This window comes from Chiloscyllium plagiosum, unplaced genomic scaffold, assembly GCF_037043375.1.
Source record: "Chiloscyllium plagiosum isolate Xiang-an unplaced genomic scaffold, Cpla_swu_hap1 HiC_scaffold_12, whole genome shotgun sequence".
NCBI lineage: Eukaryota > Metazoa > Chordata > Chondrichthyes > Orectolobiformes > Hemiscylliidae > Chiloscyllium > Chiloscyllium plagiosum.
Window position 1 is genome coordinate 20,634,772 of NW_028270150.1, and position 499,271 is coordinate 21,134,042.

The 499,271-nt window shown below is 42.4% G+C and overlaps 5 protein-coding genes, 1 non-coding gene and 1 pseudogene across 9 annotated transcripts; 1 reads left to right on the forward strand and 6 right to left on the reverse strand.

The window, feature by feature from the left end:
• Window positions 1–659: 659 nt before the first annotated feature.
• On the reverse strand, window positions 660–784 carry LOC122555614 (5S ribosomal RNA; annotated as a pseudogene).
• Window positions 785–8,761: 7,977 nt separating this feature from the next.
• On the reverse strand, window positions 8,762–41,989 carry LOC122554847 (uncharacterized). Its single transcript, XM_087992477.1, has 19 exons — window positions 40,768–41,989; window positions 37,802–38,059; window positions 34,001–34,113; window positions 33,132–33,351; window positions 31,990–32,127; window positions 31,267–31,404; window positions 30,640–30,777; window positions 29,086–29,223; window positions 26,175–26,255; window positions 24,860–24,972; window positions 24,328–24,523; window positions 22,717–22,854; window positions 22,487–22,624; window positions 21,865–22,002; window positions 20,592–20,729; window positions 14,207–14,287; window positions 13,473–13,585; window positions 12,939–13,134; window positions 8,762–10,673 (listed from the first exon to the last, which is right to left on the reverse strand). Exons 1-19 carry the CDS (start codon window positions 41,789–41,791, stop codon window positions 10,429–10,431), a joined length of 3,744 nt encoding a protein of 1,247 aa, XP_087848603.1. The 5' UTR covers window positions 41,792–41,989; the 3' UTR covers window positions 8,762–10,428.
• A 1,272-nt stretch (window positions 41,990–43,261) lies between these two features.
• Window positions 43,262–72,338, reverse strand: LOC148148497 (uncharacterized; the record flags this gene model as incomplete). The annotated part of the gene is made up of 16 exons (XM_087993190.1): window positions 72,305–72,338; window positions 63,613–63,729; window positions 62,141–62,364; window positions 61,325–61,399; window positions 60,824–60,901; window positions 60,226–60,559; window positions 57,881–57,963; window positions 53,566–53,677; window positions 52,147–52,308; window positions 51,094–51,309; window positions 47,960–48,219; window positions 46,208–46,756; window positions 45,785–45,984; window positions 44,932–45,452; window positions 43,930–44,124; window positions 43,262–43,611 (listed from the first exon to the last, which is right to left on the reverse strand). Coding segments are annotated over exons 1-16 (3,510 nt in total), but the record flags the coding sequence as incomplete, so codon positions are not given.
• Window positions 72,339–128,643: 56,305 nt separating this feature from the next.
• On the reverse strand, window positions 128,644–248,960 carry LOC148148498 (uromodulin-like 1). 3 transcript variants are annotated; one of them, XM_087992480.1, is made up of 29 exons: window positions 248,829–248,960; window positions 237,573–237,734; window positions 234,236–234,333; window positions 230,691–230,877; window positions 226,554–226,694; window positions 222,020–222,130; window positions 220,031–220,285; window positions 218,049–218,161; window positions 207,202–207,421; window positions 205,608–205,748; window positions 202,530–202,664; window positions 197,633–197,890; window positions 196,922–197,056; window positions 194,304–194,561; window positions 193,306–193,440; window positions 191,539–191,799; window positions 189,702–189,821; window positions 185,466–185,723; window positions 185,246–185,377; window positions 184,728–184,985; window positions 182,281–182,393; window positions 174,611–174,827; window positions 162,040–162,180; window positions 158,086–158,315; window positions 157,202–157,344; window positions 151,162–151,383; window positions 147,401–147,560; window positions 138,095–138,185; window positions 128,644–131,303 (listed from the first exon to the last, which is right to left on the reverse strand). In XM_087992480.1, the coding sequence occupies exons 1-29, from the start codon at window positions 248,902–248,904 to the stop codon at window positions 131,116–131,118; spliced, it is 4,959 nt and encodes a 1,652-aa protein (XP_087848606.1). In that variant the 5' UTR covers window positions 248,905–248,960; the 3' UTR covers window positions 128,644–131,115. The 3 variants fall into 3 exon arrangements, with proteins under 3 accessions (XP_087848606.1, XP_087848605.1, XP_087848604.1); XM_087992479.1 differs by having other exon boundaries at window positions 189,702–189,818; window positions 194,304–194,564; XM_087992478.1 differs by having other exon boundaries at window positions 194,304–194,564.
• LOC122555609 (U6atac minor spliceosomal RNA) lies at window positions 208,156–208,284 on the reverse strand. The gene has a single exon (XR_006313327.2). It is a non-coding gene; the product is annotated as a U6atac minor spliceosomal RNA (small nuclear RNA).
• Window positions 248,961–271,405: 22,445 nt separating the features above from the next.
• On the reverse strand, window positions 271,406–404,027 carry LOC122555580 (uncharacterized). Its single transcript, XM_087992481.1, has 25 exons — window positions 403,521–404,027; window positions 397,823–398,038; window positions 392,348–392,460; window positions 391,027–391,228; window positions 388,582–388,941; window positions 381,823–382,029; window positions 372,749–372,861; window positions 365,711–365,912; window positions 361,058–361,417; window positions 354,302–354,508; window positions 345,211–345,323; window positions 338,159–338,360; window positions 333,511–333,870; window positions 326,753–326,959; window positions 318,025–318,137; window positions 310,977–311,178; window positions 306,314–306,673; window positions 304,902–305,014; window positions 303,309–303,537; window positions 300,656–300,936; window positions 296,251–296,375; window positions 289,601–289,879; window positions 282,964–283,114; window positions 273,452–273,551; window positions 271,406–271,782 (listed from the first exon to the last, which is right to left on the reverse strand). Exons 1-25 carry the CDS (start codon window positions 403,660–403,662, stop codon window positions 271,592–271,594), a joined length of 5,148 nt encoding a protein of 1,715 aa, XP_087848607.1. The 5' UTR covers window positions 403,663–404,027; the 3' UTR covers window positions 271,406–271,591.
• Window positions 404,028–416,317: 12,290 nt separating this feature from the next.
• Window positions 416,318–478,495, forward strand: zbtb21 (zinc finger and BTB domain containing 21). Of its 2 annotated transcripts, XM_087992483.1 has the most exons (3): window positions 416,463–416,591; window positions 450,576–450,750; window positions 473,504–478,495. In XM_087992483.1, the coding sequence occupies exon 3, from the start codon at window positions 473,516–473,518 to the stop codon at window positions 476,768–476,770; it is 3,255 nt and encodes a 1,084-aa protein (XP_087848609.1). In that variant the 5' UTR covers window positions 416,463–416,591; window positions 450,576–450,750; window positions 473,504–473,515; the 3' UTR covers window positions 476,771–478,495. The 2 variants fall into 2 exon arrangements, with proteins under 2 accessions (XP_087848608.1, XP_087848609.1); XM_087992482.1 differs by lacking the exon at window positions 450,576–450,750 and having other exon boundaries at window positions 416,318–416,591.
• The last annotated feature ends 20,776 nt before the right edge of the window (window positions 478,496–499,271 follow it).

The following is a 499,271-nucleotide window of genomic DNA, read 5'->3' on the forward strand; positions in this document are numbered from 1 at the left end:
TAACCTCCCAACTCCTATACTCAGTGTACTGATCAATAAAGGCAAGCCTTCTTCACAAACCTGCACTCCAAGGTCCTTTTGTTTGACAGCACTCCCCAGGATCTTACCATTTCTGGTATCCTAAGTCCTGCACTGATTTCGGGCTTCTTGTATGTCTTTGGAATGCACTCATCCAAGAAAGTCTGCCATCACACTCCTGACTTGTGCCTTGTAGATGGTTTACAGACTTTAGGAAGACAGGAGGTAAGTTGCTCACTGTAGCATTCCCAGTTTCTGACCTACTCTTGGAGCATCAGAATTTGCATGGTCATATGCCAGATTGAGTTCCATTTCTGGTCAATGATATCCTCCAAGTTGTTGATGACGGGTGGTTTTAGTGATGTTGAATGTCAGGGGGTGGTTAGATTTTCTTTAGCTGGAAATGTTTATTATCTGGCATTTGAGTAACTTGTCACTTAACACCTCAACCCTGAAAGTTGTCCAGGTCTAGCTACATGCACACTGGGTCAAAGGTTGCCTAGATGTTAGGAACAGGGAGAAAGTGAGGACTGCAGATGCTGGAGACCAGAGTTGAAAAATGTGGTGCTGGACAAACACAGCAGGCCAGACAGCATCCGAGGAGCAGGAGAATCAACGTTTCGGGCATAAGCCCTTCTTAAAGCCTACTGCACCTGGTATTCCCAGGCAGTGTCCCATCCAAGTACTAACCAGGCCTGAGTCTGCTTAGCTTCCGAGATCAGACAAGATCGGACGTGTTCCTTTTCAGGCTAGTATGGCCATAGGCTTATGTCCGAAACGTTGATTCTCCTGCTCCTCGGATGCTGCCTGGCCTGCTGTGTTTTTCCATCACCACATTTTTCAACCCGAGATGTTAGGAATAGTCACTATCAGCTCACCATTTGGGTTCAACTATTTCTTACCATAATTGGATGATGGCTGTATAATGCTTGCTTTGAGTAGAAGTGATAGAAAGAGTAAATGAAAAGGTGATGAATAAATGTTGTTTGATAGCCTTGTCCAACAACACCTTTTCTCAGGTTGCTAATGATCTGGAGTAGAGTGATAGGGTTAGATTTGGTCATGTATGTACTTTCTACGACATATAAGTACACCACAAAGCAATTTAGGGTTGTATTTCCCATGGCCATTGCTACTGGGATGTTTGAACCATGTTTTCCCTTTGAGTGTCTTAGAATTCACCCAATAAATGGTCAGTTAGCCGCAGTAATACCTAGCATGCAGTGAGCAAATTAGTTTCAACTTCTCCCTGAAATCAAAGCATATGTTGGAGATCAGAAATGAAGCAGAAAGTGTTGGACAAACTCAGTGGACCTGTGGAGAGAGAAATGAGTGTTAATGCTTCAAGTATTTTATAATTCACTCAGGGGATGTGGGTGTTGCGGGTTGCACCAGCACATAATGCCTGTCCCTAGATGCCCATGAAGAGGTATTGGTGAGTTGCCTTTTGAACTGCCACAGTCCACAGAATCCCTACATTGTGGAATCACCAATTCATCCTATCGAGTCCACATCAACCTCCCGAACAGCATCCTGTCTCATCCCTGTAACCCTACATTTCCCTAATCCACCTAACCTGTAAATCTTTGGATTGTGGGAGGAAACCAGGAGGAAATCTGGAGGAAATTGACGCAGACACGGGGAGAATGTGCAAACTCCACATAAACAGTCACCCGAGGGTGGAATTGAACCTGGGTTCCTGGCGCTGTGAGGCAGCAGTGCTAACCACTGAGCCACCATGCTGCCTCATGCCACAGTGTGTCACGTGCTGTAGGTTGTAAAACATGACTCCTTCAGAACCCAAGATCAAGAATCATAATACTCTTGAAATGTTAACTCTGTTTCTCTCTCCATAGATACTGCCAGACCTGCTGGGTTTCTCCAGCATTCTTGGTCTATAATTCAATGTTATCTCACTGGCTGTTCAATTGACTGTGAATTGTTTTCCTCCTGCTTGAAAAGAGAATAGTTGAGAGAAAAGAGAAAAAGAGAAAAATTCTGAACATTGTTATCTTTGTTCCTACCCTGACCTGGAAGTAAATTTGTTTTGGAGTTGAGTGTTAGAGCCTGAAGCACTGAATAGTTTCAAAGTCAGTCAGCAGGATTCAGCCTTTCCCAGCACAGACATAGAAGTTTGTGATTGTTGAGTGGTCTTTTCTCATGACCACACTTTTCACAGGCAAAGCCATTTCATATTCAGTAACATGATACTGGTATTTATAGTTTTCCTTTTGTTTTGTTGCTTGTTCTGGTTTGTTTCTGGTGGTGACAGTAAACCAGATCAGATAATTCAGGCTGATTGCACAGGAGAAAGACTGATTCACTCATTTACCTAGGCAAAAGTGAGGACTGCAGATGCTGGAAACCAGAGTTTAGATCAGAGTGGTACTGGAAAAGCACAGCAGGTCAGGCAGCATCCGAGGATCAGGAAAATCAACGTTTCGGGCAAAAGCCCTTCATCAGGAATAGAGGCAGGAAGCCTCCAGGGTGGAGAGATTATGATCCTCATTTAGCTGGTGGCTTTCATCAGCTCAGAGCATCCAAAGGAATGTGGGAAATAAAAGACTAGAGTTGGCCATTCAGCCCATTGTGTCTTTACTGGTGCTAACTCTTCCACTCGAGCTGTCAGATTAAGTCATTGAATCCTTACAGCGCCAAAGAGGACATTCGGCCCATTGAGTTGATAACCAATCCTCCAAAGAGCATTCAACCCACACAAAAAAACATTCACAATGGCACATCAGTGACATTACAGGGTGAAGTAGATTGCCAATCTATTGAACCTGCACATCTTTGGACTCTGGGGGAAACCTCAGCAGCCAGCAGAAACAAATACCAATACTTGGGGAATGTGCAAACTCCACACAGACAGTCACTCAAAGGTTGGAATCAAACCTGGGCTCCGCTGCTGTGAGGCACCAGTGCTAGCAAGCCAGCCCAATGTCCATGAACATTGGAGCAGGAGGGGGAGGATTCAGTTGTTGTGGTCCACGTTGGCACTAACAACATAGGCAAGGCTAGGAAGGAAGACCTGTTTGGGGAGTATCAGGCACTAGGAAGGAAACTGAAAAACAGGTCCTTAAGGGTCATAATCTCTGGATCACTGCCTGAGCCACATGCTAATTGGCATAAAGGTAAGAAAATTAGGGAAGCAAGCATGTGGCTAAGAGATTGGTGCAGGAAAGAGGGTTTCCATTTCATGGGACATTGGCATCAGTTTTGGAACCGGAGGGATCTGTACCGATGGGACGGCCTCCACCTGAACCGAACTGGATCCAATGCTCTGTGAAAAGGATAAATAGGGTGGTCACTAGGACTTAAACTTGTGAGTCGGGGGAAGGGAAAGGGAAAGCAACAGGGAGTATGGAGTCAAGTAGAAAGATAAGCAGCAGATTAGCATGTGTGCAGGTTTTAAGTTCAAGGCAGACTAGGAATGAAGAAAAAGGAAGGCTAACTTAGGTGGAGGTGATGGAAATCATGAGGAAAAGAAAATTAACATTAAAGTGCTTTACCTGAATGCTCAAAGCATTCATAACAAAGCAGATGAACTAACGGCCATCAGGTGTGAGGCACTGTCATCGCTATTATACGTGGCACAGGTCTGGCCTATTCCCAGAACCTGTGCCGCTGCAGTCACCCGCGCCATCTTCCAGTTTATATGGAGGTCAAAGATGGACCGGGTCCGAAGGGACTCACTGTACAAAGATCTGGGCAACAGGGGAAAAAATACACCCAATGCCACCCTCACCCTGATGGCCACCTTTGTGTGTGGCTGCATCAAGCTGTGCGTGGATCCCCGGTACGCAAACACCAAGTGTCACTACGTACTGAGGTTCTACCTATCCCCGGTGTTGCGAAGGATGGGCCTGGCCTCGCTGCCGCGGAATGCTCCGAGTAGTTGGACCGTTCTGTATCACTTGTCTTCGTGGAGAAGTTTATGAAGAAAAACACCTTTGACCACAAGTCCATCAGGAAGTGGTCAGCACGTAGTGTCCTTGAGACCCTTCGGGAAAAGGAGAGGGTGGATCCTATTGAGCGGTTCCCTGAGCAGACTGTCAAAGCCATTTGGCAGAATGCCTCATCGCCAGAACTTTCCAACAAGCACCAAGACATGGCTTGGCTGGTGGTGAGAAGGGCTCTGCCTGTGAGATCCTTTATGCACGCCCGGACTCTCAGCCGCACCGCACGCTGCCCTCGAAGCGACTGCGGGGGGGACAAGACTGTCACACACCTCCTTCTGGAATGTGCCTACGCAGAGGAAGTCTGGAGAGGAATGCAGTGGTGTTTGTCGAGGTTCGTCCCGAGCAGCGCCGTGACGCGGGACTCCGTGCTCTACGGTCTGTTCCCCGGGACGCACACCGAGACGAACATCAACTGTGCCTGGAGGATCATCAACTCGGTGAAGGACGCTCTCTGTGTGGTCCGAAACTTGTTGATCTTCCAGCTGAAGGAGTTGACCCCGACTGAGCGTTGCAGACTAGCACATTCCATGGTCCAGGACTACGTGTTGAGGGACGCGCTGAAGCTTGGGGCAGCTGCCGCCAAGGCGTGGTGGGGAAAGACCACTGTGTAAAGTCTGCCTGCCTAACGAAGAACAGGGGGCCCATGCAGTCATTTGGGCTCTGCTGACACCTCAGCTAATCATATGGGCATATGATTGAAAAATGTACAGACCTGTATAAAAATGATAAATTCTGATCTCTGTATGTACATGTTTACATATGTATGGCATGACCAACTGTACAGACCATCAAATTATTTTACGAATAAAGTATATTTTTGAAATTAAAAAAAGATGAACTAATGGCACAAATCATCGTGATTGATTACGATGCAGTAGGCATCACAGAGATGTAGTTGCAGGGAGTTCAGGACTGGCAGTTAAACATCCAAGGATTTGCAACTTATCGAAAAGACAGGGAGGTGGGCTGAGTGGGCGGGGTTGCCTTGTTAGTTAAGAATGAAATTAAATCTGTGGCACTGAATGACATAGGGTCGGCTGATGTGGAGTCTGTGTGGGTGGAGTTCAGGAACCACAAAGGCAAAAAAAACTATAATGGGAGTTATGTACATTCCTCCCAGCAGTGGTCAGGACCAGGGGTACAAGATGTACCAGGACATAGATAGGGCATGTCAGAAAGGTAAGGTCATGGTGATCATGGGGGACTTCAATATGCAAATGGACTGGGTGAATTATGTTGCTAGTGGATCCAAAGAAAAGGAATTCATGGAATACTTACAGGATGGCATTTTGGAACAGTTTGTAATGGAGCCCACAAGGGAGCAGGCTATTCTGGACTTAGTGCTATGTAATGAGCCAGACTTGAGAAAAGATCTTAAAGTAAGGGACCATTTAGGAGGCAGTGATCATAATATGATAGAGTTTAGTCTGCAGTTTGAAAGAGAGTAGGCAAAATCAGATGTAATGGTGTTACAGTTACAATTAGGCAATTACGGAGCATGAGAGAGGAACTGACGAAAATCGACTGGAAGCAGAGCCTACTGGGGAAGACAGTACAGCAACAATGGCAGGAGTTTCTGGGTGTAATTGAGGACACAGTACAGAGGATCATCCCCAAGAAAAGAACGATTACCTGGGGGGGGTTGGCGCAGGGGGGTCGGTCATTGGGCGTGGGGGGGGGGGGGGAATTAGACAACCATGAAAGTTGCCACCCAGATTGACAGGGTTGTTAAGAAGGCATACTGTGTTTTGGCCTTTATTAATAGAGGGATTGAGTTCCGGAAGCAGGAGGTTACGCTGCAGCTGTACAAAGCTCTGGTACTGCCACACTTGGAGTATTGTGTACAGTTCTGGTCACCGTATTATAAGAAGGATGTGGAAGTTTTGGAAAGGGTGCAGAGGAGATTTACTAGGATGTTACCTGGTATGGAAGGAATGTCTTACGAGGAAAGGCTGAGGGCCTTGAGGCTGTTCTCATTCGAGAGATGAAGGTTGAGAGGTAACTTAATAGAGACATACAAGATAATCAGAGGGTTAGATAGGGTGGACAGGGAGAGCCTTTTTCCAAGTATGGGAATGGCAAACACGAGGGGACACAACTTTAAAGTGAGGGGAGATAGGTATAAGACAGATGTCAGAGGTAGTTTCTTTACTCAGAGTAGTAAGGGTATGGAATGCTTTGCCTGCATCAGTAGTAGATTCGCCAAATTTAAGTGCATTTAAATCATCATTGGACAGGCAAATGGATGTATATGGAATAGTGTAGGTGGGATGGGCTTCAGATTTGTATGACAGGGCGGCGCAACATCGAGGGCCGAAGGGCCTGTACTGTGCTGTAATGTTCTATGTTCTATGTTCTATGACTCTCAGGAAGTCAGGAAATGTATCACAGAAAAAGAGAGAGCCCATAAAGTGGCCAAGAGCACTGGGAAATCAGAAAATTCGGAAGACTACAAAACAAACAGAGGATAACAAAGAGAGAAGTAAGGAAGGAGAGGATCAAATATGAAGGTAGGCTAGCCAGTAATATTAGAAATGATAATAAAAGTTTCTTTCAATACATAAGAAACAATCGAGAGGCAAAAGTAGAGATTGGGCAGCTCCAAATTGATGCAGGAAGGCTAGTGATGGGAGATAAGGAAATAGCTGAAGAACTTAATAAACACTTTGTGCCAGTCTTCACAGTGGAAGACATGAGTAATATCCCAACAATGAAGGAGAGTCAAGGGGCAGAGTTGAGTATGGTGGCCATTACAAAGGAGAAAGTACTGAAAAGCTAAAAAGTCTAAAAATTGATAAATCTCCTGTCCCAGATGGGTTACATCCTAGAGTTCTGAAGGAGGGGACTGAAAAAATAGCAGAGGCATTGGAGTCAGGGAAAGTCCTAGATGATTGGAAATGGCTGTTGTAACCTCCTTGTTTAAGAAAGGATCAAGACAAAAGTTGGAAAATTATGGGCCGATTAGCCTAACCTCGGTTGTAGGTAAAATTACAGAATCTATTGTTAAGGATGAGATTTTTAAATTCTTGAAGCGCAGGGTCAAATGAGAACAAGTCAGCATGGATTTATTAAGGGGAGGATCCTGACAAACCTGTTAGAATTCTTTGAAGAGGTTACAAGTAGGTTAGACCAGGGAAACCCAGTGGATGTTATCTACCTAGGCTTCCAAAAGGCCGTTGATAAGGTGCCTCACAGGAGGCTGCTGAGTAAGGTGAGGGCCCATGGTGTCCAAGGTGAGCTACTGGCTTGGATTGAGGATTGGCTGTCTGACAGAAGGCAGAGAATTGGGATAAAAGGTTATTTGTCAGAATGGAAGCTGGTGACAAGTGGTGTCCCACAGGGTTCAGTGTTGGGGCTGCAGCTGTTCACTCTATTGCAAATAATCTGGATGAACAGACTGGGGGCATTCTGGTGAAGTTCGCCAGTGATACAAAGTTAGGTGGACAGGCAGGTAGTACTGAGGAGTTGGGGAGGCTACAGAAAGATTTAGACAGTTTAGGAGAATAGTCCAAGAAATGGCTGATAAAATTCAATGTGAGCAAATGCAAGGTCTTGCACTTTAGAAAAAAGAACATAGACATGGACTATTTTCTAAACACTGAGAAAATTCATAAAGCCAAAGTACAAAGGGATCTGGGAATGCTAGTCTGGGATTCTCTAAAGGTTGACATGCAGGTGGAGTCCGTGGTTAAGAAAGCAAATGTAATGTTGTCATTTATTTCAAGAGCGTTGGAATGTAAAAGCAGTGAGGTGCTACTAATACTTTATAAAGCTCTGTTTAGGCCCCATTTAGAATACTGTGTCCAGTTTTGGGCACCACACTTCAGGAAGGACATACTGGCACTGGAGCATGTCCAGCGGAGATTCACGCTGATGATCCCTGGAATGGTAGGCCTAACATATGATGAATAGCTTAGGATCCTGGGATTGTATTCATTAGAGTTTAGAATATTGAGGGGAGATCTAATAGATACTTATAAGAAAATGCATGGTTTAGAAACGGTGGACACTGGGAAATTGTTTCCATCAGGAGGGAATACTAGGACTCGTGGGCACAGCCTTAGAATAGAGGGGGTCAATTTAGAATGGAAATGAGGAGACATTTCTTCAGCCAGAGAGTGGTGGGCCTGTGGAATTCATTGCCATGGAGCACAGTGGAAGTCGGGACGTTAAATGTCTTCAAGACAGAGATTGATAAATTCTTAACCTCGCAAGGAATTAAGGGATACAGGGAGAGTGCGGGTAAGTGGCATTGAAATGCCCATTGGCCATGATTAAATGGCGGAGTGGATTCGATGGGCTGAATGGCCTTACTTCCACTTCTATTTCTTTTGGTCTTAACATTGCTGGGTCTACGTGCCCAAAACCTCGGCCACTAAACCCACCAGAGTTAACAGGATTATGGAGGTCGTTCAAGTGAATTGCCAGCAGTTGAAATTCATTCTACATTGGCACATCTGGGGCATGCACCTTTGGTATTCGGATGCAGAACACAAAGCTGGTCAGGCACACAAGGTTTTCTCCCTCAGCCACTCTGAAACACATTAATGGGCCATCAAAACATTTGGTTTTCTTGATTCCATTCATCCTCAGCGGTCCAGCACCAAGTCGGTCACACAGACACAATCACTACTGTTTGCTGACTTCTCTCACCAGAAGACCATAAGATATAGGAGCATCCTTTGGCCTTTGGGCCCATACTTTGAAGGTTCCATATTCATCTAACCGCAAAGTGATAAAGTTCATTGATACATGAGTCCATTCTGTCTCTGGGATTTTATTAACTTTTGACCATATTTCACCGAAGGTGGACATAGACTTTGGACATTCTGACAACCTCTGCATCAGTTAAGAGAGGTTGCAAGAGGTGAAGGTCCTTTTAAGATGATTTCTCGAATGACATTTGCACACTTGAAATCAGTGTGAAATCTATGCAGCAGAATCTCTCTCTGTCAAGAAATCTCCAAAATCATTATCAACATAGTTGACTCAATACACATTTGTGGATTAACTCTCTACTCCATTAATAAAGTGTAAGAACATGTGATATGCCTGACACCTTATCCACACTTTGGATAGGCCAGGAATAGGGCCGAAGATGGTGGGCTGGCCACTCACTTTTATCTTAATCATAGAATGACTTATCCCAGTCATAAAACATTCTGGAGGAGAGGCCGTAAAATCAGCCCCAATCTTGAAGGTTAAAGCTAATCCACTCCAAAGTTTTTTCTATTAAAGAAAATTTCTCAAAGGCAAATTCCAAAGTTTAGACGAAATATATGTATTTATTTAATGTGAAGGAATAATTTAGAAAATTCACAGGGGTAAAGAAAATAAACTATTTCTTTCAACATTGGAAGACTTAATCCACATATAAAGAATAATTCTTCACCAAAATAATTCAGCAAGAATCTGCCCAAAACAACCCTGTTACTATAAATTTGTGATTGCTGGCAGGTTTTCTTTCTACGTTTTTCTCTCAGAGAGTTGTGAGACTTTGGAACTCTTTTCCCCAGAGGGAGGTAGAGATGGAGCCTTTGAATTTTTTTTTTGTGTCCAGGCGGATATGGACAGATTTTTATTACGGCAAGGCAGTCAATGGGTATCAGGGTAGAGGAATGTGGAATTCAAAACATAAACAGATCGACAGCGCTTTCATTGAAAGGCAAAGCAGGCTCGAGGGGCCAAATGGCCTATTTGTGCTCCTAATTTGAGCGTTCCTACATCATCTGTTCCTTGTATTTTTCTCCACTTACCTCCTGAGCATGGAGAAGCCCTTCCACATCTCAACTAAGTGGCCATTTTTCATTCATAAATGCAGATTCCAGGCTATTTCACTTACTGGTAACACCAGTCAAGCAGTATCCTGATCTCATCCTCTCTGTCCAAAGGCTCAGGGGACAATTGTACTGCCACTGTCACCATGTTGAATCAGATCAGCAAGCTCACCTCATACCAGTGCAGACATAATGGGCTGAATGGCCATAAAGTGCTATAAAGTTCTATGATTCTCCCAAGGCTGAATGTGGGAACTGGCTGACAATAGTGCGGTTCAGTGCCAAACCAGACAATTTACCTGTCTGATACAGCTTCAAGCAGAGGACATGTGAATGTATTGGTTTCTGTCACTTGAGGATCAGAAATCCCAATGAGAAAAATGATCTACAAATCTGAGAACTGAGAATTGTACAAGACATGTTAAGGACTATGAGGTATTGCTAATCATTAATTATTGTATATATTGTTAAACACATTCTGCCACCAATCATTAGATTCAATTTAATACTCTTTTTTTAAACATTAATATAAATGCAAGCTCATATTTTTGCCACACTTATCCTGCGTAAGGTTCAAATGTTCCATAAAATTAAGTTGCATGTATTGCATCCAAATCCTGGGAAAATTAGTAAACTGGCCAACATTTCTTCATTAAGGTTTATGGATGCATTTATAGATTTGAATAGTTGATTTGTCGTACAATGTCTGATGTTTCTATGCTATATCTCCTGGATTTTTTCTTTGCGTACATCAGTGCCAGCACTACTGCCAGTATTGTGAGCAGGGCTACACCGAGAACAGATCCCAAAACAATCACTGCCACTCTCCATCCAGGATTTTCAGTTCCAGGATTTGATTGCAAGGTCGGGACAGTCTGTGACTGGATAGGAGCCTCAGTTGTAAGTTGTGTTGAACCTAAAACAGATAAAGTGGAACTATTAAGACACAACTTGCAGTCATTATATTTTCAAAAGATTCTTTTGATTATGGCACAGAGAAAATCTTGCTATTGCAAAGGGGCGGCATGGTGGCCTCAGTGGTTAGCACCGCTGCCTCACAGCACCAGGGTCCCAGGTTCAATCCCAACCTTGGGGGACTGTCTGTGTGGAGTTTGCACATTCTCCCTGTGTCTGCGTGGGTTTCCTCTGGGTGCTCTGGTTTCCTCCCACGGTCTAATGATGTGCTAAATTGCCCATAGTGTTAGGTGAAGGGGTAAATGTAGGGGAATGGGTCTGGGTGGGTTGCTCTTTGGAGGGTCGGTGTGGACTTGTTGGGCCGAAGGGCCTGTTTCCACACTAAGTAATCTAATCTAAAAAAAAAGAAATGAGAGTAGGCCATTCTGCCTCTTGAGCCATTCAGCAGAACTCTGGCTGATTTAATATTCTTCACGTTCGCTTTCTTGCATTTTCTCCAATACCCACAATTCCCCTGCTGATCAAGAATCTATCTATCTCAGCCTTGAATATATACAAGGACTCTAATCTAATCAAAGAATAAATTAAGAGCATAGCATGTATGTGTGAGCGTACCAGGGTCCATTTCTAAGCTATGACCAATGAAACTCAAAACTGGAAAAACTCAGGAAGTCTGGCAGCACCTGTGGAGACAGAACAAAGAGACCTTGGTGTGCAGGTTCATAGCTCCTTGAAAGTGGAGTCGTAGGTGGATAGGATAGTGAAGAAGGCATTTGGTATGCTTTCCTTTATTGGTCAGAGTATTGAGTACAGGAGTTGGGAGTCATGTTGCGGCTGTACAGGACATTGGTTAAACCACTGTTAGAATATTGCGTGCAATTCTGGTCTCCTTCCTATCGGAAAGATGTTGTGAAACTTGAAAGAGTTCAGAAAAGATTTACAAGGATGCTGCCAGGGTTAGAGGATCTGAGCTACAGGGAGAGGCTGAACAAGCTGGCGCTGTGTTCCCTGGAGGGTCGGAGGCTGAGGGGTGACCTTATAGAGGTTTACAAAATTATGGGGGGCATAGATAGGATAAATAGACAAAGTCTTTTCCCTGGGTCAGTGAGTCCAGAACTAGAGGTTTAGGGTGAGAGGAGAAAGATTATAAAGAGACCTAAGGGGCAAATGTTTCACGCAGAGGGTGGTACGTGTATGGAATGAGCTGCCAGAGGATGTGGTGGAGGCTGGTACAATTGCAACAGTTAAGAGGCATTTGGATGGATATATGAATAGGAAGGGTTTGGAGGAATATGGGCCGGGTACTGGCAGGTGGGACTAGATTGGGTTGGGATATCTGGTCGGCAAGGACAGATTGGACCGAAGAGTCTGTTTCCATGCTGTACATTTCTATGACTCTATGACTCTATAAATACATGTACATCCTGTCCCTCAGGATTCCCTCCAACAACTTGCCCACCACCGAAGTCAGGCTCACTGGTCTATAGTTCTTAATGGATGGTCGGCCTTTCTATCTATAGGTGTATAAGGATGCAGAAGCTACACAGCAGTTGTACAAAATCCTGGTTAGTGCCCAGTTAATGTACTCTGAGCAGATCAGGCAACACACGTTATGAAAGGTATATTGGTCTTGGAAGGTGTTTACTGTAGGTTTACAAGAATGATACCTTGATTTCAGTGGTTATATTATGAGGAGAGATTATACAAAATTTTGCCTATTTTCTCTAGAATTTGGAAAATTAAGAGGTGATCTGGTCAATGTCTTCACGATATTGACAGGAAAATGCAGGTTAGATGAAGATAAGCCTGTTAATTCCAGAAGTCGGGGGGGGGGGGTATATTCTGAGGATTAGGGCCAGACCGTTCAGGACAGATGTTAGGAATTACTTATAAACACAAGAGTGTGGGAGAGGCTTGGAACTGTCTTCCACAAATTACAGTTGATGCTAAATCAGTTGTTAATTTTAAATCTGAGAAATGCAATATTTTGTTAAGCAAAGGGTTATGGACCAAGAACAGGTGTGTGGAGTTAGGCCACAGATCAGCCATAACTGCATTGAATGGTAGAACTGGCTCAAGGGGCTGAATAGCCTGCTCCTGTCCCTATGCTTCTATTGGTTATTTTCAGGGAGTTTAATAGTGGGTGTCGCATTATGGCTTGCAGCCATAGTATCTTCCACTCCTCACCAAGCATCCTCCCTCAACAATCATGTGACAGGAAAGGCAAAACTCGCACTCATTGCAGAATATTCAGCACAATACTTACCCGTTATGGTGACTGAACTATTACTATCCAGTGCTTTAGCTGCAGCACCAACAGCAGTGAGCAGGCTGCTTCTATTAACCGTTGAGGTGTCATTCACCACAGCCAGGAAATTTACCACTACACTTCCACTTTGGAAGCCAACGATGAAGATGTTAAAACTACGATCATCGAGATTGGTCTGAGTTCTTGGCACAACCTAAAAACAAAGTACAAATGTTATTCATTTATGACTAATGCACTAGAAACTTCCATTCATGCCATTGTTCACCCATGTTCTTATCTATTCAGCTAATTCCCCCATTTACCCAGTCACACTCATATCCACCAACTCATACATTCATCCACCGGAGCCTCATTCTTCTATCTGTCCATCCATCAATTTTTCCAACTACGCCCTAAGAGCGAGAGTAAATGTAATCTATATGGAACGCCAGTGCATGTTTAAAACTGAGAAAGCAGACTCACTGGCTCTAACAGTGGAGATCACTTTTTACAAAAGAGAGATAAAGCAAGCACAAGAATAATTGAACTCACTGTGTTTATAAAACTGTCAGACAGGTTCCTGTAGGCTTCACTCGCAGGATTTTTCAGGTCATTGGAGAATGCTCTCGATCGCAATATCACCTGCATTCTGAATGCAATTTTGTCTGAACAAACAGTGACAAATCCATTAGCTGTTTTGCCACAAGGTACATTAAATACCAGAACATATCTCTACAGATTTACAAGCTATGAATATGAATAACTTCTTCTGATTCGAGAGAAAACAATTCCAGTGCACACAGGGTTGACACTGCAGTAAAATCATGCAGGTCTTCATTTAAAAAGTATCTTATAGTCTCTTATATTTAAGTGGAAGAAAGGGCTAATCAATACAGCCTGAGGAATATTCTGATCCAGAGGGAAAAACAAAGAGTTTGATTCCTGCACCAGTTCAGTTACCATGAAGGATTCCCTCCTCACCTGAAGTGTGGTGGCCCCCAGGTTAAATGATAGGACTAGTACAATCTCCAGTTGTCTCTCTATAGTGAGAGAGCCACCCTATGATTATTAAGACTATAACAACCAGCCTGTAATGCTACTGGAAGCTTGTAGAAGTCAGTGAGTAACATTCCCATTGCCTTTATAATGTTTCTGTAGTGATTATTTCAGTGGTTTAATTAGAAAATAACACAAAGAAAAACATTTGTGGAGACAATTAAAATGTGAGTGGGAGCACATCTGGACGGCATCACCATGAAACGCCAGAGAAAATAAAACCCACTTACTATTGCAGTTATTGACTGTAGACACCATGCAGTCCGACAAAGTACAAATACTTCCTCTGTTGAGGAAACAGATATTGGGATCTGTACACAGATGGAAATAATATTTTAGGCAATACAGACATAGAATTTTCTTCATCAGTCAGCGGCTATAGGAAGATTAGCACTTGTAAATGAGATGTTCTTTTTCCTGTGGCAGTCATTTATTGTCTCAGAGCCACAGAACTGTAATGGTGCAGAAGGAGGCTACTGAGCCCATCACACCTACACTAGCCCTCCCTAGAGTCAAAGAGTTATTGAGATGTACAGCACGGAAACAGACCCTTCGGTCCAACTAGTCCATGCCGACCAGATATCCTAACCTAATCTCGTCCGATTTGCCAGCACTTAGCCCATATCCCTCTAAACCCTTCCAATTCATATGCCCATCCAGATACCTTCTAAATGTTGCAATTGTATCAGCCTCCACCACTTCCTCTGGCAGCTCATTCCATACACGTACTACCCTTAGGTCCTTTTTATATCTTTTCGCTCTCACCCTAAACCTATGCCCTCCAGTTCTGGACTCCCCAACCCCAGGGAAAAGGCTTTGTCTATTTTCCCTATGCATGCCACTCAATTTTATAAACCTCTATGAGGTCACCCCTCAACCTTCGACACTCGAGGGAAAACAGCCCCAACCTATTCAACCTCCCCCTACACCTCAAATCCTCCAACCCTAGCAACATCCTTGTAAATCTTTTCTGAACCCTTTCAAGTTTCACAACATCCTTCCAATAGGAAGGAGACCAGAATTGCACGCAATATTCCAAAAGTGGCCTAACCAATGTCCTGTACAGCCGCAACATGACCTCCCAACTCATATACTCCCAATGCTCTGATCAATAAATGAAAGCATACCAAACACGTTCTTCACTATCCTATCTACCTGCAACTTCACTTTCAAGGAACTATGAATCTGCACTCCAAGATCTCTTTGTTTAGCAACACTCCCTAGGATCTTACCATTAAGTGTATAAGTCCTGCTAAGATTTGCTTTCCCAAAATGTAGCACCTCACATTTATCTAAATTAAACTCCATCTGCCACTCCTCAGTCCATTGGCCCATCTGATCAAGATCCTGCTGTAATCCAAGGTAACCTTCTTCGCTGTCCACTACACCTCGAATTTTGGTGTCATCTGCAAATTTACGAACACTACCTCTTATGCTCACATCCAAATCATTTATATAAATGACGAGAAGTAGTGGACCCAGCATTGATCCTGTGGCACACCACTGGTCACAGGCCTCCAGTCTGAAAACCCTCCACAACCTGCGTGGGTGGCACAGTGGCACAGTGGTTAGCACTGCTGCCTCACAGCGCCAGAGACCCGGGTTCAATTCCCGCCTCAGGCGACTGACTGTGTGGAGTTTGCACATTCTCCCCGTGTCGGTGTGGGTCTCCTCCGGGTACTCCGGTTTCCTCCCACAGTCCAAAGATGTGCAGGTCAGGTGAATTGGCCATGTTAAATTGCCCGTAGCGTTAGCTAAGGGGTAAATGTAGGGGTATGGGTGGGTTGCTCTTCGGCGGGGCGGTGTGGACTTGTTGGGCCGAAGGGCCTGTTTCCACACTGTAATGTAATGTAATCTAATCTAAAAAAAAAACACCTTCTGTCTTCTACCTTTGAACCAGTTCTGTATCCAAATGGCAAGTTCTCCCAGTATTCCATGAGATCGAGCCTTGCTAACCAGTCTCCCATGGGGAACATTGTCTCAACCTACTCCTGCCCTATTGAATTCATCTCCACCTACCTCAACACTGTCCTATCCCCCCTGGTCCAGGGACTCTCCGCATATGCTCAGGACATCACCCATGCCCTCCACCTCCTCCAAGACTTCCATTTCCCCAACTCTCAATGCCTCATCTTCACCATGGATATCCAGCCCCCCCTACACTTCCATCCGCCAAAACCAGGGCCTCCAAGCCCTCTGTTTCTTCCTCTCCCGACGTCTCCAACAGTATACCCTTTTGCTGACACTCTTATTTATTTGGCTGAACTGGTCTTCACCCTCAACAATTTCTCCTTTGAATCCTCCCAAGTCCTCCAGATGAAATGGGTAGCTGTGGGCACCCATATGGGCCCCAGTCATGCCTACTCTTTATTGGCAACGTAGAAGTGTGCATATTCTGGAGTTACACCAGCACCACTCCTGACCTTTTCCTCTGCTACATTAATGATCGCATCGATGTCACCTCATGCTCCCATGAGGAGGTTGAGCAGTTCATCAACTTCACCAGCACATTCCACCCCGACCTTAAATTCACTGAAACATCTCTGACACCCCCCCCCCCCTCCCATTCCTGGACCTCTCCATCTCCATCAACGATGACCGACTCAACGTTAACATTTTCTACAAACCCACCAACTCCCACAGCTACCTAGATTACACCTCCCCCCACCCTACTTCTTGCAAGAATGCTGTCCCATATTCCCAATTCCTCCACCTCCACTGTATCTGCTCCCAGGAAGACCAGTTCCACCACAGAACACACCAGATGGCCTCCTTCTTTAAAGACTGAAATTTCCCCTCCTTCGTGGTTGGAAATGCCCACCAACGCATCTCATCCATGTCCCCTACCTCCACCCTCAAACCCCACCCCTCCAACCGCAACAAGGACAGAATCCCTGGTCCTCACCTTCTACCCCACCAGCCTTTGTATTAATTGCATCATCCGCTGACATTTCCACCACCTACAAACAGACCCCACCACCAGGGATATATTTCCCTCTCCACCCCTATCTACTTACCACAAAGACTGTTCCTTCCACAACTACCTGGTCAGGTCCACGCCCCCCAACAACCCACCCTCCCCTCCTGGCACCTTCCCCTGCCACGGCAAGAATTGCAAAACCTGTGCCCACACCTCCCCCCTCACCTCCATCCAAGGCCCCAAAGGAGCCTTCCACATCCATCAGAGTTTCACCTGCACTTCCACACGTCATCTATTGTATCCATTGTTCCCGATGCTGTCTCCTCTGCATTGGGGAGACAGGACGCTTTCTCACAGAGCGCTTCAGGGAACATCTCCAGGACACCCACACCAATCAACCCCACCGGCCCTTGGCCGAATATTTTAACTCCCCCTCTCACTCTGCCGAGGACATGCAGGTGCTGGGCCTCCTCCATTGCCATTCCCTCACCACCTGGCGCCTGGAGGAAGAACACTTCATCTTCCACCTTGGGACCTTTCAACCCCATGACATCAATGTGGCCTTCACCAGTTTCTTTATTTCCCCTTACCCCAGTTCCCAATCTTCCAGCTCAGCACAGTCCTCAGGACCTGTCCCACCTGTCAATCTTCCTTCCCACCTATCTGTTCCATTCTCCTCTCCGACCTATCATCTTCACCCCCACCTCCATCCACCTATTGCACTCTCAGCTACCTTCCCCCCAGCCCCACCCCCTCCCATTTATCTCTCCACCTCCGAGACTCTCAGCCTCATTCCTGATGAAGGGCGTTTGCCCGAAACGTTGATTTTCCTGCTCCTCGGATATTGCCTGACCTGCTGTGCTTTTCCAGCACCACTCTAACTTTGTCGAATGGCTTATGGAAGACTATATAGATGACATCCATCACTCTGTCCTCATCAATCCTTTGTTACTTTTTCAAAAAACTCAATAAAGTTCGTGAAACATGATTTCCCACGCACAAAGCCATGTTGGCTATCCCTAATCAGTCCTTGCCTTTACAAATACATGTATATCCTGTCCCTCTGGATTCCCTCCAACAATATGCCCACCACTGAGGTCAGTTTCAATGGTCTATAGTCCCCGTCTTGTCCTTATCACCTTTCTTAAATAATGGTACCACGTTAGCCAACCTCCAGTCTTCTGGCACCTCACCTGTGACTATCAATGATACAAATATTTGTATCATTGATAGTCACAGGTGAGGTGCCCAGCAATCACAGGTGAGGGCCCAGCAATCACTTTCCTAGCTTCCTACAGAGTTCTAGGGTACACCTGTCAGGTTCTGGGGATTTATCCACCTTTATGCATTTCAAGACATCCAGCACTTCCTCCTCTGTAATATGGACATTTTTCAAGATGTCACCATCTGTTTCCCCACATTCTATATCCTTCATGTCCTTCTCCACAGTAAACACTGATGCAAAATATTTGTTTAGTATCTCCCCCATTTCCTGCAGCTCCACACAAAGGCTGCCTTGCCCTATTCGTTCCTTGGTTACCCTTTTGTCCTTAATGTATTTGTAAAAACCCTTTGAATTCTCCTTAACCCTATTTGAAAAAGCTATCTCATGTCCTCTCTTTGCCCTCCTGATTTCCCTCTTAAGTATACTCCTCCTGCCTTTATGCTCTAAGGATTCACTCGATCTCTCCTCTCTATACCTGACATGTTCTTCCTTCTTTTTCTTAACCAAACCCTCAATTTCTCTCGTCATCCAGCTTTCCCTATACCTTTCCTTTCACCCTAACAGGAATATACTGTCTCTGGACTCTCGTTATCTCGCTCCTGAAGGCTTCCCATTTTCCAGCCATCCCCTTACCTGCGAACATCTGCCACTGGTCAGCTTTTGAAAGTTCTTGCCTAATACCATCAAAATTAACCTTCCTCCAATTTCAAACTTCAACTTTTAGATCTGGTCTATCCTTTTCCATTCCAAATGAGCATCAGGACTCAGTGAAATTCTCCCACTCTTTCCACATAACCCTGCACGTTATTTCTAAATAAATAATCATCTTGTACTCTCTTGGATTCTTTGATTGAACCTACCTTGAATATACTTGTCTGAAACTTCCCACATCACATTTGCTATTTTTGCAAATTACTTTCTAACTTTGTTCTCTCATTTGTGGTCTTTTTGTGAGAAAGAGCAATTTCTCACTGCATACTCTGCCCAGATCTTTCCTGACTTTGAAAACTTCAGTCAAATTTCCTCTTCGCCATCTTCTCCCCAAACAGAACAGTCCCGATGTCTCCAATCTATTTTCACATTGGACATTTCTCATCCCTGGAATCATCCTCATAACGTTCTTTAGCACTCCCTCTACTGTGCTCACATCCTTCCTAGTTGGAACTTGGAGATTTGAAGAAAAACAGATAATGTTGGAGAACCTCAGCAAGTTTGGAGGCATCAAAGCTTAGATCTGCAGAGTCTCTCTACCACTGCCTGCTTTTATTGCAGTTTTTATCATGGATTATCATGTACAGCAGTATCTAGTCTTAGTGTGTTATAAAGTGCACATTTTGACATCAAACTAAACAGCAAAAGAGGAACTATTAGCTAACCTCAGTGGACTACATCAAATAACATAATCCTACGTAGGACTACAGAGTGAGTTCCTTGGATATAATTTCAATAATATTTGCTTGACCACTCTATACTCACGAACTGTTGACAGACATAACATCCACTTGGCACTCTATGCACTATCATTTTTTCTTTAATCATTCATGGGATGAAGGCATCACTGGCTAGGCCAGCATTTTTTGTCCATCCTTAATTGCCCAGAGAGCTGTTAAGAGGTAATCACATTGCTGTGGGCCTGGCATCAGAGATAGGCTAGACCAGGTAAAGACTGCAGCTTCCTTACCTAAAGGACATTAACAAACCCAATGGGTTTTTCTAAAACCAAGTAGTGGATTGATGGTCATCATTAGACTCTCTTATTTCAGATTTTTACTGAATTCAAATTCCACCATCTGCTGCGGCATTCAAACTTGGGTACCCAGCACATTACCTGGGTCTCTGGGTTAACAGTTCAATGATAATACCACTAAGCCATTGCCTGCCCAGAACAAGCTGAGGGGATTTGTCCAATTGGAATACATAGGGTGGCAATCATCAGACAATGTGACGTCTCAAGCTCAGAAGGCAGGCAATGCAGGACATGGCCTTGACTTCCTGAGAGTGGAAAGAAGATTGAGGAGAAAAGCTAAAATACTTTAAAGAGCTTTCCGGTGTAACAATGGGCAGGTATTAAAATGAAGTCACCTGCAGTCAATTGGCATTTTCTATTTCACCAGTCAGGACTTCCACACAGCCCACATTTCAAGCTGTGGCTACAGATGGGATTGGGCTGAACCTGCACACTTTTAGAGTCCTCCTAATTTAAACAAGGCATTCCCCCTATACTCCATAGATCACCATCACTCACTTCTACCACCTGCACTGCAGGTTCCACACAACTGAGACTGGCCAAAGCTGATGCAATTTCCTGAACGTCCAAAATGGAGTCAAAATGTCTCAAGTGTACGATTGGCCTCAAATCGGGAATCTAAACATTTACCCACCCATTCTATCATGATTCTGTCAGAAATTCTGTCCATTTTAACTCTTTCTGCTGTCCCACAATTCTGGTTCAGATCGTTCTGATCGTTACCTCTGCACTGTGTTCCTGGGTTTGCTGGATTGCTATCGATTATTCCCTGGAAGCAGCTACAAGTGAAATTCCCTGGAGTGTTCCTGCAGACAGCTAAATCAGAGCATGTGTTGTTCCCAGTCTGACACTCGTCAATATCTGAAACAAGAAACAGATGAAAACATTCAGCTGGGCAAAAGTAACTTTAACCAGAATGATTTTTATATCATATCTTTGTAGACCCTGCCTTATATCTTGGGTTTTGTTACCTCAGAACTCAGCATTGCACTGACAAGTGCAAGTTGCACTTTGTCTGAGACAAGTTCCAATACTGAATGACACGAACAGTCATTCACCTGTCAACAGAAAGTCACTAGATTTGAAATGTAAACTCTTTTCTTTCTCTGCTGATGCTTCTCCAGCAATCTCTGTTTTCCTGTTTATCAGATATGCAGGGTTTTTTATTCACTCATGGGACGAAGGTGTCGCTGGCTAGGCCAATATTTCCTGCCAATCCTTAATTGCCCAGAGGGCTGTGAAGAGGTAGCCATGTTGTTGTGGGTCTGGAGTCACATATTGGTCGGACCAGGTGGTAGATTTCCTTCCCTGAAGGACATTAGTGAACCAGATGGGTTTTTCCTAATATTCAACAATAGTTTCGTGGTCATCATTAGGCTCTTAATTTTTAAAAAAATTGAATTCAAATTCTTCCATCTGTAATGGGTGGGATTTAAAACCAGGTCCCCAGAACACAATAGAGATTCATGCATTATGTAGTAGTGACAATACCACTAGGCCATCAACTCCCTGATATCTGATGAGTATTTCCAACAATTTCTGTGTTCATGATGGTTTATTTTTATTTTTGCCTCTAGAAGGCAGCAGTCTCTCTCTCTCTCCCTCTACAACCTTTGAAGAGACAATTAGCGACGGACAATGAATGCTGGCCTCACCAGAGACATTCACATTTTATAGGCTTTTTTTAAATTGGGAAACACACAGAAATGTTTAAAAAGTGTCTGGGTAAAGGGTGGTTCAATGGGACTAATCGAACAATCAGCGGCAGTATTATAGCCTGAATGGCCTGTTACTCGCCTTTCATGATTTTACAATATTGCTCATTTTACAACAAGTCATTAATCAATTTATTTTAAATGGGTAAAGGTGATTTAAAATAATAATCAGGTTGATTGCAATGTTAAAAATGTTAAGGACTTATATTTATATCACTATGACTCATTTTGTATCATTTTCATGTTCTTTCCTATCTCACCACTCCTGGTTAAAACTGTACCTGTACACTGTGTTCCTGGATTTGCCGGATTGGTATCCATCGTTCCCACTAAACAGCTACACATGAAATTCCCTGGAGTGTTTGTACAGGTGGCTAATGCAGAGCATGTGTTGTTCCCCGTCTGACACTCGTCAATGTCTGAAACGAGAAACAGACCAAAGCTATCAATCGGAGCAAAAATTACTTAAATGCAAATGATTTCAAGTCATGTTCTGAATAACAATCATGTTCAACTTCAAAATGTTAATTCAGTCTCTGGCTCCACTGATGCTGCCTGACCTGCACAGTATTTCCAGCAATTTCTGAGTTTATTTCAGGCACCCTCTGTCTGCAGTATTTTCTGTTTCTTTAATGTGGTCACCACCACCTTCACATGGAGAACCAGGGCCAGCCAATAAATGCTGGCCCAGCCAGCAATGCCCACATTCCGTGAGTGAATAAAGAAAGATGTAGGTATGACTCCATTAGTACCTCCCCCTGATTATTACATCGACCATTTTTATTTTAGTATCAGATAAACATGCCAAGGATTCATATATTAATGTCACCGAGACTCATTTAGAAATTAATTTCATTTCATAACAATCTCACCACTGCTTGTTTAAACCATTCAGATCTTTACCTGTGCACTGTGTTCCTGGGTTTGCTGGATTGGTATCCATTGTTCCCGTTAAACAGTTACACATGAAATTCCCTGGAGTGTTTGTGCAGGTGGCTAATGCAGAGCATTTGTTGCTCCCCGTCTGACACTCGTCAATATCTGAAACAAAAAAAAATCAAAACAATCAGCAAGAGCAAAATTTACTTTAATCCATTGGTTTCAAGTCATGTTAAAGTCAGGCAATGTCCTACCTTCACAGATCCTTCCTGGTGTATTCGGTCTTGCGTCATTGAACCCAACATTGCACTGACAAGTGAAAGTTGTGTTCTGTTGTATACAAGTTCCATTACCTGAACAGTCGTTCAGCCCTGACTGGCATCTGTCCCTCTCTGCATTGGAGAGGGAAGATCCATGTTAGAAAATCAAATAAAATGATTTAGGAGAGTTAATACAATTAAATAAAGACCATGTCTGATAATACCGTTTTTCCATAACCATAATGCAAGAGAAAACATGTTATGTGACTGTTCGACTTCCTGCACTTTACATTCTGCCTGTCTCTCTTTACTTCACTGTTGAAAGTTTCCTGATGATACAAGAGTAGGTTCCTCAGTCCAGCTCATGGCAATCTGTCCAATTTGAATCATGAATAGTGATTGAGCAATTAAACAACGAGTTAGAGGAAATAGTCCCTTCTTCAATAGTAGGGAAGACTAGCAGGACAGTGCAAAAGTCAGAGCTGAAACATTTGCAATCATCTTTAGCTAGATATGATCAGATGGTCCATTTTGGCCTCCTCATGAGCTCCCTATAATATAGATAGCAAGCTTTATTCCCTATTGAGTCTGCACTGCCACTTGATAAGATCACAGCTAGTCTGATTGTAATCTCAAATCCACATTCCTGTCTAACACTGACAACCTTTCACCCTCATGCTTAACATGAGGGTATCTTTCGCTGCCTTAAAAACATTCGGGAATCTTGCTTCCATCGCCTTGTCAGGAAAAGAGGTACACAGACTCATGACATTTTGTGAGAAGAAATTTTTGCTGTATCTCGGTAATAAATGGGTGACTCCTTATTTTTAAGTATTGGCCCTTAATTCAAGACTTTTCTCATAACAGAAAATACTCTCTCTACACCTACCCTTTCAGCCCACTTCACAATCTTCAATTGAGGCACTTCTTACTTTCTAAACTGCAGCAGATACGAGCCTAGACAGTCCAACATTCATCAGAAAATACCTCCATTCCAGCTATTAGTCCAGTAAACCTTCTGAGAACTGCTTCCATCACATTTACATCCTTCTTTAGACAGTGAAAGTCAATCTGTGCAAAGTATCCAGTTATGGTCTTACCAGTGCTTTGCATAATTGAAGCATGCCCCTCCTACTCTTGCATTCAATTCCTCTCACAGTAAATGGCAACATTCTATTAGTTTTATTAGCAATGTCCTTCTGCATTCATAAGGGTCAGCACCACATCTTCTTTCTGCGACCTCACACTCACTAGAGCCCTGCTACTTTACACAAATCTCGCCAACACACATGGGCTACTAACCTCACCATTGCAAGCAGCATCTCTATTCAACTGCCTTCACTTAACTCATTCTCCACAACTACTAACCCTTCATGGCCTCTGACTAAAGCTGGGCGCCATCCACTGAGGCTGGCAGTCTCCAGGAATGTACAAAGTGAGTTACCACTGAGAGGTTAAGAGCCATGAGCTTGATCCATGAGCCAGATGGAAGAGCTGGCTGTGTGTCCCTGGGATTAAGTCATGTGCAAGTCAAGGCTCATCAGCTTCAAAGTGAAGTCAAGATAGACAGATAGATATTCGAAGAATATTCAGCACAATACTTACCCGTTATGGTGACTGAACTATTACTATCCAGTGCTTTAGCTGCAGCACCAACAGCAGTGAGGAGGCTGCTTCTGTTAACTGTTGAGGTGTCATTCAACACAGACAGGAAATTTACCACTACACTTCCATTTTGGAAGCCAACAATGAAGATGTTAAAACTACGATCATCGAGATTGGTCTGAGTTCTTGGCACAACCTAAAAACAAAGTACAAATGTTATTTATTTATGATTAAGGCACACTAGAACCTTCCATTCATGCCATTATTCACCCACCTTCTTATCCATTTAGCTACCATTTCCCCCATTTATCCAGTCACACCCATGTCCACCAATTCATCCATCCAGAGTCCCATTCTTCTATCTGTCCATTCATCTATTTTTCCAACCAAATCCTACCAGTCAGAGTAAATGCAATCCACACGGAATGCCAGTGCGTGTTTAAAACTGAGAAAGCAGACTCACTGACCCTAACAGTGGAGATCACTTTTTACAAAAGAGAGATAAAGCAAGCACAAGAATAATTGAACTCACTGTGTTTATAAAACTGTCAGACAGGTTCCTGTAGGCTTCACTCGCAGGATTTTTCAGGTCATTGGAGAATACTCTCGATCGCAATATCACCTGCATTCTGAACGCAATTTTGTCTGAACAAACAGTGACAAATCCATTAGCTGTTTTGCTGAAAGGTACATTGAACTGCATTCAAACACCAAAACATGTCCCTCCAGATTCACAAAATATGAGTAACTCTGTGTACAAATAACTTATTCCCATTCTAGAGAAAAGGTTCCAGTGCACAAAGGGATAACACTGCCATAAAATCATGCCAGGTCTTCATTTAAAGCGTGTCTTATCATCTCTTTGCTTAAGTTTCAGTGGAAGAAAGGGCTAATCCATACAGACTGGGGAATATTTATTCCAGAGGGAAAAAGCAGTCAAACATGATATTAATGTACTGGACCTTCATTTTGAGGACTTCTCAGTGAGTCAGACCAGCATGTGCCAGTTGCCATGTTTACTTAGGTTACTTTCTGGGGTGCTAGGCAGGTTGTACAACTGATAATCTAATCTTTAAAAAAATTACTTACCTACAGTGTGGAAACAGGCCCTTCGGCCAAACAAGTCCACACTGACCCTCCGAAGAGTAACCCACCCAGACCCATTTCCCTCTGACTAATGCATCTAACACTATGGGCAATTTACCATGGCCAATTCACCTGGCCTGCACATCTCTTGGAGGAAACCCCAGCAGACACAGGGAGAATGTGCAAACTCCACACAAACAGTCGCCCAAGGCTAGAATTGAACCGGAGACCCTGTTGCTGTGAAGCAGCAGCGCTAACCATTGAGCCACCATGCCATGGTGAAATGCTTTAGAGATGAAGAGGTAATGATGGTGTATTGGTAATGTGAGTTAAATGGCTAAATTGGAAACCCTTGAAGAAGTCAAATCACCAGAATCATGTCTCAGAGTACTCATTAATGGTAATCCCACTTTTCTTCTTGCTAACAGCCAACCAACACTCATGTGGCTCGGTGGTAGTGTTCCTACCACTAGACAGAGAGAGCCAAGTTCCAGTCCTGCCTGTTCCAGCAGTGTGCAATAGCATCACTTAAAAGATTGATTGGAAACATATAAAACAACTTGCCTGTAATGGTACTGTAAATGTGTGGCAGTTAGTGAGTTATATTCCCAATGTTTTATATTGTCACTGAAGTGGTTGTGCAATATTCTAAGTAAACCACTTAAAGAAAAGAAAACATTTGTAGAGACAATTAAAATGTGATTAAGAGAACATCTGAATGGCATCATCATGAAAGGCCAGAGAAAATAAAACCCACTTACTATTGCAGTTGCTGACTTTAGACACCATGCAGTCCGACAAAGCACAAATATTTCCACTGTTGAGGAAACAGATATTGGGATCTGTATGGAGATGGAAATAATATTTTAGCCGATTTAAATAAAGTATTTCCTTCAATAGTCAGGCATCATTGGAAGATAAACACTTCTAAATGAGATGTTCTTTCTCCTGTGACTGTCATTCATTGTTCCAGAGTCACAGAACTGTAATGATACTGAAAGAGGCTATTAAGCCCATTACATCTATACTAGTCCTCCAAATGAGCACCAGCATTAGTGCAATTCTCCCACCCTTTCCATATAACCTCACAGATTATTTCTAAATGAAAAATCATCTCATAACCTTTCGGACACCTTGATTGAACCTACCTTGACTATACTTTAGTGAAACCATTTCTTCTCACATCACATTTGCTACTTTTGGAACTTATGTCTCTGCTCTCTCATTTTTGATCTTTTTTTGTGACAAAGAATGATTTTTCACTGTATACTCTGCCCAGGTCTCTCCTAAAAACTTCAGTCAAACTTAGCAATCTTCTCCCCAAACAAAACAGTCCCATTGTCTCCAATCTATCTTCACAATGGAATCATCCTCATAACGTTCTTCAGCACTCCCTCTAGTGAGTTCACATCATTCTTAAGATGGAACTTGGAGATTTGCAGATAAAACAGATAACGTTGGAGAAACTCAGCAGGTCTGGAAATATCAAAGGCTCAGGCAGATCTTCTCTACCACTTCCTGTTTTGATTATAGTTTTTATCATGGATTACCAGGTACAGCAGTATCTTGTCTTAGTGTGTTATAAAGTGCACTTCTTTGATGTCCAAACTAAATAACAAAAGAGGAACTATTAGCTAACTTCAGTGGACTAAATAGGACAACTCTTTTAAGGGAGTCTCTCTGCTATAACTTCAACAAGACAAGACAAGCCTGGACACTCTATACTTGTAAACTGCTGATGGATGTATCTTCCACTTGGCACTGTAACCCTCCAGTGACTTTGCTTTACTCACTCGCAGGATTGGGAGATCACTGAGCATTTATTGCTCATCCTTAATTGCCCAGAGGGCTGTTAAGAGGCAATCACGTTGCTGTGTGTCAGGTGTCACATGTAGGCCAAACTAGGTAAGAACATCTGTTTCAGTACCTAAAGGACATTAGTGAACGAGATGAGTTTTCTTTCTGACAAAAACAATAATGAATTGATGGTCATCATTAGACTCTTAATTTAGATTTTTGTTGAATTCAAATTCCACCATCTGCCGACGCAGGATTCGAACCCGGGTACCAGAACATTTCCTGGGTCTCAAGGTTAACAGTTCAATGATAAGGATGGTGGTCATCAGACATAATGATATCTCAAGCTCAGACAGGGCAGGCAATGCAGGACATAGCCAACTCATGAGAGGGGAAAGAAAATTAAGGAGGAAAGCTGAAATACTTTAAAGAGCTTTCCTGTGACACACTGGGCAGGTATTAAAATGAACTAGGAGAAAGTGAGGACTGCAAATGCTGGAGATCAGAGCTGAAAAATTTGTTGCTGGAAAAGCACAGCAGGTCAGGCAGCATCCAAGGAGCAGGTGAATTGACGTTTCGGGCATAAGTCCTTCTTCAGGAATGAGGAAGGTGTGCCAAGCAGGCTAAGATAAAAGGTAGGGAGGAGGGACTTGGGGGAGGGGCGTTGGGAATGAGTTGGTGGAAGGAGATTAAGGTGAGGGTGATAGGCTGGAGAGGGGGTGGGAGCGGAGAGGTCGGGAAGAAGATTGCAGGTCAAGAAAGCGGTGCTGAGTCCAAGGATTGGGACTGAGATAAGGTGGGGGGAGGGGAAAATGAGGAAGCTGGAGAAATCTACATTCATCCCTTGTGGTTGGAGGATTCCTAGGCAGAAGATGAGGCGCTCTTCCTCCAGGCGTCATGTTGCCATGGTCTGGCGATGGAGGAGGCCAAGGACCTGCATGTCCTTGGCGGAGTGGAAGAGGGAGTTAAAGTGTTCAGCCACGGGGCGGTTGGGTTGGTTGGTGCGGGTGTCCCAGAGGTGTTCTCTGAAACGTTCCGCAAGTCGGCGGCCTGTCTCCCCAATGTAGAGGAGGCCACATCGGGTGAAGTGGATGCAGTAAATGATGTGTGTGGAGGTGCAGGTGAATTTGTGATGGATATGGAAGGATCCCTTGGGGCCTTGGAGGGAAGTGAGGGGGTAGGTGTGGGCGCAAGTTTTGCATTTTTGCGGTTGCAGGGGAAGGTGCCGGGAGTGGAGGTTGGGTTGGTGGGGGGTGTGTACCTGACGAGGGAGTCGCGGAGGGAGTGGTCTTTCTGGAACTCTGATAGGGGAGGGGAGGGAAATATATCCGTGGTGGTGGGGTCTGTTGGAGGTGGCGGAAATGACGGAGGATGATACGATGTATCTGGAGGTTGGTGGGGTGCTAGGTGAGGACCAGTGGGGTTCTGTCCTGGTGGCGATTGGAGGGTGGAGTTCAAGGGCAGAGGAGCGGGAAGTGGAGGAGATGCGGTAGAGGTATTAAAATGAAGTCACCTGCAGTCAATTGGCATTTTCTATTTCACCAGTCAGGACTTCCACACAGCTCAAATCTCAAGCTGTGGCTACAGATGGGATTGGGCTGAACTTGCACACTTTTAGAGTCCGCCTAATTCCATAGATCACCATCACTCACTTCTACCTCCTGCACTGCAGGTTCCACACAACTGAGACTGGCCAAAGCTGATGCAATTTCCTGAACGTCCAAAATGGAGTCAAAATGTCTCAAGTGTACGATTGGCTCAACCGGGAATCTAAACATTTACCCACCCATTCTATTATGATGCTGTCAGAAATTCTGTCCATTTTAACTCTTTCTGCTATCCCACCATTCTGGTTCAGGTCGTTCTGATCGTTACCTCTGCACTGTGTTCCTGGGTTTGCTGGATTGCTATCGATAATTCCCTGGAAGCAGCTACAAGTGAAATTCCCTGGAGTGTTCCTGCAGACAGCTAAATCAGAGCATGTGTTGTTCCCAGTCTGACACTCGTCAATATCTGAAACAAGAAACAGATCAAAACATTCAGCTGGGCAAAAGTAACATTAACCAGAATGATTTTTATATCATATCTTTGTAGACCCTGCCTTATATCTTGGGTTTTGTTACCTCAGAACTCAGCATTGCACTGACAAGTGCAAGTTGCACTTTGTCTGAGACAAGTTCCAATACTGAATGACACGAACAGTCATTCACCTGTCAACAGAAAGTCACTAGATTTGAAATGTAAACTCTTTTCTTTCTCTGCTGATGCTTCTCCAGCAATCTCTGTTTTCCTGTTTATCAGATATGCAGGTTTTTTTATTCACTCATGGGACGAAGGTGTCGCTGGCTAGGCCAATATTTCCTGCCAATCCTTAATTGCCCAGAGGGCTGTGAAGAGGTAGCCATGTTGTTGTGGGTCTGGAGTCACATATTGGTCGGACCAGGTGGTAGATTTCCTTGGGGAGAAAGTGAGGTCTGCAGACGCTGGAGATCAAAGCTGAAACTTTATTGCTGGAACAGCACAGCAGGTCAGGCAGCATCTAGGGAACAGAAGATTCGACGTTTCGGGCACATGCCCTTCTTCAGGAATGAGCAGAGAGTGTTCAGCAGGAGAAGATAAAAGGTAGGGAGGAGGGACTTGGAGGAGGGGCATTGGGTAGATTTCCTTCCCTGAAGGACATTAGTGAACCAGATGGGTTTTTCCTGATAATCAACAATGGTTTCATGGTCATCATTAGATTTTTTTTAATTGAATTTAAATTCTACCACTGTAATGGGTGGGATTTAAACCCAGGTCCTCAGAACATTAGCTGAGTTTCCCACATTATTGCTCCAGTGATAATACCACTAAGCCATCACCTCCACGATACTGCTTGACCTGATGAGTATTTCCAACAATTTCTGTGTTCATGATCGTTTATTTTATCTTGGTCACTCAGCCTGTCTGTCTGTCTCTCTGTTTGTCTCTCTCTCTCTCTCTCTCCCTCTCTGTGTACTACCTTCTAAGAGACGATTAGTGAGGAGCAATAAATGCTGGCCTCACCAGGGACAATGACAACCCGCTGTTTCCTTTTCTCAAATGGAAAGCACATACAGGGTATATAATTTTTAAGAAGGATCTGGGTCTGGGGAAAGGGAAATCCAATGGGACTAATCATAGAAAGCTTTCAAATAATGAGCAGCATAATTGTAGGCTGATAGGCCTCTTACAAGCCCTGGAAAATTTCATGATTTTACAAAATTCCTCAAAATGTTCCTCTAAGAATTTAACCAAGTAATTAATTTTAAATGGGTAAAGGAGTTTTAAAGTAACAATCAGGATGATTGCAATGTTAAAAATGTTTAGGACTTGCATATTTATATCACAATGACTCATTCTGCATCATTTTCATGCTCTTTCCTATCTCACCACTCCTGGTTAAAACTGTACCTGTACACTGTGTTCCTGGATTTGCCGGATTGGTATCCATCGTTCCCACTAAACAGCTACATGTGAAATTCCCTGGAGTGTTTGTACAGGTGGCTAATGCAGAGCATGTGTTGTTCCCCGTCTGACACTCGTCAATGTCTGAAACGAGAAACAGATCAAAGCTATCAATCGGAGCAAAAATTACTTTAATGCAAATGATTTCAAGTCACGTTCTGAATAACAATCATGTTCAACTTCAAAATGTTAATTCAGATTCTGGCTCCACTGATGCTGTCTGGCCTGCAGTGTATTGCCAGCAATTTCTGAGTTTATTTCAGGCACCCTCTGTCTGCAGTATTTTCTGGGTTTTTTTTATGAGGATCACCACCACCTTCACATGGAGAACCAGGGCCAGCCAATAAATGCTGACCCAGCCAGCAATGCCCACATTCCATGAGTGAATAAAGAAAGATGTAGGTATGACTCCATCTGTAACTCCCCCTGATTATTACACCGGCATTTATTTTATTTTAGTATCAGATAAACATGCCAAGGATTCAAATATTAATGTCACTGAGACTCATTTAGAAATTAATTTCATTTCATAACTATCTCACCACTGTTTGTTTAAACTGTTCAGGTCTTTACCTATGCACTGTGTTCCTGGATTTGCCGGATTGGTGTCCGTCGTTCCCGCTAAACAGCTGCACGTGAAATTCCCTGGAGTGTTTGTACAGGTGGCTAATGCAGAGCATGTGTTGTTCCCCGTCTGACACTCGTCAATGTCTGAAACGAGAAACAGATCAAAACCATTAATAGGAGAAAAAATTTCTTTAATGCAAACAATTTCAAGTCATGTTCTGGATAATAATCATATTCAAGTTGTTAACTTAATTTAATTTAATTTACTTCAAAATGTTAATTCAGTCTCTGCCTCCACTGATGCTGTCTGTCCTACAGAGGAATTCCAGGATTTCTGTTTTTATTTTAGGCACCCGCTGTGTCGTGATTGGAACCATAACCAAATGGTTCTCATTGATTATGAAATCCTTGTCTGGGGTTGTTAACCTGGGTCAATCAGGGAACCCTGGCTGACAGATGTAAACAGGAGATTCAGAGAGTGTTCTCATTCTAGGGACTGGCTCTAAGCTGGCTGGTCACAGCCCTATGTACAGTGCACATGTAAATAAAGGGTGACTTGGTGATGGGAGACTGGCCTTCTTACACTGTCATAAGTTTTTCTTTTGTGGAGATCACAAACACCCTCATAAGGATAACGGGACAAAAAAAAGTGATCAAAACAATCACCAATAGCAAAATTTACTTTAATCCAATGGTTTCAAGTCATGTCAAATTCAGGCAATGTCTTACCTTCACAGATCCTTCCTGGTGTATCGGGGCTTGTATCATTAAATCCAGCATTGCACTGACAAGTGTAAGTTGAGTTTTGTCTTATACAAGTCCCATTACCAGAACAATCATTGATCTCAGGTTGGCAGCTGTCCCTCTCTACAATGAAAAGGGAAAATACATGTTAGACAATCAATAAAGATAATTTAAAAGACTTAATACAATTAAATAAAGACCATGTCTGGTAACGCTGTTTTTTTTCCATAACCATAATGCAAGAGCAAGCATGTTATCTGATTGTTCACTTTGCTGCACTTGACATTCTGCCCACCTCTCTCTCTCTCTCTCTCCCCTGCTGTTGATAGTTTCCTGATGATACAATGACAAGAGTAGGTTACTCTGTCTAGCTCATGCAGTCTGGTCACATCGAATCATGAATGGTGATTGACCAATTAAACAATGAGTTAGAGGAAACAGTCCCTTCTTTAATATTCGGGAAGACCAGCAGGACAGTGCAAAAGACAGGGCTGAAGCATTTGCAACACCTTTAGCCAATATGGTGAGTATCCTGCTTTCCTGAACTTTGACCATCCCTCTTTATTGTCTTAATACCACACCTAATGAAGATAGTCAACCTTCCACCTTTTCTTAGCTTCTTGCCATTCCTAAATGTTTTGTACTCTTCAGTAATCATGTACTAATCCATATCATCCTGAAGCCCTACCCGTGTAATAGCTGCAGTCCTATACTTACTCATTTCTACTTGCACTCAGAGTCCATTTGTTTAATGTCTAGTGTGACGTGCATTACGACACAGAGCCTTTCGCTCTCCATCCATCCTGAGAGATCTTCACAGAGAGGTTATCAAATAAAATAGATACAGAGCCAAAGTGCCAGATGTTAAGAAAGACAATCACCAGAATTGGGTTTTATTAATGAGGTTAAAATGTTTAAACAAGGCAGAAGGGGTGAGCTGGGAGAATTTGAGGGAAAATTCCAGAATGCAAGGTATTAATACATGGTGTCAAAGAAGCTAATAATGCGGTTATCATAAAAATGGATGGAAAAAAAGGTAAGAAATGGAGGGTATGTTATGTTATATCATCTGGTAAAATCTTTACTATAATTGACATATTAGCAAGATTTATTGTCAAATATCTTACCTGCTATATTAGTGTTTGTAATATCTATGTCAAACTCTGTACTCCTGTTTAAGGAATTAGCAAATTCTTCTTTGGTTTCATTCAAAGTAACATTTTCATCTAATGACAGTACAATGTCAAAGTTCACGTCCACACTCCCTGGTGTAAGACGAAGTATGACAATTCTCAGGAGATTGCGATTGTACAAGGATAAGAATCTCTGGGTTACTCTGCGAAGCAACTGAAGCAAATGAAACATAGTCCATGATTAAAATCTGCATTTAGACTTTATTCTGCTATTCCACCCTCTCCCACCATTAATTGTCCTTCCATTGCTTTTGAAGAAACTACCGCTTGACCCACCTTCGCCATCTATGCGATATTTGACAATCCCAGTCCTCAGTTTCCATAATAAGAAAGAACAATTGTCAATCATAGAATCCCTAAAGTGTGAAAGCAGACCATTCAACCCATAAAGTAACCACCAACCTTCCAAAAGACATCCCACCAACACCTACCCTCTACCATATCCCTATTACCCTGCATTTCTCATGGTTAATCCACCGAGCCTGCATATCTTTGGACACTATGGACTATTGAGCATGGTCAATCCCCTGAATCTGCACGCCTTTGCACTATGGGAGGAAATTAGAGCACCCAGACGAAATCCACGCAGTCGCAGGGAGAATGCGCAAACTCCATGCAGACACTTGCTTGAGGCTGCAATCAACTCTGGGTCTCTGGCACTGTGGAGCAGCAGCAGTGCTAACCACTGAGCCACTATACTGTCCAATCTTTCACTTCCACAAAATCAAATGCACACTGTATATCGTTTTTTGTTAATTAATCATTATTTCAACATAAAAGAGCTAACGAGAAAAAAAACTTACATCTTGAATGAAATTCTTTACAAATTCCTTGTATATCTGACTTGTTCTGTCTCGAAGTTGTGGTACAAAAGTCCTGTTTCTAATTCTTGTCCTTGCTTTCAGCACTTTAGCACCTTCGGATAGCAAAAAAGACAGTATTAAAAGTTCGCAAAACCCAAAGTTTTGGGCGGCACGGTGGCTCAGTGGTTAGCACTGCTGCCTCACAGTCTGGATCAGTGGTGCTGGAAGAGCACAGCAATTCAGGCAGCATCCAAGGACAGGCAAAATCCACGTTTCGGGCAAAAGCCCTTCATCAGGAATAAAGGCAGAGAGCCTGAAGCATGGAGAGATAAGCTAGAGGAGGGTGGGGGTGGGAATAGAGTAGCATAGAGTACAATAGGTCAGTGGGGGAGGAGATGAAGGTGATAGGTCAGGGAGGAGAGGGTGGAGTGGATAGGTGGAAAAGGAGCTGGGCAGGTCGGACAAGTTCGGACAAGTCAAGGGGACAGTGTTGAACTGGAGGTTAGAAACTAGGATGAGGTGGGGGAAGGGGAAATGAGGAAGCTGTTGAAGTCCACATTGATGCCCTGGAGTTGAAGTGTTCCGAGGCGGAAGATGAGGCGTTCTTCTTCCATGCGTCTGGTGGTGAGGGAGCGGCAGTGGAGGAGGCCCAGGACCTCCATGTCCTCGGCAGAGTGGGAGGGGGAGTTGAAATGTTGGGCCACAGGGCGGTGTGGTTGATTGGTGCGGGTGTCTCGGAGATGTTCCCAAAAGCGCTCTGCTAGGAGGCGCCCAGTCTCCCCAATGTAGAGGAGACTGCATCGGGAGCAACGGATACAATAAATGATGTTAGTGGATTTGCAGGTAAAACTTTGATGGATGTGGAAGGCTCCTTTAGGGCCTTGGATAGAGGTGAGGGAGGAGGTGTGGGCACAGGTTTTACAGTTCCTGCGGTGGCAGGGGAAAGTGCCAGGATGGGAGGGTGGGTCGTAGGGGGACATGGACCTGACCAGGTAGTCACGGAGGGAACGGTCTTTGCGGAAGGCAGAGAGGGGTGGGGAGAGAAATATATCCCTGGTGGTAGGGTCTGTTTGGAGGTGGCGAAAATGTCGGCGGATGATTTGGTTTATGCGAAGGTTGGTAGGGTGGAAGGTGAGCACCAGGGGCGTTCTGTCCTTGTTGCGGTTGGAGGGGTTGGGTCTGAGGGTGGAGGTGCGGGATGTGGACGAGATGCGTTGGAGGGCATCTTTAACCACGTGGGAAGGAAAATTGCGGGAAATTCCGAAAAACCGTTCCCCACCCCTCTCCGCCTTCCGCAAAGACCGTTCCCTCCGTGAGTACCTGGTCAGGTCCATGCCCCCCTACGACCCACCCTCCCATCCTGGCACTTTCCCCTGCCACCGCAGGAACTGTAAAACCTGTGCCCACACCTCCTCCCTCACCTCTATCCAAGGCCCTAAAGGAGCCTTCCACATCCATCAAAGTTTTACCTGCAAATCCACTAACATCATTTATTGTATCCGTTGCTTCCGATGCGGTCTCCTCTACATTGGGGAGACTGGGCGCCTCCTAGCAGAGCGCTTTAGGGAACATCTCCGAGACACCCGCACCAATCAACCACACCGCCCCGTGGCCCAACATTTCAACTCCCCCTCCCACTCTGCCAAGGACATGGAGGTCCTGGGCCTCCTCCACTGCTGCTCCCTCACCACCAGATGCATGGAAGAAGAACGCCTCATCTTCCGCCTCGGAACACTTCAACCCCAGGGCATCAATGTGGACTTCAACAGCTTCCTCATTTTCCCTTCCCCCACCTCATCCTAGTTTCTAACCTCCAGTTCAACACTGTCCCCTTGACTTGTCCGAACTTGTCCGACCTGCCCAGCTCCTTTTCCACCTATCCACTCCACCCTCTCCTCCCTGACCTATCACCTTCATCTCCTCCCCCACTGACCTATTGTCCTCTATGCTACTCTATTCCCACCCCCACCCTCCTCTAGCTTATCTCTCCACGCTTCAGGCTCTCTGCCTTTATTCCTGATGAAGGGCTTTTGCCCGAAACGTGGATTTTGCCTGTCCTTGGATGCTGCCTGAATTGCTGTGCTCTTCCAGCACCACTGATCCAGAATCTGGTTTCCAGCATCTGCAGTCATTGTTTTTACCCTGCTGCCTCATAGTGCCAGGGACCTAGGGTCAATTCCCACCTTGGGCAATTGTCTGTGTGGGTTTCCTCCCACAAACCAAAAATGTATAGGTTAGGTGAATTGGCCATGCTCAATTGCCCGTAGTGTTAGGTGCATTAGTCAGAGGTAAATGTAGGGGGATGGGTTGCTCTTCGGCAGGTCGGTGTGGACTTGTTGGGCCGAAGGGCCTGTTTCCACACTGTAGGGAATATAATCTGATCCAAAGTGTATATAACAAACAATATTCCTGTTGACCTTATGAGCAAACAGTGGTGTGGACAACTAGATCAAGATAATTGCCTCCTAGTATAAGAACTATGAAATGATGAATGGAGTGTATGAGTGCAAGGCTTTGGGGTTTTATTCAGTAAGTATACCTCCTTCAATGGAAACTCAGTTATAGACCAGTTTTTGTAACGTTGAAATGTCGTAAGCTCTCCTGAAGCCTTGTCAGACCAGGATTTCCCTCATTTTTTAGAGAAGCACCCAAGACATAAGGAAAAAGTTTACCTTGTCTGAGACAAAAACCGAAAGAGCTGCAGATGCTGGAAATCAGAAACAAAAACAAAAACAGACATTGCTGGAAAAGCTCAGCAGGTCTGGCAGCATCTGTGGAGAGAAATCAGAGTTAATGCTTCAGGTCTCAGAACTCCTCAAGAAGTGTCACCGGACTCGAAATACTACCCCTGATTTCTCTCCACAGACGCTGCCAGACCTGCTGAGCTTTTCCAGCAATTTCTGCTTTTGTGCTTTCTCTGAATACTTAAGACTTTCACATTTAAGAACAGATATGCTACGTTATGTATGTTGCGAAGAAATCTCGAGGGGCATGGATAGAATAAATAGACAAAGTCTTTTCCCTGGGGTGGGGGAGTCCAGAAATAGAGAGCATAGGTTTAGGGTGAGAGGGGAAAGATATAAAAGGGACCTAAGGGGCATTTTTTTCATGCAGAGGGGATACGTATATAAATGAGCTGCCAGAGGAAGTGATGGAGACTGGTACAATTGCAATATTTAAAAGGCATTTGGATGGGTATATGAATAGGAAGGGTTTGGAAGGATATGGGCCAGGTGCTGGCAAGTGGCACTAAATTAGGTTGGGATATCTGGTCGGCATGGAAGAGTTGGACCAAAGGGTCTGATTCCATGCTGTACATCGCTATGACTCTATGACTGTTTTGCTGAGGAGATTGTGTATTCCGTCTTTGTGATGATTGGTGTAGAGACCAGCTACCACATATTATTTCCAACAGTGGGAGGTGCCTTTGAGTCAGAGGGCAGCCTCTGGCTGCTAAGATGGTGACCTGCCACTTTCACAGAGTCGGGATCCTAGCCCAGGGCAGCTGATATAGATATAGACCTGCCCACATTGTCACCACTGGGAATGGAAGGCTGATGTCTCCACTTCCAGTCATACTTCCAGAATGCATTGTGGCTGGGTGGGAGGCTGGAAGGAAAATCCATCCATCTTCTGGCATTAGTAAAGCAGAAAAACACCATGAAAGGCTGACGTAATCTGTGTGAGCCAAGTCCAACCCTTTACGCAGTCCCTGAGGTTTGGCAGGGATAATTCAGCAATAGTCCAGGGAATGGAATCGTACAGTACATTGTTACTTAAGCCTTAACATTGAAGACTTACGTGTCCGGATTCTTCTTTGTATTGACTGTTGTTGGCTGCAAGAGTTTACCAAGACCAAAACGTTATAGTTAACATCAGGAAGCAGATCCCTGAATACTGCTTTTTTTTTGTTTGTCGTAAATTTCAATTCTTCACTAGTTGTACTGGTTAAAATGACCTCATATACAGTCAGGGTGAATACATTCTTGGTGTTCCAGGAAATGGAAATTTCATGACTTGTCACACGAATCAGATTTATACGCACAAACCGGATTGGAACTGAAAGAGAAATACATTATGAATGTTTAACAATGAGCATTCATTAATTTCTTACTTGAAAAGAAAGACTTCCACAGAACAGGTGCAACAAAATGAGCCAAATGTCCGCCTTACACTATGCTGTAACAGTTCTGTGATTCTATGTACAGGATTAACAATGGATCGTTTTTTCAGTGGTGTTAACTTAAGGTGAAATATTGGCCAGGGTACAGGGAGACAACAAACCTTTCTGTTTGGCTTGATTATTGTACAAAGTTAAAAATCACACAACACCAGGTTATAGTCCAACAGATTTATTTGGAAGTACTAGCTTTCAGAGCGCTGCTCCTTTGTCAGGTATCTAGTTGTGTGATTTTTAACTTTGTCCACTCCAGTCCAACACCAGCACCTCCTCAGCTTGATTATTGTAGACACAATCAATTAGAGGAACACTCACTTTAACATCTCACTTGAGGGACAGCACCATGTGACAATGTAGAAATCCCCCCAGTACGTTGTGCAGTAATGGTCAAGAGATTACTTTCGATTACGCTTTAGTTCTGTAGTGAGGATGTAAACTCACAAACCAAAACAGGCACACCCCAACAAAGGGATGGCATGGTGGCTCAGTGGTTAGAACTGCTGCCTCCCAACGCCAGGGATCTGGGTTTGATTCCTCCTTCGGGCAACTATGGAGTTTGCAGTTCTCCCCGTGTCTGTGAGAACTCCCCCTGGGTGCTTTAGTTTTGTCACACAGTCAAAAGATGTGCAAGTTAGGCAGATTAGCCATTCTAAATTATCATGTAGTGTCCAGGGATGTTCAAGTTATGTAGATCAGCCATGAGTAAATGTGGAATTATGGGGATGGAGTGGGACTGGGTGGGAGGATCAGTTTCGCAATAGGTTAAAATCAACTAGGAGAAAGTGAGGACTGCAGATGCTGGAGATCAGATCTGAAAAATGTGTTGCTGGAAAAGCGCTTTTCCAGTAACACATTTTTCAGCTCTCATCTCCAGCATCTGCAGTCCTCACTTTCTCCTGGGAGGATCAGTGTAGACTTGATGGGCAAAATGGCCTCTATCTGCATTATTCTAAAAGAATGGAGAGCTGAGACTCTAAATTGATTGCAGCATCTTAATGACAATAGACTATGCATTAAATAGGAAGTTGCTCCTATTTGGAATATTATAACACCATGGCTTAGTTGTCAGCACCATTGCCTCTGAGTTGCAAGATTCCAGAACTCCCCTGGTACAGTACAGAGTGACAGTGAAAGGATTAATCTGGATTGAGGGTATAAACTCATGACTGTATTCACTTTGATGATTCGGAGACCAAACAGCCTATGATATCTTTCTCAGGAACAGGTGACATTCTGGCTGAAACTTTATGATCAGAGGCCTCCATTCAGCTGACATAAACCAGATCACAGAAACAGGAAGAGGCCATTTGTCCCATTTGCCTGTATCTCTATTGAATGAGATCATAGCTATGCCTACCTCAACATAACCCAACAATCTAAAATCCACATCCCTTCATACACTTAGATGGCACAAATCTAATCATTTGAGCTTAAAATTACTGTTTGATTTTTAAAATGTATGCTTTTTGATAATGGTTGCTACTCCAAAGCAGGTTCACACAGGTACGTTAGGGTAAAGGACAGTCAAATAGGAATTCTTCTCAATATCAACATCTTAATGGCCAGAGGCTGTGCATTAAATGGAAAGGTGTTCATTCTGTGCCATTTTGTAATGTAATGGCTGGCTCTATTGGCAGTGCCATCTTTTCTGAATCACAGAGTTCCAGGTTGAAGTCCTATTCTCAGAGTTTGAGCAGAAAACTCTGCACTGGAGTTTCTGTACACTGCACTGTTGGGAGATGTCATCATTTTGGATAAAATGTCAGCTCGAGTGGTGGTAAGTGATCCATGGCATCATCCCAATAATAAAGAGCATGGCATTTACACCCAAAATTTTGGCTGATATTTGTACCTCAATCAATATCACAAAAAAAAGGCATCTGGTCATATGACATTGCTGTCTCTACAGATGTTGCCAAATCCAGATGAGTTGTCACATTTATTGCATCAGGATAGTGATTTTTCAAACAGAAGTAAAGAGCTAGCTGTTTACTTCTCTCAGAAGGAAATCTGCCGTCCTTACCCAGTCTGGCCCATATGGGACTCCAGACTCACTGCAATATGGTTGACTCTGACCTGCCCTCTGAAATGGTCCTTGCAAAGTGCTCAGGTCAAACACAATTAGGGATGGATAACCATTATCAAATAGCAACCATTATCAAAAAGCATACATTTTAAAAATCAAACAGTAATTTTAAGCTCAAATGATTAGATTTGTGCCATCTAAGTGTATGAAGGGATGTGGATTTTAGATTGTTGGGTTATGTTGAGGTAGGCATAGTTATGATCTCATTAGCCGGCTGTAAAGCGCTTTGAGCCATTTGGCGTTCCCTATAAGTTCAAATTTTATTTTCTACTTATTTGAGAGTAAATTAAAGGTATCAGTTTGGGATTCAGATGTGAAAGAAATCAACCTTTTACGAATTCTTCCAAAGCTCAGTCTTAGAGTATTAACCACTGACTAAGTTACAGATAGCACAAGATCTAAATGAAATGACTGTTGTCATTGACAATTAATCCTATAATGGTGATAGAACAGTAATTCTACAATCAGTGGGCTACCGAAAACAATATTTAGGTTACTTACTGCAGACAGGTGGGGAAGTAGCAGCTGCTGTGATGGTTCTAGTGGTCGGTGCAGTAGTTGGGGTTGTGGTGGGCAGGGTTGATGTTGAGGTTGGTAAGAAAGTTGGGATAGTTGTGTTTACTGTGGTCATTACTGTCGATGTTTCTGGTGTGGTAGTTAGCACTGATGTTTCTGTTGTTATAGTTGGTGTCGATGTTTCTGTGGTGGATGCAGTTGATAATTCTGTTGTGGTAGTTAGTGCTGATGTTTTTGTTGAGGTTGTTCCTGAAGTTGTTTCCAGTATGGAAGTTGGCACAGTAGTAGACAAAGTTAATATTACAGGTGTGATAGTTAGTGTTGATGATTGTTGTGGTGTTGTCTTTGGTGTTGTAGTCAGTGATGACGTTTCTATTGACATAGATTCTGATGTAATTTGTGGTGAACTAGTTACAGATGATGTTTCTGGACTGATAGTTAGTGATGTTGTTTCTGCCATGGTAGATAGAGATGCTGTTTCTGGAGTGGTAAGTTGTGATGTTGTTTCTGATGCGATAGGTAGTGACGATGTGATAGTTACAGTCGATGTTACTGCAGGGTTACTTTGTGTTGGAGTTAATGGTGTGATACTTGCTGACGTAATTACTGGTGCGATAGATGGTGTTCTTGTTTCTGGTGTAGTAGTTGGTGATGATGTTTCTGGTGAGGATGTTTGTGATATTGTTTCTGGTGGGGTAGTTTGTGATGTGGTTATTTCTGGTGTGGTAGATTGTGTTGTAGTTTCTGGTGGGGTAATTTGTGTTGTAGTTTCTGGTGAGGTAATTTGTGACGTTGTTTCTAGTATGATTGTTTGTGATGTTGTTTCTGGTGTGATAGTTTGTGTTGGTGTTTCTGCTGTGGTAGATTGTAATGCGATTTCTGGTGTGGTAGTTTGTGTTGTTTTTTCTAGTGCGGTAGATTGTGTTATAGCTTCTGGAGCAGTAGATTGTATTGTTTCTGCCATTGTAATTGGAGTTGTTGCTTGAGTTGTGGTAGATTGTGTTGTCATTTCTGGTGTGGGAGATTGTGATGTTGTTTCTGGTGTGGTAGTTTGTGATGTTGTTTCAGGTGTGGTAGATTGTGATGTTGTTTCTGGAGTGGTAGATTGTGTTGTTGTTTCTGGTGTGGTAGTTTGTGTTGTGCCTGGTGTGGTAGATTGTGTTGTTGTTTCTGGAGTGGTAGTTTGTGATGTTCTTTCTGGTGTGGTAGTTTGTGTTGTGCCTGGTGTGGTAGATTGTGTTGTTGTTTCTGGTGTGATAGATTGTGATGTTGTTTCTGGTGTGATAGATTGTGTTGTAGTTTCTGGTGTGGTAGTTTGTGATGTTGTTTCTGGTGAGGTAGTTTGTGATGTTGTTTCTGTTGTGGTAGTTTGTGATGTTGTTTCTGGTGTGGTAGATTGTGATGTTATTTCTGGTGTGGTAGTTTGTGATGTTGTTTCTGGTGTGGTAGATTGTGATGTTGTTTCTGGTGTGGTAGTTTGTGATGTTGTTTCTGGTGTGGTAGATTGTGATGTTGTTTCTGGTGTGGGAGTTTGTGATGTTGTTTCTGGTGTGATAGATTGTGATGTTGTTTCCGGTGTGGTAGTTTGTGATGTTGTTTCTGGTGAGGTAGTTTGTGATGTTGTTTCTGGTGTGGTAGTTTGTGATGTTGTTTCTGGTGTGGGAGTTTGTGTTGTTGTTTCTGGTGTGGTAGATTGTGTTGTAGTTTCTGGTGTGGTAGATTGTGTTGTTGTGCCTGCATTGGTAGATTGTGATGTGGTTTCTGGAGTGGAAGATTGTGTTGTAGTTTCTGGTGTGATAGATTGTGTTGTAGTTTCTGGTGTGGTAGATTGTGATGTTGTTTCTGGTGTGGTAGATTGTGATGTGGTTTCTGGTGTGGTAGATTGTGTTGTAGTTTCTGGTGTGGTAGTTTGTGATGTTGTTTCTGGTGTGGTAGATTGTGATGTTGTTTCTGGTGTGGTAGGTTGTGATGTTGTTTCTGGTGTGGGAGTTTGTGTTGTTGTTTCTGGTGTGGTAGATTGTGTTGTAGTTTCTGGTGTGGTAGATTGCGATGTTGTTTCTGGTGTGGTAGATTGTGATGTTGTTTCTGGTGTGGTAGATTGTGATGTAGTTTCTGGTGTGGTAGTTTGTGATGATGTTTCTGGGGTGGTAGATTGTGATGTTGTTTCTGGTGTGGTAGATTGTGTTGTAGTTTCTGGTGTGGTAGATTGTGATGTTGTTTCTGGTGTGGGGGTTTGTGATGTTGTTTCTGGTGTGGTAGATTGTGATGTTGTTTCTGGTGTGTTAGTTTGTGTTGTGCCTGGTGTGGTAGATTGTGCTGTTGTTTCTGGTGTGGTAGATTGTGTTGTTGTGCCCGGTGTGGTAGTTTGTGATGTTGTTTCTGGTGTGGTAGTTTGTGATGTTTCTGGTGTGGTAGATTGTGATGTTTCTGGTGTGGTAGATTGTGATGTTGTTTCTGGTGTGGTAGTTTGTGATGTTGTTTCTGGTGTGGCAGATTGTGATGTTGTTTCTGGTGTGGGAGTCAGTGATGTTGTTTCTGGTGTGGTAGATTGTGATGTTGTTTCTGGTGTGGGAGTTAGTGATGTTGTTTCTGGTGTGGTAGATTGTGTTGTAGTTTCTGGTGTGGTAGTTTGTCTTGTGCCTGGTGTGGTAGATTGTGTTGTTGTTGCTGGTGTGGTAGATTGTGTTGTTGTTTCTGGTGTGGTAGTTTGTGATGTTGTTTCTGGTGTGGTAGTTTGTGATGTTGTTTCTGGTGTGGTAGATTGTGATGTTGTTTCTGGTGTGGGAGTTAGTGATGTTGTTTCTGGTGTGGTAGATTGTGATGTTGTTTCTGGTGTGGGAGTTAGTGATGTTGTTTCTGGTGTGGTAGATTGTGTTGTAGTTTCTGGTGTGGTAGTTTGTGATGTTGTTTCTGGAGTGGTAGATTGTGATGTTGTTTCTGGTGTGGTAGTTTGTGATGTTGTTTCTCGTGTGATAGATTGTGATGTTGTTTCTAGTGTGGGAGTTAGTGATGTTGTTTCTGGTGTGGTAGATCGTGTTGTAGTTTCAGTTGTGGCAGTTGGTATTGTTGCTTGTGGTGTGGTAGTTTGTGTTGTTGTTTCTGGAGTGTTCGATTGTGTTGTCGTTTCTGGTGTGGTAGATTGTGTTGTTCTTTCTGGAGTGGTAGTTTGTGTTGTTGTTTCTGGTGTGGTAGATTGTGTTGTTGTGCCCGGTGTGGTAGTTTGTGATGTTGTTTCTGATGTGGTAGTTTGTGTTGTAGTTTCTGGTGTGGTAGATTGTGTTGTTGTGCCTGGTGTGGTAGTTTGTGATGTTATTTCTGGTGTGGTAGATTGTGTTGTTGTTCCTGGAGTGGTAGTTTGTGTTGTTGTTTCTGGTGTGGTAGATTGTGTTGTTGTTTCTGGTGTGGTAGATTGTGTTGTTGTGCCCGGTGTGGTAGTTTGTGTTGTTGTTTCTGGTGTGGTAGATTGTGTTGTAGTTTCTGGTGTGGTAGATTGTGTTGTTGTTTCTGATGTCGTAGTTTGTGTTGTAGTTTCTGGTGTGGTAGATTGTGTTGTTGTGCCTGGTGTGGTAGTTTGTGTTGTTGTTTCTGGTGTGGTAGATTGTGTTGTTGTTTCTGGTGTGGTAGTTTGTGTTGTTGTTTCTGGTGCGGTAGATTGTGTTGTAGTTTCTGGTGTGGTAGTTTGTGATGTTGTTTCTGGTGTGGTAGATTGTGTTGTTGTTTCTGGTGTGGTAGTTAGTGTTGTAGTTTCTGGTGTGGTAGTTTGTGTTGTTGTTTCTGGTGCGGTTGATTGTGTTGTTGTTTCTGGTGTGGTAGTTTGTGATGTTGTGCCTGGTGTGGTAGATTGTGTTATTGTTTCTGGTGCAGTAGATTGTGATGTTGTTTCTGGTGTGGCAGATTGTGATGTTGTTCCTCGTGTGGTAGATGGTGATGTTGTTACTGGAGTGGTAGATTGTGATGTTGTTTCTGGTGTGGTAGATTGTGATGTTGTTTCTGGTGTAGTAGATTGTGTTGTTGTGCCTGGTGTGGTAGCTTGTGATGTCGTGCCTGGTGTGGTAGTTTGTGTTGTGCCTGGTGTGGTAGTTTGTGTTGTTGTTTCTGGTGTGGTAGTTTGTGTTGTTGTTTCTGGTGTGGTAGATTGTGTTGTTGTGCCTGATGTGGTATTTTGTGTTGTTGTGTCTGGTCTGGTAGATTGTGTTGTAGTTTCTGGAGTGGTAGTTTGTGTTGTTGTTTCTGGTGTGGTGGATTTTGTTGTTGTGCCTGGTGTGGTAGTTTCTGTTGTAATTTCTGGTGTAGTAGTTTGTGTTGTAGTTTCTGGTGTTGTAGATTGTGTGGTTGAGCCTGGTGTGGTAGTTTGTGTTGTTGTTTCTGGTGTGGTAGTTTCTGTTGTAGTTTCAGGTGTGGTAGATTCTGTTGTAGTTTCTGGTGTGGTAGATTGTGTTGTTGTTTCTTGTTTGGTAGATTGTGTTGTTGTTTCTGGTGTGGAAGATTCTGATGTTATTCCTGATATAGAAGTTGGTGATGTTGTTTCTGGTGTGGTAGATCGTGTTGTAGTTTCAGTTGTGGCAGTTGGCGATGTTCCTTGCGGTGTGGTAGATTGTGATGTTGTTTCTGGGGTGGTAGAATGTGTTGTCATTTCTGGGGTGGTAGATTGTGCTGTCGTTTCTGGTGTGCTAGATTGTGATGTTGTTTCTGGTGTGGTAGTTTGTGTTATTGTTTCTGGTGTGGTAGTTTGTGATGTTTTGCTTGGTGTGGTAGCTTGTGTTGTTGTTTTTGGGGTGGTAGATTGTGTAGTAGTTTGTGGTGTAGTAGTTGGTGATGTCGTTTGTGGTGTGGTAGATTGTGATGTTGTAACTTGTGTGGTGGATTGTGTTGAAGATTCCGATGTGGTGGTTTGTGCTGTTGTGCTTGGTGTGGTAGTTTGTGCTGTGGTTACGGATGTGGTAGATTGTGTTGTTGTTTCTGATGTGGTAGATTCTGATGTTATTTCTGATGTAGAAGTTGCCGATGTTGTTTCTGGTGTGGTAGTTCGTGTTGTAGTTTCAGTTGTTGCAGTTGGTGATGTTGCTTGTGGTGTGGTAGTTTGTGTTGTTGTTTCTGGTGTGGTACTTTGTGTTGTTGTTTCTGGGGTGGTAGATGGTGTTGTCGTTTCTGGGGTGATAGATTGTGTTGTCGTTTCTGGGGTGGTAGTTTGTGTTGTTGTTTCTGTTGTGGTAGATTGTGTTGTTGTTTCTGGGGTGGTAGTTTGTGTTGTTGTTTCTGGAGTGGTAGATTGTGATGTTGTTTCTGGTGTGGTAGATTGTGTTGTTGTTTCTGGGGTGGTAGTTTGTGATGTTGTTTCTGGAGTGGTAGATTGTGATGTTGTTTCTGGTGTGGTAGATTGTGATGTTGTTTCTGTTGTGGTAGATTGTGTTATTGTTTCTGATGCGGTAGATTGTGATGTTGTTTCTGGTGTGGCAGATTGTGATGTTGTTCCTCGTGTGGTAGATGGTGATGTTGTTACTGGAGTGGTAGATTGTGATGTTGTTTCTGTTGTGGTAGATTGTGTTGTTGTTTCTGGTGTGGTAGATTGTGTTGTTGTTTCTGGTGTGGTAGATTGTGTTGTTGTTTCTGATGTGGTAGATTGTGATGTTCTTTCTGGAGTGGTAGATCGTGTTGTAGTTTCAGTTGTTGCAGTTGGTGATGTTGCTTGTGGTGTGGTAGTTTGTGTTATTGTTTCTGGGGTGGTAGATTGTGTTGTTGTTTCTGTTGTGGTAGATTGTGTTGTCGTTTCTGGGGTGGTAGTTTGTGTTGTTGTTTCTGGAGTGGTAGATTGTGATGTTGTTTCTGGTGTGGTAGATTGTGATGTTGTTTCTGTTGTGGTAGATTGTGTTGTCGTTTCTGGGATGGTAGATTGTGTTGTAGTTTCAGTTGTGGCAGTTGGTGATGTTGCTTGTGGCGTGGTAGTTTTTGTTGCTGTTTCTGGTGTGGTAGTTTGTGTTGTGCCTGGTGTGGTAGATTGTGTTGTCGTTTCTGCTGCGGTCGTTTGTGTTGTTGTTTCTGGTGTGGTAGATTGTGTTGTTGTGCCCAGTGTGGTAGTTTGTGATGTTGTTTCTGGTGTGGTAGATTGTGATGTTGTTCCAGGTGTGGTAGATTGTGATGTTGTTTCTGGTGTGGAAGATCGTGTTGTAGTTTCAGTTGTGGCAGTTGGTGATGTTGCTTGTGGTGTGGTAGTTTGTGTTGTTGTTTCTGGGGTGTTCGATTGTGTTGTCGTTTCTGGTGTGGTAGATTGTGTTGTTGTGCCCGGTGCGGTAGTTTGTGATGTTGTTTCTGGTGTGGTAGATTGTGTTGTTGTTTCTGGTGTGGTAGATTGTGTTGTTGTTTCTGGTGTGGTAGTTTGCGTTGTTGTTTCTGGTGTGGTAGATTGTGTTGTTGTGCCCGGTGTGGTAGTTTGTGATGTTGTTTCTGGTGTGGTAGTTTGTGATGTTGTTTCTGGTGTGGTAGATTGTGTTGTTGTTTCTGGTGTGGTAGATTGTGTTGTTGTGCCCGGTGTGGTAGTTTGTGATGTTGTTTCTGGTGTGGTAGTTTGTGATGTTGTTTCTGGTGTGGTAGATTGTGTTGTTGTTCCTGGAATGGTAGTTTGTGTTGTTGTTTCTGGTGTGATAGATTGTGATGTTGTTTCTGGAGTGGTAGATTGTGTTGTTGTTTCTTGTTTGGTAGATAGTGTTATAGTTTCTGGTGTGGGAGTTTGTGATGTTTCTGGTGTGGTAGATTGTGTTGTTGTTTCTGGTGTGGTAGATTGTGTTGTTGCTTCTGGTGTCGTAGATTGTGATGTTGTTTCTGGTGTGGTAGATTGTGATGTTGTTTCTGGAGTGGTAGATTGTGATGTTGTTTCTGGTGTGGTAGTTTGTGATGTTGTTCCTGGTGTGGTAGTTTGTGTTGTTGTGTCTGGTGTGGTAGCTTGTGATGTTGTTTCTGGTGTGGTAGTTTGTGTTGTTGTTTCTGGTGTGGTAGATTGTGTTGTTGTTTCTGGTGTGGTAGATTGTGTTGTTGTGTCTGGTGTGGTAGCTTGTGATGTTGTTTCTGGTGTGGTAGTTTGTGATGTTGTTCCTGGTGTGGTAGTTTGTGTTGTTGTGTCTGGTGTGGTAGCTTGTGATGTTGTTTCTGGTGTGGTAGTTTGTGTTGTTGTTTCTGGTGTGGTAGATTGTGATGTTGTTTCTGGTGTGGTAGATTGTGCTATAGTTTCTGGTGTGGTAGATTGTGATGTTGTTTCTGGTGTGGTAGATTGTGCTATAGTTTCTGGTGTGGTAGATTGTGATGTTGTTTCTGGTGTGGTAGTTTGTGTTGTTGTTTCTGGTGTGGTAGTTTGTGATGTTGTTCCTGGTGTGGTAGATTGTGATGTTGTTTCTGGCGTGGCAGACTGTGTTGTTGTGCCTGGTGTCGTAGCTTGTGATGTTGTTTCTGGTGTGGTAGATTGTGATGTTGTTTCTGGTGTGGTAGCTTGTGATGTTGTTTCTGGTGAAGTAGTTTGTGTTGTTGTTTCTGGTGTGGTAGATAGTGCTATAGTTTCAGGTGTGGGAGTTTGTGATGTTGTTTCTGGTGTCGTCGATTGTGTTGTTGTTTCAGGTGTGGTAGATTGTGTTGTTGTGCTTGGTGTGGTAGTTTCTGTTGTTGTTTCTGGTGTGGTAGTTTGTGATATTGTTTCTGGTATGGTAGATTGTGTTGTTGTGCCTGGTGCGGTAGTTTGTGTTGTAGTTTCTGGTGTGGTAGATTGTGTTGCTGTGCCTGGTGTGGTAGTTTGTGTTGTTGTTTCTGGTGTGGTAGATTGTGCTATAGTTTCTGGTGTGGGAGTTTGTGATGTTGTTTCTGGTGTCGTCGATTGTGTTGTTGTTTCAGGTGTGGTAGATTGTGTTGTTGTGCCTGGTGTGGTAGTTTCTGTTGTTGTTTCTGGTGTGGTAGATTGTGTTGTTGTGCCTGGTGTGGTAGTTTGTGTTGTAGTTTCTGGTGTGGTAGATTGTGTTGCTGTGCCTGGTGTGGTAGTTTGTGATGTTGTGCCTGGTGTGGTAGATTGTGTTGTTGTTTCTGGTGTTGTAGTTTGTGTTGTAGTTTCTGGTGTGGTAGATTGTGTTGTTTTGCCTGGTGTGGTAGACTGTGTTGTAGTTTCTGGCGTGGTAGGTTGTGTTGTTGTGCCTGGTGTGGTAGATTGTGTTGTAGTTTCTTGTGTAGTAGTTTGTGATGTTGTTTCTGGTGTGGTAGTTTGTGTTGTTGTTTCTGGTGTGGTAGTTTGTGACGTTGTACCTGGTGTGGTAGTTTGTTTTGTAGTTTCTGGTGTGGTAGATTGTGTGGTTGAGGCTGGTGTGGAAGATTGTGTTGTTGTTTCTGGTGTGATATTTTGTGTTGTTGTGCCTGGTGTTGTAGTTTGTGTTGTAGTTTCTGGCGTGGAAGATTGTGTCGTTGTTTCTGGTGTGGTAGTTTTAGATGTTGTGCCTGGTGTGGTAGTTTGTGTTGTTGTGCCTGGTGCGATAGTTTGTGTTGTAGTTTCTGGTGTGTTAGATTGTGTTGTTGTTTCTGTTGTGGTAGATTGTGATGTTGTTTCTGGTATGGTAGTTTGTGATGTTGTTTCTGGTGTGTTAGATTGTGTTGTTGTTTCTGGTGTGGTAGTTTGTGATGTTGTTTCTGGTGTGGTAGATTGTGTTGTTGTTTTCGTTGTGGTAGATTGTGTTGTTGATTCCGGTTTGGTCGTGTGTGTTGTTTCTGGTGTGGTAGATTGTGTTATTTCTGGTGTGATAGTTGGTGATGTTGTTTGTGATGTGGTAGTTTGTGTTGTTGTTTCTGGTGTGCTAGATTGTGTTATTTCTGGTGTGGTAGTTTGTGATGTTGTTTCTGGTGTGGTAGTTTGTGATGTTGTTTCTGGTGTGGTAGATTGTGTTATTTCTGGTGTGATAGTTGGTGATGTTGTTTGTGGTGTGGTAGTTTGTGTTGTTGTTTCTGGTGTGCTAGATTGTGTTATTTCTGGTGTGGTAGATTGTGATGTTGTTTCTGGTGTGGTAGTTTGTGATGTTGTTTCTGGTGTGGTAGATTGTGATGTTGTTTCTGGTGTGGTAATTTGTGTTGTTGTGCCTGGTGTGGTAGTTTGTGTTTTGGTTTCTGGTGTGGTAGATTGTGTTGCTGTGCCTGGTGTGGTAGTTTGTGATGTTGTGCCTGGTGTGGTAGATTGTGTTGTTATTTCTGGGGTGGTAGTTTGTGTTGTAGTTTCTGGTGTGGTAGATTGTGTTGTTGTTTCTGGTGTGGTAGATTGTGTTGTAGTTTCTGGTGTGGTAGATTGTGATGTTGTGCCTGGTGTGGTAGTTTGTGTTGTTGAGCCTGGTGTGGTAGATTGTGTTGTTGTGCCTGGTGTGGTAGATTGTGCTATAGTTTCTGGTGTGGTAGATTGTGATGTAGTTTCTGGTGTGGTAGATTGTGATGTTGTTTCTGGTGTGATAGTTTGTGTTGTTGTTTCTGGTGTGGTAGATTGTGTTGTTGTTTCTGGTGTGGTAGATTGTGTTGTAGTTTCTGGTGTGGTAGATTGTGATGTTGTGCCTGGTGTGGTAGTTTGTGTTGTTGTGCCTGGTGTGGTAGATTGTGTTGTTGTGCCTGGTGTGGTAGATTGTGCTATAGTTTCTGGTGTGGTAGATTGTGATGTAGTTTCTGGTGTGGTAGATTGTGATGTTGTTTCTGGTGTGATAGTTTGTGTTGTTGTTTCTGGTGTGTTAGATTGTGCTATAGTTTCTGGTGTGGTAGATTGTGATGTTGTTTCTGGTGTGATAGTTTGTGTTGTTGTTTCTGGTGTGTTAGATTGTGCTATAGTTTCTGGTGTGGTAGATTGTGATGTTGTTTCTGGCGTGGTAGCTTGTGATGTTGTTTCTGGTGTGGTAGTTTGTGTTGTTGTTTCTGGTGTGGTAGTTTGTGTTGTTATTTCTGGTGTGGTAGTTTGTGTTGTTGTTTCTGGTGTGGTAGTTTGTGTTGTTGTTTCTGGTGTGGTAGATTGTGATGTTGTTTCTGGTGTGGTAGATTGTGCTATAGTTTCTGGTGTGGGAGTTTGTGATGTTGTTTCTGGTGTCGTCGATTGTGTTGTTGTTTCAGGTGTAGTAGATTGTGTTGTTGTTTCAGGTGTGGTAGTTTCTGTTGTTGTTTCTGGTGTGGTAGTTTGTGATGTTGTTTCTGGTGTGTTAGATTGTGTTGTTGTGCCTGGCGTGGTAGTTTGTGTTGTAGTTTCTGGTGTGGTAGATTGTGTTGTTGTTTCTGGTGTGGTAGTTTGTGTTGTTGTTTCTGGTGTGGTTGTTTGTGTTGTTGTGCCTGGTGTGGTATTTTCTGTTGTTGTTTCTGGTGTGGTAGTTTGTGATGTTGTTTCTGGTGTGTTAGATTGTGTTGTTGTGCCTGGTGTGGTAGTTTGTGTTGTAGTTTCTGGTGTGGTAGATTGTGTTGTTCTTTCTGGTGTTGTCGATTGTGTTGTTGTTTCAGGTGTGGTAGATTGTGTTGTTGTGCCTGGTGTGGTATTTTCTGTTGTTGTTTCTGGTGTGGTAGTTTGTGATGTTGTTTCTGGTGTGGTAGATTGTGTTGTCGTGCCTGGTGTGGTAGTTTGTGTTGTAGTTTCTGGTGTGATAGATTGTGTTGCTGTGCCTGGTGTGGTAGTTTGTGATGTTGTGCCTGGTGTGGTAGATTGTGATGTTGTTTCTGGTGTGGTAGATTGTGATGTTGTTTCTGGTGTTGTAGTTTGTGTTGTTGTTTCTGGTGTGGTAGTTTGTGATGTTGTGCCTGGAGTGGTAGATTGTGTTGTTGTTTCTGGTGTTGTAGTTTGTGTTGTTGTTTCTGGTGTGGTAGATTGTGTTGTTTTGCCTGGTGTGGTAGACTGTGTGGTAGTTTCTGGTGTGGTAGGTTGTGTTGTTGTGCCTGGTGTGGTAGATTGTGTTGTAGTTTCTTGTGTAGTAGTTTGTGATGTTGTTTCTGGTGTGGTAGTTTGTGATGTTGTTTCTGGTGTGGTAGTTTGTGTTGTTGTTTCTGGTGTGGTAGGTTGTGTTGTTGTGCCTGGTGTGGTAGATTGTGTTGTAGTTTCTTGTGTAGTAGTTTGTGATGTTGTTTCTGGTGTAGTAGTTTGTGATGTTGTTTCTGGTGTGGTAGTTTGTGATGTTGTTTCTGGTGTGGTAGTTTGTGATGTTGTACCTGGTGTGGTAGATTGTTTTGTAGTTTTTGGTGTGGGAGTTTTAGATGTTGTGCCTGGTGTGGTAGTTTGTGATGTTGTTTCTGGTGTGGTAGTTTGTGATGTTGTTTCTGGTGTGGTAGTTTGTGTTGTTGTTTCGGGTGTGGTAGATTGTGATGTTGTATATTGTGTGGTAGTTTGTGATGTTGTGCCTGGTGTGATAGATTGTGTTGTAGTTTCTGGTGTTATAGATTGTGTGGGTGAGCCTGGTGTGGACGATTGTGTTGTAGTTTCTGGTGTGGTAGATTGTGTTGTTGAGCCTGTTGTGGTCGTTTGTGTTGTAGTTTCTGGTATGGTAGATTGTGTTGTTGAGCCTGGTGAGGTAGTTTGTGTTGTTGTTTCTGGTGTGGTAGTTTGTGTTGTAGTTTCTGGTGTGGTAGATTGTGTTGTTGTGCCTGGTGTGGTAGTTGGTGTTGTAGTTTCTGGTGTGGTAGTTTGTGTTGTAGTTTCTGGTGTGGTAGTTTGTGTTGTTTCTGGTGTTGTAGATTGTGTTGTTGTTTCTGGTGTGTTAGTTTGTGTTGCAGTTTCTGGTGTGGTAGTTTGTGTTGTTGTTTCTGGTGTTGTAGATTGTGAAGTTGTTTCTAGTGTGGTAGTTTGTGATGTTGTTTCTGGTGTGGTAGATTGTGTTGTTGTTTTCGTTGTGGTAGATTGTGTTGTTGATTCCGGTTTCGTCGTGTGTGTTGTTTGTGGTGTGGTAGATTGATTTATTTCTGGAGTGATAATTGGTGATGTTGTTTGTGGTGTGGTAGATTGTGTTATTTCTGGTGTGGTAGTTTGTGTTGTTGTTTCTGGTGTGGTAGATTGTGTTATTTCTGGTGTGGTAGTTTGTGTTATTGTTTCTGGTGTGGTAGATTGTGTTATTTCTGGTGTGGTAGTTGGTGATGTTGTTTTTGGTGTGGTAGATTGTGTTATTTCTGGTGTGGTAGTTTGTGTTGTTGTTTCTGGTGTGGTAGATTGTGTTATTTCTGGTGTGGTAGTTGGTGATGTTGTTTGTGGTGTGGGAGATTGTGTTATTTCTGGTGTGGTAGTTGATGATGTTGTTTGTGGTGTGGTAGATTGTGTTGTTATTTCTGGAGTGGTAGTTGGTGATGTGGTTTCTGGTGTGGAAGATTGTGTTATTTCTGGTGTGGTAGTTGGTGATGTTGTTTGTGGTGTGGTAGCTTGTGTTATTTCTGGTGTGGTAGCTGGTGATGTTGTTTGTTGTGTGGTAGATTGTGTTATTTCTGGTGTGGTAGTTGGTGATGTTGTTTGTGGTGTGGTAGTTGGTGTTATTTCTGGTGTGGTAGTTTGTGTTGTGGTTTCTGGTGTGGTAGATTGTGTTATTTCTGGTGTGGTAGTTTGTGTTGTTGTTTCTGGTGTGGTAGATTGTGTTATTTCTGGTGTGGTAGTTTGTGTTGTTTCTGGTGTGCTAGATTGTGTTATTTCAGGTGTGGTAGTTGGTAATGTTGTTTGTGGTGTGGTAGGTTGTGTTATTTCTGGTGTGGTTGTTTGTGTTGTTGTTTCTGGTGTGGTAGATTGTGTTATTTCTGGTGTGGTAGTTGGTGATGTTGTTTGTGGTGTGGTAGATTGTGTTATTTCTGGTGTGGTAGTTGGTGATGTGGTTTCTGGTGTGGTAGATTGTGTTATTTCTGGTGTGGTAGTTGGTGATGTTGTTTGTGGTGTGGTAGATTGTGTTATTTCTGGTGTGGTAGTTGGTGATGTTGTTTGTGGTGTGGCAGATTGTGTTATTTCTGGTGTGGTAGTTGGTGATGTTGTTTCTGGTGTGGTAGATTGAGTTATTTCTGGTGTGGTAGTTGGTGATGTTGTTTGTGGTGTGGTAGATTGTGTTATTTCTGGTGTGGTAGTTTGTGTTGTTGCTTGCGGTGTGGTAGATTGTGTTATTTCTGGTGTGGTAGTTGGTGATGTTGTTTGTGGTGTGGTAGATTGTGTTGTTTCTGGTGTGGTATTTTTTGTAGTTGTTTCTGGTGTGGCAGATTGTGTTATTTCTGGTGTGGTAGTTGGTGATGCTGTTTCTGGTGTGGTAGATTGTGTTGTTGAGCCTGGTGTGGTAGTTTGTGTTGTTTCTGGTGTTGTAGTTGGTGATGTTGTTTCTGGTATGGTAGATTGTGTTATTTCTGGTGTGTTAGATTGTGTTGTTGTTTTTGGTGTGGTAGATTGTGGTATTTCTGGTGTGGTAGTTTGTGTTGTTGTTTCTGGTGTTGTAGATTGTGTTGTTGTTTCTAGTGTGGTAGATTGTGAAGTGGTTTCTAGTGTGGTAGATTGTGTTGTTGTTTCTGGTGTGGTAGTTTGTGTTGTTGAGCCTTGTGTGGTAGTTTGTGTTGTTGTTTCTGGTGTGGTAGTTTGTGTTGTAGTTTCTGGTGTGGTAGATTGTGTTGTTGAGCCTGGTGTGCTAGATTGTGTTGTTGTTTCTGGTGTGGTAGTTTGTGTTGAAGTTTCTGGTGTGGTGGATTGTCTTGTTGAGCCTGGTGTGGTCGTTTGTGATGTAGTTTCTGGTGTGGTAGATTGTGTTGTTTTTTCTGGTGTGGTAGATTGTGAAGTTGTTTCTAGTGTGGTAGTTTGTGATGTTGTTTCTGGTGTGGTAGATTGTGTTGTTGTTTTCGTTGTGATAGATTGTGTTGTTGATTCCGGTTTGGTCGTGTGTGTTGTTTCTGGTGTGGTAGATTGTGTTATTTCTGGTGTGATAGTTGGTGATGTTGTTTGTGGTGTGGTAGATTGTGTTGTTGTTTCTGGTGTGGTAGTTTGTGTTGTTGTTTCTGGTGTGGTAGATTGTGTTATTTCTGGTTTGGTAGTTGGTGATGTTGTTTCTCGAGTGGTAGATTGTGTTATTACTGCTGTGGTAGTTTGTGTTGTTGTTTCTGGTGTGGTAGATTGTGTTATTTCTGGTGTGGTAGTTGGTGATGTTGTTTGTGGTGTGGTAGATTGTGTTGTAGTTTCTGGTGTGATAGATTGTGTTGTAGTTTCTGGTGTGGTAGATTCTGTTGTTATTTCTGGGGTGGTAGTTGGTGATGTTGTTTGTGGTGTAGTAGATTGTGTTATTTCTGGTGTGTTAGTTGGTGATGTTGTTTGTGGTGTGATAGATTGTGTTATTTCTGGTGTGGTAGTTGGTGATGTTGTTTGTGGTGTGGTAGTTTGTGTTATTTCTGGTGTGGTAGTTTGTGTTGTGGTTTCTGGTGTGGTAGATTGTGTTATTTCTGGTGTGGTAGTTTGTGATGTTGTTTCTTGTGTGGTAGATTGTGTTATTTCTGGTGTGGTAGTTGGTGATGTTGTTTGTGGTGTGGTAGATTGTGTTATTTCTGGTGTGGTAGTTGGTGATGTGGTTTCTGGTGTGGTAGATTGTGTTATTTCTGGTGTGGTTGTTTGTGTTGTTGTTTGTGGTGTGGTAGATTGTGTTATTTCTGGTGTGGTAGTTGGTGATGTTGTTTGTGGTGTGGTAGTTTGTGTTATTTCTGGTGTGGTAGTTTGTGTTGTGGTTTCTGGTGTGGTAGATTGTGTTATTTCTGGTGTAGTAGTTTGTGATGTTGTTTGTGGTGTGGTAGATTGTGTTATTTCTGGTGTGGTAGTTTGTGTTGTTGTTTGTGGTGTGGTAGATTGTGTTATTTCTGCTGTGGTAGTTGGTGATGTTGTTTGTGGTGTGGTAGATTGTGTTATTTCTGGTGTGGTAGTTTGTGTTGTTGTTTCTGGTGTGCTAGATTGTGTTATTTCTGGTGTGGTAGTTGGTGATGTGGTTTCTGGTGTGGTAGATTGTGTTATTTCTGGTGTGGTAGTTGGTGATGTTGTTTGTGGTGTGGTAGATTGTGTTATTTCTGGTGTGGTAGTTGGTGATGTTGTTTGTGGTGTGGTAGATTGTGTTATTTCTGGTGTGGTTGTTTGTGTTGTTGTTTCTGGTGTGGTAGATTGTGTTATTTCTGGTGTGGTAGATGGTGATGTTGTTTCTGGTGTGGTAGATTGTGTTGTTGTTTTCGTTGTGATAGATTGTGTTGTTGATTCCGGTTTGGTTGTGTGTGTTGTTTCTGGTGTGGTAGATTGTGTTATTTCTGGTGTGATAGTTGGTGATGTTGTTTGTGGTGTGGTAGATTGTGTTGTTGTTTCTGGTGTGGTAGTTTGTGTTGTTGTTTCTGGTGTGGTAGATTGTGTTATTTCTGGTTTGGTAGTTGGTGATGTTGTTTCTCGAGTGGTAGATTGTGTTTTTCCTGCTGTGGTAGTTTGTGTTGTTGTTTCTGGTGTGGTAGATTGTGTTATTTCTGGTGTGGTAGTTGGTGATGTTGTTTGTGGTGTGGTAGATTGTGTTGTAGTTTCTGGTGTGATAGATTGTGTTGTAGTTTCTGGTGTGGTAGATTGTGTTGTTATTTCTGGGGTGGTAGTTTTTGATGTTGTTTGTGGTGTGGTAGATTGTGTTATTTCAGGTGTGGTAGTTGGTGATGTTGTTTGTGGTGTGGTAGTTTGTGTTATTTCCGGTGTGGTAGTTTGTGTTGTGGTTTCTGGTGTGGTAGATTGTGTTATTTCTGGTGTGGTAGTTTGTGATGTTGTTTCTTGTGTGGTAGATTGTGTTATTTCTGGTGTGGTAGTTGGTGATGTTGTTTGTGGTGTGGTAGATTGTGTTATTTCTGGTGTGGTAGTTGGTGATGTGGTTTGTGGTGTGGTAGATTGTGTTATTTCTGGTGTGGTAGTTGGTGATGTTGTTTGTGGTGTGGTAGATTGTGTTATTTCTGGTGTGGTAGTTGGTGATGTTGTTTGTGGTGTGGTAGTTTGTGTTATTTCTGGTGTGGTAGTTTGTGTTGTGGTTTCTGGTGTGGTAGATTGTGTTATTTCTGGTGTAGTAGTTTGTGATGTTGTTTGTGGTGTGGTAGATTGTGTTATTACTGGTGTGGTAGTTTGTGTTGTTGTTTCTGGTGTGGTAGATTGTGTTATTTCTGGTGTGGTAGTTGGTGATGTTGTTTGTGGTGTGGTAGATTGTGTTATTTCTGGTGTGGTAGTTGGTGATATTGTTTGTGGTGTGGTAGATTGTGTTATTTCTGGTGTGGTAGTTGGTGATGTGGTTTCTGGTGTGGTAGATTGTGTTATTTCTGGTGTGGTAGTTGGTGATGTTGTTTGTGGTGTGGTAGATTGTGTTATTTCTGGTGTGGTAGTTGGTGATGTTGTTTGTGGTGTGGTAGATTGTGTTATTTCTGGTGTGGTTGTTTGTGTTGTTGTTTCTGGTGTGGTAGATTGTGTTATTTCTGGTGTGGTAGATGGTGATGTTGTTTGTGGTGTGATAGATTGTGTTATTTCTGGTGTGGTAGTTGGTGATGTTGTTTGTGGTGTGGTAGATTGTGTTATTTCTGGTGTGGTAGTTGGTGATGTGGTTTCTGGTGTGGTAGATTTTGTTATTTCTGGTGTGGTAGTTGGTGATGTTGTTTGTGGTGTGGTAGATTGTGTTATTTCTGGTGTGGTAGATTGTGTTGTTGTTTTTGGTGTGGTAGATTGTGGTATTTCTGGTGTTGTAGTTTGTGTTGTTGTTTCTGGTGTTGTAGATTGTGTTGTTGTTTCTGGTGTGGTAGATTGTGATGTGGTTTCTAGGGTGGTAGATTGTGATGTTGTGCCTGGTGTGGTAGATTGTGTTGTTGGGCCTTGTGTGGTAGTTTGTGTTGAAGTTTCTGGTGTGGTAGTTTGTGTTGTAGTTTCTGGTGTGGAAGATTGTGTTGTTGAGTCTGGTGTGGTAGATTGTGTTGTTGTTTCTGGTGTGGTAGATTGTGTTATTTCTGGTTTGGTAGTTGGTGATGTTGTTTGTGGTGTGGTAGTTTGTGTTATTTCTGGTGTGGTAGTTTGTGTTGTGGTTTCTGGTGTGGTAGATTGTGTTATTTCTGGTGTGGTTGTTTGTGTTGTTGTTTCTGGTGTGGTAGATTGTGTTATTTTTGGTTTGGTAGTTGGTGATGTTGTTTGTGGTGTGGTAGATTGTGTTATTTCTGGTGTGGTAGTTGGTGATGTGGTTTCTGGTGTGGTAGATTGTGTTATTTCTGGTGTGGTAGTTGGTGATATTGTTTGTGGTGTGGTAGATTGTGTTATTTCTGGTGTGGTAGTTGGTGATGTTGTTTGTGGTGTGGTAGTTTGTGTTGTTGTTTGTGGTGTGGTAGATTGTGTTATTTCTGGTGTGGTAGTTGGTGATGTTGTTTGTGGTGTGGTAGATTGTGTTATTTCTGGTGTGGTAGTTGGTGATATTGTTTGTGGTGTGGTAGATTGTGTTATTTCTGGTGTGGTAGTTGGTGATGTGGTTTCTGGTGTGGTAGATTGTGTTATTTCTGGTGTGGTAGTTGGTGATGTTGTTTGTGGTGTGGTAGATTGTGTTATTTCTGGTGTGGTAGTTGGTGATGTTGTTTGTGGTGTGGTAGATTGTGTTATTTCTGGTGTGGTTGTTTGTGTTGTTGTTTCTGGTGTGGTAGATTGTGTTATTTCTGGTGTGGTAGATGGTGATGTTGTTTGTGGTGTGATAGATTGTGTTATTTCTGGTGTGGTAGTTGGTGATGTTGTTTGTGGTGTGGTAGATTGTGTTATTTCTGGTGTGGTAGTTGGTGATGTGGTTTCTGGTGTGGTAGATTGTGTTATTTCTGGTGTGGTAGTTGGTGATGTTGTTTGTGGTGTGGTAGATTGTGTTATTTCTGGTGTGGTAGATTGTGTTGTTGTTTTTGGTGTGGTAGATTGTGGTATTTCTGGTGTTGTAGTTTGTGTTGTTGTTTCTGGTGTTGTAGATTGTGTTGTTGTTTCTGGTGTGGTAGATTGTGATGTGGTTTCTAGGGTGGTAGATTGTGATGTTGTGCCTGGTGTGGTAGATTGTGTTGTTGGGCCTTGTGTGGTAGTTTGTGTTGAAGTTTCTGGTGTGGTAGTTTGTGTTGTAGTTTCTGGTGTGGAAGATTGTGTTGTTGAGTCTGGTGTGGTAGATTGTGTTGTTGTTTCTGGTGTGGTAGATTGTGTTATTTCTGGTTTGGTAGTTGGTGATGTTGTTTGTGGTGTGGTAGTTTGTGTTATTTCTGGTGTGGTAGTTTGTGTTGTGGTTTCTGGTGTGGTAGATTGTGTTATTTCTGGTGTGGTTGTTTGTGTTGTTGTTTCTGGTGTGGTAGATTGTGTTATTTTTGGTTTGGTAGTTGGTGATGTTGTTTGTGGTGTGGTAGATTGTGTTATTTCTGGTGTGGTAGTTGGTGATGTGGTTTCTGGTGTGGTAGATTGTGTTATTTCTGGTGTGGTAGTTGGTGATATTGTTTGTGGTGTGGTAGATTGTGTTATTTCTGGTGTGGTAGTTGGTGATGTTGTTTGTGGTGTGGTAGTTTGTGTTGTTGTTTGTGGTGTGGTAGATTGTGTTATTTCTGGTGTGGTAGTTGGTGATGTTGTTTGTGGTGTGGTAGTTGGTATTATTTCTGTTGTGGTAGTTTGTGTTATTGTTTCTGGTGTGCTAGATTGTGTTATTTCTGGTGTGGTAGTTGGTGATGTTGTTTGTGGTGTGGTAGATTGTGTCATTTCTGGTGTGGTTGTTTGCGTTGTTGTTTCTGGTGTGGTAGATTGTGTTATTTCTGGTGTGGTAGATGGTGATGTTGTTTGTGGTGTGGTAGATTGTGTTATTTCTGGTGTGGTAGTTGGTGATGTTGTTTGTGGTGTGGTAGATTGTGTCATTTCTGGTGTGGTTGTTTGCGTTGTTGTTTCTGGTGTGGTAGATTGTGTTATTTCTGGTGTGGTAGATGGTGATGTTGTTTGTGGTGTGGTAGATTGTGTTATTTCTGGTGTGGTTGTTTGTGTTGTTGTTTCTGGTGTGGTAGATTGTGTTATTTCTGGTGTGGTAGTTGGTGATGTTGTTTGTGGTGTGGTAGATTGTGTTATTTCTGGTGTGGTAGTTGGTGATGTTGTTTGTGGTGTGGTAGATTGTGTTATTTCTGGTGTGGTAGTTGGTGATGTTGTTTGTGGTGTGGTAGATTGTGTTATTTCTGGTGTGGTAGTTTGTGTTGTTGTTTGTGGTGTGGTAGATTGTGTTATTTCTGGTGTGGTAGTTGGTGATGCTGTTTCTCGTGTGGTAGATTGTGTTGTTGAGCCTGGTGTGGTAGTTTGTGTTGTTGTTTCTGGTGTGGTAGTTGGTGATGTTGTTTCTGGTGTGGTAGATTGTGTTATTTCTGGTGTGGTAGATTGTGTTGTTGTTTTTCGTGTGGTAGATTGTGGTATTTCTGGTGTTGTAGTTTGTGTTGTTGTTTCTGGTGTTGTAGATTGTGTTGTTGTTTCTGGTGTGGTAGATTGTGAAGTGGTGTCTAGTGTGGTAGATTGTGATGTTGTGCCTGGTGTGGTAGATAGTGTTGTTGAGCCTTGTGTGGTAGTTTGTGTTGAAGTTTCTGGTGTGGTAGATTGTGTTGTTGAGCCTTGTGTGGTAGTTTGTGTTGTTGTTTCTGGTGTGGTAGTTTGTGTTGTAGTTTCTGGTGTGGTAGATTGTGAAGTTGTTTCTAGTGTGGTAGTTTGTGATGTTGTTTCTGGTGTGGTAGATTGTGGTGTTGTTTTCGTTGTGGTAGATTGTGTTGTTGATTCCGGTTTGGTTTTGTGTGTTGTTTCTGGTGTGGTAGATTGTGTTATTTCTGGTGTGATAGTTGGTGATGTTGTTTGTGGTGTGGTAGATTGTGTTATTTCTGGTGTGGTAGTTTGTGTTGTTGTTTCCCGTGTGGTAGATTGTGTTATTTCTGGTGTGGTAGTTGGTGATGTTGTTTGTGGTGTGGTAGATTGTGTTATTTCTGGTGTGGTAGTTGATGATGTTGTTTGTGGTGTGGTAGTTTGTGTTGTTGTTTGTGGTGTGGTAGATTGTGTTATTTCTGGTGTGGTAGTTGGTGATGTTGTTTGTGGTGTGGTAGATTGTGTTATTTCAGGTGTGGTAGTTGGTGATGTTGTTTGTGGTGTGGTAGTTTGTGTTGTTGTTTGTGGTGTGGTAGATTGTGTTATTTCTGGTGTGGTAGTTGGTGATGTTGTTTGTGGTGTTGTAGAATGTGTTATTTCTGGTGTGGTAGTTGGTGATGTTGTTTCTGGTGTGGTAAATTGTGTTATTTCTGATGTGGTAGATTGTGTTGTTGTTTCTGGTGTGGTAGATTGTGTTATTTCTGGTGTGTTAGTTGGTGATGTTGTTTGTGGTGTGGTAGATTGTGTTATTTCTGGTGTGGTAGTTGGTGATGTGGTTTCTGGTGTGGTAGATTGTGTTATTTCTGGTGTGGTAGTTGGTGATGTTGTTTGTGGTGTGATAGATTGTGTTATTTCTGGTGTGTTAGTTGGTGATGTTGTTTCTGGTGTGGTAGATTGTGTTATTTCTGGTGTGGTAGTTGTTGATGTTGTTTGTGGTGTGGTAGATTGTGTTATTTCTGGTGTGGTAGTTGGTGATGCTGTTTCTGGTGTGGTAGATTGTGTTGTTGACTCTGGTGTGGTAGTTTGTGTTGTTGTTTCTGGTGTGGTAGTTGGTGATGTTGTTTCTGGTGTGGTAGATTGTGTTATTTCTGGTGTGGTAGATTGTGTTGTTGTTTTTGGTGTGGTAGATTGTGGTATCTCTGGTGTTGTAGTTTGTGTTGTTGTTTCTGGTGTTGTAGATTGTGTTGGTGTTTCTGGTGTGGTAGATTGTGAAGTGGTTTCTAGTGTGGTAGATTGTGATGTAGTGCCTGGTGTGGTAGATTGTGTTGTTGAGCCTTGTGTGGTAGTTTGTGTTGACGTTTCTGGTGTGGTAGATTGTGTTGTTGAGCCTTGTGTGGTAGTTTGTGTTGACGTTTCTGGTGTGGTAGTTTGTGTTGTTGAGCCTTGTGTGGTAGTTTGTGTTGTAGTTTCTGGTGTGGTAGATTGTGTTGTTGTTTCTGGTGTGGTAGTTTGTGTTGTTGTTTCTGGTGTGGTAGATTGTGAAGTTGTTTCTAGTGTGGTAGTTTGTGATGTAGTTTCTGGTGTGGTAGATTGTGTTGTTGTTTTCGTTTTGGTAGATTGTGTTGTTGATTCCGGTTTGGTTGTGTGTGTTGTTTCTGGTGTGGTAGATTGTGTCATTTCTGGTGTGGTAGTTTGTGTTGTTGTTTCTGGTGTGGTAGATTGTGTTATTTCTGGTGTGGTAGTTTGTGTTGTTGTTTCTGGTGTGGTAGATTGTGTTATTTCTGGTGTGGTAGTTGGTGATGTTGTTTGTGGTGTGGTGGATTGTGTTATTTCTGGTGTGGTAGTTGGTGATGTTGTTTGTGGTGTGGTTGATTGTGTTATTTCTGGTGTGGTAGTTGGTGATGTTGTTTGTGGTGTGGTAGATTGTGTTGTTATTTCTGGGGTGGTAGTTGGTGATGTTGTTAGTGGTGTGGTAGATTGTGTTATTTCTGGTGTGGTAGTTTGTGTTGTTGTTTGTGGTGTGGTAGCTTGTGTTATTTCTGGTGTGGTAGATTGTGTTATTTTTGGTGTGGTAGTTGGTGATGTTGTTTGTGGTGTGGTAGTTTGTGATATTTCTGGTGTGGTAGTTTGTGTTGTGGTTTCTGGTGTGGTAGGTTGTGTTATTTCTGGTGTGGTTGTTTGTGTTGTTGTTTGTGGTGTGGTAGATTGTGTTATTTCTGGTGTGGTAGTTGGTGATGTGGTTTCTGGTGTGGTAGATTGTGTTATTTCTGGTGTGGTAGTTGGTGATGTTGTTTCTGGTGTGGTAGATTGTGTTATTTCTGGTGTGGTAGTTGGTGATGTTGTTTGTGTTGTGGTAGATTGTGTTATTTCTGGTGTGGTAGTTGGTGATGTTGTTTGTGGTGTGGTAGATTGTGTTATTTCTGGTTTGGTAGTTGGTGATGTTGTTTGTGGTGTGGTAGATTGTGTTATTTCTGGTGTGGTAGTTTGTGTTGAAGTTTCTGGTGTGGTAGATTGTCTTGTTGAGCCTGGTGTGGTAGTTTGTGTTGTAGTTTCTGGTGTGGTAGATTGTGTTGTTGTGCCTGGTGTGGTAGTTTGTGTTGTAGTTTCTGTTGTGATAGTTTGTGTTGTTGTTTCTGGTTTTGTAGATTGTGTTGTAGTTTCTGGTGTGGTAGTTTGTGATGTTGTTTCTGGTGTGGTAGATTGTGATGTTGTTTCTGGTTTGGTAGATTGTGCTGTTGTTTGTGGTGTGGTAGATTGTGTTATTTCTGGTGTGGTAGTTTGTGTTGTTGTTTCTGGTGTGGTTGATTGTGTTATTTCTGGTGTGGTAGTTGGTGATGTTGTTTCTGGTGTGGTAGATTGTGTTGTTGTTTCTGGTGAGGTAGTTTGTGTTGTTGTTTCTGGTGTAGTAAATTGTGTTGTAGTTTCTGGTGTGGTAGTTTGTGATGTTGTTTCTGGTGTGGTAGATTGTGTTGTTGTTTGTGGTGTGGTAGATTCTGTTATTTCTGGTGTGGTAGTTGGTGATGTTGTTTGTGGTGTGGTAGATTGTGTTATTTCTGGTGTGGTAGTTTGTGTTGTTGTTTGTGGTGTGGTAGATTGTGTTATTTCTGATGTGGTAGTTGGTGATGTTGTTTGTGGTGTGTTAGATTGTGTTATTTCTGGTGTGATAGTTATTGATGTTGTTTGTGGTGTGGTAGATTGTCTTGACGTTTCCATTGTTGGTGCCTCTGATGTAGTTTCCGATATATTAGTTACTGTTGATGTTTCTGGCGTCATGTTCAGTGTTGTACTTTCTGTTGTGGTAGTTGTCCCCCCTGTTTCTGGTGTCATAGTTAGCATTGTGGACCCTGATGTTTTCGTTGACGATATTGTTTCCTTTGTGCTATTTGCTGTTGTTGTTTCAGAACCTGTTGTGGATTCAAAAATACATATCATAATCTTCTGTTTTCCTGATTCAGCTGAACCCAAAGTAGTTTCATATTTTCACTTTGGACTTTCCTGCACATTCAAGTTCCTCATCCACTGTGTCCATTGCTCTTGATGTGGTATCCACATTGGGGACACAACCACCCACTTGGGGAACATTTCAGAGAACGCCTTTTGGACACACGCACTAAACAACCCCACCACCCTGTGACCGAACACTTCATCTCCCCCTCCCACTCCGCCAAGGACATGCAAGTCCTGGGCCTCCTCCATCACCAGATTCTAGGCACCCAATTCCTGGAGGAAGAACGCGTCGTCTTTCGCCTTGGGATCCTCCAACCACACGGCACCAATGTTGATTGCACAAGTTTCCTCATTTCCCTTCCCCGCGCCTCATCCCAGATACAACCTTTCAACTTGGCACTGCCCTCTTGAATTTCCCTCCTGTCTATTTATCTTCCCACCCATCTGCTCCACCATCCCCTCCAACTTATCATCATCACTCCCACCTTCAACTAACTATTGCATTCCCAGCTACCTTCCCCCTAGCCCCACCCCTCCTATTTATCTCTCAGGCCCCTTGGCCCATTCCCCCCCCAACATTCCTGATGAAGGGCTTATGCTCGAAACATCGATTCTCCTGCTCCTCTGATGCAACATAGCCTGCTTTGTTTTTCCAGCACCAAACCTTTTGACTCTGATCGCCAACATTTGCAGTCCTCTGTTTCTCAAAGTGAGTGTGCCTACCTGAGAGGGCTAGCAGCATAGAATCACAATTGTACAGTACAGAAGAGGCTCTTCGGCCCATCGAGTCTGTACTGCCAGTAGTGCACTCTACCTACATTCTTCCCACTTTCTGCACTAGGGCCGTAGTCTAGTATGACACTTCACATTGTAATGTTTGACAGAGAGCCAAATGAAATTACTTCTCATTGGAAGAGCAATGAATTTTGTGACTATTCTGCGAACAGACAACGAAAGAAGCTAACTGTTTGAAGAATCTTTTTTGTGTACAATCGCACGCAGGGTGGTTCATAAATGGAACAAATTGCCAAATGAAGAACACAATGATAACATTTAAAAGAAATTTGGACAGGTACATAGATAGGAGTGGTTTAGAGGGATACGGACCAAATGTAGGTAAATGGGACTAGTTCAGTTTTGGAAACCTGGTCGGCATGGACATGTTGGGGTGAAAGGTCTGTTTCCATGCCATGTGACTCTATGACTGCACATGCATTTAGTTTTCCTACTCCACCACCCTGGTGACAATCAATTTTTGGCAATCTAGTAATCCAGCTTGTACAATACAGACGTACAATACATCGGCCTGTCTTGGTGATGTGCCTGTTTGAATTCTCCCCAACCATGTGAGACAGGAAGACATATCTCTCTTCAGAGTTGAGTCAGAAGTCGCACAACACCAAGTTATAGTCCAACAGGTTTATTTGAAATCACAAGCTTTCAGAGTACTGCCCCTTCAGGTGAACTTCACCTGACATCACCTGACGAAGGAGCCACGCTCTAAAAGCTTGTGATTTCAAAGCAACCTGTTGGACTATAACCTGGTGTCGTATGACTTCTGACTTTGTCCACCCCAGTCCAACACCAGCATCTCCCCATCAGAACTGAACACAAGCACAGTCAGAAAATACGTTAGGAAGAAGCGCAGCAGATGGAGCAGCGTCAGAAGAGAAGGAGAGTCGATATTTCAGTTCGGAACCTGAGAAACCCACTACGGCAGCATCTGTGAAGAGATGAACAGTTAATATTTCAAGGCGGATGTGATTCTTCTTCAAGAACTGAAATGTGTTGGAAAATTGGGAGGCGTTTTTCTACTTTTGACAGAGGGAAAGAGTGTAGAGGCCCAAAGCAAAAGGGGTTGTTAATAGTGGAGAAAGAGAAAGAGGAGACTAAAAAGCGTATACATTGAGGTGTGAAGGGGATAGAATGAGTCCAAGCTACTAAGTGGGAAGTAAGCACAACACAGCTGTGAGTGATGGAGGGAAGGATATGCAAGATAAATGGAGGGCAAAAATAAGGTGGTCAATTTCTGAAGTTATTGAGTTCAGAACTGACACCTCAAGATCATTGAGTCCACCAGCAGAAACTGGGATCTTGTTCCTTGAACTCGTGTCGCTTTTTCGGAACATTGCAGCAGGTCCAGGACAGAATGAGAACAATAAGTGGGTTATTGAAAGGGCAAGTAACTGGGAGGTCAGGGTCATGCCTATAGAGTGAAGGTGTTCCACAAAGCAGTCACCCAGTCCCTGTTTGATCTCGCCAATGTAACAGACATCACATAGTGAGCAGTGAATGCAGGAGTCAACATTGAAAGAATTGCAAATACAATGCTGTTTTACCTGGAAAGTGTGTCCGGAGCTTTAGATCATGAGAACATGAATAAGCAAGTGTTACACCTTCTACAATTGCATGAGAAGATGCAATGAGAGAGTGAGGAAGTGTTCAGATTGATGGAGGAATTGTCACCTAACACACCTTCTCCTTCCTCCACTGTCAGCATTCTGCATGGACTGTTCCCACCATGACACTTTGGTCCTCTGTCGAGGGAGTCAAGCCTTACAGGGGAAAGGCAGGAAAATAGAATTGAGGCCATGATCATATCCATCGTGATCGTCCTGAATGATAGAGCAGATTCAAAGGTTTAAATGTCCTATGCCTGGTCCTATTGATCATGCTTTTATGGAATTGATGTCCCAGAGGAAATGGGAGGAGTTATGTTCCCACGTTTGCACCAAGAACACAATGTTGTCTAAGTTTATTCCTTTACCACACATCATAACCCTTCAAGCCCTTCTCTGCCCAAATCCACATGGTGAAGTTGCCTTTTTAATGGATCTTCCAAAGTAAACTATTTCACAATCCGAGAAGCAGAAGCACTGAGCACAGCACTCAGGGTTCGGACTGGCTCTTCAGCACAGCTGAGGCGCTCCAGTTCTATAATGATTTAGTCAACGAGTCATCAGTGAAACCTACATTAACTTAACAACCACTATCACTGCGTGATAGGGATAAAGGAACAGGAGAGGCCATTCAGTCCTTCGAGCCTGTTTTGCCATTCAATGGGATCATAGCTGATCCATTGCCTAACTTCTAACTCATTTAGCCCATATCCCTTAATTCCATTGCATAACAAAAATTTATCTCAGATTTAAAATTAGCCATTGATCTAGCATCTATTGCCATTTGTGGGGCAAAGTTCCAAATATCTACCACCCTTTGAGTGTAGAAATGCTTCCTAATATCTCTTGTGAATGATCTGGCCCTAAATCTCATCCTCTGCCCCTAATTCTAGAATTCCCCAAACAGTAGAAATAGTTTCCGTGCCCTGTCTTTTCTTGTTAGTACTGAAAGAAATTGGTTGGATCACCACTTAACCTTTTACTTTCTAGAGAAAACAGGCCTAATTTGTATAATCTCTCCTCAGAACTTAACCCCTGAAGTCCAGATATCATTCTTGTCAACATATACTGTATTCCCTTAAAGGCCAATATATCCTTCCTAATGGGTGGTGCCCAGATCTGCTCACAGTATTCCAAATGGGATCTAACTAGGGTTTTGTACAACTGCAGCATCATTTCTGTATCCTTGTACTCTAGTACTCTAGATATAAAAGTCAGCATTCTATTAGCTTTCTTGATTATGTACTGTACATGTGCATGTCATTTTAAAGATCCATTCTATTTAGCTTCATACCATCTACAAAGTACCGTTATCCATCCTTTTTCAGTACAAAATCGATAATCTCGCAATTGTTTATATTGAACTCCATCAGTAGTCAGATTAGATATTGAAATTTTATTTGAAAGGGGTTTCTTTACCTGTTACTGTTGTGCTTGATTGTGAATTTGCAGCAGTAAACACTGGAATTGAAAAAACACAATTACATTTGTCATTGATCTGTACAGCACAGAAACAGAACCTTCAGCTCAACTAGTTCATGCTGACCAAATATCCTAAATTAATCTAGTCCCATTTCCCAGCACTTGGCCCATATCCCTCCAAACCCTTCCTATTCATGTCCCCATCCAGATGCCTTCTAAATGTTGCAATTGTACCAGCCTCCACCACTTCCTTTGGCAGCTCATTCCATACATGCACCACCTTCTGCGTGAAAAAGTTGACCCTTAGGTCTCTTTAATATTTTTCCTCTCTTACCTTAAGCCTATGCCCTCTAATTCTAGAATCCCCACCCCAGGGAAAAGACCTTATCTATTTACCCTCGTGATTTTATAAATCTGTATAAGGTCACCCTTCAGCCTCCAACACTCGAGGGAAAACAGCCCCAGCCTATTGAGCCTTTCCCTATTTTTCAAATCCTCCAATGCTGGCAACATCTTTATAAATCTTTTCTGAGCCTTTTCATGTTTCACAACATCCTTCTGATAGAAGGGAGATGAGAATTGCACACAATGTTCCAAAAGTCATCTAACCAACACCCTCTACAGCCGCAACATGACCTCCCAACCCCTTTACTCAATGCTCTGACCAATAAAGGAAAGCATACCAATCACCTTCTTCAGTTTCCTATCTATCTGTGACTCCACTTTCAAGGAGTTATGAACCTGCACTCTAAGACATTATAAAAAGACACAATGAGAGATTTATACGGCTAGTCAGTCAGCATCTGTGACATCTCTGCTGTTGACTTTCTGTAATAACTGACAATTGACAATATTTTAGTCAGATTGATCAAATCACGAAGATCATTTTTGGTTGCCAAGGCATTGACTTTATTGGAATCTTGCCTTTGTTTGCCAAAGGAGAAAGTGAGGACTGCAGATGCTGGAGATCAGAATCGAGAGTGTGGCACTGGAAAAGCACAGCAGGTCAGCATCCAAGGCGCCGAAACATTGATCCTCCTGCTCCTCGGATGCTGCCTGACCTGCTGTGCTTTTCCAGTGCCACACTCTCGACTTTGTTTGGCAAAGAGCGAGTTGTTTGGAGTGTTTGTTTCTTTGAGACTGAATGTCATTTTACACCATGACTTAGCAAGCTCACCTCATTATCTATCTACTCCATTTCTCCCATTTGACTCTAGTCCCATCTTACCATTCCTACCAACTCATCACTACCAAGATATGCCAATCCACACAGGTAAAACCTGTTTGGGACACACTGGATGACAATTGCCCATTTACAGCTGGGCTGATGCCATAAGGGACAGAGCAAGGTCCTTAATGGTCACTAATTGGCTACTCAAAGGTGTGCACTGACGATAGAAAGGTTCACCAAGTACCGTTCTGTCCAGAAATTAATTCCAGTGGAGGTGATGGGGTGAAGTTAACCAACTCCCTTCCTCATGGAGTTTCCCTTAGCACCTCCAAACTCTCCACCTCTATGGTGTCACATGTTTTAGAGCAGACCTTTCTTCAGAACTGGGAGAAGTTACAAATGCAAAAGGTCTTGAGCAAGTGTAATGTGGAGGTGCTGGTGTTGGATTGGCGTGGACAAAGTTAAAAAATCACACAACACCTAGTAGTCCAACCTGGTTACAGTCCAACAGGTTTAGTTGGAAGTACAGGTTTTGGAGCACTGTTCCTTCATCAGGTAGCTAGTGTTACATAGAAGCAGCGCTCCAAAAGCCAGTGCTTCCAAATAAACCTGTTGGATTATCACCTGGTGTTATGTGATTTTTAACTTTGAGCAAGTATGAAGGGGCAGTGGGTGCAATAAAGGATACAAAGAGAAGATCTGTGATAGGATGTAGCCCAAGAGTGATCAAATGGCAAATAATGCATGGCCAATAGGAATTGGTATTGGGGTAAGCAGAGTAAGAAGATGTGTCTTGAAGACTTGCTGTGGCAGGATCTTGAATAGCTTCCATCGGAAAGCAATGGAAATAAATGAATGAGGGAAAATCATTAAATCAGCAAAAGACATGAATCAAAATAGGAGCAGAGATTATGAATGAAATTATTGAACTCGTTATTTATGCAAAAGGCTAAAACATATTTATGGGTGGCACGGTGGCACAGTGGTTAGCACTGCTGCCTCACAGCGCCAGAGACCTGGGTTCAATTCCCACCTCAGACAACTGTTTGTGTGGAGTTTGCACATTCTCCCCGTGTCTGCGTGGGTTTCCTCCGGCAGTTACGGTTTCTTCCCACCGTCCAAAGATGCGCAGGTTAGGTGAATTGGCCATGCTAAATTGCCCATAGTGTTAGATGAGGAATGGGTCTGGGTGGGTTACTCTTCAGAGGGTCGGTGTGGACTTGTTGGGCCAAAGAGCCTGTTTCCACACTGCAGGGAATCTAATCTAATCTAAATATTGTGACAATACTATGGCATTAAGCGATGTATTTTGTCGTGATTTTTTTTCTGAACTCAGGCTTTGAGCCATAGGTGAAAAGTTGCCTCCTGCAAGCCAATATAGCTAACAGCTTGTGGGGCTTTGGTTTTTTTTTTAAATTTAGAACAATAGAAACAGCCTGAATGGGTGGTGTCAGATTCCCACAGACTAGGGCTTTATTTAGCTGTCCGTAGTTTGTTGGGTTTTGAAATTGGTTGTGAAAGCTGCCATACCCCTCTGTCTACCAGAATTTTATCTTGCTGTTCTTTCCTCCTGGACTGGAGAAACATCGCATGTGAGACAAGCTATTTTACTGAATTTGCCTTTGCAAAAGGGTGTGTTTATATATTGGAACAGTTGTTGTTTAGTAGTTAAATAATCTGTTTTTCTGTTAAGCTTTCCAATAGAGATAAAGCTTTACGTTTTGCTTAAAGCCGAGTAGAATAATCAATCGAATTATATCTAGGACACTGCACTTTACTGTTGCCTTTAAATAAGATAAAAGTGAGGGTCTAGGTTGTCCCCTTGCTACATTTGAAGGATGTCTGGTCTGGTCCTCATTTGAACACAGTCAATAGATTGTTCTTCTTCTTGTTCTTGAAGCTTTATTAGAATCCACGGAAGATCAAGGACAGAGAGGTCAGTGTGAGAGAAATGTGAGGAATTAAAATGACACACAACTGGAAGCTTGCAGACCAAATGGTTGTCTTCCACTAAGCTGTCACCCAGAATGTATCTTGTATCCTCTGTCTAAGCATCATTAGCATCGATTGCGGTAAACCTAATGAAAAAGTGTACGAGCCCAGTAAATGGTTGCTTGACTTGAAAAGACTGTTTGAGGCCTTAGTGATGAGGAGGGAAAAGGTAAAAGGAAAGATGCTTTATCTCCTGGGCTTGCTTGCAAAAGTGCCATTAGGAAGAGAGCATATTACAGGTGACTATGAATGGACCAAGCTAGCACAGCTTCAGAAGACAGAAAGGGGGAGAGGAAAATACCCAGGGCAATACCTTTTATTTTGGAAACATGAATGAAACATTGAAAAGAAAATCCTTAGAAATGGCTCTGTTGTAACTAATATACTTCAGAAACAGGGTGCAGTATTCTGCAAGAAAGAAGAACAGAGTGGCAAACTGAAGATCCTGTTCAGACATGTCATGACACAGTTCTGGAGCAGACAGAATTTGAAATCTGACATTTAGTCGAGGTTCTGCATTGAATTGGAGTCATCTAGTGGACATTCCTTGTACTGTATTCAGATGTTTAACTCCTGGAGCAGGTTTTAAAAAGAAACCCTTCGGACTCAGAGGCACCAGCGTCATACCAGCTGCAGCAGACTGACAAAACAAGTTTGGGCTCATATCTTTATGAGTGTACAATAAATGAGAAGGCTGGAATAATCTATCTAGCCTGAGTGGTGTTTTTTATGAGATCCCATTTTTCTTTTGTTGGTCTCCCTCTCAACATCAGAAGTATTCGGGTTTTAGTCAGATTAACCTGACATGGAGGGTGGGGGTGAGACAGAGCCCACACAGATACAGGGACAATCTGCAAACTCCAGTCAGACAGGAGAATTGAACTGATGCTGTGAGGTACACCCAATTGTATGTTTATACAGTTATACAAACAGGCACAAAGTTTGTGACACAAAAGGACGTTGTACACTGGCTGCAATAAATCATATTAATTCAAATAACTCTTTTTCAGTATAGTTTTTCCAAAATTACTTCTTATTTGAATAACACCCCCTTAACTGTTCGAGTTCCGAAATGCTCTTAATATGAAATAAAAATATATTGTCCATCGAATCCATTGTATCTATTGAGTACCTGATAAACGTTTTGAGGTTTGTCAAAACAATTTCAGGCATTGCACCAGGAAAGATGGAAATGTCTTAACAGCATTGTATAGCATGGTGGCTCAGTGCTGCCTCACAGCACCAGGGACCCAGGTTCGATTCCACCCTTGGGCAACTGTCTGTGTGGAGTTTGCACATTCTCCCTGTGTCTGTATGGTTTTCATCCCACAATCCAGGGAATTGCAGGCTAAGTGAGTTACCAACAGGTTACAGGGATAGGGTGGTCTGAGTGAGATGCCCCTTGGAAGGTTGGTGTAGACTGGGTAGGCCAAGTGGCCTGCTTCCATACTGCAGGGATTGTATGAGTTTGAATGGATGCTGAAGTCAGCCATTCTGTTGTTGATACCCACTCTGCCAGTCAATAGGATCATGGCTGACTCAGTATACCTATTTCATCTTTCCATAACTCCTCAATCTCCATTGTGAGTCCATTCTGTATTCTAACAACTGTAGGGTTGAAACTGTTACAAAACCGGCTGGTGTGTGTGTTCAGGCTTCTGTACCTTCTCCCTGATGGTAGAGGTTGTAGAAAAACATTGCCAGGGTGGGATGGATCTTTGAGAATGCTGGAGGCCTTTACTTGACAGCGGGCCTGGTAGATGGATTCTATAGATGGAGGTTGGCCATTATGATTGCCTGGGCCGAGTTCACCACTCTCTGTAACCGTCTCCGATCTTTAATGGTACAGTTGAGGACTAGGGGGAAATGTGTGGTAGTAGCCTTCAGACAGAGTTGAAGAGGAACGTCTTCACCCAAAGGGTTGTGAATCTGAGGAATTCTCTGCCCAGTGAAACAGTTGAGGCTACCACATTGAATGTTTTTTTAAGACAAAATAGGTAGATTTTTGAACAGTAAGGGAATTAAAGGTTATGGTGGGCAGGGGGTAGGTGGAGCTGAGTCCTACAAAAAGATCAGCCATGATCTTATTGAATGGCAGAGCAGACTCAACAGGGCCAGATGGCTGACTCCTGCTCCTATTCCTTACTTTCTTATGCCCTTCCTTCTGGCAATACCCATGGTTGAGATCAAATAGAAAAATAAAGAACTGCAGATGGTGGGAATCTGCAGATGGTGGGAATCAGAAACAAAAACAGAAATTGCTGGAAAAACCCAACAAGTCTGGCAGCATCTGTGAAGAGAAATCAGAGTTAACATTTCAGACCCAGTGTCCCTTGCTCGGAAATTCGTCCTGCCACATATGTTTTTGTTTCTGAGGTCAAGTAGCATGCCTTTGGATATAGAACTAGAGGAAAAAGTACAAATATCCATCAATCTCCAAATTAAATAACTCAATGTCTGAGCATCTACAACTCTCTACAGGGTAAGGAATTCCAAATGTTGAGAGTGTGGTGCTGGAAAAGCACAGCTGGTCAGGCAGTGTCCGAGGAGCAGGAGAATCAACATTTCAGGCAAAGCGCTTCATTAGGAATGAGGCTGTGAACCAAGGGGGTGGAGAGATAAATGAGACGGGGTGGGGCTGGGGGCAAGGTAGCTGAGAGCGTGATAAGTAGGTGGAGGAGGGGGTGACGCTGATAGGTCAGAGAGAAGTGTGAAGCAGATAGGTGTGAAGGAAGGTGGAACAGGTAGGACAGGTCATGAAGATGATGCCATGTTGGAGGGTTGGAGCTAGGATAAGGTAGGGGGAGGGGAAATGAGGAAACTAGAGAAATCTACATTAATCCCATGTGGTTGAAGGATCCCAAGGCGGAAGATGAGGCATGGGAGGCATTCTTCCTCCAAGGTGGTAAGGGTGTAGCGATGGAGGTGGCCCAGGACCTGCATGGGAGGGGGAGTTGAAGTGTTCAGCCATGGGGCGATGTGATTGGTTGGTGCGGGTGGCCCAGGGATGTTCTCTGAAGTATTCTGTGAGTAGGTGTCCTGTCTCCCCGATGTAGAGGAGACAACATTGGGAACAACAGATACAGTAAATGACATTTGTGGAAGTGCAGGTAAAACTCTGATAGATGCTGAAGGCTCCATTGGGGCCTTGGACAGAGGTGAGGGGGGAGGTGTGGGCACAGGTTTTGCAATTCCTTCAGTGGCAGGGGAGGGGAGGGTGGGAAGGTGGGGAAAGTGGGCCTGACAAGAGAGTAGCGGAGAGAATGGTCTTCATGGAAAATGGATAGGGGAGGGGAAGAAAATATATCTCTGGTGGTGGGATCCATTTTGTAGGTGGCAGAAATGGTGGAGGATGATGCGATGTATATGGAGGTTGGTGGGGTGGAAGGTGAGGACTGGGCAGTTCTGTCCTTGTTGCGGTTGGAGGGCTGGGGTTCGCGGGCAGAGGTGCGTGAAGTGGATGAGATGCACTGGAGGGCATCATCAACCATGTGGGAGGGGAAATTGAGGTCTTTGAAGATGGAGGCTATCTGGTGTGTTCTGTGGTGGAACTGGTCCTCCTGGGAGGACATGTGGCAGAGGTGGAGGAATTGGGAATAAGGGATAGTGTTTTTACAGAGGACAGAGTGGGAGGAGGTGTAGTCCAGGTAGCTGTAGGAGTCGGTGGGTTTTAGAAGATGTTGGTGTTGAGCCGGTCACTGTTGATGGAGATGGAGAGGTCCAAGAAGGGGAGGGAGGTGTCTGAGATGGTCCAGGTGAACTTAAGGTCGGGATGGAATGTGTTGGCAAACTTGATGAACTGTTCAATCTCCTTGTGGGAGCATGAAGTGGCATCAACACAGTGATTGATGTAGCAGAGGAAAAGAGGAATGGGCCGGTGTAACTACGCAAGATGGACTGTTCCACATAGCTAACAAAGAGGCAGACATAGCTTGGGCCTATGCGGATGCCCATGGCTACCCCTTTGGTTTGGAGGAAGTGGGAGAATTCAAAAGAGAAATTATTGGGGGTGAGGACCAGTTCAGCCAAACGAATGAGTGTCAGTGGAAGGATATTGTTGGGAATGTTGGGAGAGGAAGAAATGGAGGGTTTGGAGGCCTTCATCATGGTGGATAGATGTGTATAGAAACTGGATGTCCATGGTGAAGGTGAGGCGTTGTGGGCCAGGAAAACAAAAGTCTTGGAGGAGATGGAGGGAGTGGTTGTTGTCCTGAACATAAGTGAGGAGTTCCTGGACCAGAGAGGATAGGATAGCATCAAGGTATGTGGAGATGAGTTCGGTGAGGCAGGAACAGGCCGAGACAATGGGTCTGCCAGGGCAGTCAGGCTTGTGAATCTTAGGTAGGAGGTTGAACGGGATGGTGCAGGGTTCCCAAACCATGCGGTTGGAATCTGTGGGTGGGAGTTCCCCTGAGGTGATAAGGTTGTGTACGGTTTGGGAGATGATGGAATTCCAAATGTTCGCAATCCTTTGAATGAAGAAATTTCTCCTCATCTCAGTCTCAAATGAAGTAACCTTTTATGCTGAGACAATGATTTCATGTTCAGGATTGTAGCTTTGCAGCATCTATTTTGTCAAACTCTCTTAGAATCTTACAGGTGCGAACAAGATCAACTCTTCTAAACTCTGAATCACATAATCTAATAGTCACATCAATTGCACCTTAAGGGCAATACTCTTACCTTTCTTTTTCCACTTCATTAAAATATTTCTGAATTTTGCAAGTTTACATTAGATCACCGCCATCGCGCTCACTTAACTTTCTCCAATTCTGTCAAAAACAACCTCTATTCTTTGCAATATTCTAACTATATTTAGCCCTGTAAATATTCAACAGCAGTTCCATTATTCTGAGTCTATGTCCTTTTAAATGGTTCTTCCACTTGCTCTCTCAGCATTATTAAACAGCTTGCCTTCACTATTCAGGGCTCTGTTCCTGTATTCAGTCAAAGATTTTTAGCACAGAATCACCCCCCCCCCCCCCCCCCCACACCCTCCCTCCCTCCCCCAACCCCTCCACTGTTCTTTTTTCCAATATTTTTAATTCCTCTGCATGCAACATCAGCTAAATACCTCATTGGGCCAGAGCAAGCCCCTTCAAACTATATTACGATAGGTAGACCAAACGTTTTCTTATTTTAATCGTCAGTGTAAGGTGTTGTCTTCCAGATGCAACTCAATTGGTCAAACTACCAGGCTTGAAACAAAACACACTTTATTTGTACACTATAATTAAAATACAGACAAAAATTAAAATTATAGAAAAGATTTGGCTTAACTGTAACTATTGAAATGCTTCACAAAATAATATCTATGTTGCCTACAGCTAATTAACTGTTCCAATATGGTAATACCCCATTAACACACCCTTGGCAAAGGTAAATTCATTAAAATACATTGTCTCACATGCAATTCTCGCAGCAGGAAGAGAACCTCAGCTTTTAGCTGTAACAGAGAGGGGAATAAGAGCTTCAAGATCCCAGCAACTGCAGAAAATAAAAACTAAACATCCTGGTTCTGTTGGGAGTTTGAAGCCCCACCCATTCAGGCTGCTTCTATTGTTCCAACTTTAAACAAAACCCGGAGTCCTTGCAAGTTGTTTACTTTATTGGCTTTGAACAGACTTGGCACCTCTGTCTCAACCTTTCTTCATATAAAAACAAGACCAGGCAAAATGTACCTCTAAATGCCAACAGTGTCATCAAGTTAGCCAAGGCTCAGTTATTAGCACCTCTGAGTCAGGTGCTTATAAGTTGAAGTGTCACTGCAGATAACGTGGGGGATTGTCCTTATAGTGAACAGATGGCAGGTTTGAGAACATGTGGGGAGAGAAATTAAGAAATTGAGGGTGGATTGGGATCCCAGGATCTTCCTACTGTCTTCCAGAGATGGAGTGGGGTTGAAGATCACTCTGGACCCCCATTTGGTCTGCAGGGTAACTTAACAATGTAATTTAAAAAAAGCAAATCAAGAAATGTTTTATTCTTCAACAACAAAAGCAAAGAACTATGGATGCTGCAAATTAGAAACACTCAGCAGAAAAACTCTCTGAAGAAGGGTCACTGGACCTGAAACATTAGCTCTGCTTTCTCTCCACAGATACTGCCAGGCTTTCAGAGTTTTTCTGGCAATTTCTGTGAGAGTTTTACCTTTGGTTTCAGATTACCCAGCTAGGTCATTAATTCCCCAACCCTTGACTTGATTTGATTTGATTTATTATTGTCACATATACCAAGAATATAGTGTTACAGCCCTGGATTGCGTTATCAAAATGCAGCGCTTCACATTCATCTGAATCAAATTCCATTGCCCCATCTCAGCCCATTGACCCATCTGATCAAAGTTACCAACATCGCGAAAGGCTCGTCACTGTTTTGCACTTTACCCAGCTGCTACTGTCAGTGACGATCTTGCTTTTACTTATAACCCTCATCAGAGCGACAAGGCTGAGCTACATTCACTTCTCCAACACCATGGTTAAGAATAGGAACAGGGTGAGGCAGCTGATAGGTGGAGAAACAGAACATTAGAAGCCAGAGATCAAGATGACCTTAAATGCCTTTTCAACTATCCGGCTTCGTTTTCCATAAGAATTGAGGCCACCAGCAGCAGAAGGTGAAACCCGGAATAGGATGCAATGATATCAGGATCTTGACCTGATGTCAATCTTGGTGGAATTTAACGTCATGTTCACATTGCTTCAATTGTAGTGAAACGGCAGTACTACTCAACTTTTATCAACCTGACTCTTAAATGGATAAACAATAGTTCTAAACAGTCCGCTACTGATCTACAATTGTTTTTATGATTACCTGATAAGCCTGGACAACCCCACATATGCCACACTAAAGCAACCAAATTGAAATTATCATTTTAATCAGGAGGTATTGAAAGTCAATGAGGTGTTGCAAAATTCACATCTTTTGTTTTACTCACACTTGTACAATAAATTCACATATCAAGCGGTGAAAGATTGCCTACAACCAACCAGCTTGGAATGAAGTAATGATGCAGACACCAGAATCCATAAAAGAACCATATCTCAACAGTGACCTTTAAGGAACAAAGCTGAGAGAAAGCAATATGCACTGGCAACAGCAAGATTATGAAAATGTCTTCTCCTCCTTCCCTCTCTCAGCACTGGTGAAAAAGCAATTTGAAAAAAAAATTGCTACTGCCTGGGAAATCAAGGTTATCTGCAAAATTTATCACTCCTGAAGAAACAGGAAAATGACTAAACGGCTGGGACTCCATTTCACGATCAAAACTCAAGAGATCTAAAAACTTTAAACTTCAATTACCTTTATCTTCCTATCTGTATAAACATTCTCATTCTCCCCACTTTTTTTTTAAGCTTATTGCCCCTGTGTCTCTGTACATGTTTGTCACATTTTGAATATCTTTTTCAGGGTAGTAGGTAATAAAGTTCTTCTTACTCTTCTCAAGAAAACCTTGGAGATTTGATTGAGTTAACTAAGTTTTGATTGACCTCTGATAGATGTGCACCAAAAGATAAAATAATAATATTCATTGCAACTTGTTTAATGGGGCTTAAAAGAATCACCGCTCCTCGTCTGGATGTGACAATGTACACAACTATCGCCCTTTGCCTGAGAAAGTTCTGCCTTAAACGCAATGCTAAGAGGTTTGTGATGTTTATCAGTAAAAACAATCATTGGCCATTGTTAAACTGCTGTTCATCAGATTTTGTAGCACTCAAAGTTATTGTTGCATTTCATATATCACAATGATACCTACATTACAAAATAACTGCTAATAAAGTGCTTTAACATCATGAAAGTCCTATATAATCCCAAGTCCTAGCTTTTATTTATAATATCCTGAAATTCCTTTCAGTGCCCTCTAATTTTATCATCAGCAAACTTAGATTAGATTCCCTACAGTATGGAAACAGGCCATTTGGCCCAACAAGTCCACACCGACCCATTCCCCTACCCTATATTTACCCCTGACTGATGCGCCTAACACTATAGGCAATTTAGCATGGCCAATTCACCTGGCCTGCACATCTTTGGATTGTGGGAGGAAACCAGAGCACCCAGAGGAAACCTACGCAGATAAAGGGAGAATGTGCAAACTCCACACAGTTACCCGAGGATGAAATTGAACCCGGGTCCCTGGTGCTATGAGGCAGCAGTGCCGACCACTGAGCCACCGCACTGCCCCAATACCACTTCAATACCATTCTTCTTGGGATTTTGTCTATATCCTCCATAACCTGATATACCCTAGGACCAGTAGCATTTCCAACCCCTCCTATTCACAAACTGCACTGCTGTTTGTCAATGGTCATTCAGAGATGATGCCTGATGCTTTTCACATGTTTTCCACATGTTACTCCTTCCTCTGCCATCCCTGTTACACACATCATCTCCACTGTCTTCTCCTCAGCTGGGTTTTAACTCCCTCCAGTTAAAAATCAAGCAAGCCAAAGCTGTATCATAGCATGCTATGTCAAACTTAATTGTATTCCCCGAGTGTCAACGATTAAACAATAATCCAATTGAGCCACTTAAAATGTTAAAACAATTTTAAAATGTCAGTACCAATAAAATATTTTATCTTATTTGAGAATCAAGAATGTAGGGGAAAGAGGCATAAAATTAGACTTAAACAATTTAGGAATAAAATCAGGAAATGCTTTTTCACACAAAGGATAGGGTAATCTAGAATCTTAATGATGATTTCAATGATTCTAACCTCTCCGGTCAGGCAGAAGATGCAAAAGCTTAGACACACATACCAACAGATTCGAGAACAGCTTCTTCCCTGCTGTTATTAGATGTCTGAATGTACCTCTCTAATTTCAAATTTCATGGTGATCTTACTGTTTGTGCATCTTCTCTATAGCTGTAACATGGTATTCCTTGCTCTGTTCCACCTTAATGCACTTTGTATAGGATGATCTACCCATACTGCTTGCAAAACAAAACTTTTCACTGTACCCAGGTTATTGTGACAATAATAAAGCAAGTCAATTTTTGCCCTACCTCAACAGGGTACAGATGCAAGAAAATCTGAGCTTTCATGATTAAGCTTGACCCTTTTTGTGGGTTAAGGATTTCAAAGATATGAGAGCTGACCTGATATGGGAGGATAAATGAAGTTGATGGACAGATTGGCCATGGTCTAATTTAGTAGTGGAGCAAGCTCAAGGTGTGAATGCCCTACTCCTGGCCTCAGTCCTGTCCACTTCATGGACTTCAATCCTTTCACCTTTCCAGTTGTTGACATTATGCTCACATCAGCCATAGAACACACTATCCTGCTGTCATTACTATCTACATCCACACTCAACAAAATCCATTCTAATCTTCTCATCTATTTACCAGGATTTCTCACTGAGCTATGGCAAGCTACTTGACTTAAGCCACTTTTGGGCTATAACTTAAAATCTGATTGTTGTAATCTGAAACATTAATCTTTTTTGGAAATCATGTTTTGCTTTTTCAAAAATTTCAGGTTCGCACAATCACAAATGTTAACATCAAGATGTCTTTCATGTGATTAGAAAATAAAAAAACTTTATACATGCTATTTAACAGTCAATACCTCTGATAGCGATCAATGAATGTAACCCATTTGAGTTTATGTATGGCACAGAATATCCTCAAAGAACAAGTCTCTGGTCCCCAACTCCCATAATTGTAATACTATCTGTAAACTATTCATTTTCTAGAAACATTTACAATATTTTTAACTGGAAGTCAAGCCGTAGGAAATGCAATTTAGAGGGAGGTTCTAATCGAGTAGCACATGGATGCTGCTTTGTTCGAAACGTAAGTGTTCAATTACAATAGCATCGGTGTAACCATTTTATCCAACCACATGAGGTCAAGCAGTGAACACTACCTGAATATTTATTAAGCTCTGTCTTTCAATTCTCATGAGCATCTCCCAGTAAAAAAAACAATAAATATCAACTAAGAATTTACCTTATATTGTCCCCAAAAAGATTCTCAACGTTGGTAGTTCAAATATATACTACACTTATCAATGTCTCAGATAATGGCATGAAAAGTCATGTATTCATGCTTGACAATGGCACAATTGTGTTTGCATTGGATACATAGCATGACAAAGAAATAATTATGCGCTAACTGAATGAACAAAGCCATAGCAAATGGGTTTTAGTGTAGATGAGGCCATCCAAATTGACTTAAGCGTCAGAATGTGGTACTTTCTTCATGGTGAAATCTAGCAGTGGAAGTTCAAAAAGTCTTGAGTTTCCAGTTACATAGACCATTAAAATGTCATGAACAGGTAAATTCAAAAATGCTAATGGAATGCTAGCCTATATATCTATAGGAATTGGATGCATTGGGAGAAGAGGTCTTCTCAGCAATACAAAGCTGTTGATAGACTATACCTGGGGTACTTTAAGCAGCTCTGAATATTATAACTTAGAAAGTCCTGACATCGAAGGAATTACAACATATGTTTATAGGATGACACCTGCACTCCAAAGGGGTAAAATATGAGAAGAGTAGGAATGTACGGCATGGAGTTTACTGGTTAAGGGATAAATTGATCAAAGTTTGTATTTTATTAAGGGCAACAGACAAAATAGATTGAGAGAAGCTATTTCTGCTGGCAGATGGGTCTAGGACTAGAGGGTAGTCTGAAATGTGGAGACAGATTTCTCACAGGTTAAGTTAGGAGAAACTTCTACACATAAAGTTTGGTGAAGTTTGGAGTTCTTTTCCATAGATTGATTCCAAACCAAGTATTAATTTTAAAAATGGGATTGACAGGGACATGAGACACAAGGAGGTTAGTATGGAACAGACTCAAGAATCTGAAAAAAGCTCACCTGTCTTAGAAACATAGAAAATAGAAGCAGGAGTAGGCCATTTATCCCCTTGAGCCTAGTCTGCCACTCAGTATGATCATAGCTGATCATCCAACTCTGTGTCCTGTCCTGCTTTCTCCCCATAAACTTTGATCCCTTTAGCCATATGAACTGCGTCTAACTTCTTGAAAACGCTTCCTATGTGACAATGGAATTTGATCTCATTGCAAAACTTCAAAGCCGAGGCTAGGTTGATATTTCATTGATAATAGTGTCATTATAATAGCTTATAAAATGTTTCAAGATGCTCTCAGGAAGGCGATGGCACCTGTGAACAGTACATTTCTTTTTAAGTTGGACTGGTTTGTCCTCCTCTGTAACCCAGTGCCACTCTGTTAACTTTCACACAAAGGATAAAGTTCTGTGCTATCTGACTGATTCTAAGTATTGATAAAGTTGCATGCACCATTGTTAACGAAGTCGTTAACAATCATTGGACAGCTAAAGGAAAAATAATCAAAACAGAATTTACAATTCACCTAGAAAATATTCGACACTAATACTTTGTTCAGCCAATACATCACCAAACAATTGAAATTACTTTCCTGAAGTTAATCCAAAAACACAAGCTATTAAGAATGCAAGCTGAATCAGGTATACATCTTCCAATGTGATAACAATCTTACTCACAATGTACTAAGAAAAGAGCATTCAGAGTTAATATACTTTTAATCTAATTAAAATGTAATCTTTTCAAAGTAAAATTGATATCAACAAACTTACATAAAAGTGCCACTGCTAAGGTGAACCTGGGATCTATCCATGGCCCCATATTGAGGCAGAGGCAGTGTCAGCACTGCAACCTCCTCATTAACTGAGTGTTCAATGCATTGGTACTCTTTAAATAGTCTTTAGATACTGCTTTTGGGTGTTTGCTCCCTGTGTCTGTCTGTCTACAAGGAGGTGCTTATAATTAAGACGTAAAACCTGTTCCTTGCATTGTGTGAAGTAGCTGAACTGTCATCAGAACTCTCATTAGGGCATTGCTTCAGATTTAATTGTGGGCTGGAATCTTAACTGAGCAAAGTTATTTCCAAGTTTCAGGTGTTTAAAATCAGGCATGCCAGGAATGGACAAGACGTTTCTTGAAAATATAGATTTTGTGTGATGAGCCCACCTTCAGCCTTATCAATGAAGTTTAAAAACATCAAGGAATATTTTTACTGGATCGCAAATGCACTGTGTTGGGATCTCTGAAAGAGGTTCAGTCGAAGATTAAGGATGTTGAACTTGGGGTTGCAGGAAGTACTTAATTGGGATGGAATGGTGACGCACCCAAATCCTGCTGCTTGCTCCCCTCACCTCCACCTGAATTAAGTCCTAGAGCGAAAAGGGCCATAGCTGGCCATGGGCAAAACTGTGTCCATTCTCCATCCCGTGATTTCCACCTTGAGAAATATCACCAAACATTCCACATCCCTCATTCCCTCATTCCATGCTCCCACCCTCCACAAACCAACTTTAGACCATGATCCTGGAATTGCAAGGTTGCTCTTTCAGTTCGGGGTGAGCCATCTTCGTGAATAATCTATTCAAATTTTCTGTAGAAGTGTCACACAGATGAGTGGCTTGCTCGATCATTCCAGAGGCCAGTTAAGAATCAACCATATTGCTGTGGGTCTGGATTCACATTAAGACCAGGCCAAAAAAAGGGCAACAAGATTTTCTTCCCTAAATGACATTAGTGAACAAAGCGAGTTGTCATGACAATCAATGACAGTTTCATGGTCACCATTATGAGTCTAGATTTCACTTCAAAGTTTGTTAATTTATTGTAGTTAAATTCCATCAACCCAGAGAACAAAAATTCAGTAAAACTGATGAATGATGCACTAAAATTGAAACAGAACATGCTGAAGAAACACTGCAGGTCTGAGAGCATCTGTGGTGAGAGAAACAGAATTGCGTTCTGGGTGGCAAGGTCTTACAAGGGTGGCATGGTTAGCACTGTTGCTTCACAGTGCAAGGGACGCAGGTTCGATTCCAGCCTCGGATGACTGTCGGTGTAGAGTTTGTACATGCTCCTTGTATCTGCGTAGGTTTCCTCACACAATCCAAAGATGTACAGGTTAGGTGAATTGGCCATGTTAAATTGCCTATAGTGTTCAGGGATGTGTAGGTTAGGTGCATCAGTAAGGGAAAATGTAGGAGAATGGGTCTGTGTGGGATACTATTCGGAGGGTTGGTGTGGACTTGTTGGACCGAATGGCCTGTTTCCACACTGTAGGGATTCTACGACTCTGAGTCCAATATGACAAGTCTTCAGAGCATGCTTCTCTCACTTCTGCCACTTCCTCTGGCAGCTTGTTCCATAACGCAACATACTCTTTGTAATAATGTTGCCCCTCCGGTCTCTTTTGAATCTTTCCCCTCTCACCTTAATCCTGTCCCCTCTAGTTTTGAACTCTCTTTCCCTGGGGAGAAATGCTTTTGTTATTCACCTTAACTATGTCCTTCATCATTTTATAAATCTCTATAAGGTTTATAAAATGATGAAGGACATAGATTATTCCCCTCAGCCTCTGAAGCTCCAGGGAATAAAATTCAGTCTATCGAGCCTCTCCCTCCTGCACATCCCCTTCAATCTCAATAACACCTTTGTAAATCTTTTCTGCACCCTTTCCAGTTTAATAACATCTTTCCTACAGAAGAGTGACCAGCTTGTATACAGAATGTAGACCAAATGTGGCCTTTTCAATGTCTTGTATAGCTGTAACATCACATCCCAAATCATATGTTCAATGTTTTGAAGGCAAGTGTGCTTTCTTCAGCACTCTGTCTACCTGTGATGCCACTTTCAAGGAACTATGTACCTCCACCCCTACGTCTCTCTATTCAACAATGCTCCCCAGGGCAGAACCATTAACTGTGTAAGTCCTATCCCGGTTTGTCTTACCAAAATGCAACACATCCTATTTATCTAAATTAAACTTCATCTGCCATTGCTTGATCAACTGGCCCAGTTGAACGAGATCTTGTTGTATTCTTAAAAAACCTCAGTCCTCTATGCCATCAATTTTGGTATCATCCGCAAATGTACTGACTATGTCTCCAATATTCTCATCCAAATCCTACTTACTTTTCCTGAACTAGCATTGGATCTGAAATCGGCAGCAGTGACTTCAGCAAAGTAGGCCCAGCAGTGAAGAGATGGCACCTGAGGATCGGTAATTGGTTTGTTGGTCAGGTCTAGTGGTGGTGGCAGCAAAGTGGTGGCAGTAGGGCACCACGGTAATGTTAATGAGGTGGGCTGTGTGGCAAGAGGCATAACTCTGATGCTGGTTGGTCTAGCGCACGCCGCCATGATGAGGCGGTGGCAGAGGAGTATCAGCCGAACATCACAGATGGTGCCTGAGGATTGGCGACTGCGATGTTACTAGGGTCAGGTGTGGATGGCGGTGAAGTGGAGGGATGGCAATGCAAACAACACTGATGGTGGTGAGCTGACTCAGGACTGATGGACTCTGTTTAAACTATATCTTACTTACTTTCCTTTATTCTTAAATTATTGAAAATGGCACCATATCATTGTGACAAATGAAAGGTTTTCATTGTATTTTATTATTTTCTTGCTATAAAATTCACATGCCGAGGGGTGACCTAATAGAGGACCTTAGACCTTATAAAATCATGAGGGGCATGGATAGGGTAAATAGACAAGGTCTTTTCAGAGGGGTGGGGGAGTCCAGAACTGGAGGGTATGGTTTAGGGTGAGAGGGGAAAGATATAAAGGGGACCTAAGGGGCAACTTTTTCACACAGAGGGTGGTGCGTATACGAATTGAACTGCCAGTGGAAGTGGTAGAGGCTGGTACAATTACAACATTTAAAAGGCATCTGGATGGGTATATGAATAGGAAGGGTTTAGATGGATATGGACCAAGTGCTGGCAAATGGCATTAGATTAGTTTAGGGTATCTGATCAGCATGAACAAGTTGGACAAAAGGGTCCGCTGGAAGTTTGCTAGTGTGCTTGGCTCTTAAAGCCACTCAGTGTTGAGCTTTATTCTGGACCGTTTCTTCATCTTCAGCTGCTTCTGATGACATTTGCTGGACATTGAGGAGCTGATGAGCTGGTGGCCTGTGTTGGTTATTGCTTTGTTTAAGAGGACATGCTTTTGCCCTGGGGATTGGGAACAATGACATAGTCAACCGTGTGCCAATGTTTTGACCATGGATACTTCCAAAACATCACCTTCTTATGGAACAGTGTATTGGTGATGACCAGATGTGGTGGTGAGCAGGAGAATCCCATTGCCAATGCAGTTCCCAGCTCCCTTTCTAACCCTGCCAGTGAACTCTCTAAGGAGGAGAATTTTATCTATCTTCGGGAAGTTACTGAGAATGGTGCCCAGGGTGAGTAGAAGCCACCTTCAGACTAATCCGTGGCATCAAGGATTGGAGCTATAGGCACTCATGACTGTCACCTGGTGGTTTGTAGCAATTTGTAGGTAGAAGGTCATGAGGCGGTTGTGGATGCCAACAGGGAGCTCTGAGAGATGGTTCAAGGATTTGTTTTTGAAAGTGAATCCTATTCAATGCACCTCAGACTGATTCTTGGGTTATCCTCTTGAGAAGAATCTGTAACAACCACCTCCATCCTTTAACCACCCTTGGTCCACTCTTCCGGTTTCCTGCAGGATGGTGATATTGATGTTGAAGTGCCTGAATTCACAAAGAGCAAGGGCAGCTGTTTGTCCTGGAGAATTGTTTTGCTCGTTATTCATGAGGGTTTGTACATTCCAGGTTCTGAGATTGAGTCTGACTTTGGTTTTCAGACAGCAGGGCAATGAGAACCCTGGATGCTGTTATCCAGCCAGCCTGGTGATGGGACAGATTATCTTTAGGGTTCATTCCCTAGCCCCTTCCCCATTCATAGTGAGCAAAGTGGATGTTGAAGGGGACGGCTCAGTCATGAAGAAAGCTGCTGAAATGCTCTCCTCTACCTAGTCCAAGAGGGAAGTGATTGATTTGAACTTGTGGGCGGCACGATGGCACAGTGGTTAGCACTGCTGCCTCACAGCGCCAGAGACCTGGGTTCAATTCCCGCCTCGGGCAACTGTCTGTGTGGAGTTTGCACATTCTCCGCATGTCTGCATGGGTTACCTCCGGGTGCTCCGGTTTCCTCCCACAGTCCAAAAATGTGCAGGTCAGGTGAATTGGCCGTGCTAAATTGCCTGTAGTGTTAGGTGAAGGGGTAAATGTAGGGGAATGGGTTGGGGTGGGTTGCTGTTCAGGCGGTCGGTGTGGACTTGTTGGGCCAAAGGGCCTGTTTCCACGCTGAAAGTAATCTAAATCTAAATCTATATCTAAACTTCACTGCCCACTGCACATCTGAAGATGAGGTCTTCTGGATCTCTCAATCCGATTCCCATCCCCTCTCACCGAAGACCGCGTGGCTTGTGTTGTGTGTGTGCAGGGAGGGGGTTGAATTCCTCCAGGCAGCCTCCTTGTGTGGGATATGGTTTAATGTGGGAATGGTGTTGCACATCAGGAGAACAGAAGGTAGATCCAGTTCAAATGGCAGGGAAATCTCGATGACTGAGAATCTCCCTGCCTTCATCCACCATGGCTGCCACTGGCGTGACATGATTATGTTCTGCTGGATGATTGTTGAGGACTTGTTTTGGATTGTGTTTTGTCTTGTTCTTCCCCGCCGAGCTTAGCATCGTGGGTGACCCTGCTTGAAGTTACAAACGCCTGTCAACATTATTATCAGGAACACTCAAACATGTCCACAGCAGCAAGGTGACAATCTGCAGGGTCAATTTAGCACAGTTGGCCACGTTTGTGATGCAGAGTGATGCCAACAGCGTGGGTTTAATCCCTGTACCAGCTGAGATTACCTTGAAGGGTTCTCCTTCTCAACCTCTCTACTCACCTGAAGTGGGGTTAAGTACCCTAAGGTTAAACTACCACCAGTTCCCTCTCTCTCTCTCTCTCTCTCTCACACACAAATACACAAGAGAGTGTAGCCCTATGATCTGATAAGACTAAAGTGATTTCACCCTTTCTGGTAAAATCACTTTACCAGAGGTGCCCCTATTTTCTGTGTTCCTTTCTAATCTGTCATTCTGAGGTTTTTTTTAGGCTGGGTCACTAAGGCTTGTCACCTTGCTGCCATGGACATATTTGAGTAGAATATAGAGTATAGAACATTACAATGCAGTACAGCCCCTTCGGCCCTGTTCAGGATCAGTGTTCCCCTGATCCTGATAATAATGTCAACAAGCGTTCGCAACTTCAGGCAGAATCACCCACGATGCTAAGCTCAGCGGGAAAGAACAAGACAAAACACAATCCAAAACAAGTCCTCAACAATCATCCAGTAGAACATAATCATGTCATGCCAGTGGCAGCAATGGTGGATAAAGACAGGGAGATCCTCAGTCATCGAGATTTCCCTGCCATTCGAATGAGATCTATCTTCTGTTCTGCTGATGTGTAACACCGTTCCCACATTCAAGGCTGAGGTAGACAAAATTGTAAGCTGTTAGGAAATCAAGGGTTATGGGGAAATTTTGATTAACAACTAACATAAAAAGAGGCATCACTATACTAGCCTTCCGAAATGAAGTGGATCAACTAGTTCAAGTTTTTTCATTTGTTCATGGGGTATAGGTGTCACAAGCAAGGGCATCCCTAATTGCCCAGAAGGTAGTTAAGAGTCAACCACATTGCTGTGGATCTGGAGTTACACGTAGGCCAGACCAGGTAATGATCAGGTAACTCAATGACTTTTAAAAAGAATTGATGATAGTTTGAAGATCACCGTTACTGAGGTGAGCTTAACATTCACATTTTATTCCGCCATGGTGAGATTTAAATCAAAGTTTCCCAGAGGATCACCTTGGGCTTCTGAATTACTGATCCAGCCACACCACCATCTTGCCCTGAAGCATGCAGTTGAGATTGAAAGGTGGACTGGCATCATTCAAGTATGACTAAGCATTTTCATTTTATATTGCGTCTTTCTGCTGTGCGGACCGGTTCAGTGAAATATTAGCACTTAATCCTTTTGCATTGCTATTTCCTCATTTTCTCTCAATTTGTCGTTCATGTTCTGTCTCTCCTAAAACCACCTTCAAGGGCTCAGTTTCCACCATTCCCCAGTTTCTGTGAAGTTGGAATGAGTTTCCACATGAAGGGCATCAAAAACTGTTGTGACTAAATATTCTATTTCCATTCAGCTCGATTTGTATAAAATATGTAATTGGAAACAGGCCCAACTAGTCCACGGCATTGTTTATTATTCTTTCAAGTTCCCTCCCTAAATCCTACTTTTGAATGTTTTCTCTACTCCTTTACAAATATAAATTTCAGAATCCCCTCGGCATTGGATCGTGCCTAAAGTCAGGTCCTTGGTATGTTATTTGTTGATGATTCATTCTGTTATTTTTTCCCAACGGCAATAATTTACCTTTGCCTCACTTACTCAGAGGTAAGCTGAAGAGGTAGGGCCAGGCAGAGCAGCAAGTGAACCAGCAGTATACTGAATAAGACTCATGAGTTAGCTAAACTTGACCGGTCTCCCCCATGGAGTCAGAAAGTTATGGCGACACAGAAAGATGCATTCAGGACAATAAATCAATACTGGCTCTCTTCAAGCAAACCATTCAACTCCATTCCACGTCTATAACTCTGTACCCCTGCAATTTTATTTCTCTTGGGAAGCAAGTTCCTGGTGAGGAGAATTATATAAATGGGACCTAAGGGACAACTTTTTCACGCAGAGTGTGGTGCAAGCATGGAATGAGCTGCCAGAGGAAGTGGAGGAGGCTGGTACAATTGCAACATTTAAAAAGGCACCTGGATGGGTGTATGAATAGGAAGGGTTTAGAGGGATATGGGCCAACTGCTGGCAGGTGGGACTAGATTTATTTTGGATATCTGGTCAGCATGGACGAGTTGGACCAAAGTTTCTGTTTCCATGAAGTGTAACTCTATGATTCTAAGTTCAATGTAATCATCATTTTCTGCATAAAATAAAGTTCTCCTGTGCATCCTATCTGCATCTCTTCAGTAAAACCTTAAGGCTGTGTCCCTTTGTCCTTGTACCATCAGGTGGGGGAAGGTGATAGTTCAGAGAGGAGGGTGGAGTAACTTCAACCCCAGGGGATCAATGTGGACTTCACCAGTTTCCTCATTTCCCCTTCCCCCACCTCACCCCAGTTCCAAACTTCCAGCTTAGCACTATCCCCATGACTTGTCCTACCTGCCTATCTTCCTTTCCACCTATACATTCCACCCTCCTCTCTGACCTATCACCTTTACCCCACCCCCATCCACCCATTGTACTCTTTGCTACCTTCCCCCACCCTCCTCTATCACCTCCATCCCCTCCCCTAATCACCTATTGTACTCTATGCTACTTTCGTCTCACCCCCATCCTCCTCTCATTTATCTCTCCACCCTGCAGGCACTCTGCCTGTATTCCTGATGAAGGGCTTTTACCTGAAATATTGATTTTCCTGCTCCTTGCATGCTGCCTGAACTGCTGTGCTTTTCCAGCACCACTTTAATCCAGATTCTGGTTTCCAGCATCTGCAGTCCTTGTTTTTACCTTGTACCATCAGGTTACGGACACAGGTTTTCTTTGTCCATCTTATCCAATCCTGTTTTAATCTCACACACTTTTACCAGACTTCCCTCAATGTTCTTTGTTCCAAGGAGAATAATGGCTGTCCTTTTTATTCCCTATTCATTCATAGAATGTATGTATTGCCAGCTAGGCCAGTATTTATTACCCATCCCTAACTGCCATGGAGATATTGGGCAGTACGGTGGCTCAGTGGTTAGCACTGCTGCTTCACAGCATCAGGGTCCCAGATTCGATTCCAGCCTCAGGCAAATGTCTGTGTGGAGTTTGCACATTCTCCCCATGTCTGCGTGGGTTTCCTCCCACATTCCAAAGATGTGCAGGTTAGGTGAATTGGCCATGCTAGTTTGCCCATAGTGTAGGTTTTAGTCAGAGGTAAATATTGGAGTAGGGGTGGGTTACTCTTCGGAGGATCGGTGTGGACCTGTTCATTCCTGATGAAGGGCTTTTGCCCGAAATGTCGATTTTCCTGGTCCACGGATGCTGCCTGACTTGCTGTGCTTTACAGCACCATACTCTTAACTCTGATCTCCAGCGTCCGCAGTACTCACTTCCGCCTTGTTGGGCCGAAGGGCCTGTATCCACACTGTAGGGATTCTAATTCTAAATCTAAAAGGCAGTGGTAAGATTCCTTAAGGAATTCTTAAACCATTGCAGTACTTCAAGTGTAAGGGTACCTACAGGGGGGGGATTAGGGAAGGAGTTCCAGAATTTTAATTTTAATTTTAATCCAGCAACAATAAAGGAATGGTAACATAGTTCCAAGTCAGAATGGTTTGTGCTTAGGAATGTTTTGCTGCCTAGTCTCCAATCTACTCTTGTCGTCAAAGTATTTATGTGGTTTGTCTAGTTCAATTTATGGCTGATATTAACCCCAGGGAATTTGATAGAGTGTCTGATGTAAAAAGTGTGACTTCCCATATTTCTGAATTTTGGATTTTGCACAAATGGCATGTGCGTTTTCTGTATCTATAAAGGGGTTTAATGACTAACTTCTAAATATTTCTCTAGCTATGGGAATTTGAGTTTAAAATGATAGAGAGATAGTATTTGGAGTCAAATGGGAATTTGTTTACATTGGGAGGGTTTTATAAGCACAGAGTACATTCTATTAGGCTTTAATTAGAAGGTCTAAAAATTATAGAGTCATAGACTCCTACAGCATGGAGACAGGGCCTTTAGCCCAAACTGGTCCATGCTGATAAAAATGTCCATCCACGCTAACCCTATACCCTTCAAATCCTTTCTTATCCATTTTTTCTCCAATTGCCTTTTAAGTGTTGTTCATGTACCTGCTTCAACCATTTCCTCTGGCAGCTCATTCCATGTGCGTACCACCCTCCACTGAGAGCCTGCCATGCCACGCCAAGAGTTTACCATACTCGAGCTGAGACACAGCCACACCAGGCCAAGAGACCACCAAACACCAGACCAAGAGACCACCACAACAGGCTGAGAGACCGCCACACCAGGTCAAAAGACTGCCACACCAGACCAAGAGACCACCACAACAGGCCGAAAGACCACCCACACCGGGCCGAAAGACCATCACACCGGGCAGAGACCGCCACACCAGGCTGAGGGAACACCACACCGGGCTGTGAGACTACCACACCTGGCCAAGAAACCGCCACACCAGGCCGAAAGGCAACCCACACTGGGCCGAGAGACCACCACACCAGGCCAAGAGACCGCTACACCAGGCTGAGGGAACACCACACTGGGTCGAGAGACTGCCAGACCAGGCTGAGGGAACGCCACACCGGGCCGAGAGATCACCCACATTGGGTTGAGAGACTGAAACACTGGGCCGAGAGACCACCACATCGGACTGAGAAACCATCACACCGGGTCAAGAGACCACCATGTTAAACCGAGAAACCACCACACCGGGCCGAGAGACCTCCATACCAGGCTGAGAGAATGCCACACCAGGCTGACAGACCACCCACACTGGGCCGAGAGACCACCCACACCGGGCTGAGGGGCCACCACACCAGGCCAAGAGGCACCCACACCGGCCAAGAGACTGCTACACCAGGTTGAGAAGACGCCACACTGGGCCGAGAGACCACCACATTGGGCCAAGAGATCACCACACCAGGCTGAGGGAATGTCACACCGAGCCACCAAGAAACCACCATCTGGGCCAAGAAACCGTCACACCAGATTGAGGGAACGCCACACTGGTCCGAGAAACCACCCACACGAGGCTGAGAGACCACCTGCACCAGGCCAAGAGACCACTACACCAGGCCGATAAACCACCACACCAGGCCAAGAAACCACCACATCAGTCCGAGAGACCACCACACCGGGTTGAGAGACCACCATACCGGGCTGAGAGACCACCACACCAGGTCAAGAGACCAGTTCCTCAGTCTAAGTGATTTGGGTTTAAAGTTCCAGACTAAAAGTGCCTGCTTAAAAACCCTGATGGAGCTATTTGAAGCTGATAATATCTCAGCTCAGTGCAGAATTTGAAGCCATAACTAAGTCAAACCCCATGGTTCATTTTACTTTGCCTTTGTGTAATAAATTTCTTTTCACTGATAAAACCCCAAATCTATAATGTTGTGTTTTATGTTTCAGTGAAAGATCACCTTGTTAAAATGAAACAGAAACAATATATGACCTATTAACCATAGCATTCTGACTTGTCCAATAATAACTTCAGCTGAGATAATAAAAGGTGATACAACAATGATGGTGCTATATGAACAGCAAGTGGGGTTTTGTGACCACAAGCCTCTGTCCAGTGGTATTCTGCAGGGATTGATATTGGGGCCCGTGCTGTTTGTGGTCTATATAAATGACTTAGACTTGAATGTAGGAGCGTTAGTCAGTAAGTTCACAGATGATATGAAAACTGGTGAGGAGGATAACCTTTGATTACAGGAGCATACTGATTGGCTGGTCAGATGGACTGATTAATGGCAAATGGGATTCAATCCAAAGAAATAAGAGGTGATGCACTTAATCAGCACAAACAGGCAAGGGAATACATGGTGGATGGTAGGTTTCTTGAGACCACTGAGGATCAGAGGGCTGTTGATCTGCATGTTGACCTGTCCCTTAATGTATCAGGACAGGTGGATAAAGTGGGGAAGAAGGCATGTGGGATACTTACCTTTATTCATTGAGGCATAGACTTTAAGAGCAGTGAGGTGATGCCGGAACAGTATAAAACATTGTTTAGGCTACACCTAGTGTATTGTATGCAGTTCTGGAATCCACATTATTGGAGGGATGTGATAGCACTGGAGGGGGTGCAGAGGAAATTTACCAGGATGTTGCCTGGACTGGAGAGTTTAAATTATGAAGAGAGATTAGACAGACTGGGGTTGTTTTCCTTTTAGCAGAGGAGATTGAAAGGGAGCATGACTGAGATGTATTAAATTATGAAGGGCATAGAGAGGGTAGACAGGAAAGGGAAACTTTTCCCTTTAATGAAGGGATCAATGACTGGGGGTAAGGGTCAAGAGATTTAGAGGGGATGTGAGGATTTTGTTTTCTCTCAGAAGGTGGTGGAATCTGGAACTCACTGTCTGTAAAGATGGTAGAGGCAGAATCCCTCGTAATATTTTAGGAGTATTCAGATGTACATGCATAATTCTGTGGGCCAGGTACTGGAAAATGGGATTAAAATTGGCTGTTGTTTTTGATCGGTGCAAACTGGAGGGGCTGAAGGGCCTTATTCACTGTTATAGGCCTTTATGTCTGTATGACTGTATATAACAAACTTTCTTTGAAGTCATTTGTGACACAATCAGCAGAGGCTTCCCTTCAATGCCCATTGCTACAACTTGCTGATGCTGTATGCAGTCACATGTGGCCTTGATGTCAAGGGCAGTCACTATCGCCTCATCTCTGGAGTTTCTTCAACTTCATCCTTAAGCCAAAATCCCTCAGCCCTGGAATCATAGAGTCATAGAGATGTGCAGCATGGAAACTGACCCATCGGTCCAACTCAACCATGCCGACCAGATATCCTAACCCAATCTAGTCCCACCTGCCAGCACCTAGCCCATCCTCCAAACCCTTCCTATTCATATACCCATCCAGATGCCTTTTAAATCTTGTAATTGTCCCAGCCTCCACCACTTCCTCTGGCAGTTCATTCCATACACGCACCACCCTCTACGTGAAAACGTTGCCTATTAGGTCCCTTTTAAATCTTTCCCCTGTCACCTTAAGCCTGTGCCCTCTAATTTTGCACTCGCCTACTCTGGGAAACAGACCTTGAATATTCACCCTATCTATCTTGTCAAGATTTTATAAACTTCTATAAAGTCACCCCTCAGCCTCTAACACTCCAGTGAAAGCAGCTCAAGCCTATTCAGCCTCTCCCTGTAGATGAACCCCTCGAAACATGACAACAACCTTGTAAATCTTTCCTGAACCCTTTCAAGTTTCACAACATCTTTTTACAGCAGGGAGACAAATATTGACCACAGTATTCCAACAGTATTCTAACAAATGTCTTGTACAGCCACAACATGACGTCCCAACTTCTACACAATGCACTAACCAATGAAAGCAAGCGTACCAAAGGCCTTCTTCACTATTCTGTCTACCTGGGACTCCACCTCCAAGGAACTTTCAACCCGTACCTCAAGATTTCTTTGTTAGGCAATACTCTCCAGCACCTGCCTTGATTTGCTTTACTAAAATGCAGCAACTTAATTAATCTCTACGTGCAACTCTTTGACCCATTTGCCCATCTGAACAAGCACCTATTGTACTCTGAGTTAACCTTCTTTATTGTCACAGCGCCAGAGACCCGGGTTCAATTCCCACCTCGGGCAACTGTCTGTGTGGAGTTTGCACATTCTCCCTGTGTCTGCATGAGTTTCCTCCGGGTGCTCCAGTTTCCTCCCACAGTCTAAAAATGTGCAGGTTAGGTGAATTGGCCATGCTAAATTGCCCGTAGTGTTAGGTGAAGGGGTAAATGTAGGGGAATGGGTCTGGTTGGGTTGCTCTTCGGAGGGTCGGTGTGGACTTGTTGGGCCGAAGGGCCTGTTTCCACACTGTAAGTAATCTAATCTAATCTAATCTAATCATAGACAATGTTGACCGAGTCACATGAGTACCTGCTGCATACATGGTGAGTAGTGTCCCCACGGGTAAGGTTGGTATCCATGTCAACACTCTGACACATCCTGCAGTGATTGCCGTGGCAGGGTTGTATGGTGTTTTGGTCGATGTTGTCCTGAATGCTGGGCAGTTTTCTGCGCTACAATGGTCTGTTTAAGGTTTGGTAGTTGTTGAAGGCGAGAAGTGGAGGCATAGGGAAGGTCTTGGCGAGGTGCTCACAGTCATTGATAATGTGAAGAACATGGCATAGTTTTTTGACTTCCAGCAAGTATTGGACAATGAAGAGTACCCTATCAGGTGCAATCCGTGTCTGTCTCCTGAGGAGGTCTGCTGTGGCACATCAGAACTGGCGATTGATGAGTTGAGCATTGCTCTCATAAACACAGGGTACAATCTTGAACACCTTCAGGTGTGTGTCACGTTCCAGAACCAGTCTGACTCAAGATAAGGATACAGACACATTCTGACCTCACACCTTTAATGCATTGTCTGAGCTGAGATGTCACCTTTTATTATAAAACTTTGTTATCTCAAAGGTGACTGAAACAAAGTTCTGGGATTTACATTTTAATGAAATGAAACTTGCAACCCATTCTAAAAGATAGACTTAACAATCCAGGTTTGTTCAATATGTCACAGTATGATACTGTAATCTTATGCTTTAAATTCTGTGTCTTCTGATCTTATGTTCCACAGCCACCTGATGAAGGAGCAGTGCTTCGGAAGCTAGTGCTTCCAAATAAACCTGTTGGACTATAGAGTCGAGAGTGTAGTGCTGGAAATGCACAGCAGGTCAGGCAGCATCCGAGGAGCAGGAGAATGGACGTTTCAGGCATAAGCCCTTCATCAGGAAGTTTGATGAAACCTGGTGACGATCTTATGCCCAAAACTTCGATTCTCCTGCTTTCCGGACCTGCTGTACTTTTCCAGCACTACACTCTCAACTCTGAGCTCCAGTATCTGCAGTCCTCACTTTCCCCTGTTGGACTATAACCTGGTGTTGTGTGATTTTTAATTTTGTACACCCCAGTCCAACACCAGCTCCTCCGCATCATGTCAATCAAGTTAGTGAAACATGATTTCCCACTCACAAAGCCATGATGACTATCCCTTATGTGAGATATTGTGTTTTAGGCTATCTTTACTAAATCACTGACCAGCTCACAATATTCATTTAATACTTGGTTCCCGTTCATTCATTCATAACCCTTTACTAACCTGTTTCAGAGATGCCGGTGTTGGACTGGGGTGTACAAAGTTAAAAATCACACAACACCAGGTTATAGTCCAACAGGTTTACTTGGAAGCACACTAGTTTTCGGAGCGACGCTCCTTCATCAGGTGATTGTGGAGGGCTCGATCGTAACACAGAATTTATAGCAAAAAACTGCATGAATTTATGTAAAACTCTGTTATCTCACTTTTTAGACTGGAACCAATCTAAACATCAGGTCATAGACAGAGAATACAGGGGGCTAACACCTTCAACCTATTGTCTAGCTATCACCATTGTTAACAGCTAACCCGAGAATGCAACTTTAAAAAAAAGGGTTTTGTGATTTACACATGAAAGAAGTGAAACTATCACTGTATTCTAACAGATGAAAGGCTTAACAGACAATCAATTCTTCAATGTATAATTTCAGTTACATCACACTGCAAATTTTTGCTATAAATTCTGTGTTGATTGAGTCCTCCACAATCACCTGATGAAGGAGCGTCGCTCCGAAAGCTAGTGTGCTTCCAATTAAACCTGTTGGACTATAACCTGGTGTTGTGTGATTTTTAACTTACTAATCTGTTGTTTACTATAACACTGTTTCATTCATGCATTTACAAAACTGTGGCTTTGGTGTATATTTTACTGTCATGAGATAGACCAAAGTAAAACAACCCTTTCAACCATTACTGCTTTTTCACACCTTCAATTCTTATTAGTCTTTGCTGCGAGCAGTGTTTAAGCCCAGTTATCTCTGAATAGGTGTCAATATTGTAAACAACACCAACCAAATCAAGTCTCCATGAAAAATTATAATAATAATCAGCCTTTGCCAACTAACTCCTGGACCTGAATAGATTACAGAACACCAAACATTTCCTCAATTCATATGTACTTGATAAATAGCTTTTAAGTGGGCCGTTACCCTATTAAGAAATTAACTGTAAAAACAACACTTGTGAAATTGCATTCATGCAAACACTGCACGAATTCATGTAAAACTCTGTTATCTCACTTTTTAGATTAGAATCAATCTAAACATCATGGCATAGACAGAGAAGACAGGGGGCTAACACCTTCAATATATTGTCTAGCTAACACTCATTGTTACAGCTAACCTGAGAATGCAACTTTTTAAAAAAAGGTTTTGTGATTTACACATGAAAGAAGTGAAACTATCATGGTATTTAAATAGATGAAAGACTCACAAACAATCAAGGTATTTTTCAATGTATAATTTCAGTTACATCACACTGTAAATTTTTTGCTATAAATTCTGTGCCTTACAATTGTGTCCTCCACAATCACCTGATGAAGGAGCGGCGCTCCAAAAGCTAGTGTGCTTCCAATTAAACCTGTTGGACTATAACCTGGTGTTGTGTGAGCTTTAACTTTGTACACCCCAGTCCAACACCGGCATCTCTGAATCATGAATGAATGAAACTCACACCAATCAATAGTAAACAAATCTCACAACCCAGCTGCGGTCATCAGTTTAATGTCTTTTATTCTTTTATTAAGTACAGGTACATTTTCTAACTTATTTAGAGCATATAGGTCAAGTATTTTTACTAACATTTCCCCACGTAAGACACAAAAGGACTAACACCTCTTAATTATGAAAGCAGACTGGACAGACACTCTTCATCCTATCAGAAGTAACTGCTAACACTTAGCATATTTTAACCCATCTCATCGAGCTATTGAGTCCTACAGCCTGGAGACTGACCCAAATTGGTCCATGCCGACCAAAATGTCCATCCACGCTAACCCCATTTCCCTGCACTTGGCCTATCTCCTAATCCTTTCCTATCCATGTATTTGCTCAATTTCTTGTTAAATGTTGTTAATGTACTCACCTCAACCACTTCCGCTGGCAGCTCATTCCACATACATACCACCCTCAGGTTCCCTTAATTCTTTCCCCTCTAACCTTAAACTTGATGCCCTCTAGTCCTCGATTCCCCAATCCTGGGAAAAAGACTCAGTGCATTTGCCCTATCCATGCCTCTCATGATCTTATACACTTCTATCAAATTCTGCTGTCAGCCTCCTACGCTCTAAAGAAAAAGTCCTAGCTTGTCCAACCTCTCCCTGTAAGTCAGACCATTGGGTCCAGGCAATATCCTTGTAAATTTTTTCTGCACTGTTTCCAGTTTAATAACATTCTTCTTATAATAAGGTGACCAAAACTGAACACGATACATCAAGTACGGCCTCACCAATGCACTGTATAATTGCAACACAACTTCCCAACCTCTATACTCAATACCCTGACTGATGAAGGCCAGTGTGCCAAAAGCCTTCTTCACTGCCCTGTCTACCTGGGACTCCACTTTCAGAAAACCATGGACCTGAACTCCAAGGCTCCTCTGTTCCACTACACTCCTTCAGGCCTACCATTCAACATGAAACTCCTACCTTGATTTGACTTTTCAAAATGCAAGACCCTACACTTATCGATATTAAGCTCCATTTGCCATTTCTCAGCCCATTTCCCCAGCTGTTGAAGGTCCTGCTGCAATTTCTGAGAACCTTCCTCACTGTTCCTAATATCGCCTATTTTAGTGTCTCCCAGAAAGAAGCCCTTCAAATCTTTGTGTACTATAGATAAAAAATATAACACTATAGTAATAGAATTTTAATATATGTGGGTAGCACGGTGGCACAGTGGTTAGGACTGCTGCGCTCACAGCGCCAGAGACCCGGGTTCAATTCCCGCCTCAGGCAATTGTCTGTGTGGAGTTTGCACATTCTCCCTGTTGGTTTCCTCCGGATGCTCTGGTTTCCTCTCACAGTGAATTGGCCATGCTGAGTTGCCCATAGTGTTAGGTGAAGGGGTAAATGTAGGGGAATGAGTCTGTGTGGATTGCTCTTCAGAGGGTCGGTGTGGAATTGATGGGCCAAAGGGCCTTTTTCCACACTGTAAGTAATCTAATCTAAACAGTATGAACTGTACATAAAGGGGCTCTTGTAAAAACTGTACTTTGAGATTCTATTGCCACCTTGCCCTTGAATCTGTGTTACTTTGAAGTTTCTGAATAAAGAACAACTTTGGCCACTCACCAATTTCAGTTGTTATTTGAACAGGATCCCACACTAATCAATCCTCGCCTTTCCAAATATTTCTAAGTCCTGTCCCTCAGAATCACCTCCAAAATTTACCCACCATAATGTAAGGTTCACCAGTCTGCAGTTGACTGGCCTTTCTTTGCCAAGTTTATTAAATAATGGAAAAAGTGAGGACTGCAGATGCTGGAGATCAGAGCTGAAAATGTGTTGCTGGAAAAGTGCAGCAGTACCTGCTGCGCTTTTCCAGCAACACATTTTCAGCTTATTAAATAATGGCACCACACTAGCCAACCTCCAGTCAATCTTGTGTGGCTATTGATGATGCAAATATCTTAACAAGGAGCCCTAATCAAAAATGCCACATCTCGTCCTCTCTTGCCCCTCTTTCTATCTTTCTTGTAGCATTTATACTCTGGAACATTAAGCTGCCAGTCCTTTCCATCCCTGAGCCACATTTCTGTGATCACTGTGATGTCCCAGACCCATGTTTCCAACCAGGCCCTGAGTTCATTCTCTCTACCTGTCCGGCCTCTTGCTGTGAAGTAAATACAGTTAAATTTGATGTGGAGATGCTGGTTTTGGACTGGGGTGGACAACGTTAAAAATCACACAACACCAAGTTATAGTCCAACAGGTTTATTTAGAAGTACAAGCTTTCAGAGCGCTGCTCCTTCATCAGGTAGTTGTGGAGCAGGATCATAAAACACAGAATTTCGGAAGCAACCTCCCATGTGGTCTGCTCTTTTCTCCTGATTTAAAGTACTGTCATTTTGACTTATTTTTTCAAAATTCCATAACGCAGTAAGAGCTTATAAAACAGCAACTCCTGCTCCAGGAGATTAAGGAAATCAGCTCCAGACTGAAAATTGCCTCAAAAAAAGGAGCTGCTCTTACGGCCACCATTTTCTTAAGAAGGACAAGTTGCACCGGAATTGGAAGGGGACCAATGTACTGACAGGGAGATTTGTTAAAGCTACTTGTGAGGATTTAAACTTGTGAGTGGGGGGGTAGGTGGGGGTTGGCGGGGGGTAGATACTGAGAAAGGAGATCAGGCAGAGGCTGATGCAGTTGAGAAAAGCAGCAAGTCAAATAGCCAAGGCAGGCAGGAGCAAAACAAAGAATGAGGTAGGACTGATAAAGCTAGCTGTTTCCAGCAAATTCAGACAAAAAGTCTAGTGAACAGTTGACTGACTGTGAAGTTAGATGCATCTCTGGAACACGGGAACAATAAACAGTGAAATTCACGATGTGGAGGTGCTGATGTTGGACTGGGGTGGACAAAGTTAAAAATCACGCAACACCAGGTGATAGTCCAACAGATATATTTGGAAGCACTAGCTATCGGAGCACTGCTCTTTTATCAGGAACCATCCAATGAAGAAGCAGCGCTCCGAAGGTAGTGCTTCCAAATACATCTGATGGACTATAACCGGGTGTTGTGTGATTTTTAACAGTGAAATTCACAGCTGACTTTGAACAGACCTTTATAGGAAACTGTTCACACCTGGGGATCAGCTAAGTGTTTTTTAAGTCCCATTAATCTTAATCTGTTTATGTTTATGAATCTACAATGGTGAGTAGGGTGTGTTTTCTCTTACATTTGTTCTATTAATTCTTCTCTTGATTAAACTTTTTTTAAAATCTAAAACATAGGTACTAATTATCCTGGACCAGTGTTTATAAAACAGTAAGACTGTGCTTTATTCTGGGCCTGTAGATTGTTAGGGTGCAAAGATGGTATTTAGTAGAGTAGACCAGTGAGCCTGACCTCGGTGATGGGCAAGTTGTTCGAGGGAATCCTGAGGGACAGGGTGTACATGTATTTGGAAAGTCAAGGATTGATTAGGGATAGTGAACATGGTTTTGTGCGTGGGGAATCATGTCTCACAAACTTGATTGAGTTTTTGAAGAAGTAACAAGGAAGATTGATGAGGGCAGAGCAGTAGATGTGATCTAAATGGACTTCAGTAAGGCGTTTGACAAGGTTCCCCATGGGAGCCTGATTAGCAAGGTTAGAGCTCACAGAATACAGGGAGAACTAGCCAATTGGATACAGAACTGGCTCAAAGGTAGAAGACAGAGGGTGGTGGTGGAGGGTTGCTTTTCAGACTGGAGGCCTGTGACCAGTGGAGTGCTGGGCCCTCTACTTTTTGTCATTTACATAAATGATTTGGATGCGAGCATAAGAGGTACAGTTAGTAAGTTTGCAAATTACACCAAAATTGGGAGTGTAGTGGACAGCAAAGAGGGTTACCTCAGATTACAACAGGATCTGGACTAGATGGGCCAATGGGCTGAGAAGTGGCACATGGAATTTAATTCAGATAAATGCGAGGTGCTGCATTTTGGGAAAGCAAATCTTAGCAGGACTTATACACTTAATGGTAAGGTCCTGGGGAGTGTTGCTGAACAAAGAGACCTTGGAGTGCAGGTTCATAGCTCCTTGAAAGTGGAGTTGCAGATAGATAGGATAGTGAAGAAAGCGTTTGGTATGCTTTCTTTTATTGGTCAGAGTATTGAGTTCAGGAGTTGGGAGGTCATGTTGCAGCTGTACAGGACATTGGTTAGGCCGCTGTTGGAATATTGTGTGCAATTCTGGTCTCCTTCCTATCGGAAAGATGTTGTGAAACTTGAAAGGGTTCAGAAAAGATTTCCAAGGATGTTGCCAGGGTTGGAGGATTTGAGCTATAGGGAGAGGCTGAACAGGCTGGGGCTGTTTTCCCTGAAACGTTTGAGGCTGAGGGATGACCTTGTAGAAGTTTACAAAATTATGAGGGGCATGGATAGGATAAATAGGCAAAGTCTTTTCCCTGGGATCGGGGTGTCCACAACTAGAGGGCATAAGTTTAGGGTGAGAGGGGAAAAATATAAAAGAGATCTAAGGGGCAACGTTTTCATGCAAAGGGTGGTACGTGTATGGAAAAGCTGCCAGAGGATGTGGTGGAGGCTGGTACAATTGCAACATTTAAGAGGCATTTGGATGGGTATATGAATAGACAATAGACAATAGGTGCAGGAGTAGGCCATTCAGCCCTTTGAGCCTGCACCACCATTCATAGAACATAGAACATAGAAGAATACAGCGCAGTACAGGCCCTTCGGCCCTCGATGTTGCGCCGATCCAAGCCCACCTAACCTACACTAGCCCACTATCCTCCATATGCCTATCCAATGCCCGCTTAAATGCCCATAATGAGGGAGAGTCCACCACTGTTACTGGCAGGGCATTCCATGAACTCACGACTCGCTGAGTAAAGAACCTACCCCTAACATCTGTCCTATACCTACCCCCCCTTAATTTAAAGCTATGCCCCCTTGTAATAGCTGACTCCATACGTGGAAAAAGATTCTCACTGTCGACCCTATCTAAACCACTAATCATCTTGTACACCTCTATCAAGTCACCCCTAAACCTTCTTTTCTCCAATGAAAACAACCCCAAGTGCCTCAGCCTTTCCTCATACGATCTTTCTACCATACCAGGCAACATCCTGGTAAACCTCCTCTGCACCCGTTCCAGTGCCTCCACATCCTTCCTATAGTATGGTGACCAAAACTGCACACAATACTCCAGATGCGGCCACACCAGAGTCTTATACAACTGCAACATTCAATATGCTCATGGCTGATCATCCTTAATCAGTATCCTGTTCCTGCCTTATCTCCATAACCCTTGATTCCACTATCTTTGAGAGCTCTATCCAACTCTTTCTTAAATGAATCCAGAGACTAGGGCTCCACTACCCTCTGGGGCAGAGCATTCCACACAGCCGCCACTCTCTGGGTGAAGAAGTTTCTCCTCATCTCTGTCCTAAATGGTCTACCCCGTATTTTTAAGCTATGTCCTCTGGTGCGGGACTCACCCATCAGCGGAAACATATTTCCTGCCTTCAGAGTTTCCAATCTTTTAATAATCTTATATGTCTCAATCATATCCCCTCTCAGTCTTCTAAACTCAAGGGTATACAAGCCCAGTCGCTCCAATCTTTCAGTAAGATAATCCTGCCATTCCAGGAATTGACCTTGTGAACCTACGCTGCACTCCCTCAATAGCCAGAATGTCTTTTCTCAAATTTGGAGATCAGAACTGCACACAGTACTCCAGGTGTGGTCTCACCAGGGCCCTGTACAGTTGCAGAAGAACCTCTTTGCTTCTATACTCAATCCCTCTTGTTATGAAGGCCAGCATGCTATTAGCCTGCTTCACTACCTGCTGTATCTGCATGCTTACCTTCATTGACTGGTGTATAAGAACACCCAGATCTCTTTGTATTGCCCCTTTACCTGAATTGATTCCATTTAGGTAGTAATCTGCCTTCCTGTTCTTGCCACCAAAGTGGATAACCATACATTTATCCACATTAAACTGCATCTGCCATGCACCTAACCTGTCCAGGTCACCCTGTAATCTCCAAACATCCTCCTCACCTTTCACCTTGCCACCCAGCTTAGTATCATCAGCAAATTTGCTAATGTTATTACTAATACCATCTTCTATATCATTAACATATATTGTAAAAAGCTGCAGTCCCAGCATTGATCCCTGCGGTAACCCACTGGCCACTGCCTGCCATTCCGAAATGGAGCCGTTTATCACAACGCTTTGTTTCCTATCAGCCAACCAACTTTCAATCCAAGTTAGTACTTTGCCCCCAATACCATGCACCCTAATTTGCTCACTAACCTCCTATGTGGGACTTTATCAAAAGCTTTCTGAAAGTCCAGGTGCACTACATCTACTGGATATCCCTCATCCATCTTCAGAGTTACATCCTCAAAAAATTCCAGAAGATTAGTCAAGCATGATTTCCCCTTCATAAATCCATGCTAACTCTGACCTATCCTGTTACTACTATCCAGATGTGTCATAATTTCATCCTTTATAATAGACTCCAGCATCTTTCCCACCACTGAGGTCAGACTAACTGTTCTATAATTTCCTGTTTTCTCTCTCCACTTTCTTAAAAAGTGGTACAACAGTAGCCACCCTCCAATCTGCAGGAACTGATCCCAAATCTATCGAACTCTGGAAAATAATCATCAACGCATCCACGATTTCTCAAGCCACCTCCTTCTGTACACTGGGATGTAGACCATCAGGAAGGGTTTGGAGGGATATGGGCCGGGTGCTGGCAGGTGGAACTAGATTGGGTTGAGATATCTGGTCGGCATGAACGGGTTGGACCGAAGGGTCTGTTTCCATGCTGTACATCTCTATGACTCTATGACTCTAAGATGCTGATAGTCAAGTTCAGTACCCATAGAGAGGGCCTCAACCCGGCACCATGGGTTCATGTCACACTACAGGTGACTTCATTTTGCTTTATATACACACCGACAGATGGACACACATACACACAGACACACATAAACACTCCTACAGACACACACACTCACACAGACCATCTCTCAGATGCTCACACATACACTCCCACACACAACCTTTCACAGACTTATACCCCTTTACACTCACACTCTCTAACACACACGCATGCACACATACACATGTAAGTTTGTGGGGTGAATTTGTACTTGCAGAATTACATTTTACTTTGCTCAAAAACTGCATGAATCCATGTAAGATCTTGTGAATCCATTTTTTTTAGATTAAAATCAGTTTGACCATTGTGGCACAGACAGCTCCACACAGGGAGCTAACACCTTCAATACATTATCTGGGCTGACATGACACCAATTGTTAAACTTCACTTGGGAATGTAACTTTTAAAAAAAGTTTTGCAATTTACGTATGAAAGACATAAAACCAACATGGTCGTTCTAAAAGTTGAGAGACTTAACAAACAATCCAGGTCTTTTTCAATATATAGTTTCAGTTACATCACACTGTAAACAAAAGGGTGGCACGGTGGCTCAGTGGTTAGCACTGCTGCCTCACAGCGCCAGGGACCCCGGTTCAATTCCTGCCTTGGGCAATTGTCTGTGTGGAGTTTGCACATTCTCCCCATGTCTGCGTTGGTTTCCTCCCACAGTCCAATGATGTGCAGTTTAGGTGAATTGGCCATGCTAGATTGCCTGTAGCGTTAGGTGCATTAGTCAGGGTGGGTTACTCTTTGAGGGTAGGTTTGGGCTGAAGGGTCTGTTTCCACGCTGTGGGTAATCTAATCTAAACATTTGCTATAAATTCTGTATCATAAAATCTTATTCTCCACAACCACCTGATGAAGGAGCTAGTGCTTCCAACTAAACCTGTTGGACTATAACGTGGTGTTGTGGAATTGGAAGTGTAGGCACAAAGTTGGCCGAGTGACTGGAATTAGAGAGTGATGCTGTAAGTTTTTAATTAGACCGTCTGTTTTTCTCATCCTATCTTATTGAACTCGGCTTAAAGCTGGAAAATAGTGTGAATTGTGAGCAGAATAATGATAGACTTCACAGGCAAGCTTCAGGGATGGGAAGACACATGGTAGACAAAATTTAATATAGAGCATTGGAGAGTGAAGAAGAACAAAGCAAGGCAATGTAAAATGAGGAACATGGTTCTAAATGAGGGACAGAAGCAAGGAACCAGGGGGTAGGGGTGCACAAAACAGATGGAGCTTGAAAGAATAGTTGATATGACATTCAGAATGCTGAGCTTTATAAATAAATTCTTAAAGTACAAAGAAAAAAACTTGTTCAACCTCATTTAGAGTATTATTTCCTAAGGCATCGGAGGCGCTGTGGGTGAAGAAATTAACAAAATGAAGTACAGGTACATACTGTTCCTTAGCTGCTCAATTAACACGCACGTAACTTGAAAAGGTCGTCATGTGGCGATTGTCAATTAGTTTTCAAATTTCCCATGTTCTATTTAAAGTTCTCCAAGAGAAACATGTCCTGGGTGACCACATTATTGCCTTTGAATTGATCTGGAGCAAGAAGGAAAATGAGATGGCCTATATCCTGTGTAGGCCTGTAATATGAACCTCATCACCTCAGGAGATCTCCTACCCACAGCTTCAAACCTCATAGTCTAGGAACCCTGCACCGCCCCATTCAACCTCTTTCCCAAGATCCACAAGCCTGACCACCCTGGCCGACCCATTGTCTCAGCATGCTCCTGCTCCACCAAACTCATCTCTACCTACCTCGACACTGTCCTATCCTACCTAGTCCATGAACTCCCCACATACGTTCGAGACACCACCCACGCCCTCCAACTCGTCCAAACTTCCATTTCCCTGGCCCCTAACGCCTCATCTTCACCATGGGCATCCAGTTCCTATACACCTCCATCCGCCATGACCAGGGCTTCCAAGCCCTCCGTTTCTTCCTCTCCCAACATCCCCAACAGTACCCTTCCACCGACACTCTCATTCAGTTTGGCTGAACTGGTCCTCACCCTTAACAATTTCTCCTTCGAATCCTCCCACTTCCTCCAGACCAAAGGGGTAGCCATGGGCACACGTATGGGCCCCAGCTATGCCTGTCTCTTTGTTGGCTATGTAGAATAGTCTATCTTCCGTAGTTACACCGGCACCACTCCCCACCTCTTCCTCCGCTACATTGATGACTGCATTGCGCCACCTCGTGCTCCCGCGAGGAGGTTGAGCAATTCATCAACTTCACCAACACATTCCACCCCGACCTTAAATTTACCTGGACCATCTCTGACACCTCCCTCCCCTTCATGGACCTCTCCATCTCCATTAATGACGACCGACTTGACACTGACATTTTTTACAAACCCACTGAACTCCCACAGCTACCTGGATTACACCTCTTCCCACCCTACCTCCTGCAAAAATACCATCCCATATTCCCAATTCCTCCGCCGTATCTGCTCCCAGGAGGACCAGTTCCACCACAGAACACATTAGATGGCCTCCTTCTTTAGAGACCGCAATTTCCCTTCCCACATAGTTGAAGATGCCCTCCAATGCATCTCGTCCACATCCCGCACCTCCACCCTCAAACTCCACCCCTCGAACTGTAACAAGGACAGACCCCCCCTGGTGTTCACCTTCCACCCTATCAACCTTTGCATTAAATGCATCATCTGACAACATTTCCGCCACCTCCAAATGGACCCCACCACCAGGGATATATTTCCCTTTCTGCTTTCTGCAAAGACCATTCCCTCAGTGACTACCTGGTCAGGTCCACATCCCCCTACAACCCACCCTCCCATCCTGGCACCCTCCCCTGCGACCGCAGGATTTGCAAAACCTGCACCCACACCTACTCCCTCACCTCCATCCAAGGCCCCTTCCACATCCATCAAAGTTTTACCTGCACATCCACCAATATCATTTATTGTATCCGTTGCTCCCGATGCAGACTTCTCTACATTGGGGAGACTGGATGCCTCCTCACAGAGCGCTTTAGGGAACATCTCCGGGACACCCGCACCAATCAACTCCACCGCCCCATGGCCGAACATTTCAACTCCCCCTCCCACTCTGCCGAGGACATGCAGGCCCTGGGCCTCCTCCACCGTCGCTCCCTCACCACCCGACACCTGGAGGAAGAACGCCTCATCTTCCACCTCAGAACACTTCAACATCAGGGCATCAATGTGGACTTCACCAGTTTCCTCATTCCCCCCCCACCTTCCCCCACCCCCCACCTTACCCCAGTTCCAACCTTCCAGCTCAGCACCATCCTCATGACCTATCCTACCTGCCAATCTCCCTTCCCACCGATCCGCTCCACTCTTCTCTCCAACCTATCACCTTCATCCCCAGCCCCATTCACCCATTGTACTCTCTGCTACCTTCCCCCACCCTCCTCTCTGACCTATCTCCTCCATCCCCACCCCTATTCACCTATTGTACTCTATGCAACTTTCTCCCCACCCCCACCCTCCTCTCATTTATCTCTCCATCATGCAGCTCCCTACCTGTATTCCTGATGAAGGGCTTTTGCCCAAAACATCGATTTTCCTGCTCCTTGGATGCTGTCTGACCTGTTGTTCTTTTCCAGCACCACTCTCACCGAGACTCTGGTTTCCAGCATCTGCAGTCCTCGTTTTTACCCTGTAATATTTTCATACAGTCATTTTAGATTAGATTACATTACAGTATGGAAACAGGCCCTTCGGCCCAACAAGTCCACACCGACCCGCCGAAGCGCAATCCACCCATACCCCTACATTTACCCCTTACCTAACACTACGGGCAATTTAGCATGGCCAATTCACATTACCTGTACATCTTTGGACTGTGGGAGGAAACTGGAGCACCCAGAGGAAACCCATGCAGACACGGGGAGAACGTGCAAACTCCACATAGTCAGTCGCCTGAGGCGGGAATTGAACCCAGGTCTCTGGCGCTGTGAGGCAGCAGTGCTAACCACTGTGCCACCGTGCCACCCACTACCACCGTGCCACCCACCATGGGCTACAGGAGTGGCTTACCAAGCTAGTATTTATTGCCCACCCTTAATTGCCCAGAGTCAACCACATATTATCATGAATCAAGTGTCACATGTAGTCCAGACCAGCAGGTCTCTTTTGCTAAAGGACGTTAGTGAACAAGGTCTGTTTTTACAATAGACAATGGTTATATGGTACCCGTTTGAAAGGATTTTTAATTATAAATTTCTTTTATGATTGAATTCAAACTTGGCCATTAACCATGGTGCAATTCAAATATATATTCCGCGAATATTAGCCTAAGATTCTTGGACTACAGTGCAGTGCTATAACCTGTACACCACCGTCTCTCTCTGAGGTACACACATCAGAATGGTAACTCAATACTCAATACTGTTACTGTGAAAAGAGGAGAAATACCATTCGCATGGTAAGTCAAGAAAAATTGCTTTGTTATCTCCTCTGCCTGCCAACTCATGCATCAGGAGATATTATCATTGTCCAATTTCAAAGCAAACTTGAGACATGTCTCTCTGAAGTACATAGTTCTTTTTTTAATTATCTTCACCATAAAGCCAAGGGATCAACCATGGTTCAATAAAGAATGCTGGAGGCTATGCCAGGAATAGCATACCTAAAATTGAGGTGTCAACCTGGTGAAGTTACAAACACTGGAAGCAGAATGCAATTGACAGAGCTAAATGATCTTGCAATTAATGGCTCACACCAAAGCTGTGCATTCCTACCAGGTTGAGTGATAAATAGTTGCAGACAAGACTCCACAAATCCCCATCTTCAATGATGGGGAAGGTCAAAACATCAGTGTAAAGCAGAATGCTGAAGCTTTAGAGAACATCTTCAACCACAGTGAACGATCCATCTCAACCTCCTCCCAGAGGTCCCCAGCATCACAGGTACTAATCTTCAGTCAGTTTGATTCACTCCAGGTGATATCCAGGAAAAGTCAAAGACACAGGATACCATGAAGCTTATGGTCCTGACAACAGCCCAGCAATAGTTTTGATTGCCTGAATGAATGCAGCTCCAATTACACTCAAGAAGCTTAACATCATCCAGATCAAAGCAACCTGCTTGATCATCGTCATATCCACCACCTTCTCCTCTCTGTAATGATAACAATATGAGATGCACTACAGTATCTCGCTAAAGGTCCTTCAGCAGCACTTTTCAAACCAGTGAGCTCTGCCACCAGAAGGACAAGGCTGGTAGATGCACTTGAACATCTGCAAACTCTCAACCAAGTCTCACACCATCCTGCCTTGGAATGGCATCACTGTGCCTTCAGTGTCACTGAGTCAAAGTCACTTCCCAGGAGCACTGTGAGTGGACATGCACTAGACCAGCTGTAACAGCTTAACATGACCTTCTCAAAGTCATTTGGAGTTACACAAGAAATGTTGTTCTTGCCTGCAATTCCACACTTCATGAAAATGTTGAAAAATAATCTTAGTGATCTATTTATTTGTCTTCATACTGATTTGTTTTGGGGATATAATGAATTGCATACTTTATTTCTCTGGAAATAAGACGAGTGACAAGGTATGTCAAGTAAATATTCAGCACATCCAGTGTTTAGGTTTCATAATTTCAACTCCACCCTTCTGGTGTAATTATATTTTCCCCAACTTCTAATTGTATAAGACTTATATTTGTCTTTACTGACCTTTACACATATTTATAGAAGATTTCAAAGCTAGTTCCATGTTTCCTGTTTAAGCTCATACTCTATTTTCCCCATCAAACTTTTCGTCCACCTTTGCAGAATTCAAAAATGCTCCGAATGCTCAGGCTTGCTGTTTTGTTCTGGCAATTTTATACATCTCCGCCTTGGATCTAATACTCTCCAGAATTTATTTCGTAAGCAATATTTGAGCCACCTTTCCCCTTTAACGTTTGCGCCAGACAGGAATCAATAATTATTGTAATTCATGCATATGTTCTTTAAACAAGCTGAATTCCAGAGGTGATTTGAGAGTGACAGCCCTTGATATTAAGATCACATTTGACCAAGTGTGGCCTCAAGGAGCTCTAGCAGAACTGACATCAGTGGGTATATCGGGGGCAAACTCTCCACTGGTTGGAGTCATACCCAGCACATAGGAAGATTGCTGTGATTATTGGAGGTCAGTCATCTCAGCTCCAGGAAATTTCTGCAGGCATTCTTCAGGGTAGTGTCCTAGGCCCAGCCATCTTTAGCTGCTCCATCAATGACCTTCCCACCATCATGAGATAGAAGCTGATGATTGCACCATGTTCAGCACCATTTGCGACTCCTCAATACTGAAGCAGTCCATGTTGAAATAATCAAGATCTGGACAATATCCAGATTTGGGTTGACAAGTGGCGAGTAACATTCGTGACAGGCAATGACCATCTCCAATAAGTGACAATTGCCTCTTGACATTTAATGGTGTTACCATCACTGAAACCCCAAAAATCAACATCCTGGAGGGCTACCAGGTTGACCAGGTTCATCCTATAAACACAGTAGCTACAAGAACGGATCACAGGCTAAGAATGCTACCATGAACTCTCTTCCTGATTCCCAAAGACTATCTCGAAGGCACAAATCAGGAGTGTGATGGAATACTCCCTCTATCACTAACACTAAGTAGCAGCAGTGTGTACTATCTACAAGATGCACTGCAGAAATTCACCAAAGATCCTCAGACAGAACCTTCCAAAGCCATGACCACTTCCATCTAGAAACACAGGGCAGCAGATACATGGGAACACTACCACCTGCAAGTTCCCCTCCAAGCCACTTACCATCCCAACTTGGAAATATAATGTTCCTTCATTGTCACTGGGTCAAAATCCTGGTATTCCCTCCCTGAGATCAACCTACATGTGCACTATAGCAATTCAAGAAGGCAACTCACCACCATTTTCTCAAGGGGCAAATAGGGATAGACAATAAATGCTGACCAAGCCAGTAGCATCCGCACTAGTTAATAAAAAAAAAGAACTATTGCCTTTCTACAGTCAACACCTTTATTAAGGCTTCCCAATCCATCCTTGTCAATCCGTGCCACACACTCTTGTAGATACCTTTCTTTAGATTTAGATTCAGGATCCTAGTTTCAGATACAACCATCACTTTCCATCTTAATGAACAATTCTATCATTATATTTTCACCATTCTGCAAAGGACTCCACACAGGATTGTTAATTAATTCTTTCTCTTTACATTGTATCGACTCTAGAATAATCTGTTCTTTAGTTGGTTCCTTAATATATTGGTCTATAAAATCTTCATGTATACGTTCCAGGAAATCCTCTTCCACAATACCATCGCTTGGTTGGTTTATCCAATTTATGTGTCAATTAAAGTGAGTCAGGATTATAACTGCATTCTTGTTGCATGCATTGAGGCATAAGAGTCACAGAATCCTGGAGATGTACAGCACGGAAACAATCCATTTGGCCCAACTCGTCCATGTTGAGTAGATATCCTAAATTAATTTGCCAGCACTTGGTCCACACTTTCCATTCATATATCCATCCAAATGCCTTTAAAATGTTGTACCAGCCTCCACCAATTCCTCTGGCAACTCATATCATACATGCGTCACCATCTGCAAGAAAACGTTTCCCCTTAGGTCCCTTTTAAATCTTTCCCCTCTCATGTCAAATTTATGCCCTCTAGTTTTGGACTCTCCTACTGTGAGGAAAATACCTTGTCTATTTACCTTAATCCATGCCCCTCATGATTTCATAAACCTTTGTAAGGTCATCCCTCAGCCTCAAACACTTTAGGGAAAATAACCCCAGTCTATTCAGCATCTCTCCATAGTTCAAGCCCCCAACCCATCAACATCCTTGTAAATCTTTTAAATGTTGCAGTTGTACTAGCCTCCACCACTTCATCTGGCAGCACTTTCCATACACGTACCACCCTCTGCGTGAAAAAGTTGTCCATAGGTCTCTTTTAAATCCTGATGAAGGGCTTTTGCCCAAAACGTCGATTTCGAAGCTCCTTGGATGCTGCCTGAACTGCTGTGCTCTTCCAGCACCACTAATCCAGCATCTGGTTTCCAGCATCTGCAGTCATTGTTTTTACCTCTTTTAAATCTTTCCTCTCTCACCCTAAATCTATGCCCTCTAGTTCTGGGCATAGGTTTAGAGTGAGAGAGGAAAGATTTAAAAGTGACCTAAGAGGCAACGTTTTCACGCAGTGGGTGGTACATGTATGGAAATTGTGGCAGAGTCCAATGCCAGAGGGACCAGAGATCTCAGAATAAGGGGTTGCACATTTAAGGCAGAGTTAAGGAGGAATTTTGTCTCTCCGAGGCTAATGAATCAGTGAAATTCTTTACTGCAGACGGCTGTAAAGTCTGGGTCATTAAGTATATTTGTGGCTGGGACAGGATTATGGAAAAATGCTGAAAACTGGAGTTGAGGATTATCAGTTCAGTCTTAATCTCATTGAATCATAGAACAGACCCGACGGCCTAAACAGATTACCTCTGGTTCTATGTCTTAGACTTACTTGTTTAAACTGGAATGTTTGGAAGATAATCACAAATTATTTGTCAGAAGGCTAGGTATCACTCCTGGATCAAAGGTTATGGGAGAAAGCAAGAGAATGGGGTTGATCCTTTCATAGATTCATAACATTCCTTCAGTGTAGAAGCAGGCCATTTGACCGATCAAGTCCACACCTACCCCCCCCAAAGAGTATCTCGTCCTCTGCCTTATCCCTGTGACCCTGCATTACCCATGGCTGACACACCTAACCTGCATATCCCACACACTATGGGCAAATTAGCATGGCCAATCCACCTAACCTGCCCACCTTTGGACTGAGGGAGGAAACCAGAGCACCCAGAGGGGAAACCCATGCAAACACAGAGAGAATGTGCAAACTTCAACTTCAGTACCCCACTCAACACTGTGTGTCAGACCCATTTCTTCCCATTCTGTTTCCTGTCTATTAAACAATTCTCAAGCTGTGGCAATATGTTACCCTATATGCCATGTCCTTTAAATTTCCCCACTAACCTCTTATGAGCAAACTTATCAAAAGCCTTCTGACAATTCAAATGCACCACATCCTTGCCTATTCGATCAATTACATCCTCAAAGAAATTCCAGTGGATTTGTTAAGTATGATTTGCCTTTCATAAATCCAAGTTGGTTCTGTCCAATCTTGTTAAAGCCTTTTATAATAGACTCTAACACTTTCTCCACAACTAGTGTTGGGCTAACTATAATTCTCTGTTTCTCCCTCCCTCCCTTTTTAAATAGTGGGGTTACATTTGCCATCCTCCAATCTCTAGGAACTGCTCCAGAGCTCATAGAGTTTTGAAGGATGACCATCAATGCATCCAATATTTCCAGTGTCACTTCCTTTAGTAATATGAGTTGTAGATTATCAAGTCCTGTTGATTTGTTAGCCTTTAACACCATTAATTTCCCAGGCACCATTTTATCAATAATACTGATTTATTTCAAATCCACCCTCACTCTAGACCCTCAGTTCCCTGACATTTCTGTGAAATTACTTGTGACAGTTTTTGTGAAGACAGAACCAGAGTAGGAGTTCAATTCTTCTGCCATTTCTTTTTTCCCTGTCATAATTTCCCTGCTTTCTGATTGATCTTCCTCTCAGCTCTTGTGTTAAAATTCTAGTTTCCAATATATGCAAGTATGGGACATTACAAGCCCTACTGACAACCCTAAACTGGTGATCAGTAGAAATTTTCACACGCTTTGGATTATCCAAGAAATATTGTCCAATTGCTGAATCATATTTAATATTGTGAGTTAGTTGGGTATATGGTCATTATCTTGCCTTGATGTGGAGGTACTGGTGTTGGACTGGAGTAGATAGTCAGAAGTGATATGACACCAGGTTATAGTCCAAGAATTTTGAGAAGATTTGTAGCTCAGGTTGAGGTTTTGGATGTGGGTTTGCTCGCTGAGCTGAAAGGTTCATTTCCAGACATTTTGTTACCTTACTAGGTAACATCTTCAGTGGACCTCATGCGAAGCAATGCTGAAAATTCCTGCTTTCCATTGATATGTTTGGGTTTCTTTGGGTTGATGATGTCATTTCCTGTGGTGATGTTATTTCCTGTGGTGAAGTCACTTCCTGTTCCTTTTCTCAGGGGTTGTAGATGGGGTCCAACTCGATGTGCTTGTTGATTTATTTAAAAATCACAAGCTTTTGGAGCACTGCTCTTTCATCAGCTGAAGTGTCTTGCCAGTAGTGAGCAGCCAAAAGGATATGCTGTTTGATTCAAACCATCAGTCTTTGGAACATATTGCCTACATACTTGACATCATACTGGCAATAAAATCCATTTACCACCTTGGTTATTTGTAAGTTGGTCAGGGCATCCTTTTGGCTTGTTAACAGCATCCTGATAGTGATGAAAACCACTATTTCTCAACTGCATAGACACAGCCTGCAATACGTGCATCCCATGACCAAACAAAATAAAATGAAAACATTCCTTTCCCTTCTTTTCTTGATTTTTCTGCCTGCCCACACATATTGTTCTGTGTATTTCTTTTGTTGTTTAAGAAACGCTCTGGTTACTCATTAGAAAGGAAAATCAAGATTGTTGCTTCAGATTTTCACTCAACAATGATGTGTTGACATAATCACCTGTATATTTGACATTTTGCATTCTGTCAGAGGCAACCATGTGATGAAAGGAAGACCTTTTAGGAGAGAAAAATGAAAACTAAATTCCACTATACCTGTTTGCAAATTGGGCGTGTGGCTTTTGACAAATAAGTCAAGATCAGTTTTCTCTTCACTGTGTCAGTTTTGTGGGGTTTAAAGGTTTGGGAATTAAACAGAGAAAATATGACCTCAAAGGATGCAAATTCTTTTCAGCCAGAGATTGAAATTGGGAACATGCATACAACATATCCAGGATTGGCACTCAGACCTCAGTAATATTACTTGAGTGAATTCTTAGCATCTGTTTCACCTAGAAAGGCAGTTGGAAAACCAACATCAGGATGTCTGCCTTGCTGGCCGCCTACTGAAGTGATCAGTCCTCAGGGAAATGGGACATGGGACATGGGACATGTAGTGACAAGTACTGACCCATATCGGATCTAATAACTTTCAGGCTTACTTTTAACCTGCTCCTGAAATTGGTCTTAATTGTGTTTCATTCCAACCTGTAATAACTCAGGAAACCTTGTTTATTGTTGAACAGAAAAATAGAGCCTGACTCATGGCGTATGTAGGCTAGTCACAGCCCGGGACAGACAGTTTGCAGAACCATCCCTGAGTCTGCTTTATGAAGGGCTCAGGTGATGAGTTCCAGGTAGGTAGACCATTGCCTCTTACCAAGGGAACTTAGACTCAATAAGCTCCATGAGGAGATTAATTGGTGATTCACCTTGGGTGTTTTAGGGGTTATCACATTCCTCCCTCATCCTGAGCCCAAGGGTTACCCGTGATGATGGGGCCTCTTATGTTGTTTTCCCCACAATTCCATTCCTGGTGCTTTCCAAGATGGAGTTCTGGTTGAATGACAGGCCTCTCGGAATTCCTGTGTATGTATCTGTTTAGCCTGTCCTCGGATGGATGTGTTGTCCCAGTCAAAGTGGTGTCCTTCTTCATCTTTGGTGTTTCACAGTCTCAAAGGCAAGGTGCCTCATTGGAGTATCAACAAGATTTTCTTTCCCTAGCAAGTGCACCCACCACTCCCTTTGGCATCATGGTAGCCCACAAACCTACCAACATACTTAAACAGCTGCTGATGAACCTAAAAGACCATTTACAAACAACCAGCAAAATGCATGTCATTTACAAATTACCACGAAGCACTGTGACAAGCACTACATCAGGCAGGCAGGCAGAAAACTTGCCACCAGGATACACGACCACCAAAAGACATGACCCACCATCACTAGTATCCTTACGTATGGATGAAGAAGGACACCACTTTGACTGGGACAACACATCCATCCTGGGACAGGCTAAACAGAGTCACGCACGGGAATTCCTAGAGGCCTGCCATTTAAACCAGAACTCCATCAATAAACACATCGATTTGGACTCCATTTACCATCCTCTGAAAAAATGAACAGGTAATGATATCACCCATCTTAACAGACCAAGACACATAAATAGCAAACGGGACAGAACACCAACACTTCACCCGAGGCTCACTGACAATGTTACCTATTGTGGTGATGAAACATCTGAAAATAAACCTTTCAGCTCAGCGAGCAAACTTACAACCCAATACCACATTTCAATTTGGCCTCTACTTTGGCACATAGGGCACAGGGGACCAGCTACACCTTGAGATGTTTAGGTTGTGGTTCTGACTCAACATCGATCTTGGCACTGACATGTTCTATCTTCCTGAAACCCTCCTGGAGCACTTTGGGAAACTTCCCAATGATTTCTATAGACCTCCAGTACTCATCTTAAAGGTGTGTTGCCAATCCAGACGGATTTTCTATAGTCAATCCCTTCCCAAAAGTTTGGGACCTGGCCCTTGTGCCACCAGTAAGGGGAGTCGGACTGTCAGTTGACTATTTGTGACTGAGGCTATACTGATCCCAATACTAGGTAAGGGATCCCCAGTGTAGATGGCCAATCTAGCCTTGGTGTCTGACACGCTAAAGGCAAGATGCCCGATTGATTATCATCAAGTTTTTTTCCCCCAGCAATAGATGCAGCAGCACTTGTGTCTACCTCCACATCTAGGGGTTGACCATTTACCTGAAGTTTGATCTCAATTGAGGCCACTTTGGGAGCAATAATGTAACTTAGCAGTATCAATTCCTCATCCTTAGACTGATATATTTGCAAGACCCTGCTTTGAGGTGGCTTCACCCTTCAATGACTTGCAATTTTTAACAGTCAATATTGTTAATCTCAGAATTGCTTCCCAAACTACAGTATTAAGTCAGAAGGATCTTGAACTTCATGGGAGTTATGTCAATTTCAGCAACTTGGAAGGAAATGCCACATAAAATCCTCTTTCGATGTCCTGATGAAATTCTCTGCCAGTTATCCTTAAATTGTTTAAAGGTCGAGGGAGAAGTGAGGGTGGGGGAGCTAGCAAAGTTGATTACGTCTAAAATAATAGTTGCCACGGATCATTATTCGCATTAATTCTGACTGCTACAGTAAATGATTGTAGCAATTAGTGCAAGTGCTGACTGCACAGTTCAATTGGTCCATGCCTGAGTAAGTGGTATCATGAAGGATAAACACCTCTTAAAACCAACTACATCTCCTAAAGGGAGAGTACATCCTAACTGCAATTGGTGTGGCTATTGATTGCAGAAGAGATTAACAGCAGGAATAATAACAGTAAAATACTGTGGATCTGGAGATCTGACGAAGAAAAACAGAAAGTGCTGGAGAAACCCATCAGATCTGACAGCATCTTTGGAGAGAGAAAAAGAGTTAATGCTTTGTTTCCAATATGACACCTCTTCAAAGAAAATTTATATTGGACTCAAAACATTGACTGTTTCTCTCTCCAATAATGATTCCAGACTGCTGAGTTTCTCCAGTGTTTTTATCTGTGGGAAAGAGCAACACTGAATAAGGGCATAACATAAAAGAGCAGGGACTTTAATATTTTTGGATGTTTCACTTCATGGAGGAGTGGAGAGGAGAAGAGATGCAGACCTGGAGGCATCACTGCATGGTTTGGCAACTGCTCTTCCTAAGACCACAAGGAACTGCAGAGAGACGTGAACACAGCCCAGTGCATCACACAAACCAACCTTCCATCCATTGACTCTATTTACACTTGCCACTGCCTCAGGAAAGCAATCAACACAATCAAAGACCCCTCCCACCCTGGTTATACTGTCTTCCACCGTCCTCTGTCAAGCAGAAGATATCGAGGTTTGAACACACATATGAAGAGATCCAGGAACAGCTTCTTCCCTGCTGTTATCAGACTTCTAGACGGACCTCTCAAACCTTAATGTTGATGTCTCTCTCTGTACCTTCACTGAGACTGTAACGCTGTATTCTGCACTTTGTTCTGCTACCTGATGCACTCTGTATGGTATGATCTGCCTGTAGACCACAGAAAACAACACTTTTCACTGTATCTCGGTATATTTGACAACAATAAATCAACTGATTAAGAACTGCCATTCAATCTCGCAACCCTAGCAACCAGTTCAGATATTGGCACCGAATATGGTTTTGAGAATAGTTTGGGAATGGCATCTGTACAACTTTGCACCTTGGACATGAGTAACCTGAATCTGTTAGGAGAAGGAAACCTGCTATTCCTATCTCGTCTGGCCTATATGTGATTTCAGATGCACATCGATGTGCTTGAAATTTATCTGCTCTCTGCATTGGCCTAGGGAACCAATCAGCTCAGGAGTCAATGAGAATGGACAACAAATCCAGCAACAGGTCCATCCCACACAAGAAGAAGTGAAGAACAAAGAATTACAGGGTTCAGCACAAAGGAAAGAGAATATCTTACACAAGTACTCCTCAATAGGAAAGGTGATCAAAAAATGCATTTACTTCTAGGCCCACCAAAATAAAATGCATTAACTATCAAAGGTTTTGTTTCCAATGTGGAAGTGCTGTCCCATTCCATGAAAACGCCTGACGACCTAAAGCTAAGCTTCCACTGAAGCTCAAGCAGAAACAGCCCTATTTCCTGGCAGCTGGAGTGGCCATTCAAACACAGATTATACCACTCAGCTTGCTGAGGCTTCTGTCACCATGACTTTGACAAACTTCTCAATACAGAATATTAAACCATTGACGTTTCCCTGTAGTTGCAGTATTTATATGGTTAGTCCAGTAAAATTGCAGTCAACTGTAACCCTAAGATGCTAACAGTGTGTTTTGATTATGCTGTTGTATATTAAAGAGAGGTGGTCATTGCTGAACACTTTCTGAACTGTGGTCTCTACTCGTTTAATCCCATTGATTTCACAGAATCCCTACAGTATGGAAAAAGGCCATTTGACCCAACAAGTCCACACCGACCCTACGAGAGTAGCACACCTAGATTCATTACCCTATCTTATTACCCTACAATTACCCCTGACTAATGCACCTAACCTACACATCCCTGAACACTCTGGGCAATTTAGCATGGCCAATTCATGCAATATACACATCTTTGTGATTGTGGGAGGAAACCAGAGCACACCCACGCAGACATGGAGAGAATGTGCAAACTCCACACAGACAGTCGCCCGAGGATGGGATTGAACCCGGGTCCCTGATCTGTGAGGCAGCAGTGCTGCCCACTGAGCCACCGTGCCGGCTTATAGCCACTGTGCTGTCCTATTTTAATTTTGTTCACGACTCTATTATGTGATGTTTTATCAAATGCCTTATCATCTACTAACTCATCACTTCCATTACAAACTTGTTCAAGCTAGTCAAACATGATTGCCACTTTAACAAGTTTGTATTGACTTTGAGTCATATTCAAAATGTTATCAAGTGCCAATAAACTGACCAGGGAATAACTATTAATTTGGGTGTTCCATTGCTCTCCTTCAAACAATGTCACTGGATCCCACTGGAAGGGGAGGGGATTGTTTGGTGGTATACATTACATCTGGAAGGTAATACCAAAGATTAAGTAGAAAGCCCTCATCACTACGCTAAGACATCAACCTGAATCATGGGCTGGAGTGTCTGGAGGCGATCCTGTAGCTTGACAGGGAGGAAAGAATGCTATCACTGAATGTCAGCTAACAAACCACAGTATCACAACTTCTGGCCTGTCTACTTTGAAACACTGTTGCTACACAACAGTAACACTGCAGTGATTATCTCCTTATGCGCACATGCATTGGTTTCACAATTGTACTATACAAATGCTGCCACGCCTAGAGGAAAAAGGAGTGGTGATTCAGGTGGCTATTGTTAAAGCAATTTCTTCTCCTAAATTTAGCAGCACATCCGAAGGTATGGAAAATGAGGGAAACTAAATGTGCAATAACTAGAGCAACAACTAGAAATGAAATTTTTGCTGCGCATTTTTAAAATGTTAAATGCTATAGTCATACTACAAAACTTCAACACCACCTCAGAATGAATGGGAGGGGTTCAGACTGAGGTTAAATAGTGAAATCCTTGCACCCAGTTACCGAGACACTGCACTTATGCTGCTACAGCAAATATTGGGATGTCCGAGTACCTCACTAAGGTAGGCTGAACGATTATCAAGGAGAGAGTGAGGACTGCAGATGCTGGAGATCAGAATTAATAAGTGTGGCGCTGGAAAAGCGCAGCAAGTCAGTCAGCATCCAAGGAGGTGAGTCGATGTTTCAGACATCAGGACTTCATGATGAAGGGCTTATTCCTAAAACGTCGACACTCCTGTACCTCGGATGCTGCCTGACCTCCAGTGCTTTTCTAGCGCCACACTGTTGAACAATTAGCAATGCAGTTAATAAGTCTGAGAATGACAGCAAAAGGGAAGCATACAGCTCCCTTAGATAACAAACTCTTTCAGCATTCCTTATGGACCAAAGGAGAAGAAGTGTTAACCCTGGATCCCTCATTGGCAAAGCTCTCGGGTCTCCAAACAGCAGTCTCCAGATTCCCCATTATCACACAAAGCAAGGCCTCCATTCTTTCACCTTACAACTGGTGACTGACTAGAGCTTTCTTTGCTCATTCCAAATGCTGATCACCACCCCCAATCCAATTTCCAAGCAGTACCCTCTCCCCAAGAGTGAGCAGAGTGTCTGTAGGTTCAGTTCCTACCCCAGAAACCTGAGCACCTGATCTAGTATAAGACTAAGACTTGAAACTAAGATAGTGGAGTGCTGAAGGAGTGCATCAAAGATATTGAACTTCAGGCTTTCAGTCAGATGCTAAAATTAAACAAAACATAAACTATTGGAAAAACACAGCAGGTCTGGAAGGATCTGTGGATAGAAATTAGAGTTAACATTTTGGGTCCAGTCATCTTTCTTCAGAACTGATGATAGATTGGAAAAGGTTAACATTTCTGCAGAAGAATGGGTGGGGGGGAGGGGGTGGTGAAGAACAGGTGATAGGTGGAGATAGAGGCCCAAGAGAGAGAAGAACGACTGGGAAGACAAACAAACCACAGACTGGGTGACCATTTTACAGAACACCTATGTTCAGTCTGCAACAAAGACCCTGAGCTTCCCGTTGCCTGCCACTTCAACGCATCATCCTGTTTTCAGCCAACATCTCTGTCTCGGGCTTGCTGCAGTGTTCCAGAGAAGCTCAGTGCAAGCTAGAAGAACAGCATCTCATTTTCCATTTTGAAGTGCAACAGCCTTCTGGATTCAACATTAAGTTTAACAATTTTAGGATTTGAACCCATGCCCTTAGCCCAATGCCCACACACCAGACCTTGTTATCACACAGGTTGCTATTACACGATATGATTGTCAGCTACTAAAGGTCTCCATTGGCAGCCATTTTCTCTCCCAGGCTGACCTTAACCCACTCCTTTGTCTGTCCAACTGTTTGTCTCTCTCTTTTGGTTCTATCTCCACCTACTCCCCTCCCCCAACTTCGGTATAAATACCAACCTTTTCCGAGCTACCATCAGTTGAGGAGAGGGGTCACTGGACCCGAAACGTTAACTCTGTTTTCTCTCCACAAATGTTTCCAGACCTGCTAAGCTTTTCCAGAAATTTTCCTTCTTGTTTTTGTTTCTTATTTCCAGTATCCGCAGTTCTTTTGGTTTTTTTTGTTTAGTACCAGCTGCACTCTCAGTGAGTACTACAGGTCTATTTGTTATAAAGCGCATTTTGTCAACACAAATTCGCTGTCATGCAATTGGCGAATCGGGGCCACTGTTCCTAAAGCATGAACTTTTAAAACGTGTGTTGACCGTAACACGATTACTGTATATCACCAACACTTTAAGCGCCGTTTCAAAAGTGCGATTTTTCCATAATGCGGGGGTTGCACAAGAACGCAACCATTGCGTTATAGAAGATCTGACTGTACAGGATGAACAGGAAAATACTCCACAGTATCTTCAATATCTTTCACTCAAACATCATTATGCCTGGTCTGGAAAACAGTTGGATGTAATTAGCTATAATGTTTCATTTCATTATAGCAGCATTATATTTCTTACTTCCAAGTTTTTCCTGAATGGGATGCAGTCACAAATGCTTCCACCAAATATTGACATGCTCCCATGTAAGGATCCCCCAAAAAACCCCTTTGGGAATCAAGGAGACAAGTCTCCAATGGCTGGAGTCAAACCAACCACAAAGGATGACACTGGTGATTTTTGAAGACTACCCTACAGAACTTTCTCTATTGAATCTCTACAGTGTGAAAGCAGGCCATTCGGCCCATCCAGTCCACACCAACTCTATGAAGACCATCCCTCCCTGACTCACACCCTCTATCCTATCCCTGTAACTCTGCCTTTTCCTATGGCTAACCCACCTAGCCTGCTCATACTTAGACACTATGAGCAATTTAGCGCAGCCAATTTACCTAACCTGTGCATTTGTAGACTGTGGGAGGAAACCCGTACACTCAGAGAAAATTCCTTCAGACACAGGGAGAATGTGGAGATGCCACACAGTCACCCAAGGCTGGAATCCAAACTGGGACCCTAGCGCTGTGAGGCAAACAACACTAACCACTGAGCCACCGTGTCGTCCCAATCGTCTCATTCCCAGAACATCACCATAGGAGTTTCTTAGGGTAGTGTCCCAGCTCATCCATTTTTGGCTGTTTCATCAATAACTTTCCTTCAACAAGGTAGGATGGTCAGAAGTGGGTTGTTCTAAGTAATTGTGGTGTATTCGACATCATGTACTGTTCCTCAGGCTGTGCCCACATGGAGCGAGACCTGGACAGCATCCAGGCCTGAGTTGATCAGTGGCAAGTAGGTCTTGCACTACACAAGTGTCAAACAACTAACATCTCCAACAAGAAAGAATCCCTTTGACATTCAATGGCATTAACATCCCTGAATCTTCCATTGTCAATATCCTGGGGTTTAATATCGAATACAAACTGAACCACTCAGCTCTGTAAATACTGTGGCTACAAGAGCAGATCTGAGACTTTAAATTCTGTGATAGATAGCTCACCTCAAGGCTCCTTAAAGATTGTCTACCATGTAGAAGGCATAATCAGGAGGGTGGTGGAATACTCTCCAATTGGGTGAATGGGTGCAGCTCCAACAATACTCAGAAAACTTGAGACCATTCATGACCAAGCAATCCCTTGATTGGCGCCCTACCCTCTACCACAAACGACCGCACCCTCCACCATTGATTCACAGGGGCAGCAGTATGTACCATAGATAAGATGCACCGCAGTAACTCACCAAAGCTGCTCTGACAGTATCCACCAATCCCCAAAATCCAGAATGTAGACTTACATGGGCAACAGGCATGTGGGATCATGGAGGCATGCAGGATCCCCTCCAAACTCACTCATTATACAGACTCATTAGATTGGTAGTCCTTTGTTATCACTCTCAAAAACCTCGAACATCCTCCTTCATAACACTATGGGTTTACCTACACCACACATCACCTGCTGAGGTTCAAGAGCACCACATTCCCCATGGTGCCTTCGTGGTTAGCACTGCTGCCTCTTAGCTCCAGGTACTCAGTTTCAAGCCCACCCTCAGGCGACTGTCTGTGGGGAATTTGCACATATATCCTGTGCCTGTGTGGCTCCAGGTGATCCAGTTTCCTCCCACACTCCAAAGATATGCAAGTTAAGTGGATTGGCTATGGGAAATTGCCCATTGTGTCCAGGATTGTGTAGGCTAGGTGGAAATATAGGGTTATGGGGACAGGATAGGGGTTTGGGTCTGGGTGGGTTTATTTTCAGAGGGACAGTGTGGACTCAATGGGCTAAATGGCCTCTTTCTGCACTGGAGGGATTCTATGATTCTGAAGGACAATGCATCACATCCATACAGTTATACTCATGGATTTATGAAAAATAGACCAATCTCTTTTTCAACAAGCTGGAGAAAGTGCACTGAGCTTTCTGGTATAATGGGGTTGGGAGTTTCTACCAATATACAAGAATGCACAATACACAAGGCTGGGAGTTCATTTGTTGATCTGGGCAGGACAATAATATAGAAATGACCTTTAAGAAGTATTATTGAGAAGGCATTAAAAGGCAACAAATATTTCCTGTGGCATTTTCTTTGTAACTGTAGAAGCTAGTTCACAATGAGCTCCCTAAGCTCTTGGCTGCAAAATGGAATTCCACTGAAAGAGTGTGAGAAGAAAGCCAATATATTGTAAGAACATGCAAATAGATGGTATTCACACAATATTGTATGCCAATGTTCAAACTGTCAGAGCCCATTTGTGAGCACATTTGGGCTGCCTGACTTAACATGGGATGTGATTAACACACATTTTGAAAATGATCTAAGTTTGGCAGATAAAGAGACTTAGAAAAAAATAGATCCAAGCCATTAAGGAAGGATAAACCAAAGAATTGTGGATGCTGGAGACCTGAAACAAAAACAGAAATTGCTGGTGAAACTCATCAGGCTTGGCAGCATCTGTGGGAAGAAAGCAGAATTAAACTTTTGAGTCCAATGATTCTTCATCTTTATTTTCACTCTTCACCTGATGCTCCTAAGGGTCTATTTATATTTATAAATATTTATATTTAGTACACATGCCTAAATGGGTGCCGTTGCAAATATATTCAAACTTTGCAAAATAAACTGTCTTTTTTTCAACTTCGGAGAAAGCTTGTCTTTTGTCTGATCTCAAGGAAGGAACTCAAGATAGTTAAACCATTTTGTGCTTAAACTGAGCTGTCTCTGGTTAGTCGTGAGGTGGGAAAATGAGAATCCAATCCATCATCTCTTCCCTGTCCATAAGAGATTTTTAAAAATAATTGAATCAGAATTGGGTGTCGCTGTTAAACATACATCCTATTGAACTGAGTGACTTGCTCGGCCATTTTAGAGGGAAGTTAAGAGTAACGGTCCCTCTAAGCTGCAGAACTGCTGGCATGATGGATCAGTGGTTAGCATTGCTACCTCACAGCACCAGGAACCTGGTTCGATTCCCACCTTGGGTGACTGTCTGTGTGGAGTTTGCACTTTCTTCCTGTGTCTGCGTGGGTTTCCCCTGGGTGCTATGGTTTCCTCCCACAATGCAAAGATAGGCAGGCCAGGTGAATTGGCCATGTTAAATTGCCCATAGTGTTAGGCGCATTAGTCAGGGGTAAATATAGGGTAGGGGAATGGGCCTAGTGGGTTATTCTTCAGAGGTTGGTGTGGACTTGTGGAGCTGAAGGGCCTGTTTCCATACTGTAACAAATCTAATCTAAACATGTTGATACATTCACTTCTGTATGTAGAAGCAGCTGCAATACATGGACTTTGGAGATCTGCACAGTGGGGGATAAAAGAATGGTTAAAACATAGGTTAGGAGTCAGCCACATTGCTGTGTCTCTGGAGTCACAAGTAAGCCAGACTGGGCAAGGATAGAGGACTTCTTTCTGTCAAAGGCATTGGCAAACCCAATCAGTGATAGTTATCACAGTCACTTTTACTGTAACAAACTCAATTCAAAACTTCTATTGGTTCCCAGAGGATGAACCTAAACTTGTGGATTTTGAGAACTTTACCATTGAGCAATGATGACTAACCTTGCCAGTGATGCATACGTTCCAACAACAGAAAAGCACTTCTGGAGATCCCTTTCAAATGTTGTCACCCTCCCAAGGAATCTGGTCAATATTCACTCAGCCATGGAGAACCCTTCCAGATTGTAAACGCATTTCTGAAAGAACCTTTGATTCCACCTTTGAAAGATGGTACTATTTACCCAAAGAACACAGTACTTTCATAGGCAGAAAATAGTTTTATTCGCACACAGACACAGAAAATAGCACACTAGGAAGTCAATGCGCATAGAGCAGACATAGAATAAAACATTCTGAAAACCATGCTTTACTGTGTCGCTGACACTTCTGACAGATATCTGATAGCAGCGAAGATCCCTGAGATTGCCCCCTCATGTGGTTCCAAAGCTCTGTAGATCCCAGCTAGGAAAGAAAAGTGTTTGTACCAGAGGGTGGTACGTGTATGGAATGAGCTGCCAGAGGATATGGTGGAGGCTGGTACAATTGCAACATTTAAGAGGCATTTGGATGGGTATATGAATAGGAAGGGTTTGGAGGGATATGGGCCAGTTGCTGGCAGGTGGGACTAGATTGGATTGGGATATCTGGTCGGCATGGATGGGTTGGACCGTTAGGGTCTGTTTCCATGCTGTATGACTCTATGACTCTATGACTCTGTGACATTAGAGCAGAAGAAAAAGCATTTTAAGGATTTGAAATTGGATCACTTCTGGGAAAAAAGAGCATTTTGGAACAGCTCCAAAGAAAATAGATCCCTCAGTTTTTATCTGACTTTTAGCAGATAGCTCTGGGTCATCAAGAAATGCCAGAGACAAGTGGACTGACTGTCTTCAAAGTAAACAAATTATATAGAGGATTAGAGGGTAACCAAGGAGATGCTAAGAGTGGAGAATAAAAGGTAACTAATATTAGCAGTGAGAAAGAAATAGGGAAACGTAAGAGATTAAAATCTGGAAAATCCACAGGAATTGGCAGCCAGCACCCAGTGATCTGTTTCCATGCTACATGACTTATGACTCTGTGAAAGAGGTAACTGTGAGAGAGAGTGGATACACTGGTTCTAATTATTATTGAGGGGTTCTTAACAATGCACTTCTAACAGCACTGAGTCCGGTGCAGCTGGAGGAGTTTCCTGGCCCAGTACTTGATGAGGTGACAGCAACCCGTCCCTCCCACTTACAGCAGTTCCACACAAGGCAGTGATAATTGGCCAGAGCCAGGCTTCTATCTCTCACTCGGCTACAATGCCCACCTCAGACTGACCAGCAGCTCAGTCATCTCAGCAATGCCAGTGGCCAGAACTGGAACTGCAAACCTCTGAGAGTAACACAGATTCTAAGCGTGGTGTGATAGGGTGTCATGGTGGGGAGGGGGGGACAGCCCTGAAGCTGAGGGGACAGGGAGGGAGAATTTTGCTAGAGAGTTCAGGGAGGGCTGGGAGTTGGCAGTAGGGGGTGGAGAGGAACAGGCAGGGAGTATCTGTAGAGGACAAACATTGAGAAGGACATTTGATGAGGAGAAAAGGTTTGTTGAGAAAGCATTTCTTGCCCCTCCTCTTCTTAGGCCCCAGCAAGGCAGTGTGTTGATCTTCCTTCATGCCCTTAACTCCTAGATATTTTACTAACCAATCGAGCCAAACAAATCAAGTTCCACCTGTTAAAACACACCTCTGGAGTACATGGGATTTGAATCTGGGCCTCCCGGCTCACAGGTAATGACATTACCACTGCACCACAAGAGCCCTGACTCCCTGAAACCGAGATAATGTCTGATCAAGCTGCTTTGAAATGTCATCACATACCTCTGGAGCAGGTGATACCTGAACCTGGACCTCTTGGCTCAAAGGTAGGGACACTACCACTGTGCCAGAAGAACACGTCTGAGCCCCTATGCCAGCCTTCAAACTGAGGCCAGGTCTGTCTGTAATTGGTTGCTCAAGGGGTCTCAATTGTTGCCAATTTCAGCCAGGTCAGGCAGGCAGGAAAGCAATGGATGTCCACCTTGGGGATTTTACTGTCAAAATACTCCACCCATTCCTCACATGCGCACCCAGGTGAAAGTATCATTAAATTCTAAAATACAATGAGACAAAGTCAACATGGTTTTACAAAAATGAAATCATGTTTCATTAGTTTATTAGACTTCTTTTAGGATGTAACTGACAGGGTAAATAAAGGGCACCAGTAGATGTAGTAAATCTAGAAAACATTTCATAAGGTATCACACACAACATTAATATACAGAGTCAAAAGGTGTAGTGCCGGAAAAGCGCAGCCAGTCAGGCAGCATCTGAGCAGCAGGAGTCGACATTTCGAGCATAAACTCTTCATCAGGAATGGGTGATAATATACAGGAGCTTACAATGTCAGGAGCAATGTATGTGACGATGGATAGAGGATTGGCCAACAACCAAAGAGCAAAGATAAAGGATAGATGGGTATTTTGAAGTTGACAGGCTATGACTGGAGAGGTGCCGCAATGACCAGTGCTGGAGCCTTAGCTATTTACAATCGATGTTAGTGGCTCAGGAGAGGACAAAGAGAGTGCCTTCATTTGCTAATGATTCAATGCTGGGGACAAATTCAAGTTTTGAAGGTGACAGGTAGAGGCTGAAACAGTATCAAACCAGACAAGTCAGTAAGCAACAAGATGGCAGGTGGAGACCAATGTGGAGAAGTGTGAGGTTATTCACTTTGATAGTCAAAGTAGAAAAACAGGATTTCTCTAAAAGGTGTGAAATTTGGAAATCTTGCTGTCCAGAGGAACTTGGGTGCACTAGTAGAAGTTAGCATGCAAATACAGCAAATAATTCAGATTCCAAATGGCCCGTTGGCCTTTATGGGAAGAGAATTAGAGTGCAAGAATAAGGAAGAATGAGGCCTTTTCTTCGGTGCTGTAGACTTCTATGACTCTAAGACTTCTACAGCTCTACAGGTCATGGTGAAACTACATCTGGAATACTGTGGCAATTTTGGTCTCTTTATTTAAAGAATGATATACTTACATAGAAAGTGGAACAGTAGAGGTTCACTGGCTAAGTGCTGGGGATGAGGGAGTTGATCTGTGACTAGAGACTGAGTTAATTGGGCTTATATTCTCTGGAGTTTTGGAAAGTGAGAGGTGATCTTTCTGAAATTCTGAAGGGGCTGAGAGGTAAACACTGAGAGGTTGTATCCTCCTGCCTAGGAAATCTAGAACATGGGGAGTAGTCTCAGGATAAATAGCTAATTGTTTAGGATTATGATCAGGAGAAATGTCTTTATGAAAGCATTGTGTATCTTTGGAATTCTCTACCCTACAGGTTTCTGGATGTTCCATCCTTAAATCTTCTTTAGGCTGCGATGGACAGATTTTCAATCCCCTAAGAAATCAAGAGAGCTGGTAGGAAGGTTGAGTCCAGTCCCAGGAATTCTTAAGATGGAATAGGCTTGAGGGGCTGAGTGGGTTCCTGTGTTCATGTGATTTATTCAACCTATCCAGAGGGTAATCAAACTGGAATGACTCAGATAAAAGAAGCATGCATTTGAGGTTGGAGTGGGAATGCCCAAAATCCATGTATGATAAAAGTGAAACACATAGAGTAAATACCAATAGTCATTCTCACACCTTCTCACTGCCTCTCACAATTTGAACTGTCATTTGATTGGTATTTTGACTTAATTGACAGTATAATTAAATTATCTGTGACTTCAAGACAGGTCTGGGATTAAGTGAGTGAGAATACAAGTTCTTAATATCTAGGGAGAGTTCTTATTACCTAGCAGGAGAGTCCACATTTCGAACATAAGCCCTTCATCAGGAATGGGTGATAATATACAGGAGCTTACAATGTCAGGAGCAATGCATATGAAGATAGATAGAGGATGGGCATTTTGAAGTTGACAGGCTATGACTGGAGAGGTGTCGCAATAATCAGTGCTGGAGCCTTAGCTTTTTACAATTAGTGGGATTTCTGCAAACTGTGCAAATATGCTTTGTTTCAATTCCATGTTCAATTCATTTGCTATATTGTCACTTGGGAGTATTCAGGTGGCCAGGAATTCAAGTGGTAAGTTCATTTATTCCTTTTGACCTGTAACCTTACTAATCAGAGCCATTAACTGATAGATTCAACAAGAACCACATGCTTAATGCAGCAAACATCCCGAGTGCTTAACAGGAGCATCATCAAACAAGATTTGACACAGAGCTATGTAGGACAGTTTGGACAAAAAGGTAGATTTTAAAAGCAGGGTTTTCAAAGAGGAGAGAGAAACAGAGGTAGAGAAGTGCAGAGATTTAAGGATAGAATGAGAAAGTTTAGGAGCTAGGCAGCTGAATGCAAGGCCCCCAGTGATATGTTGAGGAAAATCAGAGTTGTACAAAAGGCCAGAAGAGATTTCAGAGGGTTGTAGTGGTGTCCCCAGAACCACATTAAAAGAGGCAGATGAAATTATTCAGAAATCTTTTCATAAATGGTAAAGGGCTCTTGGGTTTCCTTCTATGGCTCTGGTAAATGAACAACACAATCACTGGAGTCCTGTCGGCAAAGCACAGAGAGTGTAATCTCCTCGGTATGACGGTCTGCATCATCAGTAGTTGTCGAATGCCTCGTAGTTCTGACCATTGGACTGGATGAGGAAGGTCCGACCCCACCTGGTGTACATGGTCACTATGATGGCGGATATTATCACAAGGGTCAGGCAAAGGAGGATCCCAAGAGCTACCACAGCCTTCACCGCTGAATCGTTTGCATCAAATACGACCAAGGGTCCACCATCTGTTAGAAGACAGAAGCACAAGATTCTGAGATGGCAACTTAACTATATGAGTGGCATTTTTAGATAGAAAAAAATTCTCAATGATGTGGTTATAATATTGTTGCGATACATTGGGAAGGAGCACTGCTTAATTAAGTTCTTAGAGCACTTATAAAAATAAACTGTCTTTCAATGAGGTTATCAATTTGCATTAACTCACTGATTAGATTTTAGTTAAGCCAATGCGTTATTTTTAACACAGTATAAATAAAGATTCAAGAGCACTTTCGGTGCAATGGTAGTGTCCCTACCTATTAGGCCTGGGTTCAAGTCCCATGTGTTGACAGTGTCGTAACACATGTGAACAGACTGATTAATAACGTCAGTGGTGAAAGTTATTTTTTAAAAAAGTTCATTATCTAGAATGCAATGCCTTTTTAAGCCACTTTTACAACCCTTCCTTTTTCTATATATATTGTTGCTGCATTAGTGGGCATTTGTATTTTGTTCTTTTGTAACTAGTCAAATGGGTGCGTCTAAAATAAACAGTACGAAGAGAACCTACAATGAGTGATTGGGTGGTGGTTTGTGATGGTGGTTAAATGTAAAATTATTTTTTTTAAAGAGAAAGAGAAACTGCAGCCTCCATGCTCCCAATCTTTGGGCACCTGGTACATAGAGGGATGAGAGATTCAGCCGGCAATCTCCTGGTCATGGATCTAGACAAGGTTAACACAAAGGGGTCCAATTGTACCCAACTGTCTGCCTCTCTACCACTGTCACGTCCACTCCTGGGTGTCCTTGGAGAGGGAGCATGCTGTGCCCACTGCTATGGGGTCTGCCATGACTGATGGGCAATCTCAGGGCTGAGATCTATCATCATCCCCCAAAGCTAAGTTTCAATTGAAATGTGTGAGTTACTTTTCCAGATTTTCTTTCACTGTAGTGCTTCTTTGACAGATATCACCAAATTATGTTGTGTAGTTTGATTCAGTTGATGTAATTAAAGAGAAGCTAAAACTCCTAGAGCACCAGATGAGGACAGAGCAGGAAATTGGAGCATCCCCTCGCACATGGCCTCTTCTACCCCGGGAAAAGCACCCTGGCTATTTACCCTATCCATGCCCCTCATGATTTTATAAACTTCTGTAAGGTCACCCTTCAGGCTTGACATTTACAATTGGTAGACACTGAAGGATCTGAGGTGCGTCATCACCCCACATAATGAAATTGATGTGTTTCCTGTGACATGTTTCACTGATTTTTGTTACAGTACTTCTTTAAAGGTGTTCGTTTGGTTTGACAGGGCTTCAGTTCAGTTCTCTGATTCCATGTATCTGATTTTTAGGCTGTCAGTGCAAAAAGGGCAGGCAAGATGGAGGTCACTATAGGTCTGCTCCTGGGCCTGACCAATGTGGCCATTAATAGGTCCAGGTGGTAGTCTGTGGAGACAGTCATTGTAACTAACTATCTGGAAAGGGGCCACAGGACTCATGTGGCTAATAGTCGTCATAGGGGTGAAACACATTATGCCCTCACTAAATCACATTTTTGTTTATATGAAAACGGAAAACAGGAACAGAAGTAGATCATTCTGTCCCTCAGTTCTGCTCCTCCATTCAATAAAATCATGTCTGACCTGATTTTTTCTCAAATTGATTGGAAATTGGGCTAGATAATAGAGGCAGACCACATAAATGTAAATGAAAAATGCAATTGATGGCATTTATTTTGAGAGGACTTGAATATAAAAGTAGGCATGTACTTCTGAGGCTCTATAAGACTCTGGTCAGACCACATTTGGAGTATTGTGCTCAGTTTTGGGCCCGAAGTCTTAGGAAGGATGTACTAGCCCTGCAGAGTGTTCAGCGTGGGGCAGCACAGTGGCACGGTGACTAGCACTGCTGCCTCACAGCACCAGAGACCAGGGTTCAATTCCCACCTCAGGCAACTGTTTGTATGGAGTTTGCACATTCTCCCCGTGTCTGTGTGGGTTTCCTCCAGGTGCTACGGTTTCCTCCCACAGTACAAAGATGTGCACGTTAGGTGAATTGGCCATGCTAAATTGCCCACAGTGTTAGGTGAAGAGGTAAATGGAGGGGAATGGGTCTGGGTGGGTTCCTCTTTGGTGGGTTCCTCTTTGGAGGGTCAGTGTGGACTTGTTGGGCCGAAGGGCCTGTTTCCACACTGTAAGCAATCTAATCTAAAAGAGAGGTTCATGTGAATGGTCCCAGGAATGAAAAGCTTAACACATGGGGGACATTTGAAGACTCTGGATCTATACTCGATGTAGTTTAGAAGAATGAGGTGGGATCTAATTGAAATACTGAATACTGAATGGCCTGGACAGAGTGGATGTTGGGCAGATGTTTCCATTGGTAGAAGATACTCGGACCCGAGGGCACAGCCTTCGAGTAAAGTGAAGACCTTTCACAATGGAGATAAGGTGAAACTTCTTCAGTCAGAGTGGTGAATCTATGGAATTTATTGCCACAGAAGGCTGTGGAGGCCAGGTCACTGAGTATATTTCAGACTGAGATGGATAGGTTCTTGAGTATCAAGAGGATCAAGGATTACAGGAAGAAAGCGGGAGAATGGAGTTGAGAAACTTATCAGCCATGATTGAATGATGGAGCAGATTTCTAGGCTGAATGATTTAATTTCTGCTGCCACGTCTTATGGTCTTATAATAGCACTGGCGCAAGCACAGTGGACCAAATGGCCTCCTGCACTGTAATAGTTCTGTGAATTCCACATCCTCCTGTAAGTCAAACGATCTTTAATTTCCCTGCTAAACAACAATCTATTCACCACCATTTTATAAAAAGTATATGGAATTAGGAAGTGCCATTGGGCGTTCTGCTCTGATTCATGTGCTCCTGGAAGGGGCTACCAATTGTTACTTTGGCTTAGTTTGGATTAGTTTGTTTTATGGGTTTCTTAGGTTGTATAAGTAGGGACCTTCCCTTCAAAGAGCTGCCACTTGCGTCAATTTGGTTAATCTGCGTTCATTGGTTTATTTAAGGTAGGATCAAGAACACCAAGAGAAAGAGGAAACTATGAGAGCTATCAAAGACGTTGACAAAGAGATGGATATTAATTATGACTTTGAAGGAGAGAGGGAGGTGAAGGGACAACATTTCAGCATGGACATGATGGGCTGAAGGGCCTGTTCCTGTGCTGTGCTGTTCTGTTGCTCTGAAGGTTGAGGATGCTGCAGAAAATATATCCTTATCTTCTAATTGCATGTTTCTCTGAGACAGATGAAAGCATTTTCTTTTTAGTTGGAGGACAAGTTGTATCAGAACTGTGCTTTCGAATTGGCTCTTTAGGTGACTGCACACTTAAATTGACAGTGACAGGACAGCACAGTACCTGAGGGGCTGCTGCATTTCTGCAGGTGAGATGTTAAATTGCCGCCCCAACTGCATATAAAAGTTTCTAAAAGGTTTTGCAATAAGGTACAGGATGTTCTCAGTGTCAGGACTAATTGTTCAAATCATGCCGATAAGAAAGAGATCTAGATTATCCAAAGAAAGGGCAGGGAAAGATGCTGATGGTATCTTAACCGTGAAATAAAGACACATTGTGAAATACCTTATGGCAAGTTACAGCTCTGTTAACTTCTCCCTGGGTTCGTTTTTTTGCGAACATCTGATTCAGAAGGTGAGTTACAACATTCTGATCAGGTCTTTACACATCAGGTTGTACTGTGCCTAAATGTAAATGATGAACGTGATGGAAATCACTGATAAGATTGTCTAGAAGTATTTGAAAATGACTTCGAAGTCAACACACCCATTTATAACAGAAAATTCTCTTCACCCATGAAATCTGGGTGTTATAGGAGAGATACAATTCATTATGGGATTTATGTTCAAAACCATCTTGCCTTTGAGAAGGTGAAGGTAAGTTACTTACTTAACCCTCTTCGGCTCTGTGACAAAGTTACTGCCACAAAGCTGTCATTTAAGAGGATGAGGGTTACTGTACTAGGATTCTGAGCTAAGAGGTAACATATCAAATAGTAACAAAGGTAAAGCATTTCTCAAGCCTACATCAACATTCAATGATGTCCGATCTGTTCGCGTTTCAAATTCCACTTTCCCATCTCCTCCCAATAAGCCTTCATTCCCTGCCTAATGAGAATGCATCCACCTCCTTCCAAAAGATATCCAAGGTCCCTCCCTCCACTTCCTTCTGACACAGGGTTTTCCAAAGTCGCATAATCTTCTGAGAGAAAACCCTTCTCTTCTCCTGTATCCACAAAAGACGACCCCACCCGTCCCCCTCCAAATTTTAAAACATTGTCCCCTACTTCATCAGGAATGGCTCCTGCCCAAAAAGTCGATTCTCCTGCTCTTCGGATGCTGCCTGACCTGCTGTGTTTTTCCAGCATCACTCTAATCTTGAATCTAATCTCCAGCATCTGCAGTCTTCACTTTCGCCTATATTATCATATGAGCCTTCTTCATTAAGTGCTGTACCTGCAGAAAAGTTTTAGAGACTCATGCACTTCTACACCTCAATCACTTGGCACCTTCAAGTTCTGCAGTCATTCTCCATTTAAATAATACTCTACCTCTTTATTCTTTCTATTAAATTGAAATGCTTTATATTTTCCCACATTATACTCCCTCTCCCAAATTTGCACCATACACAACCTGTCCATTACCATCTCCAAGTTCCTGATCTCTTCTTCACAACAGACTACTACATATCATGGTGTCAATTGACCTATTTGGCATGTTTTTAAAACTATTTTAGATTAAACCATATGCTTTGCTGGGGATCTGGAGTCACATGTACCAGACCAGGTAATGTTGGTACATTTTGTTCTTTATATATTCATGTATCAGATGGATTTTTACAGAATTGTCATAGATTCATAATTCACATTACTGAAGCTCACTTTTGTTCCAAATTTATTAACTAACAGAAGATATATTTCCAGATTTTGTAACATTTATGTCACAAAATCAATACATAATGACCATACACAACAAGTGAGGATCTTGATATCAATGCTTGATATTATGTGGAATTGCTATCATTTAATGCCCACGATCAACATTGTGAGGAGTTATCATTGACCAGAAGTTGAACTGGATCAGCCATATTAATACTGTGGCTACAAAAAGCAGCTGGAATTCTGCAGTGAGTAACTCTACAGGTGATCTGATTTTTTGAATCTTTTTATCTTTGCGACAACATGGTGGCTCAGTGGTAAACACTGCTGCCTCACAGCCAAAGGAACCTGGGTTCAATTCCAGTCTTGGGTGACTGTCTATTGAAGTGAAGTTTGCACATTCTCCTCATGTCTGCTTGACTTTCCTCCAGGTGCTACGGTTTCCACCCACAGTCCAAAGATGTGCAGGTTAGGAGGATTGGCCATGGTAAATGTGAGCTTACAGGGATAGGGCTCAAAAAGTGTGGTGCTGGAAAAGCACAGCAGGTCAGGAAGCAGCTGAGGAGCAGGAGAGTCGATGTTTCGGGCATAAGCCCTTCATCAGGAGTGAGGGATAGGGTCTAGGTCTAAGTGGGATGCTCTGCAGATAGTTGGTGCAGAATTGATGGGCCGAATGATCTTTTTCTGCATTGTAGGGATTCCATGATAAGTGACTTAGTAGGCTGGTTAAGAGTCAACTACATTGTTGTGACTCTGGAGTTACGTGTAGGCCAGCAGTTTCTCTTCTTTGAAGGGCATTAGCTATTTAATCCTAGATTTTTATTAAATACAAATTCCATCATCTGCCATAACAGGAGTCAAACCCAGGTGCCAAGACAATATCGATCCAATGGCTACAACGCCAATGCCTCCCCTGTCTCACAGCCAGAGGCTCTAGCTTGAATCTCACTCCAGGCCAAGGAAAGTGTGTTTAAACATGACATTAAATGTCTACCTGTAAGTCCTTCTGACATGTTGATGACAGACAGTAAGAACAAGAGACCCTTGTCACCAATCCTTCCCTCCAGCTACCACCTCAAGTGACAGGTTAATGACCTGCTCTGGGCAAATATAGCTATGGAAGCAGGAATGAGCCTGTGTTTTGCCTGACTGATGTGTTGCTATGCATAAAAGAAATAAGAGATTGTGAAAGACTCTAGAGTATGAGCATTACCTCGTTTAGTCATGGCTGCACTTGGGCTGTTAAATTGTTTTTGCTATCTTTGGTTTTGGAGTATTTTAGGATATCCCATCTGGAACCATAACAAATTAAGGAGCCACGCCAGGATTCTCAGTGGAAATGTGTGTGTGTGTGTGTGTGTGTGTGTGTGTGTGTGTGTGTGTGTGTGTGTGTGTGTGTGTGTGTGTGTGTGTGTGTGTGTGTGTGTGTGTGTGTGTGTGTGTGTGTGTGTGTGTGTGTGTGTGTGTGTGTGTGTGTGTGTGTGTGTGTGCTCACATTTGCAGAATGAAACTTAAGTGAAGTGTGACACGAGTACAAGCAGCCAGTGTCAGAATTTCAAAGAAACCTGGTTCATCTGCAAACTGTAAAACTGCAGGAATACCCTGCAATGGTAAATTTAATCACTCACCGTGTTAAGGATAATGACAAAGAGAAGGGTTGGGTGGAAATATTCGCAATTTACTAGAGTACATTGTTCCTTGATAAACAAGAAGATTCTCATCTTCCGTATATCAATGTCATTTTGTTCCTGTTGAGATATAATAACCTGTACAAGCTGCTACAATCCAACCTCCAGCTTCCACACATTTATCATTCTCCACTCAATACATGTTGCTTTGGTTGAAATATATTTTTAGGGCAGTGTAGCACCACACCCAGAAGAAAGTTCAAACCTTACTCACCATTGTTATTCTTGCGATATAGAGGTCCAAGTGATACTGTTCTTTTTGCAACAATTTCAGCACTTTCAACTGGACGTGAGCCACTGCATGACTGTTTAAGAAAGATATGGAACAATCTGAATCATTCTCCAGGCAGCTGCAATGATAATCACTTTCCCAAACCACTTTCATGTTCACAAATTTCAGAGGTGAAATGTAGCAATAGGATCATTCAGCATTGTTGGTTGCAGAATTAAATCGCTGCGCAGCCATTCTTTTCAGACATAGGGCAGGTTTCAGTGGGAATTATGCAACAAACCACATTTATGTCACACTGTTAGATAAAACATCCCAAGCACTTTACAGGAGTGTTTTCAAGTTGTATTTGACTCAATGCCATGTAGGAGGATATTACATATTTTGATTAAAAGCTTCCTCAAAAGGTTAAATTGATGAAAGCTTGTTGGCTTGAAACATTAATTTTGTTCCACTGATACAGCCTGACCTGCTAGGCATTTCAGGCATCCTTTGTTTTCATTTCAGGTTTGGAGGTGTGTTCCACAGGAGGAGAGAGAGATGAAGCGGCTACAGGGGTCTAGGGGGTAGAAAAGACAGAATCCAGGCCGAGGTGACAAAAGGCAGTGTGAGCAGATGGAAGTCAGGGTCTGACATGATGTCAGAATTGGAGGAGATTGGCTATTTCCAAGGGTTGGAGGAGATATGAAGGTGGGAGGCCATGGAGGTGTGTAAAAACAATAATGAGAATTTTTTAAAATCCAAGAAATGTCACAACAGTAGCTAGAGTAGGTGGGTGATGATAGGGTGATGGATGAGTGGTATTTGGTGCACAAGTACTTATGGATATACATATGTCCTAAAATGTTAAAAATCACACAACACCAGGTTATAGTCCAACAGGTTTATTTGGAAGCACTAGCTTTCGAGCACTGCTCCTTCAATAGGTGATTGTGGAGAATAAGATTGTAAGACTCAAAATTTATAGCAAAAGTTTACAGTGTGATGTAACTGAAATTATGTATTGAAAAAGACTTGGATTGTTTGTTAAGGCTTTCATCTTTTAGAATGACCATGGTGGTTTCAGTTCTTCCATATGTAAATCGCAAAGCTTTTTTTAAAAGTTACATTCTCAAGTGAACTTTAACAATTGGTGTCATGTCGGCCCAGATAAGGTATTGAACGCGTTAGCTCCTGTGAGGCTGTCTGTGCCACAATGGTCAGACTGGTTCTAATCTAAAAAATGCATTTACAGGATCTTACATGGATTCATGCAGTTTTTGAGCAAAGTAACCATCCCCTACCTCCCCCTCCCCACACACACACACACACACATGCACACATACACATATAAGTTTGTGGGATGAATTTACACTTGCAGAATTACATTTTACTTTGCTTAAAAACTGCATGAATCCATGTACTATTCTGTAAATCCGTTTTTTAGATTAGAATCAGTCTGACCATTGTGGCACACACAGCCTCACACAGCGAGCTAACACCTTCAATACCTTATCTGGGCCGACATGACACCAATTGTTAAAGTTCACTTGAGAATGTAACTCTTAAAAAACATTTTGTGATTTACATATGGAAGAACTGAAACCAACCTGGTCATTCTAAAAAGATGAAAGACTTAACAAACAACCCAGGTCTTTTTCAATACATAATTTCAGTTACATCAAACTGCAAACTTTTGCTATAAATTCTGGGCCTTACACTCTTATACTCCACAATCACCTGATGAAGGAGCAGCGCTCCGAAAGCTAGTGCTTCAAATAAACCTGTTGGACTGTAACTTGGTGTTGTGTGATTTTGTACACCCCAGTCCAACACCGGAGTCTCGAAATCATATTCTAAAATGGGTATCTTGGTCTCATTGTGAGGTTTTTGCTTTCATTCACAGGAGGTGAGCATCACTGGTTAGGCCAGTATTTATCGCTCATTGAACAGAGGGCAGTTAAGAGTCAACCACATTGCTGCGGTCTGGAGTCACATGTCAGCCAGGTAAGGATGCAGTTTCCTTTATTCAAGGACATTAGTAAACCAGATGGCATTTCCTGGCAATTGGCAATGGTTTTATGTCCATCATTAGACTTAATGGCAGATTTTCACCATCAGCTATAACAGGTGTTGAGCCTGGGTCACCTGAACATTTCCTGGGTCTTTGGATTAATAAGGGAACAATAACATAACTAGATCATCACCTCCCATTAAGGCACTGGCCAATTACATATCAATCAGCAGTGAGTGTCATTAAATTCCTTGTTAATTTTGTAGACAAATTCTCCGCTCTAAGTGAACCCAGAGACGGAACAGAGCGATGTAAAGGGTAAAGGAAAGATAAAGCACTTTTTATTTCTCTGTTGTTCACTCAAAATTGTCCTTTTCATTGCAAACATGGCAATAAAGCAATTTCTGTTTCTCCTCAGCAGGAGCATTGTATGCACAATTTACAATCTGTAGTGGTAAAGTTCAACTGCCTCGAAAAACAAAATCTATATTGCAGCATGATGCTATTTCACACATGTTGTTTCTGAAGGAGATGGTGGCTTTATGCTGCTATTGATATATAATAAGTGCCAACTACATTGTTGGGTGTTGCCAAAGCTCAGCAGAGTGTGCAAAATTACAGAAAGCGTTCAAACTGCTAACTAGCCTGAACTACACAGACCGAGCCCACACCTCTGAAAGGGAAGGTGCATTCCAGCTGCTGGAAGTTACCATACAACTGGTTCTGACTCTGAGTATCACAACTCAGAGTAGCGCAGGTCTCCATGTGAATTGGTGGCCATGCTTCAGGAGATACAGAACGACCCCAACACACGAATGATCATGGCCTTGGTCACCTTCACAGTCAAAGGGAATGCAATTTTCAATCAGAAACACGTAGCAAATTTCAGTGAGGACTTCCTTGTTGATATTGAGAGGGCAAATACTGTCTCTTTGCAGAGGGTTGCGTGAGAGAATAGCCTGAAATGGATGCAGTCTCCTTCTGAAAGATCTCAAAAAGCAGGACAAATCCAACCTGGCCAATTTCAGTGCCATCTGCCTACTCTCAATCATCAGGAAAGTGATGGAAGGTGTCATTAACAGTGCTATCAAGCAGCACCTGTTCTGCAATAATCTGCTCAGTGACGCCCAGTTGGGGTTCCAACAGTGCCAATCAGCTCGTGACCTCATTACAGCCTTGGCTCAAACATTGACAAAAGAGCTGATTTCCAGAGGTGAGCTGAGGGTGACAGCCCTTAACATAAAGACTGAGTGTGGCATCAAGGAGCCCTAGCCAAACAGGAATCAATGAGCAGCAGAGGCAAACTCTGCGCTAGTTGGAGTCATACCTGGCTCATAGAAAGAAGGCCGAGGTTATTGGAGATCAGATATCTCAGCTCCAGGACATCTCTGAATAAGTGCAGCTCCAACAACACTCAAAAAGCTTGACATCATCCAGGGCAAAGCAGCCCACTTGATTGGCACCACATCCACCAGCACCCACTCCCTCCACCACCAATGCTCAGTAGCAGCAGTGTGTTCTATCTACAAGATGCACTGCAGAAATTCACTAAAGATCCTTAGACAGCACCTTCCAAACCCATGCCACTTCCACCTCGAAGGCTAAAGGCAGCAGATACATGGGAACACCACCATCTTCACGTTCCTCTTCAAGCCACTCACCTTCCTGACTTAGAAATATGTTGCTATTCCTTCAGTGTCACTGGATCAAAATCCTGAAATTCCCTCCCTCTGGGTATTGTGGGTCTACCTACAGAACATGGGCAGCAGCTGTTCAAGAAGGCAGCTCACCAACATTTTCTCAGGGCAATAAATGTTGGTCCAGCCAGCGATGCCCACTTTCCAAATGAATAAACAAAAAAAATCACTCAGCCTCTCATCTTTGAGATGGCAGCTGCAGTTTTGGCAACCATGGTGCTGACTAGACCAGCTTATCAGTAATTGTTGATCATAATTGCACGTGGAACTGACAACCACCTTTCGGGTAAGGTCATCAATGCTGATGGAAGATTGTACCTCTACACCGTGGCCCATAAGTTTTGTTTACTTAGCTCTGGTTATCAGTCCAACTCCTTGCAGGAATAGGTGAACTGCTCTCGAGGCTGATGTGAGCTACAGGATTCCAACACAACAACATCATCAAACATCAACTCACAGACTACGGTGTTTCATACTTTGATCTCAACACACTATCTTGTCAAGTTTAACAGCTTGTTATCTGGTCTTTTATGCAAATAAATAAACTCATTTAGGCTCTCAAAGCCATACAATAGCAGCATAGTGAGGACATGCCAAGGAGAGTTGAAACCAGGGTACAACCTTACTTTAAATACTGCTATTCTTGAAAGATTTGCATAATAATGAAATTGTGCATGTTCTCAGGGAACGAAGAAATAACAGGCGCCTCAATACCCACAGTGTCTTGACAGTCAATTACTACTAACATGATCGATAGACTGGAGGGTAATAGTCAGTGCGATGTGCGGCACATCTCTTATTGCCACTATTACAAACACTCATCATTTTCAATATTATTTGTGGACTTGAAGTTGAAGGCTTGCGAAGATGCCAAGATTGTTTTTTGTAAGATCAGCGAAAAGATGATGGAACTTTTATTTCTTGGAAGCCACCTGATTCCAGACAAATTGCTGGTCTTAGCTGCTTGAAATCACTTACGGGAAAATGGCGAGCTGTTTTATGACAACGTTTTGTGGATGTTCGTTTTGTATGGAGTTTGTCAGCTCAGAATTTGTGCTTGTATTTTTCAGTGGAGGAAAGCCTGCTATGGAACAAGTTGCTTAGCTCATGTCTCCTACTTTTGAAAGAATTTTACTGTGAGATCAGGATGAAACATGATTGAAAGGTGACTGAAAACAGACTTCTAAACATTACTTACTTGAGTAAGCTGTGTCACTAAGGTACAACTGTGTGTATTTACTGATTTGGCCACACACTGGATTAATCGAATTCAGAGCATTCCATACTGTAACCTTTTTGCTCTCAAAAATAGCCACCTTTGGCCAAAGCATGTTTTCCCTTTCTTTAAATGAACCTCTGTGGAGAGAAACCTATTTCTCCCTTATCTGAAATGTATCTGCGTATATTTTGGATTAATAGATGGGTAAGCAATGTTTCCATGTTAGCAATTCCATGTATTAGCTAATTTTGCATCTTCATTGAAAATATCTTGTTTTATAAAAAGTCAATAATTCTGTGAATATTAAAGTTGATGGGTCCTTTAATTCTGGATCCAACATGGAGAAAGCATATCAGAACTTGAGAAAATACCACTGGTTTATGTTGCAACCCACTGAGTAGTGGGACAAAGGAGCAGTGTCTTGTGCCTATTTCAGTCATAATACAGCCATAAATGAGAGGATTGGGTCCGCTGTTGATCTGTGAGCTCTGAGTGTTAATTTTGAAAAAGCAATGTAGCGGTGCCAACAAATGTCAATGTGACGATACCTCGTGTCACCATTTCAAAATAATGTAAAGTGACAAGTAGAGCTGAATTTCAAACTTAATAAAAACCAAAAGAATTGCGCAGGCTGTAAACCAATGCAAAAACAGAAATGGCTGGAAAAGCTCAGCAAGTCTGGCAGCATCTGTGAAGAGTAATCAGAGTTAATGTTTCAGCTTGAATGACCCTTCCTCAGAACAGTTCTGAAACATTAACATTGATTTCTCTCCACGGACGCTGCCAGACTTGCTGAGCTTTTCCAGCAATTTCTGCTTTTGTTTCTGAATTTCAAACTTGTTTATTTAGAATGTGTTATAAAATATATTAGTATAACAAATAAATTCTCTCCAGGCATTTAGATCCAGCACCATCTGCCAGGTCAAGTATGCACATGTTGATCACAATTTATTTTGCAGTTTGATCCTGTTTGACATGCAGTGCAACCTGTTCCAAACTTCAGCACTAACACCCAACCCACGCATTCATTTCAATACCTAGACACGTCCATGTCATAGTAAGGTCAGTTGTGCTGTGGGCTGCACTGAACTACAATGACATTGCTCTTTCTGCAACAAACTTTTAAAAGATATGTTCTAACCCGGGGTTGGACAGCCTTCTTATATCAGTGAGTGGGACTCTTTTCAATTATATTTCCACTTAGGGGTCAGTGCAAGGAGGAAGAGAGAATGGGTCTCAAACTACAGGCGGCACGGTGGCACAGTGGTTAGCACTGCTGCCTCACAGCGCCAGAGACCCGGGTTCAATTCCCGCCTCAGGCGACTGACTGTGTGGAGTTTGCACGTTCTCCCCGTGTCTGTGTGGGTTTCTTCTGGGTGCTCCGGTTTCCTCCCACAGTCCAAAGATGTGCAGGTCAGGTGAATTGGCCATGCTAAATTGCCTGTAGTGTTAGGTAAGGGGTAGATGTAGGGGTATGGGTGGGTTGCGCTTCGGCGGGGCAGTGTGGACTTGTTGGGCCGAAGGGCCTGTTTCCACACTGTAAGTAATCTAATCTACAGGGTTCAGTATATTCTCCATCTCAAATGTACACTTCTCTATCTCCCACTCACGCTTACACTCTCGGACTAATCCCCTCCATACGCACACAAATTCACTGTCCAATCCCTTCCGCCTATCCTTAATTTTACTCTCTTAAACATTTCCAATCCCTCCATCCCCAGCATGCACTCCTTCTCCTTTTCTCTCCCTCTCATGTATGCTCATTTGTACCCATTCTCTCATGGTGTCATTTCCTCTCACAGTCTCATTCTCCCTTTCCTGCATTGTCAAAATCTCTCCCTTGCATTCCCTCTCCTTCACACTGTCATTCTGTCTTTTGCAGTCCCATTCTCTCTCGCACAATCTCATCCTCTCACATGCAATCTCATCCTCACTCCTTCTCACACACTTTCATTCTCTCTCGCATTCACATTCTCTCCTTCTCACTATGTCACACATTCTCTCTTACTCTCTCTCACACACTTATTCTCTCTCTCTCTCTCTCTCTCTCACGCCCACTCTCTTTCTGTCTCATTCATCCTTGCACACTCAAAGACTCTCGCACTCACTTACCCTGCCATGGTCAAGGAATGCTTGAAGATTTTCACGCAGAGGACTTTGTGATGTACTTTTACTTTGCGTCACACTCGCTTGCCCAAGTGACCAGACACCTGCTCACTGCTCCTACCACCATTCCCTCAAATGGTCCCCTTTCACTGCTATCTTTCACTCCTCGGAAGACTATGAACTGTTCAGTCAAGAGTATTACCACAGGCGGAGAGAGAATAGGCACTGTGGAAACTATATAAAAGCCACTCACTTTCTCGTTTTTTGCTGCTTGCCCAAGAACAAGCTGTTTCTCTTTTGTAGTCGCTGGATGAGCCAATCAGTGGCAAGTGCGGGACAAAGATCCTGTGATTTGTCAAGCAGCTTGACAGTAATTTTCATACCCACTTCTGTGCCTGTTGGTCTGTGTCTTTTGGACAAGGCTTCACAGCCTTGGCAGACCACATTCATGCTGGGCACATGTTGGGCATGTCTGTGCTCACTCATTGTGCCACCCTGCTCCTCAGTATCAAGGAAAGTAGTCAATTCACCACAATTTGCATCACTGTGACCCATTAGTGCACTCTCAGGGAGATGAAGTTAAACTAATACTGAAAACAAACAAGTCAGCTTCCCACTCCCTCGCCACATTGATACACTTTGGTTATTCTACATTCGTCTAACCACAGAATAATCCAGTAAAACTGGTGAGTGACACATACAGGTCTGACTCATCTTGTAAATCCCAAAATGGAGGGACTTTTCTTGAGGAGAGATTAAGTAGGTTGGGCATATATTCATTGGAGTTTAGAAAATTGAAAGGAAACTTTATTGAAATTTGATTCTCAATGAACTTGACAGGATCAATGTGGAGAGGTTTATTGGAATCATAGAATCCCTACAGTGTAGAAACAGGCCATTCAGCCCAAGTTCACACTGAAGAGCATCCCACCCAGACTCCCCTCCAGTATTTCCCATGGCTAACCCACACATCCCTGGACACCATAGGTAATTTAGCATGGCCGATCCACATAATCTGCACATTTTTGGACTATGGGAGGAAACCAGAGCACCCAAAGGAAATCATGCAAACTCCACACAGACAGTTGCCTGAGGCAGGGATTGAACCCAGGTCCCTAGCACTGTGAAGTGGCAGTGCTAGCCACTGATGCACCATGTGGTCTGGCTTTTACTACTAATAGGAGAGGGTTAGACCAAAGGGTATAATCTCAGAGTAAGCAGTCACCCATTTAAGACAGAGATGAGGAGGAATTCTTTTTCTCAGAAGATAGTGCATCTTTACCGCAGAGAGCTAATAAGTGTGGGCCGTTAAGTATATTCAAGGATGAGAGAGACAAATTTTTAATCAGTAAGGAAATGGAAGGAATGTGGAGTTGAGGATCTCATTTAATAGCATAGCAGACTGAATGGGCTGAATGGCCAACTTCTGCTCTTGCATCTCTTGGTCTGGGGGACAAATAAAACAAAACGATTGTATAGCAACCAATTTTCAGGTCCTAATGTCCCACAAGCTGTTATGAAATAATTAACTAGACAGTGCTTTAGTGATATTATCGAAGGGTTAGTAATGGTTTCCTTTCCAAGGGAAATTTAAATAGCACAGGAAAATGGCATTGAGAAAGATAAACAGCCATGACTGAATTGAACAGCAGAACAGCTTGATGGGCTGAAGGGTATTTCTGAACCTAAGACAGGAAAATTCCTCCGTCTCCTGCAACCTGGGATCACTCATATCTCACCGAGATGACAGACAGAGCTTCAATTTAACATTTCATTCAAATAGCAACCTATCTGATACTGCAGTTCTCCCTCGGTACTGCACTGGGGTGTTCAAATTTCCAGAATGGGACTTGAACCTAAAATATGCCAATTTGGAAAGACAAATGTTACCAAGCCAAGTCTAACACCACGGATATGATTTCAAAAGATAGGAAGCCAGCAGAACCTCCAAATACTTTCTTTTGATACCTTAACCAAAGGAAGAAATCTCTAGCTTTTAGATTGCAAATCGGTGATCTCAGAAATAGTAGACGTGGGATTGATGCTGTAGCAAGCTCAGAGTAGGTGAGCTCAGTCTATAAAGTTCCAAATCACATCTCAATTTCAAACAATCTGATTGTGAACTCACTTGGAAGAGGGGGGATCATGGGTTATGTGAATTCCCTCAGTGGCTTTTATTCTACTCACACAGGCTTGGCTTACAGGATATAAAATTAATATAAATATGACAAAGAATATTTAGCACCCGTGTTCTCGAGTCTGGCTGTTAGACATACCGGTTGGCATGAAGCTGTTTTAACTTCCAAGCAGACCCAAGCCTGGCAGTGTATGTATACGAAAGGCAGGTTAATGAATGAAAACACTTTCACAGTAAAATTTGCACTTGTGGAGTTTCCATTTTCAGATATGCTTGTCTGTGATTCTAGAACTGGGCATCTATAAAACAGAAACAGAACTTGTTAAGTGTTCAGCAGTTAGGATGTCTAAAATAAGAATGGCTCCAATGCATCTCATCAATGTATAGTTTATTAACATAAGTTCATTTGTACATTCACAGGCACAAGTTCAGCAATACTAAAAAGGTAGGAACTGGGATCTCATCAGGCAAGTCAGGAGTACAGACTCTGATCTATGCTGGAGTAATACCCTCAGGCAGTAAAAACTGGACCAACGAGAAAAGACATAAACCCTCACCACTCCCAACTACCTGTCACTGTGTTTCCTGCTGAACAATGAGGCATGTGGTGAGTAAGGGAATCTGACTGATCTCTGATATTCTCTTCATGACGGAACACTATACCCAAACATGGTTGGATATTGCAGTCATAGGAACAGGAGTAGGTCATTCACTCCTGCAGCCTGTTCCCTCATTCATTGAGATCATGGTTGATCTGTGTCCTAACTCCATGTATCTGCCTTTGGCCTCCATATCCCTCAATACCTTTGCTCAAACATGTATCTATCCCAGATGTAACATTAATCTGGCATCCACTGCCATTTGTTGAAGAGAGTTCCAAATGTCTAACACCCTTTAGAGTCATAGAGTCATAGAGATGTACAGCATGGAAACAGACCCTTCGGTCCAACCCATCCATGCCAACCAGATATCCCAACCCAATCTCGTCCCAACTGCCAGCACCCGGCCCGTATCCCTCCAAACCCTTCCTATTCATATACCCATCCAAATGCCTTTTAAATGTTGCAATTGTACCAGCCTCCACCACATCCTCTGGCAGCTCATTCTATACCCTCTGTGTGAAAAGGTTGCCCCTTAGGTCTCTTTTATATCTTTCCCTTCTCACCCTAAACCTATGCCCTCTAGTTCTGGACTCCCCCACCCCAGGGAAAAGACTTTGTCTATTTATCCTATCCATGCCCCTCATAATTTTGTAAACCTCTATAAGGTCACCCTTCAGCCTCCAACGCGCCAGGGAAAACAGCCCCAGCCTGTTCAGCCTCTCCCTATAGCTCAAATCCTCCAATCCTGGCAACATCCTTGTAAATCTTTTCTGAACCCTTTCAAGTTTCACAACATCTTTCCGATAGGAAGGAGACCAGAATTGCACACAATATTCCAACAGTGGCCTAACCAATGTCCTGTACAGCAACAACATGACCTCCCAACTCCTGTACTCAATACTCTGACCAATAAAGGAAAGCATACCAAACGCCTTCTTCACTATCCTATCTACCTGCGACTCCACTTTCAAGGAGCTATGAACCTTAATCTAAGTTCTCTTTGTTCAGCAACACTCCCTCGGACCTTTCCATTAAGTGTATAAGTCCTGCTAAGATTTGCTTTCCCAAAATGCAGTCCCACGCCTTTATCTGAATTAAACTCCATCTGCCACTTCTCAGCCCATTGGCCCATCTGGTCCAGATCCTGTTGTAATCTGAGGTAACCCTCTTCGCTGTCCACTACACCTCCAATTTTGGTGTCATCTGCAAACTTACTAACTGTACCTCTTACCTTTGTGTGTCGAAGTGCTTTCTAACATCTTTCCTGAATAGTCTGGCCCTATTCTCAGTCTATACCCCCAAGAATCCCCAGCCAGTCGAAGTAGTTTATCTTTATATATCCTGTCTTTTGCTGTCAATATCTTGACAACTGTTCAGCTCACCCGTTAACTTCCTAAATTCGAGAGAAAACAGGCCTCATTGGATAATTTATCTTGATAACCCCTGAAATCATTCTTGTAAACCCACTAATGCCTCTTAAAAACTAATTCTTTTCTTGTATTTATTGTGTAGCACGAGATTTAATTCATTTGCTACAACAACAGGACTCAAATTTCCAAAATTCTGGTATTTGAAAACAAGAAAGAAGAATTATGAGAAACATAGAGATCACGATGCCCATTGAACTGGTGTCGAACAATTGTTTTGCTGCCAAATGCACCCGATAATGAGCGTGTTTTTTTTAAAACAGGGTTTCATTTTTAGAAAGGATGGTAAATTAATTCATTGATGAAAGCGGGCAAGAGAATAATGGTCATTGATTCATGAGTAGCTGTCCCATGGTCATAGGCCAAGAGGAGCTAGACAGGTCATTGGCCCAGTATTGATGGCTTGCTCCAAAATAAGGTATATAAATCGGGTCAGGAATGGGAGGAAGGGACAAGGAGATCCAGGGAAATGAGCCACACTATCTCCCAGGGGCAAGACCAAGAGTTTCTCTCTATCAGCCCAATGGAAGAACAAAGTCTGTTGGCATTGAGACCATTGAAGGCAGCCAGATTCCTCTACAAAAAGGGACAGGACCACTGGGACACGTGAGAGATTGAGAAAGTATTCTCATCTGTCACGGGTCATATATCTAAACTGCTGCTTCTCAGTAAACTATCAGGAAATCATTATAAATTGTTGACTATATATCAAGTTCTGAATGCAGGTTTGCTTGCTGAGCTGGAAGGTTCATTTTCAGATGTTTCATTACCATACTAGGTCACATCATCAGTGAGCCTCTGGATGAAGTACTGGTGGTATGACCCACTTTTTATTTATGTGTTTAGGTTTCCTTGGGTTGGTGATGCCATTTCCTGTGGTGATGCCATTTCCAGTGGTGATGCCATTTCCTGTTCTTGTTCTCAGGGGATGGTAAATGGGATGTTTGTTGATAGAGTCCTGGTAGGAGTGGCATGCTTATTAGGAATTCTTGTGCGTGTCTCTGAAATGATGTCACCAACCCAAGAAAACCTAAACACATAACTAAAAAGTGGACGATACCACCAGTGCTTCATCCGGAGACTCACTGAAGATGTTATCTGTATGGTAACAAAATGTCTGAAAACGAACCTCCCAGCTCAGCGAGTGGCACAGTGGCTCAGTGGTTAGCACTGCAGCCTCACAGCTCCAGGGACCTGGGTTCGATTCCAGTCTCGGGCAACTATCTGTGTGGTGTTTTCACATTCTCCCTGTGTCTGCGTGGTTTCCTCCAGGTGCTCCGGTTTCCTCCCACAGTCCAAAAATGTGCAGGTTGGGTGAATTGGCCATGCTAAATTGCCCATAGCGTTAAATGCATTAGGCAGAGCCAAATGGGTCTGGATAGGTTGCTCTTCGGAGGGTCGGTGTGGACTTGTTGGGCCGAAGAGCCCGTTTCCACACTGTAGGGAATCTAATCAAATCAGAACCTCAACCTGAGCTACAAATCTTCTCAAAACTCGTTGACATCTATATCAAGTAATTGTAATCACATACCCCTTAAAATCAACAACATGTGAATATGACCACATAAGCAAAGATCTGGAAGCATCTCTTTCCCCATTCAACTGTGCCTAATGAACAACAATGCCTTCAGGCCAGAGAAGGTTGAAGAGGTGAGGAAGAGACAATAAGAGGAGGAAACTTCAGGAAGAAAAAAAAATTACACATTAGTGCATCAACAGTTCAAACATCGGAAAGAATATCAGCGAAACCCACAGTTTGCATGGGGAATGCCTTCATTTTTCATGTGGAAAGTAAGACCTTATGAAGGAATTTGAGCTCCCAACTGACACATCTCCTTTCCCTTCATACACCTTGGTCGTTCATCCCTTACCCGGTTTTGATTACAGGGTATGAAGTCAGGCTGGTTGAATTGTTGCTTGGTGTTGCCCAGCACTCTGCAACGATCAGCTTGGCTCTGCTATCTGATGTTTCAATTGAGACTTGAATGGACACTTCATCTCCAGGTGCTAAACGAGCATCTTCTGTTAATGTACGGTTTCTGCTGATTGTCTCAATGCTGGCCATATAATCTCCGACTCCTTCTTGGCTGGTTCTGTTCATTGTTGGAACAAAATAATTGACTTAGGATTTGGAATCCAACTAAATAAGTTGAAACTTTATCAGTAAATGTCATACTTTACAGAGGTACAGATACAAAGTTCATAGACTCAATAAAGCAACAGGCACCAGTTTGAAATATCAAAAGGCAAACTCAGCCTTTATTCAGGAAGATCTTTGACAAATGCTATGACTGGGATATTTAAAATTCTGAGTCAATGTGACATGGTAGATAGAGACAGTTTTTAGAGCAGGGTATCCCAAAATCAAAACCACAGGTGGACCACAAGCTTTGAGACAGCAAAAACCTCAATGGGCCTCCCAACAAAGTACACTCTAACTCCAACCCCATTCTAACTCATACCTCCACACTCACAGATTTCCCCCTTTCCCAACACTGACTCTGGTCTCATCTCACTTTGACAGGTCTCACCTCCTACTCTCACAGGTCCCTTCCCCACCCCTCCCAGCACCTTCTCTACTCACTACTCACTTCTACACTCACCCAATACCCCAACGGATCTTACTGGACAGGGTTCACAGTCACAACAATTTTCAAGGTCTGTAACTAGGGTCACAGTTAGAAGACGTTCAGGAAGCAGTGTTCTAGAGGCTGAAGGATTTGGAATGAGGTGCCAATGATAAAAGATCAACTGGAAGAGATTACTACTTTGTGTTTGGATCTCTAACATTGTTTCTTTAATGTGATCTTTCATAGGAGAAAGGACAGGAGGTAGATTTTTTTTAACACAGATGATAGCGAAGCTGCAGAATGCATGAACAGAATTAATGATCAAAGTAGAGACTATTTATGAATATGTTCAATGAGTCATTGAAGGAAGAGGAGGTTAGGTGTGGAGGAGCCCAGCATGTAGAAGGAATGAAGTCTGAAGGATCAGCACCACCATGGACGAGATGGGTGTAATTTGCAGTGGGAAGATCCAGAAGCGTAAACTAGTAGAACTTGCGATTTACACAGACTGGTCTGACTTGTTTTATGTATGCCAGAGAAGTGCTCTCGAATGATGAGTACGTTCATTTACACTATTAGATATTTTTTCATAGGTTAGACATTTTAAGCACTTTGAATGATAGAATCCTGGGTGGAGTACTGATGAAAAACAGCTGGAAATATTTATGGCATGATTTTGATTAGAAATGCTGCAGGATCTGTTTGCACAGATGAGCACAAGTTGGGTGCATAAGTCTATTGGCCTCATACCAGCATTCTAAGTGGAGGGAGTTAGAACATAGAACAGTACAGCATAGTGCAGGCCCTTCAGCCCACAATGTTGTGCCGAGCATTTATCTTAATCTAAAACAACCTAACCTACACACCCCTCAATTTACTGCCATCTAAGTGCTTGTCCAGTAGTTGCTTAAATGTCCCTAATGTCTCTGACTTTACCATCACCTCTGCCAGTGCATTCCATGCACCCACCACTCTCTGTGTAAAGAACCTATCCATGACATCTCCCCATACCTTCCTCCAATCACCTTAAAATTATGACCCATTGCTACCGCCATTTCTGCCCTGGGGAAAAGTCTCTGGCTATTTACTCTATCTATGCCTCTCATTACCTTGTACACCTCTATGAAGTCACCTCTCTTCCTTCTCGTCTCCAATGTGAAAAGCCTGTGCTCACTCAACCTCTGTTCATAAGACAAGCCCTTCAGTCCAGGCAGGATCCTGGTAAATCTCCTCTGCACCCTCTTTAAAGCTTCTACATCCTTCCCATAATGAGGTAACCAGAACTGGACACAATATTCCAAGTATGGTCCAAGCAGGATTTTATAGAGCTGCAGCAAAACCTCACAGCTCTTAAACTCAATCCCCCTGTTAATGAAAGCCAAACCACATTTGCCTTCTTAATAACTCTATCAATTTGGGTGGCAACTTTGAGGGATCTATCTACATGGATCCCAAGACCCCGCTGTTCCTCCACATTGCCAAGAATCCTGTCTTAACCCTGTATTCAACATGCAAATTTGATCTTCCAAAATGCATCACTTCACATTTATCCCAGTTGAACTCCATCTGCCACTTCTCAGCTCAGCTTTGCATCCTGTCAAAGTCATGTTGCAGCCTGCAACAACCCTCAACATTATCTACAACACCACCAACCTTTATGTCATTGGCAAACTTACTAATCAACCCTTCCACTTCTTCATCCAAGTCAGTTATAAAATCTACAAAGAGCAGAGACCCAAGAACAGACCCCTGCAGGACACTGCTGATCATGGACCTCCAAGTGGAATACTTTCCGTCCACTACCACTTGCTGTCTTCTTTGGGTCAGCCAATTCTGTATCCAGACAGCCAGATTTCCCTGTATCTCATACCTCCTAACATTCTGAATGAGCCTACTGTGGAGAATGTTATCAAATGCCTGACTGAAATCCATATACACCACATCCACTGCTCGATCTTTTCTCGTCAAGTCCTCAAAGAACTCAATAAGGCTTCTGCCATGAACTGCCCCTCACAAAGCCATGCTGACTATCTTTAATCAAACTATGTTTTTCCATGTAGTCATAAATCCTATTTCTCAGAATCTTTTCCAGTAACTTGGTTACCACAGTCGTAAGACTGACTGGTCTGTAATTCCCAGAGATTTCCCTATTTCCTTTTCTTGAACAGAGAAACAACACTCGCCTCCCTCCAATCAGCCAGTACTACTCCCGTGGAGAGTGAGGATGCAAGGATCATTGCCATAGGTGCAGCAATCACATTCCTCACTTCCCGTAGTAACCTTGGATATATCTGGTCCAGCCTGGGGCCTTATCTTTCTTGATGCTTCCCAGAATTTCCAGCACATCCACTTCCTTAATCTATTCAACCCTATTAACCTTGTCCACGGTGTTCTTACTATCAACAAGTTCTCTCTCTCTAGTGAACACTGAAGCAAAAATCTCATTTAGGGCCTCCTTTACCTCTTCAGTCTCCAGACACAAATTCCTTCCACTACCCCGATCGGCTCTACCCACTCTCTGATCATTTTCTTATTCCTCACGTATGTATAGAATGCTTATGGGTTTTCCCTAATCCTTCCCTTTCTCTCCCCCGCTTCCCCCCTCTGTCCGCCTCCACTTCTTCCTCTCTCCCCCCCTTTCTCCCTCTCTCCCCACTCTCTCCTTCTCAACCCCTGGAGCTGGTTAGCTCAATTGGCAGGCCAGTTGGTATGTGATGCAGAATGATGCCAAAAGTGTGGGTTCAAATCCACTGAGGTTACCATGTGGACTCTCCTTCTCAGCTTCTCCCCTTGCCTGAGATATGGTGACTCACAGGTTAAGCCACTGTCAGCCATCTCACCCTAATGAGAGAGCAGCCCTATGATCTGGACAACTTCACCATGATTTTAAAATTAGCGTAGAGGCATATTTTGAGTCGCAGTGACTTCCAACGTTAGAATCAGTTCAGCAAAGGTCATTGATTAATTCCTACAAAATTGGGTTTACTTTATGAGGAGAAATGAGATAGCTTGTGTCTATAACATTGGAGTTTGTAGGAATGAAAAATATAAAGTCTGGAGAGCACCTGAGACAGTGGAGGCAGAAATGATATTTCCCCTTGGAGGAGAGACTATAGTAGTGGCACAGTTTGGAAAGAAATGGTTCTCCCATTTAAGACGGGGGAGTACAGTTTTCTCTCAGAGGGTTGTGAGTCTATGGAACTCTCTTTCCCCAGAGAGTGGTGAAGGAGGTGTTAGTAAATATTTTTAAGGCAAAGTTAGATGGATTGTTGTTGAACAAGGAAATCAAATGTTATCAGGTCAACATGAAAGTGGAGTTGAGGCCACGATTAGATCAGCCATGATCTCATCGAATGGCCTTAAGGGGCTGAATGGCCTCATCCTCCTCCTGATTCATATGATGATAGCAATGCAGAGATGTTATTGTACAACAATAACTATATGCATTACTGGGAGTGAAGAGAGATGTTGGAGGTTTTAAAGTGAAGTTTGCCGCGTTGTTTGGGGAGCATACTTTTTGTCTATCACTTTCAATGCAACCTTGAGTATTCTGAATTATTCGTTAGAACAGGCATTAACAGGAAGAACAGTGTATATGCTGCAGTGATACAGCACTCCCTCAGCACTGACCCTGTTGCAGTGGGACACTTCCTCAGCACTGACCCTCCAATAATGCAGCATTCCCGTTGCACTGACCCTCTGACAGTACATACTCCCTCAAGTCTGACCGACTGACAGTAGGGCACTCCCTCAGCACTGACCCTGCTGCAGTGGGACACTCCCTCAGCACTGACCCTCCAATAATGCAGCACTCACTTAGCACTGACCCTCTGACAGTAGGGCACTCCCTCAGCACTGACCCTGTGACCATGCAGCACCTCTTCAGCAGTGACCCTGTGACATTGCAGCACTCCCTCAGTAGTGACCCTGCAACAGTACGGCAGTCCCTCAGTACTGACCCTCTGAAAGTGAACTTCCCTTAAGTTGGAGTAATGACGTGTGTTTGGTTTTTGCTTGCTCTGAACCACGTAGTGACCAAGGTTTAACAGAGCCGTGGCAATAAATGAACGGAAGTAAGAGTATTACATATATGTCTCCACGCCCAGTCTCAATTTCCAGGGGTTCCCTCTACACCTCAGCAAAGAAGGTGGCAAAGGCATCATCTCCACCCTGCTCTCCGCCCCCTCAACTCTCCTTCTTTCCCCACCAGCCCCAGTCATGTACATTTCAAATTCTAAGTCAGTTGAAATCCCAGCCTCATTCATCAACTACCACAGGGTGATACTGGGCAGTGACCTCATCTCGAAGGAAGGGGCTCCAATATAGGGCACCACTTGCATCCTTCTGTCCATAATGGAACATGGGGACAGGAGACAGTCATTCAGCCCCTCATACCTGCTCCACCGTTGACTAACCGACTACCTCATTGCCGTATTTTTGTGCTGTTCCCATTGTCATGGTTATCATTAGTGACTAGAAATCGAGAGATCACTGTCTTGAAATTAATGACTGAGCTCCCACAACTTTTTGGAGGACAACTCAGCCTCATTTTCTTAATAGTAGTGGAAGGCTCATGCTTGACATTAGGGATCTCACTTGGGAGAACTAATGTCCCTTGAACTAAAATGTTAATTTTGGATCATGGAGACATCATGGTTTCAGACACAAGTCCTGTCCACTAGCAACAAATCAATCCTCAAAGGAAAATGAGCTCTTTCTGTAGACCATGTGAGATGAGGTGAAGTGGAAGGTGGAGCAGAGGCACTAAGACAAACTGACCAATTCCATCAAAGGGCCTGTTGTCCTGTTGACCTGCTATAGTCTATTAAATTTGTCAGTCCTCGTGAAACCTGAATTTTTGGAGTTCTGTCTCCATCATGTACTAACTAATTTAACTAATGCCTCCCCGCACCCCCCCCCCCCTCCCCCCACTCCCCAAAACGTGTATCTTTCAGTTCTCAGAGTTAACAAGAAGATTTAGTGTGATATTCTCATTCGGCACCTGATTCTATTTCAGTCTCGTGACACCAACACTGACAGCTAGGCTCAGGTACCTCAGGGTCTGTCTGACCTCAGTGAAACAGGTCACATTACTGTCATGTTAATGATAGTGGTCAAATAAACAATCTCTTTAATGACATGGGTTAGCTTTCTGATCAACAATGAAACACACTGTACATTATGAAGCAGATGTTCAAGCAAACCAGTTGATTTCTGAATGTACATCTCCCAAACCTAGAGCAGACCAACTGTGAGACAGAGTCACAACAATTTATACACACAGCACTTGAGTCCTTAAAGGCAAGCTCTCTCAATAGCAAGATACACATACGATACTTACCCGTTGGGACTGTAGCCGGCAGTGAGCAAAAGGCTGTTGTCAAATGTGCAATTTACAGGAACCTCAAGTTTAGCACCATCAGAAACTGTGCTGGAGTAAGGGATGTTACGAAGTGTTGTTTTCACGACCGTGTGTGTTGCATTCTGGATTAAATCAATATATCCATCAAATAGATATTAAAATAGATAATCAAAAATGCACGTTCATTTTAAACCTTTAATGTGACAAAATATCCCAAAGTGGATGATCAAGCAGAATTTGACACCAGCCCTCAAAAAGAAATAATCGGAAATGCGGACCGGTTTGAGAGGTCTTCACAAAGAGGAGGAAGTAAGTCGTGAGACAAAAAGCCTTAATGAGGGATATCCAAAGCTTCAGATCTATATAGCTGAAGGCAAGAGTCAAATCTATAAAATCAGGTAAAACCCCTTATTGGAGGAATGCCGAAATCTTGGGGTGTTGCAGGTTTGAAAAAGGTTACTGGCATGACTTTGCAGTTCTGGAACCAAATTAATACCTGGAAAGCATGTTCAGTTTGTCACAGATATCAAGCTAGCAACAGTTTATTTTTTAAGACTTTATTGTTCCCTCCTATTTACAGCAATTTCTGATGAGATTCAGCTGCAGAGAGAACAATGTTTTCCAATAATTTGTCCAAGTGGACTTCGTTCATGCATTAGAGTAACCCTCACTGAAGATTGACAATTGCAGTGGTGAAGTGAGTCCATTACACAACAGAGACTTTAGGTATTCTCCTTACTGTAAACTATTCAATATTAAAGTCATGAGCAATGGAGCCCCACTGAGATCTTCGAGTCACGTTTACCTTGAAAGTCTGATTTGACAGACTTTTATTTCAATAGATAAACAACAACGAAACTTACGTTTGATATTTGAGTTCCACACTCAGTCCACCCGACCTTAAGGGTAACATGAGTCAAGTTGCCAATGCTCCCATTGCAGTGGGAGTTCCCCAGGTGCAGAGTAGACGGTGGTATCTTCTTCTCTTCCAGGAATGATCGTTCCATTATGACTGAGATCTCATGAAGTTTGCAGCTTATCATGATCGATTGGGAAGCTGCTTCTACAGTTGTTGGGTTCACCACCACGGGTTCTGCAGGAGACATTGGAGGTTAATGTAGAAGTCCAAGAAAGTTCAGCTGAATACATTACTCTCCTGTCAGCATCATTCTCAGTCGAATTATGTAACAGCAGGTCCACCCTTTCAGTGTTTGTGCGCCCACAAGAAATAGGCCTGAAGATGATGCCCACATTGTTCTTATACCTTTTTGTTTTGCCCTTTTCTTCAGCCACATATCTCTTCGTTGTTTTGATTCCTAAGCTCTGATACTGCATTTCACATGATCTTCATAAAACTACACTTTCAATATTTGTCCCTTCTATTTAACTCCATTGCTTGCAATCCAGACTGTCTTACTATTTGAAATGTTTTTCTCCTTTGATCGAAACAGCTCAAATGCATCAAGTCTTTCTTTGTATTTATATAGTCTCATGGCCAGGCAACATCCAAGTGAATCTGCACCGTGCTCTCTTTATCCACCTAAATACCTTCTCCAAAGTGAGGATCTCTGCTGGTTCTCTATCTGCAGTCTCACTAGGGTTTTATGCAGATTCAAATGTTCCTTCAACAAATGTTTCTTCAAACATTTTGTCAACAACACCTTCCAAACTCTATGGCATCTATCACCTCGAAGTAAAAAGGCAGCAGATGCATGAGAACATCACAATCCATCTGATCCCTTCCGTGCCACACACCTTCCTGACTTGGCACTACAATTACCATTTCTTCAGTGTTACTGAGTCAGAATCCTGAACCCCACTTCCTACCACCACATGAGTGCCCCTCCGCCTGGCAGACTGCAGTAGTTCAAGAAGGCAGCTCACCACGAATCTTTCAAGGGAGTTATGAAGGGGCAGAAAGTACTCGCATCCCTCGAACTAATTTTAAAAGATGTACAACATCCAAATGTTCTCTTCAGAAAAAAATAAAGTGCATTTCTCAATTAAATGGCTCACATTACCAGTTGGGAAAATGCTGTATATTTGATAAATCACAAGAAAACTGATAAAGATTTAGAATGGTGTCTCAAAGCATGAACAATGTCTTTGTACGAGATTCAGTGGGATGTAAAATCATACTTAAAAATATGATGCGTAATCTTAACTAGGGTTATGTGGTGTAGACAGGGGAGTGGAGGTGAGATCAGGATAACATCAGCCATAATCATGTTAGATAGCAGAGGAGGCTCGATGGGTTGAATTGCCTACTCCCACTTCTAATTGCCATGTTCTCACTTATCTTCAAGATGCTTGTCTTGAATACCTACTTTTCAAATGAGGAGAAAACCCACTAACTGGCGAGAAAGACATGTGCTGTCTTCTAACCTAATGAAGGCTCAATGTCTTCATTCAAAATATTGGGGAAAGGCATTGAACCCAAAACCTTAATCATTACTGATACCACACAGCATGAGTTCAATGCAAATGATTAATCAGAAGTTTGTTTGCCATAGGAGTTTACAATATTACAGAGCCATAATCAAGCCATTAGTTTAACAGAATCTAGGATGAGCAAGTTTTCTTTCAAAATTTAACTTAAAAGTTGTTGGAGACGATTGTTTGAAGTAGATATGATGGAAGTCAGTTACAAGCATGGTGTCTCCTAGAAAAAAATCATTAAGGGAATACATTATTGCAACATATGCATTTCATGTTGTATATTTGCTCACTGAGCTGGATGGTTCGTTTTCAGACATTTCGTCCCCATATTGGTAACATCATCAGTGAGCCTCCAGTGAAGCACTGGTGTTATGACCCACTTTCTATTTATGTGTTTTGGTCTCTTAAGGTGTGTGATATCATTTCCAGTTCTTTTTCTGAGAGGTTCATAAATATGTCCAAATCGATGTGTTTATTGATGGAGTTCTGATTTGAATGCCAGGCCTCTAGGAATTCCCGTGCGTGTCTCTGTTTAGCCTGTCCCAGGATGGATATGTTGTCCCAGTCAAAGTAGTTCCCTTCTTCGTCTGTATGTAAGGATATTAGTGATAGTGGGTCATGTCTTTTGGTGGCTAGTTGGTCTTTGTGTATTCTGGTGGCTAGTTTTCTGCCTGTCTGGCCAATGTAGTGTTTGTTACAGTCCTTGCGTGGTATTTTATAAATGTCATTCACTTTTTTGGTTGTTTGTGTAGGGTTCATTAGGTTCATCAGCCACTGTTTAAGTATGTTGGTATCATGGTAGCCCACAAACCTACCAACACACTTAAACAGTGGCTGATGAACCTAAAAGACTATCTACAAACAACCAGCAAAACAAATGTCGTTTACAAAATACCTACTAGGACTGTAACAAACACTACATCAGACAGGCAGGCAGAAAACTAGCCACCAGAATACATGAACTTTAACTAGCCACCAAAAGACATGACCCACTATCACCCAGTATCCTTATATACAGATGAAGAAGGACACCACTTCGACTGGGACAACACATCCAACCTAGGAAAGGCTAAACAGAGACATGCATAGGAAATCCTAAAGGCCTTGCAATCAAACTGAAACTCCATCGATAAATACCTCGATTTGCACCCCATTTACCAACCCCTGAGAAAAAGAACCGGAAATGATATCACCCACCGAAAGAGACCAAGACACATAAATAGAAAGTGGGACATAACACCAGTACTTCACCAGGTGCTCACTGATGATGTTACTGAGTATGGTGACGAAATGTCTGAAAACGAACCTTCCAGTTCAGGGAGCAAACTTACAACCTGAACCTCAACCTGAGCTACAAATCTTCTCAAAAATCATATGCATTTCATTTTAGAAAGCATCCAGAATACAAGTGCTTGTTTTGGAACATTCATTGGTTATTCAAGCCTGAGAAAGTCTCAGACGTCAGTTACGCATGTACTTAAGGGAATGTCTTCACAGCTCTTAGGACAGGTACTGACAAGAAGCAATTAAGTCGAATGTAGAGATTGAACAATGAAAAAAAATTTCTCTGAGTTTTGATTAACTGTAAAGTTGAGGGGATTTTGCTTTGCCGTGAGTTTTGAAATCTTTCGAGCAGTGTTGTATTCTCTTAGCTTGTTTTGTTTGATTTATTTTTCTTTTTTTTGCATAATAAACTTCTGTTTCATTGTTAAAACCAAATCTCCTGTCTGGCATGCTTAGGTTTCAGTGAAAAACCATCACAGAGACGTACAGCCACAGAAACAGACCCTTCGGTCCAACTGCTCCATGCTGACCAGATATTCTAAATCAATCTAGTCCCATTTTCCAGCATTTGGCCATAGCCCTCTAAATCCTTCCAATTCATATACACATCCAGATGCAGTTGAAATGTTGTAATTGTATCAGCCTCCACCGCTTCCTCTGGAAGCTCATTCCATACACACATCACCCTCTGCTGGTTCTCTGTCATTCCCATTTCCCCACTTCTTATATTCTTTCCTGGAACATGGGTACCACTGGCCAGACCAGCATACATATCCAATTGCCTCGTCATCTAAGTGACTTGGACCATATCAGAGAGCAGCTGAGAGCCACCCACACCGCTGTGGGTCCATTGCCATGTGAAGCCCAGAGCAGTCAAGGACAGCAGACCTCATTCCCCAAAGGCTGCATGTTTAGTAAAACAACAAGAAAAATCAATCAATTCATATTTCACTCAACTTACTATATCGTATCATAGGCTGGGATAATAACATTATAAAAGAGGTTACAAATGACCATTGCAGCAAATGAAATTGAACAGCCATGAAAAGTACGTATTATTGTAATTATTAGTCATTATGGAAACCAAGTTTTACCTCTGCAATTTCTGCCAGGTCGAGCTGGGTTTGCATCCACAAAACTGTCAAGGCAGCTACATGTGTAGGATCCCTCTGTGTTAATGCATTTTGCCTTGAGAGAGCAATCATTGTCATCAAGTGAGGCACATTCATTGTAATCTGCAATCAAGGGAAGATGTCAGGAAATTGATGGCCTACTATGACTCTCGATTGATGCATTTGCTGTACTTATATCACAATCATAGCCAGATATCCTACAAACCGAAGAGTGGCTCTGCTCAAAGGAAATTGTCATACTCTGGCACAGAGTCCAGACCAGACAGGCCTTTAAGATAATTATGCAATGACATAATATGTCATGTTCTGGCATAAGAAGTAGTTGCCTCACCCTCAGTCATGTTTTCCTCACACCAGAGTCAATGTTGTCAGTCAGCTCTCTGCGTGAGTAATGTGCAGAAGGAATAGAACTCAAACTATGTGCATCACAGATTGTGATATCACTGTCTGATAAATAATTGCTGCTGGACCTGCTGAGCTAATACAGCAATTTCTGTTTTTGTTCCTGATAAATAATTAACAGTGGAACTCAACTTTAATTGTCTGACGCAAGAAGAACCTTTCTTTGGTATATGTTATGTGGACTGGATGTTATATTCAACCACATACACAGCCATTGTCAGACGCAATTTGATGAGACATACCTAAGGTACTGAACGTGATGGTTAGTGTATCAACAATCATTTACACCAAAGATTTATTTAATTCATCACAATCAGTGAAAAAATCGGTCACTAGAATGTAATCATGTCCTCAGATGTAGAAAATATCAGTGTAATCTTGCGCCACAGAAGGAGCCCTATGTAAAAGGACATGTTCTGTTGATTGGTGACGTTAATAGACTTGACCTGTTCACATAACTATCTCTTGTTTTGTTTCTCTGCCTATGTATACAGTCGAGCATATCTCAACATAGAGCTTGCAGAATTAAAAGTAGTTTCCCAAGGAGGATTACTTTCTCAGACGGTCTGTCTCTGAAATATGATACTTTAAGGCCACACATAACAATAATCTTAGAGTCTTGGAGTCATACAACATGGAAACAGACCCTTCAGTCCAACCAGTCCACACTCACCATGTCCACAAACCAAAATAGTTTCAATTTGGCCCATATCCCTCCAAACCTTTTCTCATCATGAACTTATCCAAATATCTTTTAAATGTTGTAACTATAACTGCATCATTCCACACACATACCACTCTCTTTGTAAAAAGTTGCCCCTCATGTCCTTTTGCAATCTTTCTCCTCTCACCTTAAAAATATGCCCCCTAGTATGCCCTAGGGGAAAGACTTTTGATATTTACCTTATCTGTGCCCCTCATGATTTTATAAGCCTCAGCAAGGCTTATGGTCCAGTGAAAAAAAGACCCAGCCTATCCTTATAACTCAAACCCTCCAGTCCCAGCAATATCCTGGTAAATCTTTTCTGAGCCCTCTCCAATTTAATATTATCCTTTCTATAGCAGAGTGACCAAAACTGGACAAATTACTCCAGAAGGGGCCTCACCAATGTCTTGTACAATCTCAACATGACATTCCAACTCCTATACTCAAAGAATTGAGCAATGAAGGCACGCGTGCCAAACACCTTCTACACGTGACCACATTTCAAAGAATTATGTACCGAAACTCCTAGGTCCCTCTACTCTACAACACTACCCAGACCTCTACCATTAATTGTGCACTGCCCTTGTTTGTTTTACCAAAATGCAATATCTTGTATTTATCCAAAGTAAACTCTATCTGCCACTCCTCATCCCATTGACCCAATTGATCAAGATCTATTTGTAATCTTAGATAACCTTCATCACTGGCCACTATACCACCAATTTTGATGTCATCCTCAAACTGAATAACCATGCCTCCTAAATTCTCATCCAAATTATTCATAGAAGTGGTAAACAAGAGTGGATCCAGTACTGATCCCTGTGGAAAGCTGCTAGTCTAAAAAACAACACTCCACCACCACCCTCTGTCTCCTACCATTGGCAAGCTCAGCCTGAATCACATGTGATCTAACTTTACTCATTGATTTCCTATGTGGAACTTTGTCGAAGGCTTTACTAAAATCCATGTAAACAACATCTACCTCTCTGCCCTCATCAATCTTTTTGGTTACTTCCTCAAAAAACTCAATCAAGTTTGTGAGACACCATTTCGCTCACACAAAGTCATACTGATGATCCTTAATCAGACCTCGCCTCACCAAATACACATAAATTCTATCTTTCAGGTTCACCTTCAACAACTTACACACCACGAACGTCAGACTCACAGGTCTACAGTTCCCAAACTTCTCCTTAATCTTCTTGAGCTATTGCAGTTAGTTCCCATCTGATGTAGCATACACTTTGGCTGAGAGCAAAGTCAGTGGGAGTGATGTCATGGTCCTGAGCCATTGATGTTTGGCCGATATCCCTGCAAACCTTTCCTATCCATACAGCTATCCAAATATCTTTTAAATGTTGTAATTGTAACCACCTCTATCACTTCCTCTGACAGCTCATCACACAGAAAATACACCACCATTTTCTGTGTGAAAACATTGCCCCTCAGGTGCCTTTTAAATATTTCCCCTCTCACCTTAAACTTATGCCTTCTAACTTTGGACTCCCCTACCCTGGGAAAAAGATCTTGGCTTACTTATTCTATCCATGCCCCTCATGATTTTTTGAATATCTACAAGGTCAACCCTCAGCCACCGAATTTCCAGGGAACAATGTCCCAGCCTATCTAGCCTCTCCTTATCACACAAACCCTCCAGTCCCAGCAACATGCTTGCAATTTTTTTCTACTTAAACAACATCCTTCCTATAGCAACGGCGAGCAGAATTGTGCACAGTACTAAAAGTTCATCTAACATAAATTCAAATGTATGCTAATCCATCGTTACTTGTTTGCTTTCCATTAGTATTGTGTGGCAAATGCTCTTTAAAATGCTTTTTAAGCATCTCTATGCAGTGTGGTTTTCTTTATTGCACTTTGGATTTTTTTTTAATCGTGTGTTGCTGTCTCTTTCAGAATTGTGTGCTTGCTATAGCAGGTGTTAGCCTGTAGGTGGCGAATACCTCCAAAAAGGAGCATGACGTCTCATGTTTCTATTTTGTATCAGTTTGGTAAATGAAAATGGTGGAATCTGAATTTTCATGTATTTGGAGAGGCAAGGACTGCTTAAGGATAGTCAGCATGACTTTGTGTGAGGGAAATCATGTTTTGACAATATTTTAATGTCAAAAAATACTTCTTTTGGTATTTGTAAACTATATATTCTCCAAGGAGCACTTTGGAGCTCTCCTTTCAGGACTAGTTAAACTTTTTTTAAATCGATCAGCAGTCTCTCATTTTTCTTTCTTCTTATTCTTTAAGAGAGAGCAGCTGTGAAGTACAGTGACTCCTCTCTCGGCAAATCCAGCAACCATTCTGTGTCAGCAGAGTTCCCTCTTAGATTGAAAATGCCTTTGCTTGGTCAGAGTGATTGTGCATGATGGGAGGAATGTTGGACAGACCAGGAAACTGCTCTCTCAAGTTGCCTTTAAATCTACCCGGACATAGCTAGGATCTTCAATTAACATTTGAAATCAATATTGCAAACCCATAAGTAGGTTGTGCCAAATGTATATGCAAGATTCGTTAAAACTAACATAGAGTCACAGAGATGTACAGCACAGAAACAAACCCTTCGGTCCAACTTGTCCATGCCGACCAGGTATCCCAACCCAATCTAGTCCCACCTGCCAGCGCCCGGCCCATATTTCTCTAAACCCTTCCTATTCATATACCCATCCTGATGCATTTTAAATGTTGCAATTGTACCAGCCTCCACCACATCCTCTGGCAGCCTATTCGACACACGCACCACCCTCTGCGTGAAAAATTTGCCCCTTAGGTCTCTTTTATATCTTTCCCCTCTCACCCTAAACCTATGCCCTCTACTTCGGGACTCCCCCACCCCAGGGAAAAAAAGTTTGTCTATTTATCCTATCCATGCCCCTCATGATTTTATAAACCACGATAAGGTCAGCCTCAGCCTCCAACGTTCCAGAAAAAACAGCCCTCGCCTGTTCAGCCTCTCCCTATAGCTCAAACCCTCCAATCCTGGCAACATCCTCGTAAATCTTTTCTGAACCCTTTCAAGTTTTACAATATCCTTCTGATAGGAAGGAGACCAAAACTGCATGCAATATTCCAAAATTGGCCTAACCAATGTCCTGTATAGCCACAGTATGACCTGCCAACTCCTGTACTCAATACTCTGACCAAAAAAGGAAAGCATTCCAAACGCTTTCTTCACTATCCTATCTACCTGCGACTTCAGTTTCACGGAGTTATGAACCTGCACGCCAAGGTCTCTTTGATCAGTAACATTCCCTAGGACCTTATCATTAAGTGTATAAGTTCTGCTAAGATTTGCTTCCCCAAAATGCAGCACCTCACGTTTATCTAAACAGAAACTCCATCTGCCACTTCTCAGCCCATTAGCCCATCTGATCAAAGTCCCATTGTAATCCGAGGTAACCTTCTTCGCTGTCCACTACGCCTCCAATTTTGGTGTCTTCTCTAAACTTACAAGCTATTACCTCTTATGCTCACATCCAAATCATTTATATAAATGACAAAAAGTAATGGACCCAGCACCGATCCTTGTGGCACTCCACTGGTCACAGGCCTCCAGTCTGAAAAACAACCCTCCACAACCACCCTCTGTCTTCTACCTTTGAGCCAGTTCTGTATCCAAATGGCTAGATCTCCCTGTATTCTATGAGATCTAACCTTGCTAACTAGTCTCCCATGGAGAACCATGTCGAATGCCTTACTGAAGTCCATATAGATCATATCTGCCACTCTGCCCTCATTTTTGTTACTTCTTCAAAAAAAATCAATCAAATTTGTTCGACATGATTTCCCACACACAAAGCCATGTTGATGATCCCTAATCAGTCCTTGCCTTTCCAAATGCAGGTACACCCTATCCCTCAGGATTCCTTCCAACAACTTGCCCACCACCAACGTCAGGCTCACTGGTCTATTGTCCCCTGGCTTGTCCTTACCACTTTTCTTAAATAGTGACACCATGTTAGTCAACCTTCAGTCTTCTGGCACCTCACCTGTGACTATCATTAATACAAATATCTCAGCAAGAGGCCCAGCAATCACTTCCCTAGCTTCCCACAGAGTTCAAGGGTACACCTGACCAGGTTCTGGGGAATAATCCACTTTTATGCATTTCAAGACATCCAGCACTTTCTCCTCTGTGATATGGACATTTTTCAAGATGTCACAATCTATTTCCCTAAATTCTATATCTTCCATGTCCTTTTCCACAGTAAATACCAATGCAAAAAATGCTTATTTAGTATCTTCCCCCATTTCCTGTGGCTCCGCACAAAGGCTGCCTTGCTGATCTTTGAGGGGCCCTGTTCTCTGCCTGATTACCCTTTTGTCCTTAATGTATTTGTAAAAACCCTTTGGATCCTCCTTAACTCTATCTTCCAAAGCTATCTCATGTCCCCTTTCTGCCTGCCTGATTTCCTTCATAAGTACACTCCTACTGCCTTTATACCCTCTCAGGATGCATTTGATCTATCCTGCCTGTACCAAGCATATGCTTCCTTCTTTTTCTTAACCAAAACCTCAACTTCTCTGGTCATCCAGGCTTCCCCATACCTACCAGCCTTTCCTTACACCCAGTCAGGAATATACTGTCTCTGGACTATCATTATCTCATGTCTTAAGACTTCCCATTTTCCAGCCATCCATTTACCTGTGAACATCTGCTCCCAATTAGCTTTTGAAAGTTCTTGCCGAATACCATCAAAATTGGTCTTTCTCCAATTTAGAACTTCAACTTTTAGATCTGGTCTATCCTTTTCCATCTCTGCTTAAAACCTAATAGAATTATCGTCACTGGCCCCAAAGTGCTCCCCCACTGACACCTCAGTCACCTGCCCTGCCTTATTTCCCAAGAGTAGGTCAGGTTTTGCACCTTTTCTAGTAGATACATCCACAGACTGAATCAGAAAATTTTCTTGTACATGGCTTAAGAAATTCCTCTCCATCTAAACCCTTAACACTATGGCAGTCCCAGTCTATGTTTGGAAATTTAAAATCCCCTACCATAACCACCCTATTATTCTTACAGATAGCTGAGATCTCCTTACAAATTTGTTTCTCAATTTCCTTCTGACTATTAGGGGGTCTATAATACAATCCCAATAAGGTGATCACCCCATTCTTATTTCTCAGTTTCACCCAAATAACTTCCCTGGATGTATTTCCAGGAATATCCTGCATCAGTATAGCCATAATGCTATCGCTGATCAAAAACGCCACTCCCCCTCCTCTCTTGCCTCCCTTTCTATCCTTCCTGTAGCATTTATATCCTGGAATATTAAGCTGCCAGTCCTGTCCATCTCTGAGCCATGTTTCTGTAATTGCTTTGATATCCCAGTCCCATGGGGTATCATAGCAATTACAGAAACATGGCTCAGAGATGGACAGGACTGGCAGCTTAATATTCCAGGATATAAATGCTACAGGAAGGATAGAAAGGGAGGCAAGAGAGGAGGGGGAGTGGCGTTTTTGATCAGCGATAGCATTATGGCTATACTGATGCAGGATATTCCTGGAAATACATCCAGGGAAGTTATTTGGGTGAAACTGAGAAATAAGAATGGGGTGATCACCTTATTGGGATTGTATTATAGACCCCCTAATAGTCAGAAGGAAATTGAGAAACAAACTTGTAAGGAGATCTCAGCTATCTGTAAGAATAATAGGGTGGTTATGGTAGGGGATTTTAACTTTCCAAACATGGACTGGGACTGCCAAAATGTCAATGGTTTAAATGGAGAGAAATTTGTTAAGAGTGTACAAGAAAATTTTCTGATTCAGTGTGTGGATTTACCGACTAGAAAAGGTGCAAAACTTGACCTACTCTCGGGAAATAAGGCAGGGCAGGTGACTGAGGTGTCAGTGGGGGAGCACTTTGAGGCCAGTGACCATAATTCTATTAGATTTAACATAGTGATGGAAAAGGATAGACCAGATCTAAAAGTTGAAGTTCTAAATTGGAGAAAGGCCAATTTTGACGGTATTAGGGGGCAGATGTTCGCAGGTCAAGGGGCAGTTGGAAAATGGGAAGCCTTCAGAAATGAGATAACAAGAATCCAGAGAAAGTTATTTCCAGTTCGGGTGTAAGGAAAGGCTGGTAGGTATAGGGAATGCTGGATGACTAAAGAAACTGAGGGTTTGGTTAAGAAAAAGAAGGAAACATAGACAGGATAGATCGAGTGAATCCTTAGAAGAGTATAAAGGCAGTAGGAGTATACTTAAGAGGGAAATTGGGAGGGCAAAAAGGGGACATGAGATAGCTTTGGCAAATAGAATTAAGGAAAATCCAAAGGGTTTTTACAAATATATAAAGGACGAAAGGGTAACTAGGGAGAGAATAGGGCCCCTCAAAGATCAACAAGGCGGCCTTTGTGTGGAGCCACAGAAAATTGGGGAGATACTAAACGAGTATTTTGCATCAGTATTTACTGTGGAAGATATACAATGTAGGGAAATAGATGGTGACATCTTGCAAAATGTCCATATTCCAGAGGAGGAAGTGCTGGATGTCTTGAAATGCATAAAGGTGGATAAATTCCCAGGACCTGATCAAGTGTACCCTAGAACTCTGTGGGAAGCTAGAAAGGTAATTGCTGGGCCTCTTGCTGAGATATTTCTTTAATCGATAGCCACAGGTGAGATGCCAAAAGACTGGAAGTTGGCTAACGTAGTGCCACTGTTTAAGAAGGGTGGTAAGGACAAGCCAGGGAACTATAGCCCAGTGAGCCTGACGTCTGTGGTGGGCAAGTTGTTGGAGGGAATCCTGAGGGACAGGATGTACATGTATTTGGAAAGGCAAGGAATTATAAGGGATAGTCAACATGGCTTAGTGCAAGGGAAATCATGTCTCATAAACTGAATTGGTTTTTTTTGAAAAAGTAACAAAGAAGATTGGTGAGGGAGAGCGGTAGATGTGATCTATATGGACGTCAGTAAGGCATTCGACAAGGTTCCCCATGGGAGACTGATTAGCAAGGTTAGAGCTCACAGAATACAGGGAGAACTAGCCATTTGGATACAGAACTGGCTCAAAGGTAGAAGACAGAGTGTGGTGTTGGAGAGTTGTTTTTCAGACTGGATGCCTGTGACCAGTGGAGTGCAACAAGGATCGGTGCTGGGTCCTCTAATTTTTGTCATTTACATAAATGACTTAGATGCGAGCATAAGAGGTACAGTTAGTAAGTTTGCAGATGACACCAAGATTGGAGGTGTAGTGGAAAGTGAAAAAGGTTACCTCAGCTTACAACAGGATCTTGACCAGATGGGCCAATGGGTTGAGAAGTGGATGATGGAGTTTAATTCAGATAAATGCAAGGTGCTGCATTTTGGGAAAGCAAATCTTAGCAGGACTTATATACCTAATGGTAAGGTCCTAGGGAGTGTGACTTAACAAAGAGACCTTGGAGTGCAGATTCATAGCTCCTTGAAAGTGAAGTTACAGGTAGATAGGATAGTGAAGAAGGTGTTTGGTATGCTTTCTTTTATTGGTCAGAGTATTGAGTTAGGAGTTGGGAGGTCATGTTGCAGCTGTACAGGACATTGGTTAGGCCATTGTTGGAATATTGCGTGCAATCCTGTCTCCTTCCTATTGGAAAGATATTGTGAAACTTGAAAGGGTTCAGAAAAGATCTACAAGAATGTTACCAGGGTTGTAGGATTTGAGCTATAGGGAGAGGCTGAACAGGCTGGGGCTGTTTTCCCTGGAGCATCGGAGGCTGAGGGGTGACCTTATATAGGTTTACAAAATTATGATGGGCATGGATAGGATAAATAGGCAAAGTTTTTTTCCCTGGGGTTGGGGAATCCAGAACTAGAGTGCATAGATTTAGGGTGAGAGGGGAAGGATATAAAAGAGACCTAAGGGACAACCTTTTCACACAGAGGGTGCTACGTGTATGGAATGAGCTGCCAGAGGAAGTGGTGGAAGCTGGTACAATTGCAACATTTAAAAGGCATTTGGATGGGTATATGAATAGGAAGGGTTTGGAGGGTGCTGGCAGATGGGAGTAGAATGGATTGGGATACCTGGTCGGCATGGACGGGTTGGACCGAAGGGTTTGTTTCCATGCTGTACATCTCTATGACTCTATGACTATGCCCTGAGTTCATCTGCCTTCCCTGTTAGACCTCTTGCATTGAAATAAATGCAGCTTAATTTATCATTCCTACCTTGATCTCTGCTTTGTCCCAGCCTGCCTGACTGTTTGACTCGCTTCTTTTCTCAACTGTAACCGTCTCAGATTGATCTCTTTCTTCACTATCTCCCTGGGTCTCATCCCCCCACCTTACTGGTTTAAATCGTCCTGAGCAGCTCTAGCAAATCTCTCTGCCAGTATATTAGTTCCCTTCCAATTTAGGTGCAATCCGTCCTTCTTGTACAGGTCACTTCTACCCCAAAAGAGATTCCAATGATCCAAAAAAGTGAATCCTTCTCCCGTAAACCAGCTCCTCAGCCATGCATTCATCTGCTCTATCCTCCTATTCCTGCCCTCACTAGCTCGTAGCACCGAGAGTAATCCAGATATTATTACTCTCGAGGACCTCCTTTTTAAATTCCTGCCTAACGTTCTATATTCTCCCTTTAGAATCTCATCCCTTTCCCTTCATGTGCCGTACGTTCCAATGCTTATAATGACTTCCTGCTGGGCCCTCTCACCCTTGAGAACATTCTGCACCCTTTCTGAGACATCCTTGATCCTGGCATCAGGGAGGCAACACACCATTCTGATTTTTCACTGTCTGTGCCTTGGACTAGAGAGTCCCCTAACATAAGTGACCTCTTAGAACCTGATGTGCCCTTCATTGCATTAGAGACAGTCTCAATACCAGGAACTTGGCTGTTCATGCTACATTCTCCTAAGAATCCATCACCCCCTACATTTTCCAAACCAGCATATATATCCTTGGTGGTGGGGTCCGTTTGGAGGTGGCGGAAATGACGGCGGATAATACGCTGTACATGGAGATTGGTGGGGTGGTAGATGAGGATCAGTGGGGTTCTGTCCCTCCCCTCCCCTATCAGCGTTCCGTAAAGACCACTCCCTCCGTGACTCCCTCGTCAGATCCACACCCCCCACCAACCCAACCTCCACTCCCGGCACCTTCCCCTGCAACCGGAGGAGGTGCAAGACTTGCGCCCACACCTCCCCCCTCACTTCCCTCCAAGCCCCCAAAGGAAACTTCCATATCCGCCACAAATTCACCTGCACCTCCACACACATCATCTATTGCATCCGCTGCACCCAATGTGGCCTCCTCTATATTGGGGAGACAGGCCACCTACTTGTGGAGCGTTTCAGAGAACACCTCTGGGACACCTGGACCAACCAACCCAACCACTTCAACTCCCCCTCCCACTCCACCAAGAATATGCAGGTCTTTGGACTCCTCCATCGCCAGACCACAACAACACGACGGTTGGAGGAAGAGCGCCTCATCTTCTGCGTAGGAACCCTCCAACCACAAGGGATGAACTCGGACTTCACCAGTTTCCTCATTTCCCCTCCCCCCACCTTATCTCAGTCAAATCCCTCAAACTCAGCACCGCCTTCCTATCACCCTCAGCTTGACCTCTTTCCACCTATCGCATTTCCAACGCCCTTCCCCCAAGTCCCTCCTCCCTACCCTGCTGGACACACTTTCCTCATTCCTGAAGAAGGGCTTATGCCCGAAACGTCAATTCTCCTGTTCCCTGGATGCTGCCTGACCTGCTGCACTGTTCCAGCAACACATTTTCAGCTCTGATCTCCAGCATCTACAGACCTCACTTTCTCCCTGAAATGGGGATAGCCACAGAAGACTCCTGCACTAACTGCCTACTTCTCTTACCATTCCTGCAGTTAACTCATCTATTTGACTGTATGTATGACTTTTTTCCCTTCCCAAAACATCCATTACACCCCCTTGCACTTGTAAATTCCTCATTTCCTCTAACTGTCTCTCCAACTGATCGATTTGGTCTGATAGGATTCACAACAATGGCATTTATTGCAAATATAATCCTCAGTAACATGTAAACTGTCCCTAAACTGCCACATCCAACAAACATGTTGAAGACATGCTTGCCCCCCCAATCTACATGGCACAAGTCAGGAATGTGATGATTACTGCCCATTTGCCCGGTTGGGTACAGCTCCAATAACACTCAACAAGCTTGACACCATCTAGGATAAAGCACCCCTATTGATTGGCAGCATATCCACAAGCATCCACTCTTTGCACCACTAAAGCTCAGTAGAAGCAGTGTGTACCAAAAGTACTAAATAGCACCTTCCAAACTCACAACCAACACCATCTCGAAGGACAATGGCAATGGATACATGGGAACACCATCACCCACAAGTTCCCTTCCAAGACACTCACCATCCTCACTTGGAAATATATCGCTATCCCTTCTCTGTCACTGGGTCAAAATCCTGGAATTCTCCCCTTAAGGGCATTGTGGATCTATCTGTCACATGTGGACTGCAGTGGTTCAAGAAGGCAGCTAACCACCACTTTCTCGAGGGCAAATAGGACAGGCAATAAATGCTGGGCAAACTATAATACTCTTGTCCCATGAATGAATAAAACAAAACAATACTGGCCAGTACTTTTACTGCAGTCCCTGGGCCAATATTCCTTCCTCAGCCGATATCACTTGCCTTTAAGTAGTCATTTATTACAACTGCTGCTCATGGGACTTTGCTATGTGTAAATTTGCTACTGTACCTTCCATACAGCGACTAACCTTTACAACTGGTGAGAAGCCATGCCAAATTGGTGGGGTCACTTGTAATTCAAAGGCCCAGGTTTATAATCTGAGGGAATGGGCTCTATAAGCAGCATGGAAATGTGTTGCTGGAAAAGCGCAACAGGTCAGGCAGCATCCAGGGAACAGGAGAATCGACGTTTCGGGCATAAGCCCTTCTTCAGGAATGAGGAAAGTTTGTCAAACTTTCCTCATTCCACTTTCCTCATTCCTGAAAAAGGGCTTATGCCCGAAAAGTCGATTCTCCTGTTCCCTGGATGCTGCCTGACCTGCTGCGCTTTTCCAGCAACACATTTCCAGCTCTGATCTCCAGCATCTGCAGACCTCACTTTCTCCTTCTATAAGCAGCATGACAACTAATGGAAATTCAGTTCAATTCATAATTTGCAGCGTTGCAGTTACGGTCTTTAAGCAGGAAGTCAGATCTTACTATGAACATTTCAATGCACACGACCTGAGGCAGGTAATGACAGAAATGATTCGCAGAATGGCAAGAATGAGTGAATTATCTGAATGCTTTCAATAACTCTCCGCGTAGTCCGTGCTGAAAGCTACAATTACTGAACATGCAGTTGGCACGTGCGAGTGGTGCAATGGTTTCAGGCAAATACTTAGGCGAGAAGAGATTTGTTCCACTGTAGTTGTAACTTTCCCCACCACATTCCCATTACCTGATATATATGTGCTTTCAGGGTCAAAACTAAACACAGAGTTGTCCTTTAACGATGCCACTAGATCCACAATGATTTCAGAAACATTAGTTATTTCTTCATCAAAGATCAATTGAAAGTCAACATTCACACTTCCTTCCCATAGGGATTTAATGACAATCTTGACCTTCCCAGAATTTAAAAGGTCTGCAGTGGATTCAGGCAAATGCTTCAACATCTGCAACATAAGAGAAGGGCAGTAGTTATTTTTATGATCACAGCTGATGGGACTACTGGACAATCATATCCTAGAATGAAACCTGGCGTGATAAATGAGATTTTGGTTTTACATCTTATTCGTTGTGGTGGTCATTCACTGATATATAATCACACAAGGGTTCAGAGGTTTTAACAACAGAATAGAAGCTTATTGCAGAAAAGGTGAAAATAAAAAACAAAAATCTGCCTGGATACAGAACACAATTATAAATCTTAAATCTCAATCTAAACAAGGTTTCAAGCTATTTCCCCAAAACTCTCAATTTACAATATTTCAAATCTACAAAAATTGCATATCCATATCAAATTATAAGTTTGAGTTAACCTATTTTCTTCAGTGAACTGTGAAGTTTTCTTACATGAATATTCACAAAGCAGAGAGCGTAGTCTTTCTCAGCGTCCAGTAACATTAACCTGCTGATTTCTAGCCAAAAGTTCCTGGACTGGAAGTTGACAAATTAAACATTTCTGCTGAAGTATATTATTCCCTTAACTGCTCTGAAAAGAAACTTCTTTCGAGGAAAGAGACCATACTTGCTTCTTACCCCAGTTAGGGCTCTGAAAAACCTCTCTAAAAACTTTCAATCATTGTATTTCTTAAACTAAAAACAATTGTTTGTTAGCCTACACAAAAAAAAGCTAATAGCCTTAAATGTTCACCCCACCTATCATGAACCATCACTGTACAAATAATTTTCCATGAACACTCCAGTGGCTCCCTTCTCTCTGACACGTAAGAACATAAGAGCTAGGAGCAGGAGTAGCCATCTGGCCCCTCGAGCCTGCTCCACCATTCAATAAGATCATGGCTGATCTTTTTGTGGCCTCAGCTTCAATTACCCGCCCTCTCACCATAATGCTTAGTTCCTTCATTGTTAAGATAAAATCTATCTTGGCTTTAAAAATGTTTAGTGATGTAGCATCAACTGCTTCACTGGGTAGGGAATTCCACAGATTCACAACCCTCTGGGTGAAGAAGTTCCTTCTCTATTCAGTCCTAAATCTGCTCTCCCTAAGTTTGAGGCTATGCCCTCTTGTCCAAGTTTCACCTGCCAGTGGAAACACCTCTCTACCTCTATCTTATTATTCCCTTCATAATGTTAGATGGTTCTCTAAGATCCCCTCTCATTCTTCTAAATTCCAATGAATATAATCCCAGTCTATTCAGTCTCTTCTCATAAGACAACACCCCCCTCCCCCCTCCCCCCCAATTCAGGAATCAACCTAGTGAACCTCCTCTGCATCCCCTCTAGTGCCAGTACATCCTTTCTCAAGTAAGGAAACCAAAACTGCACGCAGGACTCCAGGTATGGCCTCACCAGCACCCTGTACAGCAGCACCATAGCCTTCCTGCTTTTAAACTCAAACCCTTTAGCAATGTAGGACAAAATTCCATTTGCCACACGCTGGATTAGATCACAGTCCTGAAAGGCCTGTCTGATTTAGTCTTATTAAATATATCACAAAAGGAGCCAGCAGCTATGTGCTACTATTTCAAGATCCCAAGTCGACCTTTCAATACATTGTGAATATAATTTATTTTTTAAGCTCTTCAAGTTGCAGCAGCTGAACCATAGGAAATTGAACATTTGTCAATTTCTTCTTCCCATTCTGAATATTAGGTTGTCCCACCTGAAGAGACTTGTAGTCTTGTAGCTTCCTCTTTAGTTGCTCATAGGAGTTCCCATTTATCATACAACATCCTCAATGCTCATTCCAACTTCAATGTGGCTGATGCTTAACTGTCCTCTAAAATGATTTGGAGGTGCGGATGTTGGACTGTGATGAAGGAGCAGCACTCTGAAAGCTAGTGCTTCCAAATAAACCTGTTGGACTATAACCTGGTGTCCTGTGATTTTTTAACTTTGTGCTCTAAAATGGCCTATTATGGGAGTCACTTGGGACAAGGGCAAAGAGGATGGGCAACAAATGATGGCCTTGCCAATGTTAGACACATACCATGAATTATCAAGCATCAAATAAAAATCTGTGAGCAATTTGATAGGGAAATAAATATATTACTTTTCATAAGGAGTGCTTCAAGGCAACACAAAACAATGCATGATTTCAAGATAATTTGAATATAGCTCTTGGGATTAAAAGCATCAAAAGATGTTCAGGAGGAAAGTGGGCGTGGGATATTGGTTTGTGTGATCATCTTTAATCATAACGAATGGCGGTGCAGAGTTGAAGGGCTGAATGGCCTACTCCTGCTCCGAACTTCTATGTTTTCTGAAGGATCCTCTACCCATAAGCAACCATTGTCCTTCGAGAATCCAGCTATTCTGTTTTACCAGAATTTCACTGAATCCACCTTTGACTGTAATTCTTGAGTTTGAGCCTGAGACCCAATTTTTTGGGATGAGGGCAACTCACAAATGGGCAAAGAGTCACTGAGATCTCAAATGGCCCTGTTGCTTCTGCCTCAGTTCCAAACTCAGAAAAGCACATCTCATCAATTCAACGTGATACTACTTTTTATTTCCCAGCTCTACGGAGGCACCTACTGGTGATGTAAGACTAGACGTATCTGCCCTGCCATCTCAATAGTTTAAGCTGGTTTTGACCTCCATTCTAGCCATAACTATCTTTAAAGAGAACGTATTTGCATATGTTGGTGTAAAGCAAAACATTGGTCAAACTTGAATGCTGAATGTAGGATTAAAGGCAGGATTCTTGGGAGTGTGAGATCTTGGTGTTCAAGTGCATAGATCTCTCAAAGTTGCCACCCGAGTGAATAGGCTTGTTAAGAAAGCATATGGTGTTTTGGCTTTCATTAAAGGAACAGACAAAGGAAGCACATGGTGAGGTCAGTGCAGGAGACAGAGAGAGAAAGAAACTCACATTGCTAACTGACAGAACAGTGTACCTGCACAGTTACTGCCTTTGCTGTTTGAATTCATGTATCACTGGACATCAACAAACAGTGAAATTCACAACTGATCATGGAGGAGACTATTTGGGAGAGGCCACAGTACAGAAACAGATGAGTGGATAGTTTAAGTGTGCCCTTACTGTAAATTTTCAGTAGTGAGTAGATTAGATTCTTTCTTGATTATATGTTGTATTGAGATATGTCTCTTGATTAAACTTAAAATATAAGCCATAAGAATTAATTTAACCTGGAGCAGTGTTTTGTAGAGGGATAAGACAGTGCTATTTTCTGGGTTTGTAGATTGAAAGAAGCAAAAATGGCCTTTAGTAGAGTGATATGTCTTCTTGTCGGATGTGGGACTTTAGGGAGAGTTTATGGGTTACTGAGGATTATATCTGCAATAAATGTCGTTGGTTGTGAATCCTATCAAATCGAATGGATTAGTTAGAGAGACAGTTAGAGGCAATGAGGAATTTACAAGAGCAAGGGGATGTGATAGATGTTATAGGAAGGGGGAAAGTGTTCTCAAGGGGGAGAGGGCCCAGCAGGAGGTTATTGTGCACATTGGAACCAACAACATAGGAAGGGAAAAGGTTGAGATTCTAAAGGGAGATTTCAGAAAGATAAAAAGGATGTCCTCGAGAGTAGTAAATCTGGATTACTTCTGGTATTATGAGCTAGTGAGGGGAGGAATAGGAGGATAGACCAAATGAATGCATGGCTGAGGAGCTGACGTATGGGAAAAGGATTCACATTTTTGGATCATTGAGAGATTTGTTTTGGGTAGAAGTGACCAGCACAAGAAGGACGGATTGCACCTAAATTGGAAGGAGACTAATATATTGGCAGGGAGATTTGTGAGAGCTGCTCAGGAGGATTTAAACCAGTAAGGTGAGGGTGTGGGATACAGGGAGATAGTGAGGAAAAAGATCAATCTGAGACTGTTACCGTTGAGAAAAGAAGCAAGTCAAACAGTCAGGGCAGGCAGGGAAAAAACAGAGAACAAGGTAGGACTGATAAATTAACTGCATTTATTTCGATGCAAGAGGCCTAACAGAGAAGGCAGATGAACTCAGCACGTGGTTAGGAACATGGGACTGGGATATCATAGCAATTACAGAAACATGGCTCCAGGATGGACAGGTCTGGCAGCTTAATGTTCCAGGATACAAATGCAACAAGAAGGACATGAAGGGAGCCAAGGGAGGAGGGGGTGTGGTGTTTTTGATAAGGGATAGCTTTACAGCTGTGCTGAGGGAGGATATTCCCAGAAATACATCCAGGAAAGTTATTTAGGTGGAACTGAGAAATAAGAAAGGGATGATCACCTTTCTGGGATTGTATTGTAGATCCCCAAATAGTCAGAGAGGAATTGAGAAACAAATTTACAAGGAAAGCTCAATTATCTGTAAGAATAATAGGGTGATTATGGCAGGGGATTTCAACTTTCCAAACATAGACTGGGACTGCCATAGTGTTAAGGGTGTAGATGGAGAGCAATTTGTTAAGTGTGTACAAGAAAATTTTCTGAGTCAGTATGTGGATGCACCTACTAGAGAAGGTGCAAAGCTTGACCTACTCTTGGGAAATAAGGCAGGACAGGTGACTGAGGTGTCAGTGGGGGAGCACTTTGGGGCCAACAACCATAATTCTATTAGATTTAACATAGTGATGGAAAAAGACAGACCAGATCTAAAAGTTGAAGTTCTAAATTGGAGAAGGGCCAATTTTGATGGTATTAGGCAAGAACTTTCGAAAGCTGATTGGAGGCAGATGTTCGCAGGTAAAAGGACGGCTGGAAAATGGGAATGAGTCCAGAGAAAGTATCTTCTTGTTGGGGTGAAAGGAAAGGCTGGTAGGAAAAGAGAATGCTGAATGACTAAAGAATTTGAGGGTTTGATTAAGAAAAAGAAGGAAGCATATATCAGTTATAGACAAGAGAGATCAAGTGAATCCTTAGAAGAGTATAAAGGCAGTAGGAATATACTAAAGAGGGAAAGCAGGAGGGCAAAAAAAAGGGAAAATGAGATAGCTTTGGCAAATAGAGTTAAGGACAATCCAAAGAGATTTTACAAATACATTAAGGACAAAAAGGTAACTAGGGAGAGAATAGGGCCCCTCAAAGATCAGCAAGTCAGCCTTTGTGTGGAGCCGTAGGAGATGGGAAAGATACTAAACGAGTATTTTGCATCAGTATTTATTGTGGAATGTTGGGAAATAAATGGTGACTACTTGAAAAATGTCTACATTACAGAGGAGGAAGTGCTAGATGTCTTGAAACGCATAAAAGTGGATAAATCATCAGGACCTGGTCAGGTGTACCCTAGAATTCTGTGGGAAGCTAGGGAAGTGATTGCTGGGCCTCTTACTGGTGGTATTTGTATAATCGTTAGTCATAGGTGAGGTGCCAGAAGACTGGAGGTTGGCTAATATGGTGGCACTGTTTAAGAAAAATGGTAAGGACAAGCCAGGAAATTTGGACCGGTGAGCCTGATGTCAATGGCGAGCAAGTTGTTGGAGGGAATCCTGAGGGACAGGATGTACATGTACTTGGAAAGGCAAGGACTGATTAGGAATCGTCAACATGGCTTTGTGCGTGGGAAATCATGTCTCACAAACTTGATTGAGTTTTTTGAAGAAGTAACAAAGAGGATTGATGAGGGCAGAGCGCTGGACGTGATCTGTATGGACTGCAGTAAGGTATTCTACAAGGTTCCCCATGGGAGACTGGTTAGCAAGGTTAGATCTTATGGAATACAAGGAGATGTAGCCATTTGGATACAGAACTGGCTCAAAGATAGAAGACAGAGGGTGGTGGTGGAGGGTTGTTTTTCAGACTGGAGGCCAGTGACCAGTGGAGAGCCACAAGAATCAGTGCTGGGTCCACTACTTTTCATCATTTATATAAATGATTTGGATGTGAGCATAAGAGGTATAGTTCGTAAGTTTACAGATGACACCAAAATTGGAGGTGTAGCGATAGTGAAGAAGGTTACCTCAGATTACAACAGGATCTTGATCAGATGAGCCAATGGGCTGAGAGGTGGCAGATGGATTTGCAATTTAGAAAATGTGAGGTGCTGCATTTTGGGAAAGCAAATCTTAGCAGGACTTATACACTTAATGGTAAGGTCCTAGGGAGTGTTGCTGAACAAAGAGATCTTGGAGTGCAGGTTCATAGCACCTTGATAGTGGAGTTGATATACATAGGAAGTGAAGAAAGCGTCTGGTATGCTTTCCTTTATTGGTCAGAGTATTGAGTACAGGAGTTGGGAGGTCACGTTGCGGTTGTACAGGACATTGTTTAGGCCACTGTTGGAATATTGCATGCAATTCTGGTCTCCTTCCTATCGGAAAGATGTTGTGAAACTTGAAAGGGTTCAGAAAGGATTTACAAGAATGTACCCAGGGTTGGAAGGTTTGAGCTATGGGGAAAAGTTGAATAGACTAGGGCTGTTTCCCCAGAGCATCGGAGGCTGAGGGGTGACCTTATAGTGGTTTATAAAATCATGATGGGCATGGATAGGATAAACAGACAAAGTATTTTCCCTGGAGTGGAGGAGTCCAGAACTAGAGGGCATAGGTTTAGGGTGAGAAGGGAAAGACCTAAAAGAGACTTAAGGGGCAACCTTTTCACACAGAGGGTGGTACGTGTATGGAATGAGCTTCCAAAGGAAGTGGTGGATGCTAGTACAATTGCAACAGTTAAAAGGCATCTGGATTGGTTTATGAATAGGAAGCGTTTGGAGGGATATGGGCTGGGTGCTGGCAGGTGGGACTAAGTTAGGTTGGGATATCAGGTCGGCATGGATAAGTTGGACAGAAAGGTCTGTTTCTGTGCTGTACATCTCTATGACTCTATAACAGGGGGATCGAGCTTCAGAACCATGAGCTTTTGCTGTAACTCTACAGAATCCTGGTGAGACCACACTTGGAATATTGTGTCCAGTTCTGGACGCCCTATTATAGAAAGGATGCAGAGACTTTGGAGAGGGTTAAAGAAGGTTTTCCAGGATGCTGTCTGCACTGGAGGGCTTGTCTTACAAGGAGAGGTTGACTAAATTCGGACTTTTCTCTCTGGAGAGAAGGAGGAAGAGAGATGACCTGATCGAGGTGTACCAGGTAATGAATAGAGTCAATAGCCAGAGATTTTTCTCCAGGGCAGGACTGACTGGGATGAGGGGCCATAGCTTGAAGATATTAGTATAAAGGAGATATCAGAGGTAGGTTCTTTATGCAGACAGTTGCGAATGCATGGAATGCATTGCCAGCTGTGGTGGTGCAAACAGAGTCATTAGGTACATTTTAATGACTGCTGGACATGCACGTGGACAGCAGTGAATTGAGGGGTGCGTAGGTTAGGTTATTTTATTTTAGATTTGGACAAATCCTCGGCACAACATCGTAGGCCGAAGGGTCTGTTCTGTGCTATACTTTTCTATGTTCTATGTTCATTTGGAACTCCCAATCTTATCCACTTCATCTTTTAAGGCAGTCAGCTGTTGGACAGTAAAAACAAAATCGGATGTAAACATACCTGTGCAATAAACTTTGCTGTAAAGTTCTTGAATTTGTCACTACTGCTGTTCTTCAACCCTTCGTTGAACCTTAAGTTGGTTATACTTGTTCTCCCTCCCATGATGCGTGCACCTGAGGAAGGTGGGAAAAGTTAGTTAACACTCTTTTGAAAGCTTTCATGGTTGCTATGTCAATTGAGGATTTGCAGATTTGGTCACGTTCCATTCAGGAAATGATGGTTTGACTAATCTCGGTGACTTTTCAAAATAAAAACTGAAAAAAAAACCTGCGGATAATGTAAATCAGAGACAAACATCGAAATTGCTTGAAAAGCTCAGCAGGTCTGGCAGCACCGGTGGAGAGAAATCAGAGTTAATGTTTCAGGTTAAGCGACTCTTCCTCAGAAGTCGTTAACTCTGATTTCTCTCCACAGAAGCTGCCAGACCTGCTGTGTTTTTCCAGCAATTTCTATTTTTGACAATGACTTTTTATTTGATCTAACATGAATGTGGACTTGAAACCAAAACAAAGCCACATTTCAACAAGTTTGTCCAGAGTCCGTGTGAGGTCTCAAGTATGAATGAGCTATGTGAGGGAGGGGGCTTCAGGAAAACAGCTAATGCTGTCAGTCTGTGGGTGTCAGAGGGTTAATGTCATGTTTCAGTGAAAGAAATGCTATGCCCACTCCAAGTCTATATTACACTCAAGTGGGCCACATCCCAGCAGAGTTTGGCTCTGAAATTATAGAGGATAATAGTGAGCACAATATATAGACAACATAGCACTGAAATAAGATATTTGAAGAAATGTAGAAGGAAGTCTCAGGTCAGCCCTCCTAGTGGGGCATTGTGAGTTCCCAGGTGAGAGCAGGAATGTCTTTGCTCATATCCTATCAGAGAGACACCTATAATTCATAAATCACTAAGAGTCACGCATTTGTTTCCACCCTCAACAAAAGGAGAACCTTTAAGATTTTATTTCTTTAAGAAGTAACATTTTCAGATTTTCTCCAAAGGAAGAAGGCTTTTTGGCGTTAAAATGGAGTAAAGGTGGCGTAAGGAGCTAAGTTTGGTGTGGGAGGAGAAGGAAAGAAATTGAGTTCAGTCTCTTCGCTGGGTATTAGACGGCTGCAAAAGTCCAGGTAGCTATGCTACTTCTGACCATATAGTGATGGACATTGAAATGGTAGATCATGATAAAGCTGAAAAATTGACATTAGATGCACTTTACTCAAGGAGCTTAACTTTAGGGTCAATTCAACAGGGGTAAGGCTTGATGAAAATTTTATGGAACTCGATGGACATTTTAAAAATATCACTCCTTTTCTTTCCAATATCCACCCATACTTTCCAGCTCTACAAACATTACCTAACCCAAAACAATGGTGACATTTAAATGCTATTCCTCTTAAACTGGAGGGTATTGATTGAAATCAGACTCCGAAACCAATAACTACTTCAAGAATGTTCTATCCCTCCAGTAACTTGAGGGTGGTAAAGGAAATTATTCAATTTTAATTGGCTCCTCTAAATGTAATTAAAAACAAATATGGAAGAGATGTAAAATGGGAAACTGTGTCAATATAGCCAATTTAACACTATCCACTAAAGTGAAAATAACCTCCTTCCTCCATTTTCAGGCACTGTGCCCCCAACACGATATTGCAATTTCCTTCCAAAATGAAATTGCTTCTCTATCTCTCTCTGCACATTCTACAGCCATATAAAAACCCTCCTTTGACCATCCCTTTGTTGTCTTACCCTATAAAGGTTTCCAAAGTTGTTCATTGCCCACTTCTTGATATAGGAGAAAGTGAGGACTGCAGATGCTGGAGATCAGAGCTGAAAATGTGTTGCTGGAAAAGTGCAGCAGGTCAGGCAGCATCCAAGGAGCAGGAGAATCGACGTTTCGGGCATGGGGGTTCCTGAAGAAGGGCTCACGCCCGAAACGAGGATTCTCCTGCTCTTTGGATGCTGCCTGACCTGCTGCGCTTTTCCAGCAACACATTTTCAGCACTTCTTGATATAGCATTGCCATAAGCCCCCTGGTGGGTGGGTTTACCACTTGCCTGATCTACCTCCTAGTGAGCTAGATGAATTTCATTAGATTAACTCCATCAGCTTTTCTTGACTACAGTATCAGTATTGACATCCATGGGCTTCAAGAACAGTTAACATCTTCCATGGGAATTAGAAGTGAACACAGAAATAAATACAACATTGTTGGAAGCATTCATAGAAAAACAGGGCATCTGGAAGTTCTACAAAAAGTCAGTGAAGTTAATATAGTCACAAACGGTCACTGTGGTCAAGGTCTAAGGGCAAAAATATGAAAGGTAGGAGTTGATAACCTTTAGGTTGGGCTTTTGACACAGATAAAGAAACTCTAATCAGGGTTTGTTTGAGAAATTATGAAAAGTGTTGATAGAGAAAAAAACTAAATAACTGCAGACATAACTCTTTGTACCTGTTTTTACTTCTTGTACTTTGGCTTTGCCTTCTTTCCCACAGAGCTCAGAAACTACCCTGACAGTGTATAACACTCCAGCCTCCAGGTTTGACACAGTCCAGTTCCGGTCCTTGGTCTTTGCAACAATCAGAACATGGTTGTCCTTCCAAAGCTGCACAATAAACTCTTGGTTGATTGGGGCATCAGTTTCCCAAATCACACTTAGACTTTTGCTTGTGACGTTGAAGGCAATAAGGCTTCCAATCGAAGGAGGATCTAATGCATAAAAATGAAGAGCATGCTTTTTCTTCCAATTTGAAACAACAACAGTGGAAAGATAATATAGAACCACATCAAGTTGATATGTCATCTTTGGGAAACTCAAATTTGACTTGGAATTAACAGTATTTCCACCACATTGGTGCTCTTATGCTTAATAATATAATGATAACACTTGAACATCCTTGTGATTTCTCTAAAGTAACACTAACAGAAATTAGGTTATAAACCAGTTAAAATATAATAACTTCACTCACCACAAGCTGGAGTAGAAGATGACATGAAAGTTTGACCAGCATTTGGCAGAAACTGATCTGAGGCAATCAGGTCTTTTGGAGAACCAGCATGAGATACAGCCATTTCTGATTCTGCCTTGGTTTGACTAAGAGCTGTAAGATCAGGCAAGTGATTAGTTTTCCAGCTATTACATGGTCATTACCCATGGGAGAATTTAGTACACTAAATGTGCCACATTACCTGTTTTCACAGTCAACTCTGTTGAAATGCTGTCTTGCTCACAATATCTTGACATGACGCTTACAACGTACTCCGTCCCAGACTCCAACCCTCTTGCTGTCCATTCCATTTCCTGTGTCTCTGTCTCATGCACCAGCTTATCATCCTTTAGCACCTGCACAACAAAGGTCTGTTCTTCACTGGTGTCTGTTGTCCAAGTTACTCGAAAACCACTGCTGGTGACACTCCTGACAGCCAAGTTGGTAACTAAAGATGGAGCTGTTGGTAAGTTAAGGATCCAATTAGTCAACACCAGATCACACACCTACATGGTCATCAAAACCCTGAGTACATTGACGGGGGGGGGGGGGGGGGGGGGTGGGGAGGGGTGCGGGGGGGGGGCTATCTTCTCATGATTTGTTCTCATAAATCTGGCTGACAAGGCCACAACTATTGCACTTCCCTGTTTACAACATAAAACAGTACGGCACAGGAACAGACCCATGACTGTGCCAACCATAATGCCATTCTAAACTAATCCCATCTGTCTGCACATTGTCTATATCCCGCTACTCCCTGCCTGTTCATGAGTCTATCTAAATGCCTCTTAAACATTGCTATCATATATCTTTCCACCACCGCCCCTGGCAGCATGTTCCAGGCACCTATCACCCTCAATGTAAAAAACTTTCCCCTCATATCTCCTTCAAACTTTTCTCCTCACACCATATCTTTGCTTCGAAGTGTTGCAATCCTTGTGCTGATGGTTGTCCTATAATGGCATTAGGTAAAGGGTTTAAGTGGGGGTGGTGGGGGGGGGGGGGGGGGTGTGATGGCATACTGATGGACTAATAATTCAGATTTCTGCATTAATGTTCTGGGGACATGGATTCAAATCCCACTTGGGCTGACAGTGAAATTTGTGTTCAAGAAAATCTAGAATTAATAGTTAGTCTACTGATGACCATGTTTCCACTGCCAATTGTTGTAAAAACCCATCTGATTCACTAACGTCCTTTAGGGAAGGAAACTGCCATCCTTATCTGGTCTGGTCTACATGTGACTCCAGATCCACAGCAATGTGGTTCACTCTTAACTACACTCTGCAATAGCCACAGAGCCAATCAGGTCAAAGACTACCTGGATTTGCAACACTCACATTCCACACAAGAGTGAAAAATAATTCCAAGGTATTGACCTAGTGATGTTGCAAGAAAGCTTGTATATATATATATATATATATATGCCTGCAACAAGTTGGTACGCTATATTTAGGGAACTTGAAATGATGGGTGCTTCATTGCATTGTAGCTATAATGACAACATTGCTGTGACTGCAATAATCTTCACTTACAGAGGAGGTTTTCCCTCTAATTTTAGTGTTACTTAATCTTCTCTGGAAGTCTCCTATGATATTTTACTCCTCATTCATGAGATGAACAAAGTCAGACGTCACACAACGTCAGGTTATAGTTCGTAAGGTTTATTTGAAATTACAGACTTTCAGAGCGCTGCTCCTTCGTCAAGTGATATCTTCACCAGGAGCAGTGCTCCAAAAACTTGTGATTTCAAATAAACCCATTTGGACTATAATCTGGAGTCGTGTGACTTCTGACTTTGTCCACCCCAGTCCAACATCTGCACCTCAATATCAAGGGATGACAGCAGTGGTAACCATACCAGCATTTATTGCCCATCCTTACCCTGGGAAATGCAGCAGTGAGTTGGTGTTTGTTTACTACTTTAAACTGGTCATTGACATATTTGAAATCAACTTGCATTAAAAGAAAAACTTTACAAGAAATGAACAAAAACATGAAATGCAACTTCTGTGAAGGGTCACTACCTGCTAGGTTTAATCAGTCTCCTGTTTCAGACCCTAGTTTTACACTAACGTTTTGCGCAATGGCTATGGCTGTGATTTTCTATATTTAAGGGTCATAGTTACCTTACATAAGTGTTAACTGCATTAGGTAGTGCTATTGTTTCTGAATTAGCCGTTTGAGTGTTTGTATCCACTTTAGTGATTTGATTTCAAAATCAAGGAGGGAGGGTGCCATCCTGAAGATGAGATATTATCCAGGACCCAGGTTCAATTCCACCCACGGGTGGAGTTTGCACATCCTCTCTGTGTCTGTGTGGGTTTCTGCCAGATGCCCCACTTTCCTCCCACAGTCCAAAGATGTGCAGCTTAGGTGGATTGGCCATGCTAAATTGCCCATGGTGTTCAAGCATATGCAAGCTAGGTGTGTTAGCAGTGGGAAGTGCGGGACTGGAAGGTAGAGGATGGGTCTGGATTGGATGCTCTTCGGAGGGTTCAGCGTGGACTCAGTGGACCAAATGTCCTGCTTCCACCATATAGAAATTCTATGATACTATGATACTTCCTATACCTGTCCCACTTTAATGTTATGACACTTCAAGTACTTATCCAAATATTTTTTAATGGCTGTGAGGTTTCCCACCTCAACTACCCTCCCTGACAGTGTATTCCAGACCTCCACCCCCACCAAAGGTTATTTCCTCAAATAACCTTAAAACCTGCCTTTCACTTCACGATTATGCCCCCATCCCCTTGTTTCTGACCTTTCAACTAAGCTGTTTTTCTATCCACCCTGTCCAGGTCCCACATAATGTTATACTCCTCTCTCAGGTCCCTCCCGCAACCTCCTCTGCCTCAGTAAAAAAAAACCTAACCTTATCCAGCTTCTCTTCATAGCTGAAATGCTCCATTCCAGGCAACGCCCTAATGAACCTCCTCTGCAGTCCCTCCAGCACAATTATCTCCTTCCTATAGTGTACTTTATTATTTGAAAAACTCTTCGGAGGTGGGGTGGGGGGGAAGAGGGTGTTGGTGCTAAATGATGCAATATGTGACCCTCAGAACATGTCCCAGCTTGGACTCTCCTCTTATTTTGTTCCGCTTTCAAATCTTCATTGTCAGCTACTATCTCTCTCTGACCCACTTCATGTCTCCCACTCAGATATCCTCCCTTATCCTCAACTGCTTTCAATCACCATCATTGCTCTATTGGCCTAATCTCTTCCGGAATCCCGGCAGCTTAAAAAGAGGGAAAGAGGTGGAGATGTTCAGAGAGGGAATTTCAGAATTTAGGAGCTTAAAAAGAGGAAAAGAGTTAGAGGTGTTCAGAGAAGAGATTTAGGTGCTAGGTAATGGCAGGGATGTTCAGAAACGGAATTCCAGAATTTAGGTGCAAGGTAAAGGTAGGGATGTTCAGAGAGGGAATTCCAGAATTTAGGTGCGAGGTGGTTGAAAGCCAGGTTACTAACCTTGGAGCATTAAACTGGGGGAAGTTGAAGAGAGAGGAGTCAAAGGAATGTAGACATTTCAGATGGTCGTGGGATTGAAGGATGTTACAGAGACAAGGAAAGGCATGACCATGGACAGTATTTAAAACAAGGATGATGATTTTAAAATTGAAGTTTTGTTGATCGAGCTGCCATAACCAGCAAATGGTTGATTGGTGGATAAGATTTGGGCTGAGTTAAGGTGGAGGTGATGGCAAATGCCATTCTCCCATGACTGTAACGATGGTATATTTTCCTTCCTCGTATTTATTGACCTTTCCCTGCAGTCTGTGACATAGATGACTGAAATATCTTTTTGCAATTGCTCATTTACCAAATGAGTGGGTTCACCTTGTTTTGATTCCCACTCTTGCCCATGCATTTGTGTTGGAATTGCAATTGTATTGTCAGAGTATAACGTAGACCATAGAGTTGTCAGTCACAGCCTGGAAGGTGAGTGAAGACCCTGAATCAGCTCTTGCCATGCAGATAAAGTACCATCAGACCCTTCAGCAGACAGCAGAGGGCTTTCTCTGTGATCAGGGAACCTAGGGTCCCACTGACAAGGCAAATCAGAGTCCAGCAGCTCTTCACTTCTAGACAATGCCAACCAGGAGGATGGTGGCTGCCAGTAAAGCACCAACTCAATGCCCAGGATCATTGAGGGGTGAAGCCACAGATCAGTGATGGCAAGAAGGTAATCATGGGCTGGGGGTGTAGGAGTAGGGGGGGGTATTGTTGGGATGGAGGCGAAAGGTCATTGGTAAAGGAATCCCACTTCCAGACATCTCATTCCTTGATTGGGCACTGAGTGCGTTTGAGTGAAGGAGAATCTCCCTCCTCCACCTCAGAGGCTCATAAGCTACCCCAACATGGTTTGACTTTCGAGCTTCCCACATGACCAGACTCCTACCCATCACTTGAAAAAGCACAAAAACAATCACATACAGCATGGCGGTGCATCAGAGTATTGGAAATCTTCTGAGAATCCAGATGTTTTGAGGTAGATGGTCATTGAAGAGACAATGCCCAAGGTAGATCGTTTTGCTCTAACATTGGTGGTTTCTGCTGAAAAAGAGAGATGTTTACTATCAGGACCAAACAGATAGGGTAGAGTAAAAAAAAACTGTCAACCATAGTCTCGTATCAATGTTAAATGTGCTATTGTCAAATCCATCCATAAGTTATTACCTTTTTAAAATAATTGAATGGAATATGCAACTTCAACAGGAGCATAGACTGAGAGGCATCAAAAGGTCTTCCTGCACATGGAAAAACACTTATTCCCCCCCATACACCCTGCCAGATGTAATTCCTATTAGATCTACAAGAGATCAAAGGTTACAGGCAGGAAGGAAGTGTCAAGTCCATAATCCAATCAGCCATGGTCTTACTGAATGGTGCAGCATGGTCAAGGAAGCTAGCTACTCCTGCTCCTAATTTTCATAATATTATTATCATGCCCTGTACTGGTATGGAGATATTACGATTTTATAATTATACTTCGTTCAAGTGGCATGACAGCCTTTAAGATGGCTGGCTTTGTCCTTGGCAATATTAGTTCCACACAGATTTGAAATTCAATCAAATATCAGATTAAAATTTAGACAATCACAGCTAATTATAAAATGCACACGTCCCTTATTTTCAGGATAAAGAGTCAACAAAACAAGACAGTCACCTCTCAACCAACTCATCCCTCTACTGCACATTTTTCCATAGAAACATCAAACTGCAAATGTTTTCCAGAAAGTCATTAAAAGGGTAATTTAAATTCAGGTACAAAATCCTTTGCTGTCTTATAAACTTTCAAAGTGTGAAATGCTGTAACAAAGATTATGTATTAATCCAACCCAGCGTGCTTCTTTGACTGAGTTAACCTGAGAGCTGAGCTGTTTCCTGTTTATATAGAATCCTCTGCTTTTACCACACCTGCATTCCAGCTCAAGCATCGATCCAACTATGAAGCTACAGACTTGTTATTTGAGAGACTGAAACAATGGTATCTTGCAATGCCATTCTTTTTTATCTACATGTGTGTGTATGTGATAGTGCATGCAGGACATTGCATTAAAACCTCCAGGGCAAGTGTGTGGTAATAAATCATTTCTACACTTTTCAGCTGCTGGAATCATTTAACTTGGGAAATCACCTTAAGGGTAAGAAAATACATACATCTCACACGTAGAGATAAAGTGATCATGAATGTTAATCAAACATATAAATTTTGTCCACAACTTCATGATTTATTGACTTTAGGGAAAACTAAAAGGAACTAACAGGTAGCAATACCTCTCCTCCGCTCAAATTGACAGTTTCAAACTCAACACCAATTTATCGTGCACTTTACCAGACACTTTAGTCCCTTAATTTCCAGCATTTTCTTATAAATATTTTGAGGAGCTGCTGCGGGGGTTGTCAACATAGGCGTTTACTGATGGAGGGCTTATGCTCGAAACGTTGATTCTCCTACTCCTCGGATGCTGCCTGACCGGCTGTGCTTTTCCAGCACCACATTTTTTAACTCTGATCTCCAGCATCTGCAGTCCTCACTTTCTCCCCACATTAATGTCAGGCCCAAGTATTCTTGATCAATTACAGCCCAGTACTGTCAGACCATCATCCAGTCTACCCTTAACTACAATTTCAGAAGAAGACACTCCAAACGTTTGGTGAATTTTCATAATGCTTCTACGAATGACTGTGAGGTGATGTGAGGAAGTCCATTAATAGAGTGAAAGGTAAGATCGGATTAGGACAGGGCCATGCCAGTCAGAACTATTACCTGTTTTAACATTCAGCTCTGTAGCAATGCTTTCTTGGTCACAAGATCTGGAGGTGACTCTCACAGTGTATTCCATCCCAGGCTCCAGTCCTGACACAGTCAATGCCAACTCGAATATTTCCATTTCTTTCACAACACTGTCATTCTGTAACAGCTGGACAATAAATATCTGCTCTTCGTAGTCATCTGTTGTCCAGGTAATGTGAAAACTCTTGGTAGTAACATTGAAAACTGTCAGGTTTACAATGGGTGAAGGAGGTACTGTGAAGATGAAGGTCAACGATTAGAAGCAATAACAAGAGCAATTTGCATCTATATTGCAATTTTATGGGAATAAGCTATCCAAAGGCACTTCCCAGCGCCATTATAAAATTAAATACGAGAAAATCAGAAGTCTCACGACACAGGTTATAATCAACGAGGAGAAAGCGATGAAGAGCTCATGCTCAAAACGTTGACATTCCTGCTCCTCGGATGCTCCCTGACTTGCTGTGCTTTTCCAGCGCCACACTTTTTGACATCAGGTTATAGTCCAACGGGTTTATTTGAAATCACAAACTTTAGGAGCACAGGTGAAGTGACAAAGCAGCAGTGCTCCTGAAGCTTATCATGTTGGACTATAACCTGATGTCATGTGGCTTCTGATTTTGAACACCCCAGTCCAACACCGGCACCTCCATATCATGGCAAATATGAGAACCAATGGATCAAATCTCAGCTTTGCCATCGTGTTATATCCAACCATGAATGTTGATGGACAAATCAGCGACTCAATGGAAGCCGCTCCACAAGTACACACAGCTTCACCAATGGAGGAGCCTGGCACATCACTGCAAAGAAACAAGGCAGAAGCATTTAAATCCTCTTCAGCCAAAAGTACTGGGTGGATGACCCATCCCAGTCTCCACCTGAAGCCCTTGGCAACACAGACATCAGGCTTCAGCCAATTCGATTTACCCCAAGTGATATCAAGAAATAGCTGAATACACTGGAAACTGCGAAAGCTACAGGCTCTGACACTTGCAGAATCGTGCTGGAGATGTTTGCAGAACTGTGCAAACAAAACCATGCCAATATGGTTGAACATTTTAATCTCCTCTAACAACTCACTAGCTGGTAGTGTGGAGGATAACTCTGGTCTATCCTTGCCCACAAGAAGCAAACAAACCCAGTCCAGTAAATACCACCCCATCAGTCTACTCTCGATCATCAGTAAGACAGCAGAAGCAATTGCCAACACTTGCATCAAGCAACACATGCTTAACAATAATCTGTGTTATGAAACTTGGCTTGAGTTTCACCAGAGTCACTCAGCTCCTGATCTCATTGTCAGCGTTGGGAAACATGGATAAAACAGCTGAGTTCAGGGGCAAGATCAGTGGAGGTTTAAGGTAAATATTGAAGGCAAAGTTGTACATCATGAGATTGGGTTGCAAGGTCAGGGACATGGAAAAACCGAAGACTAGAAATAACAATGTTCAAGGTCCAACCACTGATTAGCAGTACATATCAATGACACTAAATTATGCAATTATTTTTGTAATTTGCATTTTGCTGCTAAAATAATGAAGTTTAAGTGAGAGTGAGTTGGAAAGTGGGAGATGGTGTTGTCATGGTAATGTCAGTGGGCCAGTAATCCAGCAATCCCAGCTAATGTCCTGAGGACATGATCTGTTCTTAGGTAATCATTTGTGTAAATATTTAATAAGAAATTAATATCACCAAGAAAACAAATGTTGAAATACTGACAAAACAGTAATCACATACAGCATGGAGGCACTTCAGTGTACACAAAGTCCATCGGGAATCCAGATGTGTTTGGGTAGATGGTCATTGTGGAGACAACCCCAGTATTAGATTGTCTCGGACTGGATGTATAGCTGAGAACATTCATTGTGGTTTCTGTCAACAAAAAGAATGAGGCAAATTTATTATGAATGACAACATTGACAAGCAAATGCAGTTTTAAAGGTAGCCAGCCATCAAAGTAATTTGGCCTGTGACAAAAAAAAACAAAAAAGAAAATGGCAGGACATTAACAGTTCTTTTATTTACACTCTAAGAAATTTTAGCCCATCATAAAACTTTAGATTCCTAAAGATGGTCAAGTTCAATTGAATTTTGATCCATTTTCACCTGACCATCTAATATCTGACATTTGCATGACAGGAAGAGAGTAGGGGAGTTTTTTTAATTCTCTCACAAGATGTGGATGTCTCTGGCTAGGCCAGCATTTATTACCCATCCTTAATTGCTCAGACGATGGTTAAGAGTCAACCACATTGCTGTGGGCCTGGAGTCACATGTAGGCCAGACCAGGTAAGGATGGCAATTTCCCTTCCTAAGGGGCATTAGTAAAGTGAGTGGAACTACATGTTGGCTCTTTCATGGAGTGGAAATAGCCACAAGTGGCAAAATGGCCTCCTTCTCTGTTGCAACAATTCTATGATACTATTACATCTCCATGTAACATAGCTTGATAAGTCCTGGCAAGAGATGGTGTTTTGTTAATTCTTGAAGAATTGGCATCAATGACAAACACCTAGAATCTTTCTATCACAGTCACAAAACCTAACATATGTTAAAAGGAAAAATCAGGTTAAAATAAATAATGAATAAGTGAATTTATTTCTACAAATAATCATATCATCTGAAAACATTGAATATCAAGCTGACAGTTTTGATTCTTCAGTCCACAATGGGCTGTATCTAAAAAGTATAATCTTCCAATCATGTTAGGGTTTTCCTAGTCCCTGCGTTGTTACCTGTTTTTACACTCAGCTCTGCAGGAGTGCTCTCATCTTCGCAGGCTTGGGAGAATACACTCACAGTGTACTCAGTATCAGGCTCCAAATCTGACACAGTCCACTCCAGTTCCATGGTCTCTGTCTCATTCACAATGGTATCATTCTTTAAGACTTGTGCAATAAACAGCTGCTCTTCGTAAGTGTCTGTTGTCCACGTCAGGTGGAAGCTGGTAGTGGTCACATTAGAAGCAGTCAAGTTTATAACGGGAGAAAGACCTGCTGAAAATGCAAGGTATAACGAAGAAATAATTAGTCAATGCTAGTCAAAGAAAAAGGCTACCTAGTAGTATTTTTGACATGTCCACCACTGGCATCGGAGATACTTTGGGTAGATTTGCTGCCACCAATCCTTCTTATTATATTAATCTAAGTTGGGAAAAATGTATTTATGAATCCTTTGGCAAAAGTGAGGTTTGGTAGAAAAAATCACATCTGAGTGCAATTAGATTATCTTGTGAGACCTCAGGCTGAACCTAAGAGCAGGCACACATTACTGTTCAGCTTCATGAATTTAGCATTGAGGAACTAGTTAGACCTTCCCAGGAACCGTCCTTTATAGCTTGATAGTCAAAGCTTAAACTGTGATGTCAATTGACCCTTTTAGATACGAGGGTCTGCTACATACAACAGTTATCTCAGTGGGGACTCACAGAGAATGATATTCTGTATAAATGCAAACATGCCTGTCAGCATTGTTGATGTAGGTTTTGTCAGTAATTATTCTTTACAAAACAAATTCCTGTATTGATAGAGGTATGGACAGCATTGGTAGGATTGATATGGACAAAGTGTTTCCTCTGGCTGGATAATTGGTAACCAGGTTAGAGAGATATAAGATCATTGATCAGAGAATCACATGAATATGAAGAGAATGTTTTTGTATAATGACTTGTTATGATCTGGAATGCCCTTCCAAAGTTCAAAAACTTAAAAGGAAGTCAAATACATGCTTGAATTGATGATAAAATGTGATAAGATATTTTCAAGGCAGAAGCCTAATTGGTGAAGAGTATTCTGTTCCTGTACAATTAGAGTCATAGAGTCATACAGCATGGAAACAGACCCCTCGATCCAACTAGTCCACACCGGCCATGCTCCCAATTAAACTAGCCGCACCTGCCTCCTAGCAGGCCCATATCCCTCCAAACCTTTCCTATTCACCTATTTATCCAAATGTTGTAACTGTACCTGCATCTATCATTTGCCCTCACAGTTCATTCCACACACTAACCACTCTCTGTGCAAAAATGTTGTCCCTTGTGCCCTTTTTAAATTTTTCTCCTCTTACCTTAAAAAGTGCCCCCTAGTTTTGAATTCCACCACCTTAGAGAAAAAAAACCTTTGCTATTCACCTTGTCTATGACCCTTATGATTTTATAAACCTCAATAACGTCATCCCTCAACCTCTGACGCTCCAGGGAAAAAAGTCCCAGCCTCTCCTTATAACTCAAACACTGCATACCCTGGAAATTGTTTTGTGAGCTCTCTCAATTTTAATAATATCCTTCCCATAATTGGTGACCAGACTGCATACAGTACTCCAGAAGAGACCTTACCAATATCCTGTAGGACCTCAACATGACATCCCAGCTTCTATTCTCAAAGGACTAAGCAATGAAGGAAGTGTACTAAACACCTTCTTAAACACCCTGTTTACATGTGACACAAATTTCAAAAATTTAGATCTGAACCCCTAGGTCTGTCTGTTCTACAACTCGTATAATTAGTGGTGGGACCCTGGGGTAAGTCCTGCCCTTCTTTGTTTTACCAAAATTCAATACTTCATATTTATCCAAATTAAATTCAATCTGCCACTCCTCAGCCATTGACCCAATGGATTAAGGTCTCTTCATAATCTTCGATAATCATCTTCACTGTCCACTGTTCCACCAATTTTGGTGTCATTCGCAAACTTACTAACCATGCCTCCTATATTCTCATCCAAATCATTTATATAAATGACAAACAAAAGTGAATCCAGTACCTATCCATGTGGAACACCGCTGGTCACAGGTGCAAGAAACAACCCTCCACCACCATCCTCTGTCTCTTACCCTAAAATCAATTTTGTGTCCAATTAAAAGATTGAATCAGAGAATATTATTCCAAGAAGAATTCAAGCATCCTGCATACACCAAAGCTGTATTTTCTTTTAGCTGAGAAATATGCATTATGTTCTTCTCACTTTCCTTTACTAAGAGCAAAAGCTTGTAGCAGCTGCTAAGATACATGATGTCAGATAACCTGCGATGTTGGCTGCACAGAATTTCCATTTCAGCACAATTTTTGGGATTGGATTTCTTCAGGGCTTCTCTCAACCATCAATGGACAACCCTGAAAAATCTGGGGCAATTATGAAAGCAGTACTGCCACTTCCCTCTGGAGCTTCGGTATATCTTCCAGTTTCATTCCAATGGAAAATGGAGCGAAGCCATGAAAATGCAATGTATTTGAGCAGGGCATGGAAGCCCATTCTTGTTTGTGCAAACATTGACTGGCTTTCATAGCACAGAACAGAAAACAACACAGAATATAGCTAGCAAGGCAGTACCAAGGATAAAATGACTACTTCATACCACATGGAAGTATTTCTGCATAAGGAAAGCCATTTGAAAATCTGGAACTGTTCAGATAGATGGCGACTGTTGAGGTAAATCTGGTGCTGGATTGAATTGAGTTGAGTGTAGAAGCTGGTCCAGTAAAGATGGTGTCTATTAAGAGATAACAAGTAGCTGTAACAAACTCAAACAAAGGCTAGTAAAGATCATGATACCATCATGAGATTATAAGAACTCCAGGCAATCACATGCAAGATACTTATGGTGATTAATAACATAATTCTATCATGTGTAAGATGTACTGGATTTGTTTAGCATACATTTAATATTTGTTAATATTGGCAAGAAATATTAGCTAGAAAAGTATTAAAGCACAGAAATAACTTAGACAAATTAAACACAGATGGTTACAGTGATAGCAGATGCATTGATCAGAACAGTGTTACACTGATGGTGAAATATTCCATTGGATCATGTTCAATGATAATCATTGGTTCATTTACATCGAAAGCCAAAATTTACCCAGTCCATACATACCAGTGATCTACAAGGTCTCTAGTGATGCAGTGGTAGTGTCCCTACTCTAGGCTAGAAGAGGCATGGATTCAAGATTCATCTGCTTCAGATTTGTGACTGAATAGGTTGATTGAAATGTCTATCAATGATCTACATTCACGTCTCTGCCTGGAATATAAAGGTCATTAAGAAACATTTTCAAATTACAATTACCTGTTTTCACACTCAGCTCTGCAGCAGGGGTCTCATCTTCACAGGCCCGGGAGGTAACGCTGACAACGTACTCTGTCTCAGGCTCCAAATCTGATACGGTCCACTCCAGTTCGACAGTCTCCGTTTCATTCACGATGCTATCATTCTTTAACAGTTGCACAATAAAGGTTTGTTCTTGGTTGAGCTCTGTTGTCCAAGTTACCTGCAAACTCGTGCCGGTGACCTTGAAGACAGTCAGGTTGATAACTGGAGAAGGAGCTGAGCGAGGGAAGTGAAAGAAAGAAGTGGTCAGTCTGTATGACCTGGCTGAATGGTCATCCACACAAGGAGCCCCATGACACCCCCAGTGCAGGTCTAATGCAAGACCCTATTTTAGCAGCAGACAGAGGTAAGCGTCTCTTAATATGTGACACTGGTGTTCAATGAGGTCAATAGGGCTGCATTGTGTTTCAGTGGCCGACTGAATAGGGTGCCAGCCAAGATTGTCCCTCTCACTATATAACCTGATACAACAGGTTAAGAGGCACCTATGACCCATTCATTAGCCGTGCCAAACCATCTCCTCAGGTGAGGTCCAAGTCTTTGCTTTCCTGGGCTCTTCCACCCTCCACTCCTTCCTATCTATCAAATGGGCTTTTCTCACAGAATCATAGAATCACAACAGTGTGAAAGCCAGGTCATTCAGCCTATCGAGTCCACCCTCACCCTCCAAAGACCCTTCCACCCAGGTCTGTCCACCTACCATATCCTCGTAGCAATGCATTTCCCATGACTAATCCACCTAACCTGCACATCCCTGGACTTATGGGCAATTTAGTATGACCAATCCACCTATATTATACTCCCCATCCCACCACCAACCAGTGCCAATTCTAATGACATTAACCTTCCTGTGGGTGGAGCCCATTCAAGCTATAAAATTTTCCCAGGTTTAAAACTGCATCAATTGCTTCCATCTTTCAACTTCAGGTTGATTTTTGATTTCAAAAATATACTTTATTCATAAAAAATCTCTTTGTCTATATACATTATCACAAAAGTGCTTCGGCTCTGAACAGGAGTGTATCAAGTAAACAAACAAACATTTGAGTTTGACTCTATTGCAGCAAGCTAAAGGCATCTCTTACACATGCATACCTATATTTACACACACTTGAGGCACTAGGAGGGTCCAATAACTGAATTGGTCTCTGCAAGGGCTATTATTAAAATAATAAAATGTTGCAGCATGCTGCTATGCAGAGGGACCTGGGTGTCTTTGTGCATGAATCAGAGAAGGTTGGCCTGCAGGTACAACAGGTAATCAAGAAGGCAAATGGATTTTTTTCCTTCATTGCTCAAGGTATTGAGTTCAAAAGCAGGGAGGTTATGTTGCAGCTGTACAGGGTGCTGGTGAGGCCACACCTGGAGTACTGTGTGCAGTTTTGGTCTCCTTACTTGAGAAAGCATGTACAAGCACGAGAGGGGGAGCAGAGGAGGTTCACTAGGTTGATTCCAGAATTGAGGAGGTTGGCTTATGAGGAGAGACTGAGTATTCTGGGATTATATTCATTGGAATTCAGAAGAATGAGGGGGGATCTTATAGAAACATATAAAACTATGAAGGGAATAGATACAATAGAGGTAGAGAGGATGTTTCCACTGGCAGGTGAAGCTAGAACAAGAGGGCATAGACTCAAAATTAGGTGGAGCAGATTTAGGACTGAGTAGAGAAGGAATTTCTTCATGCAGAGAGTTGTGAATCTATGGAATTCCCTGCCCAGGGAAGTGGTTGAGGCTTCCTCAATAAATGTTTTTAAAGCTAAGACAGATGCTTTTTTGAAAAGTAAAAGAATTAACAGTTATAGAGAGAGGGCAGGTAAGTGGAGCTGAGGCCATGAAAAGATCAGCCATGATCTTATTGAATGGCGAAATAGGCTCGAAGGGCCTTGATGGATTCTCCTGCTCCTTTTTTTAATGCTCGTATGTTAACTTCAGCAGGAAGACCTCAGACATTGGTCTTTCTCTTTGCTTCAGGTTATGCCACTGGACAATATGACTTGATTTCTGAAGAAGGGCTTATGCCCGAAACGTCGATTCTCCTGTTCCCTGGATGCTGCCTGACCTGCTGCGCTTTTCCAGCAACACATTTCCAGCTCTGATCTCCAGCATCTGCAGACCTCACTTTCTCCCCTTGATTTCTGGCCAACCAAGCCACCTCTCATAGTCTTGCAGGCTTACTGGCTATTGAGAAGTTTTGATTGCCCCAAAACTCTGCCAGATTCCGTCCTGGAAGTTCAAAGTGAAGTCACATGGTGTGCAGGGTGTTCCAGCTGGGTGGATAAAGAACTGGCTGAACAACAGGAGACAGAGAGTAGTTGTTGAAGGGAGTTTCTCGAAATGGAGAAAGGTGACCAGTGGAGTTCCACAGGGATCAGTGTTGGGGCCACTGTTGTTTGTGATATACATAAATGATCTGGAAGAGGGCACTGTTGGTATGATCAGCAAGTTTGCAGATGGCACAAAGATTGGTGAAGTAGCAGAAAGCATAAGGTACTGTCAGAGAATACAGGAGAATATATAGACTGGAGAGTTGGGCGGAGAAGTGGCAGATAGAGTTCAATCCAGACAAATGTGAGGTGATGCATTTTGGAAAATCTAATTCTAGAGCAAATTATACAGTAAACGGAAGAGCCTTGGGAAAAGTTGATGAGCAGAGAGATCTGGGAGTGCAGGTCCATTGTACCCTGAAGATTGCAGCACAGGTGGATAGAGTGGTCAAGAAGGCATATAGTATGCTTGCCTTCATTGGACGGGGTATTGAATATAAGAACTGACAGGTCACGTTAAAATTGTAAATGACTTTGGTTTGACCGCATTTAGAATACTGTGTACGGTTCTGGTCGCCACATTACCAAAAGGATGTGGAGGCTTTGGAGAGGGTGCAGAGAAGGTTTACGAGGATGTTGCCTGGTATGGAAGGTGCTAGCTACAAAGAGAGGTTGAGTAGGTTAAGTTTGTTTTCTTTAGAAAAAAGGAGATTGAGGAGGGGGCCTGATTGAGGTTTACAAAATCATGAAGGGTATAGACAGGGTGGATAGTGATAAGCTTTTTCCCAGGGTGAAGGATTCAATAACGAGAGGTCGCGCTTTCAAGATGAGATGTGAAAAATTTAAGAGGGATACACGCGGCAAGTATTTGAAACAGACGGTGGTAGGTGCCTGGAACGCGTTGCCAGCAGAGGTGGTAGAGGCAGGCACAGTAGATTCATTTAAGGTGCATGTGGACAGATGCATGAGTAGGTGGGAAGCAGAGGGATACAGATGCTTAGGAATCGGGCGACAGGTTTAGACAGTGGATTTGGATTGGCTCAGGCTTGGAGGGTTGAAGGGCGTTTCCTGGGCTGTAAATTTTCTTTGTTCTTTGTTCTTTAAATCTACCCCTAGGAAATTTGTGTCACTTGGAAATTCCTCCATTTACACTGTAAAAGAATTTTCATTAAATTTGCACATGCATTAATCATCTACAAGGACCATACATTGAATAAATAGGGCAATATGGTTGACTGAAATTACACAGTGAAATAACATCTATATTATGGTAGCTCAGTGGTTAGCACTGCTGCCTCACAGCATCAGGGACCCCGGTTTGATTCCAGCCTGAGGTGACTGTGTGGAGTTTGCACATTCTCCCCGTGGAGAAAGTGATTCCTGATGAAGGGCTTACGCCTGAAATGTCACTTCTCCTGCTCCTCGGATGCTGCCTGACCTGCTGTGCTTTTCCAGCGCCACACTCTCGACCCCCACATTCTCCCTGCGTCTGCGTGGGTTTCCTCCGGCTGCTCTGGCTTCCTCCCACAATCCAAAGACTTGCAGGTTAGATGAATTGGCCATACAAAATTGACCATTGTGTTCAGGGATGTGTACGTTAGGTAAATATATGATAATAGGGTCAGGGAATGGGTCTGGATGGGTTACCCTTCAGAGAGTCGGTGTGGACGTGTTGAACCAAAGGGTCTGTACACACACGTGTGTGTGCTTTGGCTGTTATGGACCAGACCAAACCCCCTCAAAGTATTCAGAAAATAGTCCACACCCTAACTTTTTCTTATTTTAAAGTTAAGTGCCAGGCATTGAGTTCTGGATGCAATTCGATTGGTCAAACTACCAGATTGGAAGCAAAACACACTTTAATCATATACTATAGTTAAATACAACAATAGGAAGAAGAAATTGGAATAATTTAACTCTTTTGGAAAACTTAACAAAATAATTAGATTGTATAACTACTAAACAGTAACTGTTCCAAAATATTAACATCCCATAAACAAACCCTTGACAAAGGCAGATTCAGTAAAACAAATTGTCTCGCATGCAACTACAGCAGCAGAAAGAAAACTCTCGGTTTTTAGCCATAACTGAGAGAGGAGAAAACAGCCCCTGCATCCAGCTTCAAGACCCCAGTGGCTGCTACTGAAAAACTAAAACTAAAAAATCCTGGTTCTGTGGGAACTTGCCACACCCGTTCAGACTGCTTCTATTGTTCCAACTTTTTAAAAAAAGCACAAGGCCTCACAATCTGTTTACTTTATGGGCTTTCAATAGACAGCTTACACTTCTGTCTTAAAACCTCATTTCAAACAAGTACCAGGACAAAATACATTTCTTAAAGCCATATTATCATCACAGTGTGTGTGTGTTTTTTTGTGTGTGCATGCGCTCGTGTGTTATATGGATACGCACTTGTGCATTGTTGTATATTGTGCACTTTATGTGCATGTATGCATGTGGTATTGGTTGAAAATGATAAACACGCTGTCCTATGTGATAGTAAATATGATTCCCTAGATCTGTTGACAATAAAGGATCTGAACAGACAATAGGAATAAAGCAAAATAGAAACAATGCAGATATCGTACCACAGTGAGGTGTGTTTGAATATGGAAAGCCAGCTGAAAATCCTGGCCCACTGACATAGGTGATCATTGCAGAGGGAAAGACAGTAGATGATTGTCCCTGGGTGCTTGTAGGAGTTAGCACAGTCGTTGAGGCTTCTGTAAAAAGATACAATTGAGTAATTTCACAACTGATTTTTAAAACATTGATTTGGGGTGAGGCAAAGTTGGCATTTATTTGCCCTTCCTAGCTACCCTGAGAATTAGTATCTCATGAACTGCTGATGAACGCAGTTTGATGTAACTTGCTTCTGACAGCTGGTCTCCATTTTCAAGGGCCCACCTCTTACTCTAGGGGACCATCTTTGTGCCATTGAAAGACTTCAAAGTTTTAAATTTAATTTAGCAGTTTCCTATCCCCGACCTCACTCTCCCTAAGCCCCAGCTGATCCCCATCCTCTCCTGGACACAGGTTTCTAATCTAAAATCAAACCAGGCTTCAGCCACCTCTTTCAGTGATGACAATTCAGTCCAGTGTTTCCCTGGCTGGGATTCTGTTCAGGTCAAAGGGACTCTCACCCACCAGTCAGAGGAATTCCCATTGGTTCTGTGGGAACACCTATCAGAACAAGAGTCCTTTAGGCCACTGTCAGGTCCGCTTCCCCATGGCTGAGATCTCCAGCAGGAGGATATCCCAACAGCTGAGAGCTGATCAGAGCCTGGCAACTTCTCATGGAACCAAGATGCATTGGGAGTAGTTGCTGCTGGCAATAATCCACCCATCAGAGATCATTGTGGGATATCAGGCCAAAGCTAAGTGAAGGTGGGGTGGGAGTCATGGGAGAGGGAGGCAGGAAGAAGGTCAAAGACAAGGGCTGGCATTACATCTCTCCATGATACAGGGTACCTGATAGTGAAGGAACTCTTCCAGCACCACCATCCATCCATCCACTCACCCCCTTCATCCACTTGACACCTTTCACCCGCTTCACCCCCTCCACCCATCAGAGGCCACTGGCAAATCCAACAAGAGAAAGCCTCCACTTGAATCCTGAGCTCCACCAGATTGTAATGTGCTTGGGATAATGGGTGTCATTCAGCTCATTAATGAGCCCAGTTAATATGCTGTCAGTGATGTGCTTGGAATCCCATGTCAGTCCCTTCTGCCCTCTGACTAAATCTGGGGGAGATTTTGCAACTTGGCAGGAGCCTGTGCCCTGATTATTGGGTCAGCCACCATGTTTCTCATCACAACGGACTGCACCCCATTAACTCCAACTGTCCCTCAGTACTCAATGTTCTCATTGAGGACATTAGGATTAGTCTGTGAAAGTACTTTATTGAAGATGCCCAAATTTCAGGCTTGACCAACAGAATTCCAGCCGCAAAAGCTGCAAAAAGGCAGCATGGTGGTTAGCACTGCTGCCTCACAGCGTCAGGGACCTGGGTTTGATTTCAGCCTCAGGCAACTGTCTGTTTGGAGTTTGCACATTCTCCCATTGTCTGCGTGAGTTTCCTCTAGGTGCTCCAGTTTCCTCCCATAATCCAAAGACATGCAGGTTAGCTGAATTGGCAATGCTAAATTATCCATAGTGTTCAGCGGCTATGTCAGTGGCCTAAAGGACTCTTGATTCTGACAGGTGTTCCCCACAGAACCAATGGGAATTCATCTGACTGGTGGGTGAGGGTCCCTTTGGCCTGAACAGAATGGAATGTGTAGGTTAGGTGCATTAGTTAGAGGTGAATGTAGAGTAATAGGCTAGGGAAATGGTTGTGGGTTGATTACTCTTCAGAAGGTCAGTGTGGATTTGTTGGGCCAAATGGTCTGTTTCTGCACTGAAGGGATTATATGATTCTATGATGATTCAATGAAAATTACGTGAAACATTGTGAATAAAATTTAATTTCTAGGTGCTCGCCATGAATCCACCCACCAGATTTTCCAAATTTCTTTATAATGACTGGGAAAAAGAGCATGGAGGTGAGTCTCTCAGTGGATAACTCTTCACTCTGTATCCACTTGCCGATCCCTTGGAAAAGCAGCCAACATAATCAAAGACTCCTCCCACCCCAGTTATACTCTCGTCCACCGTCTTCCATCGGGCAGAAGATATAAAAGTTTGAAAACATGTGCCAGTAGATTTAAGAACAGCTTCTTCCCTGCTGTTATCAGAATTATGAATGGACCTCTTACGTTTTAGTTCTGAGAATCACATGACCCAAAACGTTAACTCTGATTTCACTCCACAGATACTGCCAGACCTGCTGAGCTTTTCCAGCAATTTCTGTCTTTGTTTCTGATTTACAGCATCCGCAGTTCTTTCGGTTTTTCTCATGCATTTTAGTGTTGATCTTTCTCTGCATCTTCTCTGTAGCTGTAACATTCTATTCTGCATTCTGTTCTATTATCCTGGTGTACTTATGATTTGTCTGTTTGACATGAAAAACAATATTTTTCACTGTGTCACAGTATATGTGACAAATCAAATCAAAGAGATAGCACATGTGAGATAGGCTGAAGGGCCTCTTTCTGTGATATATACTTCTATTAGTCTATGACGATGTCAGGAAAGAGGGTTGTCACATTGGTACCTTTTGCAACCTCCACAAACCTAAAGAGGCAAGCGATACAAAATTGCCTGCTTTTCTTGGGCATACTGGCAGGCTTCAATTGAAGGATTGCAGGGAACCTGCTGATTAATCTAAGTGTAGCTTGCACATTATTTTCTGAGTGATGCCTAAGATTCTTGTGCATCCCACAAGTGTCTCCAGCAGCAGCTGAGAAAGGGCACTGAGCAAGGGGAGCTGGAGCTGGAGAGTACCTGCAGATCCTCTCTGGACAAAGGGAGGGTTGTTATCGGGCATAAACCTCATAGAGAGACTGACAGACAGACAATGGATTCCTCATCCAAGATGCGAACCTATACCCTATTATTCTAGCTTAGTCTTAATTTCTCTCAATGTTTTTAAAGACCTGATGAAAGCGGAATAAAGAATCCTTGCTTCATGATCTTTGGGCCACCCATAAATGTCTCATTTTACATCCACAAAAGAAACCCTGCTTAAATTCTCAACTACTTGTTCCAGTAGATCAGGTCTTACCTTCACAGAATCTGCCAGGCCAAGTTGGGCTCACATCTGTGTAATGCTCACTGCAGATGCAGACGTACGAACCTTCCATGTTTTTACACATTGCGTGAGGTGAACAGTCGTTGTAAATAGGGGAGGTACATTCATCAACGTCTAAAGTGGGAAAACACTCAGAAATAATTAAATGGAATTCCCGCGGTTACAACTCCAATGAATTGTGTATCTAACGTAATTGGCAGCCACACGCGTGCACACCATTCACTGAAACCTCCTCATTAACTGAGTGTTCAATGCATTGGTACTCTTTAAATAGTCTTTAGAGACTGCTTTTGGGTGTTTTCTCCCTGTGTCTGTCTATCTACAAGAAGATGCTTATAATTAAGATATAAAACCTGTTCCTTGCATTGTGTGGATTAGCTGGACTGTCATCAGAACTCTCATTAAGGCATTGCTTCAGATTTAACTGAGCAAAGTTATTTCCAGGTTTCAAGTGTTTAAAATCAGGCATGCCAGGAATGGACAAGCCATTTCCTGAAAATATAGATTTTGTGTGATGAGCCCACCTTCAGCCTTATCAATGAAGTTTAAAAACATTAAGGAATATTTTTACTGGATCGCCAAATGCACAGTATTGGGATCTCTGAAAGAGATACAGTCACCCAAGACTGGAATTAAGCCCAGGCCCCTGGTGCTGTGAGGCAGCAGTGCTAACCACTGAGCTACCAGGCTGCTTTATCCAGCAAGGCACACACCCTAAGATCAATTTTTTTTAAATGCTGACAACTAACTACAATTTGAGTGGTAATCAGTGTCTTGCTTTAGTGAAAATTATTTCAGTGAAAATTTTTCGTTTAATATGGACATCGTTGGTAAGGTCAATATTTGGTGCCCACCCATAATTGCCTTTGAACTGAGTGGCTTGTCCATTTCAGAGGGCAGTTAAGCGTCAATCAAATTTCTCTTGAGGACCTGGAGTTCCTTGTAGGTTAGATCGAGTAAGGATGAAAGATTTCATTCATTAACTGACATGAGTGAACCATATGCGTTTTTACAACAACCAATGATAGCCACCATTACTGAGACTAACTTCATCATCCAGATTTATTTATCGAATTTAAATTCCACCAATTCGAATTCAGAAAGATAGACAGAGAAAGACATAACGAAAGGATAGAAAAAGGGATAGGGACGAGTCCAAAATGGTTCATCCTGAAATGTTAGAACATTGTGTTGTTGATGGCAAGATGCCAGGGGTGAGACAATGAAAATTGGAGAAACACAAGAGACCAGAGTTGGAGAGCTCAGGAATCTGGCAGAGTTGTGGGACTGAAAAAAATGAGTGAGATATTGAGGGGCCAGGCTATGGATGGATTGGTAAGCAAAGATGAACGTTTCAAAACTGTGGTATTGTCAGAATGGGAGCTGATGGGAGCCACTGAGCACAGGACTTGGGGAAATGGGATTGATAGTGCAATAGCACAAGCAGCAGAGTTTGGATGAGCTCAAGTTAATAAAGGTGGGTGAAGAGTCAAGAGAGCAACACGCAAATATTAACTAGATAGTTTTCCCACCTTTAAGAATAAAAGATCCCGAAGTAATCACTTACCTGAAATGGAGGTGCTGTTATGATCATACACAAAGATAGAGCTATTGTGAAGAGAGGAGATCAGAGCAGAGGATATATTCCACACAGTCAGTGTAACTCCTTGATCAATAACGATTGCAAAGTTTACCACAATGCTCCCATTGCTGAGAGATTTTATCCGGACCAGAATCTTCCCACTTTGGTATAATTGATGGATTGCTGTTGGGAGGGAGTTTTCGAGCTGAAAAACAAAGTGTTATAATCTCTTGTAAGTAGTAATTTCTACTTTGTGCTTGATTTTATTCATGTCAGTGTTAACTTCCCGTCTGAGTCAGCAATTTCACAGAAGAGTACCCTGTGTTTATGATACCACAAAAGTTTAATTCAGATTCCAACAAAAACAGCCACAGCTTACATTCATTTCACATCTCTAATAAAACAACCTATTCCAAGTGGCCATCACAGGAGTATTACAAAACATACTACAAAGCAAAGTCATATAAGGGGGCCAGGTCAGATATTGTTTGTGAGGTGGGAGTATGCTAGCTCATGATAGCCTTGGAAACGAGCCCAGAAGATGAAAGACTTGCATTGATACAGTAAATCCCTGTTTTCAGTTGCCTCATTTTATGTTATTCTACTTTCCATTAGTCAGTGAATTGGGTCCCTTTTCAGGTTCATGTTTAATTATCAGGAGTTTCATTTTAAAGTCTTTTCATGCCGAGTCTGATCAGGGACCACGTACAGTAAACCCGAATTGCAGCATTATGGAGCAGCCTCTATCAGTCCTCTGGGTTTCCTACTCTCTGCTGACTTTCTGGCTTGCAGCCTAGCTCTTGCAATCCCCTTCCTGTCTCTTGCTGCTCATCTCACAATAGGGGATTGGGAGACGGAAGCTGTGGGTGGGAAATGGAGGGAACAGGATAGTTGTCAAGAGAAAAGATCCACTGCAGTTAGAGGAATGGCAGTGAACTGGCCTAACCATGGTTAGATGCCACTAAGTAGATGTCAATGCCTTAACCATTTGTGTGTTGTGTAAGGCCACTAGGAACCTTTCCATCCTTAACAAGGGGAAGGCTAATCTTCTCTCCTTTCATACAACATGGCTTGAAATGGATAAAGGTGGATAAATCCCCAGGACCTGATCAGGTGTACCCTAGAACTCTGTGAGAAGCTAGAGAAGTGATTGCTGGGCCTCTTGCTGATATATTTGTATCATCGATAGACACAGATGAGGTGCTGGAAGACTGGAGGTTGGCTAATGTGATGCCACAGTTTAAGAAGGGCGGTAAAGACAAGCCAGGAACTAAAGACCGGTGAGCCTGACCCCAGTGGTGGGCAAGTTGTTGGAGGGAATCCTGAGGTACAGGATGTACATGTATTTGGAAAGGCAAGGACTTATTAGGGATAGTCAACATGGCTTAGTGCATGGGAAATCATGTCTCACAAACTTGATTGAGTTTTTTGAGGAAGTAACAAAGAGGATTGATGAGGACAGAGCGGTAGATGTGATCTATATGGACTACAGTAAGGCGCTCGACAAGATTCCCCATGGGAGACTGATTAGCAAGGTTAGATCTCACAGAATACAGGGATAACTAGCCATTTGAATACAGAACTGGCTCCAAGGTAGAAGACAGAGGGTGGTGGCGGAGGGTTGTGTTTCAGACTGAAAGTCTGTGACCAGTGGAGTGCCACAAGGTTTGGTGCTGGGTCCTCTACTTTGTCACTTACTTAAATGATTTGGATGCGTGCCTAAGAGGTGCAGTTAGTAAGTTTGCAGATGACACCAAAATTGGAGGTGTAGTGGACAGCGAAGAGGGTTACCTCAGATTACAACAGGATCTGGACCATATGAGCCAATGGGCTGAGAAGTGGCAGATGGAGTTTAATTCAGACAAATGCGAGGTGCTGCATTTTGGGAAAGCAAATCTTAGCGGAACTTATACACTTAATGGTAAGATCCTAGGGAGTGTTGCTGAACAAAGAGACCTTGAAGTGCAGGTTCATAGCAGGTTCATACTGGAGTCGCAGGTAGATAGGATAGTGAAGAAGGCACTTGGTATGTTTTCCTTTATCAGTCAGAGTATTGAGTACAGGAGTTGGGAGGTCATGTTGCGGCAGTACAGGACATTGGTTAGACCGTTGTTGAAATATTGCGTGCAATTCTGGTCTCCTTCCTATCGGAAAGATGTTGTGAATCTTGAAAGGGTTCAGAAAAGATTAACAAGGATGTTGCCAGGGTTGGAGGATTTGAGCTACAGGGAGATGCTGAACAGGCTGGGGCTGTTTTCAATGGAGTGTCAAAGGCTGAGGGGTGACCGTATAGAGGTTTACAAAATTATGAGGGGCATGGATAGGATAAGTAGACCTAGTCTTTTCCCTGGGGTGGGGGAGTTTAGAACTAGAGGGCATAGGTTTAGGGTGAGAAGGGAAAGATATAAAAGAGACTTAAGAGGCAACTTTTTCACACAGAGGGTGGTACGTGTATGGAATGAGCTGCCAGAGGATGTGATGGAGGCTAGTATAATTGCAACATTTAAGAGGCATTTGGATGAGTATATGAATAGGAAGGGTTTGGAGTGATATGGGTCGGGTGCTGGCAGGTGGGACTAGATTGGGTTGGGATATCTGGTCGGCATGGACGGGTTGGACTGATGGTTCTATTTCCATGCTGTACATCTCTATGACTCTATGAACTGGAAGGTGTGCAGCTAAGATTCAGGGTCAGGGATTTGTGATAATTGAGAGGTTCAGCAATGGCAAACAGGAGGAAAGGAAAACTTTAGCATCTCTCTATGTTTCTTTTATATTTTAAAATTTATTTTACATTATTTAATTTACCAACAGAGAAGTTTAGTAATGTAAAATACTTCAAATACCAAGTATGATGCTTTAATTTTGTATCTACTGAGAAAGATCAAACAGAACCTAACTACAGTTTCTACATTAGTTTTGATGGTAAAATCTGATTTGTTTCATGATTTGGAGATGCCAGTTTTGGAGCGGGTCACACATAGTTAAAAAATCAGGAAGGGACAACCACCTGATGAAGGAGCAGCGCTCCGAAAGCTACTGCTTCCAAATAAACCTGTTGGACTATAACCTAGTGTTTGATTTTGACTTGTGTCAAGGTGGGTAGCACAGTGGCACAGTGTTTAGCACTGCTGCCTCCCAGCACTAGAGACCTGGGTTCAATTCCTGCCTCAGGCAACTGTCTGTGTGGAATTTGCACATTCTCCCCGTGCCTGCATGGGTTTCCTCCGGGGGCTCCGGTTTCTTCCCACAGTTCAAAAATGCGCAGGTTAGATGAATTGGCCATGCTAAATTACCCATAGTGTTAGGTGAAGGGGTGAATGTGTCCGGGTGGGTTGCTCTTCGGAGGGTCATTGTGGACTTGCTGAGCCGAAGGGCCTGTTTCCACACTGTAAGTAATCTAATCCATTCTATAAATTGTTTCATTGAAAGCAACTGCAGCAAAGTGAAAATATTATATGCAGTGCTTTTCATGACCACTAGATGTCTCAAAGCAACTTCAGACCACTGAATCACTTTCTGAACTGGAGTCACTGTCATAGCAAGTGCGGGAACCAATTTGCACACATCAAACTCACATAAAGCAGCAATGAGGTAATGACCAGATAATCTGTTGTAGTTTTGTGATACTGACTTAGGGATAATTATTGGCCAGAACACCAGAGTGACTGCCACGGTCTTCTGAAACAGATTATTATACAACCACCCAGGGGAGCAGACAGGGCCTGAGTTTAATACTTCATTCGAAAAAGTGCAATGCTCCATCATTATCATAAGGGAGTGTCAGCATGTCTGGGTTAGGTGATGAGGGTACTAATAGAGGGAAAAGCACACTTGACCTCAATCTTACCAATCTATCTGCTGTCGGTACATCTACCCATGAAGGTACCGGTAAGAATGATCACCGCACAGTCTATGTGGAGACAAAGTCCCGCCTTCACATTGAGAATAGCCTCCACCATGTATGTGGCACTATCATTGTGCTAAATGGGAGAGATTTTGAACAGATACAGTAACTCAAGGCTGTGCATTCATGAAGTTGCTGTGGGTAATCAAAGGCAACAGAATTGTACTCTAGCATAATTTACAACCTCATGGCCCAGCATGTCGCCCTCTCAACCATTACCATCAAGCCAGGGGATCATGGAATCCCTACCGTGTGGAAGCAGGACATTCAGCCCATCGAGTCCACACTAACCCTCCAAAGAGCATCCCGCCCAGACCCATCCCCCCACCCTATCCCTGTAACACTGCATTTCCCATGGCTAACCCGTCGACCCTTCACATCCCTGGATACTATGAGGTAATTTAGCACAGCCAATCCACCTAATCTGTACATCTTTGGACTGTGAGAGGGAACTGCAGCACATGGTAGAAACCCACACAGACACGGGGAGAACATGCAAACTCCACACAGACAGTCGCCCGAGGCTGGAACTGAACACAGGAGGATGCAGTGCTAAACACTGAGCCACCATGTCACTCACCATGTCCCACAAGTGAAAAGAAAATCTACTTCAAGCCCTAGAGTGGGATTTGAATCCAGAACCTTGCAGTCCAGAAGCAGGTATGCTACCAACCAAACCACCACTTATTCATCTAGGGAGTAAAATATGACACTAAGATTGCAAACATATTCATTTGAGCTTGAACTGTTGCCGGTGAGTGGGATGGAGTCAATCAGTTGGTAATAAAGTTTGGAGAGTGTTTAAAAAAAGTTTAAAAAGGAAATGTCTTTGCCATATGTAGTAGAGGGACATTTCTGCTCAGCTGATGCTTTCATTTTATTCATTCATCACTGGCTAGACCAGAATTAATTGCCCATTTCTAACTACGCTTTAACTGAGTGGCTTTCCAGGACATTTCAGAGTCATGAACATTACTGTGGGCCTGGAGTCACATGTAGACCAGAGAAGGTAAGGACAGCAGATATTCCTTCCTTAAAGGACATTAGTGAGTCAAATAAATCAAGACTAGCTTTTAAACTCCAGATTTTCATTGAATACAACTTTCACATCTGCCATGGTGAGAGTTGAACTCTTGTTCCCAGATGTGTTTGGGAATCTGCTGGATTGCTAGTGTAGCGACATAATTGCTACATCAACACTGTCCCTAACTGGGCCTTGGATAAGCAGTCTGATCATTCAGCAACAGTGGAGGAATGAAGCGATGAGAGGGAGAGTTCAGTGTTATCAGTATATATGTGTGAAAACGAACACTGGACCTTCAGATGATCTCACCGATGAAACATCGATGTAAGGGTTAAAGATAGAACCTTGGGAGATGCCGGATATAATGATAGCGGAGTGAGAATGTAATCTACTGCAAGTGACACTCTGGTTGTAAATAGATGATTAAAAAAGCAAGCAGGAGAGTGCTGTCCCAGCAAAGTGTTACATTGAGGCATAGATTCCAGAATAGACTATCTTTAATATAGTCGCATAATATCACAACACCTGATGTTCCTATATTGAGGTACCCACTTTATCTACTGTATCTCTGAATCATTGAGTCCATGTAGTGTCTTCAATTGGTCAGTTACATGCATGTAAAGTGCAGTAATACAGTAAGCACAGAATCCAGACTGAATGCAAGTCTGCGATATTATAGAATTATAAACAATGCTAATAAACTTCAAGATATCTGACTCAACAAAAACCCAACATTTGTGGCATATGTTACATGAGCAAATGATGAGAAAATGACAAAGCACATAATAATGGCTGACATGGTAGCATCAGGTGGGCACTAAAGGCTAGTGATGATATTAATTCAACAGCAGCAAGCAGTTGTTAAAACTGAGTGAAAAGGTGACATCAGCCTGGCAGTTGTGTAAGATTTCCTTCCATACGTAATCCATCAATACGTCTGAGCTCAGAGATAAAGTTACAACTACAACCAAAACCAGAATACAACTATAATTAAAAGCTATACAACCTTCAGTGAAGCGTTCTGTCTCCTTCTTTAAGAAGAAACAAAAAAAGCACAAAAGGCTACAACAACTGACACGATGTTTTTCAAAAGACAGTGTAAAAGATGACAAAGGAATAGCTTCAATGTAAGAAGATATTTCTGTAATGAAATATTCAGCTTAAGACCCCAGAAATGTGTTTTCTCTATTTAAAAGCCTTATCTGTGCCTAAATGTGGTCGATTCCACCATTTTATTTTCCCAAAATGGCACAAGAATGTAAAAAAGGTGTATGATATTATTGCTGCTTACTTTTAGGTACAAATGTTAAGAAACAGGCATAAGCCTGTGATTTTTAAGGGGCAATAACATTTAATAAAAAGAAAAAAGAAAAGGAGCTAAGAACCAGTTAAACCAGTTGAAAAAGGAAAATCACTACAGTCCAACATCAATTCTAGCACAGTAACTTTTAAAGTGCACAGAAAGAGCACGCAAAAAAGGTGGAAAATAAAAATCTATCAACAGACTGGCAATCCATTAATTGAATATCAGAACTCAATCACTTAAAGAATCAATATTTACTTTGTGAATCAGCTGATAAGTGATAAGAAAAAGATTACATTCAAAGAAAGACAGTCAAGTCTCTTCTGACTTTGGACACAGAAAGGATAAGAATAAAATCCTCTGGTAGTTCTGATGATGGTCACAAAGATCTTGGCAAGCATCTTCAGATTTTTACAGATAAATTTAAACTTCAATTAAATTTCAGGATACTCAGGCTTCAGTTTATTCCGTACTGGACGAAATGATCAATCAACTCACAGGCAAAGGTACTGCACATGATTCCACTGAAATTTAAGTTAGCTAACAGCCTTATTGGTCATTGCCTTATTAGCAACCATCAAATCCTTCAGAAAAGCACTTCTCGTCAAATCCAAAGAATATACCACTAATGCACTATTGGACAAAGGAAATTTCCAAAATTCCCTCCAAAGTTCAGAGGCAGTTGAACAAATACATGCGATTGACAAATGATAGATATCCACCCATGATGACACACAGAGAATCACAAGTGAAGTTACATCAGCAGGTCATGTACATTATAAGTCTGGTCAGATCATTTGTTCATCAAGGGATCATCTGAATATATAGAGAGACAATATATCTATCTGCATCCAACAAAAAAGGGGAAAGTGGGAGATGTTATGTTGTGGCATAAAATCCAGACCAGACCTAAAGACAGTAACATGACATCACATTGCATGTATTTCAAGTATCAAAATATCCATCTCATCTTCAGTCACTCTGTCTGTGTCATGGAATCAGTGCACTAATATCAGTCAGACAGATATATGCTGTAATCACATAGCAATCACAAACACTAACCATGTTTGTTAGTGAGTCTGGGATATTGTTACATTAATATTAGTATTGTCAATAAACTTCAAGATATCTGAAGCAGCAAGAACCTTGAACCTGCTTAATTGACACCACACCCACAAACATCCATTCCCTTCACCACCGACACTCGATTGTAGCAGTGTACTAGATGTATGGTGGAAATTCATAGTACACAGAACATAGAACAGTACAGCACAAAACAAGCCCTTCAGCCCACGATGTTGTGCTGACCACTGATCCTCATGTATGCACCCTCAAATTTATGTGACCATATGCATGTCCAGTGGTCTCTTAAATGTCCCCAATGACCTTGCTTCCACAATTGCTGCTGGCAATGCATTCCATGCTCTCACAACTCTCTGTGTAAAGATCCCGCCTCTGACATCCCCTCTATACTTTCCTCCAACCACCTTAAAACTATGACCCCTCGTGTTAGTCATTTCTGCCCTGGGAAATAGTCTCTGGTTATCGACTCTATCTATGCTTCTCATTATCTTGTATACCTCAGTTAGGTCCCCTCTCCTCCTCCTTTTCTCCAATGGAAAACGTCCGAGCTCAGCCAACCTCTCTTCATAAGAAAAGCCCTCCAGTCCAGGCAGCATCCTGGTAAACCTCCTCTGAACCCTCTCCAAAGCATCCACATCTTTCCTATAATAGGGCGACCAGAACTGGACGCAGTATTTCAAGTGCAGTCTAACCAAAGTTTTATAGAGCTGCAACAAGATCTCACGACTCTTAAACTCAATCCCCCTGTTAATGAAAGCCAAAACACCATGGGCGGCACGATGGCACAGTGGTTAGCACTGCAGCCTCACAGCGCCAGAGACTCGGGTTCAATTCCCGCCTCAGGCGACTGATTGTGTGGAGTTTGCACATTCTCCCGTGACTGCGTGGGTTTCCTCCAGGTGCTCCGGTTTCCTCCCACAATCCAAAAATGTGTAGGTTAGGTGAATTGGCCATGCTAAATTGGCCATGCTTAATAGTGTTAGGTGAAGGGGTAAATGTAGGAGAATGGGTCTGGGTAGGTTACGCTTCGGCGGGTCGGTGTGGACTTGTTGGGCCGAAGGGCCTGTTTCCACACTGTAGGTAATCTAATCTAATCTAATTCTAATTCAAACCATATGCTTTCTTAACAACCCTGTCCACTTGGGTGGCCATTTTAAGGGATCTATGTACCTGCACACCAAGATCCCTCTGTTCCTCCACACTGCCAAGAATCCTATCCTTAATCTTGTACTCAGCTTTCAAATTCGACCTTCCAAAATGCATCACCTCGCATTTATCCAGGTTGAACTCCATCAAAGATCTTCAAATAGGTCCTTCAAAGCTCGCGACAACTGCCCTCTAGAGCAACAGATACATGCGAACAGCGCCAACTGAAAGTCCCTCTCCAAGACATTCAGTGTCGTGACTGGGAACTATATTCCTATTTTTTAGTGTTGCTGGGTCAGAATCTCAGAACTCACTCCCGACCAGCATTGTGGGTTTACCTACAGCACCTGGACTGTAGCAGTTCAAGAAGGCAGCTCCCCACTATGTTTTGATGGGATGGCAAATAAACATTGACCCAGCCAGTTATGAGCACATCCCACATACATGAATTAGAGGAAAGGTTGGGTCACAAGAAGCAGGAGGATATCATAACCATGGTGAGATCTCAGTGGAACCTGAAGGGAAATAAGAGAAAAATTGGAGAATAGTAAAAATTCACATTTAGGACGGCAGAAGATCTTAAATGGAAATTTCACCATGTGGACTGGTGGAAGCAGCATGGGCAGCTGATTGGATGGATTTGATCTTATTGCCAAAGGAGCTCTTCACAGGTATTAATGTGGGTGAAAGTGAAGGGGAGAGCAGATAGGGTTTTCTGAAGGTTCATAAAGAATAGAAGCTGGCACTCAGCTTTGAAATGAGCAGTTTTAGCAAATGATTGCAAGACCTGATGGCGGTCCAGTCAGATCTAGCTGCGTGCAGTTAAACCAACTGCCTGCCATCTCCTTTCCAGCCTGTCACTCCAGTTAGTCATGTAACAGACCTGGTAATGTGTAGGACAGCATCAGAAACCAACACTAAACCCTGCAGAAAATTTGCAAAAGTTGAGCTGATTCCCCAAGACTACTCTATCTGATACACGTGTCAAGACATAAAAAGGAATGAATGATAAATACTGCCCTGCTAAAACACAGGAGAAACTCAACAGGTCTGGCAGCATCTGTGAAGAGAAACAGAGTTAGCATTTCAAGTGACTCTCCTTCACAGCTGCCTTGCTGGTGTGTTGATCACACCAGAAAAGTAGATTACCGCTTGTTAGACAGAGCCACACAAAGTGTGGGGCCATACCTCAGTGGTAGCAGACTCAACTTTAAGTTCTCAAATATTCTCAGACCATCAGTAGATCATTGATAAAATTGAAAAGCTGGTTCAAAAGCAGGTCAACACGGAGCCAATCATATTAGTGAATGCAGAATCCATTTCACATTTCGGGTTAAACATGTGAGGTCTCATGGTTAATCCATGAGGCATGTTAGCATTTTATTTCAAGATTTTACTTTATTCAAATCCAAAGTTTCAAACTATCGCTGTGAGTAGGGTTGCTGGCTCAGGTTGCTGGAGGCTTCATCACATGACCTACTATTTCCAGTTTCCCATCCAATCATGATTTGGAGGTGCCGCTGTTGGACTGGGGTGGACAAAGTTAAAAATCACACAACACCAGGTTATAGTCCAACAGGTTTACTTGGAAGCACTAGCTTTTGGAGCGCCTCTCCTTCTGATGAAGCAGCGCTCCAAAAGCTAGTGCTTCCAAATAAACCTGTTGGACTATAACCTGGTGTCCTGTGATTTTCAACCCTATCCAATCAAATATCTTTCATATATGATATCAATAGTCTACAGAAAGTGGAAAAGAAAATGAATGTTCTTAAGATATTTCTCTCAGATTATTTGTAAAGATATCCAAGATATTAACCTTTCATTCCTACGGACTCGCCTGGATGATGGAAAGTAAAATAATAACATCTGAACTGCTGCTCTGTGTAGTAATAGTACAATACAGAATTACCATATTACATTGTAACCACTAGACCACCATACAGCATGGTCCTTCATTGAACCATAGTGTACTCAGACTCACCTCACAAAGGACATTCCCAGCCAGAAGGAAAAAAAATAGATCCCAGATAATAAGATCTGACAGTGAGTTATCTCACTCACAAACAAAAGAACAAATTACTGGAAAAGCTCAGCAGGTCTGGCAGCAAGTGCGAAGAGAAATCAGAGTTAACATTTCGGGTCTGGTGACCCAAGTTGTGAGGAAGGATCACTTGACCTGAAACATTAACTCGATTTCTCTTCACAGATGCTGCCAGACCTACTGAGCTTTTCCAGCAACTTGTGTTTTTGTTTCTGATTTACAGCATCCGCAGGTCTTTCGGTTTTAATTATCTCACTCCATAGTTCTGAACACACCTTTCCTACCATGTGTTCAAGCTACAGTTGTATCTTGTGTCAGGCACCCTTACCTCGCGGTACCAAAGTTTTGCAAACAGCTTAAATTCGCTGCTAGTGGAGTTGCTGAGACTCTCTGTGAAGTTATAATTCTTGATCCTCGCCTGTCCATCCAATAGTAATGCAGCTGAAAGACATTGAGAAATACTATTTAGGGAAAATGGTGTAACAATTACCCCTGTGGTTAAATACTGCTTAATGCCTCCTAGATAACCCATCATTCTACCTGGCATTGTAAGAGGCTGTGCTGCTTCAGTCTGGACTAGGGTGCATTGTGTTGCATTCATGCCAGCTGGAGGTTGAACGGGACTTACAGTAAGCAGTTAGTTTTTGCTTTGAACAAATCAGGGATTTGTTCAGGGATCTCATAGGAACCAGTACAATTCGAACAGGACTAAACCAGGTAAACAAAGGGACTCCAGAAACAAAAGTCACAAGTTAAGGATGCTGGTGGGCCACTTAGGACTGTGATGAGAAGAAATTTCTTCAACCCGAGAGTGGTGAACTTCTGGAATTGTCTGCCACAGAAAGCAGTTGAAGCCAAAACTTTGGATGTTTTCACAAAGGAGTCAGATGTAGTTCTAAGGGGTATAGGAATCAAAGACTATGGTGAGAAAATGCAAGCAGGGGATTGAACTACATGGTCAGCCACAATCACATCGAGTGGAGGAGCAGGCTCAAAGGGCTGAATGGCCAATTCCTTCTCCTATTTTCTATGTTGCTATATTCCCAGAGCCTAATGAACAGGACTTGCTGAATCATTACTGAAGCTGCAGTATCGTCCAGTTGTAAAATCAGAATGATTTCTCCAGCAAAATGCAACAAGTGGAGGATAGAGGTAAAATCACTCCTAGTCACCGACAGCATTGTCGTTTTCTGCAAAGATACATCAATATGATTGATGATATTAGTGTAGCTAGTGCTGACTCTAACTGATACACTGTAATTCAATCTGGGAAATTGATAAATGGAGTATCTGTTGGGAGTGAAGCTAGTCTGACATGGTTATATTCCATTGCCAATTATTACTTGAATGGTAAAAAGGTGCAGCATGCTGTTGTGCAGAGGGACTTTAGTGTCCTTGTGCATGAATCACAGAGGGTTGGCCTGCAAGTACAACAGGTAATTAGGAAGGCAAATGGAATTTTGCCCTTCATTGCTGAAGGGATCGAGTTTAAAAACAGGGAGGTTATGTTGCAGCTGCACAGGGTGCTGGTGAGTCCACACCTGGAGTACTGTGTGCAGTTTTGGTCTCCTTACTAGAGAAAGGATGTACTGGCACTGGAGGGGGTGCAGAGGAGGTTCACTAGGTTGATTCCAGAGTTGAGGGGGTTGGCTTATGGGGAGAGACTGAGTAGACTGGGATTATATTCATTGGAATTTAGAAGAATGAGGGGAGATCTTACAGAAACATGGTAAATTATGAAGGGAATAGATAAGATAGAGGTAGAGAGGATAGGTGAAACTAGGACAAGAGGGCATAGCCTCAAAATTAGAGGGTGCAGATTTAGATCTGAATTGAGAAGGAACTTCTTCACCCAGAGGGTTGTGTATCTATGAAAGTCCCTGCCCAGTGAAGTGGTTGAGACTTTCTTAATGATTGTTTTTAAAGCTAAGATAGATAATGCTTTGAACAGTAAAGGAATTAAGGGTTGTGGTGAGAGGGTGAGTAAGTGGAGCTGAGGCCATGATCTTGTTGAATGGTGGAGCAGGCTCGAAGGGCCAGATGGCCAACTCCTGCTCCTAGTTCTTCTGTTTTTTTTTGTTCTTATGTTTAATGGAACCAGAGATGGATTCCTTGGATGTGGTACAAGAGGGCCATTTGACTCTCAAAACCTTACACAAACAAGAGTCAATATTTCCAAGATAACTGAAGGAATTTTAAAAAGAAACCTGGCACAGGAATGTCCAATTCCAATCAGAATTGTTTTTGTGACAAACTGAGGAGGTCATTCTGGTGAGTGAGTGTGAAAATGTCCAAGGGCTAAGCCATTACCTGTTTTCACCTTCAGTTGCTTGCTGAAGCTGTCTTCACAGGATCGCCAGTGGATTTTCACTGTGTAGATAACCCCGGGTTCCAATCCGGTGACCGTCCAATCCACTTCCTCAGTCTCTATTTCATTCACAACATCAGTTTCCCTCAGCACCTGCACAGTAACCATTTGCCTTTTGCTGGTAACTGTTGTCCAAAGGATCTGGAAGCTATTGCTGGTGAGTTTGGCAATTGCCAGGTTTGTAACTGGAGAGGGAGCTGTTGAAAATGAGTTAGGTTAGCAACTTTTGATTGTGTGGTGACCTCACTCACCTTTAGCATGTAGTATAATAGCATACGGATATATATTAACCGCAAGAGGTTGCGATTTGCAGGTAATAAGATATTAAAGTCAACTGTTTTCAGAGGTGGCGGCGTTGGACTGGGGTGGACAAAGTTAAAAATCACACAACACCACGTTATAGTCCAACAGATTTAGTTGGAAGCACTAGCTCTCGGAGCACCACTCCTTCTTCAGAGGAAGCGGTGCTCAGAAAGCGAGTTCTTCTCAATAAATCTGTGGGACTATAACCTGGTGTTGTGTGATTTTAACTTTGTTTACAGAGTGCAATTATTAAACACTTGGAGAAAAAAGTTACTTATCTGATCCAGTCAGCATAGGCATCTCAAAAAAATAAATGTAACATGGTGTGTTGAAGAAGTAACAAAAAATAGCCACAATAACAGACAAATGTGGCTTCTGTGGGTTTTCAGAACACCAATAATTTGCATTTATCAGCAACCTCAATATGGTAAGAAGACCATCAATACTTCATGGGAAAGTAGAGGGTGACCCACTTATCCATGGTCCGGCTACCGTGGTTTCACTTACCCACGGTTTACCGTGGCCAGGACATATAAAAGGGAACATTCCAGAACCAGGGACCAGGAGGCTGCCCGGAAGGTATATTTCCCAGGCTTTCAGGCTTCCACGGTAGGTCTTGGAACATATCCCCCATGGGTACGGTGGGGGGGAGGAGCTACTGCATTCAGAAACAGTTGACACCAAGCCATGTATGCAGGTATGAGGGATGATGGCCAAACTTGGTTTTAAGGAGCAGCTTAAAGGCAGAGGGAGGTAGGGAGATTTGTGAAAGGAATTTCAGAACTGAGGACTTTGGTAGTTTGAAGTGATGGCCACACATGGTGGATTGATACAGAGGGTGGCACAGTGGCTCAGTGGTTAGCGCTGTTGCCTCACAACACCAGAGACCTGGGTTGGATTCCAGCCTCGGGTGACTGTCTGTGTGAAGTTTGCATATTCTCCCCGTGTCTGCGCGGGTTTCCTCCAGTTTCTTCCCACAATCCAAAAACGTGCAGGTGAGGTAAATTGGCCATGGTAAATCACTCATAGTGTTCAGGAATGTGTGGGTTAATGGTATTAGTTAGAGGTAAATGTAGAGTGGTAGGGGAATGGGTCTTCTGAGCTACTCTTCAAGAGTCGGTGAGAACTTGTTGGGCCAAAGGAACCTGTTTCCACACTGTAGGGATTCTATGATTCTATGATCAGGATGTACAAGAGGCCAGATTTGGAAGAACACAGATTTTCTCTTTCATCACATGATAATTCAGTCGTTTAACAAAGGACAGCTCCGAATGTTGGAATATACTGCTACTGGGAAAACTCCAAAACAGAATTATCGAGTGTTACAGCACAGAAGAAGGCCATTTGGCCCATGATGTCTGTACTGGCTCTTTTAGTGACACTGGTTGATGAGTATGCAAATTAGTTCTGTTTAAATCCCAAATACCTACACATGCCCAAAAAAACTGGTGGAAAGGGCACAAACAAACAAAAACAAAAATTGCTGGAGAAACTCAGCAGGTCTGGCAGCATCTGCAAAGAGAAAACAGTTAACATTTTGGGTCTTTCTTCAATTCTGCTGAGTTTCTCCCGCAATTTCTGTCCTTGTTTCAGATCTTCAGCATTTGAATCAAGTAAAGAATACATACAGCATAATTTCCTTTCAAGTGATGAGTTGCTTTCCAGTTCAGTGCTTGTTGAAATGACTTTGCTCAGCTGTCCTGAGTTTGATTTAGGAATTGAAGCAGTAGAGGTCACTTCTGTTGGAAAAAAAACAATGATAGTTGTCAAAAAGATCATTTAAAATTTACGGTGAACAGATCCAGCAGAAGACAGGGTGGTGGTGGAGGGTTGCTTTTCAGGCTGGAGGCCTGTGACTCCTGGTGTGGCATAAGGATCGGTGCTGGGTCCACTGCTTTTTGTCATTTATGTAAATGATTTGGATGTGAAGATAGGAGGTACAGTTAGTAAGTTTGCAGATGACACCAACATTGGAGGTGCAGTGGACAATGAAGAAGGTTACCTTAGAATACAACGAGATCTTGATCAGATAGGCCATTGGACCAGGGAGTGGCAGATGGATTTTAATTCAGATAAATGTGAGGTGCTAAATTTTGGAAAGGCAAATCCAGACGGGACTTATACACTTACAGCTAAGTTCCTGGGAGTGTTGCTGAATAAATAGACCTTAGAGTGCAGGTTCATAGTTCCTTGAAAGTGGAGATAGGATAGTGAAGAAGACATTTGGTATTCTTGACTTTATTGGTCAGAGCCTTGTGTATAGGAGTTGGGAGGTCATGTTGTGGCTGTACAAGACATTAGTTAGGCCACTTTTGGAATACGGTGTGCAATTCTGGTCTCCCTCCTATCAGAAGGATGTTGAAAGGGTTCAGAAAAGATTTACAAGAATATTGCCAGGGTTGGAGGGCTTAAGCTATGGGGAGAGACTGAATAGGTTGAGGCTATTTTGCCTGAAGTCTTGGAGGTTGAGGGGTTTCCTTATAGAGGTTTATAACAACATGAAGGACATGGTTAGGGAAAATAGACAAAATCTTTTCCCAAGGGTGGGGGACTCCAAAACTAGAGGGCATAGATTTAAGGTGAGAGGAGAAAGATTTAAAAGGGACCTAAGGGGTGACATTTTCACGCAGAGGGAGGTGCGTGTATGGAATGAGCTACCAAAGGAAGAGGTGGAGGTTGGTACAATTACAATAATTAAAAGGCATCTAGACGAGTATATGAATAGGAAGGGTTTAGAGGGTTATGGGTCAAATGCTGGCAAATGGGACTAGATTAATTTAGAATATCTGGTCAGCATGGAGCAGTTGGACTGAAGGTAAAAACAAGCACTACAGATGCTGGAAACCAGAGTCTAGATTAGAGTGGTGCTGGAAAAGCTCAGCAGGTCAGGCAGCATCTGTGAAGAGAAATCAGAGTTAACATTTTGGGTCTGGTGACCCTTTGCCTCACAGATGCTGACAGACCTGCTGAGCTTTTCCAGCAATTCCTGTTTCTGTCACTGGTTGGAAACTGCTTTGTGACATTCTGAAATCATGAAAAAGCCAGATAAATGCAAGGCATCCTTCCTCGCCCATGCTGAACTGCCGAACACCTTTACATTCCATCACGAAGAATGTTTATTTCCCTATCCAGTGCCAGTCTCATGCCTCAGTACATCTCCTGGTGACATTCCAAACTAGCTCTTGTTAGCTCTCAGTCTAATTATTCCAAAAGACTTTTGATTGGCCTTTCCCTTTGCTTTCTCCATAAACTTAAATTGATCCAGAACTTTCACAACCAAAAGCTAAATCAACTTCATCTACCCATAGCCTGAATCATACCAATGCAAGTCTACCCATCACCCCTTGCACTCACTGAGCAACATTCGCACTAGATCTGGAAACACCACAGTTTTAAAATTTATATCCTTGATTTAGGATCTGTCTATGCCCTCATCTCCATTTCTCCAGCCCTACAACTTCCCTATGTTCTTCCAATTTTTACCTCTTGCCCATCTTCAAATGCCAGGTCCCTGAACTCTAGAACTCCCTCCCTAAACCTTGCTGTCTGACTGTAGCCTTTGCTCCTGAGGCACTATTTAAAAGCAATTCCTTCTTGAATGTAATGTCCCACTAATTGGCTGTGTGTCATGTGTTGTTTGATGGCTATTCTGTGAAGTGCCATGGAGCCTACACTACATTCAAGTTGCCTTATTGATGCTAATTGCCCAATGGAGACTGAGAGGCCTTTATTCTCTGGAGTTGATCAGATTGAGAGGTAATCTCATTCAAACGTACAAAGTTCTTCAACAGCCTGACAGGATCGATGCAGGAAGGATGATTCCCATGGCTGCAGGATCAAGATCCAGGTGACAAAGTCCCAGAATAGGCTGCAGGCCATTTAGAATTTCTTCACGCAAAGATCAGATGACCTAAGAGCAGAGGTCGGTCAGCCCATTGAGCCTTCTCCACCAGTCAATGAGTGATCTGATAATCCTCAACTCCACTTTCCTGCTTTTTCCCATAGTTCTCAACTTCCTTACCAATTAAAAATCTGTCTTTTTTAACCTTGAATATACTTAAGGACACAGTATCTATGACCCTCTACAGTAAAGAATTCCACAGATTCAGAACCCTCTGAATGAAGAAATTCCTTCTCTTCTCTGTCTTAAAATCCTTATTCTGAGATTATGCCCTCTAGTCCTAGACAGTCCCACAAGAGGGCACAACATTTTTTAATGTGACCTTTTTTTGATGAGACCTTTTTTTAATGTGTTCCAGAAAAAAATAGATAAAAAATGTGGGTGGCACAGTGGTTAGCACTGCTGCCTCGCCGCCCCGGAGACCCGGGTTCAATTCCCGCCTCAGGCGACTGACTGTGTGGAGTTTGCACGTTCTCCCCGTGTCTGCGTGAGTTTTCTCCGGGTGCTCCAGTTTCCTCCCACAGTCCAAAGATGTGCAGGTCAGGTGAATTGGCCATGCTAAATTGTCTGTAGTGTTAGGTAAGGGGTAAATGTAGGGGTATGGGTGGGTTGTGCTTCGTGGGTCGGTGTGGACTTGTTGGGCTGAAGGGCCTGTTTCCACACTGTAATGTAATCTAATCTAATCTAAAACATTTCCATATCTAACCTGTCAAATCATCTAAGAATATTGTTTTAGCATGATCTTATTGTAATAGATTCCCATTGTTGTGGAGACTGGTCATTCTGTCCATCAAGTCCACACTGACTGTTCGAAGAGCATTCCACCCATACCCATCCACTACCTTATCGCTGTAACTCTTTGGTTCCATGTCTAACTCACCTAGCCGACACATCCCTGGCCACTATGGACAATTTCCCATGGCCAATTCACCTAACCTGCACATCTTTGGACTATGGGAGGAAACTGGAGCATCTGGAGAAAGCCACACAGACACAGGGATTACCTGTAAACACCACACAGACAGTTGCCCGAGGCTGGAATCAAACCCAAGTTGCTGACACTGTGAGGCAGCTCTGCTAACCACTGTGCTACCATGTCACCCCCAACCTTTATACTCATTCCCTTTGAAATAAAGGCTAATATTCTATTCGCCTTCCCTATTACTTCCTGAAACTGAATGCTACCTTTTTTGATTCATGGGCAAGGTTTGGCTAATCCAGCACCACACTCTCGAGTCTGGCAAATCCCTTTGTTCCATAGCTTTCTGCAGTCTTTCTCTGTTCAAATAATATTCTGCTCTTCCATTCCTCCTGCCAAAGTGCATAACCTCACGGTTCCCCACATTATATTCCATCTGTCAACATTTTGCATACTCACTTAACCTGTCTACAGTATATCCTTCTGCAGACTCTTTGTGTCATCCTCATTACTTGCCTTCCCACTGATTTGCATTTCATCCACAAATTTGGCGAAAGTATATTCACTTTGCTCATCTGAGTCCAATATGCAATATAATATCCAATATTTAAATGATCGTGACCCCAACCCTGATGCCTGTAGCGTACCACTAGTTACAGGGTGAATTCTCCACTCTTACCAGCTGTCACATTCACACTGTCACACAAGGTCACATTCCTTGCAGTTCCTCTCATTGTTCCTGTAGCCTCCTACTAACCACGAGAATACTTCTACTGAGGCTCCTCTTTCCTGCTCTTCCCAACATCAGTGAGACCTGTTCTCATTTGTAGTCACTGCCAGTCATTTGTTGACTCAACCCTCAGTGTCCAATTGATGCCAGTGGTCCGATGCACCTCTCTCTCATTGGTGAGAAATAGATGCCTCTTAGCATCTGTGTCCCAAGCAGCTGAACGTATTTTTAAACAAGTTGACCACCTCGTACATGAGCTATGATGACTCCCCCGCTGTGTTGATAACAGGTTCAGCCTCACCCACCTTTCCCAAACACGGCGTTACCCATAATTGTTGATTGAAATCTGAAACTGATCCAGTGTGGCTTTTATTTTATTCACTACCACCAGCTAAACAGCCTCTTGACTGGAGATGTGGCAGACTCAAGACATCCTCACACCCATTAAAGATTGGAATCCAGTCCCCTTCAAATCACACCCGTGCCCATTCTCCGTTGCACGCTAGAAATCTCACGTTGGGGTATTTGAAAGAGGAAATGCAGCATTCCCCAACAGACCAAAGAGAAATAAAAGAACTTCCATCCTGACTTCAATGTTAGCTGGACCATTACCTCTGCAGTCTCTGCCTTGTCTGGAAGGATCTCTATCCGTGAAGCCATTCTGACAGGTGCAGTTATGAGACCCATCAACATTTGAACAGATTGCTTTCTGAGAACAGGAATTCAACTCCGGATATTCACATTCATTGACATCTAGGAGAGAACAACATTTTAAGTTGATGAGAAAGGGAAAGGCATGTGAGGATAGATTTGAGAAAGATCATTTCATTATTCCTTGGCATTCATTAAAACCGGAAATATCTTTCCCAACATCTTGAGGAATTGTTCATAGAAAAGCATTTTGTATTTTGCTTTCTCCCTACCATTTGAACCCATTACCTGATTGGAGGTTTTTTCAGAGAAAGGGGTGTGACAACATAAAACTTTCTTCCTGGAAAGTTGTGGTGTTAGGGGATAATTGGAAATTTCAGAATTGAAATTGGTGGATTTTTATTTGGTGAAATTATGAATAAGTAACAAACCAAGGTTGGTAGATCAAATTCACTAAAGCATCAGCCAAATTCTAATTGAATGGTGGAGCTGCTCCAGGAGGTTGACTTGTCTCCTCCTGTTCCACTGATAATTGTAAAAATGCAAATTTTTAGCCGCTAGATTTCCTCATAATGTAGGCCGGAGGCAAAGGCCTATTAGTATTACCAGTGGACTATTAAGATAAAAACCAAGGTAATGGTCTGGGGATCTGGGTTCAAATCCTACCATTCTACCATAGGGGCAGCACGATCATTTAGTGGTTAGCTTGTGCTGCCTCACAGGGACTTGGGTTTAATTCCAGTCTCGGGCGACTGTCTGTGTGGAGTTTGCACATTCTCCATGTGTCTGCGTGGGTTTCCTCCAGGTGCTCAGGTTTCCTCCCACAGTCCAAAGATGTGCAGGTTAGGTGGAGCGGTCGTGCTAAATTCCCCACAGTGTCCATGGATGTGCAGGCTAGGTGGGTTAGCCATGAGAAATGTAGCATTACAAGGATAGGATAGGTAGGGTACATCTAGGTAGGATGCTGTTCGGAGGGGTGGTGTAGAATCAATGGGCCAAAAGGTCTGCGTCCACACCTCATGGATTCTATGAATTCCAGGGTTGGAAATTTGAATTCAACAAAAATCTGGAAATAAGAGTCTCACAATGACCGCTGCCAATTGTTGTAAAACCCATTTGGTTCATTAATACTCTTTAGGGGAAGAAACCTCAGTCTTACTTTCTCTGGTCTACATGTGACTCCAGGACCACAGTAACATAGTTGACCCTTAACTGCTGTCTGAGCAATTAGGGATAAAGAATAAATGCCAGCCCGGCCAGCAATGCCCACATTTCATGAATATATTCAGGAAAGAAAGAAACTTGGATAATGGTTTTGCAATTCAAGTGTTTGACATTCAATAGGCACCAATTGTCAGCAGTAGTTACAGAATGGCAAACAGAAATGTAGGGCAGAATTTCATGACCCCGCCTTGCAGCTTTAGAGCTGGCAAGAGCTCTGTGTCTCCTGTTTTCATAGAATCATTGTATTGCTACAGCGCAGAAAGAGGCCATTTGGCCCATCAAGTCTGCACAGACCATTCCAAAGTGATGTTGAGTTTGGAAGGTGCTGTCTAAGGAGCCTTGGTGTATCTCTGCAATGCATCTTGTAGATAGTGCATACTGCTGCTACTCAGTGTAGATGTGGGACCAATCAAGAGGACTGCTTTGTCCTGGATGGTATCAAGTTTCCTAAGTGTTGTTAGAGCTGCACCAATCCAGGCAAGTGGGAGTATCCCATCTCACTCCTGACTTGTGCGTTGTAGAATGTGAACAGGCTTTGGGCAGTCATTGGGGTGAGTTACCCACTGTATAATTCCTAGCTTCGGACCTGCTTTTGTAGCCACTGTATTTATATGGATAGTCCAGTTCAGTTTCTGGTCAATGGTGACCTGCAGGCTGTTGACAGTGGGGATTTGAATGATGGTAACACCATTGAATGTCAAGGAGCAGTGGCACGAATTTTACTTGCCACTTTTCAGCTCAACTAGGAGAAAGTAAGGACTGCAGATGCTGGAGATCAGAGCTGAAAAATGTGCTGCTGAAAAAGCGCAGCAGGTCAGGCAGCATCCAAGGAGCAGGAGAATCGACATTCTTCTTCCCAACCTCTCCGCCCCCACCCCTTCTCCGGCCTATCACCCTCACCTTAACCTCCTTCCACCTATCACATTCCCAATGCCCCTCCCCCAAGTCCCTCCTCCCTACCTTTTATCTTAGTCTGCTTGGCATACCCTCCTCATTCCTGAAGAAGGGCTTATGCCTGAAACATTGATTCTCCTGCTCCTTGGATACTGCCTGACCTGCTGCTCTTTTCCAGCAACACATTTTTCAACTTTTCAGCTCAAGCCTTAATATCATCCAGATCTTGCTGAATTTGGACATAGGCTGCTTCTGTATCTGAGGAGTCATGAATGGTGCTGAACATTGTGCAAACATTGACAAACATCCCCACTTCTGACCTTATGATCAAGAGAAAGACATTGATGAAGCAGCTGAAGATGGTTAGGACAAGGACGTTATACACCACACATTGCATCCGAAAGGCTAAGAGCATTGTGGAAGACTCCACACATCCTTCACTCAAACTCTTCTCCCTCCTGCCATCTGGCAGAAGATACCAGAGCATTTGGTCTCTCACAGCCAGACTGTGCAACAGTTTCTTCCCCCAAGCCATCAGGCTCCTTAATACTATTTCCCATCTGAAATTCTTTGCACGGCTTCGAATTGCTGCTAGAAATATGTCTATTATTTATCATTCTTCTATTACACTGTAACTCGTGTGATTTACACGTTATATGCACTTTATGCTGTGTACAATTGTGTAGTCTGTGCTGTCAATGTAGAATTCTCAGTCTTGGAGGAACACTGTCTCATTTTTGCTGTATCAGGTGTATATGGTAGAAATAACAAATAAAGGCTTCTCTCTCTCTCGCTCTCTCTCTCCTTCTCCCTCTCTCCCTCTCTCTCTTTCTCCTGAGGAACTCTTATAGGATTCCCATCTGTTCCAGAAATCCCATTTTCAGTGGTTGGCAGTAAGCCAGTACGGCACAGCTCCCAGATCGTTACATGAACACCTTGCGCAATTTTACATTGTAGAGGCAATTAATGTCTGGTAGTTGCAGTTCCCATCTAACGAAGGCAGGATATCTCCCCTACAATAGCTGCTGGCCAATCACAGGGCTGGCTGCTCTTTATTCTCAACAACACCACAGGGAGTAGCGGCCACACCTGGAACTGCAGCAGTCTCTGGACCAGCAACGCAAAATCTTTCAGTGGGGTTAGTAGTCACAGAGCTAACCAAGTCCTAGCCATGTAAGGGATGGTAGTCTTTCTAGAAGGAAAGGTGGGTTCTCAGACCATAGTGCCCTTGCCACTAGGGGAACTTGCCATAGACCAAATCAGGACTGCATCACCCCAACAAATCCCTACCAACACTCCCCACCCAGGTCCAGAGGGGATGCTGTCAGGCTGTACATTACCTGTGCAATGTAAAATGGAGACATGGTTTCCAAGGTAGAGGATGCCTTTTCAGCTGGAAACAAGCCTAGCTACCATTGGTGATAGGATGAGGCCAATGATTTGTTGTATCTTGAACACTTTAAAATGTCAGTTGGCCTAGGTGTGCCATGTGCCATCTACCTGCCAGTGGAGATAGCAAGGCAACAGATGTGACACTACCTCCCATTCCCCCTAATTTCATATCCCTACCCAGCCAAAACTGACATAAAATTCCAAGCAATAATTTCATACCAACTAAAATTATTCTTCATTTGTTGATGGGATGTGGGTGTCACTGGCTCGGCCAGTGTCTATTGTCCATCCCTAATTGACCAGAAGACAGTTAAGTTTCAACCACATTGCTATGGTCTGGAATCACATGTAGTCCAAACCAGGAAAAGACAACAGTTAAGACAGCACATTAATATAGGATTTTCCAACAATGATCAACAATCAACAATGATTTCATGGTCATCATTAGGCTCTAGCTTTTTTTTAATTCAATAGTCACGTTGTACCAGGCTTCAAACCCAGGTCCCCACCTGGGGTTCTGGATTAATAGTCTAGCAATAGTACTGCTAGGCCATTGTGTCACCAATGTATACAAAAGTTAAAACATACCTTTGGTTTCCAAGTGACAAACGTCTGCAGAGTTTATTAAAAGCTGCTGCAGTTCTTTTAATATATTGCTCAGTGTTGTCGGAGGTCTGGTACCCAGCAATAGTTTTGACACGATTTTGTCCTCTCCATCTCGTTGGGTGTAGATATGATACATGGAGGAGTTCAATGAACGCAGAGCATCAACCAGCTGCAGTGAAAGCAGAGGTGGCAATGTAAAGTCACAGATAATTATTCAAGAACAACTGATTAACCTGTTCACCAGCATTCGGGATCTTGGAGGCAACTCAGCGACTTTCAGCAACAGACCACATCATACAGTAAAGAGAGAACTTTATTGACAACACTTCTCATGAGCTATCACTGCTCAATAAATCACTTGCATTATCTAGTGCATGGAAACCCTTAAAGTTCCCACTGGGAAAACATTCCAATGGGAACTAGGCTCCAGCAGTTGCCGTATTTGGAAGAGTAAGGCAGTTAAATGAAGACGGGAAGTGGGTGGTCTTTTGCTTTGTTCCTTCCCCTTTTTCACCAATGGGGATTTGGCTCTTACTCTACCACAACTCTTTGGTGACTATTTGGTAAATGGATCAGGTCTACGCTATTCCTAATGGTTAAAATAGTACAAGAACATGTTCATAAGATATAGAAATGGAAAGCAAAACATTAAATTGCTTATTATTTAAGTCGTTAACAAATCACAAAGCATTCCACATGGCAGGTCAGATGATGTGTCACAGATGCAGCATGTGAGAGCTCCTGGAAACCAGCGTGATCCAAGACAATGATATTTGCCATAAGAGTTTGAGCTAAAACAGCTCTTTCTCAGAATTTATGAGCCAGAGGGCAAGCTATACACATTGTAACACATGAGAGGGGGGAAAGGCTACTCAGGTGCTTTGCACCAAGACTTTCAAGACAAGGGTGCACCCCACACCCTAGGATAAGGTCTTATGATTTGGTCTGTGATCAGGGATAGGCAGATATGACTGTGACTGAGGCAGGCAAGGCAACCCAGAGAGCAGGAGTACCAGTCTTTTCAATTTTCTAACAAGCTGGAGTTTCTTTCTGCTCCTAGGGATTAGAGTGAGGGCTGCAGGGTGAAAGAAATAACTGACCATAACACCGGGCACAGGAAGACATGAAAGTGAGATGCAAAAAGGAATTAGTGTCAGGAGAGGGAGGGAGATGCTGTGTGCAGCCAAAAGCATTTGTAAGAATGAAGAAGGGTCATATCAGATTTGAAATGTTAATACTGTTTCTCTCTTCACAGATGCTGCCAGACCTGCTGAGTTTCTCCAGCACTTTTTTTATGACAGATTGCCAGCATTGACTGTATTTTGCCAGAACGCAAAGAGATCAGTCATGATCTTACTGTATGGCAATTTGAAAGGCTGAATGCCATACTCCTATTAGCAATTCATGTGTTTTCATGTAAACAGATTTTGCTGTCCTCTGATACATCTCAAACTCAGTAGAGACAGAAATAAGAAAGAACTTGCATTTTTATCGTGTCCTTCACAACCTTGGGACTTCAAAGTGTTTTACAGCCAGTGAAGTCTTTTTGACGTGTAAGCAGTGGTGTTATTTCATAAACACTGAAACCAATTGCACACGGTAACTCCCACCAACAGCACTGAGATAAAATGGCTATGTAATTTAGTTCAGTGATTGAGAAATAAGCATTTGCTAAAACACTAGGGATAGGTCCACTACTCCAATAAAGTATCTTTTATAACAGTGTAAGTCGGCAGATGGTGGACATGTTACCAGCTCATCAGATTGCAATACCACAGTATATTCTGGTCTCCCTGCTATAGGAAAGATGTTGTGAAAGTGGAAAGGGTTCAGAAAAGATCTACAAGAATGTTTCCAGGGTTGGAGGGTTTGTACTATAGGAAAGGCTGAATCAGCTGCTGCTATTTTCACCAGAGCATTGGAGGCTGAGGGGTGACGTTATAGAAGTCTATAAAATCATGAGGGGCACAGATGGGGTCAATAGACAAGGTCTTTTCTCCAGGGTAGAGAGTACAAAACTAGAGGGCATAGACTTAAGGTGAGAGGAGAAAGATTTAAAAGGGACCTGAGGGGCAACGTTTTCATACAGAGGGTAGTCTGTGTATGGAATGAGCTACCAGAGGAAGTGGTGGAGGCTGGTACAATTGCAGCATTTTAAAAGCATCTGGATGGGTATATGAATAGGAAGGGTTTAGAGAGATATGGGCCAAATGCTGGTGAATGAGACTAGATTAATTTCGGATATCTGGTTGGCATAGACATGTTGTATCAAAAGGTCTGTTTCCATGCTCAATAGCTCTATGACTCTATAAGGATCCCCCACAGCAGTGTAATACTCCTGGAGGACAACACTTGAATCCCATCTTAAATTCTGTCCTCAGCTTTGTAGGGTAAGACTCGAATATCTTTAGCCTTCATTCCAGGAGCCATTCTGAGTTCATTTTCCCTTTTTGTTCTTTGATGGGATGTGAGCATCACAAACAAGGCCCAACCCTAATTGCCTGTGACCTGAGCAGCTTGCTGGGCAGTCAGGGGTCACCAACTGCTGGGAATGTGAAGTCACATGTCTGAGTAGACCGCCTCAGCAATTGGTGATGATCTTAACCCATTTCAGATTCCGCATTTAGGAACTGTTGGGGCAACCTTGGAAGAAACAGCTACCCATAGCAACACATTGTACTGTACAGCAAAGTGTAGCCATGTGCCAAATATCATGGGATTTAAAACCTAATGGGATTTAACTGCATTTCTGGGGATAGTCAGTGGAAGGCAGGTAGAAGAGGCTCTCTCGCCTCAGCAGTGGGAGTGCTTACTGGAATGTGGTTGTTTAAGATGTACAGGCCCAAAGATAATTGATAATGGGGAGGGGGAAGGGGTCTGGTGAACATCATGAGATCATAGGATGACTTCAAGCTATCCATGGGCTGATTGCAGTCACATGATGAGCCTGATTGGATGCGTACAGAGTTGAATCGATATTTGATTGGTTTGTGCCCCCCAAAGTGTGCTGAAAGAAAATGTACAAAACTTGTAAGTTTTCCTTTATCCAGTGAAGATGTTGCCTGGAGTTTCCCAGCAGCTTGCGACCCACTGGTCTAAAATAAACCTTTGATGATTGGAAACTGACTTAGGTGGCAAGAGACCCTTTGATCGTTCAACGTCCCCTTTCAGACTAGAACTTAAATACCACTCGCTGCTTGGTGGGATTTCAACCCCATGTTCCTTGGACCACTGAGATCTCAATTACTAGGGCAGTGACATTACTTAACATTGTAGCACACAGCACAAAGTATAATGACTGCAACAGAAAACTGGAAATTCCCACTGCATATCAGAACAGCCCAGATTTTCGTGGTCATAACGACCACAAAAGCATTAGTATTTGCCAACAATATTCACAGCAACAAATGGCAACATCTGAATTTTCCTTCGTGAGCATGTGGTCATACTCAGAATGAAATAATAAATATTTATACATAAATAAATATTAAGATAACTGGTAATTGGTGGATAAATAGTTGACGTACCACTGAGTGCAAGAACTTCAGGTGATTCATAAGATCCAATTCATTCTGCTCAAACTCCTGCTTCACTTCAATCAGCAAATTGAAGTACCCTTCACCCACTATTAAAAGACCAAAAAATGACACAATCACCTTCTTGCGCACATGCAACTACACAGCAACATATAAATGACGACAGCAACCAAAGTGAGAAACCTCTTCATAAACATAAGTCTGATGGTTTTCTCAATCCATTTTCATATTGACAACAATTTTGTTTTCGCTCCTACTTTCAAGCCAGTGTTTTTCATGCTACTGTTATAAACACTTGAATTTGGCGATTGCTCCTTACGATATTAGCATTTCATACACCGAGTCATTAATTTATTTCAACCACATTAAAGTTCCCATCAAAAACTCAGGCAAAATAACTTCATTGAAAACTCTTACATGCAGGACAATTGAAAGGAGGTTTTATAGATGCTTCCTTATGACAGGAAGTGAAGAAACTCATTTCAGAGCAGTTGAGTGTATCATTTGGAGATATTTTCTTTACAATCTGACACTGGATCGATTTAGCAACAATTCAAGCCAATCCAATAACATACAAGATTGAATATAGACATTAGAGCAAGGTGTTACAGGTTAAATCGTTTCACACCTTAATTACAATTGTCACCTTCATGTCCTAATATCATTTGACTTTTAGTTGAACTTTAATAATTTACCGAGCTATGAAAAGAAGTTTCCTGCATCCTACTTCTTTATTCTTTTGCCAATGAAAATTAAAATCAAAATGTCAAGGAATTGGATAAGTATCTGAGGAGCTGCAAGGAAAAGGCAGGGGTGAGCCGAACTGAGTTGGTCTTGCAGAGAGCCAGCATGAATGGGGTGGGCTGAAGGGCTGTTTCCATGCTGTAACCATGCAATAAATTACCTTAAATCTGTGATCTTGCCAATGGAAACAGTTTATCCTTTGTAACTCTATTGATAAAGTCCACAAAATTCTCATCACATTCTACATCTATGCAATGCATTACAATTTTTGAGGGGTTTAGAGATTGATGATAATGATGGCAGTCCATCTGAGAAATAGATGAGTTCACCATGTTAAATGCTCTGTATAAATGCAAGCTGTCTCAAATGACTCAGTTCATTGTGATTCATTGCTCACACCTGCTATTCTCAGTGGCACGAGAGGTGGCACTATACCACTGTACCAGCCAGCTACCATAAACACAACTGAAGGATCTAATGTTCCCTTTGACCGTCAGTGACCCAGGTCATGTCACATTCACTCCATGCACTACTGGGTATAACAAAAGTAGGTCAAAGTAGATAAATTTTGTTGAAGCAGCAATATTTATCACAGAACACAGCATGGTGACTCAATGGTTCGCACTGCTGCCTCACAGCACCAGGAACATGGGTTCAATTCCAGTCTTGGGTCATTGTCTGTGTGGGGTTTTCACATTCTCCTCGTGTCTGTGTGAGTTTCTTCCAGTTGCTCCATTTTCCTCCCACTGTCCAATGATGTGCAGGTTAGGTGGATTGGCCATGCTCAATTGCCCATAGTGTCCAGGGATGTGTAAATTAGGTAGATTAGCTATGCGAAGTGCAGGGTTACAGGAATAGGATGGGGGAATGTGGAGAGTCTGGATGGAATGCTCTTCAGAGAGTCAGTGTAAACTTGTTGGGCTGAATGGCCTGTTTCAACACTGTAGGGATTGTATGAACAGGTTGGAGGAGGTTCACGAGATTGATTCCAGAGATGAAGGATTTATCTCATGAAGAGAGTTAAAAATCACACAACACCAGGTTGTAGTTCAACACGTTTATTTGGAAGTACAAGGTTACAATTAAACCTGTTGGACTATAACCTGGTGTTGTGTGATTTTTAATTTTGTCCGCCCCCGTTCAATACCAGCACCTCCACTTCATGAAGAAAGATTGAGCAGTTTAGGCCCATATTCTCTGGAGTTTAGAAGAATGAGACAAAATCTAATTGATGTTTTATAATATCTATACGATGCGAAAGGAGATTGACAGAGAGAGGGTGCTTCCTTACATGGGGAAATCTAGCATGAGAGGTCATAGTTTTAGGATAATGGGAGGCAGATTTCAAATAGAGATGAGGAGAAATTACTTATCTCAAAGGGCTGTAAGTCTGTGGAATTCACTCCCCCAGATTGTGGTGGATGTTGAGACCCTGAGTAAATTTAAGGTGGAGGGAGACAGATTTGTATTTAGTAATGGGTTGAAGGGTTATGGAGAGCAAACAGATAAGTGGAGGAGAGGCCAAGATGAGATCACCATGATTATGTTAAGTGGTAGAACAAGGGACGGAATTGCCAATTCCTGTTTCAAGTTCTCATGTTCTTCTAACAGCTAAACACCAACTTCTGAGCAAAGTCTCACACAAGCAATGGCACACCATTTGTTACAGATTACATCATTACCCCTTGGAACCTAGAAACCAAAAAATGAAAATACTTGCCGATTACATGCATGCACCTTCAATGGGGTGTGATGAACTCCTTGTCATGTTTAGCTCAATCACGGAGCAACTCAAACATGGGGCAGTTTCCACCAGGACCCTGATTTCTCCATTAATTAGAAGCAGAGCAGCCTTTATGATTAACTGATGGAACTGGCTCATTGTGCATTGCTTTCTGGCACAAAGTGAAGGCTGATTTTGGATGGGAACCCAGCGCATTCAACCCACACAAATCCAAGCACGTGGCTCTAAATGTGGACACATGTTTCTTTACAAAGTTATTGTTGTATGATTTACTTTTGGTGTGGATGCAGTCCCAGCAGCAATGAAAGGGGCTGAAAACGCTGTTTGGTAATTATTTGTGTGTAGTGAGGAACACATTCTGTCTGGCACCCTATGTGGCAGCCGTTATCTTTATGATTGCTCAACTTTAGAGACTTCATACTAATTAGAAGGAAGCCATTCAGACCACTGCCACATGTACTAGCCCTCAGGTCGAGTTGTTCAATTAGTTCCACCTTTCCCCACAGATCTGCAAATTTTACCTTTCCAAGCGTTTATCCAAAATTCCCATTTGTAAGTTACTTTAATAAATCAAACCAAAGATCAATTGAATCTGTTTCCATCGCCCCTTCAGATTAGGGATTCCAGATCATTACAACTGACACTGATAGAACTTCCTGAGTGGTACCTAACTGCATTGTACCCACTCCATTCATTGTCAGAGTGGTCCTTACCTTAAATCGTTCTCATGTTTCCACATGTTGCTCAGTGACCCCAAGGTTCGACACTGTACTGAAATCAGGAGAGAAAATCATACCAAAGAGAAGAAACAAGTGTTGTTTATCAGTTTCGATGCATTACCTGCTGGAATCGGTGAGACACACACTAATTCCCCACTGATGTTGCAGCATTTCTGCAAGCCTGGACAATCGATGTCCCATCGGCAGGTCTGGTTTGCTGTCGCTTTTCCTTCTGTCGGACACAGTCCTGGATGTGAAGCGAACTCCTCGCTCCTGTTCAAAGCTAAGGCAAGGAAACAGGTGACAGATCATGCAGGTTTAATGCTCCTCCACTCAGAGAATAAACTAGCTGAACAAGTACCCAGTCACCTGAAGTGCTACTCTGTTCATGAGACCATTAAACCATTACTTTTAAATTGTTTAATGTAGACATTAAAGTTCTGAGAAAAATGAATTTCATTCAAGTGTGTGAGAGGTGTGTGTTGAATAAGGTAATGGTTCTGAAAGGGTAAATGTTGCGGACTACATTAAGCTCCATGTAATTTGATGCAGAATCAAGGAGCAAGTTCCAGATCCTGATGAGGTTAGACATGCCATCTCCAGCTCCTGATAGTCATGATGTCTAAGTAATTTACTTAATCTAGTACCATCTGTTATCATGCAATAAACTATATCTTGTTGTTCAGACAAATGCATCTTCCTGTTGAGAATCACCAGTGGGTTAATCCTCTATTACTTTTAATCGATCAGGCCCTCAGACTCATTGTAGAGGATGGATGGATGACTCTTATGGTGCAGTGGAAACATCCCTACCTCTAATCCAGGAGGCCCAGATTTAAGTCCCAGCTGTTCCAGAGGTGTGTCATGACACGTCTGAACAGACTGATTAGAAACACATCTAGAAGGACGATGTACGGCAGCATAACCTGCCAGCAATTCATTCCGTAATCATGAAACTGTGTTACAGACTTACTATCAAAGTGATGGTGATCTGGACAGTATCATTCCAATGATCTGATAAAGTGAGCATAGTCTGACTCAGACTGGGATTCGACCCAATGATTAACTACAAACCGGCCATGAGAACACACCAGGCATCTGTCAGTCAGTCAAATGAGCAGGGACACAGCTGGGACTCACAAAGGAAACTCGAGACAAACATGCTTTAGGAAGGTCTGCCTGGGATGGGAGGTAAGAGGGCAAATTATGGGACTGTACAGGGAAATGTGTTGTGGTTGCTCACAATGAAGTAGATGCAAAGTAACATTGGCTTTCCTCTGCCCCTCTTTCTTGATCCCCACACTGGGTGAGGTTACCATGAAGGATTCGCCATCTCAACCTCTCCCCTCATCTGACGCATGGTGACACTCAAATTAAACCACCAGCTTTGGTCTCTGTCTTGAATAAGAAAGTAGCCCTATGGTTCGGTAAGACTATGGCGGCTTTACCTTTTGTAAATTGATTCTAATTGCATCTCTTGGATCTATTGAGCAAAGCTGCCCACTTGTGCTAACTTATAGTAACCTCTGCAGTAAAGAATCTCAAAGATCCACCTCCTTCTGAGTTAAGAAATTCCTCCTCATCTCAGTCTCAAATGGCATGCCCTTCGTTCTGATACTGTGTCTCCTGTTTCTAGACTCACTAGCCATCCCACTTATATCCAACTTGTAATTTTAATGAAGTTGCCCAAGAATCTGAACTGCCCAAGCACAGGACAAGAAAGTTAGAGACAAGAGACCAAACATTTTTGTGACACTAATCTAACAAGAGCTAAAATCCTAGATAGGCACTATCCAATCTCTCTTTATGATAGTGTCAGACAAGTATAGATACTCAATTCTCTAGGACTGATGTAGTACGTGGTAATGCCCATTTTTCTCAAATCTTTTTGCAGCAATTGATTTGTGCTCCTGTTGTTCAACCAGAGCTGCATGGGAAAGCTTCCATAGATGCCAACCTCCACAGGATTGATAGGTGGGGAATGATCTTTGATTTGACAAAGGTATTCAGCATGGAAACAGACCCTTCGGTCCAACCAGTCCATGCCGACCATAATCCCAAATTAAACTAGTCGAACCTGCTTGTTTCTGAGCCCATATCCCTCCAAACATTCCTTATTCATGCAATTATCCAAATGCCTTTTTACTATGCCAGCATCCAGCACATCCTGCTGAAGCTCATTCCACACGTGACCCACTCTCTGTGTAAAAAAGTTGCCCCTCATCTCTTTTTTAAATCTTTCTCCGCTCACCCTCATCTTGAAATGCCCCACCCTAGGGAAAAGACAACTGCCATTCACCTTATCTGTACCCCTCATGATTTTGTACACCTCTTTGAGGTCACCCCTCAACCTCTTACACTCCAGTGAAAAATGCCCCCGCCTATCCAGCCTCTCCTTATAACTCAAACCCTCAATTCCCAGCAACATCCCGGTAAATCTTTTCTGAACCCTCTCCAGTTTGATAATATCTTTCTTTTAACTGGTTGACCAGAACTGGACACAGTGTTCCAGAAGAGGCCTCACCAATGTCCTGCACAACCTCAACATGAAGTCCCAACTCCTATACCCATAGGTCTATGAAGGCAAGTGTGCTAAACGCCTTCTTAGCCACCTTATCTACATTTGACGCAAACTTCAAAGAATTACGTACCTGAACCCCTAGGTGTCTCCATTCTATGACACTATCCAAGGCCCTTATTTTAATTACATAAGTCTTGTCCTTGGTTGTTTTATCAAAAGGAAATACCTCACATTTATGCAAACTAAACTCCATTTACCACTCTTCAGCCCATCGACCCATTTGATTAAGATCTCTTTGTAATCTTAGATAACCTTCTTCGCTGGCCACTATACCACCAATTTTAGTGTCATCTGCAAACTTACTAACCATGCCTTCTGTATTCTCATCTAAATCACTTGTATAAATGACAAACAAAACTTTGTCATGTTTCCCTTAACGGCATGTTGGCACAGGAAAGGAGAAAATGAGGACTGCAGATGCTGGAGATCAGAATCGAAAAGTGTGGTGCTGGAAAAGCACAACAGGTCAAGCAGCATCCAAGAAGCAGCTCTGTCGACACTTTGGGCATAAGCCGTTCATTCCTAGTGAACGGCTTATGCCCGAAACATCGACTCGCCTGCTCCTTGGATGCTGCTTGACCTGCTGTACTTTTCCAGCACCACACTTTTCGACAACTGAGGAACAGGAAAGTCCATTGTATGGAAAGGTGTGCAGAAATTAAGAAGAATCATTCGGTGGACTTTAATGCCCCTCCTAGTGGGTGAGTTTGGTGGGGTGGGCAAGGAGGAATTTTAAAAAGTGGGAGTTTGGAGGCTGACGCTACCTTCCTACTTCTGACCCAGGGAATTTATGAGGAAGGCTCAGAGGTATTCACACAGCAACAGAAATGGGACTCGTTCCCAACTGGAGTTGTGTGTGAGCTCCCTGAGGGAGCTCCTCATTCAAAGGCCCTCAGTACCTTATCAAGGGATTCTACAACAAAATGTGCTGGAGGAGGGGTGGGTGGGAGGGGTGAGAGACAAGCCCCTGCCCTCATTGATGACTCACGTCCTCAGATATCAAGCCTTCAAAACAGCAGAAGACATGGAATGTACAAGAGGGAACTTAAAAGGGAGATTAGAAGAGCTAAAAGATGACAGGAAAAGATACTGGCAGATAAAAGAAAGGAAAATCCTAAATTGCTTTACAGGTATTTAAAGGGAAGGGATAGCAAGGGAAAAAGTAAGGCACATAGAGGAACACGGCAGTGATTTAGGCATGGAACCAAAAGGTGTAGTAGGGTTCTAAATGAACACTTTGTGTTGGTGTTCACAAGTGAGTGTGTCGATCAGTTATAAAAATCAGGGAGAAGGTCTGTGATACAGTTAAAGTAATTAGCATAGGCAGAAAGGAGGTTCTCAGTGGTCTGGCATGCTTAAAAACAAATAAACCTCCAGGGCCAGAGGAAATGTATCCAAGGCTGTTCAGCAAGGTAAGGGACGAAGTAGTAGGAGTGCTGGCCAAAATACTCAATTCCTCTTTGGTATTGGAGTGGTGTCAGAGGACTGGAGGGCAGCCAGTATGGTACTGCTAGTCAAAAAGGCAGCAAGAGATTAACCAGGAAACTACAAGCCAGTCAGTCCAACCTCAGTGATGGAGGAACCGTTGGAAACAATTTCAAGGGACAGAATTAATCTGCATTGGAGAAGCAGGGATTAATCAAGAACAGTCACCATAGTTTTGTTTAAAGGCAATCATGTCTGACCAACTTGACTGAATTTTTCGAAGAGGTGACCAGGCATGTTGATAAGGACAGTGCTTTTGATGTCAGCTCTTTGGACTTCAGCAAGGCCTTTGTTGGGTCCCACATGGGAGACTGGTAGGAAAGATGGGTTCCAAGAAAATTTGGCAAATTGGATCTACAATTAGCTGAATGGTAGGAAGAAGAGGGTAACAGTTGATGTGTTTTTTTTTATTAATTACCACAGAGGTGTCCTTGCTGTTTGTGGTTTATGTGAATGATGTAGACTTGAATGTAGGAGGGTTGATCAGTAAGTTTACAGATGGTACAAAATTAGTGAGGTGATAAATGGTGAGAATAGCCTTAGACAACAGAAGGATAAAGGCAGACTGGTCAGACAGTCTGTTCAGTGACAAATAGAATTCAATCCAGATAAATATGAGATGATGCACTTGGGCAAGAACAACAAGACAAGGGAGTACAAAATGAACACTAGGAGCCTGGGAACCATCAAGGATCAGAGGGACCATGCTGTGTGTGTATACCAGTCCCTTAAGGTTACCGGGCAGGTGGAGAAAGTAGCTAAGAAGGCATATGACATATTTGCCTTCATAAGCCAAGACATAGAGTTTAAGAGCAGGGAGGTACCTGTATAAAATGTTGGTTAGGCCATAAATCAAGTCGAGAGTGTGGTGCTGGAAAAACACAGCAGATCAGACAGCATCCAAGGAAGAGGAAAATCAACATTTTGGGCAAACGCCCTTCATCAGGGATGAAGCTGGGAGCCTGGGGGGTGGAGAATTAAATGGGAAGGCTGTGGGGCTGGGGACAAGTGCAATAGGTGGTTGGAGGTGAGGGTGAAGGTGATAGGTTGAAGGGGAAGGTGGAGCGGATAGGTGGGAAGGAAGATGGACAGGTGGGACAGGTTATGAGGGTGGTGCTGAGCTGGATCTGGGATAAGGTGTGGGGGAAGGAAAAATAGGGAAACTGGTGAAATCCACATTGATGCCATGGGGTTGGAGGGTCCTGAGGCGGAAGATGAAACGTTCTTCCTCCAGGCGTCGGATGGTAAGAGAGTGGCGATGGAGGAGGCCCAGGACCTGCATGCCCTTGGCAGAGTAGGAGGGGGAGTTGAAGTGTTCGGCCACGGGCCGGTGGGGTTGATTGGTGTGGGCGTCCCAGAGATATTCTCTGACGTGCGAATAGATTACTCTATGCAGTTCTGGCATCCACATTATAGGAGGAGATTTATCAGGATGTTGCTCAGGGTAGAGAGTTTTAGTTACAAAGAGAGATTGAACAGACTGGGACTGTTTTCCTGTGAGCAGAGGAGATTGAGAGAAGACATGATTTAGACAAATAAAATTATGTGGAGCATAGTTAGGGTGGACAGGAAGAAATTATTCCACTTGATGGAGAGATTGATGACCGGGGTTATACATTTAAGGTAAGGAGCAGGAGTGTTAGAGGCAACACGAGGAAAAGTTCTTTCACCCAGAATCTGGTACTCACTGTCTGTAATACTGGTAGAAGTTGAATCCCTCATAACACTTAAGAAGTATTTATATATGTATTTGTGATGTTAAAGCATATAACTCTATAGGCCAAGTGCTGGAAATGGAATTAAAAGACTCAGGTGATTGTTCCTTGGTACAGACATGAGGGCCAAAGAGACCTTTTCTATGCTGTAGGCTTTATGACTCCAAGATTCTATGACCCCACACATCAATAACACACATACCTTGCTATCCACTGCTGGCATCACTCATCTGTGCACTCAGATACCTGGCTGATCCTCAGATACAGTACATGTATATAAGTGACAGCCATTCAACCCAAGTGGCAGCATGGAACAATGAAGCTTGTCTTTGTGGGTGGAGCTAATTGCCTGTTACTGGGTCCTCGATACCAGGGAGGCCCACCACAGCCCAGTTAAGTACCTGATTGACTTAAATCGGTGCCCTTCCTGAAAAGGGTCAACATGGAACTCTTGTCAACTCTCCAGCCAGCTAGCAACCACCTCCAATAAATGCCATGGTGACATACGGGCACAGAGGAGGCCGTTCAGCCCATTGAGTGTGTGAGTTTGCGGTAGTGCAATATAGTCAAGTTCAGTCGCCTGTGCTATCCCTGTAGTCCTCAAACATATTTCCCTCAACATTCTGTATAAGTTTCTCTCCAAATCATTGACCATCTCTACTTCCACCACCCTCATAGGGCCATAGGTTAAGGGCCTTTTTCACTCATTGTGTAAAAATATTTTTTCTCATATTCCCACAGAGTCTCATGCTGAAAACCTAAAATCTTCCCTTTGTGTCATTAACTAAAAAATTCCCAATCTGGTCTTCAACTAATAGAATCCTTTTAGAGTTAAATACAACTCAAAATGTCACTGTTGCTCTGAACAAATTAATGCATTGATGTAAAGTTCCATTAACCAACATTTTAATAAAAGCGCACTTATGACATTCCTTTGACTAATGTCTCCTTCTTTGGCTGAATGTTAGTTTTTGTTTGATTTATGCTGTATAGGTGCTGTATAAATCTGCAGTGTTGTAAAAAGGTTGGTATGTTGATAATAGGTTTGAAATAAACAGAATACATGGTGAAGAATCATAGTATGATTTATGTCTCACTTCTGGAGCCAGGTACAATTAACTTGCAACTTCCATATTCCTTCCATGTACCTCATAAATCTATGCAACTTCCATGTCTCAATTCTCCTTCCATGATTGCTCACCAGCCTACATTTTGTACAGAACAAATGATAATAATAGCAAGTCCTGAAATATTGAGGAAAAGAATAACCATTCAGAAATATGTTTTAGAAAAAAACTCCCTATCTTATCACCCTAGAGATATTTCAGATATGGACATTTATAATGTCAGTATTGTATGCTTGGTCTCACATCACTCTCTTTTCATTTTGATAAAATAAACAGACAATTATTGAAAACACAGAACAAAGAAAGAATGGCTCATTATACCCTCATAAAAATGTCAATCAAAGCAAAACCTTTACTTCTACCTGTCCAATCTGGTGAGCTAGTCCATTGGGGTTAGAGAAATGGTTAGGGTTAGGATTTGTGAGTATAAGAGCTCAGCCAAACACTCATAATGAGGCCTTTTGAGTAAACAAATGTCTAGCTCTCTTTCCCTGTTGATATGGTCCAAAGATGACCTCATTACTGATGCTTAGCTGAGCTTCAAGACTAAGGGCAGGTGCCAAATGTATGCCTTATGATACAACCCTGAGACAATCACATGTTTTCAAATACGATGGCCAGGGATTTCTACCATTCTGCTCCCACATTACAATCCTAACCTCTCACTGGGTATGTTAGGGACTTCATTGTTTTGGTTTACTTATAAGTAAAGTTATACCAAAGTAGTGGGAGCAGTTCTAAGGAAATTTACAGTCAACACGATCAAAACTATTTTGTGATCTAAAGACCCAAAGTTAACTGTGACTTGTAGGTGATTTACTGGGTACAGAAGCATAGTGGATTTTAGCATGAATTAGTAATCCCAGGACCTGGACTAATGACTCAGAAACATGAGTTTGAATCCCATCACAGGAACTGGGGAGTTTGTATTAAGTGACTGCAACAATTCTGGAAGAGAAATGCTGGTACTTACAATGAGAAAAATGGATTGCATTAGTCCCTCCCCCCACTGTACCCGTGGGAGATACTTTCCAAGACCTACCTTGGAAGCCCAAGACCTCGGATAGGAGGGAGCCCATTCATTTAAATGGGAAACATACCTTCCCAGCAGCTTCCTAGTTCCTGGTTCTGGAACATTCCCTATAATATATTTGGGCCGTGGGTAACTGAGAACCGCGGTAAGCAGACTTGTGGATATGGGGGTCGCCCTGTATTGCAACGTCTAGTTCCCAAACTCCTTTAATGAGGCAAGTGGTGTATCTTTATCTAGTCTGGTCCATGTGACTCCAAAGCCACGATCATATGGTTGACTCTGAACTCCTTCCAAAATAGTTTAGCAAGACACTCATTTGTTAAAAATAATGCATTGTCATCACCACCTTCAGAAGAGCAAGTATTGGGGATGAGCAATAAATGCTGACCTTGCCAGTCTCACATATTCAAGTCACAGGGTTATGAATTGTTACAGCACACCACCATTCATCCCATTTTGTCTACACTGGCTCTCTGAATGAGAAAATCACTTTGTGCTATCCCCTCACCATCTCTCCTTAACATCTCATGAATAAATAAACAAATTTGGAATCAGAGCTTCGTTTTAATTCCCTCATCAGATGTGGGCATTGCTGATAGTTGCTGATCCCTAATTGCCACTTGTGCGTGACGTACTCAGCCATTTCAGAGGCAGATAAGAGTCAGCCATATTGCCATGGGTCTGGAATTACATGGAGTCTAGACCGGGTAAGGATAACAGATTTCCTTCCTTAACTGGCATTTATTGACTAGATATACACCACTGCTAGATTAAGGATCACCATTTTTGAGACTAGTTTTCAATTCCAAATTTATTCATGAATTGAATTTACGGATGAAATTTTGGCTCTGAGGTTAACATTGCCGCCTCACAATGCCAAGGACCCTGGTTTGATCCCAGTCTTGGGTGACTGTCTGTGTGGAGTTTGCAAATTCTCTCCATATCTACACGGGTTTCCTCCCACATTCCAAAACTGTGCAGGTTAAGTGAATTGGCCATGTTAAAGTATAGTGTCCAGCGATTGTGCAGGCTAGGTGGGTTAGCTGTAACAAATATGGGTTATGGGGATAGAGTGGGGGCTAAGTCTGGATGAGATGCTCTTTGGAGGGTCAGTGTGGTCTTGATGGGCCAAATTGCCTCTTTCCGCACAGTAAGTATAATGGAAATTAAATTCCACTAGTTGCTGTGGTGAAATTTGACCTGGTATCCACAATACCTTAGAGGTAAAAACAATAACTGCAGATGCTGGAAACCAGATTCTGGATCAGTGGTGCTGGAAGAGCACAGCAATTCAGGCAGCATCTGGATCAGTGGTGGATGCTGCCTGAATTGCTGTGCTCTTCCAGCACCACTGATCCAGAATCCACAATACCTTAGCCTGGGCCTTGGAATTATTATTTCAGTGACATTACCACTACACCATCATCTCTCCCCTCCATAAAATGTACCTTTGATTTTTTTTTAAAAAAAAGAATTAGTTTAGAAATTAAAAAGCAAGACTGTTGGGTATTGCAGTTATCCTGAAAGTGTCATCTCCTGATTGTACACTCTACCAGAAGTTAGTAGCACCCATTTTTCATTAGGAATTATTAACTGGCTATTTTACCATGGGATGCATTACAGCATCTGTGTGCAAACTTCAGCATAAGACATTGGATGGTGGTGGGCTGTGGAAATCAGGAATGGTGTTTGGTGTTCCTGTTCCTGATTCCCAGGGCTACTAAGGCCAACTGGAACACTTCAAATACCAGCACGTCTCCCCAGAGATTGACAGCTAAAGATGAATCCATTAGATGTTGAGACCATTTTTCTATAAGCATTTTCTATAATGTAGGCAAAATGACCACCAGAGATCTTGACAGAAAGATACACTCGCCGATTGTCAACAGTGATGTTGGCTCATTCCACTTCAACATGACCAGAGGATGCATTAAAACTGAACATGTCAAGTATCTGGCAACCAGGAATATGTTCTTGGAGACCCACTCAATGCATCTTATTCATTGAGTGCAGCAACTCACTCACTAGCTGTGTGGGATACCTTGTGCTGACAGCCAGACCACCACACTCATCCCAACTTCTTAGGAGAAATCAACTGTTCCAGTTCCACACTCCCACCCCTCCACACCAGCTCCCTGAGCCCTTCATCTTCCAGTGGAAGCTACCTGACAGGGTTCCATACCCCCCAACACATCCTACATTCTGGATGTTGGTGACTTTCCGAACTACACATGGGAAATCCACTCGCAGAAACCATGTACATTACACACGCGATACATAATGACTCGGTAAAAATATATGAAGGAAATATATCATTAAATAACCACAGATATATGGGTTAACACCTGCACAGATATGATAGTTTCATAAAATACATGAATGCTCAGAGCGGCACCATGGCTAGTGCGTCACCATGGCTCAGTGGTCAACACTGCTGCCTCACAGCACCAGGGACCCCAGGTTCGATTCCAGCCTCAGGCGATTGTCTGTGTGGAGTTTGCACATTCTCCCTGTGTCTGTGTATGTTTCTTCTGGGTGCTCCAGTTTCCTCCCACGGTCCAAAGATGTGCAGGTCAGGTGAATTAGCCATTGTAAATTGCCCATGGTGTTCAGCGATGTGTAGGTTACGTGCATTGGTCAGGGGTAAATGTAGAGTAGTGGGGTCTGGATGGGTTACTCTTTGGAGGGTCGGTATGGAATTGTTAGGCCAAATGACCTGATTCCACAATGTAGGATTCTATGATCTGTAATATCTGTCTTTCAGCTTCAGAGAATTCTTGTGAATATTACATTGCCAATAGTCCTCAGCAATAAGAATCTGAGTTTTCAAATTATCCTGTTCTATTCAGGACATTACAACTGGGTTGTCAAAGGGTAACTTTTAATACTGGATGCTGCATTTTTATGCCCAATCTCCACATACCCTGTCTATAAGCTGGTGTTTCCTAAAGTATCACTGTGATCATATTTTCAAGGTTTGCTACCAGCAGATAGGTTATGATTTGTATCTCTCTCCTTACAGTCTCCTGTCACGACCTGAACCCTCATTGAATGGTCTAAATGCTGCCCCCTCCACATTTCACTTCAGCTCTAATAAAGAGACATCTAGAATCAAAACATTGGCTTGCTCTCTCTCCATGCCTGACCCACTGTGATCTCCAGCATTTGTTATTTTCAGTACAGAATCCAGCATCTGCAGTAATCTGCACCTAAGTTATCATGTTGGGTTCTTAAATCAACTGACGTGCCCATCTTTGATGAATCATTTTTCTTCAATTCCACCCCAACATTCCACACTTACTGCTGCATATCCCCATTAGTATTGAAAGCACAGTTACATAAAGGAAATGCATCGTGTCAAAAGTATTTTAAAAACAAAGATTTTGCATTCACCTGTGTTTACTTATAGAGATAAAATTACCATGCATCTACTTACAGGTGTATAACTCAGCTTCTTGCCCTAAGGCAAATCCAGCTAGCAAAATCAGGACAATGGTTAACATCCCAATCATTGTCTGAAATATAATATTCCAAACTATTCCACACTTCTCCCAGGCTGTCCCTCCTGTTAACTTGTGTTACATCGCCATGTAAGCTCCTCAGTGCCTCTCCCTTTGTCACTTGCGGTTCTATTCCTTGCTCTTTATGACCCCACAAATTGAGCTGCTTTTCGGCACTGTCAGTCATACACCTGTGAATATTGCACCTGTGCTCCCTCTCAGTAGTGTTTGTTCTGGCCCTGCCCTCTCCACCCTTCCCCCTCCACCACCTCCACACACAAACACATGCACACTCCTCCCACTGCCTCCAGCATCTCCTTCTGCGGCACTGTGTGCTCCCATCGGCATTCATTCCAAATAGCACATCGCAATCCTCTACTTTCAATACTTGAGGCTGGATTTTCAGCCAACAGCACAACGCAGGGTAATACTCACAATTGCACCCTGTCACTTGTTAAGCATGGGTGAAAATGTGTTGCTGGAAAAGCGCAGCAGGTCAGGCAGCATCCAAGGAAGCATGCGCAACTTCCCACTCATGTCAGTACCCTTTTGTCCTGCAATCATAAGGGTACATCAGTGCAAATAATCAGGACGCGTGGAAGTGCTAGTGTCATACCAATACATTTCTTCTTCCAACCGTAAAAATTTAAATTTGTGGTCTTCTCAAACGGCAGGGAAGTGTCCAGGGTCCAAATGGTTTATTCCCTCTCCTAATTCTTGTGTGTTTTTATGTCCAACCTTTATTTATGTTCATTGGGTGCAGGAACTGGCAATTCCAGAAGCTTTTCCATTTCCAATTGTTAATTTGAATTACACGGTTGTTTTGCTGGGGGAGCTGGGAGACAATCCTAACTGACCCACCCACAGGGAAACTAATGGGATCAACTGCAATGTTGCTTTGACATGCTGCCTGACGTTAAATCACACTGGCAAGAGTGTGAAACCAACATTCCTCTCAATCCTGTCTGTTTTCTGTACACTAATGGGACTCTTTTGTCCAATTAGGCTAAACAAAGTGCAGAGATGCTGTTACATTTAAAGCTAGGCAGGGCTAGGTTAGAATTGAGTCAACCACAATCTCTGACTGGCACAGTAGGATCGAGGGGTCAAATAGCCTACCCCCTCCTAATTTGTATTTAAAATATATACGTGAAGCTCATTTTTTCAGCCTCTCCATCCCTTCTAGATATCATAGCTCCTCACTGTCTCTGGCTGTCGGCAGCCTATTTGACCATTGAGCGTGATGCATTTGCTGAGTTGTGAGCCTGTACAAACACACAAAGGATGTTCCTGATGACAAGAGAGACCAGAATCAATTATTGCAGTCGAAGGACACGGAATAAACTATGTCTTCACCCAGAGAGTGGTACGCTTCCAGAATTCACTACAACAGAAAACAGTCAAGGCCAAAACATTGTATGATTTCAGGAAGGGGTTGAATAGAGCACTTAGGGCTGAAGGGATCTAAGAATATTGCGGGAAAAGCAAGAAGAGACTCTTGAGCTGGATGGTCAGCCATGATTATAATGGCAAAGCAGGCTTGAAGGGCTGAATGGCCTACTCCTGCTCCTATTTTCTATGTTTATATGTTTCTACATCTCATGCCAGCCTTTACAAGAGCTTGACAGCCTGAAGGGATGCTTGCCTTTGAATATTCAAAACAACTCCACCGTGCTATCTGATGAAATCCAAAGAATTGAAAAGGAAACAATTGGAATTAGATTTGGTTTCATTTCTTTCAGAACAACATCACAGAAGAATTCCCTCAAAGAGTACTTCACAATCATAAGGTCTGATGTGGCTTTATTGTGATCTCAGCTTTGGAGCTAATTATTCTTAGCAGTGATGATGCCACAGCCTCCACGTCAACACCCAAAAGACCAGCTAATGAACCTCTCCCTCTCCTCCCTAGAGTGTACACATCCACGTGGTTCCACCAAGAACTGATCTCCAAGGTCTCGGAGGCATAATTAGCACAAGCAAATAAAAACAAATGCCATGGTAACACCTCACATGTGGCATGGGGGTAGGGATGGTGTCAGAATTGATCCCAGCAACAGAGGCAAACCAAAAAGAGAATTTAAAATGGTTAAATAAGAACATGATCATAATGTAATATTGTTATTGCCTAATATGTACGCATTAGTATATCACATTTACTCAGCTATAGGCTTGGTTTCAAAGTTGAATGCAACTAGGAGCTAATATAAGTTATTTCTCTTCACTCTCAACATCACCATTAAACACTTCTAAATCAAAAGAGGTGTCTTTTAAACAATAACATCCTCTAAATCTAAACTCAGATCGATGATTCCAACTATAACTGGCTATTCATTTTCCAAGTTGCCCAAACCAATTTTTGTAGACTCTCCAGGTCAATTCCATATCAATTACAGTTAAGGTGCTACCAGCCAATCAGAAGGGATTTTCACACTACCATTTTGCATTAGATTCAAACCCAGATCCCACTGCTAAAAGGTCAATATCCAAACTCTCAGCACTCAGTATGTCTCAGTGAGATACATGACAGATTAGTCAGAATGTAAACCATGAGCTGAAATCATGACATTTTCATTCGAGCCATTACTTTTGAAAAGTTCTGTGGTCGAGTACAGACATCTTAATCATCCTTATTTCTGAAGGTGGGTCCCATTCTCAATTTGATTACCCAAGTTTTTTCTCCTTCATGTTCTGACAAAGTAACTATTGGCATCAAACATTTAATTTCTATTATCTCAGATTTGAATAACGGATCTTTTGGCATTTGACCTTCATACTTTTATTTGCATTGTTCTTCTGGTGGAACTGAAGAGACATTGTGGTTTTGCTGGGAGGGAGTTAACTGAGGGGTTCAGTCCCTGCGAGAACAGGCTCCATTTCCAGACCTGCTAACTTGCACCATTTGTGAGCAGTTATATGTAAAATCTGAAATAAAAACATGGAATTACACGGCACTTCAAGAATTTATTTGACACATTGTGTCTGAGCCAGTTCTCTGACAGAACTATTCAATTAATCAAACTCCTCACCACACCCTGCCCTTACCCTACCTGCAAATTGTTTCTCTGTCAGGTACTTAATACAAAAATAAAAATGGTATAAAGACTTAAAGAATAGCTGCTAAACACCTTTGTATTATGTTTCCTTTACCAAACAAATAAATTTATAAATTTCCAATCAATACCAGCCTAAAACATTTCAGGGTCTCATCCAGCTCATGTACTGTCCTGTTAAAAAAGAAGTTATGAATGAAGTTACAGAAATAGTCCAAAAATAAAGACGCTCACAACCAAAAAAATTCAGACCTCTGTTTAAATTATCCTACTCTAGATGAAAGATTATTTCTGGAGATATTGGCTAAATCATTCCACTGTAACAAAGACTAAGTTTTCTTTAAAATCGTTCTGGTGAATTGGGTGAACCTTTTTTTAACATTTATATCTTGTTCTGAGCAATTCAAGAATTTTTACACTTAAATGTTGTAACATTCCTCGCATGAAAGGGCAAGGCAGATGGGTATTCATCTTTTTACAGAATCATAAAACAATGCAGCATTCTGCCACTCACTTAGCTCTGAAATTAACACCCCGTTCAGTGAGGGAGGCTTGCAACTTACTGTTGACTCTGTTCCCATGTCTCTTTCAAGCATTGAACTTTCAGATTGTAACAATGCTGCATCAAAAATACTTGGTTCCTTACATCACCTCTGTTTCTTTTGCCCCAGAGGGCAATTCCTGTCCTGTCCAATGTACTCCTACTGCTACTTTCTGAACATTTTGCTCCATTCCGTAACGAGGATTGAGATGAGGAGAATTTCCTCAGAGACTTGTGAATCTTGGGAACTTTTTACCCTGAGAGTTGTGGATGTTTAGTTATGTTCAAGACAGATTTTTGATTAACATGGGACATATGGGTAAAATAAGCAAGGGTAACTAATATGTTATACCACCGATTGTAAAAGATTTCGGGATGTCTTGAAGCTGTTGTTTATGAATCATTGTATAATGTTAGTTTTTTCATCTTTCTTTACAGCTTGAACATGAGAACCTAAGAATTAGGGTGAAATGTAGCCCATCAATCCTGCTCCACCACTTTATAAAAATTCTACCCAATCTCACTTGCTTATTTTACCCATATGTCCTTTTGTTAATCAAAAATCTGACTTGAACATACTCAACAACTAAACATCCACAGCTCTCAGGGTAAAAAATTCCAAAGATTCACAAGTCTCTGAGGAAATTCTCCTTATCTCAATCCTCGTTAGCTACACTCTTACTTTAAGATGGTTTCCAAAGCAACACAAAGAGGAAAATTTTCAGTACGATATGGAGTTAGCACAGACAGCAAAGGTTAAAGGAAGCAACTTCTACAACTCGCAGCCCATGCATACTATATTGACATGTCTCTATAAATCATACACATAAGAGATATTATGTCTCATACCAAAACACGAGTCGAGAACAAGGCAACAACAGAAACACATCAGAAACCAGGTAAGGATGGTGAACTGAGCTAATAGGACCCAAGGGACCAATACCAAACACTTGCTGCAATTGCTAAATGCCTGCAACTATAGTTAACACAGTCCTGACAAGAACCCCTAATATACAGATTTGTTCTCCTGCGCGCGCCAAAGATTTAAAAGAAAATTTTTCATTTATCTTTAAATATTTATCTCATTTCCAAATTGCACGATGTGTAGTGAATCATATTGCTGGCACTGCACTTATGCAAGAAAGTAGAAAATATGTATTTGCACATAAACTGAAAATTTAATAAAGGGAAATTAACTTGTATTTATATATATATATATATACACAGATATCAATCACCCTTATCATATCAGGAATATTCTACTTCTAATGAATTGCAATGAGCACAATTGTGAGTAATTATCACAATGAATTTGAGCACATAAACAACTTCCAAAAATACAAGAGATGAATGACCAGTTTGCCTGTTTTTCACATTGTTCGTTGAGGATGAAGTATTTTTGAGGTTTCTGTATGAACAGTATAGCACACAACTATAAGGTATAAGATTCTTAAATTTTGACGTAGTCAGAGCCTCAGATTAACATCTCATTTGAAGAACAAACAGCAGTACTCTCTCAAACCTGAATTCAAGTGTTGGCCTCAATAAGAAGTAACAAATAAAGACTTCAGTAAATGGTACCAAGTAGGTCCAAGCGTCTAGATCATAAACAAAAAAACAAAGAACATACAGTAAAGGAACAGGCCCTTCAGCCCGCCAAGACTGCAATGACACATGATGCTTTTCTAAACTAAAAATCTTTTGCCTCTATGCAGTCTATATCCCTCTATTCCCTGCCGATTCTTGCATCTGTCAATATGCATCTTAAACATTGCTACTGTATCTGTCTGCACATCTCCTCGGGTGGTGCAATCCAGGCACTTATCATTCTCTGTGTAAACAACTTTCTTCTCACGTTTCCTCTAAACTTACCCCGTTTACATGAAACCTATGCTGCTTGGTAATGGACATTTCTATCGTATGGAAAAGACTCTGACTATCCATTTTACCCATGCCTCTCATGATTTTGTAAACTTTAGTCAATGCACCTTTCCTCCTTCAACATTCAAGTGAAAACAAGGCAGGTTTTTCCAATCTCTCCTCACTCCAAGCCAGACAACATCCTAGCAAACTATTTCTGTACCTTCTCCAAAGTCTCCACATTATTCCAGTAGTGTGGTGACCAGAACTGTACACAATATTCCAAATGTAGCCTATCTAAACTTCTAAACAGCTGCAAGATAACTTGTCAATTTTTATACTCTATGCCCTGACTGATGAAGATAAGTGTACCATATGCTTTTTGACCACCTTAACCACTTGTGTTGTCACTTTCAGAGAACTGTGGACATGTATATGTTCATTAGCGTTCATTAGCAGAGGGATTGAATTCAAGAGTCGTGAAGTGATGTTGCAGCTGTACAGGACTTTGGTTAGGCCACATTTGGAGTACTGTGTGCAGTTCTGGTCGCCTCACTTTAGAAAAGATGTGGAAGCTTTGGAGAGGGTGCAGAGAAGATTTACCAGGATGTTGCCTGGAATGGAGAATAGGTCGTACGAGGATAGGTTGAGAGTGCTAGGCCTTTTCTCATTGGAGCGGCGAAGGATGAGGGGTGACTTGATAGAGGTTTATAAGATGATCAGAGGAATAGATAGAGTAGACAGTCAGAAACTTTTTCCCCGGGTACAACAGAGTGTTACAAGGGGACATAAATTTAAGGTGAAGGGTGGAAGGTATAGGGGAGATGTCAGGGGTAGGTTCTTTACCCAGAGAGTGGTGGGGGCATGGAATGCACTACCTGTGGGAGTGGCAGAGTCAGAATCATTGGTGACCTTTAAGCGGCAATTGGATAGGTACATGGATGGGTGCTTAAGCTAGGACAAATGTTCGGCACAACATCGTGGGCCGAAGGGCCTGTTCTGTGCTGTATTGTTCTATGTTCTATGTTCTATGTTCTATGTTCTATGTATATCCAGATTCTTCTGTATATTGCTGCTCCTAGGGGGTTCTGCCATTTACTGAATACTCCTGCATTAGCGATTTTGCAAAATGTACCAACTTATATTTGTCTGGATGAAACTCCATCTGCTATTTCTCCTCCCAAGTATCCAGCCTATCTAAATCCTCCTGTATCCTTGGGCAATCCTCTTCATTATCCCCAGCTCTCCTAATCTTTTTGGCATCTGCACACTTATTATTCAGGCCACCTATATTGTCTTCCAAATTATTTATACACATTACAAATCACAGGGGTTCCTGAACTTATCCATGTGGAGCACCATAGGTCACAGATCTCCAGTCGGAAAAACATACAACACTTCAGTCTGTTTTCTATAACTAAGCCAGCTCACTACAGATCCAACGTGAGTTCACACTTCTTGATGGGAAGATACAAAATGCATAGAATGCATTGCTAAACGGGATTGTTGAGGTAGATAAATATTTGAAGCAGAGATTCTTAAAGTTTTTTGGAAGGCAACTGAGCAGACTGAGTTGTTGTCTGTTGTCCTCCAAAAGTCTTGACACAGGCACATTGTCAGGCAGTATCCGAGGAGCAGGAGAATCGACATTTCAGGCAAAATCCCTTCATCGGGAATGAGGCTGTGAGCCGAGGGGGTGGTGAGATAAATTGAGTCGACTCTCCTGCTCCTCGGATGTTGCCTGACCTGCTGTGCTTTTCCAGTACCACACTCTCGACTCTGATCTCCAGCATCTGCAGTCATCACTTTTGCCACAGGCACATTATCCACAATGACGCTTTTCTAAATAAATGATGGTTTTAACTGTAGTAATTGTAATGAAGTCAGCTAGGTGGGCCTCACAGCATATGAGTTAAAAACCAAAAGAACTGCGGATGCTGTAAATCAGACTGAAACAGAAATTGCTGGACAAGTTCAGCAGGTCTGGCAGTATCTGTGAAGAGAAATCAGGGTTAATGTTTCAGGTCGAGTGACCCTTCTTCAGAACATTTTGTATGTATGTAAATAAATGCATGCAAATAATACAATATGTAGATAATCCAAATAGAGGAGGGATCACACTGGACATGGTATTGGGAATGAGCCCAGCCAGATGATTGAAGTTTCAGTTGGGGAGCAGCTGATATTTTAGGCTTAGGTAAAAACAAGGGCTGCAGATGCTGGAAACCAGAGTCTAGATTAGAGTGGTGCTGGAAAAGCACAGCAGGTCAGGCAGCATCCGAGGAGCAGGAAAATTGACGTTTCAGGCCCTTCCTGATGAAGGCATGTCAATGTAAAAAAGGAGGAGGTGTTGGGTTTTGTTTCAAAAGCATGGAGGTAGACAAGCCCCAGGACCTGACAGGATCTATCCCAGAATTCTGAGGGAGACTGGTGAGGGAATTTCTGGGGCCTGCTGTAATATTAGTCTGCTTTATAAGCACCGACTAGATAAATTCCATAATGACATCTTAATTATGCTATTTAACACACACTGCAGTAACAAATGCAAAATGGTGCCAAGCAGCTGTTTAATACTATTGTCAACTGACTGGTACCACTATTAATCCAGCAACATCAGCTGCTTTCTGTTTACATGCTGTGTATTTAAATGCAGTGCCTCTGACTCCTTACTATTGTTTAGTGTATTTTTAAATGTCCATTATTCTACATTTAGATGACTCCACTACAATTGAGACGCACATTCTTGTGGGCAGAAACATGGGGGGAGATAAATAGAACATTTTGAAGGAAAAGAAAGCAGAAAGTTGCAGTAAGAGAGCAAATCAATTAAGTGAATGGGTAAGAGAATGTTTAGTTAATGAGAGGCAAGGTTGTGGCAGTTATTGATGGAAGTATGATCAAAGTGGCAAAGGATCAGAATTCCGGGATAGATCCTGTCAGGTCCTGGGGCTTATCTACCTTCATGCTTTTGAAAAAAAACCCAACACTTCCTCCTTTTTTTTACCCTCTCTCACCATGATCCAGTGCGTCTTTTTGGTACTACATCTGGAGTAAGAGTTACTGGCGGCTGTCCCTCCTAAACATAGAAAAGAGAAGTGGGAGGAAACCATTTGACCCATTGAGCCCACTCTGACATGCAGAATGTTCATGACTGATTCTCTATGTCAATGCCACAATCCCGTCCTTGACCTGTACCCCTTGACAAATTTAACCTCTACAAAGCTCCCTTCTTCATTCCTATTTATCTTCACTGATTTTGCCTCCACAGCCTTCCACAGATTTGTCACCCTCTGAGTGAAGAAATGTCTCCTTATCTCAGTCCAAACAGAACTTACTGACTATCCTGGGATCAGATCCAACAAACCCAGCTGTGGGAAACACCATCCCTGCGTACAACCTGTCCTGGCCTGTCAGAATTGTTTATATTTCAATCAGATTCCCTCTCATTCTTCTAAACACAAAAGTAGTCATCTCAGTCTCTCCTCATCTGGCAAACCCGCCATCCGAGGAATCAGTCTAGTAAACTTTCACTGCACTCCCTCAAATAGTTTGTAATGTTGCCAGGAACTGGTCTCACCTCCAGCATAATCTCTGTTTAATTGGTTCATAATCCATTTCTATACCTCACAACCTACTCAAAAACAAGCCGTCACAAGTTCACAACATCTATAATGTTTTGTTTACATTCCCTTTGAGAAGAATGAATATTTTCCAGCTTTGGGTTAGGAAGGCCTCTCTAAAATTTACAGAAATGCACAATTCTCTCCCAGACAAGCCTGTGCACGCTCGTTCTAGAAGGGGCAGGTCCCACTGCACCTGATTAACTTGTTTGTTGAAATAATTTATCATTAAAATTCAGGGGCAGCTAGGGCATCACAAATTTAAGTCCCATTAGTGAATAACTTACTTGACGTAATTATCAAAACTTAACAACTGCACTAATGAAATTATTGAGCTGGCAACTGGTAAATAGATGTACTGTAAATATTTGGATGAGGAGGACTTTAGACCAAAGTCATGAAATACTACATAGAATTTCATGGTTCTTTTAAGAGAAGTTGGAGTTTGAGAAGTACTTTAATTCGATTTGTCAACTGTCAGTTATAGCATTATAATTCAAAACGTCTGTATTTCAGCACAGTTTCTAGAATGGTTTTTTTTAGAATCCCCTCCAACTTCTACAACTTCCACCTCTTTTTACCCTTCAATTCTGGCCTCTTGAGTAACTCCAATTTTATTGCTCTGGTAAGTTCTGTAATTTCCTCCCAAGATTTTTCTAACTCTCTACCCCTCTCTCTCTCTCTCTCTCTCTCTGTCTCCTCCATTAAGACATTCTCCTTAAGGTCTACCCCTTTGACTGGCTGAGCTAAAATAACCTTCCATGTTGAATTCTGTTTATTGCAACTCTTGTGAAGATTCTTGGGGTGTGTAACTGTCTTGAAGACATTATGTAAATGAAGTTGTTGCTGCTGTTATCGATACATGGGTTTAAGTTCCTTACTGCACTGGTTTCCAATCTTAAAACCATTCTCAAAATGTCTCTCAGCAACTACACTTCCTCCTCCCCCCCTGCCAAGCTCCTTTTTGGTGTCTGTTTCCTCTTCTCCTGCCTAGTCAGGATACTTGGACACATCATTGTGGTGAAGGCCCATCTGTAGCACTGATTGGTCTTGTATCATCTCAATTGAAACTGTAATCCTCTTTGCTGACATCGGAGATGAGAGGTCCTGTATCTTTCCTGAGATTAAGTTCACTTAGACCCAAGTTTCTACATCAGGAAAGTAAGGTAGTGAAGCTAGCATGACATGAATTTGACAATGGTAGTGCAACAGAGACTATTATTTCTATATACTTTATATTATGCAACATTATCTAAGTGCAGCAGGATTGCAGTACTCTGAAGTGCGGAGGGATCTGGTCCACGAATTACGAAAGGTTAGAATGCAGGTACAGCAAGTGATGAGGAAGACAAATGGAATGTTGGTATTGGGGAACAGAATATAGACATAGGTTGCTGTTTTGGCAGCTGCACAGAGCCTTGAGGGTCCATACCGTGGGTATCATGTACAGTTTCAGTGTCCTTACTTGAGAAATGATACAAGTGCATTAGAAGCAGTTCAGAGAATGTGTGGAAAAGGTTGGCCCTATACTTAATGGAATTTGGAAGAGTGGGAGCTAATCATATTGAAGTAGACAAACTCCAGTATGGCCCTGATAGGGTGGATACTGGCAAGATGTTTCCTCTTGTGGAGGAGACCAGAGCAAGGGGGACACTGTTTAAGAATGAAAGGTTTCCCTTTAAAGTCAGAAGGGAGAAGATTTTTTTTCTCTCTGAAAATTATTAATCTGTAGAATTCCCTTACCCAGAGGGCTGTAGAGGCTGGGCCATTGAATCTACTTAGGACAAGATCAGATAGATTTTGAAAGGAGAAGGGATTAAAGAGTTGTGAAGAGAAGGGGCAGACAGGTCAATAGATGGAACATGTCCCTCCACCCAATTCAGCTCAAGGGCCCATACTAACTCCCACATCTGGAGCTCTAATAAGATCTGCGTTTTACAGCTGTGGCTATATTTTGTAGTTTAGTGTGTACAGCGGTGGTTTCTTTTCTTTGTCACGCTCCCTACCTCTGTTTCCATGATTCATGCCCAGAGGGGATATGGAAGGGCCAGGGTTTGAGTACATAAAGGTCTGATGGAGCAAAAACATTCTACAGTGGTAAGGAGCAATAGTTCAGTAAGGTTAAGTTAATATGATTGTCCTTCAACAATGACTTTACAGGTTGGATTCTTCTCTAAGCTTTCCGGTTATCTGAGCACTCCATTCACCACATTCACTGGCCACCATCGGTGTAGAGTGGCAGTCATGTGTACAACCTACAGGGAGCACTGGAGCAACTTACCGAACTTCCTGTGAAAGCACCACTGAATCTCACAATGTCGGCTAGCATGAAGGACGAGGGGAGCACATGCACACTGACCACCGTCACATGGAAATTCCCTTCCAAGCCACACGGATCTATATCACCACTTCTTCAGGGTCACTGGGTCGAAATCCTGGAATTTGCTCCCTAACAGAACCGTGGGTTCCTTTCCACCACATGGACTGCAACAGTTTATGATGAAAAAGCAATCAAGTGTAGGCAGTAAGTGCTGTCCTGGACAGTAATGCTCGCATCTCATCAAAGAGCATTCTGGTGAAGGTCAGAGCCCCATCAGACTTGCATAACACCATAAGATGCAGGATCAGAAGTAGGCTATGTCGCCCATTGATTCAAGTGAAAGTGAAGACTGCAGATGCTGGAGATTAGAGTCAAGATTAGAGTGGTGCTTGAAAAACACAGCAGGTCAGGCAGCAACCGAGGAGCAGGACACCGAGCGTGGAATTCCCAAATCCCATCCCACTGGAGTTAGTCGACTCAACTCAGACTAGGATCAACCCCTGGAAACTTCTAGATCTCCATTGCGTGATTACCAGCCACTCACACTATACTCATAAACAAGGGAAATAAAGGTCTGCCAACAATATTTTTGTAAAAAAAACATTCCTTTAACAATAAGGTGGAAAACACATCTGTTTAATGAGAGATGTGAGAGCGCTAAAAAAAAGTGTAAAACATGCACTGAACCAAGAAGAAATAATATTTTTCACTGGAGCATTGAGCATGAGAGGACCATTTTTTGGCAATTATAATATTCCCAATGAGAATTAATGCCTTGGGTGCAGCGACAGCATTTACATAGCACCTTGAACTTTCTGAAATGTGCAAGCAGCTGGAAATTGAGCATTGGGAAGGATTGAAAATGAAGATTTTGAGTGTGTTAAAAGTAAGTGGAAGGTTTTCAGGACAGAATCCTAAAATGCATATAAAAAACAAAAGGACTGATTTCTACATTGCAGAGGCTGAGCACCAACTCTCAGATACCTTCTCCTACCTCCCCCAGGACTATGACTCCACATTGAACGCCACTATATCCACAATCATCACCCATCTCATTTCATCCCCCACTGCCTCCAAGCTGACAGCCCCTCAACTCCGCATAGCTCACTCTACCTCCTTCCCAAAATCCACAAACAGAATATCCAGGCAGATCCATTGTTTCAGCCTGCTCCTGCCCACAGAACTCATCTCTTCCTACCTCAACACAATTTCTGCTTCCCTTGTCAATTCTCTTCCCACTGACATACGCCATTCCTCTGATGCTCTACATCAGTTCCAGAATTTCCAGTTCACAAGCTCCAGATGCCTCTCTATATCATCAACATCCAACCTTTTATACATCCTTCCCCCGTCAAGATGGTCTCAAGGCCCTCTGCTTCTTCCTGGAAGAAAAGGCCTGAACTTTTCCCATCCTCCTCCACCTGGCTGAGCTTGTCCTCACTCTAAACAATTTCTCTGAACTTCTCCCACTTTCATCAGATCAAAGGTGTGGCTATGGATATCCATAAGGACTTTAGTTAAGCCTGTCTCTTTGTAGAGTATGTGGACCTTTCCTTGTTCCAGTCCTACTCTAACTCCATCACAACCCTTTCTCTGGTATAAAGATGACATCATTGGTGCTGCTTCCCTCGCTCATCTGGAATTGGAAGACTTTATCAATTTTGCTTCCAATTTCCACCCCACCTTCACCTGTTCCATCTCTGACTCCTCCCCTTCCTCGACATCACTGTTACCATTTCTGATGATAATTTGGCCACCAATATCCACTACAAACCCACTGACTCCCACAGTTACCTCGACTATACATCCTCACACCCTGCTTCCTGTGAACACCCTATCCCATTTCTCAGTTCTTCTGTCTCCATCACCTCTGTTCCACTGATGCCAACTTAAACAAGGGGGTCTATGGAATGTTCACCTTCTTTCTCAGCAAGGAATTCCCCAGCACTGTTGTTGACGGCACCCATAGCCATGTCCGACCCATTTTCTGGACTCAGCCCTCCCCACCCTTCCTCCCGCTACAGCGAGAGGGCCCCCTTTGTCCCTATTTACTTTTCCCACCAGCATCAACATCCAGAGGATCATTAGCCCCATCATCGTTGCCACCTCCAATAAGTTGCCACCACCACACACATACTCCCCTCCCCTCCTTTGTCCACAGAGACCATGCCCTCCTGGACACTCCAGTCCACTCTTTCTTCACTCCAACACCCCTCCTCCACCCCCCCTCACAGCTCCACAGTACTTTCCCCTCAACCACCGAAGGTGTAACACTTGCCCATTTACTTCCTTTGTCCTCAGTATCCATGGCCCCAGACACGCCTACCAGGTGAAGCAGTGATTTACCTGCATTTCACTCGATCTAGTCTACTGTATCCACAGCTCACAATGTGGTGTTCTCTACATTAGGGAGACGAACCACAAACTGAGCGACCCCCTTCCCAGAAAACCAACGTTCTGTCCAAAAAAACGATCCTGAGCTTCCAGTTGCCTGCCACCTTGTTCCTGGCCAACATCTATGTCTTAGGTTTGCTGCCGTACTCCATTGAAGCTCAGTGCAAGCTGGAAGAACAGCACCTTATTTTCACTTGGGGACCCTGTAGCTTTCTCAACTCAATATCGAGTTCAGCAGTTTTATGGTCGAAGAACTCCCACACACCAGGCCTTGTCATCATGTGGGTTGCTAACACAAACAAACCAATGTCAGTTACTAATAGACCCCATTAGCAGCTATTCATTCTCTCAGGCTGACTTTTACCCACTCTGTCTGTCCAATGGTTTTTCTCCCTCTCTGGATTCCATCTCCACCCATCATTTACCCCTCTCCCCTCCATCCACCCCACCTTTAGCATATATACTAACCTTTTCCTAGTTACCATCAATTTTGAACAAGGGTCACTGGACCCGAAATGTTAAATTTGGTTTCTCTCCACACACGCTATCAGACCTGTTGAGTTTATCCAGCAATTTCTGTTTTTTGGTCCTGGAGTGCAAGACTGTATTGAGTCAAAACTTTGCTGTCCATAGTGGAGTGGAGGGAGGGAGCTACATAAATAGTGCACTGCTCAGGAGGACTTGGAAAGAAGAAAGAGTGAGTGAGAGAGAGCTCTGTGAGATTGGTGTAGTAGTGTGCTAGAGTTAATGCATGAGGACATGGAGAACAAGTGGGGATGGCAAACACAAACGTGGAACTTGAATCAAAGCTAGAGTGGGACACGGCACAGTCAACATAGCTATGGAGATGAAGGATCTGAGTATGGTGTCTTTCAGGAAGTCAACAGTTTAGTGTTTGTGTTTCAGATCAGCAAAATGAATAATGTGTGGTTTGCTGTAGCTGCAACACAAAGCAACACCAGTAGATGGAGCTGAAAGCAGCAGAAAGCATGCAGCAAATGTTAAAGAGAGTGTGAGGAAGATGATGCAAGTGTTAATAAAGTTTCTGAAGAAGGGTCACTGAACCTGAAATAGTAACTCTGCTTTCTCTCCACAGATGCTGCCAGACCTGCTGAGTTTTCCCAGCAATTTCTATTTGTGTTGTTGTTGTTCACAAAGCATTCATTTGTTTGAATTCCAGTTGTCTCCAGCTGTTTCTAATATCCATATCCAAAAATGAGGTAAATTTCTATGGGGTGCAGTAGGAGTGTCCTTACCCCAGGACTGAGAGATCCAGGTTCAAGTCCCACCTGCTCCAGTAGATGTGTAGCGACATCTCTGAATAGGGCAATCAGGAAAAATAGGATAAGTTAAAAAAAGTATCTTACTTATTCATTGCAACTTACCTTCCCACCAATTCTATTGTCTGATACGATGGGCCCTGCCTCAGAGAAGCAGCCAGGATTTATCTGGAGGTCTCCCTGCACAGAGACAGCTCCTGATGATGCCAGTAAAATGTCAGTGGAGGCATTAAGGAAGGGGTTGTTAATGTTTGTTAATCATCATTAATTGACCATACACTCTGGTCAATCTGTGATCCCATCGCTGATGTTCCAAATGTTGGATTTCCCTTCAATGTCTAACAATTTACCAAATGTTCTGATCCCAGCTGATGGTAACATTGGATAGATAAGATTCCAGAATGAAATCTGGCTTGTTAGACAATATTTTTAATTTATTTAGATATTTAATGTGGGGTTTAGTGACTGAAATATATTCACACAAGGCTGAAGATGTTATTTTACAAATAATCAGTTTATTATGCTGAGAAAAGAAAACAATCAAACCAAGCTATGTGTAGATATGCTACAGTCAGAATGATCTTAACACATATATCAGGGTCACACACATACCCTGTTTCCTAAAATTATCCATTACAGCGACTTGAGCTATAGAGAAATTGCACTCCTTTCTGAACTCTAGAAGATTTTACTCAACTGATTCTTTCTAATTTCTTTTTCTTGAACAACTTGGAGATAATTTTATGATTCCTTTCTGTGTTTGATAGCCCCAATGTTTCCAATGCAAAAAAAACTGAACATTTCTAATTCAAAAGACTCCCTCTTCCTTCCTTCATTCAGGAAATATGTATCGCTGCCTGGGCTAGTATTTATTCCCCTTCCTTTGTTGCCCTGGGGAAGGCAATGGTGAGCTGCTTCCTTGAATCCTTGCAGTACATTTGGTGGAGGTAGACCCACAATGCCATTACGGATAGAGTTTGGGGAATTGGACTGAGTAACGTTGAAGGAATTTCCAAGTCAGGATGGTAAAAAAAACTCTTTTAGCTGATGAGTGCTGGTGGTGGAGGGAGTTGATGTTTATGAATGTGGTGCCAATCAAGTGGACTTTTATCCTGGATGGTGTTGTGCCTCCTGAATGTTGTTGGAGCTGCACCCATCCAGGCAAGTAGGGGTAGTAATCCATTACACTCCTGACCTGTGCCTTGGAGATGGTGGACAGGCTTTGTGGGGGTTTCATTAGTTAAGTTACTCACTACAAGAGTCATAGCCTCTGGCCTTCTCTTGGAGGTACAGTATTACATCTAGCCCTACTTAGCTTCCAGTTAATGGCAACCCTGTGAATGTAAATAGTGGGTAATTCTGCTTTTTGAGGGGAGGACACACCTGGGCAGTTCTCCACATTGCCAGGTCAATGCCAGTGTTGTGGTGTACTGGAACCACTTGGTTATAGACATAACAACATTTAGAGCATAAATCTTCAGTACTATTCCTGTAATATTTCAGTAAACTTGGCCCTTGAAGGCTCTATTTCCTTCTGCCATTTCTTAATATCACATGGAGCACATCAAATTGGACGAAGACTAGCATCTGTGACTGTAGGGACCTCTGGAGGAGGCCGAGATGATGTTTTAGGATAAAAATTGTTGAACACACTTCAACTTCACCCTGCAAACTTCTGTACAGTCAACATTGTCTTCTCTTTCTCCTTTGGAAACTTTTGTGAACATTCAGTTTATGAGAAAACTAATGGCAATTGCCTTAAATACCAGCTAAACAAGAATGGACCGTGATATATCAGCTAGTAGTTCCAAGTGAGTATCATAAAAACATTTTATGAGTGGCTAATGAATTCCAATAGCAGAGAAAACAAAGATTAAAACAAATTGCATTATCAGTCGGTATCAATGACTGGCTTGCTTCACTGAGCAATATTTTTATTGGTTTACCTCCTTAATTTGAAGAAGAATGAACTATCTATTTAACATAAAATGCTCAGAACCTCCATTGGTCAATTATTTTTATCAATATTGAGGAAAGATTTCTTGACTATCCAGAGTCATTGCTCCCTTAGAGTCATATAGCACGGAAACAGACTTTTCGGTCCAACCAGTCCATGCTGAACATAACCCCAAACTATACTAGTGTCATCTGCCTATTCCTGGCCCATATCCTCCAATCCCTTCTGAATCATGTACTTATCCAAATGTCTTTTAAACATTGTAATTGCACCCCCAAAAGCCTGTTGATGAAGGGGCAGCACTCCAAACGCTTGTGATTTCAAATAAACATTTTTGACTATAACCTGGTGTCATGCGATGTATGCTTTTTTTTTCTATATGATGTCTTGCTGGAACTAAGGGAAGTGTCAGAATGTCATAAGAAAATAAACAAAGACTTTAAGGTCAAAGTAGTCATTCATTTCCTTCTATTGATTTGCACTTCAACCTGTATGCCTCAGCATCAGTGTAAACCACCTTTAAATAAAGTTTGTCAAGAAAATTTCACATTTAAATTTTATGTTTATTCTTGAATTTGTAATTCATAGAATCAATATTTTCTCTCATAAAATGTTTATAACAATTGTATTGCCTGAAAATTATAACAGAGCTCTCCATAACACCCTACACAATCTTAATCCCTCATTCAACAACAGTATAACAAATCATTTCTTTGTTTACTATTCTTGCTGTATGTGAGAACTTCCGATGTCAAAATTGGCGACCATGTTCACTCCATTTAAAAATGTGACCGCACTTCTATAAGACTGTAAGACATGGGAGCAGCAGTTAGGCCATTCAGCACATCGAGTCTGCTACTCGATGTACTCCAGTACTCAAGTCTTAGGCCAGGTCAGTGTGGGGGCAGCAAATCCCAGAGGCAAGTCCTGAAACAGAGGCTAGTAGGTAGGGGAAGAGGGATGTTGCCATTCCCAGAGTGCAGGCCAGTGGTGGTGGTGTGGGGGGGAGGGGGGGTGGGTGCGGAGGAAGGGAGGGGGAGTCCCAGAGTAGAGGTCTGTAGGTGGGGTGGGGTGGGCAGCTAAGTCCCAGTGTGGAGACCAGCGTGGGGGACTTGGGGGTAAGTCCCAGAGCAGGACCAGAAGGGGGCCTTGAGGTTTGCAGCCCAGCATGGTCTAGTGACTTGTCCTGGGCGGTCTGAAGGTTCAGTGTTGGCACAGTGTTGGTGAAATTCAAGTGCTTTTTAAAAATAAAACATCTTTATTCTTATGCTGAACTTTTATTTATGATTCTTTCAAGTCTGTAACATGTACTTAAGTATTTCTGTACCTGGGTACCCTGTGCCTAAGATTACAAACTTTTCGCTGCACTCATTCGCAAACACGTGACAATAAAGACGAATTCAATGCAAGAGTTGATCTCACGTAAGTTGACATGCAGATTTTGTCCCCAGAATCGTTTCTTAATCAACCTTGTATTACTTTTGGGAGTGAGGTTGACGGGAACTCTCTAGTCTTTTTGAAAACTCTTTCAAACCTCTGAGCAGATGGCCCAGGGCAGGGTGGGGAACCTGCAAGCTTAAGGCCACACGCGGCCTCCTAGACCATTGTGTGTGGCCTTTTGAATGAATCCAAATTTTGCAGAACAAATCTTTTATTTTTTTATTAATATGTTTTTTTCATCCTTTATTATTTTTATTTTAATCTTAAAATCAATGTATTTAAAATACCAGAGAGTAAAAGAAAATTCAACGAAATAATCCCCACTTATTGCTGCGAATCTACATTCTCCTACTTAACCAAATCAAGACACCCTTAAGGCCACAAATGACGGATACCCATCTAGAGGATCAGCTAAAACTGCAGACCTCCATGCTGCAACCAAATATTCAAATGCTTTTCTACAAAAAGCAGTCACAACAAAGTCATTAAAAGGTTAGTTAACTTTAGAATTAACTTTTTTTTTCTTTTTTTTAGTTAGTACATAGTAGTTAGATTTTTACAAAATAATGTGAATTTTGAAGACTATATAATTGAAGTTTCTTGGATTTATTAGATTACACCTAACATAATGCTGTCTTCCAACATGAAAAGATTCCCCACCTCGGTCCCAGGGTATCTGATTCCTGCTGAATTCAGGACCATGGCCAGCAGCCAGTGTCAGTTATTGTCAGTAATTCTGCAGTTCCAAAGACCCAGTATGGATTTTAACCTGATAGCAGGAAAAGATGACCCCTTCCATTTCAGACCAAACGTTTGGTCCCCAAAACATAACTTTTGCATAAATGCATGCAGTACTTCATTGGGAACACCTTGAGGACATGAAAGACAGTAAACCGCACAAAAACAGAAAATAATGGAAGCTTTCAATGGGGCAAACAGCTCCTGTAAAACCGAGAGGAGAGTCGATTTTCAGCGTTGGACCAAGGCAACTTCTTCAACGTTGGCCTGACACTAAGATCTTCATACTTGACCAGCTGTCAAGCAGTCATCCTGTCTGGTTCCTGGTTTTAGCTCTTGGCCTCATCGGGTACAACAATTCACTTGCACATCTAAACACTTTTTAAATGTGGGGAGGGGTCTGTGCCTTTACCATTTGCTCAAGGCAGTCAGTTCCAGACCCTATTCCCCCACCCTCTGGGTCAGCATAAAGTCCCAATGAAGTTCAGTATAAAGTCAAGGGACAGCCTTCCAGAGTCAACACTAAGTTCAACAATTTCAGCCTGTAACCTCTGCGTGCAGTTTATTCACTTTTTTAAGAGTCATTTTCAACACAGAAAACAACCAGTCAGTCCAGCCATGCCAGCACCCCACAGAGCAATTAGTTAATCCCACTCCCCTGCTCAGTCTGTGCAGCCCTGCAACTTACTGCCTTCACATTTTCACATGATTTCCTTTCAATATCATTGATCACTACTGCATTCCCATCCTTGAGTGCGATGTGCTCCAGGTAATTACTCCACCCTGTATCAACAAAACTCTTTTTCACATCCCCCCCCGCCTCTCTTTCCCAAAATCTGAAATCAGTGTCCATTGGTCCTTACACCATTGAGTATTGGGAAGAGTTTTCTGCCTTATGCAAACCTGTCATAATCTTGTACAAGTCCATCAACCCATTAGTCAATTTGCTTTGTTGCAAAAGCAAAACCTCTCAAACTCACACGCAACTGAAATCTAACATTCCTGGATCCAAACTGGTGACCCATCCTGATTTGGACCAATATGGCTGCTGCACCTTCACTGTCATTGGATCAAATTCCCTTCTGAACAGCACTGGGGATTTCATAGAATCATAGAATCCATACCATATAAAAACAGGCATTTCACCCAACAAGTCCACACCGACTCTCCAAAGAGTATCCCATCCATTCACCTACCCAATTACTATACAGTTCCCCTGACCTAACCTACACATCCCTGAACATTATGGGTAATTTAGCATGGCCAATACACCTAACCTGCACATCCCTGGACACTATGGACAATTTGGCATGGCCAATCCACCTAATCTCCACATCCCTGAATACTATGGACAATTTAGCATGGCAAATACACCTAACTTGCACATCCCTGAACACTATGGATAATTTAGCATGGTCAATACACCTAACCTGCACATCTTTGGACTGTGGGAGGGAAACTGAAGCACCCAGAGAAAACCCACACAGACACAGTGAGAATGTGCAAACTCCACACAGACAGTCACCCGAGGGTGAAATCAAACCTGGGTCCCTGATGCTGTGAGGCAGCAGCGCTAACCACTGAGGTAGCGTGCCACCCCAGAGGGTTTAACTGCACAAATGGATTACAATGGACCACAAAGGCAGCTTACCATCAAGTTCTCTACTGCAGTTAGAGATGTGCAAAAGAGAATGGACCAACACTGTAGATGTATGCAAGGACTGTAGGAGCTCAAGAAAGCAGATCGCTATCAATTTCTTTAGGGCAATTAGGAATGGGGAATAAATAATGGTCTCAAAATCTTCTCTGCTTCAAAACATTCACATCCTTTTTGTGGTGACTAGAACTGGCCTTACTGTTGCAATTCTCAGTCTTGCTCACATTTTCCACTTGTTTATTCCTTTAAACAACAGCTCTTCCACATTCTGACATGCACACATCTTTTGTTTCTTCATTTGTCCCACCACCAATTCCTCAGCTCTTACACCATTGACTCTTTTGAGATTTAATCTCTCCCATAATCCTGTCACAGACTTTCCCCTCACAGTCACTTCCCACCCTCCCCTCTCAGATTTGCCAAAGCTGGTGAGACATATTCTGGAAGAAGTCACTGGAAGTGAAAATTGATAGCAAACACGTCAGGGGCCCTAGTTTGAAATGCTGGGGACCAATAATAATTAAGGCACCAACTTCAGAAAGTTGGTAATTTGACCACAGTGAAGTTATTTAATTCAAACATCTTCGAATTACTGTAGGCAAAGAGACAAAGCGTACTAACACCTAACATTACCCCCTTTCTCCTTCAAGATTAAAAACCTACTGGAGTCAGCATTTCCTTTTCTTTAAAAAGAAACCCCTCCATTTGCAGTCAGGTTGCAAGTGCCCAGACTGTAGCCTGAAATCACTGGAAAAATAGAAACAGCTTGGGGGTGGGGGAAGAACAACTGTTTTGCCATTTTAGCAAAGGAAGATCCAACCCAAAGCTCTCTTGTTTGAAAGTTAAGCCTGACTTTTGTTTGCAATCACAGCATTAGCTGTTGAATTGAAGTGGAAATTGGATTATCCTACCCTCACCCAATGTCACATCCAGGTGCTTTCAGTTTGCACAGTCACCAGCAACAGTTCCAAAATATCTCCCTGTCTCAAGAAGTTACTGCTGGAGCCTCTGTACCACCCCCTCCCCACTCCCCCCTCCCCCCCCCCCACCTCCTCCCCACACCACCCTACCCCACCAAAGGGTTTGGGCTCTTCTGGGTAATTCAGGATCCCTGACCTGTAAGCTCCTGACTGCAGCTGTTCCCTGGATCATTGGGAAGTCCTGGACTGCAACTACTGTAAACAAGCAGAGCCACCGGCTCCAATGTTGCTCTTCCCCCAACATGAAGTGCCCTTGTCTCAACAGAGTATAAGTATCTGAAAGTCTTCATTGTTTACGTGCAGAGTCAGCTGCCTGCATTAGGCCATAAGACACAGAAGCAGAAATAGGCCATTCAGTCCGTCAGCCAATCAGATCATGGCTGAGCTGTTCATCTCAACTCCATTGTCCTACCTTTTCTCCATAACTCTTGATCATCTTACTGATTAAAAACCTGTCTAACTCAGCCTTGAATATACTTAATTACATAGTCCAGTCTGTGTGCCTGCTCTCTTGACAACTGAACTAGCATTCACCATATCCCACAATGGTTTCTTTGGCCACTGGGAGATTGACACCATTTCACCATAATTCCATGTGGTTTGGCAATCCTATTCCTGCTGCCTTTCAATATTCCCACTTTCTCCAGTCCTGAGGAAATGTAATATTGACCTAGCACCCATTTCTCTCCCCAGTGATACTGCCTGACTTCTGAGAATTCCAACAATTTTTGTTTTTATTTCAGATTTCCAGCATCCGTAGTATTGCACTTATTACATGAAGGTAAGTTCATGATTTCTTTCTTTTTGGTTTCATTGCCATTTGGACCAGTTTATGCTTGTTTCCAGTGCTCAGTTGGTGCTACACATGTTTCCAAGACTTCAAAGTAACAGGGTTCATCGATGACTGTCTCCTGAAAATATTCTTTGATGACTTGATTGAGAAACTGGAGCCAGCGATGTATCGATACACATACCGCAGGAGACCGAGGAGAAGAATTACCAGCAGTATTGTCCCCACCGTTATGAGAATCACTGTCAGAATGCTTGGCTCTGGTACAAAATACAGAAAACATTTTATATGTAGACATGTGGTCACATGACAGGGATACCTCACACAGTCCTGAATACATAACCTGTCAAGGGAGCCTGTTTATCCCATATTTCCCAATTCCATGAGCCACATGGCCCTATCTTCTCCATGGCCTTATCTTTCTGCTTTCAAGTATTTGTCCACTTACCTCTGAAGAACTGTTATGGTTCTGCCACCTTATAGATTCTCGTAAGTCATTTGAACTCCCGGTAAACTTATGGGTTAACAAGAATCTTCTTCTAGCCTTTAATAGCTTTGATAATAGTCTTCAGTATGTGGTGTTTTGTGACTCAAGCAAGCACCAACACAGGGTGACTCTTTGTGAGTTCTCTCCAGCAGATCTTATTCTCACATTTCTTACAATGACTCTGCACTTGTAACCTCAATTCTAAGTCTGTTAAAAGTTGCTAACAATATTCTCTTAAATCTACTTCTGAATCGATCTCTCAAATATCAAATCTAATGCTGATCTTGCTTTTTGTGCACCTTCTTTGCAGCTGTAACTTAGTATTGTTTGCTCTGTTCAGTTACCCTATTATCTTTGTTTAGTATAATCTGCCCATACTGCACGTAAAGCAAAACATTTTGCTGTATTTAGGTACAATAATAAATCAAATTAAATCTAATCAAATCAGTCTGGAGGTACTAACCACTGGAAATGTTCTTTCCCCTACTGACTCTTTAAAGGTGCCCCTCACAATTTTGATTCCTTATTTATTTTCCTCAATCTCTGAATGACATGACATTGTGAGGCCAGCTAAATGAGGTTTTCTTATAGATATCTTTAATCAACCTGTTCAGAAATATCTCTGCCCAGTGATAAGAAGCAGAGGGATCAATGAATGGCGTTTCTTCGCCAAACCTGTAATTCAGAGATATTTGGGACCTGAATGTGGGACTTCCAGCTCAGAGGTATGGACACTACCACTGCAACACAAGAGTCCCAAAACATCACCCCAGTATGGAGCCTGACACCATGATACTGGGATTAAGAAGTTTGTCTTGTATGCTGGGTTGATTTATATCATCACAACGACTGACAATAGACTGTAAGGCAATTTGACGCACACTGAGGTTATTAAAGGTGCTGTGTAAATCCAAGTCTTTCCCATCTAATTCATCTCCCTCTGACTTAATACAATATGGCATCACTATTAAGGCAAAGGGTATGTGGTTTTGAAGTACAATGCAGGAATAAATAAGAAATAAACAAAATAAATTCTTTTCCCTGTTTCAATTTTTTTCTCACTGCTCCTGGTTGTTGCCAGGGTACAGATCTATAGAAGTGCTTTTAACATTTCAGACTGCGTAATGTGTTAATCGTTAATGCCTTAAGGTTGATCCTGATGTGGTCTTTAATGGATAACCACACATCTGCACTGCCCAGTGATAAGAAGCAGAGGGATCAATGAATGGCGTTTCTTCTCCAAACCTGTAATTCAAAGGCCAAGTGCATCATTCTATAAACTGCGAGGGGTTTGGGTAAGTTTATGCAACTCAGCAAAGACTGGGGTTTATGGTTTTGTGACCACATACCTCTTTGAATGGCATATTTATGCACTCAACAAGCTTGCAACCTCTGATCTAATTAGTCAATTTAATAAACTATGGCTAGAGCAGGGGCCTTACCTTTTTTATCTTTCTTCGTGTTTTTCAAGATAGTGATTGGCCCAATCTCAATGGAGTTTTCCTTGAAAGTCTCTGAAATTCCCATATTTCTTTTTCCCGGCTGTTAAAATGAAAGAATATCCTGTGATCCAAAGTAATAGGCTTCCATTTTAGATTGATCACTTGTGTGGGCTACATTGGATTCGGTGAATTGTTTCATTACGTATTAACATTTGAACAGAAAATTCTGGAAATGGCAAGTCAATCTGTATCGGAAGGAGCTTGATGCTGAAAGGATGTTTACCCTTGCAGGAGAGAAAGGAACTAGGAAACAGAGTTTCTAAATAACCTGGTTCCCATTAGGACAATCAGCTGGAGTTGGCAATTCAAATCTTCGAATCTGCTCCGCCATTTAATACAATCATGGCTGATCTCATCTCACTCTCAACTCTACTTCCCTGCCTGCTCTCCCTAACACTCTAACCCATCACTCGTTAAAAATCTATATCATACTCAAGCTTCCTCAATGTCCCAGCATCCAACACATTCTGTGGTAATGAATTCCACAGATGCATGACCGTTTGAGAGAACTAATTCAGCCTTCTATTCAGAAGAAGGGTGACTGGAACTGAAACATGAACTCTGATTTCTCTCCACAAATGCTGCTAGACCTGCTGAGATTTCAGCAATTTCTGTCTTAATTTCTCCTTATCTCCATTTTAAATCTGGTATCCCTTATCCTAAACCTATATCCTACAACTATAGGGTTGGCATGGTAGCTCAGTGGTTAGCACTGCTGCCTCACAGTGCTAGGGACCTGGGTTTGATCCCAGCTTTGGGTAACTGTATGTGTGAAGTTTGCACATTCTCCTTATGTCTGTTTGGGTGTACTCTGGTTTCCTCCCACAGTCCAAAGATGTGTGGGGTGGGTCAATTGGCTATGTTAAATTGCCAGTAGGGATGTGTAGGTCAGGGCCAAATATAGGATAGGGGAATGGGTCTGGGTGGGTTACTCTTCAGAGGTAAGTGTGGACTTGTTGGGTCAAAGGGCCTGTTTCCACACTGTAGGGATTCTGATTCTAGATTGCCTCACATAAGGAAACATCCTTTCTACATCTAGTTTTCCAATTCCCTTTAGCATCAATATGCAGGTGGACTGGGTAAATAATGTTGTTAGTGGATCTAAAGAAAGGGAATTCGTGGAATGCTTACAGGATGGCTTTTTGGAACAGCTTGTCATGGAGCCCACAAGAGAGCAGGCTATTCTGGACCTAGTGCTTTGCAATGAACCAGACTCTATAAAAGATCTTAAAGTAAGGGAATCCTTAGGAAATAGCGACCATAATATGATAGAGTTCAGTCTGGAGTTTGAAAGGGAGAAGGCAAAATCGGATGTAATGGTGTTACAGTTGAATAAAGGTAATTATGAGGGCATGAGAGAGGAACTGACTAAAATAGACTGGAAGCAGAGGCTAACCGGGAAGACAGTAGAGCAAAAATGGCAGGAGTTTGTAGGTATAATTGAGGACACTGTACAGAGGTTCATTCCCAAGAAAAGAAAGATTAACCGGGGAGGGATTAGACAACCTTGGCTGACAAAGGAAGTCAGGAAATGTATTAAAGAAAAAGAGAGATCCTATAAAGTGGCTAAGAACAGTGGGAAATCAGAAGATTGGGAAGGATACAAAAGCAAACAGAGGATAACAAAGAATGTAATAAGAAAGGAGAGGATCAAATATGAAGGTAGACTAGCCAGTAATATTAGAAATAATAGTAAAAGTTTCTTTCAGTACATAAGAAACAAACGACAGGCAAAAGTAGACATTGGGCCACTTCAAACTGATGCAGGAAGCCTAGTGATGGGAGATAAGGAAATAGCAGGAGAACTTAACAAGTACTTTGCGTCAGTCTTCACAGTGGAAGACATGAGTAATATCCCAAAAATTAAAGGGTGTCACGGGGCTGAGTTGAGTATGGTTGCCATTACAAAAGAGATAGTGCTAGAAAAGTTAAAAAGTCTTAAAATTGATAAATCTCCTGGCCCCGATGGGATACACCCTAGAGTTCTGAGAGAGGTGGCTGAGGAAATAGCAGAGGCATTGGTTGAGATCTTTCAAGAGTCACTGGAGTCAGGAAAGGTCCCGGATGATTAGAAGATGGCTGTTGTAACCCCCTTGTTCAAGAAAGGATCAAGGCAAAAGATGGAAAATTATAGGCCGATCAGCTTAACCTCGGTTGTTGGTAAAATTCTAGAATCCATCATTAAGGATGAGGTTTCTAAATTCTTGGAAGAGCAGAGTCTGATTAGAACAAGTCAACATGGATTTAGGAAAGGGAGGTCATGCCTGACAAACCTGTTGGAATTTTTTGAAGAGGTAACAAGTAGGTTAGACCAGGGAAACCCAGTGGATGTGATCTATCTAGACTTTCAAAAGGCCTTTGATAAGGTGCCACACGGGAGGCTGCTGAGCAAGGTGAGGACCCATGGTGTTCGAGGTGAGCTGCTGGGATGGATTGAGGATTGGCTGTCTAACAGAAGGCAGAGAGTTGGGATAAAAGGTTCTTTTTCAGAATGGCAGCTGGTGACGAGCGGTGTCCCGCAGGGTTCGGTGCTGGGGCCACAGCTGTTCGTATTATATATTAACGATTTGGATGAGGGAACCGGGGGCATTCTAGCAAAGTTTGCCGATGATACGAAGTTAGGTGGACAGGCAGGTAGTACTGAGGAAGTGGGGAGGCTACAGAAGGATCTCGACAGGTTGGGAGAGTGGTCCAGGAAATGGCTGATGGAATTTAACATGAGCAAGTGCAAGGTCTTGCACTTTGGCAAAAAGAATAAAAGCATAGACTACTTTCTAAATGGTGAGAAAATTAATAAAGCCAAAGCACAAAGGGATCTGGGAGTGCTAGTCGAGGATTCTCTAAAGGTAAACATGCAGGTTGAGTCCGTGATTAAGAAAGCGAATGCAATGTTGTCTCTTATCTCAAGAGGGTTGGAATATAAAAGCAGAGATGTACTACTAAGACTTTATAAAGCACTGGTTAGGCCCCATGTGGAGTACTGTGTCCAGTTTTGGTCCCCACACCTCAGGAAGGACATACTGGCACTGGAACGTGTCCAGCGGAGATTCACACGGATGATCCCTGGAATGACAGGTCTAACATATGAGGAACGGCTGAGGATACTGGGATTGTATTCGTTGGAGTTTAGAAGATTAAGGGGAGACTTAATAGAGACGTACAAAATAATACATGGCTTGGAAAAGGTGGATGCTAGGAAATTGTTTCAGTTAAACGAGGAGACTAGGACCCGTGGACACAGCCTTAGAATTAGAGGGGGTCATTTCAGAACAGAAATGCGGAGACATTTCTTCAGCCAGAGAGTGGTGGGCCTGTGGAATTCATTGCCACGGAGTGCAGTGGAAGCCGGGACGCTAAATGTCTTCAAGGCCGAGTTTGATAGATTCTTGTTGTCTAGAGGAATTAAGGGCTACGGGGAGAACGCTGGTAAGTGGAGCTGAAATGCGCATCAGCCATGATTGAATGGCGGAGTGGACTCGATGGGCCGAATGGCCTTACTTCCACTCCTATGTCTTCTGGTCTTATGGTCTTATCTTTTTTACTTCCACTAGATCTTTTCTCACTCTTCTAGACGCCAGACTGTATGAGTCTACATTGCCCAAACTCTCTTCATAAGACAGGCTTCTCATCTCTGGAATCAATTTAGTGTACCTCTTCTGAATTCCTCCAATGTAACTACATCCCTCCTCAAATCAGGGGCCAAACTTTGCATGTAATACTCCAGGTGCAGCCTCACTAATGTCTTGTACAGCTGTAGCAAGGTGTATTTACTTTTATACTCCAGTCCTTTAGCAATAAATCTCAAAATGCTAATTGCCTTCCTTTTTCACCTGCTGTACTTGCATACTAGATTTCTGTAACAAAAACAAAAGTAGAAATTGATGGAAAAACGCAGCCGGTCTGACAACATCTGTGGAGAGAAAGCAAAGTTAACTTTTCAGGTCTAGTGACCTTTTCTCACAATTATATTCAGATCTACTGAGCTTTATCTATTTTTGCTCTTGTTTTTTTTTATTTCCAGCAGCCACAGTTCCTTAGGTTTTTCTTTTCACTAGTTTTCTGTGACTCCTGCGTGAGAAAATCCAGATCCCTCTTCACTGAAGTACTCTGAAGTTTCTCTCCACTTCGATAATAAGCTGCCTTTCAATTCTCCCGAAAAAAATGTATACCCTCACACTAACACAGGCAGAAAGTGCTTGGAAAACTCAGTAGATCTGGCAGTATATACAGAGAGAAAGCAGAGTTAACATTTCGCGTCCAGTGCCTTTTCTCAGAAGAATCTTGTATGTTTCAATAAAGTCATCTTTCGTTCTTCTATTCAAGATTAGAGTGATGCTGGAAAAGCACAGCAGGTCAGGCAGCATCTGAGGAGCAGGAAAATTGATGTTTCGAGCAAAAGTTTCCTGATGAAGGGCTTTTGCCCGAAACTTCAGTTTTCCTGCTCCTCGGATGCTGCCTGACCTGCTGTGCTTTTCCAGCACCACTCTAATCTTGACTCTAATCTCCAGCATCTGCAGAACCCACTTCTGACTTTCATTCTTCTGTATTTCAATGAGTACAATCAATGAAGGGACATAGAGTCATAGAGTCAGAGATGTACAGCATGGAAACAGACCCTTCGATCCAACCCGTCCATGCTGACCAGATATCCCAACCCAATCTAGTCCCACCTGCCAGCACCTGGCCCATATCCCTCCAAAACCTTCCTATTCATATACCCATTCAAATGCCTCTTAAAGGTTGCAATTGTACCAGCCTCCGCCACATCCTCTGGCAGCTCATTCCATACACGTACCACCCTCTGCGTAAAAAAGTTGCCCCTTAGGTCTCTTTTATATCTTGCCCCTCTCACCCTAAACCTATGCCCTCTAGTTCTGGACTCCGCGACCCCAGGGAAAAGACTTTGCCTATTTATCCTATCCTGGCCCCTCAGCCTCTGACACTCCAGGGAAAACAGCCCCAGCCTGTTCAGCCTCTCCCTGTAGCTCAGATCCTCCAACCCTGGCAACGTCCTTGTAAATCTTTTCTGAACCCTTTCAAGTTTCACAACATCTTTCCCATAGGAAGGAGATCAGAATTGCATGTAATATTCCAACAGTGGCCTAACCAATGTCCTGCACAGCTGCAACATGGCCTCCCAAATACTGTACTCAATACACTGATCAATAAAGGAAAGCATACCAAACGCCTTCTTCACTATCCTATCTACTTGCGACTCCACTTTCAAGGATCTATGAACCTGTACTCCAAGGTCTCTTTGTTCTGCAACACTCCCTAGGATCTTACCATTAAGTGCTTAAGTCCTGCTAAGATTTGCTTTCCCAAAATGCAGCACCTCACATTTATCTGAATTAAACTCATCTGCCACTTCTCAGCCCATTGGCCCATCTGGTCCAGATCCTGTTGTAATCTGAGGTAACCCTCTTTGCTGTCCACTACACCTCCAATTTTAGTGTCATCTGCAAACTTACTAACTGTACCTCTTATGCTCGCATCAAAATCATTTATGTAAAAGACAACAAGTAGAGGGCCCAGCACCGATCCTTGTGGCACTCCACTGGTCACAGGCCTCCAGTCTGAAAAACAACCCTCCACCACCACCCTCTGTCTTCTACCTTGGGGCCAGTTCTGTAATCCAAATGGCTAGTTCTCCCTGTATTCCATGAGATCTAACCTTGCTAATCAGTCTCCCATGGGGAACCTTGTCGAACACTTTACTGAAGTCCATATAGATCACATCTGCTGTTCTGCCCTCATCAATCTTCTTTGTTACTTCTTCAAAAAATTCAATCAAGTTTGTGAGACATGATTTCCCACACACAAAGCCATGTTGACTATCCCGAATCAGTCCTTGCCTTTCCGGATACATGTACATCCTGTCCCTCAGGATTCCCTCCAACAACTTGCCCACCACCGAGGTCAGGCTCACTGGTCTATAGTTCCCTGGCTTGTCTTTACCGCCCTTCTTAAACAGTGGCACCACGTTTGCCAACCTCCAGTGGCACCTCACCTGTGACTATCGATGATACAAATATCTCAGCAAGAGGCCCAGCAATCACTTCTCTAGCTTCCCATAGAGTTCTAGGGTACACCTGATCAGGTCCTGGGGATTTATCCACCTTTAACCATTTCAAGACATCCAGCACTTCCTCCTCTGTAATCTGGACATTTTGCAAGATGTCACCATCTATTTCCCTATGGTCTATATCTTTCACATCCTTTTCCACAGTAAATACTGACGCAAAATATTCATTTAGTATCTCCCCCATTTTCTGTGGCTCCACACAAAGGCCGCCTTGCTGATCTTTGAGGGGCCCTATTCTCTCCCTAGTTACTCTTTTGTCCCTAATATATTTGTAAACCCCTTTGGATTCTCCTTAAATCTATTTGCCAAAGCTATCTCATGTCCCCGTTTTGCCCTCCTGGTTTCCCTCTTAAGTATACTCCTACTTTCTTTATACTCTTCTAAGGATTCACTCGATCTATCCTGTCTGTACCTGACATATGCTTCCTTCTTTTTCTTAACCAAACCTTCAATTTCTTTAGTCGTCCAGCATTCCCTATACCTACCAGCCTTCCCTTTCATCCTGACAGGGATGTACTTTCTCTGGATTCTTGTATTCTCATTTCTGAAGGCTTCCCATTTTCCAGCTGTCCCTTTACCTGCGAACATCTGCCTCCAATCAGCTTTTGAAAGTTCTTGCCTAATACTGTCAAAATTGGTCTTTCTCCAATTTAGAACTTCAACTTTTAGATCTGGTCAATCCTTTTCCATCACTATTTTAAAACGAATAGAATTATGGTCACTGACCCCAAAGTGCTCCCCCACTGACACCTCAGTCACCTGCCCAACCTTATTTCCCAAGAGTAGGTCAAGTTTTGCACCTTCTCTAGGAGGTACATCCACATACTGAATCAGAAAATTGTCTTGTACGCACTTAAGAAATTCCTTTCCATCTAAACCCTTAACACTATGGTAGTCCCAGTCAATGTTTGGAAAGTTAAAACCCCCTATCATAACTACCCTATTATTCTTACAGATAGCTGAGATCTCCTTACAAGTTTGTTTCTCAATTTCTTTTTGACTGTTGGGGGGTCTATAATACAATCCCAATAAGGTGATCATCCCTTTCTTATTTCTCAGTTCCACCCAAATAACTTCCCTGGATGTATTTCCAGGAATATCCTCCCTTAGCCCAGCTGTAATGCTGTCCCTTAACAAAAATGCCACTCCCCCTCCTCTTTTGCCTCCCTTTCTATCCTTCCTGTAGCATTTGTACCCTGGAACATTCAGCTGCCAGTCCTGCCCATCCCTGAGCCATGTTTCTATAATTGCTTTGATATCACAGTCCCATGTTCCTAACCATGCCCTGAGTTCATCTGTCTTCCCTGTTAGGCCCCTTGCATTGAAATAAATGCAGTTTAATTTATTAGTCCTACCTTGTCCCTGCCTGCCCTGACTGTTTGACTCACGTCTGTTCTCAGCTATACTCGTCTCAGATCGATCTCTTTCCTCACTATCTCCCTGGGCCCCACCCCCACCTTACTAGTTTAAATCCTCCCAAGCAGTTCTAGCAAATTTCCCTGCCAGTATATTAGTCCCCTTCCAATTTAGGTACAATCCATCCTTCTTGTACAGGTCACTTCTACCCCAAAAGAGATTCCAATGATCCAAAAATGTGAATCCTTCTCCCATACACCAGCTCCTCAGCCATGCATTCACCTGCTCTATCCTCCTATTCCTGCCCTCACTAGCTCGTAACACTGGGAGTAATCCAGATATTACTACCCTTGAGGACCTCCTTTTTAAATTTCTACCTAACTCTCTGTAATCTCCCTTCAGAATCTCAACCTTTTCCCTTCCTATGTCGTTGGTTCCAATGTGGACAATGACCTCCTGCTGGCCCCTCTCCCCCATGAGAACATTCTGCACCCTCTCTGAGACATCTTTGATCCTGGCACCAGGGAAACAACACACCATTCTGCTTTTTCTCTGCTGGCCACAGAAACGTCTGTCTGTACCTCTGACTACAGAATCCCCTGACACAATTGATCTCTTGGAAGCCGACGTACCCCTCGTTGCATTAGAGCCAGTCTCAATACCAGAAACTTGGCTGTTCATGCTACGTTCCCCTGAGAATCCATTACCCCCTACATTTTCCAAAACAGCATACCTTTTTGAAATGGGCATATCCACAAAAGACTCCTGCCCTCGGTGCCAACCTCTCTTACCCTTCCTGGAGTTAACCCATCTATGTGACTGTATCTGAGACTTTCCCCCCTTCCTATAACTGCCATCCATCACATACTGTTGCTGTTGCAAATTCCTCATCGCTGCTATCTGTCTCTCCAACCGATCCACTCGACCTGATAAGATTCGCATCCAACAGCATTTATGGCAGATATAATCCGCAGTAACCCTTAAACTCTCTGTAAACTCCCACATCTGACAAGAAGTACGTATCACTGCAAAGGCCATTTTTGCTCCTTCACAATCTACAGACCCAGAAAATAACACCGTCTTATTCCTCTACAAACACTGCCCCAGGTTAAATTAATAGCTATGGCTTATATTTTAAGTTTAAACAAGAGACTTATCTCCAAAAACATATAATCAAGAAAGAATTCACTGTACCCACTACTGCAGCCTTTCTCTTGGACAGACTTAGAATGAACAGTTGTTCTGACATTTTGAGTGTCCTGCTAAAGTAGGACTTCCTCAGAAATGTAATAATTCTTTTAACAAACAAAATAAAACATGAAGCATGTAAACAGACACTTGATGTGGCTCTGAGTCCCATAGAGCAACCAAGTTCATGTTTAACCCTGAGTCTGAGCTCACACAGTGGTACAATTTACCTCAGCATCCCAACACCAGGAAGTGAAACAGAAAAAAAACAAGAACTTACAGATTGGATCTGGATGAGGGAAGCGTCAAATATCAGAACAATGCTCCCCAAAATCAAAATAGATTCATTGAAGTAGAACCCAACTTGATGCAGGAAGGCTAAATGGATTATAGCAAATTGACAACCCAACTTATAAGCCGATGTTCATATCTGTTAAAATCAACAGATCAAAACAGAGTTCCCTTGCCAGCTGTCAATGGGAAGGTGCTGTCAGCATTTCCAGAATTAGATCTTCACATGGTCACTCTCACTTGAGCAAGAGGAGAAAGACAGAAAAATAATTTGGAGATAGAAATGGATTAAGGCTGTCCTTTATGACTATTTTTCTGGTTTGAGGCTCTGACAGTGGTTTAACCTGTTAACCGGTCAAGAGTTTTGGCAGGTATTAATAAGCAGAGAAAATGATAGAATGATGCATTCAGAAAGAGAAGGCCATTTGGCCCCTTGTCTCTGTCATAAACACTAACTGGAACACAATTCTAACGTTACATATGGAAACAAGTCGTTCACTGAATAGTGACAAACAATGTGCTTTTCACTCACGCGATTGGTGCAGGCACATTGGTTCTCAGCACAGATTTGCAATTCACATTTCAGATATGTGGAGTTCTTTGCAACAGATGTGTCTACAGAGAGCAACACCAGTGAGGCATTTCCATTCTGATAAATTGAGACCCCTTTCGATTTTGAACACCTAACAAGAGAAAAGAAGACAGACCAAATATCTATTGATTAAAACCTTCCACATCTTTCACTCGAAAACATTTTTATCCCTCCTTCCTGAAGAATCTGATTAGAGCCCCAAGGCTAATGAGAACCAAGGAATCCATGACCAAGTCTTCAACTATGTGCCCAAACATGGTCAGTGAGCTATTCAATCTTCATGGGCATCACAGCCAAGTCCTGTCTTATCTTAAAGGTATCACTCTTGGTTCATGGTTGGACTTTTGCCTGAGTCAGAAAGTCATGAACTCAAGCTCATCAGGCCCCTCAGCTCATAATCCAAGCTAATAATTCAGGGCAGTACAGTGGGAGTGCTACACTATTACTGGTGCTATTGTTTGGATGATCCCTCAATCTAAATAATAGAAATAAATTTTATATCAACAAATAAAACAGATTACTCAGTCACTATCCAATTCTGATGAAAGCTCATTGATCCAAAATATTTAATCTGTTTCTCTCTCCACAAATGCTCCTATGCTGACCACATGGCTCTACCACGTTTAATTTTTAATAATTAAATCATTGTTTGGAGGGGTCCTTTCAATTCACTAATTGGCTGTTGCTTTTGTTCCCAATTACAACAACAACCAGACTGTCTGTTTGCACATTCTCCCCACATCTGCGATGGTTTGTCCCGGGTTTCCTCCCACAATCCAAAGATGTGGGCGGCACGGTGGCACAGTGGTTAGCACTGCTGCCTCACAGCGCCAGAGACCCGGGTTCAATTCCCGCCTCAGGCGACTGACTGTGTGGAGTTTGCACGTTCTCCCCGTGTCTGCGTGGGTTTCCTCCGGGTGCTCCGGTTTCCTCCCACAGTCCAAAGATGTGCAGGTCAGGTGAATTGGCCATACTAAATTGCCCGTAGTGTTAGGTAAGGGGTAAATGTAGAGGTATGGGTGGGTTGCGCGTCGGCGGGTCGGTGTGGACTTGTTGAGCCGAAGGGCCTGTTTCCACACTGTAAGTAATCTAATCTAATCTAATCTAATCTAATGTGCAGGTTAGGTGAGTTGGCCAGGCTAAATTGCCCGTAGTGTTCAGGGATGGTTAGGTTAGGTGCATTAATCAGTGGAAATGTAAAGTAATAGGGTACAGGAATGGGTCCGGTTGGTTTATTCTTCAGAGCGTTGGTGTGGACTTATTAGGGCAAATGGCCTGTTTCCACACTGTAGGGACTCTATGATTCTATGAATTTTACCTCAAAAAGTACTCAAACTGGCAGCGTTGCACTTGGCATTCTGAAGCAATGAAAGAATCTGGAAGAATGCAAGTAATTTCATTGTTTATCCAATTATGGTTTTTCTAAAGGGAAGAGTAGGCAGTGAGCAGATGAACGCAAAAGAACTGGTGGCCCGAAATTCATCTACTTTAATGCAAGGAGTATAGTGCGTAAGGTAGATGAACTTAGGGCTTGGATTGGTGCCTGGAAGTATGACGTTATTGCCATCACAGAAACTTGGTTGAAGCAACTAAATGTTCCAGGATATAGACGCTTCAGACAGGACAGGGAGGGAAGTAAAAGGAGGGGGGGAGTTGCATTGCTGGTCAGGGATGATATCACGGCTGTGCTAAAGGAGGACACTATGAAGATCTTGAGTAGTGAAGCATTATGGGTGGAGCTGAGAAATAAGAAGGGTGCAGTTACATTGTTGGGGCTGTATTACAGGCCTCCCAACAGTGAGCGTGAGGTAGAAGAACAAATAGGTAAACAGATTATGGAAAGATGTAGCGGTAAAGGGTGGTGGTGATGGGAGATTTTAATTTTCCCAACATTGACTGGGATATACTTAGTGTCAGAGGTCTGGATGGGGTAGAATTTGTAACAAACGTCCAGGAGAGTTTTCTAGGGCAATATGTCAATAATCTGACGTGAAAAGGGGCCACATTGGATCTGGTACTGGGAAACGAACCAGGCCAGGTGGTAGAAGTTGTAGTGGGGGATTTCTTTGGGAACAGTGACCTCAATTCTGTAAGTTTTAGAATACTCACAGATAAAGAAGAGAGTGGTCCTAAGGGAAGAGTGCTAAACTGGGCCAAGGCCAATTATATCAAAATTAGGCAGGAGCTTGGAAATGTGGATAGAACACAGCTATTTGAAGGGAAGTCCACATTTGATATGTGGGAGATTTTCAAAGATAGGTTAAAGATAGTGCAGGATAGGCATGTCCCGTTGAAGGCAAAGGATAGGAAAGGCAAGATTCGTGAACCATGGATGACAGGAGAAATTGTACAACTAGCCAAGAGGAAAAGGGAAGCGTACATAAGGTCTAGGCAGCTAAGAACAGAATGGGCCCTGGAGGAATATCAGAAGAGCAGGACAAGTCTTAAACGAGGAATCAAGTGGGCTGAAAGGGGTCATGAAATAGCTTCAGCGAGCAGAATTGAGGAGAATCCCAAAGCATTTTATTCTTATATAAGAATCAAGTGGGTAACTAGAGAAAGGATTGGTCCACTAAAAGATAATGAAGGAAGGCTGTGTGTTGAACCTGAGAGAATGAGTGAGATTCTGAATGATTACTTTGCATCAGTGTTCACTGAGGAGAGGGACATGATGAATGTTGAGATTAGAGATAGAAGTTTGATTAGTCTGGATCACGTTGCCATAAGGAGGGAAGATGTGTTGGGTAGGCTAGAGGTTATTAAGGTGGACAAATCCCCAGGACTGGATGGGATCTATCCCAGTTTGCTGAGAGGTGAGAGAGGAAATAGCTGGGGCCTTGTCAGATATCTTTGTAGCATCCTTAAATACGGGTGAGGTGCGGAGGACTGGAAGGTTGCTCATGTTGTCCCCCTGTACAAGAAGGGTAGTAGGGATATTCTGGGTAACTACAGACCAGTGAGCCTGATGTTGGTAGTGGGAAAGTTGCTGGAGAAGTTACTGAGGGATAGGATCGATTTATATTTAGAAAAGAATGAGCTTATCAGTCTTAGGCAACTTGGTTTTGTGCAGGGGAGATCGTGCCTTACCAATTTATTAGAGTTCATCGAGGAAGTGACCAAGTTGATAGATGAAGGAAGGGCTGTTGATGTCATATACATGGACTTTACTAAGGCATTTGATAAGGCTCCCCATGGTAGACTAATGGAGAAAATGAAGTCACATGATGTGCAGGATGGTCTAGCTGGGTGGATAAAGAACTGGTTGAGCAACAGGAGACAGAGAGTAGTAGTTGAAGGGAGTTTCTCAAAATGGAGAAAGGTGACCAGTGGTGTTCCACAGGGGTCAGTGTTGGGGCCACTGTTGTTTGTAATATACATAAATGATCTAGAAGAGAGCACTGTTGGTATGATCAGCAGGTTTGCAGATGACACGAAGATTGGTGGAGTAGCAGAAAGCATAAGGGACTGTCAAAGAATACAGGAGGATGTAGATAGACTGGAGAGTTGGGAGGAAAAGTGGCAGATGGATTTCAATCCAGACAAATGTGAGGTGATGCATTTAGGCAAGTCTAATTCTAGAGCAAATTATACAATTAACAGAAGAGCCTTGGGAAAAGTTGATGGGCAGAGAGATCTGGGAGTGCAGGTCCATTGTACCCTGAAGGTTGCTGCACAGGTGGATAGAGTGGTCAAGAAGGCATATGGTATGCTGGCTTTCATTGGACAGGGTACTGAGTATAAAAGCTTGGCAGGTCATGTTATGGTTTGGCCACATTTAGAATACTGTGTACAGTTCTGGTCGCCATATTACCAAAAGGATGTGAACACTTTGGAGAGGGTAGGAAGAAGGTTTATGAGGATGCTGCCTGGTATGGAAGGTGCTAGCTATGAAGAGAGGTTGAGTTGATCAGGTTCATTTTCATTAGAAAAAAGGAGATTGAGGGGGGACCTGATTGAGGTCTACAAAATCATGAAGTGTACAGATAGGTTGGATAGCGATAAGCTTTTTCCCAGGGTGAAGGATTCAGTAATTTGAGGTCACGGTTTCAAGATGAAAGATGGAAAGTTTAAGGGGGAGATACACGGCAAGTACTTCACACAGAGGATGGCGGGCATCTGGAACGCATTGCCAACAGAGGTGGTAGATTCACTTAAGATGTGTCTGGACAGATGCATGAGTAGGTGGGGAGCAGAGGGATACAGATGCTTAGGAATTGGGTGCCAGGTTTAGACAGCTGATTTGGATCAGCCCAAGCTTGGAGGGCTGAAGGGCTTGTTACTGGACTGTAATTTTTTTTTATTCTTTGTTCTTTGTTCTATTTCAATAATGGGGCCAGTTTAGCACACCAGATGTTTTACTTAGTTTGAAGTTTCTGAACTGTGTGTGTAGGCTTGATCCTTTGACTGCCTCAATAATTAAAAACAAAATGAGATGTGTAGCCATACTTGGAATCAAATCTCAGCATTTAGAGGAATAGACAAATGAAATGGACAGACTGGTAGCAAGAAGGAAATGAAAAATATCAATATAGCAGTGTGTGCATCCATTGTGATTGCGAGCTGTCCTTAGTTAATGTAAGGACTATTTGTAAGAAGTATACAGCACTAAATCATGAGTAAACCATAATATGAGGTAGCAATATTTGGCCAAAATCTACTAAATATAATGCCATGTAAATACAGTCATAGAACATAGAATCCCTACAGTGTGAAAATAGGCCGTTCAGTCCATTGAGTCCCTACCAACCTTTTGAACAGCATCCCACCCAGACCCATCCCACCACCCTATCCTTTAACCCTGCTTTTCCATGGCTAATCCACCTAGCTTCTACATCCCTGGACACTATGGGTAATTTAGCTTGGCCAATCCACCTAGCCTGCACATCTTTGGATTGTGGGAGGAAAGCGGACCACCCGGAGGAACCACATGCAAACACAGGGAAACTCCACACAGACAGTCGCCCCGAGGTGGAATCGAACCTGGGTCCCTGGTGCTCTGAGGCAGCAGTGCTAACGTTTGCAAATTCCCCTTGAAATAAAGTTAGGCAGCTATACCCTTATAAAGATGAAAGTGTTGAAAATAGGGATTGTGTAATGGCTTGGAATGGGATGACAATGTGGGCATTGCCTTTCCACAGCCTGTTCTTGATCTGCAATGATTTTTTTCCACCCTTTGATCAAAAATGTAATTCCTGTGCAGCATCCTTCCCTCATACCCATGCAAACTGCCCAAATTGAAAGAATCTGACATTGTTCTTTGACTCTCAGTACCACTTTTACAATGTCATTCATGTCCAAAAGCTCCATGTTCAACATGAGTATTCAGTTCAGAAAACCTCTTATGCTATCTAAATATTTTCAGAATCGGATATCACCTCCACACCCATAACAATCTTTAAGACAACTCAGAGATTTGACTAAATTCAACCCAATAAAATGAGGGATGGAAGTGTATCAAAGTTGCTCTATTTCTTACATTTTTCAGGTTTTCAGTAAAGTACGAAGTGATTTAATGACATGAACTTCAGTATCTGGTATGGAGAAATGGTGTGTTGATTTGTAATTTCAATATAATTTTAATTAAATATTACATTTCCTTTAATGTCCAGTCCACCATTTCCCTATTGCTTGTGGAATTTATCTATTCTTACATTATGATTATGATATGTTTGCATTCTTTTAAACTGATTACGTAGTCCATGAAATTTTCAACTTTACTCAATTTTTTTTAAAATCATTTGTGGGATGTGGGTGTTGCTGGCTGGGCCAGCATTTATTGCCTGTCCCTAGTTGCCCTTGAGAAGGTGGTGGTGAGCTGCCTTCTTACACCGCTACTGTCCACCTGCTGTGGGTTGACCCACATTGCCATTAGGGAGGGAATTCCAGCATTTTGACCCAGTGACAGTGAAGAAACAGTGAGATATTTCCAAGTCAGGTTGGTGAGTGGCTTGAAGCAGAACTTGAAGGTGATGGTGTTCCCCTATATCTGCTGCCCTTATCCTTCTTGATAGAAGAGTCTGAGGATCTTTAGTGAATTTCTGCAGTGCATCCTGTGGATTGTACAACCTGCTGCTGCTGAGTGTCAATGCTGGAGGGAAGGAATGCTTGTGGACTAAGTGCCAATCAAGCAGGCTGGATGGTGTCAAGCTTCTTGAGTGTTATTGAAGCTGCACTCTGATTAGATTCTCTACAGTGTGGAAACAGGCCCTTCAGTCCAACAAGTCCACACCGCCCCTCCGAAGAGAAACCCACCCAAACCCATTTCCCTACCCTATATTTACTCCTGACTAACACACCTAACACTGTGGGCAATTTAGCATGGCCAACTCATCCAGACAAGGGGAGTATTCCATGACACTCCTGACTTGTGCCTTGTAGTTGGTGGACAAGCTTTAGGGAGTCAGGAGGTGAGTTACCTGCCACAGTATTCCTAGCTTCTGACCTGCTGTTGTAGCTACTGTGTTTGTGATTACATTTTAAGTAACATTAATTCAACTTCCAGACTGCAAAGGTATCTCTTCTATCAAATGCCATTCTTACTGGGAACTGACTGTTGAGCTCAAACCTCTTTTCTTACCCATTTTCTATCAGTTTGTCCCCTTCAGGTTCATGTGTTGATGACTCAACATGGCAGTTCTTTATAAAGAGTCGAGGGTCTCTGACCAGACCTGACTCAATGCTCACAGTAACGTTCAGACTTTCATTTTCATGAACAGTAAAGGACCTCCGTTGCTGAATCATGGTCGCATTTAAACTTTCATTTTTTCCAAAAGCAAATGACTGTTCATTATTCAAACACGCATAGTCAACCAGGAATGATCCTCTGATTCCATCTGTGCCGTCAATTATTTTGTACCTGCAAGATATTGAGGGTATAATATTGTGTATCACACTGAACTCTTCAGTAAAGTAGCAACATGCATGAATGGATCAGTCAACGTTTGGTCCTGCTAATATTACAAAACAAATGCAGGTTTACATAGTCCTATATATGCAGTAAAATGCCTGAAGTCATGCATAGGAATAACATCAAACAAAATTTGCACCATGTACGGAGATATGAGGACAAATGACCAGAAGTCTCATCTGAGAGGTTTTAAGCAACATCATAAAGAAGAAGTGAGAGGCAGGGAAGGAAAGAGAATTAGGTAGTGAATTCCAGAATTTAGAACCCAGCTAACAATAATAGGAATGATTAAAATCAGAGGTGCAGAGGGTTGTAGGGCTGCAGATAATGACAGAGTGTAAAGATAGACACAGCCATAAAAAAGGCTGACAACAAGGATAACAATTTTTTTTTCTTTTACTAGCAGCACAGCAGCTCAGTGGTTAGCACTACTGCCTCACAGTGTCAGGGTTCAATTCCACCCTCAGGTGACTGGTGTGTGTCTGGAATTTGCACATTCTCCTCATACCTATGTGGGTTTCCTCCAACTGCTCTAGTTTCTTCCCATAGTCCGAAGGTTAGGTAGTTTGGCCATGCTAAGTTGCTCATTGTGTTCAAAGATATGCAAGCTAGGTGGATTAGTCATGGGAAATGTAAGGTTACAGAGCAGTGAGTGCGTGGGGTATTCTTCGGAGGGTTGGTGTGGACGCGATGGGCAGAGTGGCACGCTCTATTAAAAAATTAAAATGTAGTTGCTGAACAACTCAGAGCCAACATGTGTCAGCATCACAAGGGTGATAAATGAACAAGACATAGCCTGAATTAGGATAAGAGCAGCAGAGCTGTAGGTCTCCTTTGTTGTAAGCTCAAGAAGTCAGAAAATGAGTTGTTGGGTAATGTACAGAGTGGTATACCATGTAGCACACCACGTATTATTTCTACTGCCAAAGTCTAGCTGGTGTTTATAGAGCCTGATCTCTTTCCAGCATATGCTTCCTTGCTCTAATCATCCTGAAGTCAATTACAGATTGATTGTCATGTGAGTGAGGCAGTTGTACAAGGTTTCATGCTTGCAAATTTAGAGTTTCATCTGAATTTTTATTTTTTCTACGTAGCTAGCAAATATTAGGCAATTTACCCCGAAACGCAAGGTTTAACATATTATTTCCATATTGATGACCACTAAAGTGTCCTTCTACAAGCAAATTTCCCCCATAATGTTGCTCTTAGCCATAGAATATCTCTACTTTTCAGGAACAAGACCATGATACTGTGTAACACACAGTATATTATTTTGCTGACTGGATATAAAATTAGTGTGTCCCTTCAAAGCCTCAAGATTCTATTGCTGTAAGTAGGATTCTGTCAAAGTTAAATCCTCTTTGAGAAGATCTAACATTGGAGGGTATTTTCAGTTGTCGGGAAAGATTCTCTGTAAATTGACAATTGCACATAAATCCTCAGAGTTTCATGAAGTCAGAATGAACTGATAAAAAAAAATGTTGTCCCCTTTCTATATGACCTCATATGTACAGAGAAATATGCATGCCTGCATAAAAGAAAAATCTATAAGAGGTAAATAAGAAGATATTTATTGAGCAAATTGGGGACATTTGTGCAAATTACAAATGTGAAATTGCAAATTGGTGTGCAACTAACTGTTTGAAAAGGTGGTGGAAATAGATTCAACAGTAACCTTCAAATGAAATTTGGACAAATACTTAAAAATTAAATGTTATAACCTTGAAGCATCTTCAAAAGGAGCAGAAATTAAGTGATCAACATTTCCAAAGAGACAAATCGAATGGTCTACTTCCATGTTATATGATTGTATGAATCCAAACATAAATTGCCTATGACACTGCTCACAGTAAGTAAGTGATAAAGCTACTTCAGGAGTGCTTTACAATTTTCGTGTGGCTATTATACCTATTACCAGATTTTAAACTCACTCTTACTGAGTATTTAGATTTATTTATGAAAGATAAGTGCTGGGAATGGAGCACGGGATTTCTATGCTTTACTCAACAAAAGGTAACGTAGAAATGTGGTCTACTTGTAAATTTTCCATATGATGATCAAGGCTATTAATTTTTGAAAGTAAAGATTCAAATGTAACTTTATAAATAAAAGATTACTTTAAAGGCAACTTCCAGATATTAGTTATCCAGTTTAATATCTGTGTGATTGATTTCTGAAAGGGAAGCATAGACATTTGAATTGATTGGCATTTAAATAAAATTGAGATTTACTTAGCAAATAGTGGCAAAGTTTCAGGATTTGTTTTTAAATAAGACAAGGAATTATTTCCATTTATTTGTTCAATCATTTATGCACCAGCAATAACAATTAATTTCAAAGAGTTTTTTTGAAAAAGTAAAACATTTTACATAAATAAACGACTGAGGAAATGTAAGGCAGCTTGGGGTTTGCATCTCGCACTTACATGTTTATACGGCTATTTAAATAAATGTTTTTAAACTTTAATGTAATAAAAACAAAAAACTGTGGATGCTGGAGATCTGAAACAAACAAAAATAAAAAGTGATGGAGAAAGGTTCAGGAGCATCTGTGGAGAGAACACAAAATTAACACTTCAAGTCTGGTGTGATCTCTCCAGAACCGAAGGGGCCTAGAAAAAGATGGCATTTACACTTGACAAAGGGGAGGATGAACAAGTGGAAGATTGTGACAGTATCCATTGCAGGAGACAAAAGGAGTGCTAATGGTAGCAGAGGAGTGATATAGATGAACGGGTGTTAATTGCAGGTGTCAATAGTCAACCATAGGTGAACTAAAGAAGGGTAATCGGACTCAAAACATTAACATAGAACATAGAACAGTACAGCACAGGAACAGGCCCTTTGGCCCACGATATTGTGCTGAACTAAACTAATCGCTTCCGCCTGCCCTTGGTCCATTCCTTGCTTATTTATATGTTTATCTAAAAGTCCCTTAAATGCTCCTTTTGTATCTGCCTCCATCACCACCCCTGGCAGCGCATTCCAGACTCCTACCACTCTCTGCGTAAAAAACTCACCCCTCACATCTCCTTTGAACTCCCCCCCCCCCCCCATCTTAAATGCATGCTCCCCAGTTTTAGACATTTCAACTCTGAGAAAACGATTCTGACCATTAACCCTATTTATGCATCTCATAATTTGATGGACTCCTATCAAGTCTCCTGTCAGCCTCCAACATTCCAGAGAAAACAACCTGAGTTTTTCTAGTCTTTCCTTTTAGCTGACACCCTCTAATCCAGAAAGCATCCTGGTGAACCTCTCCTGCACTCTCTCCAAAGCCTCCACTCAGTTCCTGTAACGTGATAACCAAAAATGAACACAACACTCTAAATGCGTGGCCTAATATCTTATAAAGCTGCAACATGACATCCTGACTCTTGTACTCAATGCTCCGAGCAATAAAGGCAAACATGGCATATATATTCTTTACCACTTTTCTACTTGTGTGGTCACTTTCAGGGAGCTATGGACTTCAATGTTGTTCAGAGTCCTGCCATTAACTGTCCTGTTTCCTTAACATTTGATCGCTCAAAGTGCAGCATCTCTCACACTTACCCAGATGAAATTCCATCTGCTATTTTTCCATCCACATCTGCAACTGATCTATATCCCACCCTGTATACTTTGACAATCTTCTGCACTTGCCACAGCTCCACTGATCTTTTAGTCAACTACAAACTTACTAACCCACCCATCTACATTTTCATCCAGATCATTTAGATACATGTATCACAAACAGCAGAGATCACAGGATGGATCCCTGTGGAACACCACTAATCATCCATTACTATCCTTCGCCTTCTATGAGCAAGCCAAAATCTGTTTACTCTTCACAACTGTTGCCAAACTTAACAAAGAACAAAGAAACTTTACAGCCCAGGAACAGGCCCTTTGGCCCTCCAAGCCTAAGCCAATCCAAATCCACTGAGTAAACCTGTCACCCAATTCCTAAGCATTTGTATCCCTCTGCTCCATACCTATTCATGCATCTGTCTAAACGCACCTTAAATGAATCTACCATGCCTGCTCCTACCACCTCTGCTCGCAATGCATTCCAGGCACCTACCACCCTCTGTGTAAAGTACTTGCGTGTGTATCCCCTTTAAACTTTTCTCCTCTCATGTTGAAAGCATGACCTCTTGTTATTGAATCCTTCATCCTGGGAAAAAGCTTATCTCTATCGATGCTGTCTATACCCTTCATGGTTTTCTGGACCTCAATCAGGTCCCCCCCCTCAAACTCCTTTTTTCCAATGAAAACAAGCCTAACCTACTCAACCTCTCTTCATAGCTAGCACCTTCCATAACAGGCAACATCCTCGTAAACCTTTTCTGCACCCTCTCCAGAACGTCCACATCATTTTGGTAATGTGGCGACCAGAACTGTACACAGTATTCTAAATATGGCTGAACCAATGTCATGCACAATTTTAACATGACCTACCAGCTTTTATACTCAATACCCTGTCCGATGAGGGCAAGCATACCATATGCCTTCTTGACCACTCTATCCACCTGTGCAGCAACCTTCAGGGCACAATGGACCTGAACTCCCAGATCTCTCTGCTCATCACCTTTTCCCAAGGCTCTTCCATTTACTGTATAATTTGCTCCAGAATTAGACTTCACAAAATGCCACTTCTCCGCCCAAATCTCCAGTCTATCTATATCCTCCTGTATTTTCTGACGGTCCCTTATGCTTTCTGCTACATCACCAATCTTTGTGTCATCTGCAAACTTGCTGATCATACCAACAGTGCCCTCTTCCAGATCATTTATGTATATTACAAACAACAGTGGCTCCAGCACTGACCCCTGTGGAACAGCACTGGTCACCTTTCTCCATTTCGAGAAACTCCCTTCAACTACTACTCTCTGTCTCCTGTTGCTCAACCAGTTCTTTATCCACCTAGCTAGAACACCCTGCACACCATGTGACTTCACTTTTTCTATTAGTTTACTATGGGGAACCTTATCAAATGCCTTAGTAAAGTCCATGTATATGACATCAACATCTTCATCTATCAACTTGGTCATTTCCTCAAAGAACTCTATTAAATTGGTAAGGCACAATATCCCCCGCACAAAATCATGTTATCTATCACTGATAAGACCATTCCTTTCTAAATATAAATAGATTTTATCCCTCAATACCTTCTCCAGCAACTTTCCCACCATCGACATCAGGCCCACTGGTCTGTAGTTACCCAGAATATCCCTACTACCCTTCTTGTACAGGGGGACAACATGGGCAACCCTCCACTCTTCCAGCAATTTACCTGTGTTTAAGGATACTACAAAGATATCTGTTAGGGCCCCAGTTATTTCCTCTCTCACCTCCCTCAGCAACCTGGGATAAATCCCATCCGGTCCTGGGGATTTGTCACCTTAATAACCTCTAGCCTACCGAAAACATCTTCCCTACTTATATCAACGTGATCCAGACTAATCAAACTTCTATCCCTAATCTCAACATTCATCATGCTCCTCTCCTCAGTGAACACTGATGCAAAGTAATCATTCAGAATCTCACCCATTCTCTCGGTTCAACACACAGCCTTCCTTCCTTATCCTTTAGTGGACCATCCTTTCTCTAGTTACCTGCTTGCTTCTTATATAAGAATAAAAGGCTTTGGGATTCTCCTTAATTCTGCTTGCTAAAGCTGTTTCATGACCCCTTTTAGCCCGCTTGATTCCTCGTTTAAGACTGTTCCTCCTGTCCTGATATTCTTTCAGGGCCCGTTCTGTTCTTAGCTGCCTGGACCTTGTGTACGCTTCCCTTTTCCTCTTGGCTAGTCATATGATTCCTCCTGTTATCCACGGTTCATGAATCTTGCCTTTCCTATCCTTTACCTTCAATGGGACATGCCTATTCTGCACTATCTTTAACCTATCTTTGAAAGCCTCCCACATATTAAATGTGGACTTCCCTTCAAATAGCTGTGTCCAATCCACATTTCCGAGCTCCTGCCTAATTTTGAAATAATTGATTTTGGCCCAGTTTAGTACTCTTTCCTTCGGACCACTCTCTGAGTTGCTGACTTTTTTCAGCAATTTCAATTTTTGACTTTAATTTGCAAAATACCTCCACACACAGATGTTGCTATATAACTGGCCAATAAGTAAATGTGAGGGGCCTGGACAATGCTACCACCACCAATACTGCCCCCCCCAACCCTTGCAAAAATCTGGAGAGTATTGAGGAACTCTCCATACAGACGATGCAGAGTGCATACTTGCTCCTTCTTTTCGAATGAACTCCAGGTTAATTATTGCCTTTTTAAATTGATTTTACTGTAGCTTCAAGGGTTGCACTTACAACATCTGATCTTCTGAGGAAACTGAGAATTGACAGACTGTGATGTTGGGTCCTTCCAAATACAGATGCAAAGTGTCTTCATTTTCCCAATCCAGCCACAAATCCTTGATGGCATTGTTGGTGCCCTGCAACATAGTGACATGAAGGAAGAAGTATTGACTTTCATTTTATTCCTGTTAATTGAAAAATATATCGCCTTGCAGCAGTATGTTTGCGACTGTTTCAGCATTTGCGATTCACTGAGAATTGAAAAAGGAGGAATGTTTGTTGGGAGCACTGCATAAAGAGTTGCATTTCTGCTGCATCTTTCATGGGCTCAGAATATCCCCGAGCACCTAAAATACAATTAAATATTTTGATGTTTAGTGACTGGTGTCGCACAAAAAACCCAATTCATGCACATCACACAAGATGTTTTCTTATAATGACTCAGATCTCTTCACTCTTAGCAAGTGTGCTAGAGAAACTCAACAGGTCTGGCAGCATCTATTGAGAGTGTAACAGAGTTGGTGTTTTGAGCCCATCGTGACTCTTCCTCAGGATTGAAATTCTGTTCCTGAATTTCTCTGCATTTGTTTCAGATTTCCAATGTCCACTGTGTTTTTGCCTCTCTTCTTTATTTTTAATTTGATGGAGGATGAACACTAGTACAAGATCCTTCCTCTACTTCAATATGGTGTTCCGTCCACATTATGAGCAAACAGAATCATGGGTTAATGTCATACGCCTGGTACCTCTGATAGTGCAACATCGTTTCAGAGAAACACTGGGAGGACCCACTTAAATTATTGTCTATGTCTTTGCTGTAGAACATAGACTCACAGCCTATGGCATCAATTTTTGATCCTGGGTCAAGTGCTCATAGGCCAGAGCACTTTCTATATTCACCTGTTGCCAAATGAAGCTTTTTATTTCCCATTGCTCTTGCTTTTGCTTTTCTTCCTCCTTTCTTTCACATTTACATTTTTTTCATTTCCCCTTCATCCAATTCATGTCTTTTCATTGTTTCTTTTCATAGAATCATAGAGTCATGGAGATGTACAGCACTGAAACAGACCCTTTGGGCCAACCCGTCCATGCCGACCAGATATCCTAATCTAATCCAGTCCCATTTGCCAGCACTTGGCCCATATCCCTCTAAACCTTTCTTATCCATATACGCATCCAGGTGCCTTTTAAATGGTGTAATTGTACCAGCCTCCATCACTTCCTCTGGCAGTTCATTCCATACACGTACAAGCCTTTGCCTGAAAAAGTTGCCCCTTAGGTCCCTTTTAAATCTTTTCCCTTTCATCCTGAACCTATGCCCTTCAGTTCTGGGCTCCCCCATCCTCAGCAAAGTACCTTGTCTACTTACCCTTTCCATGTCACTCATGGTTTTATAAACCTCTATAAGGTCACCCCTCAGACTTCGACGCTCCAGGGAAAACAGTCCCAGTTAGTTTAGCCTCTCCCAATAGCTGAAACCCTCCAACCCTGGCAACATCCTTGTAAGTCTTTTCTGAACCCTTTCAAGTTTCACAACATCCTTCCGATAGGAAGGAGACCAGAATTGCACACAGTATTCCAAAAGTGGCCTAACCAATGTCCTGTACAGCCACAACATGACCTCCCAACTCCTGTACTCAGTGCTCTGACTCCAGTTCAAGTTTTCTCTTTCCCAATTGTAATTGAATTTTAGCAATTTTAGCTGTGATGTGTTCAGGTTTCTATCCTTTTAATTGTAAACACAGGGTATTCATGTCATCCTTGCAAGATCCTGCTTTCAGTTCTACCTTCCGTTTATTGGCTAACTCTCTCATTTTTGCTTCAGTCCAAGATATAAAATACATATTTTACACCTAGAAAAGTCTTAGCAACAGTTGCAAACATTGAACATAGAACAGTACAGCACTATACAGGCCTTTCGGCCCTCAATGTTGTGCCGGCCTTTTATCCTACTCTAAGATCAGACTAACTTACATATCCTTCATTATACTGTCATCCATATGCCTGTCCAAGACTCACTTAAATGTCCCTAATGCATCTGACTCTACTACCACTGCTGGCAGTGCATTCCACCCACCCACCACTCCCTGTGTAAAGAACCTATTTCTGACATCTCCCCTTAACCTTCCTCCAATCACCTTAAAATTATGCCCCCTCATGATAGCCATCTCTGCCCTGGGACAAAGTCTCTGACTATCCACTCTATTTATGCCTCTCATTATCTTGTACACTTCTATCAAGTCACCTCTCACCCTTCTTCACTCCAATGTGAAAACCTCTAGCTCAGTCCAGGCAGCATCCTGGTAAATCTCTGCACCATCTCTAAAGCTTCCACATCCTTCCTATAATGAGGTGTACAGAACTGAACACAATATTCCAAGTGTGGTCTAACCAGGGCTTTATAGAGCTGCAGCAAAACCCCATGGCTCTTAAATTCAATCCCCCTGCTCATGAAAGCCAACACACCACACCTTCTTAATAACATTGAACATCGAATAGTACAGCCCTCGATGTTGTGCCGGCCTTTTATCCTACTCTAAGATCAGACTAACTTACATACCCTTCATTGTACCAAGTTAATAACTTGGGTGGCAACTTTGAGGGATTTATGGACATGGGCCTCAAGATCTCTCTGTTCAGCCACACTGCCAAGAAACCTGCCTTTAACTCTGTAATCTTCATTCAAATTCAACCTTCCAAAATTAATCACTTCACACTTTTCCTGGTTAAGACCGCTTTAAAATTGAAAATTCGGTAATACACTTCACAGCAATCTTTGTTCCTGTAACTCCATGTTTCTTTAAGGATTCAAAGACTCTTCTTAACATCATTCATTCCTGATCTTGGACAAGATCCCATTTTATTAAGATCTCAGTTGATGCTAATATGGACAGGTCTAGATCCCAGACTGAAATTTGCTTGTTCAGCCCTCCCCAAAAAAAAGGAACTGCGGATTCTGGATATCAGAAACAAAAGCAGAACTTGCTGGGAAATCTCAGCAGGTCTGGCAGCATCTGTGGAAAGAAAACAGAGTTAACGTTTTGGGTCCAGTGTCCCTTCTTCAGTTCTAGGCTTCAAGATGATCTTTGCCAAGCTGATTGTCCACTCTCTTCACAGATTAAACTCGCCCATGTTAATTGCAGTGCCTTTTTCACAAGCTTCACATATTTCTTCCTGAATACCCACTCCTACAGAGTAGCTGTAGTTAAGGGGCTTACTTCCATAATGGACTTCTTCCCATTTCTAGTTCAAGCCTCTACTCAAACTGATTCTACATCTTGAGCTTCAGTGGTTCACCTCCCATTATAGCACCAGTGTCATCCTTAATTAATAGAGCAACCATACCATCCTTTCCCAGATCATTATATTTTCAAAATGTAAAATGTCCTTGAATGTCCAGGTCCCAGAATTGGTCATCCTGCAGCCTTGTCTCTGTAAGGGCTGGATGTAAGTTTGCTTGCTGAGCTGGAAGGTTCATTTTCAAATGTTTCATCACCATACTAGGTAACATCATCAGTGAGCCTCCGGTGAAGCACTTTTGTTAATGACCCGCTTTCTATTTATGTTTTTAAGGTTTTTTTGGGGTTGGTGACATAATTTGCTGTGGTGATGTCATTTCCTGTGGCAAGGGCTACCAGGACATATATATTTATTTCTATGAGAGATGACGATTCATCTGTTTTGATATGAATGTTACATGTATTCACCTACAAAGTATTCAATTCTGTTTTGTTTTACTATTTCTGCAAACCCCAGCCTTGCCTGATGTCACACTTTTAAGATATACATTCTTGCCATGCTCTGATTGCAACAAAGTTTGTTCTCTTGCTTTGCCCTTTACCTTTTGATTTGCCATATTGCCTTCATGTGCACCCTCACCTCCCATTCAGCTGACATATAATGACCGGCTCAGGGTTTCCCTGCCACTGTTCTTCCATCGTGTGAGTCATGGAGCCCACTTCATCTCAGCATTGAGCTGATCCACCTTTTGGCTTGCATAAAAATGGTTACATTTATCAAAGCAGAGTTCATGCTTTTGCATTGCAGCTGTCAGAATGTTAATCAGATTGCAAATCCCCCCCAACTACTTTGCATCATTCCCCAAGGGAATAGAATGAAGATTTGATAAAGCAGTCAAGAGTGTGGAGCTGGAAAAGCACAGCAGGATCAGGCAGCATCCGAAGAGCAGGGAAATTGACGTTTCAGGCAAAAGCCCATCATCAGGATTCCTGATGAAGGGCTTTTGCTCGAAACATCAATTCTCCTGCTCCTCGGATGCTGCCTGACCTGCTGTGCTTTTCTAGCACCACACTCTTGACCCTAATCACCAGCCTCTGCAGACCTCACTTTTGCCTCGCCCACTTGATAAAGCAGTCTAGTTATTTAGTGCATTCGCAGGCATGCATTTTACACTTACCTGGCACAAATCCTTCACCTGCAGAATGCCAAACATATCAGATAAGTTTCTGCTTAAAGAACATCCTGTGGCATTTGCAAAGTCCAGAAATTGAGACATTTTTTGAAGTTCCCACATGAGACGGTTTGGTATCTCAGCCTGGGCTGCACCGCAAGCAGCTGATGCATTGTGTATGCAGGTGAGCCTGTGACCATTCAGCCCATTCGCACATGTACATTGGGATATCCCGACAAGGGCTTCACAATAGTAGGCACATGTGTCATTGTCACACAGATCAAAGTCTGTAATGGAAACAAAAGTTAAAATATGTAGCTTACAATCAGTATTTTATGCAGATGGATTGGGAATGGTGGCTACTGCTGCAAGATTAATATTATTGCATATTAACAGAGAAAGCTTCCAGCTAAATGTTCTTTTCTGTATCCTGAGTAAATTTAATAGACCAGAAATCATCAAGTTATGGAGATTTTGTATTGCTGCTCAATTAAGAAAAGGAAAACAGAGCACAAAATGTATTAAACTACCCCAATTTATTGCCTGGCCCTTCATTCCTTCTTATTTTTAGCAACAACAGGTAAATATTGTGGAGGAGCAAATTACTGCAGGTGCTGGAATCTGTACTGAAAACAACAAATGCTGGAGATCACTATGGGTCAGGCAGCATCCATTGAGAGACAGCAAGTTAATGTTTTGAGACGAGATGACTCGTCATCAGAGTGTCACGTCAGCTCTGATCAAGAGTCATCTAGACTCAAACCATTAGCTTGCTATCTGTCTGTAAATACTATGGATTCTGGGAAACTGAAAATTGAAAAAAAATTGCTGGAGAAATTCAGCAGGTCTGGCAGCAAATGAGGAGAGTGAAACAGAGTTAGCGTTTTGAAGCTGATTTAACTTCTTTGGAACTGAATAGAGCTGAAAAGTGATAGCTTTTATGCTGTTGACAGGTGGAAAATGAGGTACGTGTGTAATAGATGATGAGGGTGTCCAGAGTTAAAGAAAAAACAAAGTGCTAATGGTGATAAAGGAGTGATAGATAGTTTAAATAGGTGTGAATGATAGGTGTGAAAAGGAGAAAATGGTTCCACTCTACTCAAAGCAAAGCCAACAAGGTATAAATAAGACATGGCTGGGGTAGGGGTGGGAGGAATGAGGTGCTTCTAATCAAATGGAGGACAAAGATCAGGCTCTGAAGTTGTTAAATTGAACATTGGGTCTTAGAGGAATAAAGGTACCCAAACAGAAAATGAGTTGCTGTTGGTATCATTCCAAAGTTAACTCTGTTTTCTCGCTACAGGTGCTGGCAGACCTGCCGAGTTTCCCCAGCAATTTCTGCTTCTGTTTCAGATTTCCAGCATCTTTGTTTTATTGTGCAACTGTTGTTCCTCCAGTTTGTGTTGAGCTTTGTTGAAATGCTGCAGCACTCCAAGGGTGGAAGTGTTAGCTCGGGTACACAATGATTGAATAAAATAGTAAACAACTATTTTACTATAGTGTGACTCAAAGGAAATTCCCCAAAAGCCCAGTCAGTAAATGAGTGAACCATGCAGAACAAGAGGTGAAGCCCTGTGTGGCCTAGAGGCTAGGTGTCAGTGGGGTCTGGGTTGTAAAACTGTTGTTCTGAACTTACATATCTCTGACACTGGACATTATACTTCTCAATTTTCTAATATATTGTAACTAAAGAAGCTGTACCAAGCAACTTAAGAGCCTTGTAAGTAGTGACATATAGACTTTTCACTGTTGTTGTGTTGCCATAGCCTTAACAGACCATAGGGCTAGCTCTCTTATTAGAGAGAAGCAACTGGCAGCAATTTAACCTGATGGCCACCAGACCACAGGCTGGGGGAGAGGTTGAGAAGGAAGGTCCTACATTAGTAACCTCAAGCCAGTGATGGGAATTGAACCCAAATTGTTGGCATCACAATCCTTTGCAAGCCAACAATCCAGCCAACTGAGCTAAACCAATTCCTCACTTTGCACTGTACTCATTGTTATATGTGACCATAAAGGCTAATTCTAATTCTAATTTCAAAAGGTCTGAAACATGACAGCCACAGCGATGTTACAATTTGCCACTGAAACTGTAGGAACTACAGTTCCCACAGGGTGGCACGGAGGCTTAATGGCTCAGAGGTGAGCACTGCTGCCTCACAGCAGCAGGGACACAGGTTAGAGTCTACCCTCAGACAACTGTCCATGTGGAGTTTGTACATTCTCCCCGTGTCTGCGTGGGTTTCCTCTAGCTGCTCCAGTTTCCTCCCACAGTCCAAAGATGTGAAAGTTAGGTGGACTGGCCATGCTAAATTGCCATAGCATTCAGGAATATGTAGGTTAAGCAAATTAACCGGCGTTAAGTGTAGGATTGTGGGGATAAGGTAGGAACGTGGGTCAGTGTGAACTCAATAGGCCGAATAGCCTGCTTCCACTTTGGCAATTCAATGAACTAGGGAAATGAAGGTTAGTGAGGACTCCTCTAAAATCTAGGAAAAAGTGGCCCAATATACTCCAATCCAGCTACTTACCACCCCATCAGTCTACTCTGAATTATCAGTAAAGTGATGGAAGGTGTCATCAAATGGAGAAAATATTTTTCACTTACTTTCACAATTCCCCAACCTGTCAGTCTCAGATGATGTTGCTCGTGCCTTACCTTCAATATTTCCATATGATAAACTAAATCCACTCTCTGACATCAGGGAATGGTTAACAGCGGTAAGTAGCACAGTAGTCATGTTGGCAAGGGTCACGTTCTCCTCGATGTGAGTCAGGAGGATGAAATCAATAATGATGCTTCCCTTCCTGAACCTTTCCACCAACACAGTGAAATTAAGGGCACGTTGGAGGGTTACCTCTGCAGCTTCACTCAACAGCTGTGATAACTGGCAGACAGAGGGAGAGACAGATACATGGTGGTTAGCAACAAGTACCTTTCAGCAATACTTGTCTCAAAGGATCTGAGTCATGGGTTGCGAGGGTGAGAGAGCTTGTTGAACAGAAGGGTGGTGCACAGGGTGGTGTAGTGGCTGGAACATGGTGGCAGGCCCACATCTGTGTCACGTGGACTCAAGATTCCAAACCAGTATCGGAGATTTGTAATTGCACACTCCATTGTTCTCAGTGCTTTGCTTTTATCCTATTGAGGCCCCATCAGAGATGCTGCACTTTGGATGAGATGTTGAATCATAAATTCCTATCTCAATTCCCAGGTGGCCATGAAAGAGCAGGACGTTCTATTGGAAGCCAACCTTTGACCCTGTCTGGGACTGGATTTCACACACCTACCACCCCACATCTTGCTATTGTAAAGGTTGACCCACAGCACCTAAAAGAAAAGCCCACCCTTTGCTGTAATACGGTGTCGGTGGATTAAACAGGCTGAGAGTGGGACTTCCACACCTCAGGGTGAGAAGGTTCCACCTTCTGGAGCTGCTGATTGGTCTGATTGCCCAGAAGCTCCAGTGGTCCCAACAGTGCCAGAACTCAGTAGTGGGTACTGCTGGTACTGCAAGTAAGTCTGCACAGAACCTAGATCCCAGAACCCAGGCTTTTACGGTTTTGAGGGATCGCCAGGCTAGTGAGAGGTCATGTTTTGGATACCTGGAGACCTAAGGAGAGACAAAGAGGGGATAACACCTTGGCGCTGGTCAGGGGAGGGATGCTTATAGAGCATCCCTAACGAACAACGCCCCAATCCTCCCCATCATTTGTTTAAAACAAAATAGGCAACTCACCTGCCCATGTAAACCATATTATGGTCAGCATAATATTTGCAGCAATTGGCTTGGAAACAATTACAACTGACCATTAATTATTTATTTAAAAATGGCAGGCAGGCTGCCTGTTTTGGTACCTCTCTACCCGGTAAATTATGAGGGACAGTCCAGGGCATGGATGGGTTTTCTGCCACCCTACATAGTGATGTGCTCACTTCATCACTGAGTATCTGCCTGGCAACAATGGAGGAGGGTGAAGAGGAAGAGTATGCGTAACATCCAGCCCACATAATCTGGTCGTTCCTTGATTGTTGTGTGTGGGACCTTGCCGTGTGCAAATTGTTTGGTGCATTTCCTACAGAGCTGGTGCAGACCCAATGGGCTGAAAAGCCTAATTCCTCACTGGAACAATTCTGTGATCGAGAAAGTATTGGCAGCAAAACGTGCTGAGGGATTTGGAGTTTGCGAAAGGTGTTATCAAAATGCAAATTCTTTCTGTCCTTCCATCTACATCCAGTTCAGTATCTCACCTCAGTTACAAAGAGTTCCTCCATATTTCTGTAGGCAGTGCTGGTCTTGTTGTTGAGGTCTTCAGTAAAGTTCCAATTGATGATTGAAATTGAAGCTCTGAATGCAATAAAGGCTGAAAAGTCAACAAATTGAGACATTCAGTTATTATAAAACTACCTGTGGCCATTCAGGATGAAAACATGAACATATGTCATGCAGTAGTGAAAGGTATGATAGAAATACAAGTCCTCCTTTCATTTAAAATCCTTCTCTGTCATGTACAGGTCTGGTGAAGCCTACAATACTGAAACCTCAACATTTGTCTTTCCTTTTTACAGATACTGATTGGGCTGCTGTGAATTCTAATTGTTGCAATTTCTCATTTGGACTATATTCCCTGCTCCACAACTTCAACCAATCTACACAGAGACAAATAAACATCTCTAATACAAAAGATGCGGAGAACAGTTGAAAGGTTAGAGCACAAAAATAGGTCACTCATTCCAACATGTCTGCATCGGCTGAGTAAAGTAGTCATAGAGCCATAAAGTCATTGAGTTTTACAGCGCAGAAAATTGGCCTATGTCCCTCTAAACCCTTCCTATTCATGCACCCATCCAGATGAATGTTAAATGTCATAACTGTATCAGCTTCCACCATCTCCTCTGGCAGCTCGTTCCATACACGCACCACACTCTGCATCACAAAATTGCCCCTCAGGCACCTCAGGTCCCTTTTATATCATTCCCCTCTCACCTTAAACCAAAGCCCTTTAGTTTTGACTCCCCTACCCTGGAAAAAACATCTTGTTTATTCACCAATCCCATGCCCCTCATAATTTTATGAACCTCAATAAGCTTACTCCATAGTCTCCAATGCTCCATGGTAAACAGCCATATTCAAAACCTGCAGCTCAAACTCTCCAATACTGGCAACATGTTGTAAGTCTTTTCTGAACCCTTTCAAGTCAAACAGCATATTTTCTATAGCAGGAAGACCAGAATTGAATGCAGTATTCTACAAGTGGCCTACCTTATGTCTTGTATGCCTTCAACATGACATCCCAATTCCTATAGTCAAAAGGTATTGGACAGGCTGGGATGGTTTTCCTTCGAACAGATGAGGCTGAGGGGTTGCTTAATTTTGGTGAAGAAAATAATGAGGGGCTTGGATAGAGTGGACAGGGAAGACATGTTTCTCCTTGCAAGGAGGTCAGTTACCAAAGGGCATAGATTTAAGGTAACTGATAGGGGATTCAATGGAACATAAGGAACAGCTTGTAATTCGCTGCCAGTTTGATGATTGAGATGGAAATCCTCAACTCAATGAAAAGGAATCTGGATCTGCACCTGAAGCTGTCACCTGTAAGGCTGTGGACCAGATACTGTTTTAACTCTACATACCACAAAGGCAGCACTTTGTGCAAGAGTACCTGTTTCCATGGTAACAGTGGCTGTTATATCTGTCATCATCTCTGACTGTCCAGTTGTCTGAGTTGGAAGAACTGTTGTGGTTGCCCTCCTCTGTTCTGGTCGGTTTACTGGCCCCGTGTAACTGGGAGCATCAGTTGAGTTACTTTTTTCCCACATAGAACCTGTTGATCGAGTCTCTATCGATTTCCCAAACAGAGCTGTTGAATTCTCAACTGAAATATTTTCCAAATCTGATGCATTCCAGATGCTTTCAGTGGTCATGCTGCTTGCATTTGAACTCCGTGCTTCATGTATCAGATTGCAGCTGACTATGCTGTGGCCTTGTATTCCTGATGTGTTCCCCATTTGCCGGATGCCATCTGCAGGAGAACAAGTCCAGGAAAAGGAAAGGGATCAATGTCTCCACATGATATAAGGAGCCTAAAGTCAGGTAAGTATTTGACCCGATCTGGTAGACTGAGTGTCCATTCTTTATTAAAAACCGAAAGAACTGAGGATGCTGCAAGTCAGAAAGAAAAACAGAAGTTGCTGGAGAAGCTCAGCAGGTCTGGCAGCATCTGTGAAGATAAATCAGAGTTAATGTTTCAGATCTGATGACCCATCCTCAGACTCTCTTCACAATTGCTGCCAGACCTGCTGAGCTTCTCCAGCAATTTCTGTTTTTGTGTCCATTCTTTATTAACTCTATAATGTAGATGAAGTTAGAGGAGCTGCTGCTTCTTTGGACCACATACACAGATACATGTAAGAACTGACAGACACACTCACACACCAACACACATAGACAGAAACACACACCATAAACAGACATACAACGATACAGGCAGATATACAGGGAGACGCAGCCAGACACGCACACACATGCAATAGCATACAGACACACACACACACACCTACACACGGACAGAAACACACACCACAGACAGACATACGCTCATACAGGCAGATACACAGGGAGACACAGCCAAACACACAGACACACAAAAACTCACACACACATGCAATAACATACAGACACACTCACACAGTTCAATACACATAGACAGAAACACATACCACAGGCAGACATACAGTCATACAGGCAGATTAAACAGGGAGACACAGCCAAACACACACACACATGCAATAGCATACAGACAAATACACACACACACGCACACACATAGGCAGAAACACACACCATAGGGAGACATACACTGATACAGGCAGATACACAGGGAGACACAGCCATATACACACGCACGCACACACCACACACAGCACACACACAGACAGATACAGCTGAATACACAGTCAAACAGACATAGCTACATACAGAGACAGAGAGTACACATTCATAGACAAAACAAATGAGGAGTTAGAGAAATAGGTCAATGTTTCTGCAACTACAGATGTAAGTGTAGGATGGTTGTTACCTCCTTGGTGCCAGGGTCACTGAACAGATGCAGATCAGCCTGAGGTAGCAGAGTGATCGGTCTACAGTCATGGTCCACTTAAAGCCCATGACACAAGTGGCAAGAGGGATGTCATCCTGCAGTCAGATTTTAGGGAGCTAGCTAGAAAATTAGCAAGCAGGATATCAAAAATCTCAAATTGCCTCAAATAATCTCCAGATAATTTCCAGGGCCACATGTAAATGGGGTACAGAAATAGGAAGACAAGGGCAGATCAATGGGTGGTTGGGGAAGAGGGAGGGTTTTAGATTTTTAGACATTGGAACTAGCTCTGGGGAAGATGTAACCTGTACAGGCCACATGGTTTGCATCTGAACAGGTTCCCTGCAGAACATTTTGCTTGTGTTACTGGGGATCTGTGGGGAGGAGCCTTCTATCAGAGAGGAATACCAAGATATACAAAATGTTGGGAGAGAGAAGTAGTAATAGAATAGTAAGTGAATCGAAAGGGTCAGACTAAGGGAGTAAGTAATGAAGATTAATAAACGTAGCTGCAGATGTATACGATTGTACAGAATGTGATAAATAAAATTGTCATGTTGCCGTGCTAATTGGCAGGTGGAAGTAAGATGTTGTGATAATAACAAGCAGACACAAGGATGGGCAGAATTGGGTGTTAAATAATCCTGAAATAAAGATGTTCAGGAAAGGTAGGAAAGGGTGAGAAAGGGGAGAGGTGGCAGTATTGATTAAGTAGAATTGCAGTACGAGAGAAAGATAATGTTCTCAAGGGGTCAAGAACGAAATTAATTTGGTTAGAGCCAAGGAACAAGAAAAAACAGCAAGTACATTGCTCAATGTAGCGTAAAAGTCACAAACTAGTGGGGAGGATGAAAAGAGACACATTTGTAAAGAAATTACAGAGAGGTGCACAAATACAGAGGAACCTCGAATGTCCGAATATCAATTATCCGAATTTCAGATTATCCAAAGAAGATCTCAAGGTCCCGATAGAAACATTACATCAAAGAGATGTTTCCAACACTGACCATGTCTTTTGTTTACGGTGATTAAAAGTGAACTCGGCTTACTGAAATACTGCCGATAACAGTCCACAAGGTTCCCCATGGGAGACTGGTTAGTAAGGTTAGATCTCACGTAATACAGGGAGAACTAGCCAATTGGATACAGAACTGGCTCAAAGGTAGAAGACAGAGGGTGGTGGTGGACGGGTGTTTTTCAGACTGGAGGCCTGTGACCAGTGGAGTGCCACAAGGATCGGTGCTGGGTCTTCTACTTTTTGTCATTTATATAAATGATTTGGATGCGAGCATAAGAGGTAGAGTTAGTAAGTTTGCAGATGACACCAAAATTGGAGATACAGTGGACGGCGAAGAAGGTTACCTCAGATTACAACAAGATCTGGACCAGATGGGTCAATGGGCTGAGAAGTGGCAATTGGAGTTTAATTCAGATAAATGTGAGGTGCTGCATTTTGGGAAAGCAAACTTAGCAGGACTTATACACTTAATGGTAAGGTCCTAAGGAGTGTTGCTGAACAAAGAGACCTTAGAGTGCAGGTTCATAGCTCCTTGAAAATGGAGTCGCAGATAGAGAGGATAGTGAAGAAGGCGTTTGGTATGCTTTCCTTTTTGGCCGGAGTATTGAGTACAGTATTTGGGAGGTCATGTTGCAGCTGTACAGGACATTGGTTAGGCCACTGTTGGAATATTGCATGCAATTCTGGTCTCCTCCCTGTTGGAAAGATGTTGTGAAACTTGAAAGGGTTCAGAAATGATTTACAAGGATGTTGCCAGGGTTGGATGGTTTGAACTATAGGGAGATGCTGAATAGGCTGGGGCTGTTTTCCCTGGAGCGTCGGAGGCTGAGGGGTGACCTTATAGAGGTTTATAAAATTATGAGGGGCATGGATAGGATAAATAGACAAAATCTTTTCCCTGGGGTGGGGAGTCCAGAGCTAGAGGGCATAGGTTTAGGGTGAGAGGGGAACGATATAACAGAGACCTAAGGGCAACGTTTTCACACAGAGGGTGGTATGTGTATGGAATGAGCTGCCAGAGGATGTGGTGGAGGCTGGTACAGTTGCAACATTTAAAAGGATTTGGATGGGTATGTGTATAGGAAGGATTTGGAGGGATATGGGCCGGGTGCTGGCAGGTGGGACTAGATTGGGTTGGGATAGCTGGTCGTCATGGACGGGTTGGACTGAAGAGTCTGTTTCCATGCTGTACACTTCTATGACTCTATGAGCCCCGGCACCGACTCCAAATGACTGACCGCCTGCTCTCTCTCTGTCTCCCCACACTCACCCTGGAGCTCTACAAAAAAGTGGACTCTAAACCTCCTTTCCCCAGATAATCTCTCCAACATTGTCCTGTACAGGGGCGGGGGCTGTGGGGGTAGATAGGGGTTGGGTGCAGGGAGGGGGCAGACAGGGGCTCTCACTCAGTGTGCTGCTGCCTCGTCTCCTGAGTGAGGTGCTGAATTAGCTAGTGCTCACTGTGTCAATCCCATTGAACTCATGGAGGTGAGGTGTTGGGAAGCTTCAGCAATGCTGCAGGTCCCACACACAAGTGTGTGTCTGCTCAGAAACAAACCCGGAGACAGAGAGAGGAAGTAAGGCAGGCACGGTGAGGAAAAAGAGACTTCAGAAAACTCTGAGCCCCAGAGGAGAGGCATTGAATCAACTAACCGAATAATCAATCACTGAACAAAATACTGCCCCCTTTTCGTTCAGATAATCTAAGTTTCACTAATTGTACAGTTATTATCCAAATACAAGCCTAGAAATTAGTGGTGTAAAGGATAGTGGGGGCAAGAGTTTCTAGTCATAGAGTCATAGAGATCCCCAGCAAAACGCCATGTCACCCATCACATGTGATCTGCAGCATTTCCTACATCAGCTACAGATTCCAGTCCAACAAGAAAGGAGGCACTGCAGGACCTGGCTCTGAGGAATGGGATGGGACAATTGGATCAAAATGTCAGTAAAACACCATTTTGGTGGACAGTAATGTTTCAGGTAACAATGGAAAAGTAATGTAAATAATCCAGCGCAAAAAAAACAATTAACAGGGATAAAGCCAACCTCAACAAAGAATGGATCTGGGTTGCTTAAAAACATTCTCGTATGTGACAGAGAGAGAAAATCGGGGAAACACAGTTAGAGATAAAAAAAACTATATGATTAAAAACTCAGAAGACATTCACATACAACAAAAGTCTGACCTGCTCCACATCATCTTACCTCCAAGTTTTACATCACATACGTATTCACTGGTATTAATTAAGATGTGGAATCCTTGCTGGAGCCAATCGATACTGTAACTCTGATTTACTGCCAACATAAAACCAAGGACTGGGTACTGTTGATCTATAAAGGTTGCCTCTGGGCAGAGGACGTGGATATTTGCATCAGATACATCGTGTGTTAGGAGTGCAGCTTCCAGCTAGAACATAATAACAGAATATGAAAATGTGTGGATAGAAACATCAACTAATTGCTAAGTGACACTGTTGTGACTGTGACTAGAGAATGGCAGCAAGCCATTAATTTGCATTAACTTGCTTGGTAACTCCACTCAGAGCGAGAGCATACATTTACAAACTGGGATCCATCAATCCAGGGGATACTTAAGGGATTCCAGAGGAGGACATCTGCATTGTTCCCACATTTCTCCCCTACTGGAACCAGGCATATGAAGCACCTCTGCTTTTATTTTGTATTTGTCAATTCACTAGAGTTTTACCTGTGGCCAAAGATAGACCTGAAACATTTACTGAAATGGGCAACAGATGTTGCTCTGTTTTGGAGCTGACCATCTTCCTTTTTAAGTTTGGAGCCAGGACCTGGGATTGTGAGGCAGGTAACCTCACAGTCTTTTAAAAGTACTTGGATGAACACTTGAAATGTCATAACATTCAAAGTAATGAGCAAATGATTATAAAGTGGGATTGGTGTATATTCAGTGCAGCTTTGGTGGTACAGACCGGATGGGCTGAAGAGCCTCTTTTGTAGTGCATGATTCTATAATTCTCAGTGAGAGTGGCCAGAGGTAGGGGATCCCCAATATTGCTTAAAGAGGAGTTATCTATAGAATCCCTACAATGTGGAAACAGGCCCTTCAGCCCAACAAGTCCACACCTACCCTCCAAAGAGTATCCCACCCAAACCCATTCCCTAATAATCTACATTTACCCCTGACTAACGCACCTAACCTACACATCTATTAACACTACAGGCAATTTAGCATAGCCAATTCACCTGACCGGCACGTCTTTGGATTATGGGAGAAAACCAGAACACCCAGAGGAAAACCACGCATAAAGTGGGAGAATGTGCAAACTCCACACAGACTGTCGCCCGAAGCTAGAATCAAACCCGGTCCCTAGCGCTGTGAGGCAGCAGTGTTAACTGCTGAGACACCATGCCACCTAATGTGGGAACACTCTTGGAATGTTTTTTCTTTTGTACTGGGCTGCAATGACATAAATCAAATGGAACACATTTTCACATATTCCAATGGCACTGTGGTTAGTAACCAAGTCCCATGTATTGTAAGGTGTTTAACCATAAAACCAGAAATGATATGGGGAAACGTTTTTTCAATATGATACGTTGTTCAAATCGAACTTCACTAAATGAACAATGAAAGTGGATTCAATAATAATAATATTCAAAGAGCAACTGACTAAATGCATAAGGGGAAGCAAACATTAAGCTTTGAAGAAAGGAGTTGGGGAGTGGGACAAATTCTACCTCCTGCCCAAAATCCACAAACCTGACTGCCCCGGCCGACCCATTGTCTCCGCCTGCTCCTGCCCCACCGAACTCATCTCCGCATACCTTGACACCGTCCTGTCCCCCTTAGTCCAAGAACTCCCCACCTACGTTCGGGACACCACCCATGCCCTCCACCTGCTCCTTGATTTTCGCTTCCCAGGTCCCCAACGCCTTATTTTCACCATGGACATCCAGTCCCTGTACACCTCCATCCCCCATCACGAAGGACTCAAAGCCCTCCGCTTCTTTCTTTCCCGCCGTACCGACCAGTACCCTTCCACTGACACCCTCCTTCGACTGACGGAACTGGTCCTCACCCTGAACAACTCTTTCCAATCCTCCCACTTCCTCCAAACGAAAGGAGTAGCCATGGGCACCCGCATGGGCCCCAGCTATGCCTGCCTCTTCGTAGGATATGTGGAACAATCCATCTTCCGCAACTACACTGGCCCCACCCCCCACCTTTTCCTCCGCTACATCGATGACTGTATCGGTGCCGCCTCGTGCTCCCACGAGGAAGTTGAACAGTTCATCCACTTCACCAACACCTTCCACCCCGACCTCAAATTCACCTGGACAGTCTCAGATTCCTCCCTCCCCTTCCTCGACCTTTCTATTTCTATCTCAGGTGACCGAATCAACACGGACATCTACTACAAACCGACCGACTCCCACAGCTACCTGGACTACACCTCCTCCCATCCTGCCCCCTGTAAAAACGCCATCCCATTCTCCCAATTCCTTCGACTCCGCCGCATCTGCTCCCAGGAGGACCAGTTCCAAAAACGCACAACCCAGATGGCCTCCTTCTTCAAGGACCGCAATTTCCCCCCCGACGTGGTCGACGATGCCCTCCACCGCATCTCTTCCACTTCCCGCTCCTCCGCCCTTGAGCCCCGCCCCTCCAACCGCCACCAGGACAGAACCCCACTGGTCCTCACCTACCACCCGACCAATCTCCACGTACAGCGCATCATCCGCCGTCATTTCCGCTATCTCCAAACGGACCCCACCACCAAGGATATATTTCCCTCCCCTCCCCTATCAGCATTCCGTAAAGACCACTCCCTCCGTGACTCCCTCGTCAGATCCACACCCCCCACCAACCCAACCTCCACTCCCGGCACCTTCCCCTGCAACCACAGGAGGTGCAAGACTTGCGCCCACACCTCCCCCCTCACCTCCCTCTAAGGCCCCAAAGGAAACTTCCATATCCGCCACAGATTCACCTGCACCTCCACACACATCATCTATTGCATCCTCTGCACCCGATGTGGCCTCCTCTATATTGGGGAGACAGGCCGGCTACTTGCGGAGCGTTTCAGAGAACACCTCTGGGACATCCGGACCAACCAACCCAACCACCCTGTAGCTCAACATTTCAATTCCCCCTCCCACTCCACCAAGGATATGCAGGTCTTTGGACTCCTCCATCGTCAGACCACAACAAAACAACGGTTGGAGGAAGAACGCCTCATCTTCCGCCTAGGAACCCTCCAACCACAAGGGATGAACTCGGATTTCACCAGTTTCCTCATTTCCCCTCCCCCCACCCTGTCTCAGTCAAATCCATCGAATTCAGCACCGCCTTCCTAACCTGCAATCTTCTTCCCGACCTCTCCGCCCCCACCCCAGTCTGACCTATCACCCTCACCTTGACCTCTTTCCACTTATCACATTTCTGACGCCCCTCCCCCTAGTCCCTCCTCCCTACCTTTTATCTTAGCCTGCTGGACCAACTTTCCCCATTCCTGAAGAAGGGCTTATGCCCGAAACGTCGATTCTCCTGTTCCCTGGATGCTGCCTGACCTGCTGCGCTTTTCCAGCAACACATTTCCAGTGGGACAAATTAGACAGCTCTACTAAAGAGTCAGCACAGGCACATTCAGTAGAATGATAAGGAGCTGAGGAAAGCCTTTACTGTCAGAGGAGTTTGGTACAGGAATTGTGAAGTCTTGCGTCAAAGATATAGCAGCTCAGTTAGACTGCATCTGGAGGACTGAGTGCAATTTTGATCTCTTCACTTCAGAAAAGATTGAGCTGTGGTGTCCTAAAGATGCTTTCCTTATCTCAGGAAAGAAATGATTACAAGAGAGAAAGTGCAACAAAGAGACAACAGATTTGTTCCTCAGATGGAGGGACTGTTCGACCGAAGAAAGGTTGGCAAACTGGGCCTGTATTCTCAAGAGTTTTTAAAAATGAGAGATGATATCATTGATACCTACAAAATATTTAAAGAGATAGACAGGGTATCTGCAGGTGAGATATTTCACAGGTGGAGAGTCCAGAAACAGGGGTCACAATTTCAAATTGAAAAGCATGCCATTTCGGACCAGATGAGAAAACCTTTCACTAATAGGGTTGTGTACCTTTAGAATTCTCCAACTCAGAGGGCTCTGGAAGTTTAGTTTCTCAGTATGTTTAAAGTAGAAACTGATAGATTGCTGATTACCAATGACATAAAGGGTTTTGAAGATAGTGTGGGTAAAAGCCATTAACTTGTTTGATCTGACATGATCACATTGGATGGTGGATCGGACTCAACAGGCTGCATGCCCTTAGATGGTTAGATGGGCTTCAGATTGGTTTCACAGGTCAGCGCAACATCAAGAGCTGAAGGGCCTTTACTGTGCTGTAATGTTCCATATTCGATGTTCTCTTCTTCCAATGACTGTTGGTGGAATTTAAATTCTGTCAACTATCTGGAATATTAAGCTAGCTCACCACATTGGCTACCATCATTTTTTAAATAAAATTCCATCTGATTCAAAAATGTCCTTTAGAAAAGGAAATCTGCTGTTTTTTGCCTGGTCCAGCCTACACATGGTTTGAGACCCGGAGCAATGTGGTTGACTCTTCTACCATCACCTGAAAAGCTACTCGGTTCAAGGGTAATCAGTGATGATAACAAATGTTAGGCTTGTATTGATTCCCACATTCCCACATCCCATAAAAGAATAAAATTAAAATCCACCTGAGTGAGTAGACAGGCTCCAGGTTTAATGTCCCAGCTAAAAGATGGCACCTCTGACAGGGCAGCATTCCCACTGCAATGGCAGTACTGACCTTCATTTTTGTGCTCAAATCTCTGTCATGGAGATTGAATCCATCACCTGATGAATCACTATTATCTGTTATACACTATTGCACAAAGTTAAGCCTCAATCCATCAAGCCTAACTTTCTGATTCTTTGCTCATAATGTTGGTTCCTGCTTCTGGAATCATCATAGCACTATTCTTTCCTAGCATAGCCCAGAAATTATTCTTCCCCTGCAAAATCTCCTCCCCTAATGGTGGTCAAATGTGAACTACTCAATGGAAAACAGGCAAGTAAAATTAGCTTCACAACACTTGGCTAGAAGATTATCAATTCAAGTCCCAATTAAAGACCTAAACTCAAAATACTTCAGGCAGTACTGAGAAAGTCCCGTACTATTGGAGGTGTTGAAATTTGAATGAGACATTAACTCAGTTTTCAATCAGCCTCTGATATGAACCTAAATGATCCAATGGCACTAATTTGAAGAACAGAGAACTTATTCCTGGTGTCCTAGTCCTCCACCAGCATTAATAAAACAGTTAAAATATTGCAGTTTATGGAGTCCTTCAAGACCCGAATTGTCTGCTGTATTTCCTATGACTCTGCACCCATGACTCCACTTTGAAAACATCCAATTGACTGTAAACCATCGAGGGACATCCTGATGTCATGAAAAGCTCTACAGAAATAAATCCATTTCCTTTTTATTTGCAGTAAGAAATGCTAATGAGATCAATACACCTTTATTTGGATTAAATCATACCACACCAATGCCAGATAATGACCACCTTCATAATGAAAGAATCTATAGCATCTCCCTTTCATCTTAAATGGTATTACAATTTCTGAATCAATACCTAGAGATTGCCACTGACCAGAAATTGAACTGAGTCAGCCATATTAATAAAATGGTTACCAAAGGAAGCCACAGGATGACTATTCTGCAGTGAGTAACTAATCTTCTGACTTCCCAAGTCAGGAATGTGATTTGATTGGATTGGATTGGATCTTTGATTGTCACATGTACCGAGATACAGTGAAAAGTTTTGTTTTGTGTCCTATGCAGGATTGACAACATGAAAGAGCTCAATACCATCCAGCACAAACTAGATCATTTGATCTGTGCCTCTTCAAGCACTCTTTAAAATATTCACACCCTCCAGCAATGCACAGTCAGTGCAGTTTGTATTGTACACAAGATACACAGCAGCAACTCATCAAGGCTGCTTCAACAGCATCTCCCAAATCTGCAATCTCGACCACCGAGAGGAACCAGGGCAGCAGACATATAGGGACACCAACACCTGCAAGCTACCCTCCAAGTCACACACCATCATGTCTTGGAACTTTATTGCCATTTCTTCTCTGTCATCGGAGATTCCAGATCACCCTCGCTAATGCACTGAGGGTGCACCTATGCCCCAAGGGGCACCTTCTCAAAGGAAATTCGGAATGGCAGCCTGACCAGTGATACATCCATGTAAGAATAAAGAAGGAAGAAAAGGCATGTGTGTAAATATGGGACATGGAACAGTGTCAGTGACTTTTTAAAAATTCATTCACCGGATTAGGATGTCACAGGCCAGCATTTACTGCCTGTCCCAGAGGGCAGTTAAGACTTAAACACATTGTTATGGGTCTGGAGTCACAGACTAAACAAGGATGGTAGCTTACTTACTGGATGGCTGTTTTTAATAAACAGCAATGATAGCCTGGTCATCATTTGCCATTTTAATTACTTACCTAGCATTCTAAATTTGTGATTCGGACTCACGGACCAGTTACCTGTATTATTCTTTTATTCATTCACAAGATGAGGGAGTCATAGGTTAGGCCAGTATTTATTGCTCATAGGGCAGTTTTTAGAGTCAATCACATTGTTATGAGTCTGGAATCACATGTAGGCCAGACTGGATCAAGATGACAGATTTCCTCCCCCAATGTACATTCACGAACAGGATGGGTTTTTCCCCAATCGTCAAAGATTTCATCGTCATTATTACACACTTAATTCCATATTTTCATTTTATTGGATTCAATTTCCACCATCTGCCGTGGTGGGATCTAAACCTGAGTGCCCAGAACATTAACTCAGTCTCTGGATTAACAGTCCAGCGATAATACCACTATGCTATCACCTTTCCATTCATTATGCTTCAGAGTTCTGCAACCTGTCTCCATTGAAATAATATGCTGCTTTTCTAGCATACCTGTTAAATTATAAGTTAATATTTTCCTCTGGTCTACTCTATCTACCAACTCACTTAACCAGCGAGCTGTTCCTGTGCGTGGGAATTACTCTCTGCACAGGGTAACACTCAGCCAAAGCAAAAGAGAAAAAGAAAATTAAACTGAAGAAAAGAATGTTTTTAAAATTTATTTCCATCTCCAAATTGAGTTTCTTGGACAAAAATCACAATTATATATTCCTACTGAGCATTCAGGAATATATGTTCAGTGGTTTTACATACCCAACTACTGGCATTTCTTAATAGGTCGAAGTAATCCCAACCACTGTAGTTTGTGTCCAACTCAAATTCGTTTATCTTCAGTTTTACCCATCCAAGGTAGTAGTCAATTCCAACTGTAAAACAGAAAGATTAAATCTCAAACAAAAACTGAAAATACTGTGTTAAAGTTTCATATATTATCAACATTATGATCTGAAGAAGAGGTAAATGGGTTTTTGCTTTTCAGTTCTGTAAAAGTGACTTATTTTTAAGAATCAGAAATTCTTTCTTCAAACAGGCCAAACAGCATTTCCAAAAAATCATGTGAGTTAAGTTAAATGACCAGATAAGTTGTCCTGTAATCTAAATAACCTCTTACATCCAGATGGAGAGGCCAGCAGGCAGGCGCCAGGAGCCAGAGGCTGGAGGCCGGAGGCCAGAGGCCATAGGGCAGAAGCAAGATCAGTTCAGAAGAAGTGATTCATAGGATCATAGAATCATACAGCACAGAAACAAGCCCTTCAGTGCAACCAGCCTAATCGAACATAATCCCAAACTAACCTAGTTCTACCTGTCTGCTCCTGGCCCATATCCCTCCAAACCTTTCCTATTTGTGTACTGATCCAAATATCTTCAGATGTGCTGATTTGCAGTTTCAAAGTGTTCAAAGTCGCTGGAAAAGCCCTGATTGTTTTCTTAGAATTCAGTGACAAAAGGCAGTGAGTTAGTTTTTGTCTGTGTATAGGCAAAAGTGAGGACTGAAGGTGCTGGAAATCAGAGTCAAAATTAGAGTGATGCTGGAAAAGCACCACAGGTCAGGCAGCATCCGAGGAGTAGGAACATAGATATTTCGGGCGGGACCCCTTCGTCAGGAATGAGGCTGGAAACCTCGGGGATGGAGAGATAAATGGGAGGGGGGAGGTGCTGGGGAGAAGGTAGCTAAGAGTGCAATAGGAGGATGGAGGTGGAGATGAAGGTGATAGATCAGAGAGGAGGATGGAGCGGATCGGTGGGAAGGAAGATTGGCAGGTAGGACAGGTCATGAGGATGATGCTAAGCTGGCAGGTTGGAACCGGGGTAAGGTTGGGGGAGGGAAAATGAGGAAACTGGTGAAGTCCACATTGATGCCGTGGGGTTGAAGTGTTTCGAGGCGGAAGATGAGGCGTTCTTCCTCCAGGCATCGGGTGGTGAGGGAGTGGCAGTGGAGGAGGCCCAGGATCTGCATATCCTCGGTAGAGTGGGAGGGGGAGTTGAAATGTTCGGCCATGGGGCGGTGGGGTTGATTGGTGCGGGTGTGTCCTATCAGCCACCTTCATCAGTTTCCTGATGAAGGGCTTTTGCCCGAAATGTCGATTTTCCTGCTCCTCGGATGCTGCCTGACCTACTGTGCTTTTCCACCACCACTCTAATCTTGACTTCTGTCTATGTATCTCAAGGACGGTTGGAGAGACTCTAACAAATGTGCAAAATACCACAGAAGGAAACTGACTGACCTCAGCAGTCCAGTAAGAAATTAAAGACTGAAGATAGACATGATGCTTCATTGGGTTTGAGTGCTGCGATGGATATTGCTGAGAAAAATGGTTGAATACTCCTTTTTGCTGGTTATGATATGATCTTTCCAAATTGTTTTAGCTTTTATTTTTCTCTTTCTTCTGTGTAATCAAGCTATGTTGCTTTGTTAAAATTAGATTGGCGAGGGGGATCTAAGATGGCGGCGATCTGAGAAGATCACACTGCAGAGCTTCGCATCGCAGCAGGAGCAAGACGGTCCTCTAACCCGCCCAACCCAGGTCATCAGGATTTCTTGGGGCGTTGGAAAGATTGTGGAGCCCCAAGAAGCATTTAAAAATTGACTTACCTGTATTTTCAGCTGTCCAGAAATGCCTAAAAAGGGAGGAGGAGCATCCGAGGTCAGGTCTGCAGCTCAGCCTGCAGCAGCCTCAGAGTTGATTACTCTCCAGGATCTGGTGAACCAGCTCTCAAAATTTTGCGAGATGCTGGGGAAACAGATTGAAGAGAAGCTGGTTCCAGTCTCTCTCATGCTGCAGAAGCTGGGAGAAGAGGACGGATGAGGTGGAGCACAGGGTCACAGTGGTGGAAGTTGATGCCAGTTCATTCAAGGATGAGATCCAAGCCCTGAAGACGCAGGTTCATAATTTGCGTGACCAAGTGGATGATCTTGAAAACAGGGGCAGGAGAAAAAACATTCGGATCATCGGTCTGCCTGAGGGTAAGGAAGGTGAGCGGCCTGTGGAATTTGTTGAAGATTGGCTTCCGAAATTCCTTGACTTGGAGACTGGCATGAGAGGATTGAAGATAGAGAGGGCTCACTGGGTTGCAGCACGGAGGTCGGGTCTGGGTCAACACCCTTGTCCTTTCCTGGTGCGGTTCCATCATTCCCAGATGAGGAGTGAGTCATGGAGGCTTCCAGACTCCAGGGGAAGGATCCAAAGGGCCTAATTTACGAGGGGTCTAAGATCCTATTTTTTCAGACTTTTCAGCGGCAGTGATCCAGAAATGAAAATTGTATGATGGTGTCAAGAGAAGACTGAAGGAGCTTGGGATTCAGTACTCCCTGAGATATCCGGCAGTGCTTCAGATCACCTTAGATAGATCCATGCATCTCTTTGACACATCGGAGAAGGCAAGAGACTTTGTGGCCAAACTAACCTAATTTAAACAATTATAGTATGTATAAATATTGTTGCTTGGGTATGCATTTATCATTCTGTAAAAGAAATGGAGGAAATCCAATTGGAGCTTTGTTTTTCTCCTTTTTTTTCCTCTATTGATAATAATTTGGTTCAAACTATGTCTGGCGGTGGTTAAGATGTACATTTTAAATTTCTAAGTTAGGACATACCAAAGGATGGGTGAGGCAGCTTCAGAGTGAAAAGGCGCCTGGTCCTGATGGACTTCCCAGTGAATTCTATAAGGAATTTATAAGTATACTGTCAGGCCCGATGCTGAATATGTTTAATGATTCATACAGTCATGATTGTCTCTCACCATCTTTGAGAGAGGCCAATATTTCACTTATCCTTAAAAAAGGGAAGGATCCGGAAGTCTGTGTTTCATACAGGCCCATCTCACTCTTAAATGTGGACTTTAAGATCCTCTCGAAGGCTCTCGCATTAAGACTGGAGAGTGTGTTACCTTCTATTATTAAAGAGGATCCGACGAGCTTCATAAAGGGTTGCAGATCCTCCAATAATGTTAGGAGGCTGTTTAACGTAATTCAAGCATGCCAACAGCAGTCAATACAGGGATTGGTGATTTATTTAGATGCAGAGAAGGCATTTGACCAAGTTGAGTGGCTGTACCTTTTCTATACTCTCGACCGGCTTGGTCTGGGCGAAGATTTCATAAGATGGGTAAAGGTTCTCTACAGTGTACCTCTCGCTGCGGTCATTACCAACGGGGTACGATCAAGCAATTTTAATATTTCTAGGGGCAGCCATTACTTTTTACGTTAGTGATTGAACCGTTGGCAGAGGCCATTCATGGGGATCTCAATACATCAGCTCCAGAAGTGGGGTCAAAATTACATAAGATCTCGCTGTATGCAGACGATGTTCTAATTTTCTTGACAAATCCAGCAGTTTCAGTGCCTTGCCTGATACAATGCATTCACGCGTTTGGCGCTTTTTCAGGGTATAAGATTAATTTTGCTAAATCAGAGGCTATGCCTATGGGTGGTCTTACGAAAGAGTTGGCTCTTGAGAGTAACTATAGATTCCCATTTAGGTGGTCACAAGGGGGGTTTTGTGTATTTGGGCACATTCATTACTCCAGTTCTAGATTGGCTGTTCAAAGCCAAGTTTACTCAATTATTTGAAAAACAAGATCTCCAAAGATGGGAGGCACTTCCAGTCTCATGGTTGGGTCGGATAGCGCTTATTAAGATGAATATTCTCCCTTGTTTGCTATATCCTATACGGATGCTTCCCCTGATTTTCAATAAGCAAACACTCAGAAGACTGAACGGTTGGTTCAGCTCCTTTATCTGGCACCGTAAACGGCCCCTCATTAAATTAGCCAAGCTGCAGTTGCCTCACAGATTGGGGGGAGTAGACCTTCCGGACATTAAAAATTATCAATTAAGATCGCTTTTGACCTACGTGAGTGATTGGGTTTGTGGGGACCCTCTTTCAATATGGCTAGATATTGAAGCCTCCCAGGCAAGGTGCCCCCTTACCAGTTTTCTGTTTTTGGACAAGATGAGGACAGTTAGGGAATATTGCCATAACCCAATAGTCATCAATACTGTTAAAACATGGAGGGCAATTCGGCAGAGGGAAGGTAATATTGGCAAAACATCTTTGTTTACACCTTTAATGGGTATGCTGGGTTTTCAACCGGGTAGATAGATTCAGGATTTAAACGTTGGGCAGCTTGGAGTATGTCTTGCATGGGTGATTTATTTGAGGGAGATGTAATGATGTCCTTCGATCAATTAACACTCTCTGTCAGTACTTTATATCACCAACTGGGGGGTGCCAACCTCAGATGAGTCTGATCGACTCTGCAAGATGTGGGAAAGAGAGCTGGGTGTTGAAGTTTCTTCAGAGGCATGGGAGGATATTTGGGAGAATGCAAGGAAGATATCAATTTGCAATAGGACCCATGCTTTACAGTTGAAGATTCTCCACAGGGTCCACTTAGCCCCAGACCGTTTGTCAAAATTTAAACCAGGGGTATCTTCAGCATGTCCCAAGTGCAAGGTGTGCCCGGGCTGTCTTACCCATTGTCTTTGGTCTTGTGACAGGCTTCAAACATATTGGAGCGCTGTGGTGGGTGCAATGGAGAGGATTTTAGATGTAGGGGTGGAGAAGGACCCTATTTCGCTCCTTTTGGGCCTACCCATTGTATTTCCTGCAGACGCGCATAAGAAAAAACTTTTCAATATTCTTACGTTCTGTGCAAGGAAGAATATCTTGCTAGGTTGGATATCCGAGAAACCCCCAGGCCTGTCGGGTTGGCGGAAGATCGTTATGGATCATATTCCCCTGGATTTTCTCGCAAATATGGTACACCACAAAACTGAGAATTTTTACAAGACATGGCAACCCTTTTTGAAATACCTGAACACAGATTTATCTGCCACACTAACAAGGGCTTTTATATAGCCGTAACGAGTATGTTTCATGAGACCAATATCCAGGGAGGAGGAACTGTGAATGTATGAGTGTTTTGTTTGGCTGGGCTGAGTTATTAATATTTATTTGTTTGTTGTTAGGTATTTATTTAGTTAGTTAAATAGCTAGTTTAGGGTTTTTTTTTAATTTTATACTTCTCCATATATGTTTATACATTCGCATTAGGGGTGGGTTGGGGAATTTTTTTTATTATTTGAGTTTAGTTTTGTACTATTTTTGTACTGTTTTGAATTGCATTCTTTTGTATTTGTTGTAATATTTAAAAATCTATTTTTTCTTAATAAAAGAAAATTATTTTAAAAATTAGATTGGCAACTTTTTGTGAAAATGTTCAGCAACTGACCATCATGGAACCAAATTGCAAAAATAAAATTTGTGATCTGCCAAGTCAAGAAACTGAATTGTCAAGTGGTACCATCAGCTGAGAGAATGAAAATCTAGTCTGAAAGCATCAGCAGTGAGAGAAAAACAGAGTTAATGTTACAGGTCCATGTCCTTTTATTAGAGTTGGCAAAGGTAGAAAGGTAGTATCTTTTAATCAAGTAGAAGACTGAAGGGTGGGATAGGTCTGACAGAGGGTGAAAAACAGGAGAAAATAAACAGTAAGGCCAAAGGAAACAGCAATGGGTCAAGCAAAATGACTAAAAGAGGTGTGAATGGCAGAATGATGTAAAGATGCCATCTGAAATTGAAAAGAAACAAAAATTAAAGCCCAACCTTCCAAATGAAAAGGAACAAAATGGAGGAAATACATTATGGTTTGGAATTGATGAACTCAATATTGAGTCCACAAGGGTATAAATTATCAGCTCTATTTTTCTTTCCTATTGAGGTTAAAGGTTTGGAAAGGAGATATCATAACAATTTTATGTTCCATCAAATAGTGCAGTTTCAACACGATGCAAGATAAATAGACCTAAAACATTTGAGTAAAAATAAACTTTGGTGAATGACAACATCCGTTCAGAAGCTCGTTCACATGGATCGGGTTCATTGGATTGTGGAGGCTGAGTTACAATCAAAGAATATGCAGAAGAAAGCCATTCATTGTACGTCTACAGATTGATTGAAATTTCCATTCCTGATCTCTGTCAAGTGACTAATACGAGAAAGCTTGCCCACCATGTAAATAGATTCAAATTTAGCTTTGATGCTCTGACTCTTGAATGAATATCAACGCTCACTGTCAAAGCTCACTTATGATGTTCACTTGGTCAATTATCACAGCTCAAACAGGACCGTAAGATAAACTCACTGACCATATACTCACAATATGGAGCTGTGCTTGAAGGGAGCAGAGGTTAGAGAGATAACACTATATCCACACAAAGGATTCAACATTGATATTCTAACACAAGCTCCTTGTAAGTATGTTTCCTCACTGATGTTGCAGGAGTGATAAATTTCTTACTGTCTAAGCTTAATATCTTTCCAGCAATTGGGACCTGTATACACTGCACTACGGCAAGTCACCATTATTTATCCAATGCCTCCCTGCCTCAGAACATGTACCAACAAAAGTGACAAGAGGTGAAACAATGAGGAAATGCAATTTGCTCAAACTTTCATTAAAATTCACATCGTCCCTTCATTGATTCTGGGCCAAAGTTCATGAATTCTCTAATATAACAACATTACGACAAGGGACATAAATTCATGGAACAGGGATGGTTGGTGGTTGGTGGTTGGTATTGATAGTAGATAGCATGCCTCACATAGAAGGGAACTCGGAATCCAGAAAAGGGATATCCTGCAGCCATGATGTGCTGCGGGTGGACTAGATTCGTACAGAGTTGGGCTTCCACATTATGGTGAGGTTCACCCTCTGGAGTTGTCAGCAACATCAGAGCTCTGGGATGAGCGCTGCCGGTGCTGTAACCAGTCTCAAGCTGAAAAAAGACCTATTGGAATCTCAGATCTAGGTAAGTGTTTGAAAGGGAGAGTTTAGCCACATCAGGATGGGAAGGACAGGGTGCAGGTGCAATTAAAAGTCCAGATGGGGAGGATGAAGGTGGATTACTATCTTCTGGTGAATGCTCACATTGTGAAAAGGGCACCCTCAAAAACTTTCCTTCCCAAAGTTTGAAAAACATTTTTTTGTAAATACAGGGCTGCCAGCTTACACCTATGCCAACCATATTATGGCATTGACAATGTAATGTTAGGGTCAATTGTGCTTTAAACAAGTTCAATTGATGCTTAATTCTTTATTTACTTGTGGAGGGGAGGCTGCCAATTTTGGTAACCCCCACCCTACATTATGGAGCTGGGTTTGGGTGAGAACGGGAAAATGATGGGCTGGGCACCAACTCTATTTTAACTATCTCCTCTGCAAAATAGGCATCTGGCAGTGGTATGTAATATTCATTCAATTTCTAGGACATCAATCTTTCAGGACAGGATGTCCAACCAAAGTCTAAAGGAACGAAAGAACAGCAGGGACAATCTGACTTTTCTAACATTGCTCAAGGCCAGAGGGAATATTTTTAAAAGTCATTATGTGGAAAATTTCAACAATATCCCTGGAATTTTGTAATCTTCCTTGTTAAGCAGAGAAAAATCTGAGTAATTAAAATTAATGGCTTCACCAATAGTTATGAAATAAATTCTTTCTGAGCTTGTGGAGACCATAAGCCAATACAACTGTTGATAAATAGGATTGGATGTGATGTCTTGGGTTCTTATTCATAGTACCACTTGGCTCAGAGCTAGATAACAATAATTTCAACTCATGTTTGACTATATTTATTTTGGTAAACAAAAATATGTGATAGAAGCAGGCACATTAGCAACATTTAAGGCATATCTTGATAGACACGAATGGACGCAAATAGAGAGATAAAAGAAACTGTGCATGGGCAATAAGTAATAGGTTTAAATAAGGATTAGGAATCTGCGCAGGCTTGGTGGGCCAAAGAGTTGTTCCTCTGCTGAATTGAATTAAATTGAATTGAATTGAGTAAAACAACGATGTACTCTCCACTGTGCATTGGAGTTTACACCTTGCACTCTTAACCTTTGCAGTTAACAACTTTTTTCCCAAACTTGTACTTGTCAACTTCAGAGGAAATACAGCTGTAAAATGAAACACTTTCCCATGAAAAATATTTAACATCAGGCAAGCAAATTCAGGTATATATCTGGATAGATACAGAGTAAATCTCACTCTAATCTAATCAATGTACCTCAACTCCAACCTGAGAGCTACATTCAGTGACAATGTTTGCACTGACCACAGCAGCCTCTGTGAGTGGATGCCAATTAAATGCCAGACTGGAGGCAGCATTGTGCTGTAAACCTGTGCTTGCTCAGACGTAAAGCAATCTAAAAAACTGAAAGAAAAATTCTACATACAGTAAGAAAAAGCTTATCTCACAGCAGATTTTACAATCAGTTTAGGCAGAATTCACATCGAGAATCAACAAGTGAAAGGATCACCCTGGAACTTTAGGAATCCTATTTTTAACCATCTGCATCTTAACATTGTGCTTGCAAATCAGGAAAGCATTTCCAATAAAAGAATAAAGTATGATGTTGAACATGAACACAGGCCCTTTGTTTTATTTTCTTTTGCATTTGACACGCACCTTGACTCTGAAATCGGACACATTTGCTGAAGCTCCCATTTGCACAACACAGTTCTAGTTCCAATCCCTGGCAGTGAGAGTTCAATTCACAGTCCTCGGGCACTAGTTCTTGCTCTGTTTCTCCACTGTAGGTCTGGAACATGCTGATAGGGAAGTGATTTATACAATTCCCCGAGTTCACTGAGAAAATACTGGCATTCTGTAGGGCTGTCGAAGAAATGGAAAAATGCATGTTACATACCTGAGCAAAAATAAATGCTTGCCTTGGAATATTGGTTTTCTTGAAGCACTTCCAAAATTTAGGAGCAGAAACAGGTGTATTTTTTATTGTTAGAGGTTGTGCGATAGAATACCAGAGTCAGAAACATTCCACCATGAAATTGATGGGCTGAATGGCTTCCTCGTTAAGACTCTAAGCCAATGTTTAGGAATAGCTTCAATAGGCGTTTGAAGGGAGTGGAAATAAAGAATTTCTTTCTTCTTGGAAAATTACTTATCGGATTTGGATTCTGGTGCATTGTTCATTAATATTATAAGGGACTGGATGGGAAAAATAGACTATTTTTGTCATGTCATTTCTTTATATTTAGGTGCATAGAGATTTTATCTCTTGCTCATCTCCCCTCAGTTATATCACTGAATCAAGTATATTTGGGTTGCAAGTAACCCACTATTACATATACATGCATTAGGACTCCAAATTTCACAATATATCACCTTGAAATAGTGTAAAGTCTGTTTACTAAGGTTCACCAAAATACATAGGCCAAGAGTTAATACCCTCTCATATAATTTTACAGCACAGGTTCAACATCACATTTGCATTGGTTCGTAATGGAAGTTAATATAGAACATAGAACATCACAGGCTCTTCGACTCTCGATGTTGCGCTGACCTGTGAAACCAAACTGAAGCCCATCTAACCTGCACAAACCCATTATTCTCCATATGTTTATCCAATGACCATTTAAACGCCCTTAAAGTTGGCAAGTCTACCACTGTTGCAGACAGGGCATTCCACGCCCTTACTAATCTCTGAATAAAGAACCTATCTCTGACATCTGTCCTATATCTATCACCCCTCAATTTAAAGCTATGTCCCTTCATGCTAGCCATCACCATCCGAGGAAAAAGGCTCTCACTGTCCACCCTATCTAATCCTATGGGTCATCTTGTATGTGTCTATTAAGTCACCTCTCAACCTTCTCCTCTCTAATGAAAACAGCCTCAATTCCCTCAGCCTTTCCTCATAAGATCTTCCCTCTGTACCAGGCAACATCCCGGTAAATCTCCTCTGCACCCTTTCCAATGTTTCCACATCCTTCTAATAGTTCAGAGACCAGCACTGTACACAATACTCCAAGTGCGGCTGCATCAGAGATTTGTACAGCTGCAACATGACGTCATGGATCCGAAACTCAATCCTTCTACAAATAAAAGCTAACCCATTGTATGCCTTCTTAACAACCCTATCAACCTGGGTAGGCAACTCTCAGGGATCAATGTACATGGAGACTGAGATCTCTCTGCTCATCTACACTACCAAGAATCTTACCATGAGTCCAGTACTCTTTATTCATGTTACTCGTTCCAAAGTGAAACACTTCACACTTTTCTGCATTAAATTCCATTTGGCACCTCTCAGCCCAGATCTCTAGTTTGCCATGGTCTCTCTGTAACCTACAACATGAGTACAGTGAAAAGTTTACAAGTTGTCACTTATGGCGCCATCTGAGGTACAAAGACACCTGGCTACAGATTCTTGAGTATCTACTGACAATTATCTTAAATTTCTATCCTCTGTTGTTGTGGTTCTGTTCGCCAAGCTGGGAAATTGTGTTGCAGACGTTTCGTCCCCTGTCTAGGTGACATCCTCAGTGCTTGAGAGCCTCCTGTGAAGCGCTTCTGTGATGTTTCCTCTGGCATTTATAGTGGTTTGAATCTGCCGCTTCCAGTTGTCAGTTCCAGCTGTCTGCTGCAGTGGCCGGTATATTGGGTCCAGGTCGATGTGCTTGCTGATTGAATCAGTGGATGAGTGCCATGCCTCTAGGAATTCCCTGTCTGTTCTCTGTTTGGCTTGTCCTATAATAGTAGTGTTGTCCCAGTCAAACTCATGTTGCTTGTCATCTGCATGTGTGGCTACTAAGGATAGCTGGTCGTGTCGTTTCGTGGCTAGTTGGTGTTCATGGATGTGGATCGTTAGCTGTCTTCCTGTTTGTCCTATGTAATGTTTTGTGCAATCTACACATGGATTGTAGAATGAGGACATGCCACAACCCAAAGGACTAGCCACTTTACCATACATCAAGAACATTTCTGAACTGACAGCCAGACTACTACAACCACTAAGACTCATAACAGCACACAAACCAACAGTCACTCTCAGACAACAACTCACCAGGACGAAGGATCCGATACCCAGCATGAGCAAAACCAACGAAGTATACAAAATCCCATGCAAGGACTGCACAAAACATTGCATAGGACAAACAGGAAGACAGCTAACGATCTGAATCCATGAACACCAACTAGCCACGAAACGACATGACCAGCTATCCTTAGTAGCCACACACGCAGATGACAAGCAACATGATTTTGACTGGGACAAATCTACTATTATAGGACAAGCCAAACAGAGAACAGCCAGGGAATTCCTAGAGGCATGGCACTCATCCACTGATTCAATCAACAAGCACATCGTCCTGGACCCAATACATCAATCACTGCAACGGACAGCTGGAACTGACAACTGGAAGCGGCAGATTCAAACCACTATGAATGCTGGAGGAAACATCACAGAAGCGCTTCACAGGAGGATGTCACCTAGATAGGGGACAAAACGTCTGCAATACAAATTCCCAGCTCGGCGAACAGAACCACAACAACGAGCACCCGAGCTACAAATCTTCGCACAAACTTTGATTTCTATCCTCTGCTTACTGACCCAGGATGAATAATTCTCCTCTTCCAAATAGGGCCAACAGATATTCAAAATAATTAAGAGAGCTGTTGTTTAACAACTTATCCAAAAGACAGCACTTTGGACAGTGCAGCACTCCCTCAGAGCACCAGCCTTGACGTTTGTGCTCAGAACCTGCTGTGTCACTTGAACTGACAACCCCCCAGATTCAAAAACAAAAGCTCTACTGACTGAATCTCAGTCAGCTTGCAAGCAGCCACAAATCTATTGGGTTTCCAATCTTTTCTGACATAAGGCATCCTAGTTGTCCATTTCAGACTGAATGAACCCCTGTGATAGCTCATAGAGGCCTGCCTTCTTGTCTTAAACAAGCTGGTAGTGGGATGCCCCTCAAGATATGTTTTATCAATTATCTCTCCCTCTCTCTCTAATGGATAGATATCTATGGCCCCTTTGTGGATTATTGCTTGATTGACGACTTATTTTGTGTTGCTCGGATACACTTCAAACAACTTTAGACAACTTTGGATCTCAAGAAAATGAATTATGTTGAAACTCAGTGCAAACTGAACAGGAAAGCAGAGTCAAGACTTGCTCACATGGTAGGTTGAGGTCACGATTGAGTCAATCAGTTACTGGATGTTCTATGCTACAAAATGACAGGCTATTTGTGAAAAGTAAAATCCCAAATTAATGAATTAATAAAATTTCTTTCATTTGGAATGTCAGTTTAAACCACCTGACCATACTCCAGCCTGTTCAAGTTGTCACCCTTCCTAATATTTTCCGAACATAAAGCTCAGGACAAACTCCACACCTTACAAATCACTTCCAGTTTCCCAATTTCACATAGCACTTTTTTAAATAAATAGGTGTGTTTTCTTAACCTTGTGTATTCAAACATTATTAGTATAGTGGCCTCAGCAAATACAATTTAATTGTGGTTTGTCAAAATATAATCATCTTATCCCAAATCTAGCATCTCGTAACAGCACAAAGAGAGGAAGCAGTGAAGTGAGGCAGCTCTGGGAATCCAGGGAGCCTTTGAACAATTCAGAAACAGTTGAAAAATAAGTTGAGGAAGTGGTTAGGGAAAACCTGCTTGTCTTAACAGGGAGATCAGTTCCATGGGGCATAGATTTAAGGTGAAAGTGATGACTACAGATGCTGGAGATTAGCGTCCAAGAGTGTGGTGCTGGAAAAGCACAGCAGGTCAGGCAGCATCTGAGGAGCAGGAAAATCAACGTTTTGGGAAAAAGCCCTTCATCGGGAAACTGATGGAGGTGACTGATAGGGGATTCTTGTTGCTCGTTCCTTACATGCACCATCCTCTGCGTGACAACGTTGACCCTCAGGACTATTTTAGATCTTTTCCTTTTCACCTTAAAGCAATGCCCCCTAGTTTTGTACACCTGTATCCATGCTCCTCATGATTTTATGAACCTCAATAAGGTCAGTCCACAGTCTCCGATGCACCAGGGATAAAAGCCTCAGCGTACTCAGTCCCTGTAGTTCAAACTCTCCAAGTCTGGCAACATCCTTGTAAGTCTCTTCTGAACCCTTCCAAGTTTAACAGCATCTTTCCTATAGCAGGGAGACCAGAATTGATTTCAGTATTCTAAAAGTGGCCTAACTATGAGGAGAGGTTGATTAGATTAGTATTATTTTCATTGGAAAGATGGAGGTTGAGGGGTGACCTGATTGAGACCTACAAAATCATGAGAGGTGTAGACAGGATGGAGAGCAAGAAACATTTTCCCAGAGTGGAGGACTCAATTACTACGGGTCACGAGTTCAAAGTGAGAGAGGAAATGTTTAGGGGAGATATACATGGAAGATTCTTTATGCAGAGGGTGGTAGGTGCCTGGAATGCATTGGCAGCAGAGGTGTCAGGGGCAGGAAAGGTAGTGCCATTTAAGATGTATCTAGACAGATACATGAATGGGCAGGGAGCCTCAGCAAGACATCCACATTCCTATACTCAATAAACTGTTCAATGAACGCAAGTATGTCAATTGCCTTCTGCATTAATCTGTCCACCTCAATCATCAAATTGGCAGTGAATTACAGGCTTTTCCTTATGTTCCATCGAATCCCCTATCAGCTACCTTAAATCTATGCCCTTTGGTAACTGACCTCCTTGCTAGGTGAAACAGGTCTTCCCTGTCCACTCTACCTAAGCCTCTCATTATTTGCTTCACCGCAATTAAACCACCCCTCAGCCTCATATGTTTGAAGGAAAACCATCCCAGCCTATCCAATCTTTTCTCATAGCTGAAATATTCAAGCCATGGTAACATTCCTGGAAATTTAATACCAAAGAGAATAATGATCTGAGTGCATTGTCAAGGCTTAACAAGACAACAGCAAACATACCTTCTTAGACAGAGATAAAGCATTAATTAACAAAGAAAGAACAAAGAACTAAGAACATTACAGCACAGGAACAGGCCCTTCGGCCCTCCAGGCCTTCACCGATCCAGATCCTCTGTCTAAATCTGCCACCTATTTTCTAAGGATCTGTATCCCTCTGCTCCCTGCCCATTCATGTATCTGTCTAGATACATCTTAAATGGCACTACCTTTCCTGCCCCTGACACCTCTGCTGCCAATGCATTCCAGGCACCCACCACCCTCTGCATAAAGAATCTTCCATGTATATCTCCCCTAAACATTCCCCCTCTCACTTTGAACTCATGACCCGGAGTAATTGAGTCCTCTACTCTGGGAAAATGTTTCTTGCTCTCCATCCTGTCTACACCTCTCATGATTTTGTAGGCCTCAATCAGATCCCCCCCTCAACCTCCATCTTTCCAATGAAAATAATACTAATATAATCAACCTCTCCTCATAGCTAGCACCCTCCTTTCCAGGCAACATTCTGGTGTATCTTCTCCGGAAACTCTCCAAAATGTCCACATCCTTTTGGTAATGTGGCGACCAGAACTGTACGCAGTATTCCAAATGTGGCCGATGCAATGTCTTTCACAATTGTAACATGACCTCCCAACTCTTGTACTCAATACCCTGTCCGATGAAGGAAAGCATTCAAGTGAAATATGAGTTGGTGTATAAAGAACAACCTTGAATATGTTCTTTTTGGACCATTGGACATATCACAACACAAAAGCATCTGATCACCCAGGTGGATGCAAAAGAACTCAAGGACCCATTTTGGAAAGGAGCAGGGGTGTTCCTTATCCCTTAATCAGCATTGTTTATAAATTCTCATTATCATATTGCAATAATGACTGTAGTTCAAAATTACTGAATTGGATGCAAAGCACTTTGGAATATAGTAAAGTTGTGAAAGACACAAGAGAAATATTGGAGCAAAAACCAAAAGAACTGCGGATGCTGTAAATCAGAAACAAAAGCAGAAGTTGCTGGAAAAGCTCAGCAGGTCCGACAGCATCTGTGAAGGTAAATCAGAGTTAACACCTCAGGTCTGAGCTCAGAGTTAACATTTCAGGTCCAGTGACCCTTCCTCCGAGAAAGGGTCACCTAACTCGAAATATTAACTCTGACTGCACCTCACGGATGCTGCCAGAACCGCTGAGCTTTTCCAGCAATGTCTGTTTTTGTTTCAGAAATACTCGTGCACCTTTCTTTCCAGGACCACATGAGTAATTCTTGGCTAGACTATACATTACACTGCAAGAATCCACATGATTTTGCCAAAGTATTCTATTCAGATTTCTTGATTAGACATCTCTTGAGCAATTAATAGATTTACATGGGCATCCTTGCCATCTGTATTTTCAATTTGTGCCACACCGCAACCTTTTTGCTGTTTTAACTCTCCATACCACAAAGGCAGCACTTTGTGCAAGAGTACCTGTTTCCATGGTAACAGTGGCTGTTATATCTGTCATCATCTCTGACTGTCCAGTTGTCTGAGTTGGAAGAACTGTTGTTGTTGCCCTTCTCTGTTCTGGTCGGTTTACTGACCCCGTGTAACTGGGAGCATCAGTTGAGTTATTTTTTTCCCACATAGAACCTGTTGATCGAGTCTCCATCGATTTCCCAAACAGAGCTGTTGAATTCTCAACTGAAATATTTTCCAAATCTGATGCATTCCAGATGCTTTCAGTGGTCATGCTGCTTGCATTTGAACTCCGTGCTTCATGTATCAGATTGCAGCTGACTATGCTGTGGCCTTGTATTCCTGATGTGTTCCCCATTTGCCGGATGCCATCTGCAGGAAAAAAAGTCCAGGAAAACGAATAGCATTAGTGTCTCTACGTGATATAGGGAGCCTAAAGTCAGGTAAGTACTTGACCCGATCTGGTAGGCTGAGTGTCCATTTTTTATTAATAACTGAAAGAACTGAGGATGCTGTAAGTCAGAAAGAAAAACAGAAGTTGCTGGAGAAGCTCAGCAGGTCTGGCAGCATCTGTGAAGATAAATCAGAGTTAATGTTTCAGATCTGATGACCCATCCTCAGACTCTCTTCACAATTGCTGCCAGACCTGCTGAGCTTCTCCAGCAATTTCTGTTTTTGTGTCCATTCTTTATTAACTCTATAATGTAGATGAAGTTAGAGGAGCTGCTGCTTCTTTGGACCACATACACAGATACATGTAAGAACTGACAGACACACTCACACACCAACACACATAGACAGAAACACACACCATAAACAGACATACAACGATACAGGCAGATATACAGGGAGATGCAGCCAGACACACACACACATGCAATAGCATACAGACACACACACACACACCTACACATGGACAGAAACACACACCACAGGCAGGCATACACTCATACAGGCAGATACACAGGGAGACACAGCCAAACACACAGACACACAAAAACTCACACACGCATGCAATAACATACAGACACACTCACACAGTCCAATACACATAGACAGAAACACATACCACAGGCAGACATACAGTCATACAGGCAGATTAAACAGGGAGACACAGCCAAACAAACACACACATGCAATAGCATCCAGACAAATACACACACATAGGCAGAAACACACACCATAGGGAGACATACACTGATACAGGCAGATACACAGGGAGACACAGCCATATACACATGCACGCACACACCACACGTAGCACACACACAGACAGATACAGCTGAATACACAGTCAGACAGACATAGCTACATACAGAGACAGAGAGTACACATTCATAGACAAAACAAATGAGGAGTTAGAGAAATAGGTCAATGTTTCTGCAACTACAGATGTAAGTGTAGGATGGTTGTTACCTCCTTGGTGCCAGGGTCACACTGAACAGATGCAGATCAGCCTGAGGTAGCAGAGTGATCGGTCTACAGTCATGGTCCACTTAAAGCCCATGACACAAGTGGCAAGAGGGATATCATCCTGCAGTCAGATTTTAGGGAGCTAGCTAGAAAATTAGCAAGCAGTATATCAAAAATCTCAAATTGCCTCAAATAATCTCCAGATAATTTCCAGTGCCACATGTAAATGGGGTACAGAAATAGGAAGACAAGGGCAGATCAATGGGTGGTTGGAGAAGAGGGAGGGTTTTAGATTTTTAGACATTGGAACTAGCTCTGGGGAAGATGTAACCTGTACAGGCCACATGGTTTGCATCTGAACAGGTTCCCTGCAGAACATTTTGCTTGTGTTACTGGGGATCTGTAGGGAGGAGCCTTCTATCAGAGAGGAATACCAAGATATACAAAATGTTGGGAGAGAGAAGTAGTAATAGAATAGTAAGTGAATCGAAAGGGTCAGAGTAAGGGAGTAAGTAATGAAGATTAATAAACGTAGCTGCAGATGTATACGATTGTACAGAATGTGATAAATAAAATTGTCATGTTGCCGTGCTAATTGGCAGGTGGAAGTAAGATGTTGTGATAATAACAAGCAGGCACAAGGGCAGAATTGGGTTTTAAATAGTCCTGAAATAAAGATGTTCAGGAAAGGTAGGAAAGGGTGAGAAAGGGGAGAGGTGGCAGTATTGATTAAGTAGAATTGCAGTACGAGAGAAAGATAATGTTCTCAAGGGGTCAAGAACTAAATTAATTTGGTTAGAGCCAAGGAACAAGAAAAAACAGCAAGTACATTGCTCAATGTAGCGTAAAAATCACAAACTAGTGGGGAGGATGAAAAGAGACACATTTGTAAAGAAATTACAGAGAGGTGCACAAATACAGAGGAACCTCGAATGTCCGAATATCAATTATCCGAATTTCAGATTATCCAAAGAAGATCTCAAGGTCCCGATAGAAACATTACATCAAAGAGGTGTTTCCAACACTGACCATGTCTTTTGTTTACGGTGATTAAAAGTGAACTCGGCTTACTGAAATACTGCCGATAACAGTCCACAAGGTTCCCCATGGGAGACTGGTTAGTAAGGTTAGATCTCACGTAATACAGGGAGAACTAGCCAATTGGATACAGAACTGGCTCAAAGGTAGAAGACAGAGGGTGGTGGTGGACGGGTGTTTTTCAGACTGGAGGCCTGTGACCAGTGGAGTACCACAAGGATCGGTGCTGGGTCCTCTACTTTTTGTCATTTATATAAATGATTTGGATGCGAGCATAAGAGGTAGAGTTAGTAAGTTTGCAGATGACACCAAAATTGGAGATACAGTGGACGGCGAAGAAGGTTACCTCAGATTACAACAAGATCTGGACCAGATGGGTCAATGGGCTGAGAAGTGGCAATTGGAGTTTAATTCAGATAAATGTGAGGTGCTGCATTTTGGGAAAGCAAACTTAGCAGGACTTGTACACTTAATGGTAAGGTCCTAAGGAGTGTTGCTGAACAAAGAGACCTTAGAGTGCAGGTTCATAGCTCCTTGAAAATGGAGTCGCAGATAGAGAGGATAGTGAAGAAGGCATTTGGTATGCTTTCCTTTTTGGCCGGAGTATTGAGTACAGTATTTGGGAGGTCATGTTGCAGCTGTACAGGACATTGGTTAGGCCACTGTTGGAATATTGCATGCAATTCTGGTCTCCTCCCTGTTGGAAAGATGTTGTGAAACTTGAAAGGGTTCAGAAATGATTTACAAGGATGTTGCCAGGGTTGGATGGTTTGAACTATAGGGAGATGCTGAATAGGCTGGGGCTGTTTTCCCTGGAGCGTCGGAGGTTGAGGGGTGACCTTATAGAGGTTTATAAAATTATGAGGGGCATGGATAGGATAAATAGACAAAATCTTTTCCCTGGGGTGGGGGAGTCCAGAGCTAGAGGGCATAGGTTTAGGGTGAGAGGGGAAAGATATAACAGAGACCTAAGGGCAACGTTTTCACACAGAGGGTGGTATGTGTATGGAATGAGCTGCCAGAGGAAGTGGTAGAAGCTGGTACAATTGCAACATTTAAAAGGATTTGGATGGGTATGTGTATAGGAAGGATTTGGAGGGATATGGGCCGGATGCTGGCAGGTGGGACTAGATTGGGTTGGGATAGCTGATCATCATGGACGGGTTGGACTGAAGAGTCTGTTTCCATGCTGTACACTTCTATGACTCTATGAGCCCAGGCACCGACTCCAAATGACTGACCGCCTGCTCTCTCTCTGTCTCCCCACACTCACCCTGGAGCTCTACAAAAAAGTGGACTCTAAACCTCCTTTCCCCAGATAATCTCTCCAACATTGTCCTGTACAGGGGCTGGGGCTGTGGGGGTAGATAGGGGTTGGGTGCAGGGAGGGGGCAGACAGGGGCTCTCACTCACTGTGCTGCTGCCTCGTCTCCTGAGTGAGGTGCTGAATTAGCTAGTGCTCACTGTGTCAATCCCATTGAACTCATGGGGGTGAGGTGTTGGGAAGCTTCAGCAATGCTGCAGGTCCCACACACAAGTGTGTGTCTGCTCAGAAACAAACCCGGAGACAGAGAGAGGAAGTAAGGCAGGCACGGTGAGGAAAAAGAGACTTCAGAAAACTCTGAGCCCCAGAGGAGAGGCATTGAATCAACTAACCGAATAATCAATCACTGAACAAAATACTGCCCCCTTTTCGTTCAGATAATCTAAGTTTCACTAATTGTACAGTTATTATCCAAATACAAGCCTAGAAATTAGTGGTGTAAAGGATAGTGGGGGCAAGAGTTTCTAGTCATAGAGTCATAGAGATCCCCAGCAAAACGCCATGTCACCCATCACATGTGATCTGCAGCATTTCCTACATCAGCTACAGATTCCAGTCCAACAAGAAAGGAGGCACTGCAGGACCTGGCTCTGAGGAATGGGATGGGACAATTGGATCAAAATGTCAGTAAAACACCATTTTGGTGGACAGTAATGTTTCAGGTAACAATGGAAAAGTAATGTAAATAATCCAGCGCAAAAAAACAATTAACAGGGATAAAGCCAACCTCAACAAAGAATGGATCTGGGTTGCTTAAAAACATTCTCGTATGTGACAGAGAGAGAAAATCGGGGAAACACAGTTAGAGAAAAAAAAACTATATGATTAAAAACTCAGAAGACATTCACATACAACAAAAGTCTGACCTGCTCCACATCATCTTACCTCCAAGTTTTACATCACATACGTATTCACTGGTATTAATTAAGATGTGGAATCCTTGCTGGAGCCAATCGATACTGTAACTCTGATTTACTGCCAACATAAAACCAAGGACTGGGTACTGTTGATCTATAAAGGTTGCCTCTGGGCAGAGGACGTGGATATTTGCATCAGATACATCGTGTGTTAGGAGTGCAGCTTCCAGCTAGAACATAATAACAGAATATGAAAATGTGTGGATAGAAACATCAACTAATTGCTAAGTGACACTGTTGTGACTGTGACTAGAGAATGGCAGCAAGCCATTAATTTGCATTAACTTGCTTGGTAACTCCACTCAGAGCGAGAGCATACATTTACAAACTGGGATCCATCAATCCAGGGGATACTTAAGGGATTCCAGAGGAGGACATCTGCATTGTTCCCACATTTCTCCCCTACTGGAACCAGGCATATGAAGCACCTCTGCTTTTATTTTGTATTTGTCAATTCACTAGAGTTTTACCTGTGGCCAAAGATAGACCTGAAACATTTACTGAAATGGGCAACAGATGTTGCTCTGTTTTGGAGCTGACCATCTTCCTTTTTAAGTTTGGAGCCAGGACCTGGGATTGTGAGGCAGGTAACCTCACAGTCTTTTAAAAGTACTTGGATGAACACTTGAAATGTCATAACATTCAAAGTAATGAGCAAATGATTATAAAGTGGGATTGGTGTATATTCAGTGCAGCTTTGGTGGTACAGACCGGATGGGCTGAAGAGCCTCTTTTGTAGTGCATGATTCTATAATTCTCAGTGAGAGTGGCCAGAGGTAGGGGATCCCCAATATTGCTTAAAGAGGAGTTATCTATAGAATCCCTACAATGTGGAAACAGGCCCTTCAGCCCAACAAGTCCACACCTACCCTCCAAAGAGTATCCCACCCAAACCCATTCCCTAATAATCTACATTTACCCCTGACTAACGCACCTAACCTACACATCTATTAACACTACAGGCAATTTAGCATAGCCAATTCACCTGACCGGCACGTCTTTGGATTATGGGAGAAAACCAGAACACCCAGAGGAAAACCACGCATAAAGTGGGAGAATGTGCAAACTCCACACAGACTGTCGCCCGAAGCTAGAATCAAACCCGGTCCCTAGCGCTGTGAGGCAGCAGTGTTAACTGCTGAGACACCATGCCACCTAATGTGGGAACACTCTTGGAATGTTTTTTCTTTTGTACTGGGCTGCAATGACATAAATCAAATGGAACACATTTTCACATATTCCAATGGCACTGTGGTTAGTAACCAAGTCCCATGTATTGTAAGGTGTTTAACCATAAAACCAGAAATGATATGGGGAAACGTTTTTTCAATATGATACGTTGTTCAAATCGAACTTCACTAAATGAACAATGAAAGTGGATTCAATAATAATAATATTCAAAGAGCAACTGACTAAATGCATAAGGGGAAGCAAACATTAAGCTTTGAAGAAAGGAGTTGGGGAGTGGGACAAATTCTACCTCCTGCCCAAAATCCACAAACCTGACTGCCCCGGCCGACCCATTGTCTCCGCCTGCTCCTGCCCCACCGAACTCATCTCCGCATACCTTGACACCGTCCTGTCCCCCTTAGTCCAAGAACTCCCCACCTACGTTCGGGACACCACCCATGCCCTCCACCTGCTCCTTGATTTTCGCTTCCCAGGTCCCCAACGCCTTATTTTCACCATGGACATCCAGTCCCTGTACACCTCCATCCCCCATCACGAAGGACTCAAAGCCCTCCGCTTCTTTCTTTCCCGCCGTACCGACCAGTACCCTTCCACTGACACCCTCCTTCGACTGACAGAACTGGTCCTCACCCTGAACAACTTCTCTTTCCAATCCTCCCACTTCCTCCAAACGAAAGGAGTAGCCATGGGCACCCGCATGGGCCCCAGCTATGCCTGCCTCTTCGTAGGATATGTGGAACAATCCATCTTCCGCAACTACACTGGCCCCACCCCCCACCTTTTCCTCCGCTACATCGATGACTGTATCGGTGCCGCCTCGTGCTCCCACGAGGAAGTTGAACAGTTCATCCACTTCACCAACACCTTCCACCCCGACCTCAAATTCACCTGGACAGTCTCAGATTCCTCCCTCCCCTTCCTCGACCTTTCTATTTCTATCTCAGGTGACCGAATCAACACGGACATCTACTACAAACCGACCGACTCCCACAGCTACCTGGACTACACCTCCTCCCATCCTGCCCCCTGTAAAAACGCCATCCCATTCTCCCAATTCCTTCGACTCCGCCGCATCTGCTCCCAGGAGGACCAGTTCCAAAAACGCACAACCCAGATGGCCTCCTTCTTCAAGGACCGCAATTTCCCCCCCGACGTGGTCGACGATGCCCTCCACCGCATCTCTTCCACTTCCCGCTCCTCCGCCCTTGAGCCCCGCCCCTCCAACCGCCACCAGGACAGAACCCCACTGGTCCTCACCTACCACCCGACCAATCTCCACGTACAGCGCATCATCCGCCGTCATTTCCGCTATCTCCAAACGGACCCCACCACCAAGGATATATTTCCCTCCCCTCCCCTATCAGCATTCCGTAAAGACCACTCCCTCCGTGACTCCCTCGTCAGATCCACACCCCCCACCAACCCAACCTCCACTCCCGACACCTTCCCCTGCAACCACAGGAGGTGCAAGACTTGCGCCCACACCTCCCCCCTCACCTCCCTCTAAGGCCCCAAAGGAAACTTCCATATCCGCCACAGATTCACCTGCACCTCCACACACATCATCTATTGCATCCTCTGCACCCGATGTGGCCTCCTCTATATTGGGGAGACAGGCCGGCTACTTGCGGAGCGTTTCAGAGAACACCTCTGGGACATCCGGACCAACCAACCCAACCACCCTGTAGCTCAACATTTCAATTCCCCCTCCCACTCCACCAAGGATATGCAGGTCTTTGGACTCCTCCATCGTCAGACCACAACAAAACAACGGTTGGAGGAAGAACGCCTCATCTTCCGCCTAGGAACCCTCCAACCACAAGGGATGAACTCGGATTTCACCAGTTTCCTCATTTCCCCTCCCCCCACCCTGTCTCAGTCAAATCCATCGAATTCAGCACCGCCTTCCTAACCTGCAATCTTCTTCCCGACCTCTCCGCCCCCACCCCAGTCTGACCTATCACCCTCACCTTGACCTCTTTCCACCTATCACATTTCTGACGCCCCTCCCCCTAGTCCCTCCTCCCTACCTTTTATCTTAGCCTGCTGGACCAACTTTCCCCATTCCTGAAGAAGGGCTTATGCCCGAAACGTCGATTCTCCTGTTCCCTGGATGCTGCCTGACCTGCTGCGCTTTTCCAGCAACACATTTCCAGTGGGACAAATTAGACAGCTCTACTAAAGAGTCAGCACAGGCACATTCAGTAGAATGATAAGGAGCTGAGGAAAGCCTTTACTGTCAGAGGAGTTTGGTACAGGAATTGTGAAGTCTTGCGTCAAAGATATAGCAGCTCAGTTAGACTGCATCTGGAGGACTGAGTGCAATTTTGATCTCTTCACTTCAGAAAAGATTGAGCTGTGATGTCCTAAAGATGCTTTCCTTATCTCAGGAAAGAAATGATTACAAGAGAGAAAGTGCAACAAAGAGACAACAGATTTGTTCCTCAGATGGAGGGACTGTTCGACCGAAGAAAGGTTGGCAAACTGGGCCTGTATTCTCAAGAGTTTTTAAAAATGAGAGATGATATCATTGATACCTACAAAATATTTAAAGAGATAGACAGGGTATCTGCAGGTGAGATATTTCACAGGTGGAGAGTCCAGAAACAGGGGTCACAATTTCAAATTGAAAAGCATGCCATTTCGGACCAGATGAGAAAACCTTTCACTAATAGGGTTGTGTACCTTTAGAATTCTCCAACTCAGAGGGCTCTGGAAGTTTAGTTTCTCAGTATGTTTAAAGTAGAGACTGATAGATTGCTGATTACCAATGACATAAAGGGTTATGAGGATAGTGTGGGTAAAAGCCATTAACTTGTTTGATCTGACATGATCACATTGGATGGTGGATCGGACTCAACAGGCTGCATGCCCTTAGATGGTTAGATGGGCTTCAGATTGGTTTCACAGGTCAGCGCAACATCAAGAGCTGAAGGGCCTTTACTGTGCTGTAATGTTCCATATTCGATGTTCTCTTCTTCCAATGACTGTTGGTGGAATTTAAATTCAGTCAACTATCTGGAATATTAAGCTAGGCTCACCACATTGGCTACCATCATTTTTAAAATAAAATTCCATCTGATTCAAAAATGTCCTTTAGAAAAGGAAATCTGCTGTTTTTTGCCTGATCCAGCCTACACATGGTTTGAGACCCGGAGCAATGTGGTTGACTCTTCTACCATCACCTGAAAAGCTACTCGGTTCAAGGGTAATCAGTGATGATAACAAATGTTAGGCTTGTATTGATTCCCACATTCCCACATCCCATAAAAGAATAAAATTAAAATCCACCTGAGTGAGTAGACAGGCTCCAGGTTTAATGTCCCAGCTAAAAGATGGCACCTCTGACAGGGCAGCATTCCCACTGCAATGGCAGTACTGACCTTCATTTTTGTGCTCAAATCTCTGTCATGGAGATTGAATCCATCACCTGATGAATCACTATTATCTGTTATACACTATTGCACAAAGTTAAGCCTCAATCCATCAAGCCTAACTTTCTGATTCTTTGCTCATAATGTTGGTTCCTGCTTCTGGAATCATCATAGCACTATTCTTTCCTAGCATAGCCCAGAAATTATTCTTCCCCTGCAAAATCTCCTCCCCTAATGGTGGTCAAATGTGAACTACTCAATGGAAAACAGGCAAGTAAAATTAGCTTCACAACACTTGGCTAGAAGATTATCAATTCAAGTCCCAATTAAAGACCTAAACTCAAAATACTTCAGGCAGTACTGAGAAAGTCCCGTACTATTGGAGGTGTTGAAATTTGAATGAGACATTAACTCAGTTTTCAATCAGCCTCTGATATGAACCTAAATGATCCAATGGCACTAATTTGAAGAACAGAGAACTTATTCCTGGTGTCCTAGTCCTCCACCAGCATTAATAAAACAGTTAAAATATTGCAGTTTATGGAGTCCTTCAAGACCCGAATTGTCTGCTGTATTTCCTATGACTCTGCACCCATGACTCCACTTTGAAAACATCCAATTGACTGTAAACCATCGAGGGACATCCTGATGTCATGAAAAGCTCTACAGAAATAAATCCATTTCCTTTTTATTTGCAGTAAGAAATGCTAATGAGATCAATACACCTTTATTTGGATTAAATCATACCACACCAATGCCAGATAATGACCACCTTCATAATGAAAGAATCTATAGCATCTCCCTTTCATCTTAAATGGTATTACAATTTCTGAATCAATACCTAGAGATTGCCACTGACCAGAAATTGAACTGAATCAGCCATATTAATAAAATGGTTACCAAAGGAAGCCACAGGATGACTATTCTGCAGTGAGTAACTAATCTTCTGACTTCCCAAGTCAGGAATGTGATTTGATTGGATTGGATTGGATCTTTGATTGTCACATGTACCGAGATACAGTGAAAAGTTTTGTTTTGTGTCCTATGCAGGATTGACAACATGAAAGAGCTCAATACCATCCAGCACAAACTAGCTCATTTGATCTGTGCCTCTTCAAGCACTCTTTAAAATATTCACACCCTCCAGCAATGCATAGTCAGTGCAGTTTGTATTGTACACAAGATACACAGCAGCAACTCATCAAGGCTGCTTCAACAGCATCTCCCAAATCTGCAATCTCGACCACCGAGAGGAACCAGGGCAGCAGACATATAGGGACACCAACACCTGCAAGCTACCCTCCAAGTCACACACCATCATGTCTTGGAACTTTATTGTCATTTCTTCTCTGTCATCGGAGATTCCAGATCACCCTCGCTAATGCACTGAGGGTGCACCTATGCCCCAAGGGGCACCTTCTCAAAGGAAATTCGGAATGGCAGCCTGACCAGTGATACATCCATGTAAGAATAAAGAAGGAAGAAAAGGCATGTGTGTAAATATGGGACATGGAACAGTGTCAGTGACTTTTTAAAAATTCATTCACCGGATTAGGATGTCACAGGCCAGCATTTACTGCCTGTCCCAGAGGGCAGTTAAGACTTAAACACATTGTTATGGGTCTGGAGTCACAGACTAAACAAGGATGGTAGCTTACTTACTGGATGGCTGTTTTTAATAAACAGCAATGATAGCCTGGTCATCATTTGCCATTCTAATTACTTACCTAGCATTCTAAATTTGTGATTCGGACTCACGGACCAGTTACCTGTATTATTCTTTTATTCATTCACAAGATGAGGGAGTCATAGGTTAGGCCAGTATTTATTGCTCATAGGGCAGTTTTTAGAGTCAATCACATTGTTATGAGTCTGGAGTCACATGTAGGCCAGACTGGATCAAGATGACAGATTTCCTTCCCCAATGTACATTCACGAACAGGATGGGTTTTTCCCCAATCGTCAAAGATTTCATCGTCATTATTACACACTTAATTCCATATTTTCATTCTATTGGATTCAATTTCCACCATCTGCCGTGGTGGGATCTAAACCTGAGTGCCCAGAACATTAACTCAGTCTCTGGATTAACAGTCCAGCGATAATACCACTATGCTATCACCTTTCCATTCATTATGCTTCAGAGTTCTGCAACCTGTCTCCATTGAAATAATATGCTGCTTTTCTAGCATACCTGTTAAATTATAAGTTAATACTTTCCTCTGGTCTACTCTATCTACCAACTCACTTAACCAGCGAGCTGTTCCTGTGCGTGGGAATTACTCTCTGCACAGGGTAACACTCAGCCAAAGCAAAAGAGAAAAGGAAAATTAAACTGAAGAAAAGAATGTTTTTAAAATTTATTTCCATCTCCAAATTGAGTTTCTTGGACAAAAATCACAATTATATATTCCTACTGAGCATTCAGGAATATATGTTCAGTGGTTTTACATACCCAACTACTGGCATTTCTTAATAGGTCGAAGTAATCCCAACCACTGTAGTTTGTGTCCAACTCAAATTCGTTTATCTTCAGTTTTACCCATCCAAGGTAGTAGTCAATTCCAACTGTAAAACAGAAAGATTAAATCTCAAACAAAAACTGAAAATACTGTGTTAAAGTTTCATATATTATCAACATTATGATCTGAAGAAGAGGTAAATGGGTTTTTGCTTTTCAGTTCTGTAAAAGTGACTTATTTTTAAGAATCAGAAATTCTTTCTTCAAACAGGCCAAACAGCATTTCCAAAAAATCATGTGAGTTAAGTTAAATGACCAGATAAGTTGTCCTGTAATCTAAATAACCTCTTACATCCAGATGGAGAGGCCAGCAGGCAGGCGCCAGGAGCCAGAGGCTGGAGGCCGGAGGCCAGAGGCCATAGGGCAGAAGCAAGATCAGTTCAGAAGAAGTGATTCATAGGATCATAGAATCATACAGCACAGAAACAAGCCCTTCAGTGCAACCAGCCTAATCGAACATAATCCCAAACTAACCTAGTTCTACCTGTCTGCTCCTGGCCCATATCCCTCCAAACCTTTCCTATTTGTGTACTGATCCAAATATCTTCAGATGTGCTGATTTGCAGTTTCAAAGTGTTCAAAGTCGCTGGAAAAGCCCTGATTGTTTTCTTAGAATTCAGTGACAAAAGGCAGTGAGTTAGCTTTTGTCTGTGTATAGGCAAAAGTGAGGACTGAAGGTGCTGGAAATCAGAGTCAAGATTAGAGTGATGCTGGAAAAGCACCACAGGTCAGGCAGCATCCGAGGAGCAGGAACATAGATATTTCGGGCGGGACCCTTTCGTCAGGAATGAGGCTGGAAAACTCGGGGGTGGAGAGATAAATGGGAGGGGGGAGGTGCTGGGGAGAAGGTAGCTAAGAGTGCAATAGGTGGATGGAGGTGGAGATGAAGGTGATAGATCAGAGAGGAGGATGGAGCGGATCGGTGGGAAGGAAGATTGGCAGGTAGGACAGGTCATGAGGATGATGCTAAGCTGGCAGGTTGGAACCGGGGTAAGGTTGGGGGAGGGAAAATGAGGAAACTGGTGAAGTCCACATTGATGCCGTGGGGTTGAAGTGTTTTGAGGCGGAAGATGAGGCGTTCTTCCTCCAGGCATCGGGTGGTGAGGGAGTGGCAGTGGAGGAGGCCCAGGATCTGCATATCCTCGGTAGAGTGGGAGGGGGAGTTGAAATGTTCGGCCATGGGGCGGTGGGGTTGATTGGTGCGGGTGTGTCCTATCAGCCACCTTCATCAGTTTCCTGATGAAGGGCTTTTGCCCGAAATGTCGATTTTCCTGCTCCTCGGATGCTGCCTGACCTACTGTGCTTTTCCACCACCACTCTAATCTTGACTTCTGTCTATGTATCTCAAGGACGGTTGGAGAGACTCTAACAAATGTGCAAAATACCACAGAAGGAAACTGACTGACCTCAGCAGTCCAGTAAGAAATTAAAGACTGAAGATAGACATGATGCTTCATTGGGTTTGAGTGCTGCGATGGATATTGCTGAGAAAAATGGTTGAATACTCCTTTTTGCTGGTTATGATATGATCTTTCCAAATTGTTTTAGCTTTTATTTTTCTCTTTCTTCTGTGTAATCAAGCTATGTTGCTTTGTTAAAATTAGATTGGCAAGGGGGATCTAAGATGGCGGCGATCTGAGAAGATCACACTGCAGAGCTTCGCATCGCAGCAGGAGCAAGACGGTCCTCTAACCCACCCAATCCAGGTCATCAGGATTTCTTGGGGCGTTAGAAAGATTGTGGAGCCCCAAGAAGCATTTAAAAATTGACTTACCTGTATTTTCAGCTGTCCAGAAATGCCTAAAAAGGGAGGAGGAGCATCCGAGGTCAGGTCTGCAGCTCAGCCTGCAGCAGCCTCAGAGCTGATTACTCTCCAGGATCTGGTGAACCAGCTCTCAAAATTTTGCGAGATGCTGGGGAAACAGATTGAAGAGAAGCTGGTTCCAGTCTCTCTCATGCTGCAGAAGCATGAGCAGCAGCTGGGAGACCTGGAGAAGAGGACGGATGAGGTGGAGCACAGGGTCACAGTGGTGGAAGCTGATGCCAGTTCATTCAAGGATGAGATCCAAGCCCTGAAGACGCAGGTTCGTAATTTGCGTGACCAAGTGGATGATCTTGAAAACAGGGGCAGGAGAAAAAACATTCGGATCATCAGTCTGCCTGAGGGTAAGGAAGGTGAGCGGCCTGTGGAATTTGTTGAAGATTGGCTTCCGAAATTCCTTGACTTGGAGACTGGCATGAGAGGATTGAAGATAGAGAGGGCTCACTGGGTTGCAGCACGGAGGTCGGGTCTGGGTCAACACCCTTGTCCTTTCCTGGTGCGGTTCCATCATTCCCAGATGAGGAGTGAGTCATGGAGGCTTCCAGACTCCAGGGGAAGGATCCAAAGGGCCTAATTTACGAGGGGTCTAAGATCCTATTTTTTCAGACTTTTCAGCGGCAGTGATCCAGAAATGAAAATTGTATGATGGTGTCAAGAGAAGACTGAAGGAGCTTGGGATTCAGTACTCCCTGAGATATCCGGCAGTGCTTCAGATCACCTTAGATGGATCCATGCATCTCTTTGACACATCGGAGAAGGCAAGAGACTTTGTGGCCAAACTAACCTAATTTAAACAATTATAGTATGTATAAATATTGTTGCTTGGGTATGCATTTATCATTCTGTAAAAGAAATGGAGGAAATCCAATTGGAGCTTTGTTTTTCTCCTTTTTTTGCCTCTATTGATAATAATTTGGTTCAAACTATGTCTGGCGGTGGTTAAGATGTACATTTTAAATTTCTAAGTTAGGACATACCAAAGGATGGGTGAGGCAGCTTCAGAGTGAAAAGGCGCCTGGTCCTGATGAATTCTATAAGGAATTTATGAGTATACTGTCAGGCCCGATGCTGAATATGTTTAATGATTCATACAGTCATGATTGTCTCTCACCATCTTTGAGAGAGGCCAATATTTCACTTATCCTTAAAAAAGGGAAGGATCCGGAAGTCTGTGTTTCATACAGGCCCATCTCACTCTTAAATGTGGACTTTAAGATCCTCTCGAAGGCTCTCGCATTAAGACTGGAGAGTGTGTTACCCTCTATTATTAAAGAGGATCCGACGAGCTTCATAAAGGGTTGCAGATCCTCCAATAATGTTAGGAGGCTGTTTAACGTAATTCAAGCATGCCAACAGCAGTCAATACAGGGATTGGTGATTTATTTAGATGCAGAGAAGGCATTTGACCAAGTTGAGTGGCTGTACCTTTTCTATACTCTAGACCGGCTTGGTCTGGGCGAAGTTTTCATAAGATGGGTAAAGATTCTCTACAGTGTACCTCTCGCGGCGGTCATTACCAACAGGCCACGATCAAGCAATTTTAATATTTCTAGGGGCAGCCATTACTTTTTACGTTAGTGATTGAACCGTTGGCAGAGGCCATTCATGGGGATCTCAATACATCAGCTCCAGAAGTGGGGTCAAAATTACATAAGATCTCGCTGTATGCAGATGATGTTCTAATTTTCTTGACAAATCCAGCAGTTTCAGTGCCTTGCCTGATACAATGCATTCACGCATTTGGCGCTTTTTCAGGGTATAAGATTAATTTTGCTAAATCAGAGGCTATGCCTATGGGTGGTCTTACGAAAGAGTTGGCTCTTGAGAGTAACTATAGATTCCCATTTAGGTGGTCACAAGGGGGGTTTTGTGTATTTGGGCACATTCATTACTCCAGTTCTAGATTGGCTGTTCAAAGCCAATTTTACTCAATTATTTGAAAAACAAGATCTCCAAAGATGGGAGGCACTTCCAGTCTCATGGTTGGGTCGGATAGCGCTTATTAAGATGAATATTCTCCCTTGTTTGCTATATCCTATACGGATGCTTCCCCTGATTTTCAATAAGCAAACACTCAGAAGACTGAACGGTTGGTTCAGCTCCTTTATCTGGCACCGTAAACGGCCCCTCATTAAATTAGCCAAGCTGCAGTTGCCTCACAGATTGGGGGGAGTAGACCTTCCGGACATTAAAAATTACCAATTAAGCTCGCTTTTGACCTACGTGAGTGATTGGGTTTGTGGGGACCCTCTTTCAATATGGCTAGATATTGAAGCCTCCCAGGCAAGGTGCCCCCTTACCAGTTTTCTGTTTTTGGACAAGATGAGGACAGTTAGGGAATATTGCCATAACCCAATAGTCATCAATACTGTTAAAACATGGAGGGCAATTTGGCAGAGGGAAGGTAATATTGGCAAAACATCTTTGTTTACACCTTTAATGGGTATGCTAGGTTTTCAACCGGGTAGATAGATTCAGGATTTAAACGTTGGGCAGCTTGGGGTATGTCTTGCATGGGTGATTTATTTGAGGGAGATGTAATGATGTCCTTCGATCAATTAACACTCTCTGTCAGTACTTTATATCACCAACTGGGGGGTGCCAACCTCAGATGAGTCTGATCGACTCTGCAAGATGTGGGAAAGAGAGCTGGGTGTTGAAGTTTCTTCAGAGGCATGGGAGGATATTTGGGAGAATGCAAGGAAGATATCAATTTGCAATAGGACCCATGCTTTACAGTTGAAGATTCTCCACAGGGTCCACTTAGCCCCAGACCGTTTGTCAAAATTTAAACCAGGGGTATCTTCAGCATGTCCCAAGTGCAAAGTGTGCCCGGGCTGTCTTACCCATTGTCTTTGATCTTGTGACAGGCTTCAAACATATTGGAGCGCTGTGGTGGGTGCAATGGAGAGGATTTTAGATGTAGGGGTGGAGAAGGACCCTATTTCGCTCCTTTTGGGCCTACCCATTGTATTTCCTGCAGACGCGCATAAGAAAAAACTTTTCAATATTCTTACGTTCTGTGCAAGGAAGAATATCTTGCTAGGTTGGATATCCGAAAAACCTCCAGGCCTGTCGGGTTGGCGGAAGATCGTTATGGAGCATATTCCCCTGGATTTTCTCGCAAATATGGTACACCACAAAACTGAGAATTTTTACAAGACATGGCAACCCTTTTTGAAATACCTGGACACAGATTTATCTGCCACACTAACAAGGGCTTTTATATAGCTGTAACGAGTATGTTTCATGAGACCAATATCCAGGGAGGAGGAACTGTGAATGTATGAGTGTTTTGTTTGGCTGGGCTGAGTTATTAATATTTATTTGTTTGTTGTTAGGTATTTATTTAGTTAGTTAAATAGCTAGTTTAGAGTTTTTTTTTAATTTTATACTTCTCCATATATGTTTATACATTCGCATAAGGGGTGGGTTGGGGAATTTTTTTTATTATTTGAGTTTAGTTTTGTACTATTTTTGTACTGTTTTGAATTGCATTCTTTTGTATTTGTTGTAATATTTAAAAATCTATTTTTTCTTAATAAAAGAAAATTATTTTAAAAATTAGATTGGCAACTTTTTGTGAAAATGTTCAGCAACTGACCATCATGGAACCAAATTGCAAAAATAAAATTTGTGATCTGCCAAGTCAGACCTCACTCAGGAAACTGAATTGTCAAGTGGTACCATCAGCTGAGAGAATGAAAATCTCGTCTGAAAGCATCAGCAGTGAGAGAAAAACACAGTTAATGTTACAGGTCCATGTCCTTTCATTAGAGTTGGCAAAGGTAGAAAGGTAGTATGTTTTAATCAAGTAGAAGACTGAAGGGTGGGATAGGTCTGACAGAGGGTGAAAAACAGGAGAAAATAAACAGTAAGGCCAAAGGAAACAGCAATGGGTCAAGCAAAGTGACTAAATGATGTGACTAAAAGAGGTGTGAATGGCAGAATGATGTAAAGATGCCATCTGAAATTGAAAAGAAACAAAAATTAAAGCCCAACCTACCAAATGAAAAGGAACAAAATGGAGGAAATACATTATGGTTTGGAATTGATGAACTCAATATTGAGTCCACAAGAGTATAAATTATCAGCTCTATTTTTCTTTCCTATTGAGGTTAAAGGTTTGGAAAGGAGATATCATAACAATTTTATGTTCCATCAAATAGTGCAGTTTCAACACGATGCAAGATAAATAGACCTAAAACATTTGAGTAAAAATAAACTTTGGTGAATGACAACATCCGTTCAGAAGCTCGTTCACATGGATCGGGTTCATTGGATTATGGAGGCTGAGTTACAATCAAAGAATATGCAGAAGAAAGCCATTCATTGTACGTCTACAGATTGATTGAAATTTCCATTCCTGATCTCTGTCAAGTGACTAATACGAGAAAGCTTGCCCACCATGTAAATAGATTCAAATTTAGCTTTGATGCTCTGACTCTTGAATGAATATCAACGCTCACTGTCAAAGCTCACTTATGATGTTCACTTGGTCAATTATCACAGCTCAAACAGGACCGTAAGATAAACTCACTGACCATATACTCACAATATGGAGCTGTGCTTGAAGGGAGCAGAGGTTAGAGAGATAACACTATATCCACACAAAGGATTCAACATTGATATTCTAACACAAGCTCCTTGTAAGTATGTTTCCTCGCTGATGTTGCAGGAGTGATAAATTTCTTACTGTCTAAGCTTAATATCTTTCCAGCAATTGGGACCTGTATACACTGCACTACGGCAAGTCACCATTATTTATCCAATGCCTCCCTGCCTCAGAACATATACCAACAAAAGTGACAAGAGGTGAAACAATGAGGAAATGCAATTTGCTCAAACTTTCATTAAAATTCACATCGTCCCTTCATTGATTCTGGGCCAAAGTTCATGAATTCTCTAATATAACAACATTACGACAAGGGACATAAATTCATGGAACAGGGATGGTTGGTGGTTGGTGGTTGGTATTGATAGTAGATAGCATGCCTCACATAGAAGGGAACTCGGAATCCAGAAAAGGGATATCCTGCAGCCATGATTTGCTGCGGGTGGACTAGATTCGTACAGAGTTGGGCTTCCACATTACGGTGAGGTTCACCCTCTGGAGTTGTCAGCAACATCAGAGCTCTGGGATGAGCGCTGCCGGTGCTGTAACCAGTCTCAAGCTGAAAAAAGACCTATTGGAATCTCAGATCTAGGTAAGTGTTTGAAAGGGAGAGTTTAGCCACATCAGGATGGGAAGGACAGGGTGCAGGTGCAATTAAAAGTCCAGATGGGGAGGATGAAGGTGGATTACTATCTTCTGGTGAATGCTCACATTGTGAAAAGGGCACCCTCAAAAACTTTCCTTCCCAAAGTTTGAAAAACATTTTTTTGTAAATACAGGGCTGCCAGCTTACACCTATGCCAACCATATTATGGCATTGACAATGTAATGTTAGGGTCAATTGTGCTTTAAACAAGTTCAATTGATGCTTAATTCTTTATTTACTTATGGAGGGGAGGCTGCCAATTTTGGTAACCCCCACCCTACATTATGGAGCTGGGTTTGGGTGAGAACGGGAAAATGATGGGCTGGGCACCAACTCTATTTTAACTATCTCCTCTGCAAAATAGGCATCTGGCAGCGGTATGTAATATTCATTCAATTTCTAGGACATCAATCTTTCAGGACAGGATGTCCAACCAAAGTTGTACACGGTTAGGGCGGCACGGTGGCACAGTGGTTAGCACTGCTGCCTCACAGCGCCAGAGACCTGGGTTCAATTCCCACCTCAGGTGACTGACTGTGTGGAGTTTGCATGTTCTCCCCGTGTCTGCGTGGGTTTCCTCCGGGTGCTCCGGTTTCCTTCCACAGTCCAAAGATATGCAGGTAAGGTGAATTGGCCATGCTAAATTGCCCGTAGTGTTAGGTAAGGGGTAAATGTAGGGGTATGGATGTATTGCGCTTCGACGGGTCGGTGTGGACTTGTTGGGCCAAAGGGCCTGTTTCCACACTGTAATCTAATCTAATCTAAAAAGTCTAAAGGAACGAAAGAACAGCAGGGATAATCTGACTTTTCTAACATTGCTCAAGGCCAGAGGGAATATTTTTAAAAGTCATTATGTGGAAAATTTCAACAATATCCCTGGAATTTTGTAATCTTCCTTGTTAAGCAGAGAAAAATCAGAGTAATTAAAATTAATGGCTTCACCAATAGTTATGAAATAAATTCTTTCTGAGCTTGTGGAGACCATAAACCAATACAACTGTTGATAAATAGGATTGGATGTGATGTCTTGGGTTCTTATTCATAGTACCACTTGGCTCAGAGCTAGATAACAATAATTTCAACTCATGTTTGACTATATTTATTTTGGTAAACAAAAATATGTGATGGAAGCAGGCACATTAGCAACATTTAAGGCATATCTTGATAGACACGAATGGACGCAAATAGAGAGATAAAAGAAACTGTGCATGGGCAATAAGTAATAGGTTTAAATAAGGATTAGGAATCTGCGCAGGCTTGGTGGGCCAAAGAGTTGTTCCTCTGCTGAATTGAATTAAATTGAATTGAATTGAGTAAAACAATGATGTACTCTCCACTGTGCATTGGAGTTTACACCTTGCACTCTTAACCTTTGCAGTTAACAACTTTTTTCCCAAACTTGTACTTGTCAACTTCAGAGGAAATACAGCTGTAAAATGAAACACTTTCCCATGAAAAATATTTAACATCAGGCAAGCAAATTCAGGTATATATCCGGATAGATACAGAGTAACTCTCACTCTAATCTAATCAATGTACCTCAACTCCAACCTGAGAGCTACATTCAGTGACAATGTTTGCACTGACCACAGCAGCCTCTGTGAGTGGATGCCAATTAAATGCCAGACTGGAGGCAGCATTGTGCTGTAAACCTGTGCTTGCTCAGATGTAAAGCAATCTAAAAAAACTGAAAGAAAAATTCTACATACTGTAAGAAAAAGCTTATCTCACAGCAGATTTTACAATCAGTTTAGGCAGAATTCATATCGAGAATCAACAAGTGAAAGGATCACCCTGGAACTTTAGGAATCCTATTTTTAACCATCTGCATCTTAACATTGTGCTTGCAAATCAGGAAAGCATTTCCAATAAAAGAATAAAGTATGATGTTGAACATGAACACAGGCCCTTTGTTTTATTTTCTTTTGCATTTGACACGCACCTTGACTCTGAAATCGGACACATTTGCTGAAGCTCCCATTTGCACAACACAGTTCTAGTTCCAATCCCTGGCAGTGAGAGTTCAATTCACAGTCCTCGGGCACTAGTTCTTGCTCTGTTTCTCCACTGTAGATCTGGAACATGCTGATAGGGAAGTGATTTATACAATTCCCCGAGTTCACTGAGAAAATACTGGCATTCTGTAGGGCTGTCGAAGAAATGGAAAAATGCATGTTACATACCTGAGCAAAAATAAATGCTTGCCTTGGAATATTGGTTTTCTTGAAGCACTTCCAAAATTTAGGAGCAGAAACAGGTGTATTTTTTATTGCTAGAGATTGTGCGATAGAATACCAGAGTCAGAAACATTCCACCATGAAATTGATGGGCTGAATGGCTTCCTCGTTAAGACTCTAAGCCAATGTTTAGGAATAGCTTCAATAGGCGTTTGAAGGAAGTGGAAATAAAGAATTTATTTCTTCTTGGAAAATTACTTATCGGATTTGGATTCTGGTGCATTGTTCATTAATATTATAAGGGACTGGATGGGAAAAATAGACTATTTTTGTCATGTCATTTCTTTATATTTAGGTGCATAGAGATTTTATCTCTTGCTCATCTCCCCTCAGTTATATCACTGAATCAAGTATATTTGGGTTGCAAGTAACCCACTATTACATATACATGCATTAGGACTCCAAATTTCACAATATATCACCTTGAAATAGTGTAAAGTCTGTTTACTAAGGTTCACCAAAGTACATAGGCCAAGAGTTAATACCCTCTCATATAATTTTACAGCACAGGTTCAACATCACATTTGCATTGGTTCGTAATGGAAGTTAATATAGAACATAGAACATCACAGGCTCTTCGACTCTCGATGTTGCGCTGACCTGTGAAACCAAACTGAAGCCCATCTAACCTGCACAAACCCATTATTCTCCATATGTTTATCCAATGACCATTTAAACACCCTTAAAGTTGGCAAGTCTACCACTGTTGCAGGCAGGGCATTCCACGCCCTTACTAATCTCTGAATAAAGAACTTATCTCTGACATCTGTCCTATATCTATCACCCCTCAATTTAAAGCTATGTCCCTTCATGCTAGCCATCACCATCCAAGGAAAAAGGCTCTCACTGTCCACCCTATCTAATCCTGTGGGTCATCTTGTATGTGTCTATTAAGTCACCTCTCAACCTTCTCCTCTCTAATGAAAACAGCCTCAATTCCCTCAGCCTTTCCTCATAAGATCTTCCCTCTGTACCAGGCAACATCCCGGTAAATCTCCTCTACACCCTTTCCAATGTTTCCACATCCTTCTAATAGTTCAGAGACCAGCACTGTACACAATACTCCAAGTGCGGCTGCATCAGAGATTTGTACAGCTGCAACATGACGTCATGGATCCGAAACTCAATCCTTCTACAAATAAAAGCTAACCCATTGTATGCCTTCTTAACAACCCTATCAACCTGGGTAAGCAACTCTCAGGGATCGATGTACATGGAGACTGAGATCTCTCTGCTCATCTACACTACCAAGAATCTTACCATGAGTCCAGTACTCTTTATTCATGTTACTCGTTCCAAAGTGAAACACTTCACACTTTTCTGCATTAAATTCCATTTGGCACCTCTCAGCCCAGATCTCTAGTTTGCCATGGTCTCTCTGTAACCTACAACATGAGTACAGTGAAAAGTTTACAAGTTGTCACTTATGGCGCCATCTGAGGTACAAAGACACCTGGGTACAGATTCTTGAGTATCTACTGACAATTATCTTAAATTTCTATCCTCTGTTGTTGTGGTTCTGTTCGCCGAGCTGGGTATTTGTGTTGCAGACGTTTCGTCCCCTGTCTAGGTGACATCCTCAGTGCTTGAGAGCCTCCTGTGAAGCGCTTCTGTGATGTTTCCTCTGGCATTTATAGTGGTTTGAATCTGCCGCTTCCGGTTGTCAGTGGCCGGTATATTGGGTCCAGGTCGATGTGCTTGTTGATTGAATCAGTGGATGAGTGCCATGCCTCTAGGAATTCCCTGGCTGTTCTATGTTTGGCTTGTCCTATAATACTAGTGTTGTCCCAGTCAAACTCATGTTGCTTGTCATTTGCATGTGTGGCTACTAAGGATAGCTGGTCGTGTCGTTTCGTGGCTAGTTGGTGTTCATGGATGTGGATCGTTAGCTGTCTTCCTGTTTGTCCTATGCAAAGTTTTGTGCAATCTGCACATGGATTGTAGAATGAGGACATGCCACAACCCAAAGGACTAGCCACTTTACCATACATCAAGAACATTTCTGAACTAACAGCCAGACTACTACAACCATTAAGACTCATAACAGCACGCAAACCAACAGCCACTCTCAGACAACAACTCACCAGGACGAAGGATCCGATACCCAGCATGAGCAAAACCAACGTAGTATACAAAATCCCATGCAAGGACTGCACAAAACATTGCATAGGACAAACAGGAAGACAGCTAACGATCCACATCCATGAACACCAACTAGCCACGAAACGACATGACCAGCTATCCTTAGTAGCCACACACGCAGATGACAAGCAACATGATTTTGACTGGGACAAATCTACTATTATAGGACAAGCCAAACAGAGAACAGCCAGGGAATTCCTAGAGGCATGGCACTCATCCACTGATTCAATCAACAAGCACATCGACCTGGACCCAATACATCAATCACTGCAACGGACAGCTGGAACTGACAACTGGAAGTGGCAGATTCAAACCACTATGAATGCTGGAGGAAACATCACAGAAGCGCTTCACAAGAGGCTCCCAAGCACTGAGGATGTCACCTAGATAGGGGACAAAACGTCTGCAATACAAATTCCCAGCTTGGCGAACAGAACCACAACAACGAGCACCCGAGCTACAAATCTTCGCACAAACTTTGATTTCTATCCTCTGCTTACTGACCCAGGATGAATAATTCTCCTCTTCCAAATAGGGCCAACAGATATTCAAAATAATTAAGAGAGCTGTTGTTTGACAACTTATCCAAAAGACAGCACTTTGGACAGTGCAGCACTCCCTCAGAGCACCAGCCTTGACGTTTGTGCTCAGAACCTGCTGTGTCACTTGAACTGACAACCCCCCAGATTCAAAAACAAAAGCTCTACTGACTGAATCTCAGTCAACATGCAAGCAGCCACAAATCTATTGGGTTTCCAATCTTTTCTGACATAAGGTATCCTAGTTGTCCATTTCAGACTGAATGAACCCCTGTGATAGCTCATGGAGGCCTGCCTTCTTGTCTTAAACAAGCTGGTAGTGGGATGCCCCTCAAGATATGTTTTATCAATTATCTCTCCCTCTCTCTCTAATGGATAGATATCTATGGCCCCTTTGTGGATTATTGCTTGATTGACAACTTATTTTGTGTTGCTCGGATACACTTCAAACAACTTTAGACAACTTTGGATCTCAAGAAAATGAATTATGTTGAAACTCAGCGCAAACTGAACAGGAAAGCAGAATCAAGACTTGCTCACATGGTAGGTTGAGGCCACGATTGAGCCAATCAGTTACTGGATGTTCTATGTTATAAAATGACAGGCTATTTGTGAAAAGTAAAATCCCAAATTAATGAATTAATAAAATTTCTTTCATTTGGAATGTCAGTTAAAACCACCTGACCATACTCCAGCCTGTTCAAGTTGTCACCCTTCCTAATATTTTCCGAACATAAAGCTCAGGACAAACTCCACACCCTACAAATCACTTCCAGTTTCTCCAATTTCACATAGCACTTTTTTAAATAAATAGGTGTGTTTTCTTAACCTTGTGTATTCAAACATTATTAGTATAGTGGCCTCAGCAAATACAATTTAATTGTGGTTTGTCAAAATATAATCATCTTATCCCAAATCTAGCATCTCGTAACAGCACAAAGAGAGGAAGCAGTGGAGTGAGGCAGCTCTGGGAATCCAGGGAGCCTTTGAACAATTCAGAAACAGTTGAAAAATAAGTTGAGGAAGTGGTTAGGGAAAACCTGCTTGTCTTAACAGGGAGATCAGTTCCATGGGGCATAGATTTAAGGTGAAAGTGATGACTACAGATGCTGGAGATTAGCGTCCAAGAGTGTGGTGCTGGAAAAGCACAGCAGGTCAGGCAGCATCTGAGGAGCAGGAAAATCAACGTTTTGGGAAAAAGCCCTTCATCGGGAAACTGATGGAGGTGACTGATAGGGGATTCTTGTTGCTCGTTCCATACATGCACCATCCTCTGCGTGACAACGTTGACCCTCAGGACTATTTTAGATCTTTTCCTTTTCACCTTAAAGCAATGCCCCCTAGTTTTTTACACTTGTATCCATGCCCCTCATGATTTTATGAACCTCAATAAGGTCAGTCCACAGTCTCCGATGCACCAGGGATAAAAGCCTCAGCGTACTCAGTCCCTGTAGTTCAAACTCTCCAAGTCTGGCAACATCCTTGTAAGTCTCTTCTGAACCCTTCCAAGTTTAACAGCATCTTTCCTATAGCAGGGAGACCAGAATTGATTTCAGTATTCTAAAAGTGGCCTAACTATGAGGAGAGGTTGATTAGATTAGTATTATTTTCATTGGAAAGATGGAGGTTGAGGGGTGACCTGATTGAGGCCTACAAAATCATGAGAGGTGTAGACAGGATGGAGAGCAAGAAACATTTTCCCAGAGTGGAGGACTCAATTACTACGGGTCACGAGTTCAAAGTGAGAGAGGAAATGTTTAGGGGAGATATAGATGGAAGATTCTTTATGCAGAGGGTGGTGGGTGCCTGGAATGCATTGGCAGCAGAGGTGTCAGGGGCAGGAAAGGTAGTGCCATTTAAGATGTATCTAGACAGATACATGAATGGGCAGGGAGCCTCAGCATGACATCCACATTCCTATACTCAATAAACTGTTCAATGAACGCAAGTATGTCAATTGCCTTCTGCATTAATCTGTCCACCTCAATCATCAAATTGGCAGTGAATTACAGGCTTTTCCTTATGTTCCATCGAATCCCCTATCAGCTACCTTAAATCTATGCCCTTTGGTAACTGACCTCCTTGCTAGGAGAAACAGGTCTTCCCTGTTCACTCTACCTAAGCCTCTCATTATTTGCTTCACCGCAATTAAACCACCCCTCAGTCTCATATGTTTGAAGGAAAACCATCCCAGCCTATCCAATCTTTTCTCATAGCTGAAATATTCAAGCCATGGTAACATTCCTGGAAATTTTATACCAAAGAGAATAATGATCTGAGTGCATTGTCAAGGCTTAACAAGACAACAGCAAACATACCTTCTTAGACAGAGATAAAGCATTAATTAACAAAGAAAGAACAAAGAACTAAGAACATTACAGCACAGGAATAGGCCCTTCGGCCCTCCAGGCATTCACCGATCCAGATCCTCTGTCTAAATCTGCCACCTATTTTCTAAGGATCTGTATCCCTCTGCTCCCTGCCCATTCATATATCTGTCTAGATACATCTTAAATGGCACTACCTTTCCTGCTCCTGACACCTCTGCTGCCAATGCATTCCAGGCACCCACCACCCTCTGCATAAAGAATCTTCCATGTATATCTCCCCTAAACATTCCCCCTCTCACTTTGAACTCATGACTCAGAGTAATTGAGTCCTCTACTCTGGGAAAATGTTTCTTGCTCTACATCCTGTCTACACCTCTCATGATTTTGTAGGCCTCAATCAGATCCCCCCCTCACCCTCCATCTTTCCAATGAAAATAATACTAATATAATCAACCTCTCCTCATAGCTAGCACCCTCCTTTCCAGGCAACATTCTGGTGTATCTTCTCCGGAAACTCTCCAAAATGTCCACATCCTTTTGGTAATGTGGCGACCAGAACTGTACGCAGTATTCCAAATGTGGCCGATGCAATGTCTTTCACAATTGTAACATGACCTCCCAACTCTTGTACTCAATACCCTGTCCGATGAAGGAAAGCATTCAAGTGAAATATGAGTTGGTGTATAAAGAACAACCTTGAATATGTTCTTTTTGGACCATTGGCCATATCACAACACAAAAGCATCTGATCACCCAGGTGGATGCAAAAGAACTCAAGGACCCATTTTGGAAAGGAGCAGTGGTGTTCCTTATCCCTTAATCAGCATTGTTTATAAATTCTCATTATCATATTGCAATAATGACTGTAGTTCAAAATTACTGAATTGGATGCAAAGCACTTTGGAATATAGTAAAGTTGTGAAAGACACAAGAGAAATATTGGAGCAAAAACCAAAAGAACTGCGGATGCTGTAAATCAGAAACAAAAGCAGAAGTTGCTGGAAAAGCTCAGCAGGTCCGACAGCATCTGTGAAGGTAAATCAGAGTTAACACCTCAGGTCTGAGCTCAGAGTTAACATTTCAGGTCCAGTGACCCTTCCTCCGAGAAAGGGTCACCTAACTCGAAATATTAACTCTGACTGCACCTCACGGATGCTGCCAGAACCGCTGAGCTTTTCCAGCAATGTCTGTTTTTGTTTCAGAAATACTCGTGCACCTTTCTTTCCAGGACCACATGAGTAATTCTTGGCTAGACTATACATTACACTGCAAGAATCCACATGATTTTGCCAAAGTATTCTATTCAGATTTCTTGATTAGACATCTCTTGAGCAATTAATAGATTTACATGGGCATCCTTGCCATCTGTATTTTCAATTTGTGCCACACCGCAACCTTTTTGCTGTTTTAACTCTCCATACCACAAAGGCAGCACTTTGTGCAAGAGTACCTGTTTCCATGGTAACAGTGGCTGTTATATCTGTCATCATCTCTGACTGTCCAGTTGTCTGAGTTGGAAGAACTGTTGTTGTTGCCCTTCTCTGTTCTGGTCGGTTTACTGACCCCGTGTAACTGGGAGCATCAGTTGAGTTATTTTTTTCCCACATAGAACCTGTTGATCGAGTCTCCATCGATTTCCCAAACAGAGCTGTTGAATTCTCAACTGAAATATTTTCCAAATCTGATGCATTCCAGATGCTTTCAGTGGTCATGCTGCTTGCATTTGAACTCCGTGCTTCATGTATCAGATTGCAGCTGACTATGCTGTGGCCTTGTATTCCTGATGTGTTCCCCATTTGCCGGATGCCATCTGCAGGAAAAAAAGTCCAGGAAAACGAATAGCATTAGTGTCTCTACGTGATATAGGGAGCCTAAAGTCAGGTAAGTACTTGACCCGATCTGGTAGGCTGAGTGTCCATTTTTTATTAATAACTGAAAGAACTGAGGATGCTGTAAGTCAGAAAGAAAAACAGAAGTTGCTGGAGAAGCTCAGCAGGTCTGGCAGCATCTGTGAAGATAAATCAGAGTTAATGTTTCAGATCTGATGACCCATCCTCAGACTCTCTTCACAATTGCTGCCAGACCTGCTGAGCTTCTCCAGCAATTTCTGTTTTTGTGTCCATTCTTTATTAACTCTATAATGTAGATGAAGTTAGAGGAGCTGCTGCTTCTTTGGACCACATACACAGATACATGTAAGAACTGACAGACACACTCACACACCAACACACATAGACAGAAACACACACCATAAACAGACATACAACGATACAGGCAGATATACAGGGAGATGCAGCCAGACACACACACACATGCAATAGCATACAGACACACACACACACACCTACACATGGACAGAAACACACACCACAGGCAGGCATACACTCATACAGGCAGATACACAGGGAGACACAGCCAAACACACAGACACACAAAAACTCACACACGCATGCAATAACATACAGACACACTCACACAGTCCAATACACATAGACAGAAACACATACCACAGGCAGACATACAGTCATACAGGCAGATTAAACAGGGAGACACAGCCAAACACACACACACATGCAATAGCATCCAGACAAATACACACACATAGGCAGAAACACACACCATAGGGAGACATACACTGATACAGGCAGATACACAGGGAGACACAGCCATATACACATGCACGCACACACCACACGTAGCACACACACAGACAGATACAGCTGAATACACAGTCAGACAGACATAGCTACATACAGAGACAGAGAGTACACATTCATAGACAAAACAAATGAGGAGTTAGAGAAATAGGTCAATGTTTCTGCAACTACAGATGTAAGTGTAGGATGGTTGTTACCTCCTTGGTGCCAGGGTCACACTGAACAGATGCAGATCAGCCTGAGGTAGCAGAGTGATCGGTCTACAGTCATGGTCCACTTAAAGCCCATGACACAAGTGGCAAGAGGGATATCATCCTGCAGTCAGATTTTAGGGAGCTAGCTAGAAAATTAGCAAGCAGGATATCAAAAATCTCAAATTGCCTCAAATAATCTCCAGATAATTTCCAGTGCCACATGTAAATGGGGTACAGAAATAGGAAGACAAGGGCAGATCAATGGGTGGTTGGAGAAGAGGGAGGGTTTTAGATTTTTAGACATTGGAACTAGCTCTGGGGAAGATGTAACCTGTACAGGCCACATGGTTTGCATCTGAACAGGTTCCCTGCAGAACATTTTGCTTGTGTTACTGGGGATCTGTGGGGAGGAGCCTTCTATCAGAGAGGAATACCAAGATATACAAAATGTTGGGAGAGAGAAGTAGTACCAGAATAGTAAGTGAATCGAAAGGGTCAGAGTAAGGGAGAAAGTAATGAATATTAATAAACGTAGCTGCAGATGTATACGATTGTACAGAATGTGATAAATAAAATTGTCATGTTGCCGTGCTAATTGGCAGGTGGAAGTAAGATGTTGTGATAATAACAAGCAGACACAAGGATGGGCAGAATTGGGTGTTAAATAATCCTGAAATAAAGATGTTCAGGAAAGGTAGGAAAGGGTGAGAAAGGGGAGAGGTGGCAGTATTGATTAAGTAGAATTGCAGTACGAGAGAAAGATAATGTTCTCAAGGGGTCAAGAACGAAATTAATTTGGTTAGAGCCAAGGAACAAGAAAAAACAGCAAGTACATTGCTCAATGTAGCGTAAAAGTCACAAACTAGTGGGGAGGATGAAAAGAGACACATTTGTAAAGAAATTACAGAGAGGTGCACAAATACAGAGGAACCTCGAATGTCCGAATATCAATTATCCGAATTTCAGATTATCCAAAGAAGATCTCAAGGTCCCGATAGAAACATTACATCAAAGAGGTGTTTCCAACACTGACCATGTCTTTTGTTTACGGTGATTAAAAGTGAACTCGGCTTACTGAAATACTGCCGATAACAGTCCACAAGGTTCCCCATGGGAGACTGGTTAGTAAGGTTAGATCTCACGTAATACAGGGAGAACTAGCCAATTGGATACAGAACTGGCTCAAAGGTAGAAGACAGAGGGTGGTGGTGGACGGGTGTTTTTCAGACTGGAGGCCTGTGACCAGTGGAGTGCCACAAGGATCGGTGCTGGGTCTTCTACTTTTTGTCATTTATATAAATGATTTGGATGCGAGCATAAGAGGTAGAGTTAGTAAGTTTGCAGATGACACCAAAATTGGAGATACAGTGGACGGCGAAGAAGGTTACCTCAGATTACAACAAGATCTGGACCAGATGGGTCAATGGGCTGAGAAGTGGCAATTGGAGTTTAATTCAGATAAATGTGAGGTGCTGCATTTTGGGAAAGCAAACTTAGCAGGACTTGTACACTTAATGGTAAGGTCCTAAGGAGTGTTGCTGAACAAAGAGACCTTAGAGTGCAGGTTCATAGCTCCTTGAAAATGGAGTCGCAGATAGAGAGGATAGTGAAGAAGGCGTTTGGTATGCTTTCCTTTTTGGCCGGAGTATTGAGTACAGTATTTGGGAGGTCATGTTGCAGCTGTACAGGACATTGGTTAGGCCACTGTTGGAATATTGCATGCAATTCTGGTCTCCTCCCTGTTGGAAAGATGTTGTGAAACTTGAAAGGGTTCAGAAATGATTTACAAGGATGTTGCCAGGGTTGGATGGTTTGAACTATAGGGAGATGCTGAATAGGCTGGGGCTGTTTTCCCTGGAGCGTCGGAGGCTGAGGGGTGACCTTATAGAGGTTTATAAAATTATGAGGGGCATGGATAGGATAAATAGACAAAATCTTTTCCCTGGGGTGGGGGAGTCCAGAGCTAGAGGGCATAGGTTTAGGGTGAGAGGGGAACGATATAACAGAGACCTAAGGGCAACGTTTTCACACAGAGGGTGGTATGTGTATGGAATGAGCTGCCAGAGGATGTGGTGGAGGCTGGTACAGTTGCAACATTTAAAAGGATTTGGATGGGTATGTGTATAGGAAGGATTTGGAGGGATATGGGCCGGGTGCTGGCAGGTGGGACTAGATTGGGTTGGGATAGCTGGTCGTCATGGACGGGTTGGACTGAAGAGTCTGTTTCCATGCTGTACACTTCTATGACTCTATGAGCCCCGGCACCGACTCCAAATGACTGACCGCCTGCTCTCTCTCTGTCTCCCCACACTCACCCTGGAGCTCTACAAAAAAGTGGACTCTAAACCTCCTTTCCCCAGATAATCTCTCCAACATTGTCCTGTACAGGGGCTGGGGCTGTGGGGGTAGATAGGGGTTGGGTGCAGGGAGGGGGCAGACAGGGGCTCTCACTCAGTGTGCTGCTGCCTCGTCTCCTGAGTGAGGTGCTGAATTAGCTAGTGCTCACTGTGTCAATCCCATTGAACTCATGCAGGTGAGGTGTTGGGAAGCTTCAGCAATGCTGCAGGTCCCACACACAAGTGTGTGTCTGCTCAGAAACAAACCCGGAGACAGAGAGAGGAAGTAAGGCAGGCACGGTGAGGAAAAAGAGACTTCAGAAAACTCTGAGCCCCAGAGGAGAGGCATTGAATCAACTAACCGAATAATCAATCACTGAACAAAATACTGCCCCCTTTTCGTTCAGATAATCTAAGTTTCACTAATTGTACAGTTATTATCCAAATACAAGCCTAGAAATTAGTGGTGTAAAGGATAGTGGGGGCAAGAGTTTCTAGTCATAGAGTCATAGAGATCCCCAGCAAAACGCCATGTCACCCATCACATGTGATCTGCAGCATTTCCTACATCAGCTACAGATTCCAGTCCAACAAGAAAGGAGGCACTGCAGGACCTGGCTCTGAGAAATGGGATGGGACAATTGGATCAAAATGTCAGTAAAACACCATTTTGGTGGACAGTAATGTTTCAGGTAACAATGGAAAAGTAATGTAAATAATCCAGCGCAAAAAAACAATTAACAGGGATAAAGCCAACCTCAACAAAGAATGGATCTGGGTTGCTTAAAAACATTCTCGTATGTGACAGAGAGAGAAAATCGGGGAAACACAGTTAGAGAAAAAAAAAACTATATGATTAAAAACTCAGAAGACATTCACATACAACAAAAGTCTGACCTGCTCCACATCATCTTACCTCCAAGTTTTACATCACATACGTATTCACTGGTATTAATTAAGATGTGGAATCCTTGCTGGAGCCAATCGATACTGTAACTCTGATTTACTGCCAACATAAAACCAAGGACTGGGTACTGTTGATCTATAAAGGTTGCCTCTGGGCAGAGGACGTGGATATTTGCATCAGATACATCGTGTGTTAGGAGTGCAGCTTCCAGCTAGAACATAATAACAGAATATGAAAATGTGTGGATAGAAACATCAACTAATTGCTAAGTGACACTGTTGTGACTGTGACTAGAGAATGGCAGCAAGCCATTAATTTGCATTAACTTGCTTGGTAACTCCACTCAGAGCGAGAGCATACATTTACAAACTGGGATCCATCAATCCAGGGGATACTTAAGGGATTCCAGAGGAGGACATCTGCATTGTTCCCACATTTCTCCCCTACTGGAACCAGGCATATGAAGCACCTCTGCTTTTATTTTGTATTTGTCAATTCACTAGAGTTTTACCTGTGGCCAAAGATAGACCTGAAACATTTACTGAAATGGGCAACAGATGTTGCTCTGTTTTGGAGCTGACCATCTTCCTTTTTAAGTTTGGAGCCAGGACCTGGGATTGTGAGGCAGGTAACCTCACAGTCTTTTAAAAGTACTTGGATGAACACTTGAAATGTCATAACATTCAAAGTAATGAGCAAATGATTATAAAGTGGGATTGGTGTATATTCAGTGCAGCTTTGGTGGTACAGACCGGATGGGCTGAAGAGCCTCTTTTGTAGTGCATGATTCTATAATTCTCAGTGAGAGTGGCCAGAGGTAGGGGATCCCCAATATTGCTTAAAGAGGAGTTATCTATAGAATCCCTACAATGTGGAAACAGGCCCTTCAGCCCAACAAGTCCACACCTACCCTCCAAAGAGTATCCCACCCAAACCCATTCCCTAATAATCTACATTTACCCCTGACTAACGCACCTAACCTACACATCTATTAACACTACAGGCAATTTAGCATAGCCAATTCACCTGACCGGCACGTCTTTGGATTATGGGAGAAAACCAGAACACCCAGAGGAAAACCACGCATAAAGTGGGAGAATGTGCAAACTCCACACAGACTGTCGCCCGAAGCTAGAATCAAACCCGGTCCCTAGCGCTGTGAGGCAGCAGTGTTAACTGCTGAGACACCATGCCACCTAATGTGGGAACACTCTTGGAATGTTTTTTCTTTTGTACTGGGCTGCAATGACATAAATCAAATGGAACACATTTTCACATATTCCAATGGCACTGTGGTTAGTAACCAAGTCCCATGTATTGTAAGGTGTTTAACCATAAAACCAGAAATGATATGGGGAAACGTTTTTTCAATATGATACGTTGTTCAAATCGAACTTCACTAAATGAACAATGAAAGTGGATTCAATAATAATAATATTCAAAGAGCAACTGACTAAATGCATAAGGGGAAGCAAACATTAAGCTTTGAAGAAAGGAGTTGGGGAGTGGGACAAATTCTACCTCCTGCCCAAAATCCACAAACCTGACTGCCCCGGCCGACCCATTGTCTCCGCCTGCTCCTGCCCCACCGAACTCATCTCCGCATACCTTGACACCGTCCTGTCCCCCTTAGTCCAAGAACTCCCCACCTACGTTCGGGACACCACCCATGCCCTCCACCTGCTCCTTGATTTTCGCTTCCCAGGTCCCCAACGCCTTATTTTCACCATGGACATCCAGTCCCTGTACACCTCCATCCCCCATCACGAAGGACTCAAAGCCCTCCGCTTCTTTCTTTCCCGCCGTACCGACCAGTACCCTTCCACTGACACCCTCCTTCGACTGACGGAACTGGTCCTCACCCTGAACAACTTCTCTTTCCAATCCTCCCACTTCCTCCAAACGAAAGGAGTAGCCATGGGCACCCGCATGGGCCCCAGCTATGCCTGCCTCTTCGTAGGATATGTGGAACAATCCATCTTCTGCAACTACACTGGCCCCACCCCCCACCTTTTCCTCCGCTACATCGATGACTGTATCGGCGCCGCCTCGTGCTCCCACGAGGAAGTTGAACAGTTCATCCACTTCACCAACACCTTCCACCCCGACCTCAAATTCACCTGGACAGTCTCAGATTCCTCCCTCCCCTTGCTCGACCTTTCTATTTCTATCTCAGACGACCAAATCAACACGGACATCTACTACAAACCGACCGACTCCCACAGCTACCTGGACTACACCTCCTCCCATCCTGCCCCCTGTAAAAACGCCATCCCATTCTCCCAATTCCTTCGACTCCGCCGCATCTGCTCCCAGGAGGACCAGTTCCAAAAACGCACAACCCAGATGGCCTCCTTCTTCAAGGACCGCAATTTCCCCCCCGACGTGGTCGACGATGCCCTCCACCGCATCTCTTCCACTTCCCGCTCCTCCGCCCTTGAGCCCCGCCCCTCCAACCGCCACCAGGACAGAACCCACTGGTCCTCACCTACCACCCGACCAATCTCCACGTACAGCGCATCATCCGCCGTCATTTCCGCTATCTCCAAACGGACCCCACCACCAAGGATATATTTCCCTCCCCTCTCCTATCAGCATTCCGTAAAGACCACTCCCTCCGTGACTCCCTCGTCAGATCCACACCCCCCACCAACCCAACCTCCACTCCCGGCACCTTCCCCTGCAACCACAGGAGGTGCAAGACTTGCGCCCACACCTCCCCCCTCACCTCCCTCTAAGGCCCCAAAGGAAACTTCCATATCCGCCACAGATTCACCTGCACCTCCACACACATCATCTATTGCATCCTCTGCACCCGATGTGGCCTCCTCTATATTGGGGAGACAGGCCGGCTACTTGCGGAGCGTTTCAGAGAACACCTCTGGGACACCCGGACCAACCAACCCAACCACCCTGTAGCTCAACATTTCAATTCCCCCTCCCACTCCACCAAGGATATGCAGGTCTTTGGACTCCTCCATCGTCAGACCACAACAAAACAACGGTTGGAGGAAGAACGCCTCATCTTCCGCCTAGGAACCCTCCAACCACAAGGGATGAACTCGGATTTCACTAGTTTCCTCATTTCCCCTCCCCCCACCCTGTCTCAGTCAAATCCATCGAATTCAGCACCGCCTTCCTAACCTGCAATCTTCTTCCCGACCTCTCCGCCCCCACCCCAGTCTGACCTATCACCCTCACCTTGACCTCTTTCCACCTATCACATTTCTGACGCCCCTCCCCCTAGTCCCTCCTCCCTACCTTTTATCTTAGCCTGCTGGACCAACTTTCCCCATTCCTGAAGAAGGGCTTATGCCCGAAACGTCGATTCTCCTGTTCCCTGGATGCTGCCTGACCTGCTGCGCTTTTCCAGCAACACATTTCCAGTGGGACAAATTAGACAGCTCTACTAAAGAGTCAGCACAGGCACATTCAGTAGAATGATAAGGAGCTGAGGAAAGCCTTTACTGTCAGAGGAGTTTGGTACAGGAATTGTGAAGTCTTGCGTCAAAGAGATAGCAGCTCAGTTAGACTGCATCTGGAGGACTGAGTGCAATTTTGATCTCTTCACTTCAGAAAAGATTGAGGTGTGGTGTCCTAAAGATGCTTTCCTTATCTCAGGAAAGAAATGATTCCAAGAGAGAAAGTGCAACAAAGAGACAACAGATTTGTTCCTCAGATGGAGGGACTGTTCGACCGAAGAAAGGTTGGCAAACTGGGCCTGTATTCTCAAGAGTTTTGAAAAATGAGAGATGATATCATTGATACCTACAAAATATTTAAAGAGATAGACAGGGTATCTGCAGGTGAGATATTTCACAGGTGGAGAGTCCAGAAACAGGGGTCACAATTTCAAATTGAAAAGCATGCCATTTCGGACCAGATGAGAAAACCTTTCACTAATAGGGTTGTGTACCTTTAGAATTCTCCAACTCAGAGGGCTCTGGAAGTTTAGTTTCTCAGTATGTTTAAAGTAGAGACTGATAGATTGCTGATTACCAATGACATAAAGGGTTATGAGGATAGTGTGGGTAAAAGCCATTAACTTGTTTGATCTGACATGATCACATTGGATGGTGGATCGGACTCAACAGGCTGCATGCCCTTAGATGGTTAGATGGGCTTCAGATTGGTTTCACAGGTCAGCGCAACATCAAGAGCTGAAGGGCCTTTACTGTGCTGTAATGTTCCATATTCGATGTTCTCTTCTTCCAATGACTGTTGGTGGAATTTAAATTCTGTCAACTATCTGGAATATTAAGCTAGCTCACCACATTGGCTACCATCATTTTTTAAATAAAATTCCATCTGATTCAAAAATGTCCTTTAGAAAAGGAAATCTGCTGTTTTTTGCCTGATCCAGCCTACACATGGTTTGAGACCCGGAGCAATGTGGTTGACTCTTCTACCATCACCTGAAAAGCTACTCGGTTCAAGGGTAATCAGTGATGATAACAAATGTTAGGCTTGTATTGATTCCCACATTCCCACATCCCATAAAAGAATAAAATTAAAATCCACCTGAGTGAGTAGACAGGCTCTAGGTTTAATGTCCCAGCTAAAAGATGGCACCTCTGACAGGGCAGCATTCCCACTGCAATGGCAGTACTGACCTTCATTTTTGTGCTCAAATCTCTGTCATGGAGATTGAATCCATCACCTGATGAATCACTATTATCTGTTATACACTATTGCACAAAGTTAAGCCTCAATCCATCAAGCCTAACTTTCTGATTCTTTGCTCATAATGTTGGTTCCTGCTTCTGGAATCATCATAGCACTATTCTTTCCTAGCATAGCCCAGAAATTATTCTTCCCCTGCAAAATCTCCTCCCCTAATGGTGGTCAAATGTGAACTACTCAATGGAAAACAGGCAAGTAAAATTAGCTTCACAACACTTGGCTAGAAGATTATCAATTCAAGTCCCAATTAAAGACCTAAACTCAAAATACTTCAGGCAGTACTGAGAAAGTCCCGTACTATTGGAGGTGTTGAAATTTGAATGAGACATTAACTCAGTTTTCAATCAGCCTCTGATATGAACCTAAATGATCCAATGGCACTAATTTGAAGAACAGAGAACTTATTCCTGGTGTCCTAGTCCTCCACCAGCATTAATAAAACAGTTAAAATATTGCAGTTTATGGAGTCCTTCAAGACCCGAATTGTCTGCTGTATTTCCTATGACTCTGCACCCATGACTCCACTTTGAAAACATCCAATTGACTGTAAACCATCGAGGGACATCCTGATGTCATGAAAAGCTCTACAGAAATAAATCCATTTCCTTTTTATTTGCAGTAAGAAATGCTAATGAGATCAATACACCTTTATTTGGATTAAATCATACCACACCAATGCCAGATAATGACCACCTTCATAATGAAAGAATCTATAGCATCTCCTTTTCATCTTAAATGGTATTACAATTTCTGAATCAATACCTAGAGATTGCCACTGACCAGAAATTGAACTGAATCAGCCATATTAATAAAATGGTTACCAAAGGAAGCCACAGGATGACTATTCTGCAGTGAGTAACTAATCTTCTGACTTCCCAAGTCAGGAATGTGATTTGATTGGATTGGATTGGATCTTTGATTGTCACATGTACCGAGATACAGTGAAAAGTTTTGTTTTGTGTCCTATGCAGGATTGACAACATGAAAGAGCTCAATACCATCCAGCACAAACTAGCTCATTTGATCTGTGCCTCTTCAAGCACTCTTTAAAATATTCACACCCTCCAGCAATGCACAGTCAGTGCAGTTTGTATTGTACACAAGATACACAGCAGCAACTCATCAAGGCTGCTTCAACAGCATCTCCCAAATCTGCAATCTCGACCACCGAGAGGAACCAGGGCAGCAGACATATAGGGACACCAACACCTCCAAGTCACACACCATCATGTCTTGGAACTTTATTGCCATTTCTTCTCTGTCATCGGAGATTCCAGATCACCCTCGCTAATGCACTGAGGGTGCACCTATGCCCCAAGGGGCACCTTCTCAAAGGAAATTCGGAATGGCAGCCTGACCAGTGATACATCCATGTAAGAATAAAGAAGGAAGAAAAGGCATGTGTGTAAATATGGGACATGGAACAGTGTCAGTGACTTTTTAAAAATTCATTCACCGGATTAGGATGTCACAGGCCAGCATTTACTGCCTGTCCCAGAGGGCAGTTAAGACTTAAACACATTGTTATGGGTCTGGAGTCACAGACTAAACAAGGATGGTAGCTTACTTACTGGATGGCTGTTTTTAATAAACAGCAATGATAGCCTGGTCATCATTTGCCATTTTAATTACTTACCTAGCATTCTAAATTTGTGATTCGGACTCACGGACCAGTTACCTGTATTATTCTTTTATTCATTCACAAGATGAGGGAGTCATAGGTTAGGCCAGTATTTATTGCTCATAGGGCAGTTTTTAGAGTCAATCACATTGTTATGAGTCTGGAGTCACATGTAGGCCAGACTGGATCAAGATGACAGATTTCCTCCCCCAATGTACATTCACGAACAGGATGGGTTTTTCCCCAATCGTCAAAGATTTCATCGTCATTATTACACACTTAATTCCATATTTTCATTTTATTGGATTCAATTTCCACCATCTGCCATGGTGGGATCTAAACCTGAGTGCCCAGAACATTAACTCAGTCTCTGGATTAACAGTCCAGCGATAATACCACTATGCTATCACCTTTCCATTCATTATGCTTCAGAGTTCTGCAACCTGTCTCCATTGAAATAATATGCTGCTTTTCTAGCATACCTGTTAAATTATAAGTTAATATTTTCCTCTGGTCTACTCTATCTACCAACTCACTTAACCAGCGAGCTGTTCCTGTGCGTGGGAATTACTCTCTGCACAGGGTAACACTCAGCCAAAGCAAAAGAGAAAAAGAAAATTAAACTGAAGAAAAGAATGTTTTTAAAATTTATTTCCATCTCCAAATTGAGTTTCTTGGACAAAAATCACAATTATATATTCCTACTGAGCATTCAGGAATATATGTTCAGTGGTTTTACATACCCAACTACTGGCATTTCTTAATAGGTCGAAGTAATCCCAACCACTGTAGTTTGTGTCCAACTCAAATTCGTTTATCTTCAGTTTTACCCATCCAAGGTAGTAGTCAATTCCAACTGTAAAACAGAAAGATTAAATCTCAAACAAAAACTGAAAATACTGTGTTAAAGTTTCATATATTATCAACATTATGATCTGAAGAAGAGGTAAATGGGTTTTTGCTTTTCAGTTCTGTAAAAGTGACTTATTTTTAAGAATCAGAAATTCTTTCTTCAAACAGGCCAAACAGCATTTCCAAAAAATCATGTGAGTTAAGTTAAATGACCAGATAAGTTGTCCTGTAATCTAAATAACCTCTTACATCCAGATGGAGAGGCCAGCAGGCAGGCGCCAGGAGCCAGAGGCTGGAGGCCGGAGGCCAGAGGCCATAGGGCAGAAGCAAGATCAGTTCAGAAGAAGTGATTCATAGGATCATAGAATCATACAGCACAGAAACAAGCCCTTCAGTGCAACCAGCCTAATCGAACATAATCCCAAACTAACCTAGTTCTACCTGTCTGCTCCTGGCCCATATCCCTCCAAACCTTTCCTATTTGTGTACTGATCCAAATATCTTCAGATGTGCTGATTTGCAGTTTCAAAGTGTTCAAAGTCGCTGGAAAAGCCCTGATTGTTTTCTTAGAATTCAGTGACAAAAGGCAGTGAGTTAGTTTTTGTCTGTGTATAGGCAAAAGTGAGGACTGAAGGTGCTGGAAATCAGAGTCAAAATTAGAGTGATGCTGGAAAAGCACCACAGGTCAGGCAGCATCCGAGGAGTAGGAACATAGATATTTCGGGCGGGACCCTTTCGTCAGGAATGAGGCTGGAAACCTCGGGGGTGGAGAGATAAATGGGAGGGGGGAGGTGCTGGGGAGAAGGTAGCTAAGAGTGCAATAGGAGGATGGAGGTGGAGATGAAGGTGATAGATCAGAGAGGAGGATGGAGCGGATCGGTGGGAAGGAAGATTGGCAGGTAGGACAGGTCATGAGGATGATGCTAAGCTGGCAGGTTGGAACCGGGGTAAGGTTGGGGGAGGGAAAATGAGGAAACTGGTGAAGTCCACATTGATGCCGTGGGGTTGAAGTGCTTCGAGGCGGAAGATGAGGCGTTCTTCCTCCAGGCATCGGGTGGTGAGGGAGTGGCAGTGGAGGAGGCCCAGGATCTGCATATCCTCGGTAGAGTGGGAGGGGGAGTTGTTCGGCCATGGGGCGGTGGGGTTGATTGGTGCGGGTGTGTCCTATCAGCCACCTTCATCAGTTTCCTGATGAAGGGCTTTTGCCCGAAATGTCGATTTTCCTGCTCCTCGGATGCTGCCTGACCTACTGTGCTTTTCCACCACCACTCTAATCTTGACTTCTGTCTATGTATCTCAAGGACGGTTGGAGAGACTTTAACAAATGTGCAAAATACCACAGAAGGAAACTGACTGACCTCAGCAGTCCAGTAAGAAATTAAAGACTGAAGATAGACATGATGCTTCATTGGGTTTGAGTGCTGCGATGGATATTGCTGAGAAAAATGGTTGAATACTCCTTTTTGCTGGTTATGATATGATCTTTCCAAATTGTTTTAGCTTTTATTTTTCTCTTTCTTCTGTGTAATCAAGCTATGTTGCTTTGTTAAAATTAGATTGGCGAGGGGGATCTAAGATGGCGGCGATCTGAGAAGATCACACTGCAGAGCTTCGCATCGCAGCAGGAGCAAGACGGTCCTCTAACCCGCCCAACCCAGGTCATCAGGATTTCTTGGGGCGTTGGAAAGATTGTGGAGCCCCAAGAAGCATTTAAAAATTGACTTACCTGTATTTTCAGCTGTCCAGAAATGCCTAAAAAGGGAGGAGGAGCATCCGAGGTCAGGTCTGCAGCTCAGCCTGCAGCAGCCTCAGAGTTGATTACTCTCCAGGATCTGGTGAACCAGCTCTCAAAATTTTGCGAGATGCTGGGGAAACAGATTGAAGAGAAGCTGGTTCCAGTCTCTCTCATGCTGCAGAAGCTGGGAGAAGAGGACGGATGAGGTGGAGCACAGGGTCACAGTGGTGGAAGTTGATGCCAGTTCATTCAAGGATGAGATCTAAGCCCTGAAGACGCAGGTTCATAATTTGCGTGACCAAGTGGATGATCTTGAAAACAGGGGCAGGAGAAAAAACATTCGGATCATCGGTCTGCCTGAGGGTAAGGAAGGTGAGCGGCCTGTGGAATTTGTTGAAGATTGGCTTCCGAAATTCCTTGACTTGGAGACTGGCATGAGAGGATTGAAGATAGAGAGGGCTCACTGGGTTGCAGCACGGAGGTCGGGTCTGGGTCAACACCCTTGTCCTTTCCTGGTGCGGTTCCATCATTCCCAGATGAGGAGTGAGTCATGGAGGCTTCCAGACTCCAGGGGAAGGATCCAAAGGGCCTAATTTACGAGGGGTCTAAGATCCTATTTTTTCAGACTTTTCAGCGGCAGTGATCCAGAAATGAAAATTGTATGATGGTGTCAAGAGAAGACTGAAGGAGCTTGGGATTCAGTACTCCCTGAGATATCCGGCAGTGCTTCAGATCACCTTAGATAGATCCATGCATCTCTTTGACACATCGGAGAAGGCAAGAGACTTTGTGGCCAAACTAACCTAATTTAAACAATTATAGTATGTATAAATATTGTTGCTTGGGTATGCATTTATCATTCTGTAAAAGAAATGGAGGAAATCCAATTGGAGCTTTGTTTTTCTCCTTTTTTTTCCTCTATTGATAATAATTTGGTTCAAACTATGTCTGGCGGTGGTTAAGATGTACATTTTAAATTTCTAAGTTAGGACATACCAAAGGATGGGTGAGGCAGCTTCAGAGTGAAAAGGCGCCTGGTCCTGATGGACTTCCCAGTGAATTCTATAAGGAATTTATAAGTATACTGTCAGGCCCGATGCTGAATATGTTTAATGATTCATACAGTCATGATTGTCTCTCACCATCTTTGAGAGAGGCCAATATTTCACTTATCCTTAAAAAAGGGAAGGATCCGGAAGTCTGTGTTTCATACAGGCCCATCTCACTCTTAAATGTGGACTTTAAGATCCTCTCGAAGGCTCTCGCATTAAGACTGGAGAGTGTGTTACCTTCTATTATTAAAGAGGATCCGACGAGCTTCATAAAGGGTTGCAGATCCTCCAATAATGTTAGGAGGCTGTTTAACGTAATTCAAGCATGCCAACAGCAGTCAATACAGGGATTGGTGATTTATTTAGATGCAGAGAAGGCATTTGACCAAGTTGAGTGGCTGTACCTTTTCTATACTCTAGACCGGCTTGGTCTGGGCGAAGTTTTCATAAGATGGGTAAAGATTCTCTACAGTGTACCTCTCGCTGCGGTCATTACCAACGGGGTACGATCAAGCAATTTTAATATTTCTAGGGGCAGCCATTACTTTTTACGTTAGTGATTGAACCGTTGGCAGAGGCCATTCATGGGGATCTCAATACATCAGCTCCAGAAGTGGGGTCAAAATTACATAAGATCTTGCTGTATGCAGATGATGTTCTAATTTTCTTGACAAATCCAGCAGTTTCAGTGCCTTGCCTGATACAATGCATTCACGCATTTGGCGCTTTTTCAGGGTATAAGATTAATTTTGCTAAATCAGAGGGTATGCCTATGGGTGGTCTTACGAAAGAGTTGGCTCTTGAGAGTAACTATAGATTCCCATTTAGGTGGTCACAAGGGGGGTTTTGTGTATTTGGGCACATTCATTACTCCAGTTCTAGATTGGCTGTTCAAAGCCAATTTTACTCAATTATTTGAAAAACAAGATCTCCAAAGATGGGAGGCACTTCCAGTCTCATGGTTGGGTCGGATAGCGCTTATTAAGATGAATATTCTCCCTTGTTTGCTATATCCTATACGGATGCTTCCCCTGATTTTCAATAAGGAAACACTCAGAAGACTGAACGGTTGGTTCAGCTCCTTTATCTGGCACCGTAAACGGCCCCTCATTAAATTAGCCAAGCTGCAGTTGCCTCACAGATTGGGGGGAGTAGACCTTCCGGACATTAAAAATTACCAATTAAGCTCGCTTTTGACCTACGTGAGTGATTGGGTTTGTGGGGACCCTCTTTCAATATGGCTAGATATTGAAGCCTCCCAGGCAAGGTGCCCCCTTACCAGTTTTCTGTTTTTGGACAAGATGAGGACAGTTAGGGAATATTGCCATAACCCAATAGTCATCAATACTGTTAAAACATGGAGGGCAATTTGGCAGAGGGAAGGTAATATTGGCAAAACATCTTTGTTTACACCTTTATTGGGTATGCTGGGTTTTCAACCGGGTAGATAGATTCAGGATTTAAACGTTGGGCAGCTTGGGGTATGTCTTGCATGGGTGATTTATTTGAGGGAGATGTAATGATGTCCTTCGATCAATTAACACTCTCTGTCAGTACTTTATATCACCAACTGGGGGGTGCCAACCTCAGATGAGTCTGATCGACTCTGCAAGATGTGGGAAAGAGAGCTGGGTGTTGAAGTTTCTTCAGAGGCATGGGAGGATATTTGGGAGAATGCAAGGAAGATATCAATTTGCAATAGGACCCATGCTTTACAGTTGAAGATTCTCCACAGGGTCCACTTATCCCCAGACCGTTTGTCAAAATTTAAACCAGGGGTATCTTCAGCATGTCCCAAGTGCAAAGTGTGCCCGGGCTGTCTTACCCATTGTCTTTGGTCTTGTGACAGGCTTCAAACATATTGGAGCGCTGTGGTGGGTGCAATGGAGAGGATTTTAGATGTAGGGGTGGAGAAGGACCCTATTTCGCTCCTTTTGGGCCTACCCATTGTATTTCCTGCAGACGCGCATAAGAAAAAACTTTTCAATATTCTTACGTTCTGTGCAAGGAAGAATATCTTGCTAGGTTGGATATCCGAAAAACCTCCAGGCCTGTCGGGTTGGCGGAAGATCGTTATGGAGCATATTCCCCTGGATTTTCTCGCAAATATGGTACACCACAAAACTGAGAATTTTTATAAGACATGGCAACCCTTTTTGAAATACCTGGACACAGATTTATCTGCCACACTAACAAGGGCTTTTATATAGCCGTAACGAGTATGTTTCATGAGACCAATATCCAGGGAGGAGGAACTGTGAATGTATGAGTGTTTTGTTTGGCTGGGCTGAGTTATTAATATTTATTTGTTTGTTGTTAGGTATTTATTTAGTTAGTTAAATAGCTAGTTTAGAGGTTTTTTTTAATTTTATACTTCTCCATATATGTTTATACATTCGCATAAGGGGTGGGTTGGGGAATTTTTTTTATTATTTGAGTTTAGTTTTGTACTATTTTTGTACTGTTTTGAATTGCATTCTTTTGTATTTGTTGTAATATTTAAAAATCTATTTTTTCTTAATAAAAGAAAATTATTTTAAAAATTAGATTGGCAACTTTTTGTGAAAATGTTCAGCAACTGACCATCATGGAACCAAATTGCAAAAATAAAATTTGTGATCTGCCAAGTCAGACCTCACTCAGGAAACTGAATTGTCAAGTGGTACCATCAGCTGAGAGAATGAAAATCTCGTCTGAAAGCATCAGCAGTGAGAGAAAAACACAGTTAATGTTACAGGTCCATGTCCTTTCATTAGAGTTGGCAAAGGTAGAAAGGTAGTATGTTTTAATCAAGTAGAAGACTGAAGGGTGGGATAGGTCTGACAGAGGGTGAAAAACAGGAGAAAATAAACAGTAAGGCCAAAGGAAACAGCAATGGGTCAAGCAAAGTGACTAAATGATGTGACTAAAAGAGGTGTGAATGGCAGAATGATGTAAAGATGCCATCTGAAATTGAAAAGAAACAAAAATTAAAGCCCAACCTACCAAATGAAAAGGAACAAAATGGAGGAAATACATTATGGTTTGGAATTGATGAACTCAATATTGAGTCCACAAGAGTATAAATTATCAGCTCTATTTTTCTTTCCTATTGAGGTTAAAGGTTTGGAAAGGAGATATCATAACAATTTTATGTTCCATCAAATAGTGCAGTTTCAACACGATGCAAGATAAATAGACCTAAAACATTTGAGTAAAAATAAACTTTGGTGAATGACAACATCTGTTCAGAAGCTCGTTCACATGGATTGGGTTCATTGGATTGTGGAGGCTGAGTTACAATCAAAGAATATGCAGAAGAAAGCCATTCATTGTACGTCTACAGATTGATTGAAATTTCCATTCCTGATCTCTGTCAAGTGACTAATACGAGAAAGCTTGCCCACCATGTAAATAGATTCAAATTTAGCTTTGATGCTCTGACTCTTGAATGAATATCAACGCTCACTGTCAAAGCTCACTTATGATGTTCACTTGGTCAATTATCACAGCTCAAACAGGACCGTAAGATAAACTCACTGACCATATACTCACAATATGGAGCTGTGCTTGAAGGGAGCAGAGGTTAGAGAGATAACACTATATCCACACAAAGGATTCAACATTGATATTCTAACACAAGCTCCTTGTAAGTATGTTTCCTCACTGATGTTGCAGGAGTGATAAATTTCTTACTGTCTAAGCTTAATATCTTTCCAGCAATTAGGACCTGTATACACTGCACTACGGCAAGTCACCATTATTTATCCAATGCCTCCCTGCCTCAGAACATGTACCAACAAAAGTGACAAGAGGTGAAACAATGAGGAAATGCAATTTGCTCAAACTTTCATTAAAATTCACATCGTCCCTTCATTGATTCTGGGCCAAAGTTCATGAATTCTCTAATATAACAATATTACGACAAGGGACATAAATTCATGGAACAGGGATGGTTGGTGGTTGGTGGTTGGTATTGATAGTAGATAGCATGCCTCACATAGAAGGGAACTCGGAATCCAGAAAACGGATATCCTGCAGCCATGATGTGCTGCGGGTGGACTAGATTCGTACAGAGTTGGGCTTCCACATTACGGTGAGGTTCACCCTCTGGAGATGTCAGCAACATCAGAGCTCTGGGATGAGCGCTGCCGGTGCTGTAACCAGTCTCAAGCTGAAAAAAGACCTATTGGAATCTCAGATCTAGGTAAGTGTTTGAAAGGGAGAGTTTAGCCACATCAGGATGGGAAGGACAGGGTGCAGGTGCAATTAAAAGTCCAGATGGGGAGGATGAAGGTGGATTACTATCTTCTGGTGAATGCTCACATTGTGAAAAGGGCACCCTCAAAAACTTTCCTTCCCAAAGTTTGAAAAACATTTTTTTGTAAATACAGGGCTGCCAGCTCACACCTATGCCAACCATATTATGGCATTGACAATGTAATGTTAGGGTCAATTGTGCTTTAAACAAGTTCAATTGATGCTTAATTCTTTATTTACTTATGGAGGGGAGGCTGCCAATTTTGGTAACCCCCACCCTACATTATGGAGCTGGGTTTGGGTGAGAACGGGAAAATGATGGGCTGGGCACCAACTCTATTTTAACTATCTCCTCTGCAAAATAGGCATCTGGCAGCGGTATGTAATATTCATTCAATTTCTAGGACATCAATCTTTCAGGACAGGATGTCCAACCAAAGTTGGACACGGTTAGGGCGGCACGGTGGCACAGTGGTTAGCACTGCTGCCTCACAGGGCCAGAGACCTGGGTTCAATTCCCGCCTCAGGTGACTGTGTGGAGTTTGCATGTTCTCCCCGTTTCTGCGTGGGTTTCCTCCGGGTGCTCCGGTTTCCTTCCACAGTCCAAAGATATGCAGGTAAGGTGAATTGGCCATGCTAAATTGCCCGTAGTGTTAAGTAAGGGGTAAATGTAGGGGTATGGATGTATTGCGCTTCGACGGGTCGGTGTGGACTTGTTGGGCCAAAGGGCCTGTTTCCACACTGTAATATAATCTAATCTAAAAAGTCTAAAGGAACGAAAGAACAGCAGGGACAATCTGACTTTTCTAACATTGCTCAAGGCCAGAGGGAATATTTTTAAAAGTCATTATGTGGAAAATTTCAACAATATCCCTGGAATTTTGTAATCTTCCTTGTTAAGCAGAGAAAAATCTGAGTAATTAAAATTAATGGCTTCACCAATAGTTATGAAATAAATTCTTTCTGAGCTTGTGGAGACCATAAACCAATACAACTGTTGATAAATAGGATTGGATGTGATGTCTTGGGTTCTTATTCATAGTACCACTTGGCTCAGAGCTAGATAACAATAATTTCAACTCATGTTTGACTATATTTATTTTGGTAAACAAAAATATGTGATGGAAGCAGGCACATTAGCAACATTTAAGGCATATCTTGATAGACACGAATGGACGCAAATAGAGAGATAAAAGAAACTGTGCATGGGCAATAAGTAATAGGTTTAAATAAGGATTAGGAATCTGCGCAGGCTTGGTGGGCCAAAGAGTTGTTCCTCTGCTGAATTGAATTAAATTGAATTGAATTGAGTAAAACAATGATGTACTCTCCACTGTGCACTGGAGTTTACACCTTGCACTCTTAACCTTTGCAGTTAACAACTTTTTTCCCAAACTTGTACTTGTCAACTTCAGAGGAAATACAGCTGTAAAATGAAACACTTTCCCATGAAAAATATTTAACATCAGGCAAGCAAATTCAGGTATATATCTGGATAGATACAGAGTAAATCTCACTCTAATCTAATCAATGTACCTCAACTCCAACCTGAGAGCTACATTCAGTGACAATGTTTGCACTGACCACAGCAGCCTCTGTGAGTGGATGCCAATTAAATGCCAGACTGGAGGCAGCATTGTGCTGTAAACCTGTGCTTGCTCAGACGTAAAGCAATATAAAAAAACTGAAAGAAAAATTCTACATACAGTAAGAAAAAGCTTATCTCACAGCAGATTTTACAATCAGTTTAGGCAGAATTCACATCGAGAATCAACAAGTGAAAGGATCACCCTGGAACTTTAGGAATCCTATTTTTAACCATCTGCATCTTAACATTGTGCTTGCAAATCAGGAAAGCATTTCCAATAAAAGAATAAAGTATGATGTTGAACATGAACACAGGCCCTTTGTTTTATTTTCTTTTGCATTTGACACGCACCTTGACTCTGAAATCGGACACATTTGCTGAAGCTCCCATTTGCACAACACAGTTCTAGTTCCAATCCCTGGCAGTGAGAGTTCAATTCACAGTCCTCGGGCACTAGTTCTTGCTCTGTTTCTCCACTGTAGATCTGGAACATGCTGATAGGGAAGTGATTTATACAATTCCCCGAGTTCACTGAGAAAATACTGGCATTCTGTAGGGCTGTCGAAGAAATGGAAAAATGCATGTTACATACCTGAGCAAAAATAAATGCTTGCCTTGGAATATTGGTTTTCTTGAAGCACTTCCAAAATTTAGGAGCAGAAACAGGTGTATTTTTTATTGCTAGAGGTTGTGCGATAGAATACCAGAGTCAGAAACATTCCACCATGAAATTGATGGGCTGAATGGCTTCCTCGTTAAGACTCTAAGCCAATGTTTAGGAATAGCTTCAATAGGCGTTTGAAGGAAGTGGAAATAAAGAATTTATTTCTTCTTGGAAAATTACTTATCGGATTTGGATTCTGGTGCATTGTTCATTAATATTATAAGGGACTGGATGGGAAAAATAGACTATTTTTGTCATGTCATTTCTTTATATTTAGGTGCATAGAGATTTTATCTCTTGCTCATCTCCCCTCAGTTATATCACTGAATCAAGTATATTTGGGTTGCAAGTAACCCACTATTACATATACATGCATTAGGACTCCAAATTTCACAATATATCACCTTGAAATAGTGTAAAGTCTGTTTACTAAGGTTCACCAAAATACATAGGCCAAGAGTTAATACCCTCTCATATAATTTTACAGCACAGGTTCAACATCACATTTGCATTGGTTCGTAATGGAAGTTAATATAGAACATAGAACATCACAGGCTCTTCGACTCTCGATGTTGCGCTGACCTGTGAAACCAAACTGAAGCCCATCTAACCTGCACAAACCCATTATTCTCCATATGTTTATCCAATGACCATTTAAACGCCCTTAAAGTTGGCAAGTCTACCACTGTTGCAGACAGGGCATTCCACGCCCTTACTAATCTCTGAATAAAGAACCTATCTCTGACATCTGTCCTATATCTATCACCCCTCAATTTAAAGCTATGTCCCTTCATGCTAGCCATCACCATCCGAGGAAAAAGGCTCTCACTGTCCACCCTATCTAATCCTATGGGTCATCTTGTATGTGTCTATTAAGTCACCTCTCAACCTTCTCCTCTCTAATGAAAACAGCCTCAATTCCCTCAGCCTTTCCTCATAAGATCATCCCTCTGTACCAGGCAACATCCCGGTAAATCTCCTCTGCACCCTTTCCAATGTTTCCACATCCTTCTAATAGTTCAGAGACCAGCACTGTACACAATACTCCAAGTGCGGCTGCATCAGAGATTTGTACAGCTGCAACATGACGTCATGGATCCGAAACTCAATCCTTCTACAAATAAAAGCTAACCCATTGTATGCCTTCTTAACAACCCTATCAACCTGGGTAGGCAACTCTCAGGGATCAATGTACATGGAGACTGAGATCTCTCTGCTCATCTACACTACCAAGAATCTTACCATGAGTCCAGTACTCTTTATTCATGTTACTCGTTCCAAAGTGAAACACTTCATACTTTTCTGCATTAAATTCCATTTGGCACCTCTCAGCCCAGATCTCTAGTTTGCCATGGTCTCTCTGTAACCTACAACATGAGTACAGTGAAAAGTTTACAAGTTGTCACTTATGGCGCCATCTGAGGTACAAAGACACCTGGCTACAGATTCTTGAGTATCTACTGACAATTATCTTAAATTTCTATCCTCTGTTGTTGTGGTTCTGTTCGCCAAGCTGGGAATTTGTGTTGCAGACGTTTCGTCCCCTGTCTAGGTGACATCCTCAGTGCTTGAGAGCCTCCTGTGAAGCGCTTCTGTGATGTTTCCTCTGGCATTTATAGTGGTTTGAATCTGCCGCTTCCAGTTGTCAGTTCCAGCTGTCTGCTGCAGTGGCCGGTATATTGGGTCCAGGTCGATGTGCTTGCTGATTGAATCAGTGGATGAGTGCCATGCCTCTAGGAATTCCCTGTCTGTTCTCTGTTTGGCTTGTCCTATAATAGTAGTGTTGTCCCAGTCAAACTCATGTTGCTTGTCATCTGCATGTGTGGCTACTAAGGATAGCTGGTCGTGTCGTTTCGTGGCTAGTTGGTGTTCATGGATGTGGATCGTTAGCTGTCTTCCTGTTTGTCCTATGTAATGTTTTGTGCAATCTACACATGGATTGTAGAATGAGGACATGCCACAACCCAAAGGACTAGCCACTTTACCATACATCAAGAACATTTCTGAACTGACAGCCAGACTACTACAACCACTAAGACTCATAACAGCACACAAACCAACAGTCACTCTCAGACAACAACTCACCAGGATGAAGGATCCGATACCCAGCATGAGCAAAACCAACGTAGTATACAAAATCCCATGCAAGGACTGCACAAAACATTGCATAGGACAAACAGGAAGACAGCTAACGATCTGAATCCATGAACACCAACTAGCCACGAAACGACATGACCAGCTATCCTTAGTAGCCACACACGCAGATGACAAGCAACATGATTTTGACTGGGACAAATCTACTATTATAGGACAAGCCAAACAGAGAACAGCCAGGGAATTCCTAGAGGCATGGCACTCATCCACTGATTCAATCAACAAGCACATCGTCCTGGACCCAATACATCAATCACTGCAACGGACAGCTGGAACTGACAACTGGAAGCGGCAGATTCAAACCACTATGAATGCTGGAGGAAACATCACAGAAGCGCTTCACAGGAGGATGTCACCTAGATAGGGGACAAAACGTCTGCAATACAAATTCCCAGCTCAGCGAACAGAACCACAACAACGAGCACCCGAGCTACAAATCTTCGCACAAACTTTGATTTCTATCCTCTGCTTACTGACCCAGGATGAATAATTCTCCTCTTCCAAATAGGGCCAACAGATATTCAAAATAATTAAGAGAGCTGTTGTTTGACAACTTATCCAAAAGACAGCACTTTGGACAGTGCAGCACTCCCTCAGAGCACCAGCCTTGACGTTTGTGCTCAGAACCTGCTGTGTCACTTGAACTGACAACCCCCCAGATTCAAAAACAAAAGCTCTACTGACTGAATCTCAGTCAGCTTGCAAGCAGCCACAAATCTATTGGGTTTCCAATCTTTTCTGACATAAGGCATCCTAGTTGTCCATTTCAGACTGAATGAACCCCTGTGATAGCTCATAGAGGCCTGCCTTCTTGTCTTAAACAAGCTGGTAGTGGGATGCCCCTCAAGATATGTTTTATCAATTATCTCTCCCTCTCTCTCTAATGGATAGATATCTATGGCCCCTTTGTGGATTATTGCTTGATTGACGACTTATTTTGTGTTGCTCGGATACACTTCAAACAACTTTAGACAACTTTGGATCTCAAGAAAATGAATTATGTTGAAACTCAGTGCAAACTGAACAGGAAAGCAGAGTCAAGACTTGCTCACATGGTAGGTTGAGGTCACGATTGAGTCAATCAGTTACTGGATGTTCTATGCTACAAAATGACAGGCTATTTGTGAAAAGTAAAATCCCAAATTAATGAATTAATAAAATTTCTTTCATTTGGAATGTCAGTTTAAACCACCTGACCATACTCCAGCCTGTTCAAGTTGTCACCCTTCCTAATATTTTCCGAACATAAAGCTCAGGACAAACTCCACACCTTACAAATCACTTCCAGTTTCTCCAATTTCACATAGCACTTTTTTAAATAAATAGGTGTGTTTTCTTAACCTTGTGTATTCAAACATTATTAGTATAGTGGCCTCAGCAAATACAATTTAATTGTGGTTTGTCAAAATATAATCATCTTATCCCAAATCTAGCATCTCGTAACAGCACAAAGAGAGGAAGCAGTGAAGTGAGGCAGCTCTGGGAATCCAGGGAGCCTTTGAACAATTCAGAAACAGTTGAAAAATAAGTTGAGGAAGTGGTTAGGGAAAACCTGCTTGTCTTAACAGGGAGATCAGTTCCATGGGGCATAGATTTAAGGTGAAAGTGATGACTACAGATGCTGGAGATTAGCGTCCAAGAGTGTGGTGCTGGAAAAGCACAGCAGGTCAGGCAGCATCTGAGGAGCAGGAAAATCAACGTTTTGGGAAAAAGCCCTTCATCGGGAAACTGATGGAGGTGACTGATAGGGGATTCTTGTTGCTCGTTCCATACATGCACCATCCTCTGCGTGACAACGTTGACCCTCAGGACTATTTTAGATCTTTTCCTTTTCACCTTAAAGCAATGCCCCCTAGTTTTGTACACCTGTATCCATGCTCCTCATGATTTTATGAACCTCAATAAGGTCAGTCCACAGTCTCCGATGCACCAGGGATAAAAGCCTCAGCGTACTCAGTCCCTGTAGTTCAAACTCTCCAAGTCTGGCAACATCCTTGTAAGTCTCTTCTGAACCCTTCCAAGTTTAACAGCATCTTTCCTATAGCAGGGAGACCAGAATTGATTTCAGTATTCTAAAAGTGGCCTAACTATGAGGAGAGGTTGATTAGATTAGTATTATTTTCATTGGAAAGATGGAGGTTGAGGGGTGACCTGATTGAGACCTACAAAATCATGAGAGGTGTAGACAGGATGGAGAGCAAGAAACATTTTCCCAGAGTGGAGGACTCAATTACTACGGGTCACGAGTTCAAAGTGAGAGAGGAAATGTTTAGGGGAGATATACATGGAAGATTCTTTATGCAGAGGGTGGTGGGTGCCTGGAATGCATTGGCAGCAGAGGTGTCAGGGGCAGGAAAGGTAGTGCCATTTAAGATGTATCTAGACAGATACATGAATGGGCAGGGAGCCTCAGCAAGACATCCACATTCCTATACTCAATAAACTGTTCAATGAACGCAAGTATGTCAATTGCCTTCTGCATTAATCTGTCCACCTCAATCATCAAATTGGCAGTGAATTACAGGCTTTTCCTTATGTTCCATCGAATCCCCTATCAGCTACCTTAAATCTATGCCCTTTGGTAACTGACCTCCTTGCTAGGTGAAACAGGTCTTCCCTGTCCACTCTACCTAAGCCTCTCATTATTTGCTTCACCGCAATTAAACCACCCCTCAGCCTCATATGTTTGAAGGAAAACCATCCCAGCCTATCCAATCTTTTCTCATAGCTGAAATATTCAAGCCATGGTAACATTCCTGGAAATTTAATACCAAAGAGAATAATGATCTGAGTGCATTGTCAAGGCTTAACAAGACAACAGCAAACATACCTTCTTAGACAGAGATAAAGCATTAATTAACAAAGAAAGAACAAAGAACTAAGAACATTACAGCACAGGAACAGGCCCTTCGGCCCTCCAGGCCTTCACCGATCCAGATCCTCTGTCTAAATCTGCCACCTATTTTCTAAGGATCTGTATCCCTCTGCTCCCTGCCCATTCATGTATCTGTCTAGATACATCTTAAATGGCACTACCTTTCCTGCCCCTGACACCTCTGCTGCCAATGCATTCCAGGCACCCACCACCCTCTGCATAAAGAATCTTCCATGTATATCTCCCCTAAACATTCCCCCTCTCACTTTGAACTCATGACCCGGAGTAATTGAGTCCTCTACTCTGGGAAAATGTTTCTTGCTCTCCATCCTGTCTACACCTCTCATGATTTTGTAGGCCTCAATCAGATCCCACCCTCAACCTCCATCTTTCCAATGAAAATAATACTAATATAATCAACCTCTCCTCATAGCTAGCACCCTCCTTTCCAGGCAACATTCTGGTGTATCTTCTCCGGAAACTCTCCAAAATGTCCACATCCTTTTGGTAATGTGGCGACCAGAACTGTACGCAGTATTCCAAATGTGGCCGATGCAATGTCTTTCACAATTGTAACATGACCTCCCAACTCTTGTACTCAATACCCTGTCCGATGAAGGAAAGCATTCAAGTGAAATATGAGTTGGTGTATAAAGAACAACCTTGAATATGTTCTTTTTGGACCATTGGCCATATCACAACACAAAAGCATCTGATCACCCAGGTGGATGCAAAAGAACTCAAGGACCCATTTTGGAAAGGAGCAGGGGTGTTCCTTATCCCTTAATCAGCATTGTTTATAAATTCTCATTATCATATTGCAATAATGACTGTAGTTCAAAATTACTGAATTGGATGCAAAGCACTTTGGAATATAGTAAAGTTGTGAAAGACACAAGAGAAATATTGGAGCAAAAACCGAAAGAACTGCGGATGCTGTAAATCAGAAACAAAAGCAGAAGTTGCTGGAAAAGCTCAGCAGGTCCGACAGCATCTGTGAAGGTAAATCAGAGTTAACGCCTCAGGTCTGAGCTCAGAGTTAACATTTCGGGTCCAGTGACCCTTCCTCCGAGAAAGGGTCACTGAACCCGAAATATTAACTCTGACTGCACCTCACGGATGCTGCCAGAACCGCTGAGCTTTTCCAGCAATATCTGTTTTTGTTTCAGAAATACTCGTGCACCTTTCTTTCCAGGACCACATGAGTAATTCTTGGCTAGACTATACATTACACTGCAAGAATCCACATGATTTTGCCAAAGTATTCTATTCAGATTTCTTGATTAGACATCTCTTGAGCAATTAATAGATTTACATGGGCATCCTTGCCATCTGTATTTTCAATTTGTGCCACACCGCAACCTTTTTGCTGTTTTAACTCTCCATACCACAAAGGCAGCACTTTGTGCAAGAGTACCTGTTTCCATGGTAACAGTGGCTGTTATATCTGTCATCATCTCTGACTGTCCAGTTGTCTGAGTTGGAAGAACTGTTGTGGTTGCCCTCCTCTGTTCTGGTCGGTTTACTGGCCCCGTGTAACTGGGAGCATAAACTGAGTTACTTTTTTCCCACATAGAACCTGTTGATTGAGTCTCCATTGATTTCCCAAACAGAGCTGTTGAATTCTCAACTGAAATATTTTCCAAATCTGATGCACTCCAGATGCTTTCAGTGGTCATGCTGCTTGCATTTGAACTCGGTGCTTCATGTATCAGATTGCTGCTGTCTATCCTGTGGCCTTGTATTCCTGATGTGTTCCCCATTTGCCAGATGCCATCTGCAGGAGAACAAGTCCAGGAAAAGGAACAGCATTAGTGTCTCTACGTGATATAGGGAGCCTAAAGTCAGATAAGTATTTGACCCGATCTGGTAGGCTGTGTCCATTTTTTATTAATAACTGAAAGAACTGAGGATGCTGTAAGTCAGAAAGAAAAACAGAAGTTGTTGGAAAAGCTCAGTCAGTCAGACAGCATCTGTGAAGGTAAATCAGAGTTAATGTTTCAGGTCTGGTGACCATTCTGAGGAAAAATCAATCAACCTGAAACATTAACTCTGATTTCTCTTCACAGTTGATGCCAGAGATGCTGAGCTTTTCCAGCAACTTCTGTCTTTGTTTCCATTCTTTATTAACTCAATAATAAAGATGAACTTATTGGAACTGGGTTTCATTGGACCACATACACAGATACATGGAAGAAAAGACAGACACACACTCAATAACATACAGATACACTCACACACACACACCTACGTACGTAGATATAAACACACATTACAGCAGACATACACTGATACAGGCGGAAGCAGAGTGAGACACACACATAGACAGATACAGCTGCACACAGTCAGACAGACATACATAGCTACATACAGAGACAGAGAGTACACATTCATGGACACAACAAACGAAGAGTTAGAGGAATAGGTCAATGTTTCTGCAATCACAGATGTAAGTGTAGGATGGTTGTTACCTCCTTGGTGCCAGGGTCACTGAACAGATGCAGAACACCCTGAGGTAGCAGAGTGATCGGTCTACAGTCATGGTCCACTTAAAACCCATGACACAAGTGGCAAGAGGGATATCATCCTGCAGTCAGATTTTAGGGAGCTAGCTAGAAAATTAGCAAGCAGGATATCAAAAATCTCAAATTACTTCAAATAATCTCCAGATAATTTCCAGTGCCACATGTAAATGGGGTACAGAAATAGGAAGACAAGGGCAGATCAATGGGTGGTTGGAGAAGAGGGAGGGTTTTAGATTTTTAGACATTGGAACTAGCTCTGGGGAAGATGTAACCTGTACAGGCCACATGGTTTGCATCTGAACAGGTTCCCTGCAGAACATTTTGCTTGTGTTACTGGGGATCTGTGGGGAGGAGCCTTCTATCAGAGAGGAATACCAAGATATACAAAATGTTGGGAGAGAGAAGTAGTACCAGAATAGTAAGTGAATCGAAAGGGTCAGAGTAAGGGAGTAAGTAATGAAGATTAATAAACGTAGCTGCAGATGTATACGATTGTACAGAATGTGATAAATAAAATTGTCATGTTGCCGTGCTAATTGGCAGGTGGAAATAAGATGTTGTGATAATAACAAGCAGACACAAGGATGGGCAGAATTGGGTGTTAAATAATCCTGAAATAAAGATGTTCAGGAAAGGTAGGAAAGGTAGGTATTGATTAAGTAGAATTGCTGTACAAGAGAAAGAGGATGTTCTCAAGGGGTCAAGAACTAAATTAATTTGGTTAGAGCTAAGGAACAAGAAAAAGGGCAAGTACATTGCTCAATGTAGTATAAAGGTGACTAACTAGTGGGGAGGATGAAAAGAGACACATTTGTAAGGAAGTTACAGAGAGGTGCACAAAATACTGCATAGTTATTAGCCAAATAAAAGCTGGGAAAATCGTGGTGTACAGGTGAGAGGGGGCAAGAGTTTCTATTCATAGAGTCATAGAGATCCCCAGCAAAACGCCGTGTCACCCATCACATGTGATCTGCAGCATTTCCTACATCAGCTACAGATTCCAGTCCAACAAGAAAGGAGGCACTGCAGGACCTGGCTCTGAGGAATGGGATGGGACAATTGGATCAAAATGTCAGTAAAACACCATTTTGGTGGACAGTAATGTTTCAGGTAACAATGGAAAAGTAATGTTAACAATCCAGCGCAAAAAACAATTAACAGGGATAAAGCCAACCTCAACAAAGTAAGAAAGGATCTGGGTTGCATGAAAACATTCTCACATTTGATGGAGAGAGAGAAACAGGGAGAGACAGTTAGAGATAAAAAATAACCACATGATAACAACTCAGAAGTCATTCACATGCAACAAAAGTCTGACCTGCTCCACATCATCTTACCTCCAAGTTTTACATCACATACGTATTCACTGGTATTAATTAAGATGTGGAATCCTTGCTGGAGCCAATCGATACTGTAACTCCGATCTACTGCCAACATAAAACCAAGGACTGGGTACTGTTGATCTATAAAGGTTGTCTCTGGGCAGAGGACGTGGATATTTGCATCAGATACATCATGTGTTAGGAGTGCAGCTTCCAGCTAGAACATAATAACAGAATATGAAAATGTGTGGATAGAAACATCAACTAATTGCTAAGTAACACTGTTGTGACTGTGACAAGAGAATGGCAGCAAGCCATTAATTTGCATTAACTTGCTTGGTAACTCCAGCCTGACCAATCTTTCCTCATTAAAGTAGTTCTCCCCATCCCAGTATTAGTCAAGTGAACCTCCTCTGCACTGTTTCCAACCTCAATGCATCCTTTCTTAAAAAAGGAGGCCAGACACGTACACAATAATCCAGATGTGGTCTTCTCAAAGTCCTGTTCAGCTATATCATACTCCCTTCTTTAATATTCCATTCACCTTGCAATAAACAACAACATTCTATTTGCCTTTCTAATTACCTACCTAGCATGCTAAATTTATGTGATTCAGATTCACGTACCAGACACTTTTATTATTCTTTTATTCATTCACGAGATGAGGGAACCGTTGGTTAGGCCAGTATTTATTGGTCATAGGGCAGTTTTTAGAGTCAATCACATTGTTATGGGTCTGGAGTCAGACTGGGTCAAGATGGCAGATTTCCTTCCCCAATGGACATTCACAAACCGGATGGGTTTTTCCCCAATCGACAATGGATTCATGGTCATCATTACACCATTAATTCTCGATTTTCATTTTATTGGATTCAATTTCCACCATCTGCCATGGTGGGACTTAAATCTGAGTCCCCAAAACATTACCTCAGTCTCTGGATTAACAATCCAGCGATAATACCACCTTTCCATTCTTCACCTTTCCTATCACCTTTCCATTCTTCATACTTCAGAGTTCTGCAACCTGTCTCCATTGAAATAACATACTGCTTTTCTAGCATACCTGTTAACTTATAAATTAATGTTTTCCTCTGGTCTACTCCATCTACCAATTTCTTTTGCCAACTCACTTAACCAGAGAGCTGTTCCCATGCATGGAATTACTCTCAGCACAGGGTAACACTCAGTCAAAGCGAAAGAGAAAAGGAAAAATAAACAGAAGAAAAAAATGTTATTAAAATTTATTACCATCTCCAAATTGTGTTTCTTGGACGAAAATCACAATTATATATTCCTACTGAGCATTCAGGAATATATGTTCAGTGGTTTTACATACCCAACCACTAGCATTTCTTAATAGGTCGAAGTAATCCCAACCACTGTAGTTTGTGTCCAACTCAAATTCGTTTATCTTCAGTTTTACCCATCCAAGGTAGTAGTCAATTCCAACTATAAAACAGAAAGATTAAATCTAAAATAAAAACTGAAAATACTGTGTTAAAGTTTCATATATTATCAACATTAGGATCTGAAGAAGAGGTAAATGGGTCTTTGCTTTTCAGTTCTGTGAAAGTGACTTCTTTTTACAAGTCAGAACCTCCTTTCTTCAACCAACAGATCAAGCAGCATTCCCCAAAAAAATGTGAGTTAAGCTAAATGACCAGATAAGCTGTCCTGGGAACTAAATAAGCTCCTAAATCCAGATGGAGAGGCCAGCAGCCAGGGGACAGAGGCCAGAGGACAAAGGTCAATTCAGAAGAAATTATTCATAGGGTCAAAGAATCAGACAGCACAGCAACGAGCCCTTCAGTGCAACCAGTCTATGTCGAACATAATCCCAAAGTAACCTAGTTCCACCTGCCTGGTCCTGGCCCATATCCCTCCAAACCTTTCCTATTTGTCTACTGATCCAAATATCTTCAGATGTGCTACTTTGTAGCCTCAAAGTGTTCAAAGTTGCTGGAAAAGCCCTGATTGTTTTCTTCAAATTCAGTGACAAAAGGCAGTGAGTTAGCTTCTGTCTGCGTATCTCAAGGAGGGATGGAGAGACTCTGACAAATGTGCAAAATACCGCAGAAGGGAACTGACTGACCTCAGCAGTCCAGTAAGAAATTAAAGACTGAAGATAGAAGTGATGCTTCATTCGGGTTGAGTGCTGTACTGGATATTGCTGAGAAAAATGGTTGAATATTCCTTTTTGCTGGTTATGATATGATCTTTCCAAATTGTTTTAGCTTTTATTTTTCTCTTTCTTCTGTGTAATCAAGTTATGTTGTTTTAAAAGTAGATTGTCAGCTTTTTGTGAAAATGTTCAGTGACTGACCATCATGGGACCAAATTGCAAAAATAAAATTTGTGATCTGCCAAGTCAGACTTCTCTCTGGAAACTGACTTGTCGAGTGGTACCATCAGCTGAGAGAATGAAAATCTAGTCTGAAAGCATCAACAGCAAGAGAAAAAACAGTTAATGTTACAGGTCCATGTCCTTTCGTTAGAGTTGGCAAAGTTAGAAAGGTAGTATGTTTTAATCAAGTAGAAGACTGAAGGGTGGGATAGGTCTGACAGAGGGTGAAAGACAGAGGGTGATAAACAGCAAGCCCAAAGGAAACGGTAATGGGTCAAGCAAAGAAATAAAAGATGTGACTAAAAGAGGTGTTAATGGCAGAATGATATGAAGCTGCCATCTGAAATTGAAAAGAAACAAAAATTAAAGTCCAATCTACAAATTGAAAAGAAACAAAATGGAGGAAATACATTATGGTTTGGAATTGATGAACTCAATACTGAATCCTGGAGGGTATAAATTGCCAGCTGTATTTTTCTTTCATATTGAGGTTAAAGGATTGGAAAGGAGTCATGATTTGGAGATGCCGGTGTTGGACTGGGGTGGACAAAGTTAAAAGTCACACAACACCAGGTTATAGTCTAACAGGTTTAATTGGAAGCACTAGCATTCGGAGCACCGCTCCTTCATCAGTTGGTTGTGGAGGACACAATTGTAAGATACAGAATTTGTAGCAAAAGTTTACAGTGTGATGTAACTGAAATTATACATTGAAAAATGCCTTGATTGTTTGTTGAGTTTTTCATCTGTTCGAATACCATGATAGTTTCATTTCTTTCATGTATAAATCACATACCATTTTTTTAAAAGTTACATTCTCAGGTTAACTGTAACAATTAGTGTTAGCTAGACAATATGTTCAAGGTGTTAGTCCCCTGTGTTCTCTGCCTGTGCCATAATCTTTAGGCTGTTCTGCGGTGCCCATTCATATGTTGCCATAGCCTTTGCTCGGTTTCCCCAATGTACCATGCCTCAGGGCATCCTTGCCTGCAACGTATAAGATAGACAACGTTAGCTGAGTCACATGAATACCTGCCATGTACATGATGAGAGGTGTCCCCACGTGTAATGGTAGCATCCATGTCCACACTCTGACACGTCTTGCAGCGACTACCGTGACGGCAACAGATGAATTGGCACTGCACAACAATCAACAGACAGGAGTGTTCCCGCCCAGTTGGGGAACACTTCAGCGGTCCAGGACATTCGACCTCAGACCTTCAGGTGACCATCCTTCAAGGTGGACCTCGGGACAGGCAGCAGCGAAAAGTGGCTGAGCAGAGACTAATAGCTAAGTTCTGTACCCATAGGGAGGGCCTCAACCGGGACCTTGGGTTCATGTCACACTACAGGTGACCACCATTGCACTAAATGCACACTCCTACACACACACACACACACTCTCACAGACTTAGACCACTGTACACTTATGCACACACTTATACACTCTCTCTCACAGACACTCACAACCCCCCATTTCAGACACACACACTCATACACATAGTCACACATATACACAGACATGCACACAGACATTCACACACACCTTACAGACACACACACTCCCACACTCACACATGCATCCTCTCACAGACTTAAACCAATCTATACTTACGCGTACACTTATACACTCTCCCTCACAGACACTCACAACCTCCCATCCCAGACACATACACACACTCCGACAGACACACACACTCCCACACTCACACATGCGCCCCCTCACAGACTTAGACACTCTACACTCACATATCTGAGTAAAAATAAACTTCGGTGAATGACACATCCGTTCCAAAGCTGGTTCACGGATCAGATTCATTGGATTGTGGAGGCTGAGTTTCAATCAAAGAATATGCAGAAGAAAGCCATTCATTATACATCTACAGATTGATTGAAATTTCCATTCCTGATCTCTGTCAAGTGACTAATACCAGAAAACCTGCCTACCATCACCTCCTCATGTAAATAGATTCAAATTTAGCTTTGATGCACTGACTCTTGAATGAATATCAACGCTCACTGTCAAAGCTCACTTATGATGGTCACTTGGTAAATTATCACAGCTCAAACAGGACCATAAGATAAACTCAGAGACCATATCCTCACAATATGGAGCTGTGCTTGAAGGGAGCAGAGGTTAGAGAGATAACACTATATCAATACAAAGAATTCAACATTGATATTCTAAAACAAGCTTCTTGTAAGTATGTTTCCTCACTGATGTTGCAGGAGTGACAAATTTCTTACTGTCTAAATTAACATCTCCCCAGCAAATGAGATCTGTACGACGGCAAGTCACCGTTATTTATCCAATGCCTCCCTGCCTCAGAACATGTACCAACAAAAGTGACAAGAGGTGAAACAATGAGGAAATGAAATTTGCTCAAACTTTCATTAAAATTCACACACTAGGTAGCATCATTGATGCTGGGCCAAAGTTCATGAATCCTCTAACGTAACAGCATTAAGACAAGGGACATGAATTCATAGAACAGGGATGGTTGGTGGTTGGTGGTTGGTATTGATAGTAGATAGCATGCCTCACACAGAAGGGAACTCAGATTCCAGCAAAGGGATATCCTGCAGCCATGATGTGCTGCAGGTGGACTAGATTCATGCAGAGTTCGACTTCCACATTACGGTGGGGTTAACACTCACCCTCTGGAGATGTCAGCAACATCAGAGCTCTGGGATGAACACCGCTGGTGCTGTAACCAATCCCAGGCTGAAAGAAGACCTATTGGAATCTCAGATCCAGGTAAGTGTTTGAAAGGGAGAGCTTAGTTACGTCAGGGTGGGAAGGACAGGGTGGAGTTCATTTAAAAGTCCAGGTGGGGAGGATGAAGGTGGATTACTATCTTCTGGCGTTCATGAACATTATGCAAAGGGCACCTCCAAAAACCCCCAGAATTCTTTTTCCTTCCCAACGTTGGAAAAACATTTTTTTGTAAATACAGGGCTGCCAGCTCACGCCCATGCAATCATATTATGGCATTGACAATGTAATGTTAGGGTCAATTGTGCTTTAAACAAGTTCAATTGATGCTTAGTTCTTTATTTACTTATGGTGGGGAGGCTGCCAATTTTGGTAACCCTCACCTTACATTATGGAGCTGGGTTTGGGTGAGAATGGGAAAATGATGGGCTGGGCACCAACTCTATTTTAACTATCTCCTCTGCAAAAGAGGCACCTGGCAGCGGTATGTAATATTCATTCAGTTTCTAGGACATCAATCTTTCAGGACAGGATGTCCAACCAGAGTCGAAAGGAGCAAAAGAACAGCAGGGACAATCTGACTTTTCTAACATTGCTCAAGGCCAGAGGGAATATTTTTTAACGTCATTATGTGCAAAATTTCAGCATTATCCCTGGGATTTTGTAATCTTCCTTGTTAAGCAGAGAAAAATCTATGGATACTAAGTAATTAAAATTGATGGCTTCACCAATAGTTATGAAATAGATCCATTCTAAATTTGTGGAGACCATAAGCCAATACAATTGTTGATAAATAGGATTGGATGTCATGTCTTGGATTCTTACTCATTGTACCACTTGGCTCAGAGCTAGATAGGAATAACTTCAACTCGTGTTTGACTATTTATAATTTGGTAAACAAAAATAGGTGATGGAAGCAGGCACGTTAGCAACATTTAAGGCATATCTCGATAGACACAAATGGACGCAAATAGAGAGATAGAAACTGTGCATGGGCAATAAGTAATAGGTTTAAATAAGGATTAGGAATCTGCGCAGGCTTGGTGGGCCAAAGGGCCTGTTCTCCTGTATTGAATAAAATTGAATTGAATAGAATTGAACTAAGTAAAACAATGATGTACTCTCCACTGTGCACTGGAGTTTACACCTTGCACTCTTAACCTTTGCAGTTAACACCTTTTTTCCTAAACTTGTACCTGTCAACTTCAGAGGTAATACAGCTGTAAAATGAAACACTTTCCTATGTAAAATATTTAACATCAAGCAAGCAAATTCAGGTATATATCTGGATAGATACAGAGTAACTCTCACTCTAATCTAATCAATGTACCTCAACTCCAACCTGAGAGCTACATTCAGTGACATTGTTTGCACTGACCACAGCAGCCTCTGTGAGTGGATGCCAATTAAATGCCAGACTGGAGGCAGCATTGTGCTGTAAACCTGTGCTTGCTCAGACGTAAAGCAATCTAAAAAACTGAAAGAAAAATTCTACATACTGTAAGAAAAAGCTTATGTCACAGTAGAGTTTACAATCATTTTAGGTAGAATTCACATCCAGAATCCACAAATGAAAGGATCACCCTGGAACTTTGGAAATCGTATTTTTAACTATTTGCATCCTAAAATTGTGCTAGCAAATCGGAAAAGCATTTCCAATAAAAGAATAAAGTATGATGTTGAACATGAACACATGCCCCTTTGTTTTAATTTCTTTTGCATTTGACTTGTATACTAGAGAACTCACACACCTTGACTCTGAAATCGGACACATTTGCTGAAGGCACCATTTGTACAACAGAGTTCTAGTTCCAATCCCTGGCAGTGAGAGTTCAATTCACAGTCGTCCTGGTACACTGGGAATAATTCTTGCTCTGTTTCTCCACTGTAGGTCTGGAACATGCTGATAGGGAAGTGATTAATACAATTCCCCGAGTTCACTGAGAAAATACTGGCATTCTGTAGGGCTGCAAAAGAAATGGAAAAACACATGTTATATACCTGAGCAAAAATAAATACTTGCCTTGGAATATTGGTTTTCTTGAAGGTCTTCCAAAATTTAGGAGGAGAAACAGGAGACTTTTTAAAATTGTTATGAGGCTATACAATACAATACTCGAGTTAGAACCATGCCACCATGAACTTGATGGGCTGAATGGCTTCTTCCTTAAGACTCTAAGCCAACATTTCAGAATAGCTTCAATAGGCGTTTGAAGGAAGTGGAAATAAAGGGATATAGCAACAGAGCTAACTTATCAGATTTGGATTCTGGTGCGTTGTGGGTAAATATTATAAGGGACTGGATGGGCAAAATAGACTATTTTTGACATGTCATTGATTTATATTTCTGTGCATAGAAATTTTATCTCTTGCTCATCTCCCCTCAGTTAACTCACTGAATCAAGTATACTTGCGTTGCAAGTAACCCACTACTACATATATTTGCATTATGACTCCAAATTTAACAATATATCACCTTGAAATAGTGTAAATTCTGTTTACCAAAATAAACAGGGTGGCATAGTGGTTAGCACTGCTGCCTCACAGCACCAGAGTCCCAGATTCAATTCCAGCCTCAGGCGCCTGTCTGTGTGGAGTTTGCACATTCTCCCCGTGTCTGCGTGGGTTTCCTCCGAGTGCTCCGGTTTCCTCCCACAGTCCAAAGATGTGCAGGTCAGGTGAATTAGCCATGCTAAATTGCCCGTAATTTTAGGTGAAGGGGTAAATGTAGGGGAATGGGTCTGGGTGGGTTGCTCTTCGGAGGGTCGGTGTTGATTTGTTGGGCAGAAGGGCCTGTTTCCACACTGTAAGTAATCTAATCTAACATAGGCCAAGACTTAATACCCTCTCATAAAATTCTATAGCACAAGTTTTCCATCACACTTGCATTAATTCTTCATGGGATCTATTCACTTTGTACAAAACCCCCACTCTTTACTCTTATCTTGCTGGCATTTTCCTCTTCAAGCGTAACCGATTCACTTTGGCAAATTATTATCTGAATCTGCTTGCACCATCTTTTTGGAAAATGCATCCTAGATTACAACAACTGCTGTGTTTAGAAAAGTCTCACCTTCTCTGTTGTTCTAATAAGTTGGCTTTATTGTCAAATGTAGTCACATGAGTACAGTGAAAAGTTTACAAGTTGTCACTTATGGCACCATTTTAGGTGCAAAGGTATCTGGTTACAGATTCTTGAGGATCTACTGACAATTATCTTAAAGTTCTATCCACTGCTTATTGACCCACCTGTCAGTCGAAACTATTCAATCTAGTTTACCCTCTAGATACTCTTCACAATTCTGAGGCCATTAACTGTTCTCTGTTCTTGGGACAGATCCGCCTCTCCACAGAAATGAAGAGCTCATTATTTTATTACCATTTAATTAACTTTCTCGAGACCCTACGTTTTGATGAAGAGTCCCCATACATGAAACTTTAACTGACCTGTTCAGCTTCTCCAACAATTTTTGTTTTTGTTTCAGATTTCCAGTATCCACAGTACTTTGTTTGTTTGCAGCTTGATTGGTAGACTGTTTATCACACAAAACATTGATGCCCTCCACAACCGATGGACAGTAGCAGCAATGTGTACTATTTATGAGATGCAAGGCAGTAACTCACCTGGTCTCTGCAACAATATCTCCTAAACAGAACCCTTCCTCAGTAGCATGGTGGGTGTGCCAAAATAATATAGACCTGAGCAATTTAAAAAGGCTGCACACCACCATCTTCTCATGGGACATGCAATGAAAACAGGCCTGGTCTATGATGCCCATTTCCTATGAGTGAAATTTCATTTAAAATTCGGCAGGAAAAATAAACTCACTCTAATGATGGTACCTGAGCTTCAAGGTAGTTTAACTCACTCTAATGATGGTACCTGAGCTTCAAGGTAATTCATTCTAAGTGAGAAGTTTCAGAAGCATGTCACTAGGATTATTTGACAGCACCTTCCAAATCAATAGCTTCCACATCTTGAAGCTCAAGGCAGCAAATGCATGGGAACACCACCATCTACAATGTCCCCTCCAGGTTATACATCATCCTGGTGTGGAATGATATCACTGTTTCCTGACTGTTCCTGGGTCACAATCCTGGAATGCCTTCTTTATCAACCTTATGGACCCACAAACACTCCTTCATGGATGACAATGGTTCAAGAAGACAGTTTCTGAAATTGATGGACAAAAGATATTTGATGGACAACCGACACGCCATGAATGAATAAAAAAACTACAAATTCTTCCTGGAATGTTTGGAATGAGGTCAGCCACGTGTATCTCACAAAGTATGAATTTCCCGATTGAGGCTCTTAATCTGGTGTAATGAGGGAGTCCTGGCTGACAGATATAAACAGGAGTGTCAAGGGTTCTGCTCACTCTAGGAGCTGGCTCTGAGGTAGCTGGGTCAGTCTTGAACTATGCATATGTAAATGAAAGGCAACTTGGTGAATGGATACCAGCCTTTGTGGAGTCATTTCACTTTTTTGTGCTGAGCCTGAATTAATACTGGCACAAACCGATTGACTGTATTTGAACGATTACCATTCACTTATTCCTTCATGGGCTAGGCCAACATTTATTGCTCAAACCACATTGGCCAGAGACAGTTAAGAATCAACCACATTGTTTTGGGTTTGGAGTCATATACAGGACAGAGCAGGTAAAGATGGAAGATTTCCTCCCATGAAGAACTCATCAATAACAATAGTTACATGGTCACCATTAGGGCAGCTAATTTTTTTATTGAGTTCAACTTTCACTATCTGCCATGTTGGGATTCACACTCATGTCACCAGAGTATTAACATAGGCTTCTCGGTTACTTGCCCAGTGACAATATCACTTGGCCAAAGCCTCCCTAAGCAATCAACACAATTCGAGATATTGTAATGTGAGAATAGTAATGTATGATCATATATTAATAGTGGAGCAACTCTCTGTTCAGTACAGAGTCCAGTTACAGTTGTCACCTGTCCAGCTTTGAAAGGTTAACCAGGAATTGCTAAACAGCAAAACTGATGGTGAAAATTTTCTTTTCCGGAAATGCATCATTTCACATTTTTGTGTCTTGAAATGTAGAGGAATTGATTACCAAATTAACTGAAGATTTTTATTCACATTAATCAATTAAACAAATACCAGAAGCCGAGTTATAAGTGTCTGGCCTGTCTAGTTTTGGACTTGGAGAAAGGGTCCTAATGAACCAGAGAATACAGTCTGCAAGCAGCATAGTATGATATGGCACCCTGTGTTTTGGAACTGTTAGAGTATCTACTCCACCTTATTCCCTAGGAATCCACAGAAAAACACTCTGGTTTGTCTGTCATGTGATGCTGTTGTTCTGCAGGTCAAACATCACCTGCAGCTGATGCACCTTGATACCTGTTTCTTTTTTGTTCAGTGCTTACCTTTCTCATGCTACAGCCCTGGTTAAAGAGTTGAACATCAAACAGCAAAATATCATTGGCAAAAGAAAATCACTCAAGTTCTTCTCAAGGCACCTGTTACAATTAAAGACTGTGGGTGAAGAAACCGACTATTCATAACAGAACTGGAGGGTCAAGGTCTGTTCCAGCCTCAATTCATAGAATGCATCTAATTGAAAAGATTAGGTTGATAATTACCCAGACCACCACCTTCAGTTTCCCGTGCTTCAATTTCCCAAATGTTTGTTTTCTAGTTGGCTGTGTTTTTATCGGGAGATCCCAGGAGACCAAATAAAATGACTTGCTATTATATCGTATCTTTCACAACTCAGAATGTGCCAAAGTGTTTTACAGAAAACAAACTACTTTTAGTGTAGTTGTTGCTGTAACATAAGAAATGCATGAGCTAATTTTTGTGGTAGCCATTGAATACTACTTCAGTAAGGAATAAATATTGACTAGGACTAATACTTCTCCGCTTCCAAATAGGGCCAACTGGTATTTTGCATACAGTTAAGAGAGCTGTTGTTTGACAACTTATCCAAAAGACAGCACTTTAGACAGTGCAGCATTCCCTCAGAGCACCAGCCTTGACGTTTGTGCTCAGAACCTGCTGTGTCACTTGAACTGACAACCCCCCAGATTCAAAAACAAAAGCTCTACTGACTGAATCTCAGTCAGCATGCAAGCAGCCACAAATCTATTGGGTTTCCAATCTTTTCTGACACAAGGCATCCCAGTTGTCCATTTCAGACTGAATGAACCCCTGTGATAGCTCATGGAGGCCTGCCTTCTTGTCTTAAACAAGCTGGTAGTGGGATGTCCCTCAAGATATGTTTTATCAATTATCTCTCCCTCTCTCTCTAATGGATAGATATCTATGGCCCCTTTGTGGATTATTGCTTGATTGCCAAATTCTTATTATGTTGCTCAGAAATACCTCAAACAACTTTAGACAACTTTGGATCACAAGAAAGTGAATTATGTTGAAACTCAGCGCAAACTGAACAGGAAAGCAAAATCAAGACTTGCTCACATGGTAGGTTGAGGCCACGATTGAGCCAATCAGTTACTGGATGTTCCATGTTATAAAATGACAGGCTATTTATGAAAAGTAAAATCGCACATTAATGAATTAATAAAACTGCTTTCATTTAGAATGTCAGTTAAAACCACCTGACCATACTCCAGCTTGTTCAAGTTGTCACCCTTCCTAATATTTTCCAAAAATAAAGCTCAGGACAAACTCCACACCCTACAAATCACTTCCAGTTTCTCCAATTTCACATAGCTCCTTTTTTTAATAAAAAGGTGTGTTTTCTTAACCTTGGGCATTCAAACATTATTAGTATAGTGGCCACAGCAAGTACAATTTAACTGTGGTTTGTCAAAATATAATCATCTTATCCCAAATCTAGCATCTAGTAACAGCACAAAGAGAGGAAGCAGTGGAGTGAGGCAGCTCTGGGAATCCAGGGAGCCTTTGAACAATTCACAAACAGTTGAAAAATAAAAATGGTACTGTCATAAATGGTAAAGGCAATGTTAGCGTTGCATTAAGATGATTTTTACTTGAAGCAGGAAGGATTATCCCAACTATCATAAAATGTTCCGAGAAATTCCAAAATTTACAATCATTGTGACTAAAGCAGATACATAATTCTGATACTGTTCCGAAGAAATAATACTGGACTTTAACCGTGTCTCTGCCCACAATGCTGCCAGACCCGCTGAATTTCTCCAATATTTTCTGGTGAGTGTTTCATATCTCCTAAACATCTCATTAGCAGCATGGCTTGCAAGTTGCCATTCTAATTCTTATCCTATTTATTGAGTTTAATTTTCGTTTCTCGATCTTTAACCGATCAATGTCAATAATGCATTAAGTGAATTCAGATTAAAGACTGTTTATCAGTTGCCCATCTCACAGCTGTGCATATAAGACTAGCAAGGTTGTTTATTTAAACATGGGTTTTATCAAATATTACAAAACTCTTATATCTTAATAATGAAGTTTACCTGCTGGCAATGATTGCGCTCCAGTTCCCTCAGTACAGTTCTCAGTTTCCATAGGAACCTCGCCATCCTGTGCTAATCCAGGTTGCACTTTCCACACAATGGCACCAAATGTCACAATGATGCACAGGATGATTTCTCTCATAGTCCAGGCATTTGGCAAAATCTATCAGTCAGTGAGTGTGTGGTGAGTGTGTGTCACAAACCGATCCATCTGCTGCTTTCTTTTGTCATTGTTGTTTACAACAGAAGATTTTGTGAGGCACTTCCTGTTTGTGACCATTGCTCTCTCAGCTAAAAGTAATGAGCACTACTCTAGTACCCTACGTCAGAATTAACAAAATTACTTACATTGGTTATGAACTGATTTGGAGATGCCAGTGTTGGACTGGGGTGTACAAAGTTAAAAATCACACAACAGGTTTAATTGGAAGCACACTAGCTTTCGGAGCGACGCTCCATCAGGTGGTAGTGGAGGGCTCAACCCTAACCCACAGAATTTATAGCAAAAATTTGCAGTGTGATGTAACTGAAATTATACATTGAAAAATTGATTGTCTGTTAAGCCTTTCATCTGTTAGAATACAGTGATAGTTTCACTTCTTTCATGTGTAAATCACAAAACCATTTTTTCTAAAAGTTGCATTCTCGGGTCAGCTGTTAACAATGGTGATAGCTAGACAATATATTGAAAGTGTTAGCCCCCTGTGTTCTCTGTCTCTGCCAGGATGTTTAGATTTATTCTAATCTAAAAAGTGAGATCACGGAGTTTTACATAAATTCATGCAGTTTTTGAGCTCAGAGTTCTACATGAATGCATGCAGTTTTTGAGCAAAGTACAATGTAATTCTGCAAGTACAAATTCACCCCACAAAATATATGTGTGCATGTGGGTCTTTGTCTGTGTGTGTGTGTCTGTCTGGGTTGGGGGTTGCGAGTGTGAGAAAGTGTATGTGTGTGTGTGTAGTGAGTTCAGAGTGTCTTAAGTCTGTGAGGGGGTGCATTGTGAGTGTGGGAGTGTGTGTGTCTGTAAGGGTGTGTGTGGGTGTCTGTGTGCGCGTCTGTGTGTATTTGTGTCCGTGTGTATGTGTGTATAGGAGTGCCTGTGGAGTGCAATGGTGGTCACCTGTAATGTGACATGAACCCAAGGTCCCAGTTGAGGCCCTCCCAATGGGTACCGAACTTAGCTATCAGCCTCTGCTCGGCCACTTTTCTCTGCTGCCTGTCTTGAAGTCCACCTTGGAGGATGGTCACCCGAAGGTCCGAGGTTGAATGTCTTGGACCACTGAAGTGTTCCCCAACTGGGAGGGAACCCTCCTGTCTGTTGATTGTTGTGCGGTGCCCATTCATCCGTTGTCGTAGCCTTTGCTCAGCTTCCCCAATGTACCATGCCTCCGGGCATCTTTGCCTACAACGTATAAGATAGACAACGTTGGCTGAGTCACATGAGTATCTGCCATGTACAAGGTGGGAGGTGTCTCCACGCGTAATAGTGGTATCTATGTACACACTCTGACACGTCTTGCAGTGCCTACCGTGACAGGGTTGCATGGAGTTTTCTTGAGAGCCAGGCAGCTTGCTTCGAACAACGATCTGTTTGAGGTTTGGCGGTTGTTTAAAGGCAAGTAGTGGAGGTTTGGGGAAGGTCTTGGTGAGGTGCTCATCCTCAGTGATAATGTATTGCAGGTCACGAAGAACATGGCGTAATTTTTCAGCTCCTGGGAAATACTGAACAATGAAGGGTACCCTGTCAGTTGCAGCACGTGTCTGTCTCCTGAGGAGGTCATTACAATTCTTTGCTGTGGCACATCGGAACTAGCGGTCAATGAGTTGGGCATCGTACCCCGTTCTTGTGAGGGCATCCCCGAGTACTTCCAGTTGTCCGTCACCTGAACTGTTTGTGATATCCTGACCCGATAAAGATGCTTTCCATATCTCAGGAAAGATATTATTGCCATAGAGGGAGTGCAATGATGGCACACCAGACTTGATCCCTGGGTAGAGGGACTGTTCTATGAAGAGACATTGAGCAAACTGAAATTGTATTCATTAGACTTTCAAAGAAGGAGAGGTGATCTCACTGAAACCTACAAAATACTTAAAGGGATGGACCAAGGTAGATGCAGATGAAAATTTTCTCTGGTTGGAGTCTAGAGTCATGGGAAAACTTAAAAATGGATGTAATTGAGAACTGAGATGAGCAGAAATCATTTTTTACTCAGAGGGTTGTGAATCTTTGGAAATCTCGATTCTCTAATTCCGGAGGACAGTGGAAGCTCAATCCTTGAGTATATTTGAAGTAGGTAGAGGGTGATAGATTTCTGATTAAAACTAAAGTCATCTTAGTCCTAGAAAGCCATAGGGCTACTCTATCCTTAGAGAGGATGACCGACGGTGGTTTAACCTGAAGATCACTATGCCTCAGGTGAGGGACAATGTTGAGAAGACAGGGCCTTCATTGTAACCTCAGTCAGTTCAGAAATTGAACCTGTTCTGTTAGCATCAAGGGCTACTTCTTAATTTTCAGGGATTTTGTTCTGATTTTCAGGGGGTCCTTTCTCATTCTCACTAACGACTTTATTTGGTGATGCACGTAGTAACGTTACTTCCACTGTTAATGTTGATGCATGTGGTACTTTGACTCACAAAGAAGTAGAACTGGAAGAAATCATCAATATCCTCAGTGATCATTGTCCATCAATTCAACTTAAATAACAACAAACAAGAAAATAATTAATTTCTAATATACCACAGCATTTAAATTGGCATAACAAGTTTAGGTCAGCAACAAAAGGTTTTCTTTTTCAAAGTAACTGACACACACACTTAGTTTATTCGTTTGTGGGATGTGGCCGGCATTTATTGCCCATCCCGAGTTGCTCTTGAGAAGGTGGTAGTGAGCTGTCTTCTTGAACCACTGCAGTCCACCTTCTGTGGGTTGACCCACAATGTCATTAGGGAGGGAATTCCAGGATTTTGATCCAGTGACATCAAAGGAATGGCAATACATTTCCAAGTCAGAAAGTGAGTGGCTTGGAGGGGAACTTGAAGGTAGTGGTGTTCCCATGTGTCTGTTGCCCTTGTTCTTCTGGATGGAAGTGGTTATGGGTTTGGAGGGTGCTGTCTGAGGTTCTTTGGTAAATTTCTGCACTTCTACATAAAGAAAAAACGATCACTCTGAACATGTCTTCCAGTTTGTTGGGGTCACACCCAATGCATTTTCATTACATCAATCAAAGGCTGCAATATTCTAACCAGGCAGTTACTACCAATTTTCAAATTAGCCATGAACTCACTGAATGGCTGAGCAGATTTGATCAACGGAATAGCCTACTTCTACTCCAATATCTTATGCTGTTAAATTGATGTCAATTTGCTTTTGTCCCTGAGTATCACCCTCACCTTAATCTCCTTCCACCTATCGCATTCCCAATGCCCCTTCCCCAAGTCCCTCCTCCCTACCTTTCATCTTAGCCTGCTTGACACACCGTCCTCATTCCTGAAGAAGGGCTTATGCCCGAAATGTCGATTCTCCTGCTCCTTGGATGCTGCCTGACCTGCTGTGCTTTTCCAGCAACACATTTTTCAGCTCTGATCTCCAGCATCTGCAGTCCTCACTTTTTCCCTGAGTATCAGTCAGCTGGACAGTTCAGTCACTTTGGTGCTCTTGTTGGCATGTTGCAGATTTTGTGATAGCTTGTGGAACAGTGGGATACGATTATTGGTTCAGTCTTCTCATTCAGTTTTGGCAACATTCATTTGAAAATATTCATTGCGCAGTGAATTCAGGTTTTCATGGTGTCTGTTCTCCCTTGGTTATAGCTTGTCTCTCTATGTCTCTTCCCATCCGACCCCCTGCAAAACACACAGCCTCCCTCAATCTGCTAACCCTCTCGATCTCACTGTCTTCCACCCATCTTGCAACTACTCCAGCTACTCCTGTCCTCTTCTGTCTCCCCCATTTCTCTCCAACTCTCTTGCAATCTCCTGTCTCACCCAGAGATAGCCTTGGCAATTAAAGTTAAGGATAATCCTAAGAGATTCTACAAGTACATTAAGAGCAAGAGAGCAATTAGAAAGACAAAGTGGGGCGTTTTAAAGATCAAAGAGGTTGTCTTTTTGTTGAACCTCATGAGATGGGAGAGGTATTAAATGAATATTTTGCATCAGTTTTACTACAGAGAAAAAAATGGAGGCAAGAGAACTTAGGGAAATAAATATTAATGTTTTGAAAACAGGAAGAGGAAGTGCTGGAGGTTTTAGAAAATATGAAGGTGGATAAATCACCAGACCTGATTTAGGAGGTTGTGGGGAGTTAGGGAGGAGATTGCAAGGCCCCTTGCAGAAATATTTGTATCATCTACAACAATGGGGGAGGTGCCGGATGACTGGAGCGTAGGTAATGTGTATTTGTTTAAGAAGGGATGTAAAGAGAAGCTTGGGAACTATATACCTGTGAGTTTGATTTCAGTGGTGGGTAAGCTGTTGCAGGTGATTCTGAAAGAGAGGATTTTTATGCATTTTTTAAAATTAGCTCATGGGATGAGGATGTTGCTGGGTAGGTCAACATTTATTGTCTATCCCTAATTGCCCGGAGGGCAGTTAAGAGTCAACCCCATTACTGTGGGTCTGGAGTCACATAAAGGTAGACCTGGTAAGGATGGCAGTTTCCTTCCTTAAAGGATGCTAGTGAACCAGGTAGGGTTTTCCAAAAATCGACAATGGATTCATGGTCATCATTACACCATTAATTCCCGATTTTTGTTGAAGTCAAATTCTGCCATGGTGGGAATATTACCTGAATCTCTGAATTAACAGTCTAGCAATAATACCACGAGGCCATTGCATCCCCCATTTGAAGAAGCAAGGAATGTTTAGGGATAGTCAACATGGTTTTGTGCGATGGAAATCGTGTCTCACAAATTTAATTAAGTTTTTTGAGGAAGTAACCATGAAGTTTGAGGAGGACAGAGCGATAGACGTTATTTACTGGATTTTAGTGAAGCCTTTGACAAGGTTCCACATGGTTCCACTAATCCACATGGGATTCAGAGTGAGCTTACAAATTGGATATAAAATTGGCTTAACAGCAGGAGGCAGAGAGTGGTGGTAGTTGTTCCTTGGACTGGAAGCCTATTACCAGCGGTGTTCCACAGGGATCGGTGCTGGATCCACTTTTGTTTATCATCTACATAAATGATTTAGATGAGAGTATTCAAGGCATGGTTAGTGAGTTTGTGAATGACAGAAAAATTTGCGGTACAGTGGACAGTGAAGAAGGTTATCTATTATTACAAAGAGATCTTGATCAACTGGGTCAATGGACTGAGGAGTGGCAAATGGACTTTAGTTTGGATAAATGCAAGGTATTACATTTTGTTAAAAAACAAGGACAGGACTTATACAATTAAAAGTAGGCCTTGGGCAATGTTGTTGAACAGAGAGACCAAAATTCAAGTACAACATTCTTTGAAGTTTGTATTACATATAGATACGGTGGTTAAGAAGGCATTTAGCACGCTTGCCTTCATTGCTCAGATATTTGAGTTTAGGAGTTGGGACATTAAATTGAGATTATACAGGACTTTGGTGAGCCTCTTCTGGATTATTGTGTTCAGTTCTGGTCACCCTGTTACATGAAGGATATTATTAAGCTGGAGAGGGTTCCGAAGAGATTTACCAGGATGTTGCCTCTCATTTCAACAAGACTCCCAAGGGCCCAATCATTGACTGTAATTGGCCAAGATCCCATTATACTCATAAATAACATTCTTCACTGTTCATTATACCACCAATTTTGGTGTCATTTACAAATTTACTAACCATACCTCCTATATTCTCTTCTAAAGCATTTATGTAAATAACAAACAACAGAGGACTCAACACCAATCCTATTGGAAAAGAGAAATTGAACCAAATGGGAGATTGAGAAGGGATAACCATGTTCTTAGGCTAATAGGTCGGAGTTAAGAAAGTGAGATAGTTGGATTTAGAGAAGAATTTGAGAAAAGTTTGATGAAGGGACAGTCCGAAGAGAACCTGGAACCTTTATTAATGCTCTATAGGCCTGATGTCAATATTGAATCATTGGATGGTACAAAATGAGGCTAGTCAATCATGACTGTAAAGTTCCAGTGAGAAAGATGATGGGAGCCATGGTGACTCAATAGTTCTCACTGGTGCCTCACAGTGCCAGGGACTCGGGTTCAATTCCAGTCTTTGGCAACTGTCTGTGTGGAGTTTGCACATTCTCCCCATATATGTGTGGGTTTCCTCTGTGTGCTCCAGTTTCCTCCTACAGTCCAAAGATGTGCAGGTTAGGTGAATTAGCCATACTAAATTGCCTATAGTGTTCAGGAATGTGAAGTGGAATGGTTCTGGGTGGGTTACTTTTCAGAGGGCTGGTGTGGACTGGTTGGGCCAAATGGCCTGTTTCCACACTATAGGGATTCTATGAAAATCAGCTACACACATACACACACACACATTTTGTTTCCTATAACTCTGGAACATTTCCCCACAAACACATTCAATTCCACTTGATAGTTATGATTAAGTCTACTGTCATTACATCCTCAGGCATTTGTCCTCAGTTGATGTCCTCTGATTGATGCTTCTGGCAGTAGGAACAGTTTCTCCCCATCTACTCTGTACAGGCTCCACATCATTTTGATGTATTGCCCATATATTTCAATTCTATCTGAGGAACAGGAAGTTTAACCCTCTCCTTTTGAAAGTTGATCGGTAGTTCTTGTCTACTTAATTAATGGCAGACAAGATACTGGTATTGCAGGACTACAATTAGTATCACTGTCTCTGGTGGAAGACTTTAGATTAGATTAGATTACAGGCCCTTCGGCCCAACAAGTCTGCACCGACCCGCTGAAGCGCACCCACCAGACCCATTCCCCTACACCTAACACTACAGGCAATTTTAGCATGGTCAATTCACCTAACCTGCACATTTTTGGACTGTGGGAGGAAACCGGAGCACCCGGAGGAAACCCACGCAGACACAGGGAGAATGTGCAAACTCCACACAGTCAGTTGCCTGAGGCGGGAAGCGAACCCGGGTCTCTGGTGCTGTGAGGCAGCAGTGCTAACCACTGTGCCACTGTGCTGCCCATAAATTTCTGTTACCTTCTGATATGGTGACAATAGTTACTAGTTATTCAAATAGTCAATAAATATAATCAAGGAATAAGTTAACAATCAGACCTCAAATCCTGGTTCCACAGCAACCCCAACTTAAAAATATAAATATAGTTCTGAAGAAGGGTCACTAAATGTTAACTCTGCTTCTCTCCACAGATGCTGTCAGATGTGCTGAACTTCTCCAGCAATTTCTATTTTTTGTTTGCTTCAGATCTCCAGCATCCATGCTTGTTTACATTATTTTTAAATACAAATATTGAAAGGAAAATAATGACATTGTGACCAACATTTAGCTGATTGGATCCACAATCCATTCAAGTTCACTTCTGTCATTGTATCTACCCACTTGCCTTGGCTTCTCTTCCTTCCCAACTCCACTCTAATCACATGGATCAGTTAATGCCTCTATAAACACACATTCTCAACAACTGTGGCTCAAATTCTGTTTTTAACTGACCCAAAATTAATTGAATTTTTGCCACAAATCTGCTATCTTTGTTTCTCAGGAGTGGAGGAAATTCTTCTTATCTCTAATTTTGCTCAAGGCTTATAAATGTACTTCTCCATTCCCAGTTTTAAGTGCACTGCCCAAAACGACAAGCCTACTTGGACTTAATTTCTCATTAATTTAAAAGGTTTTAAATAATGAAATCATCCCAGTTTGCTTAGTGTGATGTCAGCAGGCATACGTTACTCATCAAATAGCTTTTGACATCAGTACATAGGCTACTGGTATTGGACAGTTGTCTCTTCAGGTAATCTACTGGATTACATGTATTCAGCATTTTTTTTGATTAATCAGTGATACTCCTGTAATTGTTGTAAAAATGTAATTGCATGTAGCATAGGTGCTTGAAATGAACTACCAATTGACAATGGTTGGAATGTTAAAGGATATAATTCTTGCCAGTATGAACCTTCCAATCCTAACCTATTATCACAAATACATGAATATTCACAACTGTACAGGTAATTGGTGAAACTGCACCTGGAGCATTGTCTCCTAAACTCTTTATTTAAGATCATATATAATTGTCCTTGGAAATGTTTCAGAGAAGGGTCTGAGATGATTCTTGTAAAGAAAGGTGGAGCAGGCTCAGCTGGTATTTACTGGAGTTTGGAAGAATAAATGATGATCATACTGAAACAAACAGCATTCTGAGGGGATTTGATAGGGTAGATATGGAGTGAATGTTTCCCTCCAGTTCATGGGAGATATTTTTCACATCAGAGACGTTGTAAATCTCTGGAATTCTGTTTGAAATATTTTCATCAATGCAGGAATCAAGGGTTATAGAGTGGAGCAGGTATGAGAAGGGGATCGGGCAGAAAATTGGAGCTCGTATCATAGAAACCCTACAGTGTGGAAGCAGGCCATTCAGTCCATTAAGTCCATACCAACCCTCTGAAGAGCATCCCACCCAGACACATCCCCTTAACGCCGCTTTTCCCATACCTAACCTAAACATGCCTAGACAATTTAGCACGACCAATCTACCTAACGTGCACATCTTTGGATTGAAGGAGGAAACCAGAGCACCCAGAGGAAACCAGAGCACCCAGAGGAAATCCACAGACACAGGGGGGATGTGCAGGCTCTATACAAACAGTCACGCAAGGCTAGAATCAAATGCAAGTCTCTTGCATTTACAGGCAGCAGTGCTAACCACTGAGCCATTTTGCGGCCCAAATCTGGGGGGCACAGTCAGATAGTTTTGAATGGCAGAACTGGATCAAGGGAACAAATGGCCTGCTTTCTGCCCCTATTTCTTATGCTCTTATTTTTGCTTCTCTCTTACACCTCCTTTCCCAGTCCAGAATTCATATCTCACTTTTCTCTCCCAGTGTTGACTTTAGATCAAGTATGACCTCAAAATTTGTTGGTACTCCTTCACTCAAAAAATAATGTTTATAACTTGAATGTGCCTTGACAAACTATTGGTATCTTATTGTCAGGCCCCAGCATATCCTGATATGATGCATTCACACACTACTGCAATAGGAATGGAATGGGTTGGAGAGGGATCCCAAGAAACTTACAGGAGGAATAGAGTTTCCTCTCAGGTTCTTTGGGATCTAACTACAGCACATGGAATGCAGCAGTTCAAGGAGGCGGCTCACCATCATTTCCTCCAGAGCAACAAATACTGGCCCCAATGGTGACATCCCCACATCCCATGAATGATATTTTAAAATCTAAGGGCCTTGAAAAAGTCCATTGCAGGAACCACTGATGATAGGGCAGATCTAAGTATATGGGGTATGCCATTTGGTACGGAGATAAAAATTTCTTCAACCATAGAGTGGTAAGTCTGTGGAATTCTCTGCCACAGAAATTGGTTGAGGCCAAAACATTAAATGTTTCCAAGAAGGAGTTAGAGTTCTTCGCCACAAAGGGATCAAAGGGCATGGGGACAAAGCAGGAATAAAGTAATAAAATAAAACAAAGAACTGCAGATGCTGGAGGTCTGAAACATATTAAAAAAAACATAAATTGCTGGAGAAACTCAGCAGGTCTGGCAGCATCTGTAAGGCGAGAAAACTGAGTGGACTTTTCGGGTTTAGTGACTACTGAGTTGGATGATCAGCTGTGATGAGATTGCAGAGAACTCTCATAGTGCAGTGGTAAGTGAGCCAAGAGGCTCGGGTTCTAATCACATGTGTCATAACATCCCTGAAGAAGTTGTAGATCCCTACAAGATTCTGTGTCTTAGGATCTTATACTCCACAACAACCTGATGAAGGAGCAGCGCTCCAAAAGCTAGTGCTTCCAAATAAATCTGTTGGACTATAGCCTGGTATTGTGTGATTTTTAACTTTGGAGATCCTTACCTCTGAGCCATGAGGCATGGGTTCAGGCTCCACCTGCTCCAGACCTGCATTGTAAACAGCAGTGGATGTTAGATCATTTCAAGTGAATTTGAAGTGGATTTTTTTTTGACAAGGCTGGAAGTCAGTGACACCAGGTTACAGTCCAACAGGTTTATTTAAAATTACAAGCTTTCAGAGCATTGCCCTTCGTCAGGTAAAGTGACAGAGAGGTACACAGGCACAGAATTTAAGACAGAGACAGATCAATGGGCTAAAAGATCAGAAGATCATACAAATTGTGGAAGAAAACGCCTTGCCCAAGCCTTGACATAAAATCATGAAGAAGCCATTTTGTCACAGACTGCTAACACAATGAATATTTTATGATATTTTAAGATGTATTCTCAAATAAGCTATGGAATTTGATTTTTTCAAGAAATGACCATGTAATTGCAAGTTTACATTCAGCTCCTCCAGCCCCAGACCAGTTCTGCGGTCATAAGTGATGAACTGGAGTCGAGAGTGTGGTATTGGAAAAGCACAGCAGGTCAGGGAGCATCCGAGGAGCAGGAGAATCAACGTTTCTGGAATAAGCCCTTCATCAGGAATGAGGTTTGTGAGCCAGGGGGATTTATCCCATTTATCTCTCTACCCTCTTGGCTCACAAGCCTCGCTCCTGATGAAGGGCTTATACCTGAAACATCGATTGTCCTGCTCCTTGGATGCTCCCTGACCTGCTGTGCTTTTCCAGCACCACACTCTCAACTCTGATCTTCAGCATCTGCATTCCTCACTTTCTCCTCATAAATGATGAATTGTCTATTGTACTAATTATCTGTTTCTGCCCAGTGTGAACCTGCAGTAGAAGATAACATTCATTTACAGATTTGAGAAATGTAGTCTTGCTATATGTATGTAGCACTTGCACTAACTGACCATTGCCCTTTGGTAACCTTATGACTGCCCCAGGTTGTGTAATTAACTGTCGGTGTGCTTATGATATACTATATAACCTGTGGCAATCTGTATTTTGTTGGACTACATCATATTTCTCTTAAGGAAGGTGTACTTCCCAGGCCATGAACAAAGTTTGTTAATACTTAAGGTCTCAACTCCCGACGATTTTGTTAAACGATCGGCATAAGATTTCATTCCCTATCACAAATGGTGTGAGTGGGAGTGTCGGCAGGCCAAATAATACGTCTCTGCAAGAAATTAAGAGTGTCAAGTGGTGTGAGTAAAGTGTGAACAGCTGAATAACAAGCAAAGGGATGACCTCTAATCTAACTAAACAAGGCAGAGATAATTACAGAAACTAAAAATAAGGTGGTGCTGCAAACAAACCAAATTATTGCAATGACATAATAGGTATAAGAGTTGCATGCCAAGGGTCCAATCAAAGTAATAAGTAATCCAAAACTGTACAAACTCATTAAGGTTGAGATTTCATAACAATTTATCACGATGATGGTGTCACAACAGGGCAGTAAGGAAGATTTTACAGATACAGAAGTGTGGTGGGATCACATGTAGCATGACATGAACCCAAGATCACAGTTGAGGCCATCTTCATGGGTATGGAACTTGGCTATCAGTTTCTGCTCAACCATTCTGCATTGTTGTATATCTTGAAGATTTGGAGGACGGCTACCCAAAGGTCAGGGGCTGAATGTCCTTGACTGCTGACCTGTTCCCCGACTGGGAGGAACAACCTTGTCTGGCAATTGTTGCACAGTGTCCATTCATTCATTGCCATAGCATCTACATGGTCTTGCCAATATACCGTGCTTTGGGGCATCCTTACCTTCAGCATAAGAGATAGACAATGTTACCAAGTCACGTGAGTATCTGCCATGTGGTGTTCCCACGTATCCATGTCAATGATCTGGCATATCTTGCAGTGGTTGCTGTGGTCGGGTCACGTGGTGTTGTGGCCTGTGTTGTCCTGAAGGCTGTGTAGTTTGCTGTGAACGATGGTCTGTTTAAGGTTTAGCGATTGTTTGAATGTAGAGACGAGTTTGGCGAGATGCTCGTCATCATCAATTACATGTTGAAGGCTGTGAAGAACATGGCATACTTTCTCACTCTATCAGTCGTATCCTGTGGCTGTCTTCTGAGGAGGTTGTTGTGGTTTTTCACTGTGGCACATTGGGAACTGGCAATCAATGAGTTGAGCATCTTATGCCAATCTTATGAGAGGTTCCTTCAAAATCTTTCAGTATCCATCGCATTTCTCATCTGAACAGATCCTGTATATGCACAGGGCTTTTCCATTTTTTGTTAAGACATTAAGGGATATGGGTTGAAGTCAGGTGTATGGATTTTTGAGATTTGTAGCTCAGCTTGACTTTCAGGTTGTAGTTTGCTCGCTGAACTGGCAGGTTATCAGGCATTCTGTCACCATGCTAGATAACATCATCAGTGGGACAGAACACCAGCACTTCACCAGAGGCTCATTGATGGTGTTACCTAGCATGGTAATGTAACTTCCGAAAGCAGCAAACCTGCCAGCTCAGCAAGCAAACTTACAATTTTCAGGTATACAGAGTTGGGCTATGGATCAGCCAAAATCTCACTGAAGGGTAGAACAGGTTCTCAGCGTTGAATGTCCTGCCCCTGTTCCAATGTCTGCATTGTTACATCTCTGAACAGGTTGATTTGAAAGAAATATGTTCCTATTGGGTGGCAAACCAGACAAAATGCCGTCTGTTTGCGTATATACTAAGAGCACCGGTAATCAGAAAGAGAAATATAAATTAATGTCACTGGATCGAAATACAAAGAAATGAGACTGGGTTGCCTTTAAGAGCACAGAGCAGGCCCATTGCCGATGATTGACGGGCTTGACCGGACATGACGGATTCTGTCCCACCCACCCGCAAGCCCAGCCAATCAAGAGACGGCGTCCGTGACGAGCGCTCCATGGAGTGACCTCATCCCGAGTGTGGGATGACGTCAAATTCAAGATGGATGGAATCACGGCATCGGCGGCGCACGGCACCAAATTCTAAACCAAATAAAATCATCACCCGAACCCGGGGCAGGGCCAGGCACAGAGGGAGGAAAAGACAGAAAGAGGCCGAGTTCGAGGCGCCGCTTAACCACAGGGTGAGTTAATCCAGCGAATGGATTTCGTCAGTGCAAAAACTGCGAGCGACCGGAAGTTTAGAGTTGTCTGTTGTTTGTGTGTATGTGTGTGTAAGTGAGGACCGAGAGATAGCTGTACTGCTGAAAAAAATGCGGCCTGCTCCTGACGTAACTCCGAGGCGGTTTTCGTCCCCTCCCCCTCTCCCACATCGGCGGCGGCGGTTGGTTTGCAGCTCGACCGAGCCCGCTGCGCATGCGTGCGCCACCCGACCTAACGTCCAGGCGCATGCGCCTCAAGCTCGTGTGTGGCGGAGGGTTGCCGGCGTTGCGCATGCGTTGCCTGCCGCCCCTTCGACGGCCTGACGCATGCGCTGTCGGCGCGTCCCAGGACGTGATTGCCGAAACTACGCGTGCGTCATTAATGTCTCCCACGTGGGCTGGGAAGTGTGTGTGTTTCTGATTGTGTTTGTCGTCTTGTCTTCACAGACGAGAACAAAAATTCAAGAGGTGTGGCAGCGATTTCTGTTTTGCTTTGTACAGATCTTTAGCATTCACAATTCGTCGTTTTAGTCTTTTTAGTATTTGTTTCCTTCTGGTTCCTTAGATGACCTTTAAAAACATGAAGACAAATTGCTGGAGAAAGTCAGCAGATCTAACAGAACTGTGAAGGGGTCACTGGACTCAACATTAATTATGCTTTTTCTTCACAGATGCTGCCAGACCTGCTGAGTTTGTTCAGCAATTTCCGTTTTGGTGTGATTCAGATCTCCCAATGGCTACAGTTATTTGTTTTGTTTTAGAAACCCTTTTTAATCCCATTTTTATCATTGGAACCATTTTGACATTTCAAATATCATTAAAACAAGATCAGTTACATTTAAATGTAAAATGTATCACAAGACTCAATTTGTTTTCCCAAGTGTATCAAACCTCTTTATTGTTGACAATCTGCATTATTTTTGCAGTTCCCCCCCCCCACTCTCAATTTTGTTTGTTATTTTGCTAGAATGTCATGATTCTGATGTAAATGAAATCCAGTTTTTAATGAAAAAGACAAGATGCCCAAATAAACCTGGGTCTAGCTATCGAGAGAAAGCGCAAGAGTTAGAATTTTAAGCCAAATATGACTCTGATGTTCTAACAAGAAAGTGTTTCTTTTATTTTGGATCTGTAGCATCTGCTTTCATTACAGTTTTTAATTAACTGATGTTAGCAGTTTATCACTGAAGTGATGAGCTGCCACTTTGGCGAAAGTCTGTAGTGAAATGCAGAATTTAATCATGGATGTCAAATCTAAAAACTCCAGTGAGATCCTAGGAAAACGTGCTAGAATGTTTTTCTTCCACCATGAAAAGGATGAAATTGCAGTGTAAAATGTAACTGGAAAGTTAATGTGTATTGTTTGTGTAGTACACTATTGTCAGTGGATTGATTTAAGAATTGTTTGCAGTCAAGATAGATTCCTTTAAAAGGGAAAGGAATGACAAACAAATCCAGAGCTGCTTGGATGACATAGAGATAGGAATCATAGAGATCAGGTAGTACAGGTAAATGCTATTGATAACCAGGTTGAATAAAGAAGATTCACAGGAGAAATGACAAAACCCAAAAAGAGAAGCAGAGAGGGAGAATGAATAGAGACTGACAGCCCAACATAAAGACAATCCTAAAATTTTAAAGGCATACTGTTGTGGTGCATTGCTAATCTCTTGACCAGGAGGCCTGAGTTGAAGTCTCATCTGGCCTAGATGTGTGTTCCAACATGTCAAATCTAGTTGATTTTAGATATCTGTAAAAGAATGGTGGGAGGTATAGGCTGATTAGGAAAAAGGAAATTTGCTTAAGAAAGTAAAGTAAATGGCTGATGTACTAAATGATTAGAAACTATGAACAGTATTTCCTTCCATTCAATATGACCGTGGCTGATCCTCATTCTCAATATCCTATTCCTGCCTGTCCCCCTACTCCTTAATGTCTTTAAAATCTAGAAAAAAATTCTGTCTTTTCATTCACATGGCCTTCAGCTTTCTGTGGTAGAGAATTTCACAGATTCACTGCCCTTTAATTGAAGCAATATTTCTTTATTTTTGGGCCTTTTATCTTGTGTCCCCTGTTTTTCCCCAAGTGGGGAACATCCTCCTGACTTTAGATTAAATTCCCTACAGTGTGGAAACAGACCCTTCGGCCCAACAAGTCCACACCGACCCTCCGAAGAGTAACCCATCCAGACCTGTTTCCCTCTGATGAATGCACCTAACACTATGGGCAACTTAGCATGGCAATTCACCTGACCTGCACACCTTTGGACTGTGGGAGGAAACTGGAGCACCCGGAGGAAACCCGTGCAGACTCCACACAGACTGCTGCCTGAGGCCAGAATCGAACCTGGGTCCCTGGTGCTGTGAGGCAGCAGTGCTAACCACTGAGCCACCGTGCCACCCCAAAGTTTGTCCAGCACTGTTGAAATTTTAATTAAATTCCCACTGCCATCCTCCTTGACTCTAATACATTCAGGGCCAGTCAAGTCAATCTCTTTCATACGACAGTTCTGCTATCCCTGATGTCAGCCCAGTGAGCCTCCACTGCTCTCTGTCTCGCGCTCTCTTTCTTTCTGGTAAGCGGCTCCGACCCCACTCCCAGCTCTACACCCACACCAGCTCCCAGCCCTGCCGAGTTTTCACCATCCCCCCAGACCTCCCCCTCACTGAGGACAAACGATCAGTCCTCAGCAAAGGACTCACCTTCGTCCCCCTCCGTCCACGCATCAATGAATTTAATACACGCCGTGACATCGAACAATTCTTCCGTCGCCTCCGCCTCCGAGCTTACTTTCATAATCAGGACTCCCGCCCACCTTCCGAGGACCCCTTCGCCCACCTCCAACACACTGCATCCACCTGGACACCCCGCGCTGGCCTATTACCTGCCCTCGACCTCTTCATTTCCAACTGCCGCCGGGACATTAACCGCCTCAACCTGTCGACCCCCCTCCCCCACTCCAACCTCTCACCCTCACAACGCGCAGCCCTCCAATCCCTCTGCTCCAATCCTGACCTCACCATCAAGCCAGCGGACAAAGGGGGCGCAGTGGTAGTCTGGCGCACTGACCTCTACATCGCTGAAGCCAAACGCCAACTCGAGGACACCTCTTCCTACCGCCCCCTTGACCATGACCCCACCCCCCATCACCAAACCATCATCTCCCAGACCATACAGAACCTCATCACCTCAGGAGATCTCCCACCCACAGCTTCCAACCTCATAGTCCGGGAACCCCGCACTGCCCGGTTCTACCTCCTTCCCAAGATCCACAAGCCTGACCACCCTGGCCGACCCATTGTCTCAGCATGCTCCTGCCCCACTGAACTCATCTCTACCTACCTCGACACTGTCCTCATCTCTACCTACCTCGACACTGTCCTATCCCCCCTAGTCCAGGAACTCCCCACATACGTTCGAGACACCACCCACGCCCTCCACCTCCTCCAAGACTTCCGTTTCCCCGGCCCCCAACGCCTCATCTTCACCATGGATATCCAATCCCTCTACACCTCCATCCGCCATGACCAGGGCCTCCAAGCCCTCCGTTTTTTCCTCTCCAGACGTTCCCAACAGTACCCCTCCACCGACACTCTCATTCGTTTGGCCGAACTGGTCCTCACCCTTAACAATTTCTCCTTTGAATCCTCCCACTTCCTCCAGACCAAAGGGGTAGCCATGGGCACACGTATGGGCCCCAGCTATGCCTGTCTCTTTGTTGGCTACGTAGAGCAGTTGATCTTCCGTAATTACACCGGCACCACTCCCCACCTCTTCCTCCGCTACATTGATGACTGCATTGCGCCACCTCGTGCTCCCGCGAGGAGGTTGAGCAATTCATCAACTTCACCAACACATTCCACCCTGACCTTAAATTTACCTGGACCATCTCTGACACCTCCCTCCCCTTCCTGGACCTCTCCATCTCCATCAGTGACGACCGACTTGACACTGACATCTTCTACAAACCCACCGACTCCCACAGCTACCTGGATTACACCTCTTCCCACCCCACCTCTTGCAAAAATGCCATCCCGTATTCCCAATTCCTCCGCCTCCGCCGTATCTGCTCCCAGGAGGAGCGGTTCCACCATAGAACACACCAGATGGCCTCCTTCTTTAGAGACCGCAATTTCCCTTCCCACGTGGTTAAAGATGCCCTCCAACGCATCTCATCCACATCCCGCACCTCCGCCCTCAGACCCAACCCCTCCAACCGCAACAAGGACAGAACGCCCCTGGTGCTCACCTTCCACCCTACCAACCTTCACATAAACCAAATCATCCGCCAACATTTCCGCCACCTCCAAACAGACCCCACCACCAGGGATATATTTCCCTCCCCACCCCTCTCCGCCTTCCGCAAAGACCGTTCCCTCCGTGACTACCTGGTCAGGTCCACGCCCCCCTACGACCCACCCTCCCATCCTGGCACTTTCCCCTGCCACCGCAGGAACTGTAAAACCTGCGCCCACACCTCCTCCCTCACCTCTATCCAAGGCCCCAAAGGAGCTTTCCACATCCATCAAAGTTTTACCTGCACATCCACTAATATCATCTATTGTATCCGTTGCTCCCGATGCGGTCTCCTCTACATTGGGGAGACTGGGCGCCTCCTAGCAGAGCGCTTTAGGGAACATCTCCGAGACACCCGCACCAATCAACCAAATCGCCCAGTGGCTCAACATTTCAACTCCCCTTCCCACTCTGCCGAGGATATGGAGGTGCTGGGCCTCCTCCACCGCCGCTCCCTCACCACCAGACGCCTGGAGGAAGAACGCCTCATCTTCCGCCTCGGAACACTTCAACCCCAGGGCATCAATGTGGATTTCAACAGTTTCCTCATTTCCCCTTCCCCCACCTCATCCTAGCTTCTAACCTCCAGAAACTCGATCCCCTGACCTGTCCGGACTTGTCCGACCTGCCTAGCTCCTTTTCCACCTATCCACTCCACCCTCTCCTCCCTGACCTATCACCTTCATCTCCTTCCCCACTGACCTATTGTACTCTATGCCACTCTCTCCCCACCCCCACCCTCCTCTAGCTTATCTCTCCACGCTTCAGGCTCTCTGCCTTTATTCCTGATGAAGGGCTTTTGCCCGAAACGTCGATTTTGCCTGTCCTCGGATGCTGCCTGAATTGCTGTGCTCTTCCACCACCACTGATCCAGAATCTGGTTTCCAGCATCTGCAGTCATTGTTTTTACCTATGCAAAAAAAATCCCTAGTTTTAAATACAAATCCTCTTGCAATAAAGCCACTACGCTATTTGCCTTCCTAATTGCTAGCTACATATAGAATCATATATTACAGAAGTGGTTCCTTGGCCCACTAAATCTACACTCATAAAAGAAAAGTTTATTCTAAATCTACATTAATCCCACTTTCCAGCACTTGGCTCAAATCTTTGAATGTAATGACATTTCAAGTGCTTATCCAAGTACTTTTTAAAGACAGGATGCTTGCCTCAACTGCCCTTCCAGGCAGTTCATTCCAGAGTCCTGTCACCCTCTGGGTGAAAACGCCTGTTGATCTTATTGACTGGTGCACAAGGCCATCCACATTTCCCAATAAATCACCATTTGGTACTGTAATATACCTTTCTGTTGGTTACACTGACATGTATTGCATCTGCCATGTGTTTGCCCACTTGCTCATCTTGTTTAAATCATGTCTCCTTGCATCCTCCTCTCATCTCACAATCCCTTTGTGTCATCAGCAAACTTGGAAATGTTGCGTTTGGTTCCCTCATCCAGATAATTCATATGATGAATAGCTAGGGCCAAGATACAGATCCTTATGGTACCCAGACGTTACTGCATGCTCCTCGGGGCAGGGGGAAGACTCATTTATTCACTACTGTTTCTTGTCTGTCAACTAATTTGTGGTCCATGCCAACAGGCTGAGAGGGGCATGGATAGGGTGAATAGCCAAGGTCTTTTTCCTAGGGAGGGGAAACCCAAAACTAGAAGGTGTAGTTTTAAGGTGCGAGGGGGAAGATTTAAAAGGGACCTGACAGGTAACTTTTTTGGTGTAGATGGTGACATGTGTAAAGAACTAGCTGCCAGAGGAAGTGGTGGAGGCAGGTACAATTACAACATTTTAAAAACCCTCAGGATGGGTTTATGAATATGAAGGGTTCAGAAGGGAATGGGTCAAAAGCTGGCAAATGGGACTGGATCATATTCTGATGTCTGCTTGGTGTGGACAAGTTGGACTGAAGAATCTGTATCCATGCTGGATGATTCTTACTCTTTGTGTGATGCCCTCTATCCTGTGGGCTTTAATTTTGCCCGCTAACCATTTCTGAGGGACTTTATCAAAAGCTTTCTGAAAATCCAAATAGACCACATCTACTGGTTCTCTTTTACAAATTTTATTAGCTAAATGCTCAAAATACTCTGGCACATGTTTTTTTTCCAGCATGATTTGCCTTTTCTAAATCCATGTTGGATTTATCCAATTCCATTAATGCTTTCTAAATGTTGTTAGCCTGTCTTTTATAATTGATCCCCCTAGCATTTTGCTCCCTAACTGATGTTAGGTGGACACCTATAATTCTCTGTTCTATCCCAATTAATTGTTTCTAGAAACATTCCCCCAACTGAATTTAAAACTGACTGGACTGTAATTATTGGGCCAATCTTTGCAATTTTTAAAATAATATTTCCAGCAGTTGTCTGAAGCTAAATCATTGTGAAACAAATCCGCAAATTCATTCCTTCCTTGTGTAAGTGGCATGTTTAAAAAAAAATCGTGTTCGTTACAGTCCCACAATGTACACAAGAACTCTCAGGTCCCACTTCTCCTACACTTACAAAAGTTGCATCCTTTATCTTATATTGTCTCTTTATCGCCTTCCAACCAAAATAATCACCTCCGATTTCTCCATTGAAAGTCTTCTGCCACTTATTTGGCCATTCCATCAACTTCTCTAAGTCCTTTCTCTAAGTGCTATGAAGTTCTATGCTACTATCATTCCCCTATTCCAGGACAGAGAGGGGTAGAGTGGTAATGTCACTGAAATGGGAATCCAGGGGCCCAGGCAAATCTCACCAGAGGATGTAATGGAATTTGAACCCAAGCAAGCAGTCTGCAACTGAAAACTAACCTCCGTGTTCGTGATCGTGCAACAATGTTTGAGTGTCATTCCATCTTGTCCACTAATGTCACACTCTTCTCTGGATTTCAGCTCTCTTGTCCATGTTTGAGCTGAGGCTGTAATGTGGTCAGGAGCTGAGTGGCCTTAACAGAAACTAAACTGGGTCACTGCAGGTTATTGCTGAGCAGGTGCTGCTTGATCACACTGTTGATGCACCTTCCATCACTTTATTGATGATCGGGAGTAGACAGATGGGTGGTGATTGGCTGGATTGGATTTGTCCTGCTTTTTTGGATACAGGACATACCTGGCAATTTTCCACATTGTTGTGTAGATGCCAATGTTATAACTGCATTGGAAGAACTTGGTTAGGGTAGGAGCAAGTTCTGGAGCACAGGTGTTCAGTGTAATTGCCAAATACTGTCTGTGCACATAGACTTTACAGTATCCAGTGCCTGCAACTGTTTCTTGATATCAAGTGAAATTAATTGAATTAGCTGAAGACTGATATCTGTCATGATGGGGACTACTGGCGGAGGCCAAGGTGGATCATCTACTTAGCCCTTTGTGTTGAAAATTGCTGTGCATGCTTCAGACTTTTGCACTGATGTTGTTGAAGATGGAAGCCTTTCCATTGTTGAAGATGGAAATATTTGTGAAGCCGCCTCCTCCAATGAATCATTTGTCCACCACCATCCATGACTGGATGTGGCAGGACTGTAGTGCTTAGATTGGATCTGTTTTTATCACTTGCTGCTTACACTGTTTGGCATGCAAGTAGTCCAGTTTAGTAGCTTCAGGTTTTTTCGATTATGCCTGGTGTTGCTCCTGGCATGCCCTCCTGAACTGTCCATTGAACCAGAGTTGATCCCCTTGTTTAATGGTACTGGCTGAGCAAGGGATATGCCAGGACTGGGGTTGCAAATTGGGTTGGTCGCAATTCTGCTGCTGTTGCTGGTCTACAGTGCCTCATGAATGCCCTGACTTGAGTTGCCAGATCTGTTTGAAGTTTATCCCGTTTAGCACAGTGATAGTGCCACAGAAGATTAGGGTGGGTATTCTCAATGTGAAGATGGAACTTGGTCTCCAGAAAAAAACTGTATGCACTGATCACTCTTACCGATTACTATCTAGGCCAAATGCATTTGCAGCTAATGGGTTAGTAACGATGAGGTCAATTTTGTATTTCCTTCTTGTTGGTTACCTCACTACCTGTCACAGACCCACTCTAGCAGCTATGCTCTTTAAGACCTGACTAACTTGATCTGTAGTGCTGTTGTTGAGCCACTGTTCATGATGAACATTGAAAATCTCAACCCAGAGTACATTTGTCACGTCTCTGTGGAATTTAATAAGGCATTTGTTGAGGTCCCACTTGGCAGACTGGTTAAAAAAGTAAAAGCCTGTGTGATACAGGGTAATGTATCAAATTGGATCCAAAGTTGGCTTAGTCACAGAATCATAGGCTGCTATTAAGAATGGAAAACTGTTTCAAGTGGCGTTCTGCAGGGCTCAAGTGTTGGGATCCCTGCTGCTTGTTTTTATGCATCAACAATTTGGACTTGAATATGGATGCATATGTGAGAAATTTGAAGAAGAGACAAAAATTGGCAGTGGGTTGCACAGTGGCTCAGTGATTCTCACTGTTGCCTCACAGCGCCAGCGACCCGGGTTCAATTCCCGCCTTGGGCGACTGTCTGTGTGGGTTTCCTCCGGGTGCACCTGTTTCCTATCATAATCCAAAGATGTGCAGGTCAGGTGAATTGGCCATGCTAAATTGCCCTTAGTGTTAGGCACATTAGTCAGGGGTTTATACAGGGTAGGGGAATGAGTCTGGTTTGGTTACTCTTCGTTGGGCCAGTGTGGACTTGTTTCCATACTGTAGGGAATCTAATCTAATCTAATCTAATTGTGTAGAAGGTAACTATAAGCTCAAATGATATAGATGAATTGGTGGACTGGGCGGCAAAGTTGCAGATGGAGTTCAGCTTTAAGGTAATGCATTTGGGGAGGTCAAATAGTAAAAGGAAATTCAAAATAAATTTGAAATATACTGAGAGGGAGAGATGAAGAGAGAGATCTTGGTGTACAAGTGGTCCCTAAAAATAGCAGTGCAGGTAGATAAATTTGTAAAAGATATATGGAATGCTCTCCTTCACTGGCAGAGGTATGGAGTACAAAACTAGGGGAATAATGATGAAACTGTGTAAGACACAACCAGAATATTGTATGCAGTTCTAATTGCAACATTACAGGTTGCTGCATTGCTTTGGAGAGAGTGCAGAGAGGATACCCTACAATGTTGTCGGGCCTGGAGAATTGCAGCTTTTAGGACAGACTGGAGAGGTTTGGATTGCTTTTCTTGGAACGGAGAAGGCTGAAGGGTGACATAAAGTCATAGAAATGTACAGCACGGAAACAGATCCTTCGGTCCAACTCGTCCATGCCGACCAGATATCCCAACCCAATCTAATCCCACCTGCCCGCACCTGGTCCATATCCCTCCAAACCTATTCATATACCCGTCCAGATGCCTTTTAAATGTTGCAATTGTACCAGCCTCCACTCCTTCCTTTGGCAGCTCTTTCCATACATGTACCACCCTCTGTGTGAAAAAGTTGCTCCTTAGGTCTCTTTTATATCTATCCCCTCTCACCCTAAACCTATGCCCTCTAGTTCTGGACTCCCCGACCCCATTTGTATATTTATTCCGTTCATGCCCCTCATAATTTTGTAAACCTCTGTAAGGTCACCCCTCAGCCTCTGACATTCCAGAGAAAATAGCCCTAGCCTCTTCAACCTCTCCCAATAGCTCAAATCTTCCAACCCTGGCAACATCCTTGTAAATCTTTTCTGAACCCTTTCAAGTTCCACAACATCTTTCTGATAGGAAGGAGACTAGAGTTGCATGCAATATTTCAACAGTGGCCTAACCAGTGTCCCATATAACCGCAACATGACCTCCCAACTCCTGTACTCAATACTCTGACTAATAAAGGAAAGCATATCAATCGCCGCCTTCACTATACTATCTACCTGCGACTCCACTTTCGAGGAGCTATGAACCTGCAGTCCAAGGTCTCATTGTTCAGCAACACTCTCTGGGACCTTACCATTAAGTGTATAAGTCCTGCTAGGATTTGCTTTCCCAAAATGCAGCACCTTGCATTTATCTAAATTAAACTCCATCTGCCAGTTCTCAGCCCATTTGGCCCGTCTGATCAAGATCCCATTGTAATCTGAGGTAACCTTCTTCGCTGTCTATTACACGTCCAATTTTAGGTGTCATCTGCAAACTTACTAACTATACCAGATATCCTAAACTAATCTAGGCTCATTTGTCAGCATTTGGCCCATATTCCTCTAAATGTTGTAATTGTACCAGCCTTCACCACTTCCTCTGGCAGCTCATCCATACATGCACCACCCTCTGCATGAAAAAGCTGTCTCATAGGTTCCTTTTAAAATTTTTCTCCTCTCACCCTAAACCTATGTCCTCTAATTCTAGACAGCCCCACCCTAAGGAAGAAACCTTGTCTATTTATCGTGTTCTATGCCCCTCACTATTTTATAAACCTCTTATTAGGTCACCCCCTGCCTCCAATGCAAAATTATACAAAATTGTGAAGGGTATGGATAGAGTAGACAGGAGGAACCTGTTTCCCTTGGCAGAAAATTTAAAAACCAGGGGTCGGTCGTAGATTCAAGCTACGTAACAGAAGGATGAGAAACCATAAGGAAAAGCTTAATTTATGCAACGGTGTCTGCAATTTGCTGCCTGAGTTGGTGATGGAGGCAGAGACCCTGAACTCTTCTAAAAATTATCTGGATCTGCATTTAAAATGCTGTAAGCTGCAGAGCTATGGGCCATATGCAGGAAGATGAAAAGGCATCTGAGTTTCTTTGGGTTGGCATGGGCAACATCAGCTGAATAGCCCCCATCTTTGCTGTGTAATTTCTATGGTTCTGTTTTGCATCCTTGCCACCCTCAGTGCTTCCTTCAAGTGTTGCTCATCACGGAGGAGTGCTGTTGTGTCAGCTGAAGGATGATAGTACCTGATAAGCAGCAGGAAGTTTCCTTACCCATGTTTAACCGGAAGCCATAAGACTCCGTGGGGTCCAAGGTCAATAAGAGGCCTCCCGAACCTCTGTTGGACAGGAAATATCAAGGGATCATGATGGTGGTATCTGGCACATTATTGCTTGACTTGTCTGTGAGATAGCACTCCCACATGTTATTAAAGAGGACTTCGCAGGGTCGACTCTGTAGTTACGGAGAAACTAATTCCACTCAAACTGTTTGAGGAACAGTGAGTGCAGTTTTAAAATGTTTGCAAACAAAACAAATTGGAGGTGGAAACTTTCACACAGCAAATAATTACAGTATGGAATGCACTGTGTAGAAGTATGGTGTGGAGGCAAGTTCAACTGAGATATTCAAGAAAGCATTGGATGATTAATTAAAATAGAAACAACATGCAGTATCATGGGGTAAAGCAGGACATTGGCACTCAGGCACGTTGGGCTGAATGGTCTATTTCTGCAACATAATGAAGATTCTGACTTTAAAGTCAGAGTCTAAACAGATAATGCAACAAAAGTGGAGTTAGGTACCCTGAAGAGAGCATTGTAGCAGTCTTAAACCTGAGCAGCAGTATTGTATAGTTATATAATGTAAGCAATTTCAATCCACTGAGCTTGTTTATTGAATTTCATTACTGGCAGAACCAGTTTTAGAAGAAGGTAGAGGATGGCACTACATGCTAGGCAGTATATTCAAAACATCAACTCTTAAAGGGCATGATGCATTTTTACAATCAGGAGTGTTTAACCACCTATTAATTTGTACACTCTCTTGTGAATTGTGAATTAATTAATGAAAGAGCATTTGGATCTTATGACCATTTTATTCTGCCAGTCAACAATTCATGCATTTGCAGTGGTACTGTATGAATATCATCCCTCCTTTATTATCTGTTTAGGACTATACCTTTTGACTTGACATAGTGTTGCAGTGAATGTAGAAAATCTATTGTGGAGTTTATGTTCCATACCTATAATAGCACATAATAAATTAAATCAGACTTTCCAGTTTGCTGTGGTTTTTGAAGCTATCACCCACACTTAGATGTTACCATCATTCTGACTTTTTTTTGTGATGTGCTACATTTGAGAACTTGCTATTGGTAAAAGTAGGCCAATGGTTAGTCATGGAGACAGTTTGGGAATCAAAATTTGTGGAAAAACCCATGGTTGTGGTCTCCGTTCAATTCCAGTAAAATTAATGAGGAAATGCCTATTGGGTTCCCGATTTATTATATGTCACAATTCAAAAAAAATTGGCATTTGAAAGGTGCATTCCAAGTTTTGATGTCTAATTTTTGTTGGTTTGCAATGAAAATTGAAATTGCATCTTGTGACTGTGTCTATTTTTAAAACAAATGGAATTTTAAAACAAATGGCTTATCTTCCGTGTGATCAATCACATCCAAACTTTCTATATTAATTTCTGGGTTGTCGGCATCGCTGACAAGCAACATTTGTTTCCACCTCGAATTGCCCTTGTACTGAGTGGCTTGCTGTGGTTCTGGAGGCCATGTGTAGGCCAGACCAGATAAGAGCAGCAGAATTCCCTCCCTGAAGAATATTTGTTTGAGTTTTTTTTTAACAACGATTGAAAGTTTAATGTTAATGTCGCTGAAACTCGCTTTCCAATGCAGATTTATTAATCAATTTTTAATTCTACTGTCAGCAGTGATGAGATTCGTCATTAGCTGTATGCCACTGTGTTCCCCCAAATGGTCAGACAGCCTCCTGCCACCTTTTGACAAGATTCTTGAGTCATTGATCCTTAGCCTGGTTGACTAGTTCTATTTGGGACACTAAATGCGCAGTGGTCTCACCACACTAAAGTAAATAGCCAGCAACTGAGAAGATCCAGTTTTAGAGATTCTTCCTGGCTCCTGGCCTCTGAATTTTCAAGTTTACTTTAATATTGTCACATGATGCGTGGGGGGAAAATACATCTTTAACTTATAGCACAATCATTGGCAAATTATTGTGGAATGTGGAAAAATGAGTGTCTACTCCACATTAGCAACAAGAATAGATAAGCAGTATAGTTAGCTCGCTGAGCTTGAAGGTTTGTTTTCAGATGTTTGTCACTGTATTAGGTAACATCATTAATGAGAATCCATGGTGAAGCGCTGATGGTATGTCCCGCTTCTCTTTTTATAGGTCTTGGTTTTTTAAGGTGGGTGATGTTATTTCCGGTTCTTTTTTTTCAAGGAAAGGTAGATTGTTTGTTGTATCATGAGGTGAGTTGATGTGTATATGCACACAAATATTTAAAGGTTAAAAAGAATGTTGCATTGCTACTTATGATCGTTTGGGACTTCATATCATGAACAAGTTTGAATGAAATTGCGTTTCAATCGGAAATATTTAATAATTGTTATCTTCAGTGTATTGCTTTTTCATTGTCTGGATGTATTTAAGATTTTTGGACCAGTTAAATTTGTTGGTAGTTGAGGATCAAAGAAATTGTGATAAAATTGCAAATGCATTGATCAATAGGGAAATATGGTTGTGACATGATATGACTTTTTATATTGATCACGAGAGCAACATTTGTAAAGAGAAACATAAGGCAACTAGACTCTTATTTTACTGCTGGTCTCAGGAAGGAAGACAATGCCAAAATCCAAATGATAGTCTCAGAGGATGGCTTAATGGACTGCTCATGATTTAAACTGTCAAAGACTGTTTCCTTTATGGGAGGAGAACTTCAAGTGAAATGAATCACTGAACTTGGAAAGAACTATTTAACAGTCTCACTAAATATTAGTCTCATTTCATGAGTTGTTTCCTGTTGTGAAGATCATAGGGGCTAAATTTTGCCTGTAAAAGGCCAGATCTGTGTGTCAGTATGTTCAATGCAAAAATAATGGAAATTGAGATGAGTATAGGATTAATTCAGATATTCTGCTCAATGCAATCGGGGAAATCTTCAAGCGTAGAAGGGATGTCATGCAGAATGACACACTTTATGAAGCAGTTGAGGAGAAATCTAGTTCAGCCATTGACACTATTGAGAGAACTGCTTTCAAAACTTGTAACCAGGTTGTTTAAACAGGGGGAAGAGAAATCTGAAACTAAGATAGAGCCACAACGTTTGCAGTCAATTAGCATCTATACTGCCACAGCAATTCTTTATTTCTTTTTAGTTATTATGTCACTAAGGACTTTGAAAAAACCAAATTATTTTACAATGGGCAACACCATGTGGGCAACAGAGATCTTGGAATATGTACAAATTCAATGAAGTGTCTGGCCCTGTGACTTGTTCATAGTAACAGATTGCTACTGAAATTGGACTGAAGTAATGTTTTTGTATATAAACAATATATCTCAAAACCTATGGATGGATTTCAACAACACTAATCACACACATACACAAACGCTTGTGTATTGATCCAGTTAACATTAGGAGATAAGGCAAGTGCTTTCAAAGATATTCTGTACTGTTTTATTTCAAACATTTCTGGGATGTCCGGACTGTTGTGGATTGCCTCAGTTATTAGATTAGATTACTTACAGTGTGGAAACAGGCCCTTCGGCCCAACAAGTCCACACCGACCCGCCGAAGCGCAACCCACCCATACCCCTACATTTACCCCTTTAACCTAACACTACGGGCAATTTAGCATGGCCAATTCACCTGACCCGCACATCTTTGGACTGTGGGAGGAAACCGGAGCACCCGGAGGAAACCCACGCAGACACGGGGAGAATGTGCAAACTCCACACAGTCAGTCGCCTGAGTCGGGAATTGAACCCGGGTCTACAGGCGCTGTGAGGCAGCAGTGCTAACCACTGGGCCACCGTGCCGCCCACTTATTGTTAGAATGTGTCACAGCTGTCAAACTGTGAGCAGAATTTTCAAAGTTGGTTGCTGGATTTGGATTCAAACCTCCTTTGTATGATGGAACCTCTAAAATGATTTACTTGTTCAGATTTGTGGTTGCACTATCAGACATTGATTTAAAGGAAGAATTGTGGAAGGTTAACATTTACAGGGCATTGCAGAGGTGTATGTTCTAATGGGTGCCCTCTTTACTAGTTGGGAACTGTTGTTTTTCTTTCAGTTTGAAAAACAGTGTAACATCTGATGGGCTTAGTATTGTGATGATGCTGCTCCTTTAACAAGCTTATTATTTCTTGGTTTTGTTTTTGGAGGGAATCATAAAGGCAGAGGTGTCGATGTCTGAACTGGCTACTTTAATAATAGCTAAGAAATTGACAGTATTACAGTTGCAGAACACTAATCACACACATTGCAGGAAGACATTTGAGGACTCATCTACTGAGGTAATATGGGCTGAGATAAGAAACAGGGAAGGAGAGATTACCCTGTTAGGAGTTTTCTATCGGCCTCTGAATAGTTCCAGCGATGTAAAGGATAGGATAGCAAAGATAATCCTTGATGGGAGCAAGAATGACAGGATAGTTGTTATGAGGGCCTTTAACTTTCCAAATATTGACTGGGAATACTGTAGTTCAAGTACTTTAGATGGGTCAGTTTTTGTCCAATGTGTGCAGGAGGGTTTCTTGATGCAGTATGTAGACAGGCCAACAAAAGGCGAAGCCACATTAGATTTGGTACTGGGAGTGAACCTGGCCAAGTGTTAGATTTGGAGGTAGGTGAGCACTTTGGTGATAGTGACCACAGTTTGGTTATGTTCACTTTAGTGATGGAAAGGGATAGATATATACCGCAGAGCAAGAGTTACAGCTGGGGGAAAGGTAATTATAATGCAATTAGGCAAGACTTAGGAAGCATAGGATGGGGAAGGAAGCTTCAGGGGATGAGGTCAGTTGAAATATGGAGCTTATTCAAGGACCAGCTACTGTGGGTCCTTGAATAAATATGAACCAGTCAGGTAGGGAGGAGGTTGTTGAGTGCGGGAGCCGTGGTTTACTAAGGAAGTTGAATCTCTTGCAAGAGGAAGAAGGCGGCTTATGTTAGGATAAGATGTGAAGGCTCAGTTAGGGTGCTTGACAGTTACAAGTTAGCCAGGAAAGATCTAAAGAGAGAGCTAAGAAGAGAAGTCTTTGGCATGTGGGATCAAGGAAAATCCTAAGGCTTTCTATAGGTCTATCAGGAATAGAAGAAAGACTAGAGTAAGATTGGAGCCAATCAATCATAGTAGTGGGAGGTTCTGCATGGAGTCAGAGGATATGGGGAAGTGCTAAATGAATACTTTGTCTTTTTGTGTGAATACTGAAGAAATGTGGTCAAGGAGAATACTGATATACAGGCTTTTAGACTAGATGGGATTGAGGTGCATAAGGAGGAGGTGTTAGCAGTTTTGGAAAGTGTAAAATTAGATATGTCTTCTGGGCTGGATGAGATTCTCTGGGAAGCCAGGGAGGAGATTGCCAAGCCCTTGGCTTTGATCTTTTTGCTGCCATTGTCTACAGGAATAGTGCCAGAAGACTGGAAGATAGCAAATGTTGTCCCCTTGTTCAAGAAGGGGAGGAGAGACAACCCTGGAAATTATAGACCTGTGAGCCTTACTTTGGTTGTGGGTAAAGTGTTGGAAAAGGTTATAAGAGAGGATTTATAATCATCTCGAAAGGAATAAGTTGAGTAGGGATAATCAACACGGTTTTGTGAAGGGTAGGTTGTGCCTCACAAACCTTTATTGAGCTCTTTGAGAAGATAACCAGACAGGTGGACGAGGGTAAAGCAGTTGATGTGGTGTATATGGGTTTCAGTAAGGCATTTGAGAAGGTTCCTCACGGTAGGCTATTGCACAAAATACGGAGGCATGGGATTGAGGGCAGTTTAGCGGTTTGGATCAGAAATTGGCAAGATGAAAGAAGACCGAGGGTGGTGATTGGTGGGAAATATTCATCCTGGCATTCAATTACGAGGGGGGTACCGTATGGATCTGTTTTGGGTCCACTGTTGTTTGTCATTCATATAAATGACCTGGATGAGGGTCATTTGCGGATGACACGAAGGTTGGTAGAGTTGTGGATAGTGACGAAAAATGTTGTGGGTGACAGAGGGACATAGATAAGCTGCAGAGCTGGGCTGAGAGGTGGCAAATGGAGTTTAGTACGGAAACATGTGAGGTGATTCACTTGGGAAGGAATAACAGGAATGCAGAGTACTGGGTTAATGGTAAGATTTGTGGTAGTGTAGATGAGCAGAGAGATCTGTGTCCAGGTACATAGTGTTGTTAAGAAGGCGTAAGGTGTGTTAGCTTTTATTGGTAGAGGGGTAGAATTACGGAACCATGAGATCATGCTACAGCTGTATAGAACTCTGGCACAGCCACATTTGGAGTAGTGCATACAGTTCTGGTCACTGCATTATGGAAAAAATGTGGAAGCTTTGGAAAGGTTTCAGAGCAGATTTACCAGGATGTTGCCTGGTATGGAGGGAAGGTCTTAAGAGGAAAGGCTGAGGGAATTGAAACTGTTTTCATTCGAAGAAGGTTGAAAGGTGATTTAATTGAGACATAGAAGATAATCAGAGGATTGGATAGGTTGGACAGTGAGAGCCTTTTTCCTTGGATGGCGATGGCTAGCATGAGGGGATACAGCTTTAAATTGAGGGGTGATACTATAGGACAGATGTTAGAGGTAGTAGTGGTTTCTTTACTCTGAGAGTAGTAGGGTTTGGAATGCAGTTTAAGGGCATTTAAATGGCCATTGGATAGGCATATGGAATAGTGTAGGCTACATGGGCTTCAGATTGGTTCCACAGGTTGGCGCAGCATGAGGCCTGTACTGCGCTGTTATGTTTTATGTTCTATGCTGCCTAAATAAACATAAGAAAAAAGCTTTTGGATTTTTTAAACACTTGTACAATGAAAGGGGAGTGGCCAGTTCTGAGTTCAGGGTTTTTTTTCCTAGTTTTGGGTTAGTTTTACCTGGGGGAGCAAAAGAAACCGCTCATGCTGATACTTTCTCTCTCTGACATCTCTCTCCTTTTAAGAACCTGTGTTTGAATTTACCTTTTTGCCAAGGGGTGTGTTTATGGGATGTTGCAGGAAATCGGGACAGGTCTTTCATTTTTGTCAGTTGAGTTTTCAAATAGTTATGTTGTTCTAAATTCAGTTTTGTTTATTGCCAAGTCGTTTGACCAGCTGTATCACTGCAGGAATATCCACCTAACACCAGCTTAAAACAACAAGAAAAGTTAGAGTCTCGACTACCTTCTTGAAATGTTTTGAGGGGGGTCTGGGGTCAGGTCTAGTCCATAATAGTATTACTTGAGAAATAAATCATTTATTTCTCAAAATCTGCCTGTTTATAATTTTAGCATCTATCGTTGAAGAAAAAGTTCATAAATTCCAATTTTATTCCATTGTGAAATCCCAGTTTAGTATGCAAGTTTTATTGCAATATTATGACTGAAGTGAAGTTTCTGCAGTTGCATGTGAATGGTAGTTAGACTGTGTAGACATCCTGGAAGGTGTAGCCTATTATCTCAGTGAAAGAGCCAGTGCTGGTTTATTGTTTTAATTGACAGCATTTTTCAAATGTTTTCATGCAAATCTAGAGGTCTTCACTTTTAGTACAAAGAATAGCTTTACCATAATGTATTGAATAATTGTTCCCACTGTTTTATCATAGTTGAAGAATTTTTATCATATCCTCTCCCTCCGAATTCTCTCATCCGACCCATGCCAGCACAGTCACCATCCTCCTCCTTTCCCCCTCACACCAACTCCGTCCCCTCCCTCACCAGAATATTCCCATTCCACCATCACTAGAACTTGCAGTTGGCAACAATTATTATTGAAGAAACATAGAAAAGATTTGCATTTATACAATGCCTTTCATGCCCTCCAGGTATTCTGCAGTGGTTAGATTAATCTCCAGCACCTGGTGGCTTCCACCACAGATTTAAAGAAAAATGTATGAGAAAAATTAGATTTGTTGTTTATAATTTTTCAACTTCCTTCAGATTCAGGATATGAGATGGCTTTTTAAAAAAAGCACAGAGTTGGAGGTGACTTTGTGACACAGGCCAGAATTAGTTTGACAGTGGGAAAGGATAAAGGAAATATCCTTTTAAAATCATAGCCTACAGTCTAGATAGAGGCCATTCGCCCATCAAGTCTACACCAACTGTCCAAAGAGTATCTTGCCTCACCCCAGTTCTGAGGAAGGATCACACTACCTGAATTGTTAACTCCGATTTCTCTCCACAGTTGTTGCCAGATCTGTTCAGCTTTCCTAGCAATTCTTATTTTGTCTACCATTTACTGACCCTCACTTCCCCCTTCAACACCATAATTCCAAATCAGCTCCACACTCCAAGATCTAGTCCTCATTCTGTGACTGGATCCTCAATTTCCTGACCCGCAGACTGCAATTAGTAAGGTTTGGCGATAGCACCTCCTCCATGATAATCCTCAACACCAGTACTCTGCAAGGCTGCCTAATCAGCTGTTATTATACTCCTTACACACTCACGACTATCTGGTCAAATTCTGATCTAATTCCATTTACAAATTTGCTGATAACTCCACTGTACTGGGTTGGATCTCAATCAAAGACCAGAGAGTACAGAAAAGAGAGAGCTTAGGTATTGGGTTCTTTTACTCTTGAGGTTCTTACACACTTGATGCAACTGCAACACACCAACTTCTGTGAACAAACAATCAAGGTTATTAAACACAGTACAGGCTTTCTGGAGAAACTTTTAACACATACCTCAGAGCTTACGGGGTCGTGGCAAAAAGCTCTCTCTGATCAAAGGAAACAGTTAAAGTTCATTTAAAGTTTGTACAAGCTAGGTAACCCCTGCCCAAGATCACAAGAAATTAGAGTTGTGAACATAGTCCTATGCATCACAAAAGCAACCTTGCTTCCAATGACTCTGTCTGCACTTCCCACTGCCGTGGGAAAATAGCCAACATAATCAAAGACCCATCCCACTCTGGTTATACTCTCTTCCACTCCCTTCCATCAGGCAGAAGATGCAAAAGTTTGAAAACTTTGGTACCAACAGAATAAGCAACAACTTCCCAGTTGTTACCAGATTCATACCTCATACTCAGACCTCTCATATAGTAGAGTTTATATTTCTCTGTACCTTCTCAGTAACTGTAATACCATTCTGTATTCTGTTCTATTACCCTGATGCACTTATGTAATATATGACTTGTGCAGGATAGCACGCAAAGCAATACTTTTCACTGTATCTCAGTACGTGACAATAATAAATCAAAAGCAGTTTTGAGTGAAGAAAAAACAGCAAGTTATAAAGGTCAGAAGTTACAAATGGATATAGATTAACTATATGAGTACAACTACAGAAATTATGTGAACTCATCAATTTGGATCCAGTATGTAGTTTCTTAGATTTGAAGAAATATTTCAAAGGGCTGTGGACAAGCAATGCAGATTTGACAAAGGGTCAGTTAGACTCGAAACGTTAGCTCTTTTCTCTCCTTACAGATGCTGCCAGACCTACTGAGATTTTCCAGCATTTTCTCTTTTTTGGTTTCAGATTCCAGCATCCGCAGTAGTTTACTTTTATTTTAATGCAGTTTGGGTACCTTGGTACGTAAATCGCTATAATACGTACACAGATTAAAATCAGTTTTTATTCCAAAGTAGAAATCTAAAAAACCTATTTCTCCCAGCTGGAATGTGCATTGTGCAGTTTATAAGATCAAACCTTTACAGTGCTTTTGCACCTCTCTCTGATCTGGTTCTGGTCAACATTTATCCAGGGTAATTATCTTCGATCCAATCACTGACTGGATCACTAATCAATTAGATGATTGATGTAATCTTCCTGTCATCATCCCAACGTTTGAGATATTCAAACACATTACACAGATTGCCAGAATTATAAAGCATTTCTGTTTCTCCTGAATGTTCCAAGGATTTGTGTGAGATACGATTGTGAATGTTCTAACAATTATACTTGCAAATTTTCACACTGGGGTATGAATCAAAAAATATGGTTTAAAGTTGGTAGAATTTTCATATTGTCTGGAATTATACCAGATCATCTTTTCTTCATGTTGATACTTTTCCAAGTTTTGCACTTGTTTGTGATCACCTAACATAAAGGTTTAGTAATTTGAAGCAGCAAATTCGTGTTAAAGCCTACCTAGCCCCCGAAACGGCTCTGAGAATTTTTTAGTAGAATGATGGTCCCATTATCTTGCTGCAGAACTTTATCTTGCTTCAGGAGCTACATTTGCACATATGCATTTTCTGCTCTATAAAGATCTTCCTAAATTTGGTGAAAGATAGTGGCTTGATCTCTTTTGTTAGCAATTTGAACAGTTTCAAAAGCTCATCTAGGACCCATAACATGAGCAAGAGTCAACTTTGAATTGTGTTTTGAATACTTTAATGGCTGGCTAACCTTTTTGTTCTTGGATCTTTTCTTTCACCTAGGAAATCTGTATTCTATCGGTTTCTAAATTTTTAAATATCTTGAATTTTTGGCTTTCCACAACATTTCTTGCTTCTCTTAATTACACACACACACCATATCAGAGAGGAGTATTACTTCACGGTAGAATACGTATAACAGTGCAAGTAAAAGGAATTTTGCAGAAACCTACCAGAGTCAGATCATTGTCACTCTTTATATAGAGGATTTGCAGAACTGTTTTAAGTGCCCTGTTTCCCTACATTGGAAACATTTTGACCCTCTGTTATGCAATCTTGCCTTCTGTGTTCGTTTCTTGTTCTATAGCATTAGTGCTTTAAAATGGATGCGACAGCATTTCCTGCTTTTTGCGTTTTATTTTTGCAGGCTGTCTCTTTCAAATCCACCAAACTAATGGACTCATACAAAGCCTTGATATAGCCATAGATTGCGGCCTGCTTTTGCACACACTATTCAGCTTCCCAGAATATATAGAACATAGAACAATACAGTGCAGAACAGACCCTTCGGCCTTCGATGTTGCGCCGACCTGTGTCCTTATCTAAGCCCATCCTTCTACACTATCCCATCATCATCCATGTGCTTATCCAAGATTGGACCACTTGCCCGGGTTTTACACAAAATAAGACTAAGAACTGCAGATGTTGGAAATTTGGAACAAAAACCGAAATTTTTTTTCAAAATTTTACATTACCTTATGTCTGACAGCTTTTCATTGCTTGTTTGCAAATGAGTTAATCGTTCAATGCACCATAATCACAAAAACTGGCTAACCTTTATTGATCATTAAGGAACAATTCAATGAAATTGAGGACCACCAAATCACAGTTAGTTGCTTTGAATGTTCTGATTTGGGCTGAACTAAGCACCAAATGCTTTAGAATAGTTTCAAAATCTACAGCGAAATCTTCTAACTTCTTTTCAAGAGAGTGTCATCTGCACTGGTCTCCACTGCCAACAGTAACGCATTAACCTGGTGCTTCTGCATTTTTCAGAAGCCAGAATTGTTAGATCACTCTGGAATTGACATTTCCAAATCTCTTTATACTGGTCTGCCAAAGGTACTTAAATGGCTGCAGAAGAGACAGCAACTGCCCAAATGGTGCTGACATTATGACCATTTCTTAGAAACGTTTTTTCAAGTTTTCTTCATTGAAGAACTCCTCTTTCATTTGTGCCACATGGGTTTTGTCCTTGAAACTAATGTTACGTTAAATTGATTGTATCTGAATGTCTCTTTTGGTAACTTCTGGCCTAGTACATATTAGGAAGGAATCCTCTAAGAGTGACAGTGATCTGACTCTGTTAGGTTTCTGCAAAAATTCCTTTTACTTGCACTGTTATACGAATTCTACTGTAAAGTAATGTCCCTCTCTGATATGGTGTGTGCGCTCTTCTTGGAAAGTAGCACATGACTGCCAATATTACAGTTATGTCATCGTATACATTGCTGTTTTACACTGCTGAGTCAAGGCTGCCCCAGTAAAGATTGATATTAACTTGCGCAATTCTAGTGCAAATATGGATTGACCAAATGTAATGATTAGCAGATTTTCTAAAGTGTCCTTTAGGCTAAATAGATCATTTAAGTTAGATTAGTTGTGATACCTTCAGCTAGGAGAAAAATGCAGAAGAAATATGTACATTTTTTTTATCACCTTCGCAACCTCTCTCTTTACAGTTGAATTTACTGTTGGGTATGCAGATTGGAGCTGACAATTTATACATAGCAATAAGATTTATGATGGTATGGGTGGAGAAAGAATAATGTTAGAGATCATGGATTTCCTTCAGCAAATAACATTAGTATTCTAGCATCGATCAGATTTCAGCTGAATGATAGTACTTTCAACATAACGCTCATACAGTGCTGTAATCCAGTTTTTAGATTACTTGTTGAAATCCTGGAATGAGGTTTGCACTCAGAACGACCAGATTTTGAAACTAGAATGATGTGTCCTGAGCCAAGCTGTTAGAGATGTTACATTTCAATGTCCAATTTACAGCATGGAAAGGGGGTCCCTGAACCTATTATAGAACATTACAGCGCAGTACAGGCCCTTCGGCCCTCTGTTGCACCGCCCTGTCATACTAATCTGAAGCCCATCACACCTACACTACTCCATGTAAGACCATAAGACATAAGAGTGGAAGTAAGGCCATTCGGCCATCGAGTCCACTCCGCCATTTAATCATGGCTGATGGGCATTTCAACTCCACTGACCCGCATTCTCCCCGTAGCCCTTAATTCCTTGTGACATCAAGAATTTATCAGTCTATTCCTTGAAGACATTTAGCGTGCCGGCCTCCACTGCACTCCGCGGCAATGAATTCCACAGGCACACCACTCTCTGGCTGAAGAAAAGTCTCCGCGTTTCTGTTCTGAATTGACCCCCTCTAATTTTAAGGCTGTGCCCACGGGTCCTAGTCTCCCCGCCTAACGGAAACAATTTCTTAGCATTCACCCTTTCTAAGCCATGTATTATCTTGTAAGTTTCAGTTACATCTTCCCTTAACCTTCTAAACTCCAATGTGTACAATCCCAGGATCCTCAGCCGTTCCTCGTATGTTAGACCTACCATTCCAGGGATCATCCGTGTGAATCTCTGCTGGACACGCTCCAGTGCCAGTATGTCCCTCCTGAGGTGTGGGGCCCAAAACTGGACACAGTACTCCAAATGGGGCCTAACCAGAGCTTTATAAAAGTCTCAGTAGCACATCGCTGCTTTTATATTCCAACCCTCTTGAGATAAATGACAACATTGCATTCGCTTTCTTAATCACGGATTCAATCTGCATGTTTACATTGAGATAAACCTCGACTAGCACTCCCAGATCCCTTTGTACTTTGGCTTTATGAATTTTCTCACCGTTTAGAAAGTAGCCCATGCTTGTGTTCTTTTTCCAAAGTGCAAGACTTTGCATTTGCTCACATTGAACTTCATCAGCCATTTCCTAGACCACTCTCCCAAACTGTCGAGATCCTTCTGCAGCCTCCCCATTTCCTCAGTACTACCTGCCTGTCCACCTACCTTCGTATCATCGGCAAACTTCGCTAGAATGCCCCCAGTCCCTTCATCCAGATCATTAATATATAACGTGAACAGCTGCGGCCCCAACACTGAACCCTGTGGGTCACCGCTTGTCACCGGCTGCCATTCCGAAAAAGAACCTATTATCCCAACTCTCTGCCTTCTGTCAGACAGCCAATCCTCAATCCATGCCAGTAGCTCACCTCGAACACCATGGGCCCTCACCTTACTCAGCAACCTCCCGTGTGGCACCTTATCAAAGGCCTTTTGGAAATCTAGATAGACCGCATCCACTGGGTTTCTCTGGTCTAACCTACTTGTCACCTCTTCAAAGAATTCTAACAGGTTTGTCAGGCACGACCTCCCCTTAGTAAATCCATGTTGACTTGTTCTAATCCGACCCTGCTCTTCCCAGAATTTAGAAACCTCTTCCTTAACGATGGATTCTAGAATTTTACCAACAACCGAGGTTAGGCTAATGGCCTATAATTTTCCATCTTTTGTCTTGATCCTTTCTTGAACAATGGGGTTACAACAATGGTCTTCCAATCATCCGGGACTTTCCCTGACTCCAGTAACTTTTGAAAGATCTCAACCAACGCCTCCGCTATTTCCTCAGCCACCTCCCTCAGAACTCTAGGATGTAGCCCATCGGGGCCAGGAGATTTATCAATTTTAAGACCTTTTAGCTTTTCTAGCACTTTCTCTTTTGTAATGGTAACCATACTCAACTCAGCCTTTAATTGTTGGGATATTACTCATGTCTTCCACTGTGAAGACTGACGCAAAGTACTTATTAAGTTCTCCAGCTATTTCCTTATCTCCCATCACTAGCCTTCCAGCATCAGTTTGAAGTGGCCCAATGTCTACTTTTGCCTGTCATTTGTTTCTTATGTATTGAAAGAAACTTTTACTATCATTTCTAATATTACTGGCTAGCCTACCTTCATATTTGATCCTCTCCTTCCTTATTTCTCTTTGTTATCCTCTGTTTTTGTAGCCTTCCCAGTCTTCTGATTTCCCAGTGCTCTTGGCCACTTTATAGGATCTCTCTTTTTCTTTGATACATTTCCTGACTTCCTTTGTCAGCCATGGCTGTCTAATCCCTCGAAGAGAAAATGAAGTCTGCAGATGCTGGAGATCAGAGATGGAAATGTGTTGCTGGAGAAGCGCAGCAGGTCAGGCAGCATCTAGGGAACAGGAGAATCGACGTTTCGGGCATTAGCCCTTCTTCAGGAAAGAAGCCCTTCCTGAAGAAGGGCTAATGCCCGAAACGTCGATTCTCCTGTTCCCTGGATGCTGCCTGACCTGCTGCGCTTCTCCAGCAACACATTTCCATGTCTAATCCCTCCCCGGGTAATCTTTCTTTTCTTGGGGATGAACCTCTGTACTGTGTCCTCAATTATACCCACAAACTCCTGTCATTTTTGCTCTACTGTCTTCCCTGCTAGGCTCTGCTTACAGTCAATTTTCGTCAGTTCCTCACTCATGCCCTCGTAATTACCTTTGTTTAACTGTAACACCATTACATCCAATTTTGCCTTCTCTTTCAAACTGCAGACTGAACTCCTACCATTGCATGATCACTGCTTCCTAAGCGTTCCCTTACTTTAAGATCTCTTATAAAGTCTGGTTCTTTACATAGCACTAGGTCCAAAATAGCCTGCTCCCTTGTGGGCTTCATGACAGGCTGTTCCAAAAAGCCATCCTGTAAGCATTCCAAGAATTCCCTTTCTTTGGATCCACTGTCAACATTATTTACCCAGTCCACCTGCATATTGAAGTCCCCCATGATCACCGTGACCTTGCCTTTCTGACATGTCTTTTCTATTTCCCGGTACATGTTGCGCCTCTGGTCCTGACCACTGTTAGGAGGTCTGTACATAACTCCCATTATGGTTATTTTGCCTTTGTGGTTACTCGATTCCACCCACAGACTCCACATCATCCGACCTAATGTCATTCAGTGCCATACATTTAATTTTGTTCTTAACTAACAAGGCCACCCCACCCCCTCTGCCCGCCTCCCTGTCTTTTCGATAAGTTGTAAATCCTAGGATGTTTAACTGCCAGTCCTGAACCCCCTGCAACCATGTCTCTGTGATGCCTACCACATCATAATCATTCACGATGATCTGTGCCGTTAGTTCATCTACTTTGTTACGAATGCTACGAGCATTCAGGTAGAGTGCCTTAATGCTAACATTCTTATCATTAGAGATTTTGGAAGTCATAAGATGTCCTAAGTTATCCTTCCTTTTTGTTGCATTCCTAATCTGCCTCAAGGTTAAATCCACTTGTATACATGCTATCCTCCTGCTTATCTTTCCATTTAACTGCATACTCCCTGTCGCTTTCACTTTCCCTCCTCCTCTCCCCCCACCCCCCTCCCCAACTAAGAAGTTTGAAGTCCTACTGACCACCCTATTTATCCTCTTCGCTAGAACACTGGTACCAGATCAGTTCAGGTGGAGACCGTCCCAATGGTCCAGATCCTCCCCGGTTCCAAAACTGATGCCAATGCCCCATGAAATGGAATCTCTCTTTCCCACACCAATCCCTTAGCCATGTATTTACTTCCCTAATTTTCTTATCCCTGTGCAAATTGGCACGTGGCTCGGGCAGTAATCCGGAGATTGTGACCCTTGACCTGTACTTCAATTTCTTTCCTAGTGCTCGATAATCCCCAAAAGGTCCTCCACCCTAGCTTTGCCTATGTTGTTAGTCCCAACGTGCACCACAACAACTGGATGCTCCCCCTCCCGCTCCAATATCCTTTCAAGCCGGTCGGAGATGTCCCGCACCGTGGCACCAGGCAGGCAACACACCATGCGAGACTCCCGATCCGGCTTGCATAGGATACTATCACATGCAGTATCTCGGGTTCAGCTACTGCCCAGATATATTACCAGCAGTCCCTTGGTTGTTGCTCCTGCTCTTCCTACTTATTAACTAGGTTAGAGGAGGAGGGCGGGTGGGAGACACTACAGTAGTAGAGTCTCTGATTTAGCCGCCTTGCTGATATATATATATATGGTCACTGCTTTTCTTCCCGGCTGCCCCTCCGGTCCACGTCACTTCCTCTGCTGTTTGCATTTAAAATGGCCATTGGCGTCGTACTTTATACTCTCCGCTTACCTTCCCGGCTACCCCTCTGGTCCCCGTCACTTCCTCCGCTGCTCCCGCTCCTTCTGTGAAAGAGAAAAACACCGCTGCCCGCTACCGGTAAGTAATTTTAATAAAACTGCCTTACCTTATCTACAGTCTTCAGAATTCGTCCTACCTCCGCTGCTGCTCGCACATTGGACAGACATATGTACGTCCATATGTCTGTCCAATGATGACTTAAACTTGGCGAATCTACTACCGTTGCAGGCGAAACATTCCATACTCTTACTTCTCTGAGTAAAGAAACTACCTCAGACATCTGTCTTATACCTATCTCCCCTCACTTTAAAGTTGTGTTCCCTCGTTTGCTGTTCCCATACTTGGAAAAAGGCTCTCCCTGTCCCCCCTATCTAACCCTCTGATTATCTTGTATGTCTTTATTAAGCCACCTCTCAACCTTCTTCTCTCTAACGAGAACCGCCTCAAGGCCCTCAGCCTTTCCTCGTAAGACATTCCTTCCATACCAGGCAACATCTTAGTAAATCTCCTCTGCACCCTTTCCAAAGCTTCCACATCCTTCTTATAATGTAGTGACCAGAACTGTACACAATACTCCAAGTGTAGCCATACCAGAGCTTTGTACAGCTGCAGCATAACCTCCTGGTTCCGGAACTCAATCCCTCCTTTATTAAAGGCCAAAACACTGTGTGCCTTCTTAACAACCCTGTCAATCTGGGTGGCAACTTTCAGGGATCTGTGTACATGGACACCGAGATCTCTTTGCTCATCTGCACTCTCAAGAATCTTACCAGTACTTTGCATTCCGGTTAATCCGTCCAAAGTCACAAGTCCTCACACTTGTCCACATTAAACTCCATTTGCCACCTCTTAGTCCAGCCCTGCATCCTAGCTATGTCTCTCTGCAACCTACTACATCCTTCGTCACTATCCACAACTCCACCGACCTTAGTGTCGACCGTAAATTTACTAACCTACCCTTCTAAGCCCTCATCCAGGTCATTTTATAAAAATAATGAACAGCAGTGGACTGAACACCGACCCTTATGGTACGCCGCTAGTAACTGGACACCAAGATGAACATGTTCCATCAACTACAACCCTCTGTTTTCTTTCAGCAAGCCAATTACTGATCCAAACTGCTATGTCTTCCATTATCCCATTCCTCCGCATTTTGTATAATAGCCTACTGAGGGGAACCTTCTCGAACACCTTGCTGAAATCCATATACACCACTTCAACCGGTTTACTTTCATCTGCCTGTTTGGTCACTTTGTCAAAAATGTCAATAAGATTCGTTAGGCACGACCTACCCTTCACAAAACCGTGCTGACTGTCCCTGATCAGATTAATCTTTTCTAGATGGTTATAAATCCTATCTCTTATAACCTTTTCCAACACTTTACCAACAACTGAAGTGAGACTCACTGGTCTGTCTTTTTGAACAAGGGAACCACATTTGCTACCCTCCAGTCCTCAGGCACTATTCCTGTAGACAATGATGATTTGAAGAGCAATGCCAAAGGCTTGGCAATCTCTTCCCTTGCTTCCCAGGGAATCCTAGGATAGATCCCATCCGGCCCAGGGGACTTGTCTATTTTCACACTCTGCAGTATTTCTAATACCTCTTCCTTGTGATCCTCAATCTCTTCTAGTCTAGATGCACGTATCTCTGTATCTTCCTCGCCAACATTTTCATTTTCTATAGTGAACACTGTCGAAAAATATTTATTTAGTGCTTCCCCTATCTCCTCTGACTCCACACACAATTTCCCACTATTATCCTTGATTGGCCCTAATTTCACTCTCGTCATTTTTTTTATTCCTGACATACCTATGGAAAGCCTTAGGGTGAACCCTGATCCTATCCGCCAACAACTTCTCATGTCTCCTCCTGGCTCTTCTGAGCTCTCTTTTTAGGTCTTTCCTGACTCCCTTGTATCTCTCAAGCGCCCTAACTGAGTTTTCACATTTTGTCCTAACATAAGCCTTCTTTTTGACCAGGGATTCCACTTCCTTAATAAAACTCGGCTCACGCGTTCTGTATCTTCCTCCCTGCCTGGCAGGTACATACTTATCTAGGACACACAGGAGCTTTTCCTTGAATAAGCTCCACATTTTTAATCTGCTCTTCCCCTGCAGTTTTCTTCCCCATTCTATACTTCCTAAATCTTTCCTAATTGCATCGTAATTTCCCTTTCCCCCAGCTGTAACTCTTGCTCGGTGGAGTACACCTATCCCTTTCCATCACTAAAGTAAACCTGACAGAATTGTGATCGCTATCTCCAAAGTGCTCACCTACCTCCAAATCTAACACCTGGCCAGGCTCATTACCCAATTCTAAATCTAAAGTGGCTTCGCCCCTTGTAGATCTGTCTATATACTGTATCAGGAAGCCCTCCTGCACACACTGGACCTATTGTGTCCATGCTGGTCATTAGGTACCTATATACTCTAGGCCTATTTTTCCAGCACTTGCTTGCAGCCTTGTATACAGTGGTGTTTCAGGTATTCTTCTAGATATTACTAAAATGTCTTGAGGGTAGAGATTTCTGTTGGGGTTCTGTTCTATTCTATGTCTTGAGGATGCCTGCCTGTACCACGCTTTCAGGCAGCGACCTCCAGAAACTCATCACCCTCTGGATTACAAAAAAAATTCTTCCTTAAATCCCCTCTAAACCTATAGCCTTTCACCTTAAATCAATGCCCCTGCTTATTAATCCCTCTACTTGTGGGAAAGATTTCTTCCGATCTACCTTTATCTATGATCTTCATAATTTTGTACACTTCAATCAGATTTCTACTCAGCCTTCTCTGATCTAAGGAAGAACAACCCCAACCTATCTAGTCTGTCTGAGAGCAGAAAAAATCCAGCCCAGGCAACATCCTGATGAATCTGCTCTGTACCTTCTCCAGCATAATCACATTCTTCCTATGGTGTGGCAATCAGAACTGCACACAATACTCTGGCTATGGCCCTAAGTATACAGTTTTATGCTGCCTTAATCACTTTATCCACCAGTTGTCTTCAAAGATGTGTGGACAAGCACATCAATGACTGTCTTAAGATCCTTCCATTCATTATTTACCCATTGCCTTGTTAGTCCTCCCAAAATAGTCATCTCTTTCTTTTCAGGATTAAATTCCATTTGCATTGTTTTACCTATCTGACTAGTCTGCCTATATCATTCTGACATCTAAATCTTTCCTCCTCACTATTTACCACACCAGCAATGTTTGTGTAATCTGCAAATTTTTTGATCAGTTCTCCTGCATTCAATTCTAGATAATTAAGTACATTACAAACAGCAAAAGACCCAGCACCAAAGCCTGTGATACACCGCTGAATACCAGGCTTCCAGTCACAAAAACAACTTTTGACCATCATCCCTGACTCCTGCCATAAGCTGATTTAAATATGTTTTTTTAAATATGTTTTGCCATCTGCCCTGGATTCCATGGGCTCTTGTTGATCAGTTTCCCAAGGCAAGATCTTGTCAATAGCCTTTTGAGGTCCATTACCTCCAACTACACATCTAGCCAACTCCTGAAAACTCAATAAAGCCTATTGAAAATGGTCTCCTGACAAAGCCATGCTGAATATCCTTAATTAATCATTGTCTCTTCAAGTTGACATTAATTCTAACTCTCAGAATTTTTTCCAGGAGTTTCCTTAGCACTAATGTTAGACTTACAACCCATAGTACCTTGGTTTATTGTAACCATTCTTCTTGAATATGATACCACATTAATTGTCTGTCAGTCCTCTGCACCTCTCCTGTGTCCACGGAGGTTTTGAAAATGGATGTCAGGTGTCCTGCAATTTCCTCCCTTGTCTCGTGCAGCAAGCTGGGATGCATTTCATCTTGGCCTGGAGACTTATCTAACTTTAAGATCACTGAAATTGCTAATGCTATATCCTTCTCAGTTATAATTTGTTCAAGTATATGGCAGTCCTTTTTTTTTGTGTTTTCTATACCTATTTTCTTCTTTTCAGTCGTGAATTCAGGTGTAAAGTACGAATTTAAAACTTCTTACATATTCTGGCCCCACCTACAGTTTGCTACTTGGGTCCCTAATATGCCTTTCTCTTTTTCCCTTTTATCCTCTTGCCCCTAACGTATTATAAATGAAGTTCACTTTCTCAAAAAAAGTTAGTCATTTTGAACAGTGATTTCAAAATAGCATTTCCAAGAAGTCATGTGACTTAAACTAACTGACTAGACCAGCCACTGTTGAGACAGTTGCTGAAATGTTTATGAAGTTGACCTTTTTTTGGATGCAGAGAAAGAGTTGTTAGAGGCCAGAAAAAGGTTCAGTTTGAAAAAGATTAAATACCAACCAGTGCGCTGTTTAGCATTTTCAAAGTAGTCAAAAGAACTCTAAAGAGCCCGACCTGATTTTTTTTTTCCCCCTTAAAGTTCAGTGCGAAAATTACTGTGTCTGTGTGTGTATTCACTGAAAGGAAATGTTTGCAACCACATCAGCTTGTAAGATGATAGAGTGAATTTCGGAGTGATTCTTAATTGGGGTTCAGGTGGTAGTATCGGGTGGAATGGTAACAATAGAAAGTAGTATGTTGGCCTTTATTGTAAAGAAACGAGTTCAAATTATCCTTCTATTAAAAAAGGCTTTGGTGAGACCACAGATGGAGTATCTTTGACCTCATAGAATACATACAGTGTGGAAGCAGGCCATTCGGCCTATCGAGTCGACACCGACCCTGCGAAGAGCATTTCACCCAGACCTGACTCGCCGTATCTGAAGGTCTAGACTCCCTGGGGGTGGGGACCTCTCTGTTCCATGATCGATCAATAAGCACTCTCAATCGGCTTGGTAAGACATTGCACTTTATTTCTAATACGGCCAGGCACAGCTCGTCCAGAAACACAGAGGTTAAATACTTCCAAGTTCCTCAGAGGAGCTGCGGATGTGGCTTAAAACAAAGACAATTGTATATTTTTCAGGCCATAATTGTATAGTACATTCAGACAATTACTAATCAATTAACGAAATAGCTTTATTGACAGCAACTCAGCACAATGATATTCCTGGGAATCAACTTTGTTTTCCAACATTCAAGCCACTGTTATCTCACGTGCAGAATCCTTGCACCTGCACTTGAAGTTCAGTTAGGATGGCCAGTATTGGCTTTTCTAGGCTTGTTATTTCTATGCTGTAAAGGAAGCATTGTCTGCTAATCTTTGAGGCAGACTGTGGTTAGTCAATTATGCGGCTGTAGCAGGGTTGAAAACCATTTTATGTGGCTTTTAGCAGAATTGTCAATTTTGCAGCCGAGAAGCTATTTTGTCATATGTGCAGTGAGAAGCCATTTTATTGCCACCTAAGTTAGTAGGAGCATATGTTAAGTGGTTGTTCCTGCTAACAGCTGGTTACCTCCAGCCTGTATGCAGATTTCAGATCCTAGGCCATTTGGCCTATCAAGTCGACACCGACCCTGCAAAGAGCATCCCCCGCGGACCTGACCCACCGTATCCACGGAGCCCCGAATTTCCCATGGCTAATCCACCAAGCCTGCACATTCTTGGACACCTATGTGCAACTTAGTATTGCCAATCATCTAATTAACTTGCATATCTTTGGACTGTAGGAGGAAACCGGAGCACTTGGAGGAAATTCATGCAGACACTGGAAGGATATTCAAATTCCACACAGCCGGCGTGTGGAATCAAACCTGGGTCCCTAGCGCTGTGAGACATCTGTGGTAACCACTGAGTCACCATGCCGCTCAAACTTCCTTTAAGAAAATCCAAAGTTTCACTGGTCTGATCCCTAAGAGAAGGGGATTGACCTACTAAGAGAGATTGAATAGAACTATATATTTACTAGAATTAAAAACATAAAATACTGGAATTACTTTAAGATTATTTGTTTGTTTCTCCAAAGATTTTGCAAATTGTTACCTTTATGGGAAGATGTCCTTTTGTCAAAACTCTATTAAAGGTCATGATTCGGAGATGCCGGTGTTGGATTGGGGTGTACAAAGTTTAAAAATCACACAATACCAGGTTATAGTCCAACAGGTTTAATTGGAAGCAAACTAGCTTTCGGAGCGACGCTCCTTCATCAGGTGATTGTGGAGGGCTCGATCGTAACACAGAATTTATAGCAAACATTTGCAGTGTGATATTACTAAAATTATACATTGAAGAATTGATTGTCTGTTAAGCCTTTCATCTGTTAGAATACAGTGATAGTTTCATTTCTTTCATGTGTAAATCACAAAACCCTTTTTTTTTAATTTAGTTGGGGAACACTTCAGTGGTCCAGGACATTCAGCCTCGGACCTTCGGGTGACCATCCTCCAAGGTGGACTTCGGGACAGGCAGCAGAGGGAAGTGGCCGAGCAGAGGCTGATAGCTAAGTTCGTTACCCATAGGGAGGGCCTCAACCGGGACCTTGAGTTCATGTCACATTACAGGTGATCACCATTACACTACACACACACGCAGATATTCCTACACACACACACACACACGGACACACACACACACAGACGCGCACACAGACACCCACACACACACTCCCACACATGCACCCCCTCACAGACTTAAGACACTCTGTGTGTACGCGCGCGCGCGCACACGCACACGCACACACTTACACACACACACACACACTTACACACACACGCTTACACACACACGTGCTTTCACACGCGCTTTCACACACACACGCGCTTTCACACACGCTTTCACACACACACACTTTCACACACACACACACACTTTCACACACACACACGCTTTCTCTCACGCACACACTTTCTCTCACACACACAACCCCCACGCCAGACAGACACACACAGACAGACAAAGACCCACATGCATACATATATTTTGTGTGGTGAATGTTTTTGTACTTGCAGAGTTACATTGCACTTTGCTCAAAAACTGCATACATTCATGGAGAACTCTGAGCTCTAAAACTGCATGAATTTATGTAAAACTCTGTTATCTCACTTTTTAGATTAGAATCAATCTAAACATCAGGTCATAGACAGAGAACACGGGGGCTAACACCTTCAACCTATTGTCTAGCTATCACCATTGTTAACAGCTAACCCGAGAATGCAACTTTTAAAAAAAAAAGGGTTTTGTGATTTACACATGAAAGAAGTGAAACTATCACTGTATTCTAACAGATGAAAGGCTTAACAGACAATCAATTCTTCAATGTATAATTTCAGTTACATCACACTGCAAATTTTTGCTATAAATTCTGTGTTACGATCGAGCCCTCCACAATCACCTGATGAAGGAGCGTCGCTCCGAAAGCTAGTGTGCTTCCAATTAAACCTGTTGGAGTATAACCTGGTGTTGTGTGATTTTTAACTCTATTAAAGGTGATCTCATTGTAACATATGAATTTCTAAAGAAGCTGATTATAGTAGAAGCCTGTGAATGCTTCTCTTTAGTGAGGCTAGAACTAGGGATCAGAGCTTTAGAATAAGGAACAAGCTATCGAGAACTCAAATGAGAAGTTTTTGTGCAAAGCGTTGTGAATCTTTGGAATTCACAAGCCCAAAAAGTTCTGAATGCTCAGTTACTGAGCGCATCCAAGGTAGAGATTGATACCTTTTTTTGATACTAAGGGAATCTAGAGAGATCAGAATTGTGAAAAGATGTATCTGAGGTAGATCAATCGCGGTCTTATTGAATTGTGGAGTGGACTTGAAAGGGCCGAGTGACCTTTTTTTTTCTTAATACGCTTTTATTTTTGTTTCTGTTGACTAACCTGCTCTGCAGTGAAGGTAGTTTATATTTTTTTAAAACATATTTCCATCCCCTTGCTTATAACACTCTTCACTGTTAGCTCATCATCCTCTCCTTTCAGGACAGCTTTTCAGATTATGTTTCAGACTATAATTTCTGCAGTGTTACTAACAAAAGTCAAAAGTATGTTCAAACTTTTATTCCAGCTGCCTTTATTCCTGATGAAGGGCTTTTGCCCGAAACGTCGATTTCGCTGCTCCTTGGATGCTGCCTGAACTGCTGTGCTCTTCCAGCACCACTAATGCAGGGCAGGTTTTCAGGTTCTTTGATCATTGGGATCTCTTGGGGCAGGGGTGACCTATACAGGAGGAATTTGGTGCGGGGACCAGTATCTTCTCAGGGAGGTTCACTCAGGAAAGTTTTTAAATTACAGGGGCTGGGGACCAGAGCAACAGGTCACCAAGTGGAGAGATTGAGGAAAAGGCAGATGTTAAGACCAGTAAGTTTGAAAGAAAGAAAAGGTGGTTGAACATGATGGGGCTGATGGGTTGAAGTGTGTTTATTTCAATGTTAGGAATAATATAGGTCAGGCAGACGAGCTTATAGTCTGGATCAGTACACATGGGACAGAATCCGGGATGAGAGGGGGCCTGGACTGGCTCCTAATGTTCCAGGATTTTGATGTTTTAGAGGTAGAGAAGAAGATAAAAAGAGGTGGAGGAATTGTATTATTAATCAGAGAGAAGTCACAGCTGTAGTCAGAGGGGACATACTGGAGGGCTCCTCGACTGAGGCAATATGGATAGAGCTGAAAAATAATAGTGTATTCACTCTAATGGGTTATACTATCAGCCCATTAACAGCCAGTGAGACAATGAGGAACAGATATGTAGGCAGATTATGGAAAGAGATAAAAAAAAGTGTAGTCATTAACTTCTCCAATATTGACTGGAACTGCCTGAGAGCAAGGGGCTTAGACAGAGTAGAATTTGTTAGGTGCATCCAAGGGGATTTCTTGAAACAGTATGGGGGTAGTCCAATTAGAGGAGGGGCCATACTGCACCTTGTATTGGCAAATGAGCCTGGCCAGGTGACTGACCTTAAAATGAGAGAGCACTTTGGAAACAGTGATCCAAATTCCTTAAGTTTTAAAATAACTATGAAATAAGAATACGTCTGAACCTTGCAGGAAAGTATTAAATTGTGGGAGAGTAAATTACAACAGTATTAGGTAGGAACTATGACGAGTTAATTGGGAGCAGCTTTTATTGGGCAAGCCCACACTGGACATGTGGAGTTGTTTAAAGACCTACTGATTAGAGCTTAGGACCGACATATTCCCACAAGGAGGAAGGCAAGGATGGCAAGGTATGAGACTCTCGGATGACAAGGGAAGTTGTGAATTTATGGAAGCTTATGTAAGTTGGAACCGAAAATGTGAGCGAGCCTGAGAGGAATTTCAAGGAAACAGGAAAGAAATTCAGAAGGAAATTAGGAAAGCAAGAGAGAGGCCATGAAATGTCCTTGGCAAGTAGGGTTAAAGAGAATCCCAAGGTATTCTGTACATACATTAAAATCAAGGGGATAACTAGGGAGAGGGTACGACCACTCGAGGATAAAGGAGGGAACTTGTGCTGGAGGCAGAGAATAAATGAGTACTCTGCATCAGTATTCACCATGGAAAGGTTCATGGAGGATACTGAGATTTAGTGTAGGATGCACTAATATGCTAGGTAATTTTGAAATCAAGAAAGAAGTGTTTTTGGGTCTCTTGAAGAGCATTAAGGTGGATTAGTCCCTCGGGACTAATGGTGTCTACCCAGGTTATTGAGAGAGGCAAGAGAGGAGATTGCTGAGGCCTTGACCAAATCTATTTTTTATCCTCCCTATCCACTGGAGAAGTCCATGGGGACTGGCGAGTCGCTACGTCGTCCCTCCTTTCAAGAAGGGAGATGGGGGTAATCCAGGAAATGATGGTTTGAGTCTCACATCAGTGGTTGGGAAGCTATTGGAGAGGATTCTTAAAGAAAGAAATTACACACATTTGGAAAAGCATGGCCTAATTAGGGACAGTCAGCAAGGCTTTGTGCAGGTCAGGTTGTACTAATTTGAATTTTTCGAAGTGATGAAAGTGATCGATCATAGAACAGTGGATGTTGCTTATTTTAGTAAGGCTTTCAAAAAGCCTACCTCATGGTAGGCTTATCGAGAAGATTAAGATGCATGGGATCCATGTCACCTGGCTGTTTGAATTCAAAACTGGCTTGTCCACAGAAGGTCAGGCAGCATCCAAGGAGCAGGAGAATTGACGTTTCGGGCATGAGCCCCCCTTCAGGAATGAGGAAAGTGTGCCAAGCAGGCTAAGATAAAAGGTAGGGAGAAGGGACTTGGGGGAGGGGCGTTGGAAATGCGATAGGTGGAAGGAGGTTAAGGTGAGGGTGATAGGCCGGAGTGGGGGTGGGGGCGGAGAGGTCAGGAAGAAGATTGCAGGTTAGGAAGGTGGTGCTGAGTTCGAGGATTGGGACTGAGACGAGGTGGGGGGAGGAGAAATGAGGAAACTGGAGAAATCTGAGTTCATCCCTTGTGGTTGGAGGGTTCCTAGACGGAAGATGAGGCGTTCTTCCTCCAGCCGTCGTGTTGCTATGGTCGGGCATGTCCTTGGTGGAGTGGGAGGGGGAGTTGAAGTGTTGAGCCAAGGGGTGGTTGGGTTGGTTGGTGTGGGTGGTCCAGAAGTGTTCTCTGAAACGTTCCGCAAGTAGGCGGCCTGTCTCCCCAATATAGAGGAGGCCACATCGGGTGCAGCGGATGCAGTAAATGATGTGTGTGGAGGTGCAGGTGAATTTGTGGTGGATATGGAAGAATCCCTTGGGGCCTTGGAGGGAAGTGAGGGGGGAGGTGTGGGCGCAAGCTTTGCATTTCTTGCGGTTGCAGGGGAAGGTGCCGGGAGTGGAGGTTGGGTTGGTGGGGGTGTGGACCTGACAGGGGAGTCACGGAGGGAGTGGTCTTTTCGGAACGCTGATAGGGGAGGGAAATACATCCCTGGTGGTGGGGTCCGTTTGGAGGTGGCGGAAATGATGACAGGTGATACCATGTATATGGGGGGTTGGTGGGGTGGTAGGTGAGGACCAGTGGGGTTCTGTCCTGGTGGCGATTGGAGGGGTGGGGCTCAAGGGCAGAGGAGCGGGAAGTGGAGGAGATGCGGTGGAGAGCATCGTCGACCACGTCTGCGAGGAAATTGCGGTCTTTGAAGAAAGACCATCTCAGACTCATCCCTCCCCTCCTAGACTTCTCCATTTCTATCTCGGGCGACCGAATCAACACGGACATTTACTATAAACCGACCGACTCCCACAGCTACCTCGACGACACCTGCTCCCACCCTATCCCCTGTAAAAACGCCATCCCATATTCCAAATTCCTTCGTCTCCGCCGCATCTGCTCCCAGGAGGAGCAGTTCCAATACCGAACAACACAGATGACCTCTTTCGTCAAAGAGGTCTTTTCCAGCAACACATTTTCAGCTCTGATCTCCAGCATCTGCAGTCCTCACTTTCTCCTTGTCCACAGAAGGCAGAGGGTAGTGTTGGAAGTGTGGATTTTCTGGCTGGGGTTCTCTGGCTAGTGGTGTTCCATAGGGATTCCCGCAGGACTCTGCTGTTTCTGATTTTATATAAGTGATTTTGCTGAACTCGTAAGTGGGTGTCTTCGTAAGTTTGCAGACGAAACAAAGATTAGGGAGTTGTGGATAATATACAAGGTTGTCAAATGATACAGTGGAATCCAGATTAGTTGCAGGTATGGATGGGGAAATGGTCGATGGAATTTAGCCCAGGCAAATGTGAGGTGTGGCCTTTGGAAGATCAAATGTTAAGGGAAAGTGTATGGTTAATGGCAGGACCATGAACAGCATTGATATACAGAGGAATCTTGGGGTTCTCGTCCATAGCTGCCTGAAAGTAGCCACACAATTAGATAGTGGTGAGGAAGGCATATGGCATGCTGGCCTTTATTGGTTGGGGCATTGATTACAAGAGTCAGAAAGTCATATTGCTGCATTAAGACTTTGGTTCGGCCACTCTTAGAGTATTGTGTCGTTTCTGGTCACCATATTATGGGAAGGATGTGGAAGCTTTGGAGAGGGTGCAGAAGAGGTTTGTCCGGATACTGCCTGGATTAGAGGGTATAAGCTATAAGGAGAGGTTGGACAAACTAGGGTTGTTGTCTCTGGAGCAGTGGAGGCTGAGGGGAGACCTGATAGAAGTCTATAAAACTATGCGAGTTGAAGGTAGAGTTGACAGTCAGAATCTTTTTCCAAGAGTTAAGTTGCCTAGTACTAGAGGGCTTGCATTTAAGGTAAGATGGGAAAATTCAAAGGAAATGTGAGAGGCAAGTTTTTTTTTGAGTGGTCAGTGTCTGGAACACTCTGCTGGGGTAGTGATAGAGGCAATTTAAGAGGCTTTTGGATAACTTTGTGAATAAGCAAGGAATAGAGGGATCTGGACCAAGGGCAGGCAGAAGGGGTTAATTTAATTTGGTGTTATGTTTCAGCACAACATTGTGGACCAAAGGGTCTGTTCTTGTGCTCTGTTGTATGTTCTAAGGCTGCCTATTTGAGATCCAGTTATACCAATAATTTCACATTTTGTTACCACTGTATTTGACATGGATGGGGTATAAGAAAGGAAGAAAGAAGATTCTGCATTGATTTTCTGTAGAGCTGAATTCAGTTTCTGTCTTTTCTATCAAAGCATTATTGCCAGCCTCTGTCATGGTTCTATCAAGACTACTGCATCCTTTGTTAAACACTTATCTGCCACATGCATGATCTGTTTTGTGTGCCATTTTTCAATTCTTACAATGATTTCTTTTAGACATCAATTTTTTTCTTTTCTTGTGACCTGCTTTCAGTATGAAAATCGTGCAACACTTAAGTTTATTGCACATAGCCAATGACACCCACATGTTATGAGGTTGAGGAAACTATTCCACTGTTTGCCCTCCGTTAAGTACATTTCTGATTCCTTTCATGTTAGGACAAATGGGTACTTCTACTTCGGTGTGTCATCACCATTTTAAAGTTTGTTTCTTCAGTGTAGTTTCAGGCTACTGGAAAAAGTGAAAAATCACTGTGTCTTTGGATTGCTGCCCTTTGTATTAAACCACACTTGTGTGACTCATCAACGGAAATAGTTACTGATGAGTAGATGTTGCTGTGTGGCTCAGCTGATGAATGAGCACTTTGTCACAGTACAGCTGCATGTTTGATGAAACAATATCGTTTTTTCTGGGTGTTACGAGTCACCCACATCCAAGGTTCTTCAATGTTTGGAAAGCTTAAAAGTGCAGTATTCAATCTGACCTAGTTCATTTTGATTTCCTGGTAATCGTTCAGTTATGTTTTGTTGAAGAAATACACACCACTTTGTTTAAAAGCTATTTGTTTCTGTTGCTGTTGGCTAAGTTATCAGTTAGTTGAATTTCGTATTATGAAACTAAGTGGTCTACATAAATTTATAGTCATTTTACAAGGCATTATCTTTTGTTTTAATCCATGAATTAATCCAGGGATAGTAGATGTGGAATGCTCATGGTCTGTGTTGCTTAATTATCGTGTTTATAGACTGGATGAAAGCTTCTAAATTACAGGAAGTATTTCAAGAATTTATTTCTCTTGCTTCAGCTAACATCTTGCCTTGTGTAAAAAGGGCAAAATTTGCCATTCACTCATTTCATTGTGGAATTTTGCAGTTACCCTCGAAATGAAGGATCTATGTTTGTAAGGCACTTATTACTTCCCCAAAAGCAAATATTCCAATGCATTTTGCAAGGAGTAAATTTCTTTTGAATTGTCAATAGAACTCATTGCAAGTATTTTTGGGATGTTTACACAAGATTGATGTAGCTTATATACCTTTGACAAAGTCTGACATGGGAGACTGTTAAAGAAGATAAAAGCACATGGGATTCAGAATAACTTGGCAAATTGTGTCCAAAATTAACTTGGTAGCAAGAGACAGAGGGTGATAGAAGGCTATGTGACTGAAGCCAGTATGGGATTCAGAATAACTTGGCAAATTGTGTCCAAAATTAACTTGGTAGCAAGAGACAGAGGGTGATAGAAGGCTGTGTGACTGGAAGCCAGTGCCTACTGGATATGGATGAGGAACAAAAACAGAAGTTGCTAGAAAAGCTCAGCAGGTCTAGCAGCATCTGTGAAGAGAGATCCGTTTAAAATTTGGATCTGGTAACCCTTCCTCAGAACTAATGTAGATGTGGGTCTGGAGAGGATGAGAAGTAAATTTGCAGATGACATGAAGATTGGCTGGATTGTTGACTATGAAGAAAAAATCTTAGATTGCAAAAGGATATGAATGGATCCGTCAGATGGACAGATCAGTGGCCAGTGTAATTTTTAATCTTGATAAGTGTGAAGTGATGCATCTTGGGAGAAGTGATAAGGCAGAGGAGTACTAATGACTGACAGGACACTAGGAAACTCATTTGAACAAAAGGATCTTTGTGTGTTTGTTAACTGGAATGGCAGGACAAGCATAATTAAAGCATACAGGACATTTGCCTTTATCTTTCAAGGCATAGATTATAAGAGCAGGGCAGTTATTGTTGGAACTGTATAGGATGTTGGTTCGACCACAGCTGAAGAACTACATGCAGTTCCTGTCACTGTACTATAGGAAGGATGTAATTGCCCTGGGTAGCGTGCAGACAAGATTCATCAGGCTGTTGCCTGAGATGGAGCACTTCAATTATGAAGAGATCGGATAAGCTCATTTTGTTTTCTTTGAAGCAGTGAAAGTTTGGCGGGGTGGGTGGTGGGGGGGGAGCTTGACTGTACATGCATAAGGCTGAGGGACGTGGACAGAGTGAATAGAAAGCAGCTGTTCCCCTTAGCCAAGAGGTAAATAACAAGGGGGTATAATGTTAAGGAAAAGGTCAGGAGGTTTGAGAGGATTTGAAGAACTTTTATTTTCACCCCAGGGTTTGGGAATCTGGAATGCACTGCTTGTGATGGTTGTAAAGGCAAGAAACCTCATCCTTCAAAATGTAACTGGATGAGGACTTGAAATGTCATAACATTCAAGACTATGGGACCATGTGCTGGATTGTGGGCTTAGTGTGGATTGGATGATGGATATTCAATGGGCTGTATGATTCAATGTCCAACGATTTGATCACATGTCTTTTCTAGTGGAGTATCATTTCTTTTAATCTAGTTATGTTCCTGTGAAGTGCCTCGATGAAAGCTTTAAAGGTCCCTTGTATTGCAAGTATGTATGTGGTGAATATTTAAAATGCTAAAAGTAAGATGGCTGCTTTTTTTTTTATGATTTGCATATTTTAACTGAGGATAATGTCATCTTTCTGGATGCTTTTTTTTTTAAGAAGATCTATTCCCATATTTTTCATTAGCCATTCAAATTTGTAATGTCTGCAATGATTTATATTTCACAATTGTTGCATTAATGTGGGCAGCACGGTGGCTCAGTGGTTAGCACTGCTGCCTCACAGCACCAGGATCCCAGGTTCAATTCCAGCCTCAGGCGCCTGTCTGTGTGGAGTTTGCACATTCTCCCCATGTCTGCGTGGGTTTCCTCCGGTTGCTCCGGTTTCCTCCCACAGTCCAAAGATGTGCAGGTCAGGTGAATTGGCCGTGCTAAAGTCCCCCTAGTGTTAGGTGCATTAGTCAGAGGGAAGTGGGACTGGGTCAGTGTGGACTTGTTGGGTCAAAAGGCCTGTTTCCACACTGTAGGGAATGTAATCTCAATTTTATTATTAATTTAATGCCTTCAGTTAACTTTTAACTCAAAGGCCTTGGCCCCTTCCAAAACCCAGGCTTGGATTTAATATTTTATATTAGGACAGGCAATCCGTTTTCTGAACACTAACTGTGGATTATACTGCCTACCTTTTTGCACTTGAAATTTGATAAAAGCAGAGGCTGAAGCAAAGAGATGAGTTAGTAGGAAAGTGGCAGTGGTGGTGGAGGAGGAGGAGGAGAAGAGAATCAGCAACGAAGGGCTCAGAAATGTAAGAGTGACTATATTCTCCAGTTGGATTGTCTTTGGCAAATTTATTTTTGTTTTAATTGAACATTTTTTGTGCTATGATTTCTAATGTTGCTGGTGCATATATGCTTGATATTAGACAATAGGTGCAGGAATAGGCCATTCTGCCCTTCGAGCCTGCATCACAATTCAATATGATCATGGCTGATCATCCTTAATCAGTATCCTGTTCCTGCCTTATCTCCATAACCCTTGATTCCACAATCCTTGAGAGCTCTATCTAACTCTTTAAAAAATGAATCCAGAAACTGGGCCTCCACTGCCCTCTGGGGCAGAGCATTCCACACAGCCATCACTCTCTGGGTGAAGAAGTTTCTTCTCATCTCTGTCCTAAATGGTCTACCCCGTATTTTTAAGCTATGTCCTCTGGTTCTGCACTCGCCCATCAGCGGAAACATGTTTCCTGCCTCCAGAGTGTCCAATCCTTTAATAATCTTATGTCTCAATCAGAACCCTCTCAGTCTTCTAAACTCAAGGGTATACAAGCCCAGTCGCTGCAGTCTTTCAGTGTAAGGTAATCCTGCCATTCCAGGAATTGACCTCGTGAACATACGCTGCACTCCCTCAATAGCCAGAATGTCTTTCCTCAAATTTGGAGACCAGAACTGCACACACTACTCCAGGTGTGGTCTCACCAGGGCCCTGTACAGCTGCAGAAGAATCTCTTTGCTTCTATACTCAATCCCTCTTGTTATGAAGGCCAGCATGCTATTAGAGCTGAAAATGAGTTGCTGGAAAAGCACAGCAGGTCAGGCAGCATCCAAGGAACAGGAGAATCTTCTTCAGGCTCATGCCCAAAACGTCGATTCTCCTGTTCCTTGGATGCTGCCTGGCCTGCTGTGCTTTTCCAGCAACACATTTTCAGCTCTGATCTCCAGCATCTGCAGTCCTCACTTTCTCCTCCAGCATGCTATTAGCCTTCTTCACTACCTGCTGTACCTGCATGCTTGACTGGTGTACAAGAACACCCAAATCTCTCTATTGCCCCTTTACCTAAATTGATTCCATTTAGGTAGTAATCTGCCTTCCTGTTCTTGCCACCAAAGTGGATAACCATACATTTATCAACATTAAACTGCATCTGCCATGCATCTGACCACTCACCTAACTTGTCTAGGTCACCCTGTAATCTCCTCACATCCTCATCACATTTCACCCTGCCACCCAGCTGAGTATTATCAGCAAATTTGCTAATGTTATTACTAATACCATCTTCTATATCATTAACATATATTGTAAAAAGCTGCGGTCCCAGTACTGATCCCTGCGGTACCCCACTGGTCACTGCCTGCCATTCCGAAATGGTGCCGTTTATCACTACTCTTTGTTTCCAATCAGCCAACCAACTTTCAATCCAAGTTAATACTTTGCCCCCAATACCATGCGCCCTAATTTTGCTCACTAACCTCCTATGTGGGATTTTATCAAAAGCTTTCTGAAAGTCCAGGTACACTACATCTACTGGATCTCCCTCTAACATCTTCAGAGTTACATCCTCAAAAAATTCTAGAAGATTAGTGAAGCATGATTCCCCCTTCATAAATCCATGCTGACTCTGACCTATCCTGTTCCTACTATCCAGATGTGTCGTAATTTGATCCTTTATAATAGACTCTAGCATCTTTCCCACCACTGAGGTCAGACTAACTGGCCTATAATTTCCTGCTTTCTCTCTCCCACCTTTCTTAAAAGGTGGTACAACATTAGCCACCCTCCAATCCGCAGGAACTGATCCCGAATCTATCGAACTCTGGAAAATAATCACCAATGCATCCACAATTTCTCGAGCCACCTCCTTCAATACCCTGGGATGTAGACCATCAGCCCCGGGGGACTTATCAACCTTCAGACCTAACAGTCTCTCCAACACCAATTCCTGGCAAATATAAATTTCCTTCAGCCACTGTTACCTCAAGGTGATTGCTTGTGTCTTCCCCAGTGAACACAGATCTGAAGTACCAATTCAATTCTTCTGCCATTTCTTTGTTCCCCGTACTATATTCGCTTGTTTCTGTCTTCAAGGGCCCAATTTTAGTCTTAACTATTTTTTTGCCTTTCACAAACCTAAAAAAAACTTTTACTATCCTCCTTTATATTATTGGCCAGTTTACCTTCGTACATCATCTTTTCTCTGCGTATTTCCTTCTTCGTAATCCTCTGTTGTTCTTTCAAAGCTTCCCAGTCCTCAGTTTTCCCACTTATCTTTGCTATGTTATACTTTTTCTCTTTTGACTTTATATGTTTCTTAACTTCCCTCGTCCGCCACGGCCACCCATGCCTCCTCCTAGGATCTTTCTTCCTTTTTGGAATGAACTGATCCTGCAACTTCTGCATTATACACAGAAATATCCGCCATTGTTCCTCCACTGTCATCCCTGCTAAGGTATTGCACCATTGAACTTTGGCCAGCTCCTTCCTCATAGCTCCATAGTTCCCTTTATTCAACAGAAATATTGTCACTTCCGATTGTACCCTCTCTCTCTCAAATTGCAGATTGAAGCTTATTGTATTATGGTCACTACTTCCCAATGGCTCCTTCACTTCGAGGTCCCTGACCAATTCTGCTTCGTTGCACAATACCAGATCCAGAATTACCTTCTCCCTGGTCGGCTCCAGCACCAGCTGCTCTAAGAATCCATCTCTGAGGCACTCCACAAAGTCTCTTTCTTGAGGTCCAATACCATCCTGATTCTCCCAGTCTACCTGCATGTTGAAATCCCCCATAACAACTGTAGTAACATCTTTGCGACAGGCCAATTTCAGCTCCTGATTTATCTTGCATCCGACATCCAGACTACTGTTTGGGGGCCTGTAGATAACTCCCAAGAGGGTCTTTTTACCCTTAGTGTGGATAGAGCTGAGAAATACTGACTCTACATCCCCTGATTCTAGGTCCCTCCCCCCCCCATGCAAGGGACTGAATACCATCCCTTACCAACATGGCCACTCCACCCCCTCTGCCCGTCAGTCTGTCCTTACGATAGCACATGTAGCCTTGAATATTCATTTCCCAGGCCCTGTCCACTTGAAGCCACGTCTCAGTTATCCCCACAATATCGTATCTGCCAATTTCCAAAAGAGCCTCAAGCTCATCCATATTAACTAACCTTTGTTTAAAGGAAGAATTGTATTTCTATCACAATTTTCAAAATCCACGAGAGAACATTAAACTGATGATTTTTATTTTTGTAGAAATCATGGCAGTCAATTTGCAGACAGCAATGTTAGAAATGACCAGATAATCTGTTTTAGGCCTTGGTTGTGGGATAACTAAACAGCAGTGAATGTAACAAATAACCATAGTTTTCTTTTGACTTGTGTTCTCTAACCATCTAACAGAATCACTTGGGGCCTTGATTTAATACCTCAGCCAAAAAAACAATAAAGTATTTCCCCGGTATTGCATTGAAATGTCAGCCTAGATTAGGTGTTTGTCTCCAAGCTGTGGGTCATGACTCCACAACTGTCAGATTAGTGGTCAAATCAAGGTTGACATCTTGGTCTTGGAAAACACGGGACACTCATGAGAGCATAGTACATAGAACCTTACAGCGCAGTATAGGCCCTTCAGCCCTCGATGTTGCGCCGCCCTGTCATACTAATCTGAAGCTCATTCTGGATTAGTGGTGCTGGAAGAGCAAAGCAGTTCAGGCAGCATCCAAAGAGCAGCGAAATCGACGTTTCGGGCAAAAGCCCTTCATCAGGAAGTATTCCTGATGAAGGGCTTTTGCCCGAAACGTCGATTTCGCTGCTCTTTGGATGCTGCCTGAACTGCTGTGCTCTTCCAGCACCACTAATCCAGAGTCTGGTTTCCAGCATCTGCAATCATTGTTTTTACCTCTAACCTGAAGCTCATCCCACCTACACTATTCCATGTATGTCCATATGCCTATCTAATGACGACTTAAATGCACTTAAACTTGGCAAATCTACTACCATTGCAGGCAAAGCATTCCATACCCTTACTACTCTGAGTAAAGAAACTACCTCTGACATCTGTCTTATGCCTATCTCCCCTCACTTTAAAGTTGTGTCCCCTCGTTTGCTGTTCCCATACTTGGAAAAAGGCTCTCCCTGTCCCCCCTATCTAACCCTCTGATTATCTTGTATGTCTCTATTAAGTCACCTCTCAACCTTCTTCTCTCTAACGAGAACAGCCTCAAGGTCCTCAGCCTTTCCTCGTAAGACATTCCTTCCATACCAGGCAACATCCTAGTAAATCTCCTCTGCACCCTTTCCAAAGCTTCCACATCCTTCTTATAATGTGGTGACCAGAACTGTACACAATACTCCAAGTGTAGCCATACCAGAGCTTTGTACAGCTGCAGCATAACCTCCTGGTTCCGGAACTCAATCCCTCCCTTATTAAAGGCCAAAACACTGTATGCCTTCATAACGACCCTGTCAATCTGGGTGGCAACTTTCAGGGATCTATGTACATGGACACCGAGATCTCTCTGCTCATCTGTACTCTCAAGAATCTTGCCATTAGCCCAGTACTTTGCATTCCGGTTACTCTGTCCAAAGTCACAAGTCCTCACACTTGTCCACATTAAACTCCATTTGCCACCTCTTAGCCCAGCCCTGCATCCTATCTATGTCTCTCTGCAACCTACTACATCCTTCGTCACTATCCACAACTCCACCGACCATAGTGTCGTCTGCAAATTTACTAACCCACCCTTCTAAGCCCTCATCCAGGTCATTTATAAAAATGATGAACAGCAGTGAACCCAACACCGATCCTTGCGGTATGCCGCTAGTAGCTGGACACCAAGATGAACATGTTCCATCAACTACAACCCTCTGTTTTCTTTCAGCAAGCCAATTACTGATCCAAACTGCGATGTCTCCCACAATCCTATTCCTCCGCATTTTGTATAATAACCTACTGTGGGAAACCTTCTCGAACACCTTGCTGAAATCGATATACACCACATCAACCGGTTTACTTTCATCTGCCTGTTTGGTCACTTTGTCAAAAAAGTCAATAAGATTCGTTGGGAATGACCTACCCTTCACAAAACCGTGCAGACTGTCCCTGATCAGATTATTCTTTTCTAGATAATTATAAATCCTATCTCTTAACCTTTTCCAACACTCTATCAACAACTGAAGTGAGACTCACTGGTCTGTAATTACCAGGGTTGTCTCTAGTACCCTTTTTGAACAAGGGAACCACATTTGCTATCCTCCAGCCCTCAGGCACTATTCCTGTAGACAATGATGATTTGAAGATCAATGCCAAAGGCTCGGCAATCTCTTCCCTTGCTTCCCAGGGAATCCTAGGATAGATCCCATCCGGCGCAGGGGACTTGTCTATTTTCACACTCTGCAGTATTTCTAATACCTCTTCCTTGTGAACCTCAATCTCTTCTAGTCTAGATGCAAGTATCTCTGTATCTTCCTCGCCAACATTTTCATTATCTATAGTGAACACTGTCGAAAAATATTTATTTAGTGCTTCCCCTATCTCCTCTGACTCCACACACAATTTCCCACTATTATCCTTGATTGGCCCTAATTTCACTTTCATCATTCTTTTATTCCTGACATACCCATGGAAAGCCTTAAGGTTAAACCTGATCCTATCCGCCAACAACTTCTCATGTCTCCTCCTGGCTCTTCTGAGCTCTCTTTTTAGGTCTTTCCTGACTTCCTTGTAACCCTCAGGCACCCTAACTGAGTTTTCACATTTTGTCCTAACATAAGCCGCCTTCTTCACCGGGGATTCCACTTCCTTAGTAAACCATGGCTCACGCATTCTGTATCTTCCTCCCTGCCTGACAGGTACATACTTATCTATGTACCTTAGCAGAAAGATTGTGGAAGTCAGGCATTTTGGAGAGAGTAAAATTATTTTGATTGTTGCTGACTTAGCATGAATTTAGACTTGATGCCCAAAATTCAAAAGAAATTGTCACATAAATGCACTTACAATTATCTATTTTGAAGAAAATGATGAATGAAGTTCGAAATGGAAATTCTATGAATTTTTTTTTAAAAACCAAATGCTAAAGAATACTGGGAAAGTGTATCAAAGCCACTTTATTGGTTTACTGGAATATGGAATTGACACTTGTCCAGGCTCAGTGATCTTTGGTTATATATGACAAGCTTGATTTTATTTTTAATTTCAGAGGAGACCGTGCTAAACAAGGAAATTTATAAGCTAGTTAGTAATTCTGCAGTTGGCAAACTACTAGAGGCTATGTTTCAAAGTGAACTTACAAAGCCTACGGAAATAAGATGAGTCAATTGGGGATGCTTAGCCTGGATTTTTAAGAATCAAGTTGTGTTTGTCTAATCTGAGTTCTTTTGAAGAAAGAGAAAAGAAATGTGGAAATGGTTTACATGGATTAGATTGAATTGGAAAGATTTTAAGATAATATTTGAAATGTGGATGAGCAGAGGGATCTTGGTGTCCATGTACACAGATCTCTGAAAGTTGCCACCCAGGTAAATAGTGCGGTGAGGAAGGCATATGGTGTACTGGCTTTTATTGGTAGAGGAATTGAGTTCCGGAGTCCTGAGGTCATGATGCAGTTGTATAAGACTCTGGTACGGCCGCATCTGGAATATTGTGTGCAGTTTTGGTCGCCATACTATAGGAAGGATGTGGAGGCATTGGAACGGGTGCAGAGGAGGTTTACCAGGATGTTGCCTGGTATGGGAGGAAAATCGTATGAGGAAAGACTGAGGCACTTGGGGCTGTTTTCACTAGAGAAAAGAAGGTTTAGGGGTGACTTGATTGAGGTGTACAAGATGATTAGGGGGTTAGATAGGGTCGACAGTATGAACCTTTTCCCGCGTATTGAGTCGGGTATTACAAGGGGGCATAGCTTTAAATTAAGGGGGGGTAGATATAGGACTGATGTTAGGGGTAGGTTCTTCACTCAGCGAGTCGTTAGTTCATGGAATGCCCTGCCAGTAACAGTGGTGGACTCTCCATCTTTATGGGCATTTAAGAGGGCATTGGATAGGTATATGGAGGATAGTGGGTTAGTGTAGTTTAGGTGGGCTTGGATCGGCGCAACATCGAGGGCCCAAGGGCCTGTACTGCGCTGTATTCTTCTATGTTCTATGTTCTATGTTCTATTTAAGGTAACTTATTACATAAATGGAGGGATATATAAAGAGGAGAAAGCAGGTGACAAAGGTAAAATTAAATCTGTTGAACAGAGTGGAATTTGAAATCAATAGAAGTCTGATATTAAGACCCTATTGTCAGAATACAAGCCTACTGGTTCACCAATGTCCTTGAGGGAAGAGAACTGCTGGTCTGGTCTACATGTGACTTCAGACCCAATGCTGTTGGCTCTTAACTGCCCACCTGGGCAATTAGGAATGATCTATATAAACTTCAGTAAGGCGTTCGACAAGGTTCCTCATGGGAGACTGGTTAGCAAGGTGAGATCTCGTGGAATACAGGAAGAACTAGCCATTCGGATACAGAACTGGCTCAAAGGTAGAAGTCAGAGGGTGGTGGTGGAGGGTTGCTTTTCAGTCTGGAGGCCTGTGACCGGTGGTGTGTCACAAGGATCGGTGCTGGGTCCACTACTTTTTTGTCACTTTTTATATAAATGTTTTGGATGTGAACATAGGAGGTATAGTTAGTAAGTTTGCAGATGACACTAAAATTGGAGATGTAGTGGACAGCAAAGAGGATTACCTCAGATTATAAAAGGTTCTTGAGCAGATGGGCCAATGGGCTGAGGAGTAGTAGATGGAGTTTAATTTAGATAAATGTGAGGTGCTGCATTTTGGGAAAGCAAATCTTTGCAGGACTTATACACTTAATGGTAAGGTCCTAGAGAGTGTTGCTGAATAAAGAGACCTTGGAGTACAGGTTCATAGCTTCTTGAAAGTGGAGTTGCAGGTAGATAGGATTGTGAAGAAGGCATTTGGAATGCTTTCCTTTATTGGTCAGAGCATTGAGTAGAGGAGTTGGGAGGTCATGTTGCGGCTGTACAGGACATTGTTTAGGCCACTTTTGGAATATTGTGTGCAATTCTAGTCTCCTTCTGGCAGAAGGATGTTGTGATACTTGAAAGGATTCAGAAAAGTTTTACAAGGGCGTTGCAGGATTTGAGCTACAGGAAGAGCTGAATAGGCTGGGGCTGTTTTCCCTGGAGTGTCGGAGGCTGAGAGGTGACCTTACAGAGGCTTATAAAATCATGAGGGACATAGATAGGATAAACAGACAAGGTATTTTCCCTATGGTGGGGGAGTCCAGAACTAGACGGCATAGGTTTAGGGTGAGAGGGGAAAGATTTAAAAGGAACCGAAGGGGCAACTTCACTCAGTGGTGCGTGTATGGAATGAGCTGCCAGAGGAAAGGATGGAGGCTAGTACAATTACAGCATTTAAAACTCCTCTGGATGGGTATATGCATAGGAAGGGTTTAGAGGGATATGGGGCAAGTGCTGGCAAATGGGACCAGTTGATGTTAAATAACTGGTCAGCATGGATGAGTTGGACCGAAGTGTTTGTTTCCAGGCTTTACATGTCTATGACTATGACTCAACAAGTGCTGGTCTAACCAGTGATGCCCATATTCGGTGAATGAATTGTAAAAAAAAAAAATGGTTGGTGTTAGAACTCTTTTCATTTAGTATTCAAGTAACTTATCTGGACTTCAGAATTGAGGGAGGAAGATTAAAATTTGAGATGTCAAATTCTGGTATTCACTGAATAATTAAGAGGGGGCATGAGTAAGCTCGCCGGAAGGATACGTAGGAAATGCTGTTGTTTACAGAAATGCCATCTGCTGTAGCTTTGGCTAATTACTTGGGTATCTAATTCCATCTGCAGCGCTTAACCCATCATTTGTTGTATCATTGGAAAACTATGATATGGCTCCCTATTGTGTGATCCACGTTATTAATAGATATAGTAATTGATTGATGCCCCAACTTTGTGAAACATCCGTTGTGACTTCCTTATAATGTAAGCAGTTCACTAGCAATAAAGCCAAGAAATTAAGATATAGATGAGCAATCTAATCCTCCATTTTGGATCTAGAAGTATGGAACAACAAACCAAAAGATAAGACCATAAGACTCAGGAGCAGAAATTAGGCCACTTGAGCCCATGAGTCTGCTCTGCCATTCAATCATGAATGAAGGTCATCCCTTTCCTCTCGGGCTGCACCCTGTCTGTCCTGCTAATGGGAACATCTTCCCAACATCCCACTCTATCCAGGCCATTCATATTCTGAAAGTCATGTTATTAACGTATGCATTGAACTTCATTGATTCACTGAAGATTAAGAGATGGATTTTTTTTTAACCAGGATCTGAGAAGATTAAGGGGCTAGAATATTTTAAATTATGGCAATTAGATAACTGATTAATGCTTTGACTATTAAAGCAGTAACATCAAAGCACAGATTTAGGAAGATGGGAATTCAAGGAGGAATACAAAATAATTATTAAAATAATAATAGTGAATTGTGTAGCCTACTGGCATGATTTTAATTAAATATCTGAAATTATTTCTGAAATTGATAATTATATAAAGAAGCAATTTTTAGAAAGGTAAAAGATTTAGAATAAATGTTTTGCATGGAAGAAAACATTGTTGAGTTGATAAATCATAGTTAAATTTTTCAGCACTAAATAAACTGAAGTCAACTGTGTGCATGTGCTTTGTTTCCTCTTTCATGTTGTTGCTAGAACTCCCTTCACACCTGTCACTCTTATCTACAATGACTTATTAATCTGTTACTCCTAAACTAACTCTGCTGGCGGTCATCCTGGCTTGATCTCCCAACTTCATTCACATTTTGCTTCTGTATAACTGAAATCTGAAGTCCAAAATAAATCTAAAACAAAATTTAAATACTATTTCTTAGTATTGTGTGCCCATTTTTTATATATTTTATCACTGGCAAAGAAACTGCTTGATAGGCGCCCAACCAGCACTTTTAAACTTGCACCTTCCCCAGCACCACTACTATGGCAGCATTGTCTATCATCTCTCTCTAAGATGCATGGCAACCATTTGCCAAGGTTACTTCAACAGCTCTTTCCAAACCTCCAACTCTGTTCTGGATGTGTTTTGGGTCCTGAGTTCAAAGCCTGTCATGGTGGAATTTTGAATTCAATTAAAACCTGGAATTGAGTGTCTCTAATGTTGGCCATGAATCCATTGTCAGTTGATGGGAAAACACATCTGGTTCATTAATGTCCTTTTCGGGAAGAAAACTGACAGTCTTACTTGGTTTGGCCTACATGTGACTCCAGACTCTCAGCAGTGTGGTTGACACGAGGGATGAGCAATAAATTCTGGCCTAGCCGTCCGCATCCTGTGAATAAAAAGAAACAAATTCATATACCATCTAAAGAGGGTTGAGAGGGCAGTGAGCATATGAAAACGACCTGCAAGTTCTCCTCTTAGCCACACACCGTCCTTACTTGAATCTATGAATCTCTCGTACATAAATGTATGAATTAGGAATAGACTATTCTGTCTCAAGCCTGTTTCATCATTCAATAAGATAATGCCAATCTATTTATGTTTCAAATTCTATATTCCCATCTGCCCCTGATAATCTTTGATTCCTTTACTCATTAAGAATCTATCTACCTCTGCTTAGAAATATTTAATAACCTCATCTCCAATGTTTTCTGCAGCAGAAAAGGAAATTCTCCTCATCTCTTCCCTAAAAGGCAACTCATAATTTTATAGCAGATTCCCCCTAGTTCTGGACTGACCTACAAAAGGATATAACCCTTCCACATTCAGGACCTCGTACCTTTCGATCAGGACCTCGTACCTTTCGATCAAGTCACCCCTCTCTTCTAAACTGCAGTGGAAACTAAATCAGTTGTCCAACATTCCTGATAAGGGGCTTATGCCCTAAACATCGATTCTCCTCCTCGGATGCTGCCTGGCCTGCTGTGCTTTTCCAGTGCCATACTTTGACAGTTGTCAAACCTATCCTCTTAGGACATCCCAAACATTCCAGCTGCTTATCTCATAAGCTCCTTTAACCCACCTCAAGTATATATCCTTCCTAAAATAAGGAAACAAAAATTGCAGAGTGTTCGAGATATGGTCTCACATCACAGTATAACTAACCCTAACCCTGTATCATTGAAGGTAAAAACAAAGACTGTACATGCTGGAAACCAGAGTCTAGATTAGAGTGGTGCTGGAAAAGCACAGCAGGTCAGGCAGCATCCGAGGAACAGGAAAATCGACGTTTCGGGCAAAAGCCCTTCATCAGGAATAGAGAGCTTTTGCCCGAAATGTCGATTTTCCTAATTTACTTTAATGTGTAATCCTTGTATTGAATAATAACATTTCATTTGCTGCCTTAATTACCTGCCTCCAACCTAACTTTGTGACTAGTGCACAAGAATACTTATATCTCACACATCTTTGAATTCTGCAATCGTTCTCCACTTAAGGAATACTGTGCTTTTTTATTCTTTCTGTCAAAGGGACTACTGCACGTTATAGAATCCATACAATACAGATAGAGGCCATTCAGCCCAGCGAGATAGCACCGACCCTGCAACCCCACATTAACCTTTGCTAATCCACCGAACTTGCTTATTTTCAGACTGTGGGCAGAACCCACACAGACATGGGGAAACATGCAAACTCCACACACAGTGTCCCTGGTCCCTGGTGCAGCAGTGCAAGCATGCCACCATGCTGCCCATTTTCCCATGTTATATTCTATCTGCCAGATGTTTGCTCACATGGTCAATTTATCTACATCTGTCTGTAACCTCCTTATGTCTTTGCATAATACCTTCTTACCTATCTTAATGTTATTTTTATTCATTTGCTCATCTCCGTCATTGATGTAATTCTGAAATGTTGTGGCCTCCTGCAGTACTTCACTCACCCAATCAAAGATCCATTTATACATCCTCTGCTGCCAGGAGCCAATCCTCTCTCCATGAAATTGTTCATTTCTTTACTTTGAACTTTTCTTTTCTGCATTAACTTTTAACCTGGCACCCTAGCTAACCATTTTGTCATCCTTTCACTGTGTCGCTGGGTAAACATGCTGAAACTCCCTTTCTAACAGCACAGCTACAAAAACTTCAGTTTTTGCTGGGTGAGGCCCAGCAGTGGAGACAGGGACTCCTGATTGCAGTAGGCCCAGAGCAGAGACTCTTGGCATTGATAAGGCAACGGCAGCATGGTATGCCAGAAGTGTGGACTCCTGGCATTGTCAAAATAGCAGTGGAGTCGGGGACACCTGGTTGCAGGGCAAATGTGGGCACAACATGGAACCTGACATCAGTGTGGCGGGCAGAGATGGTGCCGAAAGAATGACAACTTCTTGGATTCCCTACAGTATTGCAACAGGCCCTTCGGCCCAACAAGTCCACTCCAACCCTCCAAAGAGTAACTCACCCAGACTCATTCTTGTACCCTATATTTAAACCTGACTAATGCACCTGACACTATATGGGCAATTTAGCATGACCAATTCACCTGACCAGGACATCTTTGGACTGTCTGAGAAAACCGGAGGAAACCCACGTAGACAGGAGGAGAATGGATTCTTACATTACCGAAACAGCAAAATGCTGTGCATGCTGTCCCATATCCATTATGACAAGCAATATTTGGCAGAAAAGTTTTACCTTCAATTGAACAGTTGATCTTCTTGGTTGTGTAATGGTTGTTGGCTCTCGGACTGTGATTTATGATACATTCAAACCCCTAGCTTAGTTTGCAGTATTGTAATCTCTCCTCAGCTAGTTATTATTCATTGTTGTTGGTGCACAAACTGGGAAAATGTCTTGAAATACTAATTCTCACTTAATACTGATAAATTTATGTGAGCCTCGGGGCAGGGGAATTTGCTTACATTTCCGATTAAACATTTTGTGGGCTAAAGACTACAATGTATTTGAACTGTTTCTGAATTTTTCTTTTTCTTGGATTTATCGAGTCAATCTCTTACTATTTAAACTCTGGTAACTAAGTGTCTTGCAGTAGTATCTGGTACAAAGGTCAAGGTTAGAGTGGTGCTGGAAAAGCACAGCCAGTCAGGCAGCATCCGAGGAGTAGGAAAATCAAAGTTTCGGGCAAAAGCCCTTCTTCAGGAATGAAGGGCTTTTGCCTGAAACGTCGATTTTTCCTGCTCCTCGGATGCTGCCTGACCTGCTATGCTTTTCCAGCACCACTCTAATCTAGACTGTGATTTCCAGCATCTGCCTTTCTCACTTTTGTCTGGTACAAAGGTGTCAAACCTCGCTGTGCTCTTGGAATGCAGATAGGCAAATGTCTGTTGTTTGTAAACCTTCATCTAAAGCTTTTAAAGCATCTTGATGCTTTCATCCTCTTTACATTTGTTATTGATTTCTCCATTTTTGACCTTCATTATTCTGCTGTCTTACAGGTAGAGCAGACAATGGAAGGATTACTTCACTACATCAATCCAGCACATGCCATCTCGCTCCTGAGTGCACTTAACGAGGATCGCCTAAAAGGCCAACTTTGTGACGTTGTCCTAATTGTTGGTGACCATAAATTCCGGGCTCATAAGAATGTTTTGGCTGCTAGCAGTGACTATTTCCGTTCTTTGTTTACCAAGAAAGAGAATGAAAGCCAGTCGGTCTTCCAGTTGGATCTCTGTGAAGCAGCTATCTTTGAGAATATTCTAAATTACATCTATTCCTCATCCCTCTTCATAGAGAAGAAAAGCCTTTCAGCTGTCCATGCTCTTGGTGACAACCTTGGTATCTCTTTTCTGACCAGCATTCCATCACAGACACCTCAGATTTCTTGTGCTCCAAATCCTGTCAAGAAGCATGGCAAAGTTGGTGAAGATGGAAGTAGTGCCCAGCCACGGAGTGTGATTGTGTGTCAGAGTCGCAGTGACCTTGATAAAAGTAATGCTGAATCTGAAGCAAAGGGAGGGGATTCAAGTCAAAAAAAGGGACCATCTGAGGACGATCCAAGTCACAGTTTTAAGTCTTCATCTTTAATGAATGCTTTAAGAGCAAATTCTAATCCTCTGTCCAGGGATGCTGATACAACTCATCTTTTGGATGATAAAGGACAATCTTTGTTAAAAGATATTCATGGAAATTTAGGTAACACTAAATTCTATGCAACTTTCAAATCTCTGGATGATCAAAATAGAATGAGGTTTTGGCCCGATAGGAGAAATTCCATGAGTGTAGATGGCACTTCAAGTTTTACTGGCAATATTTCTGAGGCGAGGCAAAGTCTGACTGATCTCTTGGTAAATGGAAAGCCTTTACCCAAGCCACAACTTTCACCCGCATTTTCATTTCATGGAACTACAGGACATCCATATTCCCAACAAAAAGCTGGGAACACGGTAAATGCTGGCAAAACTGAAGAGAGTAATTTGCTATATTACACCAAAGTAGGGCCTACCGTTCAACCTGGAAGATTGCCACCTAGCAGCCGAAGTGTTGTTAGCAGTGGCCCATTGGTGAAGAGTCTCCTACGCAGGTCATTGTCTATGGATAGCCAAGTCCCTTCCTACTCTTCGTCTCTTGATCTGAAAATGACCTATGGATCACAGATCTGTAAACGGGAACCACTGGAGTTGACTTGTGATGCACCATCCCAGAAGCCATCGATTACAGACTCCATTAAACAGCAGCTTCTAAAGGAAAAGCCAAAGGTTGATCAGTCTTGTCGACCAAGACAACTTAATGTATCTCAGGCTGCTGAAACTGATGCTGTCTCTCTGCCATCAGCTCTTAAAATAAAAACCGAGCCCTGTAGCCCTGCGTCAGATACTTCTGATATAATTACGGTTACAGTAGGAGAAACTTCACCGTCTACCAGTAAGGACTTTGCTGTGAAAAATGTGGAGAGGAACAGAAGAGTATCAATGCTTCCGGTGAAGAGGAGGTTCTTGGCTGAAAATGCAAAACTTTATGAAAAATCAGAAACTTTGCAGCATTCTCCCAACATAGCACAGAGCTTTGAGGAAAGTTCAAGCCCGACAGCAGATGATACTAATCTTGATCTGTCAAAGACTGATGAGAACAAAGATGAATATTCAGAGTCTGAATCAGCAATAACTGGCAAACAGTTCAAGTGCATGACCTGCTTCAAGATATTCCGGTCCACAGCAGGTCTTTTCCGGCATGTCGATATGTATCATAACCCAGATAAGCCATATGTATGTGATATTTGTCACAAGAGATTTCTTACCAATTTCAAAGTTTGGACACATTGCCAAACCCAACATGGAGTAGTTATCAACCCATCAGCAGCTACCAGCTCCAGTCTAGTTCCAGAAGAAAAATTTCAAAAGAAACTGAATGATATGATGCGTGAAAGAGAGATCAAGAAGGCTTTATTTCACAAGTTGCGGCGTCGGCAAATATCATCTCATAGTTACTCAGGGCTGCGGTCAGAACAAGGATTCAAGAAAAATTTGAAATCTGCAACTAAAGGAGTATACATTTGTACTACATGTGGAAAGTTGTTTCGTTTTCTGTCACGTTACAGGCAACACATGAAGACCCACCCAGGTGAGAAGCCCTTTGTTTGCAAACTCTATAACAGGGCTTTCAAAACAAAAGAACAAGTTGTTACTGAAAACGTAAGTGAAGATAATATTGAGCATCAGTGTGAGCATTGTAATACCAAAATGTCGTCATTGGCAGAAAAGACAAAGCATGAGAGAATCTGTAGGAATGTGACTGTGTGCTGCTACTGCAGCCTTAGGTTCTGCTCTAGAGAACTGAAACAGGAGCATGAAAATCAGTGCGAGTATAAGAAGTTAACCTGTCTAGAATGTAAACGTACATTTAAATCATCTTTCAGCATATGGCGTCATCAGATTGAAGTTCACAATGAAAACACAATGGCCCCAGTGGAAAAATCCAATTTGGATCCAATATGTCATAATGGTGTCTTGCCTAAAGAAGTTCAAACTGAAGCAGGAGAGGATGCTATTGTCAGTCCAAGTACATCAAAAGAATATGATGCCTGCAGTGACTCTTCAGAGCCAATGTATGTTGACTCTGAAGATTCTTCTTGCTTTCCTGAAGATTTGAGTATTTCTAATCGGAGAAATACAAGCAGTAACAATAACCATATACCTGATGTAGTTTCCACAAATCCCATTCATCTGGAAGATGTAACATCAGAACCCAACAGTTCTAGTGGGGAACCAGAGGACCTGACATGCAAAGGAGAGCGTGGTCTTTGGCCATGTGAAAAATGTGGCAAGATCTTCACGATACACAAGCAACTGGAGCGTCATCAGGAATTGTTGTGCGCTGTTAAGCCATTTATTTGCCACGTTTGCCATAAAGCGTTCCGTACCAACTTCCGTCTCTGGAGCCACTTTCAGTCCCATATTTCTCAGTCAGCAGACCACCTTGAATTTTCTAAACCTGTGAGGAGCCCTTCCTCTTGTCCACCACCTCCCCCTCCACCACCACCACCACCACCACCACTCCCTGTACCACCCCAGGAGCAGTCTCCTGAACCTGAACCACCCTTAAATAATTCAGACAAGACGGGTAGCCCACAGGCAGCAGATACACTTTTTACCCATGCCCCTCCTCTTGCAGCAGCTACCTTCGAAAGGCCATTCATGTGCAAATTTTGCCGTAGGACTTTCAAAACTGCTTTCAGTCTGTGGAGCCACGAACAGACACACAACTGAAATTAAGATTCAAGTCTCGGATTTATGTGGAATTCCACTAGATTAATCTCTAAAGATAACTTGGAAGCAAGTGTGCCATGGGCGTGGACTGAATGAATATATGACAATATAATGCACAATTTCATTCTCTGGAAGTTTAGGAAAATTGGTTTGGATAAGAAAGGTGAAAGGTAAAATATGAAATTGGTATTACTGATGGAACAAAGTAAAAACCTAGATTTGTTTTTTCAAAAATCACCACACTTGTTACTTGGGTGCTACATTGAAGCATATTTTTTTATATGATGGAAATTTGCCAGTGTTACACAATCATTGCTTTAAATGGGACTGGCCTAATATCATTGAACCAAAACAAGCATTGAAATGGATTCTTTATGATGTGTTTTTAATATTCAGTAATATATGAGGCTTCAGTAATATCATAAAGGCAATTGAACCACATTCACCGGTTCAACCATTTTGATTGACTGGGGGTTCAGTGGAAATGAAGAATGACCATTTTAATCAGTTTTTTTTCCAGCACAGGGATGATGCTGAATGTGGTTTCTACACTAGTTAAGGCCCAAGGTATATCCTGTAGCTCAAGGATCAGTCAGCATGGGCTTACAAGTAATTGGCTCATGGAATTATTGGGGTTTTCTGCAAATAATAGGCCTCAGGCAACCAGCAGATTGGAGACAAAGCTGGAGTTTGAATGTCAGTCACACCTCCCTATTTAGCAGCATGGATGGGAGTCTACTGTAAGCAGAGGTGTCTTAATCAATATGACTTCAAAAGATTATTTTCAGGTCTAGAGGTTATTCTCTTTCATGCTTTGATGCCTGTTCTCATAGTCATCTTGTGATTTTTATATAGCATCTATTAAGGAACAGAACTGTTACTGTAGGAATATAGTGTCCCATTATAGTGTTGGATGCACAGTGATATTCTAGAAACCCTGAACTGTGACCACACCAAAGGTAGAGAACAAATGAGAGTTCTGAACGATGTGAACTAAAACTAAGGAGAAAAGGAAGAAAATGCTATCTCTGAGAATGAAATTAGTTCGCTTCCAGCACTGAGCTATATCAAAAGATGGTGACATTAGTTATACTAGAGAACAGAAGAACAGGTGTAATACAGCACAACCACTCTTGCATCTTAAGTCACCCTTCATATGATGAGTAATTTTGAACTGTCTCCACTTTGGACTTGCTTAACAAGTATGGATAATTTAAAAACAAAATTACAGTAAATTGAAAATGAGTGAAAGACTGATTTGTTAGTAGTGACAGCAATTGACATCAGGGAAGATGTATCTTTCAGAATCATGAGCCAAACATAATGTTGAGGCCGATTTGTAGTAAATAAGTATTTTGTATAATAAATTAATGTAATGGTGAAAGGTAGTGACCCATCAAATGGAGCATTACACTAAGTGTTTCCATAGAATATACTCAGGAAAGGGTAGAGTTCAAAGCAGGAGGGTGGACGACTTAGTGGCCTTTCTATTTATGCCAGGTTCTAAGAATTAAGATTTCCTTAGAATCTGCCATTGGCAAAATTTGTCATCGCAACACCCTCCACACCAGCTCTAAATTATGCTTCATGTAATTAAATTGTTTGTTTATCATGGAATTAATACAAATACATCTGGTTAGCATGTGTTTGGCATTCAAGTATGGACTTTGACAGTATTCTGCTAAAGAGATGAGACTGTATCAACATTAAACTATTATTTCCAAATTGTAGCTTCGGAGTACACCTTGCTTTCTCCCCCCCCCCCCCCCCCCCACCCCCCCATCTGCCCCCCATTATGATTGACATAAATGCTTTGGTATGAGCCTTTCTCACATTTTCAAATTGAAGAAAATAAAACTTTCAGCAACACTGACAGGTCTATTATAAATTATCATCATAAGTACCAGTTTATTGTTCTATTTAATCGTAATATTGCAAGAGAGGCTCATGTAGTTCTGTTTGTTCAGTTTGTTGTAACTAAACATTTCCTTTATAATTTATCATTATTGTAAAAGGCAACAGAGTTTGCAGCACTCAAGTTCATCAACTTTATTTAAATTCTGAAATTTAAGAATTCTGCGCAGTACTGTGAACTGCAAATTGATCACAGCCAAACGATCTTAAAAATTCTATTTCCATTTGGACTTGTCGTTTACTGCAGTAAAGTTTGTGTGAAGTTTTAATGGAGGACCCTCTGTTATGCTTTTTTTATTTTAACTTAAACATTATTGTCCTGTACTGAAATTCTATAATGTTAAGAGTCTGTAGCTACAAATTGGGTAAGATTTAATGTAACCCATTATAATGAGAAACATGTAGGCTGGGCTCATTTAGTTGTTTGAGAGTCTTTGCGTCAGTCTCTCTGTGGCAGCCAAACCTCCCCAAAGGGCACAAGGGACTAGAAAAAGATTCCCAGTAACACATGATATAAACTCAATTGATTAATGATCCACTTGTCACCCATTATCCCTGATCCCATTGAAGCTTTATTGTAACTTGGGGAAGGGTCTCCTGAGGGTGAACGGAATTGGTGGTGGGGTTATCCCCAACCAAGGAACCTGGCATTGACTAGGGTGATGGTGGCTAAAAATCACGCTCTTGCTCTTGCCTCCAACTGCCTGTCCCTCACAAGACCCCAGTCTGGATCCACTCGTTTTTTTGGCCTGTGGCACCATGATGATCTTAAGCCTCTAGATGTAGTCGTGCCAACTGCCAACAGTGTCCCTGCAGTACATTCTGGTTACCAATTTTGAGGTGGAATTTCAACTATTGGGTATCTCAAAGTGCAGAAGATCTGAGAGCATTAAGGACACTTGGTTCCATCAGGCCTCATTATCAGAGAACCAATTCTATGAGTGAGACCCCCATTCAGCTGACAATATCCCATCCATTGAGTTTTTTTTTTCATTTTTAACGATTCTTTTCATAACTGATGCTAGACACAAATCTATAAAGTACTTTTTTCGTAAGATTCAGCTGAAGAAAATATGTGCCAGTCTGCTAACTGAAGCTAAGATTGACTATGATCCTTGAACTAACTGTGGGCAACAAGACTAATGATTAACCGGTGTGTTATGTGTTTGCAAACCTTCAGCACTAGCTTCACTTTACTATTGGTTAATCTTTCACCACTTTACGACTGAACTTGATTACAGGAAAAATAAAGTATCGGTACTCTTAACAGTAAGGATGGCATATATTTAAATGTAAACACCATTTCAGCTCTTGCTACCAAAGAGTTAGTCACATTAATTGAACAATGTAATATTTGCTTTTAGAGCAGCAAAGATTCACAGCAGCACAGAAGTTTCATCTTGGCAAGTTGCAGATAATCCCCTTTAATCATTTATTTGTGCAGAAGAGGGGAAGAAAATAGGATTATCTTGATGTAATTTGCAGAAAGACGTGTTTAATGTAAGCGCTACATCTGAGATTGATCACTATGTTGTGGTGTCAATGATGGTTTCATTTGCACTTTTTAAATTACTAACATTGCCAAATTTTGACAGTAGAATCCAAGTCTATTTCTGTTTCATTTTTATATATTAAATTTAAGGCTGTTGTTACTTCTGCTTTCAATCTTTTTATTTGTACAGATAAAATCAATGAATCATATGAACTTCTGAAGCAGGTTAGATTACTACAGAGTTTTAGAGAAAACACACATGGTTGAAAATGGACACACAAGATTATGAAATTGAGCAGCAGTTTGCTGAACCTACGATCAGTCTTTTCTTTTAAACGCTGATTGTACTGATCAATTTCATGATTGTCTATTTATATTTTTTAAAGTTCAGCCTTTGTGTTTCTTTTCATTTTCAACATTTCTCTTCAAGTGAACTTCTCCCTCTGAGTGATTTCTGCCCAAAATGTTAATCTCTCAGATATTAACTTGTCTGCTACTTATTTTCCATATTTATTCATTTTAAATCTCTATATTTTCACCAGGTAGTTTTGAAGCTTCTAATGAATAATGTATAGTAGATTGTAGTTAATGACAGGTGTCCTTGTTTTATGGGATACACTTTCTTTCATTACAGTACTATTGGGGAAGTCTACTGTAATCTTTGACCTTTTTAAAATAATTAACATTTTTCTACTCCAGTTTTAGATGATCAGCAAGGCACATTCAAATATCATAGTGTTGTTCCGAGTCTTATGAAGATTTGATGCTAGCGTATGCTGAGTCAGCTGATCTTACATAAGACAGTAGTAAAAGGTGCTACAATTTGTCACAACATCCCTGTTTTGCTGCTGTATATCACTATTCAGTAACTTTTAGATGAAACTTGCACTTTCCTTGCCATCACTTGAGAGTAACGTTGGGTTTGCCTGTGATTTTCCCTTCTCTCTCCTCACTATTCCGACCGCATGTCATCCCCATTTCATGCATAAAGATTGACAACTTGGCTGTCTTCAAGACAGGATGAAGATTTGAAAGAGGATTTCTTTTTATATGTAAAATGCCATCCCTTATCCATTCAAACAAATCCTCTTTCATTATGCAGCTTTTAGCATGTATTTAATCAGCAACCCAAATTTAAAATTTTCTTTTTATTATTTGATTTGTACACGTGAACTCATTTTTTTAAAGAAATGCCCACTCAGTTTGTTCATCCTGTTATAAAATCATCTTTCGATCTGGTAAAGGAATCAAAAGGAGTTCCTTATATGGTTTTCTGTGCAGTGAAAAGATTAGTTCATGTGCTTTTATGCACCATGCCATGATTAAACTCTGGAAGCTTGACTTTACCATTTGTTTTTGATTGCCTGAAGATCTCATAGCAAGTGCTCTTCATCAGTATTACTCCTGCATGCACCTATTCTCAGAAAAGCAGAATTTATACCAATTACTCAATAAGTACACAGTCTTCAAATTTGTACATTCCTGAAAGCTTGGCATAACCTGGTGATTCAGAATTCCTCAACCCCAACCTAAATTATAGTGAAATTTTACTATTCAGTTCAGCTGACAGTGGTTGTGAATAAATTTCTAGGATTCCAGGATATATTTTGTTTTTCAAGTAAATCCAATCTTTAAAATTGGCTGATAATTTCCTTTCTTAATCAGCTAATGTGAAAAGACTTGTGGTAAAGAGTTAATTCTTTCCCTGCAATATTTTTGATGTTCAAGCAAGAGAAAAGATTAGGATTCGCGACAGTTCAAACTCTAATTGACAAAAACAATTCTCATCACTAGTATAACATTTTATATTGACATGGATCCATCTTTGTTTTTTATTTGTTGCATAAGTTTTACAAGTAATTATTGTTCCCAGTAAAATGCTTCTTATCCTTTTAGTTTCTGTCAAACAGTGGGGGATGAATTATATTAAGATTTAATTGCACTTATTGTTGAGATTATTCATCTCAGAAATATTTGTCTTGTGGTCTATCAGAAACGATTAATTATGCTAGTGGCAGACATTTTCTACTAGCCTATCTTTTGATTTTGATTTATGCTGGAGTATCCAAGTTTAGTAACTTTATAAATTCTTTATGTAGCTCAGTTTAACATTACATCAAGTCACATCAATCCCTAATTGATTTCTTTATGTGCATCTTGATTAATGAACTTATTGCAATAGCCAATTTATAGCATGCATTGAAACAAGAAAAAAGTCTATCAATGAAACACAATTGAATGTGCATGTAATCAACTTCATTTATTTTAGGATGTATCCATTTAGGTTAGATGGCAATCATAATGCTGCCTAATACTTTTTCATTTGATTTGAATGGTAATCAAATTTGAACTTGACCTTTATAATATTGACAGTCATGGTTCTGCTTGTGCCTCAGCTTTAAATGCACCATATGAAGGTCAAGAAATTTCTAAATCAGATTTTTTTTTTCTACGCAAGAGAATAGGTTGAAGTATTTTGATGATTCTGAATGTTTCCAAGTTAAGACAAAAGTCTGGAATTGCTCCTACTTCCAGTTACTCTGCAGTGATCAGTAACAGAAAATCTTCAGTATAGGTGATGAATGACTGACTGACTGACTGGTTTTCTCCAGCAGTGAAAAACTTGCTGACTGCATGTTCATGAAAAGGATTGTCACTTTTTTTGAAGCTACTGAAGAATTTGTATTGTGTTTCAGTCAGACTTAGTGATTGCTTTCAGGGAGAAAAAGTGTGCTTTGGGGAGAGAGGAGGAAAGAAATCCAAACAATTTGTTATACAAATTCTCAGAGTCAGTACAGCAGCCTTCTGTGTTGGTGTCTTAGACCCGATAATCCGTAGTTTTCCATTTATCATCAAAGAAATCATTAGTCTTAAGCAGCAATTGACAGTGCAAATAGAATGTAAAGCTACATATTGGTGGAAATAAGTCAAATAATATAGTTATCAAACTATATAGAGTTGTAGTCAGGCCACAACTGGAATATTGCTCAGAGTTCTAGTTATCAAGAGGAGGTAGAGACATTCAGTACGAAGACAACATGGAGAAGAGCTGTAAGTCTGTTACCTAGTGACAGTGAGAAGAATGATTACACCCGAAATGTTCACTTCTCCACCTCCTGATGCTCCCTAGCGTGTAGTGTTCTTCCAGCCTCCTGCTTGTCTTCCTAGTGACAGAGTCCAAGTTATGAGGGAAGACTTGGAGCTGAAAGACAGGACGTTTGGGCCGACAAGGAAGCTATAGAATCTTATGAAGGCATGCAGGGTTGTTAACAGTTCATTGAAAGTAGACCTGGGTCGAGGAGAGTAGGTGGGCTATTGAAGTTATTGAATTTAACTTTAGGACTGTTAGCAAATTCTTTTTCATGACAAACACTGACCAATGTGGACAATGGACTTCCAAATAGTGTAATGTCAGCAAAATCCTGTAATTATTATAAGAATGCAATTGGATTCTACAGTGGAGAGTGTCAGGATTGCTGGACTGTTGAATTAAGTTTCACCAAATAGATTACCTCATCTGTTTTAACCTTGTCATGGAGAAATAACTGAAAATACTTGATAGGTTTGATGTTATTTGTTGTAAACATCTATATCAGGAGCTTGTCATTTTTCAATAATTGAAGCATGGCAAAAGAAATGAGAAGGAAAAGGTACATAATAGAATTTAGAATTATTTGCAAAGAAAGTTTCAAGGTATGTAATGAAGATAATATGAAAGTGCTGGGTGATGTAGTCTGCTAATAAGATTTCCATACAAGATAAGCTAAGAGAGTAATGTTTTGTGTATGCAGGTCATTAATGTAACAGCTCACAGGTTAGTTGTTTTAATTGGGTATCTTTGAGAATCCACAGGATAATTGGTATCAAACATTTATGTTGTTCCATTAAGCATTGCATTTCTGAGATATATTTGTCATTGCAGGTTTGTTGTGCTTCTCTGTTATTTTTAGGAGCACTTGATGTTCACACTTTATATTTGAGAAATGAAATGTACTTTTCTTTCAATATTTTCTTCTGTAATCTTGATACCAAGGAAATTATGAATGAAAATTCACCAAGTAGCCTTCTTGCCACACAAATAGCAGGTAATGATCATCTCCTTTTTGGAGATGATCTAACCATCGCCCCTTGACATTCAATAGCATTACATCACTGAACCCGCAGTATCAACCTCCTAGGAGTTTCCATTGACAGAAAACTGAACTGAACTTTCCATATAAATACAATGGCTATAACAGCAAGAATCCTATAGCCAGTAACACACTTCCTGACTCCCCATATCCTGTTCACCATCTACCAAGCACAAGTTAGGAATCTAATTGAATACTCTCCATCTGCCTGGATTGGTACATCTTATAGCAAGAATCTTGATGCCATCTAGGACCAAGCAGCCCACAAACATCAACTTGGTCTGCCCCCAATGCTCAGTAGCGGCAATGTGGACCATCTGCAGGATGCAGAGCAGAAATTCAACAACGTTTCTTAGATTGCACCTTCCAAACCCACAATCGGTATAGAAGGACAAGGGCAGCAGACTGCCCTCCGAGCCATTTACCATCCTGATTTGGAAGTACGACTTCACCATATTTCCTTACAGCAACACTGCATTGTCAGTTTGGAATGTTTGTGCTGAATTTGGTTTAGGACATGAACCTACAACCTACTGGGTGCTGATCTCTTTCAAGTATGCAAAATTGCTTCTTTTGTTTTTGTTGATATGTCTTAAGGACTCAGAAGTGGATAGAGTGATGCTTGGGTAAAGTTTGTGTTGTAATGTATTTGGCTAGAAAAGGCTGGAAAGCAAATAAGACAACAAAACGTTTAAACCTGTTGGATGAATGATGCACATTTCTTTTTTTTACAATGTTGAACTATTTAAATTTCATCCATTGATTTGTATAATTCTAGTTGAGATTTTTTTATTACAAATCAAATTGCAGTTTTAATTTGATCTTCTATGTTACAGGATTTTTTTATTTATCTGAATTGTTTGCAGTTAAATAGCTATATTTATGGCTACTCGTGCTTTTAACAATGTATTAGGATGAGTTTTCTTAAAATCATTTCAGACCATAGATTGTACTACATAGCCATTGGAAAATCTATTGGTGGAACTAACCTTTTTTACTTCTGTATTGAATTGTACAATAATGTACTGTGTGTGAAAGTTCCTGTGCATATTGTCGTATTGACACAGTCTTTATCTTGTATCTTCTGAATATGTGAATCTGTTTTCAAGGCTGACTTATTTTTATTAAGCTAAGTGCCCATAAACACTACATTGGCCTGATCTCTTTAGATTTGTTGCACAACACTTTCATTTGTGGTGTTGTCACCTGAAACATTTTAAACACTTTTGTGTCATAGACTCCACCTTTTCCATAAGTGCCACCTATCAGCCTGATTCAGTCAATGCAAGCCGTTGAAAGCTACTTTTATTGTGTTGGTGAAGAGGTTTGAGAAAAGAGGTTAAAATTAAGTGGTTCCCTGAATTACATTCTTGTTTTACCTTTGCGATTTGGATTGCACACTAGATGAAATGATTCTTCCTCTTGTCTGCACTGCCAGACAGATACATAGTTGAACATTTATTTGGGCAGCACAGTTGATGCAGAACTCAGTAGAAAGTGGCCAATAACTTTGCACTAAAATTTGATATTCTTAGGTCATCGAGTTGGCTCGTATGTGAAAATATCACACTATGCTGTTTGGTGTTGGGTTAGCAGGTATTGTGAGACAGATGGATGGTTCTATACTCTGCATCCAAACTGTGCTGGAACTGAGCATGGAGTTCTTGTTGCTGAAACCAATTGTGAAATAACAACATTTTTTACCATTTAGCAGTCTTGATATCACTTTCAAAAACTCAAAGTAAAACTTAACAGGTGAATGGGTTTGAATGAATTACTTAAACTTTATTCACTGCATATACTGTAAAGGGGTGGATGGGTCTTGTGGTGCACTGGTACCAACCCTACCTTCTGGGCAGATAGTTCAAGTTCCACTTGCCCTGGAAGTGTCATAACATATGAAAACTGATTAAAAATAATCTGCACCAAAAATAAAAGGTGGATGACCGTTGTATCTAAGTGCCTGCAGATAGATTTCACAATTGAAGGGTATACAGGTGTAATGTAATGCTCTTTGCAAAAAATGAATGAATGTATTGCAGTTTTTGTACTCAGTTAAATACATCCCTGTCTGAAAAAAAAAGTATTGCTTGGCTATGCAATAACGAGGAAATAAATTGTTATTGATTTTGGGACATGGGATAGTAATATAGTTCTAAGAGATGTTATTTTTTTTCTGAGAAGTTAGGATATAATCAGGATTAATTATTGTGACTTTATTTCCTTCGGATTTTACTTTCCTGTCCATGAATTTGCAATTGATTTTTTTTTTTAAAAAGTTAACTTTTTGTGTTGTTAAATAATCATGGTTTTCAAGTTTTCTTTCACCCTGCTGGGAAAGGGGGAAATCTATTCTCGTCGAAACGATTTTCATTGGAATTGGACTGTGATGAAAGATTCTGTGTTTCCTCATGCACTTCACTGCTTATAATCATACTCCACTGCACTCCATTTCAACAACTTTCCAGTACACTCTTCTGACTAGATGGATGTGTGGACTGAGATGATCTGGACCAGTTTTTTTTTTTTAAATTCATGTTCCTTGCCATTGCTGCTCAAAATTGTCGAGAAAGGAGGCTGCCTGTCAGTTCCCACCCCTAGACAGTCCAGGTTTCTGAGTTAGCCAGAATTTTCTCATCCAATTTAAACTGGACACTTTGTCTAAAATAATTATTTTCCAACATAGTACAATGCTTTTTGCTTTTGTTGTTACAATGATTGCATATTTTTAGGAGCTGAGAAAATCCCTGAATTTGAGGATTGATCATGTCCCTGCTTCTATTTACATTTCATTTGTTTCTTGCGCATTAATGCACACCCACTCTATGTTGAACTCTCTGCAACTGTAATGCAACACTTGCCAATATAAAGTTTGAAATTTCCTCTGAGATACAAAAATGAACAAACCCAGCAAAATTTGTTTCTCGGGCTTGGAATTTGGCATTTTCTCTTGGCAAATCTCTTGTGCAGTAGAGATTTCAAGTATTTACCCAGATCAAAAATAATAACTATACCAATGTTGCCTCATTTTAATTCCTAGGGAACTTCGCTGTTAGAAGGATAGGCAGCAAGTACAGTTGAATTATTAATTACTACTTGGAACAAGCCAAAACCTGGCTTTCGGCTATATATGAAAGCTTAAGATGGGCAAGTTGGGACAGGTTTCTGCAACTGTATACAAAGGAAGGTTCAGGAAAAGAGAAAGCAGTACTTATTATCCACATTTTGCTTTGCATTATTGAAGCACCAGACCTGGAGAATGAACTGTTTCAAAGCTTGTGCCAGTGCCACTCTGAAAGCACATGCATGACAATGTGCAAGAGTGTATGTAGTAGGCCATCTTAGCTTGTTTTTTTTCTCTACACTGAGAAGTGTATCTGCAGTCTCACTTTAGTGTGGCACCTGCCTTCCACTATAGAGACATCACAGAATTGGCATTTGCTTCCTCCTTCCTGCCCTCTTGCTTTGGGTGAAGACGTGGGACATTAATTCTCCATTTGTCTTCCCAGTGAGGAATTGGCATATTGAGGTGGAGAATGACATATGTTGAAGTTGCTCAAACTAGAGTTTGTCTGATTCTTCCCCTGCTTAAAGCACCTTGGGTTATTTTAATCTATTAAAGGTACTTTGTTAATTCCATTTGCTGACGAATTTCACTTTTTTTTTTCAAAAATCCAATGAAACGAAGTGATTTACAATTTCAGCATATACTTCATTCACTTGGGGGGCAAAATGCTATTTAATTCTAGCCAACCGTTTTCTTTTTCCGTGTGAACACTAAACATTTTAAGACAAGACTATCGAGTTTTGCATAGACGTAGATTTTGCATTGCAGAAGGGGGTTTCCCAACAATACTTTTGATGCATGATTCCTCATCAGACTACATTCATAACACTCAGTGATTATTGTTTGAAATTTGAAAAATATACTTGTGTACTATACTTTGCAAAATGTGCAAAAATGCTACTGCAGCCTGGAGGAGATCATTAAGTTAGGAGTGATTATGAGAGCATGGAATTTGTTTCAGACATATGAGGTAACTTGCTGTTTGTCTTTTAACTAAGGCAGACCATAAATCTTCTGAGTTATTTTTATTGATGAACATGAACTGCAAAAGTTGAACATTTGATATTTAAAAAGGAGTAATTGTGGTAAAGTAGAGCTGGTCAGACCTCATCTGACAGAAGTATAAACTTGCGTTTTAGGGGACCGTCATTAGATCTAACCTTCCATCTGCCTTTTGACTTTCATTCTTACCTGCTGTGTAATTCCAAAACTTCTGATTTCCTTGAGTTATTTCATTGTACATTTAAAAAAAAAATATCTGCAAGTTTGATGTAAATATATATGGGAGGGGGTGAAGATGGGCATTGTGCAACATGGTCACTGACTCAGTTGAAGATTGTTTTGGATGTTCCATTTGCCATCAGATGGCTGTTGCTCTGTATTTGCTGTTATTTTGTATATGAAGAAACTGAGATAACACTGCAGGCCCAGTGAATGACAGCATCAAAACAATTGATATTGACTCAGAATAGAGAGCAGCGATTTTCAAAGTTAGAGCCTTGTTCAGGTTTCTTGAGGTCCATACCAGCTAGTTCCACAAGTCTTTGATTTTCTTTTTAAAAATGCATCTTCCCAGAATTAAGGGTTTTCAAATAAGCCCAATTTCATTCTGCATTTAGTTTTCTGTGCAAAATGTTAGTTGTGGGGTCAGCAATTGGAAACTTTAACTGACCTTAGAGCAGTTGAATTGGATGAGGAAAATTAACCTGCTTTCCTGCTCATTATCACTTGTCGACCTTGGGTGAGGATAGGGACTTATCAAACTTGAATAGCTTACTGTTGAAGCCAAACACAAAGTTGCTGGTGTCTGTGAAACTATTGCCTGGCAACTGTATGAAAACATGAGGGGGAAGGTGGGTAATGAGAATTATTAATAAAAAGCTCTCAAATGTCTTGGGTTGACAGTACTGAAAATGGCAATCCCTAACTGCAGAAATGCAATTGTTAATCCTTTTACAATCTTTAATTGTTTGCCCATTTCACTTTTTTAAAACAAAATAGAAATCATAACTATACCTTTTGGTGTTTTTGCATGTCAAGTTGTATTTACAGTTTTATGCATTACAAACCGGTGTCCATTTGAAAGATTTAATGTTAGAATATACTACTGATCATGTGGAATGTATTTTAAACTTGAGGTCATTTTGATCTATGTTGCTTTCTCTTTCTCAGAATATGTTGACTGCATAGAAAGGAAACTCATTTGAGTCCTTTCAAACACATTATCAAAAGTGTTGTTACTTTATAGTTTTATTTACTAATGAAGTCAAAAAAGTACCTGAAAAGTCTGACTAAATCTGTGAAGAGTCTAACATTTGTGATTGTCTGGTCTCCAGATTTTTTTTTTTGTACATTTTAGTCATAAATTAAACTGTACAAAGCTTCAAGTTCCTTGTCTTTAACATGAATTGGATTTGTTTGTTCAATCTGGACTAGAAAGAGTTATAAATTAATTGATTTTTTTTTTAAATTGCGAAATGAGTTGTGGTTATTTTGAGGACTCTATTTTCAAAGTGAGGAATACCAATTGTACATTGTCATGCAGTAGTTGCGTTCACACAGACACCAAAGATTAACCAATAGCTTTAGGCTTTTGACTGTTCAGCTCTCAAATTAACCACTTGACTTCAATGTATTTGTGTAATACATTTATAAAGACATGGTAATAAATGAGTTGTTTTTGAATTTAACAGATTTTGATGTGTTTTTTCACTTGTATTTTTCATTTAAATTTTCATAGTTTTTAAAAACCTGCAAATCAACATAAAGCCACAACATCAATCCTCCATCCTGAAACAGGCTGGACTTAACCCATCACAGTTGTGTGCTGAGTGATTCCCAATCATTCTATCTCACTATCCATAGGCCTTCCCCTTCTACAATTTTGTTTGATGGGCATGACGACAGTAGATAATATATTACAGCCAATGAAGTCTCACTGGAGACTGCTGGGTGAAGTGTTAAATCATCGTGGACTGGTTTTAGTAGTGAGTGTTTATTGCAATCTTTCCATTATTTAAAGGAAAGGGTTTTTTTAAAGCAAAAAAGTTATAACCAAGGGACAGAACATTGTTTATTCTGTCCCATAGAATCAAAGACCTAGCAAGTTGTGTCGCTAATCATTTATCACCTCTTCCTTGAGAATGTGCAAATGAGCCATCTTGAACCACTACACTCAGACCTGCTAGGGATGGAGCTAAGGATTTTGACAAAGCAACAGGGTGAAGGAATGGCAGCAGAATTTCAAATCGGGTTGGCCCCTTCTATCACCCTCCAGTATTACGAACCTGAAATCTTTGCAAATCTTCCCATTCTGGCTTTCTGCACAACCCCAATTTAGCTACAGGCATCCTTTCACTTTCCTTGACACAATGATCTGGAATTCCCTCTCTAAATTTCTTGACCCCTTTATCTTATTGCACTTTTAAGATGCTTCTTCAAATCTATTAATCATCTGTCCCTTTTTTCTCTGCTTTTTGATTGATGGTATTCATGTCAAGAGCCATAGAATGTTTTCCTATGTTAAAAGGATTTTTCCATAGGACCTTATCAGGTTTGTTCTTATGTTAATTGCACCATGTAAATACATATGATTGGCATTGTTTAGCTACATTTTCTAATGATACTGAGGACAGGACACTGCTGTGCAGGATTTGGTGTGGGACTGTACTTAATGAAGGAAGGATTATGATGATGGTGCTGTCACTTTAAAAAGGTTATTCTGTCCTTGGCTTTTTTTTAAGAGACATCGTAAAGGCAGAGGTGCCCAGGAGTCTAGAGAGTTTACCAGTTTAACAACGGAAGGTGAGTGGCCAATTCTCCCAGTTCAGGTTTTTTCTAGTTTTTTTTTGGTTGTAGCAGTCAGAAGATGTTGGAGTCCAGAAGTATTAGAAGCTTCAGAGGAGGATTCCTCTGACTTTCTCTCAGATATCGCTCTGGATGTTGCTCCCTCCTGCCTGTAAAATCTGTTTGAATTTACCTTTTTGCCAAGGGGTGTGTTGGTGAGATGTTACTATATTGTATTTTATACATATTAGAAGCAAGAGAATAGCTAGGGAAAGAGAAGGCCCACTCAAGGATGAGGGGCAGTTATGTCTGGAGCAAGAGGAAATGGGTCAGATTCTTAATGAGTTATTTTATGTCGGTATTCACCAAAGAGAGGGACGTGAGTGGTGTTAAGGTTAGGGAATGGTGTGTGATACACTCAAGCCAGTCAACATAATGGAGGGTGTCTTGAAATATATTAAGATAGACAAGTACCCAGTGCCAGATAGGATCTTTCCCAGGATACTGTGGGAGGCAAGGGAGGAAACAGCTGGGCCCTTAACAGTTATCTTTGGCTTCGGGCAAGGTTCCAGAAGTTTGGAGAATGGCCAATGTAGATCTTTTGTTTAAGAAGGGAAACTGACATCAGAATGAGTCTGATGTCAGTGGTGGGAAGCTGTTGAGAAGATATTGAGATATAGCATTTATTCACATTTGGAAGTGAATGGACTTGTTAGTGATAGGCAGCATGGGTTTGTGTGGGGAAGATCATGTCTCACTAACTTGATTGAGTTTTTTGAGAACAATAATGATGAAAGAAGGGCAGCGAATGTCTCCATGGTCTTTAGTAATGCATTTGATAAGGTATCTCATGGAAGGCTGGTACAGAAGATAGAGTCTCATGGGATCCAGGTGAGCTGGCTAAATGGATGCACAACTGGCTTGGTCATAGAAGATACAGTAATGGTAAAAGGGTGCATTTCTGAATGGAGATCAATAACTAATGGTATTCCACAGAGATCATTGCTAGGACCATTGTTTTTAATATATAAATGACCTGGAGGATAATGTAGGTGGTCTGAGTAGTAAGTTTGCAGATTACACCAAAATTGTTAGAGTTGCAGTTAGTGATGAGGATTGTCAAAGGATATAGCAACAGGACATAGATAGACTGGTGATTTGGGCAGATAATTGGCAGATGGAGTTTAATCTGGACAAATATGACCTAATGCATTTTGGAAGATCAAAGGTGTGAATTATACAAGAAATTGCAGAACCCTTAGGAGCATTGGCATACAGAGGTATCTGGGTGAACAGGTCCACAGATCCCTGAAAGTAGCAACACATTGATAAGATGGTCAAGAAGGCACACAGCACGCTTGCCTTCATCGGACATGGCATTGAATCTAAAGGTTGGCCAGTTATGTTACAGCTGTACAAAACATTACTTTGGCCACATTTAGAATATTGCAAGTAGTTCTGACTGCTACACCACCAAAAGGATGTGGATGCTTTGTAGAAGATGTAGAGAAGGTTTACAAGGATGTTGCCTGTTCTGGAGGGTTTTAGTTATGACATGAGGTTGGATAAACTCATTGTTTTCACTGGAAAGACAGAGGCTGAGAACGGCCTGATCTAAGTGTACAAAATTGAGAGGCACAGATAGAGTGGATAGTCAGAGGCTTTTTTTTCCCAAGGGTGGAAAGGTCAACTACAAGAGAGCACAGGTTCAAGGTGAGAGGGGGAAAGTTTTTAGGGGAGAAGTGCAGGGAAAATTTTTCACACGGCGGTGGATACCTGGAATGCACAGTTAGTGGAATTGGTGGAAGCAGGCACATGAGCAACGTTTAATGCATGTCTCAATAGACACAAATGGGAGGCAAACAGCAGGATAGAAACTGCACATGGGCAATAAGTAATGGGTCTAAATAAGGATTAGGAATTGGCACAGCCTTGGTGGGCTGCAGGGCCTGTTCCTGTGCTGTATTATATGATCAAGGATGGTAATGGTGGTATCTATGACATTGTGCGTATGACAGGCTGTTGCTTGATTCATTTGTGAGACATGCATGATGATTCATACATGAGGAACCCCCCGAGTTCTTCTATATTGTAGCTTTCTATATCTCCATTTAAATAATGCTCAGCTCTTCTGTTCTTCTTGCCAAAGTGCATAACCTCACACTTCCCCACACTATATTCCTTCTGCTAAGATCTTGTCCACTCATCTAACCTATCCATATCCTTCCTCAGATACTGTGTCAGCCTCACCATTTGCCTTCCCACCTATATTTATGTTACCCACGTGTTTAACAATAGTATGTTCACTCCCATTGTTCAAGTAATTCATATAGATTGAAAATAATTTTCACCTCAGCATTGATCTGTGGCACTCTCCTAGTTACAGGTCACCATCATGAAAACATCCCCCTTAACCTAACTTTCTATTTTCTATTGTTCAGCCAATCCCCTATCCATGCTAATATAATACCTCAACACTATGGGCTATTATTAAGTTGTACGCAAAATGCCTTTTGGAAATGCAAACCGATTACATCCATTGTTTTCTTTTTATCTATCCTGATTGGTAACTCCTCTAATGAATTCTAATAAGCTTGTCAGGCATGATTTCCCCTTCATGAAGCCATGCTGACTCTGCTTAATTATATTCTATCTTGCTAAATGGCCAGCTATTAAATCATCCATAATATATTCTAACATTCTCCCAATGTTATATGTCATGCGAACTGGGCTATGATGACCTTTTTTTGTTTCCTTCCTCTTTTGAATGAGGGCCTTAGCTCATCAGTTTTCCAATCTTTGGGACTTCTCCAGAATTTAAGGATTTTTATAAGATTACCTGTATATCCACTATCTCTATTCTTAATATCATAGAGTGCAGCCCATCATGTCCAAGGCACTTGCTGGCCTTTAGATCTATTGGTTTCGTTAGTAGTTTTTCCTCTAGTGATAATAATTGTACTTATTTCTTCCCTTCCATTTAGCTCCTGGATTATTTAGCATTTCTGGAATGCTATTAATGTCCTCTACTGTGAAGATATTTGCAATGTACTTTTTTTTTCCAACACTTTTGCCATTTCTTGGTTACCCACTGTTTTGCCAGCCTCATTCTCTAAGAGGCCTCTCTCTTCCTGTTCGCATAAAGAGCTCATACTATCCATTTTTACATCATTTGCTAATTTACCTTTAAAGATTATTTTCTCCCTCATTATTTTTGGTCATCTATTGTTGGTTTTAAGAACTTTTCAAAATTTTTGGATCACCACTGATCATTGTCACATTGTCTGTTTTTTCTTTAAATTTGATATTACTCTTAAGTTACTTTCTAGAATGTTTCTTTCTCACTGGTGTGTACATATTTCTTTTGAGTCTTTTCTTAATTGTTTGCCTTTGTTCATCAATAATCTTTTCTGATAAATTCCTTTCCCAGTCCATTCCAGCCAACTCTGTCCTCCATTCCTTTGTCTTTACCGTTATTGAAGTTTTGCACAGTTGTATCTGACCCAAGTTTCTGACTCTCAAATGGAATGCTGCATTCTAACAAGTAATGGTCACACTTTCCTTGGGGATAGATGATCTGAGGTCATTTATTAAATCTGTCAAATTTCACATTACCAGATCCAAAATACCATTTTCTCTGGTTGAATCCACTGTACACTGTTTTAGGAAACTTCCCCAAATTCTTCATTGCGGCTACCTCTGCCAATTTGCTTTTACTAACCTACGTAGACATTAAAGTCGCCAATGATTATGGTAGTGCCTTTTTATTTTACTTGCTATCATTCTCTGTCCTACAGAATAGCCATTGTTAGGGAGTCTATAAACTACTCCCACTGGGGTAATCTTTTCCTTGTTATTTCTACTTCCATCCACGTGGATTCTACATCTTCCAATTAAGAGACATTTCTTACTAGTTTCCAGCTTTGATCTCTTTGTAATCATGTCTCTGTATGGCCAGAAGATCATACTGGTTATTTCTATTCTTTTTGTTCGGAATACTTGACACATTTGGGCAGAGTATCATTAATTTTGCTGGATGGGTTAACATATCAGCAAGTATAAAAGATTGGCTACCTAAAACAGCAAGTAGAAACTAAGGATAAGTGGATATTTTTCAGGTTGGAAAGCTTTTTACCTGTTGGATTGCCATATGGAATAATGCTGGGTACTTAAGTATTTATGACTTGTAGCAAAGATTTGGACTAGGAGACCCAATATATGGTGGTTAATTTGGAAATTGAAAATAACATGGGCAAATGTCCATTTACAAAAACCAGCATTCCTTCGACAGCAGCGAGGCAATTGAGGCTCAAAAGAGATATGGTAATCAGAAATAGTAAGTTGAAGAGACAGGACAGGCTGGAACATGACAGGGAGCAAGGAATGCCTGTTAGATTAAATTGCATTTATTTCAATGCGAAAGGGCTGACCGGTAAGGCCGATTGAGTTCAGGGTGTGGATAGGTATGTGGGACTGGGATATTATTGTCATTACGGAAAGATGGCTAAGGGAGGGACAGGACTGGCAGTTTAATGTGCAAGGGTACAGGTGCTTTAGGTCAGGCAGCATCCAAGGAGCAGGAGAATCGACGTTTCGGGCACCGATTCTCCTGCTCCTTGGATGCTGCCTGACCTGCTGTGCTTTCTCAGCAACACATTTTCAGCTCTGATCTCCAGCATCTGCAGACCTCACTTTCTCCTACAGGTGCTTTAGGCAGGACAGAGGTGGTGCAATTTTGTTTTAAGGTGAGTATCACTATTAATCAGAGATGAAATAACAGGGAATACAGGAGTTTACTGAAGAAGGAAATAAGGAGGGTGAAAAGGGTGCATAAGATAGCCTTGGGAGGGAAAATTAAGGTGAATCCAAAGAGGCAGTTTAAGTATATTAAAGGAAAAAGAATAATGAGAGAATAGGGCCCCTCAAAGTGGATATGTATGCGTAGAACTGCAGGAGATGGGCGAAGTTTTCAACGAATATTTCTCCTCTGTGTTTACCATGGAGAAAGACATAAAGACTTTGGGAAGTTAGTGGTGATATTTTGGAGATAGTCCATAATCACAGTGGAGAAGGTGTTGGATGTATTAGAATGTATGGAGGTGGATAAGTCACCTGCTCCTGCAGATACAGAGGAACCTCGATTATCCGAATACCAATTATCCGAAAAGTGGATTATCCAAAGGAAATCTCGAGGTCCCAATAGAAACATTACATCAAAGATGTGTTTCCAACAGTGATCAGGGGGGTCATGTTGGATGGGGGCTGGTGTTGGGTGGGGTTCTGCAGGGGCAGGGTCTCGCATACTGTGTGCTGCTGACTTGTCTCCTGAAGAGGGGACAGACTTTAAAAATTCCGAGCCCCAGAGGAAAGGCATTTAATCGATTTAACCGAATAATCGATTATCCGAACAAAATAGTGCCCGCCCATCACGTTCAGATAATCGAGGTTCCCCTGTATATCCAGGAACACTGCAAGAGGCTAGAGAAGAAAGTGCGGGGGCCCTGGCTGATATTTATTTTTGCATCATCATTAGCCATAGGTGAGGTCCCAGAAGATGGAAGGGTAGTGAATGTTGCACTATTATTTAAGAAGGGTTGCAAAGAAAAGCCTGGGAACTATAGATCACTAAGCTTAACATCTGGGTGGGTGGGTTAGATAAGAAGATTGAGGGATAAGGTATACAAGCGTTTGGAAAGACAGGGGTTGATTAGGAATAGTGAGCATATATTTGTGAGTGGGAAATCATGCCTCAAAAATCTTTCGACTTCTTTGGAGTGACCAGGAAGGTTGATGAGGGTAGGGTGGTAGATGTAGTCAAAATGGATTTCAGCAAGGCCTTTGAGAAGATTCCATGTGGGAGGCCTCTCTAGAAGGTTAGATCACCTGGAATGCAGGGCGAGCTGGAAAATTAGATACAAAATTGGTTTGATGGTAGGAAGCAGATGGTAACAGTGGAAGAATACTTGTCAGACTGGAGGCCTATGACTGGTGGAGTGCCTCAGAGTTCGGTGCTGGGCCTATTACTGTGTTATCTGAATCGGTGATATGGTTGAGAATGTACAAAGCATGATTAGTAAGTTTGCTGATGACAGTAAAATAGGTGATAACATAGACACCAAAGACGGTTATCAGAAATTGCAGCAGGCTGGAACTCTGTGGGAAGCTAGAGAAGTGATTGCTGGGCCTCTTGCTGAGATATTTGTATCATCGTTAGTCACAGGTGAGGTGCCGCAAGACGAGAGGTTGGCTAACATGGTGCCACTGTTTAAGAAGGGTGGTAAAGACAAGCCAGGGAACTACAGACCAGTGAGCCTGACGTCAGTGGTGGGAATGTTGTTGGAGGGAATCCTGAAGGACAGGACGTACATGTATTTGGAAAGGCAACAATTAGGGATAGTCAACATGGCTTTGTGCAGGGGAAATCATGTTTCACAAACTTGATTGAGTTTTTTGAAAAAGTAACAAAGAGGATTGATGAGGGCAGAGCGGTAGATGTGATCTATATGGACTTCAGTAAAGCATTCGACAAGATTCCCCATGGGAGACTGATTAGCAAAGTTAGATCTCATGGAATACAGGGTGAACTAGCCATTTGGATACAGAACTGGCTCAAAGGTAGAAGACAGAGGGTGGTGGTGGAGGGTTGTTTTTCAGACTGGAGGCCTGTGACCAGTGGAGTGCCACAAGGATCAGTGCTGGGTCCTCTATTTTTTGTCATTTACATAAATGATTTGGATGCGAGCATAAGAGATACAGTTAGTAAGTTTGCAGATGAGACCAAAATTAGAGGTGTAGTGGACAGCGAAGAGGGGTATCTCAGACAACAACAGGATCTTGACCAGATGGGCTAATGGGCTGAGAAGTGGCAGATGGAGTTTAATTCAGATAAATGAGAGGTGCTGCATTTTGGGAGAGCAAATCTTAGCAGGACTTGTACACCTTAATGGTAAGGTCCAAGAGAGTGTTGCTGAACAAAGAGACCTTGGAGTGCAGGTTCATAGCTCCTTGAAAGTGGAGTCACAAGTAGATAGGATAGTGAAGAAGGCGTTTGGTATGCTTTCCTTTATTGGTCAGAATATTAAATACAGGAGTAGGGAGGTCATGTTGCGGCTGTACAGGACATTGGTTAGGCCACTGTTGGAATATTGCGTGCAATTCTGGTCTCCTTCCTATCAAAGATGTTGTGAAACTTGAAAGGGTTCAGAAAAGATTTACAAGGATGTTGCCAGGGTTGGAGGATTTGAGCTATAGGGATAGGCTGAACAGGCTGAGGCTGTTTTCCCTAGAGCATCGGAGGCTGAGGGGTGACCTTATATAGGTTTACAAAATTATGAGGGGCATGGATAGGGTAACTAGGCAAAGTCTTTTCCTTGGGGTGGGGGTGTCCAGAACTAGAGGGCATAGGTTTAGGGTGAGAGGGGAAAGATATAAAAGAGACCTAAGGGGCAGCTTTTTCACACACAGGGTGGTATGGGAATGGAATGAGCTGCCAGAGGAAGTGGTGGAGGCTGGTACAATTGCAAATTTGAAAGGAATTTGGATGGGTATAAGAATTGGAAGGGTTTGGAGGGATATGGGCCAGGTGCTGGCAGGTGGGACTACATTGGGTTGGGATATCTGGTCGGCATGGACAGGTTGGACCGAAGGGTCTGTTTCCATGCTGTACATCTCTATGATCTTCATCAGCTGGGGAAGTGGACCAATACATGGCAAATGGAGTTTAACATAGATAAGTGAGAGGTCTTGCATTTTGGAAAGTCAAATCAAGGTAGGAATTTCATGGTGAATGGTAGGGCCTTTAGGAGTGTAGTGGAACAGAGAGGTGTATAAGATAATGAGAGACATGGATAGAGTGAATGCACTCAGGGTTGCGGAATTGAGAACTAGAGGGCATCATTTTAAGGTTAGAGGGAAAAGAATAAAAGAGAACCTGAGGGGCAAATTGTTTTACACAGACGGTTGTATGTATATGGAATGAGCTGCCATTGGAAGTGATTAAGGTGGGTACAGTAACAACATTTAAAAAGCATTTGGACAAATACATGGATAGGAAAGGATTAGAAGGATGCAGGCCAAGTGCAGGGAAATGGGGTTAGCGTGGACAGAGACTTT

Bases quoted from the DNA above. Each gene is read 5' to 3' on its own strand.
- LOC122554847 (XM_087992477.1), bottom strand. From the start codon at position 41,791: ATGACAACACAATCTACCACAACTCAAGCAACAACTCCAATTACAATG. The intron at 24,973-26,174 runs GTAAGTGGGTTT...CTGTTTGTTCAG, and splicing joins TAAAGTCAGCAACTGCAATA to ACAAAATTGCGTTCAGAATG. The intron at 22,003-22,486 runs GTAAAGATCTGA...TTCTCGTTTCAG, and splicing joins CCCAGGAACACAGTGCACAG to ACATTGACGAGTGTCAGACG.
- LOC148148498 (XM_087992478.1), bottom strand. From the start codon at position 248,904: ATGATTGGGATGTTAACCATTGTCCTGATTTTGCTAGCTGGATTTGCC. The intron at 220,286-222,019 runs GTATGTATTCTT...CATTTTCAACAG, and splicing joins ACTTGAAAGGAAATTATGCT to CTCCCTCTCCAGTTACAAAC. The intron at 218,162-220,030 runs GTAATGGCTTAG...AATGTCTTTCAG, and splicing joins GCAACTGAAGGTGAAAACAG to CTGCATTACTATTGGATGGA.
- LOC122555580 (XM_087992481.1), bottom strand. From the start codon at position 403,662: ATGAGAGAAATCATCCTGTGCATCATTGTGACATTTGGTGCCATTGTG. The intron at 311,179-318,024 runs GTATGTAAAACC...ATTATGTTCTAG, and splicing joins TAAGAAATGCCAGTAGTTGG to CTGGAAGCTGCACTCCTAAC. The intron at 306,674-310,976 runs GTAAGATGATGT...GTTCTCCTGCAG, and splicing joins ATGTGATGTAAAACTTGGAG to ATGGCATCCGGCAAATGGGG.
- zbtb21 (XM_087992482.1), top strand. From the start codon at position 416,433: ATGACGTCAAATTCAAGATGGATGGAATCACGGCATCGGCGGCGCACG. The intron at 416,592-473,503 runs GTGAGTTAATCC...GCTGTCTTACAG, and splicing joins AGGCGCCGCTTAACCACAGG to GTAGAGCAGACAATGGAAGG.